A 576,716-nucleotide genomic window follows, 5' to 3' on the forward strand; every position below is an offset into this window, starting at 1 on the left:
ATGCCACAATATGGAAAACACGATAGGTATGAATGGAAAACCCCACAAGAGCCAGATCGATGCTGGAAGTGCTGCCAAAGCTATAAGAGCAAAACACGATGGTGGTCATTGCTGTCCTTTTCAGAAACAGGGAGATGCATTTGTCATTCTGCCATTTTCACACAATCACACAGTCGTAATAATCTAATCCAATCTATAACCAATGCAGGAACAGGTTAATGTTTTTGCTTGAAAATAAATAGGAAAAAATCTGATGCAATATCACACATATAGAAGCAGACTATCAGTTACACACTTACTTATGCATTACTTTGTCACTGATGCTATACAATCATTTTCCTTCCACCACGTGTAAAATTATATATCTGTGACTATGATGATGACTACTTAAATGAAATATTTGAGGAGGCAAAACGAATTCATTTTTCACCACAAGATTATTTATGTTAAAAAATATATCATTATATGAGAGAACATCCATCTGTCTCTTGTGTACTCAGGCAATTGGTTAATATGCACATCAGAGGTTTATGCAACACAAATCTTTCATCTATTTAAGGCACAGCTTCCAGATTCGACACACTGAAAGTAACTAATCTCTGTAAGTAGGTGATTTGTCATAGGCATTCATATGCATGACATGTGTGTTGAAATCCAAATCTCGAACTGAATGAAAATCTGAGATGAGCTATCTACATTTATACGTGCTGGCAAGCCTGGCTCAGAATAATCCAAGAATGACAATCTGACTTAAGCTGTTTGCTTTTATAAATCCTGGACGTGTCTGCTTTGAAATTCCAGAAGACTGGCATCTCCTCTCTACCAAGGTACAGAGTTTTTGTCTCATGTTGACCTTGAAAGCTACATTCGGATGGGAATCTTGAATGATCTAGAACATTTACCACCTCACAAATCAAAGTAGGTGAGATCAGGGAAGAAGAAAATGATGTCAATTGATGAGAGGCTGATGCAGAAATAAATCACTACCCACGCTGGCTGGGAGTTTCTGGGAGTTGTAGTTCAAAAAAGGAAATATCCCAAGTTCTGCCAAGCATTTATTAAAAGCTTTAAGAAAAAGAAAATGTGTCCACTAATTGTCAGTAAAAGAAACCAAACAATAGAGAAGACCCTCCAAGTAGCATCCTAACACTTGCAAAAATTAAGTTTTTGAACTCCAAAGCAGTGTAATGAACTATTTAAAAGGGTAGCATATCCCTTTCACTGTAATTTTTATAACAGAAGTTGAATTGCCATTTCTCGGGGTTAGTGTCTTGAGAAATGACTCCTGCATAACAAGAGGCTGGAACTTTGGGTTTCCATCCAACTCTATAATATTTAATCATATGTCATCAGATGTACAACATGCATTAAGTCCTCCTACCAGTGGAGACCTTCCACAATTTATTTCAAGGGTTGGTTTCTTATTATCTTATCTCCTAAACCATGTTCCTTATTAAACAGTTATTGCATACTTGCACACCCACACACAAATATGTAAAACATTGTGTTCTTCTTGTACCCTTGTTCTTAACTTCCCATAGCCACAAAGGCTATCCATGAAATCTCTCCTTTTAAAATGATCCCTTAGGAACTCGTGACCTTTTGATAAATTATCCCTTAGGAGAACATAACCTTTACCTCCAACGAAGGTTCTCTTTTCCTCCTGGAGGAACTTGGTGACCTTTCCAGGAACATGCCGTTTTGAAACAACTAGTTTGCCCCCAAGACATACTTGCCCTCATCTTCTTCCACATGATGTGCTTCTCTTGCATGCTGCTGAGAACTAGACAACATTCTTAGATTTGTTCTCTAAGCATTTTCAGCTCTCTCCCAGCAGGAATTTTATGCATCCATTAAAAAAAAAAAAAAACAGCAATAGCCACTTTTAGAAAATGGCTGCATAAATGTCTATAGTAAGATTTAGATTGTTCATATTTTGATGAGATGTTTTTTTATTGTGTGGCATTGCATTTTTGCCAGATCTGTAAGCTGCTTTGAGTCCCCAACTCTTTGTGACCTCATGGACCATTCCACGCCAGAGCTCCCTGTCGGCCATCGCTGCCCCCAGTTCCTTCAAGGTCAAGCCAGTCACTTCAAGGATACCATCCATCCATCTCGCCCTTGGTCGGCCTCTCTTCCTTTCTCCTTCCACTTTCCCCAGCATCATGATCTTTTCCAAACGTTCCTGTCTTCTCATGATGTGGCCAAAATACTTAAACTTTTCTTCAAATATCCTTCCCTCCAGTGAGCAACCCGGCATTATTTCCTGGAGGATGGACTGGTTGGATCTTCTTGCGGTCCAAGGCACTCTCAGGATTTTCCTCCAGCACCAGAGTTCAAAAGCATCTATCTTCCTTCCCTCAGCCTTCCTTATAGTCCAGCTCTCACATCCCAAACATTGCACAGAACATTTTTTCAACAATTGAAGTACTATTTTTAAAAAGCCCTTTTTGTCAGACACCAAACGCCAACTCTTCAGAACTCTGAAGGTTTTAACTGGCAGGTTCATGCAGAAATTAGCTCTGTTATTCTTTTTCAGTTTGTTTTTCAGAGTTTTCTCTCTTAAGGATGTCACTGGAAAGATTAGAAAAAAAGAGGATAAATAAAACTATGTGCTGTCATTTCCAAAGTTGTTGATGTGTTGCTTCAAGATGTTTCTGACTAAACAATAATCCTAAGGCAAAGCTATCGGAGTGTTTGCTATGCAAATTTTTCAAAGGGGACTTGGCTTTATCTTCTGAGGCTGAAATAGTGGGACTTGCCCAGGTTCACACAGTGCATTTCCATGGCTGAGTGGGTCTCCAGAATTGGTCTCCAGAATTGAAGTTCAATGCTTTTTAATTCTATTCTGTTCTATTAGTCATAGATCAACTCCTTTGGGCTTCATGCAAATCTACCATTTGCCAAAATATACAATCCTGTGCTTTTCTTTTCCAGTTCTGGCCAAATAGCTTAACCATTTGTTCATCCCATTGAGTACGAGGCCTGCCCAAAAGCCACTTGTGGTCTCTTGGTATCCAGTTCGGTAGTTGCCATGTCCACTGGTTGTCTTTTGTCCATGTTATATGCCCTGTCCATCTTCTTTTTGCTTCATAGAGCTCATTGACCATGTAGCGTACCCTGAATCTTTGATGCAGCTCTTTGTTGCTGATTTTATCTTTTTATTGTCATATCACACATCCTTCTTTCCATTGCTCTCTGAGTTACTGCCAATTTACCTCCTCTAACTTTGTTGTTGTCCAAGTTTCAGATGCGTATAACATTGCCGGTAGAACTGCAGTGTTGAAGATATCTGTTCAGACCTTCATTGGCAGTTTAGCATCTGTTAGCACTGTCTGGTTTTGATTAAATTTTATTAAATGCTTTTTAATAGCAAGAGTAAATTGAAATGTATTCACTCTTATATTTGCGGTGCAACTTATTTGGATTGGTTTGATTCTGAATGGGAAATTGAGTTGCATTAGCTTTACAAAATTTTTCATACCCTGAAAAGCAGTAAAACTTCAAAGAATGGGTCTCAGAAAAAAAACTTTGTATCCGAAGAAAGAAACAATGGGAAGAAGTGCTGAGTGGTGGGTTTATGATCTTTAGAGACTGTATGTATTGCTTTGTAATGTAGTCTCAGGTCTCTCCAGCTAATGTCTGATATAGTAACCCCTACATTTTGATAATACACATAAAACACAAACATCAAGGGAAAGAAATAGAGATATATTGCAACCTGTGTTTTTGTGCCCTCCTAAGTAGCATAGACCTAAAATACATACCACACCACTGTATGAAAGGCATATTATGGAACAGGCAATTTCTACCCAGTGGATAGTACTTGACATATAAACCTCAATTGGTGAAAGGTGCTTGATGCCACAGATACCATCCAGCCATCTAAAATTAGGAGTGGATTTAACACACATGTGTAAGTGTAAATAGCGTAAGGGGCTAAATTCCCTTACAAAACGATCTGGTGTGTCAAGTAATTGGAGATCAAGTCTTTGCCCATTCCACTCCCCACCAGCACCATTGTGCATTTAAAAAGAGTACCTATGTGCACACATGGAACAAGTAAATGTAGTAACTGTGCAATATGTATTAATTATCGTTGGCATCAGGTTCAGAAGAACAGTTATTTTGGAGGCAGTCACATTAAATCCATGCTCCTGATCCTTTACTGATTACCCTCTGGCATGGTTCTTGCTCAATAGGCCATTTTCTTCAGCTGTACAAGCTAATATTTTATGAGCATTCTCTTTGCCCTCTATTTCCCAAAACTGTGACTAAGACAGATCCAAGGATTGCTTAATATCTGTGCAACCATACTTTAAGACCATAAGCATGGAAAGTATTCTCTCTGAACTAACACCCATGTACCTTTTCCTACAGCTGTGTGAACTCAGTGTTTCAATTATAGAACTTACACAAATTGTTGGGCAACAAGTCAACAACTTGCATGCCTTGATGCCTGGACCAGCAGCATTTGTTTAGCCATAAATTTAGAGGTGCTCTAGCTACTGAAGACCATTCACACATCTCTGTTGCCTTAAAAAAAAAGATATGATAACAATGCTCTCTTTTTAGTGTAGATCCTTTTTAATGGAGAGGTATAATTCCACACAAAAAGCTTGTGTCTCATGAAAGAGTATATGTCACTTTGTAGAATATCTCACTTTGATTTTCTATGTTGTTCTGCAAAAAGTGAAACTTCAGTATGCCCAATGGAGAACTTCTCTTTTCTCATAGGACATAACTGGAAACTGTACTAGGAAGAATCAATGGAGCCTTTAGCATTTAACCTGAAAATATTATTCTTGCAACTACATTCTATAACAGAAATTGATTAGCTAGGTTTGTGTGTGAGTTTTGCATATTGCTATGATGTGTAGCACATGGTATAGTCTTATTGGAATTGACATTTCTTTGGCTTATTCTAGGTTGCTTGAGTACAAAAGGAAGACTGTGATATTCATTGAGCTCTCCTTACTTATCACTATTCAAGGACACTTGATTTATAGTTGTGTCACATTTTCTAATGGATCTGCCAGTAATTCTCTGGGGTTCCTAACTGGATTATCACAGTTTATATCCAACAGTGAACGAAGATGTACAAGAATTCACAGGAGGGAAAACATCTTTGTTATGCTGCATAAATACAATCATAAAAGATCTTGCATATTTGAAAAATCCAACCAGTATCTCTTCACAAGCCAATATGTCCCCAAATCTATCTGATTTCTTATTTTGGTTATAAGTATCAATGCATTATTTTGCTATTTTTTTTTTAAAGAATAGCTTGCATAGATTTCAAGATTAAGAGCCTAATGTTACAAGGATCTTGATATGAATGAATCACTACAAGTCAAGTGTAGCTTCCTATTCCTTTTTTAAAAAACAGTCAATTTTGGTTCTGAATGAGATCAAACACTCAATCCATCAAGGAGTATGCAGTATGTTGCATGGAAAAGCATGCATCTCACTATAGAGAACACAATGACATGACTGATGTTTCCATATAAGACATACATTTGAACATGCATTTATTCCATGAATACATGTGGCATTGTATGCTGAATGTGCTAAGGTGCATATAAGTTACATACTTTGAATGAACATGTGGCTGTGCTAATTGTGACTGGCACACATATGTACCGTTTCCCCGAAAATAAGACATCCCCTGAAAATAAGACCTACTAGAGGTTTTGCTGAATTGCTAAATATAAGGCTGCCCCCAATAGAAAGACCTAGCAAAGTTTTTGTTTGGAAGCATGCCCACTGAACAGAACACCAGAGCATGCAAGATTGGTAGATGTATGTACCATAGATTGTTGTGTATGGAAATAATGGTAGTAACAAGAAATTCTTGATAGGATTCACAGTTTGTCTGGTTATGCTGGTTTGTGATGACAACTCCTGTACAATATATGATTTTTTTTTTTTTGTTCAGCAATAAATGTGAATTCTTCTTCATGGAAAAATAAGACATCCCCTGAAAATAAGACCTAGCACAACTTTGGGAGCAAAACTTAATATAAGACACTGTCTTATTTTCGGGGAACACAGTATGTCAGTCTGATGGGCTGAACCTAGGATGTCAAAGGAGAAAGTACTAAAGCAAAGTCAAAAGTAAGAAATGGATTCTTCAATTGAATCCTTTTGTGCACTATCGACGGAGTCGCTTTGCATCACGCTTTGCGTGGGGAGCCAGGTGCCCTATGCACCGCATTACCTGGCACCAATAAAGGGCAGTCCCATGGAAGGAAACACTGATTGTGCAGCATCCCCCCATGGCTTCATATGGCAACACAGGAAGCTTACTGTGTTGCTGCGGCGGCAGCAGTCAAAGTGTGCTTTGACTGTTTGAATTATTAGCTCCACCTTGTGGCTGAGGAACTCTAGATGTCAGAAAATGAAACATTCTGTGCAGAGAATCACTAAATGTAACTTGAACACTCTGGAGTGCTTTTGATATACATAATATGTAACATTGCCCATGACATGAGGGTATCTTCCATCTAGCCAAATATTTCTGCTTTCATATTAAGTTAGATGGATACTTTTAGGAAGCTCAGAGGAACCAAAAGAGCTGCCTTAACTCTTATAATTAGGGTCTTTCTCTATTTCGACTGGTATTACCTACTCCAACTTGCATATTTCAGCCAGAGACCACTTCCATCAGCTGCTATCTATAGAAAAGCTGGGCTAGATATCAGTATCCAAATGGTATATTTTGGAAATTTCTATGCTGCCTTTCTCAGAATGTATATAAAATATACATACAAATATTAAAACCATTTATTAAAACCCATGTCTAATATTCAATTATGCTTAACACTGTCCATGGTTTAAACATTGAAGATAACCCAGTCAAAAATTCCCATATTTCAATAACCATAAAGTGCCTGACTTCAGTTAAAAGCTGCTTCAAAGAGGAAAGTCTTCACCCATTTCCTAAATGTCATGAGGGAGGGAGCTGATCTAATTTCCTCCGGAAGCGAGTTCCACAGCTTAGGAGTCATACCCAAGAATATGCCCTCTCAAGTGATCTTTAGGTGTATGTTGACCTGGGGCTGTGTAGAGATGATGGTCTTCTTGCTAGACCTTAAAGGTCTACCCAACCTGTATAAGGGGATGTGGTGTCTCAGGTAACCTGGACCGAAGCTTTATAGGTTGAATTGGGCCCGGAAAGAAAGAACAGCCAATGGAGCTGTTTCAGCAGGGGAGTGGTGTTCTCCCTGATGTTAGTTCTGGTTAGTAACTTGGCTGCTGTTCTCTGGATAAATTTTGCAAGGGCAGTCCCATGTAGAGCGTATTACAGTAGTCCAAACAGGATGTAACCAATGCGTGTACCACTGTGTACCACTGTGGTCAAGTGAGACTTCTCCAGAAACGGACACAGTTGGCACACAAGTTATAGTTTTGTAAAGGCAGACCTGGTCTCCGCCACCACCCGAGCTTTCAGATTTAAGGTGGAATCCTGAATCACCCCCAAACTGAGAACCTGGGATTTCAGGGAAAGTGTAACCCCATCCAGCTCAAGTTGTGACCCTATTTCCAGATCGGTCTTGCGTAAGACTTATGGTAACCTTGTGAATGAAACAAGAGCCTGGTCATTGTTTTTAGATTATGCAGCAATAGTTCTTAACGTATTGTTAATGGAAGCTGCCTTGGGTCCCACACTAAATAAAATAAAAAAAATATGTTCCATTTTCAACACATTAGTCAATATGGAGCAGTTACATATTCATAACTCTAGGATACCAATCAGTAACTGCAATAAAGATGCAACCATTATACAGTTGCTTTATACTTTTGGAGCAAGGTACACTAATAAAAAACTTTTTAAAACTGCATTTACATATGTACTATTGGAATGATTGCCTTAATGTATATTTGAGGAACTTGAAAACCTCAAAAATATTTCAGTTTCATTTAAATTTAATTTTCTTCCTAAGAGACAGCAGAGGGCAGCACTTACTTCTGAAATTGTACCAAGTCTTCATATCTTCTGTTTTAGTGCTTAACTGTTTTAAACATCTGGGCTAAGATGTGGTTCATCATGATTGCTTATGTGCATCAATCAAACATGGTAGTTTGCTGTTTTCTCTGCCACTGTCTTTATTGGAAGGTAGCACTGGCATTAATTAAAACTGTTTTTTTGCAATCCTGAAAAATAAAATATTATCAATATTTAACATGTAGGGTATCCAAATTCAGTTTAGGTTTACAAAGGAAGAGCTGAGCTATAATATATTTCCAGTAGCTGGGGAAAAAACAGCATTAGTCGTGCGCATGGGCACAATGCTGTTATTCAAGACAAACACGGAATAGTACAATCAATGCAAAATGTATGTTGAACTGCTCCCATGTAGAATCTCCCCTTAAACATGCTCAGACAAGCAATACATTGATTTATACATTAATGTACATCATGAGTGATGTGGCTATAATGTCCACCATCATTGTTATCATCATCATAATCAATTTGTGCATTTTCCTCCTTCTTCCCAGACCATACAGAGACTCTATGAATGAGGGACTAACACGTCATTTTCGTATCAACAGTTCAGTTCATATCTTCCAAATTTATGGCTTTCTAGATTTAGTCTTGGTTGCTGTTGTTATGTGCCTTCAGGTCATTTACAACTTATGGCAATCCTAAGAAAAATGCATCCCAGAGTTTTCTTGGCAAGATTTGTTCAGGGGGGAGGTTTACCTTTGCCTTCCTCTGAGGCTGAGGCTGTGTGATGTGACCAACATCACCAATGGATTTTCATGGCCATATAAAGATTCAAACCCTGGTCACCAGAGTTGTATTACAACACTCAAGTCTGTAGATCATACTGGCTCTCAATGGATCCACCTGTAACATGGTTCTCTTTTCCTAGTCACTTCAACCTTGTTCAGCATTGTTGTCTTTTCTTCTAAATGATGCCTTCGAAATGAAACAAAATGACATGTTTGATAGCCTTTCATATAGAGAAGCAGCTCAGAATGATGGGGCAGGAGATGATAATTAAGTCAGCTCTCCACATTCACTGGGGTTAGGTGTATAGGTGTTCAAATGAATAAACATGCATAAAGAAATTGCTGAAATTCTCTCTAAGAATAATGACTCTAAGATCGATATTGGCTGGAAGCTGAACATAAATATATATTGGAGGACTTAGAGATTCCTACAGAGTTGTTCCTCTTGAAATCTCTAGGTCTCCAGCATGAATGGAGAAAACTGATTAGATGACTGATCTTTGCAAAGTAAACTACTTTGATCTGTCACTGTTACAAAGATTCAGTGTGAACTCTTCTCCCCCTATTTCTCAATCAAGGCAATGAACCTGCTCCAAGTTTTTGTCTGAACTTTAAAGGACTTGTTCAAGACACTCATTTGAAGCATTTCAGACAGCTGCTTTGAAGCCTGGACTAAAGCCTAGCGTAAATTCACTACTCCACTAATGTCAAAGCTTCCCACTGCCTTTGCCTTGAATGCTATTGGGTTTTATTTTTCAGATGTCTGACCAGGACGCAAGCAAAAATATCTCTGAGTACAAAATGTGGAAAGGATGCCTCAAAGGAGAGTATGAAGTTGTTGTTTTGCATTTGAACAGGCTGACCAGTTGTCCTGTCACTCACAAGTGGCTCACAACATTAAAGGAGAGGAGGAGAGAATCTAGGATTACCTAAAGGATTGGCAGAGAAAACAGGGAAAGGTCACTTCTCTTCCAGCCAGTTACACCACCAAGATCTCAGCTGTTACCATGCTCACTCACACTGAACAAATATTTTTCACACCCAGAAAACTGACATCAATTAACCGATACAGTAAAAGATATGGCAACATACTTATCTGATAGAGTAAAGCATACTGTAACATGCTTTTACAGATTAGATCCCCATCTGTCAATTAGGATAAGATTTATGTTTGTCTTGGCTCTTATTTGCAGACATTTGTTTATGATAGAATTACAGGTGATCTGGTTCAAACCTTTCTGATCTCAATGATGTCATTTCTTAAGAATATGTTGGTTAGTCTCTTAATAGAGAAGAACCCCTTCTTTCAATAATTGGGATAAAATAGGAATGCAATAAAAAATAAATCCAGAATTTAGGTAGAATTACCTGATCAGCAGCAAAAGCAGCATATTCACTTATTATTATTATTTTTTAAAAGATTAAAACTTCAGATTGAAAGCAGGGTCTTATGATGTCCTGAGGGAGGTAGACCAGAATTGTAACTGCGGAACTGCTGAAAGATTGAGATATTCTTGTGATTGTGAAACAGGGATGTAATTCTTCCCTAATGTCCTTTTCAAAGGAAGTCATGAGAAATTTTAGCATTATTCCTCTAGCAAGATTCTTCAAAAAAATGCTGCACAATTTCTAAAGACTATTCATAGTTTGAGACTTATTCATACATGTTTGCTTTGCACATGAGACATATTCATACATGTTTGCTTTGCACATGAGACATATTCATACATGTTTACTTTGGAGCCCCGGGTGACGCAATGGGTTAAACCCTTGTGCCAGCAGGACTGCTGACTGAAGGTTGGGTTGCTGACCTGAAGGTTGCCGGTTCGAATCCGTGGAGAGCGCAGATGAGTTCCCTCTGTCAGCTCCAGCTCCCGATGCCTGGACATGAGAGGAGCATCCCACAAGAATGGTAAAAACATCAAACATCTGGGTATCTCCTTTGCACATTTCTGTCAGAAATACTATTAAAAATACTATTTTTCTACACAGAAAAATGCTGCTTTCCGTAAAAAAAAAAAAAACCTTCAGCAATTTTTGCAAAAGACCCAAAGTACAAAGATGCTCATCAATCCAAGATTCTTCTCATCAAAGTTTCTTAACACCAGAGAAATGCATTAGCCGTTGTTGGTGTCTGTAAATCTTTTTCACGTTTTTAGGAAAGAAGCATGAAGAGAGTTCAGGTTTTGTTAGTTGTGTGTGACTTATGGCGACTCTAAGGCAAACCTATCACGGAGTTTTCTGGGGCTGAGGGTGTGTGTCACTTAATGAATTTCCCCATGGCTGTGTGTGGAATTGAACCCTGCTCTCCCCCATAGATTTCCTAACACAAAAGTTATTGAAGAAGGAGAGAAACGTAAAAAAAGGTGGGGCGCATGAAAAGGAACATGGAGCTTTTAGAGTAGTGGAAGTGTATTATAAATTAAATTCTGCAAAACTAAAAGTCAATCTGTTTTGATTGGGGTGACTAGAATTCTTCCTATTGCCAAATTTTAAATTTGACCACTGTACATTCTACAGTCAGCTCTCCACATTTACTGAAGTAAGGAATGCAGGAGCCCCACAAATTGGAAAACCAATGAATTAAAAATGCTATTTACCTATAGAAACTCCTCTCTGGGAATCTCTGTTTGACCAGGGAGTTGTCCTTTCAGAACAACTCCCTGGTCAACTTCCAACAGAAGATTCCAAGAAAGGCCATATTTATGAAATCCACAAATAATCAAATTAGCAATGGGTAAACCAGCAGGTGTAGAGGTTCAATTGTACTCAAACATCTCAGGCAGAGCCACTGGAATCCACTATATCTGAGGCAGCTGAATAATTAGGAAAGCAGATCGTGTGGCATCCACAACTCTGACATGTAAAGGAGGCCACTAGCTGAGGGACTGCAACTGCCTTCCTGACATCTCATGCCTAAGGCAACTACATAAATATCAATATATTGTGTTCTTTGGATCAGTATATCTATCTCCCATTCTGCCTCCATTAATGGTACTCAAAACTACCTCATCTGGTTGCAATACTTTGACTCATCCCAGTCAGTTTGGCCATATCATACTTGGGAAGAATCTGTTTGAACATATTCTGTGAATGTAATAGAGCAAACGTAACTTCTGGTTTTAAAAACAGGAGATTAAATGATTGAAATGATTTCAACCTACATATTTAAAAGATAAATCGACTCTCCTGGAAGTCACTGGAAGAAGCGATTCATCTTTTGGAGGATTGAAGCCCCTTCTACACCACTATATAATCCAGATTATCAAAGCAGATAATCCAGATTATTTACTTCGAACTGGATTATATGAGTGTACACTGCTATATAATCCAGTTCAATCTGGATTTTATATGGCAGTGTAAAAGGAGCCTGAGTTAGTAATGATAATAATAATTATTTTATTTTTATACCCCGCCCCATCTCCCCAAGGGGACTCAGGGCGGCTTACATGGGTCCAAGCCCAGGCAAAACAGTCAATATAAAACACAACAATAAAACAAATCAATCAACAATAAAACAAACCCTTCTAAAGGGCTGGGTGTGATCAAAGGCTGCACTTTACCCATCTTTGCCTGACATGATGGTGTACGAGTGTGATGACCAATTCAGCATGGGCAATGATGCAAATGAAATATCCAGGGCGGTATCTACAGTTGCTCACGTCTTTCAGGGACATCTGCACAAAACTGATACCAGAGTGAAGTTTATGAACTAGAGATCATAAATAGCAATAACAAGTTATAGTTATTACAGCGGTGTTAACCCTTTCCTAGGCTATCCAAAGCTTATAGGTAGATGATAGATAGATAGAAAGATAGAGATAGACAGACAGACAGATATTAGGCTGGAATTACAGTTTGGTTCTCACACAGAATGCCAAAAATGCTAAAACATTTAAATCCACCCAAAAAGTAGTTGCAAAATATTCATTTATATCTCCTTAAACTCTGATAGTTTTTAAAATGTTAAATAATACAAATATATATCAATGTCCATTGTTGGAATTGGCAATCATTCCCTTTTTAGGGAGGGGCAGAAAAGGGTGACCCAAAGAAATCTAGTAATTCAACACTGAATGAAATTTTAAAGCTACCACATAAGACCTATAAGAGCATGGAGTGGTCCACTGGGAAATTAAGATATTAGGAGGATCACCTGGGTGGTCTTGGAGGCTAGTTTTTCCATGGTGTCTCTGGCAATGGGGATAATCACCATTTTGCCCTACTACTCATCACTCAAGAAACAGGTGAGTGTTGTAGGAAGAGAGGAGGAAACACTGTGTTGTTCCATTCAGGCTGAATTTTATGTTTTGGCTTTTCATATGTGATCTCCACCATTTTGTCTAAATAAACAAGTGGGTATAATATTTGAATGCATTTCCTTCCATTACTAGAAGTAACAAGCCTAGAGGCTTATTTTTTCCATTGAAAGCTGGCCATTTCTGGAGTAGCCAGATCTCCTCTGCCATCGCTCCTACAGCAAACCTTCATAACCTGTGGCCATTCAGGTGTTTGGGATTCCAACTCCCAGAAGCCCTACCCAGCTTGTCCAACATTAGGAACCTGGACTTAATGTTTTGGATTATGTGATTTTAATGTTTAAATTAATATGTTTTAACTCTATGTTTTAATGTTAATGTTATTGCATTTTTATGATTCAATTGATAGTTGTATTTTATTATTGTTGTGTGGGTATTGAATTTTGTCATATAATGTTTGGAAACCACTTTGAGTCCCCTATCTGGGGTAAGAAAAGTGGTATACAGGTGAAGTAAATAAATAATAAATAAATAAATTCTGGGAGCAGAAATCCAAAACATCTGGAGGGCCAGAGGGTGTGCATGCCCGCCCTGTTGTCATAGCAGGAAATTGAATGGGGTTCTAATATTGTAGGTTCAAGTTCCAACACAACCAACAAAACCTCAGGTTTGACACATCTTGCCATTGAGTTTGACACTTTAAGATGCTCTATTAGACCAGAAGAATGTTGGGGATGATAAGGAAAAAGAAGGCAGGAAAAACTGATGGCTCCCAGCAGCCTCTTTCTCCAATGTCTTTCTTCCTTCAATGTGTATGGCCTTTCCCCTTCTCCTAAAACTATCAGCTATGATGGCATTGCATACATTCAGGGTTCCCATCTTAGTCTATAGTGTTTTCAAATGAGAGCTAGATAATGACATCATGAGTTTGGGGGGCCCTCCAGACAGGCCTTTAATGCAATACCTGTCTCGCTTTTACCGGAAGCGTCCAAATGATGCATCCAGTAAAAGCGAATAAATGTGGAGTGAAATTGGTTTTACCAGTTTACTCTGCATTACGTAAACATTTCAATAAATCCGGGCCTTACCGAAAGGTCTGGGTTTGTTGAGGTGTTGGGCCAGCAGGGACTGACTTTTGAGATGGCTTCTGCAGTCACAGGGGTCAGTTCCCACAGCCATACTGCTTCTTCAGAGTCCAAAAAGCCTGTGGGGACACAATGGAGCCCACTCTCTCCCCTCCAGCCCCCCCCCCCCCACACACACATACAATTTGGGCCCCAAAAGTTACCAGAGAGGTTGCTGGCAGCACAGGCCTCACCCTACAGTACTCTTGGCATGAGAAAATGCTGCATCAGGAGGTTGGGGAGAGGAGTGATTTCCCCCTCTCCTGATGCATCATTTTCTTACTCCAGGAATACTGTAGGGAGAGGCCTGTACTCTCAGGTAGGGTAACCACTCCCCCCCCCCCCCCGGGGAAAACCCGGGGTTTGGGTTGGAGGTAGAGACTCAAATCCAGGAGGAAGCGGGGTTTAACCCGCTTTCTCCTGGATTGTAGTATAGTGTAGAAGGGCCCTGAGGGTGCATCCACACAGGATGGAAAATGCACACCCTCCTGGACTTTTACATGGGACGTCCAAACAATGCCTCATGTAAAAATGCATTAATTTGAAACAAAGCAGGAAAACCCTGCTTTGTAGTGAATTAATTTGATGCTGGATTAGACCCAAGTCTTCCTGAAAGACTAGGGTGTAATCAAGTATGGCCGGTGTCTAGACTGCCCCCTCAGAAGTCCTGGGCTTCTGAGGGGGCAGTCCAGACAGTCCTCTTAGGGTTTCTGGGCTGATTCAGTGTATGCTTCACTAAATGTTATAATAATACATGTCAGCATGCTGGAAGAAGCAAAAATGACTAGCATTGAAGCACTGTTCCTACTCCATCAACTCCACTGGACTGGCCACTAGACTGGCCATGGTGTCCGAGTGCTCGATCACTGTCTCCCAAAGCAGTTACTATAGTCCCAACACAAAAACAGAAAACGGGATGTTGGTGGACAGGAAAAGAGAATTAAAGATGGGCTTAAAGCTAACCTTAAAAACTGTAGCATAGATACCGAGAACTGGAAAGCCCTGGCCCTTGAGTGCTCTAGCTGGAAGTCAGCTGTGACCAGCAGTGCTGTGGAATTTGAAGAGGCATGAATGGAGGGCGAAAGGGAGAAATGTGCCAAGAGGAAGGCACATCAAGCCAAACCTGATTGGGACTGCTTTCCACCTGGAAACCGATCTCCTCACTGTGGAAGAACATGCGGGTCACCTACGTATCCACCGCCAAGACACTGCACTTGGAAGACCATCATACTTGGACAATGAGGAAGTGCCTAAGAAGATAACAATACAGTAAGACAGAGCTCTTATGGAGTGTTCAGTTATGACAACAAAGCTACCAAAGGAAAAGAAACACTCCACACTCTTGTTGCATTGCAAAAGCTATTGTAATCACAGGCAGCAGAACTACTTATTGGTTCAATTAGGAATTAGAGGTGCTCAGTGTCTTTTAGGAGGTGAACACCCCCCCCCCTAAAAAAGAACCTGTTAAGTATAAATGAATGCATCTCAAATAGCAAGCATGTTCAGACAATGCAGAACCTTGAAAGAACACAGGGTGCTAATGACATTTAGAGATTGGTGGCAGCCAGAACACTTTCCATGCTTGTAATCTGAAACAGGCCTCCCAGTGTCACTGCTAAACTATCTGGGGCTGACCTCCTTTTTAGACTTATTAGATTTATTTCCTATTATATCTGTGTAAAGCCCTGCATTTGCAGCCCTTAATTTTTGAATAAACTGAGATAATTAGAATGCTGCCCAGCAATTCCATCCCTATATTTACAGCTGGGCAGATAATCCAATTACTTTCACATATAAATAAGCCTATACAGACAGACCACTGTGGAAATATGAGAGCAAAAGGAGACAATTCTTCTAATGAATTAGTCTGTTATCTCTATGGGAAAAGGTAATATATCTTGGTACAAGACATTTTTCGTATGACCTTTTGAAAACTCAGTGGAAGCAAGGTCTGTTACTTCTCAGATCTCTTCAGAGTGCTTATAACTTACTGTTACTCTTTTCAGGGTTGGGGACAGCATTTCTTTCCAGAAATTGTTGGACCAAAGTTTCCATCCTTCAGTATTATCTGATAGGAGTTGCGGGGCAACTCTTTATGTAGTTATTCTTGCTCATGTCACATTACACATCTTCACATTTCAGTAAAGGGGTTTCCGAGCACCCTACTACATATTTCGGTATATGTAATATTATGTAATAAAATAGCACATAGTATTCCAATAGTGCTTTATTTCAGAAATAAAGTACAGCTCATGGGATGCATTTTTATGGCTCTACAACTCACTTTGACACCAATGATTCCTACAGTCTCCCTAATTATTTTCTTCAGAAAATAACCTCCCAATGGTAAATCATTTCTCCATGTATGACATTTTACCAGTATGTCAATTCAATACTGTCCACCAATATCCAGAGAATAAATGTTTCCCTAATTAAAGTGACTGAATAATATATAGAGGGGGGAAAAGGTCTTTGGGAAGAATTTTCAAAATCATTTGCATTATGAAACCCAAACCAGGATCTGACTTAGTTCTTGGAAAACTTAAGAGAGCAACTTGAGTTAAGCCTGATAGGGGCTATCATCACGATTCATAAAACATATGCTTTTATAATAATTACTTCAGTTTTTAGGAACCCTAACTTTGGTTCTCTGTCAGGTAGCTGAGTGTGATTGGTTAACATTGTTAATGGGAGCTCCGGACAAGTCGAGCCTTGAGTCAAGCCTCAAAACTAGTTAAGCTGCAGGAGTGACAAAGCTCTTCACCTTTGGCATACAGGCAAGGGTGGAGACCCCCCTAAGCCATATCAGTCCTTCACTATGTTTACTGCATATATTGGATACTGGGGCGGAAAACAAGGACTGGGACTTGGTGTTCTCATCAGACATTTCACGGCTTGCTGTATCATGAACTTGCACGCACAACTGTGCCTCCTGCTGCGGGGATATGGACAATGTATGACGTTAATTGTCACTTGATGACTGCAAATCCCTTAACTTCTGAAGCATCTGCTCTACCTGCTAACATTTAAAGCAGATTGTTTCCTTCTTTTTTCAACTTCCTTTTGACAGATCACATGAAGCCTTTCTTTAATTACTTTCTAAATCAGACCAATCATCTTCCCAATTTTCTCCTTACAGGTTCATCCCATTGAAATACAGACAACCTCTTTTACTTAGTAATGGAATCTACTGGAAAATTTACAGGAAACTTCTCTTGCATAAATCTGACTGATCTTTGGAAACTTGTTTCTCCTGATGGAATTGTTTTCTAGAAGAGTTGCTGCTAATAGTTGCCAGAAAGTGTTTGATCTCAATAACTCTGTGCCTTTAAACATCCCAATTACATTTCCATATCAGCAGAGAGATGAAAGTTCAAAACATTAGAAAAGAAGATGAATGCAAAACCTGTCCCTACCTATTGCACCCCCCCCCCCCCGAAAGTGCATTTGCACTGGATTTGCACTCTGTGCCCCTGGTGATATACACACATACCTTATTACATCTGACAGGAATAGATCTGCAATTTAAAAACACATATCTGCCATCATCTCACATAGTTTGGCTCTTGCTCAGAATTTTTAGAATGGCTGCATGGGACAAGTTTTGCAAAGAAAGCCAATGTTAATACAACACCACAAGGCTCCATACCACACAACCCCATAGAAGATGCTGCTGTCTGGAAATGTCGCCTGGCAGACGGCCTACTTCCATACTAAATGTATTATTATGGACTACAGGGTGAGACAGAGAGACATTGGTGGAACAGCCATTTGCTGCTTGTAGATGTGATATAAAGCAATTCAGATTTTTTCCCCAAACCATTTTGTATTGGAGGGTTGGAATGCACAAGCAACATATTCCTTCCAAATCAAGATTATAAACCAGTTTGGTAAGATTTTTTTAACCACAGTTGAAAAGTTTGGATATAATAGCAAATTATGGTCAGATTGTTTAAAAAGGAAGTAATGAGTAAAGAACATCGGTTGGCTGCAATATATGCAATTAAATGAACAATTCAAAATAGACAGAAAATTAGGCTTTGAGAAGAAAGAAACGTATTGGGATAAAGTAATGAAGTTGGAAAACAAAATTATAACAAAAATATACAAGAAACTATTAGAATGGGCTACAGAAAAGGAACTAGTGACATAATGCATGATTAAATGGGCTAAAAATTTGGAAAAACCAATAAAATTAGACAAATGGGAGAAGGCATGGAACTACAGATTAAAATTAACTTATGCAACAGACATGAAAGAAAACTGGATAAAAATGTTTTATAGGTGGTACTTAATCCCCCAGAAATTGTCTAAATTCTCCAAAAACTCTTCCAATAGATGTTGGAAATGTGGGATTCATGAAGGAACTTTTTACCATAGTTGGTGGTCCTGCGAGAAAGCTAAACTGTTTTGGAAAGGTATACATTCAAAAATACAAAAAATGCTACAAATTAAAATTGAATTAAATCCAAAATACTTCCTTCTGGGCATGTTAGACATAGAAAAGGACAGGAACAAGGAGGTTCTGTTTAACTATTTAATAGCAGTGGCTAGGATGACCTATGCGAAGCAATGGAGAGAAGAAGGAATACCGAAAACTAATGTATGGATTAATAAAATCCTAGAGATTAGGAACATGGATAGGCTTTCCTACCTACTTACAAACAATCCAAACTAACGAAGCAAACAGACAAATTGGGAATCAATATTAAATTACTTAGAAAAAGAGAAATTTAAAATAGTAACTTGAAAATAGTAAGGAAGGAAAGCGAGGAGAAGAACTATTCAACTCCAAAAAATGGCAAAACCCGAGACAACAAGAAAACGAAGGAATATTGGACTGAAAAATGGACTTTATTAAATACACCACGCAAAGAAATGGAAGTCTTTTCTTTTAACAATGTATTTTTATTTTCATTCCTTTTTTCTCTTCCTTTTTTTTAATTTATTCGGTTATTGTTTGTGATTATTTCCTTTCCCCCATCCTGTCACATCCCACTCTTATGTATGCACATTTTTGGTTCTTCAGGTGTCTGTTTTTCACTATTTTATTCAAAATGCTTAATAAATATATTTAAAAACCAAAAAAAGAAGTAATGTATTAAATCCAAAGCATGGAATTGTTTCCTACATTACATTTCCCAGAATCCCCCAGTCAACATAGTCCTTTTGGGTTGTTGCCAATAAGTTTCATGTTGGAGTTGGTTGGAAATGAGGTAAAAATTTTTTATTTATTTATTTATTTCCAGCATTTATACCCCGCCCTTCTCACCCCGGGGGTGGGGGGTGGGGGGACTCAGGGCGGCTTACAACATAATTCTTAAAATCCGAATTGGTTGGGCTATCCAAATTGTTCTTTGTCATATTAAGCATTTGCTTGTCTCTTTGATCACTATGAACCATTTTACATTGCACATTTAAGGAACTACAATTCCATGTTCACTTTCATGGTTAGATTCTGTGAAATCCTGGGATTTAAAGTTTGGTGAGCCACTACAGCAATCTACAGGAAAATTCTAAGTAACTCTCTCTAACCCATAAATTCCTGGATTTTGTTGGATGCTATCATTATAATTAAAATGGAATCACCATTCTCTAAAGTACAACTCCCATATTCAAAGTGGATGAGTTCCTGGACTTCGTGTTGATGTAATAAAGCCACAGAAAATGCGAAACCTATTAAAGTGAAAGTCTTCTGGTCCAAGGATGCCATAGAACCATGTTGGAGAAACTTGAAAATGCCTAAGATGACATATTTTGTCAGACATGGATAAACAGAATCATTGATACCATCCCATAGATATGGAGGCTGCACTGTATATAGTGTGATGGAACCCTACAACTTTCAGATGCTGTCTCTTTTCAAAGGAACACAAACTGGGAGAACTGTTCCAGGACAGTGTTCTTGCTAAAAATGCCAAAGAAGAACAAGTGTTAAAAGCCTGGGAAGATTGTGAAACAACTGCTTTTGAAGGGAAAGAGTACAGCATTGGGGACAATACAGCTGGGAGTTACTGCTAGAATATCTTGCACTAAAGCAATTAAAATTATGGTGAAAGGATATCGTTATCTGGTGGTTTTAGTCTGCCAACACATGTGCTTTCTCTCATTCTGGTTTATCAATGTGTGTGGCCTTTGGGGGGGGCGGGGGGAGAGCGTTTTGTGGTTGAACCACTCTGAGGCCCTTCTACACTGCCATATAATCCAGATTATCAAAGCAGATAATCCACATTATCTACTTTGAACTGGATTATATGAGTCTATACTGCCAGAAATGCCAAAGGCAGAATAGAGTGAGAGGCTGCTGAATTACAATCCACTATGAATTTCCAATTTATAACTAGGAATAAAAATAAAAGCAGCCTGTTAATCATAATCCAAGTGTTAAGTAGCTCCCCTAATGCCAAGGAATGTATATTATTACAAAAATTGAAATTGAGAATCACTGGACATAATACATACCCCCCAACTGTCCCAGTTTGGAATCGGGAACCCCAATGAATATTCTGCCATCTCGCTTTTTTAGCTGCCTTTAAAATGTCCCAATTTCTCTGTTCTCCGGGCTTTTCTACACAGCTATATAACCCAAAATATCAAGCCTGATAATCCACAATATCTGCTTTGAACTGGGTTATCTGAGTCCACACTGCCATATAGCCTAGTTCAAAGCAGATAATGTGGGATTTATACAGCTATGTGGAAGGAGACTCACATTTTCCTCATTTGTCCAGTTGGTGCAAAATGGGTTAAAATACTTATTTAACTTGATAAGAGGGAGAGGAGGGGGAGAATTGTTGCCCTTCCCAGTAGGTTCAGGCAAAAGCAAAGTAACGCAGACTTTCCTGGCTTTCTTTTTTCTTCATTAATAATACTCTAATACACTTTGATGATGTTTTGCCACATATCTTCCAGGTTTTATTTGTGAAATACTGCAGCACATGATCATTTTTCACTGTCAATGCTTCTGTATCTTTATCTGTAGAAACACTGCTACAGCCCCACCCAGCTACTCCCATGCACTCAAAACCTACTCCAGACAAAGGGGAATCTTTTGAGCATGTTTTCAAGAAGACAGAAGGCTGGGGCAGGAGAAATATCCAAATATGCTGGTGGTTGAGTATCATCAGCATGATAGGCTTTCATTGTTTCTGCTTTCTCCAGTACACTAAGGGTCAAACTAGAAGTTAAGAGAATGACATTATCTGCTATAACTATAAACACTTTTTCAAAATATATATTTTTCTTCCTGCACCAGAAAAATATGGACCTCAGCTATCAGATATGCAAATTTAGCCCATGTTCATACTGAATGACTTACCACAAAACATCCTAAATGCAGGATGTATAGCACAGGAGAAATGGGTATAGTAACAACTAGATCTTTCGCCACTTTAAACAGAATCTCCTCTAAAATATAGAAATGCAGAATAAATATATAGTCTTGGTTAGTCTTAAAGTAGAACCATTCAATAGGTAGAATTTATAGAATTTTGCCTTACCAAGTTACCCACTGGTTCAATTTTAATAGGGCCTAAGCTGTATCCAAGGCCCCTGGTGGCACAGTGTGTTAAAACGCTGAGCTGCTGAACTTGCTGACCAAAAGGTCCCAGGTTCAAATCCCGGGAGTGGAATGAGCGCCCGCTGTTAGCCCCAGCTCCTGCCAACCTAGCAGTTCGAAAACATGTAAATGTGAGTAGATCAATAGGTACCACTCCGGAGGGAAGGTAACGGCACTCCATGCAGTCATGCCGGCCACATGACCTTGGAGGTGTCTATGGACAACGCCAGCTCTTCAGCTTAGAAATGGAGATGAGCACCAACCCCCAGAGTCGGTCACGACTGGACTTAACGTCAGGGGAAACCTTTACCTTTACCTTTAAGCTGTATCCACACTGTAGAATTATAGCAGTTTGACACCACATTAACTACCATTGCACAATGATATGGAATTCTGGAATGTGTAGTTTTGTGAGGTATTCACTATTCTGTCAGAAAGCTCTGTTGTCACAACAAACCACACATTTCAGAATTCCATAGTTATGAGCCATGACAGTTAATGTGATGTCAAACGGCTATAATTCTGCAATGTAGATGGTCTCATAGTCTGGACTGATCCTAAATAATATAATCTTATGTTTTCATTGAATAGTATATTCCACTGTGTGGCTTACCTTTGGGAAAGTGAACATATAATTACAGCTTTCTGCTTTGGTCTCAATAATTTGTAAAGTACAAGTTATACCAGGGGCACATATCATAAGTTCTTTACTATTTGTATAACAAAAAATGATGCAGGGTTTTGCTGTGTCATTACAGAAAAATCAAGGAACTTGCCAGGTTTAATCCATGTCTGTGTCACACTCACAATCATGTTTAAGTAGTAGCCCAAAGATAATCTGAAAACCATTTTAGCAGCCCCAGCTATGATAGCATATATCTTTTAAACATTACTTTGCTTATAGTGACATCTATTGGTTGGAAAAGAATAAAATCAAATTATGTGTTTTTGTAGCTCAGTGCACGTCCTACTTTTTCCACCTCAAAAACCTTTGAAATTTCTATATACTGTTAGTTAACAAAGATCAAATAAATAAGGTATATGGACTATCACATGTTCATATGCAATCCCTTTGTATCCTTTTTGCCAAATAATTGTGTATACATTTGTACCACTAACCTATGTATCAATTCATCATTCACAAGTGACTGAAGAAGTCTACATTGTTTTGGACCAACCAATATGATGCCAGGTATTGTATTTGCTCTGTCACTTGTAACTTAGGGCCTTTTTATACTGACCATATAATGTTGTTCAAAATGAACGCAGGGCCACAGTGGCTACAAAATGCATAATCCTGATTCGCGGTGCAGCACAGATCAAATGAGAAACAGCATGTCTTAAAAAGCCACAAAAATCTAATGTGAGCCATATAATCTGTTGCAGTTGATCCAAGTACAGTATCCCGGATCTAGAACAAAATCAGCTCTGTAGAAGGTGGAGCATCTTGTAGACACCTGTCCCTGCTGAAGAGCAATAAAGAATCCCGAAAGGGGTTTGCCAAAAAAATACCCCAAGGGCATCGCTGGGCAGCAGGGAAATTGACCCACCTGGAGTAGTAATTGGTTATCTCTTCTGCTGTTATTTTTCCTTTTCACCCAGTACACTTTGGGTGAGCTGATGTGCATTTCTCCAGGAAATGAGCAAAACCTCCAAAGCAGTTTGAGGCGAGGTTCGATTTTCAATGTAACCACTGCTTTGGCCTCACAATATTTCCAGACCTGTCAATCTGATCACCAGTTCCTCCCAAACTGGTTCCAAGCTATATTATAGTGTCAGTGTAGAAGCACTGTAGTATAGCGAGTAAATAAATAATTGACACTTGTGTGACACTTAAACTGAAGTTCGTGGCATCTGTTGTTAGGATTGCCAGTCCCCTGTTATTATTGAGAAAAACCCATTAATAGTTTGCACTCCTGCAATGTTCAGATCACCTACCTTGGTGTAATGGATACACTCCACTACTGTGCCACAATTGCTGAGATACACACACACACACACACACACACACACACACAGAGTAGCAGAGTTGTGGAAAGGCAGTTAAAAGGATGTGTAGGACCACAGGTTGGCAAATCAGCACAACTGTGTGATTGTAGAGAGGTGTGATAACAAAATTGCTCATGTATATTTTATTTGATAGTTCAAACTGCCATGGAATACAGTAAACTGAATTTGTAGCATATAATATTAACACACGGCGATGAGAAAAATCAAAGGTTCGTGTGTCTGTGTTTTTAGTGATGTCTTCAGTCAGGAAATTTAGTCAGTAAGCTTCCAGTTAATATGTGTGCGTTTGAAAAATAAATTACATAACAGCGATAATAATTTAAAGAATGATTTTGGCATGAGATGCTATTAAGCGTGGCAATCTATATTATCCCTCATTAGCTTCAATGGGATTTATTTCTAGGGAAATGTATCATAGGGTCACAGTGTTGGTTTCTGATAAGTGGATTCATTCCTGACGTGCTTCCATTTATTGCAAAAAGGGAAACTTTCCAAACTAACAAACCTGTCTGATCCATGTTTTCAAAGAAACAACAAAAACACTATCTGAAAGATATAGATTATAACTTGTTTTTATTTTATATAATTCATAAATAAGAAACCAGAGGCAAAATATCAGTTTATTGCTTATTACATTAGAAATGTTGGGGTCTATTCTCCCTACTCCATTACCATCAAACATGAAAAGATATAATAACCTCACCCATACTGCTTCCTGCTCTGATGCAAGTATCTTCTTATAGAATCCTTTACAGGTGATTTAGGCAGAATTCTAGATTAGAAATGAAAATGTGTCACATCCAAACCATCATTAATCCCATCTTTCATGTACACATTCTATGTACACTGTAACTTTAGGCTTATTTTCCCAATTTCTTGCTGCAGGTAGGGTATGTGGATATGATGAATCCATGTCTCCGATAATAAGAATAAGAGAAAAAGATTCGCAAGTCATTAGATTTCCATTGCCAGTCTCTCACAACTAGTTGTCCACTTTACTCATTTTGAGTTGTAAAGGATGGGTTGGGTTGTAAAAAACTAATCTGACGGTCATGCCACATTTTCAGATACACGTTGCCAAGATGACCTGGGTTCGCAGCATCCACACAATACCTGATCATGTGTAACTAGGACTTCACTTTCTTTTTGATGAGTTCTTGTTTCAACCCAAGGAACTAAGGGTTCTACACTGCCATATTTTAATCTGCATTCTGAAACTGGATTATATAGCAGTGTAGATCCAGTCTAAAACATCTCTACTGGTAAAGTGCAGTTACTGACTCTCAAAACCACTGCTCCTTCAAGATTCTTTATTTTCTCAAAGTATCTAGATTTGATTTTATTGATTTCAAGAAGGCACAACTAAATAGGAATTACGTGGAAAAGGCATACTGTGAGGAATATATACATTCTTAATAATTCCACTATCTAAATCACACTTAAATCACACTGACGACTAGATATGGCCTATTGACAAGAAGGTTGGGAAAACAACTTGACAATTTTCCTTCCAAAAATAAGTAAAATACCCGGAGAGGACTGAGAACATTTGGCATGATAACTTTAAAAGAAATATGAGATTTACATTTGTTGAATCCCACTATAAGAGCTTGAATGATTTAACTGAATGGTTTTAATTTCCTTCAAAGAATGCCCAGATATGTCATGTTTCTGAGAAGACAAAGATTTATGGAACCATAGGCTGATGAAAAGTATAATTTTCCAGAAAATCAGCTACAGTCCCAACAAAAGCTTGCAATGGTCTTTTTTGGATTACATCTCCCCATATACGTATCCTGCATGGCATTGTCAAAGTTAGAGAATTATGGGAATTGTAATCCAAAAATGATAATCCTAGGTTCTGGCCCTAGACAAGATGAAAGGGATCCGAACAGATAGTGAAGTCTTATCCCATACTGATACTGATCCAATCCAGATATAATGTTGCCATCATATCAAACATGCTACAGGGCCTTCTGTAGGGTGTGAAAGCTAACTCAGCTAAACACAATATTGCTTCAATGGTGCCAACTCAGAACCACATCTATTTTTACTGTAAGTGGCTCTTTCTTAATCCAAAACAATATAATGTATCCATCTTACCTTGAATTAATTCTAACCAGTTCTATTCTTTGTCTTAAATAATAACTTCCTATCCACTATAATTAAATTGCAAAGTAACTGAAGTAAGTGAAACAAACAGCTGGGCAAAATATATTAACTTACGTAATAAAAAATAGGGTCACAGTCTAAAAAATCTTAAGCATTTTATGCCCTATCGGATTCAATGAGATATATAAACGTCTCCTAAAATCTCTCTTTTAAAATTCCTTGAAAGGACTTTAAATGCTTAAGATCGACTGGATCATTTCCTAAATTAAAATGTGTCATTTTTTTTTCTTTTTAGAAATAAGATAATGTGAGATTTGCTTTCTGAATAATCTCAACTATTGCTGTGAATTTTCTTGTCCTCCCCTTTAATTTCTTCTCACTTCGCGTCCCCTTAACGGCTGTGGTGGTCTGAAATTTTTCAGCAGGCAGCAGGCAGCCTCTCCCTCTCCGGTGCAGAGAAGGTTGCGAAATTTGGACAGCTGTGAATGAAAAGGGTATAAAATTCAATACAGAAACACAGAAACATATGTGCTAAGCAAAGCTGAGGAGTGCGTAGTCCTCCTAGTATCATTGGACTACAACACTCATTATCCAGGGTTACATAGCTGCTGGAGGTTGATGGGCCACACTGACTATCCATGGGACTACAAAGTGGTGAACAGTCGGTTCTCCACATTTACGGGATTAACCTGTGCAGATTTAAGTATTAATTGATTGAATATGTTCTTTTAAGGAGTCTCTAGGTCCTCCTGTGTGACTGTATGGCCTACTTCTTCCAGAAACAGACCACAGAGTTGAGCTCAAGGACTTAGATATTCCTAGAGAAAACGTCTCTAAGGATCTTTAAGTCCCCAGTGTAATTCCATGGTCAATTTTCTGCAGATTTTGTATTCATAGTTTTATCACTTTGGCAGGGTTCCTTAAACCTTAACCCCTTTAAAAGTTGAGCCTACTGACCTTTCCTTGTATTTTAAAAATCATTTTAAAGACACCTTCCCTATGGCCTTTTAGAGGTCTGCATGATGTGGGGCCACAACTTGGCTATGTGAGTGAGGCAACCACATAATGCGGATCTATTCCACAGAGAGGTAAAATTGCCAGCACTACTGCCATTGCCACTACTCAAAGAATTGAATGGTTCCTTTTTATTAAAAGTTAAGGTACAATGACCTAGAATGTTTGGGTTTAGTAAAAAAAAAAATCTAAATTTTCTAGACTTGAGTATATACAGTTTAATATAGGTGCTACATGTATTTTTATGCCACCCTTTAGTCAGATTCCAAGGGCAATTTTTACTTTCTTCCATATATGTGAAATGGCAGCTTACTGTTTTTATTGGGAAAAGCATAGAATAATAATAATAATAATAATAATAATAATAATAATAATAATAATAATAATAATAAATTATACCTGTTCAGAGCAAACATTTATAGGCTCTTTGAGTATGATCCAGATGACACTTTCAAGAAGAGGAGGAGTTGTGAGAGATCCAAGGTAAGTCCAGTAGTCCAGAGAACGGGGAAGCAGACAGGAAGGATCAAAGTTGGTGAACCTGTGCTGTTTGCCCTTCAAAAAGAGAGAGAAAGTGAAAGAAGAGAAACTTGAGAGGAAAGACAACATTTCTTGAGCCTCAGCTATCGCCACTTAAACCAATTCCACATTGCTACCTGTATACCCTGAAGCACTGACTACTTCTACCTGCTGAATAAGCAAGTCGAACTCATAGTGATTACAATGAGAAGCAGAGTATAAAAGGGGAAATTGAATAATCTTGGCACTTCATATCCACAGATTTTGGATGCATGGATTTAACCACCCATGATCTGAAAATATTTTTAAAAAACAAATATCAAAAGGCAAAGTTTGATTTTGCCATTTTATATAAGAGACTCCATTTTACTATATCACTTTCTATCATGAAACTTGAGCATCCATAAATTTTGGTATCCAAATTTCAGTAAAATACTAAGGGCCCACTATATAAAGATTCAGCATTCTTTACAGAAGCATACAAAGAACAAGAATCAGTAATAGACAATGGAACTGTCCTATGTTCTTAGTTAAATATGTCTGGGTTTTTTGGGTTTAGAATTACTATACCTTGGCTTTAATTGCATCCAAAAAGTCTGTTATTTTCTGCAGTTGTGGATTGCATTCACCGAGCTGAAAATATAAAAGTTACATTTCTTTGCTCAGAGTTTAAAAATTTATTTATTTTTGCAATACAATAATTTCTTCAAATCCAAATATTTCAGAAGTACAAAAGGGCTGAAAATCATAAAAAGACAAGCATGCAACTTTCACCCTGAAACTAGACAGATGAATAATAATAATCATCATCATCATCTTAAGTGCATCATGTAATTTAATACATTTCTATATCAGCTCCCAGTCCACATGAGCTTCTTAAAGTGAAAAACAAATCTTAACTGCTCATCCCAGTTAATTAATGTCATTGAATCTATGGAAATTATATAAGGGGGCATTTCATATGGAGGGAGAATTTTATGGGGGAACTGTTCTCATTTCTCCTTCTTATAACACCACTGCTAGAAGATCTTGATGAGTAGTGAGATATATACATAAAATTATGTTTCCTGGGGCATTATATTTTTAGGATGTTGGGATTACTTCCCACTCCCCAGATGCCACTCCATTCATGACAAATTATACTTTATCTTTCAGGAACTACAAATGCATTAAAACGTTCCACAGGTGCTTGGGGTGATTTCCCCCCAATAATATTTTGTCTCACAAGCATAATTTGGCCTATAGATTCGTAAATGGAGATAAAGAGGCTTACCCTACCTTTAAGAAAACAGCCATGACTGCTAATCCATCTGCCTCACAAGCAGCCTCCACAAATGAGGCATATTTGTCTGCATTCCAATGCACCACATGAAGCTGAAAAGGAAGAACACAACTACCATCAATGATTACCCTACGGAGTCCAGACATCTCTTATTAAAGAGGTAGTTTGGTGTTTTATATAGCCCAAAGTGATCTTGAGGTCAATGAAGTCCTTTGGAAGCTCCATGCACGTTGGTCCAAGGCTCTGAAGATCCATTCTAGTCAGTCCTAGCATTGGCCATGTTTACCAAAAAAAAAACAAACAGTCCCTGGCACATTCACATGCCAGTCCTTCCCATATCCAGCCAGGAGCCCACCCATATCTTCCCCTTGACAAAAATCCTTAGATTATACAGACTCGATTGAACGTTTAAATGTTCTTGAAGTGAAAGGAACCACGATATATGAGTTGAGACTGCTCAGTTCATGAAATCATTCTGTGTTCTGGAGCATGTAAGGTATGTCAACATTTACATGTTTAGTTTTCATTATAAAGCTGGACTGTGTCACTTTTAAGATATGTCACTTTTAAGATATGAAGTTTACCAAAAAGAAACAAATGTTCTTGGAAAACAATAAACAAGAAAAGACACAAATAACATCTCAAACATTGTGGGGATGCCCATTCCCAGTGGCTTGTGACTTCTCTGTTAAAGGATGTATGTATCTTGTCTTACCACCGCTCTTGCACCACAGGTTGTTGGAGAACTCTTTTAAGGCCTGTTTCTTTTATGCATCATCCTCTTCATCATCATCATCGTCGTCATCGCCATCGATATTCCCATATCACAATTTGTTGAAGAAACTTGGTTCCAGTGGATTGACTGCCCCAACATAACAGGAGCTTGGCTCGTAAAGAACATCTGCTGGAGGAACCATGTTGTCTTGGACTTGCAAATTAGCTGTTTCTTCTTGCATGTGCCAGTTTGGCAGAGGTGCATTCTTGACCCGAAGAACTTTCTTCTTTGTCAAATTATACTGAACACTAGCATCTAATCACTAAACCTTCAGTGGTCTCTCCATCTATGTTGGTCCTCTCTCTCTTTCTTTCTCACCCTCTTTCTTTCAACTCCAGCATCATTTTCTAATGAAAAAGGTTTCTAGAGGATTCTTGAAGATGTTTATAACCAGTAGTGGGAAACAATGTTAGACTGACTACAAATTCCTAGGTAGGCTCTCCATCCATTTGGTTTCCCATGTACATGTGTTTTGGAACATTTTGTTTTCTAAGCACCTCTTATTAATTCGTTATATTCCATCTCACCTGGTTCCTGCAGAAAACATAAGTCTTTAAACACTGCAAATGTCATTCCCCACCTCCAAAGATTTACCCCACTAATTTTAGCTAATCAGCATTTCCCCACAACCACATGAAATGCAGTACTTCCATTTCAGAAAAACTTCTAGTTTCAGAATACAACTCCATTTTAGAAATAAGAAGACACTACAATATTTCCCCTCTTTATGTTAGTTAAAAGGAAGTCATTTACATTTACGCTTTCTAAGAGATGAAAGGAGGAGGCAATATTTTGACATTTTTATTTATGCATAATGGCTTTTACATACTTAAGTCAACTATTTTGATATTTCATTTCAGCATGTGAACAATGCTTTTCAGACAATATTTTTTTAAATATCCAGCCTCAATCTAACAAATTCTAAAATCCTCCTGATTTTGTTGGGTTTTAACATTTGTTAGTCTTGGCCAGTATGGATAAACATTACCTGTAATCCAACAAAATTGGAGTGATCATACTTTCCTCACCACTGTCTTACAGCATCATCTAGTGCAGAGTTTTCCAAACGGTGTGCCATGATACACTGGTGTACTAGCCGCAGTGTGTAGATGTGTTGCACAAATGTAATGAGAAACCTCCAAGTCTATTTGAAATAAGCAAAACTACTGAAGTGCAGAACCTTAAACATGCTTGATGATGAAATGTGAGTGTCTTTATCCATCAAATCTTCCAAAGTTGTTTACATCCCATTAACCTCATACATCTCAGCAAAATTTTTAGTTATTAGTATTATACATTTTAATTGTTGCATATATTTACAAATTGTTATTCATAAATAACAAAAATCTTAGAAATGTATGTTATTACCTTACAAATCATATACATTTAAAAATATGAATGAAAAGTTTTCATGTGCTATGTTGTATCCCCATACATTTTGTTATTACAATTTATGTATGTGTCTGTATTACTTGTACGGAGTTAATTTGACCTCTGGTTTGCTAGTAAAACTGAATTACTATGTTGTGAAAACATGCATGTCTAAAAAGTATATCACCGACATGAAATGTTTGGAAAAATCTGATCTAGTGGGATTCACCACTAGAACAGTATGCTGATAATTGGTGTACAAAACAAAACTAAATGTCTAGGCCAAGATGGATTTAGGTTTAAAATGACCAGATTAAAATAGCCATACTCAAATCAACTCAGTGAATCTGGATATTCAAGCTCATTAAGCCCATTAAATTCTTTCTATGTAAACTTGTCCAAATAAATTCTGTCTCACTACATGATCGCAAACCACCAAATTGATCATGCTGGCACTTCTTTTCTTATTTGCACAGCACATAACAATGAATTTGTTGTAACATAAAATTGACAGCGGCAACAAATAATGATTTTATTGGGGAAATTATGTCATTTAAGAAAAGAAGCAGGGATGCAAGCAGGGATACAACAAGAGCAGTGGTTCCCAACCTTTGGACATCCAGGTGTTTTGGACTTCAGCTCCCACAGTTCCTAACAGCTGGTATGCTGGCTGGGATTTCTGGGAGTTGAAGTCCAAAACACCTGGAGGCCCAAAGGTTGAGACCCACTGAACTAGAGAAAGTCACAACTTTTTCTATACAGTTCAGTAGAATGCTTTACCTCTGCAGCGAATTTTGTTCCGTCCACTGCATGCTCAGAGCCAATGTCATCGCTGGATCCCCAATGAAAGTGAATTTGGCGCAGCCTATAATTTCCCATGAGTGGACCCCCACACAGCACTATAAAGAGAAAACACATACACACACCTATATATACTGTAGCATAGTTTGGTTGCTTAGAACTTTGAGAAAATGGAATGTTTCCTTGTGTATCTTTCTAGTTTTTACTGCTTGAGGACCAGTTATGTCTAGGACATAGCTGAGTGATTATAGACAAAAAAGGGAAAAGAAATTTGAACTCTTCCCACGAAATTAAACCTACTTTGAGAAACAAAGATTTCAACTATGCTACCTAGAAAGAGAAAGCTGTGTTTGATAAATGAAGTCTTGTCTCTTTAAGCAGGGGTTATTTTTTTAGGAAATTGTTCAGCTGTTTGTAAGTAGATGAGACGGAATCATGTTCAAGTAGGATGTAGGCCACACATTCGAACTCTAGCATATTTATATAGTAGCAAGAGAGAATTTTAACAAGCAATGACTTCTGAAAGGGCAACTTATCAAAGGCAATGTAAATGAATCTTCCCTGGAGATTAGTAGCATTACAATTCATAGAATGCAGTGTCAGCCCGGGTTAAAATTGAAAGCTGTTGTTAATAGAAGATTGCACACAAACATAATGAAGTTTGCTATGCAACAAACCTGATTTGTTTTCAGTGTCATCAAACTCCACACTGGTGGAATGACCATTGTTGAGGATGACTTTGGCAGATGAAGGATCATAGCGAGGGTAGAGAGGACGCAGGGTGGGGTCGTACTTGGCCTCCTGAGTTTTGATATCAATGGGAGATTGACGGTCTCCATTAGCAAGGGGAAAAACCTCCTTCCAATGAGAGGGTCCTAGAAGGCATTGCATTAGAAAAGTTGTTCATTAAAATACATTCCATACAATCAGAAAAAGAAAGGAATTGTCGTATGTGAATATAATCTCAAGGACCTACCTGGATTTTCTTATTTTCTTAAAAATTATTATTCAAATTATTTTTAAAAGGAGGGCAATTAAAACGGTGGAAAGTACCCAACCCCGTTGTCTTTAGTGAGCTAAAAGGCAGCTCTCTACATTAATCAATCTTAATTCTAATAAATTAAATACCCAAGGATGCGGGCTAGAACATTAGGGTTGGTCATTTTCTGCCTACTTCCAGGCATTCTGGTCATAAGGAATGCAGCAGGCACCTGAAATTAACACACACATGCAAAAGATTCAGAGAACATGCACCCATCAGCTCATTATTGTGCAGCCTGCACAACAACAATACCTCATTCAGATTCACAGGGATTTATAACTCAGGGGTTTACTTTATGTCATGCGAAATAAGGCAACTGGTCCCTAAAGCTCCGTATTGTCAAAACTGATTGGCAGGAATGTTTCCTAACATTAATTGGCAATTTAAGGCGCTGAGCCTAGAACCTTCTGCATTAAAACTTGAGCTTTGTAACAGAGTTTTGACCCATTTCCACACTGAATTGAAAAACATGCACCTAAACATGTCAAATCACGTGTTGAAACTATTTTTGACTGTAAAAACATCAACAAGAAAAGTAGCTGAGTGTCTCTAATCTGAAAAGCTTGGGATCATAACTATTTTGGAATATCTGCATATGCATCTTGAGACAGCTTGGAGGTAGGACCCAAGTCTAAACACAAAATTCATTTATGTTTCATAAACATAAACACCTTACACACATAGCCTGAAAGTAATTTCATACATTTTAAATAATTTTGTTTGTCAAACAAAGTTTGTGCTCATTGAACCACCAAAAAAGCAAAGGTGTCACTATCTCAGACACCCATGTGGACAATTACGGATTTTGGAATATTTATATAACACATTTCATTTCTTCATCATCCTAAATATAAGTTATCACAGTAATCCCTATGCAAATTCTGTAAGATAAAGAGTTATTATTAAAGTTGTCAAAAATAGTTTCCAGACTTGATCTTTTAGCCTTAGGTTTCTTGGGATAAAAATATGCAGAGGGCTGAAGCTAACAAGATCAAGCCTGTAAATGTTACTTTTGGACAACAGTTCCTAATACAAACCAACTTAAGAACTCAGGGAGTTGCAGTCGGAAAAAGTAACGTTTCCAAACTCGAAATATTTATTGGCTTATCAATAATATCTTGACCTCCATGTCTGTAATTCTTGAGAGAAAACACCACTGTCACATTGCCTAATGTTATCTAGGAAGCTTAGGCCACTCTACGTCAAGCGCGCGTCTGTTGCACCAAGATTATCTTTCAAACTGCGTTCTGCACCAGTCAAATTACAGTTCTGAAATCCACCAGTTATACAGTGTTATACAATTTATGCTCTTATACTGGAAGGCTGTCCTGTTTATAGAATCATTTTAGCATGCAATATCAAAAATTGTTTACATAATAATGCTCACTCTCCACTGTGAAGTTTAACCAGCATTTCCCATGCACTACATGAGTCTACACAGGTTTGTCTAAATTGGCTTATACTCATTGGAATCAAGGAAAGATCTAGATAGCAATTGTATACCTATTTTGTTCAGAACATTCCACAGGATGCTTTCAATGTCTTACATTTAAAGGTGGTAACTAAAATGTGTATAAATATTGTCACATATAACACACTAATATAGTCGGCACTCCATATCTACAGCTTGAAAATAGTTTTTAGAATCCAAAAAACTTTTTAGAATCCGAAGAGCAAAACGTGATTTTACAATTTTGTAAAGGCAACAATTTTACTATGCCATTGTACGTATATGATATGACATGAGCATCCAAAGATTTTGTTATCTGCATGGGGTCCTGGAACCAAAATCCCTCAGAAACCAAGGGTCTACTATACTTTCTTTGAAGTAAGGAAAAGGGGTTTTTTTTAAAAGTCCTGTAAGGAGCACCTGAACTCGATGGAAGCCAACCATAAAGGGATGGACATGTACATGCTCAGGTGCATATGCATTTACAAACAAGTATGCAGAAATACACACATACACATCTTGTTGAACTTCCATCCTCCAGCAATCTCTATTGAGATCGCTGTTTATCAGCTGCCCGCACAGGTAAATAAGAATCTTCTAAAGTGAGGGACCAGTACTATCCTATAAAATTAAGATTACAATTATGGGCGTTGATCTGGGACTGTGTAATTGTGGTATTAATCACATATGGAGGTTGATGAAGGCAGGAGCCCAGAAAGAACTGGCAAAACTACATCTGAGTATTGCTTGCCTAAGGAAACATTATGAAATTCATAGGGTTGCCATAAGTCAAGAGGTGACTTTGAGGCACATATACAGATACAACTTACTAAGCTTCCATATATTGTTAAGAAGGCATATAACAAATTTGTTTGGGGTTCCTTCAACGTACAGCCAAATACCATATTCCAAAACTTTATCTCTGATGCACATTCTACTAAGCGAACGTCATTGACCCTGCTGTTGAATCACGATTAGACAACAGCAATATGGCCAACACCAGGCATGGGCAAACTTCAGTCCTGCAAGGGTTTTGGACTTCAACTCCCACAATTCCTAACAGCCTACCCGCTGTTAGGAATTGTGGGAGTTGAAGTCCAAAACCCCTGGAAGGCCCAAGTTTGCCCATGCCTGACCTACACTCATGCTGAACAGTTCCATCTAATGAGCACTTATATCTTGAACACTCAGGCTATGGGATGATAGTTTTATAAATACTGTAGTTTTATATTTATTAGTATATCTAAAAAGTATCTAAACTGGAAATTATCTTCAAGGTCATCAATCCAACTCAGAAAAAAAAGCCCAGAAGGAGCCACCCAAAAAAGGAGCCACCCAAATTGTTTATAATGTTTACTAGGAGAGTTTGGATTTGGGTGAAAATATAGAATACATAATCTTCACTCTTACTATATAGATTGGCCCATCATAGCCCATCATCATTCTCTGATACTTAGCGCTATGATTTAAACACTTTAGCCTTGATCCAAAGAATATCATCACAGACCTTGTTACTCCCCAAATGTGATTGGCAGTATTATGGAAAGGTGCATCAAGGCTGCTACAAGTAACAGGTGAGCAACTACAAAGAGTATCTTTTATCCCATGTGAGTTTTGTAATACAGTATACATGATTTTTGCACATGCCAGCTGTTGTAGGAAGTTATTTTGTTCTCAGGTCCTTTATTGTATTCTATCACATTTCAGCTGGCACTGAAATCAGTGGAACCAAGTTCTACTACAGCAATGAAACAAACACCAATGCACTGCCTGGGAAAGTTACTTTTTTGGACTATATCTCCCAGAATCCTCCAGATAGAATGGTTGTAGAGTGGACATGGACACAGCATCTGGAAGATTCTGGGCCCTGATTTTCATATAAGTAACTTTTCCAAGCTCCATCCCAAATAGGTGAGCATCTGGATATTATTTTTTATTTTTGCCATAGTGTTCCCCTTTCCTTTTACTCTGGAGTAAGAACTAAGAACTTTAGTCCTGCTCCTGATCCCACCTCCTCCGCAGGTGCAGTTAGTGGCCATGGGAGACACAAGGCCTTTTCAGTGGTCGCCCCTTGGCCGTGGAACTCCCTCCCCAGTGAAATTAGATCAGCGCCCTCCCTCCTGGCCTTCAGAAAGCACATAAAGCTATGGTTCTGGGACCAAGCCTTCAGGCAGTAAAGTAATGAAGTACACAAAATGAATAGGAAATATGTGCAATTGACAATTGTAATGGCTTCGGATTACAATTCTGAATTATGTGATTTTAATGTTCATTCTAAGATGTTTTAATTTCAATATTTAACTGTTCAAATGTTTATGTTTAATATGATTTTTGTATTATTTTAACTTATATGGCATTGTTTTGGATATTATGTTTTGGTTTTGTATGTATGTTGGCACTGAATCTTGCCATTATTTGTTGTACACTGATTTCAAGTCCTCCAGAGGTGAGAAAAGTGGTATATAAATGTAGTAAGTAAATAAATAAATAGTCACATACAGAAGTAAAGGACAGACAGGCAATATTAAATAGATCTACATTCTAGAAATCTGTCATTTTATTTCTATGAAAATGACACGTCCAGTTTAACTACGTACGTTAATTGTCATGCATGGTTTTGGTGCTTAATTTAATATTCTATAGGAAGGTAAAACTATATTGGCCACAATAAGTGTTTAATTTTTCTTTTGCATTCTGGAATGAACAACATTCACATGTGACATGAAAATAAAGGAGACAGAGTAATTCTTTTGAATTGTACTGAGAAAAACATATAACGCCTACATCATCTTGGAATCAATTTCAAAGTACTGACTCTAAATAGTGACAAATCACCATTTTAGAGGAAAAAAACTATGGCATTCAATAATTCAGGGAAAGATGAGTAAAGCAACATTGCAAAGAAGAAAACAAATTATATTTCAGAAATCACAATATATACTTTAAAGTTGGTGTTGTGAAAAAGATGTAAACTGCACAGCCTTGGAATCAAATTCAATGACTTTAAAGTTCAAATGGTAACAAAAAAGATGATGGGGAAAGCTCTGGTATTCAATAATTATTAAGAAAATAGATTACTAGTGCAAAGTTGCAAAGAGGAAAACAAGATTATATTTCAGCAATCACAAAATATACTCCTCCCAAGAGCTTCTGCTGAACAAAAAGCAGTCATTTTAATCTTGCCAGATACAGCTATCCCACAGAAGTACCCTTATTATCTCCTAGAAACAGGGCTAAAATCAGTCTGCTTCTATCATAATTTAAAGTATATTTTGGCAAACTTATATAGATACAGGCAAGGGCAAACTTTGGCCCTCCAGGTGTTTTGGACTTCAACTCCCACAATTCCTAACAGCCTACCGGCTGTTAGGAATTGTGGGAGTTGAAGTCCAAAACACCTGGAGGGCCAAAGTTTGCCCTTGCCTGTATCTATAGCATCGGAAACGAGTGGGACTTGCACACAAGTTGCAAATAAACCATCCAAAGGGGGGAGCAAACCAAATTAAAACCATGGGACCCCCAAACCCGCCCAAATGTCCAACAGCTGCCTGTTTTGGCAGCCCCATCCTTCCCAGCTGAAGTGCAGAGAGACCCCCGAAAGCCTCTCTCTCCGCTTACCGTTGTCCTCCTCGTAGCCCCAGTGCAGCATGGCTGGGCACAGAAAGAAGAAGTTGTCTAACTTTGGCAATGAGGAAGGATGGAGGAGGAAGGGCGATGCTGTTCGCGACCGTCTCTTTGGGCGACAGGAGGAGGCAAGGGCCAGGTGTCCTGGGAAGAGGCAAAGAAAGCTTGGTGAAGCTGCCTTGGAGGCGCCTCTTATTTAAGCGGAGACCCTCCACACCCGCCCACCTGCGTCACTGGGAGGAGAAGGAGCGCCCTTCCCTCCAAGGGGGCATCTTCACTGTAGAATGAACGCAGTTTGACACCCCTGCCGCTCCTTTAGCTCAATGCTATCTGGATCCTGAGAGTCCTGTGTTTTGGTGAGGCACCAGCACTCCTTGGCAGGGAGAAGGCTGCAGCTCTTGTAAAACCATTACTCTCATTAGTCCCATAGCATTGAGCCATAGCAGTTTTAAATGGTGTCAAACTGCATTAATTCTGCACCCTTGCTCCTCTTTCTTGAACTGATCTTAGGATGCATCTCTAATGCAGTATTGACACTCCTTTAACTGTCAAGGCTCAAAGTGACGGGATCCTGGCAGTTGTAGTTTGGCAACTTCCATATTAAATCCAGGAGCCTCCGGTGGCCTAGGGGATAAAAGCCTCGTGACTTGAAGGTTGGGTTGCTGACCTGAAGGCTGCCAGGTTCGAATCCCACCTGGAGAGAGCGCGGATGAGCTCCCTCTATCAGCTCCAGCCCCATGTGAGGACATGAGAGAAGCCTCCCACAAAGATGGTAAAACATCAAAAACATCCGGGCGTCCGGGCGTCCCCTGGGCAACGTCCTTGCAGACGGCCAATTCTCTCATTCCAGAAGCAACTCCTGTTGCTCCTGACACGAAAAAAACAATCAAATCCACAATCAAATCTACTTTGAACTGGATTGGTAGTGTAGACGCAGGCCCCTTCTACACTTCCATATCAAATCCAGATTGTCTACTTTGAACTGGATTGGTAGTGTAGACTCTGGCCCCTTCTACACTTCCATATCAAATCCAGATTGTCTACTTTGAACTGGATTATATGGTAGTGTAGATTCAGGCCCCTTCTACACTTCCATATCAAATCCAGATTGTCTACTTTGAATTGGATTATATGACAGTTTAGACTCAGGTCTAAACTACACTTCCATATCCAATCCAGATTGTCTACTTTTGAACTGGATTGGTAGTGTAGACTCAGGCCCCTTCTACACTTCCATATCAAATCCAGATTGTCTACTTTGAACTGGATTATATGGTAGTGTAGACTCAGGCCCCTTCTATACTTCCATATCAAATCCAGATTGTCTACTTTGAACTGGATTATATGGTAGTGTAGACTCAGTCCCAAAAAGAGCCCTGGTGGCGAAGTGTGTTAAAGCACTGAGCTGCTGAACTTGCAGACCGAAAGGTCGCAGGTTCAAATCCCAAGAGCAGAGTGAGCGCCTGCTATTAGCTCCAGCTTCTGCCAACCTAGAAATTCGAAAACATGCCAATGTGAGTACATCAATACGTACCGCTCCAGCGGGAAAGTAACGGCGCTCCATGCAGTCATGCCGGCCACATGACCTTAGAGGTGTATACAGACAACGCCGGCTCTTCGGCTTAGAAATGGAGATGAGCACCAACCCCAGAGTCAGACATGACTGGACTTAACATCAGGGGAAACCTTTACCTTTTAGACTTAGGCCCCTTCTACACTTCCATATCAAATCCAGATTGTCTACTTTGAACTGGATTATATGACAGTTTAGACTCAGGCCCCGTCTACACTTCCATATCAAATCCAGATTGTCTACTTTGAACTGGACTGGTAGTGTAGACTCAGGCCCCTTCTACACTTCCATATCAAATCCACATTGTCTACTTTGAAGTTGATTATATGGTAGTGTTGACTCAAGCCCCTTCTACATTTCCATATCAAATCCAGATTATCTGCTTTGAACTGGATTATATGACAGTCTAGACTCATATAATCCAGTTCAAAGCAGATAATATGGATTATCTGATTTGATACTCTGGATTTTATGGCAGTGTAGAAAGGCCCTCATAAAATCCAGGTCAAAGCAGATGATGTGGATCATCTGCTTTAATAATCTGGATCATTTGGCAATGTAGAAGGGGCCAAAGTCTTTAGCCTCTTCTGCCCAACTCCCAGGGTTTCATAGCACTGAGCTGTGGCAGTTAAAGTGGAATCAAACCACGTTAATTCTACAGTGGAGGTGCACCTGATTGCTAATGATTTGACCTGTTCATAAAATCTAATGATCCATGATTTCTAAGGCCCCTTCTAAAGGTAAAGGTAAAGGTTTCCCCTGACGTTAAGTCTAGTTGTGTCTGACTCTGAGTTGGTGCTCATCTCCATTTCTAAGATGAAGAGTCGGTGTTGTCTGTAGACACTTCCAAGGTCATGTGGCCGGCATGACTGCACGGAGCACCATTACCTTCCCGCCAGAGCGGTACCTATTGATCTACTCACATTTGCATGCTTTCGAACTGCTAGATTGGCAGAAGCCGAGGCTAACAGCAGGAGCTCACCCCACTCCCCAGATTCAAACCGCTGACCTTTCGGTCAGCAAGTTCAACAGCTCAGCAGTTTAACCCACTGCGCTACCGGAGGCCATTCTACACTGCCATATATTGCAGATTGTCAAAGAAAATAATCCAGATTATCTGCTTTGAGCTGGATTAGATGTGTCTACACTGCCATATAATCCAGTTCAAAGCAGAAAATCTGGATTTTATATGGTAGTGTAAAAGGAGACTAAGTATGCCGGGGTGATTTTCCGAGTTTAGGCAGAAATGATTGAACAGAATCATGAAAGGATCCTTATTCAAAAGACAAGACCATTTATCTATAGAGTATCCTAACCTCCTACAAAACAATGCAGCTCAGACAGCCATAAATCAGAGAGCAGGTGCCCAACACTGGAGAAGAGATATTCCAGAGAAAGTGCCATGTGTTGTGTTTGTGTGTAACAAATACGCTTAAATGCCCATTGTTTCTTCTTGTTTTAGCTGCTCTACCATTCCAAGACAGTAAGAGAGATAGCATTGTTGAGAACACACAGAAGGATGGGCAGAAAATGGATATGTGAGAATTGCAAGATAAGGAGGAAACTACTGGCCAGAGAGATAAGACGTTCCCCACTCCGCCCAGCAGGTCATTCATACACGGATATTGGGAACTCTTTCTAACTATTGCCACAATGGTAAACTGATTCTGATTCATCAGAATATCACATTGCTGTGAATTAACTTTTAATATAAGTCTGAGGCTACACTGACCTAATGTAGGTTACCAAGAGTATCTACACTGTAGATTTATTGCAGTTTGAGGCCACTTTAACTGTCAGTGCTATGGAATCCTGGGTCTTTAGCCTTAGTGATGTTGTACACAATCACCTGGGAGAATAAACTCTATTAACTTTATAGAACTTACTTCTAAATCTTCTTCTACACTGCCATTTAACAACCAGATTATCTGCTTTGAACTGGATTATATGGCAGTATAGACACAAATAGCCAAGTTCATATCAGATAATGTGGATTGTTTGCATTGATAATCTGGATTATATCACAATCTAGAAGGGGCATATAATGAGACATATAGATTTATGCTGCAAGGAAATGAGTCATGAAAAAACCAGTGCCAAAGTCAAATATCACCTGAACCAAAACTTGGGAAAGTGGTCTTAGGCCCCCATCTACACTGCAATATAAAATCCAAATTATCTGCTTTGAGCTGGATTATATGGCAGTGTAGACTCATATAATCCAGTTCAAAGCAAATAATGTGGATTATTTTTTTATAATAATCTGGATTACATGGCAGTGTAGAAGAAGCCTTAGAAAAGTCACTGCGTCAGATTGAGCTTTCCCCTGTCTGCATTATGGAAATGCAGTAGAGTCTCACTTATCTAACATCTGCTTATCCAAAGTTCTGGATTATCCAACGCATTTTTGTAGTCAATGTTTTCAATGCATCATGATATTTTGGTGCTAAATTCATAAATACAGTAATTACTACGTAGCATTACTGCCTGTTGAACTACTTTTTCTGTCAAATTTGTTGTATAACATGATGTTTTGGTGCTTAATTTGTAAAATCATAACCTAATTTGATGTCTAATAGGCTTCTCCTTAATCTCTCCTTATTATCCAACATATTCGCTTATCCAACGTTCTGCCAGCCCATTTATGTTGGATAAGTGAGACTCTACTGTAATAAAATTATACAGTGTTATAGCAGTGTTGCGGGAATCACTGAAACAAAATCTTATGTGTACTATGTGCATAATAATAATAATAATAATAATAATAATAATAATAATAATAATAATAATAATAATAATAATAATTGTGCGGTTTTCTGGCATTGTATATTTTTGCCGCTTCTGTGACTGTTCATTTGGGTTTTGATGATTCCGTAGCCCACTTGTCGATGGATGTCCAGAATCAGCAGCATCCACCGCGGTCCTTTTTATCCTGGGCGACGACCGAGCCAGTATAGACTTCGTTTGGGTTTGATTCTCCATAATGCTAATGGGTTAGGTGCTCTTGGTTGTGCTCTGAGCCAGTATAGACTTCGTTTGGGTTTGATTCTCCATAATGCTAATGGGTTAGGTGCTCTTGGTTAGGTGCTCTTGGCCTCAGCTGAGGCCTCTCTGGCTTGGTTGGACCTGCCGGTAGTTACACTACCGCCAGCACAGCCCTCAGTCATCATTGGAGCAGCTAAGCCCCCCCACCACGTCAAGGTGGCACCTGCAGGGGGGGGGGGAGTACCACCTCCCAGCAGCAAAGAACTGGTGGGATCACAAACCTGCAAAAGTATTGGAAAATGAGCATGCAAAGATACTGTGGGACTTCCGAATCCAGACTGACAAAGTTCTGGAACACAACACACCAGACATCACAGTTGTGGAAAAGAACAAGGTTTGGATCATTGATGTTGCCATCCCAGGTGACAGTCGCATAGATGAAAAACAACAGGAAAAACTCAGCCGCTATCAGGACCTCAAGATTGAACTTCAAAGACTCTGGCAGAAACCAGTACAGGTGGTCCCGGTGGTGATGGGCACACTGGGTGCTGTGCCAAAAGATCTCAGCCGGCATTTGGAAACAATAGACATTGACAAAATCACCATCTGCCAACTGCAAAAGGCCACCCTACTGGGATCTGCAGACATCATCAGAAAATACATCACACAGTCCTAGACACTTGGGAAGTGTTCGACTTGTGGTTTTGCGAAACGAAATCCAGCATATCTATCTTGTTTGCTGTGCCATACAACGTCGTTGTGTTGATAATAATAATAATAATAATAATAATAATAATAATAATAATAATAATAATAATAATTTATTCATATTATCCTGCCCTATCTCCCTGAGGGGACATGTATCATAAAAAATGTGCCATGCTGTAAACAAAGAAGATTACTTTGTAACTCAAGCTAATCTGTTTGTTTTGGTCACATAAATGTAACACCACCATATGAAAAAAAAATCTTTGTGGACTTCACAGCAAGTCCTGCTACTAAAAACAATGGTAATTAATGAAATAATTAAATATTTCAGTAACCAAATCCCTGGAAACATATTCAGAGGCCAGTTTTGAAGTCCCTGAGAATGGCATAAGATGCTTCTAAAGTGAAATGAATAATCATTTAAGGGAGCTTGCCATTACACCCAGGAAATGAATGGAAACAACTTTTGCCAATATTTGACAATATTATATTATATTAATTCAATTTATACTGAATCTTTCCCCCAATATGGGACCCATAAGATGTCTCCTAATAGCCCAATCTTAGGTTGTATTGATTTGTGCATTGTGTGCTGTAGAAAATAGTTTTAGGGAAACTGAAACACATTACCCAATAAACTAAAGGAACACTCCTGAAACTCTGTTACCCAATAAGTTATGATCCTAACAGGTCATAATCCAATAGTCCAATAGTCCAGGCATAATAAGGAATAATAGCATGAAACAGTATAGTGTGATAAGGCCCTAATGTCCTGTTTGTGGATTTCTGGTTCATGCTGTGTGAAAGAATGTCGGCTCGATCTGTGATGCGGCAGCTAAAAAGGCCAATGTGATTCTAGGGCTGAATAAAATCCCACATTATCCGCTTTGAACTGGAATATATGGCAATGTGGACTCAGATAACCCAGTTCAAAGCAGATATTGTGGGATTTTCTGCCTTGATATTCTGGGATATTGGGCTGTGTGGAAGGGCCCTAGGTTGCAGCAATAGGAGTATAATGTCAAGATTGAGGGGAGTCATAGGCCCACCGTAGGACACAATGGAGCAATGGGATCAAATCACAGGGAAAAAAGATCCCACCTAGACATTAGGAAGAATTTTCTGATGGTAAAACCTGTTTGGCAGTGGGCTATGCTGCCTTGAAGGATGATGAAGTTTCCTTCTCTGGAGGTTTTTAAGCTGGATAGTCATCTGTCAGGAGTGCTTTGATTGTGTTTTTCCTGCAGGGCAGGATGGCCTTTGGGGTCTGTTTCAAGTCTATGATCCAGCCATTGTCATCTTAAATGTATTAAACGTGAATACACTGCCACCTTCAGGATTGGTACTGATATTTCTGATGTTCAGCAGCGACTAAGAACACTAGGCAAGGGAGGCATTTTGTAACCTTGGCAACCGGGTCTCTCTCTCCCCCCCCCCCCCCGCCCCGTGTGTCAGAGAAGGAAGGGATTTCCCGGCGCATTCGGATGACGCAGATCGCCTGCGCAGCTGCACGTGGATTGTTCAGAGTAAGGAAGGAAGACTGGGAAGCCTGTCACAGAGAAGACTGGGTTTTTAACTTCACTGGATCTAAGCTGGTACGTACTATTGATTTAAATGAGAAGGCTAAAGACGCTGAAGCTATACCCCCCATGATTCCCTAGCCTTGAGCCATAGCAGTTCAAAATGGTGCTAAACTGCGTTAATTATAAGGTGTAGATCATGGGTTCTCAACCTGTGGGTCCCCAGATGTTTTGGCCTACAACTCCCACAGATCCCAGCCAGTTTACCAGCTGTTAGGATTTCTGGGAGTTGAAGGCCAAAACATTTGGGGACCCACAGGTTGAGAACCACTTCACCGGAATCCTTCAAAATTGTCTACACGAGTGGCTGAGGCTGGATCTACATTGCCATCATTCAATGCGGTTTGGATTGCATCATATGGTCAAATGTTGACCCCTTATAAGCCACTTCAGTACAGCTCAAACTGCATTATATGGGTCAGCTTAGCACTGTGCTATATGTTTCTATACCAGGCATGGGCAAACTTCGGTCCTCCAGGAGTTTAGGACTCCCACAATTCCTAACAGTCGAGGCTGTTATGTAAGGAGCCCTGATGGCGAAGTGCATTAAAGCACTGAGCTGGAGACCGAAAGGTCCCAGGTTCAAACCCCGGGAGCGGCGTGAGTGGCTGCTGTTAACTCCAGCTCCTGCCAACCTAGCAGTTCGAAAACATGCCAATGTGAGTAGATCAATAGGTACCGCTCCGGCAGGAAGGTAACAGTGCTCCATCCAGTCATGCCGGCCACATGACCTTGGATGTGTCTACGGACAATGCCGGCTCTTCGGCTTAGAAATGGAGATGAGCACCAACCCCCAGAGTCAGACATGACTGGACTTAATGTCAGGGGAAACCTTTCCCTTTACCTTAACTGTATAGGATTCTGACCAATGTATTGCAGTTTTATCATTTGGTCAAACTTACATCATCTACTTAATAGCCTGCTTCTGTGCATTTTTATTTGGTAGTATGTCCCACTTACTATATTGTAAATAAAAGGGTGTGAATGAGACATAAGTTGCAGTAAACTAAAAAAACCCGAAGGAGCTTGTGAATATTATTAGCAAAAACATTACTGAATGTCTAAAAATACTAAAACAGATACAATGTATTTTATCAGTATTTTAGGCAATGGGCAAGAACAAGGCGAAAGGTCAGAAGCAGATGAATGTATTCCATGTGGCCAACAGAAAAATAACAAAAGTTAAAAGTAAAACAAAGCCAGTGACAACCAGTTTGAAAAAGGTAGGTATTAGAGAAAAAGTTATTGGTATTGTTACGATATTTTTATTATGAACAAATTTGTGAAGTCTTACACTTGTGGGCTGCATATTATAGCTACAAGGTCTTTAAAGCTACAGCAGAGCATGGTGGAGTTTCCTTCTTTGGAGGTTTTTAAGCAGAGGCTGGATGGCCTTCTATTAAGAATGCTTTTTGTTTTTCCTGCACGACAGTGGGTTGGACTGGATAGTCTTTGGAGTCTCTCAACTCTATGACCCTATGAGCCAACAAGTGTCATTTTAAATGTATTAAACGTGAATACACTGCCACCTTTAGTTTGGTGCTGATATTTTTCTTTGGATTTTGCTTTTGAGAGTTTACACTCAGGTTTGCCTTAAGCCCAATTCGCTGCTACCTTATATATCGGGAGTGCTTTGATTGTTTTCCTACATGATAAGGGGTTGGACCAAATGGCTCATATGGTCTCTCTCAACTCTGTGATTATATGAATGCATTCCCAAAGAGGTAGTTGTGCTGCTCCTTTGCCAGGTTGAGTATGAGATGGCACATATATGGTGAAAATGAAGTAAATACCCTTTTCTCAAGAAGAACTAACTATAGCATGTTGTATATTCAAAGAACACTTGCAGTGTACAGCATGGAACGTCAGCCTCATAACCTGTAATGTAGCTAGAAGGAAGAGTATTCTGTTCTAAGTGATTTAAAATTGGCTTATTTGATTTAGATTTGTAGTTATTACATGATGAAACTATTATATTGGCTTCTTGAAAATTAAAAGTCTCTGTATTTCCCCGCTTTCTCTAAAGATCAATATTGTGAATGATGAGAAGGTTAATACAGTGAACAAAGTATTCGCAGAAGTTCAGAAAGAAGTTAAACAACTGTCAAAGGCTATTGCATCAGACTCCTCAAAGCGAACTCAGGTAACAAAATCACATTTGTTTATACATCACTCCCCATGATCTGTATTTTTAGTTTATAAACTGATAAGACACAGAATTTTAAAGCACAAGACCTTCAATTCTTTACATGGTTAGATTAGCTAGGTGCTCATCTATATGCTCGACTCTATTACTCCTTTCCACCTGCTGCTAAGGAGGCTGTTCAGGTCCTGACCTGGTGCTTGGCTTCCGTGACAGTCTGGATGAGGGCAAACAAATTGAAACTAAATCCAGACAAGACAGAGGTACTCCTGGTCAATCAAAATGCCAAACAGGATATAGGGTTACAGCTTATGCTGGATGGGGCTGCACTCCCTCTGAAGGTGTAGGTTCACAGCTTGGGAATGATCCTGGACTCATTGCTGAGCCAGGAACCCCAGGTTTTGGCAGTGGCTTGGGGGGCTTTTGCATAATTAAAACTTGTGCGCCAGTTGTGCCCAAATCTTGGGAAGTCATACTTGCCTGCGGTGGTCCACGCTCTTGTTACGTCTCAAATATATGTGGGGTTGCCTTTGGAGACTCTTCAGAAATTTCAAATAGTCCAATGGGTGACAGCCAGGTTCCTTACTGGAGCGGCGTACAGGAAGCATATAACCCTCGTTGCATCAGTTCCACTGGCTGTCAGACTGCTACCGAGCAGAATTCTAAGTTCTGGCTTTAGCCCTTAAAGTCCTAAACAGTTTCAGCCCAGCTTACCTGTCTGCACGCATCTCCGTTTATGAATCAGTTAAAGCATTAAGATCGGCTGGGGAAGTCCTGCTCTTGGTCCCATCTTCGCAGGCACAAGTGGTAGGGACAAGAGACAAGGCCTTCTCAGTGGTGGCCCCTCAGCTGTGGAACTCCCCAGCGAGATTAGATCAGCCCCCTCCCTCCTGATGTTCAGAAAACAGCTTAAAAAACTGGCTGTGCAAGCAGGCATTCGATGAATGATTGCAATATGTAAGCAGCTATAGGAAACCACGGGATCGATGCAATGTTTTAAATGCCTTAATGTTAAATGTTTAATGGTTTGTCTGATTATTTATAATTTTTAATTAGCTTATTTATGGTTATATGTATGGTTTTAGACTTGTAATGCTTTCTTTTATATGATTGTCAGGCATTGAATCTTTGCCATTTACTATGTTGTTAAACCACTTTGACCCCCCCCCCCCTTTGGGGTTGAGAAAAGTGGTACATAAAATAAATAAATACAAGCCAAAAACTCCAGCCTCATCACAAATGGAAGGCAATGCACAAACTTCCATTGATTATCCCAGGTGTTTTAGCTTTGAGCCATATTTGCCCCACTTTGGATAAAAGTTTTAGGGCAGTCTGGACAGCTGACTCAAGTCCGATTTGACCTGTCCAGATGAGACACTGGTGCCATATAGCTATGTTTCTGCTTCTCATAGCTGACCATGAAGCTCCTTGGGAGCTTCTGGCCATCCTGGGTGCATATGTGGACATCAGAATTGGGTGCCTGTGTGACTATGCAAGCATTAGAGAGGGTACCCATCATGGCTTTCATGGAGCTGTGTGACTAGCTAGCAGTGGTGACACAAAGAAGAGGAGCGGATATGTTCTACTGTTGTGTAAACAGTGATGCTAGATCTGGGGCTGTTCTGGGGGCACATTTACACCGGGTTGAATTTCATAGAGTAGATGACCCCTTATGGTTGAGAACTTGTTATAGTGTTACAGGACAGGTAATCAAGGGCAATTAACCACAGATTTTGTTGGAGGTAATGGAAGAAAATGATTTAGGTAATAACCTGGCCTTTAGCTAGAAGGCTTCTGAAAGATACAGTCCATCCCAGAAACATTGGCAGAAGTACAAATTGGAAACCCCCAGGGAGTGGGAGAAGATAACACTTACACAAAACATTTTCTAATATTTTTCTTCGTTGTCTTTATATATATTTGACATATAAAAAAGCCATAGAAATTGTACTGCATATATACATATCTACAGTATATATTCTATATTATATAGTATACTGTACATTTGTATATTGTATACTATATCATAGTATATATTGTCTTCAGCTATCAATGACTTATCTGTAGCAACTGTTTGGAAGAAAACTGGTTAGAGTCCACAAAAAATATATTTCTACAGCACAGGCGGTTCCTAAGTTATAGTTATAAATATCCAACTTACAAAAGACTCACAGCTAAGAACCGAGTGAGACAACAGGAAGTTGGGGAAATCTATCCCTAGAAAGGGCAATTCACTCCTGGAAGAATTATATGGAGGAAAGGTGTCTCAAATGAAGCTTTATCATCTATCCTTGGCATAGACAGCAAAACAAACACAACCTTCCCTATGGATGACATAGTGAAGGGTTAACACCCTGTGCTATTTGTTTTGTTGTCTGTGCTAAAGATTGGTGATATCTATCTATCTGAGTGGAGTTACACTTAAATGTACCTGTTTACAAACAAATTCAATTTAAGAACAAACTTACACTTTTTTTCTTCTTTTATTCTCTCTTTCTATCTTTCCTACACCCACCATTGTTCTCACTCTTTTTATGTATAGAAACACTCAATAAAAAAATAAAAATAAAAAAAAATAAAAAAAAGAACAAACTTACACAATCTATCTTATACTAAGGTGTATGTTTCCCACTTTAGGTTCCAAAGGCCATAGAAGGTGAACCAGCCAACGTGGAGGCTGCTGCTAATTTATTGTCTCAGTTGTAGTGCAAATGGATGTGTTTGCATCAAGCTTCCATTTCTGGTATATATAAAAAATAACGACTTTTTGTATAGTTCTTTATTGTATTTTAAAGATATTGTTAATGTACAAATATTGGCACTCTTTGTTACAAATAGTGCTGTCCTATATCTAGGAACATGGAATGTCAGAAGTAAAAAAGGGAAGAAACTTAAAGTGCTATTAAAAAGGCACTCCATAAAAATGTTATCAGTGTTCACTGAAGAAAATGGAGTAATCTCTAATAAATGCCCTTCTTTTTATAATTGGCAGTGGACTGTTCAGACACAATTCCAATATTTTAGAACGACCAAATCTGAACGAATACAGCTATCTCTTTGAACACATAGAGATTTGTGATCAGTTCAGTACAATACTGTATTGTACGGTAACTGTATTCGAGTACCATAACAGCTGAACGCCATCCCATCCACTACATTTAAAAGCCAGTTCCATTTTTACTGAATGTAGGATTTGTTCATCACAGTAAGAGGAAGATGTGCACTCCGTGTTGATGAATTACAGAAGTTTTACATTCATTATTTTCAATACTTGTATTATGAAAGGAAGTCTAAAATATTATATAGTTAGAGGTAGATGAGGCAATCTGGCTGTTTCAAATCTAATAGTTCAGTATCTGCACATCAAAGAGATCACAAATGCCTTCATTATCATCCAGGTTGAAGCTGTAGTCATCTTCAGGAGTAGGAGAGAGTCTTAAGAGAGGAAAAACTGCAGAGAAAAAAAAGTTTCTAAATTTAATCATGGTCCCTTTGGATAAAACATCCTTGCTACATCTACTTTCTTTTTAACTAGAACTCCAGCATCCAACCATTGAAACCACATGCAGAAAAAATGAACTTAGCATTTAAACAAAAACAAATCCAGAATGCTTCCAAAACATGTTAAGACTAGAAATTCATTTTTGGTACCAGAGCTAAATCAAAATGCCCTCTTTTTTGTTTTCCTCAAGCTATCTTCAATTCAGCAGCACAATTTAGGACAAAGGCCAAGTAGGGGCTAGTGTAAACAAAAATGTTTCCCATTAAGAGATACAGGTTTATGAACTAATACAATTTTTGTGGCTGATGTGATTACAGGTTTGCTTATGGTTTCATTCAAACACTGATTTTGAATTGGAGACCAATCTATCAACCACAGTGCCAAATATTCTCTGAAGTATACTTAAAATGAGCATCTAAAATGATTCCCTACATTCTTTAGGTGTAATTTAAAGAATTGAAGTATAATAATAATGTTCCTAGATTCAATTCTTTGTTCAATCCTCTGGTCCTATTTTCATGCATAAATTGCCCCAGCAAGGAACGAAAGCTTGCACACTTCTGCATTATAAAATGCAGCTCCAATTCTGATATTGCTGCTACCATTATGATCACCATGTGAAGTGCACTAGCTCATACTTTTGTGGAAGGAATTCCTAACACATATTACTTCTGGGTAAATACTAGAATAAGGACTGGCGGCTTTGTATTGTCACATAAAATTAGAACCATATAATGCCAAATATTTAACGGGGGCTGTCTGTAACATTTTAACAAAAATTGCTATGAATATATTGTTTATTTATTTCCTATATTTCTACCCCGCCCTTCTCCCCGAGGGGACTCAGGGCGGCTTACACAACTGGCAGGATCACTACCAGTACATCATAATACAATAAAATAAGAATAAAACAGTTAAAATAGTTAAATAACATAGTAAAATACAATATATAAAAGATTTGACACAGTGCAACACCGAATATATATGCCAATCATCCATCAGACCTTGTGCAAAAGCCTTAATCCAATCCTTAAATGTTTATTACCAAAAACATTTTCTTCAACTATATGAAGTTTACTTTTTTGTCTCCAGGTATAAAGTGGAAAAGATAGACTATACCAGCTGCAAATTAATTTAGGTGATTGTAAGATTGTGAGGAAAAATGGGAATATCCATGGTGGAATTGGGAATCTACACAGCGCATGATCTGGTAATCATCAAGCAAGAGATATTCCACAAATTCTTGAACACCAAAAACATTTCTATTGGCCACAGAGGGAAAGAAGAAGAGACATCCATGGCTTCATCAAACCCAGAAGCAAATGAAAGACCCTTACTCCATGCCACTGGCCTTGGAGGGAGAGAGGAAGCAGACAGAAGCTACTCCCTACTACCATTCCCTTCCGCTTGTGTGTCCTGATTTATTCAGACTGGAAGCCTAAAAGCAAGAAACTGTCGAATTAACAATTTGTACACCACTCCGAAGGCTTTGTAGCTGAAGAGTAGAATATAAATATTCTAAAAATAGAAATGGGGCTAGATGTATACAAGAAAAATAATTGTCCATCCTAAACATGTGAACTAGAATTGAGAGATGTTTAACAGAGAAATAATAACAGGTGTATTTCTAAAGCAGCCTTCCCCAACTTGGCAAGCCCCAGAACTATACTTCCTATTATCTTAATGCAATATAGCAATATAGAATTTTTTAAAACTGCAATTTAAAGTGTATAACTCCCCCTCTCCAATATGCATGATATGATTTAATATCTGTTTGTTTTATGGAGGCATTGAATGTTTGCTGTTGTATGTTGGAATCTGCCCTGCTTGGGGAGATAGATCGGAATACAAATAAAATTTTATTATTATTTTTATTATTATATTTTTGTCTTGTTATTGGTAAAGAAATTCAAAAATAGCAGTTGACTTTGTTTACTTTAAAGATGATTAATTCTTGATTTGATCAGGAATCTATTGAACAGTGGTGACAGAATAAGCTATATGCAGGATGTTTCCATTAGGCTAAAGCATTAAGTATATTGAGTTAGATCCATATTTAGGCTTGTACAAACAGCTCTTAGAAGGAGACCTTTCCACTCTTGTTCTCTAAAAGGTTGGGGAAATTCCCTCAATGTGTTTTTTTAATACATCCCAACAATTAAGAAATTTTTGCAATACATGTCTTATTTCAGTATACATAATACCAAAAGTAACTAATGCTTAAATGATATTTTAAACGATCCTTTGAAATGTATCACCCGCCCCCCTGCCCACCCCCCATTCCCAATTCCCTCAATGTGTTGAGCTGGTATCTGTAAAATCAGATATAGCCACCTTCCATGAAAAGAAGGCAACTCTTGTATCTATACACTGTACGTCTCTTTAGATATGTTACTAATGTTTAAAATAGACATTCATAGTGTGTTCAGAAAACAATTAAAATAAACTTACTATCAGAGGACATCAGTTCATCAATAATGTCACTGTTAATTATGCCTATGGGGAAAAAACACATTTGCAAATTGAATAAGATCAAATTACCTAATAATGCAGGGATTCTAAAGTTCATACACTACTAATTTGCTCTTACAATTAATCAAGTAAATGTTTTAAGCTGCTTACTTATTTAAAGTTCCTAAACTTTTCTCTGGACTTCAACATTTTTACTAAGAATATCCTATGGAAATCTGCTTTTGTAACACTTGACATTGTGTTACAAAATTAAAGCAATCAGAATACAACATAAAACTTCAAGTAAGTTATGAAGGGCACCCTGAATTATCTTTTTAAATTAGAAAAAAAAACCCCAGATGGTGCAGCCAGTATTCCAATACGATTCGCTTTAGAGCATTTTTTACATTTAGGCAACTCCACATTTCATGTGAGAACTTTAGGTGAAAGGACTTGCATTCTGAAATGCAGCCAAAACTCAGCAAAAGTAAGCATTTTTATCAAACAGGTAGTACTTTGCTTTTCATTTTTCAGAACACTGCCATCTCTTCCAAACCTTAAAATTAGTATTTCAAAAGATGTTCTTTACCTCCAGACTCATCCATCTTTGCTACGTCAAATGTGTTGGGTTTGAGAATACTATTAACATCCAGCGGAATGAATGGCTGACAAGTATTTGAACTTGGCGTAGTTTCTGTTACAAGGCTCTCGTACAGCTCAGAATCGGGAACGCTAACACAGAACGTCTCAGGGGTTGGGATGTCTTGTAAATTGATGTCTGTAACAGCAGAAAAGTTTGCCTTAGAAGTGGATATGTTTCACCAATCCTGTTCACTAATTATAGGAATCCTGCTATAATACTGATATACAATCAAAGGGAGGAAGGAAGGGATGATAAAAATTGCCACATTAGTAACACACAGGATACAACTGACAAGCCACTCTCAGGCATACAAAGTCCTGTATTTTGTTTACAGCGGCCATCTACATGTCCAAAGCACACTAATTACCCCCAACAGTTCTGGAGAGCCACATTTTCTACCTCCAACAATATTTAATGTCAGCCCACCTAAATAATGTTCCAGTAATATAGTCAGAGGTAACTGTATTGATGTCAATATTATTCTGTGGTAGCAAGAAAATATGTTTGAGATTTGTGCATTAACAACTGAAATGGGATTCTATCTATTTGTTAACTAAAAAGTTGGTTTAACATTTGAATAATGTTTCTAGATTAAAAGAATCACATGCAGGCACCAGTTATGTTCATATTTCTGCTAATCCAAGATATTCTTGAATATCTGCCTATCAGAAAAGAGGCAATGAAAAACATTTCATAATTAACTTCCTGAGTCTAAACTGAGAAACTTTGATTATGAGTCTGTGGTTTAAGAGCCTCAATCTGAGTGAGAGTTTGATTGTCAACAATGCATTTTTAGCTAGAAAACTTTTAAGACTCCCGAGTAAATGATGCATCAGATTCTAGTGACACCTGTTAACTCCCAGGTAGCTAGAAAGGTATAGAGCATGCTTAAGGAAGTAGAGACATTGCATACTCAATATGACTTCAGGAATGAGAAGCCCCCAGTGGCGTAGTGGGTTAACGCCTCGTGACTTGAAGGCTGGGTTGCTGACCTGAAGGCTGCCAGGTTTGAATCCAACCCAGAGAGAGCATGGATGAGCTCCCTCTATCAGCTCTAGCTCCATGCGGGGACATGAGACAAGCCTCCCCCAAGGATAGTAAAAACATCAAAACATCTGGGCAACATCCTTGCTGACAGCCAATTCTCTCACATCAGAAGCGACTTGCAGTTTTTCAAGTCGCTCCTGACATGAAAAAAACAAACTTCAGAAATTGTGTGATTAAAAAGTGAACTGTAAACATATCAGGCTTTGTTTGAAAGTCCTTTCATCATACACCATTTCTAGTCATCACAAGATATTTAATACAGAATGTTTGAAAACAATACAGGAGTAACGAGGAAATCCATGTACTATATACTGAGGCCCATTTAAATTTTTTCCATTTAATTCCAGCAAAGGAAAGGAGCTTTTGAATAATGTTGCTAGACTGAAGCATCATATAGGTACCAGTTATGTTCAAATGATCTTATTTCCACTAATCCAAGATATGCATAAATCTCTTTGTCTGAAAGAAGAGCCATGGAAGACATTTCATAATTAACTATACCTGTTGCCATATCTGCAACTGGTGTCTGGGACAAAGATAGCTCCTGATTAGAGGTTCCAGATTCTTGTAACGTCTGAGGTTCTGCATCCATTTTAGAGGGAATCAAGGGAATTGCAGATTGAGAAGGAAGATGTAGAAGGTCATCTGGTGGAGGGACAGGAAAAACCACTGGCTTGGAAGAACTGGACTCTTTATTTATGAGCAGTACGTGAATAGGCCCTGAATTACTCTTGAGATTGATCTGGTATTTCTTTTGTCCCTTGAAAGAAATACAGGGCAGATAAAAGGTAAAGTTACAAGTTGAATTAGCTATGGGCATTGGGTTAGTAATGTCAGAAACTACATGAAAGCATGGAGAATCTTTGGATGACAGGGACTGAACTGCAACAAAAATGCAAAATGTGGATATGATGAAGGGGTGTTACAACAGGAATTTCTCACGCTACAATACCTACCAAATGAGGTGAAAAACAAACCAAATAGGAAAGACTTGTACCTAGAACTAATGCCTATTCAACCCATCAACATTACTACTCACATTCCCCTTTCCCACCCCACATTGGTATATGTGTCACTCAGTTCATCTGATTAAGGAGACTGAAGTTCACAAAAGCTTACAACAGAATTTTCTTTTTCTCAGTTACAGGACTCCTTTACATCATTTAGGATGATAAAAAATTCTACTCCCATTTACAGTACAAAACTATTCTAAGTATATGAAATCTAGTCCCAATCTATTGTCAGTGTATTTCTCCCATCTACCATAAAACACTCTTTTACAGCATTCTTCCTAGCAGCTTAGGAAACTTCAAATTTAATTAGATTCCTGTTGTATTGGGAATTCTAATCATCATCCTATTGTGTGTTTTATTGTGTTTTACTATAAAAATATGATTTAAACTAAACGAGTGCTATTTTTACAATGATTACAAAACTAGATGTAAACAAATTCCTCAAGGTAAACCTACCTGGAATCAAACTTTGCCCCCCATCCACTTTTTACTTTTGCTAATCCATCAAATTTAAAAAGCTGAGTATACATACCACTTGAGGTACAGGAACTTCCAACTGTGTGCCAGAAGGTGCCTGGATTGCTAGTAGTGTATCCCCTGATTATGAATTGCCAAATGTTAACAGAAGGATTTGTACACATTTCTCAATGCTATAAAATTAATTCAACACAGATTTGCATCCTCAACTTGAAATCACATAAATTTGCATACTTTCCAGAAGCCATATTCAGATGTAATAAGAGTTAATTAGCCTAAGTATGTGGAAAAGAGAGCACAACATGCCTACAATTTATTCCCATGTTTCTGATTCTAGGTGTGCAAGTGTTTCAGCTCACATGATGAGCCTTCATAGATGGAAAGATTTACCCTATTTACTCAAATCTAATGTCCACATCTTTTGGCTAAATAACCTGATCAAAATTATGGTGAGCATTAAATTGGCGTAATATGGTAACCTTTGTCCTGAGCCAAAGCAAAAGGGGAAGCTGCTTCAGGAGCACCTGGAGTTCCTCTTTGAGGGACATCATTTCTAATTCAATATCCAGGGATCAATGCTATGCAATCCTGGGATTTGTAGTTTGGTGAGGCATCAGCATGCCTTGGCAGAGAAGGCCCAAGGCCTTGTAAAACTACAGCCCACATTACTCCATGACATTGAACCAAGGCAATTAAAGTGGATTCATTCTACAACACAGATGCACCCCAAGGTTTTATTTTCTGATGCTGGAAGTTTTGGTGTTCTAATAGGTTTTAAAGAAATTCTAACCAGGCTGCAAGTGTAATCCGCATATTTTTTGGCCAAATTACAAAGTGCATTTTTGCCTCTACATATTATGTTTGGCACAAAATACTTTTTTTGATTTCAGGGTTTTGAAAATTGAGGTGCACATTAGATTTGATGGTGCATAAACTCAAGTAAATATTGGTAGCTGAATCAGACTTAACAGTGCCTGGAACCAGATATGAGGATTCTATATACGGTAGAGTCTTGCTTATCCAACGTTCTGTATTATCCAACACAGTCTGCTCTTTAGTAGTTAATGTTTTCAATACATTGCGATGTTTTGGTGCTAAATTCGTAAATACAGTAATCACTACATAACGTTACTGTGTATTGAACTGCTTTTTCTGTCAATTTGTTGTAAAACATGATGTTTTGGTACTTAATTTGTAAAATCATAACGTAATTTGATGTTTAATAGGCTTTTTCTTAATCTCTCCTTATTAGCCAACATTTTCGCTTATCCAATGTTCTGCTGGCCCATTTATGTTGGATAAGTGAGACTCTACTGTATAGGAGAAATTGTATTGTCAACACAACATATTCTGTTTTAAAAGCACCATGCTTTTATGAGAAGAAGCTCTTTTAGTTGTGTAACATCAAGACGTTTCTGACATGATAACTCTTAAGATAAACCTATTCTGGAGTTTCTTCGGCAAGGTTTATTCCCAGAAGGTTTGGCATTGTCTTCCTCTAAAGCAGAGTGTGTGAGCCTTGACAGTGATTTACATTGGTTGAGTTGGGCATTTGAACCCTGATTTCCATCAGAGATCTAGTCCAGCACTCACAACCATACCACTATACTAGTTTCCAGAAGAGGACCACTCTGTTGTAATTTGGCCACATAACATTTCCATATTCTGTCCACTTTATTCTCCACAGAGGTGTAACATGTCTGGAACATTGAAGCCATGAAAATTATTGCCAGATTTTTTTTTGAAAAAAAATGGGTAAATGCCATTATTAGCACCCTGTGCAGATTGAACCTCTATTATATTAAGAAAAATGTGTTATATGTAACTTGGTTTGGCATAAAATATGAATGTATGATATAGTAAACATAACATTTATTCAAAAAATAATTACACAATGAATGTATTTCTTCTTTTTACAAATGAACTATAAGAAAGTAACACCTGAAAGTGTAAGGAACCTTTTTTATAATTTTTTGCTGGTGTTACAGAGCAAAAAAAAAAAAAAAGAAAGAAAGAAAGAAAGAAAGAAAGAAAGAAAGAAAGAAAGAAAGAAAGAAAGAAAGAAAAGAAAAAAAACACCACAACCCCCCCCCAAAAAAAACCAGGAAACCCAAATCAGCATTAGTTAACAAACAAAATTATGTGTCCTCCTCTAGTGCTCCATAGTCCCAAGCAGACATAAAGTGTTCCACACACAAAAAAACACACAAGAAAAATAAATCAGAATAGGAACTAAAATGATGTGACACTACATTAGTATATGTCAATCTACTTGATGGGGGGGGGGGGTTGTGTGTGAGTATGGAACCAATACTGTATTTATGCCCTCTTTCTCTCTTTCTTTGTAACTTACTGTATACTGCCAGCCAATGCCTCATGCATCAACATCAGCCTACAGATCATCATGGTGAATTTTCCAAATCTTATAAAAATAGGGTTTCAGGGAAAAAGTAGGAAAAATATTCCCCTCCCATTTTTTCCTGGACTCGAGTGCTCTAGGTCTGCATTTTCTGCCTCACACTAACATGGTACAGTGATGGTGCTATATAATAATATGATGATGATTATGATAATAATCATCCCCATCTATTACGTTCTCCTTAACATATTTACTCAGCAGCCAAATAAGGTTTAGTAGATCTTATTTAATTAACTGGTGTGAGTTTGGAATTCTAGTTCTTTTGCATCAGAGGATAGCATGCAACGTTTTGAAAAGATGAAACCCTTTTGCAAAAGGGCAAAGAGGATTTATTTTGGATAAAATATTTATTTTTCTGTCTTTGATCAACCTAATTATTTCAGAAAAGATACCGCTAACTTCAATTTCTGAATAAACCAGTAATGCTAATTACAAAGCCTATGGCCCACAAAGTTAACATGGAGCCTCCGCTGGCCTAGGGGATAAAAGCCTCGTGACTTGAAGGTTGGGTTGCTGACCTAAAAGCTGCCAGGTTCGAATCCCACCCGGGGAGAGCGCGGATGAGCTCCCTCTATCAGCTCCAGCTCCATGCGGGGACTTGAGAGAAACCTCCCACAAGGATGGTAAAACATCAAAATATCCGGGAGTCCCCTGGGCAACGTTCTTGCAGACAGCCAATTCTCTCACTCCAGAAGCAACTCCGGTTGTTCCTGACACGCACACACAAAAAGTCAACATCACAAGTTTCCCTCACAAAGTGATCATATTCTCCACCAACTTACCATTGAAGCAATCACATATATCTTCATGGGTGATGTATGAAAAGGTGGACAAATGTCAAGGATTTGTTTTTCAAAAAACTATGATAAAACAACATGAGACTTGGGATATTTTCAAAGAGAGATTGCATTTTTTGTTTGAATATTTTGTCAGCAGTGGCTGGAAGTACATAGTTAAAAATAGTAGAATCATCATTTTTTTAAAATGTGGTTTTGACAAAAACCCACTACGGCATTCTTACTTAGGAACAAACCTCAAGTAAAGATGCTATGTACAAGACATTTCTTTTTTGATATTTTTACCAGCTCCATAAAGTCATTCAACTCAGACCTTCTTTTATAGAAATTGCATTTACATGGCCAGAACGTGTGGGTCTCTGGAAGAAATCTGGAGCACTGCCTTGGACCTTTTATCCCAGACATTGAACAGTGCATGATGTACTCCTTTGGAAACATGTATAGGATCAGGCAAGTAAACAATGATCAACTACCAAAGAAGCATTGCAATCATTCAATTCTCAAAAATCCAATTAAATGTTTTAAAGGATATTGTTTATTCTCAGAATCTTCCTTCACATTTTTTATGCTTTGCTGCAACCATATTTTCTGCTGATCTAACTCTTTTTCTTTTAGTTCTAGATCTTCAATTTCTGCTTCCAGGTACCTCAACCTGTCCACAATCTCCTTTGTATTGCAGCCAGCACCCACACCTCTTCAAAAAGAACAAAAAACAATATTAACACAGCTACAAGTAACTTAGCAATAGGGATTTAGAAATCTTTCAATGAGTATTTATTGCATATATGTTTTGAAAAAGAGTCTTATGTTTCAGACCATACCCAACAGCACATTTTTGCTGGAGAAAAACCATGGGGAAATCACTCTGATGTGATAAAAGATTGAGTTTGGATTTCTTCTAAATGAAGATTCTGATAAGTCAGGAGGCAATGGCAGAGATCCTATACTGAGCAGGAATATAACTCTTCCCACATAGATATTATGTCCTCCCATGCCCCAACCCTGTCAAATCCCAGGAGCAGTCTCTTGCTGCTGCCTACTGGAGGGGAAGGGGAGGAGGATGAAGCTGATTCAGGTAATGTAGAAACAGTTGGTCTCATCTTGGAGGGCAGAAGAAACCCTAGAACCATAAACCCATAGGGTTAGGAGAGACCACAAGGGCCATCTAGTCCAACAGCCTGGCTTGTAAGAACACAGAATCAAAGCACCTTTGACAGATGGCCACCCAGCCTCTGCTCAAAAACCTACAGAGACTCGACCACACTCCAAGGCAGCAGATTCCACTACCAAACAGCTTTTCTTCCTTTGAATCCATTACTTTGTGTCTCACTCTCCAGAGCAGCAGCAAAGCTTTTCAAATATTCAAACTTGGCTCTCATGTCTCTTTTAGGCCTTCTTTTCTCTAAACTAAACCTCCACAGTTCCCTGAACTGTTCCTCACAGGGCTTGGATTCCAAACCTTTGGCCACCCTTCACAGGAAATGTTCCAGGTTGCCAATATCCTTCTTGAATTGTGGTGCTCAGGATTGGACAGTGTTATTCTTCATGAGGTCTAACCAAAACAGAATAGAGTGGGACTATAATTTCCCTTTATCTTGACACTATACTCCTATTGATGCAGCCTAGAAATTGCATTGGCTTTTTAAGATGACACAACACACTGTTGACTCATGTTCAGCTTGTGGTTTACTAAGACTACTAAATCCTTTTCATATGTACTGTTTTCAAGCCAGATATCACCCATTTTATATCTGTGCATTTCATTTTTATTGCCATAGTGTAGTACCCTAAATTTATCAGTTTGAATTCTTCTTTTCATTCCCCTGGTAGCCCAGACCAGCCATAAATTGATTGTTTTGATCCACCCCTTGCCTTCTCCCTCAGGTCCTAGATACTTCCAAGCAAGAGCAGCAAAATCTCCCGTCTGAAATTCTACAACTCAATGTTAACCCTACTGAGCTAAATAAGCCAACTGACCAATTCCATACAAGGGGGCTTTCAAGGCACCTAAGGGGTTGCATTTCTCCCAAACAAACTTTCAACGTCTGCTAAACTGTATCTGAATAAAACAGTACCAGAATATATAGGTGTTGGTCACAGATATATTGGATTCTTACATAAATCTCTTAACAATTATAAAAATTATCTTTGCAAAGGAAAACTATTATCTTCCACATTTTGTGTAACAAAATGGCTTTTTAAAAATGCATATATCTTACTTCCACTGGATGCTGTTTTTTGACTTTTTTTCAATGAGATCTATCCCTTCCAAAACATTGGTGATATCATAGATCCGCCTCTTCTGTCTTACTGCAAGTGTATCAGCTGCCTGGTAAAAGAAAGAGAGAGACAAAGAACAAAGAAGGGCAAAAGGTGAGGCTCATTAGATAGCTTCAGTGCCTCTGTACAAGTCTCCAAGGGAACACTAATCACAAGACCAAAAGGGTAAATCTTCAACCTGCCATAGCCACAGATGCGCAATTAGATGTCTCGGGCCACCCTTTCTGTCTCTGGAACAGGAACAGTCACCTTACAAATGACCTCTTCAAAATATGCCTCTAGAAACATGAGAATGAGTTCTTTGAAAGTTATCCATGCATGAGTCAACTGGATGGAGGAATGGAAAGAGGGAGGGGGGAAGAGTTGAAAAGATGGCTCTTTTCAGCAACATGTGGGGGAAATGCCACTTTCTTTAAAATATTAGAAATGGAATATAGGAACGTGAGGGGTATTCACAACAGCAAAGGAAAATAGGATCCTTCACATCTTTTAACTTAAATATCATTTTATTGTGGACTTGATTGCTATGCTATTATCATATCCCTATGCCATAATATGCTATTCACATTCCTATGTTGTAATATGATAGGAAATAGTTAAACAAAATAATAAAAATTATGGCTGTTGTGTATATGACAGGTAATGAGAGAAACTGGTAAAATCCAGATATGCTCCAGTATGTGCTAGTATCTATTGTAATAGCTATTACCCACACTGGTGCTAAATACAACAGATGAAGGAGAGTAAAGTTCAACCTGCAAGTAAGAGTCAACGTGATCAGAAATCTAAGCTCGAAGCCTCAATTTTTGTGTTGCCATAGATCCAATGCAAAACTTTTGGAGATACGATCTGCCCGATACTGCACAACAAACCTTGCCCAGAACAATACAATGTGAAATACTGTGTTTGCTTCATCTACCCCAAGATAGTTATTCTCTATCGCATAGGTACAGATAGTATAATATCTGGCAAACAACAAAAAATTAAGAAATGGACGTTTTGGTGGTAGTTTTTTCACCCTTCAAATATATTTCAACTTTACACTGATGCAGCAAAATACACTTCAGTTCAAATACTGAAATGAATGCAAATATTCCCAATGCTTCACTCTGCATCAACAGTTAATTATTTAAAGCCACAGGTACAAGTCTAAATCAAAATTCTGACTTTACATTTGCAGGTTAGCAACTGTGTCTAAAATCCAGAAAAAGGGTTGACCAATAGCACCATAAAGATAACAATATACTGATGGGCTTTTAAAAAGAATTTTGTAATCTATGATCAACATTTGAAAATTCTAACTCAAAATGTATTTCTAGCATTGGTTTTAACTGTACATAAGAAAAAGAAAAAGCATTTTATAGATACGTATTTTAATAGATATTGACATGCTGCAGTTCACATTCTTCAGTTAACTACACAGCTGTTTATTCTACTCTTTCACTGGGTGTAAATAGGTGTTCGTCATAAAGTAGGGTTATTTCAAAGCTTGTTAGAAAACTTTGGAGCAAGTAACAGCTAAATATACTGATTACTCATCATCTACATACAGCAGAGGCAGCTAATACTGGCTCAAGGCCTGCATACAGTAAACTCTGGAAAGACAAGTCTGGGTACATCTTCTGTAGAATTAATGCAGTTTCACACCATTTTAATTGCCATGGCTCAATGCTATAGAACCCTGGGTGTTGTAGTATCTCACTCTTTGGCAGAGAAGGCTCAAAACTTGGAAAGCTCCCAGGATTCCATAGCATTTAGTCATGGCAGTTAAAGTGATGTCAAGCTGTATTAATTCTAGCGTAGACCCACCTTTCATTTCTGTCCTGGTAGTCTACTATGTGAGGAGGAAGTGAGGAGTGTATAATGTGGAGACAGAAAAGCACAGCCTTGCATATTTTTGGTTCTGGCTTTGCCCACTATGTAGCTTCCCCAAAGGTTATGCCCAGAGCAACATGGCCCTCTAAAACTTGCTTCAATATAGACTTGGAACATACCATGATATATCTGACTGATCAAAAATACCCAGAAACAAATCACCTGGTACTGCAAATACCTGCTTTCCCAATGCCTCTTGCAACACATATTTCCTAAACCAGGCGTGCCTACCAACAATGTATTGTTTGTTGTCCCAAAACACAGCTTAAGGAAAGTACACATCACATTAGCAACATGACCCATGCATGTCCAGTTCTCAAAATTATTCTGGTGTAGCCACATTCCTATGGTATAATATATGCATGGAGTGAGTGTGCAGTTGGGGCATAAGGAAAATGTAATATTAACCAACCATGTAATGAATGCCAACAAATAGTGTTTATGGCTGTCTTTTATCTCCTCCAAAACTCCTCAACTGTACAAATGAACACCATGTTTATGCAATCACAATGGTATGGATGGACCAACAGTAAGTGTAGAAATGAATACCACTGCCAATTCAAATCAGAATGAGTCATGTGATTGAAGTTTTAGGAACCCCTACACCAAGGATAATGGCTGATCACACCTATGCAGTCACATGGTACATAGCAACCTAGAAAGATCTGTCTGAAAAGAGGGTGTTTAAACCTCCAAGATACGGAAACTTTGGTATTTCATGTGTTTTTACTTCAACTCCCAAAAGCCCCAGGAAGGAGGGGCAATAACAACGAATATCGCATCAGAAGGAATAAAGGTTCTCCACCCCTGATCTAGCTCCTGGTTCCACAGTAAGACAGCAAAAATGTAAAATAACATTTGTACACATAATTAGCTCTCAACAATTAATATATAATATGGCCAATCCACTATCTCGCACATGAGGTGTCTTTACTGTTATGGGAGAAACTTACACTTCTTGGGTTGGATCCTTACCAAACTACTTGTCATTCAAATTGACGGGATATTTGTCATGAGTAATTTGTCACATTGATTGGATAAACTGGGTCTATATAGGCATTACATGGATGGTAGAGCAAGCCACCTTTGGATGGTTTTCCATCACAGAAGCAGAATCTTCAACTGGTCAAGTTCATGAAGCACCTGTTGTGTGCTTTCAAGCTATTTCTAACCTATGGTGACACTAAGATGAACTGATCACAGGGTTTTCTGAGGCTACGTATATGAATTTCCAAATGTCACCCAGGTTTTCATGTCTAAGCAGGAATTTGGACCTGGTCTCCAGAGTCATAGTCAAATGTTCAAACCACTATGACATACTGGCTCCAGGTGGAGAATAGTATTTTAGTATATAATTAACAGCTGATTAATAAAAAATATACTTCATTTCCTAAAGTAAGAGCAGAAGATTGACTTAATAACGCATTTTCTCAAATGGGTTAATCCTAGCAATGTTTGTTTGGATACAGGCTCCACTGAACTCGGAGGGACTTGCTTCTGGAAAAATCTGCATAAGTCTGGGCAGCCATCCCAACCACAGACTTTCTTGGAACCAAAAACAAAACAACTGCAAATCAGATCAACCATGGATTATTTATAGTTTCATAGCCATAAGTCTTTTAAAAACTTTATCTAATAAAGCAGGACTGTAAATCATGCAGCCATGTAAAAGATGTAGAACTTCCAAGTCCCAATACAGCCAGAACATTCAATGGTTAGGAGTGTTGGGAATTGCAGTCCAACCACATCTGAAGGGTGGTGTATTTTAGAGCCACAGAACAGCTTAGGGAAGAATTCAGTTATGACTCTAATTGGACATATCTGAAAACAAGATACCCTGAATAAATAAAACACACACTAAATAAAACACACACATACATACACACAAAGAGAAAAGAATTTCAACTCATCTCCAACTCCAGGACTGAAACAATTGACTCAAAAGTCTCTACAGTTTAAAAACACAAAACTGGTAGAGTTCAAATATTTCAACTAGTCCAGCCTTTGCTATTTCAGAAAACGTGCCACAATCTCGTATGTATTACTTGTCACAATGCTTCATGTTGTCAGTTGATTTATGGTGGCACAATGAAATTTACAGCATTTTTAAGGCAAGGAATAGAATAATAGAATCATAGAGTTGGAAGAGATCTTGTGGGCCATCCATACCAACCTCCTGCCAAGAAGCAGAAAAACCACATTCAAAGCACTCCCAACAGATAGTCATCTAGCCTCTAAATACTCAGAGATGATTTTGTCAGTTCCTTCCTCTAGCCCAGTGGTTCCTAACCTCTGGTCCTCTAGTTGTTTTGGACTTCAACTCCCAGAAATCCCAGCCAGCTTACCAGCTGTTAGGAATTGAGGGAGCTGAACTTCAAAACACCTGGAGGACCATAGGTTGAGAACCACTGTTATAAAATGTTGACTAAAGCATCAAATATTTATTGGTGGTTCCCCCATCCATGTAATAACTAGGGATGACTCTGCTTAGCTTACAAAATCACATAGTATGTGGTGTTTTTAGTATATTTAGGCCCAAAGTTGCAACTACTGCTCCATCACAATAGGCAGCCATTCACCCATTGATTAAAAATCTCTTAACAGCATTGTGTTTGCTTTCAGAACTAAATGGAGCTGTCATGCTCTTCTTTTCCAAAATGGGATAGAAAAAGAATAGCCCCAAACAAAAATTATCCTAGATACCTTCCAAGAAGCCCTTAACAGAAGTCATCTTACACACAGCAAAGAAAGCAAGTCTCCACAAAGTTACATCTACCTCTGATGTTACTTCATCTCTAGTTCCAAAGCTCTGCACATTGGCTGCACTGTCCCTGGATCTTAAATTGTGTAAAGGGTACTGCAGCCCTATACAGCATCCATACACATATTTCTGCAATTAATGTGTTTGGCCTTTTGATTTAAAGATTCTAGGGCAGCTTTCCCCAACCAAGTGCCTTCCAGATATTTGATCCATCACTATAGGTCATATTATCTGGGGTTCATAGATGTCACAGTTCAAAACATCTAGTGGGTATCAGGTTGGGATATGCTGCCCTGGAGCAATGGTCCTCAAAGTGGGGGTTCCTGGACCAGTGCTGATCCCTGGTAAGATTCAAAGAAAGAAACAACTGTAGTTGATGAGCACAAATATGGAATGGAATGAAATAATTGTTGGAATCCCACATCAGATAAGATAAGAAGCAGTGGCCTAGAGTTTCTAGATGAGTGGGTGCATTTGGTCCCCCTCGATGGATTGTCACCTTGACGTGGTTTGGGGGCTTGTGTGTTCCAATAAACCTGAGGGCACAACCACGGGAGTCACACACTCCCAGGAGTGGCCACAGGGGAGGATCCAGACCAAGAACAATCCGAAGACCCAAAGACCTCAATGGCGGAGCAGGCGGAGGATAACATGGTACATGTTACAACGGCTGTGAAGGCGGAAGAAGGCTACAACAGACTGAGAAGCCACTCTCGTTGTGTTAATCACACCACTGCTAGGACCTCACTCTGTGAAGACTGTGTGTTGACCGGCCGTACACCGACCTCCACACATTAAAAAAAATCACGCACAGGCGTATTCCAAGAAATGTAGGACCATCATCCTCGAACTACGAGGGATCGCCTAAGGAAGTAAGGTCCAACTGTAGGAAGGTACAACTTCCTTTTACACAGAAGCAGAGCCCCAAACCTTTAGGGAAAGATACAGAAAATGGTACATGTTTACTGCACTGATCTTTAATTTGCATGAACCCACCCACTGACTCTACCTTAACTTTTCCTACCCTTTCCTATGGCAAACAGTCAACAGAGGAATTGATCAGCAACTGAACAAGAGGTTTGGGGAAGAATTCACCATGATTTACAAGAGCTGTACTTGACCTACATCCAGAGAGCACTGTGAACACAACCAATGATGGATCTGGACCAAACTTGCCACGGATTATGGGACTTGCAGTACCTTCACTGATACTGTGACCCCCACTGACAATGCATTGGGACCCAACTTGGCAGAGAAGCCCCATTACCAACTGAACATACTGCAGGGGAGATTTTGGGGGTTGTGGTGCACCTGCATCCAGAAAGCACTGAACCCAGCCGACATCAGATCTTGGTCAAACTTGGCACACAGACCCAATATGGCCAACTGTGCATACAGGCCTAACTTGGGGGCGATTGATCTGGGATCTGGGAGTTGTAGTTCACCCTTATCCAGAGAGCACTAAACTCAGCCAGAGACAGATCTGGACCAAACTGAAGTGATATTACCTAACATCCAAAAACAAATAAGGCCTTCTTCTAATAACCCGGGCACTGCCGGGTCCCCAAGCTAGTACAGTAGAGTCTCACTTATCCAACACAAACAGGCCCACAGAATGTTGGATAAGCTAATATGTTGGATAATAAGGAGGGATTAAGGAAAAGCCTATTAAACATCAAATTAGGTTATGATTTTACAAATTAAGCACCAAAACATCATGATGTACAACAAATTTGACAGAAAAAGTAGTTCAATACACAGTAATGCTATGAAGTAATTACTGTATTTACAAATTTAGCACCAAAATATCACGATATATTGAAAACATTGACTACAAAAATGCGTTGGATAATCCAGAATGTTGGGTAAGTGAGACCCTACTGTACTTAATGAAAATATGGTATCTCCTGAAAATAAGCCATAGTGTGTCTTCTTGAGGAAAAATAAATACAGTAGTCTCACTTATCCAACATAAACGGGCCAGCAGAACATTGGATAAACGAATATGTTGGATAATAAGGAGAGATTAAGGAGAAGCCTATTAAACATCAAATTAGGTTATGATTTTGCAAATTAAGCACCAAAACATCATGTTATACAACAAATTTGACAGAAAAAGTAGTTCAATATGCAGTCATGTTATGTTGTAATTACTGTATTTACGAATTTAGCACCAAAATATCACGATGTATTGAAAACATTGACTATGAAAATGCGTTGGATAATCCAGAACGCTGGATAAGCGAGTGTTGGATAAGTGAGACTCTACTGTATAAGACAATGTCTTATTTTCAGGAAATGCGGTTGGACAGCACTTTAACTGACAGGGATCAATTCTTCTATTGTTCTTCCTCCCAGGGCAGAAAATTCCACAATATCTGCTTTGAACTGGGTTATCTGAGTCCACACTGCCATATATTCCAGTTCAAAGCAGATAATGTGGGATTTTATTCAGCTGTGTGGAAGGGGCCTATACAGGCATGGGCAAACTTGGGCCCTCCGGGTGTTTTGGACTTCAACTCCCACAATTCCTAACAGCCTACCGGCTGTTAGGAATTGTGAGAGTTGAAGTCCAAAACACCCGGAGGGCCCAAGTTTGCCCATGCCTGGTCTATAATGTATATTATAGGATGCACAGATTTTGGCCTCCATAAAAGGCTCTTGGAACCCAACCCCTGCGGATAACTGAGGGCCCAGTGTAGCTCATTTGAATTCATTTCAAACTGACATTTAGAAACCATGGTTCATGAGAGGTAGGGTGCCTCTGGCAGGCACGGGCAAACTTGGGCCCTCCGGGTGTTTTGGACTACAACTCCCACAATTCCTAACAGCCTACCGGCTGTTAGGAATTGTGGGAGTTGTAGTCCAAAACACCCGGAGGGCCCAAGTTTGCCCATGCCTGCCAGAGCGCCTGTAGGGCTGGAGGAGGCCCACGCACCGCTTTCAGGTCGAGCACGCCGTCCTTGGCCTCCTGAAGGAGCGAGACGAACTTGGCGGTGAGGAGCCCCAGGCTCTTCTCCTGTCGGCGGCTGCTTAGGCTGCTCCCTCCGCCGCCTCCTTCCCGGCTGGGACTGGGCACCGGCTCGGCCAGCAGCGAAGCCATGCTGCAGCCCACGCCTCCTCCTCCTCCTCGCCCGCCTCACTTCCCCTCCGCCACGCGAAGAGAGGCTCCCCAGGCCTCGCAGCCCACCGGCTTGGTGGAGCGGAAGTGACGACACTGTTGCTAGGGAGACCGAGTTTTGTATAGGGAAGGGGAAAGAGAAAAAAGTGGGCGGGAGTGTTTTTAAGGAAGAGAAGGAGCAGCAGCATAGCAACAAGTTCTCCACAAAATGGATGAGAAGGAAACCCCTGTAGAATTAATTAATTCAAACCAGAGAAGTCAGCCACTTGATGAACCAACCTGGACACAGCATATTATTTGAGAACACAGAAAATGCTGGACATGTCAAGAGTACACAGAGAAGCCACTGAAATCCACAAGCATGTGGACAATTTCTAACCAGAAAGGAGGAAGCCATGAAAATGGAACAAAATCTGGCTAGTAGTATTAGAAAAATAACTCTAGAGTTAGGACAGTAAATAAAGAACAAGACTCAGAAGACAAGGGAAATTCCAGACAGAAAACAATCAGGGCCTGCTAACACCTCCCAACAAATAATAATAATAATAATAATAATAATAATAATAATAATAATAATAATAACTTTATTTTTATACCCCGCCCCATCTCCCCGAAGGGACCCGGGGCGGCTTACATGGGGCCTAGCCCGATAAAACAATCAAATATCAATGATACAACAATAAAACAATTATACCAATAAAACCTCAATTATCAGTAAAACAATCGATAAAATCGACACGAAGCATACAATATTAAAACAGGAGACTAATTCATAAAACCCAAAGGATTCCCCCAGGCAGGAAGCAGCCAGGCTTTGAAGCTGCAAGGCTGTTCAATGCTAATCTATGGTCTATGTCAGCCCAATTTATCACCCTAGACTACATAAGCCAACCCACACAATTGTGTTGAACCTCAGTTGGCTTTTGTAAATTACTGTGGACGTTTATTTAGATTTTTTGTCACTATATAATTGTCTGATTTTGTCTGACGATATTGGTTTAATTTATCGATGTTATGTTCAGTTCACCGATAATTAGGTTTAATTTGAGGTTAGGTTTTTAATACTGTTTTTATATGTGGGGTCTTGTTGGGATTTTATGCCAATGTTTATCTGTTTTTGAAGGCATTGAATGTGTGCTGTTGTTTGTTGGAATCTGCCCTGAGTTCCTTCGAGGAGATAAGGCAGAATAGAAATAAAGTATTATTATTATTAATATCATCATCATCGTCATCATCAAGGTGGCCAATTGCAATATTCACAATTGCCTCAGACAGACAAGAGTTCTTTCTCCCACCCTGAACATTCCAGATACATAAATCCCACTTGGCTAGTTTCCAATAGACCTCACAACCTCTGAGGATGCCTGCCATAGATGTGGGCAAAACGTCAGGAGAAAATGTTTCCGGAACATGGCCATACATCCCAGAAAACTCACAGCAACCCAGAATTAATTATGTTTGACTCTGTTTGAAGTAACATGGCTCAATGCTATGAAATCCTGGGAGTTATACTTTCGCAAGGCCTTTATCTGCCTCACCAAACTGCAAATCCCACTTTAGGTACCTCCGTTTGATTGCCACGGGCTCAACGCTATGGCATCCTAGAATGTGGTGAGGCACCAGCAAGACTCTGACAGGAAAGACTCAAGGGCCTGCAAAACTACAAATCCCATGATTCCCATACAATTGCACGATGACAATGCTATGGTATCATGGGAAGTTGTAGTTTTATGAAGTTGGCAGTTCAAGTGGTGTCAATGCTGACATTATGGTGGTGGTGGTGGGGTGTTGTAGTTTTACAGTCTTTATTTGTCTTCTCTAGCAAAGAAGGCTGTTGTCTCACTGCGCTGCAAATCCCAAGGAGCCATGGCAGTAAAAGAGGTTCCGAACTGCATTCATTCTACAGTGTAGATCAGGCATGGACAAACTTCGGCCCTCCACGTGTTTTGGATTTCAACTCCCACCAGCGGTTAGGAATTTTGGGAGTTAAAATACATGGAGGACCAAAGTTTGCCCATGCTTGGTGTTGATGCATCCTTTATGTAGTGATGCCATTTAGTCTTCACAGAGGCAAAGGATTGCAACTCTATACAGCTGCAAGACTTTACAGGTTTGCATTGACAGTTGTGTGCTTTGAAGTCCATTTCAGAGCTATGGCGATCCTATCACCAAGTTTTCTTGGCAAGATTTGTTCAGAAAGGGGTTGCAGAAAAGCTTAAGGGTGGCTAAGTGCAGTAAATGGACAGGACAACACAATTAACGTATATTGTTTTGGTGCTTATATACTATGTGATTGTTTAAAATGTTTATTTATGCGTTGACAGTGGTTGATGTTATTGTATTTTAAAATGTTAGAAGCTACTCTGGATCCCCATTGTTGGAGAAAAGCAACATAAATAAAGAATTATTATTATTATTGCGATGGCCTTCCTCTGAGGCCAAGAGAGTGTGACTTCTGCAGTCACCAGTGAGTTTTCGTGACCTAGTTCTGTATGACAACCACTTTTAGCCTATTGAAATTTCAAGAAAGGGAATGTCGCCCATTTGAATGATACCTAAGGTCTTACATAACTTATATGCTTTTCAGTTCAATTATTCATAGTTCTGTAGTAGAACGTTCTGTGTTTAATTTCTTGTAAAAAATCATTAATAGACATATTAACAAAAGAACATTGTTTATTTTAAAAAATATTGTACATAAAGTGCAACTGTAACTCCTGATTTTATATATATATAGCATTTTTCCAGTGAAATTTCTTCCCAAAAAATTCTGTTCAATTCCAAGGCTGTAAGAACCAATTCATTGAGTATTTCCATGAATGTAGCATCCAACCCTTAAAAGACTGTCACTTTTTGTGTGTATTTCACAGTTCTTGCTGAATGTCTCTCAATGCAACTGTAAGTCGTTTAATTTTCTCTTCCATTGCTTTTTTATTGCTTGCAGTTTCCTGCAGCAATTGACGCATTTCTTCTTCCACCTGGTAAACCTAAGACAAAATTTTAAAATGTGCTAGTAATAAGTTATGCTTCTTTGAATTTGTCATCCCTTAATATGCACTTATAATACATTTGGTTACTGAAAGGTTCATTTGGATTCATCTTGCAGTCTTTTTTTCTATGCTATGAATGTGCATTTAAAAACATATTATGGAAAAGTAAGGAAAGCTTGAAAACTATTTGGGAAATTTGCTTCTGAAAGCAAAAATCCTCATTATATTTTCTGAAACAGCAATGCCAATTAGTACATAAACTCCATTACTGCATTAAAAAGGTATAGTTGCTAAAATGGAATAAACAATACTTCTAGTACCACAGTACAATCTCAAATATAAGTTTGAAAGAGAGAGAAACAGTAGATAAACTTATTCCAGGAATTTTTTTTTTATTCTCAAGCTTCTAGAAACCTTCCTATTGAGATATTATCAATAAAGCTGATTTCGGTCAGATTCCATTTGAGAATCAATTCTAAAAATTTGGTATCTGGTAGAAAATTGTAGAAGAAACCTTCAAGTACAGTAGAGTCTCACTTATCCAAGCTAAACGGGCCAGCAGAAGCTTGGATAAGCGAATATCTTGGATAATAAGGAGGGATTAAGGAAAAGCCTATTAAACATCAAATTAGGTTATGATTTTAAAAATTAAGCACCAAAATATCATGTTATAAAACAAATTTGACAGAAAAAGTAGTTCAATCCACAGTAATGTTATGTTGTAATTACTGTATTTACGAATTTAGCACCAAAATATCATGATATATTGAAAACATTGACTACAAAAATGGCTTGGATTATCCAGAAGCTTGGATAAGCGAGGCTTGGATAAGTGAGACTCTACTGTATGTGCTTCTTCTGAGCATATTAAATTACCAAAACATTGTTGGTCAGCTTTGAAGCCATCTGTTGTAGAAAATAAGCATGTCTTAGAAGTTTTAGAGGTAAAAAATGGCACCTTGAATCCAACCTAGAAAATACACACACACACACAAATTCATCCATTCATTCTAGATTGGATTCAAAGCAGTATGTTTTACCTTTAAAGCTTCTAAGATGGCAGCTTAAAAGCTCTCTCCCCCCACACTGTGTGTGTGTGTGTGTGTGTGTGTGTGTGTATATATATATGTGTGTGTGTGTGTGTGTGTGTGTGTGTGTGTGTATATATGTTTTACCTCTAAAGCAATGGTTCTCAACAGGTTGAGAACCACTTCTCTAAGGCTTTTAAGATAAGTGCTTAGAACAGTGGTTCTCAACCTGTGGGTCTCCAGGTGTTTTGGCCTACAACTCCCAGAAATCCCAGCCAGTTTACCAGCTGCTAGGATTTCTGGGAGTTGAAGGCCAAAATATCTGGAGACCCACAAGTTGAGAACCATTGGCTTAGAAGCTCTCTCTCTGAAAGAAAGAATACACACGCAAACACATTTATACACACACACAATGATATCACAAGGTGGACTTTCCTTTTCTGCACATGTAGATTATTCTTCTGAGGCTGTCCCACTTTACCTTTTCATTTGCTGTCACAATCTGTTTTTGCTTTTCATTTGCAAGCTGGAGCAATTCTGCTTGATGTGCTGCTAGTGTTGATTCAAGCTGCCGCCGGAAAGCATCATCCACAGAACGCAGTTTTTCTGTTAATGCCCTAAACACAAGATGCACCCTCCAATGTCTTTATGGTAACACTGAGTTATATTGCTAACATTTTGTATCTTAAGTTTTGAGGGTGGAAAACTTTCAATATGCTTCCAGTATTCTGAAACACACACTGTTCAGTAATACCTTTTATGGAATACTACCTGTGGCCCGCCACGTGTTGCTGTGGGAATTGGAATTGGAGTGAATAGCTTTGGTATTTTAAAGGGTGGCTGTTTTGTATATAGGGTATTGTTGGTAGGCGAGGTTGAATGGGACGGAGTAGGTTTATGGTTTGAAAGGATGGGTTTTTTTTATGTAGAGGAATTGTTGGTTGGTCTGGTTGAAAAATAGTGAAGAGTCTTGCTGGTTGGAAGCCTGGGAGCTTTGTAGCTTGTGGTTGGCCAGGTTGAATAGGAATTAATAGTGTTGGTGTAGGAAGTATGAATGGTGTAATTAGGTATGTTGATGAATATTTGAAGAGGTTGTTGGTTGAAAGCCTGGGGGAATCTTTTGTTGGGAGGTGTTAGGTGGTGTGGAATGCCCTTGTTTTCAGTATGTTGTTGTGTATTTACTGTCGTGATTTTAGAGGTGATTTTGTTTTTTTGGAGAAGAATTACAGTACAGTCTCACTTATCCAACATAAACGGGCCGGCAGAATGTTGGATAAGCGAATATGTTGGATAATAAGGAGGCATTAAGGAAAAGCCTATTAAACATCAAATTAGGTTATGATTTTCCAAATGAAGCACCAAAACATCATGTTATACAACAAATTTGACAGAAAAAGTAGTTCATTACACATTAATGCTATGTAGTAATTACTGTATTTACGAATTTAGCACCAAAATATCATGATATATTGAAAACATTGACTACAAAAATGCATTGGATAATCCAGAACATTGGATAAGTGAGACTCTACTGTATTATATATTGTATTTATAGTTGTATTTTTGGCATAATGATCTGGTCAGGTTGATTAGAATGTAATGGCCTTGGAGCTTTAAAGCGTGGGTGTTTGCTCCGTGGGGGATTTTTTTTTTGGGAGGTGTTAGCTGGTCGTGATAGTTTTTTGTCTTGAAATCTCGTTTTAGAGTGTTGTTATGATTTTTATGTGGTTATAATGTGTGTGTAGATAAAGAAGTACCCATATGCCTTGTTTGAACATAGAGTTCAGAGAAAAATGAGTGTTGCCCTTAGAAAATAGAGGTTTTGATGAGAATTTTTTGTTGGGAGGTGTTATAGGTGTTAAACTGCATTAACTCTGGAGTGTAGACGGAGCCCTAAAAGTTGGTGGGCTAACTTGGGTCCTGGAAAGGTGAAGGTAGGAGCCGCTTTGGGTAGGGTGTAGCCAGGGTTTCAGTAGGGAATGTGTTCAGAAACGCCGTGCCTTGCCAAATGCTCCTGGCCTCCAGGGGGAAGAACATTGCTCTGCCAGTGAACACGGGCCCAGAGACGGTCAAAGTGGAGGAGGGGCGAGGGCAGCCGGACATGTTGGTTCAGGGGACATAGGCATTGCTGGGTTGTGCTGCTGAAAGAGGGGACGGACGGCAGTGCCCGCCGGGGTATACAAACAGCTGTTGTGAAGGGGTGAGGGGAGCCGGCCATGCTGCTTTAAGGGACATAGGCCTTGAAGAGTGGTGCTGGGAAGATGGCGGGAAAAGGTGAGCGCGGAGGGAAGGGGTGGGTGCGTGCGTGGGATGGGTTTTGTAGGAAGATGGGAGGAGCGTCCGTGGTGGGGTTTGGGCTAAGATGGTGTCGGCGGTGTCAGCGGCCAAATGGGAGCGTGTAGGAGTGGGCTTTGAGGGTAGGGGTGGAGATAGTAGGTTTCCTTTATTTTGTTGGTGTAGAAGAAGTTTGAAAGAAAGGTTGAGAGCCGTTGGGTGAGTGAATTGAAGGCGGTGTATCGGGGAGGGTGGGCGGAATGGTGGCAAGTGTAGGAAATGGTGGGAAGTGTAGAGGGGAGGGGTGGAGGTTGTTCTGTCAGCGCAAGGAGTCCGTTTTTGCGCAGGCGCATATGGCTCGTTTTTGTTTTTTGGGGTTTTTTGGGCCCGTGGAGGTTCGTGACATGATCTTTTGTTGTCTTATCCTTGAGGTGTGGATGATGGGTTGTGTGGTCAAATTTTGGGGTTGGGGGGGCTTTAGTTTTGTTGTTTTGTCCATCACCGCGATTCCATCATTCTTTTATATATATAGACAGACAAGATTCCTTCAAATTCTCACCATCTTGAAATGAATAACTACATTTATATGATACACCAGAAATTCTGCTTTACTGAATCCCCATATTAACAAAGCTTGATGCGGATGCACACAGACTTCTGCTTTTATTCCCCATCCCACCATTGCCTAATAAAAAATTAGGCTGGGACATCTTAACATCCAAACCTTGGATTATGAATTACACAAACTAGGATTTGTAAAAGAACATTGCATCCTTATTTCTAAATATTATTCAATAAGCCCCTGGACTTTGGCGCTGTTATCCCAACCTATATTTTCCTTTTTCCTTAAAGGACAAATTAAACAGGTTGGCATAGTTGTTTAATAGGCAACACTAATCGCTACACTATTGTTTTAGCAGATCTCCATAGGTAATCCTATACATAGGTAATACAACATAACATTATAAAACAAAATACAACTTGATACATGAGGAAAACCTTAGTAAGCTCCAGACATGTCAATATTTAAACTTCATTGCTTGGATTTTTTTTCAATGAAGCCAATCAATCTGTCCAAACATGACACAATGAGTGCTTAGGAAATTCCTTGGTTACTATTATGTGTGCTGATATATTTATTTACCTCTGTGCTTGAAGACTTTTATCTCTTTCCTCAATCAGTTGCCTTTCCTTGGTATCAAAGTTTTCTTTCATTTGTTTAACCTGTGCTTCCAACTTGCTCAATAAGCCTCCTTTATCTTGCCACTTCTTATTCATTGCACTGAAACATAATGGGCATGTTCAGAATTGGTTTCATGAACTGCTCACAATGCACAAAGGAGGGAAATCACATCCGACTTTATTTGTTAGATTTAAATCTTACTGTTCCAAGAAGTGGCTTTCAAGTATTTCAAGGGGGAGGGAAAGAGTTTAATCATATTTAATCTTTCTGTTATGCCTGAATGTAATGCACAGTATATTAACACGTGTAGAAAATGTTACTAGTTTTACTCGCCTATAAGATTTCTTAATTGCTTCAAGCTCCATATCTTTTTCCTGCAAATGTTGTTTGAGTTCTTCTTTTCTCTCAGTTTGCCTTTCTAACTTTTCCATAAAGTCATCCAGTTGTGTCTCTTTCTCTTCCAGCTGTGCCTGAAGTCTCTTCTGAATTTCAGTACTTTCTTCACGATGCTTTCTAATTCGTTCATCTCGTTCCTGTAAGGACTTTAAAATATTTTGATTTAGCAAATTTTCACTGCTGTGAGACTAACACTTTGGGGGTTTTTTGGACAATTCAGCTACATTTAAATAATTGAGAAAGCTGAAAGGCAAAATCAATAGCATGCCAGGAATCAAATTAATCACTCAGTGTTATTTAACATTAGTTATTGCAGGACTGGGTGTAAAATTTGTTTCCACTTTTTAAAATTACTTTTTGTATAATAGCAACACAAAGGAGAACAGGAGTAGATAAAATGGGGCCATTTAGATGTTGGATAGAGAACAGGATTTATAAGCTAACATCCAATCTCTGAAGTACTTCCTATCACAATAACGGTCCCATATCTGTGTTCTGTTTATCATTAAAATAATGTTAATTCAGTCTCTGTTGCTTAGTAGAATTTTGAGACACTCCTTACTTCCTTCAACTTTCTAATTGTTTCCGTTTGGTCCTCCACTATTTTAGATTTTATCTTTAATGCATCATTGATACGTTCATTTTGCTTTTTCAGACCCTCGTTCTCAGCAGATAGGATTTCGATTTTGGATTCCAGTTTCCCCCGATCTTGAGCAAGAGAAACTCCTGTTAAAAAAAAAAGAGACAAATATACACAAACACACAAAAATGCGTGGCTATTTCAGTACTGTAGACAGTCAAGTTAATCTGCCAGTTTGAGAAAGTGCAAAAGGAAGCAAAGACATCTCCCCCTTCTTTACCATCTTCTGAACACTCCTAGAAATACTACAGGAAATCATCTCAGAACACCGACTTTTTGAAAAGCAGTGTACAGATTATTATAGCAATCATTTGAAAACTGTTTTCAGAAAATTGTTTTCAGCATAACAACAGAGACAGCATGCCTAGGCTTTTGCAAAGAGAGATACCTTTTAAGAGAAAAAAGGTTTCTGGGTACTAATTTGTAGAAACTCATGGTGTAGAGGGATAGATACCTAGATGCTGTCAGAAATCAAAAAGTAGTTGCATGTGTGACATCCCCACCGCCCAACAGGAACATGCTGGATTGGGATCAGTGCCTCTTAGATGCTACAGCTACTTATGCTTTGCTGTCAATATGCTCTAGTAGAGTGTCATGACAAACTAGATGTTTTGCAGGGAATTATCACAGAATCACCAGTTACAGCTCCATTCTTTATTTATATCCTACAAAGACAAAACAGATTATTCTGAATGATTACCCTGCTGTGCTAGCTCCTCTCCCCATATTTTCCTTTCTGCTTTTAATCCATCAATAATAGATTCTTGGGCTGTTATCTGTGAAATAAGTTTTGATTTTTCCTGTTTAAGTAGCTCAAGCTGAATTGTCTTCTGTTTATCTTCCTCCGCCATATTTTCAAGTGCTCGAATCCGACTCTTAAAAAAAAGCAGAAAAATAATCACATTAGGCTGTTTATTGATCTGATCTGCTCACAGGTTCCCTAGCCATTATTGTCAAAGTCCAAAGATGGTGCAAGTTGTAGTTCAGCAATTTCTGGATGGCCATAAGAGTAACTTTTTTATTTTAGCATGAGCTATCGTGGTTATAATTCCACTCCTTCAGGTGCAGAGTGATATTAAAGCCTCAGGTTGTTGTAGCCTGTCAAGCATCAAATGAGCTTTCTGAATGCTCAGAGTATGAGGAAGGCGTTGATGAGTTGCAACCTCTGACTTTAAAGGAGTCTGTGGATGACAGCAAGGGCCTGGAGGGAGATGTTTTGGAATCTCCAGGCTGTTCCCAGGCAATGGGAGAAAGTGATAACAGTTCCCATGAGAATAGGCCATAGTGGCCTTTGGAGGAGAATGTGGGAGATGCTTTTTCCGGATCCAGTTACCTTAAAACAATGCTGAAGAAAGGGAAAACAGCTCCCCATTTCTGGCCCTAAGTTCCTGTTTCATGTATTTCAAGATTCTTGGTTTGATTCCTGTTTATGGGCTGCATGTTCTTGGAGGTTTTGTCTTTCTTGTGTTCCTGTTCATGTCTAAGGACGTAACTTTTGGACAATAGCCTGCTTAAGGAGGCTTAACACCTTTTGCTTGGTGTTAAGTCAAGTCTCTGTGGATTGCTTTGTGATTGATGACTTGGGTCAAAAGCTGATGGTCTCTTGAACTCGGGAATTACTTTTTGTACTTTTTGCTGCTTCCTTTTTGACTTACTTTTTTCTTTTATAACCATTAATAAACTTTTACTTATTGAATTATGTGAACATTGTGTAGTGCTGGGTGAAAAGGTGTATTGGGGCTAACTAGTCCAAACTAGGTTTTAAAATTTGACAAATCAACATCAACTAACCATGGTAAAGATCTGAAAAATCCGTAGCAGCACCTCACCCAGTCCTTTGAAATTTTATGGCAAAGGACATCCCAGATCAGACTTTAATATCATTCTATATCCAAAGAAGTGGATTTATATCCATCAAGGCTCATACTAAAATAAAAAACAGTCTTAAAGGTAATGTCATTTTCCATTTCCCCTTTGCTCTCCTTTCCTCTTTTTTATGTTACACAACTAACATAGCCGCCCTGAGTCCCCTGTTGGGTGAGAAGGGCAGGATATAAATATTGTAATAAATAAATAAATAAATGGCTACCTCTTTGAAAACATAACTGAAGAGCAGTGACATGAAGTGCATCTATACTGTTATGATGCAAGGCTCCTTCTATTTAAATATAAAATACAGCACAGAAGAGGATACAATATTAAAACTACTTACTTTCATATTGTAAGTTGTTTCTTGCTTCAATTTAATCAGTTCTGTAATCTTAGCTTTTTGTTCTTTCACCATGGATGTCAACTCTTGGACTAGTGCAGCTGATTGCTTTTCTTTTTGCTGAGACTGAACAAGAGCGTGCTTATGTTCAGTCAGCTCAGTGGCAATGTTATCAAAGGCTTCTTTTACCTATTGCAGCATGAACAAAAAGTTGAGGGAAAAGAGTACCACTATAACAGTTGTTTTGTCCAGAATAAAAACTACAATCTAACATTCTGATGGATGGCAAGATATTAACTAGAAAATGCACTTTTGAGTTCTCAGCTTGCACATCAGTGGCATGAGTGCTTGGCATTCATTTCAACAGTTTGAAAAAAAAACAGACTTCTCTCTTAAAATTGGATATATAACCTTCTTAAGAAGGCTGATTTACCTTGTAAAGAAAAAAACCCTGTAAATGCTAAATACCATGATTCATAATACGCTGAAGAGCTAGTGGTGAACTATATAGCCACTGTATTTTGATAAGTTATTTAAAAGAAAGCCTATCTAATGAATTGGGAGGCGTCTTTAGCTAAACACCCGGAAACAGTCTACTTTCAGTCGCTAAACCAATTATTCACAGTGGCTGCTTTATCTGCAGGTACAGAAAGACTATTGTCCCCATTTGGAAGTGCCAATTTAAAATTTTGAAATGGAAAGTTGAAAAAGTAGGCAAATCAATTCTTGTGTTTGAAGAATGGGAGGATGTAGTCTGGAGGAGAGCATTAATTCATTGAGTATGTTACGGTCATTCACACTACCCTTAATCTCACTTGAAAGGATTGTTGTGAGAAGATGCTGGGAAGAGAGCCATTTATGCTGCCTTGAGCTAACTGGATAAAAGGCAGGATATAACTGTAAAGTATAAGTAAATAAAAAATAGCATTTGATATCAGTCCCGACAATACAAGCAGAGTAATGAGGAACCTACACATCTAAGTGAGAGAAAAGTAGCATTTAGCATTCTGACACTATTTCCAGATCATTTTGACTACTTCCATCACAAACTAATAATAATAATAACAATAATAACATTAATAACAATAATATAATAATATTTTTTATCTAAATTAACCCATGATTCTAAATCTCAGCCACCCCTTGATGTGTGGCAGAGCGCTGTGAGATCTTAAGTCTTAATCAAAAACTCCCCCAATTCCATGCGTCAGCCTGCCCATTTCCCCCCACTTTCTCTAACTTCAGTGAGTTAAGGGACCCAGGAAGAACAGAAGGGACTTGGGAGTGGGGAGTTTGAGGGCAAAATGTCTTTCTCTATAAGATCTCTACCTCCAGAGGCCTAGGAAGAAAGATTAAAAAGAACTGTACAATGGCACTCTGAGATTTTAAAATCAAAACATTTTAATGGTATTTTAACCCAATAGTTTCACTGATTTAATGATGTTAGCAGTCTTCAGCACTATTGTTTCTGTGGACAGGATGAAAATATACTAAACTAATAATAAGCCACTTAGTATGTCCTATTTAATAAGTATTTACATCAAACATGAATGTTTTTATTTAAATCAGATTTTAAATCAATTTTGCCTTAATTCATATTTCATCATTTATTGCCCTGAAAAACATAACTCTCAAATTATTATAAAAAGGACTAAATTTTCTAGATGGCCTACAAGGAGAGGAGTTCAGAATGTTATACTCTCCCTACATTTCCAGTTCTCACCTCTGTAAATCTTTTGGCTTCTATAGTTAATGCTATACGAAACTCATCTTCTAAATCTTTGTAATTCTGATTTAACTGGTGCACTTTCTCCTGCAGTTCTTTGATATGGTGTTCATGCCTCTGCTGTTCTCTAGCAACTTCTTTTGACAGAGCTTCTTGGAATTCTGAGCCGTTTAATGTAACCCGAGTTTCGAGTTCTTTTCTGGAATGAAAAAAAGAACACAAATACTAAATTAACTGAGTTCTTCCTACTCAGGCAAACCACATTTGAGTGAATGAATTGGATAGTGCTTCATCACCTATAAATAACGGTGTCTGTTTTCGCTCATGGGATTGTCAGAAAGCACACACCTGTGTTCTTGCTCTCTCAACATGTGAAGTTCATGGGCTTGTTGTGTCTTCTCCTTTTGTTGCCGAAGAGATATTCGAAGTAACTGCACTTCCCTTTCAGCTGCTGTAGCTTTAAGATCCGCAGCTTGAATTTGTTTCATCTGCATTATATTGCAAATCAGGATTTTTTTAAAAAATCACAGCAGTCATGGTTTAGTACTATCAAGAACATTTTTTGGCAGATTTGCCCATTTTCCCCATACTGTTATTTGTGATTCTACTACTATTTTTACATTTATGCCCTGTTCATGACCTTTCCATCTTGTTGGCCATTGTGGGAAAAGAATGCTGGATTGACTTTGGTGTCTTTTATCAGATCCAGTACAGCCTTTTTGTTCTTATGAGTATCTAGTTCTTTGGTCCAGGAACAAAACATAGACTTGCAGGTTTCTAAAATACCAATATGACTTATCCATAAATATGACTCACAAAATCAGTAACAATTAAAGTGACTGGCTGCCAAGAAAAATTAAGCCTTTTATTCCTATCAAATATCATTTTTGTCACATTTGCATGTTGGGTTGCAGCTGCTAAAATTCTCTTATATACAAGATATACCATCAGAGCACCAAATAAACCATATTTTCCTCCTGCAATGAAAAAAGATGGTACCTCTGAAGTCTGCTGTTGTACCCTTTGTGTTTCCATTTTGGACAGTTTTTGTTCTAAAGTTTGCAACATTTTCTGCTGATCCTCCTCCTTCTGCTTTGACCAATTCAATTCTTTACTAAGTCTTCCTATTTCTTCTTTCAATTGCTGAGAATCAATCTGAAGTTTTGTCTTTGCATTTCTTTCTCTTAAAATCAGCTCTCTTAGCCTGGAGGAGGAAATGAACAATAAACATAGAATGTCTATCTTTGTTAAAAATTAAGTGATGAAGCTATTTAAACACATTAAGGGTATTTTTTAAATAAAAAAACTGAAATACCAGAATAATTCCTTAAAGCTTTTGGTTCTCAGTGAATTAAGAAAGCCTACCTAACCATGGTTTCTACTTTCAATAACAATAAAGTCATCTGCTTTCTTTTGCAACTCTTCAGGTATTTCAATTTTTAAAATTTGCTCTCATCTCAAAGTGCATCAACACCTATCAGAGACCAAAGGGAAACTTCAAGTCCTTCAAGTCCTTTCTTACTAATGGTGACCCTATCACAGGACTTTCATAGCAAAATTTGTTCAGAAAATTTTGCCGTTGCCTCCCTTTGAAGCTGAGAAAGTGTGAATTACCCAAGGGCCCTCTGTGGTTTTCCATCATTGAGTGGGGTTCAAATCCTGTCCAAACCCCCAATCTATTGTTCAAACCACTATACCACACTGGCTCTCACTTAAAATTACTTGAATGAATATTTTATGTAATATTTCTAACATTAAGCCTAACAAAAGCATTGGGATAAATTTTCTTCTCGACTTCCTACCTTAGTGACCATTTGTTCTCAATCTGAAAGTTAACACTGAAAGTCAAAAATATTCCAGATTGTTTATTCAGAAACTGCCTTCTGGATTATTTGCAGGCCAACCTACATGTACTGACTGGAATCATTTTACTGCTTTTAAGTTCTTTCTGTGTTAACTAAAATCGTGAAAGTAGATGGAAAAAGTTGTTCAGTCTTTTTTTAGTAAAGTGCTTTACCTATCTGTAGTATATACTGCCATACTTTGAATATCTTTTTCTTCTTTGGCTTGATTCTGCAGCAGTTTGAGATTTTCTCTTGTTTTCTTTTCAGCTTCTTCAGCCTTCCATCTCTTCTCTCTTTCCTGATCTAATTCTTGAATTAGTGCCTGAACCAGAAAGAAAAAGTCACATTTTGGAAAAGAAATTGGAGGTGAAATGAGTTAATTGGCATAGCATATCTTATATGCCCATTGCTCCGACAATGTAACCTGCTACACTAGAGTAAGGGTTTTGAAACTATGATGCCAGACCAGCATGGTATAGGGATTGTTTTTTTTTTTAATGATCAACAATAAAGCCCAAAAATATTGCGGAAAGGGGGTAGGGGGACGATTTTGCTTCTTCAATAGCCTTTGTAAACAAAAGAAAAACACTAGGCACATCTATTAGAGGTGCCAAGATTCAGGTTTTAACCAGTTTCATTTGTACAAAGAATAAAAACATGGTGAAATGTTCTTTGCAAAACAGATGTATATTCCAAAATTTCTGTCTAAACTTTATAAAATAAGGTTATCAGCTCTGAAGTCTATACAGGATCAGTTCTAGCCATGTTATACTCTAAGCAAAGTGTTTGACTGAATATTCTTCAGTATGAAAAAAAAATCTTCACGAGATCAGTGGAAGTCTAGACTAGAATCGTTCTCTCCAACATAGTATGGCTTTTGTACTGAGAAAATTATTAAACATATATAGAAAGGCTATGATTATCTTGGCATCAAAACACTGAAATATGGTTACCCTGTAAGTGGACTCTTCCGGTGTGTTAGAATCCATGATTTTTAGTTTTTTGACTTTACTTTTCTGCCCAGTCAGTTTCTTGGGTGATTTCCCAACTATTTCCAGGCTTGGGACTTCTGAAGTTGGACTTGACGTTTCATATTCTTTGACATGAGATTCTGGATTTTTTGATTTTCTGCCGGTTTGCTCTTCTTCCCTAAAATGACACAGAAATTACATATTTACAGATAGAAACAGTAACACACCAACCTCTTGAATTAGGACTTGTAAGCATTACCAAATAATTACATTTAAAATACTTTCAAGTACATAAAAAATTAATTGTAGGATGACATTGTTTGCAGTCAAAGTTGCAGACATACTTTTTACAGACAATCTTATGGTTAATTGTATTGTTTAAATTGCAGTTATCACAAAGCTATTGTTGAGCTTTCATTTCCTTCAATATTTTTCCTTCATTACTTATTTTTTTCTTTTTAAAAAAATAACAAACCTAGTCTCCAGATGGATTAGAAATTATAATCAGCCATCTGGAACCATCTGGCTTTTCACTCCAACCCTGATCCATTAACATGGAAGCCAAGACATACCGGTATTCAACTTAGAGAATTTATTTCCAAGAGAAGCTTATTTAGGGTTGCCTGCAAAATGAAATTATGTGATGATATATAAGATCTAATAGGTGCCACCTGCATGTATATTAAAGGCAACTTAGAATATGCTTATTAAACATGCCTACTCAAAATTAAGCCCTACTGAATATAGCAGAGCTTTCCCATCAAATAAATAGATAAAGGAATGAAAGTAAACATGGAAGAAGTCATAGCTGAACTGAAATTACCTGTCTGATATTTTGCCTTTTTGAGAATGGTACTTGGTAGGTAAAGTTGCTTTTCGGTAAGTAGGCAGCTTGCTTCTTTTAGCAACCTTTCTGTTCCCTTTTTTACTTTCCCCATCACTCTCTGAAGTAAGATCTGTCTCTCTTTTTGCTTTGAGAACATTCAGGGCAATGCCAGGTTTAGAAGAATTAGTCACCTGAAAATAAAAAAGCTATATTCAAAACTCACTTCTGATCTTAAGACCAATCAATTTTAGATAAATCTCTTTTCATAAAGGTTGGTTATACAGCAAACATAACAGCACCACATATGAGAATACAGTAGAGTCTCACTAATCCAAGCCTCGCTTGTCCAAGCCTCTGGATAATCCAAGCCATTTTTGTAGTCAATGTTTTCAATGTATCGTGATATTTTGGTGCTAAATTCGTAAATACAGTAATTACAACATAACATTACTGCGTATTGAACTACTTTTTCTGTCAAATTTGTTGTATAACATGAAGTTTTGGTGCTTAATTTGTAAAATCATAACCTAATTTGATGTTTAATAGTCTTTTCCTTGATCAGTCCTTATAATCCAAGATATTCGCTTATCCAAGCTTCTGCCGGCCCGTTTAGCTTGGATTAGTGAGACTCTACTGTATATGAATATCAGAAGAAAATGTCCATTATTTTTTAAACTAGCCAAATAAGGTGCACATTTTATTTCAAGTCACAATGTGTATAAAACTGAACTGAGAGCTTCAGCGCTTTTGATTAAGATACAGGCTAATGCTACTCTGCCACTAAGAACCTGCCTTGTTGTTCACTCCATTAAGGGACTGCAGGAGCTAAAGTGGCTTTGTTAAGAGTAATCTTTCCTAAAATGGAAGCACACATTTGTGCCCATTCAGACCACAGCACATTCAAAGATATAGAAATTGTGAGACGGGTGGGTAAATGAGGTGGAAAAAAGAGTCAATTCTTTCAGTTAAGTAGGTGGCTGTTCAATCACGTCCTCTAAATTACAGGTGAACATCACATAATGGAAACCTTTCTGTTTAGATGTTGGATATGATCTTGTAGCTGCATTGAGTAAATAAAAGTGTAATGAGAAAACTATGGCAAATAAAGTATACTCAATTAGTAGCAGAGAGATGGAAAAGACAAGATCCAGCTCCACTTTCTCCAATTGTTTCATACTAGGGCAAATTAAGACAAGAGCTTGTTGTTTCAAAGAATCCATCTAGAGACTGTGAGAGATAAGCAACAGAAAAGTATGTGCCTCGGTTTTCACACCTACTTATGTAACTGTAAAAGGACAGTATTACTAGATTTCCATATGAAAATTTCAATGTTCTCTTGATTTTGTTCTATGAGATATAAGTGCAACGACATAGAAACATTTGCAAAGCTGGGTTGAAAGACATAATAAGTTGTTACCTTTTCCAGGAGGTGTGATATCTGATCCTCAAGTTTTTTTATTCTCATGTCATTGTCACATTTGGTTTGTTCTGGTTCAGAAGAAGATATGACCTCAGTGGATGAGCTAGTGATAGGCCAGGTTGGTATATCTGCACGTTGGCGAAACTGAGCCAACACCTGATCAATGCGAGGTGTTAGCACTGGTAAATTAACACAACTCTATTCAACAAGAAAGAAGCAAACTGTAAATTATATAGCGGAAAACACATACAGGCAGTCCTTGACTTATAAACATCTGATTTACAAATGACTCATAGTTCAGATTGACAGTAAGACAACAGGAAGAAAGAGAAATGTGCCCCTCAGTATGGCTGGAGTTACACTTAAAATGTACCTGTTCTGACTTACAAACAAATTCAGCTTAAGAACAAACCAACAGAATTTATCTTGTTTGTAACTTGGGAACTGCCTGTATGTTTTCAGTGGGTAAAAAAAAATACAATCACAGTACCTCTTCATCATCTATAGGAGAACTCGATGACGTCAAGCAGTCTAAAAGACCTTCTAAACACTTCAAATCTGATGAGCTTGCTTCCACCAAGTTTACTGGTTCACCAAATATATTTTTTCCATCGAGGACAGTTAGTTGTGGTAAAGCCTGAAGGAGGATCTCTCTATAACCTTAAAACAATATTGAATGTATTATTTCCTCTATTACTTCCCAAGGAAGGATTTGGGTTTGGACTTTTTGGAAGGGATCGCTCAAAAGTTTTGCTAATATCATTTATTGTAAAATAAAGGAACATTTCATTTTGTCACCTGAAACAAAAACATAAAATCATTGACAGACCAAGTTATGGGTTTGTAACCAATGATTCCCTTCTGCTTGTGGGATGGCTGTTTGTGACCAAGCTGATGCTGAATGAGAACAGCAGTTCCCAAATCCAAAGCAGTCCTTTCATGTGGGTAATGACTTTTTCTAGACCTTATTAATATCCATTTGATTTCACATGCTACAGCATAGCCATAGAGTTGGAAAGGACTCTGAAGGAATCTAATCCCATCTTGTTACCATGAATGAATTATTTACAAGACAAGGCAAGATCTGCTGGGTAACCCGTAATTGCATCCTGAGCATCATTCTTACCTATTTTGGAACACACTGGATTGCTTTTTCCATTCTTCTCTAAAGATAGGTTGGTCAGGTATTGTAATCCACTCAGGCACTGAAGCAAATGGTTAATGTTGTCTATACAATTACCATGAAGCTCAATGTGACTGATTTTACAACTGGGCCCACGAAGAGATAGAAGTCCTGTTATAAACAGAAACAATATTTGAATGGACATTTTTCAAGAGATGCCAGTATATTTTTAAAGCAATTGTATTAAATAACAAAGAATAAGTGGAATCATGTTGCTTAGTTTCAGCTAGATTAGACTCCTTCAACTAAATGTTGAATGGTGAGACAACAGAAAGGTAAATCCAATTGATGAAATAGTTCTACTTTAGTCTGGATTCGATTTAATATATCATTTTCCTTCCGTTTCTAAAATAGCCAAATTTTATCAGCAAATTGGGAAAGGGTATTCCATGAAGTCCTTCAAGCAACATTAATCAGCTGCCAGCGTTGGACACAATTACTAGAATTCAGTCCTATTCTATGCTACTGGACACACTTTTTCCAGCATTGTATACCAGTGTCAAAGGAAAACATGGTCACATGGTTTTTATTGTTTTAATTTGATTTGGATACCGGCTTTTTATTGTGTTTTATGTTTGGTTTTACTACATTTGTCTTATATGTGGCATCTAATTCTGCCATCGTGTAAGACCGTTCTGGGTCCCCCGGGGGAGAAGAGCGGAAATTAAATAAATAAATAAATAAATAAATAAAGGCCAACATGATCTGCTGGCTCTAAGCACCCTGTTTTTCAAATAACTTGCATCTTCACAACTGCTGTAATGGTGCGCCCTCAAAAGGCCCCATATCTGCTCATCTCATTTCTTTGGCATGTAGCTGCTTACTAGTAGGGCAGGCCTATAGGTCCTGCTCCTTATGAGCTGTTCAAGCAACTGCCAAAAAGTGAAGTGCATAAAAAAAACATTGGAACACAGCTCTAGAGTCTCATTTGTCTACTTGCCAAGTTTCAAGTGTCTTGGTTTCATGCTCTTGAAGGAATAGCTCTCTAAGATACACACTGCCTTTTATTATTATTGAAAAAATATTAAGAAGTGTCTATCCAGTAGCAACACTTGAAGTCTTATTCAAATCCTAATTGTAACAAAGCTGTGGAAACTTATTTATATGGAATATATGCATAAGATCATTTTTCCATGAACTGATCTACAGTAGAATCTGGGGTAAATTATTTTACACAGACATTCTACTAAAACATATCATCATTCTATTTCAAAATACAATATGATATAGTTCAATCATTCACTTGCAGCAGGCTACAATCAAAATTTAATCTCAGCACTAAAAGTAATTCATTTGTTTGAGGTTTCAGCAGAAGATCCCAATGCTACACAAATTATCTAACAATAGCTGAACAGCTACGGAAATGATCTGGCTGAGTATTTCTTACCTGTAATGTCATGTATCTGGTTGTATGACAAATTCAGTTTAGTTAAGTTAAATAGCTTTTCCAATCCTAGAAAGAGATTAGAAAAATAAAGATTCAGTAACTATATAAAACAAGAGATGAAGAATGCGTCACCCTGCAACAAAAGATTACAACATGGAAGCCCTCTGCTTAATAGTTGACAGCCTGACTGAAAACCTGAGGTTATGTCAGATTCTATGGAAGACGACAATCTTATACGAACCCATATCTAAACCTGGACTTTTAAAGGCTACAACAAACACTGTGTACCTTGCCTAAAAACCATCTGGTAGCTAGTGGAGTGATTTTAATATTGGTGTAATATGATCATACTAATGAGCAGAGATGTCAATTACCATACCAAATATGGTATTGGTTGTATGTATTGTTCAAAATACTGTTATTTGAAAAACCTGCAGTGCATACATTAAGTCAGCTTTTTCCACTAATGTGCAGAATTAAATGCAAAATCAGGTAGAAAAGAGGTATTTTCAACAGTTCCTGAATCAAGCAGTAGAAAGATCATGAGATATTGATTTGACTCCATACTTCCCATGAGCAGAGTAGTTCAGAGAATCCTCCCACTGGAGAACGGAGGAGGAGATACCTTTTTATTTATTCATTCTGCTAAAGCACCTTCAAAAGCTGTTTTAGGGGACAAAGAGGTTTTTGAAGCCCTAAGCATCACTCTGGGCTTCCTTTCTCTGGCTAGAAAAGGATTAACTGTCTCTCTTGGAAGTCTTTAGAAATAATACATGTGACTTTTCTTAACAAAAAAACAAAAACAAGAAAAACATGGTTTTCAAAACCACACATCCTTTGGACATTTTCCAGTTTTCTTTGTATATTTTGGAAGGTCACCTTTGGCAAACCATTATGAATCCTAGAACAGGGCTTCTTAAACTTTTTCCTACTCACAACCCCTTTTTGCCTGATAAATTTTTATGTGACCCCTGGTATATAGGTACATAAAATAAGTAGAAAAATCAAACCTTTACTTATTATAAATCAGCATTTGCAAGGCTTGCTAACAGGCTAGATTTCCTTTTTATGATGTTCAGCTGAAGCATCTTCTGCAAAGTCCACTGTAAACACTATACAACAAATGTGTGCAAATGTTGAAAACAGCAACTGGGCAACCTTCAGAAAACTTTTACTGTGGCCAAATGTTTTGGGACACCAGCACTGAGCTAAAGGGATCCACAGTTTAAGAAGCAGTGCCCTAGAAGATCCCAAGGGCAGAACATTGGTGCCCAGACTTACCAAAGTTAGTGATTCCTATTCTATAAAATTGTGGAAAATCAGTAGAAACTACCTCTCAATTTCTCCTGTGGGGACCCTTCCCTGGATCTCAACCACTATAAATATGAAAAGCTGTTCTGTGTGTAGAAGAGGAAGTGCACCATCAACCTCAAAACTGTAATATTAAACACAAGCAACAGAACAACGATCCATGCAACGACTAACCTTCCACTTTTGTAATCAAGTTACAAGCCAGGTTTAAGGTACGCAGGCTTGCAAGGGAGCTTAGCCCTTTGATGCAGGAAATGTGGTTGGATGAAAGATCCAGGTGCTGCAAGTTCACTAAGTGGTCAAGCCTTTCAATCCTGGAGATCTGGTTACAGTGCAGGTTGAGCGTGTGGAGATTTGGACGTAAAGCTAATTCTGCTAAACTACAAATGAAAAGCAAGCAACATTAGGACATTTTCCATTTGAAGCATCATAGTCATCAGAAGCATCTATATGCCATAGCACTTGTCAGATATTTAAAGCATGCAGTCCCCACATCAAGCAGGATTTAAAACAAAAAAACTAGTATTCACATGGCTGTGTTTGTTTCCTTAATACTAAGCCTGTAGAGATAGAAATTATTTTAATTTAATCTCTTAAAGATTTAAGAGAAAAAATGGCATATAAATACAATAATAATAATAATAATGGAAGAAAGAAGGGAGAAATGCAAAGCCTCTCCCCATCCCAGAATTGGAAATAATGATAATAATAATTACAGAATTATAAATGTCAAAGCTGTATATATTGTGGAAAGGTAAAAATAAAATAAAGAAATAAAATGATAACATAAAATAAACTGTAAAAGCTGTACATAATGAGAAAGTGCGCACAAATTAAAAAAATCCATAATCATAAAATGTCAAAGGTGTATACATTGGGGAAGGTTGCAAAAATAAGAATAATAAATAAAAGATACGGAATTATAAACTGTCAAAACGGCATACATTATGGAAGGATGTATTATTATTATTATTATTAATAATAATAAACAACTGTCAAAGCTGAGGAAAGCTGCAAATAATAAATAAAATAAATCCAGAATTATAAACTATCAAAGCAGTTTTTGAGATGCCCTGTATGTTGCAAATGCTCCTTGAACCTTTCAAAAAAGCAACCCTTGCAAGGCATGATCAGCCAGCCACCTTTTGATGCCCCTGTCCATAAGGCTGAGCTCCTCTCCCCTAGGATCCGCCATGCGCGCCCACTTCCGGCTCCCAACCGCAGCCGCCGGCCTTGCCGCCTTCCACTTCAAACCCCTTCCGCTCTCGGCTTCCACCAAGGCAACGGCGGCGCGGTGCATGACGGGAGGAGGAGGAGGAGGATCCAACTCTTATCAGAACGCGCCCTCAACGATTCAGAAACCTTAGAGATACCGCTTCTTCCTACACCAGCGGTACCTATTGGACTTCAACTCCCAGAAGCCTCGCCCAGCTCAGCCAACGACCAGGAAGTCTGGGAGATGTAGTCCAAAAGAGCTGGGACGTCAAAACTTTCCTATGGCGCGACTGTATCCAGAGGAATTCTGGGGCTTGTAGTTTAGTGAGGATAAAGTGCTCTCTGGCTGAGAATTATAAATGGTCCTCCCTTAAACTACAAATCCCAGCATTCATTGCTGTGGCATCGCTAACTAACCTTCTCCCTTGAAGACCATAGAGTTAGGAAATTAGAACAATGAAGTTTTGTAGAACAATGCAATTTCTTAAAGACGTCTATTTGATTTGAGATGCCCACCTTTCGTTGGTAGGAATGGCAAAAAAGTAAGAGACGGAGGGAGCAGAAAATGCCTCCCTTTGAAGGAGAGTCCCCTTGGGGATAGCTTAGGGAAGGTATTCAAATATATTAAAACTATATGTATGTTTACTATTTGTTCATGAGGGCAAAAACAGGAATATTTTAAGATTGGATTCTCCTTTAAGAGAGAGAAAATGGCAGAACAGAGTCTGGTTGGCTGTGAGTTTTCCAGACTGTATGGCCATGTTCCAGTAGCATTCTCTCCTAACGTTTCGCGTGCATCCGTGGCAAGCATCCTTAGAGGTTGTGGGTTATGTTGGAAACTAGGCAAGTGGGGTTTATATATCTGTGGACTGTCCAAGATGGGAGAAAGAACCCTTGAGGCAAGTGTGAATGCTGCAATTGGCCAGCTTGATTAGCATTGAATGGCCTTGCAGCTGCAAAGCCTGACTGTTGCTACCTGGGGGCATCCTTTGTTTGGGAGGTGTTGACTGGCACTTGATTGTTTGCTGTCTGGAATTCTCCTATTTCTATGTGATGTTCCTTATTTGCTGACTGATTCTGGTATTTTTTAATAATGGTAACCAGATTTTGTTCCTTTTCATTTCGTTTATTTTCTTCCTTTCTGTTGAGATTGTCCACATGCTTGTGGACATCTTCAATGGCTTCTCTGTGTAGTCTGACATGATGGTTGTCAGAGTGGTCCAGCATTTCTGTGTTCTCAAATAATATTCTGTGTCCAGGTTTGGTCATCAAGTGCTCTGCTATACCTGACTTCTCTGGTTGAATTATGATCTCATCACACTAGAGTTTGGATCCACTTTAAATCCACTTTAGGGAGGGGCCATTAAACAACTCAGCCAGACAGGTCCTGGGCCACACCAAACTACAAACCCCAGAATTCTGCAGGAGGCAGAAACTGGATTTAAAGTGTATAAATGTTCGAGTGTGATGAGGCCCATAGTCTGCAGTTCCTTTCATCTTCTTTGATTTGTGTTTGGACATTGTGTTGATGAAGATGCCAACCAGAGATGCTGGTGAAACGTCAGGAGACATTGAACAAGGCTATACAGCCCAAAGAATTCACAGCAACCCAGTGATTCCGGCCATAAAAGCCTTCAACAACACATTTTGACTTGTCAGTAGAAGGAAAACAATGATATAGTCATCTTCACCTCTTTAGTGACTGAGATGCATCTACACCATGCATGGGCAAACTTCGGCCCTCCAGGTGTTTTGGACTTCAGCTCGCACAATTGGAATTGAAGTCCAAAACACCTGGAGGGCCAAAGTTTGCCTGTGCCTGATCTGCACTGTAGAATGAATGCAATTAATTGCCATGGCTCAATGCTATAGAAGCATGGGATGTGTAGTTTGGTGAGGCACCAAGCACTATTTGGCAGAGAAGGCTAAAGAGCTTATAAAATTAGAATTCCCATGGTTCCATAGCATTGTCAGTGACAGTGAAAGTGCTGTCAAACCATTTATTCTACAGTATAGAATAGATGCACCCTGAGTATCAAAATCTGGGTGTAGCCACTGAGAAGATACATTCCTTTGTTCTCACCAAACATCAAGAAAAAGATGGTAAAACAAAGAGAAGAGGGATCTTGGAGCTCTAATGCACTCAGAAAGGGATATGTGGTGCCTGGACCCAAACCGTATAGGACTTTACAATAATCAACAGTACTTTGAATTGTTCCTAGGAATGGATCAGCAACCAGTGTTGTTGCAAGAAGAAGAAGGAGGAGAAGGAGAAGAAGAAGACGGCGGCGGCTCTCCATGGACAGTCCCTGGGAAAAATTGAGAGCCAAATTGACAAAGAAAAAACGTGGTTGTGGCTCACAAATGGAACTTTGCAAAAGGAGACGGAGGGCCTGATTCTGGCAGCCCAAGAACAAGCCATTACAATCAATGCCACCAAAGCCAAAATTGAAAAGTTGACGATAGATCCCAAATGTAGACTCTGGAAGGAAGCAGATGAAACAATAGATCACATCCTCAGCTGCTGCAAGAAGCTCGCACATACAGACTACAAGCAGAGGCATAACACCGTTGCTCAGATGATTCATTGGAACTTGTGCCACAAATACCATCTGCCTGCGGCAAAGAACTGGTGGGATCACAAGGCAGAAAAAGTTACAGAGAATGAACATATAAAGCTATTCTGGGACTTCCGAATTCAGACAGACAGGGTTTTGGAGCACAATACGCCTGACCTCACGATCGTGTTAAAAGACAAAGGATGGATTGTCGATGTTGCAATCCCAGGTGACAGCAGGATTGAAGAGAAACAACGGGAAAAGCTGACACGATATGAGGATTTAAAGATCAAATTGCAAAGATTCTGGCACAAGCCAGTCAAGGTGGTCCCAGTGGTGATCGGCACATTGGGTGCAGTGCCTAAAGATCTAGGCCTGCACTTAAACACAATCGGCGCTGACAAAATTACCATCTGCCAGCTGCAAAAGGCCACCTTACTGGGATCTGCATGCATTATTCGCCGATACATCACACAGTCCTAGACACGTGGGAAGTGTCCGACGTGTGATCCAATACAACAGCCAGCAGAGTGTCTGCTGTGAACTCATATTGTTGTGTTTCAAATAATAATAATAATAATAATAATAATAATAATAATAATAATAATTTATTTATAACCTGCTTTTCTCCATCAACGGGACCCAAAGCAGCCTACAACATTATATAAAACATAATACAAAACAATATACATATGTAAAACAATAACCCATAAAATAACAAGGGATGACATGTTAAATAGTCTCACATTATGACTTCTCAGTTGCTGTTCCCAGGTTTGTACAGCCTGAACATTCATTTTCATGAAATACATTTGAGACTTCAACAGCAAGCTTGGAAGTGCTACTTCTGATTAAATATGGATAGGACTTTTCTGTACGCTGGTTCTACCATGTATCCTACATATGTTTACTTAGAGATGAATTCCACTGTGTTCAGCGGGGATAGGATACAACCTCACCTGAATATAAATCCCATTGAATTCAGCAGAACGTCTCTCTGAGTAAATATTCATAGGGTTATGCTGTAAAGGCAGTAAAAAGGCCATAAGAAAACGCTTCAAAGGCAAATGGTTTTTAAATCACCAGGGAACATAACATTGCAACAGATGGTATTTCAAGGCTTGTTTTAGTCTGTTTTCCCCCAAACAGGACAGATGAAGTCCTTGAAGTGTTGCTAAGATCTGAGGAAAACTGCAGCTAAATTAATAAGGAATCAGTAAAGTTTGATGACCATATGTCTTGTGAAATGAATAACCTGGGGAGAATTATAGGAAGCATGTCTGTTTGATTAATCAGATATTTCTTATCTGCTGGCGGATTTGGGTAAAATATGTATAGCAAAAATAACATTTTCATTTTATGAATAGCTTTTGCTATGTTTCTCAATATTCGGTAAAACACTGATGTTTGGTTGAAGTAAATTATTTCAGATATTATGTCAAATATATTCCCTTTTGCTTTTTATTGTGGTGAAGGGGAACTTTAGAATCATTTAAAATATCCAGATGTCAAGCATTAACCTGGAACAATATATTGTTATTTTACAATTTCCCCAGGAGAAATCCACTGTCAAAGATGGTGGAAGTGGCAGCTTGTATCGTGAGTCACTTACGATTTTTCTCCTATGCATAGCTGCTATATGTTGAAAGAATTTGAATCTAATGACATGAGACACAAGCTTCCTTAAGCATCCACTAGGAAACTTTGCTCTGAGACTGAAAATGTTAGAATCTACTAAATATAGAAAATACTCGGATGTAAAACTTTGTTCTGAAATAAAGAGAGAGCAGGCACAAACTCTTCTTCCTGTTAATTCTATTATGTGTTAATTTATTATTTAACTTACCCAGAAGAAAATTCTAAGAATTCAAACTACCATGGAAAAAAGAAATGATATTTCTTAACAATGAAGAATTGCTTTTCATAAACATCTGATTTATAATATAGACAAAGGGTTGTTTTTTTTTTTTTTTTTACAAAGCATAAGATCTGGGCAGTGCAGTCTAGTGAATATATGGTAAAATAAGTTTTTTGCCTAGGACATGCTGTTTTCTGAGGTATAGCTAAGCATAGAGCTCATTCAGGCTCCTTCCACACAGCTGAATAAAATCCTACATTTTCTGCTTTGAACTAGAGTATATGGCAGTGTGGACTCAAATAGCCCAGTTCAAAGCAGATATTGTGGAATTTTCTGCCTTGATATTCTGGGTTATATTGCTGTGTGGAAGGGCCCTCAGAGAAAGACCTACAAGGCACTTCATGGAAAACTTGGCCTCTCATTTAACATCAAGGAAACCAAAGTGTTCGATCAGCAGGAATTAAGCAATCCTTCTGCAATGTCAGAAATAAAGCTTAATGCTGTAATGCTAGAAAAATTGACCATTTCTGCTACCAAGATAGCCAACAAAAGTTGACACTCTCGACTTCTGGAAAGTCCTACAAAGCAAATACCATCAGCATTGAAGCCATGATTCTCCACTCTGTGGACTTTTTTTTCTCAACTCAAGAATGGAAAATGGAAAGTTGGTCAACAACAAAAGAGATTTAAAGATGGTCTTAACGTAAACCTAAACAAGTGTGCTATAAGCACCGAGAACTGGGAAGTACTGGCACTTGAATGTTGTCATTGGTGGTCAGTTGGTACCCATGATTCTATGGATTTTGAAGAGGCACAAATACAGGATGAAAGGAAGAAACGTCCCAAGAGGAAGATGCATCAAGCAAACCATTGTTGGGACCCCCTTCCATTGGGAAATCAGTGTCCTCATTGTGTGAAAGACCATGCGGATCCAGAATAGGTCTCTGCAATCACTTACAGACCCACCACCAAGACTCTACCTCGAGAAGACAATCATTCTTGGGAACAAGTGATAGCTTATGATGAGCATGGACCTCCACCTTGAGAACTTAGAGCTACAAACCCAAAAAACTTGGTGCAAAAACTCTAATTAATCTCTTCTTATCCATGAAAGTAAAAGCAGAATAATAATAATAATAAAATAACCGACTATTCTCCTTCCTTTCTTGATGGATCAAATCCGCTGCCTGAGACAGATGCCTCACATTGCTTAATGGTAGTGGCAGTGTCCAAGATCTTACATTGGCTCTGCACAGTGCAAATACCACCCTCATCCCTAAATGATTTACATTAAAAAAACTTATTCTTCAAAAATTAAATTTCTTTCACTCCAGTTAATTAATTTGTGACAGTTTGTTCAGTTTCAAGAGGCAATTTTTAAAAATCGAGACCTGTGGAGTCTGTAGCTGCCTGTTCCTCCTCTAAATATACCTCAAACAACCTTTAAAAATCACTAGAAAAGAGTCACAGTTTTCCATTTCAAATACATTTAGGTTCTGTAGAAAAAATTAATAGAAGAGGGGCAGAATTGATATCTTTATTTGCAAAGAAAGCCAAAAGATGTAAGCAGGGGAAACTATATAATCCTATCGTATCCGATTTTGTCGTTGATCTACGCCTTTGGGCTTCATGCAAATCTGCCATTTGCCAGGTAGGTAAAAATCAGAGAATAGTTAGATATAAATAGTAGCCTAATGGGACTAACTATTGAGTGGGGCTTCTTTTCAGTTCAGTGGGGTTTAGAATCTAAGAAAATATCCTAAAGTATGAATAAATAGATTGGAGTAAGCAAGCTCAAGTGAGTTTAGTGGAAAGCATTCCCAGATAGCTATGCACAAGGCTGCAGCTTTAGTTTGGTGACACATTTTTGAAAACTTGGCCAGGTTCTTGAAAGCATGTGGTTAATCATCAGCTCGGTTCTTGTGAAATCTGAAAGGATACTTGTCTGAAACGACCTTGTAAATCATTCAAGTATCAGCTCGATTCATCCAGGGAAAGGGGTATGGGGAGAAAGACATTAAAATCCTCAGGTTGCTTGTTATTCTCTTTGTAAAACAACAGAAGTGAATAGCAAACATGGAGAAAGACCAATGTGGGGAGCCGGTAAAAGTAATAAATGAAACTAGCAAGATGCAGCTCAAGAGAACCATAGGATATTTGGAAGGTGTTAGCTTTGTAGTGGGGACGATTGTAGGAGCAGGAATTTTTGTCTCTCCTACTGGGGTGCTGAAATATTCAGTGCTCAATGTTGGTATTGCATTGATTATCTGGACTGCGTGTGGCATCATATCTTTGATGGGTGCCCTGTGTTATGCAGAGCTTGGCACGGCTCTACCATTTTCTGGAGGCGAATACAGCCACATCAAGAGAGCCCTTGGCTCTCCTTTGGCTTTCATCTTCTTGTGGGTAGCGATGTTCAACAAACCGGCCTCAAATGCTACCCGGGCACTACTGTTCGCTGAGTATGCTATTCAGCCTTTCTATGGCGAGTGCCCAGCTCCAGAACTGCTCAAGAAATGCTTGGCGCTGGCCGTTGTCTGGTTCCTTGGGATCATCAATGGGCGAAGCGTTAAGATGGCAGCTTGGGTGCAGACTGTATTTACAATCCTGAAGATGTTGGCTCTGTCCATAATTGCCATCGGTGGGATCGTCCTGTTGATAAGAGGAAGAAAAGAAAACCTGGCAAGGTTTGAGAATGCTTTCAATGCAGAGATTCCTGATGTCGCACAGCTGGCTGAAGCATTTTTCCAAGGACTGTATGCATACGGAGGCTGGTGGTCTCTCAATTATTTGGCAGGTATCACTCTTATATTTTCTGTTAGTTAGCAACTATGTTGTCTATAATATTTTTAATTTTGGAACTTTCCAATGGGAACAATTTTGATTTATTAACATATTCCTGACATGGCTTTTATTACAGTCTTGAAGCAGGGCTTCATGAGGAAAGAAGTGGAGGGAAATGTATGCAAGTGGATTTCTTAAGCAATTTTTGAAGAATTAATTCATTGTGCATGAACACAATGTACCAGCTTCTTGACCCCTGCAGAAAATGACATCTAATTTATCTGAACCCTATTGAAATAGCAAAGTTCTTTACCATACAGCCAACGAATGTGCCATGTTTTGTAACAAATGTTATGTCTTACATGGATATACGCTTCCTTGTTCTTGTCCCTTTTCTCATCCTTTTTCTCCTTCTTCTCCTTTTTCTTTCTTCTGCAGAATAATTTACTACTGGTTGAGTATCAGTTATCCAAAAAGCTTGAGACCAAAAGTGTTTTGGATTTTGTATAATTTTGGAATACATGCATAATTAGATATTCATGGATATGGAATCTGACTCTAAAAATGAAATTCATTTATGTTTCATATACACCTTACTCATATATAGCCAGAATGTACCTATTTTAAATAATGTTGTGCAGGAAACAAAGTTTGAGTACATTGAACCATCAGAAAGCAAAGACATCACTAATTAAGCCACCCGTTTAGACATTTTTGGATTTGGCAGTATTTGGATTTCAAAATTTCAAATAAGTGATGTGCTACTATTCCCAGAAACTAAATGGGAACAATGATACTGAAAACAAATGCTTTCTACCATTTTATAAATGCATAAAATCTTCATACGTTTTCCTCCCCATTTCACAATTTTATTAAAACTTTCTAAAATAAAAGTAGGACGTTGTAAATAATATCATTGTTATTTGATCCAGCTGTATTGTACAATATATGATCCAGGGTACAAGTTCTGGTTGACTTCCGTTGGCCAGTTATGATTTAGGCTAGTTGTATTCGTGTTGTTAGCCAAGATTGAATCCAGCATATTCTTAAGCAGCCCTTATTTGTCTTGTGAAGTAGATGTATTTTGATGCCAAGATCAGGAAGCTGAGATAAGGACAATTACATTCTTCTCATCTAGAACATTTCAAAGTGATGGTGAAAACCGTTGGTGGGAAGGGTTGAGCAAATAAAAAGAATAGGAATGTTATAAAAGGAATGTACAACTGTAGTCCTCCCCATGTCATTTGACTGCGGCCCCCATAACCCCTCATTTCTGTCTATCATGGGTAAGGCATTTGAGAATTGAACTCCAAGAATGCCTGAAGAATGCAGTTACCCACCTTTGTGCTAAAGGAACTGAGATATGTCTTCGTACTTAGTTGCTCTTTTTATATATATATATATATATATATATATATATATATATATATATATACACACACACACACACACACACACCGCAGATGGTTTCAGGACTCCAGTTTATTGCTTCAGTACCCACAATTTTTCAAGAAACATTGAGTTCTACCCCAGAGCTATTTTATTATCTTTCTTTTCAGGAAATACTTTACAGTTTACTATCTGGAATTTTCCAACTACTGGAAAAAGCATCATCCCTATTAATTTCAGATCTTTGCATTAACACACAAAATTTGGTTTGAGGTTGTTTCAGAAAATATTTGCATATTTGTGTCATATTTAACTGTCTAATACCCCATTTTAGTTTTATAGTGATTTTACTATGGTTGTCATCATCATTGATCACAATGCGGCCAGCCCAGGAAATAGACGGAAAGTAGGGATATAAATCTTGATTGTGATACATAACATTTAAAATGTTTTCTCTCCTTTAAATGAGAATTTAGTGAAATTTTAAAGATTATTCTCATATCCTGGACTTCTTTTGTGAAAAAAAATGTGAAGTTCGTTTTTGTAAAAATATTGCTTTTGTACAAATTGCAAAGCTTTTGAACACAACACTGTGTTTTGAGCAGGAAATTCCAAAAAGTGAAGAATTGTTGCAAGAAAGCAGTCTAGTCAGTCAAAAACATCACTTCCTAATAACTGAACATTTCAACTACAACTTTGCATGCTTTTATGATAAAGCTCCCATTTTTGGGAGAAGAGTAAGATAGAAGTTAAAGATATGAAATATTAAACATGACAGAGGAAGCATGATAGGAAAATCAAAGTGGATGCCTCGTAGTCAGTTTAAATTCTATTTTGCAGACCCTATTTTGAAAATAGTCCTTATGTATATGACTTATATTTTTTAGAAACTGATGTGTTGGAATGATGTCTACTTTATATATTCCAGAGGAAGTGAAAAACCCGAACAGAAACATTCCTTGGGTCGTGATGACTGCAGTTCCTGCAGTAACCATATTTTATTTGCTGGTAAATATTTCGTATCTGACAGTTCTCACACCAAAGGAAATGGTTTCCTCAGGTAAGATTATTGTTTTGTAATCTTGAATTAGTGAAAAGAATGATAATACTTAGAATACAGATAATACAAACATTATGACACAAATTCAGGTAAATCAGGGTGTAAATTAAATTGATATAGAAGCATCGGAATTTGCCCATAGAGAACCTAGTCATTCTTGGAGAAAACACTTTTGTAGGAATCTCTATATTTCAGGGCAATTCTATGGTCAACCTATGGCAGATGTTGACCTTAAAGCTGCCCTTGGATGCTCTGGTGATTCCAAGAAGGAACACTTTTATAATCAACTTCAGAGGAGGGGATTGCCACATTCAGAATGTGAGTTTGGGTTGAGTTTGGAAACAGATGTATCATTACCACATGTTATAACCTCAGTGCAGGATCTTAGCCAAGGTCCTTCTGTGTATGTGAAATTGTCTCTAGATTCTTGCAATGAAAACAAAGATTCAGGTCGCCACTGAGCCATGAATTTCAGGGCCCTTGCAGGCAGGACAGAAATCCAGGAGGAATTGGGTTATTTTAACCCGGTACCTTCAGAATTCATTTCCCCACCCCCAACTCAAACCCTGGACTTTCCCTTGTGATGGCATCCCATGTCAACCAAAGATGGCATCCAGCCTCTCCCCCAAGCCCCTCATTTTCCTCTCCAAAACTTACCCAAGGGGCCTGCAGAGTACTTCTGATATGCAAAAATGATGCATCAGGAGGTGTGGGGTGAGGAGTGACCCCCCCCTCCTGATGCATCATTTTAACACACCAGAAGTATTCTACAAAGGGGCTTGTGCAGCCAGCAGGTTCCTTGGGTAAGTTTTTTTTGGCGGGGGGGGGGGGGGGAACAGGGGCTGGGGGGAGGAAGTGGGTGGGCTCCCACTCCTTCGGGCTCCAGGAGCCCAAAGAACCGGAATGGCTGTAGGGATTGACCCCTGGGATTGCAGAAGTAGTCTCGGGAGTCAATCTCCACAGGACTCACATCTGGAAAGATCCAGACCTGAGCTTAAAGTCTGGATCTTTCAAACCTTTTTACTAATCCGGAGCAAACTGGGAAATCCCAGTTTTCTCCGGATTAATTTGGATTTATGTGAGGCATCATTTGGATGCCTCAGGTAAAACCAAGACAGGTCCTGGGAAATGTGCCTGTCTGGACGGGCATCTAGTCATCCTCAGCCTATCTTAATTTATTGTTTCATTGTAAAGCCTGAGCTCACTGGGAAACAGGTGTTGTAGAATTTAATAAACAAATAATACCTGGCATAAATGTTCATGCATCTACAAAGCAAGTGAAGTCCACAAGAGCTTAAGCCAAATAAAATATTTTAGACCAGGGGTCCCCAAACTAAGGCCCGGGGGCCGGATGCGGCCCTCCAAGGTCATTTACCTGGCCCCCACCCTAAACCTTAGACTTAAGGTGGCTCTAAGTTTGAAACGACTTGAAGGCACACAACAACAACAACCCTAATTAACTTGACTATCTCATCAGCCAAAACAAGCTCACACTTCCCATAAGTTTGCCCCCACTGTTGGTTTTAGACTTAGGCTTGCCAAAGTCTGAAATGACTTGAAGGCACACAACAATCCTAATTAACTTGACTATCTCATTGGCCAGAAGCAGGCCCACACTTCCCATTGAAATTCCGATAGGTTTATGTTGGTTAATTTAATAAAAAGTATTGTTCTTTCGTTGTAGTAGTAGTAGTAGTAGTAGTAGTTGTTGTTGTTTTTGCACTACAAATAAGACATGTGCAGTGTGCATAGGAATTTGTTCGTATTTTTTAAAAATGATAATTTGGCCCCTCAACAGTCTGAGGACCATCAACCGGCCCTCCACTTAAAAAGTTTGAAGACCCCTGTTTTAGACTATCGGTAAAGATAAAGGTAAAGTCTTCCCCCTGACATTAAGTCCAGTCGTATCCAACTCAGGGGGTTGGTGCTCATCTCCATTTCTAGGCTGAAGAGCCAGCGTTGTCCATAGACACCTCCAAGGTCATGTGGCCGACATGACTGCATGGAGCCTCGTTACCTTCCCGCTGGAGCGGTACCTATTGATCTACTCACATTCACATGTTTTCGAACTGCTAGGTTGGCAGAAGCTGGGGTTAACAGCGGGCACTCACTCTGCTCCATGGATTCGAACCTGCGACCTTTCGGTCCGCAAGTTCAGCAGCTCAGCAGGTTAAAATGCTGCGCCAATGGGGGCCCTATATTTTAGACTATAGCAAAACTCAATTAATTACTTGTTGAAAGTAAGGTATTATAGTTGCAATTCCAGGGGCATGAGCTAATGTTATAATTCCATTTGTTAAAAGTTGTTTTAGTGCTCATTTACCAAATGTAACTTTAAACCATTGTTTTTATTTACTTTTAAATGCTCTTATCTTGTGGTACAAAATACACCTTAAATGTGTATCTTATAAGTATAAATTTAAATAAAAGGGGTTACAGTTATACTGCAAAAGAAGGAATGCTTTGCTATGCTAATATTGTAATATAAATTATATCTTGTTATTTCAGAAAGCAATTAAATTCTAGTAATGCATTATTTCTAGGGAATTACCTCCAAGAAGTAGTCTCTATGGTGCCATAAGATTCTGTTGCCCTATCTTTCATACAGCTACTAAAAGTCACAGAATTATTCCCCTTTATGATATGGACATCCCATATGAGTTCTACTGCTTCAGAATTCTGGAGCTGAGCCACATTTCTTGTTCTTCTCACAAAAACACAGATGCCTATTTATAGACCAGGCACAGGCAAACTTTGGTCCTCCAGATGTTTTGGACTTCAACTCCCACAATTCTTAACAGCCTATCGGCTGTTAGGAATTGTGGGAGTTGAAGTCCAAAACATCTGGAGGACCAAAGTTTGCCCATGCCTGCTATAGACTCTTTTCTTTTCCAGGCACTTTCCCCCTGATCTGGGAAGACTATCAAGACATTTCTATCAATATCTAGGTCAAAACAGATAGAAAAAGGAATGTGCATTCCCTGTGATTCATTCATTTCCTCCTTCCCATAGTGGGATTGTTCTCAGAGATGCATGCTTCAGTAAATTAACTCCATGCTTGTCTTCCAATTACCAATCACAGAACACAGCCCACTAAATGCAAAGTATGGAGGTGATGAAGGACATATAACAGAAAAAGTTTTTTCACCACTTCAGGTAGCAATATGTCCTAAACACATCTTTGAGTTGTTTTTAATGATGTTACTGTTTTCTTGCAGTTGCTGTAGCGGTTACGTGGGCTAACAGAGTAATCCCCTCAGTGGCTTGGATAATTCCTACAGCTGTAGCTATTTCGATATTTGGTGCTCTCAACAGCAGTGTGTTTACACTTGGACGGTTAAGCTACGCTGGAAGTCAATCTGGACATTTGCCCAGCATAATATCAATGCTTAACATCAAGTACTATACTCCAGCGCCAGCCATGATTTTCTCAACTGTTATTGCATCCATTTTTATTATCCCATCAGATCTAATCACTTTAACCAACTATTTAAGTTTCTCCATTTGGCTCATGACTGGATTAACATGCACCAGCCTGATAGTCCTCCGATACCGAGAACCTGATCTTCACAGGCCATACAAGGTAAGAATGAAGTAATGAAAATGAGTGACAAAGCTGTATAACAGAAATGTGTTATGGTTTTATGGGAATATTGCAAGCTCACGTGTATGGACACTAGTTCCATCAGTTTCAATGGGACATTTGAAGCTGTATTATACTTGGTCAAACTATTAAGTCCATCTTGGCAATAATCCTTCAAGCGGCGCAGACGGATATCATTTTACTGATAGTTTTAACCACAGATGTTATAAATCAAATCCAGTAACTTCTGCAGGCAAAACATCTGCTCTGTCATCAAACCATGACCCTTTTCCAATTTATATTTTTCTAAATGCTTAAGCTGGCATGGCTTGCATAAACCAACAGACCTCAAAATAGGAGGTGAATTTATGTAGAAAAACACATGAAATTATGGAAGGAGGAAATATCTTCTTTACCCTCGTCAATTAGGATATTCAGGCACTATGAACATCTAACAATGGAGGACTTGCAGATGGAGTTGTTGGTCCCATCCTTCTTACCTTGACTATGAAGAAGGTCAGAAGGGAGGCTATACCATGTGTTTATTTGAATGTACAGTAGAGTCTCACTTATCCAACACTCGCTTATCCAACGTTCTGGATTATCCAACGCATTTTTGTAATCAATGTTTTCAATATATCATGATATTTTGGTGCTAAATTCGTAAATACAGTATTTACAACATAGCATTACTGCGTACTGAACTACTTTTTCTGTCAAATTTGTTGTATAACATGACGTTTTGGTGCTTAATTTGTAAAATCATAACCTAATTTAATGTTTAATAGGCTTTTCCTTAATCTCTCCTTATTATCCAACGTATTTGCTTATCCAATGTTCTGCCAGCCCGTTTATGTTGGATAAGTGAGACTCTACTGTAGTTGCATCTCCATATGTTCACAAACTCTGTGCAACTTGGGCTGATGCTGTGCTCTCTTCAGACCTTCATATTTAGTACAGGATAGTTATGTTGGGCATGCATGGAGGACTGGTGCTGGGAAAGGGGAAATGAGGGGAAATTGTGATAGGAACTCAATCTAGAAACAGGAAAATGTACTTGGCATACTCTATGTAATTTCTTCGAGTTGAATATTCACTTTTGTATGCTTTTAATTACAGCCAAGTTACGAACTAGATAGATTCTGTTGGTTTGTTCTTAAGTTGAATGTGTTCGTAAATCAGAACAGGTACACACATATATATATGTGTGTGTGTTTTTTATTTATTTATTTATTTATTTCTACCCCGCCCTTCTCACCCTAGGGGACTCAGGGCTGCTTACAACAACTGGCAAAATTCAATGCCAAACAATCAATAAAAACAGCAACACATGTAAAATCATCTACAATAATCCATAAAATACAGTAATCAAGCTTAAAACATATAGTTACTTATTACCATTCTTCCAAGGAACCATTGCACATAAACCTAAGTCCAGACCATGTCAATACAGTACTTATTCATTAAATGCTTGCGCACAAAACCATGTCTTAACGTTCTTCCTGAAGCCCAGGGAGTTGGGGCCTGCCGGATGTTACTGGGGAGGGCGTTCCACAGCCGAGGAGCCACCACTGAGAAGGCCCTGTCCCTCGTTCCCACCAGCCGTGCCTGTGAGGCAGGCGGGACCGAGAGCAGGGCCTCACCAGATGGCCACTGCTGAAACCTGGGGCTCCAGGCTCAGCGATGAGTCCAGGAGAACACCCAGACTCCGAACCTGTTTCTTCAGGGGGAGTGCGACCCCGTCCAACACAGGCTGTAACCCTATTCCCTGTTCAGCCTTGCGACTGACCAGGAGGACCTCTGTCTTGTCTGGATAGAGTTTCAATTTGTTCTCCCTCATCCAGTCCAACACAGCGGCCAGACACCGGTTCAGGACCTGGACAGCCTCCTTAGTGACAGGTGGGAAGGAGTGACAGAGCTGGACATCATCTGCGTACAGATGACACCACACCCCAAAACTCCGGATGATCTCTCCCAGTGGCTTCATGTATACGTTGAACAACATGGGGGACAGTACTGAACCCTGCAGGACCCCACAAGTCAATGGTTGTGGGGCCGAGCAGGTGTCCCCCAGTGACACCATCTGGGACCGACCCTCCAGGAAGGACCGGAGCCACTGTAAAACAGTATAGTTTATAGTGTATAGAACTTTAGATAGCATAGAGAAGGTTTAACATCCCTGTAGTGTTTGTTTCGCTGTCTGTGCCCCTGTTCAGAAGATTTCACCTAATTTTCTGTCCCTGTGATTAGATTTTGTAAAATTTGGCTTTTTGTGGAAACAAGGATCGGTGAGAAAGCTTCAGTGGAGACACCTTTTCCCCATGATAACTCTTTTAGGAGTGAATTTCCCTTTTGAGGGATAGATTGCTCTCACATCCTGTTGTCACACTTCCGCTCTTAACTATAGTTGTTTGTAAATCATGTGTTTGTAACTTGGAGACCGCCTGTATATTGATTTTAAGTTGTGAGCTGCTCTGGGTCCCAATCTTGGAGAAAAAGCAGGATGATGAAAATAATAATGATGGAGGATAGCAGCTGTATTCTGATCTGTACGCACTCCTTCTAGTATTTTAAGTGAAGTAGGCTTGTGGCCTTTTTGGGTTGTCACTCCAAGAACTGCCCAGCCAGCATATGCAAGGACAGAATCTTCCTCTTGGATGCATTATATGCACTTATACATTTGTACCCTAATAGATGTGGAAATCTCTTTGTGGAAATCTGAAACCCATTCACTCTCTATTTCCTTCCCTTCACCTAAACCTTCATTTCTAACACATCATTTCAGTGACTGGATCCAAGGAAAAAAATAATGTATTAATGTCTACCCACTTAATGCTTTTCTTATGCAGAGGATTCATGAGCTTTAAAACAGCTCATAATTCTATGATTTCACTGTAAAATTGGAAATAATGTGCATTTCAAGCTGGAGATGATTGCTTTTGAAAATTGGTTATAAAGGTCTGTCCATGTAACATGACAAAATGAGTAGCAGAGACTAAACATAACTACCTACAAAGAATAAAGAAAAAGTGTACAGGAGGTGGATGTGCATCCCGAGTAGATAGAAAACCTGTCTACTATTATTATTCTTTACTAGGAGGCATAGTGGGGAAGTCTTGGAGACTGGTAGTGCAGGTAGCTACAACGTGAAGAAGTAAAACCTGCAGAATTGGGGGCTGACTGTAATAAGTGTGTTCAGAAGTGATGCTAAGGCTCAAATGCTGGCTGGGGGATTCTGGGAGCTATATGCAAAAAGTAACTTTTTCCAATTTTTCTTCCATGTAAGTGAATATAAGATTTCAGCCCAAGCCTCACATTTTAAGAAACGATTCTATTACTCTTTATACACTCCCTAGGGACTGCAATTGATCATTAAGTACTCAGAATACCTGGAGGAAATGGTTTGTATCATGCAGTTCAGGAAAGAGCCTGCCTTGGGCTGTTTCAGTCCAAAAATAGATTTCTGAAAGCACAATCAACATCTGTGTCCATATATGTACATATATGCTCAACACCTACTTCTTAAACTAACAGACTGGCTACAAGAAAATCAATTTATATATAAAGAACAGGCAGGGTTAGGCACCATAGAGCAATACTTCACACTAAGTCATATTATAAAGAAATATACTAAAGAAAACAGCAAACATGTCTTTGCTGTATTTATTGATTTTTCTGCAGCTTTTAATTATATTAACAGAAATAGATTATGGGGAAAGTAACAGAATTCTGATGTTGATCATCAGCTATTAAGATTGATACAGGAACTATACACTAGCATAGAAATCGGGGTCAGAGCTGGCAGAAATCATTAACAGAAGCTTTTACAACAAGATGGGGAGTAAAACAGGGATGCTGACTGGCACCCACTCTTTTTAACATCAATGTGAATGATTTGGTGCCTTGTGTCGCTAAAATTGACTCTCCTTCACCAGTAATTAGGAACAGAAAGATTTTCATTTTGATATATGCAGATGACTTAGTACTCATCTCTCTTTCTCTCTTGGTTGAGTCTTAAAATCTTTTGAAGGCTTTCAGTACCTACTGCCAAGAGGAATATCTGTCAATGAATTACTCCAAGACCAAGGTTGTGGTTTTTGGTAGACACTGCCTCAAGTATAAACGGACTTTAGACCAACATGTCATAGAACAAATCCACCTATTCAAATAACTGGGAATTATTTTTAGTGAATCTCTTTCCTGTAAATGTCAGAGGGAAGTAGTGAAGCTGAAAGTCGAGAAGTTGACAATAGGAGTTGAACTTGCTCTAAACATTTCAGTAGCAAAATGTTGACACAGATGCTTTATGGTGTAGAAATCTGGGGCTTAGATACCAACACTTGTAAAGCCATGGGAATATTGCAGAACAAGTTCTTTCTGAAAGCTTTATTCTCCCTCAACTGGAACTCCCATAGCATTTCTGTGTACTGAATCTGGATGGCCATCAGTCAAAACAAAATTATATTGTGCCCAATTAAGGTACTTTAAAAATGGTCCCTTTACAGACAACTGTCTTCCAGCATAGTGTTACTTGGAAATAGGTAAACAACAACATTGAAAATCCAGCCTAGAAAATCTCGTACATAGCTACAATCTCCCTAAATTGAATTAAGTAAGAGGCATTTTGGCATTCAAGAAGGGGCCTGCAATCAATCAGGAGCTCAAAATTTCCCCCATTGTTCCCCTTTTTGAAAACTGAACATTTTAAAGCCATATATCTAATTAAACATAAGCTATCCTCCTTAAGAATTGCCTTCACTGAACTGCTATTCCAAGTAATGCCCACCACAGTTTTAGATGGTTGTTATCATAATATGCTATGCGAAAATAGACTAGCATGCATCTGTAGCCAATATAAAGTGGAAGACATTATGCATTATACGTATGTTAAATTGCCCTTTGTATAGTGACTCAAGAGAAAGATATTTGAAACCCTTGTTGATAAATGAAAATGGGAACTCTCTTGTAAAAACAGCTCAGTTTCTGTGGGGTGAGTCCAATGAATACATAACATATAAAGTGGCCCCTTTTGCTTTGGCTGGAAAAAAAATCAGAAGGAGAGACTTAGATAAAATTGCCATCAAATATCATAGAGACTCAAAGTGCTAATTTGACACTCCCAGTTGTATCTGTAGTTATCGATAATTCTCATTGTTTTTGTTCTTCATGTGAGAATGCTGATGACCTTTGTTTGGTGTCTTTTGTTTCTTGTTTGCTCTGACGGTACTCTTCAGTGCATTTTGTGCCTTTTGTCATGGCCTTGGGTTGTATAGTAAAACTATTTGATTGATATATAAAAATTATTTTCTATGTTTCCTTAAATGATTCTTCATAAAGATGACTTTTGCGTTCTCAAAATTTCTGTTATATATTTTGCAGGTTTTTTTACCAGTTGCCTTTGGGATGGTGGCAGTTTCACTGTTCTTAGTTTTAGCGCCTGTCGTCTGGTCTCCAAAGATGCAGTATGTATATGCCTTCCTTTTCATGGTTGGCGGTCTTCTCTTATATCTGCCTTTTGTACATTTTAAAATACATTTTGGACTTTTTGACAAAATTACCTGCTACCTGCAGTTGCTGCTGGAGGTTTCACCTGCTGATAACAAATCCAACTAATGGCAAAGGTGCATATTTTGGAGCGTTAATTGGAAATGAACCGTGCTTGGATCCAGCATAGTGTCAGTTTAATATGGCATTTCTAGCAGCTCCTTTCAGCTGCTCAAAAGTAGATCTCTTTTGAGTCATCTTCTGGATCCAAGATAAAAATCTTTGTTCATTAAATGATTAGATCAATCAATCCATTTCCTAGTCATTCAGCTGTGACTGAAGGAAACCATATTATCTGTTCTGAGCCTCTATGGTGGAAAAATTAGATAGCAAAATACATGCTCAGCAGCACTGATCTTTTCTCTCTGATTTTTTTCATTACCCTCTATTTCTTTCCCTTTCCCTTCCCATTCTCTCTAAATTTAGACTGTAAATTCCTTGGGGATAGGGGCTCTTTGCCGCTGTTGTGTGAAAAGGCTACATCTTTATCAACGACTTTGCCTAAATAAGTTAACTACATCGCTCATCATTTGGCTTATTAAATGTTATTCCCAACTGTGCTTATTTAGAACCATTTTTCATCTCCATTCTTCCACTTACCCTCAAACCAAAGGAATTCTTGAGAAATCTCCAGTTGTTTTACAACTTTAAGTGGGACTGCTGATTGGAGACGTCTTGAAATAGCTTCTCATTACGATAAAGCGCACACAGCACTGTTCTGTGCATGTTTACTCAGAAATATTTCCCACCGAGGTCAAAAGGGTTTGCGCTCAGTTAAATATGCATAAAATTGCAGCCAGATTGATCTTGTTAAAGAGAAATATATACCCTGTTCCCAGTTGGGCATTTTAAATAAACAGATTAGTGTTATGTGTTGTCAAAGTCTTTCATGGCCAGAATCACAGGGTTGTTGTGTGTTTTCCGGGCTGTATGGCCATGTTCCAATAGCATTCTCTCCTGATGTTTCACCCACATATATGGCAGGCGTCCTTAATATACCTCACAACTTCTGAGGATGCTTGCCATAGATGTGGGCAAAACATCAGGAGAGAATGCTTCTGGAACATGACCATACAGGTCGGAAAACACACAACAACGTAGATTAGTGTTATTCTTAGCTTGTTCAATATACAGTTTAAATGTTCTATGTGTATGTGAATGAGCTATTCGTTGAACTCTAAATGTGGAGCTTGTTTCCAAAGGAACAAATATTACAAGAGTAAAAAAACATGCTGAGGATGTGCATTTTTTACCATAAAATGCAATTTTCCAGGCCCTGTAATGCATAATATTCTACTCCTAGCCCACAATGTGCTGTCACCTATAACTCATTTTTCAATTGTTTTTAATTTGATACCTTTTAGAAACAAACTCTATAAATAGTCCATGTAATTCAGACATAATATTGGCAAAACAATGTTGTATGTGCACATAAACAAGAGCTGAGTTCCACCCCTTCCTGGGCTGTCCATACAACAACTTCTATCACAGGGTACTCGTGAGACCCATCATTTTTTAAAAAAACCAAGAATTAAAATGGTCGCGCAAATCTATTGTAATTGTGTGAAAGGATGTCATATTGAAGATGGAGCCTGTTTGTTTTCTGCTGCTTCAGAGACTTCATGGAACAATGCAATCAGTTGACAGTAAGACCCCCATATCTGCAGGGGTTACATTCCTGACAAGACTGCTATTAGCTGACGTTGTAGGTATTTTTTATCATTTTATGTATTTATACCCCGCTTTATCTCCCCTGAAGGGGACTCATGACTGAACACAATTATTTTACCTGGTTTCTACTCCTGGCATACCATAGAACCACCTAGAAGATTTATTCTGTAATATGCTTTTACTGGAAACTACTATAATATTGCTAGGTCTTTAGCAAGGTTTGTTCAGACAGGGTTTGCCTTTGACTTCTGCTAATCCTGAGATTGTGTGATTTGCCCAAGGTCACCTGTCCTAAATTGCAGATGTTATGTTGCTATGGTTTTAAAATGCGACCATTGTTCTAGAATATGTAATGTTAAAGGGGTCCATCTATATGCATTAGAAAACAATTCAATGATAGGTGTATGTGTTAAAAAGATGTGTGTGTATTATTTACAGTATTTATATTCTGCCCTTCTCACCCCGAAGGGGACTCAGAGCGGATCACATTATGTACATATAGGGCAAACATTCAATGCCCATAAACACATCAAACCGAGACAGAGACAACAGACAGACAGACGCAGAGGCAATTTTAACCTTCTCCTGAGGGGATGTTCGATTCTGGCCACGGGCGCGGGGAGGGGGGGGCAGCTGCTTCATCATCCACTCTGATGGCACTTCCTCGCTTCCTCATTCCAACGTTGTAAATTAGTTAAACTTTCCTCCCCACTTTTATAAGTGGTACCTTATTTCCTACTTGATAGATGCAACTATCTTTCGGGTTGCTAGGTCAGCAATGAGCAGGGGCTCTATATATATATATATATATATATATATATACACACACACATATATATATATATATACGGGTGCTCACCCCGCCACGGGCTGACCTCGAACTCATGGCCTCATGGTCAGAGTGATTTATTGCAGAAGCTGTTTACCAGTCTGCGCCACAGCCCGGCCCCAGTGTTGTATATGTGTCAATCAACACTGGCTTTGCTCTAGACTGAAAAGGAACTACCAAAGTATTGAAACTATTTTGAAATTATAGTTCAGTACCTTGGGTAGCTCATTTACCTCCTCACAGAAAAATAAAGAGGACTCCCTGCTCCCAACACAAAATATACTGTCTGCTTCTAGGAAACATCAATGGGGATGCATCAGTGATTGGGATACTATTACACAGATGTTAGAAAGTACTTTGTAAAACAGATTAGTTACAATTGCAGCCCCCAATCCCACATTAATTCATTATTATTATAGTTACATTTTAAAAGCAACTTTTAAACTTTCACAGGACCCCATGAACCCCTTTCCAGAACCCTTTCCTTGAATCTCTAGGTCATCCAGTGCACTCAGTGATCAATTTTTTTGTGGAAGTTGATGAATAGATGAATGCTGGAGGAATTCAAGATCAAATTCACAAATAATCAAATGTGCCCAAATAAATGGGGAGGGACATCTTTATTTGGAATATGTTACTTCCAGACTCAGTCATTATGGAATTGCAGGATCCACTGCACACCTTCTGTCCCCCATGTAGTTCACTAATAGGATGCCAGAAACCCAGGCTGGCCTGAGGCCTTTTGCTGTCTGAGGCAGGAAGAACCACTCTTTCCCAACCCACCTCCAAGTCAAGGTGCATAATACCCATATTTGACCAAGTTATTTTGCACCTGAACACACACAGACACAGATGTTTCCTTCTATGATAATAAAAGCACAATAAGTGATAATTTCCTACATTTTCATGTCTCTCAAAATCTTGTGCCCATCTCTCACTAATATAAGGTCTTGCCCTGCTGTTCTCTATATTCATTATGATACAGGCAGTTTTAGTCCTTCTTTCAAGTGTCTGATCTATGGAATTTGCCTTTTTCACAATTCCTGCACAGTTGAGGTGCATTTACATTGTATAATCAATGCAGTTCGACACTACTGTAACTGCTATGGCTCAATGCTATGGAATACTGGGATTTGTACTTTAGTGAGGCATCAGCACTTTTTGTCAGAGAAGACTAAAGACTTTGTAGAACTACAACTTGTATGATTTCATAGCATCAAGCTACACAAGTGCAGTTAAGCTGCATTAATTCTAAAGTGTAGATGCAGCCTTAGTCACCATTTCCCTGGCTGCTCCACCATGACCCCAAGATCTATTTTCTGAGCAATCACCTGCTGTTGTGGATATAATCCCCATGTTTGAAATGATCTTTGCTGAACTTCATTGGTCATTTTGCTGTCATTTTCTTATCCATTCATCAGTTGTGAAGAATGTTCTAAACGATTTTCTGATGGCCTCAATTTGAACCATTCCACTCCACAGTCCAGGTTATAAAGATGGCATCAATAAATATATTCTGCTAAATCCTCAGATGTACAACTTTGTTCCCCTGTAATTTTTACTTGAACCAGCACTTTTAAAGAATCCATAGAAAGTGATCTCCAGTCACACCAAGTGTATTGCTTTTCATTGTTTTTCCCCACACGCTATTTCAGTTCAACGACTAATTGGATATTTGGCTGAGATCAATAACAGACAACTCAGAACTAGAAATTCTTATTCAATCTAAGCAGAGAAATAATACACCTTTCTGGAACAAAACATTTGAACAGGGAACATAGGCGATTCATTACAGTGGGATTTCTTTGGTGCATTAGAAAAATGGAGCATGTCTTTTCTTGACCTGAACCAAGGAGGGCCAACTGTGGACTTTCAGATGTCTTTGGGATGCAACTCCCATCATAAAACATGAAGGCATTTATATAGAAATCTTTCATAAAGAAAACTCCTTTTCTACATGGAAAATGGCTCCCTGTCAGTCTAGTGACCTTTTTAAACATGCTGTTTAAATTGCTCTTGCAATGGGATGCTCCCACCTTTCTTCTGCTGCAATCCACAAGACATTTTCAAGGGAATAGATGATAAGAGGCAATATAGGCAAGTCCCTCTTGTTTCAAGAACCAAACCTTTTGGATGTACACTTTAAATTACAGATCAAGTAACAGCTCTGTCTATGTAAGGGACACCATATGCAGTTATATTCTCTATATATCTTTCTTTGTGTGTGTGTTATAACTGACAGTTGCTGGCAATTTTCTGGTCTGTCTTCTCAAAAATTCGTATCCCTGCTGATGAACCTTCTCTGGGGAATTGAGAATTACATTTCCACTAATATATGCCTCTCCTTTACTTTTGAGAGTTGAATGCAAAGGAAAATATAGACTGCGGTTTGAAGCCAGGGTTAAAACAAACAATAAACCTCCATGCACATGTGTCAACACAATTTTAATATGCACATTAACTTCTATTCAGGCTTTTCAAAGATTATGTGGGATTTGTTATGGATTACGAATAATAGCTGTCAATCTGCTTTCCCCTCAAGCTACTGGGAATTAAATGCTGCACGTCTCACAGGGAAACTGCTGGCTGAAGAATGGTCATGCTTAACTATAAGGAAAGGAGGAAAGAGCCCTGAAGGAAGGAAACTTGAGAGAGCTTTTCTATTTTGGAATGCATGACTTTTGCTTTCACATCATGAGCCGCAAGAGTGGACACATTTCGGAAAGGTTGCACATTCCCATAAATAGAGTTGAGTGCTCCTCCAGATGTTGGACTGCAGATCCCATAAGTTTTAGCCAGCATAGCCAATGGTGATGGGAATTACATTTCAACATCACCCAGAGGGGCACATATCTTCCATTCTTGGTTTTAGGGAAGATGTAAAAAGGCTTTGTCAGACATAGATCTGGCAATACGATAAAGCAAGGCTAAGCTAATTCTGAAGCTCTTTCGACCTATGCAAGCATTGCTACCATCCCATCTTAACATCCCAAAACATCACCAAATCTCCAGAGTACATGAAGGTGCTTACCTGTCAAACGATCAAGAAGCCTCAGAAGTGAAGCTTATTCTTAGCATAGCATCTGTTGTCCTGGATACATGTTTTTCTAACCCCCCCCCAACACACACACAAACCTACTTTGGTGTTGGACTTGTCCTAAATAGGTCACTGGAAAAATCTGTTCTATGTGAAAAAGGAGAAGGATCTACTATTGTTTATGCCTGTGTGTGTACCTACATAGGATCTTCAAATACAGTTTTGTACCCAAGTTATTTCTCCTCCTCACAATGCTTTTTTGTGGTGTGTCTTTTGGATGTAACCATCAAGGTGGGAACTGTTGCATTACTGAACTCCGTAAGTCACATTGGAACCCCTTTTACACGGAGCCAAAATGCTTTGGATACAAAAGAATTAATAGCAATACTTAAATGGAGGCCAAAAAGAAAACTCAGGAAGACTATTTTCAGGTATCATTTTTGTGAATCATTTCATTTTTGCAATTCTTTTCTTTATCTTTTATCATAATCCTTTCACCTCAAATCCACATGTACTCAGTGCCCAAACCTATCCCTAAAGGCCTTTTTGGAAAAGAATATGTACCTCTAAGTGGCTATTTCATATCAGAACGAGTTTCAGGTTTTCTCTTCCCAAATTGAACCTTAATTGTAGCATTATAAAAGAGCTCTGAATTGTGTGTCTTTTCACATGAATGCCCTAGAAAACTATTTCCCATCTTTGTGAATCACAGAACATTTAAGAACAAGGTAAGTGGAAAATTCTATCTTTTCTTCATGACAAAGAATGTGTGGGAGTCGGATACATGAAAATTGTACTCTTCAAAATAACTAGATCATTACTTGCATGGCAGTGGTCCTATTTTTTATGGAAGGAGGTGCATGGAGAAGGCAATAACAATTTATGCTAATTTGTTACAAATATTTCTGCTCAATCTTTACGATTTAAGAAAAAGATTTAGGGATGAGAATTTCATTGGGAGGCAACAGGATATTGTTTCCTTGGTATACTATTCATCATTATAATGTATATACCATACTATTGATCATACATTTCAAATAGTTTTTAAATGTCTGCTTTCTCAGAGAATTGAATTATGTCCCTGTATCTGACAGTGAATCTTTCATAAATGTTTTCCAAGAATACTTAACAACAACAACAAGAATGCTGAACCAACAGGCATATCAGATTTAATAACCAATAAGGCTGAGCGATTGTTTTATGGCAATAGTAATAAACTCAACACATTTCTAGTGGCACTTTGCTCTTTGACGAGATACATGCTAAACTGCAGCAAAATAATCTTAACTGCAGAATGGAAAAGAATTTCACTTGGTTTAAAATTGTCCCCCCACCCTTCTCTCCCTTAAAAGCACTACTCATTTACAGTGCAGCAAAATATTGGCAAGAGCTCTTAAGTAAGAAAAACGATGAAGGGCGAGTAAAACTGCCTATTGAAAAACAATCAAAGTGTTCATAAAAGAACATTCAACACAAAGAAAAGCCTAACAGGAACCCAGAGTCAATATTAAGAGCTTCATCAAGAGACCTTGAAGTAGGGAACATTTCTTATTAAAGAGTGGTTCTGATTATCCCTTCCCTTTTTGAGCAAATCGATTTCCGGTAGAATTTACACGGGATATTAAGACATAATGTTACAGATTATTGGGAAAGCATGACCTTGAACATCCACCTTCACAGAAATATTTGTAATTGGTTTCTCTGTATGTGTACAATTTCTGTTACTGTGCAGGCTGCAACCCCCTTATTATCAAACCTCCAGGAATATGCAAGTGCCTGTTTGGTTAAGCGCTATATTGAGCTGCTAGTGCTCATTAAATAAAGTAGGTCACCAAGATCAGATTTTTATATAAAAAATGACATTTCTGACACAGAAAAACATTTCCTTTTAGCCAATTGTCTTCTTGAGCTTTTATGCTGTCATTGCCTGAACCCTGGGTTTAAATACCCACTTAGCCACAAAAATTACTGTTGACCTTGGATTAAGTTGCTTTCTTTTAGCATAGTTTCTTTTACATCACAAGGTTGTATGGGAATATGTGGGGTTGGAAGAAAGAACCAAGAGTTCTTATGAGGGAAGATGGGGTATATGTAAATACAGGCTGGCATCCAATTAAACAGCTACAAATGTGCAAGCAAGACTTAAATATTCATAACCGGTGTTCATGAAGAGCAGGCTGAGCAGGCCAAGTCATGCGACAGGTTCCCATGCGACAGGTTGTATTATATGTAGTCAGGCCGAGTTAGCAGTCTGTCTAAGATATTTGGACCAGCTGAAGTTTATAAACACTTCTTAAAGGTAGCTCAAGTAGAAGGCATTATAATAATCTAAACAGAAAGTGACTAAGGCATGTGCTACCGTATAAGTTATACAGGCACATCTGTTCAGTTTGGGACTTGGAGGAGCCATTTATGGTTTCTGTTCCTCAAGCCCATCCCGAAACATAGTCATGAGCATCTACCTGAAAGCTCTGCCTATTTATGAAGAAAGTTTCTCAATGCTGCTTTGAGAGTCTTATTTTTGGCAGCAATTGTTTGTTGTCGCCCAGTTTAACATCCAAGATTGTTCCTAATGATGGAAAACTAGAAAGGACAAGTTAGAATCTTCCGTAAGCATCCACAGCAGGTCACATAGCTATTACCATCCTCAAACAGGATGAGAAAATGAAATGTCACTAATGGAACATTTGAGGTACCGATCAAAAGTGTTAAATTAAAGCTAACGTCCATTAAATTATATCCTCTCTTCATTTGTGTAAGATCTTGGACTTTGGTCATTATGACATACTCTGTACTCCCAAAAGAAATAAATTAACTGAAGCTCTCCTTCAAGCTATTGAAAAACACAGTCCTATAAGTATAATTCTGCCCAGCAGGAATTTCAATTAAAAAGAAATTACTTTAGACCCATTTTCTCCAAGTCTAAGAATTCAAAGCCTAATGGAGTAAGATCACTTCTCGGGAGGTGCTATGGCATCTGTTGGAAAACTACAAAAGAAAAGATAGTCTCTAAACCAATATTTTCTGCAATGGAAGATCTACTTCCAGTGTTATTTTGTCAGATCTTGCCACTTCTTATGTTTCATGATCTGAGCTAGAGCTTTTTGGTGTCATTTCTTCCCAATTATTTTTGTTCAAAGGCTGTTCCCATGAAGTCTAACAGCTCATACATTGCTTCCCTGAGGGTTGCCAATGATGAGGCTACTTTGGAGGGTTGACTTTTAACTAAAGATGCTACAAGTCTTTAAGGATAGGTACATGAAAAAAGAAGTCCCACTCAAAGATTAATTCAGAAATTCAAGGTGAGCACAGTCCTTTCTGTTGCTAGCATCTCTAAAACTGTTCTCACCTTGAAATTGTGAGCCATTTGTGGAATCTCTCCTTCCACTTTTCTCAAACCCAAGAAGTCACTTTAGGTATGGAAAAAGGAAGGGAACAGCAATTGATAGCCATGTTTCTTGTAGCTGTTTTCTTTTTCTAAGACTAGTTATCCCAGAAGGAGACAGTAGCATCAGTTTTAAGGCACATCCACATAGCTTGCAAAATGCGCAAGCTCCTGCGCTTTTACCTGAGGCATCCGAACGACAGCTCAAGTAGCAAATTCACTTTCACTGCCATATATTCCAGTTCAAAGCAGATAGTGTGGGATTTTATTCAGCTGTGTGGAAGGGGCCTGAGAGATTTAGCAAAAGCACAAATAAACCAATAAACCATCCCATGGTTTTCCCTTGCCTGTTTTCCTTTTTGTAGAATTTCATCTCCTGGATCCCTCTACCTCATCATACCTTCGGCATCGGCAGCACTCTGGTTCACTGCTGGGCATCAGGAAGCCACCACCGCCACCACATGCCTCACTTCACGGGGCTTCTCCAGCAGCTCTTCACACAGGGGGAAGCGTGGAGCATGTGTGGAGTGTGTGGCTTCCCCCATTGAAAGAATGGCCACACGGGAAGCTTCCCATGTTGCCAGGGTGGTGGTAGCACGCCAATTGCAACCTCCTTCACCTACGGTGCTGGCACAACATTGTGTGGTTGAAGCTGGCTGGCTTCGTGGATGACCAGAGCTAGACTGATGTTTGCCAGCAAATCTAGCCCCATATGATGAGGTTACAAGTCTGGATTTTATATGACAGTGTAGAAGGGGCCTCAGTAGTCATTTAAAGCTTCCTTGCAGAGGCTTTAATAAAGATGTTGGCATCCAAATTTCTAGTGTTTCAAAGGATGAGAGTCTGCTAAATGGAAATAATTAGTACTTTAAACTCTTAACATTTTTAATGTCTACATTCTCTTGGTGACATCTTGGAGCCCCGGTGGCGAAGTGTGTTAAAGCACTGAGCTGCTGAACTTGCAGACCGAAAGGTCCCAGGTTCAAATCCCGGGGAGCGGAGTGAGCGCCCGCTGTTAGCTCCAGCTTCTGCCAGCCTCACAGTTCGAAAACATGCCAATGTGAGTAGATCAATAGGTACCGCTCTGGTGGGAAGGTAACGGCGTTCCATGAAGTCATGCCGGCCACATGACCTTGGAGGTGTCTACGGACAACGCCAGCTCTTTGGCTTAGAAATTGAGATGAGCACCAACCCCCAGAGTCAGACATGATTGTACTTAACGTCAGAGGAAACCTTTACCTTTACCTTTCTCTTGGTAACTGTGTCTGGATTTTTTTGGATACCTAACCACATTTCTAAATGCTGAACCAAATGTTTAAGTTACCAGTATGCTAGGAGTTTTGAGAATGAAGGAAAAGTGTATGGTGTAGGAAAGAATTCATGTTTGGAAGGGGGAATGCCCTCAATTTGCCACTCACAGTAGGTATATTGCTGGGCCAGTAGTTGTTTCTCATTCCTTTGTGAGAGCATGAGGCTGGGAGCAGGCAAGGTAGCACCCCTGGTTAGTCCTACCTGCCACACATTGCCTGACCGATTTCCCATGAGTATAAAGTAGGAAGGAGAGCCATGTTTAAATACTTGTGCTCACTGGTGAGTAAGCAGGATATAAATAATGCTAACAAGTGTATGAGACAGGTTAGAGATTCTAACTGACCTATATAATGTGCAGAACCATATGAAAACCTGAAGAAAGGCACCCCAGATCTGCAAACTATATTTTCCTAGACTTGCATGACACCACAGATAATAGAAAATTCTTTATTTCCAATAGAGCCAGTGTGTTGTAGTGGTTTGAGCATTGACTATGACACTGGAGAACTAAGTTCAATTCACTACTCTGTCCTGAACCTCACTGAATGAACTTGGGCAAATCACATACTCTTAGCCCCAGAAAGCCCTATTTTAGGTTCACCTTAGGGTCTCAATAAACTGGAAATCACTTGATGGCACACACCAACCACAAATTGTTTTCACTGTGATGGATGATTGAATCGTTGCCAATTTGGAAGCCGCTCTTAGTCCCCTTCGGGGTTGAGAAAGAGCAGGGTAAAAATGCAATAAATAAATATAAATAATAATAAATAAATGTGATGTAGGTACTGAGAAGACACAGCTTGTGCCTTCTTCTCGTAGTAAAAAAAAAGTGTAACTGTGGATATGTGATACTGCGTGTATTGGTTCCATGGATACAGTGGTTGTATTATACTCAAACTTCACAGGTGAAGATCATTGGGATTTCAAGATTAGTGGTTATACAAAAGGCTAACCATTAGAAATCATTTTCCTTTAAAAATGTATTTGGAATCAGAAATTCTTGCTGATCTATAGCAAATTACTGAGAGTTTAGTCATAAATACACAAAGGGAGAAGCCCAATTGAACTCAATGGATTTCCTTCCCAGTTTATAATTTTACAGTTCAACTTGGACATTAAATACATATCCAAGCACTCACTCCTTGAAATCCCACTGATACATTATGGGAATGGTTGCACTTTTTCAGGCTTTGCTTTGGGTTGGAAAGGGAAATCTACATCTAAAGAACCCTTTTCTCCAGTGCTTTGCTTCCTATATGGCTGCTGAGAGCCCATAGTTTCCACCATTTATACCTAAATTGTTATAATGTGCTTATACTACAACAGGATGTCAATAATTGTTTTCTTGGTCACCAAAATATTACAAGACAAATTCAATGGTTCTAACTGGGTTCAGTTTACCAAGTACTTTTAAAGGAGATATGCACAGGATTTGTGTGAACATACTGAAATCTCTAGGTGCTTCTGTGTAGGTTGACCAAAAGAAAGGATCCACTATCTTTGCTCTCATATTTTAGTTGGTGAAACAAAACACCAGCAAAGCTGATGCCATGTAATAACAGTCTCCTATTTTCTACTGAACAAGCCATGTTGCAAGGACCATTTTTATTGCAACCATGGGCTGGTGATTATATTTCATTCCAAAAACTATATTGTACTCTGGAGTACTCTTGCCACCTCTGCTGATGAACTCTGTCTCAGAGAGCAATCAGCGTTATATCTTCAAAGCGACTGTAATTACATGGAGACTTCCCCCCATTCCATTTCTTCTGCTTTTCTTATTGATTTGCTACTCTTATGCTACCTTGTTACACATCCTGGGTCACCCAAATCAACACTCCCAATAAATTGGCCCAAATGACCAGTATTAAACAGTCCCCAATGGAAGTGGTTTGTTTTTCTGCTTAGTTGATTTTGCACTGGGGGAAAAAAAATGAGATTCTGACAATGAGTTCAAAACAACCCTCGAGTAAACAAAAAGAAAGATAACTAATTCTAAAAGGCAACTCATCCTTGAAATCACCACAATTGATTTTATCTCATTTGTGGTCAAAAACTACTTTGTCTTCTATAAATGCAGCCTTCGGCAGTTGGTTTCTAAAACTTGTCTCCTTAAATAAAGTTGCTGGTGGAACTTGCTGAAAAGCTTAAATTCACATGGTTCTGATATGGTAAGTTGAAGTTTCTTTAGACTTCCTTTGAACTTAGACAATGATTTATTCATAGTCTATTGGGTCCTACACAGAACTGCACCACCCAAAACAAATATCACCCCACTTCTTGCCTACGTCCTACAGTATTGACTGTCTCCTATGCTATTTATCTAGAACAGTGGTTCTCAACCTTTTTTTGACCACGGCCCAATTTGACCAGGGACCACTTGAACAGGGACCACATGACCGGGGACCACTTTGACCAGGAACCACTCTTCAACATTAGTACCAAAAGGGTTACAAATCAGTTTTTGGTCAATTTTAGGTTAGGTTTGGTTATTTGGGGTGCTGATTCAGAAAATTGCATTGGATAGACCACTTCAGCTCTAGTTTCTGAAACAGAACATATGCCATTCAGTAGTCGCCATCTGCTCGCCCAAAGAAAACCATATTTAATAATCTATAGCTGATGTGGTCTATCCAATGCAATGGTCAATTCTGTGTAAAGGAGCAGAAATAAAATTAATAAAGTAAATAAATAAAGAGGAAGGAGGTTCGCAAACCAGATTTTTGTTCTCGCGGCCCACTATTGGGCCACGGCCCACAGGTTGAGAACCACTGATTTAGAATGAAGTTCAGGTCAATTTGCTTTTCAGAAAAGGAAACTGGTCTCCAATAAGGATACTATATGTGAGCCCAATTCATATTTAAACTTATCTCCTTTAGAAATGTTAATTGTTTTGTCAATGAGGAGGAATCTCTGAAACAGAAATGCTGAGTCCAAATGTCTGAATAACCTTCAGATGAACAATCGTTAGACCATTTCTGTAGACTTTTTTCCTTCTGTATAAGAGAAATCTCTATGGGAATGATTCCAATCATTTTTATAAAATGTGATCCAACTTCCACAGGAGTGACAGCACTTACACCTGTTCATGTGAAAACCCCAGCAACGATACCTCAGAGCTTTCGAAGAATGAAGATTCTGTTAAATATTCAAGTAGTATCTGGCCAGCAATACAGTCCCTTTCGTTTCTGGAGCTGCTGTATTCCTTATGCTAGTTGCCTATTACATATATACAGTTTTTTTCTACAAGTAAATTGCTCTCCAGACAAGTTGAACGAAATAACATCCAGAGTCCTGAATTTTAGATGTTTCTCTGAATTCCCAGATGCTGAGAAAGTATTGCTACAAATCACTGTTACTCCACAATTGCCCCCAGCTCTTCCATTAATTTTGTTTCCCTCACATCACTCATTTCCATTCTTTTCCATGCTGCTCATTGAGGCTGTCTATAGCTTGAAGGGAGACTTTCAAGGCCTCCTAGAAACATTTTAGTTCTGCAGCTTTTTAAAAGTATAGTTCTCTGTGACATGATAATCATGTTTAAATATTTGAAAAGATGTAATATTAAGGAGGAAGCAAGTTTGTTTTCTCCTGGTCCAGAGACTAGGGATACATTAACAAACTGTAGAATTAATGCTTTTTGACACCACTTTAACTGCCATAGCTCAATGCTATGGAATCATAGGAATTGTAGTTTAACAAAGCCGTTACCCTTCTCGACCCTAGAGTTCTAGTGCCTTATCAAACTACAATTCCCAGAATCACATTGCATGGAGCCATGGTTCAATGTTCAATGTGAAAGTCATGTCAAGCTGCATTACTTCTAGTGTCAGTGCATCCTAGGACATAAAACAATGAGTTCAAACTGCTGTACAGGGAAAGAGATTAATCTCTAAACATTAGGAGGAACATCCTGACGGCAAGAACAGTTCAACAGTGGTACATACTGCTTTGGAGTGTGGTGGAGTCTCCTCCTCTGGAGGCATTTGGGCAGAGGCTGGATGACGATCTCCTTTTGATTGTCTATTCCTGCATGTTGGAAGGTTACATTGGATGGCCCTTGTCTCTTCCAACTCTGTGATTCTAGATTTCCCTTCACTTTCCCAGACACTTTCCCACTTTCCCAGATAAAAGAGACTATCTTCACTTACAAACTTTGGCATTTTCCATCTAGGGAGGCTAGTATGACTCCCTCTTTATTCTTCATCCAACAAGCTTTTAGGGATTGACTACAATGGGCTTTTAACAGTGAGTTGCTTTTTGTATATTGTCTTTTAACATATGTTTAAAGATTTAATTCTATAGATCAATTGATTTTAAAATGGTGGCAGACATTATGTATAGCAGTTAAAGATTTGCATCATCATTTTGAATCCATAACTACTCTACACATTTGTGATTGTAGAACTATTGCCACAATTGTAACTGCCCCACCAAGCCACCTTAAGAGCCAGCAGCTGCCTTGAGTAAGATCTGTTTAGCTGTTGATCAGGGTGCAAGGAAGATGACATTTCCAGCCCACTCCCAACAGTGAACAAGTCTGCAATAATCCAAAGCAAGACCATATCACAATTCCTTGTTGAGGTGTTGTTTTCTGGTAGGACAGGGTTGGAAACATTTTTGTTCCTTGTTCCATATTTGAGAGATGAACAGACTTCATTTGTTCAGTGTGACCATTAAGGTGGGCTTCAGAGCTTGGGCCAACATATGTTATTTAGTTAAACATTATTACCAAGTTGCTGGTGTAGGATATTGACATAGACATACACACACACGTGCACACACACAGTTTTAAATATATTCTGGTTCTGTAAACGAGTTTCAGAATCAACACAAGGAAGCAGGAACTACAAAAGGCAATTAATGCATTAATCAGAGAAAATATTTATTTACAGGAATGTAAAAATTATGTTACAACATTTGGAACAAAACCATCATGAGTGATTACACAAGAAGACATGGAGCAAGATATTCCAACTTTAGATCCATTGTTTTTTTCTGTTTTTTAAAGAAATCATCATGGTTTTAAAATGTCAAAATGTATTCAGGTTATGACATTTTTCATAGTGTAAGAATCCAACTCCTCTCTCTCCTTGTCAACAAAAAGCTCCAGTGCTACACTGCAAGGATTTAGAAAGATTAACAACTAGTTGCCCTGATCAGATTGTAAATAGAGGTTACAATAAAACAGCCATCTGGATTAATTTCTCTTACATGCAGATGGATGTGGGCACATGTTCACAGCAGAGTAGAGGATGGATCACATTCGGGAAAAACTTCACACCATGTTTCCTTTTTCTAGCCACTGATTGCATTGGTACCAGCCTGCTTTAGTGCAAATGCTGTAATAGTGCAATGGGATGGTATACATGCAAGGTTAATATTACTCGATATAAAACATTTTGCACACAGAGAGGACTGCTTCAATTCTTGGCATCTTTAATCAAAAATAGCTTATAGGACTAAGAAAGACTGGTTATCAAGAACGGTACACAATATAGAACTAGAAGGGCCAATGGTTTGACTCATAGAATCACTACAAGGCAGCTTCACATGATGAGATGCTGCATTAGGATAAGATGTGCAAAGTTCTGCCTATCTCCTCTCCATAAAGTCCAACTTTTACAGGCTGCACACCCCCCAAAATGGTATTTACTTGCTGATAGGGAAGTGTGGATGTGAATGGAATAACATTTAGTCATGTGCCTCGGGATATATGCAGAGTGACAACGTGATCCTCCAGAACTTTCACAGGATCATTGGTCGGACCCAGATGATGTCTTCTCATTGTGCCTCCAGCTGCACATTCAGAGGCTGATGTGTACTTCCAATCTCACCCATACCCTCCATTAGTCAGGAAACTGCTGCATTTGAAAGGATGTAGCATGTAGTCAAGAAAGTTAAATTCTGGCCAAGGTTTTTTGTTTTTTTTAAGATTTTGGTTGTTGCACAGAGGAGAATGAGAATCCAAACCTCTGCAATAATGAAAGATATACACAGGTTTAAGTTGGATTTATGGCTGCCTATGTTATTAACAGGATGTCAGCCCTCGTTTGTGCATCTAGTTAATCAGAAACATTTCCCCAGTTTGGTGATACTCAGATTTGGTTTTAAGTTACTGCATCAACAAGTTATTCTCCTTTCCCCTGTCTCTCTATTAATGAAAAACGTGTTTATTGAGGGCACTCTGGATATGTGAGCTTTGGATCTATGGATTCAACCAATACAAGATCAAAAATAATAATAGAAATTCAACATTCAAATGCTTTAAAAACAAGAAAAACACAGTTTTAGAAGAATAAAAGCGTTGCAGGATGTTTTATCTCTCCCTTAGCCTGCCCAGTGGCCTCATGAGGAGACTGTGATGGACACTGAAGCTGAAGTAGGTACTGAAGTGGCCCAGGAGAGAGAGGGGAGCGGAAGCTCTGGCTCATGCTTGCATTTGATATCTGCCTTCAGGGTGCACATAGGAAATGATAGGCTGGAAGAGTGCATGACCAGGATGGAAGAGGGAACTGGTTGTCAAGGTGGGCTGGGAAGGTTGGGGTTTGTGAATGCGCAGTGGTGGCTGTATGCATGGGGTGGGGTTGTAAAGGACATCTTTTTATATAAGAGACTGGGACATCCATGTTTTCCGGGATTGTAGGGAGGGCTGGAACCAATCTCTTGTATGGAGGGCTCACTATACAAAAATTATCCTCATCCAAACAGATGAGTAGTACAGGTGCTCTGTGCAGTAGGATAATAGTTTGCGAAGATAACAGAGGAATGAATTTACAGAAAGGAATCATTCCAGCACTACAAAAACATAACCCAGATGCCTGTGAATATAGTGAAATTTCTTCTAAACTGCACTGTCATCTGTACTAATGTCTTTAAAGAGCCCCTTTGATATGTTTTATTATGGTGGGCACACATCAAGTGAATGCATATCACATACGGAGTAACAAGTTTTTCCCTAACACTATGTGTGTCCCACAGCATGCATACCATGCGTCAATGTCTGATAAAATAAATACTGGGCAAGATCTGGCCCTGCGATGCAAGCGTGTGTAGGATGCTCTCTTGATCATCAGAAAAGGGCTTTAAATGTTGTAAGAATGGCTTTAAAATATACTTTTACAAAATAACCCTTAGACATGCCAACTGTTTTAAAAATGTCATATTTCTACAAGTCTGGTACCTTTTCCTGCTATGAATCATAATTGAACCAGTCTGGCATTAAGGCGATAAAACAAAATTGGTCTGTGCAATTTTATTTTCAAAACTGTCAGGTGTCTGGCTCTTTCTCTGATAATGAGGCAGCTATAGCCATAAACTGTAGGTGGATCTAGACATGCTTATTAACAAATAAGGCAAATTTTACCAATTTGTTTTGTAATTTGTTTTGAGGGGAAATAAAGTTTATTCAGAGGAACTATGGAAGGAATTAATTTGCAATCGCAGGAAGAATTCTAATTTCAAGCATCAGAGAAAAACTGATAGCCTCGGGGATCAGAAATGAGTTCAGAGAAATACAGTGCATAATGTAAAGTTCTCTTTGCAGCTTTTTGGAATGACATGGACCAATGAGACAATTTAGCACCAGGTAAACTGGTACAGCGATTGGAGATTAAAGTAACAGTAAGTTCAAACTATAGCTTTCAACCATATAACATAATAGATCCAATAATAGAAATCCAGACAAAAATGGATTGAAGAGTAGATATAAAATCAACTACAGTTTTTTAATGTGGCAGCAATATTGGAAGTATTTAGAGAATTTTTGAAATATTTTCATCTATTCTGTCCAGTGGCCTTATGTGTTGCTAAGGCAGAGTAGGAGAAGATGGAAAAGTTGCATTTTAGTAAGGTGAGAGGATGTACATTTGAGTATTGAAATTATCTGAAGTTTTCCCACTCTGCACAGAACTAGTGCATAACATCACATCCATTAGTATAATGATAGCTTGGGGGAAAAACCCAGCCATGAATATTATTTACCCACCATTAAGATCCCATTTAATCAATGTACTTGCTTTAAAACAGGAATATAAATAAATACAAATAATCAAAATACAGTTAACATATTGAATCATAAAACTTTGATGATCTCATTTCATTATGCTGTAAACATTTAAGTGCAATATCACCTGACTTTAAATATAATGAACCATAAAACATGCTAATCATAAAAATAGCTTTTACAAATATACATTTGTATACAGTGTCCTCATCATTTTAAATATGCCCTTCCTATTATCATACAAGTAATTGGCTTTCTGACATCAAAATTAAAAAAATAATACCAATAATTAGCCAGGAAAAACACATTTACAATCTAAACCATAAAAATCTGACAATTGTACAGCTTTAGAACATATAAGAAAAAGAATTTCTGAGTTTTGAATGGTAGTTTCCATTTCAAAGAGTTATTTCAGTTCTTCACAAAAACTGAGTTAAAGGTGTTCTCAGCCGGCAAGAAATTTCAGGTCACATTTCCAGATAGAGAAGTCAGTCTTCTTGGTTTCCACAGTGGCTGGATATGACTCCCAATTCATTTTATCTGCAGAAACTATAACATAAAATGCATATTTTAGTTTGAAAGCATTTTGAGCAGGAGTGACAGCAGAAAACAGACTGAACTAAATATGAATAATGATAATTCAACAAATTGATCTCCCCAGTGTCTTTTGCCTTTCTTAAGAGCTTGGAAATACCACATTTTTGGATCACAATTATTAGAATCCCATGCTGGTTGGAGGATTCTGAGAATTGTGGTTCAAAAAATAACTCATTCAAGCTCTATTAAAAATAGTTCCTCAGCTTGATTTGGAGTCTAGTGCTGTAATATGGGGAATCGTGAGTAAATCTTTCTTCCCAACAATAGTTTTTCAGTGGAAATCACTCCAACGCAATTGCTATTGAGTCTGAAATGGAAAACATATAGGCATAGAAATTCAACTCTATCTCCATTTTTATTCAGTGGTGCAACAGATCTTTAATGATGTCAACAGTGAAGCTCCTTAAGTGTGAAATTTCTTATGAATCTTTCAGTTTTTATCCAGATATAATATAAGTGACACTTTGGTTTATTTTCCCCATCCTGATTGCTCATCACAGTGACCCTGATATGTTATCTAGTTCTGAATCATAAACACTTCAACAATTGCCCATTTTATAGCATTAAAGTGATTGCTTTAAGTGGCACAGCTAACCTTCATGCATATTAGATTTACTACTGTAATGTCCCTGTAAACCAAGGAGTGGGCAAAATGCATCTTTCTGGTTATGATTTCAATTCCCAGTGTTCTTCACTATTGGTTATGCTGGATGGGGCTGTCAGGAGTCCCTATTGGCCAAAATCTGGCAGGCCAAGATTTATCTGATGAGGAAAGATCAATTCTTATATAAAGGACCTTTAGAATGGCTAAAATACAGACATTGCACTCATGTATTCTATGAAACACACTCTAGAAATCACCAAAGCAGTGGGAGATGGTCCCATAGCCATCCAGCCCAACAGTGCAGAAATTCAGAGCTAGAGCATTCCCAGGGAGCTGTAGTTTGAAGACCTCTAGAAAGAAGGCAACTGCCTCCTAGGTAATTCCTTGCTAATCTCCTCTTATGTTAAACTGCATTTAGAGTTGAGATGAACTCTACTGCCTTGTACTACTCATTAAATATAAAAAACTATTACAGTAGAGTCTCACTTATCCAACGTTCTGGATTATCCAACGCATTTTTGTAGTCAATGTTTTCAATACAACATGATATTTTGGTGCTAAATTTGTAAATACAGTAATTACTACATAGCATTACTGCATATTGAACTACTTTCTCTGTCAAATTTGTTGTATAACATGATGTTTTGGTGCTTAATTTTTAAAATCATAACCTAATTTGATGTTTATTAGGCTTTTCCTCAATTCCTCCTTATTATCCAACATATTCGCTTATCCAACATTCTGCCAGCCTGTTTATGTTGGATAAGTGAGACTCTACTGTATTTATAATTTTGGATAAATAATGCTGGTATTCACTAGTCTATTCCTACCTAAAATCAGTTTTCTTCTATACTTGGAAATAGAAGCAAGTAGTAACGTAGGGAATTATGGAACTTCCTTCCCCAAGCTCTGATATAGAGTAGACAATACAGAATAGATGCACTATAAGTCTGGCCAGGAATATGGCCGTTTTTCATGTTTGCAACCTTGCATTCCATAGGCCTTCAATTTTTTTTATAAAGAGAAAATGTTCCTTGCACCACTTTATGCCTACGTAGATTTATTTATTTATTTCGTGTCAAAAGCATTGTACATTTCAAATAATGGAAATAAAAATAAAATTTAAAAAAGAAAAAGAAATCACAAGCAACTAAATAGTTTTGGCCCAAAAGCGGGCAACAGTAACCGCATTGTCTGTAGCTTTAAACAACTCCTCCTCCGTACATGAGGCAGGGCATTGTGGGCAAGCATACATATGCTGAGTTGTTTGTTCAGCTCCACAGTCACACAAGGTGGAGGATTCCTCCAGGTAGTGCCACCTTGCCAAGTTGCCTACGTAGATAAGGTAGTAGAACAAAACATGGCTAACCACTGAACACTGGTCCAATGGCTCAATAAGGTGTGAGATAACTACACTGCCAGAAAGCTTTAGGAAAAGTGAGCCAGGTACACTTTCCATGTCATAATTTGCATATATTTTGAGAACAGTATCTGAAGGGCCGTTTTATTCAAGACACAAGCCATAGGAATTATTTGGGAAGAAAGTGGATTAACTGGAAGCAGCTGAATGTCAAAGACGTCTTCGGGGAACTGAGAAAAAAAGAAAGTAAATGGGAAGAAAAGGAACAGAAAAGCAATAATGGCAAGTAGGAGACGATACTAAGAGGAGGGAACATAATCTGTTTCAAAGTAGGGCACTTGGGTAAAGAGCAAAAGGAATATATTTTCTGCTTTTTGTTTGCACAAGACAACTGACAAGGAGATTGTGATAGAGTTGAAAAATATTGGCAGGAAAGATTGAACAAGGATCAGTAATGCATTTGGAAAATAATAGTAATAAAGTTGGATCTCTTTTTAGCATAGTTATCTCTTCATATCCACAAATTCTCTTTCCACAGATTCAGACATCACAGTTTAAAAATACTCACTTGCCAAAAGAAATACCAAAAGCAAACATTGATTTTGACATTTTATATAAAGGATGTTACTACATTGTTGTACACAATGGGACTTGTACATCCAAATATTTTGTTATCCATGGAGGGTCCCAGAACTAAACTCCAGTGGCCCATGGTACTGTATATAAAAATGAAAAATGTTTAGTTACCAATTAACAGAATGTAGTATAAGCTTTCATAAGTTGGATAGGCTTTGTCAGATACATTATAGGTTGTTGGATTATTTCATACAAATAACAATATTATGCCTTCCTTACACATAAAAGTAACTGATTACAGTTACTATGGCTCCTTTTAAAAAATTGATTCCAAACTCTACAAAGGCACCTGATTATTATGCAAAGGCACCTGATATGATTCTTCTGGCTGAAGCTAATCCAAAAGTCTAGCTTTCTCTGTAAAATGCAAGGAAATGCTTTTGGAAGCTCACAGTGAGAACAGGAAAGTGAGTGATGCTTAGGTATCATGCCTGACAGAATTGAGAGTTCAATTATTTTGTGTATTTTATACCACACCCTTCAGTCAAATAGGTTCCCAGAGTGGCTTAAAAATATTTGATTAGAGAGTACCCCAACCTCAGGCTTACAATTCAAATTCAGCACAATACACATGGAAGAGAATGCTATGCAAAGAGAAGGCAGAATAAAATGAAAATAATATGTTATGAGGGATTATATTCATAAGATGCTGGCTGCTCTTTGAGGCCCCTTTCACACAGCTGTATAAAATCCACATTAAACTGGATTATCTGGCAGTGCGGACACAGATAACCCAGTTTAAGACAGATATTGAAATTTGTTCATGGTTTTTTTTTCCAAACTGTATTCCAGCCCCCCAACAGTCTGAGGGACTAGCCATTAATACTTAGAAATGATGGAGTTGTGCTTGGCTTCTCTTTCCCCTTCAAAATATAGAGCGGCAAGCAGTTGTAATATGGAAGGAGCAACTGCCACCAGACATGAATGCTTAGACATAGTGGATCTGTTTCTGGCTGCTCTTCTTTCCCCGAGAGGCCAGAGTGATGTGGGCCTTTGAACAAATCCAACTAGTCAGAAACCTGATCTGGGATATTATATGATGACATACTGGTTTGTACATGTTGGCCCCTTAGTTTGGAGATTTAAAATAACAAAACTTGGCATGTAGCCTAATTTTTTCACCCAGAATTAGAAAGAAAATGAAGTGTAAAGTATTTATATTGTTTCCAATAGGAAGGTGGATAGTGAAGGAAATCCTCCCAGGTGGCTCTGTTTATTTGAAAAGCAGCATACAGTGGATGTGGTTGTACATGAAATCCTATTAAAGCAGTGAGAGGAATATGGTTAAATCCAGCACAATGCCTCGTAAGTTTCCCTTTGGAGTAATTGACAGCCAAAACAAACAAGTTAAGGACAAGGGCTTTACGGTAGTTCATTTATACAAAATAAGAACAATAAAATTGCTGGATGTCAGGCTGCATATCTGACGCATTGTAAAGTGGGAGAATGTCAGGATTGTCTTCAAATCTGCATGCCATGATGTACTTTTCTCCCTCCCACCTTTGTCATTCATTAGGTACATGACAGCTTCAGAAAATACTGCAGTGCACACCAGCCAGGCATGCATGATGACCACCACTATCCTTAGAGAAGAGAGAAGCATTTCTGCCTGCTGTTGCCACTGCCTGCCTGCCGCTAGTGTAGTGGTTCTCAACCTGTGGGTCCCCAGATGTTTTGGCCTTCAACACCGAGAAATCCTAACAGCTGGTAAACTGGCTGGGATTTCTGGGAGTTGTAGGACAAAACACCTGAGGACCCACAGGTTGAGAACCACTGTGCTAGTGGCCAAGACTCCTTCAACGCAGCTGTATAAAATCCCACATTATCTGTTTTGAACTAGGTTATATGGCAGTGTGAACTCAGATAACCCAGTTCAAATTAGAAAACAATTCCTTATTCATGTTTTCAAGTCTTTGGATTATAGTTTCTTGCCCATGATTTTCAGACTTTGGATTATAGTTCCTTGATCATATTTTCAAGACTCTGGATTATAGTCCTTTGTTTAAGTTTTGGAATCCTTGGATTACAGTTTCTTGTTTGTCCTTTTGGGAACTGAGGAGTTATGTTCAGAGTTGGTCAATGCTGATTGCTACACCAAAGCACATCAAGTTTAGGGGTGTTATTTTGAAAATGCGTTTAAAGTCTGGATTTTGAATGTACCTTGGTTATTGCCTTATTCTGATTATTTTGGAATAACTTTTGGATTATTACTTACTCATTTTTGAACCTGCCCTTTTCATTATATACTCTTATCTTAACAAACTTCTTATTTTTGTTGATTACCTTTTAACTGTGTAGTGTTTGGATGAAAAGGAGTTATGCAGGTGGCTGGGCTATAATAGATTGCTGCCTTTCTGCTAGACCACCACTACCTGCAGGACAAAGCCTTAGGTACTACTGAGTCAGCTGCTGCCTAACCAACCAGATTTACACTTCTCCTCTTCATGAAAAGGCATAGGGGGGCCAAATAAGGACAATTTCCTGTTTGAAAGTGAGGGAGGAGGTTTCTTTTTATCCACACATGTCAGGTCCTTATAAAAACCATCTGTCCTGCTGATAAAAAGAAAATGTGTTATTCAGAGAGTATGGAAGGGGAAGCAGCCACCACAACAGTAATGGGTAGAGGGAGATAAGGAGTGGGCTTGTTGCTATGGTGTGCCTTCAGGTTGTTTCCAACTTATGGCGATTGTATAGCGAGGTTTTCTTGACAGGATTTGTTTAGCGGGGGTTGTCTTTTCTTTCTTCAGAGATTATGAAACTTGCCCAAGGTTATCCAATGGATTTCCATGGGTGAGCAGGGATTTGAAACATGGTCTCCAGATTCGTAGTCCAACATTCAAACAGTTGTTGTTGTAGTAGTAGTAGTAATTATTATTATGTTTCTTTATACCCAGCGTTTTCTCTCCACAAGGAGACACAAAGCAGACTACATTAAAAGCATTTCAGTACAATTTAAAGTATACAAACATTAAAACAGAATCAAACATCAATGGTATTAAAAACTAACAATTAAAATCCATAACAACATATTCAAAGCTAAAAACCACAGCACCCCCTGGCTTGATCTTAAAAACCTTCTTCTTTAAAAGGCTGCCTGAATAAAAAGATTTTAGCCTACAGATGGAAGGACAACAGGGAGGAGGTCATTAAACCACACTGGCTCTCAAGGAATAGTAAACAGAGAGCTAAAGGGTGTGGGTTGCCCCCAAACTGTCTCTAACTGAAATAAGTTTCTCTCTTGGCTGAAAATGCTGCTACTCAATGCCACGTTGGTGTGAATGGGGAAAGATTCTTGATCTAGGGTGTGTTCCCAGATGATCTTGCTGACCTAGAGAGGCCTGTATTTTTAAAAGGGAATGAGGAGTTATCAATTCACTTTTGCTGGGAATCTTTTATAAATCTTAAAAATTGAATCCAAAACGTTGACATTAAATGGATGTGACACATACAGCACCTTCCCACTACATTCTTAGCATTCATATCAGAGTTCTGTAAATGGCATAAACTTTGTATTTGTGGAGTGACACCATTTGGAACAACCCACTGTGACTGATTATTTTCAGTTATCTACGGATAATCACAAAGGTTTATCTAGTGACTTTCAAGAGTAACTGCATTGTGCATATTATTTACTTCATATTTTTCTTCATTGGGACATTTTTCCTCTTCCTTTTGATTATATGTACCTATGTAGTGCCAAGTAATTAATCAGATATGGCCTTTATTGTTCACAAAGGTCAGCAATTATTTGCTGTGATTCAAATCTATTGATCAACACAAAGCATTTACGGAAAACAAAGAAAAGCCATGACAGATAGGCCTGCAATCACAACTACTAAATCAATAAAGTATTGGACATTGTATTTTTGATATAACTGAACAGATTTCACACAATAATAGCTAGCAATTACCTACACTGCAGCATTTGGCTGAAATAACTATTATGCAAGATTTGCATGAAACAGCAGGGATAAAATGTCTTTTATTCAGAAACCCAACACCATCATCATTTTAGATGAAGTTGACTTATAAATTGACTTATAAGTTCTGTGTTATTCATACAAAGCTTTGCCAGTCAATGAATAAGACTGTTGAACTACCAGACAAGAACCATCCCGTTTCTTTTGCTTCATTTCACTTTTTGTGATGGGTCTGCGCTTGGAAACTAATCCAGGTCAGCTTGCTACTTGGATTGTTGTTGTTATCGGATAAATCTACCAGGGCCCACCGACACAGAAGAAGACTCATTAGGTTACTTCCCAGCTCTTTACAGAGTTGCCAGGGATTATATTTAAGATTGGTATCTTGTTTTCTGAATATTGTCCAAGGAGAGTTTTGTCAAACAGAGTTTGTCTTGTTTACAGGACTGGGGATGCCCTGAAAAGGATCCAAAGTGGACTGAATTATTAAAAAAAGATACCTTTTCCTGCCACAGGTGTCCAACAAAATTTATGGTGTTGAGTATTCTAGTATCAACTGTTCAGCCTGATTCTTGGAGCTGTGAGGGCACTCTAGACCTTAGCCCTTCTTGGCTTATTAAACTAGCCAGAGGGAGATTGGCCGAATGGAATACAAGGACTGGAAACACCTTGTTGGGACAGGAGTTCCAACATACCTGAAAAAGGCGATCGTAAGATCAATTTTGGAAAAAAATATCCCTGGACACTTTGGTATTATGGTGAACAACTATTGGCCTATTTCCAATCTCCTCTTTCTGGGCAAGGTTTTAGAGTGGGTGATGGCTACTCAACTCCAGGGATTCTTGGATAAAACCAATTATTTTGACTCATCGCAGTCTGGGTTTAGGTCTGGTTATGGGATGAAGACATCTTTGGTCGCCTTGGTTGATGAGCTCCGCACAGAATTTGAAACTCTAATAAAACTTTATTTAAAAAAAGATCTGTGGCCAGGTTGCTGACTGGATCAAACTATAGGGAACATACCACCCTTCTTTAAATGTTTTCGAGACCAATTCAAAGTGCAGGTTATTACTTAAGAAGCCCTATACGGTTAGAGTCTAGCATATTTACATGACTGCATCTCTCCCTATGAACCTGCCCGGATCTTAAGATCCACCAGGGAGACCCTTCTCGTGGTCCCACCTCTGCCACAAGCATGGTTGATGGGGACAAGGGAGAGGGCCTTCTTGGTAATGCCCCCCCGGCTCCGGAACACCCTCCCCAGGGAGATCAGGCAAGCCTCTACGCGTTTGACCTTGCAGAAGGAATTGAAAACCTGGCTTTATAAAGAGGCTTTTGATAATGGTTAAATAATATTCAACGATTGAAGGATTTAAATGGAATATTTTTTTACTGGACTTTATTGTTTTTATTAACCAGAATAGTGGCTGAGATGTTTTAAATTGCTTTTATACAACATAATTTCTGTTTACTTATGGATGTGTCAATTTTATATATTTTGTTTCACTTTTATATCAATTTTGTGCTGTTACTTTGTTGTTTTAATTTTAAATTGGCTATTTGTTATATTACTGTTTATTGTTTGCATTGTTCACATTGTTGTAAGCCACTCCGAGTCCGCTCGGGGTGGAATATAAATAAAGTTTATTATTGTTATTCCCAGGTAATAGGAAGGGAAAGAGCTAATGCTGTTTTAGGGGGAAATGATCCAGTTCTTATATGTCTCTTTTTCAAAAGAAAGAAAATAGATGAAATCTCTTTAGAAGAGTGGAATACAACTCCTGAAAACTGCTTTGTAAAGACAGCAGGAAACCTTTCTGGATGTTATGTCGTCATAAGTGGACTTACAGATGGAGGAATTAGAACTAGGCAGTTTCATAATGCTTATATTCTGTAAAAGGCTGTTGTTGCATTTCTATATTGCATAGCCAGCAAGCTGCACACTATACAATGGGACACATGCAATGGTCCCAATGCACACTGGGCACCAATTAAGTCGAAGTGATATAGGATTATGGCCAAAGATAAACATATAATGGATAGCTTTGTTTGCACTTTCCCTTTACATGCAAGAAATTATGAGCAATTCCCTTCTCTTACGGGAATATTATATATTTTAGTGGATGATGTTTCCCTTTTATTTTATAAATGGAAAACAAGAGAGGGGGTCATTTCAGGATGTGTGTTCGTCCTTTCCAAGAGAACAGAAGAGATCTTTCCTTACAGTTTTTCTAAAGGAGTGCACTGAGCCAAGGCAGTCCTGCCTTCAGCAAGGTTATTTGCATCCCTTTCTATTGTGTGATGGAATATTATCCTGTTGACATTGGATTGGTGTCAATGCAAATAGAGCACAGAGAAAAGCAAATTGTATTTTATCACCAAGAACGGCTTCAAGATAAAGCAACAGAGAGGCAGATTGCAGTTCTATGCACGCTTTCATGAGAGTTGGCTTCAAGGAACAGAGGGAGACTTATGAGTTAATGTGTGTGAAATCAGACTCTAAATTGATTTCATCCCATTCCCTTCAGCAAAGACTAAATTGGTCTACACTCCAGCTGTGCTGTGAATAAGACTAACATGTTGTTATCCTAAGCATATTAGCTAAAAGTGAGTTCTACTGAGATCTGGGTTATTTTAAAGTAAATGGGATTATGAAATTGGCAGAGGCTTGCTTTATGTTGAAGGCCTATTCAATGAACAAGGGCATGGGGCTGCACTTTATGGTGTCCCTTGACAGTGTTAGATTCCATGCTTTGGGATGGTAATCTACTCTGGGCTTTATTCTGAATTATCCACAAAACAGCATCAGCAACATTTTTGGTGGCTCTTTTTAATACATTCAGGCTAAAACCCTGAGAAGATTCATTGTTCTACTGATGTGGGAGTCATCAGTTGTCACTGTTCCTGAACCTGTTCAAGCAATGATCTGATAAGAATATTTGTGAAAATTCAGCTTGGAATTTAGAAGGTTCACTTTGAACCTGTGGCTGGAGCCACCTGCTCTCTTTACTGCACCACAACATCCTTAGTAATCTATTGAATAGAGTTCAGCGCATGAGAGCAAGAAATGGCCCTCCAGAATCTACTCTCGCATATCCCCAACTTGTCTTATAGCCTTTATTTTCCATGAATGTTTACCCTGTCCTCTTTAAAGGTGCATCTCCGACCCCATCTATGGTTGTATCTACACAGCTCTATATCCCAGGATTTGATCCCAAATTATCTGCTTTGAACTGGATGACATGAGTGAAGCATCACCATTCTTTAGTTAAAAACCCCCAAAAGATTTTGTAAAGTGACAAGTTTTATGATTCCACAGCATTGAGCCATGGTAGATAAATAGGTTTACCTATGCTGAAGAAGTGTATGAATAGTATTTATAGTTGGAAAAGTTATTTTATACGGTAAGATGTATAACCATCATTAGGAATGTTTGGAGTCAAATGTAATCCCCCCATTTATGTATTTATTTCACTTTCCCCTCTCTCTCTCTGTTTGTGCATGTTATCTCTTTTTTAATGTATTGAAAATTATATAACAAAAAACCCCCAAAGGGCCCTGATTTTGGAGCTTCTCAGCAACAGATCCCTAAACAGAAATTGAGCTGTTACTCTGTTGTGGTCACTGAAACCATATCATGCTGCACGCCACATACTGTTTTATAATTATTTACCAGCTCATTACTTCCATCCTCATCAAAGTCCTCCTCTATGCCATCAGTCATCTCTTCTCCATCTCCATCCAGGCCTCCTTCAATAGGATCTTCAGTAGAGTTGTCAGCATTCTCTGATATGCACTCATCTTGGATCAAATCTGCACTGTCTTCTATTTGTTTCTTTTGGGCTTCTGTGAGAAAAAGAAAAATACCAGAATGTGATTCCATAAAAGCATTTTCCCCTTGGAATTCGAATTGTGATAGATGACAGCAAACCGTATTTTATCCCTGGGGCCACAATCCAAAAATGTCCCTTTCATATGCTAAACATTTTGCACATAGTACTCAGGTAAGATGTTTGTCTTCTTCGGCAACTACAAATATACAATCACAAATCTTTTAAATTGTCCTCACTCCTTGAATATGAAAGAAATAAGTTTCATTGTGATTATTAAAAGACTTGGAAATAACTGATTTTTAAATTGTAAAATGTGGGGGCAAGAAATCAAAATAGAGTGCAGCAGAGGGTGCTTACATAAAATACTGCAAACACATGGATAACAAGTGGAAGTTTTCATTGTGTTTTGTATCCATAGCTAAGGTCTCTTTCACTGTTTTTATGTTTTTCTATAAAAGAACAGGAAAGTAGATGTTTATACTTCAATGTATTCTGCATTAATTGTTTGCTTTAAAGCTGACAACAACAAGCAGAATATGTTACCAATTCATAACGTACGTTCTTGAGGCCAACATAAAAACTTCTCAGCTAATTAAAGATAGGGAATTCAAGGCACAGGAATAAAAGGACAAGAAATAAACTGTCTGTCTAGACACATTTTAATAATTCAAAGTTAAGATGAATATGAATTCTGTATCTCCAGGGTTCCTCCATAGAAACTAAGGCAGCACCAAATTAATCGGGATCATATCTCAATCATTTCCACTAACCTTAAAATTTGATGTTTTGTTTCAACTATAATTCAAAGCTCAAATTCAGAGCAGGAAGAGGAAGAATCAGAGCAGTCATCCTCACGCCATTACTCCAAGATACTTGTTGAATTTTTAGAAATCAAAATGGCCTGCTACTATAAAAATTGCTTCTTTCTTTGCCATTCACTGGCAGGGATTAACATTTACATATCTACAGGAAAGCTCACAAATTTTACAAAGTGGGTGGATTCCCTTACCTAGCAAGTAGTATTATTCAAGTAATGTAATGTTAAATGCCCCTTGAAGATTCCATAGAAACAAAATGGGGCATGTATTGGAGCAGTTCCCAAGTATTGGAGTGACTTCCCATTCTGAGCTTTAAAAAAGTGATTTGAGATGCTAAACCATATCTTCAGAATAGATTTAGCAATGTGGATAGTGCCTGAAATGTTCAGACTAAAAGCTTGGAGTAGAATCGCTTCCTCAGACATCAGCAGCAACTGGAAAGGCACCTAACCAAAACAGAGCCCTCTCATCTGCAAAGCCTGGAGCTAGCACGTATATTTCTCTGCCATGATTTGAACTTAAGACTACTTCATTGAGGAACTGGGCACCCCCTACATCTTCATGACACTCAGATTTCAGAGGGTTACAACCCTGCAGAGAATAAGCAAGACTCAGAGGCTGATAAGGATGCTGCACCTTCTCCTGATCTGTGGAGTGATGCTATATCACTACAGTTTGGGACTATAACGAAAAAAACTTGGATTCAAGAACAGTCTCCTAGTGACCAGTGGCTTCTTTGGGCAAAAGCGGTCAGCTTTTTAGAGAGTCCCAAAGCAAGCAGACCAACAGATAAGCTTTGGATAGAGTCTGACAGAAGCACCATATAGAGCAGTGGTTCTCAACCTGTGGGTCTCCAGATGTTTTGGCATTCAAGTCACAGAAATCCTAATAGCTGGGAAATTGGCTGGGACTTCTGGGAGTTGTAGGCCAAAACGCCTGGGGACGCACAGGTTGAGAACCACTGATGCAGAGTCTGGCAGAAGCACTTAGTTGGACCAATGGTTTGACATAGTATAAAACAGGTTTCTATATCATAGTAGTAAAGAATGTGCCTTGAAATGCCTTTCTATTTGTCTGGGATTCAATGCACATTCACTAATACCTTATTGGTATTTGAATGGATTCACCAAACGTGAAAATTAGACATTCATCTCAGCTCTCATTGAGGCTCTTTTGCATAATAATTGCTTTTATGTTGACTCTGACTTAATGGAGATTTTCTATCCCAAGCTTACTGGAAGAATAATGCTTTATTTTGCAGCTTCATGACTTTGCTTTTATTGAAATTTGTCTAACCTGTGTTAACATTGTGATATAAGAAGATACACAGAACTGCATGTACCACTTTAAAAAGTTCTTTGAAATTATACCGATTTTAGTGCAGGTTTTTGGCAGTTAATTTTCAGCAAAAGACATCATAGTGTAATGCCAATGGAGGAGACTATTGTCATTTGTTAAAAAGATGAACTTATACATGACACTCATTTTGAAGCACCAATGCCCCTCTAACTTCCCATTAAAAAAAATGTTTGGCCATAACGTTTGTCTCCCTCTGGGGTTAATGGAGACTATTCCCCACTGTCCACAACACAAACCTTTTCAGTGGAGGCATCAGGGATTGAATTTTGAGTGTACTATGTGTAGAAATTGTGTACATATGTACACAGAAATAAATCTCTTTGATCTAAATTTAGTTGTCATCCCAACTCAAATAAAGCATAAAGTACCGAATGCTAAGTCAACTCTTACCCTTTATATTGATTCAACGGGTCTACTTGGGTCTAGCAGCTGAATTTAGGCCATCAACCCAATGGGACTTATTCACTGCTAGTATGGTACAGAGCACACCTTCAGTCATTAAGCCCAGTCTTAAATCACTTGTCAGCTGGTACAAATGTTCATAGAAGTGAACTCCTTCAAGCCTTCTTCTAGTCCTACATTTGAAATTACAGTATCTCCAAAGTTTATCCCACCCGTCTCACCAACTGACAAGATGATTGATAACTCTGCAATGAATTAATTAACTGTTTAATAAGATGTCAAGAGCTATAGATCATTTTACCTACCTGCTTCAGCCTTCTGCTGCTTTTCAATCTTCTCTAGTCTCCCTAGCAAAGAGTCAATTTTTGTTTTGATCTGAGTTAATTCCTTTTTGATTGTCTGCAACTCATCTGACTTCACTGAGTGGAAAAACAAAAACAAAAAAGACATCCCAATCAGGAAACAAATGATTAATTTTAATGCAAAGCACAATCTCTCTATTAGCTAAAGGTATCACAGCATAGGTCTTTGTTTCTATGTATTATTTCTTTATGAGTGTATGAGTCTTGAAAACAACTACTCTTCATTTTTCATCTTTGCATATTTAACACAACCTGTGCATGGCAGATACGTTTTACTATTTTTTCCCCATGCATAGATATAGCAATGGAAAACTTCATACTAATTCAACAGAGAAGAATATCACAACTTTGGATATTAGAAAATGGCACAACTAACATCATGCTAAATATTTGTCTATTTCAACGTTTGGTTTCAAAGGAGAAAGCTGAAAATATTCCTGTCACGTCTACCAGTTTTTATTCTCCTGGAAACCTGTATCAACTGCACAGGCTTGCAATTTGCTTGTGAAATCATGGTTCTGACTCACAAAGCTCTAAATAGCTCAGGGTCAGGAGACCTGAAGAATTGTCTCATCCCATATAAACCTTCTGGGATCTGAGATCCTTAATGGAGGCCATGTTGTGTGTCCTGTCAACATGCGAGGATAGGTTGGTGTGTATGAACAATAAGAATTTCTTTGATGTGGCATTTCTATTGTGGAATAGCCTTCCAAAGGTCATCCAACTGGCTTGTTCCTCTTTGAACTCAGAATGATTTGTTTTGTATGGCCTCTGGACATTAAAACCAGGCTTATTCTTTGGTAGTGTAAACATCTTTTAAATCTGGTTTTAAAATTATCTTGGATTTTTAAAGTAATATTTTGTTAGTTGTACATCCCCTCAAAAACTCTATCAGGCTAAGAGGCTATAAACAAACACTTTAATAAATAAATGCCAGATGAATAGCTAGCTTTCTTCTTGAGACTACTGAAGAATTACAGCTGAAAATTTTGCAGTGAATAGAACTATATACAGCCAACAGTATTTAGCTCTGAGATGACAGAATAAAGCCAACTTTGAGTGAGGGTAATTGTTCTTGTATCAGTCAGATTTGTGTATCTGACTGATGTGTCATGTGAAAATTAGGTCATTTAAAGAGCTATCATTATCGAGGGCAAATGAGGCATCTGTTAGAAAGCATTACCCTTACCTCACTAAGGGAAGTGAACACCACCTTCCACTTTAGATGCAATGTGTGAAAGACTTATATGAAAATGTTTCTGAAGACTGCCTCCCTTTAACACAACCTGGTAATTTATCAGTCTGCATGCTGAAAGTTTCTTTTGGCACATAGTCTTTCTTTCTCTTGCTTTCATTGTAACCCTATTTAAAATTATATCAAGCTATCTGTCTTATACTGAGATGAAAAACCTGGCTGGTAGTTACAGAGGCAGAACTTGATGTATGAAAACAACACTGTGCGCTCAGCTGTCTACATTGAATCATAAACAGAATAATGAGAAAACTGTTTAGTATTTCATCCACTTCCAATTTTTGCATACACAAATTTTCTAGGAACATCTGTTTCATCTTTTCTGGCAGAAAGTAAAATGGATCATGCTATGTCAACACAGCTATCTACATCTGCTTCAGATAGAAAACTACAAACAAGCTGTTACATTAATGGTTTTAAAGGAAAGATGTGATGAAGATTGAAAGATATCTTTTTCAAGTCACTGGATGTATTAAAAAATGCTGGTCAGCAATTAGTCGGATTCAAAAGATGCAAATCACTTAACCTTATTAGGATAGCAAGATATAATCATTAACATCTTTGCTTTACTTCTAGCAGATATTTTGCTACTTTTACAAACTGATCTCCTGCACTAGTTTTGCACTTCCATATAAAGTCCATATATGAACTGGGATGTATTATTGCGTACTTTACGAACACATTAATAGAAACCTATTAACCAGCTCATAGGAGTTGTGAGGATTATGGGAATTGCAGCCTACTCCTATTCTAAAGGACTTGGATGAGATAAGGTTACTGAAAGGTTCAGTGAAAGCAACAGAAGATCCTTCTTTGAAATGAACACTTATTGAGCATGTGCAGAATGTTGAGGAAGAGAATGAGAGAAACATCCCATGTCCTACTGCTTGTGTACAGGGCAAGTGTTGAGTTCCTGGAAGAAAAAGGTAAAGGTTTCCCCTGACATTAAATCTAGTCGTATCCAACTCTGGGAGTTGGTGCTCATCTCCATTTCTAAGCTGAAGAGCTGGCGTTGTCCATAGACACCTCCTAGGTCATGTGACCAGCATGACTGCATGGAGCGCTGTTACCTTCCTGCAGAAGCAGTACCTATTGATCTACCCACTTTTGCATGTTTTTGAACTGCTAGGTTGGCAGAAGCTGGGGCTAATCGTGGGAGCTCACTCCACTCCCCGGATTCAAACCACCAACCTTTCGGTCAGCAAGTTCAGCAGTATTAATCAGGCTGACACTGTATTAGATTATTTAAGCATAGTCAGAAACTTTACTTAAAGAACATCTCACCCAAAAATGGAACACCTAATACCACCATCACCACCAAAAAAAAAAAAAAAGGAAAATAAAAAAGAAGCCAATGTGTTACTGGCGCAAATGTAAGGGGTTGGTGGCCCCAAACAATTGGAAACCAAGAAAACTCCTCCTCTTCATTATTGCAGGGCATTGTATAAGGCTGTCCAATTGAATTGATGACCTAACAAAAATGGAAACTTGAAGCTAGGAACTAGTTTTTTTTTGTATTTCTAGTTGAAGTCACTTTAAAAACAGAAGTTCATATTTTAATAGGGGAAGGTTATAGAATGGAATAACAAAATGCCTCAAAATCCCTTTGAGATAAGTAGATAAGCTAGTAGAAGGAAAAATTATTTTTATTTTGATATGTAGTGTTCTACAAAGCATCTTCTTTTTCTTCTTCTTTTTTATTCCAGGAAACTTCCAATAAGCACTGTGCACAGCCGAGTAGCCTTCTGTTCAAATCAGCAAAATAATTACATCTCCTCACAACACCCTTTAAAGTTTGCTAGCAGAGAATATGAGAGAGGAACCAATTCCAAGAGGAAGTGAAGTATGAAAGTCATTTCTCTCCCCAGCCTGCTTAAAACGCATTTTGACTTCCCTGGTGTAATTTGAGGTTCTGTGTATAAAGTGTATCTTTTTTGTGCCGCTGCACAATATTCAAACCTAATTCAAAGAGATCAAAATTCTGCCTTAAAGCAATTGGAGTCCAAACCGTGTTTTATCAGTATGTAATTTGTTGATTCCTTTATTGTGGCAATCTACTTCTTCTAATCTAACTGGAGCTCTTGTAAATATCCTCCCAATTGAGGCAATAAAAAATGTAGGACAAAATAGGTGGATGAGATATTCTTAAACAGTTTTTCAGGAATGAGTCTCACCATTAGCAGTGATTTACAGAATGTATTTCTTTTTCTTACTGTAAGGGTTTAGTCATTGCTCTGAAAGAGCAGTAGTAGCCACTGTGTTGGCTGGCTGGCTAACTTTATTCATCCTGTATAGTGTCCTGGGTTTAGCAATGCTCTGGGGCACCGGGTGTACATGGGAGAGGTAAGGAGAATGGTGGGGGGTAGAGGGGCATATTGAAAATAATAAGAGACTAATTGAAAGCATTCTGAGAACTGGTTTCCTTCTTAGAAACAGATCATTTGAGAAACACACTTAGGAAAATGTCTTCAGCTAAGTCTAAATTTAATAGCACTAAGCTTTCACTTCAAGAGTGAGTTCATCTGTCACAAAGAACAAGAAAATGACAGGCAAATGGCCATCTTCCCTGCTTCTACTCTAATATGGGAAATCTTGCAAATCTCACCCACTGTGAACTCTTAATGACTTCGGAAGATCAAAGATCTCACTGTAGGGAGGCTCTGCTGTGACATACTTTCAGTGCAAATGAAGACAGAAAAAAGTGATTGATTTCTATGCAATTTTTGAACAACTCCTTAGAAACCAGTCTTTAATCTTAGCATATTTACTAAATACATTAAAAAAATCAAATTGGGGGTTGGGTGCTTAACCACTCCTTAATATTGGGTGTTAAGCTGCTGCCGGAGTCCTTCTGGCATGTAGAAATGATGCTTCAGGAGAGGGGGACAAGGAGCGATTGTCCTAACCACCAGAAAGACTCTGGCAGCAGTTAATTTTTTTATTTTTAGCCCTTTCCTGGGGGGTTCTGGGAGGGGGTGGGTGCTGTCTTGGGTTTTCCAGGCTCCAGTAGATGGAAAGCACAATGTCTCGGTTTGGGAAAGTGTCCTCTATAGGATCTCACTACTGTGCTTCCATCGCTCCAAAATTTCACTTCCAAATAACTCCTTCTAGTGGTGCTGGGATGCAACTTGATTGGAATTTTATTGGCCCAGATGAGACCTTTGCAACCAAAGGTAATTTGGAGCTCTTGAGTGACTTGCAAAAAAGACCTTTCCTGGGCCTGAAATGGCCTGTGAAAGCAAAATAAAATGGCAAAATTAGTAAGAAGACCATCTGGCACCGGTAGTTGCCTCCTTCTTCTCCCCTGCTGTAAACCCTTCCTCCAAACCATCTCAACGTAGCTGTGAATTTTCCGGGCTGTATGGCCATGTTTCAGAAACATCCTCTCCTGACATTCACCCACATCTATGGTAGGCATCCTCAGAGGTTGTGAGGTCACTTGCACATCTCGAGGTAACTTGCAGACAATGTCACTGAAGCAACATCACTTCCTTTTTCTTTTTTTCCCCTTCTTTAGATAACAATGCAAAGGCTGCCCTGCACTACAAGTCCTGTTTTATGTAGATTACACACGAAAATTCATTTGAGGGGACTAAAATGTTGTATACTAGTGCACGAAGGATGGATTTCTATTGATTCAGGAAAACACAATATTTTGTGAAGCATTTCTAATATTATGCAATGACAAGGCAAACTTCTGAAAGGGCACATTGTGTTCCTTTTGTTACATATTGCTTTGGCGCATCAAGGCAATGTCTTTCAACAGCACTAGTCTACAGCTGCTTCACAATGTATCAGCACAATAGTCTTCTTACTGAATGGCTTTCTTACAGGAAGGGTAGTGACACTTTATGAAAGAAGAGGAAATGCATTACCCAAAGGACAAAATTAGGCATCACTTTAGTAACAATTGCTTTCATTTAAAGGGAAATAACAATTATTCTCAACACATTGGGGAATAATGTCACAGCGTATGTCTGTTAAGAGTATAAAACCTGTAGTCCAAGGGTATCTATATCTGAGAAAATAATGATAATATTTCTTAATGACATTAGTTGATGAAAAATGTTCTAGATGAGCCTTCTGTGAATATATGTCATGAAAATATGATGAGCTATCGGTTAAGAATGGAAAGGGAAACAAGTCAGGGCTATACCCCAGAAATGAAGTAGCAAAAGCTGTCACTCCCTGTCCCTCAAGGTGCTCAACACTGGTCATGCTAGTGTTCCCTGGTTTTGGGGAGGGGGGGGGGGGGGAGAACGCACAACAAAACGAAAACAAAAAACCACATCTTCTCCTTCTCATCTTTTTTGTTAAATATGCAGCAATAATACGGAAATAATATAGAATTGCTGTTTTTTGCTTTTTCCTGGCTGAGGTAGAGCCAGCCAAGAGACAATAAAATAATACTTCTCATTTTATAAACTTTACTGTTTTCTTTAATTAGCCCAATGTTTTGAAGGATTTAATTTCAAATACAAAAGTTTCTTTCAAATACAAAGGACTGACAGGTTTCCTTCATTTTATTTGTTTTCTAACCTGGGCGAGGTAATCTTTACCAATGTTCCATTGTGGTGGGAACAACAAAGGTGAATTCATACAGCCTTTAAAAACACAAGATATTTTTATATGATGGATTCCTTCAATGTGGAGCAATAATGGTGAAATTGCAACTCATGGGCAACATTTTTTCACCTGAGTAGGTCAAAAGTTGTTAAAAGGGTCAAATGTGGTGATTTCATGTGCACTTTCCAAAGTCTTTGGAGGAAAGCAAAATGCAGTGTGGCAACGAAACATGTATTTGGGATATCTATTCACATATTTAGAATGATCAACAATGGTGGTGTTGAAGAATGTGTCCATAACCAAATGGTACCAACCAGACTGATGTACATGAAAAGTGGGTACCTTTGGTCCTTACAGACATTGATGGACTTTGATTCTCATTAACCCTAGTTAGAAAAGCACTTGCAATTCAATGTATAGAAAGCTACAAACTACCCTCTGAAAACTCCTATTGACTACAATGACATAGGTTTGTTTTTTTAAAAAATAAGTCAATCTATCTAAATATAGCTGTGTGTTTAAAGCTGTAGTAATGGCAGAAACTACACATATTGCATTATGCAACAGATGCATACTGACAACTCTCCTTGAAACAATGCTGAACTCACACTTTGATCCTGATGAGGAAGTTCCACTAGATGTAGATCTTGATCCACCTTTCATGGAAAGTACCCCCTTTCCTCGGCGAGTTGCTGTTACTGTTACCCGGGGACGTTTTAATGGGATTACAGCACGAGGCGGTGCAGGGACCCGGGTATGGTAATCAAACAACCTTTAAAGAAATGAAAATAAGTGTCATGGTACTTTATACTGCTTTGATGTCAAGGAAATCACATAGGCTTTATTTCCCCTTTTCTATGAGAGTTTTTAAATATAAAAATCTCAACAGCTTACATCAACATTAAATTAGATTCCAAGGACCTTTGTGCATCAATACCTTCAGGTCCATAGGCGGGGGGGGGGGGGGGGGGCAGTTAAGGGTTCAAATCCCTGCTCCAAATGTGTCAGGTTAAAAAATCCTGGTCCTTGGAACCCTTAACCACCCCCCCCCCCCCACCATTACAGGCCTGAGTACCTCAGAGGAAGGCAAAGACAAAGTCCCTCTAAACAAATATGCCATAAAAACCTTGGGATAGTTTTGTCTTGAGGTCAGCATATATTGCAAATGACTCAAAGATAACAACAAAATGCATTTCCAGTTCAGTGAACTTGTGATGGTATTACTTTGGAATATACGCACAGTGAAGAAGTTGTAATTGTATACAGTGATTTGAACCAAAACTAGCTCATTCTAGATGAAGTGACTATCAATGGGATATCCAACTTACACTATTTATATAAAATATAAATATATTTTTGTTTGCTATGATTTAAGAAAAAAATATTAAAATGAGCTATGAGGTTGGCTGCTGTCAGGCCTGTAGCGAGGGGGGGGGGGGTTAGGGGTTCACCCCCCCCCCCGAAATTTTTCAGGTTATAAAAAACCCCCTGGTTTACTCATGAATTTTAACTGGTTAACCAAATCCCCATGCTAAATCTATGAGACGCAAAACATTAAGAGTCCCTCCAGGCACGATCTCAAGCAGATATTGACAGGTTTATAGCGAGGGTGGGGGGTGCTAGGGGTTCAACCCCCCCTTGAAATTTTCAAACCCCCCCCCGAATTTTTTTTTTCTGGCTACGGCCCTGGCTGCTGTGTACAGGTGACAAGTACCAATTGTTTTCCTTCATGTGATTAGTAAGACAAACTCTCTTATCTTTAAACTTACTCATTTTCAATAATGTTTAAATATTCTAATTATATTTTATTAAATATAATTCCGAACTTCTAATATACTATGATTAAACTCCATTTTAATGTTCACTTTGGATGGTTTTAATTGTTCTGTTCTTTTAAAATTGTACACTGTCTTGAATTTAAATAAATATCATCCACATTGTCTGAAATAAGATTTCAGAAAGGAAACGGTTCTGATCTACTGATCAAGACATATTATGAGTACACTTTATGTATCTAAAGACAGAAATATAAATTACACATACCGATTATAGAAATCATCTCTGTAGTAATCATAATCAAAGACGTAGCCACTGCAGAAGGAAGAAGACAAAATTACACAAAGTGACACAAAAGATACCTGAACTCATTTGTGCATCTTTTTGAAAGGATAAAACAGTCTAAATATTCCTAATCTGACAGATTTCAGGTGTTTTCAAATTTTGGAATACAGTACCTGTATTTGCATATATGTACATAACTATATTTCAGAGATGTGACCCTACTTTAAATACAAATTCCATTTGTGCTTCTCATATATATATCGCCTGCAGTCAATTTTTATACAATATTTTTAACAATTTTGACCATGAAACTATCAGAAAGCAAAGGTGTCATTTCATATCTCAGCAACCCAGGTGAATGATTTGGATTTGGGAATATTTCCATGAAATCCCCATCTTGTTAGCTGAAGTGGTATATCCCCAAACATGTTCATTTATTTTATAATAGTTGTATATTATTTTTCAAGTAGAATACAAGCTGTCACACTGCCTCATTCTGTCATCCTTAAAACCACTACTGTATTAGGTAATTCAACTGTTGCACAGCTCCAGAAGAACGGGAGACTTACAAAAGATGACTTAATTTACAGATAAAGATGATGACGATATTATTATTATTATTATTATTATTATTATTATTATTATTATTATTATTATTATTATTATTATTCAACACTTTATTTATATCTCCCCTCCCCATAGGGACTCAGAGCAGATTATAGTGTAAAGAGATACAGGGAAACATGCCTTGTTACAATATAATGAGACACACATACACAAAGGCAAAGGCTTCTCCTTTCATTTCTGGCTTTGGAGGCGGTGCTCATCTCCGGCTCTGGGGGAGGTACTCTTCTCCATTTCCAAGCCGGGGAGCCTGCATTGTCACCTCCTGGTCGTGTGAACGGCATGATTGCTTTGAATGTCTTTATGCCTTTCCTGCCATCTATTTATGTACTCACATTTAATGTTTTTGAACTGCTAGGTTGTCAGGAGCTAGGGCTAACAGTGGGAACTCACCCCACCCCCGCTGATTTGAAATGCCTTTCAGGTCAGCAATTCAGCAGCACAAGGGTCTAACCAATAAGTGCTTGATTAAATATAGAAGTATCACCCTTTGACTCAAGCTTTAGCCACAAATTCCCACCGTCTTGTAGTTTTCTCAAAAAAGAGGAGAGGACTGTAAGACAAAAGGAAACTGGGGAAGGCATAACTTTCTCCCTCACATCCCACTCTGGTTTGGCAATTGAAGCCTTCAAGCACTGCTTTGGTCTCACAAAATGTCTCCTTGATCTTTCCATGTTGGAGTCACCATTTTGTGTCATGAAAAAACGTTTACAAAACTGTTAGGCTGTCTGCATTTGGCCATGACTGTTGTGCATGGATACTAGAACCTGGTTAATAGCTAGCTTGCCACTGATATACTACCAATCATTTTATGTACGTATTTTGATTCATTTAAGGTAAGGGTAATTATCCTAGTTTTGGTTATTTCTAATAAATGTGATGTGGATTTTTGAATAATTTGCAGATCATACTTCAGGATGTGATGGTTTTAGTTGCCATTCTGTTGATCTTGAAAGAGAACTGTTTACATTTAAATATCTTTAACTCCTATATATAGCAACCATACTTTGAATCATGAGAAACTGGATCTATTTTGTTTAAAATATTTATTCCTTGTTTTTCTTCTTGTACTTGAAAGAAGGTTTCAAGAATCATAAAATACCACTCAAACAACAAATGTAGCAAATGTAGAAGAAATATACATGCCAACTATAAGACAACTTTAAAACAGTTGCAATAATAAATATAACAGATGATATTAAAAAGCCAGCACTAAAGAATGAGTAACCAGAAATAGAGCCAGCATGGTTTGATTCTGGGAGATTAAGATCTGAATCCTCACTCAGCCATGGAAACTCACTCAGGCAAGTAACATTTACTTAGCCGAGTATAAGGCAATGGTAAACCTCTTGATAAGAAAACTCTGTGACAGATTCACCATAAATCGGACCCAACTTGAAGACACATCACAACAACAAATGGCAGGCAGGTAATGAAATCCAATCTCAGAAGACAAAAGACTTTCCTAAACAGGTGGATTTAACCCTGTGGAATTAGCATGACAACCTCCTTGGCCGAATCAATAGCCAGAAGGGCTTCTCTCTTGCTCCCTTGTTCTAATCAAAGTGGCAAGAGAACCTAATTCCATTGGAATACATCATATACAATGTTGTAGTATTCTACCAAATTGGGTAAACAACCATTCCTATCATTCCCAGCCAGAAGGAAAAGAACCATAAAAATGGAGATTTGGAGCCATGGGGTTGTTTGTGAACAGCTAGCATATGGCAAGGAAATTGGAATAATAACAGAAGGGAGTCATTAAAGTGAGATGCATTCTTGTTTTGTTTAAATTATAGTAATTCTTTCCACATTTGCACCTGTACATGTGCATTAGCAGATGCAAAAATTATATGAAGCCACAACCTCTCTCGTCTTCTCTTTTGATGTTATATTTCTTCACTTTGTGGCAATGCATATGTTTCCACCATATGAATATGGCTGCCTGGAGATGGATTCAATACCCTTAGATTTTCTTCCAGAAAGAAGCAAATTTTAAAGAAAAAGAAGAAAGAAATGGGGAATAACATATATCCTATAGCTAAAAGTTCTATTCATGTGTTACTTATGTGTAAAACTTTACAATAATAAGGCTAGAGTCAACTCACATCTTAGCAGCAACCCATTCCTCTATAATAAAACACTCAAACTTTGCATTTTTTTCCATTTTCACGAGAGCCCTGCAACCCTAAAGTGGAGTATTTACAAAGGAGACTCTCCACACAAGTGGTTATTTATGTATTGATACTGATATTTCAATTGACTTCACTCAGCACAGATATCAGAAGACAGATGGACAACGTTGAAGCGGAGACCAAAAGTGCAACTAGGGCCCCATCTATACTGCTATAAAATTCAGTTTCTGAATCCAGATTATCTGCTTTGAACTGGATGATATGGTAGTGTAGATTAATATAATCCAGTTCAAAGCAGATAATCTGGATTAAGGAACTGGATTATATGGCAGTGTAGAACCAGCCTAGGTTCCAGGTTCAAAACTGTTAAGCTGCTAATATATTCCATGGATGCTGAACTTTGAGATCAGATGATGGGAAAGTGATATGATAGCCAGCCAACCTTTAAAAGTCTAAAGGGTTGCCATGTGAAACGTAGAGTAAGGTTGGTTACTGCTGCTTCTGAGGACAGGACCTGAACCAACAGATTCAAATGATGAAAAAGAAAATGGAGACTAAGTATCTGGAATAATAATCTAAGATGTTCAATAATGCAACAGACTACTTGGAAAGGTTTCAAATCTTGGAAGGTCTGGAATTCACTGGAGGATTTAAACTGAGGTTGGATAGACTCAGGAAGAGATATATTCTGGAATCTGTGGGGTGGGACCAGATGGCTCTTGTGGTCCTTCCCCACTTTCTCAATCTGTGAAACTTGGCAAGGGACTAAAGTACGTTGTTATTCTTCATAGGTCCTGCCTGGTGCAATAGCATTTACATCAGTCTCTCCCTCGCTATATAGCTCCTACACACTTTTCTAGAACTTTTTCTGGGACTTTTCTAGAAACTCCCTGACTTCCACTAGAAAGTGATTGAGACTCAAGGGCAGTATAAGGATACAAAAAGAGAGCAGTTTCTTCTAGGAACTTGGGGTAGATTTGTACAGGAAACAACTCCTTCCTTCAAAGAATCTGAGCAGTCGAGGACTGTGTACAGATCCCATGCTTTGTAGTTTTATAAAGATGGTCAGAGAACAAACAATATAAACAAACCAGGAATCTTAACATTTTGAAATAGCTCGTCATATCCTTTAAAAATATATATGATATTTTACTTCCCCCAAGCCTCTTCTTTTACATAATCATGAAAACAGGAGGGGTGGGGAGAAAGAGAATGAACCAAACAAACAAACTTGAAAATCAAAACAGTAAAACTTTGAATCATGACAAGAAAATGACTGTTCCATTTCTAGTTACCTAAGGGCATAACATGATGCATTATTCACTGAATCCGATTTTCACACACAATTGTCTACGTTCCCTGGTGTAATAATGAAAGGCTGAGCTGTTTTTCTTCATCTTTCATTTTAAACTGGAGTACAGACTTCTCATTTTCTGTAGAATAACCACTGAGGAATAACAAGAAGACTGAATTCCTCTAAAATATAAAAGCTTGGCTATTGTCGACTTATCAGTTATACAAGATTATCAATAACTTAAGTCCAAATATATATCACAGCCAGATAAACAGATGCATTATTTTTTCTCTCTGCAACTCCCTCACCACACCACCAGCTATACACACAACAGATTAATGTGACAAAATTCATATCAGACTACTGGTGTAAGGGATAGTGGATTTAACATTTCAAAGTGTGCTTATTGCTTAACATTTCTCTTCAGATAACGAACTGTGCTGGATTTAATGCTTCTATTTACTTGGGGTTTTGTAAACATTTTTTTAAAAAATTACAGAGTTGTATTTATTTTTTTAAAACCATGAATAAAATTAGGGAAATTATATCAATCACTTGACTATCTTTCCAACTTAGCTTCCACCACATTGTATACTGCTATATAGAACATTCACTGTGTACAATGTTGTCATATATAAACCAGGCTCTCTAACCTTCCAAGTCAGCTCCTTGGGAGGCAGACAAAGAAATCTGGAAGCTCATTCCCTGCCTTCATCTGGTCACGGAGGTTTCAGTCCACAAAAGTGCATACCACACTAAGTATGTTTGTCTTTATGGTAAAAATTCAAAAAGTTATAACTCCCAATATACAAGGCAGATGCTAGTGATTGGATTTGTAGCCTAAAAAGAACATTCTTGAATCTCTAATTTATGATGCCACAATATTGTTTAGTCCTCCTCACATTTATTTGTACTGGTAATGTCTTTTCACAACCTAACTTTCCTTGCCTCTCTCTTTTTCTACAACATAAACATAATCATTACTGAAGATAAATATGAACAACAAAGAACTGGGGGAAAAGGTGACTATAATCTTTGTGAACAGGTTGTTTTTTTTAGATTCATGAGTGGGATGTGAAGATAGGATGTTATTCTTTTGCCATTATGGACCAGTGCGGAAACCAGAATGACCATTTTGAAAATAAGGAATGACAACTCACTTCAACAGAAAAATGTCAGAACTATATCTCTCACAAAAAATGCTTGTTTGCCACTTAGCTTCACTGAGTAATTTTTGTCTGTGTGATGCTTTAAGTGTATCCTTAAATCCTGGAAGATAAAGGTCCAAATCCCTGCTCAGCCATAGGAACCCACTGAATAACTTTGGGCAAACCATATCCTCTCAGTCTTAAAGAAAAGCAGTAACACCCACCCACCCCCTTTGAATAAATCTTGCTAGGAGACTCTATCAATTGGTTTATCTGAAGGTAATCATAAGCCAGAACTGATTTGGAGGCACAATAACAAATGGGTGAAATCCAGCTTTGTACAATAAGGCTTCTGTTTACATAATGGTCTTCTCCTCCTGCTCTGGAAGGTCCTGCAACTCCATGAAGGAAATTTTGAGGATCTCCAAGACGATCTCCAAAGGGAAGTAGAGCAACCTACACTTTTGCTTTTGGCAAAATCCATGACATTGTTTGGAGCACTGGTTCTCAACCTGTGGTTCCCCAGGTGTTTTGGTCTACAACTCCCAGAAATCCCAGCCAGTTTATCAGCTGTTAGGATTTCTGGGAGTTAAAGGGCAAACATCTGGGGACCCACAGGTTGAGAGCCACTGGTTTATTATTATTTATTTATTATTATTTCCATCATTTCTATCCCGCCCTTCTCACCTGAAGGGACTCAGGGCGGCTTACAAAACTGGCAGAATTCGATGCCAATATACAATACAAAAGAATAAAACATAAGCAATTAAAAACAGATTTAAAATAATACAAAATACTTGAGCCATTCATCCACAAAACCTTGTACATAAACCTTAGCCCAGACTGAGTCAAAGCCAATGAAACTTATTCTTTGAACGTTTGCTCGCATAGCCATGTCTTCACTTTCTTTCTAAAACTCAAAAGAGATTGAGCCTGCCGGATGTCACTAGGGAGGGAGTTCCACAGCCAAGGAGCCACCACTGAGAAAACCCTGTCTCTCGTCCCCACCAGCACTTGTGAAGCTGGCGGGACAGAGAGCAAGGCCTCCCCTGAAGATCTTAAATTACGTGGTAGGTCATAGTGGGAGACACGTTCGGATAAGTAAGCTGGTCCGGAACCGTTTAGAGCTTTATAGGCTAAAGCCAGCACTTTGAATCGTGCTCGGTAGCTAATCGGCAGCCAGTGGAGCTGACGTAACAGAGGAGTAGTGCGCTCCCTGTACGCCGCTCCGGTTAACAACCTGGCTGCTGGTTTAGAGGGTTAGTTGGCTGCAATTCCATACACGCTGTTTTATACACTTTCATTCATGTCTTACTAGACCTTTTTGGGAAATTCCTTTTGCCTCCTTTGCAATAAAGAATGTCATAAGAAAGAGGGAGTAGGTTTGTTTTCTGCTGCCCTTGAAGCTAGAACTTGGAGCAATTGGTTCAAATTACAGGAAAGGGAATTCCACCTGAATATTAGAAAGAACTTCCTGACTGTACGAGCTATTCAACAGCAGACCTCTCTGCCTCGGAGTGAGGTGGAAGCTTCTTCCTTGGAGGCTTTTAAACTGGCTGGATGGCCATCTGTCAGGGGTACTTTGTGCTTTTTCTGCATGGCAGGGGGTTGGACTAGATGGCCCATGTGGTTTCTTCCAACTCTGTTATTCTATGATTCTATGAAATGAATGCTACAAACTCGTACTGTACAATAATTATCATCTCCAAACATAAGTACAGCTTCTTCATTTGTCTCTTCCTCTTTAGTCAATGTGCCTGATTAAACACACACAAAAAGAACTCTGGGAGGATCAGAGAAGCGAAAGCTATTAATTTATTTGCAGACACGAACACCATTGCTAACAATATTACTTTGCTATATGATGAAGAGCTGCAACTAGCTCAGAATGAATATTTAAGAGTTTTATGTTTCAGAACCAGTGAAGGAAAAGACTATTTCCTGATTCCACTAAAAAAAAGGGCAGCCAAATCTTTAAAATAGGGTAAAATACATTTCATACTCATGGAACACAAAGACAGATTACATGTCACTTGAATCCTGAATTTCAGGCTCTAGAAATTCAGGCTCTAGCTGAGTAACTACGCATTTTGTTCAGAGGTATGCAATGATGAAAAAGGGAAGGATAAAAAGGCAGAGGGAGGAAAAATGGAGCAATAAAAAAGAGAGGAAGAGAAGGGTATGTTAATGTGTTCATATTTCTTTGGTCCAGGGAGCTTCTGCTATTTTCCTCTGCCTCTGATGAAAGATGGTCTCCCTTTACACTAAAGTCATTTTAGAACCACTCCTCTTTCTTAATGAAAAGCATGCTCTCATCAAAGCATAACTGGACATCCAGTGGAACTACAGCTCCATTGAAGGTTTACTCTCATGTTGCTTGGTACTGAACCAATACTTGAGTTCCTCGTGTATGTATCTGTCCCTTCAAATCATCTGTCAACTTATATTGACTCCATTGATTTCGCAGGGCTTTCTTAAGCAATGGATATTCAGCAGACGATTTCCTTTCTCTGAAATATAGCCCATAGGAACTGGTATTAATTTGTGAACTCTCATTCAAAAACTACTAAGATTGACCCTACTTCCAAGATTAGATGAGATCTCACAGAATACTTGTCCACTTGATGAAAGTCTATCTGCTTTACACAGAACTGGTTAAGATGCTAAGTGAATCCTGAATTCTTTCTATGTTAGAACCTAGATTTTCCTCTGCTTTGTCTTAATTTGCATTATTGTCCTAATTAAAATCCTTTGCTTGGTCTGGAATCACATATTGTTGAAACAGATAATAACTGAAACAAATAGACGCTATTCTTCTAAATCATCTTCAAGTGTTTTATCTGTCTTTAAATAATTTTGTTTTAAGTGTTATTTGATGTTAATTTAGCCTGTTTAAAACAAATAAAAACAATAAGAATAATTTGTACTGTTTTACCTCAAATTGACTGTATGCTGTCCTGAGATTCTTACAATAGGGCGGGATTAAACCTTTTTATTTTATTTTAATGAATCAATTAAAATAAATACTACATTCTGGAAATTATAGATTCATCTAGATGTGGATGCAGTTACTCATGATGCAACCTACAAAGAAAAGTATTGTAGTTTTAAGGGCATTCTATACAAAATTATGAGTGAAATATATTGTGGCAAAACACCTGGCTCAATGCTAACTACTGGAAAAGAAATCTACACCAAACCTTCCATGTCAACAGCATAGACAATATCCCTGAGTTTAAGCACCAGATTGGACATGTGACTGCAGATTTGAAGACACTTCAAGGATGTCATGGAACCAAGTCCCAGGGCTGAATTTCCAAGCCCTGGACTTGGAGTCATAACATAAATAACCCTGGAAGCACCTGGCAGAAGAAGATAGAAGAGCCTGAGAACTCGGGGTTGAAAGTATAAACAATTATAATTGGTAGAGTGTGTGGGAATAGTAGAAATGTGATACAAGGGGTGGGGTTTGATGATGATATTTGCGTGTGGTGTTACGTTGCATCAGAGGTGATAAAAATGATTGTATGTAAACATTAGGTCATTCTCGACTTTTTCCAAAGTCATGTATTCTTCAATAAAGATTGGATTTGAGAGCAGCTATCTTTGATCTGCGTTCAGACTGGTCCTTTGAAGTGAGCCTGACATTTAAGTCGAGAATCCCGTTCTCACCCTCCTGCGGATTCGCAGTGAAGTGATAATGAATGGAGAAGGAGATCAAAGCCCAAATGGAGCAGGGAGGCCTTTGCCAGGGGCCCGGCCGTTGGGGGAAGAGACGCTGCAAGCCATAGCTTCCTCTACGGGGTACCCCAGGCCGAACGGCGTGACCCAGAGGATTCCCAGAGGAGGAAGAGGCGTTTCGGCGGCTGCAGAAACCAGTTGGGGATCTGGAGGAAGCATGCCGGAGACCGTGGCCCTGCGGTTATCCATCCTGGAAACTAATTTATCCAGGCTGTCGGAAACCGTGGGGAGATTGGTGCCACTATTGGAAGAGAATCTCCAGAAGGAGCCCACCCGATATGGCGCCGAGAGAGAGCCAAGTAAAGAAGAAGCTTGGAGCCAGAGGGGCCAGCGCGCCTCAACGCAGAGCCCCGTGGCGGCGAGGGGCGAGGGGGATGAGGAATACTGGCAGGAACTGGAATTCCGAGACAGAATGGCGCGCGAAGTGGAGCGCCAGCAAGCTCTGGGAACTCTGAGGCCGCCAACTCCAACAGGACTTCCAACCCCCCGAATGGGCGTCGGGGTGGAAAGACCACTGGGGCCAGGGATCGGGTCCAGTGGATGGGCGGACGAAGGCGGAGAGGAGCCGGAGATCCAGGAAGAGGAGGAGGATGTGCCGTACGACGAGGGAAGGCGAGGTGCGGGGGCTACAGCGAGGCCCGCATTCGGATGGGTGGAAGGGCCGGCAGCAGCGGCAGAATTTCGGGAGCCGCGCGGAACGACCGCCGGAGTGGGGCGCGGCGTGTTCAAAGGGGCCGTCCAAGGAAACCCGATGCAACCCTTCCCCATGCCTCCCAGACAGCATCAACGGGCCGCAGAATGGATGCAAAGGAGGGAAGAGCTCAAACTGGAATACGGAGGGGAATCATCTGAACTGAACTTTTTCCTCGTTGGCATTAGAGGATATATGGAAGACAATGCACATACATTCCCCTCCGAAGGAAGCATGGTTCGGGCCATCGGCAACACACTAAAGAGAGGAGCGGCCAGCTGGTATGTGCAACTACATGCCAGACGTGACCCGTGCCTGAGGTCAGTGCCCCGCTTCCTTGCCGCACTGGAAAACCGGTTCAGAGACCGGCTAGAGCAATTGAGGGCTCGAGACCAGCTTAAAGGAATAAAGCAGAGGGACAAAACGGTGCCCGAGTACGCAGAGGAATTCCTCCATCTCGCGGAAAGGGTGCCAGAGTGGTCTGAAGTGACCAAAGTGGAGATATTCAAAGAGGGACTACGCCCCGAGGTTTTTAGTTGGGCAGCGCACAGAGACGACCCAGAAACACTCCAGGGCTGGATACAACTAGCGGGGCGCGTCGAATCCACCCTGGCCCAAGTAAAGCGTTTCAGGGGCGGCGGCGGCCAGCAAAGACCGGTGGCGAGAGGTCGAGGAGAAACGAGGAAGCAGGAAAGGCCCGGAGGGAGGCCGGGGATCCCCTTCAAAGGAGATGACAACAAACCCAAGCCGGGATGCTTTGTATGTGGGAAGACGGGCCATCGAGCAGCAGAATGTTGGGCCCGGAAGGGGGAGCCGCCAAAACCCTCAAAGCCCAAGCCAGCAGCCGGGAGACGAGCGGAGGAGGAGGTGCGAGCCCCAGAATCTCCGGAAAGGCGGGTGAGTCGAGACAAACGCATGCTGGTAGTGCCAATCTGCCTATCGGGGCTAGAGAATCGGGCCACCTGCAGGGCATTCGTGGATTGCGGTTGTTCTAGGAACATTATAACTCCGGAACTAGCAGGAGCGCTGAAATGCCAGCAGACGTTGCTTGACTCCCCAATTGCATTTTCGCAGCTAGATGGATCAGTTGCTGCTGGGGAAGTATCTACAAAGGAAATACGGGGGGTCCCATGTAAAATAGGCAAATGGGAAGGAAGAATATCCTTTGTGATAGCCCCTGTTGCCACATACCATGTAATACTAGGGATCCCATGGCTCGAACAGGCAAATCCTGAAGTAGATTGGAGAGGAAAGAGCCTAGCATTTAAAGAACAACAAACGCAATGGGAGATAAGCAAAATAGCAGGAGAAGAGGACGAGGGAGATGAAGCAGGGGAAATAGACCCACAGCTATTGCCACCTGAATACAGAGACTTTGTGGATGTTTTCAATCAGAAAGAGGCAAGTAAATTACCTCCCAAGAGGAATATAGAAGTAGAAATTGAAATAATCCCAGGAGCAAACTTACCAAAACCAAAAGTGTATCCCATGTCTGTTCAGGAGAAGGAGGAATTGAGGAAATATATTGATAAGAACCTGGCGCGAGGCTTCATTAAGCCATCCAATTCTCCTCTCGGAGCCCCAGTGTTATTTAGGAGAAAGAAAGACAACTCTCTAAGATTGTGCATTGACTATCGAAATTTAAATGCAATTACTAAGGACAATAAATACCCTATGCCCTTAGTAAAGGATTTAATTACCGTATTGAAGAAAGGGAGCATATTTACTAAACTGGATTTAATTGAAGCATATCATAAATTAAGAATCAAACCCGAGGATACTTGGAAAACTGCATTTTCCTGCGCATTCGGCCATTTTGAATATAAAATTTTGCCATTTGGGTTAAAAAATGGCGGCAGTTGCTTTATGCAGCTTATAAATGAAATACTGCACCCATTGTTGTACCGAGGAGTATTCATATTCCTTGATGACATCTTGATCGTGAGCGAAGATAAAGAAAAGCACGTGGAATTGGTCCGGGAAGTTTTGCAGAGACTAAGGGAAGCAAAGCTGTATGCAAAACTGTCCAAATGTGAATTTAATAAAACTCAAATTGACTTTCTGGGGTATCGGATATCTCCAGAAGGGTTAGCTATGGACCCGTCTAAAGTATCAGACGTAAAAGAATGGGGAGTACCTCAAACAAGGAGGCAATTGCAATCATTTCTGGGGTTTGCAAATTTTTATAGATCGTTCATAAAAGGCTTTGCGCAAATAACCGCACCCCTTACTGAACTTTTAAAAACAAAAGGGAAAGGGGAGACAGCAAAAGTGAAAGCTCCTGGCGCCAAACTGAGTTGGACGCCAGAATGCCAAAAGGCATTTGAAACCCTAAAAGGATGCTTCACAGAAGAACCCGTCCTAAAACACCCCGATATCCGGAGCCCTTTCATAATCCATTGCGATGCTTCAGACTGTGCATACGGGGCAGTACTATTGCAAAAGGATCAAAATGGGAACTTAAAACCTTGTGGATATTTGTCCCAGAAGTTCAGTGAAACTGAAAAATGTTGGCCCATATGGGAAAAAGAAGCATTAGCCATATTAAAAGCCTTAGAATGCTGGCGACACTTCCTCGAAGGGAGCGGAATCCCATTTGAAATTTGGTCTGACCATAAGAACCTCCAGTATTTAAAATCTCCTCGAAAATTGTCCCCCAAACAAATTAGATGGGCACAATACTTCAGCAGGTTCGATTTCCAATTAAAGTTTTTCCAAGGGAAACAGAATGTCTTGGCAGATGCTCTTTCACGCATGCCTCAACACGAAGGCATAACCACAGCAAAAGAGGGAACAATATTCTCTGATAAACAATGGGGCTTAGCTGTCAGTACAAGAGCGCAGACCCAAAGAGAGAACACTGCTATTATTGAATTCGACGGGGAAAATAGTTGGGGAAAAGAACTGAAACAGTCATACGAAGGAGATCAGTGGATCGCATCCAACGCAGAAAAGGGGGAGCAGAAGGGGGGATTTTGGTTTGTGAACAAGAAACTGTATATCCCAGCAATATTAAGGATTAAGATTTTGCATCGTTTTTACAATAACCAGAGCGCTGGTCATACAGGAATTACAAAAACAACAAAGGCAATAGCAAAACATTGTTGGTGGCCAGGGATGAGGAAGGACATAAAGAATCATGTTGTTCAATGTGATGATTGTGCCAGAAATAAATCGAGAGGAGGGAAGCCAATGGGATTATTACAAACAGTAGCAGAACCTACCAGGCCTTGGGAATGTGTAGCTATGGACTTTGTGGGGGAACTGCCGGTTAGCAAAGGACATCGTTATATTTGGACAGTATTAGACCTGTTTTCTAAACAGGCCCACTTTATAGCACTGACGAAACTACCATCGGCAGAGAAACTAGCTGAATTGTACATAAACCATATTTATAAACTTCATGGATGTCCCAGTAGAGTGGTCAGTGACAGAGGGGTTCAATTCACAGCAAAATTTTGGGAAAAATTCTTGGAAATGCTAGGAGCAGAAAGGAGTCTAAGTTCTGCTTTTCACCCCATGACAAACGGGGCAGTAGAACGTACTCAACAGACGCTTGGGCAGTTCCTTCGAATGTACTCTAACATGAGACAAAATGACTGGTCTAAGTGGCTGGCTTTCGCAGAACTAGCTTTTAATTCGACTATACATTCAGCAACAAATAAAACACCCTTTGAAGTAGTTTACGGGTATGAAATACAGCCTCTGCCCCAGTTGCCAAGATGGACAGAGAATGAAGAAACAGGGGCAGGGAAATGGAAAACTCAAATGCTAGAATGCTGGAGTCAAGTGACTGCATCCTTAAAGGAAGCGCACAAAAAGTATAAAACATTCGCAGACAGAAAAAGGATGGAAGGCGATAAATTGGAGAAAGGAGATTTAGTGTGGTTAAGTACCCAAAACATCAAATTGGGGCTACCTTCGAGAAAATTGGGCCCCAAATATATTGGACCATTCAGAATACAGGGTGTTATCAACGAAGTGACTTTCCAGTTGGCATTGCCAAAAAGTTTAGGGAAAATACACCCAGTATTCCATCGCAGCTTACTGAAAAAGTATATTGGTACTTTGGACAAAATGGACACATAGAGTTATTGTTTGATTTATTTCAGAATTGTGATGAAAGAAGCACCGAAGAGGAGGATGGAGAAAAAGAGGGCGCCATGTCATGGAACCAAGTCCCAGGGCTGAATTTCCAAGCCCTGGACTTGGAGTCATAACATAAATAACCCTGGAAGCACCTGGCAGAAGAAGATAGAAGAGCCTGAGAACTCGGGGTTGAAAGTATAAACAATTATAATTGGTAGAGTGTGTGGGAATAGTAGAAATGTGATACAAGGGGTGGGGTTTGATGATGATATTTGCGTGTGGTGTTACGTTGCATCAGAGGTGATAAAAATGTTTGTATGTAAACATTAGGTCATTCTCGACTTTTTCCAAAGTCATGTATTCTTCAATAAAGATTGGATTTGAGAGCAGCTATCTTTGATCTGCGTTCAGACTGGTCCTTTGAAGTGAGCCTGACACAAGGACATGAATGTATAGATTCGTTTTTGGTCTGAAATATTAATCTGGGAGAAGTTGAGGATATTTTCTGAAGTAGTGGTTGTTTACAGTGGGATACAATTCTATCTTGTAACTTGGCAGGTCAGTTAAATGTTCTACTACATAACAGTTGCCTATTGCTAAACACCATATTCTATATTATCTCATTGCTTAAATGAACAGGAAGGAGCTCAACTAAAGGCTCTTGAGACAGACTCTGAAACAGAAGCTCCATATAAATTCTCCTGCAATGCTCACTCCATGAATATTATGAATTAACACCCCTTTCCTCCTACGTAACATCCCAATCCATCCATAATCCATAATTTATTAATAAAACTGATGTTTCATGAATTGCAACCCACATATGGATTTTGCCATATATGACATATCCTTTGTGACACTAAATGACTGATTAAATGGGACTATACTAGTTAAGACTAAAAAATATGATCGAGTCTACAATCTCTCATGTGTTTGTAAGGCTTAAAATATGTCATTTATATCAAAACACCCCAATTGTCAGTAGGGCTGACATCACTGTAGGGGGAAGATGATTTTCATTGGGATGGCACACAGCAAGTGAAAGATTACATCTCTTTTCTCTAGATATTACAGTATGATGAACTAATGGCAAAGTACAACTACTGTTAATGCAACTGATACGTTTTGTTGCCTGACATTTATTGCTTTGTGTCTTCAAGTTTATTCTGATTTACGGTGACCTCCAGGAAAACCTATCACAGGATTTTCATGGCAAGATTTGTTCAAAGGGAGTTTTCCCTTGCCTTCTCTCTGAGGTTGGCAGAATGGGCACCTAATTTTGGCAGAATATGGATTTGATTTCAACTGAGGACACAAAAGCAACTTTTTCAGTGTGCCTGAAGACATAAGGGTAGTTAGAAGGTGTTATGATGGCCCTATGGCACATGCAGCATTGTCATCTAATGGAAGAGAATGGCGTGGAATGGCTTGGGTCTACTCTCCCTTTTCAGAATCTGCTCTATTACATTTTTTCAAAACAGTATTTTGCTCATTATGGCCAAATAATTAACTACATTTTCAAAGGGCTTAAGTAATTTTTATTCAGCCAAAACACTGAGCAAAATAAATTAGAGGCTTTCATTAGTAATAATGACTCTTGTGATAGCCCTTTTACCAAAATAATAAAAGGAGCCTAATTATATAAATTGAATTGCAAACATGCAATGGAATTATTTCCCTCCATGTGGATTTAAAAATAAAACCCTAATCAGCCCCGTAGACAGTAAAAGCTCCCTTTGTTAAATTGTCACCACCAAGGAATTCTTTTATTTTAAAATATTTCCTATTAGTTGAAGATATCTATTTTTGTGGCAGATTTAGTGAACATTATATGTGACGTGTCTTCTTATAAGAGACTGGAATCAAGTGTTAATGATCAAAGATTCTTACTGTATGTGTATTTCATGAAGCATAATTTTAGGTATAAAGCGGAAGGAGAACAGAGATGAATAGTGTTGGATTGGGAAAGACTGTACTACAGAATGGTTGCTGATGTCACGTGCCACTAGGTTTTGCAATTGACCTGCTCCATCTCTTTTCTTCTTTCCATGCCATCTACCTTAAACAAAATGTATGCTGCTCACTCGTCGTTCAAACACCACGGATGCATAAAAATCTCTCTCTAAATAAACCTATCCCCAAATATCTCTTTAAATGCTTAAATAACATTTATTGACACTATAGATGTTTTGAAAATAACATTTATAAAAGAAATTATTTGCTATACCAAAAATGAACAAAAACATTGTTTTTTAAATAACTCTATTATGCTTTCCGAACATGTATTAAGTGTTTACTGCAAGCAACAGCTGAACAGGAATGCCCTGATTTAAGTATTCGAAAGCAAAACACTCTGAAGATGATGATGATGATGATGGTTGTATTTGTTACTTGCCTCTCCTTAAAGCTCGGGGCGGGGTACAACATGGTTAAAATACACAGGTAAAATATAATGCCTATATAATGCATATATTAAACTACACAGAACAAAGAGGTCAGTATTGAACAATACTAATAAACTATAAGAGTAAAAGTTAATCAGCATATAATTAAGAAAAAGAGTTTATAAACTGAACAGAAAGGAATGGTCTGGATATGGCCGGGATGTCAAGCATAGTGGCATCTCACTTACATACAAAGAGTGAATCTTCTTTGAGTTAAAAGCATTTTCCAGAGTGTTATGAGCTTCTAATGAACACATACATGTTCTCCTTCACTGATGTTTCATCAAGTTCTTTCTTTAAGCATTTTAGCAAATGAATGTAGCTTTGGAACACAAAAAACCTGCGTCTCCACAATGGTTCTTCCCCCAAATAATATGTAATGTATTTGTGAGCATGGCTGCCATTTAAAACAGCAGTTCCAACTTCTCCTTTCTTATGATAAAGCATAAGATACACTTGCATTGTCACATCATTAGCCAATGGCGGACTAGATATGTTCATTCAGGAAGAATAAGACTGAATACATATTTGCCAGACCAAAAACAGTTTTCCAAAGTACAGGCCAGTTGCACTTTTTATTTTAACATACGGTTTTGCACATATCTCTCATATCAACATATTTGTACACTTTTCCAAAGTTACATTTTTAGTTTTCCAAATTTATTTTCATATAATGCAAAAAAAGAAAGAAAGAAAGAAAAGAAAAGAAAAAAGGTCTAATACTCAAAGATTCTGCCCGATGAAAAGAAAGGTATGTTTCCTTAGTATTCTTGCAAGCTACAGTTTGGATAAATCTGTTTTAAAATTGATACACATTTCTTTTCCACCTCTAATCTTAATTATATACAGGGCTGAGGATGGTCTCACAATGACTATGGATGCTCTGCTTAGAACAAAATTCTTACGGAATAGTTCTCTAATAGTTTTTTTTTTTAAATCAAAATCCTCTAGCAGGGAAAACCCATTTCACACCAAAGCAGAGATGAAGATATATGAATGGAAATGACAATATCAACAAGTTACTTCACCAGCCAATCAAATGTATGTATTGTTAGGGGGAATAAAAACAACAATTCTACATTTTATAAAATTAACTTTAAATGAAGATATTTCACAGTATTTTAAGACTCATGAAAAAAGCAGAAAGACCTAAGCTTGTATTTGACATCTACTTTAATACCTGGCACTAAAGCAAGAAAAGCAAGACAATGGAGACAGGAACAATATTTTTAATTTATATTTTACATACTTTTTATTTATTTTCCAATCTGTCTGTTAATGCTTTCTTAAAAACCCCATTATTCTTCTTTCCTGTAAGCACGGTTATTTTGAGGTTTACATCAGCAGCTAAAATATGTATATGAAAACTCCCACTCCACCTCTGTTCTTAATTGCAGACTTCTTATATATTTCCAACCAAATATGAATGTTTTAGTACCCTTGGCTCAGCCTTTTCACTAAAAACCCACTGTAGTATATTGAGAGCACCTGTTGTTCACAAGATGATTTGCAGAAGAGACCTATTCCATTAGTACAGTGGTGTTTTTGCCAAGGCCAGTTCAGACTATGTGTAGCCAGATTTCTGAGGACACCTCCTTTATTAGGTAAGGTAAAGATTTTCCCCTGACATTAAGTCTACTCGTGGACGATTCTGGGGGTTGGTGCTCATCTCCATTTCTAAGCTGAAGAGCCGGCGTTGTCTGTAGACATCTCCAAGATCATGTGGCTGGTATGACTGCATGAAGGGCCGTTACTTTCCCGCTACAGAAGTACCTATTGATCTAGTCACGTTTGCATGTTTTCAAACAGCTAGGTTGGCAGAAGCCGGGGCTAACAGCGGGAGCTCACCCCACTCCCCGGATTCAAACCACTGACCTTTCAGTAGCTTAGCATTTTAACCCACTGCGCCACCGGGGGCTCCATCCTCCTTCATTACATGCCTCCTTATCATCTTGAAAGTGTGGGGAGATTCCAGAACGCAGGGGTCTATACCTGGTACAGTTTTATGGCTAAGCAGGGAAGGCACTCAATATATGGCAGCTTGGACCAACTATTACACTATGTACAGCCACCTGCAAGCATTCATCCTACAGAAAACCAATGCAAAAATGTCATCCTCTTAGTGCTTCTAAACAGACGTTTTCTAGAGATCGTAATCTAAAGATAAGTTGCAGGTACAATGCCTTTTCAATGGAATCTTTCTGCCTCCCTCTCCTAATGAATAGAGACGGTAGATGCCATGGGGTGAAAAACATAGGAAGGTTACATAAGGAAGAACTTCAGCAGGATCCCCTCTGAGCCATCATCCCAATTAAAATCTTCTCATTCTTGTACTGTTCATTATCTCTTCTGAAGATCTGTGAAATGTATCTATGGAACACTATCTCTCACAATTTTTGATCTAATGAATTGATGGAGTGATTTATACATCTGAGACTGTTGTTCTGTTTCTCCAGAAACAGAAATATATCCTTGCATGTTCCAGCCTTTTAGTAAATTTGTCTATTAAAAAAAATCAGTCTCTTGCCATGAAATCATTGAATATAATAGCACCCTTTGCTCAACAATTCAACATAGATTTATGAAAAGGTGACTAAGATTTCCATGCCTGATAGATCTGGTTTAATTCTCTGCTCTACATACTGAAAAATCTTAGCAGGAGACATCAAATCTCCAGATTCTATAGAATGGAACCATAACAATTGAAGTGGCATTAAAGTTCTATAATGGTATGGTGTGGATACACTTCCATAACTCACCTGGTTGCTAGTAGGCCATTAACCCAACCAATAACATCTTAAAGCCCACTTTTTGCCCATCCCTGGTCTCTCTAAATAAAGTAGACCATTCTTATCATTCTCTATTGAAATTAAAGAGGCAACTCCCACCTGCAAAAGTTGAACCATAGCACAAGCTATGGGAATATAGGACAAGTGTTGAAGGCTTCTTGTTTGTGGGCCCTTCCACACAGCCCTATATCCCAGAATATCAAGGCAAAAAAACCCACAATATCTGCTTTGAACTGGGTTATCTGAGTTTATACTCAGATAATGTGGGATTTTCTGCTCTGATATTCTGGGATAAAGGGCTGTGGTGGAAGGGCTTTGGGTTCTGGAAAGAAATGGCTTGATCAAAAGGGTACATAATATATGTTTGTGTTATGTGTATGTATACAATATCAGAGCTCAAAAGTTAATTTTATTGGGGACTACAAGTCACAGAGACTGGGAGCAATTTAAAAATGTAAATTTCCCCAACTCTGAGAAAAAAAACAAACACAACATAGCTTTGGGCAACAGATGTAGACTGAAGACAGGGAAATAGGCAAAATAGGCAATAATACAACCAACTAAGAGAAGAGAAAATGATCCCATGCTCTATTGACTTTTTTCATTATGAAGGATATCCACGCTAATGTTTTAAGGCCACAGAATGGGGAAGAAAAGCTAGAAGATATTCACTTTTTATATACATTTTAATTGTTCTTTTTTTAAAAAAGCTTATAAAATTGTTCCAATCTGTTCTGTTTGATGTTGATCTGTTCTGAGCAAGTTTTTGTGTCAACAGGTCCATGTTCATTATATCCTAAGCTTTCTCAATCCATCTATTCATTGTTACTGCTTCTTTTGCATTCCATATACGGGCTAGGCTTATTCTTGCCGCTGTCAATTTGGAAGTCTGTGACTCCCATTAGAAAATATTCAGGTTTGAACTCAAATTTAATTTGTAGGATTTCTTTCAACTTTTTATATATCTCGTACCAGAACTTCTTTATGACTTTACATTCCCACTACATGTGTATGTAGGTACCTGTGTTTTTCCCACATTTCCAGCACTTTTTACTGTTCCTTCCCTTACTATATTTGGCTAACTTTTTAGGCATTAGGTACCACATGTAAAACATTTTATATCAATTCTCCTCAATTTTTATGGCCAATATAGGATATATGTGAAGAGAAATATATCACAGGAAACAAATGTTGTGTAAAGAAACAAATAGTGCCATGTCGACTGATCTGGAAGTAATATGAATAATGTATGTGTGTGGTCTATGTGGGGTTTTTCTTGCATTTTTTGTTTTTTTGTTTTGTTTTTTGGGTTTCTTGGGTTGAAATATCAGCAATAATCAGTTATTGCTTTATTCTCCAACTATGTTCACTCACCCTACCCACTTTCTTTTAACCTACAGTTGTTTGTCTTGTGAAATTTATGTTATTTGCCCATAAAAATGAATTTTTTTTTAAAAAAAGAAAAGCTAGAAGATACATCTGACATGTTTATGGCTAATGAAAGTTAATGAAGTTATAAGAGGGTAGAATATTTTTCATTTCCAATAAATTTAAGAAAACATCTGGCCAGCATCATTTTTTTTTACATTGCAGGCAATGCAAACAAGGAACTGATAAATGAATTAGAATTGGTCTATGACAGGAGTGACACATTTAGCAAACAAATATTTGAAAACAGAGTTTACATATAGCTGAGTATAATTTGAGAATAACTTTCAATTTAAGTGCTTCATATATGTGCATATGCATAGATATATACTAGAGATTTGCATGAAAAATTTTCCTTCGTTTCCTTCGTGCTATCGTTTTGTTTCGACCGTTCATCTACACAAAACGAATGATGACATTTTCATAGGAAACGAGAGGCAACACGAAAATGAAAGCCACACAGTCATCATGCTTGCTTTCATTTTCTTTCATTTCGGCCCCGTAACAATAAGAAGGTACTGACAGAGGGCTGCTTTCCCATTACAGCTGATGTGTACCAATGAGTGTTAATAATAATAATAATAATAATAATAATAATAATAATAATATAAATAATGATAGTTATTTTGGGACCCTAAGCTGAGTCTGGGAGAGGAGTGCTTCCCCATTACATCAGATGTGTGCTAATGGGTCTTAATAATAATAATTATGTGTATATATATATATATATATATATATATATATATATATATATATATAAAATGATAGTTACTCTGGGACCCTAAGCTGAGTCTGGAAGAGTAGTGCCTCCCCATAACAGCTGAAGTGTGCCAATGGGTGTTATAATAATAATAATAATAATAATATTAACAACAATAGTACTCTGGGGAAGGCCCAAATGTTTAAAAATTGGTGGGCTAAAAGGGGTCGAAATGCCCTCCGTGTGTGGTGATTTTCACCCCTCTAGCCCAAAAACTGAGCAGGAGGGGGGGTGAGCTTCAGAAGTCCTCCCATTGCAGCCAATGGTCTGAAAATTTTCATTTTTTCGTAAGCCAGATGAAAAATCTGTTCATATAGGAGCCCCATTTTCGTTAGTGGGAACAAATACGAAAATGAGACAGAAACGAATGAAACTACACAAAATGAATAGCAATTCCAAACAAAAGCACAACACTAATACACACACGCAGCATATGCTATAATTATTTTATAATTTTAATAAAGTCTGCAAAAATGCAAGTCTAGAAATAAAATCCCTAACTCTTGATAAAAAGTTTTGAAGAGAACTAAGTAGCCAATGAGAAGTACTTTTCTAAAGAAAAGGCTCTTACCCAACAGACAGGAAAGGCTCCTTTGATTCAAGTCTGCAATATAAATAACATTGACATTGTTATATGCATTTAAAACTGCACAATATGCACATTGATTGCAGCCTCATTGGAAAATTATGTATACACTTAGGTGGTTTGGAAACTGAATGGAGCAGTAACTATAAACAAGGTTTTCTGCTTGGGAGAGATCTTGATTTTTTGCAATAGTTTGGACATGCCTTAAGTTTCCTGGTTGTCTTAGCAGCAGTAGAAATATTTTTAAAGTATACAGAAATTATCTCAGTCTTGACAAGAAAGAGTATATAATTCTGTGGAAAAATTGTCAATTTCCTCTGTGACCTACACTGTCTTCTAGTTGAGGGTTTTTCCAGGGTGAAGAGTAGTTAGTTGCCATATTACCTTGTAACAAAAATAAGACTTTTTAAAAACATATTTTAGGTACTATGACCTGTCATCAACTATATCCAAAAAGTGCTTATATTTTGTTGGAAGTTGAAGATTATTATATGTGCTTTGAGAGAATGTGGTTATTATTGTCCTGATTGAGATTTGTAGGTAGATATTAAACTTAAGACAGGACAAACTCAAGCTCAACTTTCCACACAGTCATGAAATTCAGTGAGTCAGACTTTTTTAAAAAACGTAACAGACTAAAATCTCACCAGAGGGTTGCTATAAAATGGGAGGGGGGGGGTTGATATTTGATTGTCTCTAAGGAAATGGAGGAAACAAATAAAAGACAAAAATTAATATTTCTATCCATTATAGAGTCTAAGAGAAGCAAGCTGAGAGTTTTAAAGTTTTATAACCAAGAGAAGTGGTAAGACATCAATATTCTGATACAAGATATAATTGGATATCTGCTTCTCCAAGGGGAAAAAAGTTGTGTGTGTGAGATGGCCTGTGGATAAAGCATTGCAATTAAAAACCTGTTTGAAATCCATTCTCAAGAACTGAAATTCAATTTGCTGAAAATACGACTGCCCCAAATTTGACCCTCTCTCACGATATTTGGCTAAATGGTTTTAGGTGATTTGTGGTGATACAGTAAATTACTTTAAAGTGTTTCAGGCAATAGAGGAAAGCAATTATCCATTGCCCTTCCAATGGATTTCTATTTAAATGAGTAACTCGATGTAATAACGCTAAAATAAAGGTGTTAAAATTGCAACACTGCCTAGACAGGAATATTTTTGTATACATGTACATATGTTATTGGACTACAAATCAGCAACCAAAATTGTTCAGGCTGATTCCTCATGAAGACTGGGATTGAATTTTAATCCACATAGACTACTGTGGCTAGGAAAACTATATACTTTTAATTGACTATTACGTCAATTATTTTACAAATTAACATTACTGAAAAACTGTCCCTGTGTGAGCCGCTCCGAGTCCCTTCGGGGAGATGGAGGCGGCATACTAAAATAAAGTTATTATTATTATTATTATTATTATTATTATTATTATCTGTGCAACTTCACAGATAAAGAACAATGGTGAATTTAGATCTAGACTAATACCGTTTACCTGAAATTCCGTGTACAGTAAGTGCTGACCTTTTAACTGTATGATCCTTTATCTCAAGGCTGATCCCAACTGTCCATTTCTGGATTGCCCCCAGAATAGTTTTGACCCCCAGCCCTGTAGTCACTGTAGAAATGGGAAGAAGTCCCGACTGTCCAAGCAGCTCAAAATCCAGTTCTGCACTGTCGGAGAGCTACTCTTACCATCTCCCTGCTCTTCTTATTGTAGCTGAGACCACTGGGCACCACATGGCTAGTGTCCATCGCCTCTTACCTGGACTGATATCAACAAGGTCACCAGAGTGATGAGGAGAAGGAAAAAATGTTCCTTCTTCCACCTTCCACCTTGTTTGATTGCCTTTGCACCCCAGAAAACATCATTTCAGGGTGAGGACAGACATTAGCCATGTTGCACCCACTGGCCACTGCTATGTCAAGAATGGGAAAGGATTATGAGTGCCATCCCATGTCCAGGATGACCATCTAAACAGTGGTGTCAGGTTCAATTTTGGAAGCAGCCCAATGACTAATATGAGATCAAAGTCACAGTTTGTCCTAGATTATTGAGGAGAATATGGAGCATGACTTTTGTAAACCCAGTGGTCACAGAGCTGATTTCCCCTACCTTTTAGGATAACAGGTTAGTATAGATTGGCCCACTGACTCTTTGCATTTTTATATGCTTTTCTTCATGGATGTGATCTCCTAAGATAAAACTACACTACCTGCAGCTGAAATTACAAATGCCATAGCCTTAATAAGAGTGAATTTTAAACTTGCATCTTGTGTTCATTAGATTTTCATCTTTGTTCTGTGTATTTTAATATATGAACTTGTAGAAATATGTTTTAATTCATGGCAAAGTGGAAGTAGGGAGCAAACTACGCCCTACAAACAAACATTGCTAATTTCCAATTTTTTTTTAGCAATGCGGGAACTTAACACTATGGGGGAGCCTTCAAGCACCTCAAGACAAGGAATACACAAACATTACCAAGGGAACATAGACACAGCAAATAAAACAGCTCCAAGTGTGAATGGCTTTCTGTGTCTCACTTTCTGTAATGCTATAGGGATTGAATGAATATGTCATGAGGCTGCAAAACTCCAATGTCCTTATTTTTTTCCACCCCATCCCAATTTAATCTTATAATTTCCCCTTCTTTTGGCCATCTAGCCTTTCAAATATTTGTATGAGTATTTCAGAAAGAAAGTATGGTAGTAACCAATGTTTCACCCTGGTGTGCCTTATTTTATTTTGCGATCTGAACTTTTGCACTTGAAAAATATAACCTTTGGCAGCTCTGTTTGGGAGAAAACAACAGATCTGCTTACCTGATGCCTTTTACTGAATCAGATCAGTACAGATAAAGCACTGAGCACTGAGATGAACAGTGATGGTGTGAGGAAATGTATGTTCAACTGTCATCTTTAAGTACTGCACTTCTAACAGTATCAATAATGATCTGGATACAGCTGATGCCAGATGACCTTTTTATACCCTCCATCAAAGGAATGGTGCCAAAGTCATTACACATCGACAAGCTGTAATGAGCCCCTCAGATTTGGCTCAGCAAAATGATGTTGACTGTATTAATGCAAACAGCTAGTTAGTACCATTTGTAATCAGAAACAAAAGATAGAGATTTCTTATTCTTATCCTTTAAAATCTTGCTAATCTTTGGAAGCAACAACATGGTGTACTCTGCTGACAAAATAAACCTTGTATTTATGATACAGTGAGGCAATGCAGTACAATGGCTTAAAGGGTGTACTACAACTTCAGGATGCTAAGGTTTAAATTCCATTCAGCCATTGAAATTCATTGGGTGACCTTGGGCAAGGCACAATTTCTGAGCCCCAGAGGAAGGAAATAGCAAACCTCTTCCAAATTTTTCCAGAAAAAGCCCAAAATAGGATTGCCATAAATTGAAGACCATAAACAAACAACAATTTATGATGGCATTTGTCCTGGAATACACTCATATTTGAAGGACAGAGGAAGGGTTAGACCAAGATCATATTCAGAAGAGTGTACAGAGAGTGTACAAATTAACAGTAACTTAGGGCTCGGGCCCTAAGATCTGCCGGGAGGCCTTCCTCTCGCTCCTGTCACCATCACAAGCATGGTTGGTGGGGATGAGAGAGAGGCCTTCTCGGTGTTGCCCCCCCGGCTCTGAAACTCCCTCCCCAGGAAGATTAGGATAGCCCCCACTCGGTTTGCCTTCCATTGGGATTTGAAAACCTGTATGTTCCAGAGTGCATTTGATGATGGTTAGTCCCTGTTCATGTATGTACTCTTCAATTTATTCCTAGTCCTGGCCCTATAGTCTGCTTTCCTGGACAAGTCCATGCCCAGCCCTCTCTAGCCAGATCATACTCTTGTCCGGGTTACTGGTTGTGAGGTTGGTTTGATATACTTTTAATGATGATTTTATACCCTGTCGTCTTTTAATTGTTTTAATTGGACTGTTATATGCTATTGTTTTAAACTGTGTTTTAGTTGCATCTTGTTGTATGTTCTGGTCCTGAGTCCCTTCGGGGAGATGGTGGTGGTTATTATTATTGTTATTAATCATAACAATAATATGTAAAATGTTTAATTGTGCATACAGGTCAAGGAGGATTAGTGAGCTGCATTGTTCCTTGGAATAAACCCACTATCAAATTGATCAAGCGCCTCATTTAACAGACCACACTGGAAACCAGACTGACATGGATCTGGATAATCGACCTCATCCAAGGACATCAGGGGTCACATTGCAACCACTTGCTTGAGTACCTTGATACCTTTCCAAGCTAAAAAAGGGGGCTACTAAAATCAGGTTATTAATCAGTCACATTCATATGAAAGCATTTATAAGACTAATAAATATAGCCTCTTTCAGAGATGAGAAATCATTGGGTAATCTAAACAACTCTTGCCTTACTGAAAAGAGAGCTATTTCTAAGTTACCAACTCTTTCCTTACTGAAAAGAGAGACTATTACAAGAGTTTAAAATTAGAAAAGCTACACTGAGGACAAATGTACTGAGAACAAGAACAAACAGTTCTGAGACTAGGATGATGCAGTGGGAGTCTTATACCCAGTTTTACAAATCCTATTTATTTTTTCTGTTGTTGTTAATTGTCATCAAGTCACTGCCAACACATGGTATTCCTAGGAAAGGGATACTTTAAAGTCACCTTTTTTTTACCAACAGCCAGCTCAAGTTCTGCCAACTCAATGCAGTGACTTCCTTAATTGTATCTACCCACCTGTGCTACAGTCTTCCTCTTTTCGTACTGCTTTGCTTTCTACTTTTTTGTAATGAGTCTTGCCTTCTCATGGTATGTCCAAAGTATGAAAGTTTCAGTTTAGCCATCTTGATTTTTAGTGAGAGGCTTTTCTTTTTGTACTTTCACAATAAATTAAAACATATTGATTCCAGGTAAGAGTATGTTCCAGACGGTGGGCAGTCAGGATGAAGATCCTCAACTGAGGTCAGCTGCAACTAGGTGATAGATCTGGTGACATTTTTCCCCCTTGGCATGGCCGGAAAAGAGGTTGCTTGGAAGACAGATACTGAATTAAGTGAATAGCACTCATTCACCCTTCATGGGGAATGTGCCCTCAAATTCACAGAGGCTGTTCCTGAGTACAGCAATGAGCAGATCAGCTTACCTGTAGAGAGCTGAAAGTGGCCGCTTGTTTCCTGGCTTAGGTCTGTATGGTTTTGGCTCTCCTGCCATGTTGATATCTGAAAACAAACATATTGCATATCTTGAATTAGTGTTCTGAGAAAGAAAGAGACAGAGAGCACATATGGTGATCTGCAAAATGAAATTAAATCAGTTTAGAGGGAGGAACATATACATAACATTTGAATCTGCTTTTCACTACTTACAAATGAGCCTTAACTTCTGTACCACACGTCTAATGTCTCTTATATATTTTTTTTTCTGCCAAACTCATCCTTTTAACAAGTTGTAACTTCCTTTTTTTCTTGTTAACAGGGACATTAGGTAATAGTGTTAAAGCAAATGCCATTCTTATAATCTCTTCTCTGATCCTTTTAATGAGATGACAAGCATGGAATCCAGGCAGTTAAGCATTCAGGAATCTGGCTTACACCAAGGCAAACATTCAGGAATCTTACACCAAGACTTACAAAAAGTCAAATGACTGGCCCATCTAGTTTAGTACTGACTGGTAGAAGCGCTCCATGGTTTGTAACAGGCATCTTTTTTCAGCCTTATATGAAAAAGCTGGCATGTAAACTTGAAACCGTTTCTGGGAAAAGTCTATGTCCTGACAATGAGCCAGGAATCCTTCTTTTCATAGATTTCAGTTCTTCTTTGCTGAAATTCATACATGAAGTCCTTCCTAAATTGAGGACTTTCCTCTCCCTTTGCCTTTTTAAACATTTTCTGAGAGGCTTACATAAAAGCTAGATAGCCTTTCTTTGACTACTACTCTATCAACAGAGTAAACAAATCATGAAACTAAATTGAGCCATAGTTCTGTGATGTGAATCTTGTATTCGCTTCCTCCACCTATCTTAAATATCCACTTTTGTCTTTAGTTGATCATTTCCCTTGCTTCATTTCCTATTCTTTTTCTTGCACTCTGAATAGACTGTGAATGTTCTTGAGGCTGAATTGGAAAAGAAATAATCTAACACTCCAAATGGATTAGAACCATTTTACAATGGGTGAATCGATGCTTTAATATACACACTGTTCAAATCATAAACCACTTAAGCCAAAGTACTTGGATTTAAGCCAATTTAGTTCCATTAACTTTATGGTACTAAAAGGCAACTAATCATCTTAACTGCATTGTACATTATTATTGCACAGACTCGGGTGTGCGGAGAGAATTAACCAAATACTCATGGTGGCACAGAGATGACCACTTTACTAATAGCAAAATGCAGCAATACGAAAATCCCAATCATAACCGCCCCTTCTTCTGGGAAAGGATAGATAATTGACAACCATTTTAAAGAAGGTAATTCCTGTACCCAGCGTTAAGTGTGGCACTGGAATCTCCCTCTCTTTGCAAAGAAAGACAAAGCTAAGAAAGGAAATGCAGCAAAACTGACATAAAGACAGCTGTGAAGCATCCTCTCATGGCTGCTTCCCTGTGTGGCTCCTGCATCTTAACTAGATGCTGGATGTGTGCTCCACATGCCATGTCTGTCTGCGTAGCTAATGATGACCAAATGCAATCTGTGGAGCCCCATTTTAAAAAACCCACATAATATTACATTAATATCCTACTGTTCTTCCCAAGGCGCCATAGACAGTCCCCCTCCATCTCATTTCATCTTCAAAACCCTTATAGGATAAGATAGAAATAGGTTGTACCAAAGTTATACAGGAACCGTCCTCACTAGAGAGTTGAACTTGAGCTTACCATTGGCAAGTGGTCACACCACTTGATATGAAAAGAAGTTTCCTCAACCATGGTTCAAAACCCTTAACTACTGTACCACAGTGGCTCCTTTGTATAGTTCCCACCCGGAGTGGCCCACTAGGATACAAACCCAGAAGGTGGCAAAACCTAACGTAGCTTCCCACACTGAAGGAACACAGTCCTACCCTGTTGAAATAGTAATAATAATAATAATAATAATAATAATAATAATAATAATAAGTCTTTGTGTCAATAATAATAATACTCATCATCATCTTTATTTCTATTCTGCCCTATCTCCCCGAAGGGGCTCAGGGCAGACTCCAACAAACAATGGCATACATTCAATGTTTTCATAAAACTGACAGATATTGGCATAAAATCCCAACAAGACCCCACATATGAAAACAGTGTTAAAAAACTAACATCAAATTAAACCTATTATCAGTGAATTGAACATAACATTGATAAATTAAACCAATAAAAATTTCAATATACTACTCCTATACGGAGGTTCTTTCCTGCCTTGCAAATTGGAGAAGAAAGTCCAGGGCTGCATCTATGCTGGAGAATTAATACAGTTTGATACCACTTTAACTGCCACGGTTCAGTGCTATGGAATCATAGGAATTGTAGTCCAGTGAGGAAGCTGTACCCTTTGACAAGGCTAACGATTTTTTAAGACTAAAACCCCCTTGATTCCATAGCATTGGGCCATGGTAGTTAAAGTGGTATCAAACTACATTAATTCTACTGTGTAGATGCACCCCAGGTCTGACGATCTGGCAACTCTACTATTAACACCTCGAGCTTAGCTCTTTTAACAGTTGTGCTCATGACTTTGCTGACAAGGTTGAACTACTGCCTTTTATTCTAGAAAACCACAGGTATGGATTATTTCTAAATGTAGGGCACATTTGATTTTTGCAACTCTTGGCTTTTATGTCACTCTGCCTTGGGAAACATCCAGTGAGATGTTTCTTGTATAGGTATATTTGTCTGAATAAAACAACACAGTCATGAGATTTTGAAGGGTGGCTTTTTATCATTTCCTGCACAATAGCCTGCAATTGCAAAAGAAATGTGTTATTAAACAAAAGGTTAAACCTCCTTCTGCAGTTTTGACTATATAGCTGAGATGCTTTCAAAACTATCTCTTTAAAAGAGAACATAATATCCAGTAGCAGTTCTCTTAACACTGCAAGAAATTTCTGGGATATTATTACCTGCACAGACCTTCCGTCTGGATTTTGAGATTGTATATTGCAATTATGTTGGAAATTTCATCTTGTGACCTTTTATCATAATTACATTTTCCCACAATATGTTAATATGGCAATTTTAAGGTCACTGATTTTCACCATGCAGTCTTCAAAAGCTAGGCTATATGCTGGGAGGGGGAATCAATATTTATGAATTTAACTTGGGGAGAAATATAACTGGGGCTGTTGCATTAATCTCCATAATTTCCTCCTTGGTTATTCTTTTCCATTAATAGATGTTTGGTTAGTTCACTATGCTCTTAGAAATGTTAGCTTCATGCCTTTTAGGAACATGTCACTGCTATTTTGATGTTTATTTTTTGTGGCTTGGCTTTTATATACTTTGATATGTAAAACTGAATAATGTGATGGACTTCCTCTCAATATGAAGAGCATGCCTGATAACCATGTAGTATAGGAAGAAAATAGACCAGAACTGTTTAGGCAAATTGAATCTGCCTTTGAGTTTATCCTGTCCTTCCTAAATACCGTAACTTTTTTTAAAAAAATGAAAGTAATTAACATTTATTGGATGGCAGTAGCAATTTCTTAAATCATTCTGCTGCCATCCAGTCAATAGAATTATAGGATCATAGGATTCGAAGAGAACACAAAGGTCACTAAGTCCATTTCTATACTTAGTTCTAAGTTTCATTTATGACCTACAAAATCTTAAATGGCTAGGTTGGAGCTCCATTTAGATAACAGAGACCTGTGGGTGCTGGGTAAAGAATATCTATAGATCCCATAAGCCTAGCTCTTACCCAAGGCATTTTCCAGCCATGCATCCTGGCTGAAATGCAGTTGGCATCAGTCTGAAATTCATCTATGCTTGCAGGGATATAAACCTAATAAACTTCAGTCCATATGGATGATCAATCAGAGTTCAGTCTGCTTTAGGAATTGATTATTATTTCAATCATTTATAACCCGCCCTTCTCACCCGAGGGGACTCAGCTACAGGACCCAGCTGAAAACGCCTCTGAGACCTTGTGTGAGGACATGCAACCCACTCAGGGCAAGTGGGTGATAACTGGCAAGGCCTTCCTGTGGTGAACATCATGTCTCTGGATACATGTGCATTCATATGTCCATATCATCAGGACAGCTATAGTGATCCCCATTAACTTTGTAGGGTTTTCAACCCAGAGTTACACCTGGTGCCATATCTATTTTCTTTTTGATACTTAAAATTACTGAAAATATCACATCTGTGTCTAGATCTTAAGCTTATGACTGGGTTTAGGCTGGAAACTTGGATTAGAGTTCCTGAAATCTCCCAGCTTGCATGGTGTGTGGGCATGCTGTTTTGGGGAATTACAGTTCAGAAAAGAATTGTTTTCAAGTTCTAGCCACTAGCAGCACAGCTTCATAAAGCAAAATGAAAATGATTATGTGGGCATGTGTTCGTACTTTCAAAACATCTGTCAACCTATAGTGACCCCATGAACTCTGTAGGGTTTTCTCAGGCAAGGAATGCTCAGAGGTAGTTTTGCTAGCTCCTTCCTCTGAAATATAGCCTACAATCACCTGGCATTCCTTGGTGATCTCCCATCTAAGTATTAACCAGGGCTGACCCTGCTTAGCTTTCAAAGTCAGACAGAATGCTATGCTTTAGGACTTTAGTGAAGCAGTACTTTGACTTGGTCCCCCATCTCCTGTCAAAGGCACTAAGATTTTGCAATAAAAGTACAGAGCAAGTAGTTCACTAATTATGATTTAATCATGGTACATTTAACTGTAATTTTAAAAATTACATTTCCTGTCTATAAATAACTAAGACATGTGTAACCTCTCATATGATGCAATGTCACAGAAGAATGTTAATAGTTTTTTTAAAGGAGGTGCCTCCTACTGTGTAGAGAATTGGTAAGCAGATGCTGCTGTATAGTGTAATGTAGGTCAAGTAAGAAACAAAAGTGGAAAGAAGTTCACAGAGCTTTCTCACTTACCCCTCTTGTACTGAAACTGCTTTAATTTACCAAAAATTCCCATGAAATAAGGTTTGAGAGTGAAATCTGGCTTGTATACAAAGGTATGAAGAGCTAGAAACTTGAAAAGGAAGCCAGGACTGAAGAACAATCCGAGGGCAAAATAGAATTAATGGAGTCAAAGTAAGAAATGCAAGATACAACAGAACTCAGTTAGACCTTGCTGTTCAAGCATGGCTCAGCTAAGGAAGAAGTCCCAATGTAGGATGCAATGGGTAGCCTGAGTAGATAGAATCTATCTGTAAGAGTCTTTGCTGAGAAAGATGCTATCTGCAGTTTTGAGAATACTTCATAATTCCAATAGATTCTGAGAGATTAGGAAGGAACCAACCAAAATCGGGTTGGGACACCTTCCCTGTTAAGGTCTGGTTAAACTGTGCCCTATTCCAGCGATTCTCCATTCTTCAGCACTTCCTTTTGCCACATCTTCACAGTTCAGGGTGCTGGCCCTTCAGAATGACAGGTGGAAGAGGGAATTGGAATGGTAATTTCTGTCAACGTTCTTCCATTCATGATCTGCGAGATCCCGACATCACTATCTGAACAATCTTATGTAACTGTGTATTAGAGGATAATGAAAGAAAATGTTACGGATTCCCGCATAATTCACAGTTCTTTATGGCACAATCCAAAAATGGGCATGAGGTATTAAATGGGTTACTTGGGTTGACAATGACCAATAAAGCAGAAAGGCCATGGTGGACTCCTCAATTTAACAACTGAGTATAGCAGGACATATAGGGATCAAACACTTTCTGTTGAATACCAGTGGATATCTATTCTCTCATCTCTTTGTCTAGCCATGAGATGGGAGGAATGTGCTGAAAAATGCCCTGTAAGTAATAATCTTCTTTGTCTAGAAAATTGTATGCATTTCTGCAGTCACACCTTTTGCTTCTTCTTCAAGTAGGAAGGTGTATACACCCTGGAAACATTGTTAGAGTTCCTCTTTAATATGTGGAACAAAGATGCAAGAGGTCCAGCAAATAAAGCAATGGAAAGCAGTGCTCTACTGATGCTCCAAACATCTGTCAATTGCTGTTTGTGGTCCAGAAAAGGACAGAGCAGCTAGCAGCTCTATCCAGTTGTGGAAGTGTTGCTTAATGGGGTGCTGCATTAGCACAATGTCCACAAAAAGTGTGACACTGATGTAAATCCAAATGAGTTTCAGCCATTATTATTATTATTTTACATTATTTCTATTCCTCTCTTCTCACCCTGAAGGGGACTCAAGGCGGATCACAATGTACATATACATGGCAAACATTCAATGCCATACGACATTCAGACAGAGACAGAGACACAGAAGCAATTTAACATTTTCTAGCTTTCCTGTTTCCTGAGGATATGCTCGATTCTGGCCACAAGGGGAGCTGCTGCTTCATCATCCACTGTGACACCGAGTCCTTGATGGATTACTTCCTCATTCCTTTCTGCATGCTGCTGGACAGTTTTTATGGTGTTGTAAATTAGTTAAATTAGCTTCCCCACATAAGTGGTACCTAAATTTCCTACTTGATGGATGCAACTATCTTTCAGGTTGCTTAGGTCAACAACGAGCTGGGCTGTTTTAATGGTCGGGCGCTCAATCCGACGCGGGCTCGCTTCGAACGCATGACGCCTCAGTCAGTAGTGATTTATTGCAGCTGGCTGATAACCAGCTGCGCCACAGCCTGGCCCATGGTGGCCTTGACAATCCCTTCTTGTGGATTGTGGGGTTTGATGGAAACAGAAGAGAAAAATATCTCCTGCATCCATTGTTGGGCTTTTTTTAACATGAAAGAATTGCTGTACCTTTTGAACTGCAATGGGCCCTCGGTAACTGCTGGGGCTTGTTCTAGGATCCCTTCTCAATGGACTCAAAACCTTGAATCTGTGGATCCTGATCAAGCCCCAAATTATCACAATTCATTAGTAACAAAAGACAATGTCTTTTTTAAAAAAAAACTCCTCCGTCTCCATTGAAGGTTTTTTTTTTTTTTTTTTGCTTAATATCATCCCTGAGTAGAGCTTCTGGCTTTGCTTCCTACTGACTTGATAGAAGAATTCTGTGAACTCAATAGGGAATGGGGAAGGCAGAAAGAGTTCTAGTCATTTGTGCACCTTTTCAGGATGCTGTGAGCTCTTACCAAAAACACTTTAAGAGTTAAAAGGACTACACTTTTCAGGAACTGACAACACATCCAGATTTTAACAGTCATTGCTTAAATGACTGCCTTGTCTGTGTTGTCACACAATGACACAATACTTTTCACAGTAACACAGAAGCAATTCGTATTCTTTCTTTTCCTTGTGGAAATAGAAGCCACAGATGACAGCTATTGTAAATGTTAACTATTATGAACTATAAAAGCCATGACTTGGACTGCAAAGGAAATACAATTAGTTTTGCTAATCTAGTTTATTGAATGCTGCCACAAGAAATGAAATCCAAACCATTAGGTGAAACATGATTTTTAATTTTGCCAGTATAATTTCTTCTATCTCAAGAAATTCTGGTACACATATGTTCCTTATATATAGGAACAGAAATCAATTTTGGAAATAACTTGACTGAGCCAGTCTTGCACAGTATCCATCAATCCTGCATGTATCTATGTAGATTATGTCCTTTTGTGTCGAACTGTATGCTGGGTATTTTTTGCTATTGTTTATGTAATAATTATAAATATCTACTTTGGATTTTCATTGTGTGATAATGGCCTGGATATGTCAATAAACAGAAGAGAGATTTCTTTAGTATTCAAATGCTGAGACAAGTATTTGTACCCTGCCTTTTGTGATATATCTTCTTCCAAGTAAATGCTTATCTTCCCATCATCACACACAACAAACAAAATCAGTATACAATTTCAGGAAGCTTGCTGCAGGGAGTAGACATTTCTGTTGGGAAAGGGATTGAAAAGTAGATGAGTAGATAGCTCTTTTTGGGAAGGCACTCAAATGCAGCAAATGTGCTATTTACTTTGGTAGAAGCTATCCAAGTTTTCAATCCTGTTATCCAGAATTTCTCAATGAGTTCAATGATTGTATCCCGAGTAGTAGACATTGACAGCCAAAGCATCTGCATTTACATACAGGAATGTTCCATCCTCATGAACTCAAAAGAAGATCAAAAAGTTTGTCCCAGCCTGTCACAATAGCTTTGGGGATAATATGACATCTGACACTTTGGATTTCTCCATCATTCTCCTCCATCCATATGTCCAGAGGAACTGCAAGCAGCTACACAAGTAATATACAGCTCTGGTTTAAAACAAATAGTTCCAAACATAGGAAAATAAAACATGATTGGACCTTGGATATAATATTGATATTCTCTCAATATTTTTTGGTGATGGGAAAAAATAACATGAGCATTGTGACATACAATGCTAACATAAACTATTTCAGCTTCACATTACTGTTCAGCAAGAGATGTATTCAGCCAATCATTACTCCGCACAACATGCAATCAAGCACAATAGTAGCGGCCAGTTCCATTTTGAACTAGAAACCTGTGCAACGGCCTTGTTATCTAAGAGATGACATCAACAGAAGCTGTTTCCGCAGTGCTGAACAAATATCCTTGATTGTACTTTTCTTAATAGAAATGTTATATAGAAAGAGGCAGGAAGAGAAGGAGACACAAACAGAAATAATTCCTGTCATTTCAGATGGAATATAAACGAGAAGAGGGCAATGGATGTCAACATCGGTACTGCATCTAGATTGCAGTCATAGTTATGTCTTGAGATTTTGGGTCAGCCCTGGATGCATCATCAATGGCTTCTTTTGGAAGTTGAATGTTTATTGGTAATTGGTGATTCAAATCCCCTCACATTTGATTTAAGTTACATCTAAACAAAATAAGAAAGGCGTTTATGTAACATATTTCTTTGAAATTTTGTCCTTTTGTGTGGAATTGCACGCTGGGCAGTTTGTTGCCACTGCTTATATAATGATCATAAATATTTACCTTGGCTTTTCATTGTGTGGTAATGGACTGAATGAGTCAATGATCAGAAATATAGTCAACACAAATGGAGGTTCTCTTGCTGGGTAATATAAAGACTGGGTTAAAATCCGAAGATCCATACAGGGATAAATGCACTGTGAGATTTATTTTGGACTTTAAAGAAACTATTCAAGATATCAAACCTGTTGCATCTTTAATGTATGGAATAAATCACAAAGAAGGTTCACCACACCACTGACATGGAAATTGTCAGGATTTGTAAGTTACTCAGCAGTCCTTTCAGTGCTAACAAAATCAAGGTCTCAGGATTTTGTGTGTGTGTCAGGAATGACTTGAGAAACTACAAGTTGCTTCTGGTGTGAGAGAATTGGCCATCTGCAAGGACGTTTCCCAGGGGATGCCTGGATGTTTGATGTTTACCATCCTTGTGGGAGGCTTCTTTCATGTCCCCACATGGAGAGAAGGAACTGACACCTGCTTTCCCCGGATTCGAACCGCCGACTTGTCGATCAGCAGTCCTGCCGGCATAAGGGTTTAACTCATTGTGCCTTTGGGGATTAACCACAGGTTCACCATAATTTAGGCGTGATAGCTGAGTGCTGAGACGGTTGCCTATAAGTTTGTAGTAACCCTATGTTGAGGGTTGAAGATAGGAGAAGGATGAAGATAAGAGAGAGAGTGTTTAGAAATACTGTAAATACTGTGTTAGTATTTGTACTATTACTGCAACTTAAGAAAGAAAAGCCTTCCAGTTGGAATGAACCGCTTTATTTATTTATTTATTTATTTATTTATTTATTTATTTATTTATAGTATTTATATTCCGCCCTTCTCACCCCGAAGGAGACTCAGGGCAGATCATATTGCACACATATGTCAATGCCATGACATAGAACGGAGGCAGAGACAGACGCAGGCACGAGCTGGTCTCGAACTCATGACCTCTTGGTCAGAGTGATTTGTTGCAGCTGACTGCTAACCAGCCTGTGCCACAGCCCGGCCTTTGTGTCTGCATGTTGTTTATGTTCCTGCGGAGACCACTTCACTGCAATAAGGAATGAAGAATCCCTTCTGCTATACAACACGGAATTTCATGCTGATTTGAACTCCTGACAGAAGCCACCACCCACCCCTGCAGCTTGGGTATGTTTCCTTTTTTCCTTGAAAAAAGCAGGTTTGGGAGTGGTAAGCAATCCACCTTTGAAAGTGGGCATGCAAATTGCCTTCATGGCAAGGAATGATTTTTCCATTGTACTCCATAGCATAGAGCTGGGTGCACCTTATCAGGACATGGACCATCTTGCCCCAGTGATCTCTGTCCTGACAAAATTTCAGATTACCCTGCAATGTCTTATATTAGCGTGCTGCCTTTGAAAACAGTTCAAAAATTGTAGTTAGTTCAAAATATAGCAGTTAACATAGCCATTAATAAAGTCATAAAGTCATAGAATAATAGAGTTGGAATGGGCCATTCCAACTGGAGCTCAATTTGACATGCTGGTTTGAGTTTTAAGGACTTTTCTGGCCTAGAACTGTGATATCTGAAGGATTGTTTGTCCATCAAAATGCCAACTGGTGAAATCACATTTTTATGATAGGCCACATATGTATGGATTTCTATATTTTGTCCTTACAATCTGAATACAATGAAACAGGAAAAAAGGATAGTCACAATATCCAAGCAATCATGTTCTTACACATAAAAACACAAAAGCACCAATTTTCTCAAGAGCAAGTGTGATGGAACAAAATATCCCCTTCTGCTCATTGACCTAAGTGCCACTGTTTTCAAAAATACATAAAGACAGCAAAATTACACCTGAGAGGCACATTAATCCAAAAAGATTCATAGCTTTGTATCTGTCATAAGAAAATAATGCATAAGTGCATAAGACACTTACATTTATTGGTCATTAACTCTCTCTTTGATACTACCTTCCAAATGTGCACATACTATTACCTACTCATGTAGAATATAAGTAATAGTAGACAGAGCACAAGTAAATAATGTAAAATAGTTACTATTAACATGTCCATGCTGAATATAGCATATGGTGAATTTTACAAACATTGAATCTGAAAACAAGGTGAGCCAAAAATTGAGATGAGATGGGGGGGAGCCTCTCATTTCCCCTTTTTACTGTGTCAAATTGTAGCTGGATAGATTTAAAAAATGCTTGAATATCATCATAACATTTCCTTAAACAAGATATAGTTCTTATTTTATGTCTCTTTCCTCCTGTCCCAGTATAATTCTATCTTTGTAGCAGTGGCATACCACTGGGATACTGACCTTGGCTTGATTTCCAGTAGTGCCAACTCAGACTTTAGCCGTTGTTTTACTTTCAATCCCAGTGAGGATTTAGACTGAATATTAGAGATGTTGCATTTCTTTTGGAGACACAGTTCATCACCCTGGACACCTCCTCCAAAGTTTGGAGCAAAACCCAGAATGAATTCACCACGACACGGACAGGGATGCAACCAGCTGCTGCTGGATCCATATAATATCAGGATCAATGGAAATTGCTTTTACATGGTTTCTTCCTATGTTGCTTGCATGTTCAAATCACAGAGTGAGGAGAGTGATATGTTCCCTTCCTACACCAACATCTTAATCCCAAACAGAGACTGCTAAGGAAAGCATCTGTGCAATTCTTTGGCATCTGTCATCACTGAAGCTGCTTCATTTTAGAGATAGATCTATAAACAATAATTTGAGTTTTATTGTACAAATGTGCTTTCTTCACAACGTACCCTAATTTTGCAATTTATATCAAAAGTATTTCATACACAGAACCAAAAAAAGAAAGAAGAGACCTTTGAAATCATGAAGGATACAATTTACCATTGACCTAATGCTTTGCAATTGAATGTAAAGGAATAAAAGCTGACAATCTGACAGGAGAAGAAAATTGACTATGGTACTAAGAATGAAATAAAGGCAGTTAAGCACAACTGCCATCTTTCTTTGTAACCATAAAGAAAGGGGAACAGCGCTGTTGTAGAATAAAAAATGTTAAACCTAATATACGATGTATTTGAGTTTACAGTTATTATTAATAGCTGGCTGGTTTAATCCGACAGATACCAGTTTAAAAGTACAAAACTCCCATTTAGGAGACAGAAAGCATACAGTGGGTTTGTAACTCTTGACATAATGGCAAGAAGCTCATTCAGGTTGCCCTATATAGCTTTCAGAATGCATAGATACTTGCCTAGCTTAGTATAGTTGGCCTTTACAACCTGTAGTAACCACATGAGCTTCTTATATAAAACAAGCTGTACCAATCTGGAACAGCTTTACATGTAAAAATTAATGCAGCTGCTCTTATCAGCTTGCTACTGATAAAAATGTTTTCTACTGTTTACAGAAATTTGGATTCTCTCTCCTTGCCAGATAGAGCTTGATTTCCCTCCAAGCCAGTTTCTGGAAGCAAGAGACGGAAATTCCTTCTGTTTTGGCTCTGCTCACACAGACTCACATCACATGCATCTTCATTTTTAGCATATATGAGATGTGGGGAATTTCTTCATAAGTGCGGTGTCTATGTCTTTTGGAAATGCCATTGTCAGCCCTTGAGCGTTTTCCTTTCTCAAACCTCTGTGGCATTACTGTTGGGGCTTGTACACTGAGAAGGCACACAAGCTAGATGCTGGCATTGTGCTCCTATTTTGTACCAAAATGACCTAACAGGCTGAAGTGCTATCATTCATCATCCTTGTCTAATATTTTCCCCATACTTCTGGGTTTTCTGATTCACCAACATTGCACAGCACTAACACACATACAAAGATGATGACACATATCCAAAAGGTTCTAGTTAGCTGGATATCGGTGGAGATGGGTGCCCAGGAATTAAAACCACCTTGCATACAAAAACCAGACTTTTCCCCTCTTCCAGTGCTACTGAGATTTATATTTTTCTTTCTGGAGACCTCAGAACAGTGTTTCTCAACCTGTGGGTCCCTAGGTGTTTTGGCCTACAACTCCCAGAAATCCCAGCCAGTTTACTAGTTGTTGGGATTTCTGGGAGTTGAATGCTAAAACATCTGGGGACTCACAGGTTGAGAATCATGGCTGTAGACCAAATTTTAAAACAGTGGTTTTCAGCCTGGGATCCCCAGGTGTTTTTGGCCTTCAACTGCCAGAAATCGTAACAGCTGGTAAACTGGCTGGGATTTCTGAGAATTGTAGGCCAAAAACATCTAGGGACCTCAGGTTGAGAACCACTGCTTCAGAAGCATAGCAATGTTTGGGAAGATCTGCCCATGCCTAAGGACCTGGCAATCTTGTATTTTCAATTAAAAATTAAACTTCTGAAACTTCTCAATTTAAGTACTACCCCCCCATGCCCCACCCTATGTATTAATTGCATGGTCCTGGTAAATTTATTTTTTCAAAAATTAAAATAAAATTTATTTTTTATTCCAAAGCATATGCACAACCCCAAAATTTGTCTTGAATATCACAACTGATCTTGCATTCATTTCAAAAATTCATACTTGTCTTATCCAAATTCTTCACTGTGGAAGCAACTCTGTGTGTAATGTGTGTGCACATGCACACACTGAATTTAGAAGACAATATTATGCAAGCAGAGGAAAACAGCACAAGTCTGCTTTCACAATGGTACTTTCCTCTGCAACCACTGTCCCCAGCCATTCAAAGAGGGGAAAAGGTCTTGCAATGTGATGCAGAAAATGAGACAAGAATTCTGGTGGGATTATGAGGAATGCAATGAATATAAACCTACCAATTTTCATACCCCTGCATCTCTCTCTGTCAACGCTGGTATATATGCACCTTAGTAACTAGATGAAATAATGAATTAAAAAAAACCGCTCTATTAAATGATTTTGCAATTTCTATTAACCTTTTGATTATTAGTTGCCCAATTCCTGCAAGCCCTCCATAATTGAAACCACAGGCATTGTGGAGAGGCCAATGTGTGACCTTGCAGATAAATGCAGCGACAATGTGAGGCTTACAAGGGCATGTTGGGACGAACTCAAATAAAAAGTGCTTATGTGTGAAGGAGACAATATTACCCTAGCCTTGTGATGGGAAATCTTTCTCTAAACTCATTTACAACTCTGTCAGTCTAACCCTTTGGGATATTGTCTGTGGAATACAGACACCATTAATCCTAAAGTTGCATTTGTTCACAGTTAGAGGAGTTCTGCTATCATTCTAAATTCTAAATTGTCAACAGAATTGAGACACACTTGAATGTCTGCTTTCCAAACCACTGCAGGCTGTAAATACTTTTCCTACAAAGGTTGCAATGATCTATGGAAAAAAACTCTCTTTAAAATCGTTTCTGAAAGAATAAATGAATCATCTCTGGAGGAAAAGAAAGGTGAACATTTTGATGATAATGATGATTGATGATGATAATGGGGGATGTATTTGCTACTATTCAGGAGCTACAACTTTCCTTCATGAGAGAATCTTCTAAAGATCATCATATCTCGGTAATGATTATTGTGAGCATGTCACACAGCTATCAACCACATAATGAAAACACTCTCATATATTCGAACAGTTCTTTGTATCGGGGAAGTGCTCTCCTATAGGGTTTAGAGCATTGCTTTTTACCCAGAGCCAGATAGGTTCTGACTTAAAAGACTTACATTTAAATTATGCTGCTTCCCCCACCCAAGTAATATTCTCTTGCATTTAAGCAAGGTTCCAATTATATGGTGTGTGTGTGTGTGTGTGAGAGAGAGAGAGAGAGAGAGAGAGAGAGAGAGAGGGAGGGACTTGCATATATTTTGGTTGTCCCAGTTCATATGTCTATATGCACAATATACAAGTAATTAATATTATTTTAAAAAAATGAAATATCTCTTCCCAGAGTTAAGAAAACTGTACTTGGTCTGTCTGCTGGTGATGGACCTTGCCTCTTTATCTTTAAACTAAGACTGAAGAGTGTTTCAAACAGTGGTTCAAATAGACTACTGCCCTCCATGAGTCAGGACACATGTACTTACTTGAAGTTGTACTTTTACAAGGTTTTTCTGCCTTCTTTTCCAAATAGTGCTGGTACCTCAGCCCAAATCCCAGAATTCCATAACATTGAGCTATGGTAGTTAAAGTGGTGTCATACTGCATTAAGTCTACTGGTACTCCCATCTCACACTTTTCATTTTTGGTGGTTCATTTTGCGTTTCAATTCTGTTTGATTTCAGTGAGATATGCCATTTCACATCTTAGGGGATTTAGATAGAAAGCTTGGTTATTTTCTGCCACACAGGTGCCAGTTTGTTTCCAAAGACAATTCTTTCCGAAAAACCAATTATTCTGAGCACTGTACATAGATTTCCGCTCTAACTTCCAATTTACATGCAGCTGCAGCATGACATATTTGTGTACCTTGAAGTTTAAGGATGTTCTTTCTCTGATCACTGCCAGGGACTCCTTAAAACAGGGGCTCATTCACAGTATGCAATTATAGTGCTTTTATTCAATTTTATCTGCCCTGGTTCAATCCTAGAGAATCCTAGGCTTTGCAGTTTAGGGAGACTTCTTCACAATTATCAGGTCCATGGCAACTCAAGTGGGATGATAGTGCTACAAATGTGTAGTGTGCATGAGCCCCTGCTCCTTTGACATATGCATTAACTAGATTTGTTTCCCCCCCCCCCCCCAAAGAACTAAGGTTTGTCAGTATAACACAGAGGTTTAAGTAGCAATCATTATGAGCTTTAAAAACGCCTTACCTGATACAGCTTTTTCCTTTACAATTTTATCTAAATAAAAACAAAATGACCATATTGAAATCAATTAAACAAATGGCTCTTTCAACAAGGAGACATGTTTCTCATTTTTTGGTTTACTACTGAATATATGAAGCTACCTCAAAAACTGAATATTAATGTTATGTAGTAGTTAGACTGGGGAGGTATGAGGTGAAATTCCTGCATAGTTCCAAAGCTTAATGGATAATCAACCTAGTTGTTATCTTTCTACCTAACCCACCACATAGAGCTTGGCAATTAGTTGCTTCTAATTTATTACCTTAGCCAAGGTTCAATTGATTACATTATGGTTGTTACAACACCTCCAATAATTCCATTAACACTCAGAGGCTACCCTATTTCTCAATTTCATGTCTTGCAATGTTTGTTCCTATAACAGCCAGCATGGAGTAGTGGTTTGAGTGCTGGGCTATGACTCTGGAGAACCTATTATGGTTTTTTGGGGGACATGATTTGTTCAGAAATTGTTTGTCTTTGTCTCCTTTGAAGCTGAGAGAACATGACTTGCCCAAGGTTCCTCAGTGGGTTTCCCTAGCCAACGTGGATTTGAACCATGGTCATGAGAACTGTAGTTCAATGCTCAAACCACTACACCATACTGAAAAAAGGACATTATTAAATTCCTTTGCAGTTGACTTGTTGGACCACTATACTAAAGTTCTATTAGGAAAGTGTCCATTTTCTCAGAGGCGCTGGTGCCCTGTCCTACCACAATACAGAGTCCAAACCTTCTTTGACTTACTGGAGATAGTTGGTGAAGTAGGCTTATCTGCTTTCTCTTTCTCTCTCTGCTTTGCTGTTCATCTATGTTATCTATGGTTCCCAAACTTATTTGGTCTACCGCCCCCTTTCCAGAAAAAATATTACTCAGCGCCCTGGAAATTAATTTTTAAAACATTTTTAATAGCAATTAAACAGAAAGATATATGTACCTGTGGCCATCACCGCTCCCCTGGATTGCTGCAGCCCCCACCAGGGGGCGGTAGCGCCCACTTTGGGAATCACTGATCTATGCTCAATAAGTCATCCTGGCAACAACTATTGCTTATCTTGCTGGTTGTAGGAAACCACATACAGTTTGAGGAGGACCAACTAGAGATTTCTGCTCTTTCTCAGATCAAGATTGTTGTATGTTACTATAATACAGCTTTAAAGTCTGTGTCTCTCCATCTTTCTTTAACTATTTTACCAGTATTTATATTGTTAGTTCTAGCTAGAAAGAGCATAAAGATGGACTTTTATGAAAAGGGGTGTCTTTGACAAATGCTTTAACAAAGGTATAACTGTATCTGACCAGCAAACAGAAGTATACGATGTCATGAGGATTATGGTCTGTGCTCAAACCTGACAAATACAGTTTATGGATATCCAAATGTCTGATGTATCATGAAATTAAGGGCATAATAAATAAATGGTGGTTTCACATAAGGAAAAGAAATGCCAAATCTGTTCTTTCTAATTAGTGAATGTCTTCAGTGTGCTGCTATATTTTTCTGGTTAAAATTTCACTTCATTCACTGAAATAGCTTTGAAAATAGTTTTTTTCCTGGGGAAACATATAATTACCACTAATGTAATACATGGAGGTGCTATGACAACTTGAGGCATTTTCAGACTCTAATAAATACACGGGGAACTCAGTAATGTCAACTTAATAATATAGCAGAGAAGAAGTAAAGGTTTGTTCCTTTGAAACACGGATAAAATCTGGAGATTGTGACCTGCATAGCACACAGTCATCTGAGATTAGAAAAGGGCAAAAAATAATGAGTCACTTTTAGGATTTGTGTTCAATTACATCAAGGATATTGGATAACTACTTTCAAAAATCTAACAAGAGCTGGCTAAATTTCTACTCAGTTATTCATACAAGGTACCAAGGCAGAGCTAATAAAAACATTTTGCTCCCAGATGTGAAAGACAAGGGGCCATCCTCACCCATGATTAAAGCAAGTTGGGTCTAGAAACCCTAGCAATATGAAAATGCCTTCCAATTAACCAGAGACACCAAGTCAACTTAAGAAGCTCAACGAACAAGTGATCTTATGGAGGGGAACAGTATGGAATCTACAAGGAATAGCCAGGAGGCTGTCATTGCTGGCTTTTAGAATCAGCTGCTTTTGGCATTTCTCTTACACTTCCAAATGGTACAGCAGGTTCTATATCAATGAAAGTATTAGACCCCCCCCCCCCCCCACCCAATAAGAATCTGAGAACCTTATTTTTTCAAATTGAGGTTCTCGGGAGTCTCCAGCCAACATGGCCATTTTTGACATTTAATTGATAGCACTGTCAATCACCTTTTAGAACTTAGTCATCTGCTGAATAATGTACTCCCATTGGGCTGATTCTGTAGGGTATAAATATAAATATCAATAAAGGAATTCAATTCAAACTTAGCAGGCTCCCTTCTAAGCAACACACCTGTTAAAAATACTCCAGGTTTAAGCAAATGTGTGGTAGGACACATTCTTGTCCAGTGACTCACTAACCGATAACATTATTTCACTGTTCTTTCTTTTCTGCTTTCCACCACCACCTCCAAGATACCAAAAACCTTGTTCTGGAAGGTTTTCCAATCCTGCAGAGTAGATTAAGGGCACAGATGTTTGGAAACAAGTCCTTGTGTTCTTATTATGAGGTTCTTGCACATCACTGGATTGTGGTATAAAAGTAGCTCAAACTCACTGCTTGGACAACTATGAAAACACCATTTTATTGTTGTTTTATTTCTGAGATTAGCTGAATACTCAGCTCCAAACCTGGTTTACCAGCAATAAAATCTTTCCCTTTATTATGTGTGTCCTTTTGATCCAAACCGATAATGCAGTAATCAGCAAGAGCCAGCATGTGTCTGTCAAACTAATCTTATATCTTTTTTTCAATCACGCCACTAGTTTATTGCATGCTGTGGATGTCATTTTTCTGAATTTCAGCAAAGCTTTGATAAGAGCCCCCCATACCATTTTGATTAACAAACTGGTTAAATGTAGAATAGATGGGAATATTGTCAGATAGGCCCCTAATTGGTAGGAAAATGGTGCATCATGCATCATCATCAATCGCTTTGCTTCAAAATGGAAGACGGTTACAAGTAAAGTGCATCAGGGTTGTGTCCTAGGGTCATTGCTCTTTGATATTTTTTATCGACAATTTAGGATGTACATAAACTAGAAAACTGGACTGAAATTAGTACAGTGCATCAAAATCCACAAAAGATCAATATCTTTGCTGGCCAACTGAAATGAGAAAATCCTTTGGGTCATTGTTTGGAAAAGTAACTATAAACACTCCAAACCTAGAAAGAAGTTGTTTCAAGGTCATTCTCAAGGACAAAAGATATACAGGTCATGCTGGATGACCTGTTTATCTTGACCCCATAATTACAAGCATGGCTTATTATCATACTATCTTCTGGTTCTTTTATGAGAGGGCCAGATATAAAGTCTTCAATTAAAATCAAAATCTCTAGAACAACCTTTTAGATATTAATTGCCCTGTTATACATTATCTTTATTCGTACCACTTAGAATCAGCCTTACAAAAATGTATTCATGTAGATGTTTATGCCTGAAGTCCAAACTTTGTCATATATAGAGTATAGCCACTGAAACTGTTCTAGTTGAAGTATGACTACATGTGACTCTAATACAAGTTTTACATCCCTCACTTTAATCATGTTCTGACCTCATCATACTTAGCCCTGGAATTGTCCTACGATGCTTCCATTCCAGCTGGAAGATGGTTGGGCACACTGCCCATCATACGATGCTGAGAAACTTCATGTGGAGACCCCCACTCCAACTGGAGTGGAAGCGTAATTTGACACTTTACTCTCAACACGGGAGGATTCTCTATTAGAGCCAGCATACTTCTGTGCTGCCTGAGTGAGATTCCCCCCGTGTGATGGGCTTAGCGTCACTGTGAGGGAGTGGCACTTAGGATGACTGATTCGCCCCAGCTGCTCCTCATTTCTGTGGCTAATATGATGTGGTCAGTTTACTTAAAATTGAATAATAATAATAATAATAATACAAATATAACATTGATGAAGACAATCTGCACTGGGCTTGTCTCCCACACCAACAGGTTATACCAGTAATGTTGACTTGGTGCAAGAGAAATCTTTTGCCTTTTGCATTTTTTTTTAAATCATAGCGTATTGAGAAAATTTAGTTCTTAAAATATCCCTTTCCAATGTCAGCAGTTATTCCCAGCCTTAGAATGAGAAAAATGACCACTAAGGTCTTATGTGTGCTGGTGCTTCTCTCTTCAAAGAGAAGCAGCTGCCTACAATTTACCTCGACATTTTTGGCTTCCATTTTCCACTAGCTTTAAATGCATAAATGGTGATGATTTTATTGCTAGTAGCTCAGCCATTTTGTGCTTTATGTTAAATGCTCTGATTTCCAGCCTCTGGGTAAATCTATCCTGATGTTCTACTACTCTACATATTCATATGCAGCAGTCCTTGAAAAAAATGTAATGTATATTTGAAGTTTCATTATTTGCAATTCTTTCCCATTTCATGTGGCATGCAATTTCATGAGCAAAATACTAATTGGGATTTTTTATTAAACCATTCAAATTGCAATAAAACTATCAGGTTAGTTTAAGCACTAAAATCACTTGTGAAGAAAAATAAATTTCAAAATATTAATAGGATATATTGACCAATGGTCATTTCCAGGAATGGAGCAAGATGCTTCCAGAAAAGAGATCTGAGACTCTAGAATATTTCCCATTCCCAAAACCTTGTACAAGCATTGACTACAAAAGTGAGTTTATTATTAGTCAGCAAAAGGTACAGATACAATACAGATCACAAAACTTTGCCTCTAGGATTAGGCAGAGATGATAAAATACAGAACCAATTTGAGATTAAAGAACTGATAACGGTGTAAGAAAAATTACTGCAGTTCAGTAACAGGATGAGATTGAAAAAGCAAAGAACTAGACCTTGTGGGAGTAGCTCAAAGAGATGTCCAAATGATGTGATTTTAAAAGAAAGGATTATAAATAGTTAAGATAGTTCTTTCAATCTGCTTCCAACATGCCGTTCATTGGTAATATGGTATATTATTTATTTACTTTATAAAATTTAGGTGCCTTGTTCTTTTATTATATTGGCACTATTCAAGGTTCTTGTATGTGTCTGAACGTGCCTTCAAGTCACCTGGCAACCCCATCTATTTCATAGGGTTTTCTTAGAGAAAGAATACTCAGATGCTTTTGTCAATTTCCTTTTTGGAAATATAGCTTAGCTTATATACCTGGGTATTTGTTAGCCATTTCCTAGCCATGTCCAAGCCAAACTGCTCTTGCGTAGCTTCCAAAGTCAGACAGGATCCAATACCTTTATGAGAATTATAGCAAAATAAAAAAAATGTACAATAGCATAAAAATTAGGCAGACAAAAAAAAAGCATAAATTGCATTTAAGTGTGCTAGAGCCCAAATGAGTGTGTATTTTACAAGCTAAAGACATACACAAATAAATGAAAACTCAAAGCTTGATCAAATCTGGACCAATCCATCCAACCAGTAAACAATTTTTCTGTTGGGAGATAGGAACAGATCAATCTCACATGTTGCTTGCTAGTCATCACATAATCAATGGGCAGTTTGCCTCAAATCTGCGATTTCCTGCTTCTTGGCAGGGGGTTGGACTGGATGGCCCATGAGGTCTCTTCCAACTCTACTATTCTATGATTCTATGATTCCATTCCTGCTCTCCAGGTAGGGAAATATGAAATGTGGTCGTATATCTTGCGAGCTTCCTTCTCCCAAAAGTTCCTTCCAACAAGTCAAACGATTTGATACTAAACCAGGGTGGCATGGTTTGAGTGTTGGACTATGACTTGGGAGACCAGGGTATCAATTTCTACTGGATGACTTTGGGAATGTCAAACACTCGCAGCCCTAGAACACCATGTGTTAGAGTAGCTTGAGTAGCCGTAAGTCAGAAATGGCTTGAAGACACACACAAAAACATTTAGCTGTTTCCACACATCTTCCTCTCACATTACTTCTAAACTGTTTCCCAGTTTAGCCCAGCTCACTTCAATTTCTGGATGACCTTTCTTTGAGTTCCTGCATCTGACCCCACGAAGGTTTTTTTCTGCTGGCCGAGAGTCTATGAAACGGACCCAGACATGGTTGCCCACAACCCCAAATTGCTGTATATTTTCAGAAAACAGGCTAAAGAAAAGCAGGGTACTAAGTATACAGAAAAAAAGTGAATCAATCAAATGTTAGCCAATACTAAAGCAGATCCACTGAACTAATGGGACTTGCGAAAGTACTGATTTACCAAGCCCCTGCTGATTTAATTATGACTAAACATTGTATTGAACTAACTTTGGAACAACATTAAACTGGGTGTACCTAATGCTACACATTCAGATGCTTTTAGAAGTGTTTAAAAAAAAAAAGGCTAATGGCTTTTTCAAGTGCCACAGGGATCCTTTTGTTGTTGCTGAATGGAGCAGAAACATTATTTTCTAAGTTGGAAGAGAAGCCTTTACGGGAAAAAATGGAATTAAAAACAGAACTTAATATTTTGACAAAAGGAAAAGGAAAAAAAAACACCTCTAGCTATTAATATATTTGTGTTCATTTGCCTTTCCTCTTTTCTTACCCAGCTTGTGTTCCAGCAATTAAAAAGGATAATTTTCTCTCAATTTTCATCCTTTTCTGTGTGACTGTAAGGGCACCCCTATTGAAGTCATGGCAAAACTTCTGTTGAATTTATTGCTGTTTTTTATCATCTATACACTAGTACCGGCTCAATAGTTTGAACCCTACGAGTCTGTGCATTTGACTCAGATGTGCTGAATTAGCTGTATTTGACATATGTAATAGATTATGCTGTATTTATTTTGAGAAACAAGAAGAAAATGCAACTGCTAATGATGTGGTTTTTTTTTTTTTTAAACAGATTATTTTCGGTTCACAGACATTTGTTTGACTTTTCCCTTTCTCGCTTCATTTACTGTCTTCCTTTCAAAAACAGTGCATGACAAACAAGGACAGCCTAATGTCTAATTTCCTAAAGTCACTTTGCATAAAATAACGTAACACTCCCTCCCACTGCTTTCCTGTTGCCCTTTTAGGAGAAAACCTTTACTTATCCAGTCATTATACTCTGTAAAAGGATTGCCGTGAACTTGCATTTGATCTCTATTTCCTTGTTGGTTTTATAAAGCAGTCACTTGCTTGCTGATGGTTTCCATAGTAACAAGTGTGCTTATTTCTCATTCTTCTGATCTCTCCTTTACCTAATAATACCGATACTGTGGTATAAATGCACTGAAAATCCCACTTGTGCCCTTCTTGTGTAATTTATCCACTGCAGAAGAAAGTAAGGCATAGTTCTCCATCAAATTAGGAGACGTTTCCTCCCCAGCCATATAGTTTATATAGAGAGAGGCAGAGAGATGAATGAATTATGGCTACTTACATCTTTGGCTCCTGCGTTTGCTCTTGTACATAGTCATTCCGAAGAAATCTTGCTCTCCAAAGACACTTCTCTCCCACAGTGAGACAAAAGAGACGAGCGCCTCTGCTTCCGCTTTGCAGTGAGGCAGTTGCTCACTGACAGAAGGTAACCAGCAACGTCTCTGCCCAAAGCCAGGGCTATACCATTCTTAGCCAATCTTGGGGAGATATTGCTGGCTCCACTACCTCCCATGCAACTTGGGGGCACAATGAACCTTGCTTCAGCCTCTGTTCCTGTGACACACAGCATGTCACTTTGGAAAAGAAAATGAATTGTGTTGCTTTCATGGTGTAGCAACTGCATAGTTTCACAGGGTGACTTCAGTGTTGGGTGCATCTACACTGTGGAATTAATGCAATATTCTTATTCTTTTGTTTATATCCCACTTTCTTATCCTAAAGGAGATTCAAAGTGGCTCAAGCCTGACATCACTTTGGACCAATGCTATCATGCTTGTAGTCTTATAATATCTTTAATCCTCTTTGTCAATAAGTACTGGTGCCTCTCCAAACTACAAATTTCATGATTCCATAGCATTGAGCTATTGCAGTTAAAGTGGCATCAAATTATATTAATTCTATGGTGTAGGTGTGCCCAGTGAAGAGATTCTCAGTTGGTAAGCACACACATACAAGTAATGAAAAACTGTACTCTTCCACTGTCTTGATTAATCCTCTGTTGTCCTACTTTTCAGCTACTTTTTCCTCCTCTCTCCCCACATTACATCAATTGCTGCAAATTGAGTAGTTTTACACTCAGTTAATTCAGCAAAGAGAGAAGCAAGGAGAGAACAAGTTTTGCCTTTCTCAGTAAGTTCAGGCAAAAGCAAATTGCTGCAGCATCTCCTAGCTTTTGTGTTCTTTCTCATTAATAACCTTCATTAATCTGATCACATTATGATGTTATTTGGCCACACAGTTCTGTTTTTCATTTATGGAATGTCAGGGTATGACATTGACATTTTCATGAAAAAATAATAGAAATAAAACTGTTCAAAATAAAAATGATTGGCTAAATACACATCTTTTTACAGATCACAACTCCACAGTTGTACTTCAATCTAAGGCTTCCTTTGAGCACTGCTGCACTGCTTGTCATATGTAGTTGAAGATGGAAAGTATTTAATTCCTTCCACTCAGCTAAATTCAAGGGAGTTTTGTTAGTGAAGAGTGAGGGCTGAGTAGGGATAAATATGGGCATAACTCTAACCCCCCCCTCACTGTCACTTCTATCAATGCTGATTTTTTTTTCTTATGTGACTCTCCAGAAAATTTCCTTAAGGCTCATGCCATATGTCAACCCTATCTGTTAGCGAACTTGCTTTTCAATTCACAGATTGCTTTCGCTATCTACTAACTGGCTGCCAAGAAAGGAGTCAAAAGTTTATGAAAAATATTAAAACATATTTTTTCTTGTCTTCAAATGTGTGTTCTTCTATCTGCAATGTTAATTTCTTAGCAATATCTGAGTATTTTCATTTTGTTCCTGCATTTCCATTTCACTTTTCTATGTGCTGATAAAAGAAAGGGGTCCAATAAAGAATCAGCTTCCCTTGGAATAGAGCAGAGGGTGTTCTAGCATCTTTCCCTCTATATGTTCTGGTTCACACAGGTATATAACTTAGTGATAGCTTTCAGAATAGTGTTGTGCATAAACATGGCAGATTAGGCAAACTCGAGAAAAGGAGGAGGGGGGATCAGATCAAAAATACTGACAAAAATTCAACTTAAAGGAAAGGAAAGCACTTGACAAGTTATACCACCTGTATGCCCTAAACACATCAGACCCTGTCTGATATGGAAAGTAAGTAGGGTCTACTCTAGTTAGTACTTGGATGAGAATATCACACTATATTTCACAGGAGGAATAGCCAAAATCACATCTGAATATTCCTTGCCTAAGAAAACCCTACACAACTCATGGGTTGTCCTAGTCACAGATGACTTTATAAGGTACATACACATACATACTTGACACAAAAAAATTAGTGTTGTTCCTGCCAACAGTATATCTTCTTGGATGCCTTGCCATTCTTGTTTTCTCACTTTTGTGTTTTCTCAGAATAGTCACTTCATTTTAGAGTGCCAGCTGTACCTAACATGTCTTTGTGTCAAGTATCAACCCTGTGTAAAAAAATGTTGGTTGCTCAGTGACTTTGTCACTTCAAGTATTATGTAAGCAAGCAATCAAGATGTGATAATAGGGTACTGAGTGAGGAGAGGTGAAGTAAAGCATTGGCAACAGCAACTACAAAATAAGACATGTGGGGTATGGAAGATAGCAGGAGAGGTAGACGTCCTTCACCATTTCAAGTACCCTGCTGCCTGAGGTGGATACCTCACACAGGGTAAAGTATGCTCTCTATACCAGCCCACTTAAAGCTATCTGAAGTGGGGGATTTGCATTTCCCCCCATTGTGCCAGGAACTAGCATCATACTTATGCCCATTAACAATAATTGTTTCCTTTTTTTCCCTAGAAACCTATCAGAAAGAACAACAAAATACAGTGTAATAATAAGAACGTATTTATCTAAGGCCCCTTCTACACTGCCCTATATCCCAGGATCTGATCCCAGATTATCTGCTTTAAATTGGATTATATGAGTCTACTCTGCCAGATAATTTTGGATAACAAGATAATCTGGGATCAGGTCCTGGGATATAGGGGCAGTGTGAAAGAGGCATTAGAGTCAATACATTCAAAACAAACGTGTTTTTAGAAGAGGTGTCATGCTATTGTTCTCCCCATCTTTCTGTTTGTATTTAATATCTTTTGCTTTGTCTTTGATCACTAGAACATAATCATGAGTTCAATTTACATGTATGATTGCTTAGACAGATATCTCTGAGGAAATCACATTGTGGCAAGAAGAGCAAATTAATCATGCAAATACCGTATGAATTCCCTTTAATGATCAGTTTGACCCTAAGTATGAAGAAAGCCAACAGAAGTCACATAAAAAAGGAAATCAAAAGCAAGTAACAGGATAGTTATGGCACTCTGAAGTATACATGGAACACTGTTATAATAATGGAGGAATCATCAAAGGTGATCATTCATGGCCAAGTATGATTGTCTTCCAGAGGTAAGAGTCTTGGCACTAGGGTTCCTAAATGACTGCGAAGGCCTATTCTGGATCCACATGGTCTTTTCCATTGAGGATATAGATTTCCATATGGAGGTAGTCACAACAAGGATTTGCTTGACATGCCTTCCTCGTTTCTGACTTTTGCCCCCTATTCATGCCTCCTTAAAATCTATAGAATTGTTGGTAACCACTGACTTCCAGTTAGAATACTCAAGAGCCAGAGCTTCCCAGATCTTGATGTTTATACCACATTTTTAGGTTAGCTTTAAGCCATCTTTAAATCTCTTTTGTTGTCCACCAACATTCTGTTTTCCATTTTTAAGTTTGTGGTATACTGTGCCTTTAAGCCACACTCTCTGGTTGTTACAGCTGTAATGTAAGAACTACTGATTGCTGAGATATATAGCTTTTGTGCACCCAAAGCCTCAGTAGCCTTCCTAATGTTTGGAATAAACTCTTTCCTACAAGACTCTGCTGGCTGTTGAGCTTCCTTCATACGAAGAATATTACATGGTGTCAGAAGTGGGATACAAACCTCTCCTGTGCTACAACCTGGAAGCTAGCGTCCCCCGAAAAAGGAGTGTTTAGACATGGAGTCATTTCGTCCTCCTCCTCCCCTTGCTATGCAAGGTAATTTGGCTGAGAACTGGAGACGGTGGGAACAGGCCTTTCAGTTGTATCTTGCTGCAGCGGGACTTGAGAATGTGTCAAAGAAGCGGCAGATAGCTATCCTGCTACATTGTGTGGGAGAGGAAGGAGTTTCTTTATATAATACATTTGTTTTTGCCAAGGAGAACCCGAAAGATATTGCAGAGGTTCTGGAACAGTTTAGGACTTATTTTTTACCTCGGAAGAACATTGTGTTTAAAAGGTTTTGTTTCTGGAACCATATGCAGAGTCCTGGAGTTACAAATGTGCAATTTATTGCTGAGCTAAAACTGAAAGCAGCCAGCTGTGAATTTGGAATGGCAGTTAATGAGATGATAAGAGATAAAGTTGTTTTTAGTTTACAGCAAGAGAAACTGAAACAAAAGTTGTTACAAGAAGCCGATCTTACACTTGAGAAGGCCGTGGAGATATGCCGGGTTGATGAGACAACGAGAGATCAGCTGAGAACCATGGCAATAACATCGGAAGAAGGAGTGTTTGAATTACAAGACAGCCATGGAGAAAACAAAGAGATTATAACTCAAGCTCTGGGAACCAGGGAGTCAAGACACAGAGACAATTGGAAAAATCAGAATAAGTGTGGTTATTGTGGTACAGCTCATGAACCTCGGAGATGTCCAGCATTTGGAAAGACCTGCAACAAGTGTGGCAAGAAAAATCATTATGCCAGGTTATGCAGGTCAAGGGTGACCAATCCTGTGAATATACAAGCCAGACAACACATTCATGAGTTGAATGTAAGTAATTTAATGATAGGAAAGCTGGATGAAGAAATGAAGGATACACAGATAACAAACAAGGCAGGATGGTATGCTGATATTTCCATAAGAGACTGTATAATTAAGTTTAAATTAGATACTGGAGCTGAAGCAAATGTGTTACCATTTAGTATATTTTCTAGAATACCTGGTGCAAAACAAATGTCTAAGAGTAAAGTAGTGCTGGTTGCATATGGGGGAACAAAAATACAACCAATGGGAGCAGTTGAGTTTGATTGTATAACAGCAAAAGGAGTGTATAATCTGTTGTTTTATGTGACAGATTGCTCAACAACCCTATTATTAGGCAGACCAGCTTGTGAGAATTTGGGTTTAATTTATAGGGTAGATCTGATACAGGCAGAGGGGTTATTAACACAAGAAAAATTGCTCAGCTTATATCCAGAAGTATTCCAGGGTCTCGGTGAGTTTCAAGGACATCACCACATTCACACTGATCCAACAGTGGTTCCCGTGATCCAAGGATGTAGGAGAGTGTCCTTTGCCATACATGATAGGCTAAAGGATACCCTTGATCAGATGGAAAATATGGGAGTTATAACAAAAGTTGTAGGACCCACAGATTGGGTGAGCAGTCTTGTTATCACTGAAAAAAAGAATGGGTCTCTGCGTATATGTCTTGATCCGCGAGATCTAAATAAGGCAGTGCGGAGACAACATTATACCATCCCAACAGTTGAGGAAGTTTTAAGTCACCTAGCTGGAAAGAAAATCTTCACAATAATAGATGAGAAAGATGGCTATTGGCAGGTAAAACTAGATAAAGCATCATCCAGATTATGTACATTCAATACACCGTGGGGAAGGTATTGTTTTAATCGTTTACCATTTGGGCTTAAATCCTCAAGTGAGGTTTTTCAACAGAAAAATCAAGAAACATTTGGGCATATAAAAGGTGTATATATGATTGCTGATGATATGATTATAGCAGCTGAGACAAGTAAACAACATGATGAGATTTTACATCAGGTAATGGAAACAGCACGTGTCAAAAACATCAAGTTTAACAAAGAAAAGATCCAGTTCAGGGTAAACTCTGTTAGATATATGGGCCATATTGTGACTGCAGAGGGAGTCAGGCCAGACACTGAGAAAGTAAAGGCAATTCAAGAAATGAAACCTCCCAATGGCAGACAGGGAGTGCTTAGATTTCTAGGGTCAGTACAGTATTTGGCAAAATACATCCCAAAAGAGGCAGAATTGACAGCGCCATTGAGAAGTCTGTAAAAGAAAAATATGAGTTTTCAATGGATGCCAGAACATCAGAAAGCTTTTGAGGCGATCAAGCAAAAGTTGTGCGATGCACCTGTACTGCAGTATTTTGATGTGACAAAACCAGTTGTTATCCAAGCAGATGCTTCAAAAGATGGCTTAGGAGCATGTCTCCTACAGGATAATAAGCCAGTGTCTTATGCTTCAAGGGCACTCAGTTCTGCAGAGAAAAATTATGCTCAAATAGAGAAAGAATTGCTTGCTGTTGTATATGCAGTACAAAAGTTCCATCAGTATGTGTTTGGTAAAATGGTTCTAGTTCAAACTGATCACAAGCCCTTAGAATCAATTTATAAAAAACCAATAGGCAGTGCCCCGGCTCATCTGCAAAGAATGTTGTTGCAGCTTCAGAAGTATCAACTTAACTTTGTATATACTCCAGGTAAACTTATGTATCTGGCTGATACCTTGTCAAGAGCTACTGTTGATCCCCCTGGAAGTCAGGAAAATCCAATAGGAGATGAGAAAGTGATATACGAAGTGAATACATTAGCCATGCACCCAGATAAAATGGGTTTAATACAAGAAGCAACAAAACGTGATCCCCAGCTTAGGATGATTCAAACATACCTAAACCAAGGATGGCCAAAGTACATGAGAAAGGTGGCTCCAATAGCAAAATCTTTTTGGCCGGTTAAAGATCACCTAAGGTATAGGGATGGGGTTCTTTTCATGGGAGAAAGAATAATCATTCCGGCAAGCCAAAGACAAAATGTTCTTGCACAGCTGCATGAGTCCCATCAAGGGATTCAAAGAACCAAAGAAAGAGCAAGACAGTTGATGTACTGGCCTGGTATGTCCAAAGATATTGAGTCAGCTGTTGGCAGTTGTTTTGTGTGTGCTTGTTTTGCCCCAAATAATCAAAAGGAACCACTTAAACCCCATGAGATCCCAGAAGGGCCATGGCAGAAGGTGGGAGTGGATATATTTGAACAGGACAATCGCTCTTTTCTGTTGGTAATTGACTATTTCTCAAAATACCCAGAAGTAGTAAGTTTACCTGATAAAACTGCAAGAACAGTAATTGTCAAGATGAAATCTGTGTTTGCAAGACATGGAACTCCATTAATTGTGGTGAGTGATAACATGCCATTTGCGAGTCAAGAATTCAAAGTATTTGCGAAAGAATGGGGATTTGAACAATGCTTTAGTAGTCCGGGGTATACACAATCTAATGGTATGGTAGAACGAGCCATCCAGTCTATAAAACAACTTACACATAAAGTAGGAAAGGCAAGGGGTGATCTGTATGCAGCATTGTTGGAGTACCGGAATACACCTGTGACAGGACTATCATATTCACCTGCACAAATATTGATGGGCAGAATGCTGAGAAGTAAACTTCCCATAACAACTGACTTATTATGTCCTAGGATTCCTATTAACGTGCGTCAAGATCTACAAAGAGCTCAGGAAAGACAGAAACATTTTTATGATCGAACAGCAAAACCCCTCAAACCACTAAGAGAGGGAGATTTGGTATGGATGCAATCCAATAATTGCAAAGAAAGATGGCTTCCTGCCGTTGTGATAGAAAAATGTAAACAGCCTCGGTCATATCTAATAAAGAATCAGGACGGTCGCGTATATCGGCGTAATAGGCGTCAATTAAAACAACGGAACCAAACACCCGAAACTACAATTCAAGGAAATACAACATATAATGGTTCTAAAGGGATGTTTGTGAACAAAAGTGACGCACATGTAATAGCAGATAGAAAGCCAACGTATGTGACATCGCATGGCAGGCCTGTGTTTGAACCGGTAAGGTACACTCCTTAGAAGGATGGTGCTGAAGACCATCCTCAACGGTGGGCTAAATACTAGTGACCTCTGGCCCCATAGAAGACATATTTTCTTACCTGTCTAGTGATGTAATGAAGCTGCCAAGTTTTAATGAGAGACTTTTGTAATTTTGATGTATGATTTTTTTTAACACTTTTATAAAATGTATTTTGTTTTGTCTTGTCAGATGTGTAGTTATTATGTATGAAGGGGAGATGTGGTATACTGTGCCTTTAAGCCACACTCTCTGGTTGTTACAGCTGTAATGTAAGAACTACTGATTGCTGGGATATATAGCTTTTGTGCACCCAAAGCCTCAGTAGCCTTCCTAATGTTTGGAATAAACTCTTTCCTACAAGACTCTGCTGGCTGTTGAGTTTCCTTCATACGAAGAATATTACAAAGTTGAGAATAAACTTTGCTTTGGGAGACAATTATTGGCCATTTGGACAACATGGCTAGTCCAGTGAAGTTAATGGTGGGGAATCCAAAATTCATTTATCCTTTTTGACCGCAAGATGGTGATCCCTCTGGATGCTGCAGGGATAAAAAAAGGCAGACAATGCTTCGGGCACCCTTTCTAGCCCCCTTCCCATATGGGGTGAGCAGAGTGGATCCTTAATAGGGCTGCTCTGTTGTGGACACAGCTGGCCTCTTATCTGTTGCAGTCTTCGTCCACCTTCATTGTAAAATGTGCCATGTTATCATCTGCTTGCTCCATAGTTGAGGATTTCTTTAGCTTGTTCTTTGTCTGGTTCCTCCCCTGTGACCTTGTTGCCATTGCTCTCATTGGATTTGCTCATAGGTTCATTGGGACACAGAAGCCCACTCTTCACAACAAAGTGACGATCCAGCGAGGGGAATGCATCAATAAAGCACATTGAATCAAGTCTTTTCTCTAATTCAGACTAGCTTTAGGAAAATTACAAACATGAATAGAGGAAAAAGACATAGAAGGAAGGAAGCAAACTACCTGTTGATCTGAGATGTTGCAAAACGTAGTTCCATGGCCTCTGAGCTGATATATAACTTCTTACATAGGATTTTGGGATTGCGAAATCCCAAGACACCTAACTCTATGTCACAAGAATTATCAGGCCCACTGACATCTGATGAAAGTGATTTGATTAAACTGATTCCAACAAATATGTCTAAGAATGCATCCCACACAATTAATTTTGTATGCTCCTCTCGCTTCAGTGCAGAAAAGTTTGTTCGGTGCATGATCAAATAGTTGGTAACAATGTTTTCAAAGCATTTCTGAACTGCAATCCATACTCAGTGAAATAGCACAGGTATCTGTTTAACTCCATGAATATAGAGATTAGAATCCAATCTAAAAAAGGCTTACTGTGCTCAGTTCCCAGAAAACTGTCATCTAGTGTGATAGCATCTAAGGCTGAGCTGGATATGAGCTGTTCCAAGTCTGAATTATCTTCACAGTTATCTAAAACAATAATAACCATATTCCTGGAGCTTTTGTGAAATCCTAACCAAGTAGCTTGGAAATCTGTATGTTCTTATAATCTTTATCAGTAAAATCAGTCTGTTTGAATGCTATATCAGATACATGATCTATCTTTTCCATTTAATAAATACTGTAAAATGTATTAATAAACAATAAAGATGTAAATTCAAGTTGACAGTGCTTCTGTTTTCTTATATATCCTTTAAATCAAATCTGAAAGGTGAAATAATTCTAGTTAAAAGGAAACTCTGCTCCAGATAATGAAACTTGAATATTTCTCCATTAACTGGGAGTTTCATTTTATCTTGCATTTTGGCTATTACGATTTGAAAGCAAATAAATAAATAAAAATAAAGTACTTAATATGCTTAAGATAGAATTTTGATTAGAGACTTTTCCAGGTGTTGTGCTGGCAACAAAGGGATGAGCTTTTATCTTGAAACGGACAAATTGGTTTTCTCCCTTATATTACAGTTCTCAATGATAACAGCAAAATTTAATTAATTGGCTACCACTAGATATGATGAATGCAGTCCACCAAAAGCAGCTGTATGAATTTCTCATTAAAATGAACAGCATTACTGCTATTGTAGTATATAATAAGACTATGCACATTTGGTTCATGGCATTGTTCACTGTTAGCCTCACATTCGGGGAGGGAGGGTCAACATTCTCCTGATTTCCACCAAAATACTCTATGGTTTATTTTTGTGCTGAGGAGGTGGGAATCACTGAATGGGTCATTATCTTCTTTATTATTCTTGATTTCTGCTTATAGTTGGGATAAGCCAATTGTTTCTGGACCTCCTTTTAAACCAGATAAATGGTGATAAGCTGCTTTCTCAGACTGCACTGTGCCATCCCATATATTTACATGGGGAACTATGCAGCACTCAACTTATTGGAATTTACTTCTAAGTAGACACATATGTATGGTTAAACACAAAAGCCTACACCAATGGAAATTACACAGATGTTAAATTACCAAATTTCTTTTGATTCAACTGCTCTGCTTTAGTTGAAACTAACTGGAGGCTGACCAAAAACTTATTTAAAAATGGATGCGTTCCTTTAAAAAATCAGAATTAGCTCTTAGTTACTTAAAGTTCAAAAGAGGAACCTTATGACACTTGTTCCTCTCTGAGAAATTTCTTTCACAATTACCAAATGTTGAGAGATAAATTAAAAAGTTGGCCCATGCCACACAGCCTCTGAGGATGCCTGCCATAGATGTGGGCGAAACGTCAGGAGAGAATACTTCTGGAACATGACCACACAGCCCGAAAGACATACAACAACCTTGGCCCATTCTGTTTGGTAAGCTTGTTTCAGCTAATTAATACTGATACAGTTTTTTGTAATAGGTTTGGTTCTAAGAGTGTCTCGTATGCTCTGGATCTTCTGTCTGAGCTACTTGTTCATGTCACACTGTCCAGAGAGGCAATTTACTCCATTTCCCCCAGTTAGTCCAGTCACACCTTTTATGACTGCTGTGCATAGTACACTTAAGACTCTATAGACTGGAAGTGTTAGAAATGGGTTCCTGTTCCTTCTTCTGGACAAGGGGTGCTATTCTAAGGTGGTTGGGAAAAAGGAGATATTTTGTGACTTCCAGTTTACTTCCTGGTTTGGAAAAAAAATCTCTGATGGCATATATTAGTATTGGAAAACAAAAATGACCCAAAACTGAGGAAGGCAGAGGATATGTGGAATTGGGTACGTTGCAAGGGTTGAGGTTGTCCAAGCTCTGAGACTGGCTTACTGAAAGCTACATACCAAGTTCATAAGTGAATTGAAACATGAAACACAGACTATTTGGATCACATCTTAAACCACTATAGTACAACACCTCTTATACATTATATAAGTTAAATGGTAGAGCACATATAAACATGTGGACTGTTGGACATTTATATAGCAAGTCTGTCATAGTTATACTCAGGCCATAATTTCATAACCATTATTTAATTGCATAGCCAATATTTTCTTTTTTAACATAAAAACTGACATATTTCTCAAGCTATGTATCTAGATATAGATGTACAGACATATAAAGGAATGAGTCATCATGCTTTAAACTTGAAATCTATTATTAAATACTTATGGCAAGTTACCAGTCTTAATAATCCCTGAATTATTACAGCTTATTGGATTGATTTTTTCAAAAAGTTCAGTATCATCTGCAAAATTAAAATAAGTATATCACAAGTTCTAAAAGATTTAACATTCTACAAGATGAATACATAACTGTAGCCATGATTAAACAAACTCTTCCCAAGTAGATATCTACCAGAGACCATAAGAGACTTGAGGCTTCAACATACTACATTTTAAATTCTGAAAATGCATTTTATTATGTCTCCTTAAAACAATGCCTCCAACTATGTTGAGAGACAATAGCCATTCCAAACATTTCCAAGCAAACAACTCAACAGTTAGTACATTTGTGGGGAATGGAATCCAACTGAATTCAGTGGAACTTTGGATAATGTGTTGCCAGTCTTCCTCCTTGCTCTGATGGCTTGAGTGGCATTCTCTAAGGGAAAATATAGTGTTTTAAAAAAAATGTTTTTCCCACTTTCACATGGGTACTGTGTCTCTAACCCTCACAAAAGTGGATGACTTACTACAGTCATCACATTCTTATATCCTTGGACCTCCAGTTACCAAATGGTGTCAAAATGCATATAATCAACCATATGTGGTCTTTATTCAGCATATTTCAACTTAAGACATTATGCATGCATTTAATTACAATTATCCACCTTCCTTCCCTCAACATATTTATTTGCAATTATGCACACTGATGAGCTCTTTCGCTATGCTGCTATAAGCTGCAAATAAAATCACTTTGCATCTCCTCGATCAAGGCCACTACAAAATTGGATGTCAAAATTGGATATCAAAATGCATATGCTTTTCCCCTCCTGACAGACTTTTGCAATTGGTTGATTTTTAAAAAATAAAAAGCTTTGCGATAGTGCTGTACTATTTTTATAAATACCTTACACTTTAAGGTATGTTTTAAATGGTTTTAATCTTATCGCTAACTTAGTTGCATTTAAACATTAACTTTTTGTATGCTTTCACCTATATTATGGAGCCCCCAGATGGCGTAGTGGACTAAGTGACTTGAAGGTTGGGTTGCTGACCTGAAAGCTGCCAGGTTCGAATCCCACCTGGGGAGAGTGTGGATGAGCTCCCTGTATCAGCTCCAACTCCATGCGGGGACATGAGAGAAGCCTCCCAGAAGGATGGTAAAAACATCAAAACATCCGGGTGTCCCCTGGGCAACGTCCTTGCAGACGGCCAATTCTCTCACTCCAGAAGCAACTCCGGTTGCTCCTGACACGAAAAAAACCCAACCCCCCCCCCCTATATTATATATGATTTTATTTCTTAGATGCCTTTAATCCCAATTTAGGGGGAAAGAAAGAAGGGATGGACGGACAGACAGATGGACAGAGAGATAAATAGATAGGGGGGAATAAAATTATTTGTTTCCAGAGTTCAGAAAAATACCTTTTAGAGTTACAACTCTCTGAATTCCAAGACAGTAACTAGTTGGACATTTGGGGGTTGCAGTCCAAAGAATACTTTTTCTAAATTCTACTTGCCAGGCTCTTCATGGCACAAGCTGTCCACAGATCCTTTTGTTTTTCTATACTATATTTTTGAGATGTCTTGCATGATGTCTTGACGGTAAGGTTAGGAATATAATAAGTAAGGAAAGCAGAATGAGTGACAGGTGTAGACTGTGCAGGAGGGTGATTTTGCACAAATATGCTGAATGGTTAAGAGAGAGAGAGAGGAGGTAGTTTTTGTAGTATAAGAGGAAGAGACATGCTTCTAATGAGCTGGTTCACCTGTTTGGTATTTCATTCTTCCAGATGAAGTAAATGTTGGAGATTGTAGTATACTTTTCTTTAAAAAGAATCAATGATGGAATTCACTTGGGGGATGTACGCCTTTGTTTTTTTGTGTCAGGAACGACTTCAGAAAGTGCAATTCGCTTCTAGCGTTAGAGAACTGGCCGTCTGCAAAGATGTTGCCCAGGGAATGCCTGATTGTTTGATGTTTTACCATTCTGTGAGAGGCTTCTCTCATGCACCTGCATGGGGAGCTGGAGCTGACAGAGGGAGCTTACCCGCTCTCCCCAGATTCAAAGCACTGACCTCTTGTTCAGCAGTCTTGCCGGCACAAGGGTTTAACCCTTTGTGCCACCGGGAGTTCCGTTATGTCTTAGTAATGGACTTACAACTGTGGAAATAGAACTGAGCCATACTAGAATGTCCATATTCAGCAAAGTGATGTAGTGAAGGGAGTGCATGCATTTCAGCATAGTGGGGTGGGCTATGACCAAGAGGCTATGCCTACTCTGTCTACATGCTAATGACTGATGGGCGACATCAAGATCTTGACTTCCTTATCTTACGGGTCTTTACTGTTTTGAAGCAGACCTAGAGAGGACAGTCTTTCATCTTCAAATAAAATAATGTCTTCTGACATCCTTTCAAAGAGTGTCCCAAGGACAACAGGACTCATGGCCATCTTACTGTAAAGGACACAGGAGGAAGAAACAGAAAAGCTGGAATGATATTTCAAAGTAGATAACTGTAAGTGAAATATTGAGTGCTGTATGAGAAGAAAAGGCAATATGTGGGGCCCAAAACTGTATTTTGCAACTTTGCTTGGTGCTTCCCAATAGGACAAGAATACGGCAACAGCAGAGAAACATCTGCATGCTGCTTTCATCTAAAGATTTTTCTAGAGAGAGCATTATGTACAAATGCGTGCAAGAATGCTGAAACGCCCTCCAACTGGCAACCAAAGCGTGAAGGCCAATCAAAAGGGATCATTTTCAAGAGCCTGATTTTGACACTTAGAATTAATGACCAATTCTACATTTGGCATCTAATTAGAGAATTGAGCAATTCAGTTTGACATGAGTGATGAGGAAATTCTGAGGCAATTTAAAGGCCTTGATGGGATTCAACTGCAACTAGACATGCGAAAAAGCCTTGATTTTCCTCTTGTCTGACAGGAGTTTGTTTCCAACAAAATATTTTAAGGTTAAGTCAATCCATGGGGCCAGTGCTTTTCACAGATATCCCTTATGCAGAAAAAACAATGGACCAGTGACACACAATGAAATAATTTTCTGAAGTATGTGGAAATGTACACCAGGAAAAAGGTCCAGTAAGAATGGCTGAGAGGAAGGTAGTTAAGAAAGAGCACATTATATATCCCACTACTGGGGCAAACACTATTTTGAATACATGTATAAATGTTCTCCTTCCTGTAGAATGCTAACCTATTAGAGGAGTTCTGATTTTATTTATTTCCTAACACAAACATTTTCTATATCCAGGGAAGATTAATTAAAAATATGGTTGAGGGCCACATAGTTAAATACCCTCAAACCCTCCACACTCATACAAAATAGCATGCTAGTTCAGAATTCTTCTTGTAACTTAGCTTTTTGCAAGGGTATGTTGAAAACTTTGACACTCTTCAATGTTTTCTTGTTTACACAATGAAGTCTCTAGATTTTTTACCTGAGGCATGGAATATTAAATGTAGTTTTATTTACAAGAGATCTGGGATCTCCTTTCTTCAAATACAAAAGGAGGGATGACCCTTGGGGCACTACTGAGATCCTAGTGCTATGGTCCTGTTTTGAGAATAGAATACTGTATGATTGATGCTGGATGAAAGGCCTACATAGTCCAGCTTTCTGTTTACACTGTGGTTTATTGAAGACCACAAGCAGACTATCAATGCAATCATATTTTTTAACCAGACCTTAGAACATTATTTTTAAAGGAAATAATTATAGTTATAATTCTGAACTCTCAGCAGTTACCATTTTAAATGTGGAACCAATCGCATGCAGTTTATTATTATTGTAATTACAGTAGTTATAGATTCAGTGATTTTTCAGAAATAGCTTACCTCTATCTCTGATGTGTGCGCTTCCTAGCAAGTGATACTGAGCCCGATTTGATCCAGATTAAAAATGGTTAGAACTTTAAAAACACACACACATCCAGACAACATAGGGAGATAAGGTAGAGATACTAATAATGGGTTTAAGTGTCTCAAACCTCAGACATTTTGATCCAGGGGAGTTTATGCTATCCACTTGTGTTCATGAGCTCTCTCATTATCTGGCAGGGCATAGTCTCTCAACCAAATCAAAAGAGGTTCATGGTTTTATGGTCTTAGGTTACATTTATTGGAGGCCAGCATCTTGTAAGCTCAGTGGAGATTAGGAGAGACAACGGACCAATGAGGATTATTGGTTTGGGGAGAAGTATGGAAGCATCAATATGATTCTGAGGCTGAATCTGCACTGCCCGATATGTCAGGACCTGATCCTAGATTATCTGCTTTGAACTGGATGAGTGTACACTGCCAGATAAGAGATTTCAAAACACTAGAGACTGAAAGAGAGTGTTTCAGTGTCTTTGAACAGAGTTTGGGGATTTATGGAGAGGAAGGGAGCTACTGCCCACCGCTCCTAACTTCCCATGGGCGCACAAAGACCAAGAACACCATCTAATTAGAATAAGAATAGCAATGATCAACTAGTAGTGTTAAAGTTTAATGTTTCTTCTAACCTTGACTGAATATGTCTTAGGTTGTTTTGTAACTTTGCAGCTACTCCTAAGTGACAGTTGAAGAAAGGTGCCTTCGTGTACAAGATAATATTGTGTTAATATGAGATTGCTTGCTTAGAATAAAAGCTTTGCTTAATGGTTCTCCATTTTTCTACAAATGTATAGTTGCTTTTGATTTGCTCTAGAGCAGTTGTTCTCAACCTGTGGGTCTCCAGATATTTTGGCCTTCAGCTCCCAGAAATCCTAACAGCTGGTAAATTGGCTGGGATTTCTGGGAGTTAAAGGCCAAAACACCTGGGGACCCACAGGTTGAGAACCACTCCTCTAGAGCATATCACTAAGGGCTCATCTACCCTTACAAAGAAATCTGGGACCAGTTCAGAACAGAAATGTTCAAAAGAACAGTTCAAAAGAAGAGATGGAAATTTAAAAGAGGGGGACACCAACTATGCATCTACACTGAAGATTAATTCATTTTAACAGTATTTTAATTGCCATGGCTCAACACTATAGGATCATGGGAGTTGTAGTTTTGCAGCCTTTAGCCTTTTTTTGCCAAAGATTTCTGGTGCCTCATCAAACTGCAGCTCCTAGGATTCCACAGCATTGGGCCACTGTAATTAAAGTGGGGTCAAACTATATTAATTCTACAGTACAGATGCATCCTAAGATTTCAGTTCAGATGGGAATCAATACACACTAGCACAGTTCTTTCACTTCATGCTGTAAGGTGTATCTTTGCAGTGGCACTGCACATAGCTTTTAAAATGAGGGAAGGAGATCTTTTAAAGCCAACCAAAATTTCTGGTTAATAAAACAGCTATTTAAACAAAGATGCATAAAGTCTGATAGCAATTTTAACAGTCCTGAAAGCAATCTCTACTACATAATTCATTTTTGGAATTTTCATAGCAGAAATTACTATTTCTGAGTCAAATATAAGGGCCTGACATAACCTAATTTCACAAAAAAGTGAAATGTGCAATACATCTTTGATTGATTTTTCATCTTTGTTTTACCTTCCCACATAGACAATAATCTTCCATATTTGTCAAACAGAGACCTTTAAAAATATGATTCATGGGGAATTATAATCAGCATTCCTTAGTGACTACAGTCATGTGATTTTACTGCAAAGTTAAATGCATCCACCTTGAACTAGCTATGTAAAGCTAAGTGATACTTTAAAAAGATTCTTTAAGTATGCTTTAAGTGCCAAATGTAAAAGAACTAATTATATGTCAAGACTTTCATTTCACATATGCAAAAAGAAAAAAATCATTTTTATTTTTGTATTGCTTTAAAGGCATCACACAGTTTGAACATAATGCTATTTTAATATGCAGCAATTTCACATAAATATTTCAATTCTACAATATGTTATGCAAATCCATGTTCAAGTTTCCACATGATATGTGCTTTATTTTTAGCAATTTGGCAACCTGAAAAAAAGATTTGTTGTAGTGTGCCTTCAAGTTGTTTACAACTTAGGCCAATGCTAAGATAATGCTGGTTTCTTGGCAAGATTTGTTTACTGTGGTTTGCCTTTCCTTTCCGCTTTGGTTGAGGGAATATGTTTTGCCTAAGGTCACCCAGGAGGTTTCCGTGGCTCATCCCTCTTACTCATTAAAAAAAGATGTGTTTGAAATATTGTAAATAGTATTGATATATGCATTGTGATTGTAGTTTGCTGATTAAATCAGGGACTTTCATAATTAGTTTTCTGTGGTCTGCTCTGGTCATTTGGAAATTTATGACCTTGATCACCAAGAAGATCAGTGCTGGAGAGAACATCCCCTTAAAACCAAAGCTTGTAAAAAAATGTTGGGACTACAACTCCCAAAAGCTGCACTCCAAACAAATAACTACCCAAGCGTAAACTATACCACACCGCTAATTCTTTCATGTATTTCACAGCCAAGAGAGGTGTTCTCATCAGAATCGGAGCAAGAGTAGTGCCTGATTTGCTAGGCCACTGTATTGTGTAAACTGAACTTGCAACTCACCCTGTTGCAAACTCAGTGGATCTGAGCACGTGCAATGGAGATCTGCAAAGGTTCTGCTCTTATGAAAGAATGCCCAATCAGATTTGGTGATCATGATAACCCCAAGGCTCCTATACACTCCTAGCATTTGTTGGGGTTAGGGAATGGTGAACCAGCCTTAATGGATCCATAGGTTGGGAAGAAGGTTGAGATTTGTCCTGGGCTTGTTTATGCCTGAAGTTCAGAACACCAAGGAATCCCAGAACCAAATTAAGACTATGTGGTTTTATGAGGAATGTTAGTTTGCTTCCATGTGTGCTGGGTTCTCCAAACTTGGAAAGTCCCGTGTCAATGCAAGGTAAGGCATCTGTTCTAAGTTCCAAAAATAAGGACAGAGATGAGGGTTTTTGAACAATACATTTTTGCTTGGCTAAAAAAGCCAATCATGAACACCCTATAAATTTATTCAGATATTGAAAAACTCCAATTCTTATCGAGCCCTGCCACCCTAGCCAAAGGCGAGGAATGTAGCTCAGGCTCTTTCTACACAGCCATATAACCTTGAACAGCCATATATTCCAATTCAAAGCAGATATTGTGGGATTTTCTGCCTTACTATTTTGTGTTATATGGCTGGGTAGAAGGACCCTCATTGATCCCTGAAAGTGCCACAAGCTCCTGAGGCCTCTGTGAATTCAGAAATACACTATTTTCAGAGTGTCAGGTATCAATGATTCCAAAAAATGGGGTATTTTCCATGCCTGGGTTTTGAAACTGTTGCTCAATATTTATGTATAAGATCAAATCATGGGTGTTGATTGTGTAGTTTCCAGACTGACTGACCTGAAATCTGATAGCCTCCTAAAAAGTTATATACTTTGGTGAACTACTTTGCAAAATCGGTTCAAGTTTTTTTTGCAGGAAATGCAAAAGTCCAAATGTGTAAGATGTAATTTGTGCATTTCAAATACTAGTTCCTTTGGGAATGCACCAAAAACTCCCTCAACTTCTACATGAATACATGTGTTAGGAAAAAGTAAAAGAGAGTGTTTTTGTTTTAGTGAATTATTGCTTTGTTCCTCAGTAGGTGTCTGCATGCAAGAGCCAAGCAACAAATGTTAAATGCACCAATTGTGCAACTTAACGTATAGCTGTATTCAGGTATCTGCTGTGTGTTTGGCTGACACATTTTGATAGGCTTTTTAATTAAATGCCTCTCACTTCTCACTTCACTTTCATCTGGGAAGGCCTATTCAATAATTCTGCAGACCTCCTAGTCAAATCTGTGTTTCAGAGAAAACCTGTTCATAAATCATTCTTTAGTTAGTCTGACACCCGTACGTGCTTTCATACTTTAGCTTTGTTATATAAGAACCAACCATTTTACAATGCAACAATATATATTGGTCAGCCTGTGTCTTAAACAATTGCATGAGAGAAGGATTCACAATGGGGTATCATTATAACTAGAGTCAACAGCAGAATGGTAGCAAGGATTCAAAAATTCTTTACACTAGGGGAACAAACAATCCAAAGAGACAAAATATGTGTACACATATATACAGTCTCAGTGCCAAAGGCAAGATCTTTTTTTTGTTGGTTTTAGACATATAGGCACATTTTTGAGACTGGTATTTGGTCATTTCTCTAAAATATGCAAAATAGAAAGATGAAATAACTCTTGCTTTGCTGCAAGGACACAAAGAGCATTGAACTGAGTAGCTTTTGGCACTTCGTGATCCATCAGCCTGCCCTCCCCCATGGTTTCTGCGCTTGTGTGCTTAGCTTCACAAAGCAAAAGTCTTTTAATTCTGTGTGCAGACAATATTCAGGCAAATTTTACATCTCCAAAAAACCCCCCATCTTCGTGCCTTAGTATTAGGCCAGAGCTGAGATATTTTGTGTGGGTTGAAGAATGCTTAAATGCCTCCTTAAATGCCCAACAAAACCAATTGTTATGTTCATTAGCAGCCTTGTCCAAGGGGGCCTTGGACAAAACATATTGAAGTACCTACTCCTTCAACTTTTTCACCAGCACTGTTGTCAGATCCTGCTGCACAACTGCAAACAGTGCCATCAAGAATAAAAAATAAGAGAATTGTAAAGCAACCAGAATGGATGTCCAAAGAACTTTTAATTGAATTAAGATTTAAAAGAGACATGCATAACAAATGGACAAGGGGAGAAATCACCAAAGAGAAATTCAAACAAAAAACTAGTGTATGAGAGGAAAAGGTTCATAAGGCTAAGGCACAAAATGAGCTCAAGCATGGGAGAGAAATTAGAAACAATAAAAAGGGGTTCTTTGGTTATGTCAGTAGAAGAAAGAAGAAAAAGGGAATGATAGGGCCTCTGCGTGGAGAAGGTGGTGAAATGCTAACAGGTGATAGGGAAAAGGAAGAACTGCTCAACACCTTCTTTGCCTCTGTCTTCTCCCAAAAGGAGATTGGTGTTCAACCTGAGCAATATGGAGCAGATGAGGTAATAGGGGAAATACAACCCAAAATAGGTAAAGAAGTAATCCAGGAATACCTCTAGACTGGATTATTGCAATGCGCTCTACGTGGGGCTGCCTTTGAAGACGGCCCGGAAATTACAATTAGTACAGCGCTCGGCAGCCAGGCTTCTAACTGGAGCAAACTACAGGGCGTGTTCAACGCCTCTGTTTAAGGAGCTCCACTGGCTGCCGTTTATTTTCCGGGCCCAATTAAAGGTGCAGGTTATTACCTACAAAGCCCTAAACGGTTTGGGACCCACCTACCTTAGAGACCGCATCTCCCCCTATGAACCTGCACGCTCTTCGCTCTTCGGGGGAGGCCCTCCTCTCGCTTCCACCACCTTCGCAATCGCGGTTGGTGGGGACGAGAGAGAGGGCCTTCTCAGTCGTGGCCCCCCGGCTTTGGAACTCGCTCCCTAGGGAGATCAGGCAGGCCCCTACCCTACTCTCCTTCCGGAAGAGCCTAAAAACCTGGCTCTTCCAAAAGGCCTTCGAGGATTAATCTTTGTAGGTTGATTCATCTGCCCACTCAACAATAGGATGCCTGGCCATAATTACTTGCACTTTATTGATTATTTTAGCCATTAAACTACCTCTCCCATGTGATGTCATTCTGCACTTTGGCCCAGATCTGTTTTTAGCCTCCCGTTTTTAATATTTTATGCAGTATATTGATTTTTATGACTGTTTTACTGATGTTGATGTCTTATTGATGTGTAAAATTGTTTTTTACTGTTTTATCGCTGTTATTGTATTTTTATGTCGGGCATGGCCCCATGTAAGCCGCTCCGAGTCCCTCCGGGGAGATGGGGGGGGTATAAAAATAGTTATTATTATTGTTATTATTATTATTATTCTAAATGAAGTCAAGTCTCCAGGGCTAGATGAACTACATTCAAGAGTATTGAAGGAACTAGCAGAAATAACCACTGACAATAATCTTTGAGAATTCTCGGAGAACAGGAGAAACAGCAGACTGGAGAAGGACAAATGTTGTCCCTATCTTTAAGAAGAGACAAAAAGAGGAACCAAACAATTACTTTCCAGTCAGTCTGACACCAATACCAGGAAAGATTATGAAGATTTTAGAAGAAGAGATGGCTCTGGAGAAGAGGAGCACAGGGATGAAAGAAATTAAAAGAAAATTAAAGGGAAAAATGTATAGTCATAAGAATGGTGAACCTATGTTTCATATATGCCTATATAATTGTTAAACTGTTTATGTGCAACTTTTTTTTTTTAAAAAAAAGAGGGAGCAGGCTTGTTTTCTGCTGTCCTAGAAACTAGAACTCAGAGCAATGGGTTCAAATTACAGGAAAGGAGATTCCATCTGAACATCAGGAAGAATTTTGTGATGCCTCAGGCACCTTTGGCCCCTGACCCTGTGACCATTGCTGATCAGGACGAAGAAGACTTTGGCTTTCTCCCACGTCAGCCAGATTCAACTCCTTTCCAGATGCCTTCTATTGACATTTCTGAGCCAGCACCAAGTAAGGATGCCCTTGAAACAATGCTGGCTCTCCCAGATTCTCCTGACGGGTTGGTGTTTGATCACAGGGCTTTTTTGAAAACAGAGAGATTGCAGAGACAAAGCTTGAGGAGAAGCGCCAGATTAATGGAGCTTGGTGACTATGGCTAAGCTTAATTCTTTTGGGAAGAATTAGGGAGTCAGGCACCTGGCGCGGTGACTATGGCAGGCTCAGTTCTCTTGGGAAGAATTGGGGAGTCATGCACCTGGTTTGGGGGAGCTTATGAACTTCAATAAAAGTATTGCACTGGGAACTTTCCTTTGCGGTGTCAACATTACTTCTTACTGAGAAGCATAATCGTCTCTAGCTCCTGAAATCCAAGCGGCCTGACGGTGAGCTTACTCCTGAGTAGACCGGGCGCTGGTCTACCTTCTTGCCCAAGTTTGTACTGCGTTTCAGCTCCTGCACATCCAGCTCTTGCTTTACCCTGAAATCCTGCTTTTGGACATTTACTCCAGAGATCTCATTTGTGACACTTTGCTCCTTTTCCCCACTCAATACTCAAACCGAGTTTGAGTGTGTTTCGGTTTCTGGACTTTGGACTTTAATATTGGACATAAGACTTTCACTTATTGGACTAATTTTGATCTTTCCTGAAAGGCCAATTGCTTGCTCAACTTTTTTGCTTATTTTCTTTGGAAACTTTATTTGCTTTAATAAAGATATTATACTGTTATTGGCCTCTGTGTTGGTTTTCAGTGCTCTCGCTGCCCAGGAGTGTAACAAATTTCCTGATCATGAGAGCTGTTCAGCAGTGGAATTCTCTGCCTCAGAGTGTGGTGGAAGCTCCTTCCTTAGAAGCTTTTAAACAGAGGCTGAATGGTCATCTGTCAGGGATACTTTGGGCTTTTCCTTCATGGCAGGAGGTTGGACTAGATGGCCCATGTTGTCTCTTCAAACTCTATGATTCTATGATCTCCATTATTTTTACCATATGCTTGAAAGCCAGAGAACCAATCAACAAGCAGATAGTGAGAACTGCAACCTTATCATCACAAAAAAACTAAAACACTGTCTTGTGCATAATGTGACAAGTGAGCATGTAGGCTCCATTGAGGAGGAGAAAGAGGAGTGGGGTCTGATAGATCAATGATCCACTCTACTGAAGTGTGGCCCTTTGTAAGATATTCAACTATGTCAACACTGGCTCAGCCTAAACTGTTTGTTTTGACAGACAGTGTGTTCAGAATGGTATTCGTGGTTTCCCCCCATTCTTTTTATTTCTAACATGAGGGCAGTAACGCTAAGACCAATTATCAATCCGTGGTTACTTCATACGGAATGGAACCCAGTTCTCCCCAAACATTAACAAACACAAGATACCAGATGATGATCAAAGTTACAGCATCAAAATGCCAACAACCCGTGAAGGATTAATTATACTATGAAACACGAAGTGAACCACCCGAAATGACTATTTCCAAAATAAGGAACTTCATTTTGAATCACTGCTATATCTCTCCTGCCATCTACTGGGAACACTGCAGCACTTTCAAATTACCACAAAAGCTTTAGATAAGTTGGAAGCAAAAGGGATTTGTAATTAAAGTCCTTTTATCTCTGAAATTTATTTTTCATCTTTGTCAGTACATTATCTCTCTCATCTGTTCTGAAGCTGACTTTTCACCATTACCGGAAACATAACTTTTAAATACAAGATAATATGCTCGGTTGGCCATTTCATTTTTATACATGAAGAAGTTGATCTAATTCATTTAAAATCTTTTAAAATTGGTTTTCATTTAAATGTTTTTAAGACAAGTAACTAAAAGGCAAAGAAAAATGATTGGTGGGTGAAGAACTACAACAAATTCAAGCTCTATAACTACACTAAAATACAGAAGACAGATAAAAAGAACCAGCAACACATGAAAATGACAAAACAGTAGTATACAACATGAGATTAAATTATTGGTGATAGTATTAACAGCCCTATCATCAAACAGTTATTAAAAGCTCTGGAAAAATGTTCAAGGACAAATGAAGGCCAAACTATTGCACTGACATTGTAATACACACCTCAATTTTCAAAAGCCTGGGTGAAAAAAAGGATTTGCTGGAGAATACAGTGTGCATATTGGCTGCTTTGCAACACCCCCCTCCCCTCCAACTCCCTGGCCAGTCAGCCAGCCGATGGGACTCGGCGGGAGCAGCACCCAACTTTTGGGATTCTTGATGCCTCATGCTTCCCTGAAAACCCATTAGGGGCCCCTACGTCTCCTGTCCATTCAGCTATATGGCTCCCCTTTGCCAGCACCAAACTCAAACCCAGACCCACACAGCCCTGGGTTCTTTGTTGCCTTCGAGGTGATCCTCTGGCTCCTTGCTGTACCTCTGGGCCCACAGTCCACTCGTTAAGCTCATTGTCGGGTCGCAAATCTGTAATTGTAGCAGTATTGAATGACTGAGGATGGTGCAATATCGCTGCCTTGCAGCGTTTTAATTTTTGTATACTTTTTATCATGTTTTAATTGTTTTGTTTTATAGTAATAATAATAATAATAAAACTTTATTTATACCCCGCCACCATCTCCCCAACGGGGACTCGGGGCGGCTTACATGGGGCCATGCCCAGAACAGTACAATATAGCAAAATATAAAACAACATATCATAATACAATTAAACAATACAATAAAATCAAGTACAATGCAACACAATATATAACAGGGCGGGCCGCATGAAACACTTAGTTAAAACTTGGGGTGAGAAAAGGATAAGAATACAATCACGGAGAACAGGGACATAAGATAAAAAACAATCTAGAGCAGGGGTCCCCAAACTAAGGCCCGGGGGCCGGATGCGGCCCTCCAAGGTCATTTACCTGGCCCCCGCCCTCAGTTTTATAATATAATATATTGTATATACATATAATATTGATAATAATATTATAATGTAATGCAACATAACCTAATAATAATACCATATAATAATATTAATTATATATTCTATATTACATATATTACTACTAATAATATTACAGTATAGTGGTATAGTTCAATATAGTAATATATAATGCTAATATTGTGCTATGCTAATAATATAATATATTGTATGTACATATAATTTGTAAACCACTCTGAGTCCCCTTTGGGGTGAGAAGGGTGCGATACAAATGTAGTACATAAATGCAGTAAATAAATAATAAATACATTTTAGACTTAGGCTCACCCAAAGTCTGAAATGACTTGAAGGCACACAACAACAACAACAACAACCCTAATTAACTTGACTATCTCATTGGCCAGAAGCAGGACCACACTTCCCATTGAAATCCTGATAAATGTATGTTGGTTAAAATTGTTTTTATTTTTAAATATTGTATTGTTCTTTCATTGTTCTTGTTGTTGTTGTTGTTTTTGCACTACAGATAAGACATATGTAGTGTGCATAGGAATTTGTATTTTTTTTCAAATGATAATCCGACCCCTCAACAGTCTGAAGGATTGTGGACCGGCCCTCGGCTTAAAAAGTTTGAGGACCCCTGATCTAGAGGATAGATGTTGGGGGAGTAACAAAAGAAGTGTGTAATAGTTACTCTCCGAAAGCACATCAGAAAAGCCAGGTTTTTAAATCTTTCCTGAAGGCTAAAAGAGTGGGGGCTTGCCTAATATATATATTATATAATATATATATTAATAGTATATTTGTTGCTGGCCCTCGTGGCAGAATGTAAGAAGGGCAGTTAAATTGGCTTCCTTCTAGTTGTTCTTTTGGTAGCCTATGGCCATTTTATTTTGGAAATGCTGTCTCCCTGAACCCTGTGCAATTTCCTCCTAAGAGAGAGAGAGAAAGAGAGAGATGAACCTGGCAACCTGATTAGTAGCATTTAAATGATGTATGTTAAGTCTTTGATGTTAATTTCTATATTTGCCTTAACTGTTTAAGATTCACTGCTAGCTTTTAAAAATTCAATATTTTAACATTATGGCATTTAATGTGTTTTCTTCATTATTAAAATGCATGTTTTCAGTGGAACACTTTACTTTTAATTTTGTAAATCACTTAGAGAAGGCATTGCCAGGCACCATATAAATATTTAAAGTAAACATTTGCAAACAGATTGATAAGAAAGTCAGCATTAATTCACTAAACATTCCCCTTTCAGCAGTCAATACAACATTTCTCAGTTTGATTTTAAAAGTTAGCAAATGCCAGAAGTTGCCTATCTGGTAGCATTAAAAGAATTATTATTCCTTATTTACCAAATAGAAAGAGTCGCCCTCTGTCTGCTGTTTAACCCCACCGGTTACCTGAATGTTATTACAGATACCCTTTAGTAGGTTTGGAATTCTTTCTTTCTTTCTTTTTTAAGTTTCAAACAAATTTCACACTTTCTATTATGGGATTGAAATTTCAAAGGCTTTCACCAAATAAAATTTAAGATGCCAATATGCTCTTTATATTATATAACTTCCAGTGGGTATGTGTATAGGATCAGGATGATGTAGAAGTCTGCATTTTAAAGTATGACATAGATCAAGAAAGCTGTTAATTGATATGACAATATGAATATTCGATATTTTTATTGTTTTAGCTCAGGATTCTAGTGAGTGTGGGGAACCTCCATGCGTACAAGGCTTTTAAAGCTGAGAATCTTCTCTCAGTCCATGTATGGTCAAGAAGACATGGAACCTAAACTTCCCTCAAGATCGTATTGAACCCCAATTTAAGTAAACATCTCAAACTAGATGCAGTCTTGAAACTCAGACAGCATTGCCTTTTTCCTTCTATGTAATTTTGAACAATTATGCCTCATAAAGGATCCAGTGGGTTTCAGAAGCTGGCCTAATAAAGATATCATCACAATATGCCTTTTGGATTTTGTTGGATTTTGTTGCATAGGGAATACAGTGACCCTTGAATATAACTTAAAACCTGATACTCTTCATGTAAGCAAAGCAACAACTTGAGAGTGGGGAGAAGGAATATAATATCCTTCCCTTCTAATGCTTAAGGTAAAGGTAAAGGTAAAGGTAAAGGTTTTGCCCTGATGTTAAGTCCAGTTGTGACCGACTCTAGGGGTTGGTGCTCATCTCCATTTCTAAGCCGAAGAGCCGGCATTGTCCATAGATACCTCCAAAGTCATGTGGCCAGCATGACTGCATGGAGCGCTGTTACCTTCCCACCGAAGTGGTACCTATTGATCTACTCACATTTGCATGTTTTTGAACTGCTAGGTTGGCAGGAGCTGGGGCTAATAGCGGGCGCTCATTCCGCTCCCGAGATTTGAACCTGGGACCTTTTGGTCTGCAATGCTTAGTTAACCTAAATGAAGAACACATCTTCCTTAATTTAAAGGTAGCTTTTTAATCCTCTGACATAAATCCAATTGTTCATAGCAACTAATCTAGACCAATGCTTTCTAGGCTATGTGGGGACAAGCAATTTTTGTTTTCCATTGTTCCAGAGTCTGGCACTATAACTGCCCAATGGGAATTCATCATTTAGAGTCCTATTTGTTTATCCCATTCACCCAATGGAATTCACATACTTGTTAATTTATTATTGAGCAAATTACTCAATGTGTCTAGTTGGGTGTAGCAACTGAATTTAGGCAAAATTTAACAATTTAATATGGACAGTGTTATTTTGGAGCTCTATAAAATATAGATTTTTTGGTTCTAAAATAAAAAATCTCTGCACACATGCAAGACAATGTTTTTGTAAGTTCTCGTTTGGTGTGCAGAAGCACATTACAGAAAGATCTACAGAACATCTGATTCCTCTTCTCTAAGATACATTTGCAGGGGTTACAAAAAGGTAAAAAAAATGCCTCTTATATACAGTGGCTGGAATACAGTGCAGAGTTGGACATCCAATGGATTTCAAGTCTTCATTCGATTTAGATCAATGTGAACATCAGAATCCTCAATGAAGGTAAGCAAAGGAGTCACTTGACTGTAGCATCAGCCTTTTTCAGCACCTGTTTTCACTTGCCAAAATCAAGAGTGAGCAACTGCAAAGGACTTATTAGGTCAATGTCTCCCCCATATCTATTGAAAAACAGTTGGAAATGAACCTGGAAATAATTTCCAGTGTCCATTTTTCACTGATTTGGCTTGATTTTCTATATTTTTAATGAAGTTTCAGATGTATCAATTTTAGACAGTTTCACATTGCCAAACTTTCAGGGTGTGGAGATTCAAGGGAAAATATCTCCCACTTGTGCTCATGAGAACTGCTTCTATGAGTGCATTGACAAAACTGGACAATGGGTAGACAAAAACTAAATTGTTGATGTGACTTGTGGATAGCACTTAATCTTCAAAATAAATTTAAGTGTAAATTGGCTATAATGAAACACCGTTATTAAATCTGGTTCTTCTATTTAACCTTGCACAGCATGGGTTGGCCTGGATGGCCCTAGTTGTCTTTTCCAACTCTGTGCTTCTATGATTCCATGATTCTATGAAGAGTTACATCCTCAGGTTAGTTATTTACTGTATCTCTTATTCTCTCAAGACCGAACAATTTTTGCTTGACGCAAATGTGAAGAAACCCTGCCATCTAGTGAATTTTGTAGATATTACATTTCAAATCAGGAATCGGGTTTCTGCTTCAACTTTCCACCTGGTAGCTATTATGTGATATTAGCAGTAATAAAAAGTAAAGGTTTCCCCTGACATTAAGTCCAGTCATGTCTGACTCTGGGGGTTGGCTCTCATCTCCATTTCTAAGCCGAAGAGCCGGCGTTGTCCATAGACACCTCCAAGGTTATGTGGCCGGCATGACTGCATGGAGCGCCGTTACTTTCCCGCCGGAGCGGTACCTATTGATCTACTCACATTTGCATGTTTTCGAACTGCTAGGTTGGGAGGAGCTGGGGCTAACAGCGGCCGCTCCCGGGGATTGAACCTGGGACCTTTCGGTCTCCAGCTCAGTGCTTTAACGCACTTCGCCACCGGGGCTCCATTAGCAGTAATATTGAGATGATAATGAGCATGTATCCTAGACGTCCAAACAAGCGAATACCAGGCTGTAGCCAAATACCTCCACTTTCTGGATTCATGGTTTTTACTTTGAATACCAAAGTAAGAATATCTAACTTTTTACCATTCAGGTATTCTTACTTTGTTTTCTATGCTCTTATTTTAATCCCCTGAAAATCAGTCATATTTTATAAAGATATGCTGGCTAGGTATTTAATGACATACATTTTTACAGCCAATAAATATGATGTGCCTTTCAGACAACTGAAAGCAAGCCATTGGAATGATCTCTGTCCAAACGACAGCAAGAAAACAAATCCATACAAGGTGCTTATTTCCATTTTTTCTTGTAAGGAAGCACTGCCATCAAATATGAAATATATCTGCTTTGGAATCATATTGCCAATATGAAATTCCATGAATTGCATTTAGCAGTGTTAAAATTCAATTCTGCTGTATTCACATTTAGATCAACTATTTGAATAAACATTCATGTTCCCCAAAAGTTTTTGTACTATTCTCATTTTAGAAGACCAAAATCATAAGGGCAGAGCAGCATGTATTAAAAGAAGCTATACTATAGAAGCTATACCTTAAAGGTACGAGTACCAATCTAATCTTGGAAGCTGAGAAGGGGCATTGGATTGAAGATTGCAAATAAATACTAGGTGCTATAAGCTGTATTTCAGAGGGAGAAACTGACAAGAAATGTATAAAACTGCCATAAGTCAATAAGCAACTTGAACATATATATCCAAACACAAGAACAAGTTGCTTATCTATAACTGTGATTTAGTGGTCATATGTCCTCAAACAGATAAGATTTTGCAACTATGTATAAAACTTCAATTTCAAACATTTTAGAATTGAATAACTTGGCAGTTGTTGTGTTTCCCCCTGCCTCTTGTGCATGTCTCAGGCCAAGCTACTGTCCCCCCAGTTTTGAAGTTCACTTGAAATATACTGAGACCTGAAACAGAGGAGGTAGGGTGGGTTTGTGTGTGGACATAGGTCACCACTTGTAGAACCAGTTACAAGTTTGCATGTGCAAGACATATTGCATATCAAAGTTACTTTATGTGATAACATTGTGATCTTCAAAACTCACTTGGAAAGTGTTGTCGAAGGCTTTCATGGCCGGGATCACAGGGTTGTTGTATGTTTTCTGGGCTGTATGGCCATGTTCCAGAAGTATTCTCTCCTGACGTTTCGCTGACATCTATGGCAGGCATCCTCAGAGGTTGTGAGGTATGGAGAAACTCAGCAAAGAAGGTTTCTTTCCTGGTCCTTGAAAGCCTTTGACAATACATTGAACATCTCTATGGGGAAAAATCATTCCAAGATACATGGACATTGGAAAAACTAAGGACCAGGAAAGAAACCTTCTTTGCTTAGTTTCTCCATACCTCACAACCTCTGAGGATGCCTGCCATAGATGTGGGCGAAACGTCAGGAGAGAATACTTCTGGAACATGGCCATACAGCCCAGAAAACATACAACAACCCCGTGATCTCGGCCATGAAAGCCTTCGACAACACTTTCCAAGTGAGTTTTGAAGATCACAATGTTATCACATAAAGTAACTTTGATATGCAATATGTCTTGCACATGCAAAACTCTGGGATTATTAAATTTATTAAATTTAAATAGACTATGTTTATTTTACTATTTCCATTAATATGTTAAGGAAATATACTGCTGAAATGCTTATACTTATGCTCAATCTAAATTTATGAAAGCCAATGCAGTTTAGTGGTTAGGATGTTGCACCAGAATGTTGAGGGTTTGAATCAAATTTTCATTCAACCATAATACTAAATCTCGACCCAGTGTAATATACTTTACAAGGTTTTTTTTTTTAGTGAGCACATCATATTGTCAAAGCATCACATAGTCTACCTTCATGCCCCCTGAAGAAGGACATGAGAAATTACAGTTAATAGTAATTTATTTCAGAGACCTTGCCAAATGACTAAATTATGTCCTATATCATAGCAAAGTTTGTGACTAATTTTTCAAATTTCTGTTTTGAAAATCTTGGTCATAAAGCTGTTTCCAGTCCTGGATTAACATCCGTAATTCCTTTCAGTAGACTGCATTCTTACACATGGGGTGTTAATTCCAGTATCTCCGAAGGAAGAAGAGTTGAACCTATATCTAATTGTGAAATCCAAAAACCCAAATACTCACACAGCATTTTCCTTCAACATGTACAAAACCACCCATTATGTGTTATAAGCATTAAGGCTTCACGGAAAAAGGTCTAAAATGGACAATATTTTAAACAAGTTTAAATGTAAAATTAATCATACTTCTCCATCCTTTTCAACCACTAAACAGATGCTTGCTTGGAACTTCAGCTATATCTGGAGATCTTAGCAATCATTAAAGCAATTCTTCCCATCAGTTGCATCCCTGTGGTTTTCTAATAAGCAAGAGAAAATTATCCAGTTTGATCACTTTCCTGAACATCTTTAAAAGGTAAAGGTTTTCCCCTGACGTTAAGTCCAGTCGTGACCGACTCTGGAGGTTGGTGCTCATCTCCATTTCTAAGCCAAAGAGCCGGCGTTGTCTGTAGACACCTCCAAGGTCATGTGGCTGACATGACTGCATGGAGCGCTGAACATGTTACACATTTCTATTACATTTCACACTCCTCTCCAAGCATCTCTCTCTCTTTCTCTCCATATATATGCACACACACACCTACTTTGACTTTACTTAGTCAATATGACAAAGTTAAAAGCAATTAATTAAAGCTCAGGTAGAAATATATTGATTGGCCTACAAGATGCCATCAGACTATTTCATCTATTGTTATTATTTTGTTATTAGTACTGTTAAGACTACTGAAAGTGCCATCACAAACACTGCTTCTTAAACTGTGTGTTCTGACCCCAAACGGGGTCCTCCTAGTTCAATGTTGGGGCTATGAAAAGTTTTCTGAACATCACCTGTATGACTATTTCAGATATTTACATGAATTTGTTGTGCAGGTTTCACAGAACAAAGATTAAACATAAGATGCAAGTTTAAAATTAATGATAAAAACTGGTTGAGTAGGCATGCCAGAAGAGATAGGTCTTCAAATATGTTTTAAATTCCAACTGATTTTCTTTTTTATAATACTGTAATAATGTGATAATAACAATAGCAACAACAACAACAACAATAGTAATAATACAACTTTCTTTCTACACTGCCCTCTCTTCCCGAAGGGACTCAGGGTGGTTTACAGACACAAAACAAAAAGGCAAACATTCAGAAGATGCTTCAGCTGTATCTAATGCACACTTTAACCCATTGGAATGCTGGCTAACCTACTTGTATTTTATGGCTGCTATGATACATCTTAAATGAACACTGGTGTTAGCCATTTTAAAGTAATTGTATCTTAACTGCTTTTAGGGTATATGTTGTAATGTTTTAAGGTAAAGGTAAAGGTTTCCCCTGACGTTAAGTCCAGTCATGTCTGACTCTGGGGGTTGGTGCTCATCTCCATTTCTAAGCTGAAGAGCCGGCATTGTCCGTAGACACCTCCAAGGTCATGTGGCCGGCATGACTGCATGGAGCACTGTTACCTTCCCGCTAGAGTGTTACCTATTGATCTACTCACATTGGCATGTTTTCGAACTGCTAGGTTGGCAGGAGCTGGAGCTCACAGCGGGCGCTCACTCCGCTACCGGGATTTGAACCTGGGACCCTTCGGTCTCCAGCTCAGTGCTTTAACGCACTTTGCCACCGGGGCTCCTAACATGTTTTACTCATGGTTAATTTACTATGTCTTATTGGATTGCTTTTGATTATTTTCATCTCTATGCTCTTGTTACTGTGTATTATCTTGTATTATTTTGATGCGTTTGAGGCATTGAATGTTTGCCTTTTTGTTTTGTATCTGTAAACCACCTTTCGGGAAGAGAGGGCGCTGTAGAAATAAAGTTTTATTATATTATTATTATAATAAAAAGGAAAATAAGTTGGAATTTGAAACACATTTGAAGACCTATCTCTTCTGGCAGGCCTAACCAGCCAGTTTTTATCACTAATTTTAAACTTGCATCTTATGTTCAATCTTTGTTCTGCATATTTTAATACATACTTTGTAGAAATGTGTTTTAATATGTATATTTTATAGAATGTTTTAGAAGATTATGTGTTTTTAGCACATGGTGTTGTAACCCGCCTTTAGCAACGAGGAGGAGAGTAAGAAATAAAGTTATTATTATTATTATTTAGCAAGCGTTTGAAAGCCTGATTTGTTATCAGTAGATATTTAATTTTATACCTATTTTATATACCTATATACGCAGGATCAAGTAAACATTTCTTGTACCAAAAGGGATCATTACTGGAAAAGATTTAAGAAGCCCTGATCAATAAAACATCTGCCTGCTCCTATTCTAGAAGTAGCATAATTTCGGAAGGAATGACTTTATGTTGTTTTAGCTGACAAATTAAAGGATTGGTCGCTTACAGTTCAAAGACCATGGAGGAGCTCACAAACAGATGATATCAAAGAATGGTAATAGTACTTAGCAGCTTGCTTCCATTTTCTTAGACTGGGGTCCCATCTACACTGCCATATAATGCTGTTTCAAAATGCAGTTTAACTGTGTTGAACTGCATTATATGGCAATGCAGACTCAGTGTAGTTTGGGCTCTAGAAAGAGAAAGATGTCTGTGTATGCAGGCAAGTGTAAGTACCTATACACACATTCAATTAAAAACTCAAAATGTGTGATCTTATGTACAGTGAGCTAAGAATAAGCTGCACTGAACACAGCAGGATTTACATCTGAGGACAGACTGAGTTGTAATTAACACACCTTTGTGAAAATTAAGGAAATGTACTGCTCTCCTATACCACATGATGGCACCAAAGGATTTTCTAGAGTATTTTCATTCGCCCACTTTCAAATGTTTCATGCTCTCACGGTGTGTTTTCCTTGAAAAAACAACAACAAAACCTACGCACAATGATTATGGCTAAATACACTGCATCTTGTTTCCGCTGCAATAAACAATCAGTAGGTTTTTTATATCATTTCTATCAAAATACATTCATCATACAATAATAAAACAATAATTCAGAAAACAAGGGTATCTAAACCATGGGGAAAGTCTACACCTATATTATTTAAATGCTGCTTTACTGCAGAATTTATGTTGATATTGACGAAGATGATGTTGATGTCAGTGGTGATGGTAATAATATCAATACGGACAATTTTAAAAATCTTATATCTACATATTCTTGAAGTATTAAAATGAAATAATTTATTTATCTCCTCAATGATAAAGATAGATAACTAAGAATCTGTAAGATAAGACTTACCATCTCAGGAAAACTAAGCACTATTTTATACTATATCAATATCATCTAGCTTATATAGATATGGCGGTTCTTCAGAGTAACAGCATCCTTAGGTAACTATAATAACACACACACATATCTGTTAATACATACACACAATCAAGAATACAGCATAGGAATGTATCGGCTAAACCTTAAACTCTGAACTGGGCAACATTAAATTAAAGTTTTACCTTTTCTTTTGGTGGTTTGCCCTGGTCACTCCTTAGATGCAATTCCTCAAAAGTAAAATTGTAAGAATTGAATGAGCTACTTCACAGGGTAACTGAGTACAATGGATGTTGTTAAGTTCCTCAGAAATAAAAGCATATAAGCATATAGTCTCTTTGACAATGGACAACGGACCTGCAACTCAAAACTGCAGAATGAAATAGGGCATTTATCCTTGAACCTCAAAAAAGATTTTTTTAAAAGGTACCCCACCTTCCAATATCTTAGCATGTAATATTGCAACTAAATTTCACAGATTTTTCTCATGTAAACATATATATATATAGGATTCCAGTTTGAATGGCCAAGCCTTCAATGACCTATTTATTTCTTTTCTTGTTATCATGGCTTCGGCAATGAACTAAAGAACTCCAGTTTCAGTTGGTGAAACAAAAAAAATATTCAGGCGGAAAAATGAATTAAACATGACCAAATAAAAATGAGTGTACATAATATTCTGCATAATTCAAAGACAGAACTTCTAGGATCCTATAAAAGAGGTGTTGTCTTAGATTAAGACCAGAAGCTGGTGATATGCTTATTAGTTCCACTGCAGTGTTTACCACTGCAATCTGGAAGTCAACAATGATTCCATCTTTCACATGGTATGCTTTAATAAATAAGTGTATTCTAAAAAAAAAAAGACCCCAAATATATTTATAAATACTTTAATGAAAAGAGGTCTCCCAAATATATTTATAGAATGTTTTATTTTGAGTGTAAATACATGGGATTAATATTTCTAGGATAAACTTTACATATTGCTGTCTTCATTATAAATGAATCCTGCATGCTAATCATAAAAATTATAAAGATGAAAAGAAACAAATAGGCAAACCACTCAAATCAACTCAAATCTTGATGCTGGGTGTCCCTGATAGAGTAATGGATAGGATTGCTCCAAAAATCTCTTGCTTGTCCAAAATTTAATTGACCTGCCCACCTTTAAATCTTTTTGGGAAGAAAGGAATTACTGAGTCTGGAATCCCAGGTCTCGGCGGTGGCCAGGGGCACCCATATCTTGGGAAGTCAGAGTTACCAACATAGTACCAACACAGGGTTGCCTTTGAAGACTGTTTGGAAGCTTCAAATAGTTCAACAGCAGCAGTCAGGCTTCTTACTGGAGCAGGGTACAGGAACCATACAACCACCCTATAGTGCCAGCTCCACTGGCTGACAGTCTGCTAAAGAGAACAATTCAAAGTGCTGGTTTTAGCCTATAAAGCTCTAAACAGTTCTGGCCCAGCTTACCTGTCCTGCTCTCAATCCCCCCCCTCCCGCAGGTGCGACTGGTGGGGGCGTGAGATGGGGCCTTTTTGGTGGTGACCCCTCAGCTATGGAACTCCCCCCCAGGGAAATTAGATCAGCCCCTTCCCTCCTGGCCTTCAGGAAGAAAGTGAAGAAACAGATATGGGCCTTTGGACAATGACTATCAATGAAATAATGATTTTTCAGTGCAATAATGAACAATACAGTTGACATCAGGAATGGCTCCAGTAATATGTGATTTTAAAGTAATTGTTGTTTTTCTATATTATGTATGTTTAGTATCTAATTGTGCCTGTTGTGAGCCGCCTTGAGTCCCCTTAGGGGTGAGAAGGGCAGAATATAAATGAAGTAAGTAAGTAAATAAATAAAGGAATAAGAGTGAAAATGATTAAAATAATGTCATATCATATATGGATATGTGAAACATGGGAAGTTTGGCAACAGAACGCTAGTTTCTCCATGAGCATGTATTTGTGGCAGGAAAAAGATTGCTTTTCTATTAGAAGCAGTTAAGAGACAGAGATAAGACTCAACTTCACATCTTTAAATTAGGCCATGTGGCTTTAGAAATGCTTGGGTCAAATGGTGTCATAAACCACAGCGGGAGACATAGAAGGCACAGTCAAACAAAGAATTAAGAGAAATTGGCAAAGATGCACAAGGTAGTAATTAAATTTCAACTGGAGAGTGACCTTTAGAACATTGAACCTTGTATAACTATCACGGCTGCTGAAAGATTTTCCTGTGTCAGATCAGGAGGGAGAACCTGTGCAGACACTCGAAAAGGAAAAAAGAATGAGAGGGCAGAAAATAATGTAAACCCTTCCTTTCTTGCAGAACTGAATGACCCTTGTTTCTAAAGCCTACTGAACTTTATTGCTGAATCGATACTAAAATGGTTTGCTGGAAAGCACAGAGCACCACATTCCCATGAATACAGAACCTTTCTGTCAACTGTCAGAAGATTTAATGAAATCTCCAGAAAATCTCTAGACACCCCAGTTCTAGACATATGCTTATAGTGACATGATCTGACTGATGCCAGCAATAATGACTTATGTAAAAGAAAAGAAAAAAACCCATATAGATGCTTTTTTTTAACTGAAATTCTATTATAAAACCTAAAGACCTTCAGGAATATAGCAAGTTGGTGGGCACTGGATGTCCTAAATGATTTTTAAAAGCAGTTAGTGTGGCTTAGTGATGTACAAGCTACCTACCCACAAAGTATCTGAGTTGTATGCCATATGGAGAAAGGGGCAATGTTAGGTCAAATAGATCTGGGCTATTTACAAAATGTGCCAGATATTTTTTGTTGTGAGAAGACGAAATTTCAAAGTTCCTCCCATTTGAAATGCATGTCAGGTTCCTCCCATTTGAAGTCTCATATTTGATTTCTGTCATAGGTTTGCTGTTTTTCTTTCTGTCTTGACACTCCAGTGAACATGGTGATGGTGACTCATCCAGTGCAGGAATTTTAATGCAGGGTATAAGGTTTGTTCTAAGAACCAGCGTGATATAATGGCCTGGAGACTAGGATTCGAATCCTTGCTTGGCTAAGGAAATCCAGTGAGTAACACTGGGCAAGTCATACTCTCTCAGCCACAGGGGAAGGCAAAGGTTAAAACTTTATTCCCAGTCACATCTTGCTAAGAGAGCCCCATCATAAGCCATTTGAGGGCTGTCACAAGTTGGAAACAACCTGAAGGTTTGCAGCAACAAAGTTATGAACTGACTTAGTTTTGAGTTTTGATATACTGGTTACAGCATCCCTTCAGTGAATGCAATAGTTGTCATCAGGCCATATGTGATATACTGTGGATTTTCAGAGCAATGCTGAATATCTCTGATCAAACAGGCTGAATTCTGACCATAGTTAAATGGCCAAAATGCTGGTAACCTGACAAATACAGAACAGAAGAACTGAAAGATTTGGATTTCATCCAGGGTAGCTCATCAGAACTCAACTGGCTTAAATCCCAGACTCTCTTCTATAAATATGCTGCATAATGATCCATAATCCATATTTCCTGTCAGCTTTCTGGCAATGTGATACATATAATGTGAAGAGAACACATAAGTCTTAATGAGACAGAACACATTTAATTCATAACTTGTAAAATAACCAGGCCTAATTCTGCTCAGGTCTGGAGGGACTAGAACTAAAATTCATATATTCATTTGTCTTATCCTGCTGAGCATCTCCCTTAAGTGTTCTTCCTGTTAATTTTAATGAAAGCTTTCTTTGTGTGAAAGTTATTGAGAGTGTCTATTTGTCTGTGTTTTTGATTTATTTTGAAGCACTGAATTGAGAAGTTAGGAGGTCAAAGGAATCAAATCAGAACCAAGTCCAGAGGAATGAAAAGATAAACATTTCTTCCAACCGGACCCTATTTTAGCATACATATTTATACTATTGGGCACACTCAGTCCCATCTACTGGCATGGACTAGAATCATGTTACTTGCTGATCAATAAACACAATACTAAAGGTATTATAGCATGATAGACCACCTGTATTGAAGTAAGCACAACTTATATGATTTGCTTATAACATGTCAATCGTCCACCCTCCTCTATCCCCCACCCCCGGCTGTGGTTGAGATCCACAGTTGAAGAAGCAGTGATCCAGAACTGCTTCTTAAACTGGGTCTCGCCCCCAAATGGGATCCCTTTAGTTCAATGTTGGGATCACTAAAATTTGGCAAAAGGAAAAGGGTTTCCTGCTTCTTGGCAGGGGGTTGGACTGGATGGCCCACGAGGTCTCTTCCAACTTTATGATTCTATGAAATACTAATGGAGTTTGAATCTAGCTTGTAGTGATATATTCTTTGTGCACAAATCCTGACTCTATGATAAACTGTTATCAGCATTTTCTATCCCTAGCTGTTTCCTTTCTATTTTGTGCAACTGAGGTGGTTCTCCAACACATCTATTAACAACATTTGCAGTTTTTTTTCTGGAAGTCTCATGTATTTTCAATTTCCTCGCAGTTCATTCAACTTCAGTTTTCTCCTTGGTGAGAACCATTTTACACATGTAATAAACAATTTTATGGCCTTAGATTTAGTTGTGGAAATGCATAGTTCATAAAAAATGACTCTGAGGACTATTTTCCATCATAGGATATATTCTCCTACAATCTTGCGGAAGAACTGTAGGCTTGAAGAAATCACCAGTTCCTCTCATTCTCCTGTTTATCTAATCAGAGTAGTGGGAAAATATCAATGTGCACTCCACCTATGAATGCAGTAGGAAATGAGTCAAATCATTCTCCTTTCAAACCATCCGAACATAGATATGGGAATGCTTGTGATTTGGAGGTTCCCATTCATTGATCTAAAGCCCTAACAGGATGCTGTTGTTTTGAGTTGATGGCATTGGATGAGAACAAATCATTCAATCCAGGCCCCTTCCAGACATCCCTAAATCCCGAGAGGAACTGGGATTTCAAATCCCAGTTCATCTCAGGATTTAGGTCACACACTGGGCCAAAATCCCAGAATTTGATGCTCTCCTGGGCTGTCAGAGATGACACATTAGGAGCTTACTCTGAGAGGTTTACAGACCAAGGAGAAATGTTTAGGGGAAAAACCAGGGGTCGAGAGGGGAGGGTGGCAGTTCCAGCCTGGATCTTAAAACTCCTGGAGCCTGAAAAACCAGGATGTCAGTAGGGATTGATCCTTGGGATTGCACAAGGTGATCCCGAGACTCAATCGACGCAGGGCCCACACCTGCAAAGATCCAGACCTTATTGAAAGGTCTGTATCTTTTCAGGTTTTTGGATGCCTCAGGCTAATCCGAAGCCCATCACGAGCTTTGACCCTGTGTTTGGGCCTTGAGATTCTTAATAAGAATTCAGCATGCACAGAACTTCATATAGTTCGAACTGTACAGATTTTTAGTGAGTACCTTTGTAAAGGCAAGAATAAGATGTTGGATGACTGATGTATTGTGGAAGTTTAAATTTGGTGACCAATTCTACCCTGACTCCAAATATGTTTGGCTAAGCAAAGCGGTTCTCCATAGGTATTAGAAGAGGATAAAATGAAAAAAGGATATTGCCAATATATCACAACACTTCAACTTTTATTGCAAAAAGCACACCTCATGTACACTGTATACTAATAAAAGGGCAACAACTGTAAAGCTGCTAGAACCCCCCCCCCCCCCCACACACACACAAAATGTTAACTGCTGTGGCTCAATGCTATCAAACCCTGGGATTTGTAGCTTGGTGACTATGGTGTGCATGCAACCATTGTGTCTCTATTGTTCCCCTTCTGCGCAGTGTTATCTTGTGTTTCTATTAGACTTCTCTACTCCCAAGCCTAGTTGATTTAAATCCAATTTCTTCCTGTTCAAGGACTGCTTCTTCTCAGTTTTTAAAGACAATTCTATTTCATACCTTCCTCTCCTCAATCTATCAATAATGCTCATATAGCATCTTCTTCCTGTCATAAATTTAGGAACAGTTCAGTTAACCTAAGCATTCTAAAGTTACCAAATCCCATCTAATCTTGGAATCTATGTAGTGTCAGCCCTGGTTAGAAATTAGATGGAAGACTGCCAATGAATATGAGATCCTGACGTCCAGAGGAAGTCTCCTTGCTCCCTCCCTTGCCTCTCTCCCTGTTTCCCTCCTTCCTTTTCTTCCTTCATCATCTTCCTCCTTCATCCCTTGCTTCCTTCCTCCCCTCTCTCCCTCCAGCCCTGTCCCTGGAGAACAAGCCCTATGAGGAGCAGCTTCAAGATCTGGGCATGTTTAGCCTATAGATGAGAAGGCTGAGAGGAGACATGATGGCCAATTGGCCATGTATAAATATGTGAGGGAAAGTCATAGGGAGGAGGGAGCAACCTTGTTTTATGCTACCCTGGAGACTAGGACATGCAACAATGGCTTCAAACTACAGGAAAGGAGATCCCATTTGAACATTAGGAAGAACTTCCTAACTGTGAGAATTGTTCAGCAGTGGAACTCTCTGCCTTGGAGTGTGGTGGAGGCTCTTTCTTTGGAGGCTTTGAAGCAGAGGCTGAATGGCCATTTGTCGGGGGTGCTTTGAATGTGATTTTCCTGCTTCTTGCCAGGGGGTTGGACTGGATGGCCTACGAGGTCTCTTCCAACTCTATGATTCTATGATTCTCTCTTGCTTCTCTCCTTCCTTCCTTTGTCCTTCCTTCTTTCCTTCCTTCCCTCCCGCTTCCTTTTTCCCTCCTTCCTGCTTCCTTGAGCAATAATATTAGCCCCAGCATTACCCAACTTGTAAAGAAGATGCATGCTCAAAAATTACATTGATGCAAACCAAATAAATTATCTATATAAAATGTTCTTTTTATATTATAATAGTACTCTTAATTCATGTTGCTATTAAGTTTAATAAATATGTTAAACGTTTTAGATTAACACAGTTTATTATTCTTTAACCTTGTGGTCTCTGCTAACAACAACAAAAATCAAAGTGGGCCCTACCCAAAAAAAAAAAAAAGTTTGGGAATCACTGAGTTAGATAAATCAGTATGACCTGACATGAAACATGTTCATATTTTAGCATGCTACCGGGATGGCAAATGAGGTCTAAAGCTTTTCTGTTCCATAAAATTGGTCTGATTTCTTTTTTAAAATCCCTGCAAGCAATGGAAAAGTTACTTTTTTCTGTACTACAGCTTCTAGAATTCCGGCTCAGCATTGGTTTCCAAGTTGTGACCTTTTCCAAAGTTATCTCCACGTGTATGGCAATAGATGGTGAATGGTATGCTGTTTTAGCACCATGCTTAGAGGTATATACGTAATGATAAAGTATTGCTTCTGCACAGATGAAGCGTCTGTGCTGTGTGCCCTCTTCAGTTCTCTATGTGATTAAATTCTCTCATCACAATGAAAGCCATTTATCATCCTCAATGTACAGATAATGCAATGATTGATGGCTTTGCATTCAAGTGTATAATATGCAAATATAGCCTTCTGCTTCCTTTTGGCAAAACACGATGCATTTCTCTCCATTCATTTTTTAATCCCCTTAAATATGAATATGGGAAATGTGTTATGGAATATGATCATCACAGAGCTCCTGAACTCCTTATGACCTCCACCTTAAACAAAAAAATGCCCAGGATTTAATAGCTATTAAGCTTTCTGATAGGTAGCATTAGCAGATTATATTTCTGAACAAGTTTTAGGAATGCAATTATTCTGCTTTTTAGTGCTATCTGAGGGTAAACAATGTTTTCATTCATAGCACTTATTGAAAATGAGAAAGATAGCACCTGCTGTGGTCTGTGTCCTACAGAGCGGAAAGCAAACTCTAGATAATAAATTTTTTCATACTGTAATTTCTGTTCCAATGATAAAAATCCTAGAAATATCATTCAGTTTCTGGATTCATTGCAATGGGGATGGCAAATCTAATCCCAATCTGATGGCCACTGCCATCCCCTCGACAGTTATTCCCTGCTTCATGGCTGCCCATGCCTCTGCTGATGTCAAATCCAGATTTCACAATTAATGATCTATCCCGCTCAAGAAACCTACCTATAAGTCAGTATAATATGCTAGGCAGATTCAGATAACCAAAAAAAGAGAGAGCTTATTTAAGTCCAAAGCTGAGAGGACACAAGATGCCTGAAACAAGTGCCCCCCCCCCACTTTTAGCAAGGAGTGTCTCATTCTACAGTGGAAGACACAGTCCCCTCTGCTTGGACTGTGGGTCTGTGGTGAGGCCTGGGGGCTAGATTTCTGCAGATCTAGAATCATTTTGTGCACACCTGGAAAGTACTAGCAACATGCAATATAAGAGGATTGTACTACTGTACCCAGCATACCAGGAGAGGGAAATACCCTAAAGCAAGGCAATGATACTTGGGGCGAGGGGGGATATTCCAATCCTATTTTAAGACAAGAAAGATCTTTAACAATTAATCCCCATTAATTGTATTTATCTGTATTTTTATCTATGCTAACTTGGGAACGTGTGTGTTCTGCAATAGAACTCTCAGATGCAAATCAGTCTTTGTTTTTTTCAGAATAGACACCAATAATTGTTTGTTTGTTTTTTTGTCCCAGACTGCATTATTAGATTTCCACCTTGAGACCTCATAGTCCCAGTATTTGGATTTTTTAATTTGTCTTCTGTATCTCCAAGGGTTTCAGCAAACTATTCTGCACAAGTTTTTTTTAAAAAGCAAAATAGTGGTGTTGTGTGTGTGTGTGTGGGGGGGGGGAATGACATAAACATTTCATGCAAAAATCTACATGTGGCTTTTTTGTGTGTTTTGAATAAAACCCATGATTTTTTGAAGGAAAAGCGCACACATTTCTACGAAGAGTTTCTAAAAAATACATGTTTTATTTTTCAGCAAAAGTAATGTTTTGTTAAAAAAAACAGCAACCATTTTTTTTTTACACAAAAGCATATTCTGGAAACTTGTATGAAAAACATATTTTCTGTTCAAATCCCATGGTTTTGGCACAAACCTTATCCTTTGTATTTTTGTGCAAAATAATTTTCTGAAAAACCTAGGAATATGTGAGTACAAAAACTGCAAAAGAAATTGCTTCTGAGTTCATGAGCACATGCCCACATGTTGGGAAATTCATTTTCTGGATCACAAAAGTAAGTAATAGCAAATATTTCCACTCCTAGTAAAGCATTGAGTAAACAGTACAGATCACAGAGCATGAACAAGAGCAGGCCACCTGTGATGACTTATGGGCCATGTAGTCCCGTTCCTAATACTGTTATGACAGATGAAGAGGAAAACTTGGGTTTCCCACCGTTTCTGCCAGATTTAGAGCCCTTGCAGCTGCAGGATGTTTGCCCACAAGAAGTCAGACAAACAAGCCTGGAGGAGAAATCTCCCCCTTTTTCTCGCCGTCTTTATTATAATCAAGATAGACACGCGCGGGAGGCGACTCACCGAAGCGCTCGGATAGCTGCCAGACAATTAGATGATTAAGTCTATTTCCCTTGGGAAAGTTTAAGGAGTCTTGCATCTGGACAGTATAGGTTTCGGTTCTTGTTCCCCAGAGGAAGTGTGCTTTGGCGGGAAAACAAGATCCTATATAGATGTTGGCCACAAAGAATTCCTTGCGGAGTCAATTCGTCAGCTCGTGGAGTGAGATCGCGTGTAGACTACGTACTCCAGTTCCCAGCTCCTGAATCAAGTCCCCAGCTCCTGAATCAAGTTCCCAGCCCTGCCTTGTTCCACAGATCTCTATGGACTCAGTTCTTGTTCCACATTTGCCTTGTTTCTAGTTGGACCTTGCCAAGCCTCAAGTTTTGTCTTGCCTTGCTTTTTAAACCCACGGACCCTGTTTCCCGGATTCCAGCCTTGTTTCCCTTGATCCGGATTTACCTTAAGCCTCAAAGACTATGGACAGTTCCCCACACTATTGCTTGCAAAATAGTGTGTGTTTCGGTGAAGTGGATTATAACTTTGGACTTTAATATCATATATTGGACATTGTTTTTCTGGACTATATTTGACCTTTCCTGAAAGGTCTACTTCTGAACTATATTCTACACTTATTTTTATTGACTTTATATATTTCTTTAATAAAGATATTAGATAGAATCTGGCCTCTGCGTATGGTTATTGGTGCTCTGCAGCCTGGGTCCTGACACCACCGGCACTACTGGATTTGAGGACAACTGAAAATCATTTATTTGGTTTGAAATTTCATACCACGGGAGTACTAGCTTGATCTCCTTTTCATGTATTAATTGTATCCTGATTTAAAATATGAGCAATACGTTTTAAAAATCTAATCCTTGGATTAACTTCTAAATGCTTAATGCAGCCATCCTCTTCTACACTCTCCTTCAATCTTTACTTCTTTGTCAGTCTTCATTCTAGACATCACTTTATCTGTCAGCCTGTTAAGAGAACTGGAACAAGTTTAGACATGAAAGGCTGACATTTAGCCTTTGCTTAGCTCTAGTCAATCAACGCTATTCCCTGTCTGAACTTTTGAGCACACTTTGCAAAACAGTTGGATAGTGTCAGTCAGACCAGTGTTTTGAGACTGACTGTTCCCTTTCCCACTAGGAAGTGCAATGCTGTGGCAACTGCAACTGTTTTGCCGGCTTGTCTGATAGCCTTTCCATCATAAGCTCTACAGAGGGGAACCTCAAAACTGTCAGATAATGGCTGAGTGAGAGAGTCTGCACCTCCTTTGGGAAAAATACCTGACAGCTGCTATAGGTACAACCTAAAGTTTAATAAGTAAAAAGAGAACTAAGGAAGGATGATGAAAAAAATAAAATTCACTTTGGACTGTGATTGACCAAAAATAATCACTATACATGTCAATCAGCCTTTCAGCTGATGGTTGTTCAGAGTCTAGATTGTTCAGATAAATCTCCCTAATGCACTCAGATATGTTCTTCCATGCTGCTATGTCCTTGGTTAACCTTTATCTTTTGGCTATTCCTGAAATGTGACGTTTAGAAATACCTATATTTTATTCAATGTTATAGCCACACTTCTGACCAGGCGGATATTAATTGCTCTTTATTACAAAGCTTTATTTCCCACCACTTTTTCCCTCTTAGGATTTTCTATGAATGTTCATATAGAAGTGCAAACATAGAATGGGTTCCATTGCCAAAAAACAAATCCATAACTCAGGCATCAATGAGAGATCATCATCCAACCTGTGTGTAAAAGCCTACAATGAAGGGAAGTCCCATCACTTAAGAAAATAGGTTGACATACTCTATCATCTCAACTGTTCTCATCTATTTCAGCTTGCTCTTATCTTTCTTAAATATTGTACCGAGAACTCAAAGAAAAATATATGTATTTCTGACCACAGGAATCTTGCCCAGTATTTCCTTATGCTTGCAGAAATTCTATTGCTAATCCAACTAGAACTGAATGAACAGCAACAACAAACCAAAAAATATGCAAATTCCTTTAATTCAATGACTATGCTGGATAGAAGCAATGCTAAAACTAATAAGGATTCAGGCCTGTCTGCTTAAACAAGGCTCCACTAAAACAGACATCCTAGAAGCCTTAAGAGTCATAGCAAAGTAACCTAGTTGGCTGCTGCCTGTATTGAGCTCAGATCCTTCCACACAGCTGAAAAAAGTCCCAAATTATCTGCTTTGAACTGGGATACATGGCAGTGTAGACTCAGATATTCCAGTTCAAAGCAGATATTGTGGGTTATTCTGCCTTGATATTCTGGGTTATATGGCTGCGTGGGAGGGCCCTCAGGAGAGAATAAAAAAGACTCACCAGCAGAATTGTAGGAAAAAGATTTCCCCATCCCTTCCCAGCTACTTGGCTAAAAGATGGAAAGTGTGCTGACAGCCAGGGGAGACTCTAGGGCATCTGCTTTTTAGAGGGGATTGGGTAAGCAAATACCTCCTTCCTTACCAGTCTTCTCTTTTCCCATTGAGGAAAATCTCAATGGGAATTGGCCATGTGATTAGTCCCCCTCCATTCCCCCATTCACTATGTATATGAAAACACCAGTCTTTAAACAATAATCTAAAAAAAAAAAAACCTTCTGGTTCCAAGCATTTTTTTTATAAGAGAGTCTCAAAGATTTGGTTTTAAACCAGATCCTTCAAATATTTCAGGTACAGTATCTAGTTACTGTTGGGATTCTGTATATTTGCTCATAAATACACATTTCTGAATTGATTTTGATCACACTTGTTATTTAAATTTGGGTTGGCAAAAATATTATGGAAAATGACCTGCGAAAGCATTTACTTTCTTCCCAGAAAAAGTGCTCTTTTTGGACTGCAGTCAGCACTCCATATTTGTTGATTTAACTTTCATGGATTTCATTAGTTACCCATTTGATTAATATGTTTGGAAACTTTCCACTCCTCCAGTGCATTTCTATAGTGAACTTTGCCAAAAATTTGCCAAAGTTGCATTGGAGCAACTACAGATTCCTAGAGAGAACACTTTTCTAGAATACTCAAGGTGCTCCAAGGAAATTCTATAGTCATCTACTAGCAGTATCTGATCATACAACCAACCTGGGGGCCTTAAGACATTTCTAGAGATGTGTTCTCTAGAAATGTGTTTTCCCCATTTTTGTTGGAGTTCTGTATCCCTAAAACTCTTTGAAAGTGAGTAGCTTGGTTGAGTTTTGCTAGCACTTGCTGTGAAGGAAATTTTAAGCTGTGTTTGTGATACCATTGAAACTTCTGTTCACATAAACCTTACATGAAAACATCAATCCCAACCCAATAATTACCAGGCAAATTTTCTACTAAGATTATGAATGATTTTGGTTTTATACAGTCTTGGTTTTTCTTCTCTACTTCACAGTAAATCCTCCTCCACATGGCTCTGTGTTTCAGTGTTGAACTGATGAATCAGTCTATTTCCAGTTTGTAAGTTTTGCATGTTACATTCATTCTGTCCCATAGTCATATCAATCTTTAAAAACTGGATGAAGAACTCATTTTTTAAAATTACAACTGCTTGAAAACACATTATTTTCCCCACATACTGTTTCAGAAAATATGTTTTTGTGTGAAAGTCTATAATAAAACACTAATTTCTTATATTGCATCATGGAACATGATCCCACCTTGTTCTTTAACCAAAATACACATTTTCAAAGACACCTGATATATCTTTGAACTGAGAACTGTATGGTAACAGATTGAAAAGTGAAAAAAAAAACCACAGGATACTTTTTGTCAGTGCTGGAGGTGGAATTAAGTTAGTGCAGAAAAATGCAGAAATAATGACATTCTTGAACACTCTGTTTCTACAGCAGTTTAATCTCATGCCATAATAGTCAATATTTAAAACAACCCAAGAAAAAAATCACTCTCCTTGGGTTGTGAAATGACTTTCTGGGCAAAGATATCACACTATATAAATTAAAAATATAAAAACTGACTTTCTAGATCAAACAAAGATTTACCTAAGTAAATTCTGTGACCAGCATCACCACCAAATAGTCCTGGAAGATCAAAAACGAGGGCAAGATAGATCTGTTTCTACCAGTTGTGTTTCAGATATAAGTTATCTCTAAACAAGGAAATCCAATTTAGCTATCATGAAAGAAACTTAAGAGTAATAACCTTTGTGAATTCCTCCAGTATTTTGAAAGTTAAGATGTCAAAGTGACCTCTACAGGGAAGCTGTTATGGAAACAGATAATGAAGTAACTTGTCTACTCTTTTGTGTGTGTGAAGGAAGCATTTGATGATATATCCAGCCATCCAGCAGTGGAGCCAACACAATGCAAAGATAAACTATGCAGGTTTATTTGATTTAACTGTTGAATAGTTTCAAAGCTTTTACACGGTATGATTTATTCCTCATTAACTTTATTTTCTTTCCTAAATTGTTTTAAAATGATTTTTTTCTGTATCCCTCCATGAGGTCCTGTGTTATAGGATATAAATATTTTAATAAAATACAATACAGAAATCTATAAAGAAACAAACCATGAGACTAGTGAAATTAAAAGAAAAACCTTCTTCTAAGTCTGATAAAGTATCATATAACCACATATTATCATATTCTAATTATGCTTGTGCTGCTGAAAGTGTATCTTACCCATCCCTCTGTGACAATTTCTGCATGCGGGGTGCTGTTTTATTTTCTTAGTTGCCCACCAGCAATAAGCTAAGAACAGTTGAAACCAACAGACAAAGTAAACACATCTCTCAGGTTCAGCATTAGTGTTATTCTGTGTGTGTCAAGAGGGAGCTAATCATTGCACAAAACTACTGTAAGCCTTAGTAGGAATCACTGCTTTAGCAGTGTCTGACAACCTAAAGTAAGACTGCCCTAGTCAAACCCTGGATCTTTTATGCTAGAATGCCATAAACACATCTTGTATCTGAGCTCTGAAAAATCTCCCATGCTTTTGTATCATTGAATTTCGCTGGAAACCTAACTGCAGAAACAGGAACACAGTAGTAAATGAAGGACCAAAGTATAATTCATCTGGTGAGTCTATCCACAATTATTCAGTTCTTGAATAATTATTTTTAAGGGTTAACAGAAGTGTGAATAAGACAAGGCTATCCAGTAGGTTTCAATGGCTGAGCAGAGATTCCAACCCTGATCTGCTCTAATATCCTAGTCCAATACTCAGACTAATACACTACACTGACTCCAATTTTTCCTTCACAAGTGCATACCCAAACAGGGCGAAGTATGTCTGTTGACTTGGCATTACTAGTCACAGCATCTTGGTGGTATAACACCACAGTGTCATCAGAGATCTGAAGGAACAGATCTCTCCACAGAGAGTGCCTTGAACCATAGAGAAGTTTGGAGACAAGGTAATCAGACCTGGCAATCATCACCAACAAAGATGTTTTACCTGTAATAAGTTACATTTGAAGGCAATGAGAATACAATAACATTTCTTTCCAAAGCAGCACTCACTGAAATGTTACTTTTTGTTCAATCACGAGGGGTCTACTCATTCAACAGTCCTTATGGAGCATTTTGAAAGACATTTCAGAGTGATCATTTGGTATACAAATTAGTCTGAAGCCACTCTGCTTAAGTCCTCAGAATAGCTGAGAAAGAAACTTCATTCACCTGAGGAGTGCTTGGATACTTCAAGTGGTCTAAAGAGTCAGGGACAGTGACAGGGAGCACACAACTCCCATGTTCAAAAAACTACATTGGTTTCCTGTCTGCTTCTGAGCATAATACAGAACTATTGTTACTACCCTATAAATCTCTATATGAGCTGAATTCAGATTAATCGAATTACCAAATTCTGTCATATGAACCTGCTTCAGATATTTAGAGGAGGTTATTCCGCTATTTTCATAGGTACATTTAGTGTGGGCATGGGGGGAATGCAACAATGTTTTAGTTATCACTTTTGATTATCAGTTGAGACTGTGCATGATACTACCATCCACAATGACATTCAGTCCTACAGGTAGCACAACATTCTTGGTGGTGGCCTCAAGATTCAGAAATTCATTTGCCAGAATTAGATACCTGAGTATGTAGACATACACAAAATGTATGACATTCTGTTATTTGGGAAGCCTCTTTGGCATCATATCACCACCTTCTGCTGTCTGGCCAAGATGTTGAATGTATTGAATTCAACAGGCTTTAAAAGCATTTAATCCTGGTTCTATTGCTTGTATCTGAGCTGTTTCTACTTTTTTCATTATCTATATCTGTCAGAACCCTGCTACTAGAGCCTGTATGTGGCTCTGAGTTTCAGGGTCACTGACATTGATAAGACACCTGCGTCTCAGGACTCGGAGAAGAAACGGCTGCTGGACTTGGCGGGGAATTTGCGCGGGGTTTTACTGAGCGGGAAGAGACTTTTCAAATGAGGGGGAGGGTATATAAAGGATGGTTGGCCGGAGTCTCCCATTCTTGGCTTTTCGGATGTTTATGTTTCCTGCAGTAAAGTTTCTGGTGATATCACAGAGAGTCTCGTGTGTTCATTCAGGAGCGGCTGTGGTGAGCTGACATATATCCATACAGTGGAAAGCCATTACACAAAGGTTGATTTTGGACAGGCATGCATTATTTTGCATGTTTTGGATTTGATTTGTTCATGCCATTAATTCCTAGTACAGCATTTTATAGATGCTATCGATAGTCATTGATATTGTTTATTTTAGGGGTGTGTGAAACAGCAGAATTATGTTGTTTTGGTTTTTGATTTTGCGTCCCCTCCCTTTCTGTTTTTGGGAAGATTCTTTCTGAAGTGGAACTCCAGATCCCGAATTACGAATTCGAATGGCTCTTCCAGAATCTTCCCAAAAATATAACCGGGGATGACAACGCCAATAACGACACAAAAACAGAACGAAAACAGATTTGATTTCTGCCATTTGACACACCCTGGTTTATTTCATTTAATTCCCCACTTTTAAAGTTATAAAATCTGAAGAGCAGTTTGAAGTTTCACAAAATGAATATATAAATATTTGCCAAAGGCAATCTATACACTGACATGTTTCATGGTTCAGGGCCTACTTCATCTTATCTCACGCCAAGCCCAGAACCACAGATAGACATGTTATGATTTCTTTCTGCAATTTTCCAAAGCTTGATTAATGAGAAGCAGATGTCCAAGTCTATAGTTCATAGTGGCAGAGAGGTTCTTTTGAGATTTACCTGTATGAAGAATAAGGTTTCCTTGTGTCAGAGAGTCAAGGATGGGAAGAATAGCTCTTTATTGACTGAACTGTCCACCTACATCTGTGCACAGAAAAGCGAATGTCAAGGGCTACAGCCATGATTCAGAACCTATTATCAGATTGGTGCCAGTGTCTGAAAATGAACACAGTTTGCTGTTGTTATCAAGTTCACAAGATTTTAGAAGGTGTTCTAAATAATACCATAATTCTGTTGTACAAAAGACTGGAGAGTATTATTTAATGGTTTTTGCCTGCATGCCCTTCTGTCTAACTCATCTGCATTTACAAGTTTTGAAAGGTATACAGTGTAATTATAATGAATACCCCCAGGAATAAAAAGTAGCAGTCGAAAAAAGAAACATATTCATTGACGAAGATAGATATAAAAATATAGAAATGTTTTGTATGGAAAACAAACACCAATTTTTTTCACAGAATAAGACTTTCAATGCCAATATTCTCTTTGATCCAGAATTCTTCTCATCAGGTTTTCCTAATACTCAAAAAACATGTTATCTGAACATTTTATAAATATTTATGAAAATTCTTTCCATTCATAACTATGTGCTATGTTCACATTTCAAAATGTTCCTTCCTCCTTTTCTCGCCTTTTATAGTAGAATGTGTTACAAGCTACTGACTCCAAACTGTAGAACTGATTAAAATGGCCATATGGCAGATCTGAGAATTTGTATTACCATACAGTATGAATTCTGAAGGCTAATTTCAAGTTTTCATTGTTTATCATATTCTTCATTTTCAAGAAGGTACTCTGGGCCACCTCTATGCTAACGTTTATTGCATGATTATGTTCTCACTGTTCATTCAAGCAATGTTTTATGCACCAAGGAGTAGATCTTACAGACTGCTCTTACATTTTCAAAGAACCCAGAATTGGGATTATTGTGTTCATGAAGACATGGTTCCACAATTATAATAATGATTACACTTATGGCCCTAAAATTATTTAAAATCCATTTCCATGTCATAGGCGCATGACAAATTACAGATAAAAGAAGCAGATCATTATAAAACATCCTTTTACCATGAATTAATACCTTTTACTTTCAAACTTTTTGTTTTTCCCTTCTGATAATGTGTCTCTTGCCCTCCTATAGAAGTACTTTTGTCATTGGTTAATTAGATAATATGCACTTAGGATGTTAACTTCATCTCAAAATCTTTTAAAATTTGTGGATACAGCAATAATTAATTCATAGGATTTTTGAGTTACATTAATTGTGATTAATTAACTGATTTCCCACTTATGTAGACATATGTAATTTATGTGAATTGCTGAGTAATTTTGCGATTAAAGTGCAATTATCTTAAAATGTTACCTGCCATCAAATTTCTATTTTTTACATTACTTGTGATATTTTTATGTAAATTACAGAGGGATTAATAAAATATATAACAAACACATTGTGAAAGCAGCAGCATTTACACAATGAAATGCTAATTGATTTCTAGGGAGCAACATTCAGAGACAGAAATATTCTAGCAAACATATCAGTATTGAGGGTGAATAGAAACTACGTGAAAGAAATGAATCCACAACACAAGTATATCAAATATATCACTTAAACACCTCATCAAAAACTGATAGGGCTCAATTCAAATTACTCATATTAAATTATCAACTTCAAGGACCATTAGATACACACACACAGAGTCAATATTTATGGACAGAACTGCACTTTAACTTCCACCATGTTTACAAGTCTTACTTAGTGAACTTTTGCCCAGCCCATTTTTATGATTCTATTGCTGTATTTTAACCTGTGTTTTATTAATGGTTGACATTTTATTTATGTCTTTTTAAACTTACATTTGCATTATTGTTCGGTTCCCAATGTTATTGTACTTTTGTTCTACATTTGTAAGCCGCCCCGAGTCCCCACGGGGAGATGGAGGCGGGATATAAGAATAAAATAATAATTATTATTATTATTAACTGCTCATATTCAGCTTTTCTCTTGATGTACTGCGTCTTGACATAAGGAACTTTGGTTCTCCAGGTAGCTGAGACTAATAATTCTCATACTTGGCCAGGAAAACACTTTCTGGTGTTTACTGGTCTACTGTAATTTCAAAGGCCATGAAAGCATTAATCCCTGACTTTCCCAATGCAGTCATGCTCTTGCATCCCCTTATTTTTAGTTACTGCTTATTTCATATATGTTTAAAGCTTCATTTCACAACTGTTTTCTGTGCGTTATCCATTTAAGATCCATTTATATGTATTTATTTTTTTAAAAAAATAGCTAGTAATCATTTTATGTTGTAAACATTCTTTTGATTGGAAGTCATCCTAGTTCTATTGTTGGTCTTATTACTTTTTTCATTCATTTTTTATTTTCTAGAGTCATAGGACTCTAGAAACTTCAGATACAGGCTTACTCATGAACTGAAAGACTAGAGAAATAAAACTTGTATAGGGCACTATAAAATAATTTTTCAACAATCTCAGACAATCTGTGAACAATTCTTCTAAAACCATTGTGCCTGAAAAGTGAGTTTCAAAGCACAACCTCAAGAGCAAATCAACTGAAAGAAATGTGAGATTGTGATCAGCATCTTTTCAAGTGAAGCAATGTTCTCCCACGCAGAATATCAAACAGATCAGAAAACAACTGTTGCTCATTGTGAAACATGAATTGTTAACTAATGCTACACAATCAGAAATTGGCTTTGTTCTGTATAAAGCTTAGAATTGAAAGCATCAATGCTATATCAGTACAATTGGTATGATTCTTCTGTACTGCAGATCTAATGAAGCTTTAATAAACACATAAATATGGGGGATTGTGTGGAAACTGCAAACATGTGAAATAATTTTTTATCTCAGCTGCAGCAATATACAGTAGCATTTCTTACACATATATTTGACAACTGTAAAGACAAAAGAGGAGATTCAGCTAAATAATAACTACTGGGTAAAACTTTGAACAAAACAAAGAAAGAATGACTGCACATCTGATGCTAAGGGTATATCTACATTATAGAATTAATGCAGTTTGACAATACTTTTACTGCCATGGCTCAATTATATGGAATCACGGGAACTGCAGTTTTATAAGATCTAGTCTTCTCTGTTGAATAGCGCTGTTGTCTCCCCAAAACTTCCAAGATGCCATAGTGTTGAACCATGGCAATTAAAGTGGTGTCAAATTGCATTGACTCTAAAGTGCAGATAGGCTGAAAGATGAAAAGCATTAAAGTACCTAGGACAGTGGTCCTCAAACTTTTTAAGCATAGGGTCGGTTAACAGTCCCTCAGACTGTTGGGCGGCCAGACTATAGTTTGAAAAAAACATGAACTAATTCCTATGCACACATCTTATTTGTAGTGCAAAAATGCATGAAAGAACAATACAATATTTAAAATGAAAAACAATTTTAACCAACATAAACTTATCAGAATTTCAATGGAAAGTGTGGACCTGCTTTTTGGCTGATAAAGTTTAGGGCAGAGGCCAGGTAAATGACCTTGGAGGGTTGTATGCAGCCCACGGGCCTTAGCTTGGAAACCCCTGATCTAGGACAAATTGCTTAGAGTTAAAACCATTCAGTGCAGAAAATATAGAGATCCAATTCCCAAGATTGCAAACAGCATTGTGTAGTAGGCAGATCAACACTGACACTCTTCCTAGATAGCCTTAAATTTTGGAATTTCTGGATAGATAAATGACTGGAAAATACGCAGACAGTCTTTGTAGTTATCTATGAGACTGAAACTATTGTTTATACATTTACTTACTTTCTTTGGGGAGGTTCATCATATAACATAATTTGACATAGTTTAGGCACATTCTTATATTAGCTTGATATTGGTCTATGTGAACCCTAACCGAGACCAACATGGAGAGATAAGACTGTAGGCTTGATATAGCATATATAGTATTGTAGGCTATAACACCAGATGTTGGGATGGACAGTTCAGATCACCTGACTTTGAGCTACATCTGGCTCAGCCATCACTATGTCCTGGATTTACAACTCAGCACTTTGATGCTCAGCCTTGGTAAAAAGCACAATATGTGAAAATGCCCTCTATACCAAAGGCTTTAAATATTTAAATACAAAACTGGTGAAATCCCAAGAAAAATAAAATCCTTTCCTCCTATGCACGCCATCACGTGCGGATGGTGACCATTTCCCAAGCAACTGTTAAAATAAATAAAGCTCGTAAGTGGCATGACAGGCAGCCCCCCCCCCCCCCCCCCAGCCTAGTAAATAGCTGCTTGGCATGCTTTAAATATAAACCCTGCAGAGTAACAGCTTTTAGTATGGAGGGAAAATGCTGAGCAGCAGTCAATTTCAAGACTAAATGAGACATAAAGGTCATGAGGAATGGGAAAATAGTAAAGCTGCTTTTACCTAAATAAATAAAGATTTGAATCAACCATAATCAAGGGACATGTTGTGTAGCTGTCGCATTAAGACTTACTGGGAAAGTATTTGCTGGAAGCTTGACAATTGCCATTATTTTTACCTAATCATGTCTTTCTTTGACCCTGAAGTTTTAAAAGTCTCCATCTTCACTTAATGTAAAAGCACATATTGAAAACTTATTTCAATTCATTGTTACAACATTCCCTGCAGTATGTACTAAGAAATGACTATATTAAGCCATAATGGGAAAGCTGCAAATCCTTTACAAAACATATGGCTATATTTTGAGAAAGGCAATTTTGAATGATTACGCTAAGAAGCAGCTAGGCAATGCAAAGTCAACTAGTTACTTTTCTAAATTCAACACCATTTTCACAATTGTTAAAGCCTAATCAATGCACGTGCAGAGAAGGTCTTCAATGTTGATGTCATTTTACTAGCTTTGTTAGAAAAAGCACTTCAATCCTAATGCAAATCCAAACCAGGGCCAGAAGGGAAAATTAAATATATGTATATTTAAAGGAATAATACCTTTGCTTTAACCTGTAATGCAGATGGGAGTTTAAATGAGATCCTTAGATTTAAATCTCAATCTTAAACACATTTCTTGGGAAGTGAATTTCACTGATTTTCAACTGAAAAGTACTGGGCACTTTAACTGATCTGTGGTGCATCATTGCTGGGCTGCAATTTTGTTCATAATGCAAATAAAAGTAAATGCTTAAGGATCCCAGATTAATCTCAAATTATTAATTAATAAATTACTTTAAGCCTGTGTGGAAGTTTTTTCCTCCTCCATGTGAAGAGGAATGGCATAACCATTGGCATGCATGCTTTAAAGTTGTTCAGCTTGGGGGGGGGGGGGGGGGTAAACTCAAGAAAACAAATTTCAAGCAGAAGCAGGTAAGCTATCAAGATACTCAACAACAGTTTTTTATTTGATTTCATGTCATTGACAAATCCAAAGTCATCTGGTCTTCCTCCGCCCTCCCCATATCTTTTCCTTTTATCCTTCCCCAGCATTCACACACTCCCTCTCAATTACCCATCTAATTATATGCAGATTTTTCCCCCTTACTCTGGCTTTGGCTATAATGTGAAGTTGGTTTACAAATTTAATTTTCCATTAATTCAGTGGTTCCAAAACTGTGGGGTGTTCCCCTCAGGGGGAACATGATAGTTGCTTTATTATTATTATTATTATTATTATTATTATTATTATTATTATTATTATTATTAAACCCTGCTTTATCTCCCCAAAGGGGATTCAAGGGAGTATGTGCAATATATTTTGTGGACATTATTATGCCATTTATTGTGATGCCATGTGCTGGTCCTCAGCCAATAAGAGTTCTTGCATGATCCTCGGAAATCCATGTGTGGTGTCCATATGTAGACATATATGGGGTCACGAGTAAAATATTTTAAAATCATGCATTAATTCAATATATCAGCAACTACAATAAGTGGTTTCATAGAGATCACTACATGATTGGGATTGCCTTTCCTAGATTTTTGTAAACTGGTTACTTTTTAAAAGAATGCCTGAATATTTTACATACTTACTAATATGAAAGCATTTGCTATACAGAGTTTTCTTTTTTCACATTAATGAGTTTTAAAAACTGCTGTTAACACATACTACTAATGCTATTTAAGATACTCAGCCCATGGTGATGAACTGATGCAGGTTATAGGCTCTGCAACCAAGGCTGGAATGTTTCTCTTCCAAAAACCACTACAGGCATGAGATAATAAAAGCAAGTCACGGACACATAGTGAGAAAAGGAGAAAATAGTTCTATTGTCACATAAGTTCAATTTATAACACAGGTACATGCTGGACTCTTGCTAAAGGTGTTCTTTATCACCTATCCACACCGTGTACATTTTCTAGGGCTGTCATGATTTACAAAGTTCCTTCAGGGCTTCTGTACTGCCCAGGAGGTTCTGCAATAGAGTGTGTTGTCCAAAATAATTATCTGCAACCACTATTTTACCTGAGGTTGTATGTCAGTCTGGGCTCACCAGTTTCGTGGACACTCTGTCTAATTTGGACCTGAAGGCAAACGTACTTAAATAACAGTTACAGAGACGAAACAGGAAGAAAACCGCAGAGGAACTAATTTATTGGCTTGAAAGGATATCAACGGAAGGAGCCATAGGAGCTGAATATTTTCGTGCTGAACTTTGCAATACCTTCTTTTTGTTTCTTCTAACAATAACTAAGGAATATAGGTAGACATTTTAAAAGATTCTCACAAAAAGTGTGTGTTCTTAGTGTTAAATTCTAGGTCATGGTAATTTTGCATTGCGGTAATTGGTTGTCAATTGATTTACAGTAATATAAAAGTGTTGCAACTCAGATCCCACAGGACCTATTTCAATATCTGTTTGCTACCACTTGAAAACATCTGATATAATGCACTTTCTGACCCATATGTTGAGAAAATTGGCTGCATTAGTCCCACTGTCCCATCTCTATTAAATCATGTAAATAAAGTATTCTAAAAATATTTGGTATGAATTAGGAGTGTCTTTCCAGTTAGAGGAGCTCTGATGCACATTAAAAAAGGTATTCACCTCTAACAACCACTTTGATCATTTTAATTAAGGGAAGCAGGTGCACAGATATAGTCCTCTGCATACGCTGAAGTATAATCATGTTCTAAAACTTACAGAATAGCCCACATTGTGTATGGAAATGATATTCCATATTAAAAAGGGATATAAATAGGGTTTTGAATCAGTGCAATTATGTCAAAAAAATCACTGAAATATGAAAAACAGTGACAACAGCAGAGTTACTTCAAAATCATGCATCGGATAGCCTGAAATTTTATATGTTATAGAAACCAGTCATGTCATTTTCTATCTTCCAGAGTCTTTGCACACTGTATTCCTTTTATTTTGAGATTATCTTGAATATGAGGTTTGTCACCTAACAAACCATGCAGAAGTGTGACAGCTGCAAGAGCAACAGTTGTAATCTGAATTTGCTGCCATAGAAAAATACCTCTATCGAACATTTTTGGTTCTTACTCTTAAAAATACTTATTTAGGATCAAAACTTCAATGGACCAGTATTACGATTTTGCGTGGAAGCAGAAGGTTATTGGTTGGAAACTCTTTAGCACTATTTCGCTAACAACTGCCGTTTACTCCTATGGTGTCTTATTGTCTACAATTGGGGTGGGTTATGCAGGCCTTTAGAAGTTGTTGGGTCTGCAAGTCCCAGCACTCTTCATCACAGTTTGGTGTAGGACTGCTAGTAACAGTAGTTGTGAATGAAGTTGATAGCTAACACACAGTGGGAACAAGATTATGTAATTAACTTGTTCTAGGTCATGTTCACCTGTGATACTCTCCTAAATAATAATTTGACATTTCCCATTGACTACTATATTCTGATTGGATTAAGATGTAGAGCAAATGTACCAAAGGATTCTATGGATGGAACAGTTCTCCCTGTTCTTTGTTCGTTTGTAACCATTTGTCCATTCCATATGCTCGCTTCAACTCTTCCTCCCATATTTCTCCTCCCCCCGTGGAAATGGCAGTGCGTTTGTTTTCTTTGGCTGCTTGTGCTCGAGTCAGTACTGCCAGGCCCCATTGCTTATCTAGGAAAAGGCTCCCCTCAGATTCCTGAATTCCTCCCCCGTGCTGAGGCATCCGAGAGAGAGCGTCAGCGAGTATGTTGTGTTTCCCCTGGAAGAACTTGAGTCTGAAATCAAAACGGCTGAAATATTGGGCCCATCTAATCTGCTTCGCTGATAGTTTACGAGGGGATCTCAGATACTGTAAATTTCTATGATCAGTCCACACCTCAAACGGTGTTCCACTTCCTTCCAGAAAGTGTCTCCAGCACTCTAGTGCTTTCAGAATCGCTAAGGCTTCTCTCTCCCAAATCGGCCAGTTTTTTTCTGTATCGCTAAACTTTTTCGACAGATAGCCACATGGCTTCAGGTTCCCCCCCTCGTCTTTCTGCAGCAGAACTGCCCCATATGCCCGGTCTGACGCATCGCAATGTAGTACAAAGGCCTTAGACATATCAGGGTGCTGTAGGACAGGCTCCTCAGTAAAACGCTTTTTTAGGGCTTCGAAAGCTTCCTGGCATTCTATTGTCCAGGTCAGTTTGGCCCCTGGGGCCTTCACTTTGGCTGTTTCTCCCCTGCCTTTAGTCTTTAACAAATCTGTTAATGGCAAAGTGAGGCGCGCAAAGTCCTTGATAAATGTTCTATAGAAGTTTGCGAACCCCAGGAAGGATTGCAGCTGCTTCCGTGTTCTGGGGGCTTCCCACCCCCTTACGTCTTCCACCTTCGCAGGGTCCATCGCCACTCCCTGGGAGGAAATCCTATACCCCAGAAAGTCTATCTGGTCTTTATTGAACTCGCACTTGGCAAGCTTCGCATACAGCTTCGCTTCCCTCAACTTTTGTAGGACTTCCCTGACTAGTTCTACGTGTTGCTCCTTGGTCCGAGACATTATCAATATGTCATCTAAAAAAATAAAGACTCCCTTGTACAATAATGGATGCAACACTTCGTTGATTAATTGCATGAACGCGGCCCCTCCCCCGCATAAACCGAATGGGAGCACACAATAATTGAATAATCCGAAGGCGCAGGAGAAGGCCGTCTTCCACCTGTCCTCTGGTTTGATCTGCAATTTATGGTAAGCCTCAATTAAATCCAATTTAGTGAATATCTGTCCCTCCGATAACTGGGCGATCAAGTCCTTCACTAAGGGTAGAGGGTATTTATTTACAGTACTGATTGCATTCAGGCCCCTGTAGTCAATGCAGAGCCTCAGCGTTTGGTCCTTTTTCCGCCTAAACAACACAGGTGCCCCTAAAGGGGAGTTCGAAGGTTCTATGAAACCTCTCGCTAGGTTTTTATCAATGTACTTTCTCAGTTCCTCCTTTTCCCTAGCCGACATCGGGTATATCTTTGCCTTGGGAAGCTCTGCTCCTGGGACTAGCTCTATTTTCACTTCAACTCTCCGCTTCGGTGGGAAATTGTCTGCTTCCTTCTCGTCAAACACGTCCACAAAATCCCGATACTCTGGGGGTAATTTATCTGCCAGTTCTGCTATTCTGATAGAGTCTTCCTCCCCCCTTTTCCCCGGCTCCCTCTCAACTTCCTGGCTCCCTTCTTCCAAACTCATCCCGAAAATCATGCTCTTATCCTCCCAGTTGATTTGCGGGTTGGCCTGCCCCAGCCACGGCATGCCTAGTATAACATTATAGCTGGCTATTTGTGATATCACAAATGACACCTTTCCTTCCCAACTCCCTATCTTACACTTTACTTCTTCGGCACTGTACCTAGCTAACGATCCTGATGCTGTGGATCCGTCCAACTGCGAAAATGCTATTGGGGATTCTAGGTTCTTTCTTTCGCATCCTAATCCCTCGGCTAATTCAGGGGAAATGATGTTCCTGGAACATCCGCAATCCACAAATGCTTTGCAGGATGCTTGTTTGCTGCCATTTTCAAGCTGAATGGGGACCACTATCATAGCTTTGTCCTGACTTACCAACCCCCCCGAATGGTGCCTCATCGGTGTTTCTTCCTCGGCGCGTTTTCCTGCCACGGCTCTTGGTTTGGGCTGGCCTCCGCTTTCCCCTTTTCTCTGCCAGCACTCGGCAGCTCTGTGGCCCAACCGGCCGCACACAAAGCAGCCACTCCTGCTGGCGCTCACGTTCCCTGTCGGCTCCGCTCTCCTCCCGGCTGGGGCTGATCCCTCCTTCCGGCTCCCCTCTTTCATCTGCGGCCGTTGCTGTAGCGCTCCTCGGTGCCTCCTCGCCTGGGCCAGCGATGTATCGACGCGCCCCGCCAGCTGAATCCATCTGCGCAGTGTGTCAGGCTCATCACGATGCACCGCCCAGGAGAGGATCTCCCGCCTGAGCCCCTCTTTGAAGAGTTCCATCTTTGTCACTGCAGACCATTCCGGCACCTTTTCGGCGAGGCATTGGAATTCCTCCGCATACTCAGATACCGACCTCTGCCCCTGGGAGACGGTCTTCAACTTCTCCCTCGCCCGGATCTGCTCCAATGGATCTCGGAAACGGGTCTCCAGGGCCCCCATAAAGCGTCGGACTGACCCCAGACATGGGTCGCGCCGCGCGTGCAGCTGAACGTACCAGCTAGCCGCTCCCCTCTTCAACACTGCGCCAATGGCCCTTATCCGGCTGGATTCCGTTCTAAAAGTGTGAGCATTGTCCTCCATATAGCCCCTCACCGTGGTAAGGAAAAAATCCAGTTCAGAGGACTCTCCCCCAAACTCGATCCTTAGTTCCTCTCGTCTCGGTAGGGGTCCCTGTGGTGGCAATCCCCAATTCTCCGCCCGTCGCAAGCCCCCTTGCGGACCAGTGGGCCCCGCTGCTGTTTCTCTTGGCCCTGTGCCACGCCCGGCATTCGCCAGGGGCACCAGGGTCTCAGCTGGGAGCGTAGCCGGGATTCTCGGAGGCTTTTCCCCTTCGTCGTCACTCTCCTCCACCCGCGTCAGGCTTGGTTGGGTCTTGGGCCGGGCGCCGGGCTCCTTTCGCATTTCCCTTCCCTTCGGTGCTGGGAGGTCTGCAAAGCCCTGGCTGCTTCCCACGCTCACGTCCCACATTGAGCCAGCCCGAAGTTCCCTTCCTCTCTCTGGCTCCGCCAAAAACGCCAGGCGCTCCATTGCCCTCGACATTACTGCCAGGGTGGTCTCCATCGCCGACATCCTCTCCTCCAGAAACACCATCCTTTGTGGGCCTGGGGAAGGTGAACCTTCCTCTCCTCCGGTGCTGTCTCCCCGCACCACTCCACGCCTCTGGGTTACCCCATTTGGCTGGGCATAAGCGGTGGATGACGCCAGGGCCGCCAGCTGGTGGAACTCAGCGTCCGGCTCGGGAGTGGCCCTTCCCGACCTTCCTCCTCCTGCGCCCAAGAGTTCTTCATCCTCCACTTGCATGTTACACCTCACCGCTACGGCGGGATGGTGTCTATATTCTTGGCTTAGTGTCAGCTCACCACAGCTGCTCCTGAATGAACACACGAGACTCTCTGTGATATCACCAGAAACTTTACTGCAGGAAACATAAACATCCGAAAAGCCAAGAATGGGAGACTCTGGCCAACCATCCTTTATATACCCTCCCCCTCATTTGAAAAGTCTCTTCCCGCTCAGTAAAACCCCGCGCAAATTCCCCGCCAAGTCCAGCAGCCGTTTCTTCTCCGAGTCCTGAGACGCAGGTGTCTTATCAATGTCAGTGACCCTGAAACTCAGAGCCACATACAGGCTCTAGTAGCAGGGTTCTGACACTTCAATGGACCAGTATTACGATTTTGCGTGGAAGCAGAAGGTTATTGGTTGGAAACTCTTTAGCACTATTTCGCTAACAACTGCCGTTTACTCCTATGGTGTCTTATTGTCTACAATTGGGGTGGGTTATGCAGGCCTTTAGAAGTTGTTGGGTCTGCAAGTCCCAGCACTCTTCATCACAGTTTGGTGTAGGACTGCTAGTAACAGTAGTTGTGAATGAAGTTGATAGCTAACACACAGTGGGAACAAGATTATGTAATTAACTTGTTCTAGGTCATGTTCACCTGTGATACTCTCCTAAATAATAATTTGACATTTCCCATTGACTACTATATTCTGATTGGATTAAGATGTAGAGCAAATGTACCAAAGGATTCTATGGATGCTCTATGTGATCAGTTATCACCCTCAATTACTAAATACTGTATTTACTAGAATCTAATGCACACCTTTTTTGGCTAAATGACCTTGCCAAAATTAGAGTGTGCATTAGATTCGATGGTGCTCAAAATTGGCTGCCTCCCTCCCTTGATTTGTGGGGCTCTTAGATACCTCAGATGCCCCTTCCCCCTTCTCTTCTTTGCCTGCTCCTGCAAAGCAACAGCAAGGCATGTGTTCCATCTCTCCCTCTTTCCCACCTCATTGCCTCTCAGCTGCCACCAGCCATTTGCCTTTCCCAATGGCAATGAAGGGGCATCTGCATGTGAAAGTCACCCTGGAGGCTGCTGATTAACCAAGCCTTTCCTCATCTTCTTCCATTCCTTTCCACTACCCCCCCCCGCCACGATTGAGGAGGGAAGGAAAGAGAAAACTACATTATCCTGCAGGCTTCCCTTCTGCCTTTCCCTCCTTAAAAAGCCCCCTCGGCTCCTTTCCCTTCTGCAGAATGTTGGTTGGTTTGAAGTGGAAAAGAGGAGAGGGAGAAGCAGGACAGATGCCTGCTTGGTAAAGTAGTATTCCCTCTCTCTTTCCTTCCAAGGCAGCTCCTGTCCTTTCAGGTGGCTGACCACTGCTCAGATTCAATGGGTCCTGAAGGAGGGAGGGAGAGAAGGAGGTGGAGAAGGAGGAGGAGGAAGGGTTGCCACCACCGCTATACAAGGACAAGGAAGTGCTTGGCAGCATATTTCCCCACCCTCCTTTTCCCCACACAGAAGAAATCCTGGAGGCAAAGATCTGATCTGGCCTGGCTACTTTCTTTTTATGTCTGTGACTCTATAAAAATCAGGGTTATTGTATGTTTTCCGGGCTGTATGGCCATGTTCCAGAAGTTCTGGAACATGGCCATACAGCCCGGAAAACATACAACAACCCTGTGATCCCAGCCATGAAAGCCTTCAACAACACATTGAACATCTTTAGAAATTCTTTGGAAGTGGAGCTGAGGGAAGAGCTACACTCTCCCAAAGGACAGCTCTTGCTTGAATCCTACAGTAGGAAGGGACTCAAGGGCCATCCAATAACACCTCCTGCCACTCAGAAACACACAATCAACGGACCTCTGACAGATAGCTATTGGGCGTCTGCTTAAAAAACCCCAGAGTAGGAAGAAGACCACCATGCCCCAAGACAGCATATTCCATGACTAAACAGCTTGGCTCCCTTCCTTTCTCTCCCTCTATGTGTCTCTCTTTCTGGACTTGATAAAAAGCTGCAGCCCTTTTGCAGCAAGGAAGACTTGCCATTCTCTTGGGAAGACACTTTTAACCACCAGGGCTCAATGGCATGGAATCCTGGGACTTGTAGTTTGTTGAGGCACCAGCATTCTCTGGCAGAGAAAGTTAAATTCCTTGTAGAACTAATATTCCCTTTACTCAAGTCTGGGGATGCTGTGGTTTTTAGCTTTGAATATGTTTTTATGGATTTTAACTGTTTTTTAATGCCATTGATAGTTAATTCTTTTTTTAAGTTTGCATTTTTGTCAATTGTAAATTGTATTGAAATGCTTTTAATGTAAACTGCTTTGAGTCTCCTCGTGGAGAGAAAAAGCAGGGTATAAATAAACATAATAATAATAATAATAATAATAATAATAATAATAATAATAATAGCAGCATTGAGCCATAGCAGTTAAAGTGATGTCAAGTTGCTTTAATTCTACAGCGTGGATGCACCCTATGTTGTTCATTGGCTCTGTTAGAGGAGTATTCAGAATGGGCACAACACTACTTGGCAGAGAAGGCTCAAGACCTTGTAAAACTACAGCTCCCATGATTCCATATCATGGAGTCAAATAGTTAAAGTGGTGTCAATATACATTTCTTACAAAGAATGAACTTTTTGCTGCTGCACATTAAATTTGCCAGAAAATACTTTTTTAATGTCAAGGTATTGAAAATTCAGACACGCATTAGATTCGATGGTGCATTAGATTCAAGTAAATACAGTACTTCTCATGAAAATTAAAATTCATAATTGTTATAATACTTACTTCCAATTACACCACAGTAAATTACACCTACTGCAGACCCCAAAACGAAATAGAAACCTGATATGTCAACAACTAACAAACAAATTAATTTATCCTATAATATTCGTAATACCCATTGGAAGGCTTTAATGTACACTCCCATAACTGTGGCAGATTTTTTTTATCCTGGATTAAATGCAGAGCTTGGAAAAGATCCCCTTTTTTACAGCAAAACTCCTTAAACTTGGAGGAGGGGGGAAGTTCTGGTAGTTATTGAAAAAGATAATGTGTCCAAGTTTTTGTGTGTACAAATACTTCAAGGCACCTGGCGATTCATGCCAGCCCTTGGTAGGGAAAGAGGTATTTTTCTCAGTTCCTTCATGTGAAATATAGCCTACAGTTCCTGGTGTGGGTTGGTGATCTCCCATCCGAGGACTAGCCCTGTTTAGCTCCCAAAATTAAACAGGATCATGTGCCTTTGGAATATAGGCATTTTCCATGTATTTAAGTGTTCTTAATTACTCTCCTTCCCCAGAAAATCTAATTAAAACTTCTTAACTTGTGTTTTTCTCCCTCTAAAAAAGCAATAATCATATACAATAGATTTGCAGTAACTGCAAATAAACTGCTGTAAATCAAGAGACAAGTAACACAATAGATCTTGACGTTTTTACACAATTGCTAGGAGAGACATTCAATGAAATATATGATTTCTGGGCAGCAAACCAGCACGCTAATGGCTATAGCACTTCATAATTCTTAAATGAATTTTATAGGATAGCAGACTGGATAAAACTTTTTGAACCACATTCCTAATTGCCTTATTTCAGTTAACATAATCACATTAAGGAATAAAATACTGGCTGATATGTCTATCAATGTACCTTTGACTCCCCAGGGATAAAGCAAAATAATATGAATACCGCCCCTGCCCCCCCCCCCCCCCCCCGATAAAATTAAGTGTTCAGGAGAGTCTACATGTATCTTTCTAAGACTTTCTCCTGGAATTCATGGATTTTGAAGTACAGTACTTTATTTTAGAATAAAGTATTTCAGAAAAGGTGTTCGTACTTGGTCTTAACTCCTGCAAAATAATTTCTAAGGCCATTTAGAACTGCATATTAAGAAGAACTTTCAAATGTTAGAAAACAGAGAAAAGCTTAGATATTTTGGCTAAGAATCTAGTTTAAGATTCACCCAGGCATATGCCTCCTGCATCATAGTGGCAAGGTCTTGCAAAAGAGAGCCTTTAAATTTTCTTATTTCTTGCTAGCTTCAGATTCCTCTACCTTCTGCTGTAAGTAAAACATATTGTTCTGTATTTGGAAATAAAGCAAATATAAAAATACACTGGCACAAGAAATAGCAAAGAAACATTACTCAGTTCAGACAACTCATCAATGTCTAGAAGTTTATGAAGATGAGAAATATCGAAGTACAAAAGAAAAATAAGTAGGCATCCACACATCCACCTGTCCCTATTTAACCCTTTACTGATGGCTCTAAAAGCAATGATAAAACCATTTCAATCAATTAAAAAACAACAATCCAATAGCTCAGACACAAGCCAAGGTCCTTGGTCTGCTCTCTGAGTATGCCCTGGCAATGCTTCCCCATCATGCAGTCAACCCCAAATTCCTCATTCCTCAATGAGGGTAGCCATCCCTGTCAGGATGGAAAGGCGCTGGTAAAAAAGCATTCCAAAAGAAAGAAATTTCACAGAAGGGGAATATATTTGATAAAATGGTTCAAAAGGATGAACGGCCAGTGTGTAGATAGTGCTGAGACAGGGTAGAACTGGAAAGGGAGAAATAGCTCTCCTACTTTGGGTGGAAAGAATGGCTGCTATTAAACAAACCTCTGTCTACAAGGAACATAAGGACTGCCTTCACACAGAGCAGGAGAAAGGTTAATACCTGCTCACTTATTTTCAATACAATAATATAAGGACAGGTTGCTCACCTGTAACCATGTTTCTTCGAGTGTACTCTGTGAATTCACACTAATGGAGAAGCTGCGCCTGCGCAGGTTCCGACGGAAACTCTTCCAAGCTGAAGTTCAAATTTTGGCGGTAACCACGCCCCCCCTTCCCAAGGGGCATATAAGGCAGCCCCAGGCGCCCGCTCTCCAGTTCCTACGCCGCCAAGGCAACGAGAAAGGGAGAGGTTTGCCAGAGGGGAAGGAAGGGCGGGTTTGTGTGAATTCACAGAGTACACTCGAAGAAACATGGTTACAGGTGAGCAACCTGTCCTTTTTCTTCGTGTACTCTGTGAATGCACACTAATGGAGACTGACACGCTAAGGTCCCGGATGGTGGGACAAGGCAAACTCGACAATCAGTGAATGTCCAAACATATGTTTATTAGGACATATTGAGATAACAGTCCCAAGAGACCAGTGCAATAAATTGTCCGAAAGGACCAGTGCAATGCAAACATGAGCATAGTAGAAGAGGAAACATAACATAGAAATTATTCAATAAACATAATAGAAACACGCAATTGCGTATAGTGCATATAAACGCTCTCCCAGGGGGGAGAGGGGAAAGAACATCATGCCCTTTGACATACCCGCCAGGATCAATAAGGCGCTACAAAGCAACAGAGCAACTGCTCAACACAATCAGGGAAAAACATATCCCTAGAGGTAGGTATGGGGAAAAAAGACCGGCCCAAACTTGAAGGAGAGGTATAGAGAGTCACCTGCGGGTGAGTATAAGGAGAAAAGACGTTTGAGAGTCAGGAGAGGCAAGATGAGAGTACTGATCTTGCGAAGGCCGAGTCCTTTAAGGCTTTATTGTCCAGCCTGTAGTGAGAGACAAACGTAAGAGGGTTTGACCAGATAGCCGCTTTGCATATGGAGTCAAGCGGAATACCCCTAAGGAAGGCGGTCGAAGCCGAGAGGCCCCTAGTCGACCTCGGGCGGATGGATGGAGGAGGAGGTCGCTTGGCTAGTTCGTAGGCCAACTCAATGGCCTGAGCGATCCAGTGGGACAGTCTTTGGGAAGAGATGGGATTACCCAACTTGTCCTGGGCATAGGCGACAAAGAGTCTTTGTGTCTTACGGATGCCCTTGGTACGGTCCCTGTAGAAGAGAAGTGCCCTTCGAACGTCGAGAAGGTGCAGTTTTTGCTCGAGAGGAGAGGAGGGGTTAGAGAAGAAAGCTGGTAGGACAATGTCCTGGTTGAGGTGGAAAGCTGACACCACCTTAGGGAGAAAGGTAATGTCCGGGCGAAGAACAGCGCGGTCATGGTGAAAACGTAGATAAGGCTCGTCGACCCTGAGAGCAGCAAGCTCGGATGGCCGTCGTGCCGACGTGATCGCCACTAGAAAGGCCAGCTTCCAGGAAAGCAGACGGAGATCGGTCGAGGCAAGCGGTTCGAAGGGAGCAGAAGTGAGTTGAGAAAGTACAAGTTCGAGGTTCCAGCCCGGCGTAGGTGGTAGCGACGGCGGGCAGATGTTATTGTAGCCTCGGAGAAAAGTTTTGATCAAGTGGTGAGAAAAGAGAGATGGCTGACCGTGGCATTGAAAGGACCAGGAAAGAGCTGCGAGATAAGCCTTAATAGAAGCGAGAGAGAGTTTCTTCTCGACGAGGGTCATGAGGAAGTCGAGGACCACCGATACCGAGGTCGGAAAGGTGTCGACATTACGGGATCGAAGGAAGGCGTGAAAGCGAGAGAGTTTATAGGAATAAGCCTTGGTAGTAGACGGCTTATGGGCTGCCCGAAGGACATCTTGCAGGTTCTGCGGAAGGGAGGCTAGGTAAGAATCCTCCATGCAGTGAGATGAAGGGAAGGGAGGTCCGGGTGAAGAATTTTGCCGTCCTCCCTTGAGAGAAGGTGCGGCGAGGGAGGCAGAGGGCGAAACGTTCCTCTGGAGAGACGAAGAAGGGCTGGATACCACGGTTGGCGGGGCCAGGCCGGAGCTATGAGAATCGCTGTGACCGAGATCGAGAGAAGTCTTTCGAGAACTTTCGGTATGAGGGGAATCGGTGGAAAAAGATAAAGCATCTCCGCCGACCAGTCCAGTAGAAAGGCATCCCCTAGACAGCCGGGGAAGGAGTTCGGGGGAAGTCTCGCTCCGTAGCGGGGTAGCTGAGCGTTGTGGGGAGACGCGAAGAGATCCAGAGTAGGGCATCCCCAGTGGAGGAACAGACCGTCGAGGATCTCGGGATCGAGCTTCCACTCGTGAGAGGAAGATGTCATCCTGCTGAGGGCATCTGCTAAGTCGTTTTGGGCACCCGGCAGGTGGATTGCAGAGACCTGTACGTCGTGGGCTATGCACCAAACCCAGAGACGGGAGGAGAGGAGCATCAATTTCCTCGAACCCGTACCGCCCTGTTTGTTGATGTAGAATACTGCTACGAGGTTGTCCGATTGAATGAGGATGGACTTGTGACGGATGAGGCGGGAGAAAGCTTTCAGGGCTTTGAGAATGGCGAGAAGCTCGAGGAAGTTTATGTGGTTGGCCCTCTCGGATGGGGACCAAAGATCTTGAACCGTTAGACCGCTCATGTGGGCTCCCCAAGCGTAGGTGGAGGAGTCCGTGGTTATGGTTAGCGACGGCGGGGCTGGATGAAATGGGAGGCCCCTGCACACGTTTTGGTGAGACGTCCACCATGAGAGGGACTGGCGGACGAACGACGGTACCGACAGTACTTGGAGTTGTGGTGGTAGAACGGCTTGAAAGTGTCTATAAACCACCTTTGTAGGACCCGAAGGCGCAGCCTGGCAAACGGGGTCGTGAGAACCGTGGAGGCCATGTGGCCCAGAAGGACTTGAATGGCACGGGCTCTGACCCTCCGGGCGGATCGACAAAGGGCGATGTGGTGGCGGAGAGCTAGGAATCTGTCGAACGGTAGTGAAACAGTCTCTGTGACGGAGTCGAAGAGGGCCCCGATGAACCGGATTCGGGTTGACGGGGAGAGATTTGACTTCTCGGAGTTGAGTTGGAGGCCGAGAGATTTTAGAAGACGCAGCGTGAAGGAGACGTGGTTTTCGAGAAGAACCGGATCGGGCCCGACGAGAAGCCAGTCGTCCAGATAAGGAAAGACCGTGATGCCATGTAGCCTGAGGTGGGCCGCTACGGCGGCGACGACCTTGGTAAAGACCCTTGGGGCCGTAACGAGACCGAAGGGTAAAACGGTAAATTGGTAGGTTTGGTCGAGAACTTTGAAACAGAGGAACCGTCTGTGCGCCTCCCGTATCGCCACGTGGAAGTAGGCGTCTCGTAAGTCTATGGAGGCAAAGTAGTCTCCCCGCTGCAGCATCGGGAGGATAGAGGCAATAGAGACCATCCTGAATTTGGAAGGGCGAATGAATATATTGAGGGCCCTTAGGTCCAGAATGGGGCGTAGCCCGCCCCCCCTCTTCGGGACTGTAAAGTATCTGGAGAAGAAACTTAAAGGGTCCAGTTCGGGAGGGGAGGGACGGATGGCGCCTTTGGCCAGTAATGCATCGACTTCGGCCAGTATCTCTGGAGAAGGAGTTGAGTAGAGAATGCGACCTGTAGGTGGGAGGTCTGTGAACTCTAAGGCGTAGCCGTCTTGGACAATGCGAAGAACCCATGCATCTGAAGTAATGGACTCCCATTGATTGTAAAAGGGGGCTAGGCGGTCGGCAAAGGCACAGGAGGGTCGAGGCAGCGTGGGCTCTACAGCGGTAGCGGGCGAGGAGCTTTGGCAGGGGTTGGCGTCAGGCACGCCGGTTAGCCTGCGGAGGAGCGGGGGTGGTTCGACCGCGTTGCTTTTGCGGATGAGGTCCCCGACGAGGTTGGTGATGGGTTTGATTATTCGAGCCCGAGGGCCGCCTGAAAGAGTGGTGTCTGAAAGATTGCGGCGGGAAGCGGCGGGAGCGGTGCGGGAACCAGCGGGTGCGCTGAGGTTGCGGTTGGTCGCCACATTTAGACGCAAGAATTTTAAAGTCATGATTAGACTTGAGTTTGTCATCGGTACCGGAGTTAAATAGTCCGAGCGCGTCAAAGGGAAGGTCCTCAATGACCTGTCTGGAAGATGAGGAGAGACCCGAAGACCTCTGCCAGGCGTGACGGCGGATGGATATCGCGTGGGCAATCATCTTGCCCGCAGTATCACCTGTATGTTTCGCCATTTGTATTTGGTGGTGAGCAAGCGAGTCTGCTTCCTGTTGGAGGGTAGTGAGGACGGAGCGGTCTTCGTCCGACATCTTAGCGAAGAAGGGCTGTGCCTTCTCCCAGATAATCTGCTGGTAGGCACCCATGCAGGCTCCATAGTTTGCCATGCGGCAAAGCAAAAGGGCTCCAGAGTAAAGTTTTCGACCCACGGCGTCGAAGCGCTTCCCTTCTCTGTCGGCCGGAGTGTTCGACTGACGACCTGAGGATTGAGAGGCCTTAACGACCAGGGAGTTGGGGTCGGGGTGGTGTTTGAGCCACTCCAAGGTATCATCGTCGGTACGGTACCAAGTCTCGATCCTCTTCGAGGTCGGAGGAATGGAGGAAGGGGTTTTCCAGGAGGCCTGGATAACGTCCAAGAGATAAGGCAGGAAAGGGAGTAGCGTGGCCGGCGGAGCTTGGGCCTGCACCCTTTTGAAAACTGGATCAGACACTGCTTTGGAAGTCTGCTTGATCTCCAAACCCAGGGCGTCGGCCATTCTGACCATTTGATCAGAGAAAGCACGAATATTGTCAGTAGGAGAAGGCGGGTCCGCCTCATACGCATCGTGGGGAGGAGAGAGGTCGAGACCGAGAGAGACCACCGAGGCCGAGAGGACAGAGTCTGGGCGGTCAATATCAACATCTTCCTCCTCAGCCCCTTGGGGGGACTGAGGGGGAGAAGAAAGCACAGTCTCGGGAGGAGGCATGGCCTCGCGGGAAGAGAGGGCTGGGAGCCGAGGATCCTTAGAGGCTGAGGCCTGGGCTGCTCGAGCCAGGCGAGCCGTTTGTCTGCCACGCTCCGGTGTCGAGGTGGGAGGGAAGAGCTGTTGGCGCGACGAGTGAGGCGGCGCAAGGGGCTCCGGCACCGGCACCCTGACCACCGTTTGGGTAGAGTGGTGGGGTGAGTCCTGCAGCTCCCCGTCAGACAGGGGGTGCAATGGAGATTGAGATACATCTCTAGGCCTCTGGGCTGGCACAATTGGAGAAGACCTTCTCGAGGAGGTTGCCGAGGAGGACGGCGGGTCTCGCCTTGAGGAGGCCGAGGAAGAGGAGCGCTGAGTTAGCCGTTTTTTTGTCGGCGGTTGCTTAGATGCAACCCTCAAGGACTTGCCAGGTGTGGGAGGAACCACAGCTGAGTCAGATTGCGCTCGACGAGACTCCTCGTGAGCCCTCTTAAAGGCTATCTTAATGGCAGAGGAGGACGGCGGGGAACCAATACGGGAGCGGACCGAGGTCACCGAAGCCAGAGAGCTCAACGTCGAGGAAGGCCCCACCTTGCCGGAACGGGTGGAAACGGTAGCCGTCGTCACGGTACACGGCGGTTTGGCCGGTTTAGCAGTCCTGGAAGCCCTGGACGCCTTGGACGAGACCGAGGAGGCTTTAGTTGTCGGGGGCCTAGCTGGCGGCGCCGACATCGCTCTCAGAGCTGAAGAAGACGACGTACCCGACGTCGACGGAGTCGGTTCTGGCGCGAGAGATCTTTCGTAAAGCGCCGCTCTAAGCCTAGCGGCTCTGTTCTTTCTGGCCTGAGCTGTGAGAGCTAGGCAGAAACGGCAGGTACTGACCACATGAGCCTCGCCAAGACAGAAGAGGCACTTGGCGTGGCCGTCCGAGTCAGGAATTTTAGCAGCACACTGCGTGCAACGCTTGAAACGAGTAGTAGACATGCGAAGAGTCCGAAGTGAACCTTGCGGCGGAAAAAAAGGAACTGGAGAGCGGGCGCCTGGGGCTGCCTTATATGCCCCTTGGGAAGGGGGGGCGTGGTTACCGCCAAAATTTGAACTTCAGCTTGGAAGAGTTTCCGTCGGAACCTGCGCAGGCGCAGCTTCTCCATTAGTGTGCATTCACAGAGTACACGAAGAAAAAATAATATGAATAGTGGTTGCCAAGTCTATTTTAAAAAGCACTGAAAGAACTGGTATGGCCAAATACTACAACTGTGTGTCATTCATAATCTTTCAAAACATCTGTGATTATGCTTGGTTTGCAACTACTTTATCTGTATAATTTTGGGAACTGTAGCCCAAAAAGTACTTGTCTAAACTTTGTTTGTAATCAACTCCTGTTTCCAATAACGAAGCTAAATTAAGTCACAATTGTTACTTAATGTGAGAGAACTTCTATCTGTATTGGTAGCTTTTAAAATTATGTGGAACTTAATTCCAATAAGTGGAGGAAGAAGAGCATTTGGTTCTCTGTCAAAGATATTAAAATGACAATGGAGTACAAAGGGAGCAGTGTGTTTTGCCCCATAAGCCAGTAATTAAAAAGTAACTATGTTGAATAATTCTAAGAAAGGTAAAAATTACTTTTTAAACATGGTAACTATAACAGTTACCTGACTATAATTGTAATGCATGACTTTTTCAAAATAACTCTCCAAGGTCTATGATAAGAATGGGAAAACCAAGCATGCTCGTCAACTAAATTTCTATTGACCATAGCAACTGATCACATCATCTACAAACAAAGAGCCAAGAGATATCTTTAATGGTGCTAACAGGTATTATAAAATCCTAAAATTAACACACGTCTTCTGAATGATGCACGCTATAACCCTTAGTAAAGAATACAATTTAGTCCAAACACTGCAGATAACAAAAATAGAACACTTCGTCCTTGGACAGGGCACTTTAGCTCTTGCAACAGTAGCTAAGCATTTGTCCTACTTTTTTGTTGTGTTCAATTGTATGTGCTGCTATTTTCTTTTTCTATAAAAAAAGAAGTGGCACAGAAACAGAAACATAAGTCATAACACCACTTTTTATTATCGTCCACCTATCCTTGAAACATAACTTGAGCCATATGTCACTAAACAACAGTAGCTTTCCATTATTATTGTTGTTGTAGTAGTAGTTGTTGTTATTATTATCATTATTATTTATACATTTCGGGAATGTCTGTGCCGCCTTTCTCCATATAGACTCAAGGCAGCTCACAACATTATTGAAATAAGCAATGTAACATAAACCATTCATTAAAAGAATCATAAAACCATAAAAAGTTACAAGGATGCTCCATAGTATCCTTGGTCTACCCTCTGCTTTTTCTCTACAAGGAGACTAGCACCAACCAGGCCCATAGAATAACAAGAATAAAGTTATTACAAGAATAGTTATTATAGAATCTTCAGAATGAATAAAAATGTATATTAGATGTGTTGGTGGTAAAACATTAATTTAATTATCTGTGTATGATAGGCTGAATTATGATGTGGCCTAATAGAAGTTTTTGAACTGAAATTCTCTTCCCCTCTGTTAGAATTACTAATAGTTAGAGATAATGAAAGTTTGAGTTTAAGTACCTGGAGGAAACCAGCCTCACCATTCTTGTTTTTAATAACAGTATGATAATAAAAAGGCACATTGAGCTTTGAGTTCATGTCTCCCCCATCCCACTGTTTTTCTTCTCTAGTGTAGTCATGTAGAGCTAGAAAACCTATACTCATGATTTTCATTAATCAGAGTGCAAAATGACCTCCAAGTGAGAGCTGACTATAGTTTCATTATGGAAGTCAGCTTTAAACCTCACTGGGATTTCTTTTGTTTAGGTATTAGTCCTATGTACTAATATTAAATGCTCACATCAAGTACAGTAAAATAGAAATTAAATCAGTATATGTACACCTCAGAATTCAGCATGTAGTCTTATACTTTCTCATTAATTCATGGATTATAAGAGCTTCTTACTTTCTTGTCACTACTAGAATAAAAAAAGTCAAAATAAAGCACAACAGCAAATATTTCATTCTAATACAATGGTTTCCAACCTTTGGGCCTCCAGGTGTTTTGGACTTCAACTCCCAGAAATCCCAGCCATCTTACCAGCTGTTAGGGATTGTGAGAGCTGAAGTCCAAAACACCTGGAGGCCCAAAGGTTGGGAACCACTGTTCTAACAGATTCAGTCTTGGTTATAGACAGCTGGAAAACTTAGCATACTAAGAATAGACAGAAAAATCAATGAATCAGTATATGGTAGAGCATTTAGCTACTCACCAAGTGGTTGTCCAGCAATGATTCTGGCGTTTTCTCCTGCTACAGCAGCTCTTGCATGCCTCTCACTCATGTATTGTACAAATGCGTAACCTTTGTGCACCGAACAGCCAACTATTTTTCCATATTTCGCGAAGATTGCCTCTATGTCACCTTTTTTGACAATGGCTGTGTTGAGATTTCCAATGAAGACTCTTGAGTTGATGGACTTGGGGTCATTTTTATTGGTTACATTACTGGTCTGTGTTTTTCCGGTCATGACTGGCTCACTTGACTGCAGCCCTTAAAACAAAATGACAAAGATTTATGTTTAGATGAGAATCCTGAATCCTGATTGGATATATAATTTTATTAACATTCTCGACTAAGGCTGCAGATCTAGTGCAACTTACCTGGGTGTAAACCTAACTGAAATCAGTGAAACATATTTAGACATGCAAAAAAAAAATTGCACCGTGACTTAAATCTAAAACCAAAACTGTAAGGCATATATCTTCCAATGATGATGGACAATAAGAATGGGGCAGTGAATACCTTAAAGAGTATTATCAGGAGCCAATTTTAAACCCTACATATTTATGAATTAAAAATGTTATTCATAAATCAAGCCCACTAAAAATTTAGCACTTCCCCAATATTACCTAAAATTAGCCTGAGAGTTCAGTTCCTGGCTTCTTAAATAGCCATCTGTCTTCATCAAGTAAAGTAAGAGAATAAAACATTATTGAGTTCCAATGAAATGAACATTCAAGGCCAGATTGGGAGCAAATCATAACTATGATGAAAGGCTGCTCTTTCTTTAACTCGCTCCTGTCAATCAGCACATACTATCTTCCCCAATCTGTTAAATACTGCAGATAGTTCAGACTATCCTATACAGTACACAAAACTACTTAACACACAAAGCTACTCAATGCAATAGATATTGTTCCCATTACGAACTAGCAATGGCTTTTTAGAATAGCTTAGAAAAATAAACAAAACAAAGAAAATACACACACACAAAACACAAAGCATTGAAAATGTTAGTGGTAGAAACAGAATGGCTACTTCTTATTAAATCACACAGTCAGCTCTTATGTGTACATTAAGACTGCCTTTCCATTTCTGTATTGAGATCCTGGCATGAGAAATATTTGGATTCTTTGTATAGCTCTACCAAAATTATATCCCACTTTACCACCCCGAAGGAGGGTTGCCATATGTGAGAAACAAGGACATGAAAAACTGAAATGGGTAACATTCCATATTTTTATTCAATACTTCAATTTCAGGTTTACGCTGTTGTTTCTTGTAAAACTATTCAGGATGTCATGCATTCCACAGTAATTAACAGAGCAATATATGAAATTATTATCATAAGCTTCCTGAATACATTCTTCCAATTTGAAATTACTTTTGAGCATTGAGGAGTCAGATGCATTTCCAGAATTATGTAATTTGGGAACGGAAGGAAAATTTCACTTGGGGACAGAATTCTTACTTAGAAGGTAAATAAGTAAGTTGAGCACAAAAGAAGGAACATAATTGTAGTAGGAGACAAAAACTAGGACATTTCTAAAGTGAGATGACACAGATTTAATAAGGACTGTCTCTGGCAAAACACCACAATTGGAAGTATGAGCACTTTGGGGGGTATGAGAATAAATGTTGGAACTTAATGAAAAACATACAACATAAAAACAGAGCATACCATTTTAGGTGACCCTTTGCTTGTACAACAATTGATACTATTTAAGATCTATGCCAATTGATTTCACTTTTATTTTCTTGCATTAGGCTCTACAAGTATTGTACATAAAGATGCAGGTTGGTAATTCAGTGCATCTTTATTTGTAATTCTAGTATATCCTAATGCTATAAAATTAAAGCAAAAATACTAAAAGGCAACAGTACTACTAGTCATGGAATTTTATCACTACTACAAGGCTAATACAGAAAACCAAAAAGAACAAAAAAACTGCTGGGAAAGCTATTAATAATCAACTCTGTATATTAATAGATATCCACTGGGATTTAGCTGCTATGTTGAAAGCTGTCTGCCACTCAGAGAATCCAAGTCTCCAGATTACCTTAAAAAGTCCAAAGTGAAAGTAAGCTTTGCGAAATTTTATATGTGTACATGCTTAAACATCCTTAACTTTTCGATGATGATGCCTACCGGTATATTTATTTATATCCCGCTTTTTCTCTCCACAAGGAGATGCAAAGTGGCTATTCTAGAGTTTGATATTTATAGAGATGTGCTATTTTTCAATATAAGTTAGTGATCTTAGAGTTTCCAACTAGCAATTTCATAGAATCATAGAATCCTACAAGACCCATCCAATCCAAACCCCTGCCATGTGAAAATAGTTTGAACAGTTAGCTCAGAAGAGTGGTGATTTTCAAAAGCAGATTTCATTGATTTGATTGACCCAAAACAAAAGAATTGGGTGAAGAGGCATCATATGAAACATGTAAGTGAAATATAAAAATCAAAGTTGTATTCCCTACAAGTATATCACCTATCACTCAACCAGAGATCAACATTATCTTCAAGCAAACCATATGGTTTCTGCATTTTCCAGCTGAGTCGATAACAAATGCTAAAACGACACACATTTTCTAAATACTGAAAATACCTCTGGTGAGAAAAGGATCATTTATAGGGCAATTAAGAACCTAACATCTCTTACAGGGTAAGGATTATATCAATGCTCTATACACCTTCATTGTGGTCATATTTTAGATCCTATCATTATCGTTCTTCAAGTGAGATTTAAATCTGACGTTTGTTCATTATGTGAAAAACAGGAATAACAGAGCTAGTGAAACCCTAAAGAATCTTAAAGGAATCAGTCAAATATTCATGCTTTGGCCCACTTTCCTTCAATATCCAGTACTGTGCAATCGGCTGATGGCTATTTCACCAAGAACACCATGAGTGCAACAATAGCTTTCTAGGTAGATCAGCTGCTGCTTTAGATGCTTGCAAAGGCAAACCTGCCCCAGTGACATGGACAAAACTATCTGAATGGTTCAGAGCTCCTCAATGGGAAAAGGTTCATCACAGTCCTCTGACTCTGTCATGGCATAACCAGAAATTTTGCTTTCTAGATATTAACTGGTCCTTTATCATTACACAGCTCAGAACCCTGTTCTCAGAGTTGGATGGACCAACTCCCTTCCTGGCCGGGCTTCAGATTCTTTACAGATAGGTCAAACAGGCCACTTCTGCTGCATAGAACAGCATATTCTTTAAAGCTGCTCCTGAGAATGAAAGAAGTGGGAAAGCTGCGGCTTATGAGATAAGGAGCCAAATCTTGGCAAAAGTTCTTCCTTGACCTCTCCTCTGGCTGAAAATGCTTTTATCTCCTGTGTGGGTTGTTGACTACCTCTTATTCCTCTGCTCTTGGTTTCTTATGTGGCTTTCTTCCAAGTCTATGACAAATCCAGTACAGTTTGGATACTTCCTCCTTGGCTACTTGGTTTCTATATCTGCCCCCCCCCCCCCCCGCCACCATCTGCTGTGTCTCCAGCATCTCCCTATTGCTGGGTGAGGTATCAGAGAATCATAGAATTGGAAGACATCACAAGGACATCATAAGGACCATCCAGTCTATTTCCCTGCCATGTAGGAACATAAAACCAAAACACCCTTGACAGTCATCCAGGTTCAGTTTATAAACCTCCTGAGAAGGAGATTTCACTAAACCCCAAGGCAGCATATTCCACTGGTAATCTACTGTCAGAAAATTTATCCTAATATTTACATAGAATTTATTTTCCTGCAATTTGAATCCATTGTTACGTATCCTAATCTCTAGAAAAGAAAAAAAAAACCAAGCCTGCCCCCTCAATGACATTCTTTCCAAATATTTTAACATAGATATCATGTCTTGTCTCAACCTTTTCTTCTCCAAGCTAAACATATCCATTTCCTAAGCTGCTTCTCGTACAGCTTGGCTTCCAGACATTTGACCATTTTTGTTTCCCTTCTCTGGCCACATTCCAGATTATTGATATCCTTTTTGAACTGTGGTGCCCAGAACTAGACACAGCATTCTACGAGAGGCCTGACCAAAACAAAGTGGTGCTATTACCTCCCTCAATCTAGACACTGTCAGTTAATATATTTGCCAGCAATCATCTCATCATATGTCAGCCTAACAACTGGCAATCTCCTAAGAAACAGCAGGAGAAGAAATTGGTAGTGTAGTCTTTCCTTGATCATATTAACCTCAATGCAGGTGGTTACTAAGTGATCTTCCATGTAGTCAATGACCGGACCAGGACCTATTTATTCAGGTAACAATTCATTATTGCAAATCAATGCACACAAATGACTTTCAGTCAGCACCCTTTTTCTGCCTCTGGGAGCCTTCATCATGCTTAGGTAAAGAGGTTCTTCATATGCTTGAAAGACTATTTAGCCAAGGATTGACAAACTGTATCTAGTCAAATGTTGGCTAGATCATATAGCAATCTCTCTCATCTAGATGGACAATGGCAGTGTTTTTTCATCTGCTGAATTCAATAAACATACTTTTTTTCATCATGGAGATGATCATATTATACTTGTCTGCTATATGTTCAATTGGAGTGAACCTTTCCGAAAAAGAAAAGGAAAAATATTGAGCACTAATACGGTTGAATATACATCAATCTAATCATGGTCATTTAAAGAGTTTAGAGATCAAAGAAGGGAGGGGGAAGAGCTGGATAAACCAACCTGACAATTTGGGCTTCTCAGGTATTGATTTATAAAAGCTCAGCAACTTCATATCTCTGTCTTAAATATGAAGAAATGTGAGAATTTTGAGTTTAAAGAAAATCCATACACATTCCTATTTATGTTACCTTTGCTCCCCACACTCCCAGTCATGGTTATTTTACTTTATGTTGCCCATATTTTGCTGTTTGTCTTGAATATCTGTAGAAGTTCAGCAAATGGGAGCCAGAGATAATCCACTTATCTTCTTATGTCACTTGCACTGCCCAACATTTTTACATCAACACAACTGACACCTTCCATGGCATTTTAAATTTGGATATATTTAATCAATAATGGTAAAAAATATATACACCCAAGAGGTAATGGTTGTATAGAGTAAAAACAAAGATGTGAATGCTATTGTTAGGCCTAACTAGAAAAATCCTATTAAATCATTGGAATTTACCTTTGTATTGACTCTTGTTGGAGGAGATGGTGGTAGTGGTGTATGGCTTCAAATCATTTCTGACTTACAGTTATCCTAAAACAAGCCTACAATGAAGTTGTTTTGGCAAGATCTTTTCAGAGAGCATTTAAGGTGTCTTTCTCTTAAACTGACCTAGTAGGTTTCATTGATAAAGTGGGGTCTCCCAATTGAACATTCAATACTATACAGTTTTAATGGGCAGTAGAAGATAGGATTCAAAACAAAGAACTTTTAAACATCTAAAACAGGAGTATATCAGCAAGTAACAGAGGACTAGTAGATCTGTGTTCAGTTTTAGATGAAGTATCCAACACTTAGCAGTTACTACAGTCCTTTCAAAGACTTTAACCTGATCTAAAAAATACATGTTTTTAATAAACAGAGGATGCATATTCAGGATTATTTAATTACACTTTAACAAACACAGACATTTACTGCATAATCTTATCCATCTCTATTCGCCTAATGCAACGGGGCTTACATCCAAGGTAAATAGAGACAAGATTGCAACTTAGCAGATAATGATGAACCCTGCAGAATTTACATTTTTGTTTTAAGTAGATCAGAAAGCTTTTTACAATATTTTTGGGTCATAAATACATATCACCGGAGTACTTTCTGTGTTTTATTTCAGAAGAATGTCATATTTTAAATTCAGTTTTCCTTTGCTAAGGTTTCAATAAAGTATGAATAGGACCCTGAACTATTTTTTCCTGTAGCCAGAATTAGCATTGCAAAATACCATATTTTCAAACAGAAAGAGAAGGAGTTGCCTGATGGTTATTCTTATATTAAAATATGGTGATAGGCAAATGTATTGTGGAAATTTGTGAAAGCAAGAATTATATTAATGTTTGTATAACTGAGATTTGATTGCCTAGAGGCTGGAACTATAATACAATTGTTTAAATTTCCATATGGCTAAAAAAAGGAAGAGAGGCAGACAGGAATCTGCATAGTAATAAGAAAGAACTCATAATAAATATTTTACTCCACTAACAACATGAATTTGCATAATGCAGACATGTTTGGAGTTGTTCACAGATTCATGGCTAAGAAATGTGTACATGATCAGCATATAGCAACAATTGTCTGCTTTTGGATATGCAAACATGGACTGCGCCTAATCATTTAGTGGTACAATTCTCATGTGTCTAGTTCTAATTCCATTTAAAAAATTGGGGCTGAAGTGGTAAGGAATCTATAAGATTTTGCTCTAAACTGGACTCCCAAACACCATTTGTCCGTTACAACTTATCTGTGAACAATTATGAATCATTGGCAGAGCTTGGGAAAAGTACTTTTGTACTACAAATCCCAGAATCCTCCAGCAACCGAGGCCACTAGCCAGGCCATGAACACTATGCCTTATACAAAGAACATGGAGAAATAGGAAGGCTGAAGAAAGAAAGGCTCTGATAGCCACAAATGTCCATATTCAGCTGTATAGTTTGTTCCTAAATTGCGCTTTTGAATTGTGCCCAGAAGCATAAGATAGCGGGCTGCTGTAGCTGGAAAGTTCTGTGATCCCTATAACATTTTACAACCAGCAGTCCACAGCACATTGGACCTGCTGAAAATTCCAAAGTTACCACAGGCAGCCCTATATATAGTACATTATTATAGCACAAATGAAACGTAATTCGGATATGTGCCACTGCAGCCAGGTCTAACTTCTGTAAGAATGAACACAGGTAGTCTTAACTGCAAATGCACATCTGGCTACTGCTGAAACCTAGGCATTTGAGCTCAAGGTTGAGTCCAAGATTATATAAACCTACAACTCCTTCTCTCTATCTCCAGGCCTTGCTTGCCACTGCACAGAGAACCCAGGAGCCAGGAGAGGGTAATTCTCATGGAACATGAGTGGAGGAATTAAGGTATATTACAGAATACTACATGACTGAAAAGTTACAGCAGGAGATTGTCTTTGGAGCAGTATTGTGATTGTGTGATTGGGAAATTGCTCTGGAGGAGTGGAGCCCTCCAGAGCATACTCCTGGTGCTCTCAGCCCGCCCTTTTTTAACAAAATCAGACTCACTTGTAGAATGCCCTCAAACTTGGCAGTATCTTAAAAATCTCTCCACTGTAAAGTTCTACCATGCTTCAGGTTTTCCACTGTAGAGCTCTATTCTGATGAGGTAGAAAGTAACTCTTCGTGCTTTTTCCTTGCAGTGTTTTCAGCCCTATGTTTTATTTGCCTCTCCTCTGACATAGGATCTGAAATGACTATATGGGTTTACTCAGAATATCTACATAGAATATAATAATAATAATAATAATAATAATAATAATAATAATAATAATACTTTATTTTTCTACCCCGCCACCATCTCCTGGCAGGGACTTGGGGCAGCTACACAGGTCAGAAGCCCGAAATACAAAACAATAAATCAGATAAAACACATTAAAATACAAAGACAGTAAAAACCAGCAGTTATACAAACAGTTACCTTAACCAAAACAATACAGTAAATCATAAAAACTCAATTAACATATAAATCAGTTAAAAATAAAAACAGTTAAAATAAAGTAAGATAAAATGCCTAGGTTTCAGCAGTAGCCAGGTTGGTGGAAGGGATGGCATGACGGGGCTACCTAAACTAAAGTGCAATGACATAGTTCTAAAGTGGTTGTTGTGTGTCTTTCGGGCTGTGTGGCACACACAACAACCCTGTGATCCTGGCCATGAAAGCCTTCGACAACACATAGTTCTAAAGTGCTTTGGGTCAAAGGACAAAGTGTAAACATTCCAGGACCTAAGGGGAGGGAGACGGCCGGCCAATTTGTTGTGAGAAAAGGGACCTGTGCAAACAAATGTGTTATTGATCTGACTTTTAGACAAGGGGACTCAGTTATTCAAAGGCGCAGCAAAAAAGCCAAGTTTTAAGCTGCTTTTTAAAGGAAGCAAGGGTGGGTGCCTGCCTGATCTCCCCCGGGAGGGAGTTCCAGAACCTGGGGGCAACTACTGAAAAGGCCTGCTCCTTCGTCCCCACCAACCAAACCAGCAATGGTGGCGGGAGCGAGAGAAGGGCCTCGCAGGATGAACGAAGAGATCGTGCAGGTTCATAGGGGGAGATACGGTCACGAAGGTAGACGGGTCCCGAACCGTTTAGGGTTTTATAGGTAAGAACTTGCACCTTGAATTGGGACCAGAAAATAATTGGCAGCCACCAAAAAGTATCACTTTTTACTGATACTACAACTTAAATCCTTATCCTAACTGGCTCATAGCTTTCCCACTTTCCCACTGGGATATAGTTGGTTAGCCTTGACTACTTTCCTTCCCAACTTAACTCTGTCCATTGCTGACAGTTGTTTGCAATCTGTTTGTCTTTGTCCTACTACAATACCTGAACTCTACCATGGGCCCTTCAAATTTTCCCTGTTCTCTTGACATAAGGACATGGTGATCTGCCATGTCCTAATTCCAAAGAGGCGGGGGAGGAAGGCACACAGCAGTTGAGAGCCCTCTGGAGAGCTCTTAGCCTCTGCGTGTCTCGCCCTTCTACCGGCATAAGGATGAGGCGAGTGGCCCCATCCTTATGCTGGGAGGACATCTCAAGGAAGGCATGTGGTGTCTGAGAACCCTCCAGAGCACTCTCAGCCACCACCTGTCTCACCCTCCTCCTCACATAATGCCAAGAGGACAGCCCAAAGAGGATCGGGGAAGGAGGATCAGGGCCGGCGCCACCTATCCTGCCTTCCTCCCAGCATAAGGATGGGGCAAGCAACCCAGTCCTTATGCTGGGAGGACAACTTAAGGATGTCCTAGGCCCTGCCCTTCCCCGTCTTGGCCCCCTTCCCCCTGGGTCCTACCCCTCGTGGGGCTGCCCCATCCAGCATGAAAATGGCCTCCTCCCTCCCAGCCCAGGCCTCCTAGCTGAGCCTGGAATATGGCCCCAAGGCAAAAAAAATTTGCACATGCCTGTTATAGATGATCAGTAGAAAACCACATGATGTTGGCCTGCAGCTCCCAGCTTCCTGTGCTGGTTAGAGCTGATGGGAGTTGCAGTAAAAGTGTACTTCTTTTCTAGCAAGGTAATACTAGCAAGGTTGCCTGATTATGTTTCTGTAAAAACTTGGGCTATATCATGGTGTTGTCTGGTCACTGTGCACTTGGTGTTTTCCTTCCATGGCTAATGCAATGGCAGTGGCAGCAAATGACCTTACAATATGTGGAAAATGAAGAGGGTGTAAGAATATTTAAGATTTCCACTCATGGGCTGAAATATTTTAAAGTATGGCTTTATAATACATTTATGATAACATTTAATGGGCATATTTCAAGGTGCACCTACCAATTAGTCATCTGAAATGCTTTCACTTCAGCTAAAATCAGTCCTGGATACGACCCTATAAAATTTAATACACTGGCTAAAATATAAGGCTAGAAGCCATGTTCTGGCTTTAATAAAAAGAAATGTACATTTTTCAATGCATGGCTGTTTCTTGTATATAACAAATGAAGTTTTAGTTCTTTCTTAAGAGCTCACTGTCTAAAACACTCAAAGTAAAAAAAAAAACAGCAAGCCCAAAACATCTGACATCTGTTTACATGACATATACAGCCAAAGAATATCAGAAGAATGAATCTGAAGGAAAAATATTCATGCAATGTCCTTGAATATTAGACCTTTTTGAAAGAATCATTTTCAACTGCTGTTACCAAACATGCCTGTTGGATTATTATAGCAATCTAAAAAGCGAGTGCATTTTTCAACATCCATCTTTGGTTATTGTGTATCCTGAAGTTATAAGTCGCTATAGTGTAGCAGGGGTGATACCCATTTCATGGTAATTACAGATATCTGTCATCTAATTTTAATGAGTTATCTGTCAACATGAACTACATTTTTCTACATGTAAATGTGTGCAATTTGTCTTTGGACTTAGCGAGTAGTGAAAATTTAAGAATGAAGTAATATATACTGAGAGAACTCGGTTTAACTTCTACATAATGGGAGTCATTTGGAGATTTTGACAAATAGTGAACTTAAACTTACAGAAGGGGCACAGTAGCTTACATGTTACTATTTCTTCATAATGGAGACTTTAATATTTTTAACATTGCCAGAGTGGAAGCATGACACATTTATTGTTATTTCTATTTAAAATGAATAGCAGTCTTAATATGAGCAAAACAGTGGCAGCATATTATTCCTTCTGAATGACTCTTTTCTCCGTGTACTGTTGAAACAGATTTCATTTTATTTATTTAAACATTTAATCTTTAGAAATATATGTTCAATCTAGCTTCTTGGACAAGATTATACTGATAGCAAAGTTAAAGAACACATTTAAAGAGTGCATTTGAAAACCTTCTAGTGTTAATGATGTTCATTTAATATTGAAATCCCACTAAGAACCACAGCGGTGTGCACATACAAAAGAAAATTGCTTTACAATGTATTTTAGGATCAGGACCAGGATCAAGTGAAATCCTTAACCATTCAACATTTGAACAGAAAAGAAAAAAGAACAAAAGAGCAGAGGATGACAGCAGATCTCATGGGGATGGAGGAAAGCTGGATGAGAGCAGGTCATGTGTGTGTGTGTGTGGGGGGGGTGTTGGATGACAGAGAAACTAGAACTGCACGATGTTAGTGCTCACAAGAATGGTGTAACGTTTGAATAAGGCTCCAAAGCTGCGGAGTTTTACACAATTTTTTCCTCCCCCCAAAAGGAAAGACAGAGTTTTTTTCCATGTCAGGAGTGACTTGAGAAACTCCAAGTTGCTTCTTGTGTGAGAGAATTGGCCGTCTGCAAGGACATTGCCCAGGGAACGCCTGCATGTTTTTGATGTTGTTACCATCCTTGTGGGAGGCTTCTCTCATGTCCCTGCATAGGAAGCTAGAGGTGATAAAGGGAGCTCATCTGTACTCTCCCTGGATCAAATTCGAACTGGCAACCTTCAGGTCAGCAACCCAACCTTCAAGTCATCAGTCCTGTCGGCACAAGGGTTTAACCCACTGCGCCACCAGGGGCTCAAGAAAGGCAGTGTCATAGTTGCACATTCTATAGATTGGGAAGAGACATCCTTCTGCTGTGTGATGAGTCAAGGTGCATGATTTTATTTGCTACTTGTTCATCTATATCCAGCCCTCAAAAACCACAGGTTGCCTACGAGAAAGCCATTTCCCACTTTGAGTATGATAAGGTCCTCAGTTCTAGTCCCCACTGAATAATGAAATCTACAGGATAATCATTTTCTCTCAGCCTGACCCATCTCACAGTAATAAATTCATAGAGGAAACCTACTTATATGCTACTCTGAACTTATGGTAGGTGGGTTATAAATGTAACACAAAAATAAATAAGGAATTATTAGTGAACTTTGTCTTTCCTGCTGTTATTGGATGTGTTCCATGAATTAACACTGAGCATCAACAAACCTAAGTTCCCAGACTTTAGTTTCCAATAGTCTGAAGGCTTTGGAAAAGGGAGTGGGAAAAAGAATTTTCCATATGCTAATCCATGGAATATTATTTCAATTGACACAATTATTGCTTGAATCATCCCTGAATCTTCTCTCCAATGAGCTACCAATGTGGTTTTGTATCTCCAATTATGGAAGGGGGGTGGGTCCTACAAAGAGATTTTCTAATGCAACAAAATTGATTCTGATTGAAAATATATACAATTACAGCATCACTATTCTCAAACTTCTAATTTATTTATTTATTTATTTTTCAAACTTATATGCCGCCACTCCCCTAGGGCTCGGAGTGGCTTACAAGAACCGTCTAAAATCAACAATTTAAAAAACATCTTTAAAACATCCTAAAAGCACCTTTTTAAAACATCAACAACAGAACTCAAAGGCCTGCCGAAACAGGTGTGTCTTACATGCCCTGCGGAAGGCCGACAAGTCCCGCAAGGCACGAACTTCAGGTGGCAAGGTGTTCCAAAAAGATGGCGCCACTACTGAAAAGGCTCTGCGTCTGGTTGTTGTTAGACGCAAGGTCTTAAAACTGGGGACTTCCAACAGGTCTTGGTCCTCAGAACAGAGGGATCTCTGGGGTTTGTAGGGAGTGAGGCAGTCCCTCAGGTACATCGGCCCTAGACCATGTAAGGCCTTGAAGGTAAGCATCATCACTTTGAAAGTGATCCGGTGCTCAATTGGTAACCAGTGCAGCTGCCGTAAGATTGGTGTTATGTGGCATCTTATTGGGACTCCCGCAAGGAGCCGGGCAGCTGCATTTTGCACCAATTTGAGCTTCCGGATCACCGACACAGGAAGGCCAATGTAAAGGGCGTTACAGTAATCCAGTCTCGAGATGACCGTAGCCTGGATCACCGTAGCCAGGTTGTCCCTAGACAGATAGGGGGCTAGCCATCTAGCCTGCCGAAGATGAAAAAAGGCAGTTTTGGTAACGGCGGAGACCTGGGCCTCCATCGTCAATGAAGGGTCCAAGAGGACTCCCAGACTCTTTACCAGTGAAGACGGGCGTAGCACTTCGCCATCCAGGGTTGGCAACTGGATATCCCCACTGCCCGGTCGGCCCAGCCATAGGATCTCCGTCTTTGCTGGATTCACCCTCAACCTACTGGAACGCAACCATCCAATAATGGCCTCGAGGCACCGATGAAAACTGTCGGGTACAGACTCTGGTCGGCCTTCCATCTTTAACACAAGCTGAGTATCGTCAGCATATTGATAACACTCGAGCCCGAAATCTCGGACCAGCTGAGCAAGTGGTCGCATCTAGATGTTAAACAACAGAGGGGAGAGAATGGCGCCCTGAGGAACCCCACAATGTAGAGGGGACCTCTCAGAGACCAGGCCTCCCCTCTCCACTCGCTGTCCACGGTTGTGAAGAAAGGAGGCCAGCCAATTTAAAGCTGTCCCCCTAACTCCAGCAACGGCAAGGCGGTGGGTCAGAAGATTGTGATCGACTGTGTCAAATGCTGCTGTGAGATCCAATAACACAAGCAGCACCGACCCGCCCTGGTCAAGCTGGCATCGGAGATGATCTGTGATGGAAACCAATACAGTCTCTGTCCCATGCCCCGCACGGAAGCCGGACTGGAAAGGATCCAATCCGGCTGTGTCATCTAGGAACAGCTGCAGCTGCACTGCTACTGCCCTCTCAATCACCTTGCCCAGAAATGAAAGATTTGAAACTGGGCGGTAGCTGGAGGGAACCGAACGATCTGAATCTGGTTTTTTCAGCAGAGGAGAGACCACTGCCTCTTTTAATCCCTCTGGAAAGACTCCTTGCTCAAGGGAGCTGTTTATTATCTTCAACAGAGGGTCACGTAATCCCTCCAGGCAGGATTTAACCAACCAAGAGGGACACGGATCGAGGGAGCAAGTGGTTGGTCTAGCTGCAGCTATGAGCCTGTCGAGAGCCTCTGCGTCCAGCAGGATGAACCGGTCGAGGGTGGGCCCAGCGAGAGGCCACGGCGTCCCATATATATAATGAGGTTATATATTCTAATTTTAAAGGAAATAGCCTCCTTCATTCTTTAATGACAAAGATATGAATAGGAGTTGCATGAATAGGATTTGATTTAATAAGCGCACAAAGAAAGAAAAGACAGTATTTTTGTAAGTTTTACAACCAAGAGCTGCCAGGAGCAGCAGGACAAGAGCACCAGAGAAGACGCCTCTTAGCACTGGCAAGCTTTGCAACATAAAAGACTTAATTTATGAAATTAGAAAGTGGGCAAGTTGCAATCTCTCTGACAGCCAGCATTTACCCTTGCTTATGACATTCTCTTTTCTAATTTCACAACATCTGGCAAATGTTACCTACAATCAAGAGCGGGTTGATCTGAAGAACATCTGCAATCAGTGTGTAATCAAATTCAATGAAAACATAGTCAGTTGCACATAATGCAATTTAAAGTTGTTGTTTGAAAGTGCAATCATGTTAGGGGTTGAATAATGTCAGCTAAACTTGTTTTCTGATGTTCCTTAGTTTTGCCACACTTATAATGAAACAACTAGTTCTTTCGCTCTACCATCATAGCCAAAAGGGATATACTGCATTAGACCAGCATTTCCTCTTGCCCCCTGCCCCAACAGCCAAATTACAGTTACATTTCATCCTGACAATATTAGCCATCTGAGGTCATGTTCCATGCTTTGGATTGATCTTTATTACAAAAAAACCCAAAACAAACAAACAAAAAACACCCCAGCAACATCCCAATATAAAGGCATTTAGCAAAGCTGTACTGCAACCTGAAATCCATTTGTAGTTGTAATGCTTACAGGATACATAATTTCCTGTCTGTTTTTATCTCCATTGCTGTTATTACTCTATGTCCTATAAAACTGTACTGATACCAGTATATAATATACAACCTATTCTTAATATTTGAACATTTGAAGTTACCTTGTTCATTCTTATTTTTGTTTTTGGTTATCTAAAATAATGTGTACAATTGCATTCAATGTAGACTATCATACTGTGTTTTGTGTTTTGCTCTAATGCATGGTTGGGGAAGGAAAGGAAAAAAAATCCTTTGTTGTTATTTTTTCTAAGATGACAAAAAGAAGGCAGCTCTATACTACCTTGTAGTGGAATTCTCTTATTTCAATAGTGTTTGCTATTATATCTATGTCTTCTTGTTTCCATGGCAAGTTCAGGCACGTATTCCTGAAATGGGGGTCGTTCTGTATTCAAGATAACTCACAGAGTACAATAGTTACTGGAAGAACAGGAATAGGCAGGCATTTAAGAAAGCTTGCTTATTATTCGGGCCTTTTAAAAATATTTATTATATCCAACATTTTAAACTTTGCTATTTAATCGAAGTTTCCCAAATATCTTTTTCATTTGCTATAAAATAAGCATGTAAACAACCCAGGCAAAAATATCATTGTTTGGGTTACACAAGTTATCTTGGTTACAATGTTTTGCTTTCAGTATTTCAGGAAGTGAGGTAGTACATCATGAAGAATAGAATGAAAATGGCACAGGCATGTATTAATAGGCTTCAGATGATATTACCTTTTGCATTAATTCTGTAAACACAAATAAGTACTGAATGAGACAAACATCGTTCAAATAGATGGGCTGAGATACAATACTATGGTTAGACTTAGTTTATTTTTTTTGTTTCAGGAGAGACTTGAGAAACGACAAGTCACCTCTGGTGTGAGAGAATTGGCCGTCTGCAAGGACGTTGACCAGGGGGTGCCTGGATGTTTTTGATGTTTTTACTATCCTGTGGGAGGCTTCTCTCTTGTCCCAGATAGGTTTATGACTTGCTCTCATAGTGCTAATCATTGTATGGAAGAACTACTTTTACACACATACTGTACACAGATTTAGTAACTTTTCTAATTAGGAATGTGAGTTGCAACCCTCTACTGCAAAGTCCCCATAGCAATGGCAGTGTTTCTGATAGTCAGTGCAGACCTGTTGCATGAAATATGTTTTACTGTCATGATTGCCTGGCTGTGAATATTAATTTGCCCTGTTTGCAAAATCTTTGTTATAAATTGGATGCCATCTCATCCCCCAAAGTTGTTCTCTGACTCTGAAAACAAAGCAAGATCTTGTAATTGTCTATCACAGGGGTCTCCAGACTATAGCTCGTTTGTGCACCGCCCCCGCCCGTTCCCCCAAGCCTTTCTCTCTTGCCTATCGCAGCTCAACGCCTTTTCCCATAACCTCTCTTACTGCCCAGAGCCCGATCCCTTCCACTCCTTGCTGCCCAGAGCCTTTCCCCTCTCAATACTCAGTACTTGTTTGTGCTTTTACTGCATGGAAGAAAGAAGGTGAACTGGATGTTCCCTGGGGTTGCTTCTATTATTATGATTATAATTATTAAAATAGAGGCTGGGTGGCCATCTGTCGGAGGCGCTTTTCTTGCATCGCAGAAGGGGGTGGACTGGAAGGCCCCTGGAGTCTCTTCCAACTCTCAGATTCTCTGATTGTGTCTTTCTGAATGGTTGCTCCTATTGTTGTTGTTGTTATTATTGAGACTGAATGGCCATCTGACAGAGGTGTTTTTCCTGTATGGCAGAAGGGTGGACTGGATGGCCCCTGGGGTCTTCCACTAAATACTGTTAAGTTTATGTTGGTTGAAATTGTTCTTCATTTTAAATATTGCATTGTTCTTTTATGGTTTTCCCCCATTACAAATAAGGTACGTGCAGTGTGCATAGGAATTCATCCCATGTTTTTTTTCCCCCAAACTATAGTCCAGCCCCAACTGTCTGAGGGACCAGCCCTCGGCTTAAAAAGTTTTGGGGCCCTGGTCTATTTAACGGTTACTATTCATTAAACTGAGAACAAAAAGGCATGCTTATGGATATATAAATCAAATTATTAAGGGCTTACCCCTTGCCCTCAATAAATATCTAATCAGCTAATTTGAACAACATGCTCACACCATATAAGTAGAAATAGAATGCACTCTGATGAGTTATTCTCTGTTGGGAATAATATCTTTGACTGCCTCTTGAAAAATATTTTATGTGGCCCATCAAGATATAAAATTCATCACTTGTTCTGATATATCGGTAAATTTCTAAGCAGCTTTCTACCGCTGAATGTGATGGGAGCTATGTTTTACATAGTACTTATAATAAAATACATGTATGTGATACCAGTATAGGAGCCCCAGTGGTGAAGTGTGTTAAAGCACTGAGCTGCTGAACTTGCAGACTGAAAGGTCGCAGGTTCAAACCCCAGGAGCGGAGTGAGCACCCGCTGTTAGCTCCAGCTTCTGCCAACCTAGCAGTTCGAAAACATGCCAGTGTGAGTAGATCAATAGGTACCGCTCCGGCAGGAAGGTAATGGCGCTCCATGTAGTCATGCCAGCCACATGACCTTGGAGGTGTCTATGGACAACGCCGGCTCTTCGGCTTAGAAATGGAGATGAGCACCAACCCACAGAGTCAGACATGACTGGACTTAACGTCAGGGGAAACCTTTACCTTTACCTTATGTGATACCAGTAATATGATTTTACTAAGATAACCATCTAAAGAGCATTGTAAAAAAAGTCAACTATTCTTGAAAGCTCACCAATAAATATCATAATTAACACACTGGTTCCAAACTGAGTTGACAAGAATTTGGCTATCATTGCTTACAAATCATTGTCTTAATCAGTTGAAGTAAAATATACTTCCTAATAAACACTAATTGTCCACTTGTCATTTCAATGAATTCCATGAAATATATTATTTTTCTAAAGAAGCTATCAAATGGTGTTTCCACCGTACCTTGCATCCATCAATATGCTATACTTCAAAGTGAGCACTAAAGAATACAGTACTAGATTAACTTGAGGTCACCCAAAAGTTTTTTAAAATGTTTCTCATCAAAGGATTGGTGTTAACGCAACACAAACAATACCGAGATACAATATTATAATGCTGAATTAATTTATCATGCCTTACCATTAAAACATTTTTAAAGAATTCCAGACTAGCCTATTTTGGGACTGGAAGTATATTGCTTCTCCTCCCTTAGGTAAATGTAAGGGTTTTCTTCTGACATTAAGTCTAGTTGTGTCTGACTCTGGGGGTTGATGCTCATCTCCATTTCTAAGCTGAAGAGCCAGCGTTGTTCATAGACACCTCCAGTCATGTGGCCAGCATGACTGCATGGAGCACTGTTATCTTCCCGCCAGAGTGGTACCTATTGATCTACTCACATTTGCATGTTTTCAAACCGCTAGGTTGGCAGAAGCTGATGCTCACAGCGGGAGCTCACCCCACTACCAGGATTCAAATCACCTTTTGGCCAGCAAGTTCAGCAGCTCAGTGGGCTGTGCCACTGGGAGCTCCCTTAGAAAATACAATAAACAATGAACTTGAGAGAAAACATATGGGCTCCTTACAATCCTATTTAACATGAACTTGTGACTAGTGAAAATATCTCATTTGTTTTTACAATTCTTCTATCTCTTTAATTTATGCAGCTCTTACATTTATTTAATTTGATGCTGTTATAAAAAAACTGTTCATGCATCCTCAGTAAATGTTACTGAAGAAATCAAAAACCTATATTGTGAACTTTTTCTATTAATTTTAGTTATTTTCTCTGTAATAACCCCACATTACTAATAGGAAGACTATGAGAACCTTTTCCATTTGATCTCAAAGCAATATATAAAACTATCTAAAACCTTTATGACAACGGGTACAATAAATCATGTATAGGTGGAGAAGATATTGGGTTTCAATAGTAAGGCACATTTTCCAAAACAGCTTTTCCTGGAGCAGGCAAAGATTAATATGGTATATTCTCTTGTGTTCTCCAAATTTATTTAAAATGTTCATTACTTTATCTCACAGGCAGATTGAGCTGTTTGACTACATGTACTGGATATTTTTTAAATTTTGGTTTATTATTTGGAGTAATTTATAAAACGTGTACTTTAGCTGAGAATCTATACCTCAGATGGAAAGGTTAAATGAATAGAGACTGCAGTGATCAACCCATGTAGAAAGAAAAAAAAGATGTGCAAAGAAGAAAAGAAAGCAGCTGTATAGTCTACTTTTTCAAAACAAAACCTTGAGATACCATTTTATAACATCATTTCAGAATGTGCTCCTGCTTGCTAGATTCATAAAACGTTTATTCTGTACAAGGTACTCTTTTCCTACCATTAGGAAGAAGCATTAACAAGAACATAAAACTACTAGTACAGGAAGAATGGAAGATCCTCCCTAAGGATAAAGCAACTGCATTTCAACAGCATCATTTAATTTCCCCTGTCACTTGCCTTTTAAGAAAAAAAATAATGAAATATTATCTTGAAGGAACAATTATTTTAAAAGGCTGTTGAAAGGTAGAGTCTGAAATCTTTCCATGTACTACAGCTGTTAAGAGGCAATTCTAGAAAATATAGATAATCTTGACATCTTCACTAACACCATACAGTTGATCTTTCTATGGCTCACTAATCCTGAATTTGAACACAGCTGAACTGAGAAGCTTATAGGTTTTGACTACAGGCGATCCTCTCACCATGAGGTTCTTCTGCTTTCTAATTATGTCATCATTAGAATATCACCAGTAGCATGTCTTCAGGAGGGGTATCCATTCATTAATGCAGGCCGTTAAAACTCTCTTCCATTGTGAGTAATGAAGTGGAAACATTTACATTAGTTCTAAAACCCTTGAGATCATGCCCACCACTTACCCCATAGTCACAATGCTCTGCTAGACTTTTTTTGCTTTAAGTATATAACTGAATCAATTATGCATGCAGTTCACAGCCCATGTTTTGATAAGACACAAGAATGTGACTAAGTATAAGGAATATGATGAGGGAGGACAATGAAATATACCCCAATGAGAACTGAGCATCTTTCCAGACACATAATGCTCTACGTATAAATAGAAGGGGGATGGGAAAAGTCAGAAAAAATGAGAAAGATATTCTAAGAACTGCCCTCACAAAAAATTTAGACAAATTTTTACAAAAACTGTTTTTTATTACGGCGTTACTTTAACACACTTGAATTGCTGCATCACACTTTCATTCATTGCACTTCATTACACTTATCTATTTATAGAAATTGATTTCAGTACCTTAACTAATCATCCAAATAATTTTACTTTGAATATGGTTGTATTTAAGATTCATTAAATTAAATTATTTGTTTTTATTAGGCAGAAATGTTATATAGGTCTCTCTCTGTGTGTATAAATACTTTCTAAGCTCTTAAGATTGTTTGCCAGAATCAATCAACCCTTGGTTATATACAAAAATTTCCAAGTGAATTGGCTACATATTTCAATATTCAAGTCATGTAAAAATGCTGAGAAAGGTAGAACTGGTATAATGATACCTATGTGTTACCCACTTTTGCCATATCATCTCCTTCAATTACTGGCTCAGATAGCATATACACATATCCACAGACACACATCATGGATATCTTGCAAAATGTCTACTGAAACAAAACTATAACTTTCCACAAAGCTTTATTTGTTTTCCCTTCCAAAACCTTATATTCATATCTAATGACTGGAGTCAATGAGAAGAAACATGGGTACCTCAAAATGTATATTTTACTCTCCCTTGTACTCATATTTTAAATATCAGTTTCTTTCTACCCTGGAAATGAAAAAAATTGCAAATTCTTAAAACAAAATGAGGTGAAAGGAAATTCTCACACATCTCTAGCCTGAAGTATAATGAATCCATTCCTAATTTTGATTTCTCTCCCTCTGAGTTTTGGATTATGACTCTGGAGACCAGGGTATGAATCTCCATGGAAACCATGGAACCATGGAAACCCACTGGGTTCAAATACTTGTTCAGACATGGATGACTTTGGGCAACTCAATCTCAGACTCAGAGGAAGACAATGGCAAAAAACACCATCTGAGCAACCATGTCAAGAACACCCAGTGATAGCTTCATTAGCAGTTGTGACAACTGGGCTTATGGCTTCCAAAAAGAGCTAGGTAAAGCAGCAAGTGGGAGTTCAACATATTCCTTGCTATCTGTTCAATGCATGATAATAGGTATGTGAGGTTTTGCATACGATCACAACCTGCAAGCTCACTACCCAGCACTTCCTTTTTGGCTGCTGGTTCAATTTTCTTCATTTAATGTCTAAATTCAAATATGCGAACTGATTGTTTGAAATGGTCTTAAACTGTATTTTGAATGTGTGTAACTGTATGTTGCCTAAAAGGTTGATGTTTTATAGCTGAGTATCATTGAATCATATTTTCTCACTTATCAAATAATAATAATAATAATAATAATAATAATAATAATAATAATAATAATAATAATAATAATAAACAAAATCCAGTATATCTATCTTGTTTGCTGTGTCATAATAAAATAATAAACTTTATTTATACCCTGCCTTTCTCCCCGTCAGGACTCAAGGCGGCTAACAATCCTACAGTTTAGCCAAATTTTAAAAGTGCAATACAAAAGTTAAAAAATAAATAGTGCAGTGTGGTAAAAGCAGACTAAAATATAATAAATACACTTAAGACAGCCTTTAAAACTTGCAGTCCCTCCTTCCCCCAATCCCACCCGCAACCTCCCCAAAGCCTGCCCCTTATCCTTCCCCAACTGCCTGCTGGCAGAAGAAGGTCTTAACCTGCCTGCAGATTTATACAAATAAATGAAGAAAGTTGCACAAGTTTTTGTATGAATTTCTGCAAATATTGATTCATTCTCCTTTTAAGAATTATAAAAAAGGATTTAATGTAGAAACAATCATTGAAAGATGTATACAACATTACTTAAAAAACAAATAAAAAAGACCAAGGAAGCAGAATTAAAGTATGATCTACCATCTCAGAGCGGTTCCACACAGCCCTTCAACCTGGGAGCAATTATGTTTTAAAAATGTGATTGTTACTGAGTTTGGTCCCATCTACATAGCCCCTGCACATGAAGATTGGAGTGTTCTGAAAGACCCGGGTTTTTCCAGCAGACAAATTACCTCAACACAAAGCAGGGTTTTCCTACTTTGCGCCAAAAGTATTCGTTTTTCCCTGAGACGCCATCTGTACACCAAAGGGAAAAATGTGGGAGGGCATGCACTTTGAGTGCTGTCTGGATGCACCCTTAGATTCCACAAACTATTTCAAATCTTGTCATTCAAGGGTGGAGAGAGAAATCTGATGTTGGTGGGAAAATTTGTCCTTGAAGCCTCATTTTCAAATGTCACAGAAACATCTGGAGTCAGCCATGACAGGATCTGGTACAGGTTGTACTGAGGGAGAATATGGATCTACATAAGCTGGTGTGGACTACTTCCATCCTATTCATTTTAGTGGAAGGAGACTTGTTTTTTTTAATAAGATAGAAGAACAGTGAACAAAGCAGAAAAAGCAGCCATAAGAGGTGCTTAGCATGTTCCCCAAATTCTTTCTTCTTAATATGAGTCTTAAAGGGCTTTGGAAGACCTAATAAGTTCTCTGAGATGAAGGTCTTGCCCACAGCAATAGATGTTCTAAATAAGTAGCTTAAAATTGGTTCAAACAGAAAGCAAACATATCAGTCCAGTTAAGAGCAATGCCTGAATGAAGAAGGTTTGATTTTGTTCAGACAAGTATTCAAGGTAGTTGCCAATCATATCTCCCTTGGTAAGAAGGGAGAAGGTAAAAATGTAAGCATCCTTAATTTCACTTACTTACAGACTTACAATCAAATATCAAAACACATTTCTTGATAATAATATTTGTATTTTTGGCATTACATAACAATTTCCACTCTAAACAAATTAATTCTTAATTGTTGAAGACAGCTCTAAATATCATATTAGAACACAGTTGTTCTGAAAATGTCTTGCAGTAAGCGTACAACCTTATAAAATCACAAGTACAAAGCTACTTGTGCAGTTACATGTCCTGCAGATATTAATTAAATTAATATCTACTGAAAATATTTTATTAGCTACCTTGGATACCATCCGGGGAGAAAGACATTCAACAAATAATTAATTAAATAAATAAATAGTCTACTTCATTTAAAAGCTACAATTTTATCTCACTGAAGTTGCATTTCTTAGTTTTTATATTGGTGGCCTGGGAGCAATAATCCAATTAATTGGCAAGCAGATAGACCCATCCTTCATTCTGCTTAAGTCATTCACAAAAAAGCATATTCTTACTGATACGTATCAGAAATTTTAATTGCCCGAAATGGCAGAGCTACCTGTAATGACCTCAATAAGAATTCCTTATGACAGAATCCAATTTTTTTTAAATTCTGCATGACATGAGGCCACAGTGCTATTCTTTCAGTAGAACAGAACTAAAGACTAAAAAAATTCCAGACATGTTTATGTAGAAGTGATTTGCATAATATGCATATTATTTGAGTTACTAGTGTTTTATAAGAAATGCTAGGAAAGACAAACAACCTTTGCTTGTAAATGAAGCACTAGTTGTAAATTTCATTTTTATTGAAATTCTATGTGAATGGTTCCCCTGGACACCTCAACTAATGACATTTTCCTAAGTAGACACATTTTCTCCAACACTCTGAAATACCCAGTAGACTTCACCCCGACCCAAAAGGAATATATCAGAAGCCTCATTAAAAATAGGAAAGTTTTATCTCACTGAAAATGCCTGAATAGACAGAGGCTATCTCAAAGCACGAGAGAGCAGCATGTCATGAATAAATCAGGTTTTAAGAGAAAGCAAACATGTAAAGTGTGAAAATTAATTCAAAGGAGGTCAATTAATCAAAGCAACAAACTAAGTCAATTTGCATTTGAAATCACATGTTATATTTGTGCTTTTCAAAAACTCTAGTTCAAAGAATTTGTCTAGCAGTGCTAGCAATTTAAAATTATTCATATATTTCAGTGTTGAATATTTTTATTTCTAATTTAAAGTGATCACCTAGGAGAGAATAATCAAAATGAAGAATATTAAGATATTGTAGCTGCATATTGAAAACCAAGGATAGGTATCATATGGAGAGGGATAGGTATCATACAACCCTATAGATGTTGTTGACACTTGGAATCAGACTTTTAAGTTTTGAACCAGAACCTCAAAAGCAGAACATCATCCCGAAATTAGACATGGGATGAATGTGGGAATTTGGACAAAACACATTATTCTCATGTTGAAACATGGTTTTGCTTTTCAATGGACTTTCAAGTACAGTTATACACAACTTATTTAAATACCACCCCACTCTTCAGGAGTTAGTCTTCTGGAGGAAACAAGACAAAGTTGTAACAAAGGCAAATTTGATCCATGATCCTTTAAAAGTCAGTTATATTTTACATTAATTTAAGCAACTAAATGACAGCACATGAAGGGAGAACGTACAGACCAATTAACAGCAATAATAAGTAGCATTTTGCACTACAGCCAAGTGCCAGCCAAATAAGGATCCAATTAGATAAAAATAAGCTTGTCTATACAGACAATATTTCCAGTTTAAAAACTGGACCTCTCTCAGCACAGGAGTGATCACACTACTAGGACGAACACTCAACTGTTGCTTGCTTCCCCATATTGTTGCCACAGAACAATGCTGCCTCTCTGTCATTCTGTGTCCTTAGGTGTAGCAATCCATCCTGTGTAAACATATATGTTTTATCTCTTTTGCAACAGTAGCGTTTGAGGCAAAGCAGTGAATCGTGGTGATGTATCGTGCATTTCATCATTCTTATTAACAATCTTTGCCCAAAGGCTTGACACTGATGCTATGATTTGCTCTACACTTGATGTACAATAGCTGGCTTTTATTTAGGTCAGTAATGTTGAAAAAAACAAGCATTTGCTTGTTCAGTTGATATGTAGGAAATTGCTTAACTTCTGTCACCAGATCTAATTTGGAAGGAAAAATCCAGGCTTGAATCAAATAACAACATGTTTTACCTATTTTGATTCATGTTTTTTGCTTACATAATTTGGGAAATCTTTGTCCAAAATATTGCGTATACTGAACAAGTTTCAAAGGACTTTCTTGCATTATGATGGATGTATCTTGTGGATTTTTTAAAACTTGTTTTAAGCCACTCAAGTCCCAAGATGGGGAAAAGGCAGGACAGAATTATAACAGTCATAAGAACAACAGCAGCAACAACAACTGTCCCCTCCATGCTACTGCTATAGTAGTAGACATATTGCCAACCTAGCATTCCCCATCATGAGCAGACAATTTACTTCAAGCACAACCCCTCCAAAATGTTGATTTCACATTTAATTTTTAGTCAGCAAGGAAAGCTACCTTCTGAATAAAAAGGAAATGAACTGAGCATGAATCAGAAGAAAAGCAGCCTGAGAGTGCCTTTTCACAGTACTTGGGTATTGTTTTCCACAAGGAAAGGAATCCCTGGTGAAAAAAAATTTAACCTGTGTTGGAGATCATCTGGAAAAACCTTCATTTGTATTCCAGTCTATATAATCAGATTAGCTTCCCCTTTACAATATCAGATTAACTTCCAGTCTATCGGTCAGCCTAATACAGTGGAAGCCTCTACTACAAGAGAACACAACATTCCCTCTCTTAACTCTTTGGAAATTAGCTGCTTCATATTACGGTGCTTGTATAGAATTCACTTGTGAGACATTTGATTTATTTGGGTTATGTATCATTTTACAGATGTCTGACTACTTCTGATTTCAACAAGGAAAACGGGGAGATTGTGCTTCAAAAAACCCAAAAATGAAATGTGTAATACAGTGGTATGTGTAATACTTTCTTGAATTAAACTGTCTAGTCATGGCAGTCTATGACAAACAGAAAAAGAGTTCAAATTAGATAATCTGGAATCAGAAACTAGATTATATGGCAGTATAGATAGGGCCTCAGTGGAGGAGAATAGGAAAATATCTTAATAGAGTTTTTTAGCACTAAAATTAATTCAACTGTGCTGTATTCATGAGAGGCTATGAATTCCAATGCTGCAAAGACCAATTCTACTGAAGAAACTGAACAGTGCAATCCTCTTTGGGAATATGAACATAGTTTAGGGAATTATAGGAAATAACACCCATTCATGTGGGTTCATTTCAGCAAAATGATTTTGATTAACAACCAATAATTTACACTCTAACAAACTGAGTTTGATTGTAATTTCTTAGAGCAGGGTTCTCAAACTTTGCTCCGTGGAGCCCTTGGGGCTCTGCAAGTGATAGTGAGGAGCTCTGCAGCACCACACTGCTTCCCATCTCCTCTTTCCTCCTCCTTGTCAGGACCCTGGCTGCAGAGCACCAATAACCTTACACAAAGGCCAGTCTCTATCTAATATCTTTATTAAAGAAATATATAAAATCTATAAAAACAAGTGAAGAATATAGTTCAGAAGCAGACCTTTCAGATAAGGTCAAATATAGTCCAGAAATGTATTGTCCAATATAAGATATTAGAGTTCAAAGTTTTAATCCACTTGACCGAAACACACACTTTGCCAAGCAATAGTGTGAGGAAATAACAGAGTCTTTAAAGTCCAATGAAGCTTGACAACAAGGCTGGAAATAAACTTGATTCTCGACTAGATCCGTGACTGGAGGCAAGACGAACATGAAGCATGAAACAGAGTCTGTGGTAAATCCGTGAGACAGGGCAAGGCTTGAAGCTTGATCCGGGAAGCAAGGAACTGGGATTACGAAGTCCACACACGATCTCTCTCCTCAAGCTGATCAATTGACTCCGCAAAGTATCCCTCGCGCCAAACACGTATATTGGGTCTCGTTTTCCCGCCAACAGAACTCTTTCCCTAGAGAACGAGAAGCGAAACCCAACTCTGTCCAGATGCATGACTCCTTAGAATTTCCCAAGGGAAGCAGACCTAATCAGCCATTTGTTTGGCAGCGATTCTAAGGCTTCTGCGATTAGCCTCCCTGACTCCCCTATCTTTAGAATAATTTTCCCTCCTGGAAAACGGGGGGGAGTTCTGCCCAAGGCCTGTTTGGCTGAATTCTTGAGGGCAAACATCAACATCCTGCAGGTGAAGAGACTCCGGCTCTTGCTGAACCGGCGAAAATCCCATGTTGTCCTCTTCGTCTGCCACAATAGTACTAGGAACAGGACTACAAGGCCCATGAGTCATCACACTCCTCCTCCTCCTGTGTCCAAATGTTCGCCCATGCCTAATACACACACACAAACACACACAATATATATATATATATATATATATATATATATATATATATATATATAAATATAACAACATTCCTTGGGGCACCACAATAAACTGTTGCTTCCAAAAGGGTTCTGTGGCTGAAAAAGTTTGAGAACTCCTGCCTTAGAATATAATTATCGCTCTACTCTCTACTCAGTAATTTATACACATTGTATAAATTGGAATCAACATGCGGGAAAACAACATAAATTATCTGGCCTGACTTGAATAAGCATCATATGGAGCATATGGCAAAGGTGAGAGATGAATTGTATTAATATGTTCCAACACTATTGGTATGTCATAAAAGAGCCAAAAAAAATTGAGACCTTGAAATGTTTCCAAGGAACATATACAACATCTGCCACTGATGTAGCTCACATTAAGCAGACTCCACAATAATGAAGTATCATTTAATTGTCAATCAGATTTGATGGTGGTACATAAATACCACCTTAGAATTATTTTTAATTTGAGGTCATTTTGAGTGGTGGTGGTGGTGGTGGGGGGGGGAGATCAGCCATTTCTGTCACTCCCACATCTGCCTTCTCTTCTTAGTTACTTAGTTGATTTGTTTTACTATGTTCTTATTATTTTAGAAATTACTGTGAAGTAGCAACACATCATCTGGACAATGGTTGTTGTAATTGAGAATGTGCCTGAATGCTTGATTGTATCAGAAGTATATTGTTTTAACTAGAAGGGGTTAAAGATACATACCCATAAATACATAAAAATAATATGTGAAACAAAACCAGAGTAAAATCATATTAGGGAAGCTATGGCTTACTCTGATTTCTTCTGGTGAAGCTGTAGCCAATAACAACATTTGGGAGAAAGATGAATTACACAAAGTTCATCTCTTCCTTGTGGCATTTTAACATGGATAGAGGAGCTTTATTGCAAGCTCATCTTTGTACTTTTAGCTGTGCTCACTTTTGTTTGCTTTCCATGCATCCTTATCCCCTTCTGTTCCATAGAATACAAAGAAAATTGACTGGGTTGGATCTAGACTCACTTGCAACAAAAGGAACTTAAATTAACCACGACCTTGGACCTTTTATACTGCACAGTTATAGCACTATGATTTCACTTTAGCTGAATAGCTGGATGAAATTTTATGTTTGGGCTTTGGGGATGTAGTTTGCCAGGGAGCTCACAGACAGCCTTGGTATACTACATATCCAGAGATGCATAAGATAGTCATGGCAATTAAAGTGTAATCATGGTCATATAATTATATAATGTCCAAGGGTTCTAAGATAATTTCAGTTGATTTGATCTATACAAAGCATAGCTAAATCCAAATCCAATTAATGGTGTATAACTGGGATGAACCCAAGATATAAATCCAATTTATTCCCAATTAGAACAGACACAATGAATTAATGGGACTTACATTGTGCTGATTTACTAAGTTCCCAATGATTTCATGAACTCATTCTAGCTGGAAATAATAACTGCTTAACAGTTGGATCTGTGGACAAACTTGTTACTTTGTTTATTAAAAAATGATCAATGCTGACAGTAGTTGGGAAAATGGAATATTATAGCGCCATTCATACACACACAGTACTATTATTTGAAAGAAAAAAAGCTGACAGAACACATAGGTATAGGAATGTGGGTAAGGTATATAAGTTAATATAAGTTGACCATATGTCCAAACAAATATTTGGAGTCAACTGTAGCCCCTTACAAATGTATTTTGCAGACAATATTTATGACTGGTGAATGAGGGATAGTGGACATTTATATTTCCAACAGTGGGTTATGCCTTTTAGCTATCGAGCACACAGGACTCAGGTATGTTGTCTAACAGTTCTGCTCTAAGTTGCAATAATAGTTTAAAAGTAAACTATGCTGGACTACAACTGTGGAGTCCAGGGCTCAAATCTCAGTCATGATAACTCACTGAGTGACACTGGGCAAGTCACATTCACTCAGCTTTAAAGGAAGGCAAAGGTAAACCCATTATGAACACATCTTGCCAAGAAAACCTCATGACGCCTTCAGTATGTATTTTTTATCAATGTACAAGTGTTATGAATAGTTTGAAAATCCATTCAGGTCCAGATCCAACCAATGCAAAGTATCTCTGCTTTTAATGGGGGAAACATCATTGAAGTTTCACCATGTAATAATTTTTCTGAAATCAAAGGAATATAAAATTGGCTGCTGAGTTTCAATTATGTTTTGGCTAGTACAATAGGTTTTGTGACTCAGCCTTTGTGTGACTCTGATGAGGATTCTGGGATGCAGTTTCAAGATGATGGGATTCAGGTTCAGGATGAGTTTCAAGATGACTCTGATGGGAATTGTGGGATTCAGGCGCAGAGTGTTCCTGCTGTGGGAGATGAGGAGCAGAGAGGCTTTCACACGGGAAGAAATGATGTTGTTACTGATGATGGTTTTCAGGTGCAAGAAGCAGAAAGGGAGAGCAGCTCCCAGCCTCAGCTTGATAACACTAACAAGCCCTGTGGCCTTGAAAGCGATGAGGCCGCTTCTCTAGATCGGGCTAATCATTTGGAATTTTGGGGGTTGCACAGAAGTCTCAGAATAGCAAATAAGAGGGAGGTCAAAGGGCATAGAAATGCCTTCATGTTATGCTATTAAAACAATCTGCTGAAAGGGAAATCTTTGTCAAAGCAATTTCCTTGCTTGAATCAAGAACCAAGTCTGCTCTCCTGTATTATCTTGTAGTCTGGATGTATTCTCATTTCTGGGACTTTGGCTTCTTTTGAAAGGACCTTGTTTCATGCCTAATGTTTCTATGGATTTGTTTCTTACAGCCTTGTTTTTGTAACTATCTTTTGGAACCGAACTTTTACCTTTTATGAACTATCTTTTCCCTATTTCCTAATAAACTACAAAAGACTACGTTCTGTGTGCAGCCTGGTGTCTTTAGCAAGGTCTAGCTAACCTGAGGGGCGACAATAGGCCCTTTGCTTTTATGGGGGTTAGTGGGAAAACTTAAATAAGAAACAACTATTATTTTTAACCTGAGAAAATTATATTTAGGAATCTTTTCAGTTATCTGCAGTAACTTATATCATAAAGTCATGCTGGAGGACCCAGAGATTCCTGAAGAGAACATATTAATAAAATCTACAAAGGTTAAACCTGCAAATATGGAAGGCCAATTGCATAACATTCTGGAATGAGAGATGGCATATTAATCTGGTTAGCATTCATGGCCAGGCCCTGGCTCAAACCTTAGAAGGGGTAGCTCAAAACTCAGATAACTTTTCAGATCCAGTGATGATTTCATGACCTTCCTATGTGCAGCTCAGGAAACCCACATACAAGTAAACCAAAAAAAGGTTTAAACCTCATGGAAATGTGGCTGCAAAAATCCACAGCTCCATCTAAGTGTGGGTTAATCCCTAGAATGAATAGCCCCATCTGAAAAATCTGACTGCTATTTTAGCCGTTTTTGTTAAAATTATATTTTTAGGACTAAAATGTACAGAGTGCTGTAGTTAACATGATTATTGGTCCTGGCAAAAATTATCTCAGTATTGCTATGCTGTTCAAATTTATTTAACTGTCTAAGACATCCTATTTAAAAAAAATTTAAAAACCTGTCTAAGACATCCTTGAACATACTATATATGCAAGGCACTACATCTCTATTATATTTTCTTTGTAAAAACATTTTAGGTAATGTATAAGATAGGTTCAATATAAGATGGGAAAGTAGCACAATAATCAATCACAATTCTTTATTTTTACCATTCATATACATGCTTAATTTAAGAGATATGGTCAAAACTCTTTCAAGCAGCTGTTCAATACACACTTCCCGGTTTCAGAGAATTTTGAATCAATGTCCAGGAATGTTGTCTCTCAGTGCCTCCAGAGGAAGCAAACAGTGTCCAGCTACATAAAGCCTTCTTTCTAATCAAGCTGTGCTTTCCTTTTGCAGACACTTGCTGTATAAATAATTCATTTGTAGCACATTAACATGGCCTTTTAAAAAAATCAGACAACACTCTGTATCTCTGCTCTGGGAATATATTTGCAAAAATTAAACTTTACTTCCTATGCCTGCTTCATCAGTGAAATATATGTAGCATTAATTGCATCTACAGAAGCAAGACTGTACCCTAATATACATATGCATTCATCAAGTAAGTCACTGCACTTTTAATGCAGTCACAGAAGGAAAAAGGCTTAGAGTGGTTATAGCTCCTGTATGGAGGGATTTTTCTTTCTGGTTTGTTTTTGTTTGTTTGTAAATAACAGTTCATATATGCTCACACATTCACAGAGAGAGCAAGAAAGAGCATTTTAAAAACCTCTTTTCCTATGTACACACAATTCAGATACTTTCTAGCAGTAGCTTGGTTTTAGGCTCACTTAATAAACATATATCACAAATTACTATGTAACAACTATTTGAAAAACTACATGAAAGGTGTCAATGCAGTCACTTGGCAATGAATCTCACCGGACTCAGTTTCATTAACTTCTAAGTAGGCACACAACCAATTACACTGGAACAGTACAATTAGAATTCTTTTAGTTCAGTAAGATCTAAATAGGTACTTTTGACCTCAGATGTCCTTGAAATGAAATGAGGTCTCAAAAATCCTTGATCAAATATTATTCACATGATCCCTCCTTTTGAAGTCTTAGCTGACTGTAGAAAAAAATACATGGATATTCAAATACCCATGGACACCCATTTTAATCAAATATTTCCTCCTAAAACAATGAGTGCATTTAGTATTTGGATATCAGAATAAAATTCCAGGAAAACTCAACAAACTTAAAAGACATTGACTACAAAGGTTTTCATCTTTCTCTGAATTAGAATTTATACATTCAAACTTTAATGATCATGTAAAGGGGCACATTAAAATAATTTACTAAATGTTTCCCATAAAACAGTGATTCTTAACCTTTAATCCTCCAATTGTTTTGGTCTTCAGCTCTCAGAAATCCCAGCCATATTATGTTACCAGCTATTAGGAATTGTGGGAGCTGGAGTCCAAAACATCTGGAGGACCAAAGGTTAGGAACCACTGCCACAAAACAATATGCCAGATTTGTGCATTGCTGACATCTAGACGGTGCTCTACATGAGGACTGGCTTTTCTGCAAAGTCTTTAGAAGTATCCGTCCATTCAGAATATAGCAAGAAGGGTATTGGATAAGGGACTATGTTGGACCTTTTAAAATAAGATCTTCCTTGCTACCATTGTATTCGTGGGGACAATTTATAGAGATGGTGGCCTTTTATGCCTGATAAAGTTTAGGTGGAAGCTACCTGAAGGACATCTTGCTCTTATATTTTAGAAGAATCAAAACAATTTCTTTTCCACTTATTTAAAATTCCTTTCAGAGCCCATTGCTACTGGAAACATTGCACATAGTTTGAGGAAAGTACATTTGAAAAATGGCTGGTACGGTTACTGAGAACTCTCAATCTAGAGGGATATAGTTCCCCAACTCATACTCTCTAAGAATGTTCTATTACTGTATTTGTCTATTATTTTAAAGAGTATTTTGACATCAAAACATAGCAACTCAGTATAACTTTCCATTAAAAGTTTAACCCTACATTTAAAGGTTTTTTTATTTTTAAAATCAAGCATTTTAGTATATGATAGTTTCTTGTCTAATCAATGTATTTTACAATATAAATTGTGTGTTGTAAAGATGCAATAAAGATACATGTTCATTACATCTTCTGTTTTTCCAAAGATTAGTCTACTGAAAGACTGACATAGTGAGATTTTTTTATCTGAAGTCGTAATATGTATCTGAATTGCATGGATATTGCACCAAATAGACCTCTAAATATACAGATAGACCTATTGCAAAACATGTCACAGTAAATGGTTAATCTATATATGAGTGTATCACAACTATGACCACTTTGCAATAATTTTACTACTTAAATAATCAGTTGCTACAACCTTTCTATTACTTTCCAATATATTGCATTACTGTTTTATCTGTTTTATATTGTGATTGTATTATGTTGCTTATATTTTGTGCTTGTGTTGTTTGGGCCTCTGCCCCATGTAAGCCGCCCCGAGTCCCCATGGGGAGATGGTGGCGGGGTATAAATAAAGTTATTATTATTATTTCTAAATGGGGTTGTATAGTATTAAGTTGGGAAAAACAAACACAGTGGTTCAGGACTAAATACTTGAGATTACAAATGGACAATTACATGGTTGATTCTTAAAAAAATAACTCCCTAAAAGAGAATCCAGTTTTTCATTCTACTGGTCTATATTTCAAAGGCTAGCCATGGAGTTTGCAGGATGGGGGAATGTATTCTTGTAAGACTCCCCACACACATTTTACCCTAATGTAGGCTCAGAATAAATGTATCCCTTCAGAAGTTCTTAACACAACAATTATGATGGAAATTTGGATTTTGCTCTGGTTACTACGCTGACTAAAAATATGCTCCATTCTATAATAGTTATATTTGACATTACTGTTTGAACAAATGTAACCATTCTCTCTTCTGTACTACAGTCAGCTTTGTAGTGCTCTTTACATTTCTTGGTGTAAAGAAACTTGAGAGGCAGGTGAAGTAGGAAAACGGTTGTTTTTATTACTTCTATTACTTAAATCTGTGAATTGATCCCTTGGAATGGAGACTTCTATTGCTATATAATGGGAAAGAAGTCTGGATCATCACTTTTCTTTCCAGACAAGTAGTATACTGGTCTATCACTGCAAACCAACTATCATTCTCTAGAATTCTTACTGTAAGTTTTATTTTATTTATATCCCACCTTTTTCAGGGGATTATAGCTGTTCATCTTCCTCCATCCAATCTCAACTGACACCACAGCAACAGGATGGGCAACTATGGTAGTTGTGCAGAATTTTTTCAGGTACATGTGCCCATTTGGGGGCATTTTCTAGTAATTTGAGAAAGTCTGATTATGGGGGAGCTGGAATACATGATGCCTAATATTGTTCTATGTGACATTAGATTAATTTAATGAGCAATTTTCTTCTATTTTTTTTTTTTAATCTTGAGAGCTTTGGGGGATTTGAATAGAATCAAAACAGAAAGGAGCCTGAATGCCACCCACAGACTAATTTCCTCACTCCTGCTGTACATCCTGGATCTTCAGAATTGCTTATCATGTTGTTTTAGAGCTTAAAGAAATCCTTCCCTTTACAAAAGTATCTTTCTATACACCCCAGGAGTTCCAATAATGTAGCTACTGTCACAATGTTTTATTCTCAGACTCTGAAACTCTTTTAACTATTTACATTGCTATTTATTTTTTCACATTGCTATTTAGCATTCTCGGGCTTTCAGGTTCTGACGACTTTAAGGTGCTTCCCTAAGCCTCTGGCAGAGACACCTTTGGGTTATTGTAATAGTGACTAAAGGTCTGAACCTGTGATATCACAAGAGCCTGTTATTAGAATTTAGGTTTTGACCCAAAAAAAATCACATCTCTCCTGATCTGGTGATCACATTGGCATGTAAATGTTAAAATGTATTAGTGAACCCATCAAAATGCAAGTTATAATATAAGCAATGCATTTTTAAATTCATTGTGTCAGATCCTAAGCATGTTTACTTACTGAATGTAAGGATTTTCAAGTAATGTGTCTGATGTCCCATCTACACTGCATTATATGGCAGTGTTTATAAATGCATTACATGGTAGTGTAGATGGGGTGTGAAACAAAATGTAGGAGATATTTTTAAACTTGTTTAATCTCCATGCAAACCTCATGAACAAGTTCATCTTTATACAATTTTTTCATCTGATTTATACAGTCCTTTCAAGTATGCATTTTCCATTTTTTGATACTGAAGAACACCTGTGCACATATATAGGGTTTTCTACAAAAGTTCACAGAAAGGTTACTCCTACTACAGATGGTTCTTCTGTGGCAAGGTGCATATGCTGAAAAGCCATGCATATACTTTGACAAATCCACATACGTCTTTTAATTGCTTGTAGGAAGGCTGAAAAAATGAACATTAAATAAAACCTTGGCTATACCTCTCTTGCCATGTGCAAACTGTACAAGCTGGTGGGTAAAATAACTCCTGACTATCACTCTGCACAAAACTCGAAAGGTCAAAATGATGCATTGAATATCAAAAGAAAAAGGGAAGCAGCGTTGTGTGCACAAGTAAACTGCATAAAAGGTAAACTGCTGCAGCCAACCTGTCGGGGAACATTTATTTGTTCTTTGACCCATTTAATATTTCAAGCAAGACTGCTAGCTATAAAGGGCATAGTTTCATTCTGTAATAAACACATTCCTGATGTCTGCTGAAAAAAGAAAAACAACCAACTTTTGTCAGGGTTGCCCTTTAGAACATTGATCCAAGCCTGGTAAATTCTGGCTAATAGGACTATGCAGCTTGCGACATGTACAAATCTATGCACATTGTCTTACAGGACTGCAGTGAAAACAAAACAGCAATGATAAAGTAACCCTGATAAACTCATAATGTCTAAAAAATATTAGAATATCGGACCTGCAAATATAATCTGTATTGCTGCCCATAAGGAAAAACTCATTTTGATAATCTAAATATTTGCCTGCTAGTCCCAACTGATTTGTCAGCAACTGTGTTAATGTGCTAGGAATACTAATACACTGACTTGAGAATGGTCTTATTTTCACTTCAATATTCTAGACATCTCAGTTGCTATTCCTGAACAAGAAAATTACATAATTACTTCTGCAAAGAGGCTTGTCATAATCCAGTGTTTAGTGTAGATCTTTTCTTTCTTTTGATTGTAAAATCAGAAATACTAAGCTCTGCAGTAGATCATCCAAACATAAAACAGAACACAAAAATTATGAAAGACTGGGCAGATACCATCCTTACTGTTTTTTTGAAGCTATTTAATGTGATGAATTGAACATGCAAGTACACAAGCTGACACTTCCCAACCAACCAGCAGGAACTTGTTCTTTTCCATAAATTGCCCAAAGGTTTCTGACAAGAATAATATTATACGGCTTATATCAACAATCCCCAATATTTTTTGAACTCTTATGTTTAGCTCGTCACATTCCCATTCAAACTCTCAGCCTGACAAGGCACATGGGTAGATCCGTAAGTGACCTTTAACTTGCAGCAGAAAGATCACTACAGGAAGTCTCCTGTAAAATGTAAATAAGAGCTGACCTGTTACACAGAAAAATGTACAGCTATCATATAAACAGCCAATAACAATCAAAGCATTATAGATTTCTATCGTCCCCCACTCCACTGGATTTTGAATAAATATTTATAGATTTGCATCAAAACCCTGAAAATCTGCAGTTGAAACACAAGTGTGCAAGATTTAAAGTTCTTCAGCTTGTATACCTGGGGATCACAACCAGATACAGTGAAGACATCTGCCCTTGTGCTTTGCTATTCTGCTGCTGAGTACGCATGCCCAGTGTGGAACACATCTCACCATGTTAAAACAGAGGATGTGGCTCTTAATGAGACATGCCGCATGTCTATGCCCCACACCACTGGAGAAATTATACTGTTTAACTGTTATTGCACCACTTGACATCTGCTGGGAAGTAGCAGCCAATAATGAAAGGACCAAGGCAGTGACATCTCCAGCTCATCCCGTTTGGATATCAGCCAGCACACCAACATCTTAAATCAAGAAATAGTTTTATAAGATCTACAGATATACTTGCAGGGTTACCTCAGCAAACAAGAGCCCAAAATTGGCAGACTAAAGCCCGGAACCTCAAGCCATGGCTGATACTGAATGAGAGACTCCACGCTGAGAACACAGAAGACTGGGCAACTTGGAAGGCAGTGAACAGACTGCACTCTGGCACAATAAGATGCAGAGCCAACCTTAAGAAATGGGGCCGCAAAAGTGGAGTCCATGACATGAGAGTATGGAGAAGAGCAAACCACAGACCACTTACTAAAATGCAATCTGAGCCCTGCCACATGCACTATGGAGGACCTTCTTATAGCAACACCAGAGGCACTCCAAGTGGCCAGCTACTGGTCAAAGGACATTTAGTATAATGCCAAGTTCTTTACTTTATTTGTGTTTTTAAATACAACTATACCTTCAGTTTGCTTCTGATATAAAACTTGTATATTTGGTGGCATAAACTATTACCCAGTTATAGATGCTATTTTTGGTTTTCTCATGGACTAGAAGGACTGACATTTGTGGGTGGGTGGGTGGGATTCAGTTTAATTTCTCTGATCTGAACAAATTCCACATGCATGCAGAAATCCAAATTCAACAAAAAGTTTGACATTATTTTTCAGCCCATCACAATTTTAGTCAGGCAATGTGTTTCTAAGGGCAAGCCACAGATAATACTGGAATGCTCTGGTAAATGATGGGACTCTCACAAGAAAAGGTGATGATAACAAGGCTTTTGCTGTTTGTGACAAATTCTCAGTGACAAAATCAGCAAATGAGGAAAACAAAAAACACTGGGTTAATTATATTCCTTCCTCTGGTAGAATTCTATATCAATTTAGATGGTAAACTCATTGGAAAGTGTTCAGGATCCAAGGGTATCATCTCACTACTGTTCAATTAAATAAGGCTTCAGAATATCACAATATTCAGTCTGTATGAAGGAAACTTTCCAACAGGAAGGAAGAATCAAAGGCTCTTTAGTCATCAATAGGGTCCAGATACAAATGAGGTGAAGGGAAGAAACTATGCACCGGCTGGCAGAATTAAGCAATTATGGTTCTGCATTTGTTTGGCCCCCAGTTGTGTCCCTAACTATCCTACTTTTTATCGTGTCAGAAGTGACTTGAGAACATACTCCAAGTCACTTTTTGGTGTGAGAGAATCATTGCCCAGGGATGCCCAAATGTGTTACCATCCTGTGGGAGGCTTCTCTCATGTCGCCACATGGGAAGCTGGGGATGACAGACAGGAGCTCACCCCTTCTCGTGGATTCGAACCTCCGAACTTTAGGGTTTAACCTATTACACCACTGCGGCTCCTACACTATTCTACTAATACTGTAAGAAGTTGTCAGGTGCCTGCATTTGAAATTGTTGGGATCCTAGACCTTTATTTATTAAAACATTTCCATTTTGCCCTATATCATGTAACATACAAACCTGAGTACACATATTAAACTGTTCTTATTGTATTAGGGGCAGATTAACACAATTTCATAATAATAATAAAAAAAACCTAAAATAAATTCAATACATTCACATGTTAAAACAGGTTTAAAAGGTTAAAACAATGCATAACCTCTAAGCATAGCATTCAAAATGTAGCAATGAGGCCAAAGACTTTAATAGTCATATTTTGTGGTGATACCACAATGAAAGCAGTGTTGTTGCCAAACAGGCTTGCAAAAGGAGGGTATCTCACAATCAGGTGGAAACACCAGTCACTTACAGGACCTGTCTAGTGTCTACACTGCCATAAAATGTAGTTTGAAACTGCATTATATAGTCAGTGTAGACTCATACAATGCAGTTTGAATTGCATTAAATTGCAGGGCCATAATTAATAGAGAACACCATAGTATCTTGATATATTGTAGCTGCCTTGGATTTTATGCAAAAAAGAGGAAGATGAAAAAATAAAGAATTATAAATCTTGATAAATTTATAGTAAATAAATAAACAAAACATTTTATTCCATTGATTTATAATGGATTCAGTAATGGCTCACAGCAAAAAACAAATTATATAAGGTTCTTAAAACTGTATCATATGCTGATTAAAAAATCCCAAGATGTCAGTTAAATTCCTTGGTACCTTTTGTGTTGCTTAAGTTTGAATTCTGCTGCACAGAAGCACCTAATTTCACAAGTACCTAATTTTATGCTAAAACTGTGACAACTGGGAAGTGGGGGTGTCTCCGCTTTCCCCATAGGCTGTCAGAAAAAGCAATTTAAAACTGAATGAAAAAGAGGCAATATTATCTGAATGGTAGGTGTTGTGGAAATTGTGCAGTGAACATTAAAGTACTAGTTTGTGCTGCAGCCATAAATTACTAAACTAATTATCTAGTAGCAGGCATAACTGAATCATTCAAAGGGGTAATTAGCAATCAGACATAATGAGCACGGCTCCTATTTCATGTCATACTGTATTTAGCTTCAGTGCAGCCTGGAGGATCTGAATTATTTCCTCTCCTTCTCTGAAGGCATTACTGCTATATTGAGTGCATCAGCCCATATTATTACTCCCAGTAGTTTAATTCTTCATTGGACTGCACACTTCTGATTTCTCCTGTCAAAGTCTCTCCAGGACTCATGGGCCTTTTTAAGCTGTTATCTTTTTCTTCTTTTTTTATAGCCACCTTCCTTCATTATAAATATAAACAGCCAGAAAACCAAACCTCAGAACTTTTATTAGACCTTATTTTATAAAATTCACATCTGATTTCATCATCAGCATGTTTTTTTTTATGTGGCAGGGCATCTGCACGTAAAAGATACAATCCAGCAATTATTTATATTTTCCAAAAATTGTAAGACATGTTCAAATAGGAGTATAAACATAAAATACACACTATGTATATAATATATTGTACCATAATATAATAAAACACTGAAATAAGATTTTCAAAATTCAACAAACATAAAAGACTGGCAATATATCAACATTTAGATCAGCCAGCATAATAATATCTCAAATGTCACAGCCTAAAAACAAAACATCTGCAGATCAGAAAAGAAAAAGAAAATCAATGAACATCATTTAAAAACCATTCAAAGTGAGCTAGTTTTTTTTAAATATTATAGCCAAAGGAGTCAAACATAAATACCTGGGAAAAAGTTCCATAAACCATGGGCTTCCACTGTCTTCACTGATGCCAATATGACTCAAGTGGGTTATTCAACTTAATCTTAAAGGCAGACAGACAGTCTTTCAAATGACCACTACTCTATATACCAGGATCTGACCTTAGTTTCTGCTTTGAACTGGATTATATGAGTCTACACTGCCAGATAATTGAGGATAAGAAAATAATCTGGGATCAAATCCTGGAATATAGGGCAGTGTATTTCCAGCCTCAAAATGGTCTGAAATCTTCATATTTTCTTCATGATGTCATTTTGGCTACACAACTATCAACATTCACCACTAAAATTCACCATCAGAGAGTGTAAATCTATTGTATTATTTCATGTCCCTGGTTTTCTATTCTTTTGTCTATAATTGTCATTGGGAAGAGAAAGAACAAAAACAGGAAAGGCAGCAAAAATGTAATATTTGGGAACTAATTAATGAGGCTGCCATGCTCTAGTCCAGTGTTTCTCAACCTGTGGGTCCCCAGGTGTTTTGGCCTACAACTCCCAGTAATCCCAGCCAGTTTACCAGCTGTTAGGATTTCTGGGAGTTGAAGGCCAAAACATCTGGGGATCCAGAGGTTGGGAACCACTGCTCTATTCAAACAGTTAACACCAATAATTTGAGGAGTTGTGATGTATACATTATCTACATAATTATCTACATTTATCTACATCAGTGATTCCCAAAGTGTGCGCTACTGCCCCCTGATGGGCGCTGGAGCAATCCAGGGGGCGGTGATGGCGCCTATTAGGACATGGGAGCGGGGCCAGAGGAGGGGCGGGGCCTCTTCCCAAGTGCCGGAGACAGGGCTGAGCACCTGAGGAGCCTGTTAGGACACACAGGCGGCAGAGCTAGATGTCACGCCCTAGGCTACGGAGCACTAAGAACCGAACACAGAGGCCAATAACTATCTAATATCTTTATTAAGGAAATATATAAGAATAATAAAAACAAGTAGAAAATATAGTCCAGAAGCAGACCTATCCAATGAGGTCAAATATAGTCCAGGAATGTTTTGTCCAATAAATGATATTAGAGTTCAAAGTAGAATCCAACAAACCGAAACACACACTATTGCCAAGCAATAGTGTGGGGAAATGTCCAGAGTCTTTCAAGGTCCAAGGTAATTCCACAACAAGGCTGGAGACAAAACTTGATTCTATTGAACAAGGTCCATGGCTAGGAACAAGGCAAGGCGATTCTTGAATACTTGGTTAGGCAAAGCAAGGAGACTGGGTTTGCGGACTTTGCGAAGTCCACACTAGGCTGGAAACACGAAATCACTCCTGGAGCTGCTCTGTTGACTCCACACGGAACCTACCATGCCAGGCACATTTAACTGGGTCTCGTTTTCCTGCAAAGCAGGTGTCCAGCGTTCTCTTTCCCTAGAGAACAGGAAACGAAACACAGCTCTCTCCAGATGTGAGTCTCCCTAGATTTTCCCAAGGGAACATGGCTAATCAGTGTCTTGTTTAGCTGCAATTCTCAAACTCCTCCGAACCTGCTCCTTCTGTCTGTCTCCTAGCAAAAGGGGGTGAGAGGTGCTCAAGGTCTGTTTTGATGGGTTCTTGGGCAAAAACATCAACATCAGGCATCTGGAAAAATTCCGGCTCTTGTTGAGCCGGCGAAAACCCCATGTTTTCATCTTCATCAGCCACGGTGGCACTGGGAGCAGGACTACAAGGCCCATGAGGCATTACACTAGAGGACTGGGTGTGGCTTCTTCCCAAGAGCCTGAGACAGGGCTGAGAATCTTCTATACCTCTCCTGAGGCACTTGTTGGGACACAGAGGGCAGAGCTAGGGAAGGGGGTGGGGCCTCTTCCCAAGAACGTGAGACAGGGTTGAGCCTCTGTATACCTCCCCTGAGGCGCTTGTTAGAACACTGGGGCAGGGTAGAGAGGTTCAGCCCTGTCAGGCACTTGGGAAGAGGCCCCGCCCCCACCTCTAGCCCTGCTCCCTGTGTCCTGGCAGGTCAGGGATAGAAGCTCAGCCCTGCCTCAAAGCTCGTAACTCCGCCCATCCCAGTCCTGGCCGCCCATTTGTGGCCCTGCCCACCTCCCCCTCCCCGCCCTGCATCTTGGACTAGGGAGAGGCTCAGCCCCACCCTCTTGAGCAGGAGCCACACCCACCTCTCTAAGCCACACACCCTTTTCCAGGGGGCGCTGAGTCAAATTTTTCTGGAAAGGGGGCGGAAGGCTAAATAAGTTTGGGAACCACTGATCTACATTATCAACATGTATATACCAAAAAGAAAATATTCATAAAGGGCTGCTCTAGCAGACAAAATATTCTTGCAAGAAGCAACTTGTGCCAACAGAGAAACTGGGTTTTTACGATAGTGGAAATGCTGGACGGTGTTCATTTTTTGCTTTGAGTTCCAAATGTATAGGTGTAATCTTTGTTTGTGCAGTAGGCAGCAACCCTACAAATACTGTACTCCCACTGTTTTCCATATGTACAAGAGTCCCCTGTGTGTCCTTCAGTTGACTAAATTATCATTATTGCTGTTTTTCCCTCTTAAGGATCTGGGCTTCTAGGTGTGTGTGTGTGTGTGTGTGTGTGTGTGTGTGTGTATATATATATATATATATATATATATATATATATTGTAACAGAAGGCAGTTCTATTAAGATTTGATCTTGTAAATGACACCCCAGGGCCTTTGATTTTAGATTCTGCATGAAATATTTCCAACTATTATGCTCAATAACACACATATCACAATGAACACCTGATTTCAATTACAGTTTTCAAGGCAATCTCAATAAAATAATGTCTGATATATGTAATTATTCACATCATCATACCTTTTCATTTTGGTATACCAATATTTTATATAGTCTTGATTATTTTATAGTATAAACATAGTTTGTTATCTTTAAAAATCCTAGAACAGAACACATTATTATAGCTCCAGAGATCCAATCATTTAATATAAACAGAATCCTCAGTTGAGGTGGGAAGGAATAGGCTATACTGAATTGACAAGAGTGCTTCATATATATTACCCACTAAGCATGAGCGAATCTGGGATAAGAAGAAAAGTGACGGATCTTGGCACACAGATGTGAATCCTAGGGGAGTTTTGGGAGGGTTGACCCAAAACTTTTGAGAATTCTAGTTCACCCACATCCTTATACATTTTCTCATGGGAGCATTCATAAAAAACAAAAGACGGAGGTTTTTTCCTAAGACATAGTGTAACATCGGAAGCGGGCTAAGCTTCATAGGAAGAAAGCCAGTAGAAGAGAGCTAAGCCTCATAGCAGGCCCCTTTTTGGGACAGCATGGTGTAGTGTAGTGGTTTGAGAGTTGGACTACTATTGTGGCTTCATTCCCCACTCAGCCATGTTGGTCACACACTCTCAGCCCCAGAAAACCTAATGAAACAGGAAATAACACTTTCAAACTAGGAACAGATTTCCTTATTCAGAGGCTGATGGCCATCTGTCAGGGCTGATTTGATGGTGTGCTATGATTTCTGTTCCTGGTTGACAAATGTCATTTCCTAATTGGTTATGTCATAAAAACAACAAGGAACATTGTCCTATTAAAAATAGCACATTATGGTTTGTTGAGTCTCTTCACCAATTTAACAAAGTTTCTGCCACAAAACAAAGTTTCTGAAGTAGAACAATGACTTTCAAAGTAAAGACAAACCAGGAACAGATTTCTGCAATTATTAAAAATGGTTTATTATAAAAGCTATGAAAAACTGCCAAAAATGAGAGGATAAGGAGAACATTCTGAAATTTGGTGAGCTAACAGTGGTAAATGTGTTCTACCACTGTAGCAAATTTCATTAGGATAGCTCAAAAAATGAGGGGTAGTGGGCCCCCTTAACGATGTTTTCCTTTATGTGCATGCGAATCCACCATTAACAAAGTACATACAAAGCTTCGGAAGCTTCAGAAAGTTTTGAATTTTTTTGCTTCAAAATTCAGAAATGACTTTAGAAACGAAGCACCAGCGCCCCCTACTTTAGAAGCGAGTATTGAACCATTTTTTTCATGGATCGCACATGCCTATTACCCACCATTAAATTAGACATTTTGTTTCAGCTAATTTGTTTCGATGATGAGACAAAGCTCAGCACTACACTCTCTCCCTAAGAACCCTTTTTAAAGGTCCTTCTGAATGTTAATAAAATCAGAGTTGTTCTGCTGCCGTAACAATGGTTGCTCCATTATTTTTTACAGTGATCAGTTCCTTGTAGTGGACACAGCAGCAAACTCCTGACTTAAACACAAGGGGGGGGGGGGGGGAAGAGATTTGCATACAGATAACAAAAGCTTTACAATTACAGCTATGGCTGAAACATGCTTCCTCTGAGAAGATGCCATGCTTAAAATGTTTTGCACAGTTGAATCATGAGTTTGAAGCCACAGTTGCAAACTTTAGGAGCCATCTGTACATGCATCTTAAGAGCAAGTATTAAATTCAAAATAGTATCTGAAAGACATGCAACAATGTTCCCAGCAGCAAGAGTAGTGGTACTCCCATCTTCCACAGACTTTAGTGATATAGATGTTGTGGCTCCACAGCCTGTCCAATAGTCTTTAGCACAGTGGTTCCCAACCTGGGGTCCCCAGATCTTGTTGGCCTTCAACTCCTTCAATATCCTAACAGCTGGTAAATTGGCTGGGATTTCTGGGAGTTATAGGCCAAAAACATCTGGGGATACCAGACTGAAAACAATTGTTTGAGCACCTAATGCTGTTCATTGTTCTCTTCCAGCCCCAAGCAGAAATAAATGTGAGATATCTGTAACTACAGATAGTTTTGACATAAGAAACCACCATGGTTATAAAAATAATGGAGAACAAATATCTCTTAAGGAAAATTGCATTCACATGGTATAAGCTACTGATTCCTCAGACCTCACAGACCTACAAAGCACATGCTACATTCTACTGAAAAGTACAGTGGGCCCTCCACATTTGCAGATTGGACATTTGTGTATTTGATTATTCAAATATTTGATTAAAATGTCAGCTTTAGGAAACTCTAGGTCAGAAGTGTCAAACAGGTGGTCCTCCAGAGGTTTGGGCCTCCAGCTCCCAGAAGCCTTAGCCAGCTGGTCCAATTGGCAGGAATTCTGGGAACTGAAGTTCAAAACACCTGGAGGGCCACAAGTTTAACACCACTGTTTTAGGTTTTTCAATAAAGTGGGTGAGGACTTCCGGATTCCTAGAGGTGTTCTCTTGGGTTAAAAAAAAAGTGGCTTTTTATTTGTGGTTTTTCCACATTCTTGGTGGTCTTCTGCTCTTCATCCTAGCAAATATGGATGTCTGACTGCTACTGATTTCAGTGGAAATAGATTACATTGCACACGCAAGATTTTAGTCTGTTCTAAATAAAGGGATGAAAAGAGAAGACAACTGAAGCTCTAATTTGCAGCAGTCATACAGTTCTCATTATAAACAGCAAGTGATTTGTCACTATTTATAGCTCTTGACACTTAATCTATCCATGATGCAGCTTAATAGACAGATATTTTCATATTCAGTTTCAGAGGTTACCTCGTGTTCTTTCTGTGAATGTGTTTATACCTAATCATTTACTGTTTAATGTGACTCCATGTAGATCTGATGAACTATTAATACTTACTGTATTTTACAGTTAATATATATGTATATGATGCTGCACAATTTGTGGTGCAGTCTTCTTTTTCTTTCCCAAATGCTTAATGATCTTTATTTTTTTTCTTGTTTTGGAAACATCTGGACATATGTTTTTGACTGCAGTACACTGTATACATGTAGATTAAAGGAGCTGTTCTATAGTACACCTTTGTTAGCTTCAGAAGTCTTACATGGAAATTAAAATTACCTCAATGAACCATATATTCAATGATGCAGCACATTTCTGACATAGTTACAGGTTTCACTTGAATATCTGAGAATGACATTACATTTATTCCAGTCCTGTGGAATCATGTGTATTCGACATGTCACTAAATGGCAGTATCAGTCTTTGGGTATATTATGAGAAAATATGACTCACTGGAATAATTATGGGAAAAGGTAAAAATGGCAGGAAAACAAAAAGTGTATGATAGATAAGACTGAGTCTGTAAAAGAAGCTAGAGCCTGAGTAGAGTGGTTCAAAAGCCAAAGCCAACATAACACACATAACAAAACCAATGAAATACCAAAAGGGATGAGTGTGCTAACCATGCCTCCTCCATCACATGTTCCATTGCCATGACATGTAGAAGTCAATTCTCTGAAGAAGGCAACCTGTTATCTGTTGTCCAAGGTTCTGAACTGAGCAAGAGCTGTGACAACTAGATAAAACTCCTTGTCTCTGTCTGCAAGCCATGAGAGTGAATAATTATCCCTTTTTTATAATTAAGTTCATGATGACAAGCCCTTTAGGCAAAATATAACCTTTTTCTTTCTTTGCTACAGGAGTTTCACTTGTATAACTCAGGATGAGATGTTTCCTACTTCAAATAAACAAAAGATTTCCCGGAAGCTTTGAAATTGGGACCAATGAAGAAGGCAAGAACAAACAAACCTGGCCAAGAAAATCCAGACATGAGTTCATCTTAGGCTCATCATAACTTGGAGGCATGCAATAAAAATGGAATAAATATTTTAATAAGTTCTTCTTTAAGTGCACTAAAGCTAAAACTACAGTACAGTGAATTCCATGCCTGAAAATAACTTGGTAGGCAAAGGGTAGGCCAGAGTTCTGATAGTGAAGAACAGGGACACCAATTAGACATCACTAGCAATGCAGAAAGTGCTGCCAAATAGTTAATATGGTGAAAAAAACTAGGTCTGCTTCCACATGAATAAAAGAAAAAAATAGAAAATAGTAAAAGTAGTATAAAAATGGTGCCTTTCAACAGTCCTTTAGAAATGAGTTTGGCATTTCTGGCCTAACACACATATTTTCTCTTCCATTATTTCAACAGTGCATTATTAGTTTTCCAGTTGCAGGTTTAAAAAAAATTAAACCAAACAAAAACCCACAACCAATTTTCAACAGTTTATTGGATTAAAATGGGCTATATTGCTGCTTGCTTAGAAATTACAAGGTTTATTGCATTCTTTGTTTCTCGGCTACTACCATACTTGTGCCTAACCATTGCTCTAACACACTCCACCCTGGAAAACTGCCTCATATGTGGACTTTATTTGACCACATTGCTGCAAAGGACTTCAATTAAATATAGATTACATACTCTGCACCTGTCAGAGATTGAGGGAGATTATAATTTATTTATTTACAGTATTTATATCCCGCCCTTCTCACCCCGAAGGGGACTCAGGGCGGATCACATCACACATACAAGGCAATCATTCAATGCCTTAACATAGAACAAAGACAGAGACAAACGCAGCTCCGAGCCGGCCTCGAACTCATAACCTCCCGGTCAGTGATCTGTTGCAGCTTATTGCTTTATCAGCCTGCGCCACAGCCCAGAGTGTAGTCAATGTAAGATGAGTAGTTATAGTTATGCTGTTTTCCAAATGGTAAAATGTGGTTTACTTTCTGCTAGAAATGTCTGTTATGTTCAGGCTTAAAAGTTCAATATATTAATCTCCTTAATTCTGATACTGGAGACAATATTTTAAACAAAAATATTTTTATTGGCAGGATTGATAACTATATGACAAACTCTGCTGCTAAGTATGTTAAAACCATTCATAGAGAGAATTTTTAGTCCTCTTGGAAATAGTACATATTCCTGGAGCTATTTTAATTAATAACTACTCAATTAAATAACCAACTCCCATAGTACTTCACTATCTTTGTATAGTGGATTTCTATCATCTCCCTTATAAGCATTGTTTTAACTACTGTTTTCAATTGCTTTTTTCATCCATTTGTAAATAGTCTAATTAGTTATTGTATATGCTAACCTGAAATGGACTTTAACTGGGCCAAATCTGCAAATTTAAAAGCATCATGTCAAACAGCTAAAAACAACAAAAAACTAGAATATTTGAGATTTCCAAATATCAGTTCAGATCTGAGACCCAAATCAGATCAAGCAGCCTCAGGATTAGTCAAATCAAATTGGTATCCAACTGGAATATTCTCATTGGTGCAAGTGCCTAAAGGAAATCTACAGTGGGTTTTATCGAGATATCACACAGAAAAATAGGATAGTTTTATATATGAACCTGAAGGAAAAACAGTGAGTATCTTGATCATCTAATCTGGCACAAGACCATTCTTTATATCTCTGGCGCTTCTAGACATAACTTAAAGCAGGTTTAAGTCTACTGGGATGGCACCCAGGCATCCTGAAGCACCCAAAAGCCCATAAAATTTAAAACAACTTACCTAGCCACCATTAAGGTACTCCTAGAGTCCTCCTGGCACATACAAATGATACACCAAGAGATGGGGGGGGGGGGGGAGAAAAACTGCTCCCTCCTATCTCCTGGCATGTTATTTCTAAGCACCAGAAAAATTCCATGAAAAACATGGCAAGCATTGCCATAAATCTGTTGCTTAATGTACTTCCTGGGCATGTATTACTTACGAAACAGTGGAATCCTCCTTTTCCTACACACTGTAGCACGCTAAGGGAAAGCATATGAGAATGTATCTGACTGGTATTTTACTATTGCACCTAGCACATAACACGTTGTCCAGTCTCTCTGTCTCAGCACAATCCTTACTGAGCAAGCAAAATAGAGAGAAAAGGGGGAAACAAACAAGCCTGCTTCACGAGTTAGTTTCAGTATGTTATAAAACAGTAGGATTAGCCACCAAACTCTAAATTATATGAAAAATAGAGAACACTGAAATAAAAAGTGATCCCTGGATACATTTTGGAAGATGCCTTCAACTTCTAGAATGTTCAAAATCCTTTACTTCTGCATAGCTTACCTAATCTGGTTGTTTCATTTCACATACACATATTGTTAAGTATATTAAAAAATTGCTGCAACTTATTGGGCTCCTTTTTTTTGTAGTGTGAGAGACTTTCTCTTTTGTTTTCATGACATTTCTTCCTCTGGTTTTCTGCTCTTCTTTAAAATAATGCCCAGGAACATACCATATGTTAACTGAGGTATAACGTTGTGTAGCCAATCCGATGTATGATTTATTCAGAAGTAAATCGCTCTGAAGTTGTGGCTTATTTCCAAGTAAGGTTACAAAAGATTAGAGCCTGTTTTGGACAATTCAATTCACAAACATTAATTTTAATTGCACACCGCAGTGATCAAACAACTGCAGATTTATAAGCCAATATGCTTGAAAGTTCCTTTAGACAACTTATAAAGAATTTTGTTTTGTTTTGTTTTTTAAACTGCCAAGTCTGCAACTAAAGTAGATGAAATTGCCTTCATACTTCAGGCGCCTCAAAACAAAATAATTAATGCAAATGTATAAAATTGTTATTGTTCATTATTTGTAAAACAGTATCCACCTGAGATTCCACTGTATTTCAAATATGCTGCTATTTAATGTATAAGAGAGGAATCAATTCTAGTTTAATTCTTTCTGTCTACCCCTGCTGTGAAAAATCTTCTTGTACTGTTTCCATCTTGCTGTGCACAAGCAACTCTGAGTATTATCATTTTCATTTGCAAAAATGCAGATTTCATTAATTCAAATCACAGGGTGCACAAAGAGTAGATGCAGCAGTTTTGTAGATGTAGTCATCTTGTAATTAAAGAGAAAACATTGAGCTTTATACTTTATCAATAAAATTACACTGGGATTGTAATGACTAAAACCTTTCTTAGTGCTCTAGGTGAAACATGATTTCTACATAAATTCTGTGAGCAATTAAGATAACATGACATTATGATTTTTGCCTCATTTCCACTAAGAATGAAGAGACTACAAATAGGAATGTGAATCTCCTCTCAAAATTGTGAGGGAAGGAACCGGCTTTCACCTGGTATACAGCTGACGGTATTGAACAATGGGTCATAACCAAATTGCTGCCTATGGGATGAAATGAATGAAAGATGTTCCTATTCTTTCAATCACTGCCAGGTTCCAGAGATTCCCACAAACATTCCTGGAGTGTGGCAACCAGCTACAATGGCGGGGCTGAGGGTTGAAGAGAAATAGAGAACATGGAGCTTACTGGATAGATATGTGAATATCTTCAAACAACATAATTCTAGTTAATTCCCAACAATGTATCATTTGAAATCGAAGAACCAACATGAGGAAAAGCATACATTACACACACATATATATAGTTAACCTCAGAAACCTAAGTATTACTGGTAGACAAAAACAAACTGTCCTATGGTCTTTGTGATGGCCAACAAACATAAAAATCCTGGGTAAACACCAGAAAAAGTTAGAATTTGAAATTATAAATTTAAAATTTCTCCAGCCACCATTTTAGCTGAAGAATTCAGGAAGGGGGTAATCCAAAATTTGTAATTCCCAATCAATGGATAGTGTATAACATCAGGACAGGATCATATCTGTAAACTAACAATAAGATGTCCTTGGCATTTTACCAAGAGAGATATTGCATAACACGATACAGAACTGCAAACATATTAATGTTCTTGAACTGAAGGTGGTCCCTAATCAGATGTAAAACTCTTATTTACATTTATGATCCAAGATTTTCAATAACAGCACGTCGATACATATTTCAACTTTCCAATTAGAAAATGTTGCATGATCATTAAAGTATCCAATTAATTCAGTGTCAAAGTTCCAAAATAATTAGTAGTTCTTGGCAATGTATATTTATTTCATTATGAATAAACAAATCCCAATGGCTTTAATATTGCAATTAGCAAGGCATACTTATTAATCACTTCCTAGCCAATATATCTATTTCAGTATATGATGAATCTAGTCTCTCCTTGAATTTTCTGTGGAGTTCTACCTAGATTATAATTAGTGGATACAGCTATGTAAAATTTGGGTGTTCAAAGTGGGAGGTAAAAACTAATTGACAGCCTGTGTCTGAAATAAATGAATAGGAAATGTACATGTGATTTTTTAAAAATGAACCTAATCATTATTTTAATTTCAAAATACAGCACTAGTGCAAATAAATACATGAGGAAGGAAGTTCTAGATGGGTAGATTAAAACACTCATTATGGCTTCACTAATGTATTAGCACATTGCCCTAAAATAAACCTTGAAATGTATTTATTTCAGTGGTAGGATAAAAATGGGTAGGCTAGTAGATGGTATGTAGGGCAGAGGTAGAACAAGAGTAACTAGAAATAGGACAGTGGCAAATGACATGGTATGTAACAGTTAAAAAAAGGAAATTAACTAATGATGTTGCTGAAGAGGAGTATAGAGATTGAGGGAAGTCATGGTGCCTTTATATTCTGCTGTGGTTAGACTTCACCTGGAATACTGTGGGCTGGGCTGTGGCGCAGTCTGTTGAGCAACCAGCTACAACAAATCACTCTAACCAAGAGGTCATGAGTTCGAGGCCAGCTTGGAACCCCGTGTTTGTCTTGTCTTTGTTCTATGTTAAGGCATTGAATGTTTGCCTTATATGTGTAATGTGATCCGCCCTGAGTCCCCTTCGGGGTGAGAAGGGCGGAATATAAATACTGTAAATAAAATAATAAATAAATAAGTCTGGGTACCACTGTTCAAAAGAGATATTGACAAGCTGGAATGATCGAAAGTCTGGAGACCATACCCTATGAGGAGTGTCTTAAAGAACTGGATATGTTTAGCCTGCAGAAGAAGTTGAGAGAAGCTGAGAGAAGATATGATAGCTATGTATAAATATGTGAAAGGATATTATAAGGAAAAAGGAGCAGGCTTGTTTTATCCTGCCCTGGAAGCTAGAAAATGGAAAAATGGGTTCAAATTTCAGGAAAGCATATTTCACCTGATCATTAGGAAGAACTTCCTGACTGTAAGAGCTGTTCAGAAGTGGAACTCTCTGCCTCTGAGTGCAGTGGAAGCTCCTTCCTTGGAAACTGTTAAACAGAGGCTGGATCTGTCAGGGATACTTTGTGCTTTTCCTGCATGGCAGGGAGTTGGACAAAATGGTCTTCCAGCTCTATTATTCTATGATTCTATGATGAATCAAAGGGGAGAGAAAAACAGGCAAATGTGCAAGCAGTCAGCTCGGCTTTATAAGTAAACTGGCTAGGCTGGTTATTTATGTATTTACTTTATGTCTATGCTGCTCTTCTTGGCCTTGCAGAGGACTCAGTGAGGCTTACAAATGGCAATATTCAATGCCGCTTGTACAATCACAGGCCAGCAACACTTCTTGAAGCCACTGGACCAGTTGCCTGTAGAGGTGTAAAGGTTTGGTCAGGCCCTGAGGATTGCTCTTAAACAAGAGGATTGTTTAGATCCCTAAAGGAAGATTTCCAAAGGCAATCACATAGCACCATTAGTGATGGTCATTGTGCTTGCAGAAGCCCTAGTGTCATGTTCACAGAAATACTGCATCATACCTAGTCAATTTTGAACTGTGAATTTAAAATTTGCATTCTACTGATACCATGTTTTAATCCTTGCACTATGTATTTTAGTATATGTATTTTGACTGTGTTATATCCCCCTTGATATAATAAATAAATAAATAAATAAATAAATAATTTTGTTTATACAGTAGAGTCTCACTTATCCAAGCTAAACGGGCCGGCAGAAGCTTGGATAAGCGAATATCTTGGATAATAAGGAGGGATTAAGGAAAAGCCTATTAAACATCAAATAAGGTTATGATTTTACAAATTAAGCACCAAAACATCATGTTATACAACAAATTTGACAGAAAAAGTAGTTCAATACGCAGTAATGTTATGTTGTAATTACTGTATTTACGAATTTAGCACCAAAATATCATGATATATTGAAAACATTGGCTACAAAAATAGCTTGGATAATCCAGAAACTTGGAAAAGCGAGGCTTGGATAAATGAGACTCTACTGTATTCCACTCTATCACCCCAAGGGGATTCAGATACGATAAGCAGGTAACAAATAATAATAATAATAATAATAATAATAATAATAATAATAATAATAACAACAACAATAACAATTCCAAAATTAAAACTGAGCTGTCAACAATTAGCAACATAATAAAATATGAAAATATTCATAAAATAAATTGCATCAGTTTCAGTAGAATTTATCCGACGTGCACATAGGGTCTCAGCATAAGGGCAATATTATTTTTCATCTGTTTTCCTTTCTTAAACATTGCGTTCAAACCCTTCAATGTTCTTCTCACTCTCTCTAGTAATATTGGATTGTTTTTCAATAATAATTTCTCATTCGTTGATTTCTTTGAATGGCTTTTCAGCCCAATGAGATCCTAATCAAATTTGCTTAGTAAATATTACATAAACGGCATTCAGGCAAATGTCTTGCCATATGGCATCTCAGCTCAAGCATCCAACTGCATATGCAATTGGACTGAAAACTGTTTTTAATTTACACAAAGACATTTCACATTTTCAGCACCACAGCACAACGGACATTTCTTTAGATATTTATTTAAGTAAGTACACGAAACAAAAATACAAAAATGGGGCTCTGAACATAGCAGGAATGGAAGGATGCAAAGATAGGAAGAATGTTCTTTGTGCCCTCAAGTCATTCTTGACTTATTTTTATCCTCTCATGGAATTTTCTTGGCAAGATTGGGTCAGAAGCTACAGTGGATCCTCGACCTAAGTACATAGCAACTTCAGAGCATTTTGAGTTAAAAGCCGTTGGTAGGCTGGATTTTGCTTTAACATAGCAGCATTTTGAGTTTAGAGCTTGTGCCAGAGGAAGAGCTAGTGTGAGAGTACAGGACTTTAGGGCTTCAAGGAAGCAGCTTACGTGCCTCGTACTCTTGTCTGCTTTGGAAGATTGCGGTCCACTTTGCTCTTATTTGGTTTGGGTTAGTTGATTTTGTGTGGTTTTTATTCCTGCTTTGTTTGGCTTTATGAAGAGAGAGAGGGAGAGAAAGCAAGAGAGGAAGGGGGGCTGGGATGAGTACAGAGTGAAGAAAATGATGCTTCTGCCTCTTCATTTTGTGCTTCCTTGCCATAACTTTATGCTTCTATCATTTTAAAGTCGATCTTTTTATTGTTCCATGTGAATGTGCATTTATACATTACTAGATGTGCCTGGCCACGCGTTGCTGTGGCGTTATCTGGTGGTGTTGGTGAGAAATTGTTGAGGTAGTGGTGGTATTGAATGTCTGTTGTATGGTTGTCTTTATGTTTAGTATGCACACTGAAGTGGATTATATGGCAGTGTGGAGTCAAGATAATCCAGTTCAAAACAGATAATATAAGATTCTAAATGGGTTATATAGTTGTTTGGAAGGGCCTTGAGTCTACACTGCCATATAATCCAGTTAAAATCTATCTGTGGAAGAGGCCTAAGTGAGGCCTAACTGGGCCTGTCCCCTTGCTGAGTAGGTTGCTAGGAGACCAAGTGGGCGGAGCTTAGCCTTCAAACTGGCAGCAATTGGATAAAAACTATTATTCCTCTCCCTGTAATTAGGACTTTATTTTTCTTTTCTTTTTGTTGTATCAACCTAGAGCCGTGAATGATGGGTTGTGTTGTCAAATTTCGAGGTTGGGGGGCCTGTAGTTTTGTTGTTTTGTCCGCTGTCTTGATGCCATCACTCTTTTATATATATAGATTTGTTATTTATAAAGTACATTTTCTTATTTAAAAACACATAAAAGGGGGGAGGGTTCGGAGGCCTGAAACAGATTAATATTTTCAATGCATTTTAATGAGAAATTCGCTTTGTGATAAAAGCAATTTGAGTTAAGAGCTCGGTCACAGAAAAATTAGTCTTTACTCAAGGTATCACTGTACTTGCCTTTGCCTTCCTATGACGCTGAGTATGCATTCAAACTTTTCATGGCCAAGCAGAGACTCAAACCCTTATCTTGAGTCATAGTCTTATATTCAAAATCATTATGTCATGCTCACTGAGAAGCCCATTAGCAAAATAATTTTACTGAAGTATTTTAAAGACACCAGTTAGCTGCAGAGCTAAAAACAGAGTCCATTTTACTGCAACCAACAAATAAATCAATAGAGAAGGAGAGGGGGAAAGATCATGTAATCAAGTGGCCCATGTGTAGAGTTACTTCCTTTTATCATTGTGGACATTGTTGCTGGACCCTTTTCTTGTTTTCAGTTGAACAAGAAGCAATTAAAAAACTTTAACATTTCCTTTCTCTTTCCTCTCCTGTTTCTTCAACAGCTCGAATTTTTGAAAGGCAGTTTTTCCAAGCCTTACTTCTCTCTTGCTTTGCCACAATAGATTTTTAAAAGGCAAAATTGCCAGGATAAACTTTGTAAAACAACAGCATCCCAACAGTATTAAACTCAACATTATGTTTCTAATTCCCCATCACCCTACCACCAACGAACATCGGGGGGGGGGGGGGACAAACTGACCTACTTTTATGATGGCTATACACTCACTGCAGCTTTTCAACATGGTTGGATAAACCTTAAAAGTCTCCCTGCAATACACCCCTGCTACTGAATAGCATCTGACCTTCAGACCTCCTTTCGACATGTTAAACTCACCCAATGCACCGTTCATAATTTTAGCAGATGGTTATATTTTTATGCACACATAGGAAATTTTAAACAGCAGACCTCTTTTAGTTATAATACAAAACACTGGAAAACCTTTTTCAGATACAAGGCATTACTGAATACAAAGCAGATATGATGCTTCTAAATCATACTAAATCAACATTTCTTACAAACCACTAGGCACTTCTCAATCTTTGTTTCTTTGCAACATCTTAGAAACTACTTTTCTCTTGGGTTGTTGTGTGTTTTCCCGGCTGCATGGCCATGTTCCAGAAACATTCTCTCCTGACGTTTCGTCCACATCTATGGCAGGCATCCTCAAAGGTTGTGAGGTATATTGGAAAAACTAAGAAAGGAAGGTTTATATATCTGTGGAAGGTCCAGGGTGGGAGAAGAAACTCTTGTCTGTTGGAGGCCAGTGTGAATGTTGTAATTAATCACCTTGATTAGCCTTGCCAGGTTCATGTCCTGGCTTCTTCCTGCCTGGGGGAATCTTTTGTTCAGCCGTGTTAGCTGCCCCTGATTGATTCATGTCTGGAATTCCTCTGTTTTCAGAGTGTTGTTCCTTATTTACTATTCTGATTTTAGAGTTTTTTAGTACTGGTAGCCAGATTTTGTTTATTTTCATGGTTTCCTCCTTTCTGTTGAAATTGTCCACATGCTTGTGGATTTCAATAGATTCTCTGTATAGTCTGCCATGATAGTTGTTAGAGTGGCCCAGCATTTCTGTGTTCTCAAATAATATACTATGTCCAGGTTGGTTCGTCAAGTGCTCTGTTATGGGCTGACCCAACGCTGTGGAAACATGAATTTTATAGTTTGGCAAGGTACCCACACTTTGGCAGAAAAGGCTAAAGATCTTGCAGAAATACAACTCCCATAACATTGAGCAAGACAGTTAAAGTGTTGCCAAACTGCATTAATTCTACAGTGTAGATGCACCCTTAGGTATCATCAGAATGTTTTAGTAATTAATATAAACGTATTAGTCAACTTAGGTGTTCTCTTAAATTACAAAGCACCATCCAAAACCACATAAACACATATGAAATTATTTTGTGTTTAACTTCTTAATATTAACATTCTTAATTCATGGAGAGGTTAGATAGCATAGGTGAAATTATATCAATAAGTAAACATCCAGTCACTGTTATGGATAATGCATATTATTGAGAACACTATGTGCTGTATCGCTACATGAATGATTAAGTAGATATTTACCGTTGCTATTCATTCATCTCTGGATTTCTTTCTGTTTCAGATGACAAAAACTTGAGTTTGCTAATCCCAACAATACTACAGCAATGTCCTGATATTTATGGGTTGAATATCCCTGATCCAAAGTGCTTGAGACGGGAAACAGATATTCCTGAAGATAATTTTATACACAATATTTTTAATAATTTTGTACATCAAACAAAGTCTATGTACATCAAACTTTCAGAAAGCAAAATTGTCATCTCAACAACCTGTGTTGATAATTTAGACTTTTGAGTATTTCGGACTTCTGGAAAAGGGATATTCAAACTGTATTAAGTCTGCTTGAGAACATTCGGAGAACGGATAGATGTTTGCTGAATCTTCCCAAGGTTACAACACTGATGCAATCATACTAATGATGTTGTGCTCATTTGTATTTTAATTAAAATAAAATAATTATTGACTGAACCACAATGAATAGTCCAAAGATGCTTAAATGCATTTTCCCTTCTCCAAAGTAGATATACAAGAGGACATATGATTTACTTACATCTTAATAAGAATAACAACCCAACCACATAAAATATAATTGCCTTAAATAGAGAAGAAACTTATCAAACACAGTATCTTTGTCTAATTGCATGGTATGTCATGTTCTTCACAGCAGACAGCGGATCATTTGTGAAAAGCAAGAGGTAATCAGTAAGAATTTGGATTCATGTGTGTACAAAGTAACAGCCTTAGCATACCCTTTAAATATGCATTGTTACATACATTTCAAGAATTGAGCAGGGAAACTGGTTTTCCATACCAAGTCCCAGAAAAGCCTGGGTAGGAGATAGCATTAATTCAAAAACATGGAAAAGTTGCTTGAAAGGGTTGTTGTGTGTTTTCCAGCCATCCTCAGAGGTTGTGAAGAGCCTGCCATAGATGTGGGCAAAACTCCAGGAGAAAATGCTTCTGGAACATGGCCATACAGCCTGGAAAACACACAACAACCCTGTGATTCCGGCCATGAAAGCCTTCAACAACACGGTTCTTGAAAGGCTACCAGCATGGTCATATTGCCTGTCAGGTTCTGAAAATGCATGGTAGAAACTTTTCCAAGATTTAATATTACTCACACAAAATATTTTTAGATTTCTTTGATGTCTACTAACTAGGGCAGCTTTTCCAATTGATCAAAAAACTTTTAGCAATTAATCTATCCTGATTAATCTAACCAACTAATGAGCTGAACACTGAAAATCTAATTAATTCATTTTACAATTCTGTGTACATTCAGATAACATTTTAAATGATACCTTTTGCAAATAACCTTAGTAGCATTTGGCAAAGAAAATGGAAACAATAGAAAACAAAGAACTAGAAATCAGATAAAAAATTTATTTCAATTGTTATATCTGGAATTTCTTTTTAATTATATTTGTCCTTTTCTGCTTTGAAGAGCAATATTATTGGAGAAACTGCCATGTTTTTTCATTGTTATAAGTGAGTTTAAGTGTTTAATAGGTATACTTCAGAGGAGAAGGAAAGAGAAGCTTTGGATATACAACATCAGAAAAAATTACACTTCATGTAATGAAGTCTTCAACCATCATCAGCCTATCAAATGATTTTAAGAAAAACTGGAAATGGAAATTATATTCCTGTGATAATAGAAAAATAAAACAAAACTGTGCTGAAATGGAAAACAAAAAGTTTTATCTCTTCAGACGTTTACACCTTACCTTCTCTACCCACGCTACCCTAAAGAAACCCTTCTCCTTTCCCTTGATCCTATCTGTTCTCCCCCAACTCAGTGTTGTTTTGTAAGAAAATCCTTCAATAAAAATATTAAAAGGCAAAGTTTAAGTTAACTATGAGAAGAGGATAAAATAATCTGACAAAATATTTTGTGAATGTCCAACAGCAATTCTTATCTACATAGGCAAAAATCACAAACCTGAAATAAATAACAGGAAGATAACTGAAGTGAAATCATCACTGCTGATTGATTTTAATTGAGTTCAAGATCAATTCCTTACATCCCTACATAGAAAATGGTTTTGTGCACAGCTGTATCAAAAATTGAAAGTAAATACAGTATACTATTAGATAGTGATGTCAATTTATTAACATGCTGTAGTTTCTTATGAACATGATATGCTATAATTCAATTTGACAGATAGGACAGATGATAAAAATATAATTGCTAGTGATTGGATATGATTTAAAAACATTATAAACCTCATCCTGACAGTCAATAAAACTGTTTTGGTACTGACCACCTTGTCTTCCTTGAAACTGTCAAGCACATTTGAAACATTTAAAGAAACTTTCTTTTTACTAAAACATAATTATAATCTAGCATGGTGCCTTGAGTATTGGACTGCATTTCTGCAGAGCAGGATGTGAATCCCCTCTTAGACATGAAAACCCACTGGAGATGTTGCACAGTTGCAGCCTCAGAAAACCCTGTGATAGATTTGCCTTAAGTCTGCCATAAATTGGCATCAGCTGGAAGTCAGACAGCCACAAGGCCCATCACTCAACGTAGAAGTTCTAGCAAAACAGAATCCAGAAAAAAATCCATGTAGAGCAATATATACACTCAATTCAGGCCATTTCACCCTAGATGACACAAAGTAATGATTCTATGAAGAAAAAAAGGAGGAAAGATTTTATTTGTGTTATTGTTATATGTTATCAAACATGGAACTTCATTGTTACAACGATTCCTCTGGCTACTGGTCCATTTCCAGGCACAATTCAAAGTATCGGTGATGACCTGTAATGCCCTATATAGCTTGGGTCCAAGGCATGTAAAGGACCACTTCTCCCTATCTGTACCCATCAAGAAAAGCCTGTCTCTCTGTCCCACTACTTTCCTCAGCTCTATGGTAGAATAAAGGAGATGGCCTTCTTGGTGGCTTCTCCCAACCTTTGGCTTCTTTGATTGGGTCATCCACCTGTAATGTGGTCTTCCTCTTGTACTACTGCCTTCAACTTTGACAATTATTATTATTATTATTATTATTATTATTATTATTATTATTATTATTATTATTTTATGACACAGCAAACAAGATAGATATGGTGGATTTCGTATCACAAAATCAGAAGTCGAACACTTCCCAAGTGTCTAGGACTGTGTGATGTATTTTCGGATGATGCGCACAATCCAAGTAGGGTGGCCTTTTACGGTTGGCAGATCGTAATTTTGTCAATGTCTATTGTTTCCAAATGCTGGCTGAGATCTTTTGGCACAACACCCAATATGCCAATCACCACCGGGACCACCTGCATTGGTTTCTGCCAGAGTCTTTGAAGTTCGATCTTGAGGTCCTGATAGCGGCTGAGTTTTTCCTGTTGTTTTTCGTCAATGCGACTGTCACCTGGGATGGTGACATCAATGATCCAAAACTTTTTCTTTTCCAGAACTGTGATGTCTGGTGTCTTGTGTTCCAGAACTTTGTCAGTCTGGATTCGGAAATCTCACAGTATCTTTGCGTGTTCATTTCCCAATACTTTTGCAGGTTTGTGATCCCACCAGTTCTTTACTGCTGGGAGGTGGTACTTGAGGCATAAGTTTCAATGAATCATTTGGGCCACATAGTTGTGCCTCTGTTTGTAGTCTGTCTGTGCGATTTTCTTATAGAAGCTGAGGATATGATCAATGGTTTCGTCAGTTTCCTTGCACAGTCTGCATTTTGGGTCATCAGCTGATTTTTCGATCTTGGCCTTAATTGCATTTGTTCTGATGGCTTGCTCCTGGGCTGTCTCCTTCTTCAGGGTCCAATTCATGAGCCATAGCCAGGTCTTCTCTTTATCAGCTTTTCCTTCAATGTTGTCAAGGAACTTTCCATGCAATGTTTTGTTGTGCCAGCTGTCAGCTCTAGTTTGTAGTGTGGATTTCTTGTACTGGTTTTTTTTTGTCTGCTGTGCTTTAAGGAGTTTCTGATTTTTGATTTCAATCAAAGCAGGTTCTTCACTTTGCTTTACATATTCTGCCAGGGCACGTTCTTCTTCTTTGACTGCTTGTTTTACTTGTAAGAGTCCTCTGCCCCCTGATCTTCTAGGCAGATATTATTATTATTATTATTATTATTATTATTATTATTATTATTGACACAATGACACAGTATAACACAGCAAACAAGATAGACATGCTGGGTAATTATTATTATTATTATTATTATTATTATTATTATTATTATTATTATTTCCAATGTGCATGTTTATATACTATTATAATTTTAAGATCAATGTGTAAAGCTAAGCATTCGCAAATTGCCATCGAATAGAATTTAGATCTGTTTTGAATAGTAAAGATACACTGTAATGGCTTAATTTGTCTTTGTATCAAATTTAGTCTACTATTTCTTCAAATCATTTAATGCTAAACATTATAGAGTCTCCAAAAATAAGAAAAGATGTCAGTTGTATTGAGGGCACATACTTGATTACTTTACTGTGCTGCAAGTATCTCAGTGGCTCCTTTTATGTACAGAATAACGTTGAAGTGACCTAGATCCAAATACACTAAGGGTTCCTGGTGATAACTATATTTCAAAGAAAAATTAACAGGTTAGGGAGGGTGTGTGTGAAAAGATAACACCGTGAAAAACACAAAGTAAAAATTGTAAAAATATTATCTGCATGTCCATATAACCAAATAATTAAAACATGAAATTAGCTCAGTCAAGGACATTAAACTAGTTTTAACCAAATCATTTAGACAAGGTGTCTTTATGAAATGATGTTGTACTATGTTATTGGCAAAGTTCAAAAAAAAAAATCCAAGAAGAGATCTTTAAATGAATCATAGAATCATAGAGTGGGAGACCATGAGGGCCATCCAGTCTAACCCCTGCCATGTGGAAACAAAGCACCCTCAACAGATGGCTATCGAGCCTTTGCTAGAAAACCTTCAGATAAGGAAACTTCACTGTTTTCCGTGCAATTACTTACATTGCTAAAGCACCCTTCCTCTCAAAAAGTCTTGCAGCTTATGCTATCAACCTCATTTTTAAAGATGCTATAAGATATTTTTACACATTGATATTCCAGATGAACATGGCCATGTCTTTGGAAATAGGACTTGTTAATCAAAACTGATTATAATGCACAAGAAAGAAACAGAACAGAAAAAAATGTAGGAAAATTGGCTAGGATCAAGAGAAGAAGCAGAAGAATGAATTTTGCAAAGCCAGTAGCTTGTTCATTAAAAACACATTCTTCAGGAAACCAAAGTGGCAACTGTATACATAGACATTACCTAATGGCCGATGCAAAAATGAAATAAACTACATCATTGGGAACAGATGGCAGAGAAGCTCCATTCTCTCCTTAAAAATAAGACTAGGAACAGATTGTGGCATAAACCATGCACTATAGATTTCTTACCCATCTCTCCTCATGGCTCAAGGCAGGATAAAGCATAATCAAAACACTTAAATATTGTAAAAATTATATAAATACATTTATTAAAATGTATTTCTATGAAAACATATGAAAATGTATATCAAAGATAAAGTAAAAGATATAAAAGATAGAGTAAAACTAAAGAACACTAAACCAATCACTCTGTTAAAAATCAATGTGAAGAACTGTCCCCATAGACTTTGAACTAATAAGCCTAACTGACCAGAAATCGGAATAACTCTGAATTGAAGCCAGGAATATTGTCAAGGAAGAATGCAAAAAGTCAATATAGGCTGAGTGTCCACTATATGAAATGCTTCGTACCAGAATCATCTCCTCCTCTCCCCCTTACCCCTCCCTCATCACTCTGGCATCCCAGCCGACTTCACTGAAGGCAAAATGCAACTGGCACAGCCTATGTCATGCCAGATCAACTCTGGAATAAACGGGTCAGTATAAATCTGCCCAATGAATTAGGGCAGATCCATGCCATTTATAGTTGTGAAAGTTGGAGAGTAAAGAAAGATGACAGAAAGAAAACCAAGTGATTTGAAACATAGTGCTGGAGAAAAGTTGCATGAATATTGCAATTGCTGAAAAGACAAAGAAATGGATCCTAAAGCAAATCAAACTAAAACATCTAGAAGCCAAGATGAGTAAACTGAGTTTATCATCCTTTGGACTCATGACTAATTAGAAAAACAATAATGCTAGGTAAGGTAGAAGGCTATAGGAAAAGAGATAGTCTACATTATAAATGGATAGACCAAATCAAGGAAACCACATCCCTGTATTTTGAAAACCTGAACAGGGCTGTTGATGATAGGGTAAATTTGGGCCACTGTAAGTTAAATAGTAACCACAAATAACGAACAATTTCTGATCTTTAGATACAGGAAAAATGATACAGAAGAGGCATTCAAATTATACATTTCAAATTATATGTATGATTAAGTATAACTTCTATTTTTATTTGATAACTAGCCTGGGGACCCGGTGGTGCCCGGGTCATTTGAGAATGGCATTATTTGTCTTTCAATGTTATGTATTGTGTTTGGAGTGGGTGAACTACAATTCCCAGAATCGTGGGTCAATCCTCCCCAAACCCCGGCAGTATGAAAAGTTGGCCATTTTGCGCCTGTGTAGCAAGTGTGGTCCAGATCTGTTGTTGGCTGGTCATCGCCTGGCCGCAGTGCTCTCTGGATGGGGGTGAACTACTATAACTCCCAGAGTCCCGGGGAATTGCCCTAAAACATTTGTCAGTATCCACAGCAGGTAATGCTAAGTTTATGTGCCAAGTTTGGTCGAATCTGTCATTGGGCGGGTTCAGTGGTCTTTGGATGCAGGTGAACTACAACTCCCAAAATGAAGGCCCATTCCCACAAACACCTGCGGTATGTTCAGTTGGTCATGAGGCTTCTCTGTGTGAAGTGTGGTCCTGGTCCATTGTCGGTGGGGGTCACTGTTTCTCTGGATGCAGGTGAACTATAACTCCCTTTTCCCCAAACTTGTCCAATATGTTCTGTTGGTTATGGGGGCTCTGTGTGGCAAGTTTGGTCCTGGTCCATCATCGGAGAGGTTCGGAGTGCTCATTCATTGCAGGTGAACTATAAATCCCAGTACATACTACTCCCAAATGTCCAGGCCAATTCCCCTTAAAACCCATCAGTATTCAAATCTGGGCATATCAGGTATGTATGGCAAGTTTGGTCCAGACCCATCATTGTTTGGGTTCATAGCATTATGGGTATAGGTGAACTACAACTCCTCTAAATTCCCTAGTAGGAGTCACAGTGTTCTGACTTGATGCAGGGTGAACTACAACTTCCACCATGTGGCATCAATCCCCCAAACTCCTCCAGTAAGTTTAGTTGCAGCTCAGTTCTGCTCTGTTTGTTATGCAGAGAGATTTGAAAGGGAAGGGCAGTAGGCGGGGTCATGCAAATTCCACACCAATGGAGACCCCTGGGATGCCTGACTGTGGCGGACAATGCAAAATCTAGGATGAAATGGTCCCCAAATAAAAGCATTCCTCAGGTGGTGGGCCGTAGTGTTTGGGGAGGACACTAGCAGGGATTGGGCTACATGTTCATGGCACTCGCTGTAACCGCAATGTCAGTGCAAAGGAGTGACTTGCTTGCTTGTTGGCATGGGGAAGTATAGCCTGTTTGTGGAGGCCAGAGGCTGTCTGTGTGAGCGGATACCTGTGCCACATACACACATACGGGTTTTCACTTTTATTATGGATTTAGATTTAGATTTAGATTAGATTAGATTTAGATTAGATTTAGATAACTACATTTTATTACATAGCAAAAGTGTAGAAATATCTTTTTATAAAGTAAAATATTATTCTTAATCTTATAATACCTCTTTTTAATAAAATTACAAAACCTTTTAAATTTAAATAACACTAAAGAAAAAGTAATTTTCAACTTATTATAAACAGCTTTTAAAGATTTTTAGCAAACAAAGATACTGAAATCCATTTTGTACCATTAAAACTACCTAATCTAATTTAACAAGAATGAGCTCAGCAAACAGCAAATATTTCTGTGCCTTGCAGAATACTAAACAGTCAAGACTGCAGCATTTTGAAAAGGCTTCTTGGCAAACACATTCCTATCCATCCATTACTTCTATAATACAAAATAGGAAAAAAATTGTGGTTATTATCTGCTTGGGATTGAGAATGAAGGTCAGCTTTCTGTTTGGTTACTTTAATACTTTATTTTACACTCTGTAACAGAAGGAAAAGCAAACACTGGAGTAAATGATTCATAACAACTATTTCCAAACTAACCCAAGATAATTGCTTCTGTGCAGAAGAGAACCAGAATGAAGTTATGTTCTAATCTAATAGATTACAATAATGTCATGTTATTATCACTATATAATCTATGGGGCACGTATTATTCATGTTGGTGTCCTTTGATTCAAGGCCACCAAAATTCTATCTTTTTCCTAGCCTCATTTTACATTTACATTCCCTCTGTGTATGTGTGTGCCTATGCTGCTTTCCATTTTCCCACTGATTCAATTGAAATAAATACATAATGACTGCCTTTATGAATACATATAGAGATTACCTGATGACCAGTACACAAATCAAACAATCTACATAATTGGGAGCAGAAGAAAGAGAAGCTCCATTCCTTCTGCTAAAACAACACCAGGAATAGATCATGGTACATCCCATGAACTGCAAATATAGAGTAAAACTAAAGTAGTACCGTATATTAACTCAATACTGTACTAAAATACAACATGGCAGGCATTGATAATGGGATAACAGACACTCTTTCCCGTCAACAGATGTCTGGCTTCAGACAACTCTCTCCGAATGCAGAGAATGCTCCAACTTCATTGCCTCCAGAGTCATGGAAGTTTGGAGAAATTAACTTAGAAGGGCTACAGGCTTGTCTTTAACACTAGCAACAAGGAAGCAGCATGGCAGGGAGGGGGTGGAATTCGAGCAGTTCAGGAGCACATTTAGCATGACTAGGATCTGGCCCATTCAGGTGGATGATGTGTTATACTTTTGCGTCCACTTACACTTTAAAGGCTTGACACCCCCTTTAATAAGAACCAAGGTCTCTGCCTTGTCATTTGCATCAAAGGCGTTAGGATACCCGGATTTTGCAAACAAATTTTGAATTTGGAAGATACTGGAGGAATGAGTGCAAGAAAGAGTCAGATTGAGGGACCAGCATAACCCGTTATCTCCAGCCATATTGCAAGGGCTCAGCAATATGAGGAGGCATGTCTGTAGTTCTCCCAATGAGGCACTCTTGTTTCATGCTGCTGTCTTGATGGCCTTTTTTGGAGCATTTAGAGTTAGAGGGCTCGTGCCAATATCCAGGAGCGATGGGTCTGGCAAGGCACTGTTGTGCAGGGAGGTACAGATGCAGAATGGGCAATTCCTGGCTCTACGACAGTCCATGTGAAAAAGATCTTGGAGTCCTCGTGGACAACATGTTGAACATGAGGCAACAGTTCAATGCAGCAGCTAAAAATGTCAATAGCGTTTTGGGCTAGATCAAAAGCGGTATAGTGTCTAGAAATTGAGGGAAGTCATGGCACCTCTCTATTCTGCTTTGGTTAGACCTCACCTGGAATACTGTGTCCAATTCTGGGCACCACAGTTAAAAAAATATTCACAAGCTGGAAGGTGCCCAGAGGATGGCAACTAAAATGATCAAAGATCTGAAGACCATGCCCCATGAGAAGCATCTTAAAGAGCTGGGTATGTTTACCTTGCAGAAGAAAAGGTTGAGAAGAGACATGAGAACCATATATAAATATGTGAAAGGATGTCATAAAGAAGAGGGAGCAGGCCTGTTTTCTGCTGCCCTGGAAACTAGGACTTGGAGCAATTGGTTTAAATTACAGGAAAGGAGATTCCACCTGAACATTAGGAAGAACTTCCTGACTGTAAGAGCTGTTCAGTAGTGGAACTCTCTGCCTCAGAGTGTGGTGGAAGCTCCTTTCTTGGAAGCATTTAAACAAAGGTCGGATGGCCATCTGTCAGGGGTACTTTGATGGTTCTTTTCCTATGTGATAAGGGGTTGGACTAGATGGCCCATGTGGTCTCTTCCAAGTCTATTAATCTATTTTCTAGGTCTTCCAGAACAACTCTATGGTATTCTTGTGCCAGAGGCCCTTATCCATGGTTTTGTGCATCCAAACAAAGTCTGGGAATGTGTCCATCTATTTTTTTAAACTGTATTTCCAATTTCAATGCATAATTGTCAAAGCTGGAAAGTAAAAAATGACTGACAGGAAGAAAAACAACTCATCTGAAATGTGGTGCCAGAGAAGTGTTCTAAGAATACTATGACTACCAAAAGATAAATATACAATTCCTTGAGTAAATCATGTCTGAACTCTACCTGTGAGCTAAAATGGCTAAAAAGAGACAACACGACTTTTTAAAAAATATGAAAGTGCTAGGCAAAGTAGAAGGTATTAGGAAAAGACTGTATTGCAGATAACTGACTCAATCAAGTTAGTTGGTGCCTTGAATTTGCACTATTTCAAAAGGGAAGTATCTGTTAGCAGGAAGTATGAATAAGAGAGGATCTTGGAACTCTCCAATGCATAGGGTTGACATATATAAAAGCCAATTAACTGGTAATTAAACAATATATTACTGTCTTAAACGGCAACAAAGTAACAGCCAGCATTTTCACAGGGTGTGAAATACACTACTTATAAACCACCGTGTCTCCCATATGTATTTTGTGGAAATATGTTTTAATATGTGTATGTTAAAGAATAATTTTAGATGAATGTATGTTTTAGCAATGCTGTAACCCGCCTTGAGCCTTGAGGAGAGGTGGGCAAGAAATAAAAAAAAAATTATTATTACTATTAGTGTTATTTTTATACTGGGGGAAATGTGAGATGTAAAATAAGTATGTATATAATTTTAAAATATGTGGCAAAAAATAGAAGCCTTGCTCAAAACATGGGCAGTACTTGTTTATAGCTGGGCAGGGAACATTGTCTTTCACTAAACCAGCAAAGAGGCAGCCAGACAAGCCGTACATTTGGAGAGACTGATATGATGCAAACTGGCACCATCCCGCTGCCATGTTACTGTCACCCCCGTCTGAGAGAGGAATGAGAATAATGACAGGCAGTGCAATGACCAAGCAGCTGTAACATTCTGGAGAGACTATTATATATAAACAAAATTGCTTGGTTATATATTGCGCTGGAGCGGCTGTGAACACTGCGCCAATACCAATATTAAAGAAACATTAAATTCTTGTTATAATCAGATTTTGTGTCTACAGTGGAAAAATGGGGGAGTGTGAGGCACCAATCTGTTATTTACTCCAAGTTAGAAAATGTTAGAGACATGTTGGCCTTTTGATTGTGTTGGCTTTGACCACAGAATCAAAAGTTTGGTTTTTAATGTCTCTGAAGGGTCTCTCCAATGATGGCTTGCTTTACAGGGAAATGCTTATGCTTTCTGATTCTACATGGTTCATGAAAAATTGAACTTACAGTATGTGCTCATTTCACTGTAGATAGCATCTTTTGTTAATATTCTATCTTATGTCCATTTTAATAGTACACATACAAGAGAAATTCCTAGACAATATGCCATAGTTTTTTGTGTTGTTAATTCAGTAACAGCTGTTCTGCTAAAATTCTGACAAATGCTAGCCACAAGAAAATCCATGTGCAGCTGATCCACATTTAAGTTTTTAATATTTTTTACAAATACAGTATATATTTTTAGGACTACATGCATAAAGAAAACACATTACTGGTAAAGAAGATTTAAACATGTCAGTCCAATCAATAAAGTTCAAAACAGAAAGCCAGTTCTGCCCCTGCTTCATAACTAAAAATATATTCCATTAGTTCAGAAAGGATGAGGAAAAATGAATTCCTAGCATTAGGATTATATACATACATCTTAGTGTAAAACATGAGACTATCAGTGTTTCAGGCATCATTACCATCATACTTATGCAAAAAGCTCTTGGATGGTATTTGCTTACAAACTGAACATAAAAATCTTGAAAAATATGCATTACTCTTAACACCAAAGTGAGGGGGTTAATTTTTTAAAAGAAAACTTTAAAGCTTGTAAAACCAAAACAAAAAAAATGTTCTGTTAACTCTGAAGTGGATTAGAATGTTCAAAGTGCTTCCGGACTTGACACCTTGTACAGGCTGATTTATACTCCAGACATCATAATGCCTACCTACTCCAGAATGACAAATAGCACAACATTGAAATTTCAATGGCAGCCCCAGAGCAGTAGCAGCCAACGTATTCCATCTTAATAGCAAGGCTCCTGCGATTCTGTTCACTTAACATTCAGAGCAGTTAACACATCTTGTTGCATCCAAATCCAGATACAAAAACCTTCAAATCAAACTATTTACCTCAAGTGAAGTCTGCCTTGAATAATTCACTAAGTGGTAGGAAGCTGGAAGTGAGGGTGGGGAAGTACAGAGTAAGAAGATATTTTGGTTCATTTCAAGAAAGCCTACACTATCAAAAATACAGTCATAATGGCTCTTAAAGGTTGCTTACTTAATGTAGATATCAAAATATGGAAAAACTTTTTTAGTTAATACATTAAAAAATCATTTCATCTTTGTTAAGTCCTGACCTCATGAAATTTATCAAAAACAGGCAGGGAGCTGATCATATTAAATTGGCTGCAGAATTCATTGCTTTAAATTCAGATATAACTGATCAGTCAGATGCTGATAAGACCATTGTTAATATTTATTGTCCATCTATTTTCACTGTACTGGCTAATTTTGGGTTAACTAATATATTTATGAAATAAATAAAGGTTTATATTCAGCACCAAGAGCGTGGGTTGTGACCAATACTTTTTTTCACCCTTTTGACATAGTTAAAGATATCCACCATCTCTTTTAATATTCAGTTTGTACTTAGAACCCCCAACACGAGTTTTAGACAAAATTCCAGGATCGATAGATATGTGCATGTTGATTTAGATTTTTCCCCTACAGAGGAACTTTTGTTGTTTATTTCAAACACCAGCAAATAATCCCTATTTTGATGTAACTATAGTAATTTAATACCTTTAGTCAAATACCTGGGAGTTCAAGTAACTGGTCCAAGTCAGAAAACCTGCTGGTGTGAGAGACAATCTATTTATCTGGGTATAATTATTTCTAGATCTACTAGGCAAATGGTAGATTTGCGTGAAGCACAAAGGACTAATCAGATAGGATTGGATAGGAATTATTTTGAGGAACTTTTCAAAGAAAGAAAACTCTTGTATTTATCTTCCTGCAACAGGACTTCATGTTCATTTTATTTGTCTCCTATACAGTGGTGTATAGATATATAAAAGCCTTTTTGTTCATTTTCATTTTACTATAAGTTTCACTGTGGTTCCCATCCTCCACTTCTCCTCTAGAATTTATATATTTGTGTTTGGAGCATGCTTTGGGCAGAGGTTCAAGCTATCATCTCCAATCCATGCCAAGATTGAGTTTATAGCTTTCTTGATCAGATTCATCATGCTTTGGCAAAAAACATCCTTTCTGATCTTCATGAGGTGCAGTTCATCTGTAGCCAGTAATCCTTTGTCTAAAAAGTGAAGATCATGTTCCTGGAAGTCAAGTTTCTCCGGTCAACACCATCTCCATAGACAGTCATTCACTTACAGTATCTTCCTATGCCTTTATGATAATCTATCTTTCAATGATGAAACAGGGAAGTATACCATCTACATCCCTAAACCTGCCATCTTCCTTTCCAGTGTTTCATAGTCCTAGATGATCTGGTAAAAGTGTTCTTCACACTGTTGTTGGTGCCCATGTGAATGAGCAGAAGGGATATAGCTTTGTGTTCTTGTTGAGCTTCATCAAGTTGCAAGGATATCCTGAATACACCAGGGGGTCAGAAAAACATTTTTAAACTGAGACTGAATTGCCATTTCTTACGGGAGTTTTGATTGTGTTTTCCTGCATGGCATGGGGATGGCCTGCAAGGAGAGTTGGATAATAATTTATTTATAGTTAGTTATTTCTATTGTTGGACTGGATAGCTCTTGTCTCTATAATTCATGACTGATTCATCTAGTCAGATCACTCTATACCCTTCAGCATGAGTCTCCTATAATCAGTATCTTTCTTTTCCTCTTGCTTTAGTTAGTGATTAAGCAAACTCCTTCCTCAGCTTGCAGCATCTTTTGTTGCTGGTCTTCTGCTTGGCTATCTCTACTACCATTACTTTCATGCAAAAGTAGACAGTGCGCGTTTAGTTGAAGTGGTTCTGAATTCCTTGTGTATGGTCTACTTCTGACAGTAGGTGACCTCCAGGGTGCTTTCTCAATGATACTATCCACTTCATTTTTCTTGGCAGTTTCTTCCTGTTGATTCCATAAAATCAACTCTCCCTTGATTTTTTCCGGGAAGTCCTCATGTTCTCAGACACACCGAAGAGTGGCAATCCATTGCAGATGTGTGCTGACTTTCTTTTCAAAGCCAGCTTAGTCATAGAGAGCTTTTGGCAAGAGAGAAAAAATACTGCAGAAGTTGACTACAGATTCTTCTGCATCCATCACTGCAGTTATTTTTAAACTTTAGTAACTCTTTGGAATATAACTTTGCTCACCAAAAAGTTGGCCTCATCACCCAAGTTGGCTTCCTTTCTGCTCGTGGCGACTTAAAGGCTGCTGGGAAAGATAGTTAGATAAGCTGCTCTTTTTCCTTGAGCTTCATCTCTGATGCATGAGTTGTATTGATCTTGGAGATGGTAGATCTGATGAGAAAAACATGTGCAGAAAAATCCATTGCCTTGAACTGCGGCTACAGGTTGTGATCACAGCTGGTAACTTTCCTTTGAGAGTAGATAATTCACAGCCAAGGGACTTGGCTGGCAATTCCTCTCAAATAGCTTTATAGTTCATGGTAACAGTATCTGCTGCAACACCACTACCCTCAGATCAGTCTCTATTCTGGCTCTTCTCTTTGGACTCCTGTTTCCAAAAATTCTACTACAAAAGATGTTTCTATCTCCTCTTTCATGCTCAAGATTCATATATACACACATAAATATGTACACATAGAAACACACAGAGACATACATATATTCCCCTCTGGCGTTTCAAACTTTTAAAAATTATGTATGCCTACGTATTTCGTTCTCAGTAAACACCAGCCCACATTTGCACTCACTGTATTTCTACGCCCTTGTTGGGTTAGTCAGAGAAAGATCTATGTTCAAACCGAACCATTGATCATGGGAGGTTACTACCTCTAGGTACTAGTAATATCTAGAGAACTATAGAAATACCCCCCAATTCTAACAAATCTCTTGGGGTACATCTACATTATAGAATTCATGCAGTTTGACATCAGTTTAACTCTTGTGGCTCAATGCTATGTAATCACAGGAGTTGCAGTCTTACATATATTTTGCTTTCTCTGCCAAAGAATGTTGATGCCTCACCAAACTACAACTCCCATATTTCATATCATTGAGACATGGTATTTAAAGTGGTGTCAAACTTCATTAATTCTACAGTGTAGATGCCTCTTTTTTGCTGCAGCAAAGTAGAAGCAGTGCTTTTTACTGAGACAGTCAACAGTTCAAAGAAGATCAAGTATGTTCATTTGAAACCAGCTAACCACAATGTACAACTGGGCAAATATCCAGTTCTATTTATACATCTCCATGAATCCCAGACCAGCAAGTATTTTTACTTTGTAAAGTCTTCAGAAACTGGCAGAATGTGTGGCCTCTACATTGTCAGTGCCTGGAGTGAACACAGGCAACAGGCAAGGGATAAGAGAATTGAAAGTCCAAGGTGAGTATATAGCAAGAGGCCATCACTGTGGGTCATGGGAAATGAGAAACTGCATTATCAAACCAAGGCAAGTGTTGGTTTCAAAGGGTCAGAGTACTGTGAGCTCAGATGTGATATACAGTTTGACTGTGTCGCTATAAAAATACAGAACAGATGTATGCCAAAGAATAAGATGAATATGTGGAAAGAACAGAAAGGCAGAAGTTGTGATCAGAAACAGCGCAAGGAATAAGTCTTGGGATGAAGCAGTCAGGCAGAAATCAAGGCAAGAAAGAAGCAGAATATTTGCCCAAGGATAAGTTAACATGCCATGTCTGTAAGCCAAAGCAATCACATTTTTTAAAAAGCTACTGACAATTTCCTTTATTTACAGGTAGCATGGAATTATGGTTGTCTTTATAAAAATGGAAAAAGAAAACAAAAATTGCATTCCCAATATTAACCAGAGTACTATTCTCTGGATTTGTTTTTATTTAGAAGTGGTGGCTTTTCATTATTAAAAATCTATAGTGGACTTGATTTAAAATAATTCTCCTTGAAATAAAAAAAAAATTGTCACTTATAAAGTAAAAGCAATATTTTATCTTTGTAATTAGAATATAAATTCTAGCTTTTCCAAACAAATTCATTCAAAAAAAGATTCTGCAGCAAACAGCTATTCCTTTAGACTTTTTTAATGGATTCTCTTAATGAAAGTACCTAAATATAGCTTTTTTAGAGACCCATATATGCAAAGGAATAATTTAGAGATTAATTTCAAGTGATAAAGGAATATATGCCAGTCCTTCTTATGAAAAACCAAGTCACACACACATATATATGTTGCCACAAAGACACTTAAATTTTGAGTATGGCTATGAACTAACAAGCAGAAGATTCATACCTTCAACCTCTTCATATGGCCCTTTTGGGCTGTGCCGTTGCGCCAGCAATTGCTAGCCAAAGGGAATGTGTGTGCGGCGGCTTGTGGTGCCCTCCTCCCTCATCACATGGAGGGGACAGAAGAGAGTGCTTTAGCACCCTTTCCCTCCCTCCATCAGATGGCAGAATGTGTTGCCCCACTGCCCTTTCTGCTATCACATGGCAAAAAGGGGACAAAGGTGTGGATGCTTTGATGCTCCTCCTCCACTTTGGGAGGAATGTGTGCAGAGCCTGCTGTGCGTCGTGTGATGGTACATGACAAGCCCTGTTCTTGCCATGCATAAAAGTGGCAAAATGAGGCAAAAATGCCCTGTTTGAAGAGGTCTCTTATCAACCCAAAAGCTTATTCAGTCCAATATAGGAACTGAATAAGTTTTTCCTACATGTCATGCTTGTGAGCATAGGAAGCTTACAAGCATGACATGTGGGAAAAAGTTATGTGTCTGCTCCCCACCAATTGATATATAGAACACTTCCTCTGGTAATCATATTCTGACATATTTTAGAGCTATTTCCAACATATAGAAATAACAATACTGTGTATTTATAACAACTTTTCTGTCAAAGGTTAGAACTTCAAACACAAAAACAATAAAAACTAACACTATAAATATACATAAAACCTTTAAACCAGATAACCCAGCAACCACGGGGTCAACAGCAAATCAAAGAAAGTCTTAAACCTCTTACAAAAATGGATGAGATCTTACTCCAGACAAATGTCCAAAGAAAGATATGGAGAGCCGTATCTTGAAAGGCTAACAGCTTCAAAAGAGTTGTGCACATCAGTGAAGCAGACCACAATTCTTTGTTTGCAAATCTTAAATTCCTAGATGAGGTATACAGTACCTTACTATCCATGTTCACAAATACTGAGGGACTCCTAAATACAATACCCAACAAGACCTGGTCTGAACTAGTAGCCAGTGAAGGGATCTAAAGGGGTAAGAAACAGGTGAATATTGGGGAGTTCAAATAAATGTGGATAGCAGTGTTCTGAATTAGGGTCAGAGGGAGGGAAGAGCAAGAAGGCAAAAGCATCAGTAGGCTATTTTAACAATCTAGGTGTGCCTACCAGACAGATGATGCATCACCACTTCTCCAGAGCAGAAGTTCTTCTTCTTCTTGTTATTATTATTATTATTCCATTTTTATACCTATGATTGAGACATATCATCCACTCTCTACATAAAGAACTGCTGCTTTCCAGTCTGCCTTCGCAGATGACTAATCTACACATCCTAAGTAGAAGGCTCTGGGCCCCCTGGTTCTGAGATACCAGGATCACTATCCCATTCTCCCCTGCCTTATAGAGGATGTAAGAGGCTGCATGTGTGGTGGGTCATAGTGCGGCCAGGGTTGCCACTGGCAGGGGCTGCCTTTGGGGATGAAGTAAGGAAAGTTACCTTGGTGGGGAGGAATAATCATGGGAAAGTCCTTGGTGGGGAGGACCTGAAATGGAGGCAATGCTGTGAGTAGCAGTGTTGTGTTTTTTCCAGTTTTACCTTGTAGTTTAAAAAAGTTTAATTGTGGCATTTCTCCCTCACCAAACAGTAATTTGGCAGTAGACAGGAATTGTTTTTTTGTTTTGTTTTACATTTTGTTATTTTCCTCCATTTGCCATTGACTGTTAATGTTTGTGCACCTGGATTTGGTTTATTCTTTTGTTTCGTGTATATCCTTGGTTAAAACTTTGTAGCCTAATATGAGTAGCTGAACCTATCTATTTAAGGAAAGGCTCAATACAATATTTAACAAAACATTTAGTCCCTATTTGATAGAAGTCAAAATAACCCTTGTGTTTGCTAAGATTTTGATTTATGTTTTCCAGGATTTCTGTAAATCCTTGATATAGTTTTTTTTTCCTCGTGTCAGGAGCAACTTGAGTTGCTTCTGGAGTGAGAGAATTGGCCGTCTGCAAGGGCGTTGCCCAGGGAACGCCTGGATGTTTTGATGTTTTGATGTGGGAGGCTTCTCTCATGTCCCCGCATGGAGCTGGAGCTGATAGAGGGAGCTCATCCACGCTCTCTCCGGGTGGGATTCGAACCTGGCAGCCTTCAGGTCAGCAATCCAACCTTCAAGTCACGAGGCTTTTAATCCACTACACCACCGGAGTTGAAGGATGGTTATGACTCAAGCCCAGCACAAGCTAAAGGGAGTTGTTGTTGAGCAGGGGTTGTCCCCAAAACATAAACAGCAACACATACACAATTTTATAAACTTTCTTGTAACAACAGGCAATCTAGGTAGTCCAGGTGACAAAATCAAAGTCTGGAGAGTCAGATGGGCAGTCTTGAAAGTCAAGAACAAGAATTATCAAAGGATAGAAAGTACATGCGTTTGTTGTTGCCCCAATTAAAGGATGCAAGGACAACACGTCACCTAGCAGAACTCCAAGGTTCCCGATATCCAAAACACAGTGGAGGGCATGAAACAACAAGATCTGTTTTTTCCATATTAAGCTTGGGGCATCCATAAAAATTCACTTAACAAGTACTGTAATCCATTACAGACTTCCACACAGAGACGTCAATTGATTTAAAACTCTGGAAAATGTATTTGTCTTCAAAACACAACAACGTATAACACAGCAATTTCCAGAATAGCAATAATTTCTAGACATACCACAATAAAACATTTTGAAGATTTTGATTAAGTAGCCTGATACAAACTCCATTATTTCAATGTAATAACAAAATATGAATCCACCAAATAAATACATAAAATGGTATTTAGTTTAATTTTATCCAGGCATTAGTCATTCAGAAACAAAACAAATAATCTATTCAAAGTTTAGATCATTCTTCAAATTTGTACAGTGATAGCAAATTTAACTTGCAAATGATGACAACGCAAACCTTTTTAGAGTGATCTGTCTAATTAAAGCATTTACTTAGTGCATCAGTATGCATTACGCAGGTACTGAGCTTTGCAAATTTCTTTTGAAGTGGTAAATGGTGTTATGGCATAAAACTCTTTTTCCTCTTATGATTACAACTACTTTACATCTTACAAAAACAAAGTCTTCAGTACAAGTTTGCACATCTGTAGAGCAAAAATATGAAAATAATTCCATCAATTCCCCTCTGACACCTAACCAGGCTATGGTGGCAATAACCCTTAGTGGCCTACTGAAGATCCACAAGCAATGAAACAAGCTGGATTATAGCTGGAATGCATGTGCCATAGGTCTCAGAGCAAAAACGTTCTAGGATCTGTTTGGTATCCTTGTGGTATCTACGACAAAGTAGTTAGTTAAGTTAGCCAAACAAGTATTTATTTGCCTATTGCATCTCTTTCTCAACTTGATTCCTTGCAAATGGCAAGGAGCTTATTGGGGTCAGGCACAAAGGCCACATCTACACTGACCACTTTGATTGGTTTGAAGCTAGTTTAAAAGAAACCAGTTTTGTTGTGCGGGTGACTAGATTTACAACAGGAACAGGTCTGAGATCAGGACGGTGATGACATTAACCACAGATGTTGGCCTCAAACCAATTCCAGAACCTGCAGTTTTTTTTCCATTTCCAGACAAGATGTGCACCAGTTCTCTGGAGACATAAGAATCAGGGGGAAATGCTAGCAGTGGAGATACTCAAATTTCCTGTCCCAGAGGAGCAATTAGCTCTCTGCTGTCCAGTTAGACCAGGCATAGGCAAACTTTGGCCCCTCAGGTGTTTTGAACTTCAACTCCCACTAGCGGTTAAGAATTGTGGGAGATGAAGTCCAAAACACCTGGAGGGCTGAAGTTTGCCCATGCCTGAGGTAGACTTTTGGGTGTTTTTCATCAGCCCCCCCCCCCCCCCCCCCGTGTTCCAAATTGCTCCAGTGTGGGCAAGTGTCTATAAAATGCGATTAATTCTGTAGAACCCATTTTGCTGTACTATGAGGTTTAGATTTAGGACTTCCTGAAGCACATTAAAGGGTTTAACTTGCACTTTTCCTTGACTTGCCTTTATGTACTTTACATCTTTTAATCTGCACTGAACTGTGCTTTGGTGATGTCTGTTTTGTAGCCACCACAGTGTAAAGTTGGCTTCAAGCTACATTAAATGGTCAGTGTAGATGTGCCCATAGAAACACTAATCAACTCACCTCTTGTAACAAATTTGTAATATACTGAGGAGAAATTCAGAACTCCATACCATAGTTATAGCAGAGCTTAGAGAGGTGTCCAATGGACCATAAATTCAGTTCCAGATGGATTAATTACAGCTGCTGCAGCCTGATGATGAGGACAAAATGATTGGATGAGTTCATCCCACCACATGTAGGTTTGACCTTTGCTTATCTTGACAGACAATAAGTAGGCTGAATGGGATCAAGGGGATGGTAAATGACTGAGAGAAATGCTCAGCATGAAATGTTTTAACAAGGTAGTTTTATTGATGAAATCGCCACCCTTTTTACTCTTTTGGAATGCTACTTTGTTTACTTTAATTGGATAGAAGATACTGCTCACTTTCTCTGCCTTTATTCCCCCCCCCCCCCTCATCAGCAAGAAGCAACACAGAAAGCAAATGAAATTTAGCATCAAACAGAAAATTGAAAAATCTTACATGAAAGTCCTTATTTTGCCTTACAAATAGACTGATACCAGTGTAGATCAAATATATAAAGTTTTAGAAGAAAAGAATGTTTGTATGCTTTATTGTTACCTGCAGTTAACATTATTTTCTTTTAAAAAGTTCAAATTCACCAATGATTTCCTATTTTAAGTAATTTCAGATACAGGTTACATGAATTATTAAGATCAATGAGTTGAAGAAAAAACAGCTACTGTAGTTATATAGAAAAGTGATGTTAAATACTATTAAAAGTAACAAGAATCAAAACACACTAAAAATATATCCTTAGATGAATATCCGTGATACAGGCATTTCCAATGAAGGGCTACCCTATATACTCATTTATCAGTCTAGAAAACTTAGTTAAAGAGTCAACCCAAAGAAAACCTCAGTTAGCTTATCCACTGGTCAGTATAAGTACTGTACCTTTAAGTCTTATAAAAAAAACCCAATCAGCTCATTCTCTGAGTAGAATGGCAAAAGTTAAGAGCTCAATCTGTCCCAGGAGAACCTAAAAGAAGCACTGAACCCTCTCTTCTCCCTGTCATGGTGCTGGTTCTGACCTATGTGCAGTAACTTATATTTAGCCCTGTTGCAAAAATTGACTAATGAAGTTATATGACATAGCCGCAAGGGATAAATTGACTAATCTCATAAATAAAGTCATTGGAAAGGTATAAAGAAGAAGAACATTGATTGAATATAAGAAAAAGATTGAGGAACAGAAATAATTTTAGGCTTTTATAGCTAATTTAATTTAAAACAAGTAGAAGTAATATTTAAAGTAGGTAATATGATAAAAGTTACATACCTGTTAGATCATTTATATATGTAGCTATTGTTAGTTTAGTAGGTACAGTAGAGTCTCGCTTATCCAACATAAACAGGCTGGCAGAACATTGGATAAGTGAATATGTTGGATAATAAGGAGAGATTAAGGAAAAGCCTATTAAACATCAAATTAGGTTATGATTTTACAAATTAAGCACCAAAACATCAAGTTATACAACAAACTTTACAGAAAAAGTAGTTCAATACACAGTAATGCTATGTAGTAATTACTGTATTGACGAATTTAGCACCAAAATATCATGATATATTGAAAACATTGACTACAAAAATGCATTGGATAATCCAGAACATTGGATAAGCGAGTGTTGGATAATTGAGACTCTACTTTATGTGTTTGTGTGCTTTATAATTTTGTGGGTTTTGTTATATGTAATTTACCTTATATGTAATTTTATAGTATCAATAATATTCTAATAAAATATTTTTAAAAACATAAGAGCAGAAATAACAGTTTCTGAGAGCAGCTTGAGACATAGATATATTTACATAATAATGAAAAAATAGAAAAACAATAAGAAACAATATTTCAGGTGCATTCTCCAGTATTTCAGTCTATTGAATACTGAAATATTTTAAATACGAAAGAGAAGGGAATCCATAAAGATTTTTATTTCATGAATGGCTTCAGGGAAGCCACTGTGACATAGGAAAACTTGTCAATACACGCATAAAGAAAAATCTAACTTAAAACAGATTTGTGATGTCCTATTTTTGGAGGAATCACATTCAGGATCGGCTCACCCATGCTTGGAGGATAACTGAGAACTGCCATACCTGAATTTACTCGAGTCTAATGCACTATTGAATCTAATGCACACCTCAATTTTCAAAACCCTAAAACCCCAAAAAGTATTCGCTGGTGAACGTAATGTTCAGCAGCAAAAAAAGTGCAATTTTTGTAATTTGGCCAAAAACGATGTGCATTACAGCCTCCTTAGACTTCCTTTAAAAAAAATAAATGTGCAAGAACACCAAAGCTTTCAGCAATAGATAGGAAAACCCTTGAGGTGCATCTATGCTGTAGAATAAATTCACTTTAACTGCCCTGGCTCAATGCTATGTTACGAGGGCTGTAGTTTGGGATCATGGGGGCTGCCAAAGTATGCTGATGCTTCGGCAAACTACAAATCCCAGCATTGCATTGCACTGAGCCATGGCAATTCAATGAGAAACGACATCCTTCAAATAGGAGCTCCAGGGACTCCTGAAGCAGCTTCCCCTTTTGCTTTGGCTCAGCACTAAGATTATGATATTATGTTAATCTAATGCACGCCCCAATTTTGGAGACATCATTTAGTAAAAAAGAAGTGAGCATTAGATTCGAGTAAATACGGTATATTTTTTCTCCAAACACTGTGATGATGCCATTATAACATTATGTTAAACAAACATAATGACTACAATTTAGAATTAACAAACCCCATCAATGTTAATGGGATATAAGAATACTTTTTTTGCATGAGGCCTATTCCTCTCAATACTATGAAAAAGCAAAATTGAAATGGCTGATTGGCCATCCTGTCAGGCTCAAAGATATTGTGAATGTGCATATCTTACCTGCTTTAAGAACTGATGAGTAATATGTTATGACTTTTATCTCAATGGAAAGTGCCACTAACCATATTGGGATTAAGTCTTTACTGTTAGAACAGAATGTGTAGGTCAAATATGTGTTTAAAAATGGAGCCAAAATGGCATTGTTGAACATGAGTAATACTAAAAATTCCAGCAATAAGACTGAAATTAAGTTAAATACTAACATGTTTGGCACAAAATTACTAGCTTCAAATTGTATTAAATGGTCAGTGTAGATGGAGCCTTAGGTGACCTTTTCAAATCCAACAATGCCAATTTCCCAATAGTTGAACTATCCTAAAGGAATCCCTAGAGATACATTTCATGCAGAAATCTATCATGCCTCCATGTTCTGGGGAAATAAGCGTGCTGGCATTTTCTACCATACAGTTTGGATAAGAATTGTTCTGAGATTTTTGTTGAAGTAATATTAACTAATCTAATATAAGCAATATCTAATCTGCTTTGATACATTGCTGGGAATTTGGCTCGTTTTTATGTTAGATTTGAGAAACAATGAACATCATTTGACTGGTCAAATAAAAAAAATGGGACCTAATATTTCTGTAATTTGTAAAATGTTGTTATAGAATTTTACCTACCATTTCAACTTGAATTAAAAGCTTTACATCATGTTGATGAAATGCAACATACACACCACGCACACCATCAATTACTAAAGGATCTGCTGGATTGGTTTCCTTAGTATTTTCTTCTGTAATTTTTGATGTTACAGCTCTGTAGTATTTGAAGACATTGATGGTGGCCTATCTCATTGTCTTTATTGTCTACACAATTTTATATTGTACATTTTTTATTAGGAGACTTTAATGCTCTTATTGCTGGTGTCTATTCAAGGGTCATAAGTGATGATTATGTGTAAAAGGGAAATTAAAAAGCACGCTTGTTAATAAATTGCAGAATTTCTTTGCCAACTGAGCAACAAATTCAGTTTAATAATATTTCATTGTAACCTAATAAGTGATAAATATCAGGACTTTATCTATTTCAGACCAAAGAGGACAGATGATTTTGTATCAATTATTTTTCATTTTTATTATTTAAAGATTTTTTTACCCCACCCATCAGCCATAAAGCACTCAGAGAGGTTTACCAAATGTTAAGTTTCCCTCAGGCTTACAATCTCTACATGCAATAAGATGTAATATATTGTACACAGTGTGCACGGTTGCCTGCCTGCCTCCCTCCCACTCATTAGCCAATGGAATGGGAGTTGAAGGTAGTGGGGTGGGCTCTCAACAGATGCTGGGAATAACCCTTATAAAAATCCATAGTCCACAAAAGTGATATCTTTAATGGGCCAACTAAAAAGCACAAAATACCGTATTACATTGCATAATAGCTGCCATCGTGTAATAGTTGCACATCCCTTTTGAGGGGTCCCAAATATTTTTGTTTTCCTCACATAATAGTTGTGCCCTTGCTTTATCAGTCCATTTGCTCACCTAGCCACCCACCCACCCAAAGCCCGCTTTACTTATTCACTCACCCATTCAGCCAGTTAACCACTCACTCACAGAGGCAACCACTCAGCCACCCATCCATTTGTTGACCATCCCCTTTCAAAAATGCAGCTTCATCAAATGGATGGGTGACTGAGTGAGTTCATGTGTAAGTGGGGGAGGGAGCATGGAAACAGCTGCAGAAAGGCAGTTATCTGTAAATGAGACGTTGGTGTGCAACTGGTGTAAAGGGGAAAATAAGTTAAAGAAAAAGACTCTTACTCGGTGTGCAGTTAGAGATCCCAAAATACAGTAGAGTCTCACTTATCCAACATTCGCTTATCCAATGCATTTTTGTAGTCAATGTTTTCAATATATCATGATATTTTGGTGTGAAATTCGTAAATACAGTAATTACTATGTAGCATTACTGCATATTGAACTACTTTTTCTGCCAAATTTGTTGTATAACACGATGTTTTGGTGCTTAATTTGTAAAACCATAACCTAATTTGACGTTTAATAGGCTCCTCCTTCATCTCTCCATATTATCCAACATATTCGCTTATCCAACGTTCTGCCGGCCCATTTATGTTGGATAAGTGAGACTCTACTGTAGTCAAGTTTTTTTAAGTTGATGAGGAAGTGTTTGTGTATGAGATGGAGATGTGCAACTGTGTATCTTACGAGATGTTGCAGAGGATAGCACAGGGGGAAGCCCACAAACATGACATTCCCCCAACAGTTTAAGGCAGTCGTGGTTGGGTGATAAGGGTCATGTGCCGACACAATGAAGGAGACACAATGATGTCAAAAGCTGCCATCTGAATACACCAAGTAGGTGGAAAGTTTTCACCACTTTCTCTTGCATATGCACAAGGAAACACCATACCCTCTTTCAGAAATTGACAATGCTGACCAGACCACTGTTCTTTGATATGCCCCGCAATAGCACTATTATACTGAAAGGGTCATCTAGTGTCACCATGAGAACCAGTGGTCATGAGAAATTAAGGTGCACCATAATGCATGCCATTACAGCTGATGGAAGAAAAATGCCACATTGCATCATTTAAGAGAAAAAAAGGTGCCTAAGAGAGTCCAACTGCCCCATGGGATTAATACACGGGTGAAGGCAAAGGGTTGGATGGACTTAAGTGGGCTGAGTCAAAACTGTGTGGAACAGAAGAAACAGCTGACCCTGCTAGTTTGGGACTGTATCTGAAGTCACACTGTCAAGTAAGTGAAGGCACTTCTCAGTGACAATAAGTCACAAGTCCTGGTGGCTTAACATCTTTCTTACAAGCCCTTTAAAGAGTAGATGGTGAGCAGTGAACACCAACTGACACCCGCTGGAACTGATGTGCACAGAGTCATTCAGAGTTGGAGCCTTATTACATTGTGGTTAAAAGTGTTTTTAAAAACTGGCATTTCAAATGCACTGGTTGGATCAGAAAATGGTGCAGTGTGGGAGAGTGAGGGGGAGGAAAAAACCCTTCTGTGAGCAATGCTGAGGACAGAACATTCCATACTGACAGCAATGACAGTGATGTGGAGTCTTCCGATAAGGAAGATTAAAATGTTTATCTATGTAAATTTGTTTTCTGAGCACTCCTGTATATGTTCTCAAATTGTTTTCAACATGGTTTTATTAAAATGTTACAGTTTCAGAACAAAAAAAGGATTCCCCTCCCCTCGTGTAATAGTCACATCCTTGTGACTTTTATGCGATGAAATCCCATGGAAGCTAGCTTCATCAAGCAAAGATGTTACACATTGTTGTCATGGTGATGAAAGTCCTTTCCAACTTATGGTAATCCTAAAACAAACTTATTGTGGAGTTTTATTTACAAGATTTGTGCAGAGAAGGTTTCCCTGGCCTTTCACTGAGGTTAAGAACCCAGCAGATTTCCATGGCTGAGTTAAACCACTATATCACACTGGGTCTAAAATTCATACAGGAGAAGAGAATTGAAAATGTTAGAGTCGCAGGCTTACATTTTATCTAAGATATTACTTCTGTTGTCAGTTAAGATAGTCTATGGAGATATCAATGCAGACACAGAGAACTCCCCTTCTTGGTTATGTGGGAACCAGGGATAAATACCAATAAACAACAAGGAAAAATATTTCTAATCCATTAGCAACAGCAAAGTAACTTCCATTGAGATCTCTGTCTTGTGTGAGGCTGGCTGCCCTTTCTTAGTCTTTCTACTACTATACACACACACACACACACACACACACACAGATACACACATAAACACACACACAAGCACACATATACATACATATAGTAGGATCATAACTAGAAAGTGATCATCAGCCACATATTTTATATCTGGATCTCTAGTGCTCCAGTTGAGCATGGGCTAAAGAAATCTTACCTACAGCTCGAATAGAAAATACAACTCATTTAAGCTTAAATAGCCTTCTTCATTTCAATGTGAAATACAGATGTGCTGAATACTAAACTGTTTTGTAAACTGGGGGAACAAATTATGGTTACTGTATCTCATGGTATTGATTCAGCCTTGATATTATACAATCAATGCAAAGAGTCAAAACAACTGATATTGGTTCAATAACAAATGCCCCCTCTACAGATTTTTTAAAAGGAGAAGAAAAATGGGTGTTAAGTTTTACTCTTGCATATACCCATGGGTAATGGTAAAATTGTAAATTTTGGCCTCCAAACCTGCCCTCGACATATATCTGAAATTGATTTATACACGAATATATGTGGCATCTTCAGGAAAGGGAAAGTAATGATCCAACTAATTACAGAACAACATATTTATTTGGTGCCATAGACGTAGTTTATACAAGACATCTCTCTTTCTCTGTGGTTAGATGTTGGGTAACTTAAAACAACTTACTAATTTCTGAATGAATTGGATTTAGACCAGTAGATTCAACTATGGGTCATATTTTCTTGTTACAGCGGCTTATGACTAAATGCACTAAAGGAACCACTGTTTATCTGTGTGCTACATTTATTGATCTTAAAACTGTATTTGACCCCATCCCTAAATACTTTTGTGGTGAAAACCAATTAATGCGAATACAGACAGTAGACTTTTAGAGCAAATCAATGACTGTTAAACTTATACCATTCTGCGGGTAAGATCTGGTATTCATGCCCAATTCTCCAATCCTGTTAAAAAGTCAAAAGAAGTTCACCAATGCTGTATCTTGACTTTAATGCTTTCCAATCTATATAAAAATGATACAGTGGATTGTCTATGGTGATCAATTTTTTTCCAGCAAAAGTAGGTGGTAAAGCTATTTCAATATTGCTTTAACCAGATGATACAATGCTAGTACTGTAGGCTCAAATAAGTCTCAAAAGAATACCAAATAGTTTGGTGACTATTGCAAGCAAAATCTGTTCAGTGTACATTATGAAAAAAACGAAATGATGCTTTTTGGCACCTTCATAAATGAACAATAGGTGGAACATTATTGGAACAGATAACATGTTTTAAATACTTGGGAATGGTGTTTCACTTGTCAGGCTCTTGGGCAATACATACTATGTTAAACAGGAACTCAAAAAGCTATGTTTGGTGCCCTTATATTATATAGAACTGGAGAAAAATGCTTGGTTCCACCAATTTTGGAAATTTGCAAAAAGAAATTCTTTCCTCAAGTGTCATAGAAATACCTACAGTTTGTGGAAACTGGTAAGTTACAATGACTAGAAGATGTATAAAATAATGTGCCTTTTTATTTTAAATTGCTCCTTCCTCATAATTAAAAGCTTTAATCTGACTAAAATAACCCCAATCTACAACAATAGCTCTAGAACACAAAGTAATAATTAATTACTGGCTTAATATTTAATCTGTATCCCTTCAGATTTTTAATATTAATGCAAGTTGAGATGAAACTCAACTCAGGAGAACTTTCACATTAAATTGGGGGATAAACTCAGGTTTAACATGCAAGTCTTGGTTTCTCTGCTGCCAAATGCTCACTTCAACAAGGACTAACTGGTTTGACTGTACAGATTTATAATTATTCTGTATTATGAAATTGGTTGATCTTCCCTCTAGTCCATCCAACCTATTTTATGGCTATTAAAACTGTAAGTATAAAAAGGCCTTTGCAAAGGCTGGATTGAGTATAATGACCTCTGCCAAACTAGAAGCCCACCATATTGGTACTCTTTATAATGAAAATTTTCTATCCCATAGGAAGCTAGTAATCACCTTTGTTATTTAGAGAAGTAGTATCTCCAGACCCAATTCCTACACATGCTGACTCATATGGCAGCACCTGCTATGCATAACAATGGTTTTTGTTCCCCTGTTGAATGGGAAGCAGTTGACTAATGTTCTCGCCTTCAGCCATAATAGCCAGAAACAGGGTCCCTGTCACAATTCCCCCTCAAACTGGAGATTGCTGACACAAGAGAGGGTGGAAACATTAATCATCTGCTTCTCAATTGACAGGGGAACAGATTCTGATGGATCAAAGCAACAGCCACATAGTTAATGGGAATTAGGGAACTTTCACATAGGGATCATGAATAGAACCTAGTCACAAATGCACAACTCTAGGTAATGCATGTATAACAGCATTGCTGAATTCCAGCCAAATTTGTTGCTGTGACTGCTTTGGGGACCTAGCACATGTTAACAGTTTTCTGGTCTATAATTTTTGGGGAAAAAGCTTTGGCATTCTGTCTTTAAAAAACTGCTATAATTAAGAAAAGCACAGAACATTATATCATTATCAGATAAAGTTGTAGAAGGCATACTACCCTGTTATTAAGTCTAAGGTCACTTCCACACAGGAGAAAAACCCATGATGAAGTGGGTTTAAAAAACCTGCTTCAGCATGGGTTTTTGTCCCCACATCTACCCCCCAAAATCGGGGCTTTCCCAGGAGGGTGTCTAGATGCCCTCCCAGTAAGTACCCAGACACCCAGATGGCTCCTCTGCCTCCTGACACATCATTTCTACATATCAGGAGGATTGCCAGAGTAGCTTAATAGCTGCTCTGTGCATTTTTATTTTAGTTTAGGGGCTTTTGGGAGGGGGCTGTTGGAAAGGGGGCGGGTGCCAGCATGTGAAGAAACAATTGGATACCAAACTAAGAAAGATCAAGACTAGTTTGACGATAATGACAAAGAGATCCAACAGCTAATTGATAACAAAAGGAAAGCCTTCCAAACATGGCAGAGGGACACCAACTGTGCTGCTAAGAAAAGGATCTATGCTAGTGCAAACACTGAGGTCCAAAGAAGGACCAGAGAACACAAGAACATCTGGTGGACAAAAAAGGCTGAAGAAATCCAACACTTTGCAGATACCCATAATGCTTAGGGATTTTTCAAAGCCACAAAGCTCATTTTGGGACCAAGAAACCATGGCATACAGCCTCTACACTCATCAGATGGAACCAAACTTCTGAAGGACAAAACATCAATTGCACTATGTTGGAAAGAGCACTACCAGAACCTGCTGAATCGCAGCTCCAATGTGGCCGAAGAGGCCTTCTCACGAATCCCACAACAACAAACCAGGGATGAGCTTGCAGCACTGCCTAGTTTGGAAGAAGTCAGCAATGCCATCAGCCAACAAAAAAACAACAAAGCCAGCGGACCTGATGGGATCCCTGCTGAAATCTTCAAAGAGGGTGGACCTGAGCTGATACAACAACTCCACCAGCTCACTGAAAAGGTGTGGGTGGCCGAGAAAATCCCAGCAGACTTCAAGGATGCCACCATCATCACCCTTTTCAAGAAAGGAGATAGAGCCGACTGCGGAAACTATCACGGTATCACCCTTCTAACCTCCGCTGGGAAAATCCTCGCAAGAATCCTTGCAAACCGCCTTCTTCCTGTCTCAGAAGACACCCTCCCAGAATCCCAGAATGGCTTCCGTCCCTCCAGAGGAACAGTGGACATGATCTTCACTGCACGACAGCTCCAAGAAAAATGAAGGGAACAAAATCAACCTCTGTACATGGCATTCATTGACCTTGCAAAGGCATTTGACACAGTGAATTGCAGTGTTCTCTGGACTGTCCTCCAAAAAATCGGGTGCCCTGACAAATTTGTGAACATCCTGCGGCTCCTCCATTATGGCAACAGTCTTGGACAGCAATGGCTCCCAAAGTGACCCATTTAAAGTGGAATCAGGTGTCAAGCAGGGATGTGTTATTGCCCCTACCTTATTTTCCATCTTCATCGCTATGATACTTCACCTTGTTGATGGGAAGCTTCCCACTGAAGTGGAAATCATCTATCGGACAGATGGCAAGCTATTTAACCTCAGCAGACTAAAAGCCAAAACCAAGGTCACCACAACATCTATTATAGAACTCCAATATGCTGATGACAACGTAGTCTGCGCATTCAGAAGAAGACCTATAAGCCACTCTAAACACCTTTGCAGAAGCATACGAGAAGCTCGGCCTCTCACTAAACATTGAGAAAACCAAAGTGCTCTTCCAACAGGCACCAGCTACTCCCTCTGCAATGCCAGGAATACAACTTAATGGTGTAACATTAGAAAATGTTGAGTATTTCCGCTACCTTGGCAGCCACCTCTCCACAAAAGTCAACATTGACACTGAAATACAACACCGCCTTAGCTCTGTGAGTGCAGCATTTTTCCGAATGAAGCAGAGAGTGTTTGATGATCGGGACATCCGTAGAGATACCAAGGTGCTTGTTTATAAAGCCATTGTCCTCCCAACCCTGCTCTACGCCTGTGAAACGTGGATGGTCTACAGACATCACACTCAACTCCTGGAGCGTTTCCATCAGTGTTGCCTCAGAAAAATCCTGCAAATCTCTTGGGAAGACAGGCGGACAAATGTCAGCGTGCTTGAGGAAGCAAAGACCACCAGCATTGAAGCGATGCTCCTACGCCATCAACTCCGCTGGACTGGCCTCTCCCAAAGCAGTTGCTCTACTCCAAACTCAAGAACAGGAAACGTAATGTTGGTGGGCAGGAAAAGAGATTTAAAGATGGGTTTAAAGCCAACCTTAAAAACTGTGGCATAGACACTGAGAACTGGGAAGCCCTGGCCCTTGAGCGCTCTAATTGGAGGTCAGCTGTGACCAGCAGTGTTCCGGAGTTCGAAGAGGCACGAATAGAGGGCTTAAGGAAGAAACGTGCCAAGAGGAAGGCCTGTCGAGCCAACCCTGACCGGGACCGCCTTCCACCTGGAAACCGATGTCCTCACTGCGGGAGAACATGCAGATCAAGCCACGTAAGAACCCATCCTCAAGACCCCACAACTGGAAGACCATCATCCTCGAACTACAAGGGATCGCCTAAGTAAGTAAGGGTGCCATCTCACACCTTTGGGCTCTAGGAGCCCAAAAGCATGAGATGGCTGTGGGGACTGATCCCCGGGAATATCTGGTAGTCAGTCCCTGCAGTCCCAATACCCCATTAGACCCAGGCCTTTCAGGAAGGTCCGGTTCTAATGGGGTATCAAATTAATTTGGGACAAAGCAGGGTCTACCAAGTACTCTATCTGGAGTTTCTTTCATCAGACACTGAATTATTAATATTTTTAGCAAAGGTTTTATTCCAGGACTGTGTTGTTTTGACTACAGTAGAGTCTCACTTATCCAACGTTCTGGATTATCCAACGCATTTTTGTAGTCAATGTTTTCAATGCATTGTGATATTTTGGTGCTAAATTCGTAAATACAGTAATTACTACATAGCATTAATGTGTAATGAACTACTTTTTCTGTCAAATTTGTTATATAACATGATGTTTTGATGCTTAATTTGTAAAATCATTACCTATTTTGATGTTTAATAGGCTTTTTCTTAATCTTTCCTTATTATCCAACATATTCGCTTATCCAACGTTCTGCCAGCCCGTTTATGTTGGATAAGTCAGACTCTACTGTATTTAAATATATTGTCTAATATATATTGCATATGGAAAATATGTGTTTGATTTGTTGCACAAAGTTTTGTTCTGTTTTATTGTACACACACATTGTAATAGTATTTTGTAGTTTCCCATGGCTTTGGGCTAATGCTAAAGCAATAAAATTGAATTGAATTGAACAATGAAGTGAATTAAAAATAGAGAAGGGTAACATTAAACATTCACTATTTTTAATGGAGAAATAATGCAGTTTATCTGGTAGATGTAAAGCATGTATTATCTTATACACTGTGAAGTGACAGATATGCCTTGCTATGCTGCTGGGACTCACAGTTTTGCAGTAACATATGCATATGCCCATTGCATGTCTTTTTAAATCCAGAAGAGACTTTCTACACCACTACAAATTTAGCAACAACTTGTTTCAGAACATAATATTATTTATGCTTTACTAAGTTTACTATTGCTGACTATGTAGTTTGCACCAAGTATCACGCTGAGGTATTTCATGTAGAAATCAGACTTTACATTTTTTACTGAGCGAAAAGTGCAATAATAAAACAATATTATAAGTTGCAGTGGGCTTTTGGGATAGCACAGAAGACATCAAATGAGTATCTTGAAACAACAAATGAAATGCTATCCAAAAATACTGGATAAATGCAGGTAGACAGAACATGTATTTGCATACTTTTCAGTGTATCTGAGGCAGATAAGAAACAGATTTCATCATTTAGAACAGGGGTCCCCAAACTAAGGCCCGGGGGCCGGATGCGGCCCATCGAAGCTATTTATCCGGCCCCCACGGCACAAAGGCAGAAGGGGGTTGGGCTAAATGACCCAAGGGGTCTCTTCTTCTCTTACAACCCTTATTATTATTATTATTATTATTATTATTATTATTATTATTATTATTATTATCATTATTAACATTGAGGCTGGGTGGCCATCTGTCAGGGGTGCTTTGCTTGTGCTTTTGGTGCACAAAGACAGAAGGGGGTTGGACTAAATGGCCCAAGGGGTCTCTTCCAACCCTCTTTATTATTATTATTATTATTAACATTGAGGGTGGGTGGCCATCTGTCAGGGGTGCTTTGCTTGTGCTTTTGGTGCACAAAGGCAGAAGGAGTTGGACTAAATGGCCCAAGGGGTCTCTTCTAACCCTCTTTATTATTATTACTATTATTATTATTATTATTATTATTATTATTATTATTATTATTATTATTATTATTATTAACATTGAGGCTGGGTGGCTATCTGTCAGGGGTGCTTTGCTTGTGCTTTTGGTGCACAAAGGCAGAAGGGGGTTGGACTCAATGGCCCAAAAGGTCACTTTCAACCCACTTTTTATTGTTGTTGTTGTTGTTGTTGTTGTTAATTATTATTGCTCGGTGCCCAACTATAGTCCGGCCCTCCAACAGTCCGAAGGATCGTGAACTGGCCCCTTGTTTAAAAAGTTTGGGGACCCCTGATTTAGAAAGTATGTGTAAGTCTGTTCAATCAATAAACCAACTTGCAAGAAACTGCTGGGGAGGAGTTTACACACATCCTAGGGTGCTTTTATGCATGACTAAACCGCTGGCGAAAATGGATTAAACAAAACTGTTTTTGCCCGCATTGTAGTCCCCACCCCACAACCCCAGGATTTCCCTCCCGGGGTGGCTAGATAAATTCCCAGGTCAACCAAAGTTTAATCCGGGAGGGCATCCAGCCACTCGCCATCCATTCCTTCCCTTGAAATTAAGCCATGGGCTTGCCAGACACAGAGGGCTTCTCTGGAGAACTGTGGAGTCACATCAGAATGATGCTGGAGAAGGTGGGAGGGAAAATTTCCCCCCTCCTCCAGCATCATTCTGAAGTGACTCCACAGCATTCTGGAGAGTTTCTTTGTGATTGGCAAGCCCACGTAGTAGTTCTGGGAGAGAGAATGGGGTGTCTATGAGGGGAGCCGCCATCCCACTCCTCCAGGCCTTTGGAAGCCCAAAGAAGTGATATGGCTGTAGGGACTCACCCACGGGTAGTCCCGAGACTACCCAACCTTGAATCTCCACAGGCCAAATACCCCATTAGATCCGGGCCTTTCATGAAAGCCCAGATCTAATGAGGTATGTAATTAATTCAGAACAAACCAAGGAAACCTTGGTTTGTTCTGAATTAATTCGTTTCTATCGGAGGCATCATTTAGACACCTCCAGTAAAAACTGAGAGAGGTCCCGGTTTTTGGACCTGTCTGGATGGGCCCTTAGACAAGGCAGAGACACTACCAATTTTCATTTCATGAGGAATGGGAATAAAGAGGTTGATTCACATATAAAGTACTTCTAAGAAAGATATATGTAAATCAGATGCTTGCTTTTAACTCAGAGCAACTAAGCTTATTTCTTCTTGATTTTCAAATGGTGCAAAACGCTTCAATAAATCTTTCTCAATATGAAAATTATCAGTGAGAGTTGGGTTATAAAAAAAATAGCCACAGACTTTCCCACACTACTAAAAATTAAATTTATATTCTAAATCAGAAAATGTGCCTAGCTATACTTTGCTTTAATTAGGGGGAAAGTTTTCAAAGCTAGGATTTTTGCAACCCTCTTTTTCTATTACTAGTATGTTCAAAGGACTCCCAAGATCCCACAATAAATCTTTCTCAATATGAAAATTATCAGTGAGAGTTGGGTTATAAAAAAAATAGCCACAGACTTTCCCACACTACTAAAAATTAAATTTATATTCTAAATCAGAAAATGTGCCTAGCTATACTTTGCTTTAATTAGGGGGAAAGTTTTTAAAGCTAGGATTTTTGCAACCCTCTTTTTCTATTACTAGTATGTTCAAAGGACTCCCAAGATCCCAGCATGCCATAGGATTACTTACATAAGGACTATTCAGAAATACACAACTAGTAATTATTAGTACAAGCTCATTTCCCTTATAGATAATATCTATTTGGTGCATCAGTCACAAATACCTAAAATGTCCTAGAGCAAATATTTGGGTTTAAAACGTTATGTTTAATCTTCTATGAATTTTTTTTATATGAAGTAGTGTGTTTATGCAAAACTGAACAATTAGGAAAAACTGAAATCCTGTGGAGTTAAACAGCCGAGTTCCCAGTTCCCAGTAATGTAAATGGAATTAAAGTAACCTTATTGTAATTAGCCTGCTATTAAAGTAACATGCTTATGTTGAATTTTAGAATGCAGGAATGTTTAGTGGTATGAAAGGGTAGTTGTAATCATACTTTTTCCTAATTAAGAACCATTCAAGTCCAGTGCTATGATTGTCTTTGGATTAGTAGAAATTGAAATTCAGTAAGCTCAGTAGTTCCTGAATTCAACAAAAATAATAAAGAAGTATTGGTTGTCACCAGATGAGAATTCACATATGGATCGATAAAATTGTCTTGACTATTTGTGAGCCATTTAGTCTCTTGTAGACATAGTAAAGGTAAAGGTTTCCCCTGACATTAAGTCACCTCCAAGGTTATGTGGCCGGCAGGACTGCATGGAACGCCGTTATCTTCCCGCCAGAGCGGTACCTATTGATCTACTCACATTTGCATGTTTTCAGCAGGAACTCACCCTGTTCCCCAGATTCGAACCTGCCAACCTTTCGGTCAGTAAGTTCAGCAGCTCAGCGGTTTAACCCGCTGCACCACCTTCCTGTAGATATGGATGGTCTAAAATGACAAAAAAAAACAACAACAAATGGACAGAAATCCTAAAATATATTATTGCCGCAATACAGGCTACAATAGGACGGAGAGGCAATAAAATACGGGATGTGGAAACTTTGTCATCTTATCTATTGGAATACATAACCAATGATTTCATTAATCAAAGGAAAAACAAGTATATGAATAGTTACACAAAACAGGACTGGTAGAGGAAATGGTCTGTTCTAACCAACAAAACAGATGGAGATGATAGATATAGCATTTTGATCCAGGCTTTCTGCACGGTTAAATCAATGCAATGACATCATTGTAATCACTGTTCCAGGAGCGAGGGGGGAAATGGGGGGGAGGGCATAGGTAATACACATCTAAGAAATACATAAAGCATCATTTAAGGTAAAATGACTTTTAGAATAATGTATATTGAGTTAAGTCTTTTATGGCAAAAGTTTGCTAATTGAATGGATGTATCAATATATTTTTTAAAAAACTAAAAAAACCAAACAGATGCACAGATTTTCTCAAGGGACTCTTACAAGGATGGTCTAGAGTTCAATCTATACATGATCATCAGCACTTTTTCTAAAATGCATTTTATCCCGTTGGGTGAAATGGAGTGTTGAAATCCTTTAAATGGCTGAACCTCCCTGGATATGTAAATCAAAATTACAGAGCCAGTGAGCAATTTCTACCCAGGTAAATATTTACAAGAATATACTTACAACTTAAGGTACAAAGAAAACTGGAAGGATTTCTCAAAACATAGCATTTTCTTGGTTAGAAGAATACACTTATTAACATCAGTATTAACATTGGAACACTTTATTCACAATGTTCCTCTTAATCCAGAGATCCTATATAATACACCAACAGGAGATAGGCTGCCTTGGCGCCTCTAGGTAGAATTGGAAGTGCTCTTCAACCACATCAAAACCTGACTGGTGTATATTTTTTGCTAAACTGCTTCAACTAAAAACTAGCATGTGAAAAATTAAGACTAGTTGTTTTGGTGCACAGGGCACACCAATAATAGCTTCCACTGCAGTTCTTAGAATCTTATCCGAATATTTTCACTTATCTGAAAAAGAGGTACATTATTTTACAGTTATGGCATCTGAAAAATTCAGGAACATCCATCAAATGTCAGAGTGCTTTCATGTGTCAGATTAACTCAGAAATTTTCAACCACTTCTAAATGTGGGGGTTGGAGAATAAATGTGATAGCACTATATGCACTTTACCGCCTCCTTCTCATGTTCATTCTACTGCGTTAAAATCGCTGAAGTCAAGTATATATACATACATTTATAACTCTTTGGTTTGTCACATGCTTCTTAATCCAGTTAAAGAATATACTTCCTGCTGATATTGCTTGATTGCATATGAAGAAAACCTTTAAATGCAGCTTTCATCTCTTTACTGATCTATATGAAATCATGTAGGCAGCACAGCAATGTATAGGTTTCATTAAGGGAAGTAATATTGCTGCTTTTTCAATTCTAGGAATTTATTTGCTTCAGAAAATCAAGTAAATTTAAGATCTGTGCTGTGAGTTTAATAGAAACATAAACAGTGCAATAAAATGATACTTTCTGATATAGTCAATATTCTTGACATAGCCAATATATTTGTGTCACTGAGAAGTGAACTTTGCTTTTAACTTACAAACAACAAGCACAGCAATTTTCAAGAGGCGGGCCAAAGCCCATAGTGCTGCGATTACATGATCCTTAGAGGCAAGCGGCTATCCAGATGGCAGAGCAATATTGGTAGCATCTTCAAGGTCAAACAGGCTTTTTTAAAGGACCCAGACTAAATTTGCCAAACACCTACTGAGTGGCAGCAGTAGTGAGACAGGATTGCTCAAAGATACTTTATTAGTACTGTGCAGAATAAAGCAATGGTAAACCACTTCTGAAGCCTTCTACCCTGAAAATACTATGATGAGGCAAGTCTAAACTCAAACAAGAGAAAGTGCCAGAAAATGAGACTCCCAGGTCAGAAATTACTTGGGGAAATATGGAGGACAATTAACAAGTAATGCTGTGGCCAATAGTGTACCTGGACTCAAGCTGAATGGATATTTAACTGTTTATATGCTCAGAGCTGAAAGGAACATATGAAACTGCACAACACATATTGTAGAAACATGGAATGAGAGACACAAGACCCAGAAGTATATAAACCCTGAAATACTTGCGGTGGGCTAGTTAAAGTGGACAGGACCAGGAAGTTCTTAGAAGGATAATTACACAATATTTTACTCAGGAAATGAAAACAAACAAGTTATCTGCGTGAATATCAATATGTCAGTGATCAATTTACACAAAGGAGTTATCTGTACCCACAGAATGTATCATTCAGAACCTTCTGAAGCTCTTGTGTTAGCATTTGGACAGTAGCCCTTCCTCCATTGGTACATGCAATCATCATGATTCCTGCCCAGTCCCCCAATTTTATGGATGCCAAAGCATCAGGTAAGAAGCTAGAAAGAGCAGGACAGAAGGGAGGAAGTGTGGGTATTGTGCAAGTTCGCATTTTGCATGTCAGGGGGTTGGACTGGATGGTCCATGTGGTCTTTTCCAACTATAATTCTATAGCCACACAGAAAACTACAGTTATAGGTATCCTGCCTCAGATTTCATCACACACATAGACCATTGATGACAGCATCAAGATAGCAACCATTATTTTGAGAAGAAATATTCTCTACAAAAGACATGAGTTAAGTAACAATGCATTCCTTTTGTAACTGGTTTCAATTAAGTATCTCCTAACTACCATATGGTAAACGAAAATATTGCTAATTGATTCAGAACATCTTGCTAGAGCTATCAGCGAGCTTCCAGTTATAGCTTTCTGACAGCCACCAAAACTGCAGATATTGCTGATAAAAGCAAGTGAGAATCACACCATTAGGATTCAAAACATCACCTGCAAACACCTTATGCAGACACTTTTAGGGGCAGTGATTGGCCAGAGTTTCTATATTAAATAACACATGATTTATCAGTTCTGAAAAATGATTCATGTAATTGGATGCAAACATATTGCATGTCATCTGCAGTAAGTGGGTAAAACTACTGCACACTTATTGTGATGTCTTACCTAGCTTTTCTCTCCTTTGCTCTTTTCCTGGTATGGTTGCCCTTGGGTGGACCGTTCCATTTGCTCTTATTTTAGGGGTGGAACTTAAAACTCCCCTGCTGGCCTGGGTAAGTTGGTTCAGCCTTACTGGCTGAGAGCTCATCTCAGAGGCCCTTTTCCCTCCATTTCATTCCAGATCAAAGCTTCTTAGAGTTAGGTCAAAAGAATTGTCTGGGTTCCTTTTGGCCTCACAAACTAAACAGGCTACCTATATCACATGCTTACCTTATAGTTACCATACTAGTGCTTACCACATAGTTATTATAGCCTACAGTATTACCATCATAGCTTTGTGTGCTTACCAATATAGAAAAGTACTTACCAAACAGCTTAAAGTCTTTACCTCATAGTTTAGTAAAGTACTTACCTCATAGTCCCTATAACTTTTAGTTCTGTATTTACCAATATACCGCAAAGCCTATAGCATTTTACTATTATCGGTTCTGTATTTCATCATTATTAGTTTATATTTTACCTCATATTTGTACAACAAATAATTTATTTCCAGTGTGATTGAGCTCTATCTAAAAGCTTCATTTCTGTTATATTATATTTTGGCTTATTATTCAAGAATCCTGCCTGAAGTTATCATTGCCTGTATTCAATAAACATATTTTTGGTTATCTTTAACCAGAATCCAGAGTAAAGGTTTTGAGGTACATTAAAGGGTAAACTGATCGCCGTTGGGTAGCCAGACACATAGCCTTCCTTTTCCCCCAGCGTGCCTTCACACCTATGTTCATGCTTCAGAAACTATAAGTCTGCAATCCTAATCAGAAAACTAAGGCAACCAGTGGCTAAGTATTTCAGCTGTGAACATCACAGCCTTTGATTTGTCCTTGTTTTGTACTGAGGTGCTTTCTCCTTTAGACATTTTGAACTACATGGACTCAAGTTAGAAAATAATATCATCAGCCACTAAAGAATGCTAGAACCAGAGTGTTCTCAACTGCTACCTTACATGCAGTTCAGTTTCTTTTAAGTTACTGGAAAAGGTGAAAACTGAAAAGGTTTGCCTATGTTTTTGAATACTGTTTATTATATACATACTCATACAGCTATAGAGAGAGACGCAAATATCAGACTATGCAATATAATTGTAAAAACATCTATCCAGACAGAAGTACAAATCAAAGGAATATAATACAAGCTGACCAAAAAATATAAGTTTACACAACAATATTAAACTAAATTTTCAAAAGCTTTTGAAAACAAGTACATTTTAAATTTATGACTTTAAAGCAATGGGGAAGGAGCAATTTGCAGATTTTTTGGAAAACAATATTAAGAATATGGAACAGGAAGTGAAAAGGATCAAACCCGAGCCAAGGAAAAGAAAACTCTTAGCTGAATGAGAAACCTGGAGCTTCTAGAACACAGAATCTAGGGGCCCTTCTACATTGCCCGATATCTTGCAACCCAACACAGATTTACTTGTGGGGAAAACTGGAATATCAAGGATATCTCCATTTTCTCTGGATTAATTTGACACCTGTAAAGATCTGAATTTTAAGCTAAGGATCTTTGTAGGTACCAGACCTGTCTCAGGGGTTAATTCCCACAGCTATGCTGGTTCTTTGGGCTGTTGGAGCCCGAAGGAGAGGGATGGCACCCACCCTCTCCTGCAACCAATTTTCCCCTCCAAAACTTACCTGAGGTGCCTACCAGCAGCGCAGGCTCCTCCAGAGAGTACTCCTGAGGCATCAAAATGACACAACAGAAGGTGGGAGGAGGAGGAAAATCCTCTCCCCTCCCATCTTTTGACAAATCATTTTCACACATCAGGAGTTCTTTCTGGATGAGCCTGTGCTTCCGGTAGACACCTCAGGTAAGATTTGGAGGAGAAAATGGGGGGCTGGAGGGGGGCTGGATGGCATTCCCTGATGGAAAGCCCAGGGTTTGGGTTGCGGACAGAAACCCAGAAGGAACTGGGTTTAAAAAAAACCCAGTTCTTCCCAGGTTTTGGGTCTGAGTAGAAGGGCTCTAAGTAATAATAATAATAATAAAACTTTATTTATACCCCGCCACCATCTCCCCAACGGGGACTCGGGGCGGCTTACAGGGGGCCATGCCCAGAGCAATACAATATAACAGAATATAAAAACAACATATCATAGCACAATTAAAACAAATACAATAGATAATAATATACATTACAACAAGAAGTCAAAGAAACAGTAAAAACAAGGGCAGGCCGCATGAACACAAAGATAAAAACTCGGGGTGAGAGAGACAAAGGAATAAACCACAGGGAACAGGGACATATGAAAGTGGAACAGTCTAGAGCAGGGGTCCTCAAACTTTTAAAGCAGAGGGCCGGTCCACAATCCTTCAGACTGTTTAGGGGCCGAATTATCATTTGGGGGAAAAAACCGAACCAATTCCTATGCACACTGCACATATCTTATATGTAGTGCAAAACAACAATAATAACAATGAAAGAACAATACAATATTTAAAAATGAAAATAATTTTAACTAACATAAATCTATCAGGATTTCAATAGGAAGTGTGGGCCTGCTTCTGGCCAATGAGATAGTCAGGTTAATTAGGATTGTTGTTGTTGTTGTGTGTCTTCAAGTCATTTCAGACTTTGGGCGAGCCTAAGTCCAAAATTAATTATTTATTCATTTACTACATTTATTTACTACATTTATATCCCGCCCTTCTCACCCCGAAGGGAACTCAGAGCAGCTGTATGTACATACAGTATATTATATTATTAGCATAGCACAATATTGGCATTATACTATATTGAACTATACCACTATACTGTAATATTATATGTAATATATAACATATAATTAATATTATTATATGATATTGTTAGTATTGTATTGTATAAAATGATAATATTATTATCAGTATTATATGTATATACAATATATTATATTATTAAAACGGATATAAAAATATTATATTATAAATGAGGGCGAGGGCCAGGTAAATTACCTTGGAGGGCCGCATCCGGCCCCCGGGCCTTAGTTTGGGGACCCCTGGTCTAGAGGATAGATGTTGGAGGAGAGTAACAAAGGAATATATGACAGTTACTCTCTAAAAGCACAGCGGAAGAGCCATGTTTTTAACTCTTTTTTAAAAGCTAACAGAGTGGGAGCTTGCCTAACCTCAATGGGCAGTGAATTCCATAATCGGAGGGCCACAGCAGAAAAGGCTGGTCAAAAAGAAATGAAGGCTGAAAGATGGTAAGAGGTAGATTGTATGCGGCTTTAATGGTTAAGGCAAGAAGCCAGTCCTGAATTCTAAAAAGAATAGATAAATGAATGAAGATATATCAAAACTGGAATAACATGATCAAAATGACAGCCAAAAAAGGGTACAAAGAATTAGAAGGAGGGAAGCATTTTGTGAATATATGTACCAGCAAAGATTAATGAACCAGAGAGTTCTTTTAACCTGCTTGTAAAAACTGGTATGGACTCAACAGACAGGAGCACAAAAAAGTTCCCAAGATTAGAGGTTTCCTTTACACATAGTAGTGTTGGCCTATGTGATTATATCATGATCATCTTTTGCTCCATACCCCATCTAGTATGGTTTTTCTGCCACAGAAGTTAAACATTTTTACTGAGGAAAATTCTTCTATAAGGAAGATATTATAATTCATATTGAGAAAGAAAAATACTTGGTTTGTGGTTTGGTGGGCAAGCATGAAAAAGATACCTGTGACCTGTATAGTAAATACAGCAGCCCTTATGTGTGGAAATAACAAGACATAAAAACAATAATGTGCACTAAAGGCTACTACATCTTTCACCAATGGGAGCTATTAAAAACCCCTCTGAAGAAATATATAGGCTATATGTCAGAGATCACAACATGATGAATTGGCACTGGAATGCTGACAAGGGACAAGGCACTTCTGTGTTTTATCTATTAAAGTTTGCTCAATCACCTATTGCTGCTCTTAATTCTAGTATGAAAAAAGGGGGTATTTTCTCCAGCTTTTCTCTGAAAAACACTTGCTTCATGGCAGCCATATAGAAGATTCATGAGTATAAAATAAAAAGTAGGCAGTAAACAGCTTGAGGCTTTAGCAGAACCCCAAAGTAGCATTAATATTGGAACATAAGCTTATGCAACTGTGTGAGAAAATAAGCTTGGGACAAAAGGATGAACAGCAACAATTGAACAAGTAGATACAATATTTCTTGGAGAACATAACACAGCCACCACAATTTATTTTGAATATTACCCATTCTATTTAGTACACCAATGCTACTATATCTTGGTCATCCAAACCAAAATACACCCAAAAATACAGTTGACGAGTTTGAGATGTACTTCATATGCTACATCAGATCGATTCCTTCAATCCAATTATTATTTAGAATAAAGTTAAGAAAAATTGTACCCATAACTATCAAAACATTGGCTGCAAATATATGGATGCAAAGCTATGAATACATTTGCCAACAATAATATCATATCTTATTTTTATTTCTTTTATTATAAAATAATTTTAAAATGATGCAATAATAAGAAATGCCTAAAGGACAAAGACTAACATAAACTGAAGCAATTTATAGCACTAAACAATGAAGAACATCGATTCAGAATCATCATCTATTTATCAATTGGAAATACCAAAACTGGATAGAGCTTACGTTGATTTTTTAAAATAGCCTGCCTAATTAAAGGTAAAGGCAAAGGTTTCCACTTGACATTAAGTCTAATCGTGTCTGACTCTGGGGGTTGGTGCTCATCTCCATTTCTAGGTCGAAGAGCCAGCATTTTCTTTTTTAATTTTTATTGAAGAGTTTTTTAACATATGTATAAAAGAAAAAGAGAAAATAAAAAAATAAAAAATAAGATAAGACAAAATTATCTATTGGGGAATTTACAATGAGAGTTAGGTAAGTTTTTGGATAAGAAAGAGGGAAAGGGGGAAAGGGGAATGGGAACGGGACAAAATAAGGGAAAAAGATGGGGGGGGGGTTGAGATAAGGGTAAGGGGGTAGTTTGTCAGTCTTCCATTTCCTTATTTACTGGATGGATTAAGTTGTGTATTAGTTTCAACATAGATTTTGTTATTCCTCTGGTAAATTCTTTAACTTGTATTCCTTATATTCCTCATAATAAGTCCAATCCGTACGTTTTATAGGTGTCCCTTTATGTTGTCTAATCAAAAATGTTAATGTGTCTATATCATATACTTCTTCCAGTTTACCAAGCCATTCTTCAGTGCTTGGGATATTCTGTGTTTTCCAATACTTTGCAAATATAATTCTCGCCGCTGTATTCATGTATGTAAATAAAATGTCATCGTTTCGGCTAAAATCAGTATCTTTGTTATTTTTTTGATTTGTCCAAATTGGAATCCAGTACTCCATTGAAATCTCCAAAAATCATTATATGTTCAGCCTCTATTCTTGCAATCTGCTCTCTTAAATGTTTTGTGAATTGGGTTTTGGGGCCATTTGGTGCATAAATATTACAAATCAAACATTTTTGATTCCCAACTGAGCCAGCGTTTTCTGTAGACGTCTCCAAGGTCATGTGGCCGGCATGACTGCATGGAGCACCATTACCTTCCCACCAGAGCGATACCTATTGATCTACTCACATTTGCATTTTCAAACTGCTATGTTAGCAGAAGATGGGGCTAACAGTGGAAGCTCATCCCACTCCCTGGATTCAAACCCCCAACCTTTCAGTCAGCAAGTTCAGCAGTTCAGTGGTTTAATCTGCTGCGCCACCAGGGGCTCCAACCTGCCTAATAGTGAAGTTTAAAAAACATGTTTCTTTCTGGACTCGGTAGGGGCCCATGGTGGCACAGTGCGTTAAAGTGCTGAGCTGCTGAACTTGCGGACCAAAAGGTCCCAGATTCAAATCCTGGGAGCGGAATGAGTGCCCGCTGTTAGCCCCAGCTCCTGCCAACCTAGCAGTTCGAAAACATGCCAATGTGAGTAGATCAATAAGTACCGCTCCGGCGGGAAGGTAACGGCGCTCCATGCAGTCATGCCGGCCACAAGACCTTGTCTACAGACAACGCTGGCTCTTCAGCTTAGAAATGGAGATGAGCATCAACCCTCAGAGTCAGTCACGACTGGACTTATCGTCAGGGGAAAACCTTTACCTTTACCTTTCTGGACTCTGTAGTGTTCCAAGTGCCTAAACAGTTTGTGATTTTGTTCATTGGTATTCAAAACATTATAGTTTGCCTTGAAATATAAGGAATTACAATCAGTCCACCACAGAAATATTCTATGACTATGTAAAGCAGGAATTCTCAAACTTTTTCAGCTGCGGAGCCCTTTTTGAAGCAAAAGTTTATTGTGGAGTCTGAAGGGAAGGTATAATCAAAGAACCCCAACAGATGGCCACTGTAATAATAATAATAATAATAATAATAATAATAATAATAATAATAATAATAGTCATCATCATCATCATCATCATCATCATCATCATCACAACAACTGTGCTGGCACGGTAGTGCCAGGAGATTTAAGCCTTTTCTTTCACTACTAGTTTGTAAGGTAGCTTCTCTCAGATTGCAATCATAGGGCCAACAACTTGGCAATCATCGTCTGGAACCTTTAGACCCGCCCCTTTTTCCAGGGTTTGGAGGGGAAAGGGGGATTTTGCCCAGTCTCACTGTTGGAAGCCTAATAGCAGGACGTGTGGGATCCTCTTCCCCACCTACAAAAAACTTCACTTCTTACAGCTTCACTGGGGTAGTAATACAACAGTCTCACAGCTTCGCTGGGGGAGTAAAAGAACATTTCCACAGCTTTGCTGGGGGAGAAAAAGGACAGTTCTACAGCTTTGCTGGAGAAACACAGCTAGCCCTTGCTGGGACATCAGCAGTTTCCACAGCCTTCATGGAATAAATCAAAAGGACACCTTCCAGTTGGACAGAATCAACAGCAACCTTGCCTGGTAAGGGACCACTCACGCTATCCATAACGCAGCTTGGAGTCGGGAGTAGGGGCCCCACGCCAGCAAGGTAGAGAAAGATTGCCCAGGGAGGGGTCAGAAGATTTCCCAAAGGTAAAAGGAAACAGTTTACTGACAGTTGCCTGCCCTTGATAGCAGCTTGAGAAAGCTACCAATTTTCCAAGGTTTTAGAGCATTTGTTTGAAGATTTAAGCCCAAATAAAGAACTTTGTTGAACTTATTTTGAGCCTCAATAGAACTTTGTGTTGGGAAATCTATGGGACCCCTCAGCTGAGGCACCCCGGCGTCCCGTTGGGCATACAGAAGGCACGTCCTGTAAACATTCTTATATGCCCAGCATGCGACAGAACAACAACAACAGTAACAGGCATAACCTCAGGGGCTATCCATTTCCATTCCCTTCTGCCATGCAGGAAAAGTACAATCAAAGCACCCCCTGAGCGATGAGAGGGAAATAGGGTTTTGGAAGCAAGGAAAGAGTGGGGAAAAAGCTATTGGGGCTGAGGGAGGCGGGAGAGGGGGAGGCGCAGGAAAGAGGAGGGAAAGCTTGGAGGGGGAGGGAGTAGGGGGAACTGTGGAACCTCTCATATGCTTTGCGGAGTCCCAGGGGCTGCATGGAACACACTTTGAGAACCCCTGATGTAAAGGAACAACTACAATTTCTCTAGATACTTTCCACAATATGCACATATCACCAATGGCAACATTAATCAGACAAATTCTTATAGTGAGAGCAAGAAGTGACCAAGGAAAATCTGTCTCTGACAGAAGGAAAGAGAAAACGAAGTATGGAAACAACTCACTCTACTTGCACGTTTGTAATTTTGCATGCTGTGCTTCAAAAAATCCTGTGAAGTTGTTTCTCTTTTTTTTTACTAAAGGCTTCTGTACATCACCAAAATAATCCATCTGTAATTCAGATTTTATTCAGCCTCGGAACTGCCCTGGATTCACTCTGCTTGCAACACACCTACCTGTAATATACTGCTCTGAAATTCAAATTAAGACTGGGTTTATTTCTCCTCCTTCTCTGAAGTGATTTGCTTGGTAATGCTTTTCCAGCCAAACACCTTCATGGCAGAGTTCCATTAGGAAAGCTACCATCAGAACAATGTTCTCAGCCATGTGACCAATGCGGGGGAGACAGCCCAAGCAGCTCGTTCTTCCCTTGTGGGGTTTGGCCTAGAATAAACTGAACAGATGAACTGAACAGAAGAGAAGATTCAGGGACCTTCCTGAATCATAAACTGAACAGAAGAGAAGATTCAGGGACCTTCCTTCCTTTACCCCACTGTTTCCCAGTACCAAATATAAATGAGAAAGGAAAGCCATGCAGATGAGGGGGGTAGATCCCAGATTCTTCCTTTCTACTAAGGTCCACTCAGATCCTGCAGTTCTGCTCGGAAGAAGTGATTTTCCATTGTCTCCTCCACCCCCACTCTTCCCAGATCAAAGACAAATGGATCTTTAATGTTAAGCATATAACCCAGCAAGTAGCAGTGGGCATGTTTAAAAAATGGCAATGCTTGCCACTTAGCAACCAGTCCTGCCCCTGTCACCAAAAATCACTTTAATCTAGATTGTACACATGCAACAAAACACAGCTACAGACCAGATTTTCCTGGAAATTGTGGAGCAAGATGTAGTTTTGATACATTAATAGTTAAAACAAAGAAAGAAATTCAGACGGGCACCCTCTTGAAGATTTTGAAAACAGTAGCACATACCGTATATACTCAAGTATAAACTGACCTGAATATAAGCTGAGGCATCTAATTTTACCACAAAAACTGGGAAAACGTATTGACTCGAGTATAAGACGAGGGTGGGAAATGCAGAAGCTATGGATAAAACTGTAATTTAAGATAATAATAAGACTTTAGTAAGATAAGACTGTCCAACTCTGAATACCTATATACTCAAGTATAAGCTGACCTGAATAGAAGCCGGCCAGGACCCTCACTCGAGTATAAGCCGAGTGGAGCTTTTTCAGCCATAAAAAGGGCTGAAAAACTAGGCTTATACTCGAGTATATACAGTATTTTCCCCTTGTAAACATCCATCAATGAGGCAGTGAAATTGTACAATATTTTTTTTATCCTGAAGTCTTTATCCCTGCTACATTCCTTAGGGTTTTTTTGCAGCTTTTATATCAGATGTGAAATGCATATGCAAAACAAAGAGCTTTCATTTAAATTCAGTATTCCTAGAAATATAACTTTGCTTCCAACAACATGTGTATTTTGGTTTGTTTCCTGAGGTTTACATAAAATCCCATCATATATAAAAGAAATAACATTATAAGGAAAAATGTGCACTAACACTAAGAGAAATGAGTCAGTGTTGGACAGAGTTAACTACATCAAGAATTTATTACCTTGTGAGCCTTATTTTTGAGAAGAGAATATTTAAAATAAATGTGTTTTCACACACCCCTTTCAGTACAGCTAAGCATTAATCTTTTAAAAAGAGTGCAGTCAACACTTAATTTGTCTCAAATATTAGCTGCAAAGACTATAAAATCCACTTTTTATATTAATATACAAGCTGCCTGAAAGAAAATAGCACTGGATTATGGAAATTTTGTTATCAAAGTAAATTTCAACAACTTTTCCCAAGTATACTTTTTGTCTTTAAGCTGGTTCACATTCAGGCTGTTTAGGCTGCAATGATGAATCTTGAAATTCCTACAATGAGAATAAGAAACCTCAAGCATGCTCCCTCTACTCTAACTACAGTTTCCAATGGCCCCCAGTTTCTTTCCTACAACAAGTAATGTAAAGACAGATCCAATTAGCACTTTAAAATACTGGCTTTGTTCAAAAGTAGCCACAGTTCTCTGTGATGTCTGATTTCCAACAGTATACAAAAGAGGAAAGGAAAATATGGAGTGTGTCAGCTGGAGACAAGACATGGCATTTTCAAAGAAAGGAACCATAGTTTCCTACAACTACTCTGGCATTCAAATCTGAAGTTAAAATTTAGCAAAGAAAATATTAAATTCTTCAAATATGTCTTTTACAAAAAAGTGTGAACAACAATCCAAATACCTTTATATTAAATGACAGAGAACACCATAAATCCAAAATGAAACAAAAACATAAACAGTCTAAAGCAGGCATTATTAGATTTCAGTCAACACTCCACATTGGTAATTTTAGGGGCACAAAAACCATCAAAGTTAAACACCACATATTTTTTTTACCTGAGCAAATTTCTACATCTTCCACAATGACTATATAGTGAATTCCCACTGGAAATTCACTATTGAATATCATTGGAAGACCTAGAGATTTCATTTCATGGAGGTCTAGGTAGGCCTTAAAATTTCTTTTTATTTAAACAAGCATTGGATTAATATTTTATATAGTACTTGGGTATTTTTACATTTGTAATTACATTTGTAAATTATTTTACAGTGTTTAAGTTTTAATACAGTAAGAAATTTAACTCTTTTCTCTTGAGGTTTCTAGTTTCATTAGTTTTAGGGTACATTTTCACAAGGCAGTCACCCAATGCTTATCCAGAGTGGGATGCTTGGGATCTGCATAGGTACTAGCTGCACTGCTAGCCTCTGAGCAAGTTTGGGAGCTGTGTGACACATCAGAGCCTGGAATGGCGATATCCAGTGTGCCAAGGAATGTCTGATGCCATTTTGGTGTTTGGTGAGCACTGCTAAGATATGCTAGCGGGAGAAAGGCAGGTGCCACCCCTTTTTCCCAGGTTGCCCCAGGCTTCCCAAATGCAAAGTGGCACAGTTGATTACATGGCCCTGAAGTCACTTGATAATATGGAGCTTTGGGAAAGCTCAAGTATTGTAGGTCAAGTCTACATTAAGTGGCCTTGGCCTGATCAACTCCGTACAGCGTATAATGACCACAGAGCTGACCTGGCTTCCCTGTGGAGAAAATAGTATATCAAGACACACTCTTAACCTTGATGAAAGCCATTTTGAGAAAAACAAGATATTTAATAAAATTAATTATTTTCAAAAAGATAAAATCAATGTTGAGGCCAATGTCACACAGAGTAAGGACAGTTCAGTAATAATGTGGTATTCTGCTTCAAAAGTGTACCAAGCTTTGCAGAATATCAATATGTGAGGAAATCTCAACTGTTGAATACCTAGAGCTCTTAAAAATAGAGGTAACCAATGAGGAGAAAAGGTGTTTAGAAGGTGGAAAAGCAATGGGATTGTAGGATACACAAAACAATTTGTACTTTTGCAAAAAGAAATTTAAGCCACATTACCATCTATAAAGCAACTCTGCAAGAAATGTTTCTGCATGGAAGTAGGGGGTGTGCGCATCTTAAACCTTTTCATGACTCACAACATGATTTGCATAATGAGGAAACAATTTGGCAAGTAAAGATGGAAAGGAAAGTCAGGCAATGAAATGGTTGAGGAGGAATCAAATGGATGGACAGAAACACCAGTAGAAGAGGAAAAGCTGGGGAGAAGATTAAAGCAACAGGACTGGGGCAAAGGATATTGCAAAGCTGGTACTGAAATAGTTTCATGGTGGAAAAGGGAGACTTCATTTTCTATAAATCAAGAAGTGACTACAGCTGTAAATTCTGACAACAGAATTTTCCAGATGTTAGTACCCAATTTCCAATACATTCTAATTGATTTAATTGGCTTTCTTGTTTACTAATTGATAGGGTGATGTGATCATATAAATTAACCTCAATTATATCTACGATTAACCACGGCTAAACAACCAAAGGAAAAATATTAAAGAAGAAGATGGATTTTTCTCCTTTGTTTGTCATTCTAATCCAAGCTGTCACTGACATTTTAGCAAGACATTCTAATTTATTTCCATTCATAGGCGATGATACAGGTGTCTGCTTTGTTGCTCGTATGCTATCATACAGATCATTTTCTGCTGTTTACAAGGCTCATACATACAAATAATGGCTAAAATGAAACAAAGCATGTGTGTTCATGGGGGTGGGGGGTGGGCAAGCCTAAAACTGGCTACATTCCAATTTGAAAACTGAAAATAGTTGTGAATCTTTTAAAGGATTGGGCTCCTTCAGAAAACAAACAAACACTACAGTGGGAGACTGCAAATTCTAGATTATTCTCTAGATTATTCAGAATAATTGCTGAAACAATAGAGCCAAACGTATTGAACAATTTTAGTACATATTTCAAGGCCATACAGATAGGAAGGCAACCTAAAATACTCACTGGAACATACACACAAATGTATTTCTCGAATATGTGCTAGTGAAGCTAAAATATCAACTGTTGTATTTACAGGGCTAGGTGTCTTTGAAGTAAGAGAGTTCTAAGCAAAGCTTAGAAGATGCAGGCTTTATTATTCTGTAGATTTTCCTTTGTCATAGATGCCTTTCCCTACCCAACCAAACATATATCTATTTTAACAAACCTGCCCTGGATAAATTAATAGATCTGACATAAATACCACACTGTTTCTTTACAATTATGCAACGGAGTAGTAAGAGGAAGTTAAATTGTAATCCAGTGATGGGGGCAGCGGGAGGTGGGGGATACATGCAGTAAGGAACACAACACTATCTATTCATTTTGCCTCCAGGGGAATCTGGGACTTGAACAAGGATTCTTTTAGTCTGATGCTAGTGGCTTCTTACAATTGTTCCCCAGCCCCCTCCATGCACACACACTGCTTTTCCTTTTCCAAGACAGCTGTCCAAATATATCTAGTCTAGTAAACCCTGCCTAAATGAATGATATGTCTCTGAGATTGCTATAGATGCAGTAAGCTGCAGTGAATAACAGTAATAACTTAATTGTGCAAGTAGAATGCAGCTTTCGGATAAGCCAGAGCGAAGATAAATTGTTAACAGAGGTAAACCAATACTATTTTTAATAACAGTAAAATGTACCATAAGTGCAAAGGAAGCTTTAAAGAACCATGTGAAAACACTGGGGTTGCCTATTCACACAAATCTGTAGTAAATATAGAATAACTACCATTTTGACTCTGACAAAATAAAACTAATATTAAATATATTATAAAACTAAAAGTATTTTAATTCTTTAAATACTTCTATTTCTAATTTGAGCAGCCTCTTCTATATTTATAATGGAAACTACTAGGAATATCTTTGCTTTTGCCTAATTAATGTTTTTAACATGGGAATTTTGAGCTTAGACTTCCAAATGTGTTGGCAGGGAAAAAACAGATGACTGCTTCAGTGACAATAATTACAAGCTCTCATTAGGATTGTAATTACCTGAAACAAACTGAGATCATTCTCTTACACAGTGAAGATAATACAGGATGGTAAATGGATAACAATTACTACCATTATTGTTATTCTTATAATTAATAATAATACTATACATTACTATGTATTAAAGAAATGCAAACTTAAATTTGTCAAAATCACTTTCTTTTTTTATATAATTTTTTTCCTCATACATCCAACAAGCACTTGCAAATCTACAATTTTCAGAATGACATTTCCTCCATCACTGTATTAACTGTGTAATATTTATTTTAAAATAATGAAAAGAAAACTGACATAACATTTCAACTATTGTTCTGCATGTCACTGACTGCCACTTCATTTTGTTTAAAAATTATAAATACTTTTAAAATACCTTGCAAAATGCATTATTTATTATGTTATCATTTCTCCTCTAAGTAAATGTTATCATTTAGTCAACAAACCAAAGGTTATATTTGGGGGGTTTTGTACAGTCTTTTTTTCCTTTTCTTATAATTGTCCTTCCATAATCTGACAAGCCATTCTTGGTTGGAAAGACCTAAGAAATGGTTCTTCTAATAGTATACCCATTAACCAGTACTCTGAAAAATACAAATCATTCACTCATCAAAAGGAATAAGAACTGTCAATTTGATGAAGTACAATTCACATCTCATTAGTACTGAGTGCAGAAGTAATATCCCACATAGAAATTATGGTTAAATATTCACAATTACCAGCTGCTCAGAATCCATTTTGTATAGATAAAAAACATGTCAAATTTAATCTATCAGATGCTTTCTGCTGTCATATTTCTCCGTTCAATGTACTGAAAAATTATAACATACTCTTAGTATCATTCCAAGTACAGAGGAGAAGAGAAGAAAAACACGTATCTGCTAGGTACTAAGGTATAATAATTATATGTATGAATATATCCATTCTGAACTCAGAAAACTCTAATTCCTTCTAGGGAAGCACAATTGTTTGCTTATTTTCTCACTGAATGTTGTTTAGATTTCTGTGGAGTACAGCCCTAACATATTCAATTATACTTTGCCTGAAAAGAACAACAAATATGCATTTAGCTTCACAATTCACATGGATTAGAAGTAGTATTAACAATGCAAACAAACATTAATTTTATGCCTATACAGTAGGCTTGTCCGATCGATGGAAAAAATGTTTCAATTCTCGTTTCTAAAGTAGGGGGTGCCGGCTCTTCGATATAGAAATTATTTCTTAATGTTTCACCTAAAATTTTCGGATATTTCCGAAAATTCGTAATGTTTCTAAAATGTTTCTAAAATGGCGGACGCGCATGCGCAATCGCCAAAAAACAGGAAACCGGGGAGGGGACTTTTCTGGGGGCCTCCCGCCCTCATTTCTTGAGCTATTCTCATCAAATTTGGTACAGTGGGAGAACACATTCCACACTCTTTGCTCAACAAATTGCAGAATGTTTCCTGTCTCCTATGATTTTTGGCAAATTTTCATAACTTTTTATAATACATTATTTTTCAATATTTGAAGAAACCTGTTCCTGGTTTGAAAGTCTTATTTCCTGTTCAATTGGGTTCTTATCACTGTAAAAGTCCCTCTTCTACTTGTGTAGACTTTGGATTAGAAATGCAGCACACGCCAAGCAATGCCTTGACAGGATTGGCAACGTCCTTTGGAAACTATAAATTGCTGTGGACCCTCTATTGAATCAAATCAATGTCTGACTTTGTGATTGCAGAAATAAAACTCAGCCCAAGGCTTGGGAATAGAAATTGAGTGTGAGGGAAGCAATGCCTTGGCGGGTGCCCCACGTCCTTTGGAAACTATTTCTTCCAATGTACCCTTTAGGTTTGAAAACAATGTGTGTCTTTGTGATTGCTGCAATAACACTCAGCCTGGGGACTTGGGATTACAAACGGAGCGGGAGGGAAGCAATGCACTTGCAGGAATGCAGACGTCCATTGGAAACTATTATTTTCAAGTCCCCCCCCCTTTCAGGATTGCAAAGAAGGGCTGATGTGGTGATTGCTAAATTCCAAAAAAGAAAACAGAAAGGCAAAGGGACTCCCTCTGGAGTAGATGGAAAGCACCCCAAGCTCAGCACTAGCAGGGACGCAGACGTCCTTTGGAAAAAAAAAGTTCCCTAAAGCCAGCCACAGCAAGGACTCTGCCCCAAGCCCCCAGCCAATTTCCCCCCAAAAAAACACAATATCGAACCAGCAACAACAGAAACACTCTACCCCCAGTCACTTAGCCCCCCCCCCCAAGCAAGCAAGCAGCTTCCCAGCGCGCGCAAAACACCCTCTCTCCTCGGTATCCCAACCCAGAATGGCTTGGCTCAGTTGGGGAGGGGATTTTTATAGAGATCCTCCACGTGGACGTGGAGGACGCTAGCCCCCACCTTTTTCAGCCATCATGGAAGTCTCTGATTGGCCAGGGAGCGGTAGCCATGTTAGGCTGCGCTAGGCTCCCATTCATGTTAGGTTGCAGAAACAAAAAAAAATTAAAAAAAATTTTTAAAAAATATTTTAAAAAAATTTGGAAGGAAAAAATTTAACGAAAATTTTAAGAAACAATTAGAGAATGGGCCAACGATGGTTCGAATTACATTGCCAGTTGCGCCCAGGGAAAACGTTTCAATACTCGTTTCAAAAAACGAGAACAATCCGAAATAATTACGAAACGAGAAACATAACGAATATTTGGACAACCCTACTATACAGTATGACAGTATTTCCACTTTCTGCAGTCAGTATAAAGAAAGGGGTTCTCCAGCCCACCTGAATGGGGCATTTACTTCTGAATAGTATCTGTTGGTTGTAATCCCAAATCGTACATGGCACTGGGTGGCCAGTGATTTATATTACATGGAAAATGTAAGGAGAAAAATTGGGGTGAATCTTGAAATAGTTGAAATGGACTATAATTCTAACAATTCCTTAGAAGAATTTTGGCATCTGTAACCCAAAGAGCTGACATGTCAATCTGCTGGCTACCACCTGCATAGATCAGAGGTGTGTGGGCAGTTTCAGGTACAACATGTAGTGATGTGGATTTTCTGGAAAAAGTAGAACAAGCAATTTTTCCAGTGCTCTAAATGTTATTATATGGTTCAACATATTTAGTTTAAATGTTATATGTAAGAACATTCAGTTTTGTGTGGAAAATGATTTCGGGAAATATTTGTAATAACGTAAAAAAAGGATATGTTTCCCTTATATATATATATTTAAAGAACACAACTACACCTGAAAGAACATCTTTAGGGTACATATATAAAGAGAGCTACAACTCCTATATCCTATCAACAGTTTGACTTTCTTCTACTAATAATGTTACAATTTTCAGCTTCAATTCAACAAACTTAATTTGCTAGTCTACTCCTCTGACAACTAGTTTGTCACTGTCTCCATAGAAACATAGCTATAACTTCATATCTAATATTTTGTTCATCAAACATCTTTCTTTATGGTATAACAACCAATAATAATAATAATAATAATAATAATAATAATTTTTTTATTTTTATATCCTACCACCATCTCCCCGAAGGGACTTGAGGCGGCTTACATGGAGACCAAGCACAGCATAAACAAAGATTCCAAGCTAAGACACAACTAAAAACATAATAACATATAAACAATCTAATTAAAACAATTAAAACCAGCAGAGTAAAAACATCATAAAAATGCATCATTTAACATCAACAATCAGTAACCAGGAAATGGTGGGCATTATCAAAATCAAGAGGGCAGGGCCAAAACTTGTGCAAAACACAAGGCTGGGGCTGGGGTAAAGTGCTGAAAAAACCTAATCAATAAATTAGGACTGTGCAGACCTGATCAGGGACTAAAACTGCCATTCAAAAGCACAGTGGAACATTCAGGTTTTCAAGTCCTCACAGAAGGTGGACAGAGTGGGGGCTAATTTAAAAGTATGGATAAATGTGCCACTGTGTGTGTAATGGAATATTTTCCATTCTGCTTCTCTGAGAATATGAATAATAATAGTTTCTAGAGAAGACTCGTCACATCAGGAAAGAATTAACATGTTCATATCTTCATGGAAACTTCCAGCTGGTCAGTTCAGGAAATACAGTTCTGAACTAGATCTATACTGAATCTAGTCTAATGGGCCTTTCATATTGTGTAACCGTCTTTGTTGGGAACTGTGCATAATTTCACAATCTCTCTTTTTATATATCAGTGCTGAATTATTGAACTTGTTAAGATACATTTTAATATCTATAGTTATAGATGATATACGGTACAGTGTGCATAGGAATTTATTCTTTTTTTTATTTGTTCACACAAACACTCTCCATCCATCTGCCACTGGCCTGGCCTGTGTGTCAAATTTTAAAACACAATAATCTAAACATTTACCCGTGCCTTATATATATACATTATACATAATATAATATACAAACATTTCTTGTGACTCAAAAAGGTCTCTGCAATAGAAGTTTGAGAACCCCTGTTTTAGAGTACAATTTTTTTAAAAATATACAGTACAGATCAGACTCCCCAGCAAATGTGGTCATAGTGATTGAAGGATTCTGAGAGTTATACTCCAATAGCTTTTCCTATTTCTGCTAGATAATAATTATCTAATAATAAGCAGTGTGCAAATATTGAAATATTAGACAGTCCCAACATAAGGAGGCTTTGCAGTCTAACAACAACAACAACAACAACAAAGACTGTGGAGGTAAATAATCTGGAGGACAGCAGAGTATTTACAGACCTATGAGTGGAGCCCTGGTTGATCTCAGTTGCAACAGGAGAAGTAGCAACTATATTATACCTTTAATTATTACAACACTACAGTGCAAAAAGTGGATGTAACAAAATTAGCAGTGGAATGACTCATGGCTGCTAATGATAATTATCACTTTAATTATCTGAATCAAACATGGGATAAAAATATATATTGCACACCATTATTCTTAAGTGCTGCAAACTAATTATCAACATTTAAAAGACTGTAATGGAGAATTGAGTAATCTTTGATACAAGTATAGAAATTCAATGAATAAAAACATTTATTTTTTATAAAAATGCTTACATATCTTTAAACCAAGAATGCAATTTTGTAACTAATATTAATTTGAACATATCCACAGATTTGGTATCCATGGATTCAATCATCCACAGTTAAACAAATTTTTCCAAAAAAATGCTCCAAAAGCAAAGCTTTATTTTGCCATTTTATATAAAGGACACAATTTTACCATACCATTGTATATAATGGGACTGGTGCATCTATGGGGGTCCTGGAACCAAAGCCCAGCAACATATACATTTCAGTAGACGAAAAATATTATATTTTCTATTACTTTTTAAAAGATTTTAGCATGATGCTAAAATGTCCAATTGATCCAGTCAGACAAGGCTGAATCTAGCATTTACTTAAAACAAATCAATATTTCCAGAATGGCCTTTATTGGATTTGGTGTATTAGGTCCAATAATGAATAAGCAATGCGATAAAAATGCCACCCTTCACCACGTTTCCTGTAATGTCTAAACATAGAAAATTGGGACTACTGGTGACTACAAGCCAGGATTGCAAACTAATGACTGATGTCTGTGGTGGAGTATCCATTGAGCTCTACAGGCCAATGGATACTCCACCACAGACATCAGAAGAGCTGTAAGGCCAAGAACAAGTCATGAGAGTAAAGACAAAGATCCACCCAGAGGAAAAGTGTTCTTACCATACATCAAGGGAACCAGGGACCGCATAGGCAAACTGATGAAGAAATACAACCTACAAATTATGTACAGACCAACTAAGAAAATCCAGCAAATGCTACGTTCAGCGAAGGATAAGAGGGATTCTCTCACCTCTACAGGAGTCTAACATATACAATGCAGCTGTGGACAAGTTTACAAAGGGACTACCAAACGCAGCATTACCCAAACATGAATCAAGGAGCATGAAATGCACTGCAGACTAACTCAACCAGAGAAGTCAGCCATAGCAGAGCACTTGATGAACTAACCTGGACATAGTATATTATTTGAGAACACAGAAATGCTGGGCCACTCTAACAACTATCATGGCAGACTATACAGAGAATCCATTGAAATCCACAAGCATGTGGACAATTTCAACAGAAAGGAGGAAACCATGAAAATGAACAAAATCTGGCTACCAGTACTAAAAAACTCTAAAATCAGAACAGTAAATAAGGAACAACACTCTGAAAACAGAGGAATTCCAGACATGAATCAATCAGGGGCAGCTAACACCGCTGAACAAAAGATTCCCCCAGGCAGGAAGAAGCCAGGACATGAACCTGGCAAGGCTAATCAAGGTGATTAATTACAACATTCACACTGGCCTCCAACAGACAAGAGTTCCTTCTCCCACCCTGGACCTTCCACAGATATATAAACCTTCCTTTCTTCGTTTTTCCAATATACCTCGCAACCTCTGAGGATGCCTGCCATAGATGTGGGAGAAACGTTAGGAGAGAATGCTTCTGGAACATGGCCATGCAGCCCGGAAAACACACAACAACCCTGTGATTCCAGCCATGAAAGCCTTCGACAACACATTAATGACAGAAAGAAAACCATAACAGGAAAGCCAAATGATTATAATGTACAGAGGCTTAAAAGTTCAAAAACACTACAAACTTCTGAAACTGTTAATTGGTAGAACTTTAATAACATGAAGACATTATCTTTCAAGTATAAATTTTCCCAGAGTAACCTTGTCCTATACCTGCAATTATCTTCTTCTAAACTGATTGTTGTTGACATATGTAATTAATGCTTACAAAAGGACAAACCAGGAATTAAAGCAGACAGCAATTATATCAAGTGCAATGTCTGCAGATTAACACTGGCATAATGAATACTCATTGTGTTATAAACACAACGCAACAACTACATGAAGAAGCCTTGAGAAGCTTGTTGAGAAAAAAAGTAAGCTAATTCGCTTTTAATGGGACATCAATGGAAACGCTGGCATGCTTTGCATTTCTCTCCCCTTTGCCAAATCCATGGAGATAAAGCCTACATGTATACTAACTTAATTAAATGGTTCCCTTTTTGCTGGATTTACTCTTTAATTCTTCTAGTTTTTGGTGAAAATCAATCATTAGAACTGCATAAACAAAACATGTCATATACCATACAGCGAAGAATGAGCGCAATAAAGTTATTTAGAAGATTGCAAAAATTGTAAAATTTAGCCTAATATTGGAAGATATCCATGCTGCTAGGAATGTTGTGGGTGAGGTGTTAGGTTAGAGGTTTAGCTTTCAAATAGAATTGTAATTGTATTTTCTTGTATTTTAATTATATTTTAATTTTGTAGTCGTGACACAAATATTTAATAGTTTTTAAAACATCTGTATTTGTTTTATTCTTCTTCACATTTTAGTGGGCTGTGTCATGTTATTGTTAGCCATCTTGAATCCTTACAGTGTGAATGGCAGGATAGATATAAAGTTAAGAAGCATCAGTATAACAAAACACCTAAATGCAGTAGGGGCCATTTGCTGAAACAACTTCCTATCAGGATTTGTCCTGGACAGGAATATCCTATCCACACATTTCATAGACTGTAACCACTCAATATGACTACTGTAACACACTCAATGTTGAACTGCCTTTTTGGTTTAGAAACTACAACTAATAAATTGTGAAACAGTTAACTCATTGACTGGAGTCCCTTTTAGATATCAGTCTGAAAAGTATTGTACTGGTTACTAATAAGCATCCAATATGAAATCAATGTAATTTTAAAATAACATTTAAAGACCTAAAAAGCATAATCCATAATACTTTCCACATATACCTATCTAAAGATAAAGTTCTGCTGGGTAGGCAAAAGTCCTGTTTACCAACAGTGAGTTACATGATACCAGAAGACAATGGAAACGTGCCTTCTTATCTAATGCCTTCAAATTGTGAAATATTGTCCTTGGAGACCAGACTGAGGTCAACACTTCATGCTTTGGGGTCCTCACTGGTTTATTTCAAAATGCACATACTTTGAAATGATTGACCTTTTAATCCTGTTTAGTATCTTCAATTCTTTAATACATATCTGCTTAAATTATTTTCATAGTTTTACATTTTAATTTTCATAGTTTTACATTTTAATTTTTAGACTGATTTCAACTGTACAGTACACCACTGAGATTACAGACTATAGGAAGTATATAATTGTTTCAATAAATAAAAAACGTATTAGAACCAATAAACCTTTATTGAGGAAAATGACTCACTTTTGCTTTTTAAAAAAAGGACTTTGAAGATTTGAAGAACTGAGAGTAAAAGAAAGTGATGAACAGTGGAGTCCACAAGAAAATCACTCCTGATGGCTTTTTCTGTTGAATCTTGAATACAGTCTTTTTAACTAGCTAATATGTTCTTGGTAAGAAGCCCCCAGTGGCGCAGCGGATTAAACCGCTGAGCTGCTGAACTTGCTGACTGAAAGGTTAGAGGTTCAAATCCAGGGAGCGGAGTGAGCTCCAGCTATTAGCCTCAGCTTCTGCCAACCTAGCAGTTCAAAAACATGCAAATGTGAGTAGTTCAATAGGCACTGCTTCTGTGGGAAGGTAACGGTGCTCCATGCAGTCATGCTGGCCACATGACCTAGGAGACGTCTACGGACAACGCCAGCTCTTCGGCATAGAAATGCAGATGAGCTCCAACCCCCAGAGTTGGACACAACTAGACTTAATGTCAGGGGAAACCTTTACCTTTACTTATGTTCTTGGTTATAGAATCCCCTCGGGTTGGGGGAGATTGGCTCTCTCTTTAATCTCTCTTCCAGTAGGCCTTAAATTAAAGGTTAGTGGCATGGTACTTATGGCTGAAAGATAAATATGCTGTTAAATTAATTTATTTTATTCACAATAAGTTGCCTTTGCAGCTCTTAATATTATAAAATATCTAGGTGCATTATGCAAGTTTCAACAGTAACAATGTAATCTGTTTTATAATGAAAATTATTGTATAGATGCACCATATTCCAGAAATATACATGATCACAATAACTCCTGCTGAGAATAATATTTTGGACTAGTCCCAACTCATTACAGTTAAACATAATTAAGCTTTTATCACTGTTTTGTATTGCATTGTATTGTATTTCTGATGTATCAACCCTATAGTTCTGAAATCAAAATACATATCGATAGAGTTCATGCACTAAGACAATCTGAAATTACAAAATGCCTATTTTTGAGATCAGAGATGCTCTACTTTTGGTCATGAATAGAGCACTTCAGCTCTCAAACATCTTGGCCAAAGTTCAGAGTTTCTGGGAGGTGCAGTTCAAACATATGAAAATCAAAGGTTGAAAACCTCTTCTCTGGATTGTCATTTGTACCTATAAGGATCTTATGCAAAAAAACAAAAAAACAAAAACAAAACAAAAAACAAAAAACCTCCCCAAAAACCAAAGCAACAGAAAACTGGGAAGCTATTTCAGTTATCCTGGATATTACCAAAACAATATCACCAAAAATCACAAAAGCGATGATAGAACTTTAAACAAGCACTTAGACAAAAATGCAAGGGATAAATCATAGTGATAGATGATTTCTTGGCAATATGTCACTGTTTTCCCTTTTAGAAAACCTCTTATTGCTGAATAAATTGTCTCTAAATTAAAATATAACAAGGTTACACAAGAATGACATATTTTCACTTATGCAAATATAAATATTATACAATAAACAGCAGTTAAATCAATATAATCTGATTTTATAGCTCAGTTATTAGGATCTTAGTTACCACAAGGAGAATCCAGAAGAAATTTGAATAATAATAGGTATAATACTTGTAAAGTACCCTGACATGATTTAAAACAAATAATGCTCAATTATGTTGTATATTCACAAGTCTGATTCAACCTGGCCCTACCTGGAATGCTTCACAAAGAATCACAATTCACAAATAAAATCAAAGGCTTACTACTATGAGGTACATGTATTTTTTTCCAGACAGGTATCTCAAAACCTTGCAAAAATAGTCCTAGAGGACATGGGAAGAAATAGGCCAATAAGAAGTGTACAATATAACAATAATAATAAAACTTTATTTATAGAACGCCCTCTTTCCCCAAAGGGACTCAAGGCGGTTTACAGACACAAAACAAAAAGGCAAACATTCAATGCCTCAAATGAGTATAAACACATCAAAATAATACAAGATAATGCATAGTAACAACAGTAAACTTACAACAAAAAATTAAGCAATTAAGCATTTTCATCAAGATGAAAATAATCAAAGACAATCCAATAAGACATAGTAAACTAAAGCATGAGTAAAACATTACAACATATATCCTAAAAGTAATTAAGATACAATTACATTAAAATGGCTAACACCAGCGTGCATTTAAGATCATAACAGCCATAAAATACAAGTGGGTTAGCCAGTGTTCCAATGGGTTAAAGTGTCCTAGTCCTCCTCCTCTTCATACGCTAAAGTACATAAGTGCATTTTCAGAAGTTTCTTAAAGGAAATGAGGGTGGGGAGCATTTTTATTTCTTTAGGGAGCTCCAGAGATGGGAGCAATCATGGAGAAGGCCCCCATCTCTCATTCCCACCAACCGAGCTTAGGATGAGGGTGGGACCGAGAGGAGTGCCTCCTCCGCTGACCATAGTGCATGGGATGGTCTCTATAGGGAAATGCAATTAGATAAATAGTCTGGGCCCGAAGCATTTAGGGCTTTATAGGCAATGACCAGCACTTTGTATTTAGCCCTGAAGCAGACTGTCAATAAGTGGAGCTGCCGAAGCATGGGAGTCGTCCTCTTACAATACAGTGCTCCAGTTAGCACTATGGTATCAAAAGCCACTGAGAGGTCCATGAGAACCAGCAGGGACACACTCCCCCTGTCTAGCTCTCTTCATAGACCATTCATCAAGGCGACCAATGCAGTTTCACTTCCATAGCTAGGCCTGAAACCAGATTGAAATGGATCCAGAAAATCAGTGTAATCTAAAAAATTTTGGATTTGTGAGGCCACCACCTTAGTTAGCCCATTAGTTATAAATCAGATCCATTTTTATCTCAGCCAGCAAAATGCAAGGGAAAAAATGTTTAACCTGTAGAGAAAATGAATGTCTATAATAATTTCTTAGTTTAAAATTTGTGTCTGCCAAATTAGACTATCTATGTTACATGTAGAACAAAGAAATCTATTCTATTTGCTAAGATTCTCAAGCTTCTCTAAATGTTGAGCTGGCAGGAACAGGCTTGTAACAGATGCCTACATCTACCCTTGATTAGGCATTCAAGAAAACTAATTATATAATCAATAAGTCAATGGTACTTCTGATAAGCAAGCATAGTATTTAACATACAATACTGTTCCCAACATTTAGCACTTACATTAAACTGCATAATTGCTTTACACTTGTCGCTATTAACTGTCCATCTCAAATGCAAAATGTATTACTTGTAAGTGAAGTATAATTGGCACACAATACTAACAATTCAGAGAAAAAATACTAACAAGTGTTTTTGTTTGTATGGAATTACTATAGTTACGATATGAAATTGTAACATCTCTTGAAGCTGTCATGATTGACACATCTTATCATCTGAGCAAGCTGAGTCTGATTTGAGGAGTCCATCAGATTAACTGAAGTATAACTGGCTATAGATACCTAAAAGAGTACACTGCAACTGGAAATGAGATGAAAAATCTTAAATCATTACAAGTTGAGAATTCCTTATCTGGAATGCCAAAATGCCAAAATCAGAAACACTCCAAAATCCAAAACTATCCACATAGGTGGCTAAGATGTGAAGAAATATTTCATGCACAAAAATATTGTAAATTAAAATATTGTATATATTACTTTCAGCTGTATTTATAAAGTGTATATTAAACAAATAATTAATGTCCTTAGATTTAGTCTCATCTCCAAGAGATTTCATTATGTCCACATATGCAAATACAGATAGATACTCCAATATTTGGGGGGAGGGGGATGAAATCCAAAACACTTTTGGCTCAAGCAATGCTGGTGATACTCTACCTGTATTAGAGTGGAACATTAATATCCAAATATCATCTGTTTCTTCTTACTCTGTATTGGGCTTTATTTATAAGGCCAAAAGAAAAATATAAAATCACACCTAATCTAGAATCAATAAACAAACTATACTATCTCCAAACTGAACATTCATACAGTAATAAATGTATAAATTGGCACTTCATTTCCTTCTGGCAGAATTACTATTTTCTTAGCTTCAGTTTTAATTTTCTGTTATTTATATATAATCCTTATACCACTCTGGAATGAGATTTTGCAGGATTCCTTTAAAATAAAGTCAATAATAATTACACTGCAATTCTTTGATTTGGGATAGGTTAGAATAATTGCATTCCCTCATCTGCAAAAAAAGTAGGAAATGAACTTTGAAATTTTAAAGGTCTTTCCTACAAAGCATACTAGATTCAGTATGTTACAATACCATTTCAAACTCTCCTGTGTAACAGTTAAGGGTTCTAAACTGGAACTGTAGAGGCCCAAATGCAAATCCAGTCAGCTATGAATTATGCTGTTTAGTGACCCTCAAATAGCCTACCCTCACATGATAATCAATTTTATCAACTTCCATGTATACCTGGGGAAAAACAGAGGACTAAAATGTATATATATATATTGCTAGCTTGTGATTGAAGTGAGTGCATAAATAACAATAAAAAATTGTTACAATGTGCTATTAAGAGTACAAAAATCAACATGACATGTGCAACAAATGATCATTAGAATTTCTACAGCTCAGGAACAGCATAGGAAGCGGATGAATGCTTTATTTCTCTTGAAGGGGTTTTATATTTTATTTATCACTTCCTTATGTATTCATCAGCCTATCCATCTCTACCATATAGATATGAAGTGCAGTGAGTTTTGTATATCAGGCTATCTGCCCTGAGATATGACTCCGGTGACTACAAGGCTGAATTGCACCTGTCTCTCTGTTTATCTTACTTACATTTAAACGACTAAATTCCCAGACCAAAGTATCAACTTTCTAACAAGGAAGAAAGTTATAAAATTAACAAGTAGGGTTAACTTTGTAACTCTACTATCCCTAACAATATACATTGACACGTTAGTACCTGAATTTGACAAATGACATATGAAAATAGAGTCTTGCCATAAACATCTCTACATTCTGTATTGTAGAGCAAAATAAGATTACAGCATAAAAAATTATGTTAGAAATGTATCTTTTTTGTTCATCAGCACAAATATTCTGGGATAAATTATGTCACTAGAGTAGCTGATGTGTAAACTGCAGTTCAAGATGAAACACTCCTGTTATGAAAGCAGTGCACCTTTCTTGCATGATAAGTAAAATTTTATTGCTCAGTGCTTATATCCACCATACAGTATTTTATATCTTTTAATTATAGTCAGTGAGCAATAAAGACTACGACACTATTAACTGCTTATTAAAACTATAATTTACTAGCTGTGCCCGGCCACACGTTGCTGTGGCAATGTATGGTGGTATGGGAAATAAAATATTGAGGAATTAGTGGTAGTTAAGGTAAAGGGCTAAGGTTTTCCCCTGACATTAAGTCTAGTTCTGTCTGACTCTGGGGGTTGGGGCTCATCTCCATTTCTAAGCCGAAGAGCTGGCGTTGTCCGTAGACTCCTCCAAGGTCACATGGCATGACTGCATGGAGCGCCGTTACATTCCAGCTGGAGCAGTACCTATTGATGTACTCACATTTGCATGTTTTTGAACTTTAGGGTTGGCAGAAGCTGGGGTAAGAGTGGGGGCTCTCTCCGCTCCCCCAATTCAAACCTGTGACCTTTCGGTCCAGAAGTTCAGCAGCTCGGCACTTTAACACGCTGCGCCATCAGGGGATATTATTTCCTAAAGCTTATGAATATACAATATTTCTGATTTTTTTTTGTCTGTTGGAGGCAAGTATGAATGCTGCAATTAGGCAAAATGATTAGAATGTAATGGCCTTGCAGCTTTAAAGCCTGGCTGGTTCCTCCCTGAGTGAATTTTTTGTTGGGAGGTGTTAGCTGGCCCTGATTGTTTCCTGTCTGGAATTCTCTTGTTTTCAGAGTGTTGTTCTTTATTTAGTGTTCTGATTTTAGAGATTGTATTGTTCTGTTTTATTATACTACAGTAATTTTTATATATTCTGATTTTAGTGTTTTTGAATACCCTGTTTCCCCTAAAATAAGACATCCCCAGAAAATAAGACCTAGTAGAGGTTTTGCTGAATTACTAAATATAAGGCCTCCCCCGAAAGTAAGACCTAGCAAAGTTTTTGTTTGGAAGCATGCCCGCCAAACAGAACATTACAGCCTGCAGGATCAGTAAACGTATGTACCATAGATTGTTGTACATGGGAATAATGGTAGTAACAAGAAATTATTGATAGGATTCACAGTTTGGTTATGCTGGTTTGTGATGACAACTACTGTACAGTAATCAATGTACATTTTTTTGTTCAACAATAAATGTGAATTCTTCCTCATGGAAAAATAAGACATCCCCTGAAAATAAGACCTAGCACATCTTTGGGAGCAAAAGACTCTTATTTTCGGGGAAACACGGTACTTGGAGCCAGATTGTATTCATTTTCACGGTTCACAGCAACACAATAATAATGATGATAATAATAATAATAATAATAATAATGACTTTGGTAATACACACTGCTTCACTCCCTTCTCAGCTTCCTTTCTGGAAGAATCCTTTCTTGGGAGGTGTTAGCTGGCCCTGATTGTTTCCTTGTGGAATTCCCAATTTCCCTGCTTTCAGAGTGTTGCTCTTTATTTACTGTCCTGGTTTTAGAGATTGTTCTGTATTATTCTAGCACAGTAATTATTTCATATTACAGTAGAATCTCAGTTATCCAATATTCGGTTATCCAGTGTTCTGGATTATCCAATGCAGTCTGCCTTTTAGTAATGTTTTTGTAGTCGGTGTTTTAAATTCTCTGAGGCAGAGAGTTCCACTGTTGAACAGCTCTCACAGTCAGGAAGTTCTTCCTAATGTTCAGGTGGAATCTCCTTTCCTGTAACTTGAACCCATTTCCCCCAGTCTTAGTTTCAAGGGCAGCAGAAAACAAGTCTGCTCCCTCTTCCCTATGACACCCTTTCACATATTTATACATAGCTATCATGTGTCCTCTCAACCTTCTCTTCTGCAGGCTAAACAGTTCTTTAAGATGCTCCTCATAGGGCATGGTCTCCAGACCTCTGATCATTTTAGTTGCCCACCTCTAGACACCTTCCAGCTTGTCAATATCTCTTTTGAACTGTGGCGTCAAGAATTGGATACAGTATTCCAGGCAAGGTCTAACCAAAGAAGTATACAAAGGCACCATGACACCTATGGGAACAGGATCTCTGATTTCGACCTTATTTGAGAAAGTGGGAAATTCTCATCTCATCCCCAATATAAAATTTCAGCCACTCAGCCTAATTCCTATTCATATATACTCAGAGGATAATCATTGTGTTACCTGCCTTCAGTTAAGTTTATCAAGGATTTCAACAGTTATCATTCCATAGATTTTCCTTTATTGGCTAAATTTGGTTATAATGATAAATTATTTAGTGATATAGGAATCTGCTTGGGAAAATGTTGAGTTGACTTGCGCACCATCACTCTCTTCATGCAATGTAGCTGTAAAGAATAGATCAGAAATATTCATCCCTATTTTCTGCTGAGCACTGCTACCTATTTCACCAGTGAGAACTGTTTAATGTTAATGTTAACACTGGTTCAAGGAAACAAATTAAGAAAATGTATCTGCTTTGGATACTATGTTCCCAAAAGTTACATTTAGCACTGACATTTAGTTTATGTCAACAACAGTTTATCTGGACTGTAACATCAGAAACCCTTCCATTTTCAGGTAGCGCTAATTGTTTGCAATACAAAAATCAGCACAAGTTGTGAATAGTATTAACTATAATTTAGTTGCAACTATAATTTTAGCATTATAATCAAATCAACTAAGTATGCATACTACTCTTTGTTTGTAAAATGAAAACAACTACTTTCTTAACTTCTATGAGGTTTATACATAAAAACAGCAATTCTGTTATTCTTTAGTAATGGATTTAACCTGTTCTTGAGTTAGAATGGTTGCTTCTATCCAAAAACCTGAAATGTCATTTTACATGCTTGCACTGTAACCTACAATCTATTCATGTGAAAGGAACTCCCATTTAGGGAATATTCTTGCAAATGTTCCATCAGTAGGATGTTCTTCAGTGCAAATGGATTTTGGGCCAGAGTATAAGCAACTAAAAAGACAGATCTGTTCAAACATAACTACCGTATTCCTATTCAATAATAAATTGAATACTTTATTAAGGAAAGTGTATGGCAAAAGGATATTTACCTATGCATGCTGAAAAGCTCTACTCTGTTTATCAAACTGACAGTGCATTTCTATATACATATATCTGGGAATAAGGCCACCAAATTGAGTTTATTTCTGAGTACATATGCATTGAATTATATATTATTCTATGTATGAGTGTATGAGATTGCAGTCTTAGAATCATTTAATGCTTACATGCTTATTTTTGCTTATGTGTACTTATAGAGTATCCATATTTCATTGCATAATAGTCTTCATTCCATAATAGTTGCATCCCCTTTATGGGGAAGGCAAAATTGGTATTTTACCATTCCCCAGGCGAGTGAACTAGAATCATAGAATCATAGAATCATAGAATAGTAGAGTTGGAAGAGACCTCATGGGCCATCCAGTCCAACCCCCTGCTAAGAAGCAGGAAATCGCATTCAAAGCACCCCCGACAGATGGCCATCCAGCCTCTGCTTAAAAGCTTCCAAAGAAGGAGCCTCCACCACAGTCTGGGGGAGAGAGTTCCACTGTCGAACAGCCCTCACAGTGAGGAAGTTCTTCCTGATGTTCAGGTGGAATCTCCTTTCCTGTAGTTTGAAGCCATTGTTCCGTGTCCTAGTCTGCAGGGCAGCAGAAAACAAGCTTGCTCCCTCCTCCCTATGACTTCCCTTCACGTATTTGTACATGGCTATCATGTCTCCTCTCAGCCTTCTCTTCTGCAGGCTAAACATGCCCAGCTCTTTAAGCCGCTCCTCATAGGGCTTGTTCTCCAGACCCTTCATCATTTTAGTTGCCCTCCTCTGGACGCTTTCCAGCTTATCAACATCTCCCTTCAACTGCGGTGCCCAAAATTGGACACAGTATTCCAGGTGTGGTCTGACCAAGGCAGAATAGAGGGGGAGCATGACTTCCCTGGATCTAGATGCTATTCCCCTATTGATGCAGGCCAGAATCCCATTGGCTTTTTTAGCAGCCGCATCACATTGTTGGCTCATGTTTAACTTGTTGTCCACAAGGACTCCAAGGTCTTTTTCGCACACACTGCTGTCAAGCCAGGCGTCCCCCATTCTGTATCTTTGATTTCCATTTTTTCTGCCGAAGTGAAGTATCTTGCATTTGTCCCTGTTGAACTTCATTTTGTTAGTTTCGGCCCATCTTTCTAGTCTGTCAAGATCGTTTTGAATTCTGCTCCTGTCTTCTGGAGTGTTAGCTATCCCTCCCAGTTTTGTGTCGTCTGCAAACTTGATGATCGTGCCTTCTAACCCTTCGTCTAAGTCGTTAATTGTGATGACTCATGGGCCTTGTAGTCCTGCTCATGACATTGTAATGCCTGATGAAGAAGAAAACTTGGGTTTTTTACCTTCCCAGTCAGAACTGGAATCTTCTCAGCCAGATCTTTCCCAGGCAGATCTGGGAACCTTGCACCTGCAAGAAAGTTGTGTCCCAGAAGTATGTCAAACAAACCCTGAGCCTACATCTCCCGTGTTCTCTCGCCATGAGTTTTGTAAACAACAGAGGGGTTTGGAAGCAGCTTCGCGCAGGAGTGCGAGAATAGCAGCTAAGAATGTACCCAATTAAGTCTGGTTTTCGTGAGAATCTTTAAGGAGTCAAACATCTGGTCTCAGAGTTTAGCTTTCGTTTCTGGTTCCCAGAGAACTGCTTCGGCGGGAAAGTTAGACTCTATATAGGTGTTTTACCCGCGTAGTAACTTCGCGGAGTCAATTCGTCAGCCTCCGGAGCAAGTTGTGTTTGGACAGCGCGCTCCGATTCAAGCCTCGTTCCTGCTCAAGCCTTGCCTTGTTTCCAGCCTTCGCTCCTGTTTCCCAGCCTTTGTTTACCTACGGACCTTGCCTTGTTTCCCAGGACTAAACCTTGCCTTGTTTCACGGATTTTACCAAGTTATTCCACGGACCTTGTTCTTGTTCCTCGTTACCTTGTTCCACGTTTCAAGCCTTGTTTCAAGTATCAAGTTATTTCCTAGCCTTGCTCAAGTTCATGGACTAAAGGACCTTGTCATCTCCCCTCACTTTGCCTGGCAAAGTGAGTGTTTCGGTTATTGGATTACAACTTTGGACCTTAATATTTCATATTGGACATTGTTTCTTTGGACTAATTTTGACCTTTCCTGAAAGGTCTGCTTCTGGACTAACTTTTACATTTGCTTTTACTAACTTTATATATTTCCTTAATAAAGATATTAGATAGAATCTGGCCTCTGCGTATGGTTATTGGTGCTCTGTAGCCTGGGTCGTGACAGTTTGACTCCGCCACCCTAAGCACCAATTAACCTCGGCCAGAATGTCTACCGGAGCCGTACCTGGGCCGAGCGGCCAGCCGATTACCTACACCATCGACAAGGATGAGGTGGACCGAATCCGTGATAAGCTCAATGCACAGGATGGGGAAATAAAGGGTTTGAAGGAACGCGGAATCCGTCTTCCGGCCATGGCGTTGCCAACCAAGTTTACTGGAGAAGCTTCTAAGGTTCATGTTTTCCGTCGCCAATGCCAAGCTTATCTAGAGGCCCGTGATGCCGAGTTTCCCCAGGAAGACATCAAGGTGGCGTGGATTTACAATCTCCTAGACGGGCCAGCGGCTAACTGGGCGACGGCTCTGTTCGACCAAGCCTCCCCACATCTAAGGTCAGCGCAACACTTCTTGGACCACCTTAAGGCGACCTGGGGAATCGAGGACAATTTAGAGGCCGCCGGGCACAAACTCCGCCGCCTCTTCCAAGGAGACAGACCCATGTCTCAGTACATAGCCGAGTTCCGAGTGCTGGCCCACAACACCGGCTGGAACGATGTTGCCCTCAGAGGACAATTTCGGGAGGGTCTCAACATTGAAATGCTGGAGGAAATCTCCAAGGTGGATCCTCCCCAAACGCTGGAAGCACTCATCGATCAATGTTTACGGGCTGAAGTCATGATTGCCAACAGAAAACAGTGGGTACGAGGCCAGAGCGGTAGAGCTGGGGCAAAACCCCCCGCTCCCGCCAGCGTTCAGCCGCGTCCAGTGTGGAGACCCCCACCACCATCCCCATACCCCAGAGGGAGCGAGGAGGTGCCGATGCAGTTGGGCAATGTGCGTCCCAGATTAGATGCCGCCGAGAAGGCCCGCCGCCAACGCCTAAATCTCTGCTGGTATTGCGGGAATGGGGGCCACTTCGCCAGAGAGTGCCCAGCCAAAGGGAAGCCCGCCGCCCGTCTTGCGGCGGCGTCCTCCACGGAGACGAAGGCGTCTGAGGCGGCTGGCACACAGCCGGCGGGGGAAGCCAACGACCGGGCGTAGAGAGGCTCGCCAACCCGGTCAAGAAACCCGTTCAAGAGCCGCCAACCGGGGTCCTGTTCCTTCTAGTGGTCACCTTATGGTCAGCAAAAAAGGGACCCGTCATGATCCACGCCATGATAGACTCAGGAGCTACCAACAATTTCATTGATAGAGAGTATGCCGACTCTCTGGGATTACAATATCATGACTTCAAGAATGCCCGTGTGGTGCAAGCCATCGATGGCCGCCCTCTCAAGACGGGCCCCGTAAGCCAGTGGTCGGAACCCACCAGGATGTGGATAAGGGAACATATGGAAGAGATTTCCTTCTTTGTTACTGAGGTTCCCCATTTCCCTGTGATTTTGGGGATTCCATGGCTGACGCTTCACGACCCAAGCATCTCCTGGTCCAACAGAGAACTGCAGTTTGCTTCAAAGTACTGCCAAAACCATTGCCTCGTAGCCAAGGTCTGCCATGCCACAGACACCGAGCCCATTATCACCTTGCCAAAGAAGTACTCCGAGTATTGGGATGTATTCAATGAAAAAGAAGCCGAAAAGTTACCCCCACATAGACCTTATGACTGTGCCATTGACTTGGTGGAGGGGGCCCCGATCCCGCGAGGGCATCTCTACTCCCTGACTGAACCAGAGCAAGAAGCTCTCAGGGAATTCATAGAGACAAACCTTCGCAAGGGATTCATCAGACCCTCTCAATCCCCAGCCGCCTCCCCAGTGATGTTTGTGAAGAAGAAGTCAGGGGAATTACGCTTGGTGGTGGACTACAGAGCATTGAATAATATCACCAAGCGGAACAGCTATCCCCTGCCCTTAATCTCGGATCTACTAGACCGACTTCGAGGAGCCAAGGTTTACACCAAGCTGGATCTTCGGGGAGCTTACAACTTAGTTCGCATCAGAGAAGGGGACGAGTGGAAGACCGCCTTCCAGACCAAATTCGGATTATTCGAGTCCCGAGTTATGAATTATGGATTATGCGGAGCTCCCGCAACGTTCCAGCATTTTGTCAATGACATTTTCCAGGACTATCTAGATAGGTTCTTGATAATCTACCTGGACGATTTTTTGGTGTTTTCTAGATCACAATCAGAACATGAGAACCACGTCAAAATGGTGTTACAACGATTGCGGGATCATGGACTTTATGCCAAGCTGGAAAAATGCGCTTTTGATCTACAAGAGGTAGATTTCCTTGGATACCGTATCTCGCCTCTAGGGCTCTCCATGGATCCAGCCAAGGTTTCAGCAGTATTGGAATGGCGGGCGCCAACTAACAAGAAGGAGGTGCAGCGATTCTTGGGGTTCGCGAACTATTACCGCAAGTTCATTCCAGATTTTGCCCGCTGGTCTGACCCAATCACTAGCTGCATCCGTGGAAAACAGCCCTTCCGCTGGACTGATCAAGCAGAGAAAGGGTTCCAGCAACTAAAGAAATTATTCACATCCCAGCCAATCCTTCAGCATCCAGATCCTGAAACCCTTTTTGTGGTGCAAGCGGACGCCTCTGATGTGGCAATTGGGGCTGTGCTCCTACAACCGGTGGGAGATCACCTTCATCCTTGTGCCTATTATTCTCGTCAACTAACCGCACCAGAGAGGAACTATACCATTTGGGAAAAAGAACTATTAGCCATAAAGGCAGCTTTTGAAACTTGGAGACATTGGCTAGAAGGGGCCAAATTTCCCATTGAAGTCCACACTGATCATCGGAATCTAGAACATCTAAGAACTGCCCGCAAGCTAAATCAAAGGCAGCAACGTTGGGCTTTATTCTTTGAACGTTTCAACTTCCAGATTCATTATGTGACCCCAGCCCAAACCAAGCAAGCAGACGCCCTGTCACGTAAACCGGAATACGCTGCAGGACGCAAGGAGACCTTTGAATCCCAACTACTACAACCCGAGAACTTTGCCACGCTCACAGTGGGGAACACCAAATCCACTCCCATTGATTCAACTCCCTCTACTCCAGGGCCCATCTGTGCTCAAGAAATCAGGGCTAGTCAGCAAGCAGATGCCTGGGCGCAGGACCAACTTCGTCAAGGTCTGCATTTTCCCTTTTCGCTTAAAGATGGACTGCTTTGCTATAGAAATCATGTTTATATCCCACCCGGACCGGGCAGGGAAAAAGCACTTCGTCTGTGTCATGACTGCAAACCAGCAGGGCATTTCGGACTATTTAAAACCATGCATTTGATCCTAAGAGATTTCTGGTGGCCCAAGATCCGCAAGGATGTGGAAAAATATGTTAACACCTGCCCAGTATGCCAGCGCTCCAAGATAAGAAGGGAGAAGCCCTCAGGGCTTCTACACCCCCTTCCTAACCCATCTCGCCCATGGGAAATAATTTCTGCGGATTTTATCACTGACTTACCACCTTCCTGTGGATTCACCACGATCCTAGTGGTGGTGGACCTTTTCACCAAGTTAGCCCATTTCATTCCCTGTGAAGGTCTTCCCACGGCCCAAGAGACTGCAGATTTATTCCTCCAACATGTTTTCAGACTACATGGATTGCCCAAGAGTTTGGTCACAGACCGTGGATCCCAATTCACCTCTCGTTTCTGGAAGGCACTACAAAAACTATTGGGCATAGACTCTCGTTTATCTTCAGCTCATCATCCCCAAACGGATGGGCAAACGGAGCGCACCAATGCCACTTTGGAACAGTACCTTCGTTGTTATGTAAACTACCAACAGGACAATTGGGCTTCTCTGTTACCACTGTCGGAATTTGCCTACAACAATGGAGTCCAGGCTTCTACAAAAGAAACGCCGTTCTTTGCAAACTACGGCTTCCATCCACGTTTCTTTCCCCCTGTCATTGAAACTTCAGAAGTTCCCGCAGCAGAAGATTGGCTGCAGGAACTCACAGCGGTGCAACAACTTTTGCTCCAGCAACTGGAACAAGCCAAGGAGGACTATAAACGTCACGCGGACAAACATCGCCAGCCGGGCCCCGAAATCAAGGTAGGAGATCGGGTTTTTCTGTCCACTCGCTTTTTGCCCTCCCATCGCCCTTGCCGGAAGTTAGATGCCCGTTTCATTGGCCCCTATCCAGTGGTGGCGCAATTAAACCCCGTGACTTTCAAACTCCAACTTCCGCGTTCAATGCGCATTCACCCAGTGTTTCACCGCTCCCTGCTCCTTCCGGCGGATGGTGTGCGGCCAGATGTAGACCGGCCGGCCCCTGTCCCTATTTTGGTGGATGGGGAGGACGAGTTCGAGGTTCAGGACATTTTGGATTCTCGCTTTCACCGCCGCCGCCTGCAATATCTCATTGACTGGGTGGGTTTTGGCCCTGAGGAACGCTCTTGGGAAGACGCCTCCACAGTCCATGCTCCTGATCTAACCCGTCGCTTTCATCAGACCTATCCCGCCAAGCCACGACCTCGCGCCTCGGGGAGAGAGTCCCAGTTTGGGAGGGGCCTTGAGGAGGGGGATAGTGTGATGACTCATGGGCCTTGTAGTCCTGCTCATGACATTGTAATGCCTGATGAAGAAGAAAACTTGGGTTTTTTACCTTCCCAGTCAGAACTGGAATCTTCTCAGCCAGATCTTTCCCAGGCAGATCTGGGAACCTTGCACCTGCAAGAAAGTTGTGTCCCAGAAGTATGTCAAACAAACCCTGAGCCTACATCTCCCGTGTTCTCTCGCCATGAGTTTTGTAAACAACAGAGGGGTTTGGAAGCAGCTTCGCGCAGGAGTGCGAGAATAGCAGCTAAGAATGTACCCAATTAAGTCTGGTTTTCGTGAGAATCTTTAAGGAGTCAAACATCTGGTCTCAGAGTTTAGCTTTCGTTTCTGGTTCCCAGAGAACTGCTTCGGCGGGAAAGTTAGACTCTATATAGGTGTTTTACCCGCGTAGTAACTTCGCGGAGTCAATTCGTCAGCCTCCGGAGCAAGTTGTGTTTGGACAGCGCGCTCCGATTCAAGCCTCGTTCCTGCTCAAGCCTTGCCTTGTTTCCAGCCTTCGCTCCTGTTTCCCAGCCTTTGTTTACCTACGGACCTTGCCTTGTTTCCCAGGACTAAACCTTGCCTTGTTTCACGGATTTTACCAAGTTATTCCACGGACCTTGTTCTTGTTCCTCGTTACCTTGTTCCACGTTTCAAGCCTTGTTTCAAGTATCAAGTTATTTCCTAGCCTTGCTCAAGTTCATGGACTAAAGGACCTTGTCATCTCCCCTCACTTTGTCTGGCAAAGTGAGTGTTTCGGTTATTGGATTACAACTTTGGACCTTAATATTTCATATTGGACATTGTTTCTTTGGACTAATTTTGACCTTTCCTGAAAGGTCTGCTTCTGGACTAACTTTTACATTTGCTTTTACTAACTTTATATATTTCCTTAATAAAGATATTAGATAGAATCTGGCCTCTGCGTATGGTTATTGGTGCTCTGTAGCCTGGGTCGTGACATTAATAAAGATGTAGAACAGAACCGGGCCCAGGACGGAGCCCTGCGGCACTCCACTTGTCACTTCTTTCCATGTTGAAGACGACGCATTGGTGAGCACCCTTTGGGTTCGTTCGCTTAGCCAATTACAGATCCACCTAACTGTAGTTTTGTCTAGCCCACATTTTACTAGTTTGTTTGCCAGAAGGTCGTGGGGGACTTTGTCGAAGGCCTTACTGAAATCCAGGTACGCTACATCCACAGCATTCCCTGTATCGACCCAACTCGTAACTCTATCGAAAAAAGAGATCAGATTAGTCTGGCATGACTTGTTTTTGGTAAATCCGTGTTGACTATTAGCAATGACCGCATTTGTTTCTAAGTGTTCGCAGACCACTTCCTTAATGATCTTTTCCAGAATTTTGCCCGGTATCGATGTGAGGCTGACCGGACGGTAATTGTTTGGGTCGTTCTTTTTTCCCTTCTTGAAGATAGGGACCACATTCGCCCTCCTCCAATCTGCTGGGACTTCTCCCGTTCTCCAAGAACTCTCGAAGATAATTGCCAGTGGTTCTGAAATAACTTCTGCTAGTTCCTTCAGTACTCTTGGATGTAGCTGATCTGGCCCTGGGGACTTGAATTCGTTTAGAGCGGCCAGGTGTTCCTGGACAACTTGTTACCCTATTTGGGGTTGGATTTCCGCCAATCCTTCGTCCATTCCATGTTGCTGAGGTTGAAGATGGCTTTCTTTTTGTGAGAAGACTGAGGCAAAGAAGGCATTGAGCAGTTCTGCCTTTTCCCTGTCCCCTGTCGCCATCACCCCATCTTCTCCTTGCAATGGCCCTATCGCCTCCTTTTTCTTCCTTTTTCTACCAACGTAAGCAAAAAAGCTAAGGGCGCAACTGCTCATTTGACACTACTGGGCTTGACTCAGCTGGGAGCTGGAGTCAAACCTTGCAGCACCAAGGAAAGGAAGCAGGAGGGTGAGGCAGCAAGCCTCTGAGCTTGGAGGGGAAAGGTTGATGGGTGGACGACTTTGCTGCCCTATCACTACAGAGCAACAGAGGCTCTGTAGCTTATAGGGGAGAGGCTGTCAAAAGCCTAGATCCCAAATACCACCAGGGAGTTAACCAACAGTCCGAGTTCAAGCTGACAAGTCCAAATGAGAGGCAAACAATAGCAGGGTAATACAACAGAGAAGGCAAATATTCATTCCAAGCCCGAGAGCTGTCTACATGAGAGTTCAGAGTCCAAAGTTAAATCAGAATCCAAAAGTCAAAATCCAAGGGTAAGTCCAGAGTTCACGAATACAAGACAGCAAGAGTCTGAGATCATAGCTGCAAGCACTGATGTTGCAGCCAGCAACAAGGTGCCACACTTGTGCCTCTTAAATGATAAGTATTCAGATGTTCCCTATTGCTGCCTCGTTTCTCTGCTAATCTTGAAGACCTGCAAAGTTGAGCCTTCTCTCTTTGTAGGTCCATAAAAGCTGGGACACGTAACCCTTCCTGTCTGCTCAGAGGCGTCTGCTTGCACTAGAAACTCCTTCCATGGATTCTACTTTTAAGATTGGCTGAAAGAACTACTGGAAACTGCTGGTCCTTCAACCAGCATCTACTCAGCTTTGTTATTCGAGCTATCAACAACACAGGTGGGCAGGGAAGTGAAATCGCCTGCCTGGCCACCACTGCTTTCCGCAGCTATGAGGTTGCAGCTGTGTGTATAGGTACCTGCTCGTGAAGCTGTGCCCTCAAAGGGGGCTTTTGTCACCACATAATAGTATAATAGTCACTCCCTGTTCCCCCCCTCCCCAAAAAGGAGGAAAATGTTAATATTATGTGGTGAAATATGGTGATAATGATACAAGCAAAGCATAAGACAAATAATAAAATAATACTATGTTCTTGTAGACTACAACTTGGAAAGTTCCTTTTTCATATGGATCCATTCTTGTTGCTCATTATACTGTTAGAACAGTAATCTGTTGTTATTACTAGTTATTGTTTTGAAAAAGTAGTACATGACATTACTTGCTATGCTTTTAATTAATTTTCTGTTACTTTTTGTTGTTATTCTCAGGGAAAAAACATAGGAGTCATGAAGTAATTGCATAAAATGTGAAAAAATCCTGTTAAAAGGCTTCTAGAAATATTTTGTTAAAAAGCACCATTTGAATGTAACTTGAGTTTATTTCTCAAGCATTCCTCTGAAAACAGTTCTGTATTTCTTTTTTTCATTTAATATGCATACCAAATCAGAAAAACACCCAGATTCCCTCTTTATTTTTCAGCACTGGATACCTTCCGGTTACATTTTCCTCCTGACACTAACCTTCTGATCTTGATTCCCTAGTTTAAGCATTGTTTTCCTGTAATTAGAGGCAGTAAATTCAATAGTTAGTATTAAGAAGAATTTTTGTTAAAACAGTAGTGCTTTCTAATGTACAAAATCATAATGAAAGGGGCGTAAATAAATATATGTAATGAATAAACTAGATGCACTATTTCTGCATTAACATTAACCCTAATGCTAAGGTACTGCTTGACTGTCAGAATGTTTAAAGGAGAGATTTTTCAAAGCATGTCAATCTCTCAGTCACATTGTTCAAAAGGTCATGAAATGCCAAATGAGGTACAAGGGATTTCTTTGTTCAAGAAGGAAAGGCCCATTTTCTCTGTCAGACTGGCTAAAGCATTACAATGAATGAATAATTAAAATGTTGGCTTTGATTAATTTCCTACCCATGGTGGAAAAATACTGAAGATGGTCTCAGCATTTCCAAATAAGCACTTTCACAGTCCAAGAAACTGATTACAGTGCCAATAGAAGTATATTAATTTTGTGCTTTTCAAAACACACACACACACATAATAATCTCAGAAACATAGAACACAGCATTTCCACCGTCTCTTTTGTCCTGCACTGCAGACTGATTCTCTAAATTGTGACTTTTGTGCAGCCTATTCACCTGCTGGTTTTGGCAATGGCATACTAGTTTTTGGTATGGGTGGTAATACATAACCATCATGAGTAATAGCCACTTATGGTTATAACTTCCATGAATTTATCTAACTCTGCTTTTATAACGACAGCTGCATCTTGTAACAAGATATTTCACAGTTTGATCATATACTGGGTGAAGTGCTTCCTTTTACCTCCTGTTGCAGAATAACCCGGATTAAACTCCTGTTGCCCTCCGTTGCAGAATAACCCGGATTAAACTTACATCTGTTGCAAAGTCCCAAGCCAGTCTTCAGAATCACGTACAGGAAACCCAATGGCGTCCAGCAACACCTTGCCACACGCAAAGCATAGTGACCCAACATCCCCAATTTATTTAGGTTTCCTTGGGCGTCCAAACAGCCAACGCCCTTGGATCAGGCGTCCCAAACTCATCAGAGTCAAGATCATCCTGCCCACACCCAACTCTGTCCACACCTGTGGAACTACCCTCATTCCTCCAGGCAGACCATGTGGGATCTGCTTCTGAAGATACCCAAGTCTCTCCAGCATTTACAGCATCCATGGACCCAGACTCCTCCCCAAGATCCTCCGGAGCCCGTGCCCAATCTATGCCAACTTCCTCTGACACCACTGGTTCCTCAGCATCCATTTCCAGCTCGAGATCCCCTCCCAAGTCCCCACATGAATCTTCCTCAGAAGACTCCTCGTCAATTGTTATGGTTGAGCCTTCTGGCTCCGGTACTGGGAGACGGGGTCGTAAGACTCCTCGAGAGTCAGACTCTTTTGAGGAGCGTGAAAGGAAACGGCTACGGGACTTATTTGCAGAACCAACAGATGAAGACTCATTTGAGGGTTTTACCGAGGGCATGGAGGAAGAGATGGTTAGCTCAGAGGAGGATGACATGGAGTGGACTCGTGTGAGGGAGGATTTGGGTGTCACCGGCACTGATAGCATGGGAGGCGATTGGCGGGTTGCAGGATCAGACCCATGGACGGGCTGGAGGGATGGAGCGGGATCCGCAGCTGGGGATGATGTAGGGCATAGTCAAAGGTGTTTTAGCTCTGATGAGGATGATGATGATGAGGCACCTGGAATTAGGATAGCAGCTGACAGCAATGAGGAGTTATGAACTGGGATAAAAATGGGGTTTAGGATCAATGGCTAATTGCGTTGGGCAAGGTAATCTGGACGAACGCTTGGGCTCTTGTTGGGGAACTTCCTGAAGACGGGTGTGATTCGTTGCTGAATACGTAAGTTACCAAGGACACTGGGCATAGACGGCGGGAGGAACTGTGTGGGGTTTTTCTGTGCAACTTGTGTTTAATCTTGATAGCTTGGACCTCCGTCGTCTTTTTGACGGACATTATTTACCTACTCTGGATTGACGCTGGACTGACTGACTGACTACGACCTTGGACTATCCCTTCTGTGGCTATCGGTGGAACTCGTGGAACTTTAGACGCCCGCACTTGGCTTTCGACCTCGGACCGGACTGGGACCCTGCTGACCGCCGTGATCCTGATTGATGTGCCTGGACCCGGATTTCACTCGTTGCACGGAGGAGTAACAGCCTGAGTTACTCATCTGTAGCCTTTTGGTAGCAGAGAGGAATCTGCTGCCAGCTTTTGATGTTCATTTTGACCTTTGTTTACCAACTTTTGTTTGTTTAAACTGCCAGGCTGAAGTAAGCATTTTTGAGTTAATCCGGATTAAACTCCTGTTTAATCCGGTTTATTCCTTCGAACCGTTTTAGTTCAAACGGAGCTGTTTCTGTTATTTTTCACACTGAAGTCAAGGGTTTGCCTAGTCCTTTGTTTTCTACGGGCTTTTTTGTGTTCTGTAACTTTAATAAACTGTGTTGTACTCTATTTGGTGGCGTTCTGTCTATGACATCAATCTCCCTGATTCTCTTCCTGTATAAATCTTCCAGCAAGCCCTCCTCGCGAGGGTTCTTCCTTCCTCTCCTGATCCCTCCATTATCACTCACAGCCTCAGAAGACTCATTCACAACAAGTCAATTCTCACCTGTGATCAGTTCTGGGCATCTCATTTTAAGAAGGATACAGACAAGTTGGAGGACAGAAAAGTAAAAAGCTAAGAAGTATGGAGAACAAGGCATAAAATGAAAGGTTGTGGAAACTGAGCATATTCAGCCAACTGAAGACAAGACTGACAGATAACATCATTGCTCTCTTTAAATATCTGAAGGCTATCAGAGGGAGAAGGGCACTGGTTTGTTCTTCGTTGCCCAAGGTGTTTTAAGTTGATTGAACATTAGAAATGACAGTAAAAGAAGTGTCACAATATAATCAGTTACCTGAAGAGGTGGTAGGGTCTCCTTTTCTAGAGAGGCTGGACAACTACTTACTGAAGACATTCTAACTGAATTTCTTGCATTTCGCAGGCAGTTGGACTCCAAGGTCTATAGGGACCCCTCCCAACTCTATGATTCTATGACTCCAATAAACCACGTATACTGGAGACATTCAATCATCAGTAAAGAGCTATAGTTTTAATAACCAGTTAATAGTGTCTCAGTATTTATTGCTCACTGACCATTATTACTGTACGGTGGATATAAGTACTGCATTCTCCACTTGCAAAACTGATGTTCTGTGTAATTTTCTTACAAAATAGAAAGTGTATCACTGATTTGGGATAGCAAAAATTTAACAGGCTAATACAAACCACACGTAACTCATTGCTCCTGGTTTGTTTAATATTCTAGATGTTGATGGTGCAGATGGGCGTAGATGTGATGATTTTCTAAGCATAGGAATTATTTAATATTAGGGGAAATTACTACTTTGGAGATGTTTGGGAAACAGTATCAGAAGATCTAAAATGAGGGAGAGAGGTGTAATTCTCTGTTAAATGGATGGCAAGACAAAAAGTAATTGGTATGAGGAGGTTGAGTGATACCTATTCCCCATTAAATGTTGCACCTCAGCAGGGTTTCACCTTGTTCACAGCACCAAGTGAAAAAGTAAAAACAGTTTATTAAAAAAGCATACGTAAAAAACGTAAAATACTATGGAGTAAATAAAGAATAAGATCCAAGAGTCAGGAAAGTAGGCAAAAGTCATAGGCAACAAGCCAGGCCAAACTGTGTACAGAAGATAATCCATAGGCAGCATACATCCCAAAATAAAGTGTTAAAACTGAAGCATGAAGACAAGATAATCCCAAAGGTTTTTAAAATGGAGCATAAACACAAGAGAAGTCCAAAACATAAAGCTCAAACCAGAAGCATAACAAGGAACAGAAATCCCAGAAAAAAATCCATGGAATAAGCAGCCAAAACATGAGCGTGAAACATGAGCCTCCAACCTCAACTTGAATGGAGAACAAAGCTAACAACCCTCCTAGGATTAGTGACGTTGGTAGATCTAAAAATCCTCTCACAGGACTCTGCTTAAGGGCTGCAAAACATGAACACATTCTTCTGCACTCCCCGTTTGTCCCTATTGCTCCCACAAAGTTTCTCACTTTGTTTGGACCTGATTCCCTCTTCCCTGACAGCCAGCTGAGAATGTTTATCCCTCAGATGAGCTCATGGTATCTCAGCTGCAGTTACTAGGCGAGAGTTCATGTCCCTGACTGCTGGAGTCCAAACCATCAGTACTTTCACACTGTTGTACCCCAAGGCAGCATGAGCACTCGAAAACCAGACAAGAGCCAATATAACACACTATATCTTTATTAAAGCAATTATAAATCCAAAGGAAGTTAGGTATAGAGTCTGAGTAAGGAATAGCTCTTTTTAGAAAGTCAATGATGGTTCCAAATGGATAAAGGGAAAGGTCCGATATTATAATCCACAATGAGAACTCAATAGCTCTCCAAAGAAATCAAAGTGTCCATGAGTTGAAACAGAGAAACAAGGCTGGCAGAAACAGAGTTCAATCCACTGGAAATACTTCGTAGCAATCAAGGCAGCAAGGTTGTCAAGGCTGAGGCAAAACTTGAAACAGGAACAAGGAATAACAACTGAAGTAAAGTCAAGGTCTACTCAAGAGTCGCGACATGGCCCGACTGGAACTGGAAAACTTGGCTTGGAAACAAACAGGAGCTGGAGACGGAGAAAACCTTTCTCCAAGAAAGCAACGTTGACACCGCAAGAAAATCTACTGAGCAAAACACTTTTAACAGATTCCAGACTGTTCAGAATTTAGGGAGTAAGAACTCCCAAAACTTTCCCATGAGAACACTAGCCATTATCCCATCTATTTGCCAGTCTCTGGCTCCGGCGAACCCCTGCACTTCTGTCCCTGGTTACAAAATCTCTACGATTAAAAACCCCGTTCCCAGGCGTCTCAGCAACATCTGGCTCTATCTGCGAGGGAGGAATTGGGGAATCTTCCCCAATTAGTAAGTCTCCAGAGCTAATATTTTCGGGCACCTGCAGCTGCAAAGGCCCCTCTGTGGAGGGTGAAATGTCAGTATAATCCTCAGCACTATCTGTGTCAAAGTGCAAGTCCTGAAACACTGCAGGCCTTGGTGCCCTGGCTGGCTGGGATCTAACGCACACGGTTGCTCTAATAGCACATTATGTCCCATTGTATATGAATCCAGCATTCCCCTTGGCTCTGAAACTGCATCTCCCAGTCTCCCAGGCCCTGACACAAATCCCTCATCATCATCAGGTTGAACCACAACATTAAGTGTTGATAATATTTATCATATATGGAATTAGATGAGTGAAAGAGATTAACATTAACAATTATCTCCCTCTTTCTACATGTTTCTTTCAGAGTCATCATGTGCCATTTATATGCCAACTTTACTTTTACTTAACCAATATGAACAATTCCAATGAAAGAATTGTTTAGCATATAAAAAACAGACTTGATAGGGCAACAGATCTACTTAGAGTATAGCAAGCAACCACAAAATTGTATTTTCCCTATTTTGATGACCGAATTGCAGATTAGAGGAAAATAGTACATTTGTTCTGTGATCAATACCAAAAAGTAACTGCCAATGAAATATACATATTCTATAAAATCCTACTTCCCTTTAATCTGATTTATTGTATTCTATGTTCAGAGTAACAGCATACTATGGACTAAAACAGAGGCAAAGAGGTACAGAACAACATTAACATTTTTATTAATACATTTTATGAAGCAATAAAATTAGAATATTGCTTCCTTATTAGAATGCTTTCCTGTAACAGACTTCTATAAATGTGCTAATAAGAAAAAAACACTGAACACGATCCCAACTAAACTGAGACCCATTCAAATTTCAGTGATTTCAAGTGATTTAGACCACATGCTTCATGCTTTTGCCTAAACCAACAGTTTTGAAATGAATCTGAATAGATTGCACCCACTAGTAGTTGTGTCTAAATGTTAAAACATAAACCACAGTACAACCCACATATTCATCTGGTATACATTTTAAGACACATGCACACACTTGTGGACACCTGTATTTGGTCTGGAAGCATGCTATAGAATTGCACTAGAGGACCTAGAGAGGCTCATCAACACTTCTGTGAAGAGGGGAATTTTTTGAAATGTAGGTTTATGGATATTTAAGCCGTGAATAAGGGAGTTGTACCATATAGCCCTATCACAAAATAGTATTTTATAATAATGTGAAAATTCATCCAGGTTAGGTATCGCCTGCATATATCTGTCATATGTGACAGCTAACTTCATAGAAATTTGCAAACTCATGTTTGAAACCAGATTAATATTCCTAGTCTGAGAATTAGAGATCCAGATTCAGATTCTTTTTCAGATAGCACTTTTGACAAGGTCCTCTTGACCAACTATGTAGCCTCTCATTTGCCTCTAGGGTTTGTGTGATGATTATAAGTTATATAGAAAAACTAGTTGAACATGCCAGAATTAAGTGCAAATTACATTGAACTAAATAATAGCAATTATGCATCTACCAAATTTTGAGTCTATAAATCATTTCCAATTAAATTCAGTCCTTGCATGAGAAAATAGTGCTATGTAGAAAATGTGCAATCACAAACAGGTATATCAAGAAGGGATTATCATGCTTTCTTCAATAGGATAGTGAAACCTGCCATTGTGTAAAATAGAGACATTCATATGCTAATCGTAAATCAAAGGCAAAAACAAATTTGGAATTCATCTTTCAGTGTTTCTCTCCAGTCTGGGCCATGAGGGGAGATCAGAAGGGGGAGATCAGGAGTGCTTTCAAACTTCATGGTGTCCCTCTTTGTATCTGTAAAACATGCTGGATACCTTGGCTGTCCACATTATGGCACCAGTAGGCACAGGTATATCATCCAGAGGCAACTCCAACCCACTGCTACCATTTAAATAAGGTCAGTTCCTGTTCTTGTTTTGTTATTTCGTTGCCCCACCTACCCACCCTTGGTTTTGACTCAGATTTTGCTAGGAGCATACATTAGCCACCAATGAATGGGCCTGGGTAGAATTTTACACCAGAGCACAATTCACCCTCATGCTTAGAGGGCTTAATAATTTTCTGTTGCAAATTATTTGCTTGTATTTACACAATGTTAATGCAAGCTGTTTAACAGTGGGGAGCAGTAGTGACATTAAGCCAGGATCTGAACACTTACATGATCCCAAAGAGGAATCCCATTATGGGATCTGAAGAGGAAACTGCCTAGCTAGGAGGAGAAACACAGCAGTAAGACTAGGAAAAAATATTCCAAGAATATCCCAAAAGGTGAGCTGGAAAGGGCAATGGTTAGTAAAGAAGCTAGTTGACTAGATCCTTGTTCAATGCTGTGCAGCATCCTAATGTGTTTTAATCAATATACTATCATCTGATCTTTAACATTATTCTGATTACTTATCACTATCCCTCACTTTCCTTTCACTTCAACTTTGGTTATTATGAGCACAAGAATGTTACCAATGCCAAAAGAACAAAAAAGATTCTGATATTAAGTTATCACAAACAGAATGTTTTACATAAATCCACGGATTCTGTATCCATGGACTTAATAATCCACAGATTGAAAATACATACTGTATAAATAAATTTAAAAGACTTCCAAAAAGCAAACATCAATTTTGCCAGGTTACAGAAGTGAAATTATTTTACTACATCACTGTATATAATGAAACTTTGAATCCATGGGGGTACCTGGAGCCAAACCCCAGTGGACACCAGGAGCCCATTGTATTGTTACCATTCAACAATGCAACTGCGTTATCACTACAGCTGAACTAAACAAATCTTTTAATTTTTTTAAAGTGAGAAAACATATTAAAATATATATATTTCAAAATAGGCTACAATAAAGCATTTTAAAACGTATTTTAGCTTTAATGCTTCCTAATTACCAGCATTATTTATTGATTCAACTTTATAAAGTCAAACAATCAGTACTGTTCCTGGTTAAACTAGTCATCTTGTTTCTGTAACTACTACATTGGAGCTGTATGTGAGATCTGTATTTCAATCCACACTGTAAGAAAGAAGTCATAATACCAACATCTGGTAACATGAATAGTACAGATATGGATAATTCTACGTATACACTCTCCACTAAGGGACATCTGTTGTTGAAGAACATATGCAACATAGCTGTCATACAAACAAGGAATCAGCAAGATACCCCCATGGGGAAGAAGCAACAGAAAAAATGGTAAATTCAATTAAAAGTAAAATACTAAAGGCAGTTTAACACAAGATCATAAATGGGCCACTTAAGTGACTCACTTGTAAATCAGTCCCTTTTCTATGAATGTGAAATTATAATTCAGTGATTTCATGTGGTATAGCATAACTCAGAGAACAGCAAATTTATAAGAGCACACTGTAAGAGCAACTCCAATTTATAAAAGACTCTCAAAAATTCAACAGTAAAAAGGTTAATAGAATACACAGCGAAAATAAGGATGCTAGTATTCAACAATGCGCAGTTTCAAATGTTTTACATTAGCTCCCTTATCAAGACTATCCACATGTACAAGAAGATGTTTTCAGACAGAATAAAGAAAAGGAACAATTAGGCTGACACTGTATTATATACCGAATCATTGTATTTTCTCTTACCTTTCATACATTTTTCCCTCATGCATACAGCTACTGAACACAAAGGACCACAAGGACTTAAAAGTAAAAACAACAAATCAATTTAATTGTTACAGCACTGGAGGAACAGAATGAGATAACCCTCTCTTCCACCACCCAATATGTCCAGTACAATAGGATTTGCTACCCAAAAGGTTAATTCAAGTTTTATCCGTCAGTTCACAAATAAAACGAAAGGGAACGTCTTTTAGTGTTTGTTTTCAAAATACTTCCTCTCTCCCCATATGGACTGAAATGGGATGAAGAGAATAAATACAACAAATAGACACATAATATTAGTTGAAATAAGTTGAATCAATTAAAATGCATACTCATGTGTTGACTTCAGTGGCTCCATAAAGGCTGTGCATTCTGTACATGCAATATATAATCAATCATCTTTATTTCTCAGTAAATCTGCACAATATTGCATTATCAATCTTTTCTACTTACAGTACAGTCCACATTTACAGTACTTCACATTTGCTGAGGTTAGGGGCATAGGATCCCCATGAAAGTGAAAAAAAAGCAAATAAAGTATAGGCACTTACAAACATCCAACTTACAAATGACTCATAGTTAAGAATGGGGGTGAGACAACAGGAAAGAATTGGTTTTAATTCTGATATGTTTTTTAAAAAAAATGTTTTAATGCATTTGTTTATTTTACTGTATGTATGTTTATAGCATTGAATTACTGCCTATCTGTAAGGCCACTCTGAGTCCCCTTCGGGGAGAGAAGGGCGGGATATAAATGTAGTACATAAATAAAAAATATATCTATCCATAGGAAGGGAAATTAACTCCTGAAAGAGTCATCATAAAGAAAAGGTGTCTCCACTGAAGCTTTCTCGCCAATCCTTATTTCCACAACATTTTTCCAATCCAATTATCACAGAGGCAGAAAGTGAGGCGAAATGTTCCAAACAGGGGCACAGACCGCAAAACAAAAATCACAGGGATGTTAAACCTTCCCTATGCTCTCAAAAATGTATTTATGTGTGTGTGTCTGTGTGGAGTTACATTTTTAAAATGTACCTGTTCCGACTTACAAATTCAACTTAAGAACAAACCTACAGAACCTATCTTGTTTATAACTTGGGAGCAGCCTATAATTGTTATTTCCTTTACTCTATGGTCAACCTCTGCCAGACAGAATCATCACAGGAAGACCTAGAAATTCCTAGAGAGGTGCTCTCCATAGGAATTTCTAGGCTCTTTAGCACAACTGGAGGAAGAAGACTATAGAGTCATACTGGAAGATGTAGAGATTCCTAGTGATAATATTTTAAACAGATATGTGAATAATGAAATCTGAAAGTCAAACCTGCAAATATGGAGGGCCGACTGTAAAGTGTTGCAACATCCCATAACCTCTGCAAACAAGTGGATGTAACAGAATTAATGCAGGTGAACTGAAACTTAATCCAAACAAGAACAGTGTGCTCCTGGACAGCTGCAAAAAGAGGAGCCAGTCTCTGCTGGCTGAAATCTCAGTTTTCCAGCAGGGGTGTTCTCCTGAACCAAGCTGTGAGCCCAGATGCCCAGGTTTTAGCTATAGCCAAGAGCGCATCTGCCCATTTAAAACTAATAGCCAGCAGCACCTGTTCCTGAAAATGTCCAATCAGGCTACAGTGATACAGTTTGGATTACTGCATTGTACTCCACACAAGACTACCTTAGAAACTGTTCAGTGGGTCCAAAATGATGTTGCCATAATGATGACTGGGGCTGAATATAGCAAACACATTTGGTAATTCTATCATTGAAATAGGATCACTGGATACTGTTTCATTCGCAGAGTGTTGGACCATAATGGTCACAGTGACTCCACTTCATTTGAACTATCCAACCAGGCTGATGCTGTGTGAGATACTCACGAGGACAAAGTTATGGGACAAAGTCATGTATGCAAGTCTAGTTCCTTCACTCAGAACCAAATAACAGGCATTTGAGATCTTATTGTGAATCAATTTCACATTCAACTGCAACATCAGGAAATAGGCAGGCCAGCTGACAGTGAGCACATCTGTATTGACCCGCTATTCTAGAGACAATCCAGAGTGTCAAATTCTGGATCAGCCCCAGGATGGTTTTGACCACTATCCCCTGGGCTGCTGTGGAGGCAGGAAGGAGACTTGAGTATGCAGTAGCGCCAACCTCCACTCGACACTGCCAGACAGCCACACTTCATTTTTTATTTTTGCAGCTAGTTCTATATCAAAAGTTCCTAAACCTAGAGACATAGCTCTAGGAAATGGTCAAAGGATCCAAATTCAAATAGCTGCAGCCCAACAATACCAAGGAATCCCATGTTGGGAATCACTAGCCTACAGCATAAACTGTATGATGGAACTAGTTTTATTGGATGCAATTATTTCACTATGTAATGTAACCTTCGTTCATCTAAAATGAATGGTAAAGTTGAATGTTCTATGTCTACGTAAAATTATAATTTTTTTTTGTCTATACAGTGCATACTAGACATCTGTTCACAGAGTAAAACATGTTTAATGCCCTAGAGAAGTTATACAGATGCTTGGTGTCTCTTAGTACCTAGAAAAATGACAGTTTTCAAACTTCCTTAGGCAAAGCCATGACAGTGTGATCACTTAAAAAGTTGATTACTTCTGTAGAGCAGAAAAGCCTTCAGAGAAACAAAGGGCATTCTCTCTACATGACATGAAATAAATTGATCCTTGTAATGCACTGCCATAGAACATGGTAATAGCTAACAGTAAAGTGAGTTCAAAAAAGATTTGATGAACTCAGAACATCGCTGCCTATTAACCGAGATGATTAGGGAACATATCTTCTTGGCAAGATTTTTCTAAAGTGCTTGAAGATTAGAAGGTGTGTGAGAATGATAGAGAATAGAATATTCCATTATATGATTTGCCATTATGATCATCACATACTGAACTCATTTTCTGAGAACCAATCCTTCTGTTGCCAAAATGACACCATTTACTCACAAGAGGGAGTTATTGGTACATATGACAAATTTCAATGTTATCAGAAGTACAGTAGAGTTTCACTTATCCAAGCTAAACAGGCCGGAAGAACCTTGGATAAGCAAATATCTTGGATAATAAGGAGAGATTAAGGAAAAGCCTATTGAACATCAAATTAGGTTATGATTTTACAAATTAAGCACCAAAACATCATGTTATACAACAAATTTGACAGAAAAATAGTTCAATATGCAGCAATGTTATGTTGTAATTACTGAATTATGAATTTAGCACCAAAATATAATGATATATTGAAAACATTGACTGCAAAAATGGCTTGGATAATCCAGAAACTTGGATAAGCGAGGCTTGGATAAGTGAGACTCTACTGTATAACAAATCCAAGTAAGAATTGGGAGAGGGGTAGAATCTCAGAACAGCCGAATGGGAATTAAGCATGCTCAGTGATGACAGAATCCTGAATACCCAAGGGCTTCTAGTTCCATTCTACTGAACCTGTGCTCCTACTTGCGTGTTAGAATTTAACACCTTTCAGGTCTTCAGAGGGAGAAGTAATGTAGCCCTCTGGCCTTCTACAGTGACCCATTCCTATCCCTGACAGAAACCACTTTCATATTTCTACAGGAGCACATGGATTTGGCTGTACATATTACTACGATAATGAAAAGACAATGATGCTTGGTAAAGTAGAAGGCAGAGGGAAAAGAGGAAGACCAGATGGACAGACTCATTTAAGACGGTAATGGCCCTGAATCTGCAAAACCCGGACAGAGCTGTTCATGGTAGGTGACTTAGAGGTCTATCGCTCATAGGGTCAACCATAAGTCAAAGTCAACGTGACATAAGTTAACAACTGCTATACAATAGTGTCTCAAAAAGTCAAGTCAACAGATTACTTTGATTTTGTTAACCAAATTGTATTCATAAGGCTCTTACACTTTTATTGACAATATTTTGTAATCATATACCTTTTTTATTTCCAAGGCTATAGCTATGCCATAGGAGGAACAGACATTATACTAGGTATCATATACACATTTTCCAGTTTTCAGACTCAGCAGAAATCTGATAGGATTATTTGCTTTCCAAAAGCACCACACATTGTTCCTCTAAATGTTCTGTGAAATCCTGATCCAAAGGAACTGTTTTCACCTGAAACAGAATGCCTCTGCCATTTGACATGCAAGGCATGAAAACGCCTTCAGAAGGCCAGCAATTTTGACAGAATTACACTTACATCGTTAAATAAGCCATATTCGCTAGTGGCTAAAATAATATACAATAAAAGTTTGATCATAAACAGCACCATATTAGTGGAAACTATGCTCCAAATGTAATTAAACTATACAATAGAAACAGATGTGTAAGAATGTTCATTTGATAGCACTGGCAAAGGAATGGCATTAAGCCATAAAATTGGAAAGCTAAGTATGCCTATCTATAGCTTGCTATAAATCTACTTCAAATGACATTTAAAATCACACAACCAAAGAAGATTAGAGTGTACTTCAAGGTATAATAATCTCTTAGTATGTGTCTTTCTATGTCCAGGTTGGATGAAATCCCAGCTAAACTAAGTAAATGGCAAATCTGTCATTGGTTTTAGAATCTGCAACATTTCCTCTCTTTGTAATAAAAAAATAATATAATGATTATTTTTCATAGAAATAATTATAGTGTTGTAATTCAATGGTTACTTATACTACTCCAGTCTCAATGACCTCCAAAATATGATAGGAATGTTGCTGGTCATTTAACTGCTACTTAATTATTATAAACAATGTGCCATTTCTAATGTGATTCAGAATAAATCCCATTTTGATATGTCAAAAGACATGACAATTGAAAACATTTTTTAAAATGTGTAATTACTTAAATGGATTATGTCCGTATTCATTACTACCTCTAGGTTTGATGTAATTAAAATAACATATTCAAATTTCTTCCATATTATTTCTAGTTATAACTAGTATTTTAACTTAAATTTTTATTATGAATTCCATTATATTTTCCATGGAACATTAATTCATGAAACTATATTGTGGTTGATGATGGCTGCTGAACCCCTCTGAGGAATTAATTAAGGGATAATCTCTCCTGCTTTGTAGCATACAAACCAATAAATGGCTGCTGAGATTAATAGCTTAAGCAAAGCTAAAATGTTTAGTGAATTCCAAAGCCTGCTTATTGCATACACTAGAAAGAAAGCAAGATTACAGTAAAACAATAAATAAGTATATCAAAGGAAAACAAGAAAATGCTACTCCTTTAAGGATACTGTGGAAGCTCTTTCATTGCCATGTGCTCTCATTTTTCTATATATTTTGGCATGCAACCTAAAGTGTATTAACAATAGAAAAACTACTACTGTATAAACCCAGAAAGACTGCTATACCTATAGTTTATTAAGCAGAAATGAGTGATGATCTAGCTGAATAAGAATATATAGATGAGGAGCTAGATCCAATTATAATTTCCCAGCTAGAATACACCCACTAAACAGATATACTAAATTATTCACACACACACACACACACACAATATGTCAAGCTATGTATGATTTTTGTTTGTACCACAAAGGCTCCTACATGGCATGATGGATATGGACCAAATCTGGCACACATATTCTTCATTACCCAGCTTAAAATCATTGCTCAAGTGCAACTGCCAGAGGGCAGTATAGACAAAGACTACCAGAGAAGGAGAGATGAGAAATGCAGAAGTCCACCTGTAGTTGTGGAGACTTTTCCAGACGTCCTAATGATGGTACACATGCACATATTGGCAAAGGGATTGCCATGGAGTCCTGTGTGAGGACAGCATGTTTCGGCCTGAAATAAGCTGCTGCCAGCCCTCAGACAGTCTTCGTGCCAACCACCCTCTCATTTACAGGATTCCAAGACCCCCTCTATGCTGACCATTTAATGCAGTTCAAACGTAGTTTCAAATTGCAGCAGCCAGACAACAAACTCCCAAAAGAGTGCATGAAAGAAAGCACCATCAGTAATGTCCATCAGTACTCTGTAGTTTGTCTAATCATCATATGGGCCTCAAACAGGATTTTCTATGTAACCATCTGAACAGTAAAACTATATTCTTCAATAAAGGTTGGAAACTGCATTAAATGGTCCATGTACATGTGCCCAAAGAGTATATGGAGTTGCACACTCTTCAAATAAATCTGAAATTTGAGTATGTGGAGAGCCATTGTGGCAATTTGTCATGACTTATTTTACAATTTTAGACACGCAAAATGGAATATAGATAAGTTTGTTTGTACAATAGTGCAATATACCTTATACAATGTTTAGTGTATTAATGAAAGTAGAAATGTCAGATGTTTCAGGGGTTCGTAAATCTTCTTCCTTATATGGCTTAGAGAGACTTCTCGGTGGTTGCTCTCACAGGAGGATAGACATGTTCTCTCTTTTTGATTTCTAGTGACAGTGGAAGATGCTTCTGTTTAAAGAGAAGTTTTTATTTAAATAAGTATTGGATAGTTGCTGTAAAAATATTTATTAATGAGGGGCACATACTTTTGTTCTCATTGCGTAGTTTTAAATGAGAACAAAATTGTTGCAGATCAGCTGAGTTTTTTTAGCTGTATTTTGTTTATTGTGTTCATTAGCAACCTTGGTTCCTAGGCTGAGAGAGGAGTGAGATAAATAATTAAATAAATACATAAAACATATTTATAAGTCCTCATTCATGCTGAAAGTCATCTTTATTCTGTAACATGGGAAAACCTGTTTTCATCTTTATTTTTTTAGCAAAGAAAATGTTAAATAGTAATATGTTTAATGATGGTTATAATTAGACTATTTTTTCTTATGTTAAAACTTTTTCTTCATATTTGAGTCTCAAATTTAACCAGACATGTGCATAGATTCATTTTGGCCTTTTTCCTTCAGCTTGTTTGGCTTCTTCAGACACTCATAATGGCAAGGGCTCTACCGACATGGATTTTTTGACAGAGCCAGACAACGTGGCTGCCGGTCATGGATCCTTCTGCTCTATTTGGGAGCATGTGGCACATGGAGAGGCTGCCACGTGCTCACACGGGGTTTCCTGTGTGAGCCCTGCCTGCTGGACCAATCAGAATAGAAGAAAGCCATGACGTGTATTATGCAAGCTGGGTCTATTTAATGGGACAAGCGTGCCTTCTCCATTGCTCAGTTGCGTCCTGGCTCTAGAGAGAGGTGCTTCAGTTCTATTGTCTTGCTGCCGCTCATGCTCAGCATTAGCTTTTGACTTGGCTTGGCCTCTTTCTAGCATTGAATATTTTTGATTTTCCTTTATTTTCTTGATTCTTTATTTACTGGGGCTGAGAGTTAGAAAGTGCTGGTGGGTGGGCGGTGTTTGGGGACTTGTAGGTGGGTGTGCCTTTCTTTTAGGGTGGCTCTGAGCTTTGAGTCACCTTTTAGCCTCTACTAAAGCCTTTAGCTTCTTCTCTTATCTCTACTCCCTCCTCTCTTTCATCAAAGTAGTACTTTTAAAACATTGCAGTTATTAATAATTATACGAATTCCTGCAAACAGCAAAGCCTCATTCTTAGAAAAACTACCTACCTAAACTTACCACCAACACCTAATAATTTCTGGATCATACAGGAGTGTTTTTTTAATAGGAAGACATGCTGCTTGCTTGCTTACTTGTGGATGGTGGACTGCTGGCCTCTTCCAGTATGTTGTGAGAACAGGAAATGCAAATTTCAAAAGCTTTAGAAGAAGTTGCTATGGTTTTTTATTAATAAAGGAAGTGTAAAAGTAACTGTATGTAGAAGTGCATCTTTCACATTTGGCAGATTAGGAATGGTATTGCTGCTGCTCTTGGAGAAGTTACAAGGTGGGGCCAGTGGGGGATACCATTTTGGGAATTTTAAGGAGATTTTATTTCTAGAAAGAAAATAAATTCCTAAGAATCAGAGGATGGCCCAAACATCATGAAATGATGTTTCAGCAGTGGTAGATGTGTCCTCCAACTGTGGCCATTTGATCCCGATCGCCCTAAAATGATGGGAAGGGGAGCCTGTGAAGCCCCCCTCCCCCATTGCTGCCAATGGCCAATCTAGCCACATTTTCCGGATCCAGGCTAAAAAAGCCAATTTGAGTACCCATCCATTTTTGGGAGGCACGCAAAAACAGATCCCCCCCCCCCACCCACTGAATCCGGGTAGCACCACTACAGCAGGCTTGGGTTTTTCAGTTTATTGATAAAAATAGCAAAACTTAATAAAAAGCAGTAAATAAAGTAATAATACAATTGCAAAGGCAATCTACAAAACACAGTTCAAAGTCCTCGTAGATATTATTTTTAAGTCCCCAAAATATCAAAGCAGTTCTGAAGAAACAAGGTAACATGAGCTTCAAAAGTATAATCCAAACACGGATTCTAAGCATGAAACGAGGCAAGATACCCTGTTTCCCTGAAAATAAGACCTAGTAGAGGTTTTGCTGAATTGCTAAATATAAGGCCTCCCCCAAAAGTAAGATCTACCATAGATTGTTGTACATGGAAATAATGGTAGTAACAAGAAATTCTTGATAGGATTCACAGTTTGGTTATGCTGGTTTGTGATGACAACTACTGTACAGAATATAATAAATATTCTTTTTTGTACAATAAATGTGAATTCTTCTTCGTGGAAAAATTAAAAAATCCCCTGAAAATAAGACCTAGTGCATTTTTGGGAGCAAAAATTAATGTAAGACACTGTCTTATTTTCAGGGAAACAGGGTATATTTCCATGAGCCGAGACAAGGCGATGTTGCTCTGTCTAAAATCTTCCCCAATTACATCCCCTTTTTACTATTCTTGCAAGCTAGAAACACATTCCGCTGAGCTCTGGCTCCCCCACGCTTGTCTGCAATTCTCACGGAAGGTCTGGGTCCCAATCTCAACTTTAACCTAGAATTCCTGTCTAAACAGAATTCTTCTCCCTCGCTGCCATCTGGATTTGGTTGATATTGACAATCCTCAGACTCCTGTGAAAGGTCACCCTTATCACTATCTTTAAGTGTGTCTGCTAAACTCAGAGCTTTCCACATTTCCCTGATCAGCCTGCTTTTCTAAGCCATCAAAATTCCCTGAATCAACCTGCATTTCTGAATCTTCAACATTTCCTGGGACAAACTGCTGTTCCATATTTCCTGGAACAAACTGCTGAAACCCAAATCCCCCTTCATATCAGACTGAACCACAACACTGAATATGATGTGTAAAAGCTCAAACTGTTCACAAAAACAATGTTCCCATTACAGCATAAATTTCAACTATGAACCAAAAACATTGCATGAGTGCTTTTCTGATAATTTTTTTACTACCACTTCTACATGTGATAAGCAAAAAACACTGTTTATAAATATCATATGGATTATATATGGCATGTATAAATCTATAAGGTAGTAGCTACATGTTTTCTTTCACATGATCAAGGCAACACATTTGGCAAAATTTCACAGAAGGAAATATATACTAATTTAACTAGCTTTACTATCACCACAAGCTTACAAAGAAACCCATCTTTAGATAGTACCAAAGACTGATAGACACATCTCATGAACTACCTAAACAGATGTATTACTATACAACACCAATTCATTAATTGAACTACATGCAGTGATTTACCTAAATTTTTATGCAAACGTCTAAACCACTAACAGAACCCTATTTTCCTCTCAACAATTAAAACTAAACAAAGCACCAGTTTGATCATTTCCAGTCTCGTTGGCCTCTGAAATTTATCAGACACGTACTATATACTCACAAGGGAATGAGCTTTTGTTTTATTAAGAGGGGAGAACTTGTTGAGATTTTCATAATACGACCTAATGAATCCTGGATATATTAATTTCTGCATTTGACAAATCAAAATGGTAGATTAGTCAGACAAATGAGTGACAGCCTCTACTGACATGTATATAAATCGCCACCAGCACTCTTGAGTCAATTAAACCTATTCTGAATTTCTACCCCAGCTGGAATCTGCAAGAAAAGAGTAGCCGGATGCCTATTAGATTATTTTCTGTACAGACTTCCCCTTCCCCTGTATTTTTAAAGATTATGTATTCTAAAATGTTTGTTTCCCATGTTCTTAATATGCTGATTTTCACCCTCCATTACCTACTTTGAACATATACAGGACACGTTAAAAAGTTTCAAGATATTCACTATTGGCTTTGTTTAGCCACTTTCCTTCTAAAGTAGTGGTTCTCAACCTGGGGTCCCCAGATATTTTTGGCCTTCAACTTCCAGAAATCCTAACAGCTGGTAAAATGGCTGGGATTTCTGGGACTTGTAGGCCAAAAACATCTGGGGAGCCCAGGTTAAGAACCACTGTTCTAAAGCACCAAACATGGCATAGAATGGTAAAAATGCTTAGAATAGAAAATGTTCTCCAGATATTCAGTGGCATCCTGGATCAGGATTACTTATTTTACTGCCTTGAATGTTCCAGTATGGAAACTAGGACACATGCTTTGCTTCCCAGACAGAATTATTCTCATTGTTCATATTTAAAAGAAAACTTGTATAAGCAGGATAGCTAAGGGCACATCCACACAGAGTAGAAAATACGCACCCTCCTGGATTTTTACATGTGGTGTCCAAATGACACCTCAGGTAAAAATGAATTCCGTTGGCACAAAGCAGGAAAACCCTGCTTTGTCCTGAAACAATTTGACAGCTGGAAAGACCCTGGTCTTTCAGGAGATCCTGGGCACTGTGTGGACTGAGCCTGGGGATCACGAAGTGCAACTCTAATCCACACCACTATTTCGGGATTTTGGGTCTCCTGGAGCTCAAAAGCCCAAAACAGCCCCATCCCTCCCCAAGCCTCTTTTAAAGGACTTAAAAAGAAAAAAAAATAACTTACCCAGATTGCAATTCCTTGCTGCTGGCCCTCTCTTGGCACGTAGAAATGAAATGAGGGAGAGAGGGAAGAAAATCACTCCTGGCCCCCCTTCTCTTGGCATGTCATTTCTATGTGCCCGGAAAGGGCTGGCAGCAAGGAAATGTCAGCCAGGGAAGTAATGTCTTGGGGGGAGGGGGTTGTTGATGTCCAGGTGCCTGCTGGAAGATCCGGCAGGGCATCTGAACACACACACACCCCAGGAAAGTGTGGGGTTTTTTGCCAGTGTGGGGACAGAAGTTCAGCCTGACCCAGTTTTTTAAAACCTGGGTCGGAATGAACTTTTCCCCTGCATGAAACCGGACTAAGCCTCTCCACATGCTTAGAGCACATTGGTTCAATTTTCTTCTTTGTCATCTTCACAAAGCATAATGGACCAATGATTTTGTAAGTATCTATGAAAAAGGACTTAAAATGCTTATGAAAAGGAAATGAGCAGAAGCCTCTTTCATCTGAAACTGCATGCCATCACCTCCACATACTCTTAAGGCCAAACAAGGAGGCCTTTCCATTTCCCCCCACCTTTTTTCTAGAATTATAATGCCCAGAATACTCTATAGGAAAATGTCACTCTACAAATCACTTCTGCTAAAGAGATGATATTATCAAAAATTACATGCATAGCTATCACTTTCTTACTGAAGTATCTGATACATAAACATAATTCTAGTGAAATCTAGAATTTTTCACAGACAACTTCCATTCTATTCTCCACAATAAAAAAATCAATGTTAAGATCCTACTCCATCTTAGTTCCATGTAATTTTAACACACTTGCACAAAAAATTCTAGGAGACTCTTGGTCATGCCCAGCAGCTTGGTGGGTGTTAGTAGAGCGAAGCGACTACGGAATATTTGGAAGGGGTTAGTCTCCCTCCTGTTTGTAGGAGCTTAGACTGACCCTCCCAGTAAGGATGCACAGGCTGTAGCAATCATTGGGGATTGTGAAATAGGATGCAGCTGTAATCATAAAAGCTGCATAAAAGAGCTTTGCTAGACACTGCTCTTTGGGAGAGAAGTATCTATCATATTAGGGCATGGATGTTGGCTGTTTTCCCTAGGTTGTGTGGATCCTGACAATCAGACCTGTTTCCTGGTATGTTATGTTCCTTCTTGAACCCTGTATTTTGGCAGTTAACCTTGTTTTGGACACTGCTGCTCTTGTAACCTTGTCTTGGACCTTGCTATACTTTGGAACTCTGGAATCTGAATCTTGGACAACCTGCCTGGCTTTGAATTATGGACTTGGACTTCAACTGGACCCTTGACTATCTAGCTTAACTTTGGGAACTCTTGACTATGGTTTGTACTTTGGAAACATGGAACATTATTCTAAGTGAACTCTCAGCATCTAATTTTTAGACTGCAAACCTGGTTACTATTTATTCTTGCTCCTGACTTGGCTTTGGAGTACTCTCATTATTAATGGGACTTCGTTGTATAACTTCAGCTGTGGGCTAGCTTTGAAGAGACCAAGTTACTGCTTTAAGTAAAAGAATGTTTTGACACAAAGCGGGTGTTGTTTTGGTAAAATTCTGCCTGCACACCCTGGATCATGGCACTCCCTTAAAAAAAACCCCATACAAATCAGACTCTGACATACTGGTGCATCCAAATTTTCTGTCCATACAAGTTCAAAACTAGAATTACAATAGAGTCTCACTTATCCAACATTCACTTATCCAACGTTCTGGATTATGCCTTTTAGTAGTTCAATCTTTTCAATACATTGTGATTTTTGGTGCTAAATTCATAAATACAGTAATTGTGACATAACATTGCTGTGTATTGAACTGCTTTTTCTGTCAAATTTGTTGTAAAACATTATGCTTTGGTGATTAATTGGTAAAACCGTAATGTAATTTGATGTTTAATAGGCTTTTCCTTAATCCCTCCTTATTATCCAACATATTCACTTATCCAATGTTCTGCTGGCCCGTTTATGTTGGATAAGTGAGATTCTACTGTAATTGGGATTTCCTTTTAATATTAAAGGTAATGGAAGTTAATTCAGCATCTCAAACAATTCCAACCTGGGAACTGAGAAAACAGAAGTTGTAATACAAAACACTGTAATTTTAGCTACTTCAGCCCTCTAAAGCTGAAACTGACTTTTTAACATGTTTACAACTCATCATCCACAAGATAAGAAAAATTATAAATTAGATCCATGTAAAATCAATTTTATCAGTTATCCCTGACATCTACTGTTTATGATGCTCTATTATATACACATATTTACCTTGAGGAGAACAGGTCATTTATTGTCCCTTCAAAATCTTACACCAAAAGTTTAATATTTACATATTGGTTCTATCCATTCTACATACAGTAGAGTCTCACTTATCCAAGCTAAACGGGCTGGCAGAAGCTTGGATAAGCGAATATCTTGGATAATAAGGAAGGATTAAGGAAAAGCCTATTAAACATCAAATTAGGTTATGATTTTACAAATTAAGCACCAAACATCATGTTATACAACAAATTTGACAGAAAAGGCAGTTCAATACGCAGTAATGTTATGTTGTAATTACTGTATTTACGAATTTAGCACCAAAATATCACGATATATTGAAAACATTGACTACAAAAATGGCTTGGATAATCCAGAAACTTGGATAAGCGAGGCTTGGATAAGTGAGACTCTACTGTACTACACTCATGTCAAATCCTTTCTAGAAATAATCTAATATTATGCAATCAATTTAGCTTCCTGGTCCATATATTTTTATTCATTCATACTCACACTTTAATCCTGGAATATTATTTTCAGCAAGAAATTGCTAAAACTCATACCATACAAACATCAATAGCAATAGTGATTTTAACAGACCTAGTTTTCTCCCAATATGTATTTTGTATTTCCATATTGTGCTATATATATAAATGTGTTATATCACTTTTATTATATAAGCATTATAATTACAATTCAAAACACTTTACATAAATGTCATTGAATGTTTTACCTGATATTACTTCCCTCATATGCTATACATTTATGAGCAGCCTTATATATAATCTGGGATTTAGATGTCACAATTGTATTTACTGCCAAAAAAACCTCCTATACACAAAATAGAATTAATATTATATTTAGTTAAATAATTTTACAATTAACAGATGAGTTACAAAATTTGTAATTTTGCATAATTCCATTGGTATGTACAGCACCTTTGCCTCTAAGGATGTCTCACTCTCATTCTCTCTCTCCTTTCGTCACTGTAATAATTTAAGAAGAAATATGATTAAGTAACTACTGCACATATACTGTATTGATTTGCAGTATTGATTTTGTGTTGGCATTGCATGTCATGCCTCAAGAAAGCTTCAACATTTTATGTATTTACAGCTGTCACTTGGCATGGGGTCATTTGTTCACTCCAAAGGAAATACGCCTCTGAAGCACACAAAAAGTTTTTGTGGATAGATTTCATCTCCTTAATGCATGAAAGCAAAATTCAAATTTTAAATCGGCATGGTTCAAAAAAAAAAATGAGCTCTTTGAAAATCTGCATTTTCCCTTCACTTTCATATTAATAAGACAGATACAGATTATGTCTCTTTCTCCCTGAGAGCCACCTCATAGCCTGAGAGCAAAGACCACTGATGAGTCACTATTGCAGAAAGAAACAGTTTTTAATAAAAACAACCAAAAGCTGCATACTGCTAGTGTGGAAGCTCTAGTTAAATACATTTAAAAAAAAACAAAAATCAGTGATTCAGTCCTGAAAATGTTCATGTTGAATAGGAATTAAATAGGCCCACACTATTGACAAAAATCAGCATATGTGTGTACCATATTCCACAAGCTATGTCGTTGTTTTTCAAAAATGCTTATGGATAATTCTTCTCATTCTCACAATTTTTTCCTACCACTTATTGCTTGAGAATTTTCAACTGAAGATTACATACTACTAAGCATACATAGGACTTTTTAATAACATTAAGAATGCCGAGAGTATTTTTAAAACCCTTCAAAAATGGCCAAATCTTGCTTTTTGAGGATTGATAACCTCTGATTAGAACAGTGATTCTCTAACGAAATTAGCTTCAGTTTTCCACGTATCTTTTTCATTTAGACTAGTATTTATTTCATTCTACTGTAAATACATTTCTGTATTATACTGGCTGTTCTGACCATCAACTTTTTCTTCAAACTGCAACATAAGATCTCCCACATCAAAACACTGAGCTTGACACTTATGCTGAAATATGAATTCACTCATCTAGTTAACTGAAGTGGCCTAACATTCTAAACTCAAAGTTTATCAGATAGGCAGGTCAGTGCAGTACTTGACTAGCATAAAGCAAAATCCTATGCAAGACAAGACAGAAGCCATTATGTCCCTCTGTCATTGTAAACATCCTAAATCTCCCTTATTACAACATCTCTCTAGAATAGGGATGGGCTAAACATAAAAATCCCCAGCAAATCAGTAGATTACTACATAATTTGTAGTGAATCAACATGCCTTTCTGATTCTGAGTTTGTTTGGCAATTGCAAGATATATTTCCTTCTCCAAGGCCCTCATTTTAGATTAGGCTTTTAGAACAGAACAGTCTCTGAACTGTGGTACTACTGATGTAGATTTATATTTACTTAAGAGACACCATCTCCCAGTGTACAACACATGACTTCACAAGATATCTATCTGGCTCCATCTTTCTCCCAGGTCTGTCTCAATCTTTTTTTTTTTTTGGGGGGGGGGGCAGACTCCAAATCTTAGCACTGTTAATGTTTTTAGACTGCAAGCCTCATAAACCCCAGTGAGCACAGTCACAGTTTTGTATAACCTTCCTATAAGTTTTAGTATTGTTCATTCTGAAATGTGTGGAATTCATCCCAACATCCTTAACAGAGGCTGAAATTCTGTTAAACAAGTAAAGCAATGCTGTACTGCTACACATACTGAGAAATTATTCCCACTTCTATTGGATTTCATCCCAGAAGAATGTACAAGTTTACTGAGTCAGTCAAACAACCCATACATTTTGGGGAAAAGGACACTATTGGCATAACCAATCCAACAACTAATTCTGTATCTTAAGTAATAAGTGATGTCACTCTGCTGCTCATATTTTTCATACAATGTGACTGCGCTTCCATTTTGGCATTCAGTATGCTGATGGTGGAGCCTAAGGGTTATCCTTTCAGTGCTAGCCATATTTTGTAATTGGAAAAGCAACTCTCCATCCTTGCACTCAGTTCTTCTATCTACTCCAAATTTAAGTCCTCATATCTATTTTAATAAGAAATATTATTTGTAGTTTTATGAATATTAAATATATTCTGAATTACAATTATTATTATTATTATTATTATTATTATTATTATTATTATTATTATTATTATATTTTAGAGGGTTTAAATTCCCTAAAGGCAGCAGATCATTTCTGATCTTGGAAATTAAGCAGGATCAATCTTGCTCAGTACTTGGGTGGGAGTCTGCCAAGTAATACCAGATGCTTTAGCCTGCATTTCAGAGAAAATAACTCATAAAACCACCTCTGAAATTCATGGGGTTGTTGTTAGAAGATAGGCACATACACATTTATTTGAACCCAATTTACTAAATTAATGTAAAGGTATTTGATGGGCAAGTATAAATTAAAAATGGTAAAAGAAATATCCTTAGGTAAATGAACTGGCAAATGAAATCAATATGCAAGAGTGACTTCTGAAGAAGACATGAAAAAATAACAAAGAACACATATCTCAAAGTTAAGAAAGGATCTTTCTAGGGTTCTGGACTTCAACTCTCACAAGCCTCTGCTGCTTTGACTTATACACAAGGTTGACCTATACACAAATATATATGGTAGTTCTCATCCCAATGATGAATAAAAATAGATGGATAAAGGAGAAAGCCTATGAAACGTTATCTCAAGTAGAGAACTTTAAACAGTGGCAATAACTGAAGAAAGAGTGAAATGTTGTGCCTTTAATACTCTATTAAGATACATTAATTGCAACTAAACACCTTGGCCAGATAATAGGCGTTATGAAACTCTTCACTACGCATAAGGAAAACCATCAGGTACGTATCATTACTTAATCATCAGATTTCTCAGCCTGTTGATTCAGGTTCTTTCAATATGGTTATTACAACATGCTGGTCTCACTTTAGTTTAGGATTTGAATAGTACATCACTTTGTTGAAAAGCAATTCAGTCTACTGAAAGTATTCTATTAGTCACATTACACTGTACTCTATCTTATCAGTGCTCATTACCATCTCCACTGAAAGCACTTTGGTCAGCATGGGGCAGCTTAACATTAAGCAATGGTACTGTCAGTTGAGAAATCTCCCCCCTCAACTTGTATTTTGCTAAAAATGTATTTGATTCAGCATATCTATTTCTGATACACAAAACTTTTCTCAATTGACAGTTTATCAGCATTTTTAATAAATCAAATCAGAAAGACTGCCATACCTATGAAGCAAGAACTAAATGTCAACTATCAGAAGCATATGTAGTTCACAGCCTAATATTTCCAATATTTTACTGATCATCAGTGAGACACAACTGCTTTATTAACACAAGAGACCTGTGAAATTTCAAGTTTTCCTGCTATTACTCAGCCATTATATAGCATACAGATGGTCATCAAGTAGCTTGTTCAGCATTTTTTATATTCTCTGTTACACTGAATTTCTCAGGTCCTGGGAAATGCATCCTGAAGAGAGAAACATGGACTTCTACTTTCCTTAAAAGCATTTTGGACATCCATGTAACAGGCTTCTACTTACACTGATAAAACCTACTTCGTCATTTTGAATGGATGTAAATAAATTACACAAGGGAGTTTAACTCCTCTCTCATCACATGCACATTACACTTGCACTGTGCTGACTTTTCCAGAACCTGTCCATCACTCCACCCAAAAAAAATATTAAAGGACAAATAATCTTTCACTTTTAGGATTCAAGTTTTGTCTTTTATTTTACTTTATTTTTGGAGAGGATGTTCTGCATGAATCCCCAAAACGTTTTTGAATGTTAAAATGGCCTTCAAGACGCTTATGTTTAAAACAAAATAGTTCTGGGGCCAGCACAGCCTTTGACTTTCCAAATCAGCTAACTTTAGAATAAATACATTTGCTCTAACAGTACTATGCATCATTACTAGGAAGTAATTTGCCCTGAGTTCAGTAGAAATGACTCACCGATAAATGTGGAAGTAACTGTACCCTAAATATCAAACAGCACTAAGATGAAAGCATGCAATGAAGAAAATAATTTCAAAATACATGTATAAAACCCTAAAGATTATACAGGATGTACTGTTTATATTTAGCAGCAAAACAATAAAAAGCCTTAGCACTGTAGAAATGACCACACTTGATTATCTATGGCATATCAGCATTTAGTGTTTCCACAAAATTCCTAGGCAAGGAGGAAAAGCTTTCCTGTCCTCCAGTGGCATTAACAATAACACTGGCCAACACACATTTTGGTTAGAACTGTTTCTGGATAAATCTCACCTGCCGATTCCAAAAATGACACCAGATTTCCCCTATAGGTTTTGAGATGCAGAATATATGCCATATACCAATCTTCATCTGTTTGCCCATAGAAAATCATAATAACCATATTTAAGCTGAGGCAGTCTATCCAAATGCAATTTTCTGAATCAGCACCCTAAACAACCCCAGGAACAGGCCTAAAAACCAAGGCACCAAGAAAAAAATGTTTTTTGTTGGGCTGTGTAATCTATTCTGGAATTCACATTGTAGTTTTTTCAAAGCTTAAATGTGATTGTGATAAGATATATCCTTTTTATTGGTCCTAAACTAGGCAGTCTTATTATTACCTAAATATATGAGTACTATAAAAAGTAGATAAAAGATTGCTGGAAGTAGGTCAATTAAATGAAATGTGAACATGACTTGTTGGTCTATTTCATATACCCTTTGCTCTCAAATACAAACGGTTAAGCTGAGATACATTTAATAACACACCACTTTCCTTAAGTGTGATCACTTTCTAATTATACCATTATTTTTTATTATGGTTCATGTGATCCTCAGCTTTTTCTTTATGATAGTGCACAATAGAAAAAAACTTTAAAAAAAACAGAACAACGTAAAAAGGTACTCTACAAACTAGATCCAACCTAAGACAAACTTTCATTCCTGTAAAATCTGTAGGATCTATGTATCCATTTATTTCAATGAGAATGAAATTTCTTCACTTGAGTTTTTTCATACAGTTAATGCACTTTCCCACCCATACCAGTGAAAGGAAAGCTTCCCTGAAATACCAACTGAAATGTGTGTGTTTATTCAAATTCCTAAAATATAAGCACACATTCAGGTAGCTTAACTTTATTTCTAAAAGACAAAATGGAACAATAAAGATGTGGAAATAAAGTGACTAGGGTTGCTGCATATCTTACTTTTAAAAACATTTGTCATGTAAAACTGAAAATCAACATTGCTAAATACTTATTCGTATAACAAATACTTCAGAATAAGAAAATACTTCAAAATGCTGCACAAAAGCTACTATGGAGATTAGAAAAAGCAAAATCTCCAAAAGAAAAATACAGTATCTATATTGGCCAACCAAAATTCAGAAAATGCATCACGCAAGCTTTCAAAGCTATACTGGATGCTTCATCAAGCGAAAACATTAAAAAGGGTAGGTTGTGAAGCTTTGTGAAGCAAAGCCACTTGTGAAGCTTTGAAAGCTTGCATGAAGGATTTTCTGTATCGTTGTTGGTCAATAAATGAATCAATCTTTTGTGGATTTTGTTGTATGGCCAACAGAGCCTGAAAATGTTTCACAGATAAAGCTAATTTCTGGAGGCAAATGGGAGAAATATAGTCTCAGTCTGGTTAGTTAGAATCATAGAATCATAGAATAGTAGAGTTGGAAGAGACCACATGGGCCATCTAGTCCAACCCCCTGCTAAGAAGCAGGAAATCGCATTCAAAGCACCCCCGACAGATGGCCATCCAGCCTCTGCTTAAAAGCCTCCAAGGAAGGAGCCTCCACCACGGCCCCGGGGAGAGAGTTCCACTGTCGAACAGCTCTCACAGTGAGGAAGTTCTTCCTGATGTTCAGGTGGAATCTCCTTTCCTGTAGTTTCCTGGACTAGTTAGTCCAGTCTAATTAGTTTAAAACTAGCTGTCCTTAACTAATAACATTTATTCACTAGATTTTTTTTAATCTAGCTATTAAATATTTGCTCAATACTTCAAATTCTGTTTTTGTCAACTGTTTGTGGGTTACTCACTGAGTTATAAAATTAGTCTATTGCGTAAGGCAATGCTTCTTAGAGAAATGATCCCAAATCGAAGCCCAATTGCTTCTAAGAGATTAAAGAAATTATTGAAATTAGCCTTCATTTCTAAAATGAAAGAAAATAATAATCACTTTTAAATAGCACAATCTCTTTGCATACAAAAAAAAAAAGCAAGTGCCTGTAAGGATATGAAATGCTACATCATCCATTCTAAAAGGCCTCATATTAACACATAATTAGGCTGACTGAAATATTTTATGCATAATGTTAGGAAACCATACTAGTTTGTCCATCTATACCGGAGTACCTCTAGCATCAATAAATATTCACATCAAAAATGTATATATGTAAAATTATATATAAATGATATGCAAAATAAACATCTAGTGGATGACTTGATTTTAAATTATATGGGAAACCAAAATATATAACTTTATGTCAGCAAGATAACTTGGGTATAAAGTTTGTACTGCAAATTTTGGCTTGTTCTGCTTTTGGTTTCTCAAGCATCCCTTGCTTCCCTGGAATGAGTTTGTTTCCCACTAAAATCATTCCAGGAAAGTCGGGGACCATAGGAGGCAATTCCCTTACATAATGTGAAAGCCTGCTTTGGAGGACTGGAAAACACTTCACTGGTTTTTTTAGGTAACATAGGTAGTGTTGGGAATAGCAACCTTCTTCAAGCCTCCACTAGTAATTTGTTTTGTATATGATTCTGTTTGCTTACTGTATTGTATATGTATGTTTTGGTATGCAGCTTTCCCTTTACTCCATGTTTCTTGAGGTTGTGGGAGGGGCTGCAGATCAAATGATCAGATCTAGGACTGCTCAGATCTAAGTCTCCATTTTAGAACATAGACTTTGGACTGTTAAGAGCAAACGCATGTTGCTACTGATTATGCACCGTGTTATCTAGACAGAGAAACCACTCCAAACCTATCTGCAACTGGATTGACAAGCTATATACCTGTATGCTGAATACATTAAGATTGTGAGTAAACCAGATATGTTACTTTAAATGAAGCCTACTTTATTTTTGTCTCTTGAGAGCATGATATAGAAACAAGATGTTTTATGGGAGAGTAGATGTTTTTGGGCACTAAAAAGAACACTTCTAAAGAACTGCTATATTTTGTGCATTGGCATAATTTTTGTTCCTAACAGATCAGAGACAACTAGCTTATCAGTCTAACAACTGAAAACCAAATCACCTTGCATAAGTACATGTGGTTATATACCACTGAAGAGAAGATTTTATTCAAACAAGTTTTATCTCTGGAAGATAATGCTTTTACAAAAAGTTATGATTTTCAAATGGTTATAAATGCCATTTTTTTCCAAAGGGTTATGGAGTTTCTGGTTTTCCAAAAGGTTATGATTTCTAAAAGGGCATGCCTTTCCAAAAGGTAGCTGCAGGGGAGAAAGAAGGGGAGAAGCCCAATTAAACTGTCAGTGACTTACAGTCCTTCCAGATAACTTCATAATCTAGGACAAAGAAGTGGGGCAAAAAATCGTAGTACCTGAAAGCAAGTCCCTGCGGGGAGATGGTGGCGGGGTATAAATAAAGTTTTATTATTATTTATTATTAGCTGTCAGTCTCTTGGTGCCCTGAAAAGTTTGTTTGTAGAGTTAAAGAAATCCGAAAATTGGACGCGGGACATCTGCCGGAAGTTTTAATTTTTTTATTCACTCTCCAAGATGCAGTGAACCTCACAAGTGCTGATGCAGATATACAAATGTGCACACAAACAAATCACTTGTCACTATCCTCCTGACCCTCCTGCTGCCTTTACGTTTTCCCTCTTAAACCTCATTTTCCTTTTAGTTTACTTGCCTGCCATACTGGTACCCCCTGTGTAAATTCAAGCTCTGTTTAATTTCATAAATATGAAAACAAAGGAATGGTGGCAGAGAGTTCTCATAGGAATTGCTTTCCATTTGTGCTTCCATTTAGCCACCTGTGTGTCCGTGGCTCCATTTATTTACAGCCCTCATCAGCTGTTTTGGAATTTAAAAATGTACACATGCGCTAGAGCAGTTCACACCAGAATATCACAACAAAGTCCCATGTTTTTCGTGAGTGCAGGAATATACAGTGATATGAATATGCACATTTTTCGGCCGATCTTGGATTTTAAGCACATCTTTTTAACCCGTTTTGCAGCCGATTATGCGATTCAGTGCACATTTTTGGTAAGTGTCATCTAGCCACTGCCACCACCCCTTTTATCCCGGTTTCTCTTGGATTTTAGGGCCTGTGTAGAAGGGCCCTTGCACGTAAGTGATGAAATACAAGGGGCTGTAGTAAGGGAGGGAGAGAACTTCCTAATTGTGAGAGCTGTTCAGCAGTGGAATTCTCTGCCCCAGATTGTGGTGGAGGCGCCTTCTTTGGAGGCTTTTAAGCAGTGGCTGGATGGCCATATATCAGGGGTGCTTGGAATGTGGTTTTCCTGCTTCTTGGCAGGGGGTTGGATTGGACGGCCCATGAGGTTTCTTTCAATTCTGATTCTATGATTCTATGAATCAGCAAAATTGAAAGAATTCCTGCCATTCTTGTCCAAGTTAAAGTGCTTTCTGCTTTCATTGGTGGACTCAGGCTCCCCCACCCCCCCACCCCCCCAATACATACACACACTGAAAATACTTTCATATATACTGCATAATAACATGGGCTGTGAAAATTTCTAGAATTGTTTTTCAACTACTATATTTCCTTGTAGAAAATGTTTTGCTTTGGAATATTTCATTTCTTAAAGTCAATTCGTAATATAAAGAATGAATACAGTCAAACTGGACTGTGTATAAAATCAAAGTTGTAATTATCTTTTTTCAGGTGACTATATATATAAAACTTACAATATTTATATACACATCTCTTCAGGCATACTGAAACAGGTTTGAATATGACACTAAAACTATATCACCCAGCTACAGTTCTAAACACACTCAGGAAGTAAGCAACACTTAACACAGTAGCTTAAATCCTATTGTTGGTGCAAAGTAGAATAAACACACTGAATCAATGTCGACTTTGCCAGTTCCATTGATTCCATCAGCCTACTTGAATGGGTCTAACAATTAATTTTAGGCAAGTGTAAGTGGAACACATAAATTTGTGTAATATAAAATATTTCAGCTAAATTACTTTGGTTGCTTAAAAGTCCTTTCTGATACTTATATAGCATGTTCAATCAATATAATATAGCCTGCTTAAAAAAAACTTCAATTAACTAAATGCAAGGCAAATAAAAAAGTGCTGTTTGACAAGGCCTTTAATGCCTGAAACTGTTCTGTTTTAACTGCTATACATACACACAAATATGCCTGCGATAAAGCCATTAGTCCAGGAAAACCAAACACTTAATTTCTGGTTTCTCACACATAAGGTGGCATGTGAGGTATATGTATACACATTCAAAGACATTATATGGAGTTTCCATTGCAGAATGACTAAAATGATTCCTCACAGTCCAGCCTGCTGAAAACTACTGATCCATCACTATACACTTGCATTATCACAGTGTACTTGGAAAGGAGAATGGGGATGTCCAACCATTCTTCACTTCCCATAAAAACAGAATAGAGCCAAATCATCCTACTTTTTTGTTGTGATGAAAAATCTAAATCATGGTATTTGGATATGAAAAAAGAAATATGGAGAAAAATTGAAAACTCAATGAACTGAATCCTGTTTGACCATTATATGGACCAGGAGTTTCTTCCATTCACAGAAGTTGACAAGCTCCAATTAAGTAGAAGTAGAGAGGCTCTTCACTGGTTTCCTGCAGGTGTAGAGTAGAATGTGGATCTTCATCAGTTTCTTTTTCCTTTTAGTAAATCTTTATGTCAATTCTAGTGCTCCAGAGATGTACAATGTGCACATGCTCTTCCTGCTAGACCTCATAACTACTTCCTAGGGATAATTAAAAATGCAGGCAACTGTGTTGATCCCTATTTATAAAATCATTTCTAGGACCTTTCGTCTGCATTCTAAACAGGTATTTTATGGCTCTGAATTGCCATTCAAACCTCATGCAGCCCAAAATATGCAATGGCGGATAATTCACAACAGTATATGGTTACTGAGAAAGATAATCTCCATCAACCATCAGCTACAATGAGGAAGCCATCAAGCATGGATAAAATAGAGGGGTCCGAAGAAAATTAGAAGATCATTTTGGAAATCAAAGTGCTAGATGTTTTAATCTGTGAGCTCTGATCCTATTACACCTCAAAAAGCAAAAAGGGTGGGAAAGTAATTATTAGAAAGATGTCTCCCGCCCACACTTCCTTCAGTGTGAAAGAAGGGGGAAAGGCATCAACTCTAAAATCTGGAAACTTTTGATGTGCCATAAAAATTCTATCACTAAAGAAAGAGTCATCTAAAAATTCACTACTGTGGTCAACTATTTGCACTAACATGAGACAATCAATACACATGCTATGGTGCTGCTGTGAAATACTAGTTAAATAACAGTAAGATACAGCTCTAGGTCTTTTTCCTCATAGGCTGCAGTCAATAGCCTGGATCCCAACTTAATCACAACTAGAGTAGATCCACTATCCATTGAATAGTAAATCAACATACAAATAAATCTGATGGACTGAATGGGTCTCTTCTTGTTAATAATAATATTGGATTGAAACCTATGTTTTACTTGAATGTTCACATTTATGCCAGTCTAACTCCTGAGTAAAAAGGCACAAGATCCAGCTGTGATAATTCATTATACTGTTCTATGTGAACAAAGTCCTTCTTTATCCAAATATAGGTAATTGGAATTAAATTTTATAGAAATATATGTTACTTTATTCAAATCAATATAGTTTGGATTGCAGTGATTGGTATATTAATTCAAAAAGCAAGCTGAAAACACAAGCAAACATCAACCATGAAAGCACTGCTGCATCCTTCTCTATATATGCTGCAGTCTGTATGAGTTCAAAAGTACAGTGCTCTTAGTAACTGAAGGACACTAAGCACCTTGTTGAACTGGCCCTTAACCATACAGGTGTATTCCCCATTACATCTGACTTTTCAACAACACACTCCAGTTAGACAGCTTTGTAAAACAACATCAACTAGCTCTTCTTGTTCGAAGATAAAAGTTATTTAAATGGTATTACTTCTTTTTTGCCACTTTCAAACATCATTCTGCACAACTATCAACTATATGAGAATCTGCTACAAGGTACATTTTATTTGACTGGAAATCCATCTGTACAGATATTAGGGAAGATTTCTAATTACCAATCTTAATTACAGTAACAATATTGACAGATTCCCAAACTCCTTGATAAAATTCAACTTCTAAAAGAGAAAAATATAATCCATATGCATCTACAAACACACACGAATACATGAAAAGCATTATTTATACTAGATTTTGAAATATTTTTGTAGCCTAAGCCTATATAAATTTAAGCATGCCTAAATCAGCATCTCTCTGTTAACTGGAAAAAATGAATAAATGTAGCAAATGTAAAAGATACTCAGATCTTGACCAACCAATTTAAGATCATGTTTTCCAAAGAGGTACCGTTGATGAGTATTCCAAACAAATGACTCTACCTAATCTTCAGAGATGGTGAAGATATACATTCTACTGAAATTGATGGAACTAACCCATAAATTAAGCTATAGAAAGTAGCTGTTCTTCCAAATGATATCAATATTTGTTTTTAAAATATAGCATAGTATACACTGTTATTGATGCATCACTGCTGTAGCCCAAACTCACATGCATAGTTATTCAGAATAAGTGACACTCAACCTTCCCTAGCGAATACGGATATAAGATTGTAACCTTAAACATATTCATATTTTATGTAAATGTTTCAACAAAAGTGTGCATATACATATGTATGACCCACTTTCATATAAACACATTTATATCTGAGATATTTAGTTAAAACGGTATGACTCCAAAAGCACTTTCCCCTAACAAGTCTTGCTAGGTTAGTTGAATTAGTAATCTTTCATTATGTTTCCTGAAAAGGTTTTATTGCATGTCTACAGCCTTCGCAGCATTACTTAGTTTTTTTTTTTGGATTTCCACACACCCAGCAATTGTCGTCACACACTGCCAGTTACACAAAAGTAAAGTTTTTCATATGAATGTGATTATTATTCCAGACTTCAAAAAATCCATATACATGTATGATGGTATTACCTTTCCAATCATATTTTTTCATACAGCTAAAAACATGAAATGCCATCACATATTTGTATATGAATATGTTAAACTACTAATCCTGTGAAAAATGCCTCTATTTGCTAAGAACAAATTCAACAAAACAGCCAGTGTGCAAAAGCCTAATGCTCCCATTTTGACCACATGGCTAACTGTTTTACTCTGCTCAAAAGGCATGGGAAAGCAGTGCATTTTTCCAGATGAAACATATAAATTAAACCTGTCCATCACAACCCATCACTGCAAAACAATTAAGAATGTTTCAAAGTTCAACAGTTCTTCTAAAATCGTAAATTGCAATGTAAAGGAACAATTCTTCAGGAACACTACCATGAAATCAAAAATCAATCAAACAAAATAAAACAACAATCAACCATTTCCTGACACAGGAATTTGCATCCCTTTAATAGAAATCTGAAAAAGTAGCAAACAATACATTCCTCTGTGTTTTGGTTGGAAACAAACCCTGAATTTGACTATGTGTGAGTGAGCGAAGCAGCATGTCTCAAGCTCACGAGGCAACAAACCTCAGAGGGATGCTATTGCAAAGTCTGCCTCAGACGCCTAGCGGGCAAGAACAAAACCCAACATCTTTCTTTCTTCCTCCCCACAATCCAGCCCTGGCACTGTCAATGTCTGAACCTCATTTCAGGAGTCCAACTGTGAGATGCGTCTCGTGCATTCAATGCAGGTAAGCCCTCTTTACGTAGTCAAAACCAGCCAGGCTTCAATGACCACAGCAGAACGAGCAGGCTGAATTTTGCATCCATTCATAACAAAAGAATACCTAGCCTCATCTTCATGTCATCATCTACAGCTCTGCATCGAAGGCTCCAGAGAAGGAAAGAGAGTAACGTAATTCTCAATTTGTAATGTAATTTACAAAGAGTGGAAACGCCTACAAGGAGCTGAAGTACCTGCACTGGGGAGATGTTCGGGTGTTCACTTCATCTTCCGTTGACAAGGAAACCAAACCGCACTTCATTCTCCAGGAAAACCTTCCACTGCCATCATTTGAAAACTTATTTGTATATACGGGTATATCTATCAACATTATGATCATCATCATAAAATTATCTTGGTATAAAAGAATGAAAAAAATCATGAAATTTGGGGAAGGAATGATCTTGGGCTCTCTTATAATAGAATGGATAGATAGATATATTTAGAAATTTTTAAAAATGATCAACAGTACCAAGCTGCAAGAAAAGTTTCACGTTATAAACCAGCATCCAAAAACAGCAAAAGAAGAAAAACAGCTGATTGTCCAAAAAAAGGAAACAAAATTAAAAAAAAACAAAAAAACATTTAATAAAGATTAATATCTTGCTCAGTGGCACGCACCAGTATTGCAAGATCACAAACTCTTTGTAAACACGGCTGTAAAAGGCATATAGTCAAATTCCATATAAATATATATACAAAAAAACCAAAAACAAAACAACATCATCCAAAAAATCTCTGCAAAAGAGAGTTAAGCAACATGCCAATTCGCCTTTTTTGTCAACAACAATGTATCAATACGTTATCATGCCTATGCATTTACGTTATTGCTGGACTGGCAAGTCTCATTCCTCTGTTTCTCTCTCTCTCTTCCTCAGATGGCTATGGTTAGCGACTTCCAGTCCCAGCAACACCTTTTTGCTCCCAGTTTAAACCATCGCATGCTAAGAAAAAGGGGGGAAAAACTTGTCATCAGAAAAAAAAGGACCAAATCCATGAAAACAAAGAGGTTTTTTTTAAAAAAAGGCAGCAAAAACAAAAAGGAAGAGGAAAAAAAACAAAACAGGACAAAAAGGAGTTTTTTTTAAAAAAAAAGGAGGACAAGAATGTCAGCGGAAAGGTACTCACCGAGCGGGAGTAAAAGGAAGGAATAAAAATGCGAGTTACTATAAAATACAGTATGGCGGTGGAAGGAATGAGGCGCCCCCCTTTTTGATATATATATATTTTTAAGGTTCCTCTTTAGTCTCTGCCTCAGGCAATGGGCACGTGACTCGCAGGCAGCGCGCGGGGGGGGGGGGGGCTGGTTGGTTGAGAGGGGGCGAAGGAGGAGAGGAAAGAAAGAAGGAAGGAAGGAAGGAAGGGTGGAAGGAAGGAAGGGATAAGCCCCACCGGAGGAACCCAACTCGCGCCCAAGGAAGAAGAGGAGGTGAAGGAGGAGGCGACGGGAACCGGCAACAAGCAGCTGGGCAGCAGTAGAACAAGAAATAAGAAGCTTTGCGCTGGCAGAGAGCAGCAGCCGCCGCTGCCGCCAGACGAGCAGGTGCCCCACGCGCCGCTCCGAGACACGCGCGCGCGCGCTCCCTTTCTCTGGCTCGCGCCCCTCCGCGCACGCGCGCTCCAACGCTCCGTTGAGCGGAGGGCGCGAGAGAAGGGGAGGGGGAGAAGTTTCTTCACGAAGCGCGAAGGGTCGCCCCAAAACAGCCCGCTTTCCCTCACAATAACAACAACAACAACAACAACAACAAAAACCCTTTAACACACACACACGATTCCTGTTCCCTCTCAGGCACCATCTTCCCCTTTGAGGCAGGGTCTATTTATTTAGCATGCGATTTTGGCAAGCCTTCTTTTGGCAAAGGCACCTCAAGAGTTGCCCAGATGCCCCTTCCACACAGCTGAATAAAATCACACAATATCTGCTTTGAACAGGAATATCTATGGGCCCTTCCACACAGCCCTATATCCCAGAATATCAAGGCAGAAAATCCCACATTATCTCAGTGTAGACTGAGACAACCCAGTTCGAGGCAAATATTGATATTCTGGGATATAGAACTGTGTGGAAGGGCCCATAGATACCCCAGTTCAAAGCAGATATTGTGGGATCTTCTGCCTTGATATTCTGGGATATAGAACTGTGTGGAAGAGCCCATAGATATCCCAGTTCAAAGCAGATATTGTGGGATCTTCTGCCTTGATATTTTGGGATATAGAACTGTGTGGAAGAGCCCATAGATACCCCAGTTCAAAGCAGATATTGTGGGATCTTTTGCCTTGATATTCTGGGATATAGAACTGTGTGGAAGGGCCCATAGATATCCCAGTTCAAAGCAGATATTGTGAGATCTTCTGCCTTGATATTCTGGGATATAGGGCTGTGTGGAAGGGCCCATAGACATCCCAGTTCAAAGCAGATATTGTGGGATCTTCTGCCTTGATCTTCCGGGATATAGAACTGTGTGGAGGGGCCCATAGATAACCCAGTTCAAGGCAAATATTGTGGGATCTTCTGCCTTGATATTCTGGGATATAGGGCTGTGTAGAAGGGCCCATAGATATCCCAATTCAAAGCAGATATTGTGGGATCTTCTGCCTTGATATTCTGTGATATAGAACTGTGGAAGGGCCCATAGATATCCCAGTTCAAAGCAGATATTGTGGGATCTTCTGCCTTGATATTCTGGGATATAGAACTGTGTGGAAGGGCCCATAGATATCCCAGTTCAAAGCAGATATTGTGGGATCTTCTGCCTTGATATTCTGGGATATAGAACTGTGTGGAAGGAACCATAGATATCCCAGTTCAAAGCAGATATTGTGGGATCTTCTGCCTTGATATTCCAGGATATAGAACTGCGTGGAAGAGCCCATAGATATCCCAGTTCAAAGCAGATATTGTGGGATCTTCTGCCTTGATATTCTGGGTTATATGAATGTGGAAGGGCCCAGAGTGTGCAGAACATGGAATGAGTTTCAGGAGTGGCTTTCTTGGAGCCCATGCGCTGCATCGCTTTGGGCCCTTCCACACAGCCATATAACCCAGAATATCAAGGCAGAAAATCCCACAATACCTGCTTTGAACTGGGTTATCTGAGGCCACACTGCCATATATTCCAGTTCAAAGCAGATAATGTGGGATTTTCTGCCTTGATATTCTGGGATATAGGGTTGTGAGGAAGGCTCCCCACACAGCTGAATAAAATCCCTCATTTTCTGCTTTGAACTGGGATATATGGCAGCATGGACTCAGATAAGCAGATATTGTGGGATTTTCTGCCTTGATATTCTGGATTATATGGCTGTGTGGAGGGGCCCTGCATCTACAATGCCACATATTCCAGTTCAAAGCAGAAAATGTAGGATTTCATTCAGCTGTGTGGAAGGGGCCCTTGATGTGTGGCCTTTCTCCTCTGGTCCCTCCGCACCACTTGTTTGGTTCAAGATGCCACAGGACTTATCTGTCATGGACCACCCTTCCCTATTTCCAATTACGAATAATTACACTGACACATTTGGGTGCCTCAAAAGTTAGACCTGTTTGTGGTTGTTTCTGACCTCCTGATTCTAAAAATGGCAGCAGTTTCCCCCTACCAGCTATTGATTGTGCGATATAGAACATATGCCATATACCAACCTTATCTAAGGGTCTTCCCACACAGCCCTATATCCCAGAATATCAAGGCAGAAAATCCCACAATATCTACTTTGAACTGGGTTATCTGAGTCCATATTCAGATAATGTGAAATTTTCTGCCTTCATATTCTGGGATATAGGGCTGTGTAGAAGGGCCCTATGAGCCCTTGCACACAGCCATATAACCCAGAATATCAAGGCAGAATAACCCACAATATCTGTTTTGAACTGGGTTGTCTGAGTTCACACTGCCATATATCCCAATTCAAGGCAGATAATGTGGGATTTTATTCAGCTGTGTGGAAGGAGCCTAAGAAACTGGAGCTGAAGCGGTCTATCCAATGCAATTTCTGAATCAGTGCCCCAAATAACCCCAGGGACTGGGCTGAACACCAAGGGCCCTTCCACACATCCATATAACCCAGCATATCAAGGCAGATAAACCACAATATCTTCTTTGAATTGGGTTATCTGAGGCCCCTTCCTCACGGCTGAAAAAACCCACATTGTCTGCTTGGAACTGGGATATATGGCAGTGTGGATTCAGATTTTCCAGTTCAAAGCAGATATTATGGGATTTTCTGTCTTGATATTCTGGGTTATATGGCTTTGTGGAAGGGCCCTGAGGCCACACTATCATATAGCCCAGTTCAAATCAGATAATGTGTGATTTTATACAGATGTGTGGGAGGGGCCCAAGGCACCCAGAAATGTTGCTGTTGTTGGGATGTGCAATCATTTCATTTCCTGGTGTAGGACACAGGATGTTGAGCCAATGTCCCATTTTCAGAGAGAGAGCCAGCATGGTATATTTTGAGAACTGGACTAGAGGCCTTGTAGTTTTCTCCAACTCTGTGATTATGGGTTTGATTCCTCACTCACCCATGGACCTTGAGCAATTTGCACATCCTCAGTTCAAGGAAACCCTTTAGGATCATCTTAAGTTGTAAATGACTTGAAGATACATAGCAACAATGATTTATTTTTGATACTACTACACCTTTCCAAGGGGTAGACAAGACTACAATAGAAGGGAGATCTGATCCTTCTTTCAGTCCTGTGGAAACCATGAGTGTGGATCCTACAGAGCAAGCATGGGCAAACTTTGACCCTCCAGGTGATTTGGACTTCAACTCCCACAATTGCTAACAGCCTCAGAGAAAACCCATCTGAGACTCATATTTGTGGATCCTATAAAAAGCCATCTGTGATAAGAAAGGGTGAAGGAATCTGCTCAATGTGCTGTAATAATAATCATCATCATCATCATCATCATCCTGCCCTGGCAGAATATGTAAAGCAAAGTGAAGAACCTGCTTTGATTGAAGTCAAAAATCAGAAACTCCTCAAAGCACAGCAGACAAAAACCAGTACAAGAAAACCACACTACAAACTAAAGCTAACAGCTGGCACAACAAAACATTGCATGGAAAGTTCCTTGACAAAATTGAAGGAAAAGCTGATAAGGAGAAGACCTGGCTCTGGCTCACGAATGGAACCCTGAAGAAGGAGACAGAAGGCCTGATCCTTGCAGCCCAGGAGCAAGCCATCAGAACAAATGCAATTAAGGCCAAGATTGAAAAATCAGCTGATGGCCCAAAATGCAGACTGTGCAAGGAAACTGACGAAACCATTGATCATATCCTCAGCTCCTGTAAGAAAATTGCACAGACAGACTACAAACAGAGGCACAACTGCGTGGCCCAAATGATTCATTGGAACTTATGCCTCAAGTACCACCTTCCAGCAGTAAAGAACTGGTGGGATCACAAACCTGCAAAAGTATTGGAAAATGAACATGCAAAGATACTGTGGGACTTCCGAATCCAGACTGATAAAGTTCTGGAACACAACACACCAGACATCACAGTTGTGGAAAAGAAAAAGGTTTGGATCATTGATGTCGCCATCCCAGGTGACAGTCGCATTGACGAAAAACAACAGGAAAAACTCAGCCGCTATCAGGACCTCAAGATTGAAATGCAAAGACTCTGGCAGAAACCAGTGCAAATGGTGATCGGCACACTGGGTGCCATGCCAAAAGATCTCAGACGGCATTTGGAAACAATAGACATTGACAAAATTACGATCTGTCAACTGCAAAAGGCCACCCTGCTGGGATCTGCGCGCATCATCCGAAAATACATCAGACAGTCCTAGACACTTGGGAAGTGTTCGACTTGTGATTTTGTGATATGAAATCCAGCATATCTATCATGTTTGATGTGTCATAATAAAATAATAATAATAATTTATTTCTTACTCCCTCAAGCCTAGGTACAAAAGGTATAAAAACATATGAATATAATATATATACAATAGATTGCATAGATAAAACACAAAAATATAAAAAATGCACTGAACACAGATACAGAATTGACATATAGTAGCAATAGAATGTAAATCGAAAGCATCAGCCACCATTCACTTCATACTGTCACATACTTAAATAAGAAATCAATAGTCAAGCTTGGATCCAATGCAACCACATTACCCTTCCTTAATGTATCTTTTTAGAAATTTGTTTTGGGATTTCAAGCTGCATGCAGTGTTCTAGGAATCTTCTCCCCTCACATCCTACAAATGTTGGTTTACTCTGCCTTCTGGAAAATGCCATTTGCATGTGCACAAATAATTTTATTGTGCTAGCAATAGCAATAATTTATACTGCCCTTATTCAAAATCTTTCTCTTTGGGTTGTCTAACATGTTGAAGAAGTCTGAAGATGATATATAAATTATATATGAATTGGTCAATGCAAAATCTGCAACAGGATCTGGTGTATTCTGCTTGCTGGAAGGGGGAACGGTCAATGCTAACACAGCAACTAATAGGATTATGGCTCCAATCCCAAACAAATTCAGTATGAAGCCAATCTCCCCATGAGTTCAGTGAGTGAGTGAACTTCTAATTATGTTTAGTTAGGATTGGGCTACAGACCATTAAACTGCAATTCAGTATGTTCAATTGAAATCAATATTATTTCTAAATTAATTTGCAGAGGAACAGGAAGCCTAGTGCCACCTTACTTATTTACTAATTTGCTACTCTCTTCACTGATAAAGATGGTTATAATTGTTTCCATTTGGATTTTTTACAATATGTATATGAAACATTTAAAGCACTTGACATTATGATATGTTTTCAAAACATTAGCCTACAAAATTACTCTTATATAACCAGTAGTTAACATGTCAAACCATGGATTGGTTGCTTCATTTTGGTTTGTTCTTATCCTATTCCAATGTAATTATTTTTGTGTATGTAAATTATTCAGTTATTTGGTCCCATACAGATAAGTACTTCACAAACTTTGTGGTTTTACTTAAACCATTTTTACTTAAATCTTTCATTTCCCTCATTTCTTTTAATCCCAATTCTCCCCAGGAAATGACAGTAAATGACTGGTTCATCTCTCTACTTGTGTTGCCTAATGCATTCTTTATGATTGGAGTTCAAAATGCATAATAAGAAAAATAGTTATTTTGCTCTTTTTGTAGATTTGTTATGGCTGTTTGCACTGCTCCTAGCTGCTCCCTTATCAACTGCATTTGGAAATGAACAGCAGAACTGTACATTTTATATTAATAGGTAAGCTTCAAGGGAAAAATACCTTCATGAATTTGTATCTTCATGAATTTGTAAACACCTCTGCAACCCCAGAAACCAACAGATTGTATTGAAAACAAAAAAAGCTATTTTAATAGCTGTTCATGTTGAATACATTTTTTATTTAATAACAAAATGAATTGCATAATGGCATGGATATATCATTTAGTTGAGTGTATACCCGATAAATCTATTACTACTAAACAATTATTGGTTTGGAATATTATGATAACACAATATTCCACACCGCGATCAATTTATCACCTCACAAACTCAAATCAGTGGGAGAATATGGCCAAATTTTAACTTAAAACACATGTTTTTCTTAATTTAGTTATATTTAGTCAGATTTTAAATATATACATCATTTATTTTATGTATGCAAAATTATATAATTGTATAAAGGATACTTTTAGGACTAGCCATGTCCTGAATGCAAACCTATATAGGAACAATATTTAAGATACACACAACTTCTTATCAAGATACATAGTACTCAACATGGACAATTTTACTTTTATTATAGGTCTGCTTTATTACAGTCAATAGTAAGGTTATCAGTAACATTTGCAACAGCAGGATTGTATTCTTGGGCCCAAATCCTCCTGTTTATAAATATGCACACATCCACTTCCATGTGGCTGGAGCATCTCTGCTAATTGCAAAGCAAGGAGCCCTCTGAGGGGTCAAATACCATTTTTGCAACATTTTACAAAAAATGTTTTCCAGAAATAATCCCAGAATGTGCAACTGAAGGCATTCTCACCATTTTGCAGCCTCCCCGGGCTAATTTATGTAGGTGAAACAGAGACTTTTTTTGAAACAGCAAAAGAACAGGAAATGACTTTAGCTTATTTTTTGTTATTAAAAAGTATTCTTCTGGGCCTGAAATGGCCAAGGAAAGCACCAAAATATGGTGAAAATGCCCCCATACTCACCTAGAAGGTATTTGGTTGCATTTTTAAAGATTAATTTGTTCGCAGAAGCAGGTGTATTAAAGATATGCAGCCATCTTCCAGAATTGCCCTTCCCTGTTTTAGGATGTTCCCTTAGTCTTTTTGGTAAGAATGAACCATCATTCTTATGCTAGCAAAGTAACCAAATAGGATTCTGACTTTTTCTGCAGACCTGGGGTGCAGTTTTACTATTGTGCCTGTAGTCTTTCTGAAATTGTCTCCTGCATGTAAACTTGGTTCAGATGACTTCATGCTTATGGATAGAACATGTTTAGGTGCTTTTAAAACTGCTACATCAAGGCTGATTTAAGGTTCTTCAAAGAATACTGTGTGTTGTTCCATGGATAATCAAGAGTTAGAAATGATACCAAAAATAATGTTGCACACTGTAAGAGCAGAAAAATTAATGTGCAAGTTGCCACTAGTTTGATCCAACTGGGAGAGTTATGAGAAAGTAGTGCTGATCCCAAAAAAGTCATTTCTAAACCAATGCTGTGCTGTTTTTTGATTCAAAAGGTGAATTACACAGCAGGAAGTCAGTGCTGCAGACTGATGGTCTGGCTAGTATACAGCCCTAGCATAGGTCATGAGGCACTGAACAGCTGGCTAGGATTCAAAATGTTTCCTTAAGAACTGAAGAAATCCTTCCATGAAAAGCACGATCACTGAACAGTCATATTTATTTTTTCTTGCAGCATAGTTATCATATGTACTTAAAAATCCACCATAATGTTACCGTATGAAAGCCTTTGAAAATGTGTAGAAAAATGGATTCTATTCTTTATTCTCTGTTGAAATCTTCTCATCTTCCTGTACTACTTTCCATTTCCAGTATACATCCATCTGCTGTCTGTAGGCTTTTGTCATTGAATGCTGAGAAACTAGAAGGCTGGTAATTATTCCATGAAATTACAGCACATAAGGAATAATTTCAGTAAACTAGATTCAAGATTCTGTAACTTTATAGTATTTTAGCCATTGATTTTGAAAGTCTAGTAGCGTGACAGATAACTGCTAGCACCTCTCTATTTTATGAATAACCCTTTTCTGAGTTCCTGCTGTTTTCACACCATATTGGAAAAATGGCTAGCGTTTGACATATCTACATATTCTGTTCTTTAAATCTGACATCTTGTTTGTTGTTGGCAGCGATAACTTTCCTAAAATAGCATCCAAATATAAACTCTTACATTTAAAACAAGATAGCATAAAAGGAGATGTTTCTGTTGCAAAAACATCCCTGTTTCTACCACCTATTCAAATAATAAGTTCAAACATTTGCCTTTTAACATTACCTACATTTGCATTTACATAATTGAAATTCCTTGCTTTTAATCCTGATTTGCATTAAATCTAGTTTGTGACCATTTAGGGGCTTTGATTCATTCCACTACCTTTGAACATGGCCCATCCTGGGCAAACTCAGATGATTAGCTTTCAAAGCAAGGATCATGACACGAGTCGAAGTAATCTTAATGGTAGTATTCTGAATGGATGCAATATCTCAGTTATAGACAGATTTGGCAAATATATTGTGAATGGACCAATTTATAAATCTGACATTAATCTTGCATCTTTCCTTAAGATAAGTGGTGGCTCAATGTTCAAGTGGCAAATCCTTCTTGAATTTTATGCTGAACTTTTAAATATTTATCTAAGATGCCGAACCTTTTTTGGTGATCAAGTTCAGCACCTTGGCTAGCTCCTTAAAAGTTTGTATTAAAAACTGGAGTTGATTCACTATTGTGCTGACATAGAACCTACAAGAGACCACTGTTTGATGCAATAGATATATTGGGCAAAGAACCAGGTGGTCATTTAGAATTAGTTTCCCTCTGATTTAAATATTTGCACAGAGTTGAAAGAGAAATGCATATACCTGAAGCTCCCATGGTATTCATGTGAAGTACCAGGTATATAGAATTCAAGGTCTTGGAGAAAACTATAACTATGTTAGGGATTCCTCTTCTTCAGAAGAGGAAGGGGAGCAGGAAAGTGTTCATGAGTCAGAGGCGCAGTTGGAATCTGAGGAGATTTTGCAAGTACCCACATTTCAGGAAAGCCAAAAGGAAACAGCAGAGACGTTGTTCAGCTAGAATAGCTGCCAGAAATGCAGCCGAGTAATTGGGGACCACCCTAGCAGCTGTGGGGGAATTCAGGGTTATAAATCAGAAGCAGGTGCAGTCAGCTTTTGCTGGTAACACACTGACTCTAATGCCTAAGCCTTCACTCCCCTTGTGCCTGTATCTGGGAAACTGCTCCTAAGGATTTATTGCTGTTCCTTTGTTTGAAGTAAGACTGCTACTTGATTTGGAAATTTATCAGAGACTTAAGAACTGTGTTTGCCCTAAGACTTCATTGCTTCCTTTTGCATTATACCACTGAGTGTGCTGTTCTTTATGTTTTGCTGAAGTGAAGCAGTTTTCATTTACTTACCACATTGTTTTAAGGCTGTTCTTGAAAGACAAAACAGGACAAACTATCAGATGAACAGGGAAATCTATGTACTATGGTGGATAACATCTAAAATGCTATACTTGTATAGGAATGATAAAGTAGCTTATTAATAAGGGAGTCCTTTTTCCTGGTTAAATGACTGGAATGATTGACACAGGCTTTAAAATACACAACCATAGATATTTTTCCCTCCTTTTATCTTTCTGCTGTAAGTCTTGACAAGAATCTCTTGCTTAGCTTATAAACTCTTGCTTAGTTTATAAGATCTGACAAGATCACAACCTATGGCACTATGTCTGCAGGCTACTACTATATTTCAGTTTATTGTTGTAGTACTCATATGTAACCCTGGAGAGAAAGGGAACCACTAAATAACATAAAGGACTGTTTAGGCCACCATACAAGATAGCGAGATTCAGACAATAATACCATGTTAACTTTATATCATCTGAACTGTCATGTCTTTTGAAAACATTGCTTTGGTTATTTGTTTTCAATAACATATATAAACTGTATTAGCCAAAATTTAAAGTAATTACAAGTGCATATTATGTTACCTTGTTTCATGCAAAGCCCACCCTCATGGGTGAGAATGGCGGGGTAGAAATGTTGTAATAAATATCTGAAATTCCTTTACAAATGTCATCTGTAGTGATCAATACAGTTATTATATTATTGCAATTATTACAATGCAGAGGTACAAGGAAGAGTAAATGTATTTGCACGGGTACCACTATTAATATATGAGAAAAAGCTAAAGGAATGCGACAGGTCAGATTAGGTCATTTTTTTCCTAACAGCTTATTGTGAATTTTTATTTATTTATTTATTTGCAGTATTTATATTCCGCCCTTCTCACCCCGAAGGTGACTCAAGGTGGATCACATTGTACACATATAAGGCAAACATTCAATGCCATATAACATAGAACAAAGACAGAGACAGATGCAGAGGCAATTTAAACCTTCTCCAGCTTCCAGCTTCCTGAGGGTATGCTTGATTCCGGCCAAAGGGGGAGCAGCTGCTTCATCATCCACTGCAATGGCAACTTCCTCATTCCAGCGGCGGCTGGATGATTTTTATCATTAGCCTCCCCACATATAAGTGGTACCTAAATTTCCTACTTGATAGATGCAACTATCTTTCGGGTTGCTTAGGTAAGCAACGAGCAGGGGCTATATTTTATTTTTAATTGTCAGGTGCTCACCCCGACATGGGCTGGCCTTGAACTCATGACCGCTTGGTCAGAGTGATTTATTGCAGCTGGCTGCTAACCAGCCTGCGCCACAGCCCGTACTAATGGTACAAAACAACTGCCCAGCATGGAAAAACAGCTGGATTCAACCATTAGTACATAAATATATATTTCCTGTAAGGAACACTCAATGAAACCAAATCAATGGATATACTTTTTAGGGATCCAGTGTATTTCTTTCATTTTCAAATGAAATGTTAGTTTGGGATGGACTAAAGCTAGCTGAAGCATTTTATCAGCAGAGAAGGGCAGTAAAAGAACACAGTGTTGGTTTCATGACATTTGTGCTGAGCTAGAGTCTTTGTCATCTCAAATTGGCCATACTCATGGCTAGCTCTCACTAATTGCTGATGAAGAAGTAATTTCATGTCTGGAAAATATTATCTAATATTGAAGGAAGGGTTTTGCATAATTGAGTGCTTTATCTCTCTGCTATCACTTTAAAGTTGTTTCTTTAGAATCTATATACTAATAATTTACAATTATTCTCTAAACTCAATATACCAATAGTTGAGTATTCAGAACACTGCACATTCAAGCTGCTAAAGTATAACACTGATCTGGAATAGATTATAATATCTTTGTACAACATACATGTTTGTAGGACTTCTGATCAAAGCTGAAGCAGAAACACATTGATCTTGGTTGTTTAGTTTTTCTTGTGAATGGGAAATGACTCCCCAAACAACCAGCACCCCCTGTAGATGCTGACCAGAAATATTGCTCACACATAGCCTTCATGTTTTATACATACTGTATCCAGATCAAAGACTATGAATTTCTGGTTTTCATGCAATATTTTTTCTCCAAAAATACTAGACTAGGAGAACTATACATGAAAATGTGACATCCATGTGAATTTTACAGGAAATGTCTACAACCCAGAAATCTCTAATAATATCTCATGCACTAAAGCTTTCAAAATAAAAATCTAAGTATGTCAACCAAGCTACTAATTCCAGGATTCCAAAACATAGCAAGTGACATCAAACTGGTCTAATTGTGGGTACCTACAGATGCAAAAAGAGTCTCAGGAAATACCAGACATTATTTCACAATATTATTTAATTTTAAGTATATCCTTACTTGAAAGGAGCCCCGGTGGCAAAATGCGTTAAAGCACTGAGCTGCAGACCAAAAGGTCCGAGGTTCAAGCCCCGGGAGTGGCGTGAGCGGCCGCTGTTAGCTCCAGCTCCTGCCAACCTAGCAGTTCGAAAACATGCCAATGTGAGTAGATCAATAGGTACTGCTCCGGCAGGAAGGTAATGGCGCTCCATGCAGTCATGCCGACCACATGACCTTGGAGGTGTCTATGGACAGCGCCGGCTCTTTGGCTTAGAAATGGAGATGAGCACCATACCCCAGAGTCAGACATGACTGGACTTAACGTCAGGGGAAAACCTTTACCTTTTTATATCCTTACTTAATCAAAATCTTTTTTTATTTTCACTCTTCAAGTCAATTTAAATTAACCCAGAACTTTCTGAAAATAAAAAAAAATCGTTTCTATTTGTGTTTTTCTACTGTTTTAAGCATAGTACAGATGGCCACCAAGTAGACACAGCTATCATGCTTAGGACGTTAATTCAACAGAAATTGAAAGAGGAATAGAGAAATGTTGGCATTAAAACAATGTTATCCTTGAGTGTTTAAATACTGTGCTATGACACTGTGAAATCAATTTAGTACCTTGACTTTAACTCCTGATTTTTTTTAAAAAAGGGGGATCCAGTAGATTTTGTTGAAAATCAATTTCTTAAATGTTGCATGAGACTGAACGTGACATAATCAGTGGAAGTGGCGAGACAGAAAGTGGCATATAAAGGACTAGATGCAAATACATAAATATACAGAGCCCAGATTTGTATATTTAAAGGTTATAGGAGACACTTTGAGGCAATCTGGTTGAGTTGTCAACTACATGTTGATAAAGTCCAAGTTGAGAGGCTGCAATTATATCCTTTGCCAACTGGGGCAGTGGTCTGTTATCCCTGACTGTCAAAAATACCAATAATAGGAGAAAAGAAGATTAGCTTGTTTTGGATTCATAAGGAAATGTGAAGCCAATATAGATGTGTATGTCAGGGTGTCACGTAGTTGAGGTCAGAAGACTGTGATGAAATAATAGATGTATATAAACGAGAAGGTCCTTGTTGTTAAGGTTACTCATAGGAAGAATATAAACATATTTTCATTGAGTGGTCAGAAAGAACAGGCTTCTTTTTGCATATTATTATATTTTACCTTTTTAAGATTTCATCCTGAATGAAGTGATTTTAAATACAAAACAGAAATTGAAGTGTCTCATCTTGGAACAGATTAAATAAAGTGGGAGGAGGGAAAGGAGTGATAGGATCCAAGATAAAGCCAAGACTACTTTCATAACAGAAAATGCTCCAGAGTGACAAAAGCATCTAGTTATTTGCCTTTTCTTAAGGATGATGCATTCCTTTGACTTACATTGAAACTGATGCATATTTTGGAACCAAGAAAGACATGTATCAGAAAGATACTGTAAGTTTCTAATATGACAATTACTTAAAAAGACAAACTGACCATTAACAATTGGGATATTATTTCTAACTTCCACATGGAAGGTGTCCATATTTAATGGCTTCTAAAGACTGCAATTGGAATATAAAAATTCACATCTTTGGGGGCAACAAATCACTTTGAATTCTGTAAATATACCACTCATTAATATTTCCTGCCCATTGTCACCAAATTATAATTGCCATCACATATAAGGTGTGTGACTGTTGATAGGAAAAGCTTCTGTACCATAAAGAAAATCACAAACTGCAATTTTATGATAAAAATTTAATTAAAAGTTATTTTCACACCAGCAAGCAACAGTTTACAATATGCAGTAAATGAATATTTGAATTTTCATTACCTTTTAAGATTCTATCACTATCATGAACAGTAACTATAAATATAAAATAGAATTTGAATTCATTCCATCTGGTCATAGGCCCTAATAATAATAGCAATACTAAAGAGCCCAGTCCTGCACATGTCTGAACATACAGAAGATCCAATAGCATACCATGCCATAGAGACATTGCAATTTAGTTGTTTGACTCTACTTTGAATTGCATCACAGCCAGTTATTTAGAGGAATTAAAATATAATTTTAGCAAGTTATTTTTATTCATGAAAAATATGTATACACTTAAAATAAATGGCCCATTTCATCTTATGTTTCTGACATAGCAAGTTATTTAAATTTGTTTGTTTGTAATAAAAATTTGTTTGGATTGGAACTCATTATCCCATCATTACCCCAATAGTATTCACTCCAGTCTGTACTTCAGGATTTACACTGTAGAAATTAATGCAATTTGACATCACTTTAACTGTCATGGCTTGATGCTACAAAATTATGGGAGCTGTAGTTTGAGAAGGTCTTCAGCCTTCTCTGGTGCCCAAGGATTCCATAGCATTGACCGATGCCTGTTAAATCTGTCTAACTGCATTAATTCTCTTTCCCTGCAACCATTGCTTAGTAAAAGTTCAGTGTGTACATACAAAACCTGTTCTTTGTAGTAAGGTCTTTGGTTTACTGGCTTCCCTTTAATCTTAAAAGGTAAAAGGTAGGGACCACCAAACGCAGCATCCAATCACAAATCAAGGAACATGAAAGGCACTGCAGACTAACTCAACCAGAGAAGTCAGCCATAGCAGAGCACTTGATGAACCAACCTGGACACAGCATATTATTTGAGAACACAGAAATGCTGGACCACTCTAACAACTACCATGTCAGACTACACAGAGAAGCCATTGAAATCCACAAGCATGTGGACAATTTCAACAGAAAGGAAGAAACCATGAAAGTGAACAAAATCTGGCTACCAGTATTTTAAAAAACTCTAAAATAAGAACAGTAAATAAAGAACACTCTGAAAACAGAGGAATTCCAGACATGAATCAATCAGGGGCAGCTAACACCTCAGAACAAAGGATTCCCCCAGGCAGGAAAAAAGCTTACAAGGCCATTAATGCTAATCAAGGTGATTAATCACAACATTCACACTGGCCTCGAACAGACAAGAGTTTTTTCTCCCACCCTGGATCTTCCACAGATATACAAACCTCCCTTGCTTAGTTTTCCAATATACCTCACAACCTCGGAGGATGCCTGCCATAGATGTGGGTGAAACGTCAGGAAAGAATGCCTCTGGAACATGGCCATACAGCCTGGAAAATGCACAACAACCCAGTGATTCCGGCTTTGAAAGCCTTCGACAACGCATTGGCTTCCCTTTTCTTTTTCAGCTGTGTTGCTGTTTTTTTGTACATTTGCCAGTTGTTGATATTTTCATTTTTATATTATTTCACTTCTCTGTTTTGAAGAAACTGAGCCTCCACCCCCCCCCCCACCAGTAAATTAAGTATCTTACTCCATATGGAAAGGAAAATGATCTGAGTAACTATAGTCACTTATTAAATGTGTTTGAGGGTGAGCTCTGCATGTTTGGTGAAACTGAAATAACACAGTCTGTGATAGACTCTGCAATCCCAGATACATTACTTTTCATCATACATATAACATCACATGGTGAAATTGTGTTTATTATGATATCGTTATTAATGTCTCTATGTATGGGGTTATGACCTGATCTGACGCAATAAAAAGTAGCCATGGTGCCAAATTCAGTAATTTGCTGTATTGCAATTCTGTGGTATAATACATTGCATTACTTACTGTACTTGGTATTTTGATCAGTTTTATTTGACTAAAGGATTGTATCTGCCTAATCAGTTAATCACTCTTTCATTGTCCCTGACTGCTCTTTGGCAGAACAAACAGCCTCAGTTAAAATATAAATGTCCACATCCGTTATTTTCCCTTTTTGCTGATCATTCCCAGGCCCCTTGCACAGAGCTGTATAAAATCCACATTGAACTGGATTATATGGTAGTGTGGACTCAGATAACCCAATTCAAAACAGATATTGTGGATCATTTGCCTTGATATTTTGGGTTATATAGCTGTGTGGAAGGGTCCCCAGTCAACATCTTCTTAATAAAACTCCCAATGTAGTGTTCAGTTGGCCATTAGCATGCTTGGGTTTATTGAAACCAGTGTAATTAGGCAAGCTTCTTCTCTATTGCCTATTTATTTATTGGTTCCTGGAAGATAATGACCTACATGGAGAAATGTTAAATACCTCCTTGTTTGAGCGGTACTCATGTTGGATCTATGATATGGTTGGTCCAAAGATAACACAGTGTTAATATGTATGTATTTATGTAAGTCTTTTCATAATCTCAAGTAGTGTATGAATACTTTCTCTAAAACCTATTCAAAAAGCAGAGACCTTGTGTAAAAGCTATGCATTCAAGCGGTGTTTGACTGAGAAGCTTCTCTATGTAATCAACCTGGTGTCATAGTTTCATACTGCATCCTAATATGCTTGACTCAGACTTTTCTGGTTGGAATTAAAATAAGCTAGAAACTTGTCCCGTTTCTATAGTAACATCTAATTGGTGGCAATTTCTAGAGCAGGAACACCAGATGGGTGCTTTGAACAGTTTCCCATGGGACCCTTGAGAGTTGAACCTTCCCAACACTTGCCATTTTTGCTTCCTGTTCCCTTAAAAATTAGACCAAACCTTTCTAAAAATTATCACTTCAACTTGCCTCCTTCCAAAACAGCCGAAAATCACACCCAAAGGCTTCTTGGAGTACAATTGGCCAAAATTTAACCCAAATTGATTATATTGCTGAGGAGCTGGGGAGAAAGCTGCTAAGATGGCCCTGGAGTTGCATTTGGCCTGTCTTTTTCCTAATCTCTTGTGGAAATTTCCAATGTCAGACAATGAACACAAAGCAAAAAAATTACTTATGGACCCACCACCAAGACTCTATCCTTGGAAGACAATTATACTCGGCCACGGGTGATAGGACAGTTCCCGTCTTAGAACAAGAAGATCCTGATCTGATGTCTGATGCACATATCTAATTTAACTTACATAATTTTTTGCATCATATTAAATTTGTTCTTATACTAGTCTGGTTCCTTGCACAGGTAATTCTTGCACTTAAATTTAATCGACCCATGTAATCAAAAGATACATCATTGGCAATAGTAAAACAAAACAGTTTTTTTACATTGCATAGTTAAATCGGTTTCTAGAACAGGCAGGGAATAGAAATGAAATAGTACTGTGTCTTTTAAAATAGAAAACATGGAAACATAAGAATTATATGTTGTATCTAGGCTATAAATTAAATTGGATTGAAAACAGTGCAATGTAGTCATTTACAGAAAAAGAAAAAAGCACAATTTGAACAGGTTTTCAGACACAGTAGTAAGATAATAATAAGTCATAGGCATAAACCACATACCTTTAACCTGACCTTTATGAACAGTCTACTTTATTTCCTGTGGCTCCTGTATTGGTTGCTAGACAATTCAGTGTGTGTGTCTGTTAAGAAATTGGGAGAAGGAAAAATTCCATAGATAAAAGGGAGTTTGGTCTAGCTATTTAATCTGTGAAATTTGTCTTATTTTTATCTATCTCATCACCATGGTATTTGAACACTTCAGCAGATACCTAGTGATTTACACAAAGACCTGAGATTTTTGATCTCTCCCTCTTTCCAAAGACAAGTAATTTTCATGTGCTTTATAGAGTGCTTTTCAAGAATATTGGAAGCGACCAGAATTTTTGACTCCATAAATGATAATAAAAACCTGTCTAAAATATGTCCTTGAACAAGACTTTAACCCATGTGGAAAATGAACATGGTATCTTACTCTGCTTTCCCAGTAACACATTAGCTTTAAAAAATGTATAGGAGTAATCAACCTATTAGAAGTTCTAACAGCAATCCTCAAAAACTATCTGGGAATATACCTCAGTTTAGTAGTATTTAAGTCAAAGTAGACACGAATAATATTTCAGTTGATATAGACTTGACTGAGCTTCCTATATCCTGTGTTTATGTATTTATTTTAAAACAAATTACACTGTTTATAGTACAGTACCTCTTTTGAGGGGCTTTGGAGGCTCTCGTATCATTATCCCTGATAGAATTACAACGATGACATAAATGATCTTGTATGATTACATATCCACTACTATATAAGTTAACTTCTTTTTAATTTACAATTTGTTTCTATGCCTTTGTTTCAAAGCACAGAAAGAAATAGCAAGATAAAGGTTTAGGACACAGACAAAAGAGGTTGTATCAATATTAAATAAGTGAATGCATATCACATTTTATTACTTTAAATGATCAAAACTTTCTAATACCATATTCTGTATAATCTACAGAATTAGATAACTAAGGATGTCAGAATGCCACTCTGTATTCAACCAACTGTCAATTCAACTGCCAAATTCCTCCTCATTTATGGTAACAACAGACTACATTGAGGGCTGCATAATCAGTATTCATTCTGATTGTTTCATTAAATGCTTAAAACCTTGCAGCAGTGTTCCTGAATTCTTCTTGAAGTCTTAAAATTTGGTCCCACAACGATTTTTCCTGGACTTCAGCCATCAGTGATTATATATGCTTCTGGGCTTCCTGAAGGCTGCCGGAGGAGTTTTTCTCTTCTGCAGACTCTCCTTGGCTTTGCCTTGAGTGATTTCAGCTTCAGACTGGCTCTCCTGGTTATTTCTGTGTCTCTTCTCACTCTTCTACATTTCGCAATTTATTTTAAGTCTTTGATAGCCCTAGCTGCAATCATTTCAACATGGATAATTCACAGCAGATTGAGACTAAACAGAAGTGTATAGTCATAGGAGTTTGAGATTGATACCAGTGGTCATAAATATCCACCCTCTATCCTTCAAGAGCTGGGATGGACTGGGCAATTTTTAATTAAGAGTTTTGCTTGCCTATGTGCATAGGTTTTTCCCTGTGGCTGATGTAGATAATACATCAGCTTGCAATTTCTGTCTGCAAGACTAGCGATATCTGCAGGACAATAATGTGATAGAATTACAAGAAGGTGGGATAGACCAGATGCAAGTGGGTGATCATATATTTAAACATACGGATAGCCTCATCCAAGATGAAAATGGGATTACAAGGTGCAAATAGGAAAAGGAAAACAGCTGTGTTGAGAGCAAGGATAAGCAACCACTTGTATGTCATACTGACCAACTGTCCTGATTTGACAAACTGTCCCCATTATTCCTCTGTCATCCCACTTTTTCAGCTGTTTTTAACTATCCCAGTCTCTCTCCCCTCCTGCTCTCCCTCTGATGAAATAGAGTTCAAAGTGCAAAACATCTTTTTGCATTCAATCAACCCACACAGGGAGAGGAGATGGCAGAATATTGTCCTTTTTGATCAGTTTGGATAAAAGCCAACCGATGCTTTCTTCCTTTTCATTAATAAATTTTACTGTGTGACCACACTCCTGGCTGTATGTGTCCTGGCTTTCATTTATGAAATGTTGGCATGTCTAGATTGATGGTAGCACCAAACCTTTAAGCCAGTAAATTTGAATTGTAGCTACTATCTTTTGATTTTAAAAAATCAGAACCTGAAGTGTTTCTTAGCTATTTGAAAAAAGTCTTAATAAGCTATTCTGGTCTCTTAAGCATGATGACATTTATTTTCAGATTTTTCTCCTCTGAACTGTTTGCTAGTAATATGAGAATATATGTTTATTAAACTGTACATAATTAGAAAATGCAATTATTATTTTTCCTTACAACCATCACTTAGTAAAAGTTCAGCAGGTGCATTCAGACATTGATTCCTTCCCTATTTTCTTTTTTGTTGACATGATGCAAATTCATTAAAATAAAAATAATTGTAGGAGAAGAATGATTGTCCATTCTTTGACACATTTAGCACATTCAAACAAAATATATTGAAATTATGGTGACGCACTTACCATAATTTCAATATTTTTGAATTAAGATAAGAAAGAAATTCAAAATATTAATCACTTGCAAACAACATTATCTTGACAGCAAGATGGATAAAAATCAAGGTGGAAAATTACAGAAATAAAGGAGAAACAGAGAGGACATGTGCATCATACTTCTTGATACCTTGTTCACCACATTTTTTAATTTAAGATTTGTATGGAGTTGACTAAACTCCTGATTTGTAGAAAGTTTTCAGTGAGGGAATAAAGTATACTTAATGATTTGCTCTTTCAAAAAGAATGAAATGGTGAGAAAGTTGATAACATATATTCTAGGGTTGTCAGAACAACAATTGAAATGGGCCCCAGTACTATTAAACCAAAAGGACCATCCAATCCAACCCCTACAATCTAGGAATAAGTAAAGCAATCCTGACAGATGGCCATCTAGCCTCTGGATAAAACTTCCAAAGAAGAAGACTATGACACTGTGAGGTAGCATATTTCACTGTTGAACAGCTCTTGCCATCAGGAAGTGTATTCTAATATTAGGATAGAATCTCTTTTCCTGTAGTTAGAATCTGCTGCTCTGTGTCTTGTGTAGAAGTGGGAATTTCATCAACTGTTGCTTATCATCTGCCATAACTCGCTCTTTGGAGCAGGCAGATTCAGATGAAGGGGAATATGCGGATCACTAGAAATCTTCAGCTCCTGATGCTGCTTGTCTCTCAGTATGAGGAGCCAGGGATTGAGGGTGCAACCTCCCCACCAAGAGTTGCAGACAGACCCATTACCATCAGTCGTTGGGTGGTAAAGGGGCAAAGAGATTGCATCATTTCCAGTGGTTGTTAAGTAGGAGGCACTACCCTTATTAGGCACCAGGCATCTTGAGACAACAGTCTATCAATCACCCAAGCACTCCCTGACCGATTGGTTGCTTTTTAACCCCCCTTCTTGGTTACTATGGCCTCTTCTGCACTGCCATATAAAATCCAGATTATCTGATTTCAATTGGATTATATGACAGTGAAGACTCATATAATCCAGTTCAAAGCAGATAATGTGGATTATTTGCTTTGATAATCTGGATTATCTGGCAGTATAGAAGGGGCCTGAGTTGGAATGAATCAATTCCTGAACAGTTCACCCACCCATTTGCTGAATCACTTACTGACTGGAATATAGGTTACATGACAAGCAATACTTGTGGAAATTCCTTCTTATACACAAATACTAATGAAGGAGGGTTGCTAAGGTGAAAAGTGGAGAGATATAGAAGACCTCTTCAGTTTTCACATAGGAAGCCTACTTCATTACAATGTCATACATAACCAGATTGAAAGGTGAATTATGCCCTGTATATTCAGGATATATATGAGATACTACTGGTATGTGTGCTGGGATTTATTTGTTGGCCAGATTCTTTCTTAAGGCTGTGAGAATAGATACGAATAAGCAAAATTAAATTTACTTCCAGCAGAAGTTGGCCATAGATTCACACTGGAGGACCCAGAGGTTCCTAGTGAGGATACTTCAATCAAATCCATGAATAAATAAAATCTGTAAAATCAAACCTGCAAATGTAGAGGGTCAACTGCATTTAAAGCAAATTTTCATTTTAAAGTAACAATACTAAGTTAGGAAGTGAATCCTTATTGTTTCTACTCAATTAAATATAGAAGACTTTTGATTAAATATGCATAAGATTGTGTGTCTAACACCCACTAATAAAAACAGCAGCTTTTAAAAATTAAGCCTAGACACAGCATCGACTTTCAATTTTCCTTTCTCTGATATAAACCGAATTAGCAACAGCTGTTAAAAGAGGTCAGGGATGCATATTTGTGTTTGCTACTCTACATTTTGTTTGTACAACCACCCTGAGAAGTAGTTGGCCCTATTTGCTTCACGGTTGAAACCAGATGTCCTCTATTCTGATCTAGCACTCTAACCCATGCACCACAGCAGAGCAACATTATGAATATTACAAACTCTATACACCAGGCACCATCTGAAACAATCCTTCCCTGCATCTTTTTAGTGGCTGCACACTGGGATAATCATAGTACTCAGCAAAGTCCTTGGAATTCATTCTTGTAATTAACATATATTTCACTTGTATTTTTTTTTTGCTAGCTCAGAATTTTTTACTTGTATTATATGAACATATTGTCCATGTTTTGGAAACCCTTTATAATCTGAAGATATTAAAATGCATCTTCCACAAAAGTGTGAAGCTTTAAAAATGTAAAATAAAGGCATAATTCTTGTATTAATTTCTAAAGATTATCTAGGATCATAGAAACCTAGAATCATAGAGTTGGAAGAGGCCACAAAAGCCATCCAGTTTAACCCCTGACAGATGGCCATCCCGCCTCAATTTAAAAGCTTCCAAATAAGGCACCTCCACCACATGCTGAGGCGGAGAGTTCCACAGCTCTTAGAGTCAGAAAAAAAAACAGTTGAAATTGCCCCAATAAAAACTACTGACACCCCTCCACACCCACATACCCACACAAGAGGAAGTTTAGGTGGAATCCCCTTTCCTGTAATTTGAACCCATTCCTCTAAGCTTTAGTCTCCAGGGCAGCAGAAAACAAACTTGCTCTCTCTTTCTTATGACATCCTTTCAGATATTTAAACATTGCTATCATGTCTCTTCTTAAACTTCTCTTCTGCAGGCTTTCTTTAAGCCACTCTTCAGAGGGCATGATATCCAGACCTTTGATTATTTACTTCCCTTCTCTGGACAATAGCTCTCTTGAATTGTGATACCCAGAACTGGACGCAGTATTCCAGGTGAGGTCTGACCAAAGCAGAATAGTAGAGCGCTATGCACCTTTAAGTCTCCTTTGGGCAAGATAAAGCAGGGTATTTGTTGTTGTTGTTGTTGTTGTTGTTGTTGTTGTTGTTGTTGTTGTTGTTATTTTGATGCAGCCCAAAATCTTAATTGGCTTTTTAAGCTGCTGCATCACATTGTTGACCTATGTTCAACTTGTGGCCTACAAGATCTCTTTCACATGTACTGTTTTCAAGCCATATGTCACCCATCCTGTATCTATGCATTTCATTTTTTATGCCTAAGACCCTGTACAAAGGTTAGAGAAAAAAGCAACAGTCCCAGTAGAAGTAATTTAAACACTTTGTTTCAAGTCTTATTATTCCACCCAATGTACATGCAATCATTTGTCATTCAGGTGATCTAGTTTAGCTTCAGTGAATATGATGATTTGGAAGTTATACTCAATGGCATAAAAAGGATGTGAAGACAGGAAGTGCAGTTGAAGCTATAAACCAAAAAATGCTCAACAACAATTTCTAATAATCAAGTGGAATGCCTGACAAATTTGTCTGGAGCCTGGTTTTATTCATAAACTTGTAGATGACTGGGATGAAAAAAACAGAAAATATGCTCATAACATCTACAGATACCTGACCAGAGTTCCAGACTTTAAATGAACTGTCCATGGTACTAAATCCTAACTTCAGAACAATGTCTTGGAAAGTTCATTTAAAGTTTGGAACTAAAGCTGGCAAGAATGGATCCACTAATAATGACTGTGGACCTGCAACCACAACATGAGGGGTTAGAGACACAGATATAAATAAAACAATGGCAGATATAGGTGGGGCTTGACATATTTAGCCGGCAGTTATTGATAACAGTTATTAAAAAGGTTACAGAGCCATCTTTGGAAACTGATAAATCAATTTCCTATTAGAGGGAAATTCCGTATTTCAGTTTTTCTCATGTAAAGAATAGGCTTTGGAAGTACCATGATTTAAGGAGTAGCTGCACTACTCAGTTTTATTAATTTGATAACATTTTAAGTCATATGGTTAATAAATTGTGTGATGTGTAGTTTACTGAGATACTTAGCATTATTTTTGGATGGCTTTGAACTATAGTTCCTGAGGTCCCCTGATAATAATGAGGAATAAATCAAGATATCATTGAGTTCAGGGAAGTGCACTAGCAACTGAAATAAAATGAAACTGATAACTATGTTGTAATAGACCATTAACCTCCAATTTCAGAGGATTTAATATTCTAGAGGCTCTTTGTACATAAAACTTTTAATTCCTGCTCTTCTACAACATTATCAAGTATTCTTACCAAACATGAGCTATGCTAGATTAGATTGATCTCCTGATTCAGTGTAATTCATCTGGACTGACATAGAAACTGGATCCAAATCTGGATACAAATCCCATTTACATCATTGTGCCTTCTGCTGACTAGCACTGAATATGAATGAACTGCTCCTGCAGTCTCTCTCATCTTTTTAATTAATTTATTTAAAATATGTTTATACAGCAATCCAAGCAAAGCCTCCTCAAGGCAGTTTACACAATAAAACTTTTAAGCAATAAAATACAAACAGTGAGTGATGATTTTCCCCCATTCTTTCACTCACATTCATTCAGTTGCTCTTTCTCTTTGCCCTTCTCTGTTCCTTCTTTTCCCTTTTGTGCTGTAACAACATGTGCCTAAACAAAACATTATGTGCATAGGGAATTGTTGGTTTGTTTGGTCAAATTCTGTGGCATACCCATGGTGATCTAGTGCACTGCTTCTTAAACTATTGGTGCCGACCCACCAGTGGGGTCTTCTCAGTTCTATGGTGGGGTCACAAAAAATGGCAACAGAAAAAGGCTTCTGAAGGCCACCCATTTACACAAATCTGTTCGCAACGACATAAACTCTGCTTCTGCTGTACTTCACAAAAAGAGAAACCAGCCTGTTTAGCAAATATAGCAAATGATGATTTATTATCAGTAAATGTTTGTTTTTTTATCCCTAATTTTTATACCTATATAGCTAGGGTCATGTAACATTTCTTGGGCAAAAGGGGGTTGCAAGTGGAAAAAATTAAGTATGAAAACACTGATTTAATTTTATCTGTAAATAAAATTGTATTGAGCTTTGAACCTGACAGTATTGTAAGTCTTGGTTCTTTTGCACTTACTTTGAAATATTATGTGTATAGTGACTTAATGCTGAGTTGTTGTGCATTGGTATTTCAGATATATGCTTGTGTTTCCCAGTCCACACAAAAAGAATTATGTTCCTGGATCTGTTTTGTTCCAGATTGGGCTGGGAGTTGTTATCAACCAGTTGACCTTGATTCAATATCTATTACAGTGGGAAAATATTAGTTGTGAATCCATTGGAAGAATGTACTCCGAAACAGAATTTAGAAAGTTACTTTTAAGAAGTCTGCAATGGTATGCTGAAGACATTTATAACAGAGATGTTATAAAATGTTCTGTAACAGACCAATTGTGAATTGCTTTTGCACGTTACTTTATTGATTCAACATATCAGTATTCTTCTTAATTTTTAAAAAAAATAAACTTTGTGAGATCTACTCCTAAGAGTTAAGTTGTGAATAATTACCAGTTTGGGAAACAAAGGTTTGTGATATTTTGGTAGAGCTGCCAAAAGAATCTGTATTATCAGGTCATAAATGTACAAATTGAATAAAAGTGATTTCCTTATTTTACATTTCTCCTATTTCTTCCATTTATATTGGGAAAATAATGTTACTGTTGTTGTAACATAAAAAAGAAATGTAATGTTTACATCGTTGACCAGGTACTTTGTCCTATCATCAATTAACATTAGAAAGGAACAGAGTTTAATTATTATATCAATGAACATACTCAGTTATACAAGGAATAGATTTTTTAAATCATTAGATCAATGAATGTGCTTTCTAAAAATTCTAACTTGTTTTTGCAAGGCTTTATCCCAGTACAACAAAAGAGTAAAATATCACAATATATTTACTAGGCTTGCTCAAATAATTCGTTTTCCCCGTTTACCGTTATTGATTCGTTATTTTCGGATTTTTTGAAGCAATATTGAATCTTGGCTGTCCACACGCCTGGATATCGCGGTTTCGAACCGCGATTGGCCGTTTTCCGTAATGGCGCCTTTTTTTTCGTTTTTAAAAAATGCTTTGTCAAATCATCCAAACTTTTTTAAGTCCACTGGGGCAATCTAGTGTGTTGTTTGCCCCTTGTAGCCAATCAGAGAGCACGTTTAACCAGGGGGAGGGGCTGGTAGGACGTGCTTAATGAAAACAGCGTGCACACGCCTCGTGGCTCAGTCGCACTGGGACTTTGGGAGAGGGTGGAAGGGTAGATTCATTGGTGTAGGCAGGCAGGAAACATTGCTGCGTCACAGCATGGCTGTGTGAAGACCAGGACAGGAGAAAAGGTGGGGTGGTCTGTGGCTGAGTTTGGTGGTGTGGGTCTTAGGTCTTTCTATTTGTTTTGTTGTTGCAAACTTGCAAAGGGCTGTCCTGTGGGTGTTTTTCCTGTTCAAAATACAACTCCTTTTGGGGAAAGGTTCCCTTTGTGGCTTGCCTTGTGTGTGTGTCTGCAGGGACGCTTTGAAAAAGAGTTTTATATCCCATCCTCTTCAAAATACAACTCCTTTTGGGGAAAGGTTCCCTTTGTGGCTTGCCTTGTGTGTGTGTCTGCAGGGACGCTTTGAAAAAGAGTTGCATATCCCATCCTCTTCCAAATACAACTCCTTTTGGGGAAAGAAAAGCCTGCCTTTGTGTGTGTGTCTGCAGGGACGCTTTGAAAAAGAGTTGCATATCCCATCCTCTTAAAAATACAAATCCTTTTGGGGAAAGAAAAGCCTGCCTTTGTGTGTGTGTCTGCAGGGACGCTTTGAAAGAGAGTTGCATATCCCATCCTCTTCAAAATACAACTCCTTTTGGGGAAAGGTTCCCTTTGTGGCTTGCCTTGTGTGTGTGTCTGCAGGGACGCTTTGAAAAAGAGTTGCATATCCCATCCTCTTCCAAATACAACTCCTTTTGGGGAAAGAAAAGCCTGCCTTTGTGTGTGTGTCTGCAGGGACGCTTTGAAAAAGAGTTGCATATCCCATCCTCTTCCAAATACAACTCCTTTTGGGGAAAGAAAAGCCTGCCTTTGTGTGTGTGTCTGCAGGGACGCTTTGAAAAAGAGTTTTATATCCCATCCTCTTAAAAATACAAATCCTTTTGGGGAAAGAAAGGCCTGCCTTTGTGTGTGTGTCTGCAGGGACGCTTTGAAAAAGAGTTGCATATCCCATCCTCTTCCAAATACAACTCCTTTTGGGGAAAGAAAAGCCTGCCTTTGTGTGTGTGTCTGCAGGGACGCTTTGAAAAAGAGTTGCATATCCCATCCTCTTAAAAATACAAATCCTTTTGGGGAAAGAAAGGCCTGCCTTTGTGTGTGTGTCTGCAGGGACGCTTTGAAAAAGAGTTGCATATCCCATCCTCTTCCAAATACAAATCCTTTTGGGGAAAGAAAGGCCTGCCTTTGTGTGTGTGTCTGCAGGGACGCTTTGAAAAAGAGTTGCATATCCCATCCTCTTCCAAATACAAATCCTTTTGGGGAAAGAAAAGCCTGCCTTTGTGTGTGTGTCTGCAGGGACGCTTTGAAAAAGAGTTGCATATCCCATCCTCTTAAAAATACAAATCCTTTTGGGGAAAGAAAGGCCTGCCTTTGTGTGTGTGTCTGCAGGGACGCTTTGAAAAAGAGTTGCATATCCCATCCTCTTAAAAATACAAATCCTTTTGGGGAAAGAAAGGCCTGCCTTTGTGTGTGTGTCTGCAGGGACGCTTTGAAAAAGAGTTGCATATCCCATCCTCTTAAAAATACAAATCCTTTTGGGGAAAGAAAGGCCTGCCTTTGTGTGTGTGTCTGCAGGGACGCTTTGAAAAAGAGTTGCATATCCCATCCTCTTAAAAATACAAATCCTTTTGGGGAAAGAAAAGCCTGCCTTTGTGTGTGTGTCTGCAGGGACGCTTTGAAAAAGAGTTGCATATCCCATCCTCTTCCAAATACAACTCCTTTTGGGGAAAGAAAAGCCTGCCTTTGTGTGTGTGTCTGCAGGGACGCTTTGAAAAAGAGTTGCATATCCCATCCTCTTCCAAATACAAATCCTTTTGGGGAAAGAAAGGCCTGCCTTTGTGTGTGTGTCTGCAGGGACGCTTTGAAAAAGAGTTGCATATCCCATCCTCTTCCAAATACAACTCCTTTTGGGGAAAGAAAAGCCTGCCTTTGTGTGTGTGTCTGCAGGGACGCTTTGAAAAAGAGTTGCATATCCCATCCTCTTCCAAATACAAATCCTTTTGGGGAAAGAAAAGCCTGCCTTTGTGTGTGTGTCTGCAGGGACGCTTTGAAAAAGAGTTGCATATCCCATCCTCTTCCAAATACAAATCCTTTTGGGGAAAGAAAGGCCTGCCTTTGTGTGTGTGTCTGCAGGGACGCTTTGAAAGAGAGTTGCATATCCCATCCTCTTCCAAATACAACTCCTTTTGGGGAAAGAAAAGCCTGCCTTTGTGTGTGTGTCTGCAGGGACGCTTTGAAAAAGAGTTGCATATCCCATCCTCTTCCAAATACAAATCCTTTTGGGGAAAGAAAAGCCTGCCTTTGTGTGTGTGTCTGCAGGGACGCTTTGAAAAAGAGTTGCATATCCCATCCTCTTAAAAATACAAATCCTTTTGGGGAAAGAAAAGCCTGCCTTTGTGTGTGTGTCTGCAGGGACGCTTTGAAAGAGAGTTGCATATCCCATCCTCTTCAAAATACAACTCCTTTTGGGGAAAGGTTCCCTTTGTGGCTTGCCTTGTGTGTGTGTCTGCAGGGACGCTTTGAAAAAGAGTTGCATATCCCATCCTCTTCCAAATACAACTCCTTTTGGGGAAAGAAAAGCCTGCCTTTGTGTGTGTGTCTGCAGGGACGCTTTGAAAAAGAGTTGCATATCCCATCCTCTTAAAAATACAAATCCTTTTGGGGAAAGAAAGGCCTGCCTTTGTGTGTGTGTCTGCAGGGACGCTTTGAAAGAGAGTTGCATATCCCATCCTCTTCCAAATACAAATCCTTTTGGGGAAAGAAAAGCCTGCCTTTGTGTGTGTGTCTGCAGGGACGCTTTGAAAAAGAGTTGCATATCCCATCCTCTTCCAAATACAACTCCTTTTGGGGACAGAAAAGCTTGCCTTTCTGCCTTGCCTTGTGTGTGTGTCTGCCAGGGACGCTTCCTGATTTTCCCAAGACAACTTTGGGAAAGAGTTGCATATCCCATACTTTCCTGTAGAACTGGAAAGTACAGGTATCCCCTTGTAAATAAATAAAACTAACTAAATGTTATAGACTACGCTTTTGCAACAGTACATTGGCCAGAATATAACACGTTGCCAATCAAGATTCAACAAATATTTCCCACCAGTAACACAACACCTAACCATCATCCCTTCTGTTACCTGAAAACACTCCCCTTGACATGAAGCGCTCAGCTGTACGCGGGTCTGGGGGAGCAAGTCCTAGTAGTGGTCAAGCCACGGCCAGGACACTGTGGGGGGCCAAAAAAGTTAAGGTGGGTCCCATACGTCTGGAACGCCGAACTATGGGAGTGGGTGGACTTGATGAAGAACCAGGCTGTTCTAATGCAGACAGTTCACAGGCATCCACCCGGAGCCGGCTGTCGCATGGAGCTGAGACAACTGGACGATCATTGGAACATACTGGTGTTGCCGTCCTGGAACTACAGGTGGTGGATAGTGAGGATATAGATAACCCCACCCCTCCACCCGCTACTGACAGTGAGGAGGAGGTAGAGGAGGTACTACCATCCAAACGTAGACTTCCTCATGCTGCTGAAAGGGTGCCCACGACTCCCATCTCTGAGGGCGTCGCCACAGTGGCTGTGGGGAGGCCAAGGTCATTTATTTGGGACCATTTCCATGTCCACTCTCAGAGTTCTACTTTGGCAGTTTGTAGACACTGTGGGGCAAATATCAGCAGAGGCAGAGACACGAGACATCTTGCGACCTCGGGGTTGAGCTCTCACATGAAGCGACACCATCCCTCCATTTCGCTGGGAGGGGGAACTGCAAGCCCTTCCAGTGGCAGCCTTAGCACGCAAAGTTCACCAGGTGAAGATAGTGGAAGGCGGACACAGTCCACCATGGAGGATTGGGCCATTCCATTACCCAGAAAGAAAACGGGGGAAACATTGCTCACACCCCAGCAGATAACCCAAACTGTGGGAGAGATGATTGCCCTAGATCACCATCCCTTCCGCCTGGTAGAACAAGAAGGCTTTGTACGCCTTATGAAACGACTGTGCCCCCGCTACAAAATCCCCTCCCGTCACACCTTTTCCAGAAAAGTAATCCCCGGCTTGTACGAGGGCTGTAAGGAACGCATTATCCAGATGTTGCGTAGCGCCATGGGAGGACACATCCATTTTACCTCTGATATTTGGTCAAGCTTGGGAGGAGGCCACTCCTACCTCTCTCTCACGGCACATTGGTGGGAGAAGGAAGGCACTATGGATACATCCCATCGTTGGGCACTCCTCGCATTGGAGGTAGTTGATCGTGATCACAAGGCAGAGACCATCTGCAACTATCTGGAAAACATGATGGGGGAATGGATGCAGTGTAGGCCGGAAGAAATGAGGAGGGGCTTTATGGTGACGGACGCAGGGAAAAATATGATCAAAGCGGTTGAAAGTGCCGGGTTTCAGAATGTGTCCTGCATGGCCCACTTGCTTCACAATACCGTCAAGGAAGGTTTAAAGAGCCAGGAAGAGCAGTCGGGCAGCAACACAAACATCTCCCTGCTGATCGAGCGCTGTAGAAAGATCGCGGGCTACTTCCACCGGAGCATCAAGGCAGCCCGGCAGCTGAGAGACAGGCAGAGCCTTGAAGGCCTCCCGCAGCACAAGCTGCTCCAGGACGTCTCGACTCGGTGGAATTCAACCTTAAAAATGCTCGAACGCATGGTCGAGCAGCAGAAGGCGGTACACGGCATCTCCCTCACTTTGGTTGCGCCTGTTAGCAAGCTTGTTCCAACTAAGCAAGAGTGGGACACCATCTCCCAGCTAGTAGACGTACTAAAGCCATTCAAACATGCCACTGAGACACTTTCGGAATCAAAAGCTCTTCTGAGCCAGGCAGTGCCCATGGTCTTGAGGCTAAGGAGGCACCTAGAAAGGCTTGGGGCCGGTCGAACAATTGACTCCCTGGCTGGACCGCTGACACCGCCGGTCCAGGAGGTGGTGAGGAGGTTGTCCTTTGCTGTACGGAAACGGCTAGAGCCACTTCTTTCCAGCAAGGTCCATATGCTGGCGGCCTTGTGTGATCCACGGCTAAAGTACAACGTCTGCCCAAAAGACTTTACCATGTGGAAGGCCCAACTTGTTGACCTTGTGAGGGAGGTCTTTGCTGCCAGGGTGGAGGAAACGGGCACAGCGGCCCCTCTTCCAGAACTGCCTGTCACCCCAAGCACTAGCGCTAGTGGCGAGACGGAAAGTCCCGCGGAGCCGGTAGGGGGTTGCCGTAGGGATACGGATCTCCAGCCGCGAACAGGAAACGTTTTCTTTGCAGAGACGGTGGCCATACTTGCCTGCTCTGAAGAATCCTCTTTGCTGGCTTCTGCTCAAAAGGTAGACTCGGCCGAATGCTCGGTCAACAGGTACTTTGAGGAGCCTCCGGAGATAATTTCTTGTGATCCATTGTCCTATTGGGCTTCACGCGAACACATGTGGCCGGATCTGTCGCACGTAGCCCGCCAGTTCCTCAGCTGTCCTCCCACCAGCGTCCAGAGCGAAAGGGTCTTCAGCATAGCGGGAGATGTAGTCACGCCCCACCGCAGCTTGCTGGACCCTCAAACAGTTGAGAAACTTGTTTTCCTGAAGGCCAACCTTCCTGTGTTGAATTTCCCAGATTTGGATTTTGAGACCGACTGCTCCTAGAGCAACAGTTCTCCTCCTTTAACCAACTCTGCTTCAGAGTAACTTTGGCCAATTTTTTTGGGCGTCCGGGCGGGGGGGGGGGCCCCTTTGGACTCTGTCCAACAACTCTCTCCTCTATCCTACAATGCTTTCCTCTCTCTTTTCCCTTCCTTTCTCCTCTTTTTCATCACTCGACGTTGCCCCACTGACGTTTTTGGGTTCATCCATCTCAAGGGGCCGTTTCACGAATCATGTAATCATGGAATCATAGAAAAGTAGAGTTGGAATAGAACTCATGGGCCATCGAGTTCTCCCCCAAGAAAGACGCAGGAAGTATCATTCAAAGCATCCCCGACAGATGGCCATCGAGCCTATGCTTAAAAGCTTCAAAAGAAGGGGCCTCCAACACAGTCCGGGGGAGACAGTTCCACTCCCGAACAACCATCGCGGAGAGAAGTACTATCTTTCATTTGTCCCTGTTGAACTTAATATACTTTTGGCCCATCTCTGTATTCGGAAGTTACAAAACGTTTTCTCTCATGTAATACTGGCTCTGTAGAGGTTGAAGGATATTCTGTGGAAAATTAGACCATAAAAGCCAAGGTAGATAATGCTTCCTCTTTGTGTTCTGTTCGGATTTCATTCAATTCCCTTTTTATTTGGGGGGGGGGGGAAATATTACCATCACGAGCCATGACTGTTTGGTCTTCTACAGATCCTCGCAGCTCCTGTACAGAAAGAGCACTGTTATATTTGATGTGGATACTTCAGATAATCATTTCAGGTGTAGGAATACGCCAGACTCTCACTTTACAGAGGTATACTATCTGTCCATCTGAACCTTTGAGGATGTCTTTATCCACTGGAATTAATACACCTCGACTTGGGACAGAACTTCTCTAAATTGTCATCTTTCAGTGTCCCATTGTCTAGAGCGGGTGTGGTTGCCGCAGTGGTCATGGGACGGCCGCCTTTGGGTCCCCTAGCCCTCTGCCCGCTTACGCGGAGGGTGCCTTTATAACTCGGAGGGGGGAATCATCAAAGACAGACCAGTTTTTTTGCTGCCTCTCGGACTACGTGACGCCAGACTCTAGAGGTATATGCCCTTCCCCCTTCAGGGCGTGTTCCTTTGCGGCTGCTTGCAATGTGTGGGCGCAGGTTACCCAGAGTGGGAACAGCCTTTTGCTGGCTTGTTGGCAGGACGATAGAAGAGGTACACGGCCTTCCCCTGGGGTGGTGGAGTGTTGCTGTGGGTAGAGGTTTAAGTCACAAAAACAAAAAACTTTGTGGGAGGGCCGTGCCGAATTCTCCGGGATGCATGCCGGTCAACTGTGGCCGGCTGGCTCAGGGTGGGGTCTTTGCTGCCCTTTGTTTTTTCCCCTTACTTTTCTTTTCTTTTTGCTGCCTCTCGGACTACGTGACGCCAGACTCTAGAGGTATATGCCCTTCCCCCTTCAGGGCGTGTTCCTTTGCGGCTGCTTGCAATGTGTGGGCGCAGGTTACCCAGAGTGGGAACAGCCTTTTGCTGGCTTGTTGGCAGGACGATAGAAGAGGTACACGGCCTTCCCCTGGGGTGGTGGAGTGTTGCTGTGGGTAGAGGCTTAAATCGCAAAAACAAAAAACTTTGTGGGAGGGCCGTGCCGAATTCTCCGGGATGCATGCCGGCCAACTGTGGCCGGCTGGCTCAGGGTGGGGTCTTTGCTGCCCTTTGTTTTTTCCCCTTACTTTTCTTTTCTTTTTGCTGCCTCTCGGACTACGTGGCGCCAGACTCTAGAGGTATATGCCCTTCCCCCTTCAGGGCGTGTTCCTTTGCGGCTGCTTGCAATGTGTGGGCGCAGGTTACCCAGAGTGGGAACAGCCTTTTGCTGGCTTGTTGGCAGGACGATAGAAGAGGTACACGGCCTTCCCCTGGGGTGGTGGAGTGTTGCTGTGGGTAGAGGCTTAAGTCGGAAAAAAAAAAAACTTTGTGGGAGGGCCGTGCCGAATTCTCCGGGATGCATGCCGGTCAACTGTGGCCGGCTGGCTCAGGGTGGGGTCTTTGCTGCCCTTTGTTTTTTCCCCTTACTTTTCTTTTCTTTTTGCTGCCTCTCGGACTACGTGACGCCAGACTCTAGAGGTATATGCAATTCCCCCTTCAGGGCGTGTTCCTTTGCGGCTGCTTGCAATGTGTGGGCGCAGGTTACCCAGAGTGGGAACTGCCTTTTGCTGGCCTTTGGGTAAAACGATAGAAGAGGGTGGAATGATCAAAGACAGTGTTACAGTCTCCCATCACCCTGAGAGGCTGTGATTGACGCTATTGCTGCGGAACGGCCGCCTTTGGTTCCCCTTGCCCACTGTCCGCGCACACGGACGTTGCCGATTGCCCGTCAGGGCGTGTGCCTTTGCGGCTGCTTTCAAGGTGTTGGCAGAACGTTTCGCCGAGTGGTAAATGTTTTTTGCTGGCCTGTGGGTAAAACAATAGAAGAGGGTGGAATGATCAAAGACAGTGTTACAGTCTCCCATCACCCTGAGAGGTTGTGATTGACGCTGTTGCTGCGGAAAGGCCGCCTTTGGTTCCCCTTGCCCACTGTCCGCGCACACGGACGTTGCCGATTGCCCGTCAGGGCGTGTGCCTTTGCGGCTGCTTTCAAGGAGTGGGCGCAAGTTCCATCTCGTGGAAACTGTTTCTTGCTGGTCTGTTGGTAATAACGAGGGTGGAGTGATCACAGACTGTGGGACAGTGTCCCATTCACCTTAAAAGGAAGTGTACTCAACGATGTGGCGGCAGAACGGCCGCCTTTGGTTCCCCTTGCCCACTGTCCGCGCACACGGACGTTGCCGATTGCCCGTCAGGGCGTGTGCCTTTGCGGCTGCTTTCAAGGAGTGGGCGCAAGTTCCGTCTCGTGGAAACTGTTTCTTGCTGGTCTGTTGGTAATAACGAGGGTGGAGTGATCACAGACTGTGGGACAGTGTCCCATTCACCTTAAAAGGAAGTGTACTCAACGATGTGGCGGCAGAACGGCCGCCTTTGGTTCCCCTTGCCCACTGTCCGCGCACACGGACGTTGCCGATTGCCCGTCAGGGCGTGTGCCTTTGCGGCTGCTTTCAAGGAGTGGGCGCAAGTTCCGTCTCGTGGAAACTGTTTCTTGCTGTTCCCCTCGCCCTCTGGCCGCGCACGCGGAATCACTGAAAGAAGTGGGACACCTTGGCCTTTACCACTTCTCAAAATTGTCTTCTTTTACTGTACCATTGCCTTGTGCGGGTGTAGTCGAGAGCATGTGATGATAATCTTACGCAGAGTAAGAAGTAGAGAATCAATTCACTCAGAATCTCTTATGCTATTAAAAACAATTACTTAATAATGCCTTCATGTTTCCTTTGGAATCCACATTTCTGCTTTGTTTCTACTTTGAATTACTTTCTACTACATTACACACTATATCTTTCATAATTGTACTTCCTCAAGTTTACTTAAACTGTATGTATACCAACGAACTGAAGTCATTTCCCTCTATCCAGGTCATCTGCAGGAGAACTTTAATTACCCCTGAAGAACACACTAGTCTTACCTGCAGTGGAACTGCATGGAAACATGTGCCTAACATCAGAGCCTTAAAACCTTCCCCCTCCAAAAAGCATTATAGGTCTGTGTGGTCGTTTGTAGCCTATTTAAGAATAGCTTGACAGGCCAATAGTATTTCGCACTGTATAGTTTTTTAACTGTCAAACTACCTCCTCTTCAGTCCTCGGACTCGAGCCGTGTTTTTACACCACTGTTTTTTAAGCTGGTAATGCTGTATGCTGACTGTGACTTCAGTTATATCTTATGTCTTATTGACCCAACATGAACACAGAAGAGTCTCACTGATCAAAGCCAAACGGGCCAACCACTGCTGAAATAAGCAGATTTCTTGGATTGGACTTGTTGAAGAAAAGCATATAACACATCATATCAGGTTATTATTATCCAAATAAAGCACCATAAATGCATGTTATACAACCAAGGAGACATAAGAAGTCGTTCTATATGCTGAAATGATATGTTGCTATTGCTTACTTTATGAATTTAGCTTCAAAATATCACAATATAATGGAATCATTGACTACAGAAATGGCTAGATTTTTCCAGAGGCTAGACGGTTTGCTGTTATGGAGTGTATCTTTGTGTCATGGGTTGTGGTGTGTGGGCGTGGGGCCGGCCAACGGTGGCCGGCCCCCCGGGTCTGAGGGGCTTGGGCCCACATTTTGAAAGCAGACGTGAAGAAAGCATGCCCTTCCCCCTCTGGGTTCAGCGGTGTGGGCGTGGGGCCGGCCAACGGTGGCCGGCCCCCCGGGTCTGATGGGCTTGGGCCCACGTTTTGAAAGCAGACGTGAAGAAAGCATGCCCTTCCCCCTCTGGGTTCAGCGGTGTGGGCGTGGGGCCGGCCAACGGTGGCCGGCCCCCCGTGTCTGAGGGGCTTGGGCCCACATTTTGCAAGCAGACGTGAAGAAAGCATGCCCTTCCCCCTCTGGGTTCAGCGGTGTGGGCGTGGGGCCGGCCAACGGTGGCCGGCCCCCCGGGTCTGAGGGGCTTGGGCCCACATTTTGCAAGCAGACGTGAAGAAAGCATGCCCTTCCCCCTGTGGGTCCAGCGGTGTGGGCGTGGGGCCGGCCAACGGTGGCCGGCCCCCCGGGTCTGAGGGGCTTGGGCCCACATTTTGCAATCAGACGTGAAGAAAGCCTGCCCTTCCCCGTGGGTTGCGGCGTGTGGGCGTGGGGCCGGCCAACGGTGGCCGGCCCCCCGGGTCTGAGGGGCTTGGGCCCACATTTTGCAAGCAGACGTGAAGAAAGCATGCCCTTCCCCCTGTGGGTCCAGCGGTGTGGGCGTGGGGCCGGCCAACGGTGGCCGGCCCCCCGGGTCTGAGGGGCTTGGGCCCACATTTTGCAATCAGACGTGAAGAAAGCCTGCCCTTCCCCGTGGGTTGCGGCGTGTGGGCGTGGGGCCGGCCAACGGTGGCCGGCCCCCCGGGTCTGAGGGGCTTGGGCCCACATTTTGCAAGCAGACGTGAAGAAAGCCTGCCCTTCCCCGTGGGTTGCGGCGTGTGGGCGTGGGGCCGGCCAACGGTGGCCGGCCCCCCGGGTCTGAGGGGCTTGGGCCCACATTTCCTTTTTTTTGGTCTTCTCTCTCTTTCTCTGGGAAGGGTGCCGGCCAACGGTGGCCGGCCTAGTATTTTAAAGTGTGGGCCTTTTTGGCGGTGGCTTTTTCTGTCTTTTCTTTGGTCTTTGCTGCCTCTCGGCCTACGTGGCCGAGTTTCCCCGATGTACCGCCTCTCTCTTCTCTCGCCGGCTGTCGTTCTTTAGCCCTTTATGCTATTTTGCACAGAAGCCTCCTTTGGGGCGGTGTCCTCTGGTTTTTTTTCTCTCTCTCTCTCTCTCTCAGGGATGCGTGCCGGCAAACAGTGGCCGGCCCGGCTTAATGTATGGGCCTTGTCGCCTGTGGCTTTTTTGTTTATTTTCTTTTCTTTTCTTTTCTTTTTGCTGCCTCTCGGCCTACGTGGCCGAGTTTCCCCCGATGCACCGCCTCTCTCTTCTCTCTCGGCTGTCGTTCTTTACCCCTTTATGCGAGTTTGCACCGAAGCCTCCTTTGGGGCGACGGCCCCTCTTTCTTCCTGTCTGGGAATCGTGCCGGCCAACGGTGGCCGGCCTAGTATTTTATAGTGTGGGCCTTTTTGGCGGTGGCTTTTTCTGTCTTTTCTTTGGTCTTTGCTGCCTCTCGGCCTACGTGGCCGAGTTTCCCCGATGTACCGCCTCTCTCTTCTCTCTCGGCTGTCGTTCTTTACCCCTTTATGCGAGTTTGCACCGAAGCCTCCTTTGGGCCGGCGGCCCCTCTTTCTTCCTGTCTGGGAATCGTGCCGGCCAACGGTGGCCGGCCTAGTATTTTATAGTGTGGGCCTTTTTGGCGGTGGCTTTTTCTGTCTTTTCTTTGGTCTTTGCTGCCTCTCGGCCTACGTGGCCGAGTTTCCCCGATGTACCGCCTCTCTCTTCTCTCTCGGCTGTCGTTCTTTACCCCTTTATGCGAGTTTGCACCGAAGCCTCCTTTGGGCCGGCGGCCCCTCTTTCTTCCTGTCTGGGAATCGTGCCGGCCAACGGTGGCCGGCCTAGTATTTTATAGTGTGGGCCTTTTTGGCGGTGGCTTTTTCTGTCTTTTCTTTGGTCTTTGCTGCCTCTCGGCCTACGTGGCCGAGTTTCCCCGATGTACCGCCTCTCTCTTCTCTCTCGGCTGTCGTTCTTTACCCCTTTATGCGAGTTTGCACCGAAGCCTCCTTTGGGCCGGCGGCCCCTCTTTCTTCCTGTCTGGGAATCGTGCCGGCCAACGGTGGCCGGCCTAGTATTTTATAGTGTGGGCCTTTTTGGCGGTGGCTTTTTCTGTCTTTTCTTTGGTCTTTGCTGCCTCTCGGCCTACGTTGCCGAGTTTCCCCGATGTACCGCCTCTCTCTTCTCTCGCCGGCTGTCGTTCTTTAGCCCTTTATGCTATTTTGCACAGAAGCCTCCTTTGGGGCGGTGTCCTCTGGTTTTTTTTTCTCTCTCTCTCTCTCTCTCAGGGATGCGTGCCGGCAAACAGTGGCCGGCCCGGCTTAATGTATGGGCCTTGTCGCCTGTGGCTTTTTTCTTTCTTTTCTTTTCTTTTCTTTTCTTTTTGCTGCCTCTCGGCCTACGTGGTCGGGTTTCCCACGATGCACCGCCTCTCTCTTCTCTCGCCGGCTGTCTTTCTTTACCCCTTTATGCGATTTTGCACAGAAGCCTCCTTTGGGGCGGCGGCCCCTCTTTCTTCCTCACAGGGAAGCGTGCCGGCCAACGGTGGCACGCCTAGTATTTCAACGTGTGGGCCTTGTCGTCCTACGTGGTCGACGTGTTTCCCACGATGCACCGCCTCTGTCTTCTCTCGCGGCTGTCGTTCTTTACCCCTTGGTGCAATCTTGCACAGAACCCTTCTTTGGGGCGGCGGCCTCTATTTCTTCCAGTCAGGGAAGCTTGCCGGCCAACGATGGCCGGCCTAGTATTTCAGTGTGTGGGCCTTGCCGGATGTGGCTTATTCTTTCTTTTCTTTTATTTTCATGAAATCAGCGGGGGAGGATGGGCGGGTTGTGTTTCCACAGAACACCACTCAAAGAAACAGTTAGCGGTATCCTATACTGTTCTAAATTGCTCGACAACATAATGATAGAATCATAGAAACATGGCACCAAACATCATATAATCATAAAGCTAGAAGAGACCATCCAGTCCAACGCCATTCTGCCATGCAAAAACAATATACAGTAGAGTCTCACTCATCCAACACTCGCTTATCCAATGTTCTGGATTATCCAACTTATTTTTGTAGTCAATGTTTTCAATATATTGTGATATTTTGTTGCTAAATTCGTAATTACTACGTAATATTACTGCGTATTGAACTACCTTTTCTGTCTAATTTGCTGTTAAACAAGATTTTTTGGGGCTTAATTTGTAAAATAACCTAATTTGCTGTTCAAAAGGCTTTTCCTTAATGTCTCCTTATCATCCAACATATTTGCTTATCCAACGTTCTGCTGGCCCGTTAATGTTGGATAAGCGAGACTCTACTGTATCCAGAAATATCTGGTGCTGTAACCGATATATCATTTACCGTCCCGGAATACTAGCCAGATGGCCCATGAATGGTCAGAAAAGTCATAGAAATATGGTCACAGAAGTCATGGAATAATAGAAACATGGTCCCTAAAGTCATAGACTCAAAGAACCAAGTAACAGAATCATCCCAAAAGTCCTAGAATCCTAAAATGATAGAATCATAGAGTCATGGCGCCAAACATCATAGAATCATAAAGGTAGAAGAGACCATCCAGTCCAATGCTATTCTGCCATGCAAAAGCAATATAACACTCTTGCAGGCTTCATCATTACTGGATCCGTCCTTCAGGACTTTTGCAAACGTTGGATGTGCAATGTTGCTATTTCATCCAAGGCAGAAATTCAACTCATTCTTGGATGGACAAACAGAACCACAACTGCTAACGTTCCCTTAAGGCAGTGTTTCTCAACCTGTGGATCTCCAGGTGTTTTTACCTACAAGTCCCAGAAATCCCAGCCATTTTACCAGCTGTTAGGATTTCTGGGAGTTGAAGGCCAAAACATCTGGGGACCCACAAGTCGAGAACCACTGCCTCAAGGGAGAAACTGTGGCATTACCTCCGAACTGAAAAAATTGGAAAAACCAAACTCTTCCTTGAAAAGCTGTGATTGTCTAGACATGTGGGGGTTAAATCTAGGGCAAAGGAGGGTAAAAATAGATGGGAGGGTCCAATGTGAAAGGTTTGGAACCCCTCCCCTTATATATAAAACAAAGACTCCGCCTCCAATATGTGGCATTCAGTGTGTGTCCACACCAGGGTAGAATTGGCACCATGCTCTCCAGATCAGCCATGCACGTGCCACATTATGCCCCTTCCATGTTCAGGGAGTTTGACAGATGGAAGGGCTATCTGAGCCTTGCGAAAGTGGTTACGGAGATCATCGCGGAACGCAAGAAGGTCCCATTTCCATCTCAGAGTTGGGACACAATGGAGTACGACATGCAGCTAGTCCTCAACGAGGACAACTTTGAAACAGCATCACAATGGGTTAATGGAAGCAGTTCCAGCAGCAAGAGCTCCAAAGGTAGTGCCAATGGCCAGGCTTCCCAAAACAAGGAGATTTGCAATTTCTGCAAACACAACGGGGAATCCAAGCAGGTCTATTCGTCCCACCGGCTGAAGGGGATGGACGGCACCGTGGAGTGCCCCATCTTGCGCAAATACACCTGTCCGCTCTGCGGTGCCACGGGCGAAAAGGCCCATACTTTAAAATACTGCCCACTGAGCCAAGGGAAGAGGTCGCTGTATCGCAAGTGCGGACGTAACTCGGCTGGACGCAAGGTGAGGAGATAAGAAGATCAGGAGAAGACCGAAGCATTTATTCTTAGTTTTAGTTTGACTTTGTAAAAGAACAACATTTGATTTCGAGCATCATTAACACTCTTTACATTTCCTCCCACTTTGTTTCAGGTTTGGAGAATGGAAGCCCAATTCTCTTAGACTACATTTGTGAGTCCAGAAATGTTTTTTTATGTATATTGTTGCCTTCTTTCACATTTGTTGTACCTAGGTTAATTATATTGTGTTTCTTTTAGATGTGTCAGTTGCCTAGTGTGATGACTCATGGGCCCTGCAGTCCTATTCCTGACAGTATTGTGGCAGATGAGGAGGAAAATATGGAGTTTTCCCCAGATTTCCGGTCGGAGTCAGAGCCTTGGCAGCTGCCTGAAGTTCTAGTCCAAGAACCAATTAAACCTGACCTTGGTGGGAACTCTCCCCCTTATGGGAGAAAACAGGCTTACACGACTGATAGAGGATCGAGAGAAAAATTTAGAAGTAGTGCTCGCCTTGCTGCCAAATATGCCACTGATTAGAAGTATTTCCCCTGAGAAAATACGGGGAGTCTTGCACCTGCAAGCTGGTTTCCTTCGCTCCCTGTTCTCTAGGGAAAGTGATTGTTGTTTGGGGAAACGAGACCCAATATAGGGAAATTGCGCGAAGGATTCCTTGCGGAGTCAATTCGTCAGCTCCTGGAGAGAGGTCATGTGTGTGTGGACTTCGAATCCTGTTCCTTGCCTCCTGAATCTAGTTCCAAGCCTTGTCCTCGTCTCACGGATTTACCACAGATCTTGTTCCATGCTTCAAGTTGCTTTGCCTTTAGCCACAGCTCCAGCCACGTTCCAAGTAACTTTCAGCCTTGTGTCAAGCTTCATTGGATTCAAGACTTTTTCTGTTTTCCCAACGCTTTGCTTGGCAAAGCGTGTGTTGCGGTTATTGGATTATAATCTTTGGACTCTAATATTTCATATTGGACAATAATCTGCTGGACTATATTTGGCCTCATTTGAAAGGTCTGCTTCTGAACTTTATTCTACACTTGTTTTTATTGACTTTATATATTCCTTTAATAAAGATATTAGATAGAATCTGGCCTCAGTGTATGGTTATTGGTGCCCAGCAGCCTAGATCCTGACACCTTGTATCATGCTTTTTTATACATATAATCATGTTTTTTACATATGTAATATCACGTTCCTTTGACATCTGTAATTGCCTTATATCATATTTTATATTGTGTTTTATATATGCAGTTACTTTACATGTTTCTTTTATGTATGGATGTATAATTTTTACATGTTTAATTATATTATTTGCAACTATAATTGCCTAATATCATGCTTCTTTTATATATGCAATGACATCATGTTTATTTAACGTATATAAGTGCCTTATATCATGTCCGGGTTATCATGTGTGTCTCCAGAGGGATGCAGCCCTATCCTTTGCAGGGAAAATATAGAAATATCTTCTAAATGGCTACTGTCTAGAATTTTGTTTTGTAAAGAAAGGAAAAGTTTATATGCTATTGGAAAGAAAGATACTATTTTATGTTTAAATTTTGGAAAGGAATAGAATTGGTTATTATTACTGTGGTCTAACCTTCAATTGTTTGCAAGTTGTTCTAAAGTTTGGATCGTAGAGTTTAATAAACAGAGTTTATGGTTTTGGCATCAAAACTGTTCATGTTGTGCTTAAATGGGATTGAATTTTCTTTAATTTGTGGCCCATAATAGGCTGGTTATAAGCCTGATCTGGAAGGCAGCCAAGGCAAAGACCATTGAGCTGCTGAACTTGCAGACTGAAAGGTCCCAGGTTCAAATCCCGGGAGCAGAGTGAGCGCCCGCTGTTAGCTCCAGCTTCTGCCAACCTAGCAGCTTGAAAACATGCCAATGTGAGTAGATGAATAGGTACCGCTGTGGCGGGAAGGTAATGGCACTCCATGTAGTCATGCCGACCACATGACCTTGGAGGTGTCTATGGACAACACTGGCTCTTGGGCTTAGAAATGGAGGTGAGCACAACCCCCAGAGTCAGACATGACTGAACTTAACGTCAAGGGATACCTTTACACACACACATATGCAGGGACTACACCAATTTAACAAAGTTTCAGCCACAAAAACAAAGTTTCTAAAGTAGAGCAATGACTTTCACAGTAAAGACAACCCAATTTAACAGGAAATAAGACTTTCAAACCAGGAACAGATTTCTGCAATTCTTAAAAAATGGTTTATTATAAAAGCTATGAAAATTTGCCAAAAATCAGAGGATAAGGGAAACGTTCCACATTTTGGTGAGCTATCAGTGTTAAATGTGTTCTACCACTGTACCAAGTTTGAAGAAGATCACTCAAAAAATGAGGGCGGGAGAGCCCCCTAAGTCCCCCCCCCCTTCGGGCTGTTTTTGGGCCACCGCGCATGCGCGTCCGCCATTAACGAATTAATTTCGAAAATAACGAATTTTCGTTAATTTCGAAAAATTTTGGGGGCCAAAATGCCCCCTCTAGTTTTGAAACGAGTTTAGAATCAAATTTTTCATGGATCGATCAAGCCTAATATTTACAGTATTTGATCCAGGATCTCCCTTGCTACAGGCGAGGCATATTTGGAAGGCAAACCACCTCTGTGTATTCTCTGCCTACAAAAATCCTATGAAATTCAGAAGCCAAGTTTTGCTGCAGAGATTTTGCCAAGTTCTGATAGATATTATTGAGATTACAAGAGTTAGAGATATTATCATTATTAAGTTAAAAGGATTAAAAATGGTAGTTTATTTCCCACATTTGTACCCCACCCTTCTCACCCCAAAGTATAAGTTTGAGTTTAAGGCCCAAGAAGAACTTCCACAAGAACCAAAGTAGAAGTTCTAAGATAGACTTCTTTTATGCTATCTTACCACCTCATTAGATGGAGGTTTTCCCCATCCTACTGCGCTGCTGGCACGCTTCTGTGACAGAGTCTGCTGGAGCCCATCATATGACACAGGGTGTTTCCAGCGAGGCTCTTTGGGCTGTGTTTCGGCAGCATGCTAGTAGCATGCTAAGAGGGAGCCCCGAGGATATGGGTGACTGCCCATCTCCTCATTGAAGAAGCTGAGGACAGCATGGAAGGAAACCTGTGACAAACGTCATGGGATGGCAGCCCATGACCAATCATGGTAAGAGGACGAAGCTGGGTGCTACCCTACAGTTTCCCACGCTGTCCCCAGGCTTCTGTACCTCCATGTAATGAGGCCCTTAGACATTTCCTACCAAACTGTTAAAAAGATTCCAAAAGTACAGCAATATAATTCCCTACTTGGCTTCTTGTGTAATAGACAAAATATCAGCAGAAATATATATTTCCCCAGGTGCTGATAAGTTAAAACACAGATATGGGTTACTGGGGATCTTCTTGTACATCTTTCCATATTGGCATGCAAAGAAAAAAATGTATAAAGTGAGATGAGGGTTGCCTGCCATTGAAACTTGGCGATATCTGGTGGTCTTAATCTTTTTCTCCTCTAGTGCCATTCTTTTTTCCTCATGTGCCTTGTCTTATTTAGATTGTAAGCCTTAGGGCAGGGAACTGTCAAATTGACGACTTGCTCAGGGGCACTCTTTGCTAAAGTGTGGGATATAAATACATTTTTAAATGTTAAAAATAGATCTAACAGAGCTCTCAAGCATTAGAGCTCTATAGAAAAGAATTCAATGAACTGTCTTAAAGTACAAATTGGCAGATCCCATATGATAAAACCTTGTTTCTCAAAGTTGAACGAAACAGTAGGTATGTTTCCAATGTCAGGTGACAAAAGAGCTTGCGCAAGTTGCTCTTTGTCCCTAAATATCTTCCTTGTGTTTCACATTGAGCACCTCCCTTTATTCTTATTGTGTAGGAAGTAGCTTCTTTAATTTCTTAGCAGACCGTGTTCCTTTGAGGACTGAGCCCTTTGGGGAAAATGGGTATACTGGTTTTCCTGAAACACCGATCTTGCCATCTTCAATAAATTGAGGGTGCCTTTCCTTTTTTTCTTCCAAGGAACAAATTCAGAAATCAGATTACCTGAGTTGGGTGGCTGCAGCAGCTGCCATCTTCTTTCCCTGAAATGCTTCTGTATCTTAATAAAGGAATCATTCTCAAAGATATTGGAGCTGGGGGAGAATGACAGCTGTTGTGGCCTCTCAGCTTGGCACTTCTTTTAGCTGTAGGCTATTAAAATGGAATAATAACAACAGTACTCTCTTGGCATCCAATAGATCCTAAGCTTTGTACCTCCATGCTGGTTGTGAATGCTGGGCATCCTCAAACATGTATACCCAGTGAGTCAGCAGATAGACATTTCAGTAAGCATATATTTCAGGAGAGACGCTTGGGGGAATTTGATGTTCAAACTGTGTTTTGTGTTGTGCTGAATATTAAATATTTATAATTCCACATGGCTGTAAACTTGTTAATTTTTATTTCTCTCTAATGACTGCCTGAGCTTTTGTTTATGTATGTTTCAGTAGCCTCTGAAACTGAAATTATTAATAGTTTTAAAGGTGTTAATTTTAAACCTGAGAAAATTCAATGACAGAAACATTCACTTACCTTAATTCATAGGTATGCCTTTTTAGTTATGCCTGGTAATGCAAATTAATGCAGCTCAACATGTTCAAAATAAAATGTTGCAAATAAATAGAATCTGAATGTGGCTGAAAGTATAAACATCTGATTTGGACACTAAGAACTTAATCCTTGTTATTCCCAACTGGAATAGATTCAGTGAATCGGTTGGATTTTCATAAGTGTTGATTAGCCAATTAATATTCAGGGCATGAGATATAAAATGGATTTGGGTGATTTTTAATAAACCCAGTTGTTTTAAATAAAACAATGACACAAAATGTATTTGCAGATTTCAGGATCTGAAATCTAAGTAGCTGAAATATCTTTGTTTGAATATGAACATCTGGCATTTGATTACATTCATACAGTGCTTCTAACATTTATTATTAGAATGACATTTAATTTTTTCTTCACTTCTTAGTCTTCAAACATTTCCTTGCACATAAGATATGTAATAGTTTAATTAGTTACATTATCTGAAAATGTGGGTTTGAATCATACTTGTATTTCAGGAAGTGAAGTCCATCTTCCCAGATATAACTAGGAATTAACATTATGAGAATAATTATAGTCTTCTAGTCACATGGTTTCTGGAAACATGAGACATAAAAATCCATAAATATCTTATCTTGCTATCCTATAAAGAATCAGAAGGTAGAACTACATCTAATGGTTTGAGGTTACAGGAGAGTGGACTTTGATTCAACCTTAGAAGGAATTTCTTGAAAGTAAGAACACTTGTGCAGTGGAAATAATTGCCCGGAGAAGTAGTGGAGTTTCTCCCCTGTAGTAGAAGCTGCACAGTTATTGCTATGGATTCTTTAGCTGGTGATGCTGTCCTCAGGAGGGGACAGGACTAGATGGCCCACAAAGTACAACTCTTTGATTCTGTGATTCCATGAGCTTAAAAATTAACATAAATAGAACACTTATTTCATGGATGAGTCCCCAGGATTTTGCTTAGGTATTTTTTTTATAATTGTTGTCGATTCTACTTCTATGCTCCCATAAATATGCAGCAGAGTGGCATGAGGAGTTAATCAGAAGTACTAAATTAATCTTACTGAATTAATTGAACATAGGGCTAATATGAAGTGGGAAGCCATGGCAGAAGGCTGTTTTGGATATAGTGCCCCAGATGTGCAATATTTTTCTCTTGGAACAGTGACTGGTATCAACATTGGTTTGTTTCTAGTACCAATCAAAACATGGTTGTTTTCTTAACTGAAAGCTTTGGGAACTAATTTCTTTCAACCTTTATATGTACATGAATTTAATTGTTGCAGCTTTTAATGTCACCTTAATTGTTGTCTTGTTTAATATATTTTTTATCTTTTTTGCATCATGTATAATTTTCATCAGGAAATGTTTTAAATTATTTATATTATATGTCGCCCTGAGAACTCATAACAAGGGGTTGGATATAAATATTCTAATTAGAAAGATGAATAAGTGAAGAAGGTATATGGCACTTCAGTTATGTTCCCAGAATGGTTTAAAAATACTTCTTTTTGCTTCCCACTCCTTGGATGTTGGACAGAACATATTGCTGCATTTGGCATCGATAATTTATGGCAAACTTCTCATCTGAAGTAAGTAGCAATCAAGAATAATAAAAGGATTGAGGACAATATGCCTTCTTTTTTATTCCCATGAAATTTTGGTGCCATGAAACACTAAGGGAACAGAGACTGCACCGGTCAGTCCAGAGGCAGAGATGATTAAAAAATAATTAATTTATATATGTTATTCTCCCTTGAGTCAATTTATTTCCACTTGAGTCAACCAGGGTCAGTGCAAGAAGTATGTATTCTACTTATTCCTTGGTATTAAATGTCATAATGTTTAATGTTTCCTTAATCTTACTATTACTTGAACATATAAGCACAGCTGATTTGCTCTTAGAATTCTTTGCTTTACTGTTATAATTTCACAGAAGAGAAATATTTCTAGAATTAGGCTGTCATGCATATTTTATGTACATGAACAAATTAGATATGCCCCTTGTTTCCAGATGGCATAGACAAACTGAGACTGGATCCAATAGGTCTAAAGAAATAATATACGTGCCATGCTGCAATATCTGCCAATAAATAGTGATGGGGAGGCAAATAGAAAGGAAAAAGATCTAAAGTAATTGAAGAACACTTTCTACCTTCCAGTCGAATGCTTGTGTTAGAGGTTTGTACTGGTTCCAGATAAATGATGCTCGTGTGTGTGTGTCTTTTTTACACTCTGCATGGAGTTATAGCTTTTGCCAAGAATAGGAAGCTGTGGGAGGTTAGATGACCACATTTGCCTCTCCCACCAGAGAAATTGGAGGGCTGCACTACCTCCCGCCCCCCTACCCCATAATCAATTTTGCTTCAAAATACCCCCTAGGGGGGCTTGAAGGATTTTTTTTCCCATTTCTAGGAGACTGGGCCATTTTACAAGTCACTTCCTAGAATAATAGAGCTGGGAGAGACTCCAGTCCAACTCTGTGCCATGCACTGTTTCTGAGAAAGATTTCTCCTAAGCTTAAAGCAGTTTGAAGAGAAAACACAACAAAAGTGTCCCACCCCACCCAGCCCATATGGCATCTGGAGAGATTGTTGAACCCCTATGGGTCCTAAAGATCACACAGATAGCCCTATGCCATGCAATGCCTTCCCCACCTTAGACAAAGAGTATCTTGAAAGAATAACACAGACAATCACTTCTTGGCTTTCTGATCAGATGTTTTTGGACTATATCTCTTGCACCATTAGCCCCAAGCTACAAAAGCAAGTATAATGTCCTGATGTCCTTCAGAGAGTCTATCATCCATTTTCTTAACCTGATGATCATGTCTGAGTATAGCGACCCTAGGGAAAATCTGTCACAGGATTTTTTTTATTAGACTTGTTCAGAGGGAGTTTGTCTTTGCCTTTCTCTAAAACTGAGAGTGCAACTTGCCCAACGTCACCCAGTAGATTTCCATGGCTGAGCAGAGATTCAAGTTCTGATCTATTGCTCAAACTATTGCTCAAACCATTACACCACGCTGTCTCCTAGGATCACGTACTGTTATGAATGTTTTATCTATTAATATATGCTGTAATTATCAAGAATTAAGGCAAGGTTTGTAGTAAGGAGAGAGTTATTTACTGATTCACCAAGGTCTCTATAGTACTATAATCACACTCTTATGAAATGATTCCATCCAATGATATTTGGAATTAGGACTTTAGTATCAGGCAGCAACATTCTGAAAAATCAAGCTGTGAATGCAAGCAGACAATTGATTTTGTTTATTTAGAATTAATTGATTTAGAATTTCATCATGATAGCTTGTAATGATTCTGTTTAGTTGTACATAGCCATTTTGATGCTCTTACCATCCAACAGTATTGGAAACTTAAGAATCAATTGTCAAGCTCAAATTCAAAATTAGAGTAACAACTTTTTCCCTTCCTGTGCAGAAGGGAAATCCCTTCCTGAACTTCTCGCTAAAAGTGTTACTGAATATATATATATAGATAGCAAGATCCGCACTTCCCTTATAAATCTTCCTGACAGCATTCATGCAACAATCTTCTAGTTTTTCTAGAGTATAAAAGTAGAGATACAATACATGAACATATTTGGCTCATTTTGATATACCTTATTAACATGTAACACAATACATAGAGTGACAACCTCAAGATATATTTTGAGAGTAAATATATTTTGGGAGTCAGCATATGGTTGCTTATGCATTATTCAGCTAATGAATATCTGAAGGGGGATAGGACAGTCTGTCAAACCTTGAAAATTCCACTTTTCTCTTTCAGCTTTTCCTGAACAGGAAATAAAAGAATGCCAGTTTCTCTTTAACAGTATTTGATATACTCACCCCATATACTAAGTGTGTCTCCGGGCCCATCTACACTGACTAGTCCAGGGATCCCCAAACTAAGGCCCGGGGGCCACATGCGGCCCATTGAAGCCATTTATCTGGCCCCTGCGGCGGCTCCCTCCTCTGCCATCAAGGAAGGCGCACACCTTTCCCACTGCCTCCCTCACCTGGTGCGTGTCTTCCAAAGCTTTGCTTGTTTATAATGGTATAATTACGATCTGTCAACTACAAAAGGCCACCCTACTGGGATCTGCGCGCATCATCCAAAAATACATCACACAGTCCTAAACGCTTGGGAAGTGTTCGACTTGTGATTTTGTGATATGAAATCCAGCATGTCTATCTTGTTTGCTGTGTCATACAATAAAATAATAATTAAAGAAGGTTGGGCCATTTAGTCCAACCCCCTTCTGCCTTTGTGCACCAAAAGCACAAGCAAAGCACCCCTTAATAATTATTAATTAAATAATAATTAAAATACCATGTTTAGTGCTAAATTTGCAAATATAGTAATTCCTACATAACATTACCATGTATTGAACTGCTTTTTCTATTGATTTGTTGTAAAACATGATGTTTTGGTGCTTAATTTTTAAAATCATAATGTAATTTGATGTTTTATAGGCTTTTCCTTTATACTTCCTTATTATCTAACATTTTCGCTTATCCAACGCTTTTATTTTTCAGTAATTGGTTTGGGGGGGCACCAAAATTCTGTTCGCCTACATTTGAAAAATACCTAGGGCCGGCTCTGATTCTGATTGCTTGCTCCTGGGCTGCAAGGATCAGGCCTTCTGTCTCCTTCTTTAGGGTCCCATTTGTGAGCCAGAGCCAGGTCTTCTCCTTATCAGCTTTCAATTTTGTCAAGGAACTTTCCATGCAATGTTTTGTTGTGCCAGTTGTCAGCTCTAGTTTGTAGTGTGGTTTTCTTGTACTGTTTTTTTGTCTGCTGTGCTTTGAGGAGTTTCTGATTTTTGACTTCAATCAAAGCAGGTTCTTCACTTTGCTTTACATATTCTGCCAGGGCATGTTCTTCTCCTTTGACTGCTTGTTTTACTTGTAAGAGTCCTCTGCCTCCTGATCTTCTAGGCAGATATAGCCTGTCAACATCACTGCGAGGGTGCAGTGAATGATGAATGGTCATGAGTTTTCTTGTTTTTCTGTCCAATTTGTCCAGTTCCGCCTGTGTCCAATTTATAATGCCAGCAGTATATCTTATGACAGGTATGGCCCAGGTGTTTATGGCCTTGATGGTGTTGCCTCCATTGAGCTTGCTTTTGAGATTTTTTCTGACCCTTTGTGTGTATTCTTTGCTGACCACAGTTTTCACATGTTCATGCTTGATGTTGTCCAGCTGTAATATGCCCAGATATTTATAGGCCTCTGGCTGGTGACACTTTATTTTTTGGCCATTTGGCATATTTATGCCCTCACTTTCACTGATTTTCCCTTCTTCAATGCCACTGTCAAACATTTGTCCAAACCAAACTCCATGCTGATATCAGTGCTAAAAATTCGGACAGTGTTGGCCTCCCCGCAGGTGCCACCTTGACGTGGTGGGGGGCTTAACCACTCCAGTGATGACTGAGGGCTGTGCTGGCGGTAGTGTAACTACCGGCAGGTCCAACCAAGCCAGAGAGGCCTCAGCTGAGGAGTGGAACCAAGCGCACCTAACCCATTAGCATTATGGAGAATCAAATCAAAATGAAGTCTATACTGGCTCGGTCGTCGCCCAGGATAAAGAGGACCGTGGTGGATGCTGCTGATTCTGGACATCCATCGACAAGTGAGCTATGGAATCAAAATACAAATGAACAGTCACAGAAGCAGCAAAAATATACAATGCCAGAAAACCACTTATTATTATTATTATTATTATTATTATTATTATTATTATTATTATTATTATTAACAACATTGAGGCTGGGTGGCCATCTGTCAGGGGTGCTTTGCTTGTGCTTTTGATGCACAAAGGAAGAAGGGGGTTGGGCTAAATGGCCCAAGGGGTCTCTTCCAACCCTCTTCATTATTTTTATTATGATTATGATTATGATTAACATTGAGGCTGTATTTATGCCCGTTTAGTTTTTTTTTACATCAAAATAAGAGATGTGTAGCGTGCATAGGAATTTGTTTATAGATTTTTTTTCAACTATAGTCTGGCCCTCCAACGGACTGAGGGACCGCGAACTGGCTCCCTGTTTAAAACGTTTGGGGACCCCTGGACTAGTCTATGCAATTTCAAACCAGTATTGAAGAAAATGGCTTCACTGTGCAGATTATTTCATAGGGAATCCTGGAATCAGTTTTAGGCCTGAATGATAATTACAAAACCACAGAGCACTGATGTGCATTAAGGGCTTTCTTTTGTGCACTTTTGTGGGAGTTTGTTGTCTGGCCACTGCAGTTTGATAGCTTTGAACTGTGTTAAATAGTCAGTGCAGATGGTGACATGGTTGTTTGCTATGACCAAAACAAGAAAGTTAGACTTTTTTCAGTACGGGGTTTGCCTGTGGTCTTTAATTTCGTGTATTGTGTGTGACTACTTTCCTTCTGGAAAGAAATAGAAATTAGGGAACAAAATGAACAAGGACATTTAAAATAAAGACAGTCAACATAGCAACACAATATATAATGATACGAAGTAAGTAAACAAGATCATAGTAGAATGGGCAGTACCTACATCAATATAGTCAATATGGGAGAGACAGATGAAATGCAGACTTTAGCCCAGTGCTTCCAAACTTGTTTTTCTCTCAATGTATTAGGACTAGGGATGCCATTCTTTTATAATGTTTTATCAAAAGAATAAATGATCAGCTTAATCAATTTTCTTCCTAATGAGACTCTTTGGGAACTGTACGGCTTTAAAAGACAATTTGCAGTTTGCATAAAATTCACACCCAATATTTTTGTGCAAAAAACTTCATGTTCTACACAGGAAACAGCAATGTTTCAGTTTGAAAAGTGCTGTTTTTTGCAGATAAAATGTAGTTGGCCATTTACTCTGCATGAAATGTTTAGACAGAAAATCACATTTTATTCGCAGTAAATGACATGTTCTTATAATGAACAATTTAATCAAATTAAAACCAACAATCCAACTTACAGAATTTAATGAATGTAAACATAAACGTAAACAAGTTACTTCTTTTCTTTAGATCAACAACTAAACTAATAACAATTAGTTTATAACACTAGTTAGACCATGGATACATCTAGCCCAGTCCTGCCTACTGAAACTGGAAATATTTTAAGGTCTTTAGAGGAGTATTATTATTACCAAAGGGATGCTGAAGAATGAATCAAAATCCCTCTCTATAAAACATTTTCAACCAGAGTTCCTCACTACACATTAAAACATTATCTATATATATAAAAGAGTGATGGAATCCTGGCGACTGCCAAAACAACAAAACTAAACACCCCACAACCTCGAAAATTGACAACACAACCCATCATCCATGCCTCTAGGTTGATACAACAAAAAGAAAAGAAAAATAAAGTCCTAATTAGAGGGAGAGGAATAATTGTTTTTATCCAATTGCTGCCAGTTAGAAGGCTAAGCTCCACCCACTTGGTCTCCTAGCAACCCACTCACCCAGGGGACAGGCAGAGTTAGGCCTCACTTAGGCCTCTTCCACACTGCCTATAAAATACTAATTATCAGATTTTAACTGGATTAGATGGCAGTGTAAACTCAAGGCCCTTCCACACAGCTATATAACCCATTTCTAAGCTTATATTATCTGCTTTAACTGGATTATCTGGACTCCACACCTTAACTACCACCAATTCCTCAATACTTTATTTCCCATACCACCATACTTCACCACAGCAACGCGTGGCCGGGCACAGCTAGTTACTATATATATTAATCATTTACATTATGTATGAGCAGTACTTCAGCCTCTGAAACCATCTTAGAGAACAAGATATATCATGTGATATCATACAATAGAAATTGCATACTACAGCAGAACAGATTATTAAAAAAAACCCCGTAAAGCAAACTTTTTGAAAACTTCTGAACAAATACCTTGTGAAAAAAAATCCTCTTGCATCAAAAAGTAAACAATGATGTATTGGAGTACCAATGCTCAGTAAACGCCCTTGCCTCTCTCCCACTCATCGCAATTCAGGAGAGAGGGTGGGGGGAGTGATGAATGAATAAGGGAGGGAGGGAGGAAGCCAGACCAGAACTTGTCAAGACCTACTATCTCAATATATGGGCATGATCACTAAGAAACAGCAGTATGTTAAGTATCTGTCCCAAAGCAGAGCAGGGCTTTATAGAGCCAATTCTTTGAACTGTGCAGGGACTAGAAAAACTTAACAATTGAGAACTGGCAAGGCTTGCTCTATATCATGGCTTCTTAACCTTTTTTCCATTTGTGACCACTTCTACCTAATAAATGTTTATGTGACCCCAGGCATAATGGTATATAAAATAGATATACAAAACAAACATTTGCTGACAATAAACCAGCATTTGCAATGCTTGATAACAGGGTGATTTTCCTTTTTGTGAAGTACAGCTGAAGCATTTTCTGCAGAGTCCACTGTAAAAATTGTATGTTGCCATGCCAACATATTTGTGTAAATGGGTAGTATTCAAAAACTTTTTACTGTTAACAATTTTGTGATGCCAACAATGAGCTAAGGGGATCCCATTTGTAGTTGAAATGCACAGGTTAAGAAGCAGTGGTCTCTCTATAATAATTTTTAATCCACTGATTCATGATTTATGCTATGAATAGTGGCTAAACAAAGAATTAAATGCATCACAACAATAATGAATAGTACATTCATTCACACTGTTGCAGTCTTTCAATCCTGTGTTATTAGTATGATGTTTCAACAGTAGAGCTGGTGTGAACTGTTGGTAAATCAGGCCTGTAATCTTCTAACATATTCCCTGGGCTTTCAATCTAAAACCATCTGGACACTATGACAGTGTTCTATTTATTACATACAAATGCTTGGATACTACTGGTGCATAAACAGTAATTAAGCACAGGAGTCGGCCATGCATGCCAGATTTGCTAGAATTATCCTTTGAGTATCTGAGATTTTCCATGCCAGTGAGTTTATTGAGGCATTGGCTGGTGATTAAACATTAATGATTTATGGTGTGAGCAGGGTTCATTTACTGCTTACTGAAATATGTTTGACAGCTTCTCTGTGATTTCCCAAGAATTAATACCTCCACATAGGTATTTCCCCCCATAGCCGTTTACCAAATTGCTTTCAGCAAAGGCATGACATAGCAACTGAATAATTCGTAATGTGTATAGGTCCGACTATACTGTTGATTGATCGGAGCTGTGACAATTTTTTTTTAAAAAAAATGATTGCAATAGATTCATTAAATTCAAGAGATATTGGTGGCATATTCAATAAGCTGGTTTACATGTGTGCAGGTTAAAGTATGCTTGGTTGTGTTCCCAGTTATTATATGAAACTCTGTTTTCATCAGTTTTCTCTGTCAAATTACAATTGCTTTTTGAAACACTGGGGATAAACTCTCTTAAATTGACAACATCTACATTTGTGGTAATTTTTCAACTTTACAAATAGTTTGGATAATTTGTGCTGTATATATCAGATGGATAACATTTAAGTATAACTGTTGTTTAAATTCATAAACATTCAATGTATTTCATAATATAAATAATACATAAGTTGGAAAGTTGTAGTGCAAAATATTTAACAAAATTTGTAATATTGATAAATTCTATGTTCTTAGCATGAAGGAAATTATAAACTGATATTTTTCAAGGGGCAACTACCAGACTATGCCATGGATCCTAACATACATGAACAAGAGGAAATCCATGGAAGTAAACTATCTGTCCCATTCCATAACATATGGCTTTCCTCATTCTATGAAACATCTTCTGGAGGAGAGCTCGAAGGACTTTCTTGATTAATATAGCAGGGGACACTGAGATTGTCATAGTTTCCACATCCTCATCCCCTTGTCCAAGGAGTAACATTTTTGTAATATGTCTTTCAAGCTGTGTTTAGCTAGATTTCCTTAAAATTTAATGTTTTGCTCACCTGAGTTCTAAACAATGTTCTATTATCCAGTTGATAAAAGTAAGATAAAAGTACAGGCAGTCCCCAAGTTACAAACATTTGACCTACAAATGACTCATAAGTATGGGGTGAGACAAATGGAAGTGAGAGAAATGTATCCCTCGGAAGGGAAATCCACTCTTGAAAGAGTTATAATGGGAAAAAGGTGTCTCCACTGAATAGTAGTAGTAGTAGTAGTAACATTTATTTATATCCCGTCCCCTCTTCCCAGTGGACTTGGTGTGGCTTACAACATAAATAATACAATAAAGTCCAGTACAGTAAAATACATAAAATGGAATAAACAATTAACACATCCAATCGATAATAAAAACAAAATATGGCAACGAATAATTAACAATAAAATTTTGAATATTAGATTAAAAGCACAGTTGTTCCTATGAGCTAAAAAGGGGCTTGCTATTATCACTAATCCTTGTTTCCACAACAAACAATTATTTTCAAAATGCAATTATTATACTGACAGAAAGTGAGGTGAAATCTTCTGAACAAGGACACTGACAGCAAAACAAACACCACAGGGGTCTTAATCCTTCCCTATACTGTCTAAACAACACACACACACACACACACACACTTACACACACATATGGCTGGAGTTATACTTAAAAATATACCTGTTTGGACTTACATACAAATTCAGCTTAAGAACAAACTTACAGAACTTATCTTGTTTGTAACTTGCGGACTGCCTGTATTGGTACAACATACATATAATATATCAGACTCTACTTAACATATTGGATTAGATATCACAGGAAGCTATATAACTAGGTCTCCTATGGTTACACCACTATTTATCATGTCTCCTATACCATTTTTTTCAATTGTAACATCTCCCAACTGTAGAACATACTCATCTTACTATGTGCTTGTGTATTTGTTACTGTTTTTCCATTAGATATTGCATTGATGAGCTTCTTTCAATTTTAAAAAAAGGCTATGCAAAGCTCTTCTGAATCCTCCTGCATAAAAGAAAAAAAAACCCCCTTTATTATATAGAACACATTTAACATCCCAAACTTGCTTCTAGACATTTGGTATTACCATGGTTCATTTAACAGTGTGAAACTAAATTAGCCCATCAAACCCTTCTGATTTATAGTATGGTGACAGATTTATATATCCATTAATGAATGTATATGAAGTGATTCTACACACAACTCTTGGATCTTCTTGAATATTACTTGTATTCTGTGTTTTTTGCTCCAGTACTATTTGCAAACGTCACAGTGGATGCTTTACACTGGATTGATGTACAAGACTAAACAACAGAGAAGACACTCAGTCAGCATAGGGGGATGTCATACACATCTTTATGTGTGGAAACTGGTTCCTATCAACAAATCACACATTTGTAGAACAAATCATCCAAGATTAAGTATTCACAGAGGCCCAGACCTCATCTGGAAAATCAGACTAAGAGTAGGTTCACTGATCATGAGCCTGCTATTGAAACAGTTCACATGTGAGTTATTTGGTAAATAAATATGCTAATCTGCAGTACAGTTCTAATAAATATTCACATGTCCATTCAGGGGTTAACTGAAAAAAATTGCTCCATACCTTATGCGTTGCAAGAGTTTCAAATCTCTATTTTGGAAAAATGGAAACTAATTTTGTACTTATAAATTACCAACAGTTTCAGAAACTGATGTGTTTAAAATTGGCTATGGTATTATTAACCTTGAATTTCTACATTTCCTCTCAGTTTCTAAAATCCTAACAAAAGTACATCAGCATCGATCAGATTCAGGTTTCATTGAAATCAAGAAACGAAGTAGAACCAAACGCTCCTAATTTTAGTCTGGATCTAATCCCACTTTTCTGTCTACAAAATTGGCAACACTCTCTTCTCAAAGGACCAGTTAATGCATATTTAAGTCTTTTGTGTAAGAATTAGGTAGCTGGTGCATATTGGAATGCAATCCCATATGTTGCCATAGCAGGTGGAATCTCATCTCAGAACATGGAAATATTATTTTTTTGGTTTACAGGACATTGAACAATATCGATAGGGCACAGATATCTATATAAAATACCGCAGAAAATTCTGAGAATCTCAGTAAGAAGAAAAATACCATACATCAAAAGACTATTTAAGACCTTACATAAATAACAACAACCTGAAGAAGGACTTCCCGAAACGAGGCAGTGTACCCGGGATTACTTGTTGTTGCATAGTTTTGTTCTACATACACACAACAGCTGTGGACTGTTTTCCGTTGAGTTTGATGTATGCTTTACTTTATATGTTACTCAATAAGGTTGTATAATTGTATATATACCATAATTGTGGACTGTTTTCAGTTAGAGGTTTATGTGTGTTTTGCTTTATATGTTTCACAATAAGTCAGTACCCGGTTGGGACTGTAAAGAAAATACTCTATATACTAGCATACCACAATACACACGCTAAAACCTACACGAGAGTATATACATTTAAGTTGTTGTTTTTCTAATATATATATATATATATATATATATATATATATATATATATATATATATATATACCATTCTTACAGCATTACAGGACATTGAATCCAAACAGCTGAGTCACTTGCCATCTCTCATTTTATATGTCACCACTTCATTTTTTTCAAAATTCTATTTTTCTGTGTTTCCTATTGCTTTAGAATACACATTTCATTCCTTGCAACTCTAACTTGTAGGATTGCTACCCTCCATTTCATAATTAATAAGCACTGCTTTTGGTTATTCATATTCTATAAGCCACTTTATTCATACCTATTATCTCTAAGGAGATGGTTAAAAGTATTTCATAAGTACTCTCATTCCATTGACGGAAATGAACTCAGTCTGAATTGTCTGAATGGTTAAATATTTCAAATAATGTCATGGTGGATGAGTATGAATTGGTTTTATTATTGAATGGGAGCATTCAGGGTTTCATTATTTGGAGAAATAACATTATGTTCTAGAGCTGATCCAATGGGCACCAAGGAAACTATAGAAGAATATGTAATTAATTGTAAGGGAAAGAAAGAAAGGATAGTTACTCATGACCTTTGCTGGTTTAATGATTCAAACCCAATAGAAAATTTGACCTAATGTACAATTTGTATAACTGAAAGCACAAGCACATGTTGAAAAAGAATAGGCATTACAGTTAAAAGCAGAAGAAATGAAGAAATCCACTAAGCAAAGACCATCAATTATCTTCACTTGGCAAATGAACAGCAATAACAGTAAAATGCATATCAAGACCAACTGTGATGTAAAATGTACAGCTTTAAAACTTCATTTAATTTAGAGTGGTAATGATGATATGCCATATGCAACAGCATGCATTTGCCTCAGCATCTTCAACCTGAGGATTCTTTTCTTCTGTTACACCATCTATTTAGTCAAAGCATTACAGCAAAGTCTACACTAGTTGGCAAAGAAGGCGGATATTTAAACCATAACCATTTTGTTTGATTCACTGTTCCCCTGTGGTGTAGAAGCTTTGCTGCCTGCAGAACTATTTGTATTTCTAAAATCTGCTACAAACATGGTACAAAGCTATTAGTTAAGGCATTTAAACAAATGGTACTTCTGGTATTGAATATTCCACTCTTTGCTTTTGTGTCTGAAACAGCAACAGAATGTCTGACAGAACTGGGTGAGAACCCTTGGATTCATGGTGGTATTGAAATAATAATTTTAAAGACTTTAGCCAGATGAGCCCTGATTCCAAAGCACAGTCAAGGGCCACACATTTAAATTGATGATTTTGAAATATTCCAACTCTATTTTGCACCATTAAAATCATTTTGGTCACCACTGAAACGTAATCCTTTTTGTTATCTTCATAATTAGATGGTAGAAAGGTTTGTGTAAAACTTACATTCTGTATATTTTTTATTCTTGTGAATGTTATAGGAAATCTCCTTGTCTGAAAATAGTTAAAATGGAAAAAGAAAGGAAAAGTCCAATACAACTTCCAAAGTTTTTTTTTATATAGTACTCAGAATCCCAACCAGAATGATTGGTGACTATGCTGGTTGGGGATTACTAGAAGATATAGTTTAAAAAAACCACATTTGCAAGTACTCATCTAGATTGTTGTATAATTTTTGAAACTTTATTCTTGGTTCCATCTAGAAATCTATTTCTCCAAATGTGTTTCAAATATGAAAAAGGAATGTCTCCTTTTGGGGCATGTGTTACTGGATCTATACTTTTTTGAAGTGTTAGCTGTCATGACTTCATCTTCATGTCACAATTATATAGGAGATAGGTTTCAAATTGTGCATTCTTCCCAAACAAGGGAATTCTGAAGAAATCTGCTACCTTACATAAGCCAATGAGAAAGTCACAAACATTGCTTGCGTTTACTTAAATTTAATGGATCTCCATTCTAGTTTTCAGGTTAGATGGTTTGTATCTGAGGTACCTGACAGGTCACCCGGATACTTATTTAGTTATTAAATCACTTCATTTGTATGTTGCCTTATTTTAAAATAATTTTAAAGGAAAGAAAAGTTAAATAAAAGTTTAAAACAATAAAGAAAACACCACAACAAGAAGCTCACTTGCTTATACATTAAAAGCCAGGTTAAAAGGTGGAAAATTTATACAAAAAGGCCCTTGCTTGTCAGTGAAGAGAAAACAGGGATAGGGCAACCCAGCCTCCAACGAAAGCCATTCCAGAGGGGAGGAGCAGCTACTGAGAAGGCTGTCTCTTGTGTCCTCACCAAGTGAGCCTGCAATAGTGGTGGGACTACAACAAAACCTTGCAATGTAGATCTTGGAATTTTGGTAAGTTTGTATGGAGAGATATGATCTTCCAGATTGTCTGAACCTAAGCTTTCTAGGTCATAACTAGCACTTTGAAGTGTTCCTAGAAATAAACCAGCAGCCAGAGAATCCCTTTCAACAAGAGAGGTGTATGCTCCCTGTTCTGTTTGTAGCATTTTGAAACCACAGAGTTTTCCAGTTTCCAAAGGCAGTCCCAGGTATAGCAGCAATGTAATCAAGGCATGTGTCACTGTAGTCAGCTATGGTATTAAAGGAAAGGAGGCACAGTTTTAGCTATGGAAATGCACTCCTGACCACTGCTGAAACCTGGCCAGTTGAGCTCAGAGTTGAGTCCAACAAAACATCCAAACTGCAGGCTGATATTTAAGGGGACTGTAAACCCATCCAACACAGACAGAGTCCCTATTCCCCGATTTTCCTTTTAATTGGCCAGGAGCATCACTGTTTGAAGTACACTGAGGCACATCCCCTTGTATTTTTAATAATTGTAAAAGTTTGTCAGTTGCTTACACATGCCAAATTCTATGAATAGCATAAATATTTTTGAATTTCTGTGATGTGCCTCTTTCCTCCTTAATAAATCACCTTCTCAAGGAAATCAATCACTAAATTGATTACATATCAATTCAATGATATGTAAATGGTCTCACTCTATCATATTTTGGAAGGTATATTTTAGGATATCTATAGATTGACCATTTCAAAACCACCTCTCACATAAGATTAATGTTTAGGAACCAGTCTCAATTTTGGACTCTGCTATTCCTGAGAAAGCATCATAAAAGTGAATGACGTTATCATAAGTCAGCTAACCCACCACCCAAAGAGAGAAAAATATTATTTTTTTTACTAGCCAAGTTATCTGAGGATACTTTAGTTGTTAGAAAAATCAATTTTAGAATAACTTTAGGAGCCTTTCATCTAGCAGTCAGGAACTCAGTTTTAATGAACAAAGTATAATTCAATAGCTTTCCAATATGAATTTTGACATTTTTGTGTGAAAGGCAGACACATAAGAGATACTGTAATTATCTCAACTCTGATGGAGTCCAATTGCTCTCCGAATCCTTCTCTTGACCTGAACTACCATCTATCTGGGTGCAGTAAAACTTCACACTGAAAGATAAAGAGTAAACTGAAGCCTTGGGAGAATGGGTGGCTATATTCTAAGTTACAATTTTTCAGCATGCCAATTGTTTCATTTTATGGCTATGAGAATGATTAAATATTCATTTCCTTCTCTCTTCCTCTCTGAAGCATGTTAATTAAGCCTTTGGGTACTTCTGCTCTTTGCTGTACCTTTCTCAGTTTCATTCTGCCCTAGAAAAAAAGCTAATGGAAAGTTAACAGGCATTGTTTTCTTTTTTCTTTTTAAATGGTACATTGTGGAAACACATTATATTAAAACAGAGGTTAACTTCAGACTTTGTATTTTATCAACAATTTTGCCGATAGTGCATTTGCTTTTAAATTAGGTTCGACCAATCTTTGGCTTTCCGAAGATGTGGGCATAACTTTGCAATTTGAGGTACCTAAGCGTGGAAACATGGGACAGAATTCAAAGTGGTGGTTTGGCTGATAAAGCTATCATCAGCAGTACCCTTCTCAGCTGCAGCTATCCAGTGATTCCCAAAACCCTTCTTCAGAATTGGAACCCCCCCCCCCAATTTTTGTGATAGAGGGACTACTTGATGGGGGTGGGGGTAAAAGGGAGCCAAAGTGCTATTTATACTGGCAGTCAAGGGTCAGCACACTGATTCTAGTCCAAATTCCAGTCCGCCATACCATCACAGAATGAGGTCACTTCACTACATTTCAATAGACAATTTCCAATTGCAGTTAAAATACAAGATCTATAACAGCCTTGACTTGCAATTTGAGGTGCCTACGCTTGGAAACATGGGACAGAATTCAAAGTGGTGGTTTGGCTGATAAAGCTGTCATCAGCAGAACCCTTCTCAGCTGCAGCCACCCAGCGATTCCCAAAACCCTGGAATGCCCAAAGGACTATCTTTTCCTATATTGTGCTTTCTGTCTCAGATCGTTTCTATCTCATTCATAGAACCATAGAATAATAGAGTTGGAAGAGACCACATGGGCCATCTAATCCAACCCCTTTCTATGCAGGAAAAGCACAGTCAAAGTGCCCCTGACAGATGGCCATCCAGCCTCAAAAAATGTGCTTATAATTTTGGAAACATCTCATCACAAATGAACAGAACAAAATTGTTATCTTTCCCTACAAAGGTCTGGAGAACAAGCCCTATGAGGAGTGGCTTAAAGAGCTGAGCATGTTTAGCCTGCAGAAGAGAAGGCTGAGAGGAGACATGACAGCTATATACAAATATGAGAGGGGAAGTCATAGGGAGGAGGGAGCAAGCTTGTTTTCTGCTGCTCTGGATACTAGGATGCGGAACAATGGCTTCAAACTACAGGAAAGGAGATTCCACCTGAACATGAGGAAGAACTTCCTCACTGTGAGGGCTGTTCAGCAGTGGAATTCTCTGCTGTGGTGGAGGCTCCTTCTTTGGAGGCTTTTAAGCAGAAGCTGGATGACCATCTGTCGGGAGTGCTTTGAATACGATTTCCAACTTCTTGGCAGGGGGTTGGACTGGATGGCCCATGAGGTCTCTTCCAACTCTATTATTCTATGATTCTATAATTCTACATTGCACACAATTTGTTACCTTAAACAAGATACAGAACTTGTGATTCTGTATACTTTGCAAGAGCCACCCTCTCTTTTATTATTGATTTCATTCCTGATTTTTCTCCAAAATAATGTTTTATATATTTAAAAAGTGGAAATATAACTTAATCTATTTCAATGATAAATAATCAACTATAAATTAGTCGATAAATTATTGACTATTTATAATTATAATAATTATTACTAAAGAAGAAGAAGAAGGAGGAGGAGGAGGAGGAGGAGGAGGAGGAGGAGGAGGAGAAGAAGAAGAAGAAGAAGAAGAAGAAGAAAGAGGTAGACATGTTAGGGTGCGTCTACACTGTAGAAATATGAAGTCTAACACCACTTTAACTGCCACAGCTTAATGCCACAGAATCCTGGGATTTTCAGTTTGGCAAGGCACTAGCACTTCCCAAACTGCAAATGCTGGTTAAAGACCTTGTTAAACTACAACTCCCACTATTTCATGGCATTGAACCATGGCAGTAAAATTTAAACTATATTAATTCTACACCATAGAATTGCCCTGAGCCTGTTTCAGCACAAAAAGATCCAGTAGCACCTCTCAGAGTAACTAGGAAAATAGGACATTTCTAGATGAATGCTAAATATATTTTCCCCAGTGAATCTCAAACAAGTTACTGAGTTTCTTTTATGCCTTAACCATGGACCTTTATTTTATTATACTAGTAATACTCAATATCCATTTAGGAAAGCAAAACTAAAACATAGTTACTTTTATATTGAGCTTTTGTGTTGGCCAGAATCCTATATCATCAACCTGTCTTGACCTAACCTCTGCAGATCTGATGAAAACAGTATTCTCCCAAATTCCAGTTACTGACGGAATGGATCTTCTTCCTATGCAGTTGATACCTAATAAAGTAAAGACAGTTAGAATTATGGCAGTAGTTTTACAGCAATGACTAAGTAGTAATTGTGAATACAAAACAGTTACCTAGTGTTACACATCTATAATTGTGTTGTTTTCTCAATTGCTACAAAGTGAATTCAAAGTGCAAAAGCAATTTGCACTCACTTAACTCTGAGGTTCTGGAGGAAACGGTGAGTTTGACTCTTCCCAGTATGTTCAAACAAAACCAAACTGTCTCCAAACTTGTATTCTCTTCCTTAATAACACTTGACATCTTGATCACATTCTGAAGTTGCTTGACTAGTACACATGTCTTGATCTTAATCTGTGAAATGTTAGTGGGTACAAATCAGAAGGGAACACTAAAATCTTGTACTTATTTAACCAAACCCTTTAGTTTTAGTGGGATTTACTAGCAAGGAAATACACAGGTAAACCAGCAGCATACGCATAGCTTCTTCTGATGAACTCAGAACCAGGGCCTGCTCATACAGGGAGTTGTTTTACTACTAAAACATTATCCTTTTAATTCTGCTTTTCTTATTATTATTTAATAGGCTTGGTTCATTATATAGGAGTGTAATCCTTTAGAAAAAAATCGTTTTTTCTAATGAGTTAATAACAATGTTCACTTCATAATAAGCTCAACCCTGACACACTTTCTATGTGCATTAAAATCCTTGATAATGCAATTTTTATCTTGTAAGTATAATCCTGTAAAGGACCACATCCCAAATAGCAAATTATTTCAGTCTAATTGCAATAGCCTCACATCAGGGGGCTTTTGTTTCCCTTTCTTCATTTAATGAGTGGATGTAAAATATAATACATTTCTTTAAATCAATTATTTAATTGCTTCTCTAACTTGGGAGTTGTTTGTGGAAAGCCATCATTTGGAAGTCTGCAATGGTATTGATTTGATGAGCAAAGATATATTACTTAATGCAAATCACAAGGCTACAGAGAAACTATCACTTACCATCTTATAACAGAAATTTATGATGCATCTGTCAAGGGAGCTCAGAAAAATAAATGAAGTTATTTCACAAGTTAAGTAGGACAATGTTTTAGTTCTGACAGTCTAATATAAAGATGCAATGCATTCTGATTCAGACAACCCTGTCTTATATACAGTGAGATTCATCATGCTCCTTATGTAACTTCTGTGCAAGAATTAAAGAAGGGAGGATCAGAAACCCTAAGGAAAGAGAACAACAAGGCGTCCTATTCCCAAATGCACCTGAAGCTGAAACAAAGGCACTCTGGGGAAGCTCCTGACCTTGATTCAGTTCTGTAGGATTCTGGTTCATGCCCTATTGATGTCAGAATAATGATGTTCTTCTCCAAGAAACTTACCTAGATATAGCTCTAAAATTTTCTTCAAAACTATTTACTGCAAAAGAAGGGGTGCATACATCTTCCTATGTAAGATACCAATGTACCCTATATTCTTGTGTCTAATTCTAGAAATTATAATAAAAATAAACCTCTACCTCAAAAAGAGGGAGGGAGGGAAGGAAGGAAGGAAGTTAGTTAGTTTTATTGTTTATTTGGACTGTGTTGTGTTTGCTAGTTTGGAGTGTGTCCTTTGCTGGAGTGTGAAGTAATGAGACAACACCACACTGTGGGTTAACTATGGCAACTTTCATGTTACCAATCAATCGCTGTGTGATCTGTCAACCAAATTTAAGGGCTTGAACATAAACATGAACTTGTACATGAACTTGAACATACACTTGAATTTGCTATGTAATAAAATGAGGCACTGGCCTCAGAGACCAACTCATCCTAAAAAAAATGGCAAGATTGGTGCTCATCTCCATTTCTAAGCCAGAGAGCTAGCTTTGTCCATAGATGCCTCCAAGGTCAGGGGGCTGGCATGACCGCATGGAGCGTCATTACCTTCCCACTGGAGCAATACCTATTGATCTACTCACGTTTGCATGTTTTCGAACTGCTATGTTGGCAGGAGCTGGGGCTAACAGCAGGAGCTTACCCCACTCTCCGGATTCAAACCACCAACCTTTTGGTCAGCAAGTTCAGCAGTTTAATCCACTGTGCCACCAGGGGCTCCATTTAAACCTTTTTCCAAAACGCATTCATAGGTGACTTTTTGTTTCACCAACCTCTACTTTACTTATGAGTTACATAATTTACAACTTAAAGACGTCTGGTTTTTTACATGGTGCAGTATAGCAAGTAAAACAGGCTTATCAGCTCTCCCCATTTCTGTCTGCTTTAACGTTCACATAAATGCATATATAGCTAGCTAGTGAATGCAAATAGTTTCAGGAACAATAGATAATAGCTAGCAGATCTTCCTTACAGCTTCACAGTATTTCACTTACAAAACAATAGTGAAGTATCTGAAGATTCAGTTAGCAAGGCACTTGAAAACCATGTCAAAAGTTACAAATCTGAAACAAGAGGTGATTTATTGCAGTTAATTGCAAAGAGGCAAAAATTAGAAAATGGCAAAATATGTTGTTTCGAGAAGCAAAAGCTGAACTGGGATTATTTAGATTGAACATCAATATTCCATTTGTTACAGTACACTTACAGATTCCTAAGTTTGAAAACCACTGAAAAGGATTATGATAAGTTTCACACTATTAAGGCAACCATTTAATAGGGCTTACTTCTGTGTAGACATGCTTTAAATATGATTTTACTGCTTCTTGGCAGGGGAGTTGGACTGGATGGACCATGAGGTTTCTCCCAATTTTATGATTCTATTTATTAGATTGCACTCTCAGTGATATTTTTGAAAATGGCAGATCTCTTTTTTTTTTTGCTTCTGCTACTGCGAAAGTTTATTGCATGAATGCAATTATTCTATGTAATGTCCCGTACACATATTATCTCAGCAGTAGCACCTGTTGAAATACAAGTGTATGTGTTTTGCTGTCACCCGACAGCCAACTGAGCAGAAGAAACAAATGTATCTTTTGGCCGTGAAGCAGTAACTGTAGGAAATGCATCTAGTAGACAGGAAGTTCATTACCACCAAAGAGATGATCTAACCAGCAGCTGGAAGGGGATGGGAAGATCAAAAGGTTGGAAAGCTCATCAATCTAACCTTAGTTTGCACAGCTGGCTTCAGGCTTAGTACATATTGTGAGGTTGTGTCCAAAGCTTTTTCTACCTGCAAAAAAAGAAGAAGCTTTAAACTATTCACTCACATAAGTACTTATTTTAATCTCTTGAAAATTAAAGGCTTATCTTAATGAAGTCTGCATTCAGCTATGCACACCGAGGTCACTAGTAGTATGCTTTGCATACAGAATCTGGAATCACAGACATAAAAACATTTGCTATAAAACACAACTTAAAATGTTCACAGTTTGCCATTTAGTTATTTTTTTAGCCATATTTATTTCCAGTGTAGGTAGTTCCTGTTGTGAGATAGTTTCTTAAGACTGCTTGGTACATAGTTGTTTTTGTTAGAGATTTAGTGCATATATCCTATTAAATATGAGTAGCAGATAAATGTATTTATTCTTCCAAATATATACAGCAAGGAAAAAGCAGAGAACAGTTGCATTGTGGGGAATTGGGGAGATTGTGTATTTAAAATGCATTTTAATTGTATTATGTTTTAACTGTATTTTTAACCAGACACATTAATTTTTTTAAAATTTTGCTTTAAATTTATCAGAGAGAGTGATTGTTAGCCACCTTGAGTCCCCTTGGAGAGACAGGCAGGGTATAAATAAAGTAAATAAATTAATTATTTAAATAAAAAAATTGCTGTTTGTTTCCAACAGAGTTGGAAATTAACTATTTACAAATCATGTTTCATGTTATTAACTACATTTTGCAATAACTAAGGCATAGTGAAGCCACATGATTATTGTAATATAGCAAGGAATATATCCAGTCCTTCTGAAATGTAACAGCAACAATTTTGGTTTCTTATAGTTAAAGGGTGTTGGTGACCTCGCAACATTAGCAAAGTGATGGATTTGCTCTGTTTTATGCTGGAATTTAAAAGCATTATCTGGGCTTCTGAACCTCTTTGTGGGGATAGGGTTCAGCACTTTGGATAACTCCTGCACAGTTAAGTCTAGAACTCAATTTGATGCCAAATTAAGATAAAAACTACCAGTCATTTGTTTTATACCATAACATATGCCATTCCATTTTTTTAAAGTAACTATTTAACCACTTTCAAAAACTAAGCAAGATAGAAATAGTTTTATACTTCCTTTGCTTTTTACATTGTGCAATGCTTTTAGATTACTTAATTTCATAAGCAATCTCCCAAGCTTGAATTGTTGACTAACATGTCTCTTTCCCAGACCCGTCTTTGCTGGTCTAAGAATTTCTCTGTATTTTGCCACCAGGTCTTGACTTGAAAAAAAACTCCACTTAAACATTAGGCAGAACTTCCTAACAGTAAGACCTGTTTGGCAGTGGAATATATTGCCTCCTTGGAGTGTGGTGAAGTCTCCTTCTCTGGAGGTTTTTAAACAGAAACTGGATGACCATCTGCCATGAGTGCTTTGATTGTGTGTTCCTGCATGGCAGGAGTCAGACTTGATGACACTTGTGGTCTCTTCTAACTCCATTATTTTATTCATCTGTGACTCCTTCCATGTGCCTTGCCCAACTCTGAGCCCTAATAGCCTTCAAATGTTGCATTGTGTTTGTATTAAGGTGCATTTGTTGCCTTTAATACTGGGGTAGGAACTATGTGGACCTCCAGATGTTTCTGGAATATAGTCCCCAGCACAGTTCCAATTCCTAGATACCACCATGAATGTGATGTTGTTCACATGGCTATATCACTATAAGTATATGATGAAGCAGTTTTTGAAGGGGCAGTGGGACTTTGTTGTCATCCCCAAATACATCTTCTAAAGTAAATGTCTTGAGTTCTTTACTCTTTCTAACTGAATTGCTAAAGGTTGACAACAGCCAAGCATATGCTTGCAATGTCTGTAAGAAATCTTTTCGTTATGTATATTCTTTATAATATACTATGAAAGAAAAGCTTTCAAGTCCTATTTCACAGTGATTATTTCACTTCCTGGGTGGTTAGATTTTCTTGGCCCACAGCCTCATGCCTTCCAACAGCTATGTGTAATTCTGCTAAACCTGCCAGGAATTATAGTGCCTGGTATGTGGTATTATGAAAAGGTGGTGTTGTTTTTTTAAAGAAGAAAGAAGACCATCTGTCTCACATCATTTGTCTTCCTTCAGTTAAGCTTAATTCCATCTTTTGGTTTTTATCATGGATTCTGAATTGTATGCCTTCAAAAACAAATCCTTGGTCTCTTATTGTCAAACACACCTGTACAAATCTATTTTTACTGCCAATAGCAAGTCTTGGGGGTAGAAGAAGCATCAGTTACTATTTTTCTAATTTACCATAACCATTTGGATACTTAACAAATATGTAGCTTCCAATTCTGTATGTTGTGCACCTTTTAAATTCTGGAGCATGTACTGTTAAGTCTCAACATGGGCAAGGAATTGCTTTACTTAAGTATGCAGAAATGTTTAGGAAAACCACATTTTCTAAGAAAAAGCAATTATATATATACTTGTGCTTGCAGTTTGAAGGGTAAAATGACACAGGTGCTGAATCCTTCCTCTAAGTATCATTCTTCCCCATCAAAACAGCATGTCCCCATTTTTCTCTCTATACAGTTGTAGATGACTTACATGGTTCTAACAACACCATAGGTTATTCAGTGAGAAAGCATTAAGCAACCAGCAACCATTCTCTTTACTGGCTTTCCGCTGAAAGAGTCAATCTGCAATGTTGCTTTTCCTTGTCTGAAATATATGAATGTCTTACAGCATAATTTTATGTAATTTGTAATTCATCCTCTTTTCCATTATTTGACAGCTTGTTACCTGCCAAACAGTGAGAAGTGAACTGAAGATATGAATTGAAGATAGGTCCAATTTACCTCTCCAAATTTATCTCCCCCTACGAGCCATCCAGTAGATTAAGATCTTCGAGTAGGGCCCTGCTCTCGGTCCTGTTGCCGGCACAGGTGCAGTTGGCGGGGACAAGAGACAGGGCTTTTTTGGTGGTGTCTCCGCAGCTGTGGAACTCCTTGCCAAGGGAGATTAGGGAAGCCCCCTCACTCATGTCTTTTAGGAAGCAGCTGAAGACCTGGATGTGGGATCAAGCTTTTGGCCCATCCTAGGATATGAGTTGATATGACCTGATGGATTCTGTGGATTAATATTAAGTTGAACACAGATTGGCTCTGACTTTTGGCTCAATTCTACTGCCCCTGTTGTAATGGTTACATGGATTTTATTGTTTTAATTGGATTTGGACATCGACTTTCAATTGTGTTTTATGTTGGGTTTTACTACATTTGTATTATATGTGGCATCTAATTCTGCCATTGTGTAAGACTATTCTGAGTCCCCCTGGGGGAGAAGAGCAATATATAAATTAAATAAACAAATAAACAAATAAATAAGATAGATGTATTCAATATCTTTTTCTTAAAAAGAGAATTCAAAAGTATGTTGATGTCTTAGATCAAGAATTCCTTGGTGATACAGATTGTCAAGACCAATTCTGATTTGTGGTTAGACCTGCTGTAGGACAGAACTGGCTTAGGTCACTTTAGTGAACAATCTATCCAGGAAATGGAGGGTTGAATGTGCCCCTTTTCATTCTGCTTTAAGGTTTTCAACACCACGGATCATTTTATCTTTCTGGAATGGGATTTGGAGATAGGATTGTTCCTGATCTGAAGCTGAGCTCCAAACGTTATGTTGTGAATCTTGCATTTGACATACTTCATATTGGCTTCTGTGTTACTCTGGTTTTTGCCTTGTCCCCCATGCTATTAGTATTTAACTACACATAAAATAATGGTGCTCCATGCAGTCATGCCGGCCACATGACCTTGGAGGTGTCTACGGACAACGCTGGCTCTTCGGCTTAGAAATGGAGATGAGCACCAACCCCCAGAGTCAGACATGACCAGACTTAACGTCAGGGGAAACCTTTACTTTTTACACATAAAATGGCAGGGGGGAAATGCAGAAGTTTTGGGCTTTGATGCAATCAACATGTATATTCTTGTGTATTTCTGTGTATTTCTGTGAGGTTTTTGTCTTTTAATTGAATTTTTGCCAATTTTGGGTATGAGCTACCTTGAGTATTATTTTGAAGAAAGCCAGGCTATAAATAAAACAATAAATAAACAAACATATTTGGACAAGTGTCTCCTAGTTCACTGCTCTGTTTCCTAGCTATTACAATAACAAGATGCAAGGAATATCAACAAAGTTGGATGCAGGTAAATGGAAATACTTACAAGCTGCTCATTGCTAAAATTCTCAAGCATCACATCATAATTACTACAAAGATTTTCTCTTACAATTGCTATATTGGCTGGGACTGATAGAAGTTGCAGTACAACAAATTCTGGATGGTTACCTATTTGTCTGTCCACGATTTAGGTGAATAAAACCTATTTTCCCCTTAAGCTCTTGAGATACCTTGCAAAAGGGAGGAGATCCCTAGGTGAGTGTTTGCTGAAATGTTACATGGAGAGTTCGGGGGGAGGGGGTTGTTACTTTCATTCTGAGCAACAGACTGTTTGTTCTTGATTCAGGGAAACAGTCTTTTATATTTTACTTCAACAGTTCTAGTTTAATAGATGATGCGCTGAAGAAATTGCACATGGATGATATTGTTCCTTGACCGTTTCTAACAGGTGGAAGCTGCAAGTCTTTGCTAAGGCTAGATTTATTGAGTGAGCACTGCAGTGGATGTAGATAGCCATTAGATACTTCTGCAACATAATTGCCTGTGTTCCACTAACCCAGTCCACCACACAAGTATTGCAGGTTCAGCCCAATTTTTTTTGCAATGTTTTCAAAATTAAGCCTGCAAATACTCCACCTAGCATATCACTTATCTTCATAAAGCCTATAAAGTCTACTCTTATTCCTGCAACATTGACGTCAGCGTACCTTACCAGGAACGATAACTGTTCTGAGGCACTCACATCCAAAGTTTCATCTGCCAAAACAGAAAAACACTATGATACTTGGCATCTTTCAACCATTTTTTGGATTATCTTGTCACTGCAAATGTCTATTAGTTCATTCTGTATTTGAGGACTAGTATATTGGGCATTCATAGCTGCAGTTTTGAGATGACTTTTCAGATCAGTGTCTTTTGATCTGGCACAAGATCTCAACAAGGCTCTGAAATTACCATCATTGTGCAAAGGTTCTTCACAGGTAATAGATCTTGAATCATTGCTCCCTCTTAAAGCCAGTTCTTGTTGGTCACAAAGGACAATCGTTTCCACAATTGGCAGAAGTTTCTTTCAGTTTTCTTCTGCTTTTCTTTATCATGATGATGGATTACATCAGGATGTTTTCCACTGTGAATTAGCAAGAAGTTTTCAGCAAAACACAAGTTGTTCTGATGATACTCTGTTTTTTGGTGTCAATTGAAGACTTCTATTGCATTTTTCAATTGCACAAATGGTTTAGCAAACAATGCACCAAGCTTTTGATGACCACCTTTACCCCCAACTTCTCCTCAAAACACAATACCTATAGAGTGCACCTTGTACATGAACTGAATAAACTAATTAGAGAAATCTACTGAACCATTTGGGTTAAAAACTTAGATGCCTTTTCTTATCCACAGGAAATACATATCCTGGCAACGAAGTCTGTGGATTTTGCACTAACTGAGCTTTCACTTGATCATCAGAAACAGTCTTCTTCATATAAAGTCCAAGGTCTAACAATGACATAGCTTCTTGTCTTTGTTCTTGTTCCTTGGTTTCTTTGGCAGGGCTTGGATTAGATGAACCAGTGGTAGACACCTCAGTTTCCGCAGTTTCCCCAGTTTTCACCTGCAGTCCATGTATACATGTTCTGGGGGCTTCATCAGTATTAGCTGTTGCAAAGGTTCTCAACCTGCTGCTTTCTTGGTCTTCAATATTTGGCTTTTTCTTTTTTACCATGAACTCAAAAATGTTCAGTTGCTTTGATAGATGTTTAGGCATCTTCTGGAGTCAGCTGGATGACAGGAAACACTAATAGCAACTAACAAGGCTTTAAGTCTCAGAACAGCAACTCAGGCTAGCAGACAAATTGCATAGTAAGAAATTACCCACAGCTTCTTTCAAGAAGGTAGATGTAAGAGAGAGCTCTGAAAGGGGGAAGAGCAAGAGAGCAGTGTCGTGACAACTTTCAAGTGTTTTAAAAATATTATTTTAAAAACTATTAAAGATAATTACATGGGTAAAAACAAATGAAACTACATAATCTATAATTGTGTTCACAAAATGTTGACTAGAATTAGAGATACAACATTTTGAAATATAATATTATATATCTATATCTATATCCACAATAAAAGTGAAAACCCATATGTGTGTATGTGGCACGGGTGTCTGCTTACACAGACAGCCTCCGGCCTCCACAAACAAGCTACAGTTCCCAGTGCTGAGAAGCCAGCAAGTCACTCTTTTCCACTGACATTGCGGTTACAGCGAGCTCCATGAACATGTAGCCCAAACCCTGCCAATGTCCTTCCCAAACACTATGGCACACCACTCAAGGAATGTTCTTCTTGAAAGAAGCTGTGGGTAATTTCTGACTGTGCAATTTGTTTGATGACCATTTCATCCTAGATTTTGCATTGTCCTCCACCACAGGCAGGCATCCCAGGGTTCTCCATTGATGTGGAATTTGCATGACCCCGCCTACTGATCTTCTCTTTCAAATCTGTCTGCAGAACAAACACAGCATAACTACACTTCCTGGAGGAGTTTGGGGGATTGACTCCACATGGTGGAAGTTGTAGTTCACCCTGCATCAAGTCAGTGACTCCTACTGGGGAATGTAGAGGAGTTGTAGTTCATCTACACCCAGAATGCTATGAACCCAAACAATGATGGCTCTGGGCCAAACTTGCCATGCATACCTGATATACCCAGATTTGAATACTTGTGGGTTTTGAGGGGAATTGGCCTGGACATTTGGGAGTAGTAGGTACTGGAAGTTATAGTTCACCTGCAATGAATGAGCACTCCGAACCCCTCCGATGATGATGGACCAGGACCAAACTTGGCACACAGAGCCCGCATAACCAATAGAGTATATTGGATAAGTTTGGGGAAAAGGGAGTTATAGTTAACCTGCGTCCAGAGAAACAGTGACCCCCACCAACAATGGACCGGGACCAAACTTCGCACAGAGAAGCCGCATGACCAACTGAAAATACTACAGGGGTTTGTGGGAATTGGCCTTGATTCTGGGAGTTGTAATTTACCTGCATCCAAAGAGCACTGAACCCAGCCAACGACGGATCTGGACCACACTTGGTACACAGACCCAAAATGGCCAACTTTGAATACTGGCAGGGTTTGGGGAGGATTGACCCACGATTCTGGGACCCACTCCAAACAGAATACATAACACTCAAAGACAAGTCATGCCTTTTTCAAATAACCCAGGCATCGCTGGGTCCCCAAGCTAGTATATATACTGTGTATATTCACTTTAAATTGGAATATCTAAAAATCAAGATCAGTGTTCCATATGCCTTTAATCTAGTACCTAGCTATTCAAAAATACTTGATAGTTTAGGAGAAATTAAAATACAAATTTTTAAAGCAAGCACAATTATCATAGTTGTCATATATCTGGAAACATCGGAAATTGTATTTAAACTTAACAGTTTTTCTTATGGAGTATTTTTTTTTTTGTTTAATGTCCCTCAAATGGATGAGGCTTGGCATAAGACAAAAGTACAGCTCTAAAAGAGACTGCCAGGATTGCAATAGCAGCAATAGCAATGTAAATGGGTAGAAAGGTAGGTAATTTGTTGTTATTGCAATGTAACTTGGTGGAAAGGTAGATAATGACAGTGTGAATAAATTGTCAAAATTTGCTTCAGATAGTAGTTCTGGAGGAACTTTTAATTTTTGCTTCTCATAGACTTAGCATGGGGATTTGGTCAAACAGTTAAAATTCATGAGTAAACCAGGGGGTTTTTTAACCTGAAAATTTTTGTGGGTGGTTTGAACCCCTAATCCCCCCAGACCTTGGCTACAGGTCTGCCTATAATGAACCCCCATAAAATAAAACTGCATTACTCATTATTACATGGTCAGTATTTTAACATTGGGTTGCTATGAGGTTTTCAGGCTGTATGCCATGTTTCAATAACATTTCCCCCTGACATTTCGTCTGCATCTGTGTAGCCAGAATATTTAGAGGTTCTGATGCAGGTGAAAAGTGAGAAGTAAATGCTATTGGAACATGGCCATACAGTCAGAAAAATGTACAGCAACCCAGTAATTCCAACCATGAAAGCTTTCAACAACATATTTTAACATTAATTTCTTTACTTCCATAGCTGGAGTACATATGCTTGATGGATAGCCACAGCAAAGGCTTTTGAGATTGGCACATCATTGGCCCTAGAAGCCAAAATTAATTTTTAATATGGGTTGAACTACTGATTTTTGGTACATGTTACCTCTCTCTCATTAGAATGAAGGCTCTAGCTCCGTACACAGCAGATCCACATAATGCACATTTTTATTACACTTCCTGTGATTCGTTCTTCCCACCTGCATTATCATGAGGCGATAATCAAAGTATAGCTCCATATTTAGGACAGAAAACTTCAGAATTTTTCCAGTTTTTTTATTTTCAAGAAAGCTATCTTAACACAAGTAAAATATTGCATATATTCATATTGCAGAAGAGTAATTAAAGCACAAATTAATTACACAAGTACTGCAATATCACCATAGTAATTTAATTTAGCAACGATTGCTCTGTTTACATAGGTGTTTTGCAGCCTTTGCTTCAGCAGGGTAGTCTTGGCAACAAGCAAAAGAACAGGGTCAAAACTAGAAAATAATTCAAGTGACATGTCGATTTAAGATATACTGGTGAGTGGAAAGAAGTAAAAACAGCTCATGATGGGTTAAATTTATCTAGCTATTGAGAACATACATCCTTCCTTTCAGATTTTCTTTTCTCAGGGTGTCTAACAATCAAAATTATAAAACAGTATAATGGAATCCCAAATGAAACATACTGATTGCTCTCTGGGAAGCTCCACAGCTAGGAGATAAAAGCAGGTGACATTTAAGAAGAATGGATTTTCTTTCGTTTTCAAGTTGGAGAGGCAACCTAATGCAAAAATCTTTCTATACCAAATGATTTTGCAAAGGTGGGAGACCAATTCAAGTTTTAAACAAAACACCACTTTTATCTAAATACCTAAATGCGATTTCCTGCTTCTTAGCAGGGGGGTTGGACTGGATGGCCCATGAGGTCTCTTCCAACTCTACTATTCTATGATTCTATGATTCCAGCTTTGATCCAAGTGAGAGGAGAACAATTCTGATTTGTCTACCAGCACTATAACATTGGGAATCGAAGGGATGTTTGTAGTGGTTGCAAAGTGCGACAAAAGGAGGAAAAAGATGACAGGAACATCGGAGGAATCAGAAGGCTAGCACATGGAGCAGTTGATTGTTCAAGCCAGCCCTCTCATACTGCCCTGTTATATGCCTGCAAAATGTGGACTGTCTATAGACGTCACACTCAATTCCTGGAATGATTCCATCAGTGTTACCTCCAAAAAATCCTACAAATCTCTTGGGAAGATAGGCGGACAAATGTCAGTATGCTGGAAGAAGCAAACACCACTAGCATTGAAGCAATGCTCCTACACCATCAATTCCGCTGGACTGGCCATAAGAATAATAAGAATAATAATAATAATTATAATTATTATTATTATTATTATACTTCATTTTTCTATCCCGTCTCCATCTCCCCGAAGGGACTCAGGGTAGCTAACATTAAAAAATTAAAAGCATATGTAAACAACATCATTATTGTGTTATATCATATTATTGTGTTTTTAATTTGTTTATTTCATCTGTGTGATGAAATAAACAAATTAAAAACACAATAATATGATATAACACAATAATAATATAATAAAATGATAAAATGATATAAAGCAGAGACCATGTTGTCCGAATGCCCGATCACCATCTCCCAAAGCAGTTACTATACTCCCAACTCAAGAACAGAAAACAGAATGTTAGTGGACAGGAAAAACGATTTAAAGATGGGCTTAAAGCTAACCTTAAAAACTGTGGCATAGACATTGAAAACTGGGAAGCCCTGGCCCTTGAGCACTCTAGCTGGAGGTCAGCTGTGAATTTGAGGAGGCATGAATGAAGGGCGAAAGGGAGAGATGTGTCAAATGGAAGGTGCATTAAGCCAACCCTGACCAGACCGCCTTCCACCTGGAAACACTGTGGAAGAATATGCAGATCAAGAATAGAGCTCCACAGTCACCTATGTATTCACAGCCAAGACACTACACTTGGAAGGCCATCATATTTGGACAATGAGGGCTCACCTAAGTAAGTAAAGTACTGCCTTAGCTTTATAGAAACTACATGTTTAGTAAACTGGTGGCATGGAATTGGAAACTTTCACCTCCTTCTGCCATCTCCTTTCTGTGGCAGCTCAAAGCAGGTGGCACCACTATTATTGTTCAAGATTTCTTATGTGTCTTATTTTTTGCATTGTATTTTTTTTAAATCAATTGAGTTATACTCCATTAAGTTTTGTCCATGAGTCTAGACATTCACGCCATACATTTGATACATTTCTGCTGCTTCATTTTGAAATGAATTTATTAAAAATTACAGTGTTTTAAATTAAATCACAGTACCTTTGAAAACAGGGTCTAAATATATCCTGAATTCAAATATTACCAAAAAGAATTACCAGTTAACAGGTATCAGTGAATAGCTTTTAGTAAACAAGCACTCTTGATAATCAAGCCAGAAAAGCTAACATTTCTGAGTATTGCTTGTCTCCCATTAGTCAGGGGCCATGATTTGCTGCACTGATTCTATCCTTAAATTAACAGAGACCACTCCGTGAGATAATTTAGAAAGGGACCATGAAAGCTCAACTGAAATTGAAGCATGCTGTCATAAAAGGATTAGTTTTATTTTTTAATCATAAAAATGTGAAAATACAAATAATAAACAATGTAGATTTCATTTTGAATTTAAAACAGGAAATTAACTCTGCAGGTAGAAGGCAGTTTTGTTATATGCCATTAACGGCATATATTAGTTTTCCATTACGTGAAAAGGTGAAATTTTATTAGAGAGAGCTATGGATAGATGAAATGATGGCTTTATTCTATCTCAAATAGTTGGAAATAACATACACCAACAGACCAACCTGATGTTCCATGCCAATGCTGGATTTAGGATAAATGAGGCCTTGTGCTACTTAAGTTATGGGTCCCTTTTCTTGGGCCCTGAAGGAGGTAGGCCCAGTAGCCTGCTTTGTGGCATACTCCCATAGGCTATTTACTCTGTCATTATGTCTGGAATTGCTCTGAAACACAAGACCTTCACATTTACAATTGTACCACATAAACAAAATCAATAATAGACATTTCTTTTGGCAGGATACTTGGTTAAATTGCATTTGAACTTTTTATTATTAGAATTTAGTTTATTGCAAGCTACCTTGGCTTCCATGTTGGGAGAAAGACATTAAATAAATTCAAGAAAACAAACAGAGCTGTAACAGGGGGGTGTACAAAGACACATGAGGCATGAACTTTCCAATTTCTTGAGGTATGGGCAAGGTATCGATGCAAAATGGTACACTGAACATTTCACTCTTTTCCACCCCCAAACTAACACCTAGAAGGTAATGGCAAAGATATTATGCATATGTTCCATAATGTGGGTATCGTCATTATAAAGGACCTCTTTGATAGTACGTGGAGAAGAGCTTCAAATGAAGGTTGTAATTGCCTATTGCCCATTAGTTTCAACTCTCTGTGTGTATCTTTGCCTCTTTCTTTCTGCATCCACATCTCTCTCAAACACAAAAGTGTGACTTCTAGAGTTTGATGGATTTCCTCTCTTGTTCCCAAAGACTATATCCTCAGTCATGGCTACCCTTTCTATTTTGTAGGTGCTCCCACCCCCACCATAACACATAATGACCTTGTTGGGGCTCTGGCACTACATATCCTTAGCAAGCTAATGAACTACAGGGAATTGTTGCTAGATTTTATTCCCTGACTGTTGAAATATTTAACAGCATCTTTATAAAAATGTGCAAACCTATCCAGGAAGAAAGCATGCACAGCTGTATGAAGTGCTGAAGGACATTAGTTGAGAGAAAGAACATAGTCTGGAAATCTTCATAGAACAGAACAACTAAAATAAAACGGCAACTTATTATATATAATTTTGTTTTTATCCATGCAGAGACCGAAATCATTATTCTTTATTGTGTTAAGCATCAAGGCCATTGTATTTTAGCTGTAACTGTTAATCATATTCTCTTTTCTCTGTCTCATCTCCTTCATCTGCTACAAATACTCAACAAAAACTTCCTTTCACCTTTTGAAATGTCAGTATGGCTTCATTTTAAGCTTTTTGTTCTATGTATAACACAGTGAGAGGTGTGAGAAATATTATTTTCTTTTCTCCTGTGACTGATCCAGCAGCAGAAAAAGATTTACAATGTCATGTGTCTCCTGCAACTCTGAATGGTTCTTTTATTTTCTCACCTGTGCGCTCTTGACCATAGAAATGTAATAAAGGGCAGAAGTGGTACCTCTCGATTTCCACCTAAAGATAACTGTGAAAATTTCTTGACTGATGCAATGCTCACAAAAAAGTTCCAATCTACAAAAAAAACTTCTTTATGATTGCATGACCTTACAAAAGAAAGAGAAGTGACCAAAGGGAAGTACTGAGAGCCAGACTGGGTGTAGCCGATGAGCAAGTAGTGTTGGCGATCTTTGGCTCAATTAACTGAAAGAAATTGTCAGGACTGCAGCTTCCTTCTTCTGCAAGAGTTCATTCCCATTTTATTGTAATGGCAGAAACTTTTGGCAATTGCCTTTCTCCCTCCTTCTGTTTACTGCAGCATGCTGTTTCTGTACAGATGTGCTTCAGACTTTCTAAGGGTACATTCAAATGTCAGTGAAAAGAGGATTTCTTGGGTCCAGGAAGTTCTCAGTCAAAGACTTCAGAGTAAAGTTAGCATGAATGGAGTAAGAAGATAGGTCTGCTTGTAGACTGGTAAATAAGGGTGGATCTATCTTGTAGAACTAATGCAGTTTGACACCACTTGAATTATTATGGGTCAATACTATGGAATCATGTAGTTTTACAAGGCCTTTAGCCATTTATCCCAAAGAGGGCTGGTGCCTCACCAAACTACAAATCCCTGGATTCCATAAAACTGAGCCAGGGCAATTAAAGTGGTATCAAACTGCATTAATTATACAGTGTAGTTGCACTCTTGGAGCCTTCCACATAGACCCTATATTCCAAGATCTGATCCCAGGTATTTAAACTATCTTACATGAGTCTGCACTGCCAGATAATCTGAAGTAAACAAAAAACCTGGGATCAGATCCTAGGATATAGGGCCTGTATGGAAGAGCCTTCAAGTCTCTCCAGGAGTCTTTGCCACAATTCTATACCATATCAGGGGTGGTTCAACCATTCGGCGAAGTAAGCGGTTGTTGAAGGCACAACAACTAGGGGGCGCCTAGGAGGCGCTGTTGAGGCACCTCCGCCCAGGCATGGCCTTCCTGCCTCTGCAGCCTGGCCTGCCTCTGCGGCCGCGGCTTGGCCTTCACCCTCAAGGCCAGGTCTCCAGGCTGCCTGGCCATGTTCTAGAAGTTTTCTCTCCTGATGGTAAACCCACACCTATGGCAGGCATCCTCAGAGGTTGTGAGGTCTGTTGGAAGCTAGGTAAGTGGGGTTTATATATCTGTGGAAAGTCCAGGGCGAGAGAAAGAGCTCTTCTCTGTTTGAGGCTAGTGTGAATGTTGCAATTGGCCAGCATTTAATGGCCTTGCAGGTTCAAAGCCTGGCTGCTTCCTTCCTGGGGGCATCCTTGGTTGGGAGATGTTAACTGGCCCTGATTGTTTCCTGTCTGGATTTCCCCTGTTTTCAGAGTGTTGTCCTTTATTTACTGTTCTGATTTTAGAGTATTTTAAATACCAGATTCCCTTTCGGTGGCCTTTTAATTCCTATGGATTCCTAAGGACCCTCAGGACTCTTCCACACAGCCATATAACCCAGAATATCAAAGCAGAATAACCCACAATATCTGCCTTGATCTGGGTTATCTGAGTCCACACTTCTATATAATCCAGTTCAAAGCAGATAACGTGGATTATCTGCCTTGATATTCTATGTTATATGGCTGTGTGGAAGGACCCTCAGTGCTGTTCCACACAACCCACAATATCTGCTTTGAACTGGGTTATCTGAGTCCACACTGCCCTATATCCCAGTTCAATGTTTGGTGCTAAATTCGCAAATATAGTAATTCCTACATAACATTACCATGTATTGAACTGCTTTTTCTGTTGATTGATCTATATATATATAAATGGTCTGTCCATTTTTATCTTAATCTAAATAAAGAAACTACAACATCTAGAACCATGAAACTTAACAATACAACACAACGCCCTTGCGGCTGGGTTGAGACGACTAAGCCACAATTCACATCAACATCCGTGGCCAACTCAAACCCAAAAACCCACAAAAACCATGTGCGCTTGTGCGGGACAGGCCTAGTGTGCGAAACTCACCCACCCCACCTCCTCCTCCACGCTCCCTTGCGCCCTCACTCGCCAGCTACCATGACCACCACCATCTTGGCCACCAGCCCCGGCACACCGCCGCTCACCATCTCACAACTTCCCCGCACACTCCTAAGTGGCAAGGAAAGAGAACGGCGAAATCGGCGGTTTTCACTATCCTACAGATCCGGCAAACAGGTGTGAGCGAGGTGCCTTCCCCACCTGTGAAGCTACCCACAAGGAGGGAAGGAGGAGGACAAAAGCAGTGGTTTCTTCTCTCCTTCTCTTCACACAAACAGTCAAGAGCTAGGTGAGTTTCCTGTCTGAGGAGGTATCAGGAAGGAGGGAAGGAGGATGGCGAAACCGCCGCTTGTTTCCCTCCTTGACTTTGGACACCTATCGACCCTGGAGGGGAAAGGGGGGAGGGAGGAAAGATGGCCTAACGGTGGTGGCGGAGCTCTCCCCCAAAGGGGAATGCCAGAGATTTTAAAATGCTGTGCCACCACTGCCAGAACATCCACCCACTTCCTTTCCCACTCAAGTTTTTCCTACCATAAAACAGGACACAATTAAACAGTCCAGACAGATGGCCATCCAACCGCTGTACTATCATAAAATCCAAGGGTTCTCTAACACCACTCAGGAACAACCACTTCAACTTCCATCTACCATAACACAGGACACAATCCAAACACTCAACACAGATGGCCATCCAACCGCTCTAATATCATAAAATCCAAGGGTTCACAGAGACCCCTCAGCAACAACCACTTCAGCTTCCTTCTAGCATAAAACAGGACACAATCCAAACACTCCTCACAGATGGCCATCCAACCTCTGTAATATCATAACATCCTAAGGTTTGGAGACACCCCTCAGAAACATCCAGTTCAACTTCCTTCAACCATACAAGAGGACACAATCCAAACACTCCTGACAGATGTCCATCCAGCCTCTCCATAATAATAATGATGATGATAATAATAATAATAATCAACAACGCATCACAGAATCAAACAGTTACAACAGACCCCTAAAGACCATCCAGTCCAACCCATTTCTCCCATGGAGGACACAATCCAAACACTCCTCTCAGATGCTCATCCAATACCTCCACAACAATAACAATAATCCCATCAGACAATTATACAGTTAGGACAGACCCCTAAACACCATCCAGCCCAAAACATTTCTGCAATAGAGGACACGATCCAAGCACACCCAACAGATGGCCATCCAGCCTGTAAATAATAACAATAACAATAATAATAACAATATCATGGAATCTTAAGGTTAGGAGAGACCCCTAAGGATCACCCAGTTCAACTTCCTTCTACCAATCCAAACATTCCTAACACATGGCCATCCAACCTCTACATAATAATGATAATAATCATAAAGATAATAAAACCATTAATAATCATAATACAACCATACAATCCAAGAGGTTGGAGAGACCCCAAAGGGACATCCAGTCCAACCCTTCTACCATGAAGGACACAATCCAAGCACTCTTGACAGATGGCCATCCACCCTCTACATATGCCACAGCAACGCATGGCTGCGCACAGTTAGTTTGTTGTAAAATATGATGTTTTGGTGCTTAATTTGTAAAATAATAATGTAATGGGATGTTTAATAGGTGTTTCCTTAATCCCTCCTTATTATCCAACATTTTTGCTTATCCAACGCTTTTATTTTTCAGTGATTGGTTGGGGAGGGGGCAAAATCTGTTCGCTTACATTTGAAAATTACCTAGGGCCGGCCCTGTACCATATTGAATTAATTCTATACTGTAGATACAGTCTGATGCTGGATCTATACTGCTCATTATCCCAGCATCTGATCCCAGATTATTTGTTTACCCTAGATTATCTGTCAGTGTAGATTCATATAATCCAGTTCAAAGCAGATAATTTGGGCTCAGATCCTGGGATACAGGCCAGTGTAAATCCAGCCCAAGTAAATAATGCAAGATAGTTTTCTTAGTGGTAGGAAAGATGCAGTGTGGCCACCTAAGAATCCCTAGTCAATCCAATGATATTTAAATCTCTTCTTTTTCAAACTGTAGACTTGGCTCCTCAGTACTTATTTTTGTTTCCTTCTGTGATATCAGAATCCCAGAGGAATACAATACAAAATTTGAATCACGTTCTCTCCAGGAAATAAATTGACAACAAAAAAATACATACACTTTATCATCCCACACATGCAACTCTTAGGACACATATAAGACTTTCATAAGACCAATAATGAAATTATGCTGAGCACAGGGACATTAAAAAATGGCTATATTGCATGAGAAAATGGGTTATAGGCTAAAACAACTTGCCAAAAATGTATTCATTAGAACAAGAAAACTGTTATTGGGTTGGTTTTAATGGTAGCATAGAAATTGTGGTTGGTTACAATGTGTATAAATAACCTTTCTTTCTGGCATTTGTAAACAGTGAACACCAGGAGGAAACAAGCATACCTGATACAATACTGCAATAATCTAAAGGCAGGCTAATATCCCATTTCCCTAATTCAAAAACAAATGCTTTGCTTAAGTATGTTTAACTGTGCATGAACATAAGGAGATTTTTTACATTTGCTTGCAATCCCTTTTAATGCAAAACACAATCAGCATGTGCCCATCAAGTGAACATCCTACTAAATCTTTATATTGCTTTAAGTAACCTCATGAAAAAGTATTAGTTCCCAATATATCAGAGCCTATTGGGTTTAAAAAAAGATGTTATTATGCCTTGACAGCTGTGAACATTTACAATAGCAATACATTTCACTGGGCATTTATAACATGGGTGATATATGATGATGGATTTTTATAAGTATATAATTTTTTAATTATTACATTTTATATAATTTTATTATGACCATATAGACAAATCCTCTATTAAGGATATATGGCTCTCATAATACTATCAGTGGATTATACTTCAGAATCAGCACAGTATATAGGAAGAACAATCAGCCTCTTAATTGTGTGCAATTGACCCTGACATCTACGTCTGTCACCCTTTTTTTGTGTCATGAGCGACTTGAGAAACTGCAAGTCACGTCTGATGTGAGAGAATTGGCTGTCTGCAAGGACGTTGCCCAGGGGATGCCTGGATGTTTTAATGTTTTTACCATCCTTGAAGGAGGCTCCTCTCATGTCCCCACACGGGGAGCTGGAGCTGACAGAGGGAGCTAATCCACTCCCTAGATTTGAACCAGCAACCTTCAGATCAGCAACCCAACCTTCAGGTCAGCAGTCCTGCCAGCACAAGGGTTTAATCCATAGTGCCACCGGGTGCTCCTGTCTCCCTGATCTAATTAGGGTGAAGATGTGTCTGGAAGCAAGCATTTGTGTATCAGTATTTGAATGAAGGAATGGGTGTCCATATCATTCCACCACCAGTCCAATCACATACTGAATTCAGATATCACCACAAACTTTGATGAGTACTTGCTATCATAAAATAGAAAACTTTGATTTACAATTTGTAACAGTAGCAATTCCCTCCTTTGTTGAACACAAGAAACAATTTCTGGAGAGTTCACATTATGCTTTTCAGGTAATCAAGCCAGCCTGACTGCTTTACTACAAGCAAATGGCTGTATAACAGTGATATTGCCAAATAAGCTGGAAAGAGCCAACTCAGTAGCAAAACGAAAAAGTTAGTCCAAGAATTCTTGTATTGGATGGCATGTTTTAAATTATCATGGGTTGTTAAAATGGATCAGTATAGTCACTGTTTGCTGGAACGTTTAATGTTCCACATGCACTCTTTTTCCAGTTGCTTCATCTCTGAGCAGACTGTAGTGAGCCCTCGGGGGGAAAACCATTGCCTTCATTTCTGTGTAACACACATTCCTTTAAAGCACACTATCTGGTTTAAGATTGGCATATATTTAAAAGATAAGCATTATATGCAGCACAGTAGATAAAGATAAGCATTATATTTGGTATACTATAGCTGTGCAAATGCCAACTTCATTATTTCCTGTTGTTGGTTTTATCTTTCTAAGAGGGAAGAAGAGGTTTCTGAAGATGGTAGGAGAAAAGGGAAGGGCTTCTCTTGTAGCATCTCTTTCCCCTTAAACATGACATCTGATTATTGTAAAATACTCACTGCTTTTGACTTTGAAATATTCATTCATACATTTCCAGAATCCATCATATTTTTCAAAATTGAAAACATATCCATGAAAAAAATTGAATATTTTGGACTTTTGCCAGGTTTAGTCTACAAGTTTATTACATGGAGAATTGTATTGTAAATGTTCATATAAGTATGACTCCAGTCCTGAGATACTAGTAAGAAAAGTACTTAATTACTATGCAGGAAGAAATTATATAGAGTAATATAAATGCAGGGTTGTTGTGTGTTTTTCAGGCTGTATGGCCATGTTCCAGAAATATTCTCTCCTGACGTTTCACCCACATCTATGGTAGGCATCTTCTGAGGTTATGAGGTACCACTAAAGATGCCTGCCTCACAACCTCTGAGGATGCCTACCATATACGTGGGCAAAACGTCAGGAGAGAATATTTTTGGAACATGGCCATACAGCCCGAAAATACACTAGAACCCTGTGATTCCAGCCATGAAAGCCTTCGACAACACAATATAAATGCAGCTGGACACTGAGAAATGTAAGGCATTGGCTGGCTACTATCCCAAGAGGAGCTGGAAATATTCTGTTCAATGTTTGATATACACTATTGCCTCTAAGAGTCTTATGCTTTGATGCTATGTTGACCAGAAAGGAGGCCAGCCAGCACCATACAAATAGATCTGGATGACTCCTAAGGCCTCATAGGCAGTGGACATGAGATCATGTAGATATGTTAAGGTACCCAATAGTATATGAGCAACTCCAATCTAATATAGTTTGAATCCAGGTGATGTGAAAGACCACATCTCCCATAGGATCCTGCCTAGACTTTGAGATTTTCAGGGAAGACTCTTCTCCCATTGACATGAGTCCTCTCCACTTTTCACTTTGGCAACCCTACCCTGAAATAACTTTGCCATGAAAACAGACATTTGACCAGAAAGTCATGTTGACCCTTTCACAGAACATAGATTTAAGTTTCCATAATCAAGGCTTATTACCCACACAATTCTCAGAGCTTACTCACATCTCAGCTCCATCTTAAGGAACAGCACACTAGAAAGGTATCTTTAACCCGCCTTCCAGACATCATTTCCTAACTGGCATTAGCTTCCATCTATTTTTTCAGCTGAGGAGTTGGTTTTGTCTTTTAACTAGATTGTAATCAAAATCCTGATCACTTCATACAGGCTTTTCCCTGCTGAGCCACAGGAAAGAACTAAAGTTAATTGGCCAGCTATAGTTGTCCTTTAATCTTTCCTCCTCCTTTGGAGGTTTTAAACAGGCAGGATAGGCATTTTTCAGGAGTGCCATAATTGAAGAAGGTCAGACAAGATGGTATTTACAGTTCCTCCAGCTCTGTGATTCTATTATTTCATATATATCATTGTGTGCTTAGTCTCCTAATACATAGAGGACTTCACTGCAAAATTTTACAAAAAGTGCATTTGAAGAATAATATAATTTCGCTGGAAATAAGTGAAAAAGTAGATGAGTTCATATTAAAATGTAAGCCAAATTATTTTCTCCATGAACAGTAATGTTTTCTTCCAGGAGACAATATGTCTCATCATTTACATCACTTCTACTGCAAGGCCATTGTGGATATACTAATGGTGAAGTATACATCTTCACCATTAAGTGGGTTGCTTAATTATACATCAGTGATACTTTCAGATTTTGTGCGCAATCTATTATATGCTTATTCATGTAATGTATATCAGTAAGCCTTGGATTTGATTCTGTTTTCTCATTTCTCTGTTTTGCATAAAAGTTTGAGTCATGACAGCTTAATGATGCTTAGTTAATATTATGATGCCATAAAGCATTCACTATTGATTAAAACCAGAGCAGTTGATTGCTGGGTGCTGAGCTGTCATTTTAATTTCCCCCCACAAAGGATTGCCCAGGACTAATTAATAGCAGCTCAGTGTTTATCAAGGGGCACTTCAGTCCAAGCAACAGCATCAACTCAGAAAAGCTGAATTGAATGAATCCAGTTAATCCAAGCTGTTTTTGTTTTACAATGCCTGAAACAAGGAATTGCCTCAAGATAAAGTAAGATGCATAGTAGACAGTAAACCTGGTGACTCAACGGTCAGTAGGATTATGAATATTATCTGCTTTAATACTCTCATTTTTAGTTCAAACTTTAAAGACATATTCAAGGAGCTGAGTCCTATCTCCACAATAGATTCAGAATCTTGGCTAGCTCATTTAAAGTTCAGAATAAAGTTCAGATACCTCACAACCTTTGAGGATGCCTGCCATAGATGTGGGCGAAACGTCAGGAGAGAATACTTCTGGAACATGGCCATACAGCCTGAAAAACATACAACAACCCCAAAGTTCAGATTGACTGAGCAGAACTTGTTAGTGACATATATGTATGAAAGTGTGGTTCATCTGCATATGTATTTCTTTTTATGGAGTGCAGGGCACCATTTTCTAGTCCAAAGTGAGCAAAACAAAACTCTTGTTTCCCCTATTTTAAAATATACAAAACATATTTTACCTCTATGCATATGAGAAATTATTACTAGTTAAACTGCATTGCTGGGTGTGTTTTTTGTTGTCTTAAAAATCAGAAAGTCGGCATGATGTAGTGGCTTGAATGTTAGACTAAATCTCTGGAAACGACTGTTTGAATATCTCCTTGGCTATGGGAACCAATTGGATAACCTTGGCCAAGTCACATCATTTCAGCCTCAGAAGAAGGCAGAGACAAATCTCTTCTGAACAAATCCTGCCAAAAAAACAACAACCCCTGTGAAAGTGTTGTTTTAGGATTGCCAGAACTCAGAAATGTCTTGAAGGCATGCAACAACAACAGCAACACACAAATCAAAATAAAATATCAGTTCATTTTCTGGGAGGTCAGAATCTGGGCATCTTAAAACTGTATCTGGTAGTTCAACTCAACCCCTCCCCCCCACAGTACAATTGCTTTGGGGAGTTTCAACTTGTAAATCAGAAAGGCACACAGTGGTGTGGTAGTAATTTTGAAGTGCTGGAGTTCATTATGAAAGCCATGCTGACAAAGAACTGAGATATATGAGAACTTTGCCAGCTCTGAATTCAGGGTTGTTTATTTGTGATTGCATAGGTTCAGCTTATGAAACACATCGTGTTTCAAAAACAAAATCATCGGCTTATAGAGCTATAACTCACAGCTTTCAATTAGAAAAATAAACAATCTTGTTAAAAACCAAACTCGCCGTAGGAATTTCAACAAAAGGAAAGGAAAGAAGTATCCCACCTCTGCTTGTTTTTTTCTTTTCTTTTCTTTTCAGTTTTGGGCTTCTTCCACCTGAAATCTCTTAAAACCTTGAAACTTTCTGGCCACTTTTATTTGTCACAGCAAAGACTATTGGCTGTTGATGATGCTTTTTATGTTATTGTCTCTTCTTGTAATGTCATAGATTTTATTGAGATATGTTTTTATCTGTATTTGGTTTTAATCTTTTTTGGATCGGGCTTGTCCCCATGTAAGCTGCCCTGAGTTCCTTCAGGGAGATGGAGGCGGGATATAAAAATAAAGGTTTTGTTGTTGTTGTTGTTGTTGTTGTTGTTGTTGTAAGTCAGATTTTAAAAAAACAGATAATGCCATAGCTACTACAATAAAAAAAACAGAATTTGTACTGTTTCACATTCCTCTTCACTATTTTATTGACAACACATATCATGTTCATGTAAGTGAAGATGCAAGGATTATTTGCCTTGATGTATTTAAGAAGGATCAAAGCAGTTGCCTCTCCTTTGGACATATCAAGTTGTACATTTCCCTTCCCAATAGCGGTGAAATCAATATGCAAAAATAGCTACTGTAAAATGAAATCTTAGATTCCAAATTAAGATAATCTAATATGGGTAGAGTTGGGCACTAAGTAGCATACTAATGCCATGTCAATTGGCAGACTTTCCTATCAATGGCAGTGTAATATCAAGAACTCTCAGGAGATATTGAAAAATTCACTCACAGAGGAGAATTTGTCATATCTCTAAACACCTCAGATTTGTTTCAGAGACCATCAGTTCCAAATTTGACAGACCTGAATTTTTTGACAAAAAAGTCCTATCCTGCATTCATTTCTCTTTGTAAGTTTGTGAGAAAGCAACCTGATTCAAAAGCTATTATGTAGAGTTATGATAAAGAATGTTCACATCAAGATTTATTTGTGGGGGTGGTGTTTGTGTGCGTAGTTTTGTGACTGTCTCAGGAGATTTGAAGTATAAATCATTATTTTTCTGAAGCAAGAATGCCTTTACAAATTACATGCATCATGCAGCTATGGAACAATATCTAACAACCAATTTATATCTGTTGTAAAACCTTTGCCACATACCTCTCAGTGCAGCATTACATCAAGAGCAAGAACATCTCCTTTTAATGACTGAGTTTTCTATCTAGGTTCGGCAAGAAAGCGTTTCTTACAAATATTATTTTCTATGAGTAGATATTGACAAGAAACTATGTTCAAAAAGGTTCACAAACAGTTTGGAATGTGCTTCAGCGTGAGATGAATCTTGGGCCCTTTCCACACAGCTGTATTAAATCCACATTGAACTGGATTATATGGAAGCGTGAATTCAAATAAATCTGTTCAAAGGAGATATTGTGAATTATCTGCCTTGATATTCTGGATTAAATGGCTGTGTGGAAGGGCCTTTGAACACTGAACTAAATTTATCAGAACACTTACATTGCTTTTCAAGATGAAATGGATCTCTTTTTGAGATGGTCAGAACCAAAGGTGGAGATCAGAAGAAATCATTAGCAAGTCATGCTTTGAAACAGTAGGCAAACAAGGGATGCCTCTGAGGGCCCTTCCACATGCCATATAACCCAGAATATCAAGGAAGATAATCCACAATATCTGCTTTGAACTGGATTTTATACAGCTGTGTAGATGGGGCCTGAAAATGTCATTTCTATGCACATGTCCACACTGGGAATCATAAGGAAGGGAGGGAGTGATGGATAGGCTCAATTTCTAATCCTAGAACAAATGTTGTGAATTGGACAAACCCTGAAACAGCCCGGCATCCCCCCCGTCTCACTGAAGATAGAGGCACTAATCAAGCTTTGTTTTACATTTGGATTTAGGAGAGTTTTGCATGTTTCATGTTCTGTACATTTTAACTCTTCCCATCTTTACTCTTCCCTTAGTCAATAGGAAACCAGCCATGGCTACTCCAAGTTTTCAATTTATGGTGTGCATCTTAATTTCTTGTTGTCATTTGTTATTCTTATTTTGGTTAGGCTTTTTCTTTGTATCTATCCTGGTGCAGTATTAGACACTTTTCTCTTGACTACAGATTTTTTTAAAAAAATCTTCAGTTGCACATATTAAATTCAGTTCTTTTTGTTCCTTCTTTTCCGTTCATTTTTAAATTTCTGATATTATAAAGCACAACATAGGTTTGCTTTGTATGTGTGTGTGAACGTGTATGAACACATTCCTTGGACTACATGTTTCATTATTTCTTACTCTTGGCTATGCTTCTGTGTTTTCAGATAAAAAGTTATTGCTATGTTGTCATTATTGTCGTCGTCGTCGTCATCATCATCATCATCATCATCATCATCATCATCATCATCATCATCATCATCATCACATTTTACAAGCCAATACAGTTTCAAAGACCCAAATTGGGTTTGGGAGTTATGTTCGCTGGGTGCCATCTGTTGTTTTATATGGAAAACTACTGTTTATGTTTAGGGAAATTTCAATAAGAGCTTTTGATAGGGCACAGAGGATCTGATATTCAAAGAAAAATAATCCCTCTGGGTCTGCAGAATAACTGTTGAGACCTTTCAAATTAACTCATCAGATCTCAGCTAATCTGCAGTAAAAAGACTCCTTCCTTTGGGTTGTTGTATATTTTCCGGGCTGTATGGCCATGTTCCAGAAGTATTCTCTCCTGATGTTTTGCCCACATCTATGGCAGGCATCCTCAGAGGTTGTGAGGTATGGAGAAACTAAGCATGGAAGGTTTATATATATATATATATATATATATATATATATATATATATATATCTGTGGAAAGTCCAGGGTGAGAGAAGAACTCTTGTCAGTTGGAGGCCAGTGTGAATATTGTAGTTAATCACCTTAATTAGCATTGAATAGCTTCATCTCCTGGCTTCTTTCTGCCTTTGTTCAGAGTCGTTAACTGCCTCTGGTTGATTCATGTCTGGAACTCCTCTGTTTTCAGAGTGTTGCTTCTTATTTACTGTTCTGATTTTTGATGTTTTTTTAATACTGGTAGCCAGATTTTGTTCATTTTCATGGTTTCCTCTTTTCTGTTGAAGTTGTCCACATGCTTGTGGATTTCAATGGCTTCTCTGTGTAGTCTGACGTGATAGCTGTTGGAGTGGTCGAGCATTTCTGCATTCTCAAATAATATACTGTGTCCAGGTTGGTTGATAATGTGCTCTGCTATGGCTGATTTCTCTGGCTGAATTAGTCTGCAGTGCCTTTCATGTTCTTTGACTCGTGTTTGGGCACTGCTAATTAAGGTGATTAATTACAACATTCACACTGGCCTCCAACTGACAAGAGTTCTTCTCTCACCCTGGACTTTCCACAGATATATATATAAACCTTCCTTGCTTAGTTTCTCCATACCTCACAACCTCTGAGGATGCCTGCCATAGATGTGGGCGAAACGTCAGGAGAGAATACTTCTGGAACATGGCCATACAGCCCGGAAAACATACAACAATCCTGTGATCCCAGCCATGAAAGCCTTCGACAACACTCCTTCTTTTTTCAGGAAGCTGATTAAAAGAGGAAATATTTGGTGAGAGACTGAAGCATACATTCTGTACTGAGGTTGTCTGTCTCTTAAGGAGCTTTCCAAGCTGTTTGAAGGACATCATGCTTCCATTTATTTATTTATTTACAATATTTATATCCTGCCCTTCTCACCCGAAGGGACTCAGGGCGGTGTACACAATTGGCAACAATTCCATGCCATGTTGTTCTCAAAACAACCTACAAGGGTAGAACGTTCCTATAGGTTAATTCATGTTGTGAATGACTGTAAAATTGGATTTTAAAATGTGCTGAACTTTCTTTCTTTCCATAATCTGCAATGTGCAAAGCTGAGTCCAAATAATGGAGGGCTAAAAATAATCTCAAAAGGCCAAATTAAGGCTAACACAATCTAGCTCTTAAATGTATATGAAGTAATGTTTCATTATTTCATGTTATAGTATATTAATAAATTAGATAAACAAAGGAAAGGGCCTGGCTAATGAGCCACAGAAGAATTGGCTAGCCCTTTATGAGGTCTAATTGTCACTAGCCCAAAGATACGACTCCATCGGGAGATCTCTTACTAGACTGCTGTAAGAAGATTCTTAAATATCCTTCATCACAAAAGTATTCAACAGAATTTTTCAATATTTCTCCCCTTAGCTGAGACTGGGGTTGAATTAATTCTTTGTTTCTTAGGTCCAGTGTAGCACATTTTCCTCTTTCATGATGCAATATACATGTCCATCAAGTTCAATCGGACGTAATCACTGGCAAGTATCTATAGAATTGTGGCCTAAATAGCATCTAGCACAGAGATCATCAGCAGGCATTTGTTCCCTAAAGAACCTCTTACTTTCTGGTGAACATTTCATTATGCTCCATAATATACTGCATTTACTCAAATCTAGTGCATCATCGAATGTAAAGTACAAGTCAATTTTCAAAACCCTGAAACCAAAAAACCTATCTGTTGGCAAATGTAATGCACAGCTGTAAAAAGTGCGCTCTGAAACTTGGCCAGGAAAGATGTGCATTATAGTTGCTGCCTGCTTAGAGCTGATTCTTTAAAAACCAAAATGTTAAGACACCAAATCTTCCAGCAATTGAAAGAAAACCAGAGAAATGGAGAGAACCCTTCCCTCAAGGAGCCTCTATTGTTTAATCTGTCTCAGCTTCTTTAGGTTAATCTATGACAGTAGTTCTCAACCTATGGGTCCCCAGATGTTTTGGCCTTCAACTCCCAGAAATCCTAACAACTGGTAAACTGGCTGGGATTTCTGGGAGTTGTAGGCCAAAACACCTGGGGACCCACAGGTTGAGTACCACTGCTGTAGAATGCATGAAGCCTGACACCACTTTAACTGCCTTGGCTCAATGCCATGGAATCCTGGGAGTTGTAATTTCACAAGTTCTTCAGCCTTCTCTGCCAAAAGGGGATGGTGCCTCTCCAAACTATAAATTCAGGGATTCCATGCACTGAATATTGTTATAGGTGCATCTTAAGCGATTCCAAAGTCCTTGGGTGAATCTGCAGTGGAATTAATGCAGTCTGACATCACTTTCACTGCTATGGTTCAATGCTATGGATTCATGGGAAGTAGTTTACAAGGTCTTCAGCTTTCTCTGCCAAAGAATCTGGTGCCTCATCAAACTACAACTCCAAGAATTGCATAGTACTGAGCCATGACAATTAAATGTGGTGTCAAACTGCATAAATTCTGTAGTGTAGATGCATCATAGGAGGGCTATGCTGCGATCCTAGACTTGCCTGGTAGTTTAGGAAAGGGCTTTCCCATTCTCAACAAGAGAAGTCCTTGGCTCACTGAACTACAAGCCCCAGAACTCTGCAGGTTTCAAAGTGGGCCAGGAAAGTCCTATCTAATCTTGGAAACTAAGCAAGGTCAGTACTAGTTAATGTTTGAAAGGAAGACCCTCAATAGTAAGTTATATTTCAGGGGAAGGAGTTGGAAAAAATCCCTTTGTGGGGCCTTGTTGGGCAACATCTTCTGCCTCTCTTACCCCCCCCCCCCTCACACACACACTCCCAGCTGAGGAAGAAAGCTGGGTTTCTGAAGTTTCCCCAAGCCATGTCTTCCATTTGGCTTCAGCTTGACTGATCTTCCCCTCCCTTTCCCTCCCAACTGGGGTTTGGAAGGTTTGGCTTCATCTTTTGATTCTTCTCTCTCTTTCCCAGGGAGGGAAAGCAGCTCCATTTCTCCTGTTTCCCAATTTGGGAGATTGGAGAAAAATGGCTTGGAAAGGGAAAGGGGCTCAGTTTCTCCTCAGTTTTCCATGCTGGGAGAGTGGGGAGAAATATTGGGGAGGAAAGGGGCACCAGGGGTGATCAGCTGGGAGACTAAGGAGAAAAGCCTGGGGAGAGAAGCTCCCGCTCCACCATCAGGCAGAGGCTGGCGAGTTCGCTAGTCTCATCCTGATGGAGGGGCAAAGACACCTTATGGTGTGTGATCGAATGCGCCATCGAAGCTAATGCACATCCCAATTTTGGCTAAGCACTTAAGTCAAAAAAGATGTGCATTAGATTTGAGTAAATACAGTATATTTGGATTTAAGTAAACAGCAATCATGCTGAAACATTACTCCAGAGGAATATTTCTACATAGTCATTGAGAATGGAGTTAAGGTTTTACATTGTTTGAGGTTGTTCTTATTTTTAAAACAAGTGTTTAATTATGTATATGAATTAACCTGATTCTCTCTGGTGACCCTTACCGAAAAAAATACTAGCTTTGTCATAGCTCATATTTCTTTTGCTTGCCAAAACAAACCCTGTTTGTCCGAATGACTTTTATAATTTCAAAATAGCAATGAATATTAATGACATACAGATCAATTTCCAAACAGTGCATATTAGTTAAACACATAGAGACATTCACAAAAAATAATCAAATGTTATAATTTAGGTATTTCAAACTTAAAAAAAGAAGTTGCCAGTGAAAATAACATTTTCATTTAATTTTTTTAAAAAAACTCTATTTTGCATTTGCAACATAATTGCAGAAGATCAACTGAGCTGTCTTCCCTAATTTTTCTTTTGATTTAATTTAACATGTCAGAAGCCTGATCCAAACATGTGTTACCTCGTAATATATTAACAAATGTCACTATAAGCAGTTTCATAACTCGAATGCCACATTGGCTACATCCTAGAATTTAAACACCAGCACAATTATTGCATTTTAGTTTGGGGTGAAAAATTAGAACTGACAAAGTAGAAAGAAAATTAACAAACTTTGAAATGGAAACATGTTCACTCTAATGGATTAATCTTTACATTCACCTGCCACCTTGCTGCTTTCTGTAATAATTGGGATGGAGTCTATTACAAAGCAGGGAAGGGGATGGTGACACATCCATCCTAATATTTTCATGAAATAGAAGTAAAAGGTCAAATCTGCAGTCTTCAGATTTAGTCTATATTTCTGGCACTTATAGATTGGGATGCAATTCTTGGTGGTTCATAGTTCAATGCACAAAATCTAAAATGTAGTGCAAGTTTATATGATGGTTTATCTGTTAAGGGATAGTTCCTGAAATTTTACTCTATGGGAAATGGATACTGCTGAGCCATTTTCACTGACTGTTTAAAATGTTGTAGTGCCTCCAATGCATATTTCTTTAACTGAAACTTTAATATATATATCTCACGACCTTGGAGCTGAAGCAGAGGCTAATTTGGCCACCTAACTCCCTAGCATACTGTACCATTTCATTTTCAGCTGAGAGCTGGCTAAAATTGAAGCTGCCTAGAATTCTACTTATGTTTCCACTTCCTATATTTTTAACCAGTTTTCAAACATTTTGGGGATAGGGATATTGAATGGTTGTCAGTAGCATAGACACAAAGAGGGCAGTAGCTACATTTTGATTTGATGCATTCTGGTCTACTTTGAGGTATTTTTGGCCAAGGGATTCTGGGAATTGTAATCAAAAAGTTTTTTAAAATGCTTTGTGAGCATAACAGGTTATAACTAAGCAATTAGTTATTAATGGCCTTTAGACAACCCTGGCCCACAAGGATGTTACATCTACTTTGCACCATAATTAATAATCTAGAAATGAAAGTAACAGAGGGATATGTGAGAATTAGCCAGCAGATGTTTAGATGAGAGTGAGCAGTAATGCCTATTGGTGAATAAATGTCATCTGGTGATTCATGCTGCCACAAAATTCTGGAATTAATTGGATGCCTTTTCCTTATTTATTCTTTTATTATATATTACTTTAAAGTATTTCAAAAACTGCTCTTTTCAATCCCAAAAACCTGGATCAACTTATCCATGGGTCAGTACCACAATTCTTATCAGAAAAAGGAACCATTAATTTCCATTAATAGTTGTAAAACGTTCACACAGGAGACTCTAAAATAAGCACTGACTCTTTCCTCTATTATGCTGCTTCTCAACTTTTTGAATTCCTGTGTGTGAAAATGGCAGCAGTGGTGGCCAATGATCCTGCCTGCTTGAGTTGGCATCCCTTTCCACAGAATACGCTCAACTTATCCACATGTCATTTAAAAATCCATGAATTTGGAACCTAAACATATTCTCGAGGACAACATATGCATGAGTATATATGGCATACACATAACCTGAAGGTAATTTTATAGATTTTTAAAATAATTGTGTGCATGAAACACTGAACCTTCAGGAAGCAAAGATGTCACTCCCTCAGGACACTTCCAGACATAAATTAAACCCGTTCCAAAGCTGGGTTAAGTCCCCACACCCTGGGGAAAAAAAATCACTTTGCCCATTGGTTGTCCCAATGCCACCCACCCCCACCCACCAAAAATAAAAGCCTTAAAAATAAAATAAAACTTACCAGGTCGCCATTAGGCCTCTCTGCAGGCCTCCTGGAATGTACCTTTTTTTCTCAAATTACTTTACTTATACCTGCGGCGTTGTTTAGGTAAAAATCCTAAACAGGGACTGGGGTATGGGCGCTGTCTGGAAGGGCCCTCAGCTACCCATGTGGTGTTTTCAGAATTCTGGATAAGGGATGTTCAACTTGTTCTAAGCATCTAGCCCGGGGCTGTGGCGCAGACGGGAGAGCAATGAGTCACTGACCAGGAGGTCATAAGTTCGAGGCCCGCTTGGAGCTATGTTTGTTTGTCTTTGTCCTGTGTTAAAAAGGCATTGAATGTTTGCCTAATATGTGTAATGTGATCCGCCCTGAGTCCCCTTCGGGGTGAGAAGGGCGGAATATAAATGATGTAAATAAATAAATAAATAAATAAATAAATAAATAAATCAACAATTGTGTCATTGCTGTTCTTTCTGACAGCTCCTCTGCCAGTTTCACATACTGCTGTCCAGTAGCTGTTTGGCACATTGAGTCTGACTCCTCAGCAAATACCTATGTGACATGGGACACCCTACCAGCAGCACTTCTGCCAGCAGCATATGACTTCATCACATGGGTTTTCAGACCTGTTGTAGGATGCTGAGAGCACAGTTCCTGGATGGAGCCTGCCAGATCCTTTCACATGATGCACAGCTACATCTGGTGGGGTTCTGTGCTGGAAGTGTCCTATGATGGAGCAAGGAGAACACAGGAGGGACAGTGTAGGGGGAAGCCAGGCAGTCACGCTTCCCCCCATGTGATGGGAAAGGCGGTGCTGCGGGACATGTTGCAATTGATTCCCTTGCTCCCCCATGGATTCGCCATGATGCCCAGCAAATCCCACCACTGTCGCCTGTGTTAGACAGCTAAATGTGATGAGTTACATATCTCTTGCCTCATAGGAGTGCATAATTCCACCATCATAGAAAAGTAGTGTAATGGGTGATGTGGGCTGTATTCCTCATCCATTTAACAGGAAATAAGACTTTGCATTATTAATTTTTTAAAAAAAGCTTCTGCCCTCTCTGAACTGTCCCTAGTATAAAATTAATTCTTGGATAGTGTAATTGGTGTTTGGAAATGGCTGCCTTCCATATATCCACATGCTCATAGGAGCAGATGCAGTAACTGTTTATTTCAGTCTTTTCTTTGCTCATCTGAAAATCAACCATTCATCCCGGGACTGCAATGACTAAAACTATCTAGACATGTTTATAGCTTAATTATCCTCCAGACAGTGTGCTGCTTCACTAGGTATAATCATGCAGATTGCTGTCTAGATGATGTAGTATTTACCTTTCCTAACAGATTTAGGAAAAGTTACTGCATGGCCGATGAAGGAGTAACAAAGCAGACAGGTTTCAAAACAGGAAGCAAATTGCTAGGCAAAGGTTGTAAACTGTATTCTGATGAATTTTTTACAGACTATTAAGTCTGTGGTAACGTTATATTTATGCATAATTAAATATGAATATGAATTGGGGCTTCTGCCATTTTATCATCCACACTCGCTCACTGCTATAATTTAATGTGTCTCAATTAATATCTAAAAGCAAGGGAAAGACTAATCATTTCAGCCAGAGACCTGATATGTTATCAAACAAATTATCGAGTTGAGACTCACAATTGATTGCGTATCTTTGCATGGCAGAGAATTTGCTTGGATGGCCCTTGCAGTTTCTTTCAACTATGACTCTGTGACAAGAGTGGCTTACGACCAGGTTACCTGAAGGATCACCGCTCTCCTTCTCTATTTACCTGGTCGCCTTCCATGGATTTCTCTGGATGCCTCCACTAGATAAAGTGAAGAGAGTGCCTACTAACGGCTGCCAGGTAGTTTCCATGTCAGTTGGATAATGAATCTACTCCATGTATAGTACAGTAGAGTCTCACTTATCCAACACTCGCTTATCCAACGTTCTGGATTATCCAATGCATTTTTGTAGTCAATGTTTTCAATACATAGTGATATTTTGGTGCTAAATTCATAAATACAGTAATTACTACATAGCATTACTGCGTATTGAACTACTTTTTCTGTCAAATTTGTTGAATAACATGATGTTTTGGTGCTTAATTTGTAAAATCATAACCTAATTTGATGTTTAATAGGCTTTTCCTTAATCTCTCCTTATTATCCAACATATTCGCATATCCAACGTTCTGCAGGCCCGTTTACGTTGGATAAGCGAGACTCTACTGTATTGTGATATTTTGGTGCTAAATTCGTAAATACAGTAATTACTACATAGCATTACTGTATATTGAACTACTTTTTCTGTCAAATTTGTTGTATAACATGATGTTTTGGTGCTTAATTTGTAAAATCTTAACCTAATTTGATGTTTAATAGGCTTTTTCTTAATCTCTCCTTATTATCCAACATATTCGCTTATCCAATGTTCTGCCGGCCCGTTTATGTTGGATAAGTGAGACTCTACTGTATGTTATTTCTGGGGAGGCATCACTTTCTTTCAGTGAGTCACTTATTCTATGGCTGGTTCAGTGCTGCTGAAAGAACTTTTGATTTCATTTCTAATTTCCAATTTTAAGATGAAGATTCTTCATCTTAAATTTGTTTAGGATACATTCCTAAATATATTTTGTAGAGAATTAGCTCTACCAAACACACTGAGAGTTCCTTCTATGTCACACACACACATACAATATACAGGGCTGTGTTACCAATGATGAAATCATTTTATGTACTTTTAAAGGTTTATTTATTTATTTATGTGCAGATGTTGTTCATGCGAGCATTAAAATCACTAGAAAATCCTATGTGTGCTGCTATAATTTCCAGAACAGAATAAAGCAATCTTATGTTTATCTCCTTGAAAGTAAACACCATAGAATAAAGTAGGATTTGTTCACATATAATTATGCATCAAGTTGCTGATTCTCAGTGCAATTCCATAATGTTACTTGAAAGTAAGTCCTATTGAATTTAATAAACACTTTTGGTAAGCTTGCATAAGTTTGCAGCCTCAAGCAATATGGGTTTTGTTTGTGCACAATTGTGGTTTTCCAAAGAACATCTACAATAACTAACAGTTTAATAAAGAAAGCTATCACTTGTTGGCTAGTTAATTCTCTTTGATTTATTCCAAATGACAATAACACAGTAGAATATCACAATCAAATATTGTTTCTTTGAATTCAACCCAACTTATTATAATTACTTCCTCCCATTAATCCATAAAAATTTCTATCAGTTAATTTACTAATTAAAATGTCAAGCTTGCAACTTAAATATGTTGTTGTTGTTACTGTGTCCCTTTAAGTTGTTTCCAACATATGGCAATTCTAAACTGTGAACCTATGCCTGGGTTTTCTTGGCCCCATCTACCCTGCCATATAAAATCCATATTATCTGCTTTGTATTGGATTTTTGGGGCCCTTCCACCCAGCCATATAACTCAGAATATCAATGCAGAAAATCCCACAATATCCACTTTGAACTGGGTTATCTGAGTCCACACTGCCATATATCCCAGTCCAAAGGGAATAATGTGGGATTTTATTCAGCTGTGTGAAAGGGACCATAGACTCATACAATACAGTTCAAAGCAGATATTGTGGATTATCTGTGTTGATAATCTGGATTATATTGCAGTTTAGAAGGGGCCATAGTGAACACTCAGACAGCACTATTCCGGATCTTGCACTCAAATAGCACTATTCAGAATCTTAAACCTAAGCTTCAAGGACAAAAGACATTTTCCAATGTTTTCAGCTCACTTTTAAAGATTGCATTAGGAATGAAAGAGTCAGAAAAAGATCAATGGAAGGAGAAACATAATAATTGTCAGTTGCAAAATCCATTAGATATATTTTTCAGTTGTGAATTACTTTATTTTTGCTTCTTGACTGAATTATTTTGATAGAATACTCCATTCTTGTTAATGGTAAGAGTTGATGGTTTTTCAGTTTTAGATTCTAAAATGATGACATTCTGCCTTGGAGCAAGTTTTGTATTTTAATTTGATAGCAATGATGAAATTCAAAACCCCAGACAAATCAAAACAGTAATTTATCAGATGCAAATCTCTGTTCTCTATGTGTCTGAAAGACGATTGCAATTGAAACCCTAATTGATTAGTTTTATATTTTACACATTGTGAAACTGCCATCTAGGATGACGCAGCATGCATTTTTCTTTCAACAACTCATTTCTAAATAGGTACTGAAAAAGTAATTTGGAGGTTACTGAGAAACTGAGAAATAAAAGGGAGAAGAAAAAACTCCACAGTTGCTATACATGCAAAAAGCTTGTTTTAAAATATACAATTATTTTAATTTTATAGCAAAGTTAGTTGGCAAATTGATTGTTTGGGGTGGTTCACTGTTTGTGCCAGTTTTACAATAGAAGAGGACAATTAATTTTGACCCAAGGCTGTGATCTGAAGAGAGGAAGTCTTTTGTCCATAGCTTTAATCTTTTCAAGTGCTAAGGCCTGGAACACTGAACATTCATCTGTCACATTTTGAAATATTTGGAAAACATGTACGAATTATGAGTGACACAAATGGCTGGAGCCCCATCTTTCCACTTTATATGTTTCTCCCTCTCAGGGGAAGATGGAGTTTGAAGCTAGACAGTCTTCATTAATTATTTGTAAAATCAGTTTAAATAGAAGCTGCCAATGTTAAGTGTTGTCTTGGGACTGAGAGGAAGGGGGTATTGGAAGAGACATTTAAAAGGACAGCAGAAGGACAATGAAAGCATAAAACTTATAATGGCTGCCATCCAACATTTCCTCAGCATAAATATCTGCATCCAGCTATACTGCACCAACACGATGCAATCCCCTTGCAGAAAAGCAATATGGTGAAATACATGCTAATGAATGGGTGCCATTGTGCAATGTGCCATTATGCATGAGACACAAAACTGTAAGACTTAATGGGTAACTGAAAGACACAGTACACAATGCACAATTTCAAAGTTCAGCACATAATCGCAGTGCATAATGTTGCTCTATGTGTAACCCACCTTCACGGCTGTCTCTTGTACCATTGGAAATATTTTGCACTGCATGTGTATTGTGACTCTTGATATACTGTATGTGCCATTAACAGAATGCCAGCCATCGTATGACAACCCATCAACACAGGAGCAATAATCCAATTCATTTATTTCAATGTTTATATTTAGAATTGGGATAGGGATCAACTGCATAATAGTATTTAGTTGGATGGTAAAATAATAATAATCCATATTATTGGTACTGCAAACATGTCAAAATATTCATTGTATATAGGAGCAAGCATTATCCACATGAACAATGACCACCTAAGATATAAATAAGAAAACAATCCTATTGGTTGATTCCCCCTAGTGTAGATTTTTGAGTTAATCACCATGTGCCACAATGCAGAGTAGGAAAGGGGATGAAATGAATAGATATAACACTCACCTTTTCCATTGTCTTTGACAGTTTCTTGACCTCCCACCATCCTAGGCATCAGCTGGTTGCTTTTGGTGATCTAGTAGAAATCTTACTGCTTTTTTGGCCTTGACAAAAGAAATATACTTTGTACAGATTCTCCATGCTCATGTGGGACAATTAGAGTTGGGTGGTCACTGAAAATAATTTTATTGGACTCATTAAACGTGCATTACATATTATTTATGTGTAAAATTGACATATACAGTAGAGTCTCACTTATCCAACACTCGCTTATCCAACGTTCTGGAGTATCCAATGCATTTTTGAGTCAATGTTTTCAATACATCGTGATATTTTGGTGCTAACTTCGTAAATACAGTAATTACTACATAGCATTACTGTGTATTGAACTACTTTTTCTGTCAAATTTGTTGAATAACATGATGTTTTGGTGCTTAATTTGTAAAATCATAACCTAATTTGATGTTTAATAGGCTTTTCCTTAATCTCTCCTTATTATCCAACTTATTCGCTTATCCAACGTTCTGCCGGCCCGCTTACGTTGGATAAGCGAGACTCTACTGTAATTGTTAATAATTACCTTTTTGAACACTTTTGTCAGATGAAGACAGAGTGGAGAATTGGGAATTTTCAGTACCTTTTGATGAAAAGCAGGTCACCAGAACCATCCATTAGGTCTAGAACAGGCATGGGCAAACTAAGGCCTAGGGGCCGAATGCAACCCCCTTGGTGCTTACCTCAGGCCCTCCTAATTTTCCCTGTCCTCTTGGCATAAGGACACAGTGACCCGCTGCATCCTTATGCAGAAAGTATGGGGGAGAAAGGTATGCAGCTGCTGAGAGCCCCTGGAGCGCTCTGAGCACTGCACGTCTTGCCCTCCTCCTGGCATAAGGATGGTGCAGTGCTCAGAGCTTATACTTATGCCAAGAGGACAGCCCAAGAAAGGCACACAGTGGCTGAAATTCCTCCGAAGCACTTTTGACCATCACCTGTCTTGCCTTCCTCCCAGCTTAATGCTGAAAGGACAGCCTGAAGACCGGGAGAGGAGGATAGGGGAGGAGGATTGGGGCAGTCACCTCAGGTCTCGTTTTCCTTCTGACATAAGGATGGGGTGATCAGCCTCATCCTTATGCCAGGAGGACAACCTGAGGATGCCCTGGACCCTGTTCTGCCCCCATCTGACCCCACCTTCTCACAAACCCTCTCCCTCCTGGCCCATCCCACGCAGCATGTGCCTGGCCACCCTCTCTCCCAGCTTAGCCTTCTCGGTCAGACCCCAAGACAAAAAAGTTTGCCCATGCCTGGTCTAGAAACTCAAGAAGGAGAATGGGAGCAAGGTTTAAAACTAAATTCTGACAAGAAGAATTCTGTATTAACAAGAAAATTTACATTTTGGGACTTACCTCTGTGCAAAATTTGTACATGGTTGGTTTGTATGGAAAGTAATACTTCATGCCAGAAATATTAATTCTGAAGCAGCAAATTCTAGTCTGTGTGCAGAAAATTCTGCAATTAGAGATTAATTATGTGTAAAGGTTGTCCTTTTCCCTCCTCTTGAAACTAGTTGCACCAACAAAAGAACATCCTTGAATTCTACTGTTACTAGCCACCCAGTGAAAATTAAGAATTTAAATTCTTGTTTATTTCTATTTGAGAGATATGCCTAAAGCTTCATTCCTAACCTGCGTAAATGCTCCGAGTTAATTCTACTCCCTGAGACTTCCTTCTGAATAAAAGCTGCATAGCAATCTACAGCAATTCTTGTGTGGGGAAGTGCTTAATTTGGCTAGCTTATGCTTTATTTTTTAAAAATGACTTCTATACGTATGATTATATGTGTATAAGCTTGTCACATGCTATTTTATTTATATAACAAGAAAAAGCAGTAACCGGATCTTAAAAGTAATGGATTTTTCAAAACCCTTATAGCTAAAATATAGATGCTCTGGAAAATGATATACTGACACTTACATTCTCACTTCAGTGAGATACACAAATTAAAACTGCACTGGTTGCCATTTCATAAAACTTAGCTGGTTATAGCTTGCATGGAAAAGATGAAAATGTTTTAATTTCTGAGACAGCAAGGAAAAAGAAACAGGCTAGATTCAATTATGTCAAAACTGTGACTGCAATGAGATCTGCAAAGGGAATAAAAGAAGAAAAAGAAAAAGTAGTAGGAATGATTTGTAACCAAGAGAAAACTCTGTTATAAATTCATCTAAAATGAATGTTAGAGGCATACCACTCCTGAAAAAAGAGTGTGGACTCTAGCCTACATGAGACTGATCTCCTTCACTGATACAAATTTCCCTGTCTGGAAATGGCATTTGTTATAGTTAGGCACTCTTATATGCCTCAACCTGTTCAACAAAGGAACTCATTGCCTTGGAGTGTGCAGGAAGCTCCTTCTTTGGAGGCTTTTAGACAAAGTTTGGATGACCATCTGTCAGGAGTGCTTTTATTGTGCTTTTCCTGCATGGCAGGGGGTTGGGCTGAATGGTCCATGTGGTATCTTCCAACTCTAATGCTCTGATAATATGATTCTGAGCTTCATCTGTCCTATATGTCTCTTGGATGTACATTACTTTATATTGTCTTATATTGCAAGATCTCAGGAGTGCATACAAGCAATTTAAGAGTTTTTGAATTTTAAACAATTAAGCAGACTGTCACATATTAAACAGTTTAACCTATAAAAATAGCTTGGGCAGATTTGCACAAAATTGTTAAACTGCAAAGACCTTGGTAGTAAAATATTTTAATGTAGCATTGGAATGGAGCCACAGTTAGCCCCGATCAAATTCCAAGGACAGGGCATTTCACAGCTGGGGTTTCATGGAAGAAAAAATTCCATCCCATATCCTTCTTCTTCCTCTTCTCTTTGACAACTTAAACTGCAGACCAATAAATCTCTTGAGGGAGAGGATTAGAAAACCAGCAGCCAGGACTAAGTATCTACAACCTTGGTGGATCCCTGCAGGGAAGAAACCACTTCCACCAGAGACAACAGAAGTTAGTCAGAGAGGGTAAGCAAACCCTCTTCTCCCTAAGGAGCCAAGTGAACAGGAGGTGGATTGATTGGCAGAATTGAAGGCAGATGCTCATTAGTTAATGTTACCAGCCCGTACTGAGAGCAAGAGTATAAAATGGAGTTTTATACAGCCAGCCATGTCAGCCTTCTCATCCAAGGCAGACAAACACATTAGATTTCAATGGGAAATCTCCTCCCTCCCCGTTCCTGCTGTTCCAATATTAGGTAAATTAATTACATGCTTATTCACCTGGGTGGCTATTGGACATCTCATCTTAAGACAGATGTGTAGGATTAAGCTATAAAAAGTGCCTGGTTTCCCTGCTTTGTGTCCTAAATTTATTTGGCACCCATGACCTCCTAATTTTTTGTATTCTGAATCTTTGTATTAAACAACATGACTAAAATGACAACTTTTGTCTGTCTGTATTTTAACTAAGCCTGTAGCTCTTTGGGAGGTAACAATACCATCCCTGTGCCTGACCTCAACAGGGCAGTTTTTCAGGGTCCACCTCCCAAATTAGGCCCAGCTCAAGCAGGTCTTTCTCTCTGGGTCTCACAAAGAGTCAGCCAGCCATGTCTTACCGTATTAGAACTGTCAATCTGTCTGAAGGACCTGAGCTCAGACATCTTACTGTGACCACAGGTAGAACTCAAAGTATCAGTACCAACAATGGCCTGAGAGTTGGCACAGATGTACCACATCTGGAGCTTAGAATTGAGAACCATTTATCAGCCTTGGGGTCATCTTCTTACCCCCAGAACCAAGACCAGGTGCATTACCCACGACCTTACCATTATCCAGTGTTTTATCCCATAGCCAAATAGCCTTTGACTTAGTAACAGGAAGGTCTCCGATGGGAACTGGAAGGCTTCCAGTTCCCATTGGAAGACTGAAAGAGATGGGATCAAACAGGGTGAATTCAATACAAAACTTGACGGCCATGCAGGTGATTAACTGATTTATGCTGGAAGAAAATTTCTCTTCTCTTAACTACAATATTGTAGTTAAGGTGGCAAAAATTATTCCTGGAGCAACTGTAGCAGGTTTTTCTTTTGGCCTAAATTTCACAAATAGGACAAGATTTTGTCCCTTCCTGTCTTCTCCCTCCCCACTGAATTAATTGAGTTCAAACTACATTGGCACTTTAAAATAAATCAAGGATAAAGGGGAATTGTGGAAAGTGAAGAGAGAAACAGGGACATTTTAAAACCAGATGAAAAAGCAGAACAGTAGAAAATTGGTTCAGACAGTCTTTGCCAAATCAGGATATTTGGATAATATGCTATAACATTATGGGGAAGAATAAAGTGTGTTATTTGCTTAATTAGTAACTCTGTTTCTAGGGTTTTATACCAGCCTATTTGTACCCAAAGGAAGTGGCATGCCACAAAATGGGAATTTTCAGAAGCAAAATATTAATAAACGAAATAAGGTTTACACTAATAGTTCATCTGCTGAACAAAGTCAGTGAATTTAGTTGTGCATGGATAAAAAAACCTATAAGTGGATCTGCAAATTAGCTCATGAAATTAATTTCATTTGGTTAAAAAGCATGCAGTCCAAAGAAGGATTTACCTCCTGTTTTAATGAGTATCGGATAGAAAGTTTATGCAGCAGTCATACTTAACTGACTGAGTTGGTTTAGTGGCACTTGCTGACTGCAAGCATGATTATGGCTGTGGAATTTTAGATCCTATGGAGAGAAAATGTGATTAAGGAAGAATCTAATTCCCTTTCCCATCAATGGATTTATTGCAGAGTATGTAATCCTGTAATTATATCTGATTTGTAACAGCATTATGTCTGATTTGTAAACACATCTGCCAATTCTGCTGATGCACATATTAATCTAATAAAATGCTCTATAAACTGCATTAATAATATTCAAGTATGATGGCAAATGAGAGAGATAATTTATCTCTAATATAGGTCAAAGTGTTAATATGAAACTGCTTCCAAATATTTTATAGAGAAGAGTATATGCAAAGAAATTACTTTGCTGTGCCCAAACCTAAAATACAACAACAAAGTGTGCTTTGTTTCTTAACTTGCACTATTGGGATTTTCCCCCCCAGGTTATTTGATTCTTATTTACTAATTAGTAATCATTATTACTCAGGAGTTGATACATTCAGTGCAATCAGCTTATAGATACAAATAATGATCCTTTAACTATTGATGAGCAGGATTGTTTGCAAGTTACTTTCCTCTTGTTGGTATCTAAGTATTTCCATATGAGAAACAGCAAGGAAGTAGTTACAGGCTCTCCTTCTGTTACAGGCTTACTTTCTGGGATATGGCTTAGAGTTAACTTTTTTGTGAATTCTTGTTGGGAAAAGGGCATTGTTGGAGCCTGAAACAACCTAGGGTAACAAAACAATCCCCATATCATTTAAGGGATCCTTAGAGACCCTCGATGGATTGTCACCTTGTCGTGGTGAGGGGGCTTGCGTGTTCTGATGAACCTGCGGGCACAACCACTGGAATCCCAGGAGTGGCTGCAGGGGAGGTTCCAGGCCAAGCACAATCTGAAGACGGAAAGACCTCAACGGTGGAGCAGGTGGAGGATAACATGGTACATGTTACAACGGCTGTGAAGGCGGAAGAAGGCTGCAACAGACTGAGAAGCCACTCTCGTTGTGTTAATCACACTACTGCTGGAACCTCACTCTGTGAAGACTGTGTGTTGACCAGCTGTGCACCGACCTCCACACATTAAAAAAAAAAATCACGCACAGGCGTCTTCCGAAGTGGAAGACCATCGTCCTCGAACTACGAGGAATCGCCTAAGTAGGTAAGTAAGTAAGTAGAGACAAAAAAGATTAGCATGATATTTTTCAAAATATTGGGGACTGCTGGAGGTCTCCGGGGGCCCCAAGCTTTGCCCTAGAGCTCACACTCTCTGATCTAATATTTTTATCCTAAATGCAGTAGTTACATTCATTCCTGTTGAAATACATTTTCTCTACTGTGGTTCTCCAGTCAGTTTAAGTCACATTCAATCTTGATTTAATCCTCGAAAGTAATCCCCCCGCCCTAGTTTGCACGCAGAACAGAACTCTGTGGATGCTTCCACACAAGACTTAAATGCACGACAAAGTGGATTTAAGAAACCTGCTTCATTGTGGGTTTAAGTCCTCATGGCTGAAAAAAAACCTAGGCTTTCCTGGGCAGGGGTGTACCCATGCCAGCATGGTGTCTACCGTGCTGGAATGGGGCCACCCAATCCCCCCTCCCCCCGGAAGGCCTTAAAATGAAACAAAACCTTACTGGGTTGCCATGAGGTTGCTCTGACAGCTCTCCTGGTGCATAGAAATGATGTTCCAGAAGGCCGGGGGCAGGAGCAATTCATCTCCCTGCCTCCTGGCGCATCATTTCTACATGCCAGGAGGCCTCCCAGAGCAGCCTCGTGGCGACCCAGTAAGATTTTTTTTTAAAACATGTAAAGTCTTTTGGCGGGGGTTGGGAAAGGGGTGGGTGACTGACCCCTGGGAATACCTGGGGGTCAGTCCCCATAGGGCCCATATCCCATTAGACCAGGGCCTTTCAGGAAGGTCTGGGTGTAGTGAGTTGTCAAATTAAATCAGGACAAAGCAGGGTTTTCCTGCTTTGTCCCAAATTAATCCTTTTTTACCTGAGGTGTCGCATTTTGGGCTGTCTGGAAGGGCTCTGTGGCTCCTCACTTGCAATTTTTCTTCAGTATAATGAGAATCTACCTATGAATATTTTTCGGATTTGGTGGCTGAATCCATTACAAATCCATCTGTCAGTAGCATTGCTGAAGTCATATTTTACCATTTGAAAAGCAAAAATTTAATGAGGAAATTTGTAGATGGTCTCAGCTCAATTTTAAAGATTTCATCAGGACAGAAAGAGGAAAGATCAGTGGAAAGATCACAATAATAACATTTAGATTAAAGCCACATTCAACCTCCAAATTCTTTTTGTTGATCTCCAAGTAGCTGCTAGTTATGTCTTTTAAATAAATGTTGGTCTTACAAAACAAAATACTAGAAAAGACCCTTGGTAAAACAACAGCTGGCTGATGACAGAGTAATGCAAATGGTTCCATAGTACTCAAACAATAAAAATAGTTAGATCACATGGCAGTTATTTGTAATAACAGTAGTTCAATAAAAGAATCATCGATTTTAGCATAGTTGTACAAGAGTTAGAGAAGTGGTTCTCAACCTGTGGATCACCAGGTGTTTTGGCCTACGACTCCTAGAAATCCCAGCCAGTTTAACAGCTATTAGGATTTCTGGAAGTTGAAGGCCAAAACATCTGGGGGCCCACAGGTCGAGAACCACTGAGCTGAAGGATCAATACTTCCAAAAAAACCCCCACCCAAACAGAATTGTAAATTGTTTTTATAAATTCCATCAATAAATTTTAAAATTAATGAAATTATTATTGCTATGGAAAGTGCACTATTCCAAATAATATGCTCCTTAATATATTGCATTGTTGTATATAAAGTATTCATTTTATCAGTAGCAATTCTCACAATCCATATTTTTCTAGTAAACTCTTAGGAAAGTAAGACTATAGTTTGCAGATATGAGGTGTCTAGACCATACTTTTATATGTTTATTTGAGAAGACCAGGCTTGTCTTGTAGTATGCAATATTGTAGAAAATATAAATGTAGAGGATTTATATATTTTGTTTGACTAGATTGACACTGACAGTCAAAACCAAACTTCTATTTTCTGTTTTGCTGACCAAAGCACTGTTAATTATATGATCAATTCCTCCTTACCATTCATTCTATGCCATCAGAGACATTTGGTGTAGACTATTCAGTACCTGTCCAGATGCAATTAAGGATTTTGTGGAACATTGTAGCATCCACCACACATCCTCCTTGGACTATTCCCATTTGTCTGCAGAAAGAGACACTAGAATTTGGCATCGGAGTTGCTGTTTTCATAATTTGACAGCCTCTCTTCTTGGAGGGAGAACCCATGAGAAAAAGGGAAAAATAAAACTGTGGAAGGGGAACAGTTCCAAATTGGCAACAGAAAAGGAAGGCTGCAAATCTTCTTAAGTACTGAAAAAAGCATGCCCTTATTTTAAAAATAATAATTCCCGAATTAATCCAATTGCCTGAATTAATCCAATTAGATTTTAGAGTGCAATAAGAATTCCCTTTGTGCGGGATTTGTTTTTTGTTTCCTCCTCTCTTTGGTCAATGTAATATATTTTCTTGTTTCCCAAATAGTGTGTTTACCTACGGGAGCCTGCTTGGGATTATCAAGGAATATTTCTAAAATAAAAAATAGGCATGATGACACAGTTACAATCTGTCTCCTGATCCGTTCCCCATAAACTCACCTTAAAACCAGGCAAATGCACCAAGTGGAAGAGTCGTTGCATTGCAGTTTCAGAACCATAAAAGGAGTGGTTCCACAATCATAAATTTGAATATCAACATTTATAAGCAATAGTCTACCTTACAACATTGTAAATACTGCACAGGATGCCAATCACTATTTTTATTGGAAACAGAAAGCAAACAGGATAATCTGAGATCAAAATCATCCATATAATTGAACTAATCAAATAAGAATGAAAGGACATCATGTATCATTTAACAATGCATTGTTCGATAAACCAATAGGAGTAGTTGGAAGAACAAATGTCTTAATGTTTGAATTTATGTATGAAACAAATGGAAGTTCTGCTGCTAAGAAAAACCTCCATGATCTCCATTACTGATAACACTTTTTGCTCGATCAGTTCGCTTTGCTATTAATGCCATATTACATCATTAGTTGTTCTTTGAAAATCCCACAACATTCTTCAAAGAAACAATGCTACCAGCAAGGAGGGCCGATAGAGAATGGTTTATTTAAAATCACTGTGTTGTCACCTCCTGGTTGTGTGGCTGGCAAAATTGCTTGGAGCATCTCTTTGCCTTTTTCCACTGAAGCAGTACCTATTTATCTACTCACACTTGCATGTTTTCGGACTGCTAGGTTGTCAGGAGCTGCAGTTGACAGATGGGAGCTCACCCTATCTCATGGATTCAAACTCCTTGGCTTGAAAATGGAGAAAAGCAGCTCCCCAGAGCACCGCCTCTAGAAGCCGGAGAAGCCTTTGCCTTTATTTGTGTTTGTGGGTTTTCATTGTATATGACTGTAAAGGCATTGAATGTTTGCCTATGTATTTAAATGCTGTAATCTGCTCTGAGTTCCTAGGGGAGAAGGGCAGAATATAAAGTGTATTATTATTATTATTATTATTATTATTATTATTACTACTACTACTACTACTACTACACAATTATTAAGAGTAGAGGAGCATTGTTCTCTTTTGTAGTTGGCATGCAGTTTGGGGGGGGGAGATTTGAAGTTGTAGTCAAAAAAGTAACATTGACTCTGTACATTTGGTAGAAATGGACTGTGAGTTGATTTCTTTGGCTCAAAGACTGAACACCGAGGGATGCAGAACAGAGAAAGAAGTGATGATAAAGTTGTCATAGTATTACGTACTTCTATATAGATGTGGCAAAACAATACTACCAGCGGCATTCCTTATCATTTTATTTTGAAAATATTTCAAATTGGAGGAATAAATGTAAACAAAAAGATTTAGCTATAATGGTAAATAGAATGAACTCAAACCATTATTTTCCCATGGTAATAAAATATCAAAGCTTTTTGCTTTATAAAGACATGAAAAGGAATGAATGTATATAATATGTTTAAACTGCTTAAATGCCAAGGCAAACAAATGATGAATGTAGCATCAATAAGATATAAATACAGTAGTACATCTTAGAGTGAAGAGTCAATGGTAAAAAGTTATCTCTTTCATAGAGACAGGTTTTAGGATGCTTAGCAGAAAAGGGATTAGGGAGCAATTGCTGAAAAATACATAATGCTTTCAGTCTAATATGTAGTTCTAGAAATGGAAGTAAACACGATGCTCAGTTTTATTGAAAGAGAAATACTGCATAATCAAAGGATATATTATGACTGTTGCTTGTAAGTGTTATGTAAAGCACAACTCAGGATAATATATGAAGGGTAAAGAAGTGACAGTAAGCAAAATAATATTAGGTTTCACAGTTGTAAATCACCAAAAAGAAGATCTAAGGGGGTGTTATCCAGCTACAGTCCTTCTACTATGGCTATCAGGAAGAGAGGAGCAATTTCTTGTTATTCCCTTCCTCACTTCTAATGTCAATTTTGGTAGTTCTTCAGTCTTCAAATCTCTATGACCTCACAACTGCAATAGCATGTATTTGTCTTCATATGGCAGCATTTCTGTATTATCTAATGCTTGGTGCTAATGAAGGCCAAGCTCAAAAACCTGGCGAATTATGAGGTAGACTTTTGTTATCTAGGATTCTCATTTGATTGGCAGATTCTGCTCTTTCGCATCATCTCCAGAATAAACAATGACAGAATGTAAACATGAAGATCATTAGAAGGCATTACATATATGCAAAAAAATCTTTCTCATTCTGTTATGGCAGGTCCTTTAGTCCATTGCTTCTTAAACTTTGGGTCCTGATCCACAACAGGGTCCCCATAATTCAATGTTGGGGTTGTGAAAAATTTGGCAACAGTCTGTTAGCAACAATATGCAGTGTTTGTGGCCTCTGCGGAAAACACCTCAGCTGTATTTAATAAAAAGAAAAATCAGCATGTTTAGCAAGACGTGCAAGTGCTGATTTATTATCAGGAAATGTTTGGTTTATATACTTACTTTATATACATATATACCTGGGGTCTCATGAAAATTTCACACTCAGAAAGGGCATGAGAATGGAAAAGGTTTAAGAAGCCCTGGTCTAGTCTACTTCTTTTCAGTCCGTTCTCTTGATTGAATTTATTGTGCCATCTGTCACCTGATCTATTTCTCAATTGCATTTAATGATGATTTTGGCCAACATGTTTAAATAGGTTGTCCACAATGCAGTTCTCTTTCATTATTTGAAATATCCTCATTTATTATTTGAACTTTTCCCAGCACTTTCACAAGTTAGTCAGAATGATGATCACTTAAGTGCTTTTGCAAAATGTGTATACATGTGTGTGAGGAGGGTTCTATATCAGGGGGACAATATATCTGTCCTGATTGGACAACTTGATTTGTTCCTTTATGGGTTGGAAGTGTAAATTCATTGCACTCTGACATGCAATACTGTCCTGTCCATCAACTGCTCCTGCCCTACAGCACCAAGAGGATTCATAGCCGTGGTAAACCAGTTATGTGGATCCTCTGTACCAATTTTCACATTTGGATGGAAACTAATCTGAAGTCCATGAATGTGGATAAAGCTAACCAAGTTATGCCCATGCTGACCTCAATTCTGCACACAAAGACCCAAGAACTGGGGATAACATTAGACACTGAACAGCCATAGGGACATAAGTCTTTGAAAACTTTAGTCTTGGAATAAATTATTTTAAACCCCTTCCCCTGGTTCTAGGAAAATGCTAGCAAACTGCAGAGTTTTGGAAGGCTGTTTAGAGTTTTGGATTAATTTTGCTAAAAAATGATGTGGCGTTTTTATACAGAAAATGCCAGTACTGTAGAGAAATCCCAATTTATTGGTTGTTGTATGGAAAATGATCGTTTTGGACCAAAAATGTACATTTCCCACACAGAATAATTCCTGAATTGCAATAATTCCTAACACTTGGAAAACCCACTTTTAACTTATTATTTGAATATTTCTGAAAATTAATTAATTCCCTAGAGAGCATCAACCAAATTACTTTTGAAGCATTTATTCAGTTGGTTGAAAATTTTGTTCAGCACATTTTTGATAAAAACAAAAAACCCTCACAAAATGTACAAAGTGAAATGCATAAATGAGAAACAACCAAATTTACAGATAAATCCATCCCTACACCTATTATAAACATAATCAATGATAATTAAACTAAAATTTTGACATATTTCTCCTGACGACTTTTGGATGATGATAATGATAATAATGATGATGCTAACAGCAAGATTTTTTTAAACATGTGTGAGATTATATAGAACCTGTTTGTGCCTAGCTGAACCAATGCAGACTTTTGCTGAGTTAAAATATCAATTACAATCACTTTTAATGAATAGGAAAAATATATACTATGCCCAGTCATCCATTTTACACTGGGCAGCAATCTCATGGCACTTTATATAAAAGCCATTTGGTTTTGCAGAACAGGGCCTTTCAGTCAGTTTAATGAGCTCTTAAACAAATAAAGGAAAATATTGGCTTTCTGCAAACCTCAAGCTGCTCAGCCTGTGACATGAGAAATATAGGGCAAGGCAGTGTGTAATAGATCTCTGCTAATTTGAAATGAGAAGTGGTGCAGAATTTCAGTAGCTTTCAATAATTCTATTTTTCAAATTTTAATTAGATTCTTTGCAGCTACATGTTCTTTGATTTGAGCTAATTGATCAATGTATTGTGTTTTAATGGGTTTCATAATAATAAAACTTGGCACTAATCTAGACCTTCACATTTTCAAAGTGCTGTACAAACATTTAACTAATTAACTCACATGAACCCCTGTGAGGTAGGAATTGCAGCTGGTTACTATGATCAAGTGCCGTAGAGACAGAGGACATGTCCTGGCTAAAGGTAAGTGCTTTATGGATCCATTGAAGGAAGACATTTGGACACATAGTTAACCCTCCCAGAGAAACCAACAAGACTTGAACGTCTTGTAGTACTTTGGGTGATTCTCCCAAGACTACACAGAATGCCAATGACATTAATTTTATTGTCCTTAAAGGTAGCTCCTAGATGGTTAAAATTTACTTTTCATAAATGAGGTATAGTCCGTAACAAAAGGCATTCAGAGGTGCTTTATGTGTGAATGTACTCTTGGAACCACCAATGTAATAAGAATGGAAATGATATTTCACTTCTCTCTCAAGCACTGGCAATGAAGCCATTATATGGAGATAAGCAGGTTGTATCTTCCCCAATTATTTTTATCACAAGCCTTTATGTTATGGTATTTTTGTATGTTTTTCATCTTGACCTGTGGGTCACAGAACAGAAGAACAGAATATTTCAAATGAGGCCTTAACTGTGCTTATTATAGAACAACCCCAACATCTGAAGCCTTGGGTATGATGCCTTTTGTGCCACAGCATCACACTGTTGTGAATTCATATTCCATCTGATATCTTTGAATTAATAATATATATAAACAGTAGTTTATATACATTAGTAATTCCAACACATCTAATGCTAATCACTTATATTACGTTTTTTACTTTTTAGTAGGGGCATTCAGGTAAGTATGAGAGCCAGCATGGTATAGTGATTTGGGTGTTAGACCAGATCTTCTGTGAAACCGTTCTATTTCCATAGAAGGCAGAGAGATTTTTTTTGGTCTGAAATCTATTGTTTGAGAATTTTAGAAAAATTGCAGAGGATGCTTCTAATCTATATATATAAAAGGGTAATGAAATTTTGGCCTAGGACAAAACAACAAAACTACACATCCCAGAAACACTAAACTTGGCAGCACAACCCCTCATCCATGCCTCTACGTTCATACAACAAAAAGAACAGAAAAATAAAGTCCTAATTAGAGGGAGAAGGAATAATTGTTTTTATCCAACTGCTGCCAGTTAGAAGACTAAGCTCCACCCACTTGGTCTCCTTGCAACCCACTCAGCCCAGGGGACAGGCAGAGTTAGACCTCACTTAGGCCTCTTCCACACTGCCTATAAAATACAGATTATCAGATTTGAACTGGATTATATGGCAGTGTAGACTCAAGGCCCTTCCACACAGCTATATAACCCATTTATAATGGACTTAATGTCAGGGGAAAACCTTTACCCTTTACCTTAAGTACCACCAATTCCTCAAGACTTTATTTCCCATACCACCAGACTTCGCCACAGCAACGCATGGCCGGGCACAGCTAGTTGTTTATATAATATATCACAACTGATCAGAAGAATGTTTCAGAAAACATATTTTAGTCTTATCAGTAGCTTTTACTTTTGCTTGCAAGGGTTAGATCCCTAATTCAGGGACCTGTTATGTTTTACCTCTTGAATAAATCTTTTGTTGATTGATCTCCTTGGTAACCTCATGCTCAGTTTCTTATGATTAACTAGCTAATACAACCGAAAGAAAGTGATAGAAAGAAACCCCCAACTTTGGCTTTCTCTGAAATCACAAAGTTCTAAATAGCCTGAGGAAGGTTTGTTCCAGTATAATTCACTTTGAAATTCATTGTTTGAAAGATTTACAGAATGAGAAAGAGAGATAAAAGAAAGGAATAATCAATACTCCATTTAATAAAGTAAAGTAAAGAGGCACGAAATTTGTTGGCATTATATACTGTACCTTGTAAAATACTACAGTTCACACTGAAGAACAAATCACCTCCAACTACAAGGATCAATTGATGGTAATGAAATGGCTTATCTCACCCAGGATTGTTTTATTGTGTGAAATAGCAATTGGACAAATAACAATAAATGAAAATTATATTCTGCACACTTTCTCTTCTCTTTCCAGCTTCATGACTGTTTCAGGGACTGTACAGTGGAGGGAACAAAATTGCAGGGTCCTGAAACATTTACTATTGAATTACACATAGGGCAAATATTAGACCATAATCTGTCAGAGCATTCCGTCATTTGAAGCTACATTTGCACTCTAAAGCCATGAGGTTAAGGATTGAAGACTTGTTACTGATCTTTGAGAGAAGAATAAATCCTTATTTATACTTCTTTGCATGATTTACTTTTCACAGCTATGAATAAATCCTGTTCAAGTTCTCTCTTGTTTCATATTCATTCTTGCATCTGTAAAAGAAAGGAAAGGTCCCAGGGACAATCTACTAAATATGATATCTAAAGTGTGAAAGTGTAATTGAACATGCAATTAAAGGTTTATTTTCTTAAAAAAAATCTAAACTTTTTTAAAAAAAACCTTAAATTGCAATTATATTTGCACAGAACCAACAAGAGAGAGAGCAAAAGGATACTAAACAAGAAAGCTTTGTATGAGAAATCTCTATCCTTAATACCATTGCTTTTTAAGTAAACCTCTGGATGAAAACATACATTTCTTGGAGATTGCAAGTGTATGTATACATACATTTTAAATAACTTCTTATTACATTGAGAGAATGAGCAACACAGCACAGATAATTAAAACTGAGAAATACAAAAATGAAACAAAAAGGAAATCCTTTTAATATTTTCTAATTAAGCTATTTTTGAAGGGTTGTAAGATGTACCGAATTTTGTAAAATATACTGTTGTGGATCTGCAAGAATATGAACAAAAGGCTGCGTTGTTTAACAGAAATAGAAACATTGCTTTTTGGACTTCAGCTTCCCGATACTGAGAGGCAAAGTTTAAAAATTAATTTTTACAAACCCTAATGGTCACATAATGTGTGCTGCTTACCACATATAAATTTAATGGGAGAACCATACTTTAGAGACAATGATATTAGAAAATATTGATAAAGGCTGACTCATATTTCCAGTTTTGTTTCATTTCCTCTTAGCTTTTCCACATTAAAATTATTATTTTTTCAATCCGATAATTTCTAGAGTGATTTTTATGGATGTGAAATGTTTTGATGCATACATTTCAAAGACTCTCAAGATAGAATTTTTTGTACTTAAGAAAGATTTCTTTTGTGACACAGTGAACATTTTTGTGCATTCCGCATAGTGAACTAGCCATGAACCAATTACTTTGCCTTTATCTTTCTCCAAAGTTTGTTGGTAAAGGCCACAATCCAAAGTTCTTTGTACTTCCTGTTGATATTCAGAGCTTTCTGTTAATAGAATCTAATCAAATCTATAGAGGAAATTCTTCATTATGGATGGGAAGAGTTAACTATTCATTTGTATTTAAGCATACTTAACGAAGTATGAGATGTAGATTACTGAGCAATGTTTATGAGTGGAGAGCAAAAATAAAATAGAAAAAGCAAAGTTAATTAATATAACTCATACCTTCTTATATGCATAATAATAAAATGCCTCAACTTTCATTTGTTCTCATTGAAATAACTTTCGTAAATTTAGGAAGAAGTTCCCGAGAGATATCTTCTGAAAATCTATTCTGCAGAAGAATTTGGCAGGAGTAGTGACACAAATCCATTTATAAGATAGATTTCTGACACCAAACACAAAATTGTTGGGCTGCAGCTGTCTGGTAATTCAGGTGACAATATGAAAGAAGAGGGTTTTTAACATGGAAAGCAGTCATCATCAATCATAAAATCTGTGAACTAATGTGGAAAAAAGATTTCTTTTCAATGTTTGGTAGGGCTGCATTTTGCCTCCTCCCCTCTAAAACATGTAGCAATGATAATGCTTCATCTGATTTCAATGTTCATTTAACAAAGACTGCTAATTTTCAAGTGATTGCATTTAGAATGAGAGAATTAGAAATTTATGGTTTACTCAAGAAAAAAAATGTATGTACAGCATGAAAACAATTTCCAAAAGCTGAACAGAGACCCCTATAAAACTGCCTAAATGAGATGTAACTAAGGCATGAGCCACTATAGCCAAGTCTGATTTTTAAAGGAATGGGTGCAGCTGGCCATACTCATGACCATACCTGAAATCTGTGCATCTTGTTTTAAGGATCAGTTCAGGAAATCCTATTTCCTTATTTGCCTCATTCCACTCAACCCTGACTCACTATGAGCATCTCTGTCTTGTCAGGATTTAGTTTCAGTTTATTCACCCTCAGCTTTCCATTACTGACAGCAGACACTTGTTTAGTATAAGAGCAACTTCTTTGGAATTGGATAGAATGGAGAGAGTTGAGTCTTCAGAAAACTGATGGCACAAAGCCCAAACTCCAGATGACTTCTCTGAGTGGTTTTATGTATATATCAAACAGCGTGGGGTAAGCGAATCTAGGAAAGTGACCAGAGTGTCGAATAGGCTTTCAAGTCCATCCACCCAAGAAAGACCAGAATCACTGTAAAACAGTGCCCCAATATTCTCTTGGCTCCACTCCATGGTAAGGGGTACCTAGGAGTAATCATGCCTACCACACTGCCATTTCCCTATTCAGGCCAAGGCTTTGACAGGATTGACCATGTCCATGTACTCCCCACCCCTGCAGAGGTTCTGAGTTCCAGTGAACCTAAAGCCTGCCAGATAGTGTTCTGTCATTGATGATGAGTACTTACACCTCAATTTTTCTTTGCTAAAGGAGACTCAAAGCAGCTAATATTAACAACCCTAACAATGTGTGAATTAAAACCTAAACATATAAATTATAAAATAGAATTAAAAGTAGACATATTAAAAATACATAGTTCAAACCAATAAAACAATTCAATATATTAAAATACATAAAACACAGCGCCTACTGGCTTGGTCTCAACAATTTTAATCTTTAAAAGCTTGCCTATACATAAAGGTTTAGCCCGTTGTCAGAAGCACTGCAGGGAGGGGGCCATTTTGGCTTTCCTAGAAAGAAAGAAAGAAAGAAAGAAAGAAAGAAAGAAAGAAAGAAAGAAAGAAAGAAAGAAAGAAAGAAAGAAGACAAAAGACATGGTGTGGGATGAGAATGACCAAAGGGTATGGGGAAGAAGGGCTTTGAAGTTATCTCTGGAGAAGGGGAGTGGGGAGGAGGAAGGTGTGTGTGTGTGTGTGTGTGTGGGGTGGGAGGGGGGGGGCGCTAAAAACCGGACAGGGAAGAGAGGAAAGGGAAAGGGGGGAAAAAAGATACACAAGATAATATGATTTCCTTTCTAGTCCGTTGCGGTTCCGTATTTGTGTTCTTCATGAGTCCTTCAGAGAAAGATTTGTTTACTCTCCTATCCCTTTTTTCTTTCCCAGTGTCTATATTGGTCTGTTGACCGTTTCTTTTCCCTATATTTAATGTAATAATTGTAGAGATCTCAGTTTGTTTGTTTCACCGAGTTTGCTGAATTCATATTTAATAAAAAAGATAATTTATCCATACCTTTCATTTCCATCATTTTATTTCTCTATTCATCTATTTCTGGTGTCATCTCAAATTTCCAATATTTTGCATAACAAATCCTCGCTGCAGTGGTCACGTACATAAATAATATATATCTTTATTTTTTATTGTTCTATGTAAATGTGCAGGTTTTGCCTTGCTGTTACACTGGCCAACACATTTTTTTCCTCCAATGTGCTTTCTTGCCACAACTTTGATCTTCTGCCATTTTAAAGTTTATTTTTTATTGTTTCATGTGAATGTGCAATTATACATTCTTCGTTATTTTTAAAGTACATTTTCTTATTCAAAAACACATAACAAAAGGAATGGGGAGGCGGATTCGGGGGCTGGAAAAGATTGATACAATTTCAATGTGAAAATTCGCTTTGAGATAAGAGTGTTTTGTGAAGCTCCTTGGAGCTCATACAGAAACTCCTTGGAGCAAATGTATAGTACAAATATCCTTTAAAAATCTACTACACCCCCAAAAACATGTTATGTCATAGTCAGCTACAGTAATGTAATATGTAATACAGCTTAAGTAATGTAATGGGTACCAGCCAATATCTTATTAGTCATTCAGGAGTAAAACCAGTTTTAATTAGGTATATGGCTATATTTATGATCCTGCAGAATGATGGACTAGAGAAAAGGCTTTGCTGGGCAAATATAAATTATATCATATTGCTAAATATCAAATTTGGGTTAAAATACTAAAGCAATTACACCTATTAAACACCTTTGCCAACTCAAAATGTTGCAATAGCTGAGATTCATTACAATGGTTCGATTATTTATGAGTTATTATGGAACAACATGTAAGGAATAAAAGGATGACCTTGCCATTTTTACTGCAGTGTTATGAAATCAGTATGTATTTTATCTTCAATTAACTTGGCATTTCACCAATGAAGACTACAGTCTGATTCTGAGTGTGTGAGAAGCAATCTACATATACTTTTCATGTTCTTGTTCCAGATCAAAAGTCATTGACATGAATGGCCTGAAGACTGCAGACTAAGAGTCTCATCACATTGAGGTCACTAAGCTGGGTGATAGCCGGGGGGGGGGGGGGGGTGAGATTCGCCATGGGGCATAGTGATCCTTGGTGAATCCCCCTGCTAAAGCCTGGCTTAGTGACCTCAATTGCCTGCATTTCCCCTTACCTCATCCAATGGGTGAAAGCATAACGAACTGGCTTCCCCGCGTGCTTTTCTATGGAACATGGGAAGCCTCCCGTGTTCCCAGCGCTGCTTCTTTACAATAGTTTGACCTCACTTCAGGCATGGAGCCCTGCCAGAAGTCAATCTACATCATGTGCCTGAAGTGAGGTCCAACTGTTGTAGGACGGGCAATTTTGCCCATGTGATAAAGTTGTAAGAACGTGGAACAACCAGCTTTACAGTTTTATGAACAAGGTATGTTTAGCCTGGAGAAGAGGAGAACCAGGGCCCATATATGCTGACCATTGAATGTAGTTCAAAGCTAGCTTCAAGTCATGGGGTCCAGACAACAAACTCCCATGAAAGTGTGCAAAAGAAATCCCTTAATGCTCATCACTGCAGTGTGGTCTGGGCCTCAAACTGGTTCCAGGGATGTCTATATAAATCATCTGCACAGCTAAACCACTTTCTTCAATGCCAGTTTGAAACTGATTCAAGAGGTCAGTGAAGATGTGTTCTTAGAAGTAATATGATGTCCATCTTCAAATATCTGTTTCAAATACAGTCAGGTGAAAAATGATATTTTCTGTAGCTTCCGAGGAGAGGACATAAACCTATGGATTTATAACAAAATAAAGGAGATTAGAAAAATATACAAACACACCGCAAATAGAGATGGGAAAATATTAAAAAATATTTCCCAAAATGGTTAAAAAATGTGTTTTTGTGTGTTAAGAATTCTTGATTAGAAGAAACCTAAATTGATGAGAATCATTGTAATTCAGCGCATATTCCGCACAAAATTTGTGTATGTTTTGGCACATAAAATGCTGTTTCTTGAACATTTTTTCTTGTTTTCTGTGGAAAACATGCATGCATGCCCAAAATAAGTCTCAATTTTCAGACACAATTTGAAAACGGTTGACTTTTCAAAAGACCTTCTTGCAACAATAAATACAATTACTTCCTCCAAGAAAAAAAATATAAAGAAGGAATATATGCCCAATCCAGAGAGCAAGAGCTGGTCAAAAGTGATAGAGTGAAGACAACTATTTAACGAGTTGGTGGACACTTATTAGGAGATTTTAAATGGGCATCTATCACAGATAGACCCCCAGCATTAGCAAGGGTTTGGACTAGATGATCAAAGGGGTTCCTCTGATTCCTAAATATCTTTAATTATTCTTAAACATTTTGTATGGCAATTGTTGGCCAAGAATGAATGATTAAAATGCTGGTGACAGGGAAGCAAATAAAAGACAAGATAGGAAAAAAGTAGATTATTTTTTAAAATGTGATAATTATTTCTCTGGAACAGAACAGATTGATAGACTTCTCTGAATTTTTTTCTGTTTCTAGGTCACTATTGCCTGCTGCCTCTAAGGATCCTAACTCATGCTGAGTTTCACCAGTTTCACTGCTGCTGTCTTTGTTTTTTTTTATGTAAAACCTACCCACCCTCATTTTTGTACAGAAAGAATCTATTCCCCTCTAGTTTGGGTAGTTATTAAGCTGTATGTGTTTGTATCCCTTCCATTTTAATTAATGGCTTGTATCTGCTAAGAAAAACAATTAGTCCCCATCACTCCAGAAATAAATTTCTACTAAAATCTTAAGTAAAGACAGATAATGTACAGTTCAGAGCATAAATAAATAAATAAATAAATAATGTTTTAGTACTTCTTTTAAAAGACACTGCAATATTATTTATAGTGTTCCAATTATTCTGGACTCTAACCAATAGCCAATTCTTGAAAATAAAAATAGTGGCCAATATCCTGCATCATTAGATGTAACTGTGATGAAGGAGCTCTGTTTCTGTAGTTTAATCTTGATGAGGCCACCTTCGAAACCCCATCTTTTCAGCCAGGCAGTATCCCAACCAAAGGTCTTCTAGGCTGCAGCTGAATCATGTGACTTCTCTGTTGAAATTCTGGTCCATTTCCAGACATGGCTTGTGTGTGACTATCTGAAAGACTGTATCATTCCATATGAGCCAGACTGAGTTCTGAAAACTTTGCAGGAAGGAGACAGTGTGTAACTCCATTGGCAGACCTCTATAGTACACATCTCTGATATAGGATCTTGGTGGTTGCATGAGTACTGCAGACGTGTGTTGGAACCATGTCTCTACAGGACCCCATTTATCTATGACAGGTGAGTGAAATGTATGCCATATGACATTTTTTCATGTTTCTACTAGTAGCACTCACACTGAAGAAATACATTTTCCCCTTTATGTTTAGAATTCAGCATGCCACAAGAATGCTAACGGAGATATTTTTTACTGTTCTATAATGATGTTCCATTACATCTGCCAATATTCTGGACCTGTGGTCTTTTACCTAAACTCTAGTATGATTTTGTTATGCTTTGAAAGGATATGTACATTGACATTAGATACTCATCTCTTATATAATTGACTATAGAACGTTTAGCCAAAGCTAAATAGATGGAACATTATCAGTCAGATACATCAAATTTCATCCAGAAGGTATTTTGTTTTCATTGTAGTACAAATCACATTTCTGTTGGCATTGTGTTGCTTTCTGAGAAATTATTTAATGCCGTTATTTTTCATCTCTACAATTTAATTTATCTATTTATATAAACACAAATTCTTATTATATACAGAGGAATGCATAGAAACACATTAGAGCAGGCATGGGCAAACTTCAGCCCTCCAGGTGTTTTGGACTTTAACTCCTGTAATTTCTAATAGCCGGTAGGAATTGTGGGAGTTGATGCCCAAAACATCTGTAGGGCTGAAGTTTGCCCATGCCTGCATTAGAGTATACTATCCCTATTTGAATAATACAGCATTAAGTTTGCCTACTAAATCTCCAGTAGAAAACATGTGCATAGTGTGGCTAGACTGATTATTTTTGGTTAAAATGCAAAATCAGCACTCTTTTTTTGATTAAAAATTCAGTAACGAGAAGCTAAGAGAGCTTTTTCGAACTGCAAAGGAGAGAACGGGAGAGAAACTCTTTGTACACCCTTATATACTGCTCTGATCTGCCTGGGGACTAGGTCTGTGCAGTCATCAAACTGGCTTGCCCGTGTAAACAGACATTGTACATGTATTTCCTCTCTTTAATTGAACAGCTGGAGAAAAGTGTCTATGAATCTCTTAAAAATGGTAAAACATCTGTGGTCAGAACAGAAAATGTGCAGTTGTACAGGAAACAGTGATGCAATTTTGTCTGGTTTAGATTTGGTTGCCGAATTTTACCTGGCTCTTCAGGACAACAGCCTGGTCATTTAATTGGTCCTGATCCAGTTATGCCCAAAGTGAGGTCACTTCTGTTATATACTAAAAGATTTTCTGTTTTATACTAAAAGCAGAGATAATTCGGCTACTTGTTCTTTCAGACCAATCAAATGTCCTGTTCACACACTGATTCAGAGTCCAAGGGACCATAAGTTCAGGAACCATGGCAGCAAGACATGCCTAATATCCAACAGTACAAGGTCAAAAGCCATAAATCCAGAGTCCAAATGGTTGAGTTAGCAGAGTCAGCAACAGTTCATAAATCAGATACAGTAGCCAGGTCAGGTCCAGAGGTGGACTTTTAAATTTTTTACCAGTTAATAATGAATACCTACACTCTGCTTTAGTCAGTCCAGCCAATGCCCACATCACAGATGGTATTTAAAATGTGAGGCCACCCAGAATCTTCTGTTATACACTAGCTAGTCACATCTCACAGCCGTAAGTGCAAACCCCTTTTGCTGCATCTATAAAGGGGGGGAGGGAGAGGCAAGGGTCTGCCATCAGCCTGAGCCTTGGTCTTTTCCAGGGCTTGGTGATCTTACTTCCACCACCATCTCCTCCTCTGAGAATCCTGTTGCTCTGGAGAAGAACTTTGCTGAACCTCAGACTGACCTGGAGGAAGTATCTGCTCAGGTAGGTCCACTTCATCCTTGGACAATGAATTCTCTGAGTGGGGAAAGATGACACCAAAAGCAGGAATGGAAATTATGTGACTCTCCAGATTTCATCATTGACTCTGCTGACTCGTGTGGCTGAGAGCTGCAGTCCAACAGTATATAGGAGGAGGAAGTAACCTCTGCATCCAGCTGCAGAAATGCTGCTGACTCCTGGCTGTTAAGTGGCTATGGGGTATACCCCAGCAGATTAGGTCACTTCCACACATATGGGAAGGGGGGTGTACTCGTAGAGTGTTATCCTTCACCAAGCTCATATAGGACCAAAGCCTATGTTTCAGTGTTTCCACCATTCTGATCCATTCTAGAAAAAGGGCAAACAGTGTTCATGCTGCTGTTATCCTATATTTATTTATTATTTATTTATTTACAGTATTTATATTCCACCCTTCTCACCCCGAAGGGGATTCAGGGCGGATCACATTACACATATAAGGCAAACATTCAATGCCTTAACATAGAACAAAGACAGAGATAAATGCAGGCTCTGAGCTGGCCTCAAACTCATGACCTCTTGGTCAGAGTGATTTGTTGCAGCTGGCTGCAGCTGGCTGCTCACCAGCCCGGGCCTGTTACACTGTCCAGCAAGAACATTCCTTGTAACATTACTATTTATTTATTTATTTATTTATTTATTTATTTGTTTGGAATTAATATGTAAGTCTTAGACCAAAAACTTTTTACCTTCTTTTACCTTCTTCTTATACCTTTCTACTGCATATGGAAAAAAGATTCCTCCTTAACGTGATATTGATTTGAAACATTCATAAACAGTTTTATAACACATTTGAGGTAAGGTACTATCTTATACATCATCTTATATATCATCCTATAGAGATTTTAAAATAAATGATACATAAAATAAATTAAGTATTTGGGTCACATTTTTCCCATTCACCCCTTTGAACATTATGTTCAAATTTGTGGATCCATCTTATTATGCACACTTTCATAGGTTTATCATCTGTGTTTAGTTTCAAAACTGTGTGTGTTTGTATAATTTTGGCAATATAGGATGTATAAATTAAAATTTATTTATACTTGTGTAAAGATGCTTAACATGTAATATATATTCATCATCTTTACACAGCTTTGAATAAAATTAATTTGCTACACTCTCTATTAACAAAAATTGTATGCTAATATGTATAAAGATTGCTATGTATAGAAGCAGGTGAAATCACTTTTAGAAATCTCTTTAATCCAGAATTTCCTATGATTAGCAGTTGTGAATGAGGCAGACACCATTGGGTGGCTGGTGTATCTTGGCTTTTATATAGGTTTTCTGGAACTTATCTGGCAGCTTTAGCCTGAACCAACCAAGCCACACTTTCAGTCACAAAATAAACATTACCATTATTCTCTGCACCACATTATTACATTTTATGAAATGTAGACTTGATTGTGTAGTGCTTGTTTGCGAGTCCATTCATCAACTTTTAGTATGGGTTTATATGTGTAACAACACTGGAAGTGGCAATGGAGGTTACAGTGTTGTAGTAGCAATGGCAGCTATTCTGACTCCATTTAATTTTGTGCCAACAAATATGGTCTTTTTCAATATGCTGTAAAAGATCACTCTGCATGGCCTCTACATGCATCCTGTAGTTGAGTGTATAGCCATAGAGCTATATACTCAAAATTTAACAAAATATCTAAAATTGTATTAAAAATACTGCTTCCAGACTTTTTTCAAGCAGTGTATTGGCCTGAAAAAGCACATCTTGTAAATGTTTCCATTGATCTTTCCCTGAAACAACTTGAAATCATTACCAAGTCTGCTTGTTCTATCCTAATGGTTCTCTCTAATGGCTTTCTTAGACACATCTTTGTTCTCGTGTAGACATTTTGGGAGAAATCCATTCAAGTGCTAAAGACCTAAACTGAGCAATATTAAAAGGTATAGCTGGCCCTTTCTAGTTATGTGATCCTTTTCATCTTTCCTTTCAAATGGTTTAACATGACACCTTGGGAGCTTGAATTCAAATGTTCTTGTAAAAACCAAAAGCTCCATATAAGCAGACTTTTCCCTCCAGTCTTATTTGATCATTACTAAAAGAGTAGGTGAGCTGGCAGGCAGCCAAATTGCGCCCATTCACAAGTGCTGGGCCATCAAATAATCAATGACTGCCTTCCCACTCCCCCAAATATTGGTCATTAGCTCAACTAGGGTTCTGTCGTATTTAAGTCAGAGTGGCATGTGATTTCCTAGATCAATTAAAAATCTATGAAGCAATAGCGGTGAGTTTTTCAGACTATATGACCATGTTCCAGTAGTATTATCTCCTGATATTTTGCCTACGTCTTCAGAAGTCTGTTGGAGGTGAGACAAGTGGAGTGTATACATATCTGTGGAATTTCCAGGGTGGGAGAAAGAACCCGTGTCTGTTTAAAGTAAGTGTGAATATTGCAATTAGCAAGCTTGAATAGCATTGAGTAGCCATAAAACTGCAAAGTCTATCAGTGCAGAAGTAGCCTGGCTGATGTTGCCTGAAGGCATCCTCTGTTTGGGAGGTTTTAACTGGCACTTGATTGTTTGCTGTCTGGAGTTCCCCTGTTTTTAAATGGTTTTCCTTATTTATTGTATTGATTTTGGTGTTTTTTTTAAAATACTGGTAGCCAGATTTTGTTCATTTTCATTGTTTCTTCCTTTCTGTTGAATTTTTTTCACATGTGGGTGGATTTTAATGGTTTTTCTGTGTAATCTAACATGTTGGTTATCAGAGTGGTCTGGGGTGTGTGTGAAAAGGTTGATCATTCATGGCCATGTGGCTGAAAATAATGTGAAGGACTGGAAATATTGGCCACCTTTTAACAGCAAAATGAGTTCAGGGAGAAATATATGGCATATAATAATACTGATAACAATTAATATACCTATTGGCAGAAAGGAAGCAGAGAGGGTATAGCTGAATATATGGCTGATTTTCTATATAAGTGCTTTTACACTTGCATTACTAAATTACATTGCAGTTGTGGTCAGGAAATTGCATTCATTTCTGGGATATTGTGCTTTAAGGTATATTCTGCATCATTGTCACAGGGGTGTTGGGATGAAGTTTGATTAATCATGTTTTCTTTGTGGAATATCAGAATACAAAGTAAACTCAAGTTTGGTGTAGCTCCCAAAGCTTCGTGAATATCTAGGCAACCACATGAAAGCAAGGGATTACAGTAACTAATTAGTATTTCTTGCAACTATAATAGCAGTGTACAAAAATCTATCTGGATTAAACTGCTGAAATGATTGGTGGCTGGCTGCACACAATAAACATTTCTTACTACATATACATATAAAGCCAAATGGGGAAAACAGATTAAAAGGACCACTAGAGAATTGCTGAAATAGCTTTAATTTGATTCAATTTTATACTGAAGGAAAACCACTGAATAATCTAGCATTTTGTGATTTAATTTTTAAAGAAGACTAGTCCCACATAAAATTCTTGCAAAACATTTTTTGGCTGATTATTTATAAAACACATTTTGGGTTGCTTTTGGCAAACTAAACCGACCTAGATAAGCACTTGGCTTGAATGTCTAATATAATTTTCATTAGCCTTCCCTTGGGCCCAAAGTTAAGTCTCACCTGAACAATTCATCCATCACAAATCCTTAGCCATTGCTATTTACACACAAAAATAATTTCTCACCCAGCATCCCATTATACAGTTTTCCATCTTTGCTACCTGCTATCCCACACCGTATCAATTGTGGGAGAAATGGGATTTCAGTCCTATAGAAATTAATTTGGTTAATGTTTTTTTTACTTTAGTATTTTTTGACCATTTTTCCTCCTGACTTGTAAGAATGGAATTGTGTTGTTGAAGGCTTTCATGGTCTGAATCACTGGGTTGCTGTGAGTTTTCCAGGCTGTATCGCCA

At 38.8% G+C, this 576,716-nt stretch overlaps 6 protein-coding genes and 1 long non-coding RNA gene across 20 annotated transcripts; 2 read left to right on the forward strand and 5 right to left on the reverse strand.

Annotated features, from left to right (window-relative positions):
- Nucleotides 1-24,246: 24,246 nt before the first annotated feature.
- On the reverse strand, nucleotides 24,247-38,045 carry LOC100552716 (carbonic anhydrase 13). 2 transcript variants are annotated; one of them, XM_008108429.3, is made up of 8 exons: nucleotides 37,906-38,045; nucleotides 37,675-37,824; nucleotides 32,242-32,439; nucleotides 31,544-31,662; nucleotides 28,614-28,709; nucleotides 27,906-27,968; nucleotides 27,216-27,371; nucleotides 24,247-26,281 (listed from the first exon to the last, which is right to left on the reverse strand). In XM_008108429.3, exons 2-8 carry the CDS (start codon nucleotides 37,703-37,705, stop codon nucleotides 26,168-26,170), a joined length of 777 nt encoding a protein of 258 aa, XP_008106636.1. In that variant the 5' UTR covers nucleotides 37,706-37,824; nucleotides 37,906-38,045; the 3' UTR covers nucleotides 24,247-26,167. The 2 variants fall into 2 exon arrangements, with proteins under 2 accessions (XP_008106636.1, XP_003219587.1); XM_003219539.2 differs by having other exon boundaries at nucleotides 37,675-37,915.
- A 6,338-nt stretch (nucleotides 38,046-44,383) lies between these two features.
- Nucleotides 44,384-52,051, forward strand: rbis (ribosomal biogenesis factor). 3 transcript variants are annotated; one of them, XM_016992824.2, is made up of 5 exons: nucleotides 44,384-44,541; nucleotides 45,625-45,749; nucleotides 46,553-46,669; nucleotides 49,307-49,412; nucleotides 51,264-52,051. In XM_016992824.2, the coding sequence occupies exons 2-4, from the start codon at nucleotides 45,636-45,638 to the stop codon at nucleotides 49,373-49,375; spliced, it is 300 nt and encodes a 99-aa protein (XP_016848313.1). In that variant the 5' UTR covers nucleotides 44,384-44,541; nucleotides 45,625-45,635; the 3' UTR covers nucleotides 49,376-49,412; nucleotides 51,264-52,051. The 3 variants fall into 3 exon arrangements, with proteins under 3 accessions (XP_016848313.1, XP_062836281.1, XP_062836282.1); XM_062980211.1 differs by having other exon boundaries at nucleotides 51,447-52,051; XM_062980212.1 differs by lacking the exon at nucleotides 49,307-49,412 and having other exon boundaries at nucleotides 51,447-52,051.
- e2f5 (E2F transcription factor 5) lies at nucleotides 49,431-69,152 on the reverse strand. The gene is made up of 9 exons (XM_062980210.1): nucleotides 68,873-69,152; nucleotides 61,238-61,347; nucleotides 59,551-59,712; nucleotides 59,004-59,047; nucleotides 55,858-55,922; nucleotides 54,814-55,072; nucleotides 53,212-53,400; nucleotides 52,623-52,667; nucleotides 49,431-50,120 (listed from the first exon to the last, which is right to left on the reverse strand). The coding sequence occupies exons 1-9, from the start codon at nucleotides 69,035-69,037 to the stop codon at nucleotides 50,011-50,013; spliced, it is 1,149 nt and encodes a 382-aa protein (XP_062836280.1). The 5' UTR covers nucleotides 69,038-69,152; the 3' UTR covers nucleotides 49,431-50,010.
- Nucleotides 69,153-71,713: 2,561 nt separating this feature from the next.
- lrrcc1 (leucine rich repeat and coiled-coil centrosomal protein 1) lies at nucleotides 71,714-91,814 on the reverse strand. Of its 2 annotated transcripts, none has more exons than XM_008108430.3 (19): nucleotides 91,586-91,814; nucleotides 90,618-90,823; nucleotides 89,133-89,198; nucleotides 87,689-87,856; nucleotides 87,053-87,222; nucleotides 86,560-86,718; nucleotides 85,140-85,333; nucleotides 84,299-84,494; nucleotides 83,519-83,667; nucleotides 82,501-82,705; nucleotides 81,850-81,989; nucleotides 81,499-81,700; nucleotides 79,779-79,964; nucleotides 78,267-78,441; nucleotides 77,489-77,652; nucleotides 76,864-77,072; nucleotides 76,492-76,629; nucleotides 73,555-73,690; nucleotides 71,714-72,042 (listed from the first exon to the last, which is right to left on the reverse strand). In XM_008108430.3, the coding sequence occupies exons 1-19, from the start codon at nucleotides 91,741-91,743 to the stop codon at nucleotides 71,920-71,922; spliced, it is 3,144 nt and encodes a 1,047-aa protein (XP_008106637.1). In that variant the 5' UTR covers nucleotides 91,744-91,814; the 3' UTR covers nucleotides 71,714-71,919. The 2 variants fall into 2 exon arrangements, with proteins under 2 accessions (XP_008106637.1, XP_003219589.2); XM_003219541.4 differs by having other exon boundaries at nucleotides 86,560-86,760.
- Nucleotides 91,815-97,771: 5,957 nt separating this feature from the next.
- Nucleotides 97,772-145,825, forward strand: slc7a13 (solute carrier family 7 member 13). Of its 4 annotated transcripts, none has more exons than XM_008108439.3 (5): nucleotides 97,772-98,871; nucleotides 101,176-101,307; nucleotides 104,526-104,890; nucleotides 110,270-110,352; nucleotides 145,525-145,825. In XM_008108439.3, exons 1-5 carry the CDS (start codon nucleotides 98,151-98,153, stop codon nucleotides 145,658-145,660), a joined length of 1,437 nt encoding a protein of 478 aa, XP_008106646.1. In that variant the 5' UTR covers nucleotides 97,772-98,150; the 3' UTR covers nucleotides 145,661-145,825. The 4 variants fall into 4 exon arrangements, with proteins under 4 accessions (XP_008106646.1, XP_062836283.1, XP_008106648.1 ...); XM_062980213.1 differs by lacking the exon at nucleotides 145,525-145,825 and adding an exon at nucleotides 115,477-118,705; XM_008108441.3 differs by lacking the exon at nucleotides 145,525-145,825 and having other exon boundaries at nucleotides 104,775-104,890; nucleotides 110,270-111,993.
- On the reverse strand, nucleotides 125,535-448,218 carry ralyl (RALY RNA binding protein like). 7 transcript variants are annotated; one of them, XM_062980215.1, is made up of 10 exons: nucleotides 447,775-448,218; nucleotides 275,396-275,674; nucleotides 193,025-193,054; nucleotides 177,351-177,426; nucleotides 172,160-172,192; nucleotides 150,428-150,475; nucleotides 148,993-149,156; nucleotides 142,510-142,623; nucleotides 139,466-139,638; nucleotides 125,535-129,224 (listed from the first exon to the last, which is right to left on the reverse strand). In XM_062980215.1, exons 2-10 carry the CDS (start codon nucleotides 275,649-275,651, stop codon nucleotides 129,207-129,209), a joined length of 912 nt encoding a protein of 303 aa, XP_062836285.1. In that variant the 5' UTR covers nucleotides 275,652-275,674; nucleotides 447,775-448,218; the 3' UTR covers nucleotides 125,535-129,206. The 7 variants fall into 7 exon arrangements, with proteins under 7 accessions (XP_062836285.1, XP_062836287.1, XP_062836286.1 ...); XM_062980217.1 differs by having other exon boundaries at nucleotides 447,470-448,218; XM_062980216.1 differs by having other exon boundaries at nucleotides 446,841-448,218.
- LOC134298833 (uncharacterized) lies at nucleotides 243,243-257,721 on the reverse strand. Its single transcript, XR_010005929.1, has 3 exons — nucleotides 250,491-257,721; nucleotides 244,669-250,182; nucleotides 243,243-243,737 (listed from the first exon to the last, which is right to left on the reverse strand). It is a non-coding gene; the product is annotated as an uncharacterized LOC134298833 (long non-coding RNA).
- Nucleotides 448,219-576,716: the final 128,498 nt, after the last annotated feature.

This window comes from Anolis carolinensis, chromosome 4, assembly GCF_035594765.1.
Source record: "Anolis carolinensis isolate JA03-04 chromosome 4, rAnoCar3.1.pri, whole genome shotgun sequence".
Taxonomy (NCBI): Eukaryota; Metazoa; Chordata; class Lepidosauria; order Squamata; family Dactyloidae; genus Anolis; species Anolis carolinensis.

Coding starts and splice junctions, on each gene's coding strand:
- LOC100552716 (XM_008108429.3), bottom strand. CDS start 37,705: ATGCTGCACTGGGGCTACGAGGAGGACAACG. Junction 28,710..31,543: donor GAACAAAATTCGCTGCAGAG/GTAAAGCATTCT, acceptor CTTCCTTTTCAG/CTTCATGTGGTGCATTGGAA. Junction 27,969..28,613: donor TCATGGCTGTTTTCTTAAAG/GTAGGGTAAGCC, acceptor TTATATTTTCAG/CTCGGTGAATGCAATCCACA.
- rbis (XM_016992824.2), top strand. CDS start 45,636: ATGGGCAAGAACAAGGCGAAAGGTCAGAAGCAGATGAATGTATTCCAT. Junction 45,750..46,552: donor TGACAACCAGTTTGAAAAAG/GTAGGTATTAGA, acceptor CTTTCTCTAAAG/ATCAATATTGTGAATGATGA. Junction 46,670..49,306: donor ACTCCTCAAAGCGAACTCAG/GTAACAAAATCA, acceptor TTCCCACTTTAG/GTTCCAAAGGCCATAGAAGG.
- e2f5 (XM_062980210.1), bottom strand. CDS start 69,037: ATGGCTTCGCTGCTGGCCGAGCCGGTGCCCAGTCCCAGCCGGGAAGGA. Junction 55,923..59,003: donor TATATGTGATTGCTTCAATG/GTAAGTTGGTGG, acceptor ATTCATAATCAG/GGGATACACTACTAGCAATC. Junction 53,401..54,813: donor AGTTGCAGATATGGCAACAG/GTATAGTTAATT, acceptor CTGCTGTTACAG/ACATCAATTTACAAGACATC.
- lrrcc1 (XM_003219541.4), bottom strand. CDS start 91,743: ATGCACCGCGCCGCCGTTGCCTTGGTGGAAGCCGAGAGCGGAAGGGGT. Junction 83,668..84,298: donor CGGAAGAGTCCACTTACAGG/GTAACCATATTT, acceptor TTTCTGGTTCAG/GCACTAATTCAAGAATTAGA. Junction 79,965..81,498: donor AAGCCAAAAGATTTACAGAG/GTGAGAACTGGA, acceptor ATGCTGCAATAG/GTAAAAGAAGCCTTTGATAA.
- slc7a13 (XM_003219568.4), top strand. CDS start 98,151: ATGGAGAAAGACCAATGTGGGGAGCCGGTAAAAGTAATAAATGAAACT. Junction 98,872..101,175: donor GTCTCTCAATTATTTGGCAG/GTATCACTCTTA, acceptor TATATATTCCAG/AGGAAGTGAAAAACCCGAAC. Junction 101,308..104,525: donor AAAGGAAATGGTTTCCTCAG/GTAAGATTATTG, acceptor GTTTTCTTGCAG/TTGCTGTAGCGGTTACGTGG.
- ralyl (XM_062980214.1), bottom strand. Junction 177,427..193,024: donor AAAGGAAAAAGCTGTATCAG/GTAAGGCGTTTT, acceptor GTTTGTTTTCAG/ATATCAACATGGCAGGAGAG. Junction 142,624..148,992: donor TTCCTCATCAGGATCAAAGT/GTGAGTTCAGCA, acceptor TTTTCCACTCAG/TGAAGTCAGATGAGTTGCAG.